The sequence below is a fragment of the Cupressus sempervirens genome, chromosome 2 (genome assembly GCF_028749045.1).
Source record: "Cupressus sempervirens isolate cs-2001-9-10 chromosome 2, ASM2874904v1, whole genome shotgun sequence".
Taxonomy (NCBI): domain Eukaryota; kingdom Viridiplantae; phylum Streptophyta; class Pinopsida; order Cupressales; family Cupressaceae; genus Cupressus; species Cupressus sempervirens.
In genome coordinates, this window is record NC_143119.1 from 643176066 (window position 1) to 643752781 (window position 576716).

Consider the following 576716-nt stretch of genomic DNA (forward strand, 5'->3'; position numbering starts at 1 on the left):
GGGGAGTTTGGTTTGTTTTTGTTAAAACAAAACAATATAAAATAAAAATTTAAAGTGGGGCAGGGCCACCACTTCCCATGCCCCACCACCACTTTGTTGCGGCCATTTATGGTTGCATGCGACAGGTGGTATTGCTATTTGCGGCAATAGTAACACCTGCGGTCGTAGAGCAGAACAGACCGATGGGCCTTAACTGCTTATTAATATGTGTGTGTGTGTGTGTGTGTATTTTTAATAATTGCTTTTAAATTTGTTTTAAAATTTAATTAGTATTTTATTAATAATTTTTATAAATAGTTTTATTAATAAGTTTTAATTAATTATTGATTTAATTAATTAATAAATTTATAATATAGTTTATTATTGATTAGTAATTAATAATTGTTAATTATAGTTTTCTTAATTATTTTAATTAATAAGATATTATTTTAATTAGTAATTAATTTAATTAAAATTAGTTTGATTAAATTTATCATTTAATGAATATTGTTTAAATAAAGTTATAATTTATTTTATTATTATGAATAATATTGGGTTTAGTAAAGTTTTAATCTTTTTATTTAAAAACCAATAATTTTTATTATAATAATTTAAATAAATATTTACCCTTAAATCATTTTAGAATATATGACTTATAATCGAATAAGGGAAATTGTACAATTATTTAAATAAATATTTACCCTTAAATCATTTTAGAATATATGACTTATAATCGAATAAGGAAAATTGTACAATTATTTAAATATAAGAATAGGTTTAATTGCAAGGGTAGAATTGTAATTCTTATCTACTTGAAAACTTATACTGAAACAAAGATTGAAACCTTACTATAAATTGGAACTATGTGTTTTCTAGAATTAAACCAAACTGTGAGAGTATTACGTTTTCTATGTTTGTCTATGCTTTCGGGTTTCAAGGATTGACCTAGCTTTGACCAGTCTTAGGATGTTACTAGAGGCTTGGGGGTTATGTGATTATGATGTTATGATTTTTTATTTCAATCTTTTAAACCCAACCATGGTAATGTGTCTAGTATGCTCTATGATGTGTGTTGGTCTATTGATTGCTATTACTTTCCAGTGTTCTTGTGTGACACTGAGGTGAATGTATGACCCACTTGACTTAACCATTTTTAGTCTTCAATCAGTTGTATTTGGATTGCTTTCCAATCACTTTTATAGGACTGAGGTGTTTGGTGTGATTTGTTCTTGGTGATGTCATGTTATGACATATTTGACTTAACCATTTTGAGTCTTGAATCAATATTATTTTTGAGATACTCTCCAGTTGCTCGTAGAGAACTGATGTGTTATTGTGAATTATCTTTTGATGCTTTCCAGTCACTTGTATAGGACTGAGGTGATTTTATATGATTCTTTGATTTATACTTTTATGAGCCTAGGGTAGGTTATCTATATGTAATGTCAAGAAGTGGCTTGCAATGGAGGTTGAGGCTCTAAGTGGCTGCCAGGGTAACCCATTGTAAGTTATTTAATAAGTGAAATCACTACACTAAATGAGAGTAAAATGAACCTAATAAGAGTCTTTGTATGTTCTCGCTCATGCCTCGAGTGCTCGTATAGACTAGATGAGAGTAGAGAGAATGCTTGGTTGTGACCTTGCATCGTTAGTATGCCTTGTCAGTACGAGAGATACTAGTGCCACATAGGGATCACTACAGGGCTGAGGTACTAAGAGATTACTAGGATAACTCTAGTGTGATTCGTATGATGACACTTGCTACTTGCATAATAGGTTTCCTATGTGTCTTTGTGTGCCTCTGGGTCTAGATGTCAATTTATCTTGGTACCTTTGAGTTAGATTACTAGACTTAGAGAGTACTTTTGATATTTGGATTGATATCCTATTTGGGACTTGAGATTATCTCCTCAACATGATGGGAGTGGGCCATTTATATTCCATGTAGTTGGGTGGTAGTGGTTTTTACTCTTACCATTGAGATTCGTTCATAGATACCATGACTGGAGTTTCCTTGTCCGCATTTTCTTTCATTCTATCATTGTATCATTATGATGGAGGGTTATATCTTTTATGATGGATGGTTTGATTTATGGTATTGTGCTTTGTATCATGATATGAGGAGGATTATGTAATTATATTTATATAAATGTATATTCTTTTAGCCTTTCATACCTTGTGACATGTACAGTGGATGATTAAGCATTCCAAATTTTAGTGCCAAGTGGCATTCGAAACAAATGTATATTATTTAAATGGACATTGGACTTTTAATTATTCTTTCATATGGATGTGGTATCTATTAGACTTAGTATTAATGAAATTAAATGTGACTCAACGTCTTGGGAACCTTAAGGAATGTAATCTATTATATTTACTTCTATACAGTTGTATGTTATTGCTTCCACTACTTTATGTTTGAGTGCATGTTATTCTTTTTTAAAAAAAAAATTGTTTGGAAAACTTAGTAAAACTTTAGGTTAATTCTTTTGGATCCCTTGGTAGGGTGTTACAAAATAGGTTACCTTTTGTTTTTTTTTCCAGACCCAATCAAATTTCCTTTTCCATCTAGTAGTTTGGCCTTCCCATTCATGAATTCCACCTTGAATCCAATGTTATTCAACCGTGCCAAAGTTAGTAAATTATGCTTTAGTCCTTCAGCCCGATAAGCATTGTCACATCTAAGTTTATTGGTTAGTGAGATACAACCTTTTCCCTTTATGCAACAAGGTTCATTGTTTCCAAATCTCACACTACCACCATCATAATGTTCCATGTGTTCAAATTTTGTTTTATCACCAGTCATATGATGTGAGTAGCCACTATTAATAATCCATATATAATTTTTTCTAACACGAGATATAAGTGCCATTTTATCTCCTTCATCATTAGATTCATCTTTTACAACAATATAAACCATTTCATCATCTTCATTGCTGTTTGAATCTTTAACCATAAAACAAGATTTATTACCTTTGTCCTTGTAGTCCTTGAAGTTCTTAAAATCCTTCTTTCCTTTGTACTTGTTGTGCTTCTTTTCATCTTTGTCTTTTTGTTTGGGCACCTTGTAGCAATGTGTCCAGCTTCTTCACAAGAGAAACATATTAGAGGAATCTTACCTTTATACTTTCATTTGCCTTTAGGATACCTTTTGCAAGAAATGCTTCAATGGATTCAAGATCACTATCAGAACCATCTTCCTCTTCACTTTTAGATTGTTTTCTTTTAGACTTTTTAGCTTTCTTCTTGAGTGATAACTTGGCTTCAAATGCAGACTCAGGATTGCTAGAACTAGGAGTATAATTATCATAGTTATCAAGTTCAAATGTAGTCAATCTTCCAACTAGAGCATCCAAAGTTATCTTATTATTTGGATCACATCTCATCTCTTGAATAACAAACACTCTCACTACATAGATAGGAAGAAGGGTTCTGAGTACCTTGCTTACCACTTTTACATCTTCAATTGTTCCTCCAAAAGCTTTGATAGCACTGACACTGGTTTTGATTCGTTCAACATATTTTACAATGTTTTCATCATCTCTCATTTTATTTTGATTAAAATGGCCTCTTAAGCTTTCTACCTTGGCTCATTCTACATTATCATCACCTCCATAGATATCCCTCAGTTTGGTCCACATTTCATGAGTAGTAGCACATCCTTTGACTTCATCAAATTTAACATAGATAAGAGCTAATGTTATATCAATCATCATGATATTATGAATTTTCTTTTCAAAAATTTCTTCTATAGTCATTGTACTAGTAGGAGCTTTGTAAGAAGTGTTTAAGTATTTCAAGCTTGAATCACTGATGGTTGCCAGATGCAACTTCATAAGTTCCTGCCATGCTGCAAAGTTGTCTCTGTTCAACTTGGGAATCTCTCTTTTGTAAGACATACTTATCTTTAGCTTAGGTCCTTGAAACCTTCTTTGCAAGCACCAAAAGCTCTGATACCAATTTTTGGAAATATAAGAGGAGTAAATGAGAGGGGAGCGATGAATTGATTACTACAAAAATAAATCCTAGATCCCTTAGATGTCAATACAAATCAAAACTTTTATTAAACTATATTGTGTAGTAACTTGGTAAACACACATGCACTCGGTTTACTCTAGCAAATACCATAACTCAACAATAACTAAATTTACTAAACTTAATGTGATTAACCTTAAGATTAACTTAGTTGTATACACATAAAATAAATAGCATGAATACAAGTGACACCAAGATTTAATGTGGAAACCCAATTTGGAAAAAACCACCAATTGCAACTAGTTATTAATTTTAACTCTTTTGAAGTGAGACCTGTTAGGAGCCAGCCCTATTAAAGGTTACAAAACACACTTTTAGGTGTGACCCTGTTAGAGGATTTAATCACCCTATTAGGAGTGACCTTGTTAGAGGTCTTTAAACACTTCAATCTAGAAATGCCACCTTGTTAGAGGATTTACAAATAGCTTTTAAGCCAACTCTATTAAGAGATTTAGATCACTACTACAATGGTTAGGGAATAACAATAAGATGACTTTATTTTTGATGCAATTGAATTGTTGATTAAAATTCTAGCTTGAATAATTGATCCTTCTTGATCAAATTTATCTTTGTAGCTCAACAAGGATATTCTTCTTATCCTTCTAATTCACTTCATCTAAGCATCATCAAGTCTTTTGTGATGATCATTCACATTCAATCCTCAACTTGACCTTATATTTATATCTTACACATTGTCAAGTCAGCTTGAATACAACTTAGAATACTTAATATTCATCTTCTTAGTCGGCTAGAACCAACAACTAAATCAATTGAACTCAAAATTCCAAAACAAGAACATCCTTCGTTAGCTAACCATGCTCGATAAATGCTAATGTAGAAATGATTTTCCTATGTTAACCAAGTGAACTCGGTTAACACTGCATATTCACAAAGTTCCTTTGGTAACCAAGTGAGTTTGGTTAACATTGGTTCCATCCAATATTTTATTCATTAATCGAGAAAACTTGGTTAACACTCAACTTTTGCAAAATTTCATTTGACAACATAGTGAACTCGATAGACACTATCTTCTAAACTTGGAAAATTTTGGAATGCTCGACAGACATAGGAAACTGTCTACATCACTCGAGTGAGCTCGACATACACTAATTGGAAATGATATGACATTTTGTGTAACATCAAAGACAATACACAATTAATCAATTATTTCCAACACACTTTCACTTGCTTCATACGCCTTGCCTATCCATCTCTAGTTATTCACCAACTTCTTACTCCATCATATTCCACACTTTGCTAGACATTAGGACAAAATCTTGTGATCTTTCTTGAGAACCAACGATCTCTAAATCATTCTAAAAAATCCAAAAAAACCATATGTGATGATGATGATGTTGCTTCTGGATTCGATTGTGTAAGTTTTTTTATCATCAACGTTTCGGATCACACTCTGTGATCCATCATCAGGATGAGAGAAGGAAGTAAAAAAGTATGCAGACTAGCCAAGCCCAGCAGAATAAAAAGAAAGAAGAGAGGGGGAGGAGCACACAACACGAGGCAGAGAAAGAAAGAAATGAAGAGAAAGAATTTTTTAAAAAGTGGGGGGACAAGAGAAGAAAAAACAACAAGATAGAAGAAACACAAGAAAGAGGGAAGAGTAGAGAAATAACTCTTTAATTTATGAATCTATAGCAATAATTTTTAAGAGAGAATTAAAAGATTAAAAATATTAAAAATAAAAATAAACATAAATAATTGAAAAATAAATTAAATCAATCTAAAAATAAAAATAAAAATAAAAGAACCAAATGTATAAATATATATAATTATAAAGGAGAGATCGCAAAAGAACCCGAGACCAACTCGAAACACGAGACAAAGTAAATGAAAGCAAAAAATAAGAACATAAAAAACCATAAAAATACAAAATATTAAAAATAATGAATAAATTGATAAAATTAAAAAATTAGAAAAATAATAAAATTAGAAGACCAACAACATAAAGAGAAGCAAGCCGCACGCGAAAAGAAACAACCAAGAGACCGAAAAGAAGAGGACAGAAAGGAAGTAGAAAAAACAAAGAAAAAACAAGACAAAGAAGAGCCAACGTACCAGGACACCAAACCACAGACAGGGGAGGGGGGGCTATCCATGCTGTTGCCGGCAATCGAGCGAGCGAAGCAAAGGTTGCCACGAGGGGTTCAAGGACCACCCATCATCTCTATTAAGGTTGAGGGGGTGGTGGCTAATTTCAATGGCTTCTTTGAGCTTTCTCTTGAAATAATTGCTCTCTTTGCAAAGGATTTGCGCTTGCTCCAAACAAATGTGATGCTGAAAAAAATCCTAAAAAATAGAAAATGTCCTAAAAAAATTATAATCTTAGTGAAAATCTTGTAACAGGCACTTTGATGTATCACTAAAAAATTAAAAAATCTCAAAAAATATAAAAAAAATCATAAAACATCTTGAAAAAATGCTGCCAAGTGGTGAAAACTTGGAAACAAATGATACTTGAGACCCTTGCACTTATGTCTATCTCTATCTTCCTTTGCACTCATAAACCATTCATCTTTCTTTTCCTTGCATAGCTTGGAACTGACTCTTTTCTAGGTCTAGGGGGAATGAACCACATACCTTATTACGGTCTTCTTATGTATTAGGGTTTCTCTAGAAACTTGTCTAAAATATTGTTTCTCAACACTTTTTCCCTTGACATCAAGTGTTTCTCAACACTTTTTGGACATCTTACTTACAGTCTAGGATGCTACAATATTTCTCACTAGTAGAATCAAGTCTTGAAGAAATGGCCATGTGACTTACACAGACACACACCTAATATTAAACTTGTTGAGACCTAATAACTTTATTTTATTTGTGTGTTTTCTACAAAAATTTCCTTACTAAGTGTTCCCTCCCTAATATTCTTTCAAGGATGTCATGGAGTAGAAGACTGGGAGTATGGGACATGTTTTACTTGTTTTCTACTTGTGGGTATACTTTGTTATTCTAAGCTGTTGAGAGCTTTTATTTTTGTTCTACTTAACACTTTGGGCCTACATTGTATCATCCTTGTCTATTTTTGCAAGACCACATTTAGAAGTTATCTTGTCGCTTATGCCTTGATGTAGGTGTTATCTTGCTATATTAAACTTAGGGAATCTAACTACATTAGTCATCTTGACTTACATGTCTTCGATGCTTAGGTTGGATTCCCACATAACTATTTGATATAGATTTTATTCATATCCTCATACTTGGGTAAAAGTACAAACTTGTGTCACCCTTTTGTAAAGGAAAAGGCTAACAAAAGTATAACTGTTTATTTTCAATGACATAAAACTAGTATTATTATTTATAATTTAAAAATGAAGTAGACTAATGAAATGGGTATTAATGGTTGAATTTTATTTATAATTTTTAATAATTATTTGGAATAAGAAATGATATATTTTCATAATTTTTATAGATAATTTTTTAGTTGCTGAAAAACACTAAAAATTAGGGGTTTAGTTCCCACCACAAAACTATATGAAAATAAACTTATTTCCATTTGAACTTAGACTATGTTATAGATAATACATATAGCTAGAACAATAAACAAATAAAAAGTGATTTTAGACCTATATTTTCTCTTTTATAGTGATTCAGATTTCAACTGATTTGAAATTGATAGTTTTCATCTCCCACCACATTTTTCAAAACAAATCTATTCAAACCACAAGAAAAACTATACATTTTGAAAGATGACTCTCTCCTCTACAACTTCATATAATTTTTAATTTTTTTTGATATGATTTAATATTTTTTTGTTTCTCAAAATTGACATCTTTTCGAGTGGTAAAATACATGCTTGTAGAATTTTTTAATTACAATATACTTTATTTAATTAAAACACTATAAAATCTATATGAAAATATTCTTGAATTTGAGCTCTATAAAATGGTAGTTATAGTTTACTAAAAAAAAATCATAAAAAATAGTAAGGGTTATTGAAACGCCAATTTTCTAAAATAATTTTATTTATTTAGTAATTGGATACAAACTAGTATAAAACATGCATTTAATAGACATTTCTAATTGGAAAAGTGTGAGACCATATATAAATTAGCTAAAATGAATTTAGCTAGATCATATATTTAAGAAGAATTGATTTTTGGATAGAAATACTCAAATTTAGTTGTTCTAATAAGTCAACCTAAAAGGTGACACAACTTTGTACTTTTACCCACTTATACTAGTGAGCATTGTATGATCTTCTGATGTCCCTGATAATGCTCAATGATGAAACTAGAGTCTAAAAGTTACATGTCCCTTGCAAGTAAATCTCTTTTCATACTAGTTTGCATTTTAGATAATTCTAGCTTAGTCTTGCATCTTGCATATAGAGAGAGCTCTCTTTTCATCTTTCACAGACAGATTGGCTAACTGCATTCATCTTCTTGATTCTTCTCAACCATGTCTTCATCTCTCTTGAAATTGACATTATGTTTTGCTCTATCATGACATAACAAGGGGTTAATCTCATAAGCAAATCTATCCTTTTGGACCCCTTCTATAACCTTTCAAACCTTTTGACCTCATTTTTGAACTCCTCATATTTTCATGAAGATTGCACTCCTTTCTAATTTCAACATCTTGGATTCATTTTTGAGATCAAAACCAAAATTTGGGTTCATCTTGATAGTCAGATTTGTGTTTCAAAATTTCCTCCTTCTCTGTAGTTGACTAACTTTCTAAGGTTTAATCTTTGAATCTTGCTGGGGCATTCATTATTTCTTTACTTCTGCATCATTTTCACTCTCTTCCACTCTTCTTATTCATTCCATTTCATCTTTTTCTTTCTTTGACCTACTCATGATGCTCTAACTTTCTTGGTCAAACTTAGTCAAACTAGTGCATAATATCACTTTTTGGTGGTCACTCTTTGGCTCCAATTGCTTATCTATCATCATGGACTTTTCTTTATCTCAATTTGATCATATCTAGCTCATTATTGTACCTCCTCTACCTCATTTTGATTTTGATCCCAATTGGGTAGGAATATTCTATCATTGCTTGGTTTCTATAGCTATCTATTTATCAGGAGCATGCACTTGACCTTTCCATTTTCTCTTGATCTATCTACTTTGCTTGATATTAGTACTCTTCTTGAGTCTTGATATCATCTCTTTCTCCTAGTGTTTAGTACTGTCACTACCAGATTGTGTACTTAGGACTTGTTATTTCCATTTACATTTTCATTCTTCTAAATCAAATCTCTCTATTTGTTGCTACCTACTTGGCTTCTTCATTCTTTGACATAATGTGTTCCCAGATCGATCACACACTAGTCAAAGAGGGGAAAATGTAATCACCTAAATATGGTCACTTACTCTATTCACCCCCTCCTCAACATTTTTGCTAAATTATTTAATCATTTGCCTAGACTAAGTCATCAAGACCCTATTTTCTAAAAAATAACCTATAGTTTGATCACTATATCCTAAGTTCATATTTGATTAAAATAACATGCCCCCTTTTAATTAAATAAAAGACCCCATTCTCATGTATTCCTTAGTTGCACACATAAGTCATTTCTCCCATTTTCAAATTAAAAGAAAAGACTTTGTTTTACATGAAACATCAACTCATTTCTATTGGAGGAGATGAATGTGCACATGGATCATGTCAAAATTCAACCCTCAACTTGATCATTCACCTCTTGATCTTGATCTCAACCATCTATACACCCTTAAAAGGGAGAGCTCTCTCCTCATCTAAGGACCTTGATTTTGAGCTATTGTTACACTACAGGTTTCCCTATAGGTTTTCTTGGACCATCTTGTGGAGAACTACTATTCTATCTCATCTCGTTTATGCATCCTCATGCTAGATTAGCTTCATTTTCATTAGCTTACTTTTCTTTGCAATATCATAGGTTACTTAGATTAATTAAGTGGTTCGTAACACTCTCATGTTGTTAGCATAGTTGCATCTTTGCATTTCATTCTAGTGTAGTTTCAATTGTATTGCTTCTTTGAGAATTCTTTGACACTAGCAATCTTACTCTTGTCTAAAGAATCTCCCATTTCATAGTTTACTAGCAAGGGCTGAATCTCTAGGGCTCAGCTGAGAACTATCTTTACACTTATTTTTATGCCTTTACACTCCATGAATAGGGAGCTCTAAGCTACAATTCAAGCTTTCCAACCCATGGAATACCTTGGACATAAAGGTTTACAGGAGTGGACTTTCTTAGTGTATAGTAGCTTGGTTCCCTCTTAGCTAGTTCAAGGAAGTATTTTTCTTTTTATCTTTGACTAGGATTTCCATCATATTTCAAAAAAAAATCCACTCGACACTTAGCGATTTCCTCGGGAGGTATTTCTTCATCATCACCTTCTGGAATGTATTGGTATTGATGTTTATCTTTTTCCATTTTCCCATTTTCTTCTTTGTTTTCTCATCTACATTTTTCCCATCTTTCTTGGTTTTGATTAACCATTTTGTCTTTTTGCAAATTTTCAGCATATATGGGTTATGTGCATAAAGGTACTACATTTAGAATAGTAGGTAATGATATCCTATTCTTGGTGATAAAATCAAGTTCAAGAGAGGATTTGCCAAAGATGTAGTATGTGAGTTATTCTTGAAATAGTGGGTTCCAAATTTGATTGTAGTTTTGTGAGAAAGTACATTTGATATAAGGTTAATCTATAGGTGATGGAGATCATGATGAGTCTTCACTAGGTGTTGGGGACCATGTGAAAGGAGGAGGAGACTGTGATGATCCTTTACTAAACTTGGAGTGTATCAAGAACTTGGTACAAACTCTACTCAAATTTTACCTCTATCTCTTCCTTTGCTAGGTTTGCGTGAAGAAAACTATCTTCCATTCCTAGTTGAAAAACTCATTAATGTTTAAGAAACTTGATAGTGGAATAGGTTTAGAACAAGACCATGTTTAAAGTTTGTCTCAAGGTAGGTGAAGACAAAAGTGAAAGTCATCTACACCAAGGTATGATCCATCAGAGTAATGACTAGAACATTTGAGATGTTTGACTCTCACAACAACAAGGTATAACAACACAACATGACAAGTAGACTAGTGAAATGAGAGACTACTTTGCATGTGGTTCAAAGTGTTCAAGAAAGTGATTTAGTTTTGGATTTAGATTTTTAATAGACACAAAAATGTACATAGGGTTCCTAAATAGTGACCAAGATAGACATAGTGACCCATTGGTAAGTTTTGCAACGATGGAAAGTAGTTTTCTGACAAGCTCATACTAGGAAATGCTTTCCCATATGAGTATTTTCTTGGATTGTATGAGGAAATGCACAGCTAGACAAGGATGGACAATGATTTTTAGTTTGGACAACTTTTTAGGCAACTTTTTGACAATTTCTAACAAATTGTCATACAACATAGAATTAATCTTAAGACAAGTCAAGATTGGATGCAAAATTTAGATTTTTCATTGAGAAGGCATTAAATATTCAACTCCTTTAAGGAAAAATGGAGTTTTTGGTTTTATTGTATTATCACTTTTCTTCTTTATGGTTATGATGTTGCAGTATTGAGATTCCACAAGTTCAACCATGTTGATTATACTGTCATCATTAGAGTACACATAGTTGACCTTTGTGTTGTTCTTTGGTTTAGATGTCTCCCCTTTCTCATATGGAGTGAATAGTTCTTTGAATGCTTTGTGATCAAATTTTTTGTTATGTCCTTCAACAACTACATAACCATCATCTATTAGATCCCAAATCTTTTGTGTCAATTGTGTACAATTGTTTGTCTTGTGACCCTTATTGTGGTGGTATGAACCATTTTGGTCTAGGTTGTAGATCATATGGTCGAGAGTTATCTAGAAGAGTGATGATTTGATTTTGTAGAAGTATCTTGAAGATAATTTCTAAAGTTTCACTGAGAGATGTATAGTCATGATTAGATCTAGGATCCAAAGGTTTATCCTTGAAGATGTTTCTAGTTGGTTTAGCATCTATGAAAACCTTTTCTAAAGATTTGTCTTCTTGTATGCTATTTGTGAGATTAAAGATAATTTTAGGAGGTTTAGGAGTTATAGTGTCCACCACTCCATCATTTGCCACATCAAAATTTTTGTTAACATATTCTGTTTTATCTTTCCTCAAGTTATACCCCTATTTGTTTTCATTTTATAGGGCCAACTCACCTTTCTTAAGCATGGATGCCTTTATGTGGATACCTTATTTAATCATCTTGTCAAATGTAGGGGGTCCTTGGAGTTGCAGGTTATAGTCAAAATCAGTTACAAGGTTGTCCATGAAGATGTCAAATCTTTCATCTTCAGGGATCATTTTGAGTAGTTAGTGTATAGTTATCTCCATCTTTAGAGGAAGTTTAGGAATAATTCCCCCATTCTCTATTTAAGGTTGCAAAGATCTTCCATAGTAACTAGATGTCGAATGTTGTAAGAGTATTGTTGTATGAAAAAGTTTACAATTTCATTGAAGTTTTTTATTCCAAGGGGTAACCTAGAAAACCACTCTATAGCTTATCCAACTAGGCTACATGGATACAGGTGCATGAGGTAAGTTTGATCATGCATGAACTCCATAGACAAGACACCAAAATCTCTCAGGTGATCTTGGGGATTAGGATTGCCCAAATATTTTTCATATTTTGGTATCTCTAATCCTTTAGGAAAATTAGGAATGTACATATTCTTATTAAAAGGAAATGGAAAAATGACATCTAAAGTGTATTGCTTAGTAGGATTATCTTTGTGTTTCATCATTTGTTGTAATTGTTCATGTGCATCTTGTATCTATTTATTGAGTTTGGATGTCTTAGTTTCTTCTTCCTTAACCATATTAGTTTCTACATCATAGTTTAGAGGTAGCTTGGCTCCTTCCTTACCTAGTTCAAGGAAGTATTTTTATTTTTCTTCTTTCATTAGAATTTCCATCATTTTTTGAAAGTTTTTATCCACTTGACACTTTTCAATGTCGTCAAGAGGTATTTATTCGTCATCATCATCTAGAATGTATTGGTATTGATGTTTATCTTTTTATATTTTCCTTTTTTTTTCTTTGTTTTCTCCTCTAGTTTTTCCCCTCTTTCTTCGTTTTGATCTACAATTTTTTCTTTGTGCAAGTTTCCAGTATGTAGGGGTTTTGTGTCTAAAGGTTTTGTATTTGGAGCAGTATGAAATGGTATCATATTTTGGTGATAAAATTAGGTTTGTGAGAGGATCTTTCAAAGATGTAGTATGTGGTTTGTTCTTGGAATAGTGGGTTTTTTAATTTGATTATAGTTTCATGAGAAAGTATGTCTGACATAAGCTCAATCTACAAGTGATGAAGATCGTGATGACTCTTCACTAGGTGTTGGGGATTGTGTGGAATGTGAAGGATACCATTGGGATTCTTCATTGAACTCAAGTTTTATCAAGAACCTTGTACAACCCCAACCCTAACTTCTACCTCTACCTCTTCCTCTCCTAGGTTTATGTGAATAAAACTCTCTTCGAATCCTAGTTACAAAAATCATCACTATTTAAGAAACATAATAGTGTATAGGTTTAAACCAAGACAAAGTTTAAATTTTGTATCAAGGTAGGTGTAGATGAAAGTGAAAGTGATGTTGAAAAAGGTATGATCAATCAGAGTAATGGTTAGAATGTCTAAGATGTTTGACTCTCACAATAGCAAGGTACGTGTGACAATACAATGGGAGAAGTAGACATGTGAAATGAGAGACTAGTTTGCACATAGATGAAAGTGTTCAGCCAAGTAATTTAGTTTTAGATTTAGACTATTTACAAACACATGAATGTACAAAGGGTTTGTAAGCACTGACTACGACTAACTGAGTGACCTACTGGAAAATTTTGAAGCTCTGAAAAGGAATAATCTGACAAGCTTGTATGAGGAAATTCTTTCCCATATAAGTGTTTGCTTGGACCTTATGAGGAAATGTAGAGCTAGAGGAAGATTGACAATAGTTTGTAGTTTAGACAACTTTTTAGGAAATTTTTTGTTGTGATGTGGAGCCTAATCAAACTCAAAGGTTTATTTTCTCCACTTCATTTGGCATGGTTTTCCCCCATATTCTACTACATGGATTTGGGGGTAGCACCCCCAAGCTCTAGGGGTCAAAGGGAAATGTCCTCGTGGGTTCCTAGGATAGTACCCTAGGCAAGGTCAAGGGGTAGCGTCCCTTGTGAGGGTCTCCCTAGGTGCACTCCCTCTCGTGATATATGGAGGGGTTAAGGGACAGTGCCCCCAAATGCAAAAAATAAATTTAATATTGTAAAAAGAGTCAAGTTTATATTTTTTCTATTGGTCAGCTTATTCTAGCCCTAATTTTGTAAATGATAAAATATTGTATAAAAAGGTTTAGGGTTAGGGACTTTATGAAGTATGATGATATTGTAGCTTCTTATGGTGATATTAAGCTGTAAGAGATTACATATTATAATAAGGTTGTAGTCACTTGATAATAAGAATATTAGTCTTGTTTTTTGATGGATGTAGCCCAAGGATTGGGTAAACCACATTGAATCTTTGTGTCCTGTGTTCTCTTCTATGCGATTTATTATTTTTAAATATTGGTTATATTTGCATGTAATTATTATTTCTATCTCATTAATCCTAAAAATTTGTATCATAGCAAGGTTGGTTTTAGTTCTCATCTGTAGGAAGGTTTCATGGTTAAGTGGGAGAGATGGAAGATGAGAGTAATCTAAAGATTGAGAAGTTTAATGGTCAAAACTTTTAGTTATGAAAAATGCAAATGGAGGAATATCTTTATCAAAAGGATTTATGGGAACCATTAGAAGGAAAATCCAAGAAACTAACAATTATGATAGATGAGGACTAGAATATTTTTGACAGAAAGGTACTTGGAAGTATTCATATATGCCTAGCATAATAAGTGACATTTAATATTACAAAAGTGAAGACAAATGAAGAGTTGATGCAAACCCTATCAAGGTTGTATGAAAATTCCTCCACTTCAAACAAGGTATTTCTCATGAAGAATTTATTTAATACGAAGATGAAAAAAGGTGGATCTGTTGTAGATAATTTAAATAATCTTAATATAGTTAACAATCAATTATCTTTTGTAAATGTTAATTTTGATATAGAAATTAGGGTTCTCTTGATTTCATGTTCTTTTCTTGAAAGCTAGAATGGTTAGGTAATGGTTGTGAGTAATTTTGAAAATGGATCTAATACCCTAAAATTTAATGATGTGATTGGCGCTATTCTAAGTGGGATACTCATAGGAAAACCTTAAGTGGATCTACATCAGGAAGTGTTTTGAATGCACAAAGTAGAGATAGAATGAATGAGAGATGAAGTAATTTTAGAAATTGTGAGAAATCAAGAGGAAAATCAAAGGGAAAGAGATCTCAATCCTCAGGACCAAGAGATTATTGGTATTGTAAGAAATGAGGGCACAAGAAGAAAGATTGTTGGGCTCAAAGAACAATGAAGGAGAAAAACAAGATGGAAACAAGGAGGCAAATGTGGTATGTAAAAATATGAAGAGGATGCTTTTCTTCTTTCCTTAGAAAATGTTGATGATTCATGGGTTTTAGATCTAGGGGCTTCATTTCATGCTACAACCCATAGAGGTTATTTGATTGATTATGTCTAAGGGGATTTTGGGCTTGTTTAAGGGAAAATTAACCTTGTTAGATTGTTGGAAATGAAAGAATTAAAATTAAGTTATCGAACTAGAATCATTGGCTACTACAAGAGGTAAGGCATGCTCCAAGGTTGAGTAGGAATTTAATTTCAGCAGGCCAATTGGGTGATGAGGGTTGCATAGTTACTTTTAATGATAAAAATTAAATGATTTCAAAATCAGGTTCCTTAGTAGTGGAAAAGGTTGTGAAAGTAGGCATCTTATGTCTTTTTACATGTCATAGTATTCCTTCCAATTTAATTATTTCAGAGAAAAATGAATGTTTAGGAACAATTGTTGTAGTTGAGTAGGGAGAACAAATAGTTGTTGTAGATTCTAAAACACTACAATGGCACAAAAAACTTTGGCAAATGAGTGAGAAAGGCATAAAATAGCTTAATTCAAAGAAATTTTTACTAGGTTTGAAATGTGTTAATATGAAATTATTTGAAAGTTGTGTTTATAGAAAACAAAAGAGAGTTAGTTTTGTGAAGACTCGGAAGGAAAAAAAAAAAGATGAAAAATTAGAGCTTGTGCATACAGATGTATGGGAACCAACTTAGGTATTTTCTCTTGGTGTCTCTCATTATTATGTTACATTTATTGATGATGCAACTGGAAATGTATGGGTTTATTCCCTTAGATAAAAATTTGATGTATTTATAACTTTTAAGAAATGGAAATGCCTAGGTGAGAATGAGACTGGTAAAAGGCTAAAATCTCTCAGATCTTATAATGGTGGTATTATTGTTCCACTAATGGTATTCATAAACCATTCCAAGGACTCCACAAAAAAATGGAGCGGATGAATGCATAAATAGGACAATAGTAAAGCATGAAAGGAGCATGAGGTTGCTTGCTAAAATGCCCTTAAAAATGTGTGCAGATGCTGTTAATACTACTGTATATTTGATTAATAGAGGTCCCTCTACTCCTTTGAGTTATGGTATTCTAGATAAATCATGGACTAGTAAGAAGGTGTGTTATTCTTTTCTCAAAACTTTCAGTTGTAAAGTATTTGCACATATAGATTATGAAAATAGAACCAAGCTAGAAAGCTAAGTCAAAGAAATGTGTATTTGTTGGATATGACATTGAAGAATTTGGTTATAGGCTTTGAGATTTTGAAAATCATACAATTGTAAGAAGCAGGGATGTCATATTCAATAGAAAACTTTTGTACAAATATCTATTGTAGTTGCATGAGAAAAAAAGAAAATGATTTTGTAGTGTTGGATGATACTTAAAATAATGATGTTCTAGTAGTCTCACATGCTCTGCAACAACCACAAAAACAAATACCACAGACTCCAGTGAATGTTAGGCAGTCAACAAGGCTAAGTAGACCTCCAAAAATATTTTCTCCCACTTTGTATTATATTTAACTAACAGATGATGGTGAGCTTGAATGTTATGATGAAGTTGTGTAGGTGGACACAAAGATTGAATGAGAGTTTGCAATGAAAGAAGAAATGGGCTCTTTGTTGAAAAATTAGACTTAAATCCATGTAAGTTACCTTTAGGTAAGAGGGCTTTACATACTAAGTGGGTTTATAGGTTGAAAGAAGAGGATGGAGGTAAGAAAACATTTAAAGCCAGGTTAGTTATAAAAGGATTTTTACAGAAAAGAGGGCATTGATTTTGATAAGATATTTTCTCTTGTTGTTAAAATGACTTCAATTCATACTATTTTAAGTATTATGGCTATTGAAGACTTTCATTTGGAACAACTTGATGTTAAAACAAATTTTCTTCATGGTGATTTCAATGAAGAAATATTAATGGCACAACCACAAGGATTTGAGGTCAAAGGTAAGTAAAATTTAGTGTGTAGATTGAAGAAAAGTTTATATGGCTTGAAGCAAGCACCTCAACTATGATATCTTAAATTTGATAGTTTTATGCATGAGCATAGATAGACTAGGTGTCATTTAGATCAAAAATCATATTTTAAGAGGTTTGATGATGACAACTGCATTATTTTATGCTTATGTGTTGATGATATGCTTGTAGTTGTGTCTAACAAAAATCACATTAAGAGGTTGAAACAACAGTTAACAAAATAATTTTCTATGAAGGATTTAAAGAGGAAAAACAAATACTTGGTATGAAATTTTTTAGAGAAAGGAAGAATAGAAAATTGACAATATCCAAGGCTAATTATATTGAGAAGGTGTTGCAACATTTCTCTATGAAGAATGCCAAAGTTGTCATCGCACCTTTTCCTAGTCATTTGAAATTGACTAAGGAGATGCATCCAAAGACACAAGAAGAGGAGGATAAGATGTCTAAGGTACTTTATGCTTCACTTTTAGGAAGTTTAATGTATATTATGGTATGTACTAGGCTACATATTGCACATGCAATGGGAGTTGTTAGAAGGTATATGCATCATCCTGGGATTGAGCATTGGAATGCAATCAAATGGATTCTTAGATATTTGAGAGGAACATCTAGTAAATGTTTACACTTTAGGGGCTCCACTTGTTAGCTCAAATTTGATAGGGGAACTAGATACTGGGAAAAGTATGACAAGATATGTATTAACTATTGGTGGATGAGCAGTGAGTTGGATTTCTTAGTTGCAGAGGGTGAATGCCTTATCCACAATAGAGGTAGAGTATGTTGGTTCTACAAAGGAAACTGAGGAGATGATATGGCTTTAGTTCTTCATGGAAGAATTGGAATACCCATAGAGAGATAATAATTTGTTTTACATATAGCTAAAGTGTCATCATCTTGCAAAGCATTATTCTCTACATCAAAAAAAAAAAAACATATAGTTGTGGTACCATTTCATTTGGTTAGTTTTGGATGATGGAAAATTAAAGTTGGAAATGATACATATAGATGATAATAAATTAAATATGTTTACAAAGGTAGTGGAAACGGAGAAGTTGAACTCCTCTTTATCTTTGGTTGGTCTTATAGATTGAATCAAACAAAATAATAGTAGAGTCTAGGGTAGTTTAAGTTCTAGTGGGAGCTACAGGTTTAGCGGTGCTATAATCAGTCTTGAAGTAGGAGGTTATTGTTGTATAGTATGATCAACCTCCAAGTGGGATAATCTTGTGATGTGGAGCCTAATTAGACTTGTAGGTTAAATTTTCCCCACTTCATTTAGCATGGTTTCCCCCCATATTTTACTATGGGGGTTTAGGGGTAGAGCCCCAAGCTCTAGGGCTCAAGGGGAAAATGTCTCTTACAGGGTCCTAAGGTTAGCAGCTTTAGGTGCACTCCTTGTCATGATAACTGGATGGGTCGAGAGGTAGTGCCCTCAAAGCCAAAAATGAATTTAATATTGTAAAAGGCATTGGGAGTTATATATTTTTTCTGTTGGTTAGATTATTCTAGCCCTAATTTTTTAAGCAAAAAAATACTGTACAAAATGGCTTAGGGTTATGGATTTTATGAAGTATGATGATATTGTAGCTTCTTGTGGCAGTATTGAGATGTAAGGGATTACTAATTGTAATTAGGTTGTAACCACTAGATAATAAGAATATTGGAATCATTGTTTAGTGGACGTAGCCTAGGGATTGGGTGAACCATGATAAATCTTTGTGTCTTGTGTTCTCTTCTATGTAGTTTATTATTTTTTGATATTGGTTATATTTGCATTTAATTATTATTTTTGTCTCATTAATCCTAACACTTTTTGATATTTTCCAACAAAGTCTTGTATGATACCAAACTGATCTTAGGATGATTCATGACTAGATGTAATATGAGTAAAGATTGATAACATGTTCTAAACTCCTAGCTCATATAAGCTTTCTCATAGGCCCACACAAGTGTTCAAGCAATTTTTCTATCTTGTACAATTTTCAAGGTAGATTGTTTATTGTTTTAGTTTATAGGGTTATTTTTCAGATTTGTTTTGGATGTAAGGAAACTTGGCAACAAAGAATATAACCGTTTCCACATAACCCATAATAGATCTGAAATAAACACAAAATTAAAATCCACATGCAAGAGAATAGACAACATACCCACAAAATGTGACACAAGATATACCCTGGGAAACCCTCATTGAGGGAAAAACCCAGCCTCCAAAAGCATCCATCACCATGTATTATTCAACAAAAAATACCATTGCCATACAACCATGGAAGCCTTCATGGCCATAGCCACAACCGAGCAAACTATGTGAACAAGCATGAATCCACACATCCCATGCCATGCTTTCAACCTTCACAAATGATCCCTTGGCTAACCTGTCAAGCCTTGTCCCGCTCGACTCTTGCCTTTTGTCTTCTCCTTGTCACTCTCTCTACAACAACTACCCTTGTGGCTGCTTATATAGTAGCAAGTCCCACAAAACCACCAAGTGGTATTACATAAACCATGTGCTAAAACCATGTGTTACCTAACCCACTGACCCCACATTTAATATTGGGCATTTAATTCTTTTTTTCCCAATATTAAATAATTACATAAAATATTATCACAATGTTACAATACAACTCATCAAGAATATTCCATGGGAATCTTTACATGTTGCACGTCCATCTAGGTACAACATTACATAATAAAATAACAATATTATGCAATGTGTGCAACACCCATTATCTCAACAATCTCCCACTTGTTGTATACATTGCATAGGGTCAATCCGTAGCCACAAAAAATGAACAAGGGAACAATCCCTCCCAGCACATCCACCATCATGGATCAAAAAATATACCAAGTGTTCCATCTTGGTACCTACAACAAAATCAAAGTATCTAGCATCTCAAACATGAATGATCTCACCTCCTATTATGCCACTGCCACTGGACATACATAGAAGCCATCCAAAGAGAAAGCCACCCAACCTGTCACATTAGAAGATCATAAAATCCTGTACCAATTGAAATTCCAAGCACAAATAACCTGATCCAAAGGTAATCACATGTATCCGTAGTTGTCAAAATATCCATAGCTGAAATAACACCCACAGTAAGTGCCAAACCCATCCAACTATCCATACCTCAAAGGTATAACAAGTGAATCTCATATCACCAACATATCCAATCTATAACCTGCAATCACAAGCCTCAAATGCAATGCTTGCCACATATATACCAAGAAGCTCCCACTACAAAAGATAATGTCAAATCTATAACCAATCCACTCAACACATCTCAAAGAAGTGAATCCATGTAGTATCAAGGACATCCACAACACGTAAACTGATATCCTGCAAGAAAAACTCTCATAACAAGTCTCCAATAGTCTCCCAAACTCAACCAGCATAACAACATATGCACATGGAGATAACCAATGCTAAACCATGCAAATCATAACCTGTATCATGTCCTTCTACACACACCTCTAGATGTAAACTGTGCAAGTATGATCTCTTCCACAAAACCCCAACAAGAAGCCTCAACAACACTCAAACCTTACCATATAACTCATCATGGATGTAAGCCTCTCACAAGAAGATCAAACTCAATAAAACCATTCCTAAACCAAGGAATAACCATTCCTAATCCAAAGAATATGCCCAAATATAAAACCATCTCAACCAAAGAGATAACATGCTCCACATGAACATACTATAACATGTCACAACTCTAAACGCGTATTAAGAGTATACCATGACATAATAATGAAACCATCCTCATACCAAGGATAACATGCCAAATAAAAAATATAAACCACACCTTTGCCAAGAACCCTGTGAGTTCTCAAGATGCAACCATCTCCACACACCATGAAGAAAACCATCTCCACATACCAGGAAGAACCATCTCCATACACCATGAAGATAACCAAGAACTCCATGAATCCTCAAGATCTAACCATCTTCATACACCATGAAGATAACAAGTGCACCATGCAAATGTCAAAGACGCTTCTGCAGCAACAGGATCTAAGACAAACCTCCAACATCTGCAAACACTCAATAAATATATCAATGCCAACAACTCCCACTCAACCGTGGTACCAAGTCACCTATGGCATCATGAAATCCATCCTCTCCAAACCAAGAAGATATAAATCAAACCAGGAACTAATCCTGCACTGTCACCCCATCACTGTCACAAGCTCCCACTAAACTGTGTATCCAAGCTATCCATGACATAATGATGAAAAAATCCATCCTCTAACCATGAGAATCAACCAAGGCATCAAACCATCAAAGAACTCAAAGTGCACATCATGAGCTCCTCAAAAGAAACTAAATAACTATGATCCTCAACCAAGAAGATATACCACTATAACTGAATCAGAAATCCAAGCTAATGAACATCAAGGATGTACCTGCATAACCAATCATGTCATGCCAAAATCCATGACACCATGATCATGTCCATGAACTAAGCATCTGGCTCTCAAAGTGTCCAACCTGTCAGCATAAAATAGTCAACCACAATCCTCCACCATGACTGTACCTGGTAACAACATCTCATCCCTTCTACATGAAGATAAAATCATGTGACTTAGGGCATAGATAACCCAAATCCAAGCCACCAATCTGAATATGCATCAATAATGAAAGATCAATGGACAAAGACAACCCATAACCAAACTATAAATGCAACCTGTAAGTATAGACCGTTTACAACACTGCACAACTTGTAGACCCAACAAGTCATCATGCATATCCAAACCAAACACTGATAACCATATCATCATGAGACCAATCTGAAATATGAACTGAGTATACAATGACATCAAATCTTAAATCTTTCAATGCCATAAACTCACAATGTTACCATAGTCAAAATATACCTATAAACTGTTTAGATCAATATATCAACAAATAAATCATGCCAAACCTGCACCAAATCTAAACCAATATGTAGAGCTTTCCAAGATCTTTCCGTTGACTACTTGAAGTCCAAAATCCGACTTCGTATGCCCAAGTTATGCCCCAATTCGTGCTCAAAATAAAAAATATCTGACTTTAGGGCTCTTAAAACCTGACAAAATTTTAAAATCATAGAACCAAACCTACACCATCTTGTAGTTTTCTGAATTAGCTTTCCAACGCCTATAAGAACTCTGAAATTCGATATTCTGAGAGAAAGTTATGGCCATTTTACTAAGACAGTCTTTTTACCATTTTCAGTACGATTTTTCATTTTTAATTTTTTCAGTGACGAAAATTTTGACGGGATTAAATTTGACGGCCATCATGGGCTGAAACTAAAAAAAAACTCTTTCATTTCCTCTGAACATGGCCAAACTAGGGCATATTATATATCAAAATTTATGGAAATGTCGACCCGGATCCAATGGTGAGGTCTGTTTTTACCCAGGAGGTCATTTATGCAAGCTACCCCCCAAAACCCTCATTTAAATGAAACATCTCAAAAATCTTTTGTCCAAAAAATTTCCCATGCCCAAATATTTTAACATCCCATCATAATAGCAAACCCAAAAGCCTCAAATCTGTAATAAATCATTCATATATCTTGCCCTTTTCTTTTATCCTCTCATGCATTCCCATCGATTCAATCTAGGGTTACAAACAATAAAACCATAGCTCTGATACCACTTGTAAGGAAACTTGGCAACAAAGAATATAACCGTTTCCACATAACCCATAATAGATTTGAAATAAACACGAAATTAAAATCCACATGCAAGAGAATAGACAACATACCCACAAAATGTGACACAAGATATACCCTGGGAAACCCTCATTGAGGGAAAAACCCAGCCTCCAAAAGCATCCATCACCATGTATTATTTAACAAAAAATACCATTGCCATACAACCATGGAAGCCTTCATGGCCATAGCCACAACTGAGCAAACTATGTGAACAAGCATGAATCCACATATCCCATGCCATGCTTTCAATCTTCACAAATGCTCCCTTGGGTAACCTGTCAAGCCTTGTCCCGCTCGACTCTTGCCTTTTGTCTTCTCCTTGTCACTCTCTCTACAACAACTACCCTTGTGGCTGATTATATAGTAGCAAGTCCCACAAAACCACCAAGTGGTATTACATAAACCATGTGCTAAAACCATGTGCTACCTAACCCACTGACCCCACATTTAATATTGGGCATTTAATTCTTTTTTTCCCAATATTAAATAATTACATAAAATATTATCACAATGTTACAATACAACTCATCAAGAATATTCCATGAGAATCTTTACATGTTGAACATCCATCTAGGTACAACATTACATAATAAAAAATAAAATAATAAAATAACAATATTATGCAATGTGTGCAACACACATTATCTCAACATTGGACAATAGATAGATTGTGAAACAAGTAGTAGTAAAAGACAATCCAACCAAGGACAAAGTGACTTGGAAGGAGGAGGGAGTTTTGAAAACTTTAGACAAGAATGAATCAACAAACATGATTTATCCTTAGAAAAAAAATGGTAGAGAATGAAAAATCTTTGTCTCACATCTTAGGCACATACATTCACCTCAAATAGTCATGTCATCCCCTAGAGGGCACCCATATTTTTAGTGTTTCTAAAGAATCAATAATACATGTTCAAAGGTTACCCTTGAAGTAGGGGATAATTTCATATTCCACCTTCACACATCTAGGTATATACCTATAGTGAGGATCTACACCCCCCCTTTGCACAAATATTATGCCCCCTTTCAGAGGTGAATTAGGTGACCTTTTAACTAAGAGGTGTTTAATACTCATCCATTCATTCTAACCCTAGGTGTTCTCATAAGTGATATTAAGACATCTTAGTCACACCAACTACTACAAGAGTACACCCTTGGCAAGTAAGGTCAAGAGCAACATCATTTAATACAACAGGCAAGAAATTTTTGAGATATATGGGACAGGATGAAGAGAGTGAAATTAACATAGTTTTGGAGTCTTTGAATTCTACAAAATTTCTTTTTTATAGTGAGTTGGAATCACTAGAAAAGGTTGTGTGCTCACTTGAGTTGTTCTTGGAGGTTTGAGAACTCTAGCAGGTCCCCTAAATGTGACTCTTAATATTGACAAGATTTGATCCAACACTCAGAGTTTTTGATTCACCAAAGAGAAGAGCATACTTCTCTATCCTTATCATGTATCACAAACACAGAGAACACATTAATCATTAAGCTAGTTCATCCTTCAACAAATTCTAGAAGCTTCAAGGTTTCTAATTTTCCCACTAGGAGAAAATAACATATTGCCCTAACTAAAAGACATGCCAAAGAAATCACTACCTTTCCATGCTTCCCTAGATATCTATCTCTTAGTAGCATTTAGGTTTTTGACTCATTCATGGCCATGCATTGCATGTAATGAAGAGAATAATCCCCTATTCATCTATCAAGGCCCTTAAGAAATTTTAACGAGGCCCTATTTAGACTATATTTTGGAAGTAGCAAACAAACATATATTTTAAGTGGGTTTGAATTGAATCTTCAACAAATTTTCTTTGAAAAGTGTCCTACAAGAAAACTATTAGTGATTTGTGTATGTTTCAAGAAATATTTGATATGCATCCTATATAAAATGTTAAGCTATTTCAAATTAGATAAAGGAAAAAATATCATATCAATGTTAGCATAATAAACATGTGAAAAAGCATTTTGAAAACTTTATAAAATAGTCTCCATTTTTGAAAAGAGTGAAGACCTGATGGTAAATCTTGTAGGAGACAAATATATCCTAGATGAGGATCAAGAAACCTTGTATGACTCAAAATCTGACCTAAGATGAGGGTATGAGTCATTTTAGGATCATACAAGCCATAACCAAGTACATGACAAGTAAACCAAAGGCTCGTATGAGAAAATAACTTCTCAGAGACCTTTGTACAATGTACATAAATAAAACATGTGAAATGGTTAATTTGGATAGGAAAAAGGCCAGAAAGTAATTGTTTTATGCCCTACAGTGGGCACCAAAGATGTATGTGCTAAAATTGGTGAGACAGGGTCTTGAAAATGGTCATTATACATTAGATTCATCCAGAATGAATATTTGATTATTCATCTTGAATGGTCTAAACATGTTGACCTATTGTGTTCTATCTAGTTGGGGTTTAAAGGATTGCTCTCAGAACTATAATGTCCCTTGCAATTCTAATTTTAATTTTTTTTCTAGTTTCTTAACCTGAGAATTTCATGAAACACTTTGTATACAAGGAATATATCACTGATATAAATTCTATTATTTTTCTAAATGTCAAACTTGAATTGATACGCTTACAAAACTCCAAACAACCAACAATAAAGATGCAAGTATTTTTTTTGTATTTTTGTTGAAATATATAAGCATTGACTAAAAATGAGAAAATATGCATCTATAACAATAAGACATTAAAGCAACACCTTCTATGATGTTCAATGATATCCTAATCCCTTATAGAAAATTCTAATTTAAAACTCTAATATAAATCAGATTACAGTACCTCACAATTGATTTCTAAATTCTTACACATGCCCTAAGATATTCAAATCTATTCTCCATGCGATGTAACAAGAAATGGATAGGAATCTAGAAACCACTCAAGAAATCTAGGATTTTCTATAGCAAGTCATTGTAGCAACGAAAACAATGTAGCAATATACAACTTATTCCTTCAATTAAAATCCATAATATGGCCCTAGGCCACAAATTGGGCACAATGAAAAGACTAATTTATCTTCTCTAATAGATACAACTCTTTAGAGGACCTTTCACCAATATGCTCGAATAAAAAACTATATGATGTCCTCCCAATACCAAATTCACTGGGTATTTTACTAGCTCAAATGGAGACACACAAAATAATTCCATTCTCTAGTGACAAATTCTAAAACCCTTACTTAGAGCTCAAAGAAATCAATAATCAAATAAGAAAATAATGGATGACTACTAATGAAGCTCTTGCCTCTATTTATTCTTTCCCTTCACCTTTCTAGAAGGAAATAAAATATTATTTAACTACAAGTTCTCTAGAAGATTCTCCCTTTACAATACGATAATTAGTTGTGCTTCTAGAAAATGTACTCTCTAGAAGCTTCCCCTTTACAATACAATAATAATTTGTGCTTTTAGAAAATGCACTCCTTAGAAGCTTCCCCCTTTCCAATACAGTAATTAGGTGTGGTTCTAGAAAATGCACTCTCTAGAAGCTTCCCCCTTTCCAATACAATAATTAGTTGTGCTTCTAGAAAATTAAATTAATTAAATATAAAGTCATCTTTAGATTTATTTATTTATTGACTTTAATTTAATTTATTTCTCCACTTATCCTTCAGAGAATGAAAGGCTCTGAACTCCATTGAGGGCCTAAAAGATGGGGGACATTACAATCCACCCTCCTCGAAATTGCTTGTCCTCAAGCAAATTCAACTCTAGATGTTACAAAATCTTGTCATTCTCCCATGTTGTATCCTCTACCAACAAGTCCTTCTATTTCACCAGATACTCCCTTATAGTATTCTACCTCAAGTTCCTTTCTCTAAAATCAAAGATAGCCTCTAGCACCAATACCATTTTTCCCTCATCATCCAAGGGTGGAAGCACTATAGAAGGAACAGTATGGTGTCCTAATGCTTGTTTGAGACATCACACATGAAAAAATTATGAACTTTACTTTTTTCTAGTAAATCTAAATCATAAGAAACCTCTCCAACTGTCTTGATCACCTTGAAAGGCCCATAATAATGTGGCCTAAGTTTCTCAGCACCACTCTTTTTGAGAGTGGATTGATGGTAATGCTGTAACTTCATATATACCATATCACCTACCTTAAAAGTTTGCTTCATTCTCTTCTGATCAACATACTACTTCTGCTAATTTTGTGCTTTAGTGATATTCTCCTTAAGAGCCTTTACAATGTCCTTGCTCTCCTATAATAAGTCTCCAACACTAGGCACTCTACTATCTGATAGCAACAAATCCATGAAATTGGGTGCCTCATATCCATATAACGCCATGAATGGTGACATATGTACAAACTGTGATAAGTGGAATTATAAAAAATAATCACATGGATATATCCACTTAATCCAAGCCTTTTTCTTCCCTCCTATGTAATTCCTAAGATATCGCTCCACCCATTTGTTCACTATTTCCATTTGACCATCTATCCAGGGATGGTAGCTAGTACTTGGAGTGAGTTGTCCTGTACAATCTAAACAACTATTGCCAAAAAGTGACTCATAAACCTGTTGTCCCTATCATTGACGATGCTCCAAGGTAAGCCATGTAACCTGAATACCTCTTTGAAGAATAAAATGCCACCTATGTAGCAATGTACGAGTGTTGATCATAAAAATGTGGGCAAACTTCATAAGTAGATCAACAAAAATATATATACAGTCTCTACCTTGGGCTCTCACCAGTCCTGTGATGAAGTCCATGGAAAAACACTCCCATTTCTTGTCAGGAATCAAAAGTGGATGAAGTAAGCCAGTTGGGTAAGAGTGCTCATGTTTATTCTGCTGCTAGGGAGGACACTATCTAACATACTACGATGCCTCAACTTTGAACCCTTTCGAAGAAAAATGCTCACGAATATGCTAGTAGGTTTTGTAAAGAATGGATGTGTTTCCATAGGTGAGTCATGATAAAATCTCAACACCATCCTCCTCACCTATGGCCCTGGCATCAAATAAATTCACCCTTTTTAAATGATGAGCTCATTGACAAGGGTGAAATCACTATTTTGGACCGATGCATCTATGAATCCTGATGCCCATATATCCTTTTCATACTCTACAAGGATCAAATGTCTCCAATCCTTTGATATATTTGTCATTAAGCTCAAGTGGGGTCTTTATGATAAGGCACTGAATACTACATTTTGTATCTCGTAATATCAAAATCATATGCCTATAATTTACTTACCCATTTATTTCGCCTGTCATTAAGATCTTGCTACTCTAGGAAATGTTTTAGGCTATTATGGTTAGTTTCTTTGTTAAATTTTCTAACCACTAAATACTACCTAAATTTGATCAAAGCATGAATTATGGGCAAAATTTCCTTATCATAAATTTTGAATTTGAAGCTTCTCATAGCCCCTCTAAGTTTCTTACCCTCATAAGCAATTGGGTGCTTGTCTTGCCTAAGCATTGCTCCAATACCTTCGCCAGATGCATCACAATGTAGCTCAAAAGGTTTTCTAAAATTTGGTAATGCTAGCACTAGACAAGAAGTCATCAACTCCTTGAATTTATCAAAACACTCTTATGCCTCATGAGTCCATAAGAAAGAACCCTTTCTCATCAAGTTTGTCAAGGGTCTTGCATACTTGGAATATCCACTAACAAACCTCCTATAGAACCCACAAAAATCATCTCAACTATGTCAGGTTCACTAGAGTAGGTCACTCAATAATAGCACAAATCTTTTTAGGATCCATGCGTACTCCCTGAGAACTGATAATGTGACCCAGATATAATAACTCTGATAATCCCAAACTACATTTGGACTCCTTTGCATATAAGGACTTCCTTCTTAGATCACTCAAGATAGTTCTAACTACTACATGTGTTCATCCCATGTCCCACTATACACCAAGATGTCATCAAAGAAGACTAACACAAATTTCCTCTATAGAGGCTAAAAGACCCTATTCATCATGGACTAAAAAGTAGTTGGAGCATTAGTTAGCCCAAATGACATAACTACAAACTCAAAATAGCCACAATAACACTTGAATGTTGTCTTCTCTATATCCTGCTCTCTAACTCGAATATGATGATAGCCTAATCTAAAATCAATTTTGGAGAAGAAACATGCTCCATGTAGCTCATCTAATAACTCATCAATATGTTGGATGGTGTACCTATTTTTGATAGTCTTCCTATTCAGGACCTTATAATTTATGCACATCCTAAGAGTACCATTCTTCTTCTTCACCAAAACCATAGAAGAAGAGAAAGGAGACTTGGTCTAATGTGCCCCATATCAAGTAGTTCCTTAATGGTTTTCTCAATCTCATCCTTCAATCTCTTTGGATGCATGTAGGGTGTGATCATGATGGGTTTAGCACCCTCCTCTAACTCAATAATTTGATCAATACCTCTATTGAGAAGTTTATCTGGTGGTATGTCACTAAAAACCTTGTAGTGCTTGATTCTTAGTTCGTGTATCTCTGGGTGGTATTCTAATTTTTACTACCCTTATGATAGCATTAAAGTGCAATAGGCTGCCCACTCAGCTTGGTCATGTCTTAACAAGCTCTCTTTGCATCTACAAGATATCATCCTAAACCCATTGTCATGAATGGCCTTAGTATATGAGTGTTCCCTTCTAACTAAAACTTTATCTCCATATCTCTCAAATTGAGAGTGAACTCTCCAATACCATGTAGCCAAGTCATGCCAAGAACTAAATTTTCCTTACCCATGTTAACAACATAAAAATCTACTTTGAAATCAAAGTTGTTGATCTTTAGGGAAGATCTGTAATTTTCCTATCATATTTGAGGATGTAGCCATCAACTACCATCACTCTTAGAGCCTCAAACTACTCTATCTATATCCCACACCTCTCAATAAAATTGGAATCAATAAAATTGTGAGTAGCACCTATATCAAGCAAAGTGACAACTCATTGACTAACCAATATCCCTTTCATCTTGAATAATCCCTACCATCCTAAATAATCCCTCTTGTTGTGCACTAGTGAGACAAGGCTCCTTAAGTCTACCCTTCATCTTCTCATTACATGTATCCATTTTGTTCAAATTTGCATCATCTGTTCCTTCCTTTTCTTCAGTTGATTCCTTGTTTTCAGATTCTTGGTCCAAATTTTTAAAATCATAATCTTTAGAATAAGCCCACACAACCTTATTTTCTTTCCCCTTTGGCCTCAAAAGATATTCATGGTTCATGTCATAGGTCCCTTTGCAATAAAAACATAATTTTTTCTTTCTTAAATCATTCAATGTCTCTCTATCCAAGGGAGCAAATGATTTATGTTTATTTTTAGTCTTTGTTTCATTCCTCTTAGGTTTCCTGAAGAATGGTTTGTTATCTTTTCTAGATGATGCACCCTTTGACTGGAATTTATTAACTAGGGTTGATTGTTCCATACATCTAGCCTTCTTAATTGCTTCTTGCAAATTGAATGGATCAAAGGCTTTTACCCAACCCTTTAGTGGTTTTTATTATCCCTCAGTGAAAAAAACAACCAATCTCCCATCTAAGATATTTGGCACCATAATAGATAGCCTTTGAAAGTCACTAATGAAATACTCCAATCTGCCTATCGATCTCAACTGTGCCAACTCCTTGAAGTAGACTTTTGAATCCTTCTTATCAAACCTCTCTACCAACCTACCCATGAAGTAATGATATTAATTATGTTGAAGGGTAACCATCCCATAGTACCAACAATCATGTGCAACTCCCTCTAAATGTAGGACGACATATTTTATTGCCTCCACTTCTGTCATAGGTCTTAGTGCTAAGAAGGTATGAAGCTTGTGAATCCAAGCTTGTGTTGTCATTCTACTACTACCATCAAATGTAGCCAAGGAAATCTTGCATTGAGCACACTTTAATTAATTACACTTGCCATGAGGTCTCCTATCCTATCTCACTACCTATCCTATCTTAGTGCTATGTAATTCTCTCTCCTCAAGTTAACAAACCACTCGAATGTCATCCTCGCTTGCACCTGTGAAGCTTATAAATCCCATTCATCATTATTGCCAAGTTTTAGTCTTACCCCTTTAAAGCTTGAAGTCATTAGTACAAAAGTGAGTGCGTGTCCAAGATATGATGTCTGAGTATATGTTAAGTCACTTACTTCTCATCTTTTTCAAGTGCTCTACTTTATTTGTTTTTTAGGCCCCCCTTTGCATTACCTTTACCCATCACCAAAGTGGGTTTCCTATTTTTTTGGTGCACATATGGTTTAGGTGATCTAGGCATGGTTGTCATGTGTTCATTCCATATCCCATATATTCTGAGCTTTTGAGCTATTTTTCCCCTTGGGAAAACTCTATCGAGTGTAAATTTGAAGGATGAAGCCATGATAGTGATTAACAAGCTGAGAATATGATTATTTCATGTTGGAAAGGCCATCTAAGTTATGGATCAAAGATAGAATGAATCTCATTCAAATTTGTGGAGATAGGATCAAGTACTATGAAGGAACATAGGTCTATGGGTTTTTTGTTGCATACTCATTGAAGTGAAGTTGCTTTATTTTGCTTCTGATGTTGTATAAACTTGAGCTAAATCTCAGTTGCAATGACTAAATGGTGAGAACATGATGTTGAAAGAACCATTTAAAGGCTCATAACTAGTAAGGCATGCTTATGATCTAGCTTAAAGGCCATCAAATTGAGATAAAAGAATAAAGTGTTATTTTTTGTGCTTTGGTTTGAGAAATATTCCTGAGAAAGGAGTTTTCTGTCCAAGGCAATAAAGAAGGCCACTTCTCCAAAGGACTTGAAAATAGAAAGTTATTGTAAAATACAAATATCCTTAGCCGGAGATGCTCAAAAGATACTTCTAGAGAAGTTAGTGATGGAAATGTGAACCCAATATAAAGGAGATGCAATGTTAAAAGCCTTAGGTGGAAACTAAAAGAACGAAGTGTGCAAGCTAGCAAAAGGATTTCTCCCTGTGTAGTGATTCTAAATGGAAGGAAAATGGGTTTGCAAAAAAGCTAAGTGTCTCTCTCTCTCCCGCATGTGTTAATATTATTAAATATATCTACATTCTAGATTCTGAAGAAAAGTAAGGCACTTCCTATAAAGCTAAAACATTTGTATTGTTAAGTGATTCTTAGTCATATCATTTTACTTTAAGTAAAGTAAGAGAGCTTTCAAGAACTTAGTAGTTTATATGAAAATGAATGAAAAGTTTAAATAGTCATTACTCATGAAATAATATGCAAATCCTACTATTATAATCATTGGCCAAACTTAATTTTGTTCATGTGGTGCAAACATTCTAATTCCTAAAGCTATTTCATCAGAATTGCATGCAATTGGTTTCTTCAAGTATATTTAAATGATGATTTATCCAGAACTGCATCCTATGCAATCATAGTGAATGATAATCATAGCTACTCATTACAATAAATTAACTAACCTAGAGAGTTAGTTAAAAGAGCTTATAGACACATCCTTCAAATTCTATGATTTGGGTGATCTTTATAGAAGACTTAATTCTCAACCCATTCACCCAATCACTCAGAAACTTAAAGAGAGCGGACTGGTTGAAGCAACTAGTTTTCTTATGGTAGTGCATGCAAATGAGCTTGTAGGGGAATGCATTGAAAGATACAACCTAGAAAAAAGTAGATTATGTTTCTTGACCAGTCTATTCTCATATCAATCAATAAGGCACTAATGAAATTTGTATTTGGCATTCCTCTGAAGGAGCAATATTGTGATGTTGATTTTAGGTTCTCTGCATCCATGTTCAATGAGAAGAAGACCCTTAGATGGGAAGACATGCAGAGGATATGGTTCTAGACTGCTCACTCAAAGAAGAGCAAAATGCCAAAGATCCTTTTGGCACAAGTCTGAAATGAGAGATTGTAGATATCCTCACACTCCTCCTCGAACTCACTGGAAAATAGGAGATTTTATAGTTCATCGAGCACCACTTCTTCCTAGTACAAGAAATATGTGTGGAGAATATGCAGATCAATTGGGCACAAATAATCTTTGATTAGCTTGCCTCATGGTTGAATTCGGCTAGAAGATTCAAGCAATTCTACATGTCCTCTTATTTGATCTATGCTTTGGCAACTCACCACTTGTGGCTTAGCTTCCCTAGCATCCAAAATTATGATGAGTGCACCAAAGTATATGAATTCTACCTACATTTTCATCTAAAAAGAAGCTATGAGGAGTACGTAGCTGTCAATGATGCTTTCATAATGAGGCTTTGCTAAGAATTGTAAGGATGCCTGAAAGGAGATTCTCACTAGAGGCAATTTTGACCATAAGCTAGTTTGGATGCTCATTCATCTAGTTTCTAAGTTTCTCCTATTTGCGAATAGGAGCCTATGATAGAATTCCTAAGAGGTTGCCAAGATATCTGAAGGACAAGGTGGTTCTAGTCAAACTATGTTGATAGATCCTAGAAGTGAATACCCTATGCTTCAATGTAAAGAAGATAGTAGGGATTCCCTTCCCTATAATGGTTGTTCCGTATTCATGTGCCTCTAGATCAAATACTTGGAATTTGGTAAAGAGCTTTGAGAGCAAAATTAAGTTTTTAGACTATGAGGTGCTTAGGTGTCAATATGATCTAGTTAACCTTGTAAGGGATCATTTGAAGTTGGGATATGCCTATAGACATGCTCTAGATACTGAAGACTTCAAGTCTGGATGTCTCAACAAGTACCAAACTTGGAAGAGATTTTAGTCATGACTAACCATTAATGAGATTGAGCTATATAACAATTCTGTTGATGTTTCTGACCTTGTAGATGATGGAGCCTACATACATCCCACATCTTATGAAAAGATCAAAGGCACCCTAATTTTATCTACCCCATCTGTAGATCTAGTCATTGACTCTATGGAGGTTCTTATACAGGGATTAATTAATAGACTAAACAAATGGGTGGAGTGGACCTGAGCAAGGAAAAAGAGGACCAAAAGTATTGGTTCTACAGGTTGAGTATCAGTTGGAGCCGCCCAGTCAATTGCATCAACAACCACTATATCTACTATATCAACATCTGCAACGCCATTACAATCCATTGGCCAAGGTGGAATCTAGCCTCCAAAAAAGAACATGCCACTTACTTCTACTTGCAAAGATGGCTCTCTTTTGAACACAAAAAAAGTTGGGGAGGAGGATAACAAGGATAAGGGGAAGGAACAAGAGAAATCAGTGGCCAATCCATCTTCCCCTGTTCAAGTCATCAATTTGGATGGTGATACTAACCCCATGGATGGCCAAGAACAAGATGCATCTCAACAAGGGCATACCTTAGCCCTTTTGGTAACTAAGGTTATTGCCTTCCTTGTTCCTTCTAAGATCAAGCCAACTCCATTAATCCCAAGGAAGCTATTTGATCCCATTGCATTGCAATCCGCTATCAATGTGATCCCTATAGAGTCATGGCTCAAAGATACCATTGATAGGAAGAAGAGGAGATATGAGGATGCAACCCCATCAAAGGACTTGATCACACAAGTCACCTCCTCTCAGCAATCCAAGAAGACAAAGAAGTAGAAGATTATTGTTTAATTGGCTACGGATTCAACAACTGGCCATCTGCTAGTTGAGATTGATGAGCACTAGAAAGAAGGAAGATTTCATGAGCTCTCAAAGGATGACTTCTAGATGAAGAGAGTGGATCTTGGCATCCCAATTTACGAATGCATGGTGAACATGTGGAACTTTACTAATTAGAAAATCGAGAATAAGATGGAAGAGTTTAGAGCAGAGAAGGAGATATTGAAGGCCTTAAATAGAGAGTTAGTGGAATACATAAGATCTAAATTTAATTGCACTTCTTTGAGTCAATTTGACCCGAATGCAGAGGAAGAGAAGAACTTACTCCTAAAGCTACAACAAGAAAGATAATTTAGGTAGGTAGGCCAAGCATGGGTAGATCAGATGAAAGTTCAAGGTCCCCCACTAGTTGAAAACTTGGGAAGCCTAGTATTGGATGCTCACAAGCTCAAGGAAGCATCTTCAAACGATTAGACAACCATATATAAGGCAATAGACAAGTGACAGAGCAATTGGCCCTTCTATAGGAAGTAATAGACATCAAGACAAATGCAGCCATTACTCACAAAATTTTGAAGATTGGAAAGGAGTCACTATTTTAGTGGAAATAATCCTTGGAGTTTGTTATAGAAAGCTCCATGAGATCTGCAAATGAGCTCAAGGATGTGCACAACCTGGTGCAAAAGGTCATTGAAAAGTTGTTCCAATATTTGAAGATATTGCACACAAAGTCCTTCATGTCCACTAATGGCAAGCTTGTGGACATTGAGAGAATAAAATCAAAGTTCTTAGCATTTGTCGATGAAGTCATTGACCCACTCAACTTCCAAGCGTCCAAGATCCAGGAACTCTTAGCAGTAGATACAATCATAAGAAGAGAAATGAAGAAATTCTAGTCAAAAGTGTCCATAATAGATGAACTAATAGAGATGCATGACTACTAGATGGTCTGAGTTGATAATATCATCATTTTAGATATTGAAGAGCTAGACAAAATAACCCAAGCCATGAAAGCTTATAGAGCCAAATCGATTACTTCTAAGAAGACATAATGATTTTGATGCTTTTCTAGACATTTGCTAGTCTCCTTCTTCTCTTTGCTAATTTTAGCCATTCTTGGCATTTTGTTAGTCTCTGTAACAAATAATGATTCAAGCTTGCCCTATTTTTAGTGTTTCTATTTAGAGATGCTCAGCGAACCAATCATCCATCTAATCGACCATTTTGAGAAGGTCTATAAATGTAAACTTTGATGAAGTTAATAAGATCGACACAATTTACTTTGGGAAAACCCCTATAGTTGGGACTACTCTATGTGATTTTGAGTTCATTGTAGGTTTTGATGTTCATTTACTTTAAGTAGAGTATATGGAATGAATGTATTGATGTCAAGAATTGAATGAATGTGAATGAACTTGGTTTTGTTTCCTTCATTAAAAGATTGTGTGTCTTACTTTCCTTAGCATAAGCATGTCTATAGTTCTCTCTACTGTATGTTGTGGTCTATGTGTTTAGTATAGTTTTTTAATATAAGGAAGCCAGAAACTGGTGTGTGGAATAACCGAGAGATAAACAATCTAGGTATTGTAAAAACATTAGCTAACTGTATAATCTGGGAATTACTCAGTTCTCCATTTCTTCCTTTCTTCCTACTGTCGTAGCTAGTTTTGCATTTTCCCATTCATTACATGTAGGTTGTAATAGATTTCATGTTGTGAGTTAGTCCCTCTTTCAATTGCCAAGGTTATTTAAAGTGCTGAAGAACTTGGTTTTTGCCTCTTCTACTCTCTAGTTAAGAGCATATCCCCAAAACCCAAAAAACAAAATTCATTGCATATCTATCATTTAAAACGGAGTTGTACCTTTCAATTCAGGGGTCTTTGATAGATTACTACACTGACCCATTATATTGTTAACTTCTTTGTTTTCTACAAGCCATTGGGTAGTCTAAGAGTCAAGGTATAAACCAAAATATCAAGGAAGACAAATTGTTAACCAACAACCATTTACAACCATGAGGGTATCTATGAACGTCTCCTCTCCTACTTCTTCTATAGGCACTCTCAAGCTCATCTCTCATGAAGGTAGGATGAGTGGGCTTGTTTTTGGTCCTAGAGTGCATCCTATGAGCTCTAGGAGACCCCATTACACTTCTATTATCCCTATACTCCTAATTCTATCTGTCCTATGGGTTCATGTGTTGAACCATTGTGGTGAGTCTGGGTAGCCATAGGTTCAATTTCTTTAATGAGTAATATATTTTCAGTCTTCCCTAAAGATCTAGTTTGCTTTGGGTAGTAAGTTTTAGAGGAGATTTATGATTATTATGTCCAACTCATTCATTATTTATTTTCATCTTCAAAACTCTATCTCGTTAATATTAATAGAATCATTTTAAGCTTAATGAAGTATATTAAAGAATTTATATTAGTCCCTTTCCAATTTGGGGATGTTTTTGGTCAAATTATTTAGAGGAACTTTTCAAATATACATTTCGTAATATTTTAATGTTTCCTAGAAGGACCATAAATGGATCAAGAATCTCTCTATTTTAGCAAGGGGTGAAAGGGATCTTGAAGTCTCATACGGATTTTCTTTCTAAGGGCTTTGTAATTCCATGCTAACAGTTCGATAAAAAGATTAATCTGTTTATTGGAATATTTTCATGTTGCAGATGGACATTTCATTATATTTATGATCTTAGGCTATACTTCTCCAGGCTTCATAGAGGACTTCCACTTTCTCTTGCTCTCAATCTATTTTGAGTAAATTATTGATTCCTTTTAATGATTTTAAAATTTTTGTAATAGAGGGTATGGCCCCCTAATTTATCTTTGTAAGAGAGGGAATGCCCTCTTCAGGTTGCAACTTAAGCAATTGTATGAAGTCCAGACTTTGGTCCCAGATAACATTGGGGTTTTTCTTCACCTCGTTGTTTTCCCCTTGGTGCCTGCACTTGAACAAGGTCTTGTCAAATTGTAGATATTTATGAAGTTAATAAAATGGGAATTTGCCTCTTATTTATAAAATAAAAATAAAAAATATCATAAGACTTACACACACACACACACACACACACACACACACACACATTAAAATCATATATACACATATGCATACATAAATCTAAATATATATACATGCATACATTAAAAAAGGGCAAATGTGTATAAATACACATAACATGTGTGTATAGTATATATATGTGTGTGCGTACACACACACACAGATATATATATATATATATATATATATATATATATATATATATATATATATATATATATATATATATATATATATATATATATATATATATATATATATATATATGCACATACATTTGTGTGTGTGTGTGTAGATATATATACATTAAAAATATTTTAAAAATAAACTTAAAAACTTTACAAAACCAAAAAATATAAAAATACCAACCTGGAAGGATGATCAATGAGTCAGATGGCCTGTCCACTGGGCTTCCAATCAAAATTGCGAACTATGATAGTGAAAATGATGAGTACATGGCTAAAAAGATTGGATTTTAACATTACTTTTGATTGATAGTACCTAGTCTGCTTACTTTCAATTGAAAGTAGGTGAATATGTTAAGAATACAACTTCATTCAAATCGAAGGAATTTATTATCAGTATAATTTAATATATATTGATAGAAACACTCACGCACACATATAATTGTGATGATATTTGTTGGCTAATTTCACTCTCCTACCAAAATGGAAATATTTAAATTTAAAGTAACGTTCATGTATTTGAAATTCAAACTAGAGCATGCGAAAATAAATCTTTTAACCTTAGGTTATATCTTTTCTTAAGTGATTGCATATTTTAATATTTATGCAGGCCCCTATTCTATCCACCATCCAATGCAAAAGGATCAAGGGTTGTCACCTTATTGTTGTTAGAAAATGTAGTCTCTTTTGTCATAGTGACAAAGCGACATGTTGCCACATAACTCTATGGGCCCATTTCCTTGGTTAGCACAGTCATCAGTTGGTTCAACTTCTCCATTGTCTGATCTTCCACGATCAATGACTATCGCTATCTCGCTTTGACAAAAAGTACAATCCTTAGTTTATGCGAGATAGCGAGTAATCAACACATGGATTGTGGGTCCTGTTTTCTCTTGTAGACCGTGGGTGAAGTGGAAAAGGTGTTAGATGAGCTAGTGTGGGACCATGTTTTCTATTGGTTGATGTGCTGACAAGATTAACAAATTTTTAGAGCTGTCAAATGGAGGTAGATCAATGTCTCTCATTATCTCGCTATAGGAAAATGATTGATGTTTAGTTATAGTTACATAGTGAGGTTTCACCATGTGTCTCGATGGGTCCAATTTGGAAAGAAAGGCAGGAATAGTTAAGGTTGACATCATAATTAAGGTTAACAATGTTGTAATTCATTGCAATTAAGTTTTAAGGGGTGGCATGATTAGTTGGTTAAAATGGTCAGACGCATGAGGAGTTCGTAAGCTGGCAAAATGAAATAATATTACTAGTCCATGTGGTGCTTTCTAGTTGCAGGAACTAGTTTTATAGTGGATTTTTCTATTTTGTTGATCCAGGAACAAAGAAAGATAGGGTTTTTTGTGTGATCTAATCTCTCTAATCGATCCCAACTACTCAAGAGTTATTACTGCACTAGGAATAATGAAGAGGCATTCCTTCCACTGGCTGATTGTCCATTTTGAGGAATTATGGCATTAATTGGCACCGTTTCTATCACTTCAGGCTTGCTCCAGTTAGGGTTTCCATGATTTTCATGTCTCTACAAGTGTGCCTGATCAGATCTTTTGCTTGGATCATCTTGATTGTTCTCAAAAGACTTAATGGCCATGGTTGTGGAGTAACTTTCAATTAGAAATATCCTAGTTATACTTGCACTGTAAAAGCAAAGTTGTGATTCTTTGAAAAGGTTGAATCTTCTCTATTTTCTTTGATATTAATCTCCAAGTTCATTGTAAATCCCCTTTGCCTTTGGGCCTAATGACATTCTTCCTTATCTCCTTCAGCCATTGATGACTATGCAAGATCTATTTGCCTCTCTTTAATATTTTGTGGCTATCTGCAATTTGTGTTATTGTATCTCTTTTGACCTATGAATGATATATAAGTGAACTCTCTTCTTCCTTGTGTTATTCATTTTGGTTGTCTGATCTACATGTGGTTGTTGGATTTAAACAAGTCTGAATCTATATGTCTTTGATGTTATAATAGTTCAATTGTGCATGGATGGGCAGAGATTTCTTTGATCAATATATTTTGGTGCATCACCTCCTTAGGATAGATTAGGTTAGTGTTTTTTGCATGCCTTCTCCCCTTTTCCCCTCCAAGAGTAGTTAGGTGCATCTTGATAGTAAAGGAAGTCAACCTTCTCCAGAGACTCAACCTCATAGTTCAAGTCTCACAACTTGGAGGTTATTTCCATGTTTCACAAGGTTGTTCTTAGGTAAAAAATTTGGACAAGGGTGTAAGCTTTTGCGACGATGATATTATAATAATTACACAAATAATTATATAAATATAAATATATAAAGTTATATAATCACAATATATATGGTTAGATCTTAAAGTGAATGTATATTAATGTTGATTCAAATTATTCATTAGTAAATGACATGAATCAATTCATGGTTGATATGTCTTATAATCCTATGGATAACTATAATTAATGAATATAAGGAGTCACACCCATGAAGGGCTGTGACTGTTGTCACAATAGTTCATGATCATGACCCACCATACCATATATATTCTAATCGGTGGTTGTGTGGATAATCAAACAATCACATTGGCATTGCATTCTCTCCAACATTCATCAGGTTATCAAGTATTCTATCTCAAATTGGGTATATTTAAAGTTATCGATACCAGACAATTTTTTATTCATATTAATAGTAAACTAGAGATCATAAAGACTTGAAGAATATGCATTATAAGGTCTTAATAACTATACAAACAATATTTTAGATTTAATATTTTGGGGTTAAATTATTCTCTAGAAATGATCCATAGATTTAACATGGTATTAGAGCCTAACTAGAGAAAAATTATATATCAAATTGAGACAAAAAAATTTAGAATAGAAAGCTATAGTAACTTCAAAAAAAATGGTGAACAAAATCAAAGTAGAAGTTAGATTGGAAGGGGCTGGAAACTTCTCTTCTTGAAAAATTCAAATTTTAGCCTTAATTGAAGAACTTGAATTAGAAACCTTTACAAAAAAAGATTTAAAGATGCCTAAAGAAGAACCTAAAAGGACAACTTGGAACAAACAAAATAGAAAAGCCAAGAAGATTATAATTGATGTCATTAGAGATCATATTCTTCCTCCAATAGAAAGATTGAAAATAACTTATGAAGTAGTTAAAACCATAAAAGATACATTTGAAATAAACAATGCAAGCATAATACTTACATTAAAGTAACAATTCATAAACATGAAAATAAAAAAAGGAGAGGCAATAACATCTTACTTCCTAAGAATTTTTGAAATAAAGGATCAAATTTCCACCATTGCAAACAATGTAGACGACTATGAACTTTCTCTAATTATACTAAGAGGACTACCTATATCATAGGAATCATTCATCCAATGTGTAAGTCGCTCTACACTTCCAAAATTTGATCAACTAAAGAACAAATGCACTCAAGAGGAGTCACGGTTAACATCAAGAGGAATCTATACAAATAAAGGAGAGATCTAAGCACTACATACAAACTCAAGAAACAAAGGAAAGAAGAGGAAGTTCAAACCAAATAGAGCAAACAGTTCTCAAAATCACAAGGAAAGAGATCTAAGTATAGTGCTATCGATGTGAAAAGTTTGGCCACATTTAAAGATTTTGTCCAGAAAGAAAGGAAAATCAAGCTACCTTAGCTAAATCTCATAAAGTGGAAAATCCTCTATTCTATTTAGCCTTATCAAGTGAATAAAATACAATTAATAATAATTGGATAATAAATAGCAGAGCTTCAAGACATATAACTAGATTTAGAAATTAGTTTGAAACATTCAAAGAGTATTGTACATAAGATGTCACAATTGAAGATAATTTTACTTACCCAGTAAAAGGAATTGGGACTTGCTCCTTACAAATAAAAACAGGAGAAACTCTTCAATTAAAAGATGTGTTATTTGTACCAAGGATAAAATGAAATCTAATCTCCATTTTAGGACTAGCTGATCAAGGATATCATGTCACCTTCAATGAGGATAAAGTGTTACTATGGCCTAAAAAATCCAACATAAAGAACACCATTAATATAGGATCAAGAGATGGAAGCCTCTACAAATTAAGTACTAAAGCAAAACAAAAAGTTCTAAATCATGAAGTCCATATATCAATTGAACTTTGGCATAGAAGATTAGGGTACCTTGGCTTTAGTGCCCTTCCTACTATAGGAACAATCACTGCAAGTATACCAAATCTCAAATCTGATCACACTAGTATTTGTAAAGGGTGTGCACTAGGAAAAAAGAATAAGGGGTATTTTCCTTTAAGTAAAACACAAGTCTAAAATGCTACTAGAACTTGTTCACACTGAATTTTTTGGACCCATGTCAACACCTTCTTTAGGGGGATTATTGTACTATGTGACCTTCATTGATGATTATTCTAGAAAAAGCATGGATATACTTCCTAAAACTTAAAGAATCTAATGAAGTTTTATAGAAGTTCAAAGAATTTAAAGCTCTAGTGAAAAATTATACTAGAAAGAAAATAAAAACATTAAGATTAGATAATGGAGGTGAATACACTTTCGACATCTTCAAAGAATTATGTATTTCTTTTGAGATTAAGAGGGAGACTATAGTACCTTATAATCCTCAACAAAATGGGGTTGTAGAAAGAAAAAATAGAACTATTATAGAAGCAACAAAAGCCATTATTCATGACCAAATTCTCCCTATGCTTTTTTGGGTCAAAGCAACAAGTACAATAGTATACATACAAAACAAAATTCCTCATGCAACATTAGAAAATGTAACTCCCGAAGAAGCTTTCACAAGAAACAAACCATACCTTAGTCATCTAAGAATTTTTGGTTGTCTAGTCTACATTCACATTCACAAAGAGAAAAGGTCCAAATTAGAACCTTCCTAAAAGAAAGGCTTATTGGTTGGTTACAACGAAACAACTAAGGGATACAGAGTATATGTTTTAGGACAAAAGTTCGTTGAAATCAATAGGGATGTTTAGTTTGATGAAGATATCATTTTCAAAGCATCCTTAAACAAAGAAGATTGGGGAATTGAGAATCAGAGGGAGTACATCATAAAAGATGATTATAATATTGAGAATTAGAGGGAGAACACTATAGAAGATACTTCAACTAGAAATCTGAGGGAGAGTCTTTCAGAAGAACGAGACACACATGCTCCTAATGATGAGAATGATGAAGTTTCAAATTACAAGAAAAGACCACTATGGGCTAGGAAAATGATTGAAGAGAACAATGTAGAACCACATGACATTTCTAGAGAAAATAAGAAAACAAGAAACCAAAAATGTTATGTAGCCTTAATAACATAACTCACAAAAAATAGAACCAACTAATATTGAGGAGGCTTTATAATGTCAAGCATGGAAAGATGCAATGGTAGAAAAATATCGATCAATTCTAAAAAATGATGTCTATGATATCATACCCAAACCTTAAAAAAATTAGTTGTATCTTCAAAATGGTCATTTAAAATAAAGTATGCACCTGATGGAAGCATTGAAAAACACAAGGCCAAATTTGTTGCAAGAGGTTTCTCTCAAAAAGTTGGAATTGACTATAAAGAAACATTTGCTCAAGTTGCATGCTACACCTCAGTAAGAATGATAATTGCCATTGCTACATCCAAAGGATGGAAAATACATCAAATAGATGTAAAGACAACTTTTATAAATGGCATCATTGAAGAAGAAGTATATATCTAGAACAACTTGATGGATTCACCACACATGAAAACAAGCTTTATGTATGCAAACTAAAGAAATCTCTCTATAGCCTTAAGCAAGCTCCCAAGGTTTGGTATGAGAGGATAACCATCTCTCCAAGTTAGGATACTCTAAAAATGAAGCTGATACTAACAAATAATTTAAAATATCTAATGATGACATGTTAATTCTTGTTCTTTATGTTGATGATTTATTGATAACAGGTGTAGACCACCTTATAGCCAAATGCAAACAAGATCTCATAGTTGAATTTGACATGAAGGATCGTGGACTTCTACATTATTTTTTAGGTTTAGAAGTGAGGCAAAAAGAGTATATTTTCCTAAACCAAGAAAAATACGCTACTAATATATTGACTAGATTCAGGATGATTGATTGTAAGCCTCTTTTAACTCTAATGGAAACTAACCTTCATAAGGTTAACAATGAAGCAACAAATTCAGAACCTATAGACCCTACTTACTACCGTCAATATGTTAGATCTCTTATGTACCTAGTAAATACATGACCAAATATCTACTATGCTACAAATATGTTAAGTCACTTCATGTGTGAACCCAAGAAGATTCATCTAATGTCTGCCAAACATATCTTAAGATATCTACAAGGAATGATTGGTCTCAAACTAAAGTAATACAAATACAGAGTTTTAACTTTAAGGGTATTTTGATTCAAACTGGGTAGGCAATTCTATTGATTGTAAGAGTATGACAAGGTGTTGTTTTAGTCTTGGATCAGCTATGATGTCTTGATTCAGTAGAAATAGCCTGTAGTTGCTTTGAGCTCCATTGAAGCTGAATATATAATTGCCTCTATGGGAGCACATAAAGTAGTATGGCTAAGAAAAATCTTATTTGGATTATTTGGAAAACCACCAACACCCACTATAATCTATTGTGACAATCAAAGCTGCATTAAACTATCAGTTAACCCAATTTTTCATAACAGGTCAAAGCACATGGAAAAAAATTGAGTACTTCAGGAACAAACTTGTTATGATTAATGTAATCACCTAAAAATGGCCATCTAGACTATTAGCTCCCTTCTCAACATTTTGGCTAAATTAATTAAATAATTTACCTAGACCAAATTGCTAATAATCAATCAATTTGATTATAACCTATAGTTTGACTATGCTATCCTAAGTTCATTATTTGATTAAAAGAACATGTCCCCTTTTAATTAAATAAAAGACGCTATTCTTCTAACCCACTTAAAGTGCACACATAAAGTCATTTTTCTATTTTGCAATTAAAAGAAAAGGCTCTGTGACTTTTGTCTTATATGAAAAGTCAACTTATATTCTATTGGTTGACTTGTGTGTGCACATGGATCACTCCTCTTTTCAAATTCCACCGTTGATAATCCACCATCTTCATCTTGATCTCTACCATCCATACGACTTTAAAAGGGAGAGAGCTTTCCCCCTCAAACCATCCATCTTTTGAGTATTGTTATGCTGTAGGTTTTCTAACAGGTTTCTTTAGAGCTTTGTGAAGAACTTCTATTTCTTGTCTACATTCTCTCATACCATAGCATTTTAGCTTAGATTCATGTTGCATGTTAGTTTAGCTTCTATTTTGCAATAATCTATCTCACATAGCTTAATATTTGGATTGTAACAATCTGATACATGTTTAGGATAGCTGCATTTTGCATTTTCATCTTAGCTGAGTTTCCATACTTGCATTGCATTCTTGAGGAACTCCTTGAGACATTTGCATTCTTGCATCTTGTCTTTGGAACCTCCCATTGCATGGTTTACTAGCAAGAAGAGTATTCCTAAGGCTCAGCTGAGAGCCCTTGAACTTGAAATACACTCTCTTGCACTCTGTGGATAGGGAGCTCTAAGCCAGCATCCAAGCATTCCAAACTCATGGAATCGTTTGGATAGAAGGGTTTAGAGTGGGACACTTTCGAGTGTACATTTTTTGCGCTCACCGTAGGGCTTGAATCAAGTTTCTAACTCCATTTTCTTTTTTTTTTATATCTGATTTTTAACAGCAGCATATTGGATCTAATCAAGTGCTCTTGTAGAATTATCACTTTGGTTTTAAGGCCAACTCATAAGTAGATTGGTTTGAAGGTCAAAAATCTAGTTGGTTTAAAGATTTGATCATATCTTTTAAACCGCTTGGATTTTGGTTCTGAAATTTTTTTTGTAGATTGGGTATGTGTCCAAAATGTCTTAGTCTAATTTTTAGACCATTTTGACGTGATTTGCGGGAGTTATATTTTTTCTTTATGTTTCATAAAAAGCCATTTCTGATCGCAAATCAGCGTATTTTTCAAAAAAATTACAATTTTAGAAAGATTTTTGAATTCTAAGGTGGCTAATTTATTTATGTTTTGACTTTTGAAGTCGTATTAGGGATCAAAAACCCAATTTGATAAATCTGGTCTGTTTTGACAAAATGGGTCCCTAGGGCACAAATGAAGAGATTTTTTTGAATTTCTTGCATTTTTGGAAAGCTCTCTAGTTTTTAGTAGGGGTCTCTTTTTTCCATTTTTATTTTTGGGTCCGAAATCATAGCAAACAAGTCCAATCTTGTTGACTAGGTCAAAATCAAAGAGTAAAAATGAGAGCATTTGTGATTAACTTGCATTTTCTTTGCATGCACTTGGTTGGAAGATAAATTGGATTTTTGAGGCAACTAACCACTTTTTATTGCAGATTTTTGTGTTATTTCACACTAACTTTTGGTGCTAACAAATTGTGATTTCAGGTTGCGATCCTTGTGAAATTTTTTTTGAAGCATTGCATAAAAAGAACGCATGTCAAAGCTTCAAATGCACAAGGGCTACTAACGATTGTTTGTAGGGCTGCCCAACGCATAAAACTCAATTTTTCTTATTTTTTACTTTTTACATGTGTGACATATACTAGTTATTTTTTTTAGACACATTAAAACTTACGATTGGAATCTTTTGGTGATAGGAGAGTATGCTCTTCACCCTTGTGGTGAATCAGAAATCTTGACTTACCATTTGGTTTCAAGAGTAAGAGGCAACTGAATCTTCTTGGTGTGTTTGGGGGAAGCAATCAAGGTAGGAGAGTATGCTCTTCACCCTTGAGGTGAATCAGAAATCTTGACCCTTGAGAGTGGATCCATTTTGTGGTAGTTAGGATTCTTTAGAGGGTCTGCTCTTGGACAACCTGAGAGGAACGACCCAAGTGGGGACAAATAGATTACCTAGCTCTTCCAACTCACTATAAACTCAAGGCTACAAAGGACACAAAAATTTGGCAGATGTAGTGTTTGTCTTCACCTAGTGTGATCGCTTATGGGATTTTGACCTTAGGGAGATCACTAGGCAAGAATGCTTAAGGTACTCTTGTGGTCGCGAGATCGGTTACTCATCGCAAGGTGAGGTGTCCCATAATTGAGAGCAAGAGGAACACTATGAACATAAGCCCTATCTAAACACCCTAAGTTAGTAACTACCCTTTTTAGCCGCTCAACTTCTTGGTGCAAGGATCGATCCTAGTGGACTACCCAAATCACCCCAAGATTTTAAACTCACCATATGTGTTCCCTTGGTGGTGCATATGGAACTTCCATGACAAAGCCAATATCTCTTGTGGGCAACCACTTGGTGTGAGGTGAAGGAGCATCAAGCATGGGCCAAGTTGTTGAGTAATGAACCATGACTTCTAGGTAGATATTTTTTGATGTGTTCTTGAATGTGCTAGACCTGTGAAAATATTTTGAACATACACATGACAATAGTTCTAGGGATTTCTTTTAAGACCTCACATATGCTTGTATCATGCAAGGTTGCTTTGTCCCTTGCTTGATTGTTTGAAGACTACTCCATGTGTCACTATCTTGCTTGAAAAGAAATTGTTTTTGAACATCAAATTTGCTACGCTATCAACTATTGTCAAACTTTGTCAACCAAGTCAAAGCATCAAGTCTTAACATTTTTCTTGTGTTACTTACTAAGGGGGGTTTCATCATTTGGATGTGATATGTTATGTCTCTAGTGCTTAAACATGTTTAAAGTGGCTCTTTGGTCTTTTTGTCTTCATGGGCTATGTTTGCTTGCTAGCTATCCTTTTGCTGAAATGGTTACCTTGATTTCTTGACTACACTCTTGGGTTGGGAAAGTTGTTCACTTGTTACCCCACTTGCTCTATCTACTTGGCTATTGGCTTCTTGCCTAACTCTTGACTTGAGTCACTAGTGTCATAAGTAACTTGGACACTTTCTTGACAAGTCACTTTACTCTATCTTTACTATATTGGCAAGTGAATAATCTACCACTCTAGTTTGGACATCAAGTTATCTTGTGTCACCTTATTAGCTTCCTCTAGTCTCCTTCATGCTTGATTATCTATCTACCACTATGGAATTCAAAGCTTGTGCTACCAAACCTCAACCAAATCTAGATGATCATGATATCCTCCATGTCACTAAAGAGTTTCAAGATATATATGCGCAATACAAAGAACTAGAAGAGACAAATGATCTTTCTTACCTTCATCTCTCTAAGCGCATGACAGAAATGAAGTCTAAACTTGAGAAAAGGTTAGAGGAGAAGATTGCATCATTACATGAATCTTCCTTAAGGTCTTTACATGCATGTGAGTCACCTTATTTGAGGTCATCCTCTTCTTCTAGGTCTACATGCTCTACTTCAAGACATCAAATGTCTTCATTTTCTAGATCTAAAGACCTCTTTAGAGAACAAGCAAGTGATACCTCCTTTGGGCCTATGCCAAAATTTCATGATGGGCCTATCTTTGACCAAGATAATGATGAAGACATGGATGCATACCATTCACTTGGGAAACAAAAAAAGGACTCTAGACATAATTTTGATAGAACTTTTGCTCCCTTGGAAGATTCTTATAATGACACTTTGCAAACACTTCTTAGCACCAAGCTCATTAGGTTACCTAAGTCTAGCTCATATGGAAACCCATTCTTGGATATCTATTGTGCTTATCATTGACATAATGAGCATAGTACTTTAGATTGCATTGAGATGAAACATAAAATCCAAGATCTTATTGATAATGAAATTATTGATACCTCTAATGACTCATGTGATGAGGATACTTTTCTTGAGAAAGATCATATTAATGAACCTATGTCTAGTGATGGTTTCCTTGATACCTCCACTTCTTCCAACACTCATGCATCTCCCAACACTTCAAAGCTTTCCAACATGCCTTTATCAAATAAAGAACCTATTGCTTTTCACGTACACTATGCCTATCCTCAAGGGCTACCTCTAAAAGAAACTCAAGCTAACCTTCACTTGGCTGCAAACCTTTTCCATGCTACTAAGCCTAAAGATCCAAGCACTACTTCATTCACTCTTCATTCTTCCTTGTCCTTGGAAGTGGCTCCATGTCAAGAGGACTCTCAAAAAGAAAAAGCTATAAATATCAAGAAAGCTCAAGATCAAGCACCCTTTCATCTCTTTCAAGATTTTTCCCCTCCATATCCTATATCTTGTCCACCTCCTAAGTATGATGAAGATACCACTTCCATTATCTCCCTTGAGCTTACTAAAAATTATGAGAAAATTTCTCTTCATATGTTATCCAAAGCTACTTCTCAAGATCAAAGCATCCCCTCATGTTCTACTTCTCCACATCCACTTCAAAATTGTGCTCAAGCTTCAAGTGCTTCTATTAAAAATGTTGTTCCTATCAAAGGTACTCATGAGTCTATTGATGGCTTTGACCATGTTGCTCACTCTAAAGATGTTGATATCCCTTCCCACTATCCCTTTGCATCTTCTAAATCTATCCTTGGTCCTTATCCATCTAAGCTAAAGCATTCAAACCTTTCATCCATATTGGGGCCTTATGTTCCTCCATCTCCTACATTCACTCCTAGCTCATTCCCTAGCTCTCCTATAATACCTCAAGATCAACAAAGACACTCATCCTTGATGACTTTTCACCCATCTATACATCTAAACCAGTTATATCATCCTTATTCATCCACAAATCCCATGTGCTTTGAAAGTGAGAATAAACATAAGAATCCATTAAAAAAGAAAGATCACTATGTCCCATCTAATCAACATGTGAATGCTAAGAAGGAGAATGCACAAAAGAGACCACAAAGGTCCACTATTAAAAAAGCTAAAAAAAAAAAAAAAAGGGTTCCTAAACCCATTATTGAAGAAATGTGTTTTAAAGTATCCAAAGGAAAATCTAAAGCTATATGGATTCCCAAGTCTCTTTTAAAAGACTTGAATATTGAAAATACTTCAAAGTTGACATTCAAGCTTCCAAAGGCTTCCATTCCATCTTCTTCCAAAAATCTTTCTAAAAATATTCCAAATCTTTCCACTCCACTTTTTTCCAAATCTCTTCTACCACCTCATACATCTAAACCTCAAGCTACTTCATCCATGATTCCTCTATCATTCCAATACCCTTCAAGGTGTGTGTCAATGTTGATCTTGTCCAATATTTTAGCTACCCTCATGAAATCCTCTAAAGCTTACACTTACTTTCTATACATGAACTATTATCCTCCATATACTCTTCCTACTACCATTTCTCTTTCATCACCCTATCAACATCTTTGAGCATACCTTTCTATGGTCTTGGCTTATCATGACTTATCTTTCTTATAGGAGCACTATCTACATTCAAATAGCTTGAGCTCTTTCTAAAAATTCAAAAAAAAAAAGAAAAAGGAAAAAAGAAAGAAAAAAAAAGAACAAAGAAAATGTGCCTTAGTGAAAACTACTTCTTGTGGCACCTTGGTAGCAAAAGTAAAGAGAAATAAATGCGTCCTACAGTGAAAACTATATCTTGTGGCACCTTCAATAAGTACCATGATGAAAACCTGGTAAACAAGCATCATGCATAATTTTTCCATTATCCATCTATCCCCTATTCTCTCTTTGATCTTGACAATGTTGAGCTATCCTTGCGTATTGGCTATCTTATCTATCGCTCACCCCATCCTTCTCATTCTCTCATATCGTTCACATCTAGCTTCATTCTTATTACTCTATCCCATCGCTATCATGTCTAGTTGACCCCTTGGTCTTGATCACAATAAAATAAATCATGGTTCTCATAGGTTTCTTGACATGGCTACTCTTTTGGGCTACATGCTTCATGCTATCTCACTTGTTGGCTTCACTGCTTATTCTACATGCTATCTTGCTCATTACTTCCATTTCTTATCCAAAACATACTTCATTTGACTATTTCACCTCTTTCCGTAGCTTGGGTACTCTTGAGGAGTCAGTCCTTGAGGATCACTTTCACTTGCTTCATACTCCTTTCTTATCCATCTTTGTCTATCCACCAACTTTCTGCTCCATCATGTCCTACACCTTGCTAGACATTGGGAGAAAATGATGTGATCTTGCTTGAGAACTAGTAATCTCTAAAAACCTTCTAAAAAATTCAAAAAATCATATATGATGCTGAAAAAATCCTAAAAATTAGAAAATGTCCTGAAAAAATGATCATCTTAGTGAAACCCTAGCAATAGGTACTTTGATATATCACCAAAAAAATCAAAAATAAAAAAATACAAAAAAATTGAAAAAAAGTCCTGGAAAAAATCTACCAAGTGGTGAAAACTTGGAAACAGGTGCTACTTGAGACCCTTGCACCTATGTCTATCAGTCTTAATCACACACTTTGCTACACATTTCTTGTCCTCGTCTCAGGGGCACAACTGCTTAGCCTATTGAGTATTCTTGTGCATTAGGGTTTCTTTGACAACTCACAAAACAATGTTTCTCAACACTTCCCCCACCTTGACATTAAGTGTTTTTCAACACTTTTCAGATAGTTCACTACGATCTTCGATGTCGCGATATTTCTCACTATCAGAATCAAGTCTTGACGAAATGGCCAAGTGACTTACACACACACACACACACACACACACACACACTTAAACAATTGAGATATGCTGATCTTTATCTACTTTGTGTGTTGTCTATGATGATTTCTTTACTATATGTTCCCTACCTAATAGTCTTTTGAGGATGTCATTGACTAGAAGAATGGGGGCATGGGGCTTTTTTTCTTGATTTCTTCTTGTGGGTATACTTTGTTTGTCTATAGTATTGTAAGCATTCATGCTTGTCCTATTCAACACTTTGACTTATAAACGTATCATTCTTGACTGTTTCGCAAGACCACACTCAGGGTTATCTTGGCGCTTATGCCTTGATACAGGTGTAATCTTGCTAAATCAAACTTAGAGAATCTAATCGCGTAGTTATCATGAATTACATGTCTTTGATGCTTAGATTAGATTTCCACATGATTATCTGATATTGATCATATTCATATTTTCATAGTTATACTAGTGATAATTATATGATCTCAAGATGTCCCTCATAAACGCTCAATGATGAAATTAAGAGTCTAAATGTTATACACTTCTTGTTGGTAAACCACTTTGCATATTAGCTTGCATTTTAGGTTCATTTTCTAGCTTAGTCTTGCATTCTTGCATATGGGGAGAGCTCTCTCTTCATCTTTTCATAGACATATCGGCTAACTCCTTTCATATATTTCTTTATTTTCTCCTTGTTCATGTCTTTTCACCTTCTTAATCTTTCGCTTCATCTCTTTTTTATCTTATCATCACATTATATAAAATTTTGACCTCTTAAATAATTTCGATGTCTTGAATTCATTTTTGGGATCAAAATCCAAATTCGAGTTCATCTTGATGGTCAAAATTGTCTTTTAAAATTCTACTTTCTTCTGGGCAGTTAGCTGACCTTTTGAGGTCTAATCTTTGAATCATCACTAGGGCATCCTCATTTCTTCATGTCTTCATCATTTCCATACTTCATATCTACTTCAATTCACCGTTTCATGTCTAAAATCACCTTTCTACTCGTTTCGACCTAATTTTTATGCTATATCCTTCAAGGTCAACTCTAGTCAAACTGGGGCATTTTATTAGTTTCTTATAGTCATTCTTGGGTTCTAATCATCTATCTATCATCTTGGACATTGCTATATTCTAATTTTCTCATGTCTAGCTGATTGCTGCATCCCCTTACCTCATTTCGATTTCGATCTCGAGGGGGCAGAAATACTGTATCGCTGATTGCTACAGCGATCTATTTCTTGGGAGCATTTGTTTGATCTTCTCACTTGTTCTCGATCTATCTACTTTGCTAAGTGTTAGCATTCTTCTTGAATTCTGACATCATCTCTTCCTAGTGTTCAGTACTACCGCTATTAGGCTTTACATTTAGGACTCACTATCACTTTCTACATTTCGTTCTTTGGAATCAGATATCTATATCTATTTTTTGCCTTCTTGGCTTCTATTTTTTTTGACATAATGTGTTCCCAGATTGATCACACCTTAGTCAAAGAGGGGCAAATGTAATCACCTAAAAATGGTCATCTAGACTATTAGCTCCCTTCTCAACATTTTGGCTAAATTAATTAAATAATTTACCTAGACCAAATTGCTAATAATCAATCAATTTGATTATAACCTATAGTTTGACTATGCTATCCTAAGTTCATTATTTGATTAAAAGAACATGTCCCCTTTTAATTAAATAAAAGACCCTATTCTTCTAACCCACTTAAAGTGCACACATAAAGTCTTTTTTCTATTTTGCAATTAAAAGAAAAGGCTCTGTGACTTTTGTCTTATATGACAAGTCAACTTATATTCTATTGGTTGACTTGTGTGTGCACATGGATCACTCGTCTTTTCAAATTCCACCGTTGATCATCCACCATCTTCATCTTGATCTCTACCGTCCATATGACTTTAAAAGGGAGAGAGCTTTCCCCCTCAAACCATCCATCTTTTGAGTATTGTTATGTTGCAAATTTTCTAACAGGTTTCTTTAGAGCTTTGTGGAGAACTTATATTTCTTGTCTACATTCTCTCATACCATAGCATTGTAGCTTAAATTCATGTTGCATGTTAGTTTAGCTTCTATTTTGCAATAGTCTATCTCACATAGCTTAATATTTGGATTGGAACAATCTCATACATGTTTTAGCATAGCTGCATTTTGCATTTTCATCTCAGCTAAGTTTCTATACTTGCATTGCATTCTTGCGGAACTCGTTGAGACATTTGCATTCTTGCATCTTGTCTTTGTAACCTTCCATTGCATGGTCTACTAGCAAGAAGAGTATTCCTAAGGCTCAGCTGAGAGCCCTTGAACTTGAAATACACTCTCTTGCACTCCGTGGATAGGGAGCTCTAAGCCAGCATCCAAGCATTCCAAACTCATGGAATCGTTTGGATAGAAGGGTTTAGAGTGGGACACTTTCGAGTGTACAATTAATTTGTAACCTGAGATTGAAATCTCGTATTATGTAAATTATTCATGAATATTTAATAAAATTAATATTGAAATATTATAGATGTGTTGTGGTAGGAAAGGTGATGATCTTTCATGCAGATAAGGTCACTATTGTAAGATGACCATCTTAACAATGGTTTTACTTGTTGTCATGTGTTTCTAAAGTCTTAGAACAAATGATGACGACTTACTCAAGATTGATTACATTGGATTAAGATCCTGGAATATTTTGGATATCTTGATTATCATTGTATTCAGTCTCAAAATAGACAAGAATAGTGATAATAGTTGATCGAGTGCATTACTAGGTAATATGCATTCAATCCTCTTTCTTCTAAGAGGGAGTGTTTAGAATATAGCTACAAACTCTCTCTCTCTCTCTCTCTCTCTCACACACACACACACACACACACACACACACACACACACACAATATCCTGATCATGACTCACCAAACCATATATATTCTAATCAATGGTTGTGTGGATAATCAATCAATCACAGTGACATTGCATTCTCTGCAGTAGTCATTGGGTTATCAAGTATTCTATCTCAGATTGGATATATTTAAAGTTATCAATATCAAGCAATTTTTGTTTCATATTAATAGAAAACCAAAGATCATAAAGACTTCAAGAATATACATTATAAGGTCTTAATAACTGTACAAACAATATTTCAAATTTAATATTCTGAGGTTAAATTATTCTCTAGAAATGATCCATAGATTTAACAGAATAAGGACTTTCAATAGAAAGTAATATACTTTCTATCAAAAGTATCTGTGGACTTCTCAACTTAAAATAAGTGGGTTTAGTTTTTTGGAGGAATTTTGTCGTCCAAAAAAGTGTAACCCATGATTGGGGGTTCACCCCAATATGTTGTATGTCAATGGATATATACAAGTTGTAATTTAATTTCTATATGTGCACAAAGAGAATACCTGATGTGGGTTGCAAAAGTGAATTGACTAAACGATTCATTTGTTGGTGAGCCCTTGAAGTGTAGCTTCATTTTTTGGTACATGATGTCCCTTGCATTAGTGAACATATTAGCAAAAATGCCTTTGCAAAGAAAAATAAGCCTTTGAACACATACAATGACTAAAACAAAAGCTTTACCAAAAATCTCACCTCTTAAATTATTTCTATTATATTGATAAACTAATTGAGAAACACTTGAAATATCTTAGAAACATCTTATAAACACTCTTCTAATTTTCAAAACAACTATAATGACATATAATTTATTTTGTAATAATAAGACAATTAAATGAAAAAATTAAAATCATAGATTTTATAAACTTCTTTTAGCTCTCAAACATATGCTTCCAAAATTTAGAATATGAAATATTTACATATGGTATTTCATCGTACAAATTCTCTTACTATAAAATTTCACCAAATCTTTTCTACTAATCTTCTGCATCACTAAGGAGTGTGAGCAATGACAAAAATAGGTTAATAATGTCCAAGTACAAGGATACTGCAGCCCAAACATATTCGTCATATGAATACCGCTTAATCAAATTGTCGGTATCATAAATAATGTAACCACTAAACAGTATTGAAGCCAATGCTCCATATATCATCATAGATAGCTTTCCTAGTGGAAAAATAACCTGCAACAAAATTCAAGTAAAAATCAACCTAGTATTTGATAATTTAAAAAAGTAAAATTACAATAACGCCAAGAGTAAGTTTATAGAAAGTTTACAACAAAGTTTTGAAAGGAGAAAATGTCATTAAGTTTCTTTATGTAAAATTATAGTGAATTGACTTATACGTTATATTAAATGTAGTATTTGATTGGTATAGTAAAAGTAATTTGTTTGTAAGATAATTGTAAAATGGATGATAATAATTAAGACAAGAGTCTATTATACAAAGGTAAATTGTGAGCCTTTTATTTGATAGATTTTAGAAGCTTCTTATTTGAAATTATTTGAGAGGTCTTAGATTTGAATATACTCTACTTCAATAATAATCATAATTGTGATGTGAATATCAGGATTTAACTGTGTGATTTTTGAGTCAAACTCGATGACCCATATTTCATGAGTAGTGATTCAACATGAATCCATCTCTCATGAGAATAAATGGAACACTTAGCACTCATTGGATCTAGGTGATGCTCACAGGAGTGAAGCACCGGGACTTCCCGGGAGGTCACCCATCCCAGTACTACTCCAGTCTGAGCGCGCTTAACTACGGAGTTTCCTCCACAGTTAAACCCAAAGCTTGCAACCCCATTTGCAAAACCTTCACCAAGTGTTGTGCCTTATGAACCATTCATTAGAAAGCCCCTTAAGCTCATCAATTGATAAGTAGGACATTATCAATTGATGAGCTTAAGGGGCTTTCTAATGAATGGTTCATAAGGCACAACACTTGGTGAAGGTTTTGCAAATGGGGTTGCAAGCTTTGGGTTTAACTGTGGAGGAAACTCCGTAGTTAAGCGCGCTCAGGCTGGAGTAGTACTGGGATGGGTGACCTCCCGGGAAGTCCCGGTGCTTCACTCCTGTGAGCATCACCTAGATCCAATGAGTGCTAAGTGTTCCATTTATTCTCATGAGAGATGGATTCATGTTGAATCACTACTCATGAAATATGGGTCATCGAGTTTGACTCAAAAATCACACAGTTAAATCCTGATATTCACATCACAATTTGACTAGCTGTGGAAATCATGTCCTACTTATCAATTGATGAGCTTAAGGGGCTTTCTAATGAATGGTTCATAAGGCACAACACTTGGTGAAAGTTTTGCAAATGGGGTTGCAAGCTTTGGGTTTAACTGTGGAGGAAACTCCGTAGTTAAGCGCGCTCAGGCTGGAGTAGTACTGGGATGGGTGACCTCCCGGGAAGTCCCGGTGCTTCACTCCTGTGAGCATCACCTAGATCCAATGAGTGCTAAGTGTTCCATTTATTCTCATGAGAGATGGATTCATGTTGAATCACTACTCATGAAATATGGGTCATCGAGTTTGACTCAAAAATCACACAGTTAAATCCTGATATTCACATCACAATTTGACTAGCTGTGGAAATCATGTCCTACTTAATAATCATAATTGTTAATCTTAACTTCAGCTTCTTACCCATTTAAAAAAAAAAATTATATGAATTAAATTTATTCCTCTGAATATTACCATTTTACCCTGCGTACCTGAATTAATATGAAAACCAGAAGCACCATCAATCCAGTAAAGAGAAAGGGTCCAAGAAAGAAGAAATCATGGCCTCTGCTTGCTGCCCAGAATGTATAAGCCGTCAAACTCAGCACAACCACAGCAGTTAAAATCGCTGACTCAAGTATCACTTTCCCTGTGGTCGCAGAAACCCAAAAGACAGTCACCAATTTTCTTTTCCCACACATTAACAATTCAGGAAAATAACTTGAAACCCACCAAGAACACAAGAACAAACCCCAAAAGAAATCCTTACCGCTGGTGAAAGCACAAGTCAGCCCAACAGAAAAGCTGATGCAGAGAGTAAAAAGCGCCAGGAGAAAAAGATTCAGAGGATGCATCTGCGAGAAATAGAACAGAGGACATAACACTGCAAACAAAGAAAAAGCAAAAGTTGAAAAAAAAAAACCAATGTGTAATGCAGTATACTACAAAATAATGGTTTACTTACAGATTAGGGCAAAAATGACTGAGAAAGGTGGAAAAAATGCAGTAGAACAGAGTATAAATGTTTACTTACAGATAAGGGCGAAAATGATGAGATGTATGTTGCAGTAATTACAAAATAATGGTTTGCTTACAGATCGGAACGAAAATTATAAGAAATATGTATGATGCACAGAATTTACAAAATAATGGTCTAATTGGAGATTAGGACGAAAATCATGAGAAATATGCATAGTACAGTAGATTATTACTTATAGATCAAGGTTGAAAAGACGAGAAATACGGAAAATGCAGCAGATTACAAAGTAATGGCTCTACTTACAGATTAGGATGAAAATCATGCGAAATATGTATAGTGCAATAGATTTAAACAACGATTTACTTACAGATTAAGCAATAATGATGAGAAATGTGTAAAATGCAGCACATTACAGCTCTTCATAGTTTACTTACAGATAAGGCGAAAATCATGAGAAAATTGTATTATGTAGTTAAATACAACGGTTTACTTAAAGATAAAGGTGAAAATGATGAGCAATACGTAATGCTTTACTTAAATAATGGGGCGAAAATAATGAGAAATATGTATAATGCAGTAAATTACAACAACGGATCACTTACACATTAAGGCGAAAATCATGAGAAATATGTCAATTGCAGAGGATTACAAAATACTGGTTTACACAAAATCATGAGAAATATCAGAAATACGTGAATTGCAGAGGATGACAAAATAAGTGTTTACTTACAGATTAGGGCGAAAATCATGAGAAAAATGTACACTGCAAGACCGGCTGGAGTGGAGGCAAAGAAATGAGCAACCGGATGAACAAAGACCATGACCGCGGCCACGGCAGCGGTGAGAAGCAATTGCAGGCTGAGAATTGCGTATATTTTTCTAATGAAAGCCCAGCGGAGTGGGGTTTCGTACACCGGCTGGTCGGGGTAAAGAGCCCTTCCTCCTCCGCTCTCCACATCTCCATATGACCGGCTGGTTGTGTTCTTGGCCCCCATTATCACTGTGTTTAATGGATTCAAGGGAAGAACAGAATACCAGAGAGAATTTTGAACTTATTTTTTTTGAACAAGATGGAAATTTTGGAGAAAAAATTGCAGTTTGCAGAAGGGGTTTTGTAAGAAGAGAATAGGCGCGGAGATAAGGAAAGAATATTCAAGTACTGGGAGTACACAGCATGCTTGGCTTATTGCTTTTTCCTCCCTTTTTATTATTACCATATATATAGGTTTTATTCTTCTATTTTTTTTAATGCCTGATAGGTAGGCTTTACTTTTTCTTGCCGAAAGTTTGTTAGTTCCTGCTATTTGGGGCCATATTTTTCTATTTGACCGGTCAATTAGCCAATCACGATAATGAATTAAAATTTCAGTGGATCAAAATATATTGGATGCCGGTATCCTCCATCCAAATTGTACAATTGACCAATTTTCAAAAAAATCGAAAATATGATTGATTTTTTTCTGAAAATTTCAGTGTTTGATCATCATGATCTACATAATGTATAGTCAAAAACAACAAAATTTTTGGAGAAATTTGTATCCTTCTTCACCAAACTATATAGAAATTTGGAGAAGGATACAAGCATCCATCAAAGCATAATAGATAGAGAAATTTTTGAGATGTAGTTACAACCTTCCTTTTAGACATGAACCCAAAATATGGAAGTGTAGACAAGAAGCATGAACTATTTCGCAGAATGATTGAAAGAACTTTGGTTTCATCAACTGCAATGCAAAAAGCACAAAAAACCTAATGACATTCTAGAGGGGTTTCCTTTGTTTCGTTAATGATAGGTCCACACCTTGATGCCACCATAGCAAGGGCACCCTTCATCCAACCTAAGACTTCTAGATTTGGCTTGTTTTGACTTAAGAGCTTAGCATCTTTTTTGTCATCAACATAAGCACTCATGTGCCCTCTAGCCTCAATTTTGAGCCTTGACTCAAAAATGTCATCCTGGTCTACAGAGAAACTATTTCTTTTGTCAAGGGCTTTCATAAATAGGGTGAGCACTAGTGATGTCTTTCTCACTTTTGTCCTTTGTGGGTTTTTTTATTAACCACTTCAACTGTTGCAGTTCTAGGACTGATTTCATCTGCAAAAGCCAACAATCCTACCTCTCGAGCTTTTCAACTATTCAGCCTTTGTTTCTTCATGCTTTGGTTGGTCAGATTTTTTCTTTTTGCTATGGTGATTATTCTTGGTGGATGTTGGCTTGCTCTTGACAAAATACAAAAACAATGAGAAGGATTATCTCTTTGCAATGTTATCGGAAGCGCATACCTTAGAATCTCTGGCTAATGTTGCTATTAGTAATGATTACTGTGGTGGCGGTGGATACCTAAGAGGAAACCCCAAATTGGTTACACAGTTCACTGAATAGATATGATCTCCCTTGATAACTGTACATATTTTAAAATTACTATAACTTTAACCTTATTGATAAATGGTGTCCATCTTCACCAAACCCTATTAAGCTTAAAAAGAGTATTGAAACAAGATTGCAACAAAACCCTAACATAACTAGTTATTCAAAGCCGGACATAATCATCCCTAGTGCCATTTCCTGTGTTTTAGTCACCGCCCTGGCACATAAAGATGGGGATAATTAGTGGAAAGAGAAGACCATGAAATGGAGGGACTTGCCTAAAATGTTCACGCCTTTCTCGCTAGTGCAGAGTACCTAGAGTTGTCTGTTGTCTTCCATGTTATGTCCATGGAGAAGCTTAGTAAAGATTAATGTTACTAAACTTTTATATTTGTGTAGGGAGAAATATTTTCTTACTAATTCCTATCCATGAAAAAATAGAAAAGTAGTATTCTAAATTTTCAAAAAATTAAAAATAATAATAAACAATAATATATTTGGAACAGGCTAATCTCCATCCAAAATGCACTAAAGTCAAAACAAAGTCAAACCTTTTTTTTTTCCCAGATTCATGAAAATGTAATGATTTTTTTCCAATTCTTTTGTTGTTTCCGACTGCAAACTATGTAGATCATGAAGATCAAATGCTGAGATTTTGAGAAAAAATCCATGATGTTTTCAATTTTTTGAAAGTTGGTCAATTGTATAGTTTGGATGGAGGATACCTGCATCCAATATTATGTTCATGCAAACATAATAGAATGATATGTTTGCACGAACATGTTTGTGCTAACATAATTGCAATACATGTTCGCGCTAACATAATTTTACGGTGATTTACGGTTTAAAACCCCCGTTATCCATTTTTACTGTTCATTTTTACGGTGTGGTATATTTTTTTTTGACATTGAAGCTAACATACTAGAGTGCTGAGTGAGTTGCATCATTTTGTGTCATTTTCCTCCAAATTTTGGTTGTTGCACTATTTTGGGTATGTTTATATGTGATTATTTGAATTTTTGAATGTTTTAAATGTTTTCAAAGAATATTTTCATGTTAATTTAATATTTTTATTGTTTATTAATGTTAGTTAATTATATTGATTTTTTATTTATATTTTTTTTTGTATTTGTTAATTATATATTAATGTTTTTTTTTTATTGATAAACGGCCAAGGCCTTGGATCATATATTAAAATAAAGGAAAATTAAAAGATACAATATATTACTCCATTCAAATAGACACTGGTAGGAAAGAATGAAGAAGAAAACCTCTAGTCTAGCCCGGGACTTATGTCCTATATTATTACATTTTCATAGGGGCATACCCCAGATCTCATAAATTACATGAATTTACATAACATTACATAAAAATACACCTAGGCATTCCCATGGAAATTTATCTCAGAGTAGTTTCCATCTGTCTAAAAGTGGAAGGATCCAATATCAGATACCTGTCTAGAAAAGCTTTCTTTATGAAACCAGGATTGTTAGTAGACAAATGAAAATAATTTCAATAAAAACATATATATTATCCTTATAAAACCTAGTATTATTATTAAGCAGTCTAATTATCATAATCTTATTATAGTCCATTAATCATATTAATTAATTAATTGATCCTTTGCTTAAACTAAGTTGGAGATATTGATCTTACTCGAGTGTTCTAAGAACAACGAATTAAGACAAAGACCAGTAATCTTAAAACCCTTATAAGTCAAGGTTCGAGCTTTAATATCTGTCTATTCAGTCTTCACATTAACCAAATTCTACCTTATATTCATTCTTGAATGTTGTCAATGACTAAAAATGCTAGCACCTCAGATCTATCAAAACAGTCGAAATTAAGGTCTACATACAATGGAATAAATATAATTTCTGATCACGAGATTACTCCATTGATATATTGAAATCAATATCCTGTCACTGAGGGAGATCTTACTACGAATCCCCTGTTCTGTGAAATTTGGATTATCAATTTAGTGATCAGAGATAGATTATCAGACCGAGAAGGAAGCTCGGGTATTCACCATGTTTAAAATATAAAAATAACCAAGTGCCAATGTTCATCATAATTACCATAATTACAGATTTCATAATCTTCCTGACATATCTTCATACCTTGTTAAGAATTAACGAAACTTCCCATCCATTGTAATCTGGTTGAAGCAGGTAACATGAAGTCTACCACATTATATACTGACCCGATGACCTTGAATCAAATAGGGAACGAAAAATAGAGTCTTGACTCCAGGGAGCAAAACAGAGAATGGCGCTCTGAAGAGATTCTGGGACACACCATCAAGGTTCCCGTCTATACAAGTAAAGATCAAATTCCTTTGTTTACTTTAAAAGAAAAGATACCATTTCTTGTTGACACATCCCATATTTGTTATGAAACTACCACTACCAGAGCTATCCTTAAATAGATATTGCTGTACCCAGCCACTATATTTCTTAAATCTCTTCCTTAAATAGTCTAATAATGCAGGGCTAAAAATCCAGTCCCTACAATACACCAAACCACTTGGAAATATATTTCTATTATTAGCTATTAACATTACAATACTCTATTGTCATAGATTTACAATACAATACTCTATGTTGCAATAACAGAGATAGACATAACACCTTGTGTTATACAGAAATTAGAACCCTATGCAAACCTGTAGGCCTACTATATCAGCCCTGTTAATCTAGGTACAAAACAACATTCTAATGCTGGTAACCAAAAACTTGTAGATAGATTCTACTATTTCCATGAGACCATAATCACCTTTGGAACTAATTCTGGATCATCCATGCCCACGTTAGGAGGGAGTACATAATTGACTCTGTGTCTGCTCAATTTTTTCGCATTGAGGATGCAGAACTCCAAGGCATTGAGGTCATTGAACACTACTCCCAAGCTCATATAGGATTTAAACATATTGATATAATTGACCACCCACTCTAGATTCTCTTCAATCCTAACCCCACGCCAACACAGAAGGAAATTAACACTTGCTTCCATTCATGGCCATTCCCTAAAAAAGGCCAGATTATCCCTAACCATTAGACACTGACATCGAGGGGCAGTCCTTAACTCCTCCGCACCTAGGGGAAGGCCCATGTATTTCTCAGGGTAAGGGATTCTTCCCTTGTCATCAATACTGAGAACAACCTTCTCTAACCCTCGCCTCCAGACAGGATTGAAAATGTCTACACAGAGCCTAAAAATCTCTTCTCTATCAATCTTTGCCCTTACCATCACCCCAATGAAAGATCCAATTATCGAACTGTTGGTTCTCCAGGTCGCCCTATAGTCAAAAGCATCTTCTCCTATCGCCCTACTCACGAAAAACCGCGTCATATCATCTGCATTTCTCAGGAGACGACTCCATCTTTCTAGTTTTACCTTCTCAAGAAAGGCCATCATCCTAATCTCTATCGCATGATAGACATTCACATTAGTTTCCATCGTAGTGACAAGCAATCCCACAGAGGCAGAAAAATTCTTTCACTCTCAATCAGTGATCCTGCTCAAAACTTCATTTTCATTTAACAAAGGAAACCCATCATTATTCGGCCTATCCTATGTGACCCTTAAACAATAATAAAAGCTTTGGTTTGGCAATGACCTCAGCTACTCACTTTTAACATTGAGTATCTAATCACATATTGCAGAACCTTTACTACATGAGCCTAATGGAAAATTCCAAACTCCCTCTAGCCTAATCTCATAATCATAACTTCTTATGATATCTTCTTGGATTCTAAATTCGTAGTAATAGTGATTAACACGATCTTAAACTGGAGGATAGTTGGAAAGCATGAAACAGCAAGACCAAAGAAATGGTAAGTTTAGGATAAAGACCAATTTGGTAGATAATCTCTATATCTTATCAAATGAGATATGCCTTATGCGATTCTCACTGAGTATAGTCCCTATACTAAATCAGACCGCCACCTTATAGTATGAAAAAAGTTCCTAAAGGGGAACTATAATGATATAGTTCGGGGCTTCTCCTCCGAACCTGCATTGAGAACTCTGATCTAGAAGACTTTAAATGGGAAATATATCTCAGGTTAATATTATGAATAGCAATAAAGTACCATACTAATAGTATCTTATACATTTATATGTGTATATATATGTATATATTTGAATATATGAGAGAATATATATGAAAATCTCTCTAGGAACTACAAAGGAGGAGGAGACTCTAAGTTATATATCAAGAGCGATTCTCCATCAGCACCCTTGTTAGCAAGTCTGTCAGCCATCACATTGCCTTCTTGGTAAATGTGGTTGATTAAGCCATCCTCAAAATTTTCCAATGATAGGAACACTTCTTGGAGTTTTGAATTCAAGGCCCAATCAGGAATTTTTTTTAACCTGATGGCATTAAGGACTACTTGAGAGTCACCTTCGATGATGATTTTAGATAGACCTAAATTATGACAAAGTTGTAGACCTTTCTCCAATGCTTCAAATTCTGTCGCGTTATTTGAAACTGGAGGAAGAGGAGAGGCTAACTTTTCTATCCACCGACTATCCTCATCATTGATGATACAACCTACACCAGCTATACCGGGATTCCCTCTCGCACCACCATCAAAATTTAGTTTATGCCATCCTGGGTGAGGAGGAGCCCATTTGCAGTTGGCCCTTGCCTCCTTATTGCTGGTTGCATATACTAGTGGAGGGTTGATTAGATTGGACCATTTTTTCTTCATTATTCCATCCCAAAATGAGAAAGAGCCTTCTTCATGAGAGGATTTCCTTAGATTAGCATTCATAACTTCAATTATAGATACTTTGAGTTTTAACAGAAAATTGTCCAAATTTCACTCTTTATTTTTGAAAATTCGATGATTTCTTTCTTTCCATAGTTCCCATACCACTAGGGATGGGAAAATATTCCAAAGTTTTCTATATACCCCACAAACCATATGTGTGGGCCAGGAAATAAGGAGCCCCTTAAGGGAATTCTAAAAGGGGGTTGACCACTTAAGTCAGGATTTAATCCATTCCCAACAATTTTGAGCAAAAGGGCAATTGAGAAAGAGATGGTCTACATCTTCATTTCTCTGTTTACACATGACACACCAATTAGGACCCATGATACCAAATCTAGCTAATCTGTCCACAGTCAGTACTCTATTATGAAGGGCAATCCATAAAAAGAAACCTGCCTTGGGTAGGCAAGCTAGATCCCAACACAATTTTAAAGGGATCTCCACATGGTTCCACTCCTGTGAATGAATAATAGATTGATACCCAAGCTTCACACTGTAAATTCCATCCTTTGATCCAGCCCATATGAGACTATCCGACCTTTCAGATTGTTTAATTTTCCTATTCGAGATGATCTTTTCAAAGGCTGCAACTGAATCCAGCTCAAGTTCTAAATCATCTATAGAGTGCCATCTCCATCGCAATTCCTCATTCGACATCTCTTTAACTTCATAATATTTAACCTTACTACCCCACAATGATTTCAACTTAGTTATGAGGTTCTCTAAGTTGGGGGATGAATGAATAGGGGGTTGCCCATCCCAAGAATCTTCCTAGAATAAGGCTTTATTCCCTACCGCCACATCCCAAGTTAGATATTTGCTAATAATCCTCCGACATTTTGACATGAAATTCCAACACTCCGACCCTTTAGGTAAATTTTCTATCCTGAACACCAATTCCGAGTCCGTTGGATCGAGATATTTATAATATAGAATTTTGGCCCATTTATGTTCATTTTCTTGGTATAACCTCCATACAAGTTTAGCTCCTAAAGCCTCGTTTTTCCATTGCGGTTTCTTAATTCCTAAACCCCCACATTCCTTGGGTTTACATAAATTGTCCCACTTAATAAGAGCAAGTTTCTTGTCATTTTCTTTATTTTTCCACAAGAAACTTCTAAGTTTTGATTCAAAATTCCTGGACATCCAATTATTGAGAGGAAGGCATGCCATGGGAAAAATTGGAGTGGCTGAAAGGACCGCTCAGATCTTGGTAATCTTCCCAGCCTTAGAGAGCCACTTATTCTTCCCGCTACCAATCCGCTTATCCACCTTATCGATCGTGTCCATCCAAACTTTGGTGTACCTTGAGTTCTTTTCTAGGGAGATACCCAAATATTTGCATGGGAACATTCCCTTTTTGTAACCCATAATTCCACATATCCTATTTTCCATTTCAAGAGAGGTATTCAAGAAGAAAATTTTGAATTTTTCTTTATTAACCTTCTGACCTGATGCATCCATGTATTGCTGAATTATGCTTTTAATACCCATAGCCTCTTGGATGGAGCTCTTGCCAGATAAAATGGTGTCATCTACATATTGTTGATGTGTAATATTAGGGAGATTCCTGGTAACAAAAATACCAGAGATCCTCCTTTCCAAATAAGCGGAGGAGACTGCTCTCCCAAATGCTTCAGCCATTAGGATGAAGAGAGAGGGAGATAGTGGGTCTCCCTGCCTAATACCCCTGGAAATTTCAAAAAAACCTTCTAATGTCCCATTAATGAGAACCAAAATCTTTAGAGTAGAAATAAACTTAAATATTAGGTTTACCCATTGATGAGAAAAACCAAACGCTTCTAAGACTTTACAGAGAAAACGCCAATCAACCATATCATAAGCCTTTTGTATGTCTAATTTCATAAACATACATGCTTCTTTATCTATGATAGCCGAGTGGAGGACTTCCTGAATTATGATTATACCATCCAAAATAGATCTTCCTGGAAAAAAACCTGTCTGTTCTTCATAAATCAATTTTGGCATGAAAACCTTGAGTCTATTAACTATAACTTTTGAAAATATTTTATATATAGTGTTGCATAGGGCTATAGGATGGAAGTCTCCAGGATGTTCCGGACAATCCTTCTTAGGGATAAGTGTGAAGAAGGAATAGTTGATTTCTGCCAGCAAGGATCCACCATTCCTTGACGCTTCAATTGCTCTCCATAAATCTTCCCCTAGTATATCCCAACATTTTTGAAAAAAGAAGGCTTGAAACCCGTCAGGTCCTGGAGATTTATCTGGACTCATATTAAAGACCACATTCCTTACCTCTTCCAGAGTTATTGGTCTATTTAGATTTTTGTTGTCTTCTGCAGTGACCACTTTTGGAATAAATTTGAGCATTCAGGACTGTGCCTCCCTATTAGACCCTTCATAATTATTAAGTAAAGTCTGATAATGAGACACTATTGTGTCTGCTATTTCTAGTGGATTTTCTGTGTGAAAACCTTCTGGAGTCGAGATACTAGTAATTTTCTTTAGAGATCAGTTCTGAATAGTTGAATTATGAAAGAACTTTGTGTTCCGATCACCCTCATCCAATCATTTCTCTCTAGGATTTTGTCTCGAGAAGGTTTCTTCTTTGGATAAAATAACTTCCTGTTTCATGAGGAGTTCTTTTTCTAAAGTGTATTTCTCATAATTCATACCATATTTTATAATTTCCTGATTCAGGTTTTTCAATTTTTCTTCAGTTTCCAGTTTTTCTTTAAAAATATTGTTGAAGTGTTCTCTGTTCCACCTCAAAATATTTTCTTTCAGTAATTTGAGTTTGGAAATGAAAATGAACATTTTGGACCTAGCGAAATTTGCTTGAGTCCACCATGTCTTAACCAATTCCAGAAATCTCGAATCTTGAAACCACATCTTCTCACACTTAAAAGAATTTTTGGGTGGTTTAGTAGGTTCTGACATTTCCAAACAAACAGGAAAATGATCTGATCTTGCAAAGGGTAGAATGGAGGATTGAAATTCCTTATTATAGGAAGATAGATTACCTACAGTAAAGAATCTATCTAAATTTTCCGCAATATAATCATTATCCTTTCTTCTATTATTCCACATAAATATTCCATTACTTGATGGAATTTCTAATAAACTAAGTTTGTCAATCCATATTTTGAATTCTATGGATGAGAGCGATAGATGTTTAGTACCCCCTACTTTCTCATCTTAACTCAAAATTGTATTAAAATCACCTCCTAATATAATCGGGCTATCTTTGTGCTTTGAAATAACCATACTTAATTCATCCCAAACAGTTTTTTTCCCTATTATACTGTTAGGACCATACACATTGATAAGAATGAATTTCATATATGATTTTAGACTCTGTATCCTAACACACAGCCAATTATTATTATTTACTAGATATGTTAAAGTTACTTTCCTTGAGTTCCAAATAATTCCTAAGTCACCCGAAGCACCTATTGCCTCTATGAAGTTTGAATCCCACAACCCCAACATCTTACTAAATTTAACTCCTTCCTTATTAAGTTTTGTTCTTGAATTAATATTATTTCTGAATTAAAGTTTTTTAAATATTGTTTAAATAACCTTTTTTTGCTAGGGGCATTAAGACTCCTAGCATTCCAAGATGTTATCCTCATACTGCTTTAGGAAGGTACTTCCCCTTCCCTATGTTAAGAAGCTCGTCAATTTTCCTCTATTCTCTGGCTAGGCCTTCAGTTTCATGTAGTTCCTTCAGTGATCTCCTACCCCTTTTTCCTTTGGGTTTTCCATAATTAGGAAAGGTTAGACCTTCCTGATTCATTTGTATACCTAGCTCTTGCTAAAAAATACCCAGTTCTTGTTCTGTTAATGCAAAGCCTTCCTCTGTTTTGTCAAACTCTTCCATTTCCAATTCCTTGCAAATCTGATTCCCAAGACTATCCTCCTCAAATTCTTTATCCTCTATTTCTGTCGACTCTCCCATGTTTGTCCTGTCCACTTCCTAATTGCCTTTTGATTTAATCCCACTCTGTTTGTCTTGCTTCATTACACTTTCCTCCATCTGGATCTCTATAATATCCCTTTGGAGATCCTCAGCTGTATAATCATCTCCTCCCAGTTTGATAATTTTTTGGATCATCTCTTCTTTTTGAGGAGTAGTACTCTTATCTAGGTTATCAAAGTTAAAGACCTGAATAAGTTCTTCTGCTAACTGGTCAAGACTGTTATCTTCAAACTTTGACACTCCAATTTCTGGTATAGATTCTAAATCTTCATTTAAAAAGTGTTGAAGGACTTTTACAATAGAGACTTCTGGGCTCGTGCCATCAATCCATGTTTGTGACTGAACCTCCATTGGGGTGAACGGTGAGGAGGGTTGTCCATTTGGAGTTTGCAAAAATTTGGAAGTTCTTTTGTTTCCTTCAAGTCGCGGATTGGTTAACTCTGCTTCAGGGAATATATCAGTATTCAGCTGCTGAGATTCGTGTTTTTTTGTTCTTGAAACTGCTTTTTCCATCCTACCCTTGGGTGAAGAGAAAAGCATATTATTTTCTACTTCACCTATGTCTTGATGATTCACTAATTCTATAGTTCTATTTTGTATCTCTCCTTGTCATTCATTTTCCTTCCTCTCATCAAGCTCCTTTTGATACTTATGAAAAGAGGACCCCTTTATAGTATCTGTTTCCCATTGACTCTTTTCATTTCCATCTTCCATATTATAGCTTCCTTTGTGCTCTGTAGGAACCTTTTGTATTTCTGTGTCTTGCTCTAAATTTTGGTTTATGATCTTTGTGGACATTGTAACACTCCTCACTGGGAAATCTTTGTCTCCAATTACCAATTGTTTTGTTGAGGGATTAGATTTACAAATCTCCTTGTCATGTTCAACTGCAACATTTTTCTTTTTCCATTTTTGTCTTTTTGAGTGAGTTCTATCCAAACCCAATTCTGTATCCTCTTTCGGAATAGACACTATAATAGATTTAAGTCTTCTATTGTTAGGTAAAACCTTGTCTGAAGCTTTTGTAACTGTCCTTTCTTTCTAATTAGCCTGATTTTGGAATGCTGTAGGTGAGATCTGTTCTTCCAGTGTTTTGTTCTTCATTGCTCTCAACCAAGAAAATTGACTGCTGATATCTGAGGTAAGGGGAAGGATCTTGGGCATGATTTTATGAAAATAATCAAACCTTAATATGTCAACTATTCTCTCTTTATATGTCTGAAACTTGATGTCATAAGATGTTTTACTAGTTATAATTTTTTTATTAAATTCCAATGGATGATTAAGCTTAACACTGATTAACACCTTAACATTGTTACAACAGTAGAAAGAAGCATTAATGCCTCTGACCTCTCCTACCTCCAACCCTATGGATTTAATAATGTCTTCATGACAAAGCTCTAGAGGGAGGGATGGTAGAACAAACCAAGATGGCATCTTGCAATCTATATTTTCTAATTTAAAATTATGTGACCAATCTATAAATTTAACATAGTGACCATTAAAAAAACATTCAGATAATAATAAAAACTCTTTTTTGATAAACTCATCTAAGCATTGTAAACATAGTGTGCTATCTGAGAAAGTGGAAATACTTACTTGGTTCTCGCAATACTCCTCCAGCCAATCAAGTAACAGAAGGAAATCATCCTGTGGACCATTCCATAAAGCAAAAAGGCCTCCCTTTAAGCATTTATCCCATGCAGATTCGATAGCTTTGCTTGAAATTTTGATAGGTTCCTCCTTTGTGTAACACATAGATGACCTAGGAGATGGGCTAGGGTTCACAGGTTTTGATGAATTATGGATTCGACGATGAGGGGGGATATAAGATCCTAGAGAAGCAGATTTAGGCGATAAACTTTCTGCCTGGGATAAAAATGGTTGATATGGATCCGAAACTATAGCCTTGTATTTCTTTGGGTGGGCATATCTTGTTAAGTTAAAGATGCGAATTTGATTGTCCAGTTGATCTACCATAAAGAACTGGTGAATCAAATACTTTTTTACCTCCGAGCGGATTAGAGAGTTCTGCGGAAGAGGATTTTGGACACAATTCCTATGATCTTTATTTCCTCTATTATGTCACTGGCTGCGAGGTTCCTCTGCATCGTTTTAAAATATTTCAAACCTATTCGCTGTGTTTATTGAATATCGCTTATCAAATGTACTTTGTGATTTCTTCTGTTACCAATTCGTGACATCCATTGTTGAAGTCTTTTGCCAAATCGACCTGAGGCCTCTTGAGTTTGCATGTTTTTGCAGGAGTTTCCTTCGAGACTTCGCAGGTAAGGAAGGGATCGACATTTTTGCAAATTTTCGCAGAATATTATATATTAATGTTATTAGAAAATACATTAGAAAATATTAGAAAAACATTGGAAATTTTAAAAAAGAATGTTAAAAAAAAAGGTAGTTTAGAATATTAGAAAAATATTACGAGACAAATTTAGAAAAATATTAGTCTTACTAGAAAAACATTAGGAAAAGCATTAGAAAATACTAAAAAAATATTAGTTTAGAAAATTAGAAAATATTAAAAAAAATATTATTATAGAATATTAGAAAATATTACAAAAATTAAAAAAATATTAATCACTAATATTAGAAAAATGTTAGGCAAAAGCCTACAACACAACAGTAACTTGCGAGCCTCTCATGTGGGAGGTCTTGGGTTTGAATATACCTTCGTTTCACATATAATAATAATTAATTCCAACAAATAATAATAATAAATCTAGGCTTCGATTGTTTACCGATAAAAATAAAAATAAATAAATAAATAAATATATATATATTAGAAAAATATTAGTATAACATTATGAAATAAATTTAGAAAAATATTAGAAAAAATAATAGAAAATAATAGAAAATAATAGAAAAATATTAGAAAATATTAAAAAATTATTAGTCTAGAATATTAGAAAATATTAGAAAAACATAATAAAATATTAAAAATTCTTATTCTAGAATATTAAAAATTATTAATTTAAGATTAGAAAATAAATTCAAAAAAATAGTATTTAACATTTGAAAACACAAAATAAGAAGTTAAAAAGTCTAACCCTAAACCTAACCCTATATATAACCCTTGTTCTTATCCTAACACTAACCCTAAGCCAAACCCTAACTCTAACTCTAGCTCAAACTCAAACTCAAACCCTAACTCAAAGCCTAAACTTATCGCTAATCTAACCCTAACCCAAAGTCAAACCCTAATCTAACCCTAACCCTAACATTAGTCTAGAATATTAGAAAATATTAGAAAAGCATAAGAAAATATTTTTAAAAAATATTCTAGAATATTAGATAATTATTAATTTAAGATTAGGAAAAAAATAGTAGTTAACATTAGAAAACACAAAATAACTAGTTAAAAATTCTAACCCTAACCCTATATATAACCCTTGTTCTAATCTTAACCCTAACCCTAAGCCAAACCCTAACTCAAACTCTAACTCAAACCCTAACTCAAACCCTAATCTAACCCTAACCCTAACCCTAACCCTAATCTAACCCTAACCCAAACTCAAACCCTAATCAACTCCTAACCCAAACTGAAACCCTAATCTAACCCCAACTCAAACTCAAACTCAAACCCTAATCTAACCCTAACCCTAACATTAGTCTAGAATATTAGAAAATACTAGAAAAACATATAAAAATATTAAAAAAATATTATTCTAGAATATTAGAAAATTATTAATTTGAGATTAGGAAAAAAATTTAGAAAAAAATAGTATTTAACATTAGAAAACACAATAATAAGTTAAAAATTCTAACCCTAACCCTAACCCTATATATAACCCTTGTTCTAATCTTAACCCTAACCTTAAGCCAACCCCTAACTCTAGCTTTGGCTCAAACTCAAACTCAAACCCTAATCTAACCCTAACCCTAATCTTACCCTAACCCAAACTCAAATCCTAATCTAACCCTAATCCTAATCGTAATCTAATCTCTAATTCCACTCGTAACCCTAACCCTAGTTCACCCTATATATAACCCAAGTAGTTTTGTAACCTTAATTATAAAGTTGTAATTACAAAATAATAACCCTAATTTGCTAACCCAAACTTTAACTATACCCTTATTGTTAACCCTAGAACTCTAATTCTAATTCTTAACCCTAACCCTAAGCCAAACCCTAACACTAACTAACTCAAACTCAAACTCAAACCCTAACTCTATTCCTAATCTAATCGTAATCTAACCCTAATATAACCCTAACCCTAATCTAACCCTAACTCAAGCTCAAACCCTAATCTAACCCTAACCCCAACTCTTATTCCAACCCTAACCCTAACTCAAATTCTTACTCAAACTCAAACCCTAACTAGATAACCTTTTAATTCTAACCCTAACCCTAACCCTAACCCTAGTTCAAGCTATATATAACCTAGGTAGTTTTGTAACCCTAATTATAAAGTTGTAATTACATAATAATAACCCTAATTTGCTAACCCAAACTTTAACAATACTCCTATTGTTAACCCTAGAACTCTAATTCTAAATCTTAACCCTAACGTTAAGCTAAATCCTTACTCTAACTCTAGCTCTAACTCTAACTCAAACCCTAACTCAAACCCTAATCTAACCTTAACCCTAACCCTAACCCTAATCTAACCCCAACTCAAACTCAAACCCTAATCTAACCCTAACCCTAACTCTAATTCTAACTCAAAATCAAACCCTAAATAGATAACCCTTTAATTCTAACCCTAACCCTAACCCTAATCCTAACTCTATCTCTAATCATAACCCCATCTGTAATTCTACCCCTAATCCTAACCCTAGTTCACCCTATATCTAACCCTAACCCTAACTCTAACTATCTCTAACTCAAACTCAAACCCTAACTCAAACCCTAATCTAACCCTAACCCAAACTCTAACCCTAATCTAACCCTAACTCAAATTCAAACCCTAATCTAACCCTAACCCTAACTCTAACTCTATCTCTAACCCTAACTTTATCTCTAACCCTAACCCTAATTCTAATTCTACCCATAACCCTAACCCTAATGGGCTATATATAACCCTAATTCTAACTCTAATTCTAACTCTAACTCAAACCCTAACTCAAGCCCTAATCTAACTCAAGCCCTAACTCTAACCCCAATCTAACTCAAACAACAATCTTAACGAGCTCTCTTTCTCATGTATGATATATTGATGTGTAGATTAGATGATGTACGATTTGTATCTTTTAAATATAAACTTGTGTACTAGAATACATGTATGTATATGTGTATTTACAATATATATTAGCTCGATCATTATAGATATGACTTCACACAATTAGCTCATTCATCAGCCTGAGGGTAATGAGGCTCTTGCTGTGACTCCTACTAGTGTGGCTCCTATTGTGGCTTATGGTGCAGTTCATAGTGCTACTCGTAGTGCCATTCATGGTGGGGCTCATGGTGCGGCTCCTGTTGCAAGTCCTAGTGTGGATCCTACTGTAGGTCCTGGTGCGGCTCTTGGTGCAACACCTCCATGCATTGATATTGATGCACTATTTTCATTTGCAGAGCAAGAGGTTATTAGATTAGAGTAGTCTATAGTGTCCTTTGATGATGGTTTATATAGAGACATCTATGTGACCATATGTAGTAGTTTACAAGATCTGACTGCTAGATTTAAAGAACATCATTCATTTACCCCTAATGTATTAGCTGCCATATCTAGGGAGCTGAGAGATGAGATTTCAAGAGATGCATCTTTTGATGATGTCAAGAGGGTGTCCCCAAATATGTCATCAAACAAGATTTGTTTCCATCATATGAGGGTACCCAGGGCAGGGTGAGGGACTATCGAGTGACACATTGCATAGATCTTGTTGTCACTAGTATGATCTATCCTTGTTTCTTAGTTGCGCATGGTCATTATCCTAATAACGAGAAAATACCTCTTTATTTTGCATAGCAGTTGTACGCTAAGTTTTGCGTGGGGCTCAACGTCAACTACTTAGATATTCCAGATTATTGTGGATAGGGGCATGGTCGAATCGCAGATCATGACCAATATCGTAGTGCACAACGTCTGCCACCTCTAGATGTCAAACAGTTCATTAGGCAAAGACTTCCTCCAATGACTCCAACACTAGCTCCTATTGCCAATAGAGTTGTGATTACTTCCCAGAGGGGAGCAGTTAACAATATTGGACACATTGTATTTGCAACTGCCAATATCACATCTAACTCTCTTGGTTGCTATATTCACGCTTGACGAAGTCATCTAGGTTGAGCATCTTCAGAGGCATCTAGTAGCACTTTAGGCACCTCCCTTGATGGGGCATATAGAGTTGTTTGACTATTAGTACCAGGTGATGTTTGTGCTCTTTGTGGACAACACACACATATGAATCTAGTGCTATATTTTTTGAAGGACCTGTTGTAGGGTATCAGTTATATTTCTGATACATAGGGGACACCAGTTCACTCAGTGATGGAAACCAGTAGACTACATTAGAGCCCCATAGTTTCACAGGCACAGACCACACTAGTGACATTCACCACACAACATAGCTAACAACATTTTGCACCAGGCTCACGACACTCTACAGATGGCTTGGGCATACAAGTTAGAGATGTCAAGATCACAGCTGAGGGCCTTGATGATTTTCATAAGTAGTTACAAGGGCTATCTGAGATTGATAAAAGTCAGAGCATGAGATTTTCATCATACATGGACATGTTATTCCTACTCGACATAGATTCTACACCATTACCCAACCAGTTACACAAACTACTTCACTCATCATTACTAGCAGTTGGAAATTGTGGCGTTGAGGGTGCTTTAGGAGATTATTGCGCTAAGGGTGCTTCAATAGGTGTTAGAGCTTTAAGAGAATATTGACACTAGTACTAGAGGTGCATCGATAGATGATATGACGAAGTCTGATGATCATCCTTTAGCTCCTGAGACCTAGGTACATATATAATATTTTTAAATTTAAATATATGAAATTTAAAAATAGTTCAGATAGATATTAAAAATTTATAATAAATTAAATAAAATTGTGCAGCCACAGGTCGCCAACCACATTATTACATCTAGTGTTGGGTTAGGGCATGTACATCAGAGAGAGGATTCTACTGAGACACCCAGTAGTGCTTAGGTACAAGTTTTAAATAATTTGTAAAGTTATTTATGTTTCAAACTACATGCGCTCATATTCATGTACACATGTGTGTGTGTGTGTGTGTGTGTGTGTGTGTGTGTGTGTGTATAGTTCTAATGTATATATATTTGTAAGGCTTGATTGTTGTGCCTTGGCCATAAGATGTACCGAGGGTCATTCTGTTCGTATGCATCTCGAGGGGTCCCTCCAGTTATACTAGATTTATGTATATTTTGATTTGCATTTATATATTCAAGACTTTGTATACATGTTTACCTAATCTAGAGACTTACATACATGTATTTTAGTACCTTGATGACATGTACATTTCACTATTTATTTTACTATTTAGTACTGCAGTAATTGGATGACATGTATTTCACTATTTATATTTTATGAATACATGTTTATTCGAGACTTACATGCATTTTTTGTTCATACAATTTGCATACATGCATTTCAATATAGATATTAGATCTAGATGTTCATTCTTAAGACGTACATGTATATTTTTGTATTTTAGCAGAACATTCTTCATGAATTAGGTTATAGATTTTAAACTTTAGATTTGTTTGTGATCATTATAAAATAATCAAATTAACTTCTCTTAACCTACTTCAATAGTTAAATATGAAGAAGTTCCAAATTGATCTATGAACCTAATTTATAATTTAGAAAAAATAATAATAATATAGGGTGGTTGAATTGAATTCATTACTTGTTTTTTTAATTACATCTAATTAATTTCGTATTGTTATCATCACTAGCTTATTTTCAAACTATGTGCCCATTTTATCTAAGTGGTTGAATTATTTTTCATGCCAAGTATATAAATATAGGTGCTTAAAACTACTAAATTAATCCAAATGAGTTAGATTATAGATTTAAAACATTATATTTATTTGTAATCATTATAAAATAATCAAGTTAATTTCTCTTCACCTAATTCAATAGTTGAATATTTAGAAGTTCCCATTAGATATATCAAGTCAAACAACTTTAAATTAATTCAAATTATTATAAAATAAATTTTAAGAAGAAGTAATAGATAAGATAATATTATTAAATTAATATAACATCTATCCTTTATAATTGTTAAATCAATTAGTAGGACTAAAGATACATATTTGTTTTATGTGGATAAAAATATGGCAGTAGGTAAGCCAATACATTATTTTATAAAACTTTTACAACATATAATATTCTTAAAAACCTTCATCCATGGTAATTAATATTATTAAAATTTATACATTTAAAGGTCCTAAATTGGATATATCAATCCAAACAACTTTAAATTTATTCAAATTATTATAAAATAAATCTTAAGAAGTAATAGATAAGATAATATTATTAAATTAATATAACATTCATCCCTTATAATTGTTAAATCAATTAGGACTAAAGATACATATTTGTTTTATGTGGATACAAATATGCTAGTAGGTAAGCCAGTACATTATTGTTATTTTTTTAACAAAATATAATATTCTTAAAAACTATCATCCATGGTAATTAATATTATTAAAATGTATACATTTTAAGGTCCTGAAATTTGATATATCAAGGCAAACAACTTTAAATTAGTTCAAATTAATATAAAATAAATGTTAAGAAGAACTAATATCTATAAGATAATATTATTAAATTAATATAACATTTGTAACACCCCGCTTGGGAACCCAAAAGAAATAAACCTAATATGTTATAAAGTTTACTGAACTATTTTTTTAATAAAAGTTTTAAACAACTTCAAAGTAACAATGATGCGGAATATACATACATATCAAGAACACATAATCAACTACAAATACAGTTTCAATTCCTCAAGAGTTCCTTCACGTCGAGTCACATTTAAGAAAGTTTTATTAATAAGTTTAAGTCTCTTGATTACAATGTCCATAATCATAAAATGAATAAACACATACATAGTCATACAAGCAAATGCATAAGTACAACTAATAATATGAAAGCACATCTAATAAATAACATCCATTGCACATGTCATTAGGGTATGTGAAAATAGATAAAAGTATATCAATATACAATACAATATCCCATAGGATCTCAAAACACATGATACATAAATACATCAAATAAATAAAAGTCTTCAAGATAAGAGAAAGAATGATAATGGTACCACTGTATCAAGAAGCATCCAACATCTGTCAATCTGAGGGGGACCCAAATGGTAAGAATACACTACCTCCCGACCGTGTGGTCACCTAATCAAGCTCCCACTCCTATCGTGCATGAGAGATAATGTATGATCCACATACAGATAATCAAATTATAAAATAATCCTAGGCAAAGAATCCTAATAGCCAAAACTACATCAAGGGTAACACAACTACTCTAGAAGAAGAGATAATCAAAATTGAAAGGGCACTCATTCCAATACTAACATCTCATACCAAGTCAACATACAAATACCAAGACAAAAAATATACAACCACTACAAAATCAATGTCAAGTGTCACAAGCACAATGACCAACAAATAAAAATTGTTGTCAATAAAAGTAAACTACCAATCACTAACTCCAACAATAAAAACACCACCAATAAATAACTCATTATTCATTAATAAAAGTCAATTGTCAACAATAAATGACATCTAATCAATGAGTAACAACTCATAATAAATACACCATCAAAAGTAATATCTAACAAATACACCACTAGAGGCAAATATTAAAAAATTATGAAGGAGACTCAGGCTACAAATTATGGAATGTCATCACATGAGCCAACTCTAAGGTTACCCTGGCAGTCTCTCAGGACCCCGACCCCCTAGTGACTCTATGCAAAACCAACTAGAATACCCTCTTGTGATGATGAGAAAACTAGTCATTACCTCTCAAGGTATCATCTCCATCTCATCTTTAGTCTATACAAGCACTCAAGGCATGGATGAGGAAAAATCTCTAACTTATTTTTTTTAATGTATCTCAAGGAAAAGGGCTAGGCAAGATATTTTAATTACTATATTATCACTTGTTACACAACTTACAATGAGTTACCCTGGTAGCCACTTTGGGCCCCAACCCCCATTACAAGCCACTCCCATAGACATACACCTAGACTACCTTCTTAAAATTCACAAACCACAATAGTGCCCCATACCACAAAAAGTAATATTGATTGAATTTGGTTCCGTAACAGGCAACTCAAAAAAATAACATTGGTTCTTGAAACCTAAGTTCTCATAAATGTTCAATAGCATAAAGCTCATAAAACATAAATCTCAATTCAAATCATAAAATTTATTATGACATCTAGTCAAATAATCATAAAATAAATCTCAAAAATGCTTCTAGTGCACATCCTAACTTGGCCAACTAAACAACCCACAAAGAAAAACCATTATGAAAATAAACATCACAAGACTATAAATAGAATATTAGAAAACACATAGTTTTTAAGCACATGATTTAATTCCACCAATTTCTCTTGTTTAGTTTGGATCATAAGTATGTGTTTAGAAATAAAGGAAGAATATACATGTTAATATAAATTGTTATGCTAATATACTAATTTAAAACAATAAGTATTTAAATATCCAATCTTTTTGTGCATATAAAATATTATACAATATTATCATATTATTAATTTTAATAATTTTAATAACACACACACACACACACACACACACACACACACACACACACATATTTCAATTTCTAAAATATTAATATGATTTCTATTTAAGTCTAATATTAATATTTACTTTTCTTTTAATTCATAATGCAACTAGAGATAGAATTATAAATTTAATTTAATTATTTATAATTTTTCTCATAAAGTCAAATAGTTGTTAACTAAATGATTACAAAATAAACTCTACCACAACTTCTCTTAAAATATAATAAAATTCTAAATATTTATTTATTAACTCCCCTCTTGCATTAATAATTATAAAATTATTTATATGCAACTAAGAGTTTGACTAGACTTAAATAATCACTAATACTAACATTCACTTTATACTATCGCATATCTTTGATATCTCAAATCATGCAAGCATACTATACTTAGTTTTCTATTTTTAACATATTTATTTTCACATGCATGTAACCATAGTATACTTAGCTTCTATTTTTAGAATATTTGTTTTCACATGTATATAACCTTACTATACTTAGCTTTCTATTTTTAGCATATTTGTTTTCACATGCATGTAATCATACTATACTTAGTTTCTATTTTTAGCATATTTGTTTTCACATACATGCATAAGTTTAGTTACAACATATTTTCTCTCAATTAATCTTTTTTCTTTTTTTCTAATAAATTTTGCAATTAAATTATTTTAGATATAAGAATAATATATCTATATTTAGAAAATTCATGATAATCTCATGTTTCTAATGACAAATTTAATGTTGAAACCCTAATTGTAAAATTTAATATTTTCTTCTAATTTCCATAATCAAATATTCCCTATATTATCTAAAGGGGTTTAAAAGAATATAGTCCAAATAATTTTCTAAAGTTTTTCTATAATTTTCCTCAATCAAGTTTTCTTGATTAATAAGTTTTCCTTTTTGAAAATCTACAACATAATTTTTTATTCAACAATTATTACAGTAAATTAATAAGTAATATGCAAACACCTAGGAAGACACGAAGTAGACAAATCTTTCAATAAAATTTTACAATGGGTTTACAAATCCTACCTCAAAACCACAGCTAAAATTTGAGACAATCTGTAAATGTATGCAAATCCCAAACTCTCCAAAACTCTCAACAATTATTTTTTATCCAATTTTGAATTTTGTTCTTCAAAACCTATGCAATTGCAAATGAGCTCTAGATCTCTGATAAAGAGTTCTCCCCTAAATTGGGGCTCTGATTATGCAATCATGAGAGGGAACTCACTGATCAATTATTGTTTATCACTTTATTACCTTTTACCTTTTCATGCACAACTCTTTTAGATATTTAATTACAAAATATCTTAATTTAAACTATTAGCTTTCTCTCTTTAATTAATTTTTGAAGTGTTTTTAATAATATATTTATTAATTTAATTAATAACATTATTTGAAGTTTATTATTAAAATAAAACTCCTAAATAATTATCCTTAAATTAAATAAATATAACTACGTCACAATTGGAACTATAACTTTATCTTTAAATTTTATTCTTTTATATTTTATTTTCCTCTAATTTATTAATTAGTGCAAACACTAATTAAAGCATAGTTTATTATTTAAATTAATAATAATTATCAAAGCTCATTGTTTAAATGCAAATCTAATTTAATTATTATTAAATAAATAATTATAATAAAACAATATTAAATCTTTAATATTTTAATTCTCTTTTTGTCCAATTTCTTAAATTAAACTTTTAAATTAAATCTTTTAAACTGAAGTACATATTTAATTAATTAAATACCATCATATTCTAATTTTTTAAAGCCAATTTTCTAAATTTAGACTTCTAAATTACAATTTCTAAATTAAAGCACACATTTAATTAATTTTTTAATTAATTAAATATTCTCATGCTTTAATATTTTATTTTTGATCAAATAATATTTAACTATATGATTAACCCAAATATTATAATTAAATCATTTATCAAATAAATCACATAGTGAAATCCACATAAAAGCAACATTACCAAAACAGATCGAAACTCAAAATGAAACAACATAGATAAAGATAAACTCACGGATTTTAAAAAGGGTGGAAAGTCAGTTATGAGTCCTTGCAAGACAGGTATTTAGGCTATGGCCAGGATTAGATCTGGACATTATCTCCCCATTATTACCATTGAGTTATTGTGATAGGGCACTCATCCTGGCAATTTAGGGAAGTTGATGCCTAATACCTACATTCTGCATAAAAAATGAGCATGTACATGTATATAAATATATCTAAACTAAACAAGAAATGGCAGGGAGTGGTACATCGTGTAGATCTCGACTAGCAGGTGACTACAACTCCCTCCCTTAACCACATCAAACACGACAAACAAATAGATAAAATAGAAACAAGCACCATGCACATGCAAGTATGGGGTAAGTAACTTAATAATTATAAGTTAGACATCAAATGCTTAGATAAAATAATGCATCATCATGAATATGAAGTAATCATTATTAAAACATCATCTGACATTGCTGTGAAAGGAATCATATTTATTAACTACAAATTATTAAAGCATCATTAATGCACTAGTAACCATAACCATTTAAACAACATATGAAATATAATCAACTAAATAATCATCGTTGATATATCTCTAGTCCAAGTTATAAAATAATATCCCTTAAACTAACACATCCATGAAATAGGCATAAAGGAGTTTGGTAAATATAATGGAAAGACAAACTATAAGTGGGCACTACAACATTCATCCCTTATAATTATTAAATCAATTAATATTAACAAAATGTCTGCACTTAAAGGTCCTAAAATTTGATTTAAATTAATTAGACCATCTCAAAGCCCAATTCAACCATGATGTACACTTATAACATGTAATATCTTCTCATGATCTTCACTAACTAGTCTCCACTTGCAACATACACAATTAAACTTGACTAGATGTAGACAAAGCCCGGTGGCAATAACTAGGTGGTTGTATTGTAAAACCTTGTTGTTAGGTTGATAATCAATAAAGTGTATTCCATGTTGGACTATTTTGTCTTGCTTCAAATATGTTCCCTATATCACAATAGAACCTGCACCACAAATTTAAATATTTTAAAATTTGATAGATATAAAGTTACCTAGATATATATAAATTCATATATGTACATGAACATGTATGTATAATACCTATGGGGAACAACATTTCATCACTTTCTTTAGGATCATATAACTTTGTCCTCTTTGTAGTACATCACAATAAATAATAATTGACACCTTCAAGATTTTCAGGCTCATCAACCATTGCAAAGACATCTCCTGTAGAACAAGTATACATACATATACAATATATAAGATGGTTCATTGATAATTAAATAACAAGTTGAGATTAATTTTTATGATACATATCCACTTTTACCAATCCACTGATATGATTATAATCATCATAAATCAATGGAATATCATCAAAATTTTCATCATCTTTATCAAATGTATCGATAACATCAAGTGGTATAGAAATTCATGCACCTTTTTCTCCACGTGTTTGATTGATGCATTCTTGATAGTCTTCATCAATGCAACTGTCACAAAAATATGAGTATTCTCCTGTCTTCAATGTCCAATTGTGATTATCTATACTCATGATGGAATGTAAAAAACACATCTTTTCTATCCTCTTGCAACCATGAATGTTTTTTCTATTAGCACCTGAAAGTTCAATACAAAAATATGGACAAAGTAAATTTAAACTTCAATGAATCAAGATAAATTTTAAAACTTAATTGCATAACATTTAAACAAATGTATACATCCATACCTATTATCTTCCAAAAGACTCTATATGGTACCTGTCGACTCATTCTTGATGATGTCCCAACCTTGTCTGATGAAAAATGTGTCTTACACCATTCAACAACATCATGTGCATTATTTATACAAACTCCCTTATAATTTATCTGATACTTTCACAGAGAACATTTGATGCAAGCTCCAACACCATCATGTGCACCTTTTCCATGCTCATGCTCGAAGAAACTCCATATGTGTTTTATATTCTCATTACAATGATATCTACATAATGCATTAAATGGTCTAGATGATTTCAACTATGCGACACATCCATCAGACCAAACATAATGTTTATCAATATTTATGTCTCTTTCTTTCAAATAAGAAAAAATATATATTGAAGCAATTTTCTACATAGTGAATGTCATGTTCTTTATCATCACTTATATAAAAGTGATATTCCTTTTTAATGAATCGTGCTTCAAGTGTACTTTGAACACCATCCAAATCTAATTGTGCATGTCTATTATAAACATGTACTATAATAGTGACCTGCTTAGAAAATAAATAATATGATTGAATTGCTTTTTGATGAATAAAGGAATAGTTCTCTGGAAAATAATGACTGATACAATCATTCCAAGTAGGAAGTTTTCTCTCAAAGTTTGAAATTGTTGTGCTTCCACTTTACAAAAAATGCGTGATGAATATAAGGTTGAATCAAATTCTTAAATCTTCCCATAAATGTTACAATAGGTAACTCCTCTTAAACATGGTCCAATCTTTTAGTCGCTTTCCCCAACTTTGATTCAATCTTCACATACTTGTAACTTTTGCAATTCACCTTTATTGTTACATCGATATTTTCAATTTTCAAAGGAAAAAAAGCCATTTCATCACATGTTTCACATATTCCTTTGATGAAATTTATTTGACCAAATGGATCATCTATTTTGTCACATAAAATAGAGCATATGAACTCACTTCACCTACTAGGAGTCCAACAACGTGAAAACCATATGTGTCTTCTATAGACTTTTGAAATACCTGATAGTGGAGATCAAACTCAATATGATGACGACAACAACATATTTCAAACACTTTGTTTGACCTCATAGAGTATGGCTTCAATCTTTCAAACAACGTTTGCCCAATTTTTATATTAGGATGTTCACTACAAAATGACACATAACTCATGTTTTGTTGTGTCTAACCAATATTTTGTATGATGTTCATATTGACCAGATGTAATCCTACGCCTAATAACATATCTACTATTTGATAAAGGAAAAGTGTTATCAATCCTAAATGATATGACTAAATTTTTGAATCCCTCATCAACCCTATCAGAATCAGGTGCTCTACACATGATTGCCCAATTGCCTTCAATAGTATTGTCATCCATAATTAATCTTCTCTTAACACATTCTCTCATTGTTTTCCTAATAAAACCCATTTTAGATGAAATTGAATATATTTGTCTATTTTGGGTCACATTCTTATTTACAACAGACATCAACATCACTTTTCTTGCCATAGACTTATCTTTAGTTCGAGACTGTTTTCCTATGTTTCTCAAACCTTGTTTAACATTTTCAATCACATCAGTTTGCATGTTAGAAAATATTCTCTTCTTTGATATTGTGTCTACACTTAACAGTTTCAATGCTTCTTGCAACTTATTTTGTTAGACAAACTTAAGGGTTGAACAGCAGCTGCAAGTGTTTTCAATTTATCCACATCCATGTTAAGTAAATTATCTAAATTTTTATGAGAAATTTTATTCTTTATAGATTGAACAATATTTATAAGTTCATCCAAACCAGTTCCTACACCTAATCCCAACCCTTCTCTGACTTCTGTTACTTGAATTTCTACAAGGAGTGATCTTGAGCTTTCTCCAACATTCATTGTCTGAGATTCTGCAAGAAAAGATTCTGACCCTTCTCTGACTTCTATTACTTGAACTTCTGCAGAGAGTGATCTTGAACCTTCATCAACATTCATTTTTTGAGATTCCGTAGGGAGTGATCTTGACCCTTCTCTCATATGAACTTCTTCTACTTTTGCTGAGCCTCCTTCAACATTTTCTTCACCTTCACCTTGTTGATTGTTTGTAACACATTTATAAATTAATCAAATTAGATTAAAAAAAATGATTGATACATAATTAAATTCAAGACCATGAAAATAAATAAATAATATATATATAAACACCTTTATTTTGATGATAACGTGCCAAAGTTTTTTGAAGATTTCTTTGTTTTGCTTCATGAGATCTCTTCCTTGTATGATTGTTTTGTCTTCCTTTCTTGTTTCCCATCAAAAAATTAAAAAAAAAAAAAAAAATTCATTTCCTTCAAAAAATTGCATTTAGTTTATAAAATTGGGCTTCACTTTTAAACATTTGTCCTCAATGCTGAAGTGACATCATCACCTATTTTTTAAGCATGTTCTCCCAAACCTAATATTATTTATATGTTCATGTGAACACATTAAAATAAATTTTTGATCACCGGATTCTTCCGTCTTGTGTGTTTGTGTGAATGCATATTTGCACAAACATGCTTAATATGTTCGTGCGAACATAGTGTTCATGCAAACACATGATTTTAGAAATTTCCTTCTTGTTTTCTTAGATAAAAATTTAAAAATGTTCCTTTGAACCTAAAAATTGAGATCAAATGATCTCCTACTGCAAATCAAAAAATGTCAACTTATGTTGCTCAGAGAAAGCTTTCCAACGACTATAATTTTAATACATATTATATTCATTAAGACTTTCAAATATGAGTTTAACTCATTATAGGTTGATTAATGATTACACATCAACTGACTTTGACACTTTGGGAAAAATTATAAATTAGATCAATTTTTTTTTGAAAAATATCTAGGAAATAGGTTACTTAGATAACTTTCTATTGAAAAAAGAAAATTTGATTTATGATAAATTGAGTTCAAGTTATCCTTGTCAAAATAATGTATGTCTAAATTATGATTGATGACACTTCAAAACTTCATAAACTATACAATATGCAACAAAATTGAATCAAACCAAATGCATCCTCTAGATATTGATGTTATAAATCCATCATAAAAAGAACTACCTCACTATCATTTTTAGAAAAAAACTTATGCTTGTTAAAATGGCCGTCACTCTTTAAAAATATTGATTTTTCATATGTACCATGTTTAGGGGAGAAGAAAATTTTGACTTCAATAATCTTTTTTAAAAAATCAAAAAATATGGTTACAAAGTAGGAAAAGAGGACTAGAAATCACTAATTTATGTCATCTTTAAATTATTCATAGTTTTAGAGATATAGTCACTCAAATGTGAGGTTTGTTTCAAAAATATTGATTTCAATGTCAAAATTGGTCAAAAAGTGGCACTCACTATTGTGGGACCACCCCTATAACACAAATTAAATAACTATCATTGCATGCTTAAGTGCCCTTCCAATAGCTTTAGAAGAGACCTTCAAAGTTGATTTTTTTTAATATATAAATGTTGATGGGCTTGTGTAAAAAATTATTTTTGGCTTTGCACAGATTGTAAAATAGATTTTACCCTGCACATCACTTTAAGAAAATGACTTCAACAATCAATCAGATTGATTGCATCTACGTAACCATATCCCATGCCTAAAAACATCACACTACATGAAACACTTGTGGCCCTTATTTTTATTTATTTTCTAACTATTTTTTTTTTTTGATTGATATTTTTTGTTTGATCCATATTTCTTATCTAATGGCCTGTAGTAACAACTTGGCAGAATGGATAATATTCGAGGCAAAAAAGGATAACATTCACCAAGGAAATAGAGCCCTCCACGAAGTAGAGAGAACACATAAACAATAACCTTCATAGACTTGCATGGAATCCTTAGTATTCATTTGCTCAAACCTAGTTGACAAATTTGGTGAAATCTTCTTAAGCTGGCAATATATGCCAACTAATAAGTGCAGAAGAAATGATTTCTTAGATTGTGTGAAATGCCCTACTCTAAAAGTGTATAAATAAGGCATGCATTTGAATGCACCATCAAAGAGGCCACATGAAAGTTGCTAAAAATATAGATTACCTTTCATGTGAGATCGATTTTGGCCTTGGGAAACATCACAATTCAAGTTAAAGGAAAGGGATTGAAAAAGATTTAGTAAATATAAGCAAACTATCAAATCATCCAAAAGTGGAGGCTTTTTGAAAGCTTTTTCCAAATATTTCATCAACTCATCCTGAGAAAATTTCTTAGCATGACACATAGTAAGGTACTAAGGAAAAATCTATTATGACCCTCAATGCATCCATATTTGCAACAAGCTTCAAAATTTGATGCATTAGATTTTTTTTAATACAAGCTCCAAAAAGCCTTAATCCACCACCATTTTGCATCAAATCACTTAAATAGGAGGTTTAAGTAAAGACAACACAAGTGGATTTGATATTATCATGTGGATGTTTGGGTTAAAAAGAATAAGAAATCCATTGTGGAATTCCATGTCATTCATATGCCAATGCAAGGCACAAATATGAAAGCTCTCATTATTATCATCATTCCTGAGCAAGATTTTAATTTTTAATTGATTGGAAGCCTATTTATCCATAATTTTATATACATCAAGAAAAAGGTCCCAACAAAGTATATTAGATGTCACAATTAATGACCCTTATCAATTGCCATGTAGTTTGTAAGTGAATTTCCCTCCTGATATGTATGCAAGATTATAAATGAATTTTTTAAATCAATTATAGCCCAACCCTGCTCAAGAATGTAAAGAACCTCCCAATTGTGACATGATCTCTGCCATGTAGCCCACATTATCAATTGAGAATCCCCCTTGATATGAATATTTGAAATTCTAGTCAATAATGCACTCTGGAGACCATGAAGAAGGGCAAAGGCCTCTGCTTGATTATTAGTTCCATGAATAAGTGGGATTTCCTTGGCTAGAATTAAGTTCCTTTTAGAATCTCAAAGAAAAAATTCAACCCTAAAAGACCCCATATTACCCCTTGAGGCACCATGAAAATTTGACTTGATCAAGGAAGGAAAGGGAAAACACCACCTAATCTCCTTTCTACTCACCTTCAACTTTGAAATAATTGAACCAATTATTGGAATCCTAATACCAAGCCAAAATTTCATCATTTCATTATCCCATGAATAAAAATGAATGTTGTTAGATGCTTTATTTACCAAAATAACATTTAACGATTCAATTATTGATGATTCAATTCTAGCCTAGACATTCATTAAGGTTGAAAGGGTATGTCAAAATATCCATTTATTCCTCTCCCATTAAATAGACCAAATGACAATAACATGGATAATTAGCCATAATTTTTCCAAAAGAGAGTCTAATTACAAGATTGACCATGTTTGTATAAGATCCCAAAGCTTAGTTGGTAAGGGAGAAAAATATTACAGTTTAGCCAACATGAATGTCCAATAATCATTAGCATAATTGCATAATGAAAAAAGATGATCTAAGTCTGCAAAAGATTCCCCACGAAATATACACTTGAAAGGATCAGATATTTTGAGCTTTCTTAGTCCATCAACTGTCAGAACACAATGTTTAAGAGCCATCCAAGTAAATGTAGTAGCCCATGGTGGAATGTCATTGCTCCAGTTAAACTTATAAGCATGATTCAATCCAATTTGAAGCTCGCATTCTTAAATAGCTTCGTATCCAACCTTAATAGAATATTGCCTTGAAGAAAAGGGCAACCAAACAACTTTAGTTTTTTTCTAGGATAGAAAAATTATTCTTTTATCCAAAACATGTTTCAATTCAAAAAGAAACAATAAAAAGCAGTTGCAGATGACAGCTGGAGCATAAAATCTTTAACTTTGTCTTTTTCTCTAACTGCTCCCTGTTGGTAAAGCTTTGATTTTTGTGATTGCTTCCTAGACAATAACTTCTCTCTTGGTGGGCCATTCACATGTCTTGATCATTGTTAATTCATTAATAGACTTCTATCACCTGGCATCAGTAATCACTTTCCCTTATGTAGCAAACCTATTCATTTCAGTTTCGATCTTGAATAGGGTATCAATCAATTCATTGAAAACACATTCATCAATATCACCTTGGAAAATAGATGCCACCTATGGAAAGTCTACAATATGGTCAAAAGAACTAGACCATTCATTGAAATCCTTCACTTTGTTATCAGAACTAAGAACAGAAAGAATTAAAGAATAGAAGCCACTTGTCAATACTTTCATTTTGCTTTGAATTGCTACCAATTTCCTTGTGAAAAATTTCAATAGATCTTTCACCTTGTCCATACCCTCCTTTACAACAATAACTTTATCTGGGAGATCTGACTTTTTGGCTAACAATGGTATCAATCTGTCAAAGAATTGCATAGATGGTCCCAATTGTTGAAAGATAGGATCAAGCCATCCTATTGAATCCCTGCATAACTATTTTGCAGACTGTAGATTGATGAATGCACTATAAGCATCTTGAGATATTCTCTTCAAAGTGCTTATTCTATGGCTTAGTACATTCATCATAAAAATTCTCTTCATTGCATTTTCAGATTAAGGTGCTTCTGTCTCCACATTAACCATAGGCATTGGCACTATTACCCCTATAGGTATCTCCTCTATTTGGGCCTCTACTTCTATAGTGTGCCTTTCTTCTTCCACCTGCCTAGATGTATGTTCTGCCTTTGCTGTAGCCTTGAGTTGCTCTTTGAGGGATAAGGTCCTGGCTGATGTAACCAATGTTGTAATACAGGATAAGGTGCATCAGTAATGAGTAATGGTGGAACTTGAAATCTTTCATTTCTCCCTTCTTTGCACTGACAAGCTGATTGTGCATGCTATCTGTGATAAAGGCCACATAATCATACACTTTATGGTGGAAGGGGTCTTGTATATCACAAGCCATCAAAAATAGGGAGCCATAGAAACAATCTTTTGCACCATCACTTCCCAGCACTTTGTGTAGCCCATATGCTATATTTTTGAAATAATTCTTGAATCTGCTCAAGGGAAAAAATTCCCCCACCTTCTTTGGAATCAGGCTTGCCTTTTTTACATTATAGGGAATGTGGGGCAGCATGACATTGTTAACAAAATAAGTCTTATTTCTCCCAAATTTACCTTGTAAATCCTCAAGATCAATAGGTACATCCATCTCCCCTTCCAATCCAAAAGCCTCTATGAAAGAAGTTCTATCTAGTGTGCACAAAAAGATCCCATTATGTCTTTGAAATGTTTTGGTAACTGGATTGTAGGAATTTATCAGTGCTTTTATTAGGTCCACATCGACAAAAACTTTTGGAAATATCAGCTTTGCCATGTTTTTGTTCCAAGGGTTATAGATTGGCACATTCTCTGTTCTGTTATGGTAGAAATATAAAAACAAGTTGAAACCATCAATTCTAAGGCATTGTGCATCCTTGACCAAGAAGTAAGGGTTTTTGAAGATATGGTTATTTGTTGAAATGGTGTTTGATGACCCTGGAAGAAGTTTCAACCAATCCTTTGCATGCTTATTGGGCTTCCTAATCCTTGACTTTTTCTCAATTTTCATAGTGCCTTTCTTCCTTTTTCCTTCCGCTGTGACTTCTACTCTTCTTCAGGAATCTCTTTGACCTCCTTGTTAGCCATCTTTCTTTGCAATTTATACTTCGAATTCTTTGCACAGTAACACAGAAATCATGAGGCTATGGATGCTTGTAGAATTTTTCAAAACAAGAACACAAATTTTTCATAATGGTAATATTTTGAACATTCAATCAAATATTTATGTTTTAATCATATAGTCTACCAACTTTTTAATTAATTCTACATGCACGAGTGTTTAATACCACCCTCGTAGGCTGACAACAAGGAATATCAATGTGAAATTTGATCCTGATGTCCTTTTCAATGTTTTATTTTACTTGGCCATGGTGAATTTGTCCTTTTTTGAACTCGCATGACACTTCAATAGCTTTCCTTTTAAATTCTAGTCTTCTACTCTTACGCTGAGTCAAGATCTTTAATCTTCATAACCCCAGAAACACCCTTGGCAAGTCTTTATGTTCTCCTAGTGAGGCTTCAGAACATCCCAAGCATAGAAGCATTAGGGCTTTGTAAACACTGCATTAAAATTTCCTTTATGCTCTTACTCAACCCTTTTCACTGTAGAATCTCAACCCTTCTCAATTGATACTTTCAATCTTACGCTTCAAACCTTGATCGTATGAGTGTAAAGCCTTTGTTATAACTTTCTCTTTACCCTTTACACTCACACACACACACACACACACACACACATATCAATAGAAACTTTTAAAAACTTCTTTACATTGCTCTGCTCACTTCATTACCTAGGACATCATAACTCTTTATACACCCATCTTCTAGTCATACACTTAAGGCTTTACCTGTGGCATCATAATGCCTCTTACCTTCTCTTTATTTCTCCTTTATGCTTGCAAGAGTTACCTTAACCTTGTAACATTAGAAAGCTTTCACAGATGGCATCCTGCTTTTACATTTCTCCTTTCTTGTAGAAGTGTAAAGCTTTGTCTTCATTCCTTTATCTATCCCTTTACGCTTATACGCTCAAGCTTAACTTGTAACCATAGAGAAAGGGATGAAACAAATCTTCGTTCATACGCTTACCCTACAAGGTGTAATGAGGAATTTCATCTTTCACTTATCAACAACCTAGATTTAATCTTCAAAAAATAGGAAAGTACATCGCCATTGATTTTAAGCACATGCAAAATTAAGAACTTAAGTTGTCTGCCATGTGGGTTGGGCCCATCTGATGTTTTTGACACGTCACCATTTGATTTTCTTGGACCATGGCCCATCTGACAACTCAACAGCCCCCACTTAGCATGATCATTGTTATAATATGGCTTTACAGTTGTCTGCAAGCCCAAGGAACATATGCACATAAACACAACTGAACCTCACTTTCACTCTTACAAATTCCTTTTATTGTAGAACCATAAAATATTTTATGTAATCTTACAAACCATCCTTTAGACCATGCTAGGGTATTATTCTCTCATGCCATTCATTAGAATGTAGATGCGTAGATCAAAACTCAACAACTTTAGGCCCCTTTGCTCAACTGTTTACTCATAATCTCGTAAAGTGACATGACACTTCTCTTTAAAACCTTTTATGATCACACACTTAACACTTTATCGTGTGACCAAGAATACCTCATCAAGCTTCTTTTGCTCACCTGCTCAATTGTTCATTGTTAAGCCATAATACCACTTTCAAAGCACAAAAAGCCTTTATGCTTCTTCGCTCAAAGACCAAACGTATGATCGGGGAGCCTCAAAATGAACTATTCCACTATTACAAAAGACAAAAGTGTATCCTTGTAAAACAAAAACTTCTTTACACTTTTATGCTACATGATAGAATGCGACCATGGAAACATGAGGAAGAAGGTATCTTGTTCTTACATGAAACCCTACACTGTAAGACCGTAAAGGGCAAAGCTTAAGCACTCTACAAATCTTTTCAAAAATTTGAAAAGAGACATAGGGTTTTTTCATAGTTAGGGTATTTTAATGGCTACGCCAAGAGACAAACCTTGAGAATTTAATAGAATTCAACAACACATGAGTCAGGGCATGACTAGGGTAAGCTAAAATTTTGGAAAATATAAGGAATGAAACCCTAAGCTACATAATATAATGACCTAAATAATTTTTCACCAAAATTTAAGACTTTTTCTATGTTGTGAAAAATCAAACCAAGAGTGGCTCTGTCTAGGGATGATAGACTACTTGAGTCTATGCAAGAATTCAAAATCTATGGAAGAGTAGACCACACACTTGGTACAAGAATGACAACTTCTTCAGAGAGCGTAGAACAAAACAACAGAACAAGGAACTAGACTATACAGAGAAATTTACAAGGATCTACAAAATATACAAAATGTACAAGAGCACAAGGAAACATTAAAACTACTATTCATGGAAAATAGATACTTTAAGAAAAGTACCTCTTCAAGAATTGTCTATAAACTAGAAATTCAAGAATATCTCCAGTTAAATTCTTTAGAAAATATGAATCTTCTCCATTTGTATCACAGATGTTATAATGGCCAAGCCAAATTGGGTCAAATTTACCATGCTTTCCTTTATCTTCCACTCTAGCATTCCACATCAATACCATGTCACCTATTTCAAATTTCCTCTCACTAGCCCTTTTGTCATATAAGTGCTTCATTTGTGCTTGTAATTTGGTAGTTTGAATAGAAAACTCTCTCCTTACTTCTTCTAGTTGCAAAATATCATCCATTCTGAGTTGCATCTCATCAATGATATCATCTTCATATAATTGAACAAATTTATACATCTCTTTGAGGTTATTCTATGGAAGTCTAGCCTGTATACCATAAACCAAATCAAATGGAGTACATCCAATGGCCTTTTTCATAGTAACCCTATTAGTTCACAGAGGTAATGGCAATTTTGAATCCTAGGCCTTCTTGTTTTCTCCTAAAATCCTCTTGATGATTTTCAATATACTCTTATTACTTGATTTTTCCTAACTGTTACCTTGGGGATGATAGGGTGATTATGTGTACTCTGTAATGCCATACTTTTTATGAAAAAATTTATATTCTTTTGATCTAAAACACATAGCATTATCAGTTACAATTTTCTATGGGCATCTAAACTTCGTCACAATATTATTTAAAATGAAATTAATCACCACCTTACTTGTTGCATTCTTAGTAGGGATTGCTTCAACTCACTTAGTGAAGTAATCAGTAGCAACTAGGATCCAAGAATGTCCACCACTAGACCTATTTGAGATCTCACCAATGAAATTAATTCCCCATTGCTGAAATGGTGCCTGTACTTCAACAGGTCTTAATGGTAGATTCCCAAAAAAATTTAACTTTCCACTAAACCTTTGACAAGCATCACAAACTTTTACAAACTCATGAGCATCTCTAAAAAGTATTGGCCACCAAAAACCAACCCTAAGAATTTTATGAGCAATGGTCTTAGCCATATAATGACCACCACATACCCCTTCATGCATATCTTTCAAAATCCTTTTAGATTCAATTTCATCCACACACTTCAAAAGTACCCCTTCCATATTTCTCCACCACAATTGACCTTACACTATAACATACCTTATGGCCTATAACTTAAGGGATCTTTTTTGGTTATCTATTAACTCTAATAGAGATTTCATGTTTTGAAAATAATAAATTATATCCCTATACTAATCAAAAGTATCCATATCAAAAAGATTTTCCTTGCAACTATCATCAAGTTGATTAATTTGGTTTGCCTCTAGATTGGCTTCAATCATCAATTTGGCCAAACCTTGACCCCTAACCAGTTTGGTAATCTAAATATCAATGTTAAACTCTTTTATCCTATTAATCCATCTACACCTCCTACTAGAAATCTCTTGTTGTGAAAAGATGTCCTTCATAGCAGCAGTAGGAACAAAAGCAATAACAGTAGCTCCCATTAAGTAACATCTAAAATCCTTCACTCCTTTCACCAGTGCATATGCCTATTTTTCATTGATGTCATACTTAAGTTTTGATGCTTGCAAAGACTTGCTAAAGAATGCAATCAGCTGCTCATAACCTTTCTCATTTTTCTGTAACAATACTGTAGCAATAGTATGAAATGAGGCAAAAGAAAATATATGCATTGGTTTATCATAATTTGGAGCTCTGAGAATAGGGGCATCTTTAATAGCCTACTTGATCTTTTGGGATGCAATGCTGGGTTCACCTTCCCATTTTATCTTAGACCCTTTCTTTAACATCCTTGATATAGGCCTATTAATCTCTGTAAAGTTAGTCACAAATCTCCTAAGAAAGTTGATATGTCCAAAGAATGACTAAATGCCTTTAACACTTTGGGTTTCTAAATTTTGTTTATTGCTTCTACCCTCTCAGGGTCAATCCTCACTCCATGCTTACCAACTAGATGTCCTAACAACTTTCCTTCAGTAACACCAAAATTGCATTTCCTTGGATTTAAAGAAATACCATACTTAAGGGCTCTAATAAATACCTTTTCCAAATGTATGCAATGATCATTCTCATCCTTGGAATAAGCAGTGAGGTCATCCTGATACACAACTAGAAATTTATCAATAATATCAGCAAAAGCCACATTCATAGTCCTTTGAAAAGTAGCCCCAGCATTAGTAAGCCCAAAAGGCATCTTGACATAAACATAAGTACCCCATGGAGTAGTAAAAGTAGTCTTGAACTATTCTGATTCTTTAACAACCACTTGATTGTAACCTGCAATTCCATCCATCATTGACATAAACTCTGAACTAGTGACCTTTTGCAACATGGCTTCCATATTTGGCAATCCATAATTATCCTTTAGTGAAGTTATATTAAGATTCCTAAAATCAAAACATAACCTTATGTCTCCATTTTTCTTCCTAACAGGAACTAAATTGGATACCCGAGAAGAATGTCTTATAGGCTTTATGATTCTTGCATCTCTCAGTTTGATTAGTTCCTCTTGCATTTTGGGAGCCAAAGTTGGATTTATTGGTCTTTGTTTCTACCTAAAAGGTTTGGCATCTAGTTTCAAAGGGATCTCTTGCTGAAAAAGATCTTCCCTATAGGCTTTTAGCTCATCATATGACCATACAAACACATGTCTATACTTCCTTAGCAGGTCTATCAGATCTTTCCTAATCTTAGGAGGAAATTTCTTGCCAATATACACCTTTTAAGGTGTTTCTTGAGTTCCCAAGTTCACCTCCTTTAAATCTTTGGCATTATATTCACTAGTATTCATTTGTGACCTATCCTGGTTGTCAAAAATAGTTTCTAAAACAACTAGACCCTTTGGGATTTTATTCGTCTTCAATTGCACAATTTTCTACCCAAAAAAAGTATATTTTCCATTTATATTCTCTACATAGGCTGCACAATCAAATTATTATCCTGACAACATATTCTCACAATTCAAAAATTTTAGAATATCCTTATCATATTCAAATACTTGCCAATTTTGAACATTATTAGGGACAGAGGGCCTAGTTTGGATCTCAATTTCAGACACACCAGCAAATATAATATCATTAGGCTTTATTGCTATATTTGCTAGTAATTCTGCCATCTTATTATTAGTCCTATCTTTCCAAATTATCCCAAATGCATCAAAACATTGAATCATGTCCCATACTGCATTTCTATACTGTTTTAATCTTTTATTCTTTGACATATAAGCATTTCTCACTTGGGATACCACCAATTCAGAATCTCCTACAACATGTAAATACTTTATCCGATGTTTATGAGCTAATCTAAGACCTAACAGTAAAGCCTCATGCCCTGCTATATTGTTAGTACAAGGGAAACTTAAAGTAAATGAGAATTTGTATGTTACCCATGTTGGAGATATCAACAAAATGCCTACACCAGATCCATCCTTGCAACATTAACCATCAAAAAACATAGTCCATAGATCACCCTTGTCTATTTTTGTGTCAGCTTCCATTTCCATCTGAAACTTATGCTTCAATTTCTTCAAAGTCAAAACCTTAGCTCTAAATGCATTAATATTTGTATCCACAAATTTTGTCATATTGTCTTCTACATCTTCCTCTATCATGTATATACTCTTAGGCTCCCTATTGACTTTTATCAAATTCCCCTCAATATTAAAAGTAGCAAATGAAAAATCACATTGTAGACTCCCACCCATGGTAGCACTCCATTTTCTAGATAACAACATACCATACTTGGGTGGAATATCAACAACCAATACACTCATAGTAAGTTCTTTGTTAGGACAAGCTGCTAGTCTATATGGTAAAGAATTAATAGTACCTATGACTGTCACTTCCCTTTTATCCATAGCACAACATCTTCATCGAGTAGTATCCACCTTCAAGCCTAATTCCTTCATTATTTCAAAAGGCATCATAGTATTGGAAGCACCAGAGTCAATCATACAATTTTTTAATGTTTTATCATTTACTAAAATGCTTAAGAAAAATGGCTCAACATTTCCCAAACACTGATTCACAAAATTATCCAAAAACATTTGAGGAATTTGAGACACAACTACTTCAGCTTCATTGTCCTTTACTTTTTCTTTACTGCTTTCCTTGGGATTGTGGTTTTCATTGCACTCATGTCTCACATTTATACCAGTATTTCCCAACCATGCTAAAGCTTTATTTCTATGTTTAGGGATCCTTAACAATTCAGACAAAGGGAATTTGATAGTGATTCGTGATAACATTGTAGTCATATCTATAGAAGAATTAGATGGGCTATCAATGATAGTACTCTTTTTATCATGATGTTTATGAAAAATACTTACATCACCTTGGTGATTCTTGTCACTTGTAATGATTGCTTTTGGTATCTTCTCATCTAACTTCTTTGGGGCATTATTTGAGGACTCACAAACCTTGGGATTATCCTCCTTTGGTTCCCACTTTTTATTTGTAATTTTAACCTTCTCAGCAGGGATCTCTTTAGGCTTCACAACTTCCCCCTTTTTAGGATTAACTCTCTTCATAAACATATTAGCCACCTTATCATTGCCCTCCTTTTTTGTTGTGTTTCTAGTCTATACTTGAGCTATCATGTTTGCAGTAATTTGGTCTTAAAGTGATTTATTCTTTGGCACTTACCATATTACACACATTGTCTTCAACATCACACTCATCAGAGAATACTTGCTATTGCACTTTATTCTGAAACTGTCTTTGCTCATTTACATCTATGTCATAGTCCTCACAGTCAGAATAATCATAATATGATTCAAACATGTTACACCCTACATCCTCATTGTTTTCTTCATGTTCTTGACATTTTTCTACTACATTCTAATTTCCAAGGAAAGACAAGGCTATTGCACAAGATTCAGGGGCATGGGCTAATTGACACACAAAACACCATATAGGTTCAACAATGAATTTAGAATCATCTACTATATTTATAGAGTTTTTAGACAAGGGATCAGGTGACCTTGTTGTTAGTATTCTTGGGGGGAGGAACATTAGGCTGACCATCTTTCTAGGTGGTAGTATAAGGAAAATTTTGCAACCTATTCTATCTATTGAAATTTGATTGGTAAGGGGCCCTATATTTAGTGGGATTCCTATCATTTTTTACCTGAGGGATATTTATACTCTTTATAGCATTTAGAACTTGACTTATGTCATTAGGCTCTTGCTTCTTCCCACCTACATCCTTGCTATCCTCATTTCTATTCCCCTTATTTCCAAACAACCTAGGGTCATCTCTTTTATTTTCCAGCCTTTTTGAAATTCTCAAATTGTTTTCCACATTTATAGCAATTCTGAAAGCATCCCTTAAGGTCCTAGGTTCTTTATCCCTAAGCTTGTATGCAATTTTTCCATCAAAAGCATTCAAATAAGTAATCAAACAGATCTTGTCATAAACTTTCATGGCTTGCATGAGCTTATACATTCTTTTTTGGAACCTATTATTAAATTTAGTGATAGATTCATTAGGTAACCTCTTAATATTACTGAATTCACTTAGGATATAGCTCTAATTTTTCTTGTCACCATATTGCTCTTTGAAATAGTACTCAATATCCTTCCAATCGACAATAGATAATTTAGGAAGTCTTTTGAACCATTCTCTAGCATCTTCAGTTAATGATTGAACAAACAATTTCATAATAACATCTTCATCCTCAACCTCATAATCACTCATCATATCAAGAAAACTCCTCAAATGGTCTTCACAAGTGATAGCATTGTTCCCAGCAAATTTAGGCAACCTTTTCCTTATTTCTTGTGGGATGGAGTTAGAGTAACTAGGGATTCCATCAAAACATATTTTTCTATAGCCTCATAACTGGATAGGTCTTCTTTGTAAATCAATTTTAGGCCGATGATCAATATCTTGTCTAATGTTACCCATAGTATTACTAGTGCTAGCATCACCAATGAACTTTTTAATATCTACTTTATGTGAAAATGAGGATAAGAAAGGAATAGGTACCTTAGTGGTATGTTGATTTGCATCATTAGATCCACCATCATCTTTGGGCATAACTACAGATTTCCTTCTAGCATTCTCCAAGAATTTGATCTTGTTGTTTATCTCAGTTATGGCTGCTTCATTTTCTGTAATTTCCAATCTCTTAACCAAAGCATCCTTTTCTTTCCTTTTCTTCTCTAGCTCAATATCTGAAAGTGACATGGAATCATGGATCTAAACAATTTTTGATGGTTCATTAATCTTAAAACCAATCTCTTTTTTTTTCCCCTTATCTTCAGCCTCAACAGCATGCCCTACATCTTTTGCTTTGTTGTTGTTAGCTTCTAGAGAACTATAGTTCTTAATATTTTTTATTACAGGTCCTTCTAAGTTTATATTCTAAGCTTGCAATAGCTTTTGTTCTTGCATTTTAAGTTGTTCAACTTGACCTATAATCTTTGGTTGCCATACATTAGCTACTATTTCATTTTTCTTCTTTAGGGTAGCAATTTTCCTAAGTAATGTCTACTTTTCTTCAAAGGATTTTGTAATCTTTTCCTCCCTTTCCTTTTGCAATTTTTTATTTATGGCTTCTTGCTCAGCAAGTTGCATTCTCAGGACTTCAATTTCATCAGGATCTGGGATAGTAAACTTAGAACTAGCAATTTTTTCATCATTGAAACTCTCAGGATCTAGATGTTTTGGTGCTACTTCTCCTTGAGAATAGTCAAATAAGAAAGGGTTCGTACTTTTTTGAAAAAGATTATTGCTATTCCTTTTGTCTAAACTGGGTGTATTGTGCATCTCTATAGTTTCTTGGCATATTACTTTGGGTGTGCTAAAAATTTCATCGCCAAACAGTCTAGGATGGGGTCTAGAACTTTGGCAAGATGATTCCCTTTCCATAGAAAAAAAATGAACATTATCTCCCCTTATTACTTGCTCTTGGGGATGGTCTTCTCTATGCATCTAAGATCTTTTCAAAACCTAGTTATGCCTTCCTCTTGGAGGGAGATCAGTTTGTAATTTGATTCCTGGGTTTTTCCTCACATTTTCCCGTGTGTTCCTTTTATTTTCCATGATTTTGAGGCAACAAACTTCTAAATAATGACACTAGTTAAAACCTTATGAGTTTCCACCCACCCTATTAGAATGGGAAAACCTTTTAAATGGATCACAATTCTTTCACTAAATACCACAGACAAAATGCAAATAACCCTCAAGAAGCATAGATCTTAAATGATACATTGGTTTATGATACTTAAAATGTTATTTTCCCTAGTAGAGTCACCATTTTGTTGGTGTTTAAAACTACTAAACAACAAAATGCTCAATACCAAAATGATAACACTCATATAATCTAAAGATTAGCCAATTCTTGTCAACAATTACATAAGTAAACCATTTGGACCCAACTTCAACAGAACCAAGGATGGTTTCCTACTCTTTAGGCTCTACAAAACCAAGGTGGGTATACCTAGGGATGATTCTAATGCAAACTGTTATGTGGAGATTACCTTAGTTTCATTCTGATTCTCATCTCTTATCCTTAGACACATGTACAATTTACCAACTTCTTCATTGCACTCAAGTTTATATGCATCCCCTATAAGTAGATCTAGCCATAATTCTCCTAGAGTTTACAAGTATTTCTGGAAATAGTAGCTACCTAAGACTCAGAAAACTAAATGTAAATGAGTGGTGACCAGCATTACAACCTTGAACAAAATAGAATGAAAATGGCTTTGAATTTATAATTTTTTTGACATGTAGAGGCAAAATTTACTCTCAATCATCTTTGATTTATATGACCAGTACCTTATCCATTGGGAACAAAAAGTCACTTATTGGCAGGAGAACTTGTTCAATTAACTTGTAATTGAATCTATCAACTATAATCACCTATTTCCATTCTTATGTGATATCATCTTCATAAACTCATGAATTCTACTAATTTATTAAAGCATTTACATAATCCATTGAATTAAAAGCAACAATATAACCAATATACACCCCATCCAGAATGCATTCAATCAAATGAACATTATTCAAATGATCTCAAAATTAATAAACTCATGAAATGGAGATAGAAAATGGTGACACAGATTTGGTGTAAATACCCTTTTGCATTATCCTTTTTGCTGATTAATACAATAACCAATAGAAACTCAATAAAGAACCCAAAAATTCATACTAATTCTATCATAAAAAAAGTACATGACTAGAAATAAACTCAAAAAACAACTACACATGACTGGACTAAATGTACTTTCTTGAAAACTGAACACATACAAAAGTTCAGACCTTCACAATGCCTTGAAAACTCATTTATATAACATGAGTTGCAACAAGCAAAGGGAAATTGTGATTGATAGGTGTCCTTTTACAACAATGAGTATAATGACTTTTTTGAAAAATATCTAGACACCTTAATTCAAAAAGAAACAATGAAAAGCAGTTGTAGATGACAGCTGGAGCATAAAATCTTTAACTTTGTCTTTTTATCTAACTACTCCCTATTGGTAAAGCTTTGATTTTTGTGATTGCTTCCCAAACAATAATTTCTCTCTTGGTGGGCCATTCACATGTCATGATTTTTGTTAATTCATTAATAGACTTCTGCCACCTAGCATCAATAATCACTTTCCCTTCTGTAGTAAACCTATTTATTTTAGTTTCGATCTTGAATAGGGTATCAATTAGTTTATTGAAAACACATTCATCAATATCACTCTGGAAAATAGATGCCACCTATGGAAAGTCTACAATATGGTCAAAAGAACTAGAACATTCATTGAAATCCTTCACTATTATCAGAACTAAGAATAGAAAGAATTAAAGAATAGAAGCCACTTGTAATTACTTTCATTTTTCTTTGTTGCTGCCAGTTTCCTTATGAAAAATTGCAATAGATCTTTCACCTTGTCCATACCCTCCTTTACAGCAATAACTTTATCTGGGAGATCTGGCTTTTTAGCTAACAATGGTACCAATCTGTCAAAGAATCACATATATGGTCCCCATTGTTGAAAGCTAGGATCAAGCCATCCTATTGAATCCATGCATACCTATTTTGTAGACTAAATATTGATGAATGTACTATAAGCATCTTGAGATATTCTCTTCAAAGTGCTTATTCTATGGCTTAGTACATTCATCATAACACTTCTCTTTGTTGCATTGTCAGATTGAGGTGCTTCTGTCTCCACATTAACCATAAGCACTGGCACTGTTATGCCTATAGGTATCTCCTTTATTTGGGCCTCTGCTTATATAGTGTGCCTTTCTTCTTCCGCCTGCCTAGGTGCATGTTCTACCTCTACTGCAGCCTTGAGTTGCTCTTTGAGGGATCCTATTTCTATTTCAAAACTTTGAATTTTCCCTTCCAACTCTTCTATTCTCTGTTTTTGTACATAGCTCATTTTGAGCTCTTTTTCATACAATTTCCTGATATCAAGACATTTGTTGTACACAGTAGCTAGCCTATCCTCAATTTCATCAACCTTTACCTCATTCATGAGAGCAAAGTGTTTGACTAGGCTAGAGATTTCTTTCCCAGTAGTGTTTTCCAATGTCCACACAATCATGTTGCCTTGTGCAGTTTCCTGTATATCCATCATTTTGGGCTTTTTGCTATCAGGGGCAACACTCAACACTTCTAGGGTTTTTGTGTCTACATTAAATCTTGACCCCCTTTTCAATCCCTCACTACTACTAGCTTCATAACTGATGGCTTTATCCTATCTCCTCATTTGATCAAGGACAAAAGCTTTCTCAATATCCTAGTTGGGTATCAAAATCATACCACTGCTATGTACTAACTCCCTAGCTTCTGCAGGGGTCATTGTCTCACTTTCTGGTCATAGGCAAGCAACTTATCAACTAATTCCTTATTTTTCTCAAGATCTTTGCCTAGCATAAGGCTCAATGCGAGCTCATTTTGTTTTATTTTATAAAGAAAACTTTTAAACTCTGATGATTTAATGAAATTATCATCCTCCATAAACTTTTCAGATTGGATGAGCCTGTCATCCAATCTTGATGCTGCAATTTGAAGATCAGTAGAGGCCTTTCCTACCTCTATAGCCCTTTGAGTTAAATAATTTTTCCTAATATCAATAAAATACTCATCATTCCCAGGCATTACTTGTAAGGTTCTACTTACCACTCTCTCTGGGATGTGCATTGTCTTCTGCGTTTTATTGCCCTTTGGCACCCATGTTGAAGTTGAGGGTTGTTCTTCCTCCAATTGTACATCTGGCTTAGGGGATTCTCTATTTATAGTGGCTTCCTCTCCCTCTAGCTCATGTGGCATTTGTGACATGATGTGTTCAAAATTATCTACTATCTTTCTTAGGTTTTGTTCTCATGGCTTCCTCTACCTTCCTTATTTCACCATATTTTCTTAGTAGCTCATTAGCCTCCCCTATTGCTACTATGTTGGCAGTCAAATCCTATTGCTTTCTTGGAGACAGGATGTATCCCCTAATGGCCTTGACCTCATTGGTAATATAGTTGTCAGGGTCATACATCCTGTAAGGCCCAGTAGAAAACTTGTACTAGCCTAGGTACTCACTCAAATCTTCATATGCATTTTTTCCAATTTCAAAATCTCTTACCTTAAATGTTCTACAAAGAAATGTGGGCTTATGCAAATAAGGAGGGATCATTTCTTTGTTCATCAATAAAAATTGCCAAAATAATTCAATAATGGCCAATTTGGGGGATAAATATTTAGGTAGAATATAAGGAGGCTATGGGCATGCATATATTCTCATTAATGTGCACTCCTTAAACAAAAAGATGCTCACCTAGTTATGATCTATTTTAGCTTTTTCATCTAAAAATGATGGTCTAAGCAAGGTCTTCAAAACATTGGGTGCCCTAAAGAAAGTGTGATCCAATTGCCTCATAATAACTGAGCTAAACAAATTAAAGAATACAAGTGCATTTGAATAATGTAAATTCTTATGCCAAATGCGAGTCCAAAGTTGCATAGGTAACTCATCAAATTCATTTGAAGTTTGATCAATAAACTCTTGGCTGATGTAACCAATGTTGTCATACAGGATAAGGTGCATCAACAACAAGTAATGGTGCAACTTGAAATCTTTCATTTCTCCCTTCTTTGCACTGACAAGATGATTGTGCATGTTGTCCATGATAAAGGCCACATAGTCATACTCTTTATGGTGGAAGGGGTCTTGTATATCACAAGCCATAAAAAATAGGGAGCCATAGACACAATCTTCTGTACCATCACTTCCAAGCACTTTATGTAGCCCATATATTGTATTTTTGAAATAATTCTTGATTCTGCTCAAGGGCAAAAATTCCCCCGCCTTCTTTGGAATCAACCTTGCCTTTTTTACATTATAGGGAATGTGGGGCAGCATGACATTGTTTAAAAAACAAGTCTTATTTCTCCCAAATTTACCTTGTAAATCCTCAAGATCAATAGGTACATCCATCTGCCCTTCTGATCCAAAAGCCTCTATGAAAGAAGTTCTATCCAGTGTGCACAAAAAGCTCCCAATATGTCTTTGAAATGTTCTGGTAACTAGATTGTAGGAATTTATCGGTGCTTTTAGCAAGTCCACATCAACAAAAACTTCTAGAAATATTAGCTTTGCCATGTTTATGTTCCAAGGGTTATAGATTGGCACATCCTCTATTCTATTATTGTAGAAATATAAAAACAAGTTGAAACCATCAATTCTAGGGCATTATGCATCCCTGACCAGGAAGTAAGGGTCTTTGAAGATATGGTCATTTTCTGAAATGGCGTTTGATGACCCTAGAAGAAGTTTTAGCCAATCCTCTACATGCTTATTGGGCTTCCTAACCCTTGTATTTTTCTCAATTTTTACAGTGCCCTTCTTCCTTTTTCCTTCCGCTGTGACTTCTACTACATCATCACCTTCATCTTTGACCTCTACCTCTTCTTCAGGAATCTCTTCAACCTCCTTGTTAGCCATCTTTCTTTGCAATTTATGCTTTGAATTCTTTGCATAGCAAGACAAAAATCACAAGGCTATGGATGCTTGCAAAATTTTTTAGAGCAAGAACACAAATTTTTTAGAATGGTAATATTTTGAACGTTCAATCAAATATTTATGTTTTAATCATATAGTCTACCAACTTTTTAATTAATTCTACATGCACAAGCATTTAATACCACCCTTGTAGGCTGACAACAAGGAATATCAATCATGAAATTTGATCTTGATGTCCTTTTCAATGTTTTATTTTACTTGACCATGGTGAATTTGTCCTTTTCTAAACTCGCATGACACTTTAGCAACTTTCCTTTTAAATTTTGGCCTTCTGCTCTTACAATGAGTCAAGATCTTTAATCTTTGTAACCCTGAAAACACCCTTGGCAAGCCTTTACATTCTCCCAATGTAGCTTCAGAGCATCCCAAGCATAGAAGCATTAAGACTTTATAAACACTACATTGAAATTTCCTTTACGCTCTTATGCAACCCTTCTCAACTGATACTTTCGATCTTACGCTTCAAACCTTGATCGTATGAGCGTAAAGCCTTTGTTATAACTTTCTCTTTACCCTTTATGCTCACATGCACATGTATCAATGAAAAGTTTAAAAAAATTCTTTACGTTACTTCGTTTACTTCATTACACAGGACATCATAACTCTTTATACACCCATCTTCTGGTCATATGCTTAAGGCTTTACTCATGGCATCATAATGCTTCTTACCTTCTCTTTATTTTTGCTTTATGCTTGCACAAGTTACCTTAACCTTGTAACATCGAAAAGCTTTCATAGATGGCATCCTGTTCTTATGTTTCTCCCTTCTCATAGAAGCGCAAAGCTTTGTCTTCATTCCTTCATCTATCCCTTTACGCTTATACGCTCAAGCTTAACTCGTACCCATAGAGAAAGGGATGAAATAGATCTTCGTTAATACGCTTACCCTGCAACCATAAAGGTGTAATGAGGAATTTCATCTTTCACTTATGAACGACCCAAATTTAATCTTATAAAAATAGTAAAGAACATCGACGTTGATTTTAAGCACATGCAAAATTAAGAACTTAAGTTGTCTACCACATGGGTTGGGCCCATCTAATGTTTGTGACATGTCACCATTTGATTTGCTTGCACCAGGGCCCATCTGACAACTCAATAGGTCCCACTTAGCATGATCATTGTTATAATATGGCTTTATGGTTGTCCACAAGCCCAAGGAACATATGCATGTAAACACAACTGAACCTCACTTTCGCTCTTACAAATTCCTTTTACCTATAGAATCATAAAATATTTTATGCAATCTTACAAACCATCCTTTACACCATGTCAGGGTATTACACTCTCATGCCATTCATTAGAACGTAGGTGCATAGATCAAAACTCAACACCTTTTCGCCCCTTCACTTAGCTGTTTACTCGTAATCCTATAAAGTGACATGAGACTTCTCCTTTAAAACCTTTTATGATCACATGCTTAACACTTTATCGTATGACTGGGAATACCTCATCAAGCTTCTTTCACTCACCTACTCAACTATTCACCATTAAGCCGTAATACCACTTTCAAAGCACAAAAAGCCTTTATTCTTCTTCACTCAAAGACCAAACGTATGATCAAGAAGCCTCAAAATGAACTATTCTGCTATTACGAAAGACAAAAGTGTATCCTCGTAAAAAAAAAACTTATTTATGCTTTTACGTTACATGATAAAACGTGACCACATAAACATGAGGAAGAAGGTATCTTGTTCTTACGTGAAACCCTACACCGTAAGACTGTAAAGGGTAAAGCTTAAGCACTTTACAAATCCTTTCAAAAATTTGAAAAGAGACCTAGGGTTTTTTCACACTTGGGGTATTTTAATGGTTGTGCTGAGAGACAAACATTGAGAACTTAATAGAATTCAACAACACATGAATCAAGGCATGACTAGGGTAAGCTAAAATTTTGAAAAATATAAGGAATGAAACCCTAAGCTACATAATATAATGACCTAAATGATTTTTCACCAAAATTTAAGACTTTTTCTATACTGTGAAAAATTAGACCAACATGTATATCTCGTAAAGAGATGTAGTAGACAACATGTTCTCAATTGGAGTGCAAACTACTATGTTGTCTACATGACAACTCATATGAATATGCAAACTCCTAGGTGTCTACATGACAGCTAATATGAATATGCATTAACCTAAGTAAACTTAAGTAAAGTGTAAATAGTAACAACTTATTTACACCAACAACTTTACTTTGATTAATTATTAATAAAAAAAAAGTTAACTAGTAGTTGCACGTTTATGTACGTGCAACAAAGATCCAATAGGAGTATATTATTTTATGTTATGAGATTAATTCACAAAAAAAAAATATATATATATAAAAATGAGTAATAATGAAAAATTATGACAAAGTTGTTGTAACTATATTGTAGATTAGATATGTGCAAATCATATAAAGTTCAATAGTGACTGTCTTATTATCAAAAATAATTTATGAGAAATATCTAGCTTAGCTCTGATTATAAACATGATATTCCTTAAACATAGAGTATTTATTTTTCAAAAATTTTAAAAAAATTATGATATCGTTTTCACAATAAGTGTGTAGTTGTATGTGTGTGTGTGTGTGTGTGTATTATTAAACACTTATCATATTGGTTTTTGTCAACTATACTTTAATTTATTGTTAATCAAAATAAAGTTAATAAATTAGAGAGATAATCTATATTTAAATATTAAAAATAGATAAGTAGGAGATTCTTTATAGTAAGTCAAGTTGTGGTGTTGCTATCAGGAATCAATTGTTTAGTTTTTTAGGTAAACTAGCTGACATGTTCATCACACAAACCCATCTCTCACAAAAATGAATGAAACACTTGGCACAACCTGCATCTAGGTAATGCTCACCTCTTCCTCTTCATTTATTTTGTTTGAGCCAAACTCATTGACCCCTCTTAGTACAATTAGTTCTAACTTAATATTAAATATAATTTAATAAGGTATAGTAGAACTTGAGCTATACTAAAAATAATAAATTGAATAATTATACCAAAAAATTCGATTAATAAATTAGGATAATCTTATAATTTGATTTAAACAAAATAACATTTCATTTAAAATCAAATAATACTTATTTATTGCAAGTGTGTTTCCACAATCCATTGCGTGTATCTTTTTGAGCCAATGTTTCAGACCACACCAACGCTCTCTTGGCTTGGTGATGGTTCAAAAGAATACAAAATTGACATTAATATTTAATTATGTTTAAAAGATAACATAAAAAATTATAATTATACAAAAAAATATTATTATTCGAAAGTTCTGCAAATTTAATAAATATTAACTACCATATATATCTTAGTTCTAATCTCTACCCCTCTCTATATATTCACTCTAAATGATCTACCATTTTGAATCTAGCTCTTCCCCTTAGAGATTATAGGACTAGGGGTAGGGCCTAGCCATATATGTGTGTGTATACATACACACACACACACACACACATACATATGTATATATATGTGTGTATGTACATGCACACACACACACACACACACACATGCACACATGCACTAGATCTATTGTTTCTCTCTCTCTCTCTCTATATGTGTGTGTGTGTGTGTGTGCGCGCACACACACACACACACATATATATCTATATGTACATATACATATATATATACACACATATACATATATATATATATATATATATATGTATATAAATGTATGTATATATATACATATAGATAGCATATATATATATATATATGTATATATAGATATCTATATGTATATATATATGTATATATATATATATGTATATTATATATATATATGTATATGTATATATATATATACATATATATATCTATATATACATATACATATATATATATATATGTATATGTATAGATATACATGTATATGTATATATATACATGTAGATGTAGATGTATAGATATACATGTACATGTAGATGTATATATATACATGTACATGTAGATGTATATATATACATGTACATGTAGATGTATAGATATACATGTACATGTATATATATACATATACATATATATAGGTATATGTATATATATGTATATATATATACATATACATACACTAAGTGACTTGCTATCTCGAAGCTAGCTCTTATATATAATATATTAGCAGATACCATACATCTTATATGTTTAATAGTAATTAATTTTTAAAAAAAAATTTATATTCATACTAAGAAGTTTCATAAATGTCATAATGCATCATAAAAAATTGTGAAGTGCTTAAACAAAAAGAGTTTTGATGATTTTATAAATTAAAATTTTCACATGTATATTTTAGAAGTATCTAAAAAGAAATTAAAATATAAACGTACTTAGTTTTAATTGACTGAAATAATAAAATTTAATAACTAGTTAAAAGAAAGTGATTGCAATAATATATAGCCTATTCTAATAAGAAATAAACCTTTCTCACATTTACAAAGGTACAATGGTTAGACCAATAATATATGTACCTTAAATAATACAAAATAAAGTATTAAATTCAAATGCAACTCCTATTCTAATAAGAAGAAAATATTGCACTAAAAAAATTGCAATGATTAGGTTGATAATATACTTAAAATAATACAAAATATAGTATTAAATTTATAAGCAGTAGTTTTTTTGTTTTTTTTTTAATCGGTAAAAGGCCGAAGCCATGTTTGATTATCTTTAATAGAAAAAAGAAGAAGGAATATTACATATAGAGTTTTGGGACCCTGTTCAAATAGGCACTGGTAGGGAAGAACAGAGAAGAAACCCTCCAGTCTTGCCCAAGACAAATGTCCTATACAGAAATACAATTTGAAAGGGGCATACCCCAGTTTACATTTATTCAATATACCTCTTATTTTATATTGTGCTTATCTTGGTCTAAACACAGGTTCCTGCTTGGGGATGCGTCTTTCATCGCCTTTATTCCTTGTATCACCATGCTTTCTATTTTCTATCAAGTCTTATCACTTACTTTCAATCGTTAGTATCATTAGTATGTCCTAAATCTTAAATTTGAAAGACATTTCCTTTAAAATGAATTTTATATCATAATCAAGGTTACCATTCTAGTAATTTATTGTCAGATTTTGAGTTCATTTGAGTTCGGTTATAACAATATCTAAAGGGGTCTAATATGAGGTCTCACTTGGGGATAAAAACTTGAACCTACTTATTGGTAGTTCTTAGCTTTTTTGGATTATGTACTTTTAATTAAATAAGTTTTAGGGCTCCATTTTCTTGTGCTTATTGATGTTATTGCGAGTTGGTTTCTTCATAATTTATTTCAAATTTTGAACAAGGAGTTGAGTATATTTTAGGAATTCTTTTTACCTTTTAAGAGGTATAACAAATTCTTAAGGTTTAAATTTTATCATTAATTTGAAGAAAGAAAACTACTGCTACAATTTATCCATGTTTACGGATGAAATAAAAGTTATTATTATTATTATTATTTAAAAATAAAATAAAAATTTAAAGGTAAATTTTAATTTAAAAGAGGGTTTAATAATTACTAGATGTTAGAAGTTGAAGGATTTTAATTTAAAGGAGTTTTTTTCCTTTTTTATTTTCCGTTGTGTTCATTATTTAGAGATTTTGGTGTAATTTGCTTTTCCATTCTTAAGACCTTGAAAACCTTTCATTATTTTGCTAATTTTAACTTTCTTTATTCCTTTTGGCATTTTAATGAGATAGTTAATTATTCTTACACTTTATTAATTTGATTTTTAGATAGAGGTTTAAAAAGCCTGCTTATACTCTCATGATTTCTAAATTGATGTTATCTATATTCTCCCAACTACCCACCACATCGCCAGTCATGAATTTTTTGATCCAATTGTCACTGTGTGCAAATCTTATGTGATGAAAAATCATAAGAAAACTAACATTCCTTTGGATGGTGGATTTCCACCTCCTGAACCATTTTACATCAGCAGTCACCACTAAGGGAAAGAGTGGGCTACCTTGTCAATTGTTGAGATTGGCTAAATAATCCTTGGAATTAGGTACCAGGTGATCCTTCAAGATGTTTACTATCACTAACTCCAAATTGCCTAAAAATTTAGCCTTGAATAGTCTCCTATAGAGGAGATCTATAATGTGTTTATCACACTGCACTGAATGGATAAGGTCTACAATCATATAGAGGAAACATCAGATAGCATTCTGTATCTACCAGAATTGTGAATGAATTCTTTGCCCAAAATATGGTATACTACCCTCACTACAAGGAAGTGTGAGGAGAGTAACATCTTCCTGATCATCTATCTAGTTATTGGACTATTGAAACCAATTTGAGTTACTGTGCTTCTCAACTTGATTATCATGTCCATTTTTCTAGGGAGGTGACAAGATGAATGATTTGGAGAAGAGGGGTGATTTACAGGTTACAAAGCTAGGGGAGAAGAGAGGAAATAGAAGGCCAAACGTTTTGAAAGAGGAAGAGAGAAAGTGAAAGGTCTGAGGAGGAAGACATAAACCAAGAGACAATGAAGCTAAGTATGAGCCTTAATAAGAGGATATCTTAAGGATGACAAAATTTTGCTCAATTTGTCTGGAGATGACACATGGGGGGGTGCAAAAGGGACTCTAAATTCGAGGGTTTACCTGTTAGAGAGCATACAAGGCACTTAAACTCACTAAATGAGACTCTAATTTTAGAAATTAAGAGAAAGATGAGTTTATTAGGACTTTCTAGGGATGATTAAAATAGTTGATGAATAGGTTTAAAAAGAATGTCCAATAGGGAAAACTATTAGTGAAAGAGAAAGAGGGATTATGGGTAGCTCAACAAAATGTTGAAAAGAGGAGAGGTGTCAGTGTAGATATTATGAGTCTTTGAGTAGGTGCTAAAAGGAATTATGGTGTTAGAAGCTATGATGAAGTTGATTTTATATTTTAGGTTTTTACGTTGGGGCTGATCTCAATTTGGATTTAGTTTCTAGGATTGGATTAAACCAAGAGAAGTAAGGCGCTAGGAGGTGGTTTCTATTTTGCATACTACTGGGGAGATGTGGGTAAATTTGTGTAATTTTATGAGATTTATGTTTAAGTTTATAAATTTGGAATGATAAAATTAATTTTAGTAATTAAAAAAGTGGGGTTTGTTGTTCTTACTAATTGTAGGATTGGGCTGAGGGGTTTACCTTACCTAGATCCACTATTTTCTATTATTTAGTTGAATTCAAAATTCTAATCTGAGTGTGATTAAAAAAAAATAAAATTTCTTAACTATTTATTTATCTTTCTTAATGTTTCTATTTTGGGTTATTTTCTTAAAATTTATATTTTGCTTTATGGTTACTTTGTTATGTTGGTTCTTAAATTTCCTTAATTGATTGATTATTTTTTTTTCTAAATAGGTTTGCTTAGATTGTTGTTCTTTTTCATGATTTTGCATAAGCAAGATTATTCTCATTTGAACCTTGTTTAGATAATTCATCTGCTAAAGCATTTCCTTCCCTATATATGTGTTAAAGTTGTATCTCTTTAAAGCTATCTAAAAGAGGAATAACTTCTTCTAGTGTTGAATTAAGCTTCCAATTGGGTGTGGACCTTTTCCTAGCCACATTTAATATGATTTGAGAGTCTCCTTCTATTATGATGTTTTCCCCTCCTAATTCTTTGCATAAAATTAATCGTTCTTTTAATGCTTCCAGTTTTGCCATATTATTAGATTCTATTCCTATGAATTTGGAAACTTTTCCTATACATTCCCCATTAGCTACATGTATAATACATCCTATATCTGTTGCTCCTGGATTTCCTTTTTTGCTCCATCAAAATTCATCTTCCACCAATTATCCAGGGGGGGGTTGCCACTTACACTAGCTCTAGTAGCTTTGTTAGCGGCAAGGTAAATTAGAGGGGGGTTGATGAGATTACACCAATTCTCTTTCATTTTAGTATCCCAAGAGGAATAGGATCCTTCTTCTTTAGGACTTCTATAAAAAACTTGATTAACATTTTCGGTAATATTGGCTTCAACTTTATTTAGTAGGGTTTTAGTGTCTATTTCTGAATCTTGAAAAATACATTTGTTCGTTTCTTTCCAAATTTACCAAATTAGAATGAAGGGGCTGATTTTCCATAAGATTTCATAGACATCCTTATGGTTTTCACATGGCCAGCTATTGAAATGGTCTTCAATATTGAGATTACTTTCTATTTTCCAATTAAGTTTCTCCATGAGCTAGTTCCAACATGTACTAGCATAATCACATTCAAACAACAAATAATCAAAGTTTTCAATTCTATATTTACATATAAAAAAAAATTTACTCGATCCTTCAAATCCCATTTTTGTAAACATATTAGTTGTCAGAATCCTTTTTTTTCAAAACTGACCATAGGAAATGCCTAGCTTTTGGAAGACATACTAGATCAAAGTAGAGATTGAGTGGAAAATTAATTTCTTCCCACCTCTGAGAATTTATTAAGACTTAATATCCTTTCTTGATGCTATATGATCCATCCTTTGATGCTCCCCAAATTAGTTTATCCTCATTTCCCTTATACACTTTCTAGAATTGATGAAATGATTATAAGCCTTCTCTTCTGAAGATAGATCTATTTCAGAAATAGATTTCCATTTGACTTTATTCAAGTTGTTGTTGGGGTTAACAACTAGATATTCTATCACCTTGGTGCCCCATGTGTCAATCAAAGTAGATTTAATCTTTTCTGGTAGGGAGAGAGAGTTTGGGGCTAGAAGTCCATCCCAAGAGTCTTCCCAAAATAGAGTGTTCCTTCCATTTCCTACGTACCAGGTAAGATTCTAAGAAATTAATGGTTTATGGTCCATCATAAAGTTCCAAACATTGAATCCTTTTGTGGGATCTAAATTATGAAATAGAGATAGATGATCCAACGGGGTGAGGCATTTTTTATATAAAATATTTTCGCACTTTCTATCTCTTTCCTTAAAAATCCTCCAGACTAATTTGGCTCCTAAAGCCTAATTTTTCCAACTCAAGTTTTTGATACCTAAACCCCCAAACTTCTTAGGCCTACAAATTGAGTCCCATTTAATTAAGGCAAGTTTCTTCTTTTCTTCTAAACTATTCCAAAAAAAATATCTCATTATTTTACCTAGGGAATTTTTGATACTTTTAGGAAGGGGAAGACAAGACAATTGATAAGTTGGTACTACTTACAGGACCAATTTAATCTTAGTTGTTCTTCTAGCTTTTGTGAGCCATTTCCCTCTCCAATTTCTCATCTTTTCCTTCATCTTTTTTTCTATTGATTGCTAGTTTTTTTTCCCTTTAGATCCTTTATCTATATGTATTCCCAAATATTTATAGGAAAAGGTACCTAGCCTATATCCCATAAGTTTGTAGATTTTAGTTTCCATTTTTTTGAAAGTGTTTAAGAAATAGATTTTTTATTTATGTGCATTAACAACTTGTCTAGATGATCTTGAGTAGGTATCAAAATTTTATCTTAAAGTTCCTACCTTCTTCAAGGGAACTTTACCCAGGGAGAATGTTATCATCTGTGAATTTTTGGTAAGTTATGTTTGGAATATCATTCATGACCTCAACTCTATTGATACAAGAGTCCTCCTTTTCTTTACAAATAGATCTTCCTAGGGCTTCAACCATGATAATAAAGAGAAAAGGAGAGATTGGGTCCCCTTGTCTAATTCCTCTAGATATACCAAAATATCCTTCCGATGACCCATTTACTAGAATCAAATTTTTTGAAGTGGATATACAGCTAAAGATCAAATTAATCCATTGTTTAGAAAATCCAAAGGCTTCCATCATTTTACATAGAAATCTCCAATCAACCTTATCATATGCTTTATGGATGTCTAATTTCATGAACATACATTCTTCTTTGTTAGATTGTGCTGAGTGGATGGTTTCTTGGATAATAATTATTCCATCCAGGATTGATCTCTTAGGTACAAATCTTGTTTGTTCTTCTGAAATGATTTTGGCTAAAAGAGGTTTTAATCTATTAGCTAAAGCATTTGTTAAGATCTTGTAGATAGTATTACATAAGGCTATAGGACAAAAATCTCCTGGGCCTTCATAATTGGCTTTTTTGGGGATAAGAGTAAGGAATGTGTTATTGTTTTCCAAAAGAATAGAATTGGAATTCATGGATGCTTCGATGGCTTTCCAAAGATCCTCTCCAATGATGTCCCAACACTTTTGCTAAAAAAGGCTTGGAACCCGTTTGAACTTGGGGATTTGTTAGGGTTAAGCTCAAATAATGTGGTTTTGATTTCTTCCTTGGTAAAGGCTTTGTTAAGATGTTTGTTATCCTCTACTGTTAATACTTTGAGGATCGATTCTAACATTTTCTTTTGGGCTACAAGATTTGATGTTTGAAAATTGTTGAAAATACTTGAGTAAAAGATAATAAATGTTTTAGGAATCTTTGAGGGTTCATCAATTTACAATCCTATTTCATTCTTTATTCTACTAATTTTGTTCATATTTCTTCTATTCATAGTATGGTTGTGAAAGAATTTTGTATTCCTATCTCCTTCCTCTAGCCATAGCTCTGTAGACTTTTGCTTCCAAAAGATTTCTTCTTTTAAGAGAATGTCTTCTTGTTTAGCTAATAATTTTTTTTTAGTGTTATAATTCTCACTATCCATTCCTTCTTTTATAACTTTTTCGTTTAAATTTTTTAGATCGTCTTATATTTCAACCTTTTCATCAAATATGTTTTTGAAATGAGTTTTATTCCATTTTATTTTTTTTTCTTTTAGTCCTTCAAATTATTTCTCTTCCCACCATAGTTGAATAATTTTAATAAAAGTAATATCCTAAAACTACATCTTTTCACATTTGAAGGAATGTCTAATCGGTCTCTTTTGAGTTTTAAATTCCAATCTTATTGGGAAGTGATCTGAACTTGCATTGGGTAAGATGATTGAGTTTATTTCATAATCTATATTTATAATATCACCCTTTAGCATGAATCTATCTAATCTTTTAGTTATGTAGGTGAAGTTGACTCTTCTATTATTTTAAGCATAAATTCCATTGGTCGGAGGAAAATCTTGAAGGTTTTCACTATTAAAATAGTCCCTAAAGTCCCTCTTAGGTTGACTAATGATTTGACTTCCTCCAAATTTCTCAAAGAGTTCTAAAATTGTATTAAAATCTCTCCATAGCCCAATATTGGTCAAATTATGTCTTGACATAAAATAGCTTAATTCTTGCCATAACTCTTTTTTATTTCCAGTTGGGGTTAGACCATAAATGTTTATAATAATGAAACTCAGATTAGTTTTCAAACTCTTAACTTTTCCACTCATCCAATTTCTATTTTTATTGATATTATTATAATCTATTTTTCTTGGGTCCCAGATAATCCCTAGTCCTCCTGAGGCCCCCTTGATGTCTACATATTCTGACTTCCAAACCCATACTTTGTTACTTAAATTTTCCCTTTCTTTTTTAATTAATTTGGTTTCTTGTATTAACACAATTTTTTATTCGAATAGACTCAAATTGTGCTTTAATAAGTGCTTCTTGCTAGGGGCATTTAAGTCCCTAGCGTTCCATGATGCAAGCTTCATTAGGAATTGGGAAGGATCTTTTCCTTCCCAGCTTTAAAGATATCATTGATTTTAACTTCATTAATTGCAAGACCTAAAAAAATTTCTTAATTCTTTCGAAGATTTTATACCCCTCTTTTTAGGTTTTTTCCTAGTTCTAGGGTAGGGAATCCCCATCAAATTATGTGCTATCCCTAGGGAGTTAATGTTTTGTTTTACATTGCTTAAGATAATCTCTATAGTTGAACCATCCAAGTATTCTAGTTCCTCTATAATTTCTTATTTAAATTCTTTATTGAGTTCAGTTTTTCTTTCTTTTTCCTTGATGATTTTATTGGAATTGCTCTCCTTTTCCATTTTACCTGAACTTTTTTCTTTTTGTTATTTTATTTTTATCCTATTGTTAGAATGTGAACTTTGCACTCTAATTTGGTAAGTTTTTCCAAGTTCATATTCATCCATCTTTATCTGACTAATTCCAGTGTTTGAACTAATGATGGTTGACTCACACCTCTTAATACTAGTTGTTTGTTGATGATCAACATGGTTACTCTTTGAATGCTCTATTATGTCAATTTTTTCCAAATCAAGTGATGAACTAATTGCATATTCATTCTCAATTATAATTAGATCTCTTCTCATATCATTAAAAGTATAATTGTTTCTCCTCAACCTTCTCACTTTTTCTGTTAGCATATTGATCCTCTCTATTAGGATTTCATGAATAGTTTTCTCATTGAATACTTCAATCAATTCTTTAGTAGTTGCTTCCAAATATTTTAGTCCTTGATCATCTAATTTTTCTAAGTTTAGATCTATTTCATTAAATTTTGAGTATAGTTAAGAAAGTCAAAAAGGATTTGTGAGTCAGCTAATTCTTCACCCAAATTTAGTTCTATTTTAGATATGGAGGACTGAGTTTTTTTGTCTAAAGAGTCCATCAAAACTGGAGTTTGCCAAAATTTTGATAGGACCTTAGAGTTTTCCTCATCCTTGGAAGTATTCTCTTGATTACACTCATCTTCTTTATCTTTGTTGAGACAACAACATGATGAGGCAATAGTTTTGTGAGGAGTCAAAAATAGAATATCATTCTCCATTTCTTTTAACTTTGACCTATTCATGAATTCTTGATCTGACATATTTTACTGTTTTCAACAACATTTGTGTCTTCCTTCATAAGAGCTTCTGGATTTCTCAAATTTGATGAAGAACGTAAGCCATTTTCTTTAATCACCAAGGGTGAAAACTTTATATTTCCTATGTCTTGTTTCCCTATGTATAGACCAAAGGAAGAGTATCAAAACTAATTCCTGTTCTAAATGAGTTGTGATTTTTTTTTTATTAATTTTTTATTTGTCTCTATCTTGAGATTCTTGTATAGTTATTCTTTTTTCTTTGAGTGATAATGAACTGAGTGTTCAGACAAATTTAGATTGGATTTTCTAATTGTATTAGATTTTTTCATCTTTGAAGGAAATGGTGATTTAATCATAATGTAAGGATTTTTTAAGATTACTAAACAAATTTTTGATCTAATTGGAGGTTTAAACAAGTATGCTTTCTACTTACTATTACTTAAAAGAGCATTTGACTCTTTTATTTCTAGACTTGAAAAATCTATTTTTTGGATGGAAGTATCTTCCCTTATTTCTCCTTCTTCAAAGTCTAGATCCTTAACTAAATATCCTTTAAGATTTAACTCCTCCTTATAATCATAATGATATACATAAGAGGCATGCATGGTCAAATTGGGAAAGATATTATTCCCTCTTGAGTCCCTATGAGTATAATAATAGGAAAACACTGACTTATAATCATCTTTATTATTATCTTTGTATACTATTTTCTGAATCTTGCCTTTATGTATAGTTTAATTTATTTTATATATTGATCTATTAGTTATGATCTTGATTACATCTGACTGATAACATTATTTTTTAAAATTAACTAAGATTTTGATAGAATTTGTTTATGAAAAATTTGGTTCCCATCCATACAACCCTCCTAATTCTTCTCCAATTTTATTCAAGATACTTATCGCATAATTTTGCAAGAAGTGAGTGAAGGGATATCCATACTAGCAATTCCAAAGATTTGATAGTGGACTTATCTAGGTTTAGAATCTATTCAACAAAGTTAATTTGTGCCCTTTGAAAAAAATAGGCTCTTTGTCCAACATTGATTGCTTCTTTTCTATTTTTTCTACTTGAATATAAACTAAGGAATTTGTTATAGTTATGATACTCACCTTCTCCCTGTCAAAAGATTCAAACTCATTTACCAGTTTATAATGCACAGGTCCATCTCAAATTGCATAAATACCTCTCTTTCTACAGTTATTCCAACATTCTTCACTTGCATCATTACTGATAATAACTGTGTTAAGAGGATCTACTTTTTCCATAATGCAATTTTTTTTGTAATTTATTGGTGAGAGAATTTTGAAGTTTTCGAATTGAAACTGAGGTTGATCAAGATGATTCTTTGGCTTAGTTTTTTCTATTTTATAGGATACTTTGGGAAATTTACCTAAATTGTTAAGGGGAAGTGGGATAATGAAGATTTATGTAATTTCTGAGATCCTGTCAAGAACCTATCTCTGCGATATGAAGGTATATATTTAAGAGGTTTTTAGATAGTATTTATTGGGTCTATAGAATCTTGTATTTTATTTTCACCTTTTTCACTTAGCATGTTCATTTGATTAGGAATTTTAACATCCTTACTCTCTATTTTCAAAGATGGATTGAAGTTGCTTACATATTTAGTTGAATTAAAATTATTAGTTTGTTCATCTAATTTCTTAACCATGTAAATGTATTCTTCAATGTAGGTTTTCTATAGTTCTTAAATCTAGAGTTTTTCATGGAGGCTAAAGATGGGTGGTTGATCCTATAATCTTCCTTAAGGGGTTGAGGATTATTTGATGAAATTTCATAGTTTTTTTTGTAAGAGAGGGATTTCATTATTGATATTAATTGAAGATGGTAAGATGGTAGGGTGTTTTGTAAATAGATGATTAATCTCCATTTTCGAATCACTTGAATTATAGTTTTGATGATAAACTAGGCCTGAGTTGGTTTGATTTGCATATTTAGTTAAGTTAAAAAGACTAAATTATTGATCTAGGTTTTTTGTAGTTTGGAATTTTAGAAGGAATATTTGACATATTAAGATCTAAATTTAATCCACAAGGGTTTCCAGATTTAAACTAGGAATTTAAAGGGAAAGGGTAAAATAGATCTACCTTTGACCGTGGTACAAAAAAATCCAAATTACCTTGGCCAGTCTTGGCACCATGATCTTCCTACTACTTATTAGGGTTGTAAAAGGTAACCTCTAATTCTAGAACAATATTGCATATAGAATATTCCAAAACTTGATATCAATTTTGGACAGGATTGTAGTCTTTGGTGGGAGCTACGAAACTTTTCTAATTTTCATTGTTCTCCAAATTTCTTGGTGCTATCTTGATAGCCTTTTGTCGTTTATCAAGATACATAGTTTTGAATTCCATTTTATGTTGCTTATTGTCTAGGGCTAAGAATGGGATCTCCATTTTTCCATACTTAGTTAATGTGAAATAACCAGATTCTCTAAAGTTCCTAGAGATGGGACTAGATGAGCTCTTGAAGGTTGTTTGCCTTTTTAAGGGTTTCCTAGAATTTCAAAACTATTTGAAGTTACAATCTCCTTCACCATAGGATCTAAAACTATTTTATTTTTGGAAAATGTTGCCGAGCCCTTACTGAGATTCTCCTTCCATCTTTGATTGTGGGTGATGAGATTTTATTCTTTAATTTTGAGATTCCTGTTTATGCAGTGAGCTGAAACCAAATCCGCAAAGGATAACTTCTAAAAGCTAGATCCAAGTGACAATCTAAAAAAGGAGATTGAATTTTTTTTCATCTAGATGTACAAATTCAACTTTCACTAACTGCAAATAACTTAAACAATCTCATAAACAACTTAGTCCATATAGAAACTCATCAATACCTTAAAACATTATGTTCATTACTTAACTCTTTGTTTATTATATGTTGACCAACAATAAAATAAATAATAGTAAATAGCATACATCACACATATAACATTCATACATATACGACACTAGGATTTAACCTAGAAACCCAATTTGGAAAAAACCACCAAGTAACATGCTACCACTTTTCACTCTTATGAAGTGAGCTCTATTAAGAGCCAACCCTATTAAAGGTTACAAAACACACTGTTAGGTGTGATCCAGTTGAAATATTTAATTGCCCTGTTAGGAGTATCCTAGTTAGAAGACTTTGGATCACTCTATTAGAATGCCACCTTAATGAAAGGATTTACGAAATGACTATTAGGTCAACCACGACTAAAGGATTTTCACTGCAACAATGGTTATAAAGTAATAATAGGTTTGATTTGTAAAACACAATTCATTTTGAAAGTTTAGGTCTCCGCTTAGCTCATTAGTTGGTTCATTGATTGGACTTCATTATCATCTCCATCATTGATATGCTTGACAACCCTTCAAGCTATCACACTTAACCAATCTCTTCACTTCTGTAATGCCCTGCCCGGAGATCCTTGGAAACAAGGATGAAAAACAAGCAAATTTTTTAAAAGAAAAAAAAAAAAAAAACCAAGTGTAAGTGCACATGATAACAACCTACACAGATCAGAAAGATCACAATGGAAGACTGACAAACTAACCATCACCAACCGATCTCTAAATGCCACTACTAACCAAAACATCAAAAAGAAAACATACGAGATCAACCAAGCTGATAGACAATAGCTGACTCCTAAAAATTGGCTAACTCTAAAATTGTGAAGCCCTGAAATTTGGTTAAGTCTGGATTTATGAAGCCCTAAAATTTCATAGAATCTTTATCTTATCTCGTAGAGGTCTGAAACCTATCTCAAATGAATTTTTGCATATATTAAAATATATCTTAAGTATAAGGAATTTCCTTATACTTAAACAATATATTTTAAACCCCAAGAGACTGACTACTAAAACACACTCAACAGAAATCAAAATACAACACTATAGGGTTGAAGAACATCGAAGAGGGTATCCAAATCAACTCTCAAAAATTTTGGACTAGACCGAAAAGTGCCCACTGCCTGCTCGCATAGGTTTTTACAAAAACCAAGTGATACTTCAATACATCACATAAATTTATTGCGTGACATTTTTAAAGGAGGGTGACACTTTCAAGGACTAGGTGAAACTTCTTCCAAAGGCATGTGACACTTTAAGAGTGTCATATGACATTTCTTACAAGGAGGTGCAATACTTTCTAGTATCACACAATATTTCTCCAAGAGGCGTGTGATAGAATCAGGGGGTGCATGATACAATTACAATGGGTGTGTGATACATTTTTCTTTCGCACCATGCTGATAAAAGGTCACCTAGGGAACTAAAGAAAAACTCATAATGACAAACAAAAAACTAAATTTGAGTTCAGAACCTCCACACCAGGGAGTACTGGATCCACATCTCGAGGCAAAAACCCTCAAATTGAATAAGGAAATATGGAAAGAACAACATCTAACCATCTAATAGATAAGAGTAAAAGTGTAGAAGGAACATCACAATGAACTAAAGTAGCATCGCAATAATTGAAATAACATCTCAATGAAAAAAATAACCAAGTAAGTATGCGGTTCCTCCCAACCATCAATGGCATCATAAGACCATCATAGGCCTTAGCCATCCCCCGTGCGTAACATCCCAAGCCACCGATCAAATCATCAGTACTATCATCAAAGGGACGTCACTACTAAACATGCTAATAACCAAAAGCATAAGAAAATCTAACATGCTAGTAGTACAATAGAAGATAAACCTACAAGTCGATAACATCACCTATCACATGCTAATCATCATAATAAGGAATGCGTCAAAAACTAAGATCATCTAAACATGATAAACAACATCCAATGAAAGCATGAATCACAAGAAGCATACTCTGTGAATTGAAGTACACACACACATGCAAAACAACATCCATGGCTAACACACATGCCAAGCAGTATGACTGAATCTAAATGGGCTACTATGTAGGGGCTGACATCATGGAGAGTTGCTTGGCATGTACAAGCCCAAGCTCATATCGTGTGTCCTCAAACTTAAATGAGTGCTTACACATTGTGTCCTCAAACTTAATCGAGTGTTCACACATTCTATTATCTTAAGTTTTATTTCCACCCAGTATTTTCTTTAGTTATAACTTATATAAAACTTCTTCTGCCAACCCATGGTGTCATAATTGTCGGGTTGCAAGATAGAAGCCCCCTCCATATGCTACCCTACCCTACCCATGCTCATCTAATGATGAGTGCCTGAAGGCATGCAAATTCCCAACCCAACCCCAATGATCACAATTCCAAAAATACCATGGAAGATCGAGACTTGCAAGTCATCTGACAATGTATGTGGACGTACTCATGTGTGGTGCACCACCATCACAAAGATCATAACAAAGGACTGGATGAGAACCCAAACAAAAAGTCAATCAACCGAAAACAAAAATTGGGATGACATATGATATATGCATCCCAATGCAACATAAGGTGGAAAAGTGGTATGACAAATATCTAGCCAGATCATTCAAGTCCATGACTCGTATTGTGTCAGGAAAACCCAAGAAAATAGGGCAGCACACAAAATGAGGTAAAAACCTCAAATTTTGAAATTAAAATCCATTTGGCCTTTAGGTGCAAAAACCCTAAAAAATCCAAAAATAAATGAAATCGGGTACCGTATGCAAAAACGGCTAGCATAATGACTCAAAAATTGAAACCTCCATTTCAAAAATAGGGAAAACATTCATAACTAACCAATTGGGTAGAACTAGCAAATAGAAATGGAGGGAAACACTAGTTCTCAGCCTCCTAACAAATTGCTGCAAGAATCAAAAGCTGAAATGGAGAAAAAACAATAAAATGAGAAAGCCCTACCTGACAGCAAAAGGGGCAAAAACCGTTACTCGCACAATAAAATAAATCACCCACCAAATCTGCTGAAAATGATAGCAAAGCATACACTCCCCGAGCCGAATCCAATGAGACCAACCTCACGCAGATCCCATGCTCACAGCTCCCAGAACGAACAAAACAAGAATCCTTCAGAAGAGGATTTCTAGATTTGCTCTCCAATTTCTATTTCTAAAATGTGAGAAGTGAATAACGAATTCACTTTTCCAATACTTATTCATTTTTTGAGTGAATAGTTGATTCTGGAAATCAGCCATCTAGAGTAGCTAAACTCTGAATTGATCCAAACAAAAATAGGTTATTATTCATAATAGAAATTCACCTAAGGAAAAGCTGCTAGAAATTAAATTTGAAAAGATTTAAAACTCGAAAACCCAAAATCATAGAAAATCACTTAACACTTTCATGACAAATGCGAACTTCTAAATGCACAGATACACTCACTGGTCTAATCACATAATGCAGATGAGTTCAAATTTACTAATCACCAAAAGGTTTTAATTAAAAATGACTAAATAAGGGTATGCCAACCATATAGAGATGACATTGGTAAAATATAAATAGCTGAATCACTATCTCGATGTGCCACTGCCAGGGATATAATTCTTGCACACTAAAACACATGATCAAGTGCAATTGTATATAATATCATAGCTGAAGCAACGTGTATTAAAATATCTATTTAATCCATTTACATCACTCACATTCACAGAAAGCATAAAAATACAAGAATGAAGTAAATCACCATAGCATAAAAATCCATCACATAACATGACCAACAAATATGTCCAATAAACCATATAACTAGATATCATCATAGATCTACTGTCATCTCAAAATAGCATCAGCATGAAAATATGATAAATTGAATAGCATAAGGTACAAACTACAAACACAAGAGGCACTACATCCTCCCCCACTAGCATAGGCTTACTCCTGGAAGCCATAAAAAAGGTAGGGATACAATCCCCTCAGTTGTGAAGCATCCTCCCAAGTTGTAGAGGTCTCATCGCTTGGGTCCCATTGGACCCTTACCTGCTCGATGTTTCAACCTCATAAGGTCAACCTCTGTTGCTGTAGGATATGAATGGGCTCCAAATTAAGCTGCCCGTCTGCTACCTACAAAGCATCCCAATCAAGAACGTGGGTCACATCTGGAATATACTATCGTAAAATAGAAACATGAAAAACATCATGGATGCACAATAAGCTAGGTGGCAACGCTAGTCAATACGCAACAGGACCAATTCTCTCAAGGATCTCAAAAGGTCTAACAAAATGTGGCACCAACTTAGAACCTTTCCCATAATGGATGGGGCTCTTCCTTAGACGCACTCGCAAAAACACCCTGTCACCAACAGAAAAGTGACAATCCAACCTATGGGCATCTACATACTTCTTCTGCCTGTCCTAAGCAGTAACCAAATGCTCTCTAATGCGAACAACCTATTGCTCCATATCCTAGAGCATCTCTGGACCCAAAAGAACTTGGTCCTCTAAATGATCCCAACTCAAAGGGGTACGACACGGTCTACCATACAAGGCCTGAAAAGGTGATATGCCAAGAGAACCATGATACCCGTTGTTGTATGCAAATTCAAAAAGGTACAAATAGTCCTCCCACTTCAACTGCCTATCCATAACATACATGTGAAGCATATCCTCTAGAACCTAATTTACTCTCTTAGTCTGACCATCAATCTCTGGGTGATAAGCTAAACTAAAATTGAGCTGTGCGCCCAAAGAATGCTGAAGAGATGTCCATAGTGCAAAAGTAAACATTGAATCTCTATATGAAATGATCTAATGAGGAATCCCATGCAAACGAACAATATTTGCCAAGAAAACATGCGCTACTAACAAAGCTGTGTAGGATGCTCTCATGGGTGAAAAATGTGCTACCTTGGACAACTTGTCCACTATCAACATGATACAATCATGTCTTCATGATGACATAGGCAACCCTATGATAAAATCAATAGATATCGTATCCCACTTCCACTCTAGAATGGTATGTGGCTGCAAAAGACCCACCAGATGCTGATGCTCTACCTTCACTCTTTGGTACTCAAGGCATCTAGCAAAAAAATCAGCAACATTGCACCTCATCCCTACCCAAAAGTATAGTTGTTTGAGATCAACATGCATCTTCTTAACTCTGGGATGTGCAAAATATGGTGCACGATGCACTTCTGACAAAACCAAGGTACAAAGATCACCTGACATGGGTACATAGATACGCCCCCTGTGATGCACTAGTCCATTGGACTCAAGCATATAACCTAAAAATCTCCCCTCAAGGGTACATCCAAAATCGATCTTTGCCCTCACCTCCTGATACCAAGTGTCACTAGGCAAAGCCTCCAAAATTCGGCCTCACAAATCCACTCCCAATGCTAACACTAACACCTCATGTTACCTTCTTCTCAAAGCATCTGCGATGACATTCTCCTTCCCTTTGATGTAATGAACATCAAAGTCATATTCACACAAGAACTCCATCCAACAACATTTTCATGCATTCAGGTTGCATTGAGTAAAGATATACTACAAGCTCCTATGATCGCTATGCAACTCAAACCTGTGTTCCAAAAGAAAATGCCTCCAACGGACAACGGTATACACTACAACCACAAGTTCTAAATCATGAGTGGGGTAGTTAAGCTCATGGTCCTTGAGTTTTCTAGACTCAAAAGCAATCACTCGACCATCTTGCATTAACATTGCATCCACACCTTCCAATGAAGCATCTGTGCAAACCATGAAATCACCTACAGGATTAGGCACTACAAGGACTAGTGCACTGGTCAAACACTCCTTAAGAGCATTAAATGTTGCCTCAGATTGGTCTAACTAAACAAACTTCTTCCCTTTCCTCTGAAGAGAAGTGATGGGATTGGCTACTCATGAGAAATCCTTCATAAAGTGACAATAGTAACCTACCAATCCCATGAAACTATGAACCTTTGAGACATTAGTGGGTGTTGGCCAATCTATGATAGCACAAATCTTCTCTAGATCCATTGTAATCTCATCACCAGTGATGATATGTCCCAAATACTTCACCTCAGACTAGAAGAACCCACATTTACTCAGGTTACCATGCAACTAATGGTCTCTCAAGCACTATGATACCTGACGTAAGTGGACTTCATGCTGCTCCATAATCTCCAAATAGATCAATATGTCATCCAAGAATACAATGACACACTGATTGAGGTAAGTGCGGAATACACCATTCATCAAACTCATAAACATTGATGGCACATTGGTTAACCTAAAGGGTACAACCATGAATTCATAATGCCCATACCATTTACAAAAAGTTATTTGATGAATATCAACCTCTTGGATACAAAGCTGATGGTATCTCGACTTTAGATCAATCTTTGAGAACACTCGAGCTCCCTTCATCTAATCGAACAAGTCATCTATCCTTGGCAAAGGATAATGATTCTTCATTGTCACCTTATTCAACTATCGGTAATTGATGGAAAAATGCAATGAACCATCCTTCTTCTTCACAAAGATGATTGGTGCACCGCATGGGGATACACTAGGACAAATATGGCCCTTGGCCAACAATTCCTCCAACTACAATTTGAGCTCACTCAACTCCTAGTAGTCATGTGGTAAGGAGCTCATGAAATCGGTTCCGCTCTTGGTACAAGATCAATCCAAAAAACAATCTCCCTTTTTGACATTAATGGCAACACCTCTAGTTACTAGGCCAATGCAAAATTCATTCTCATGATTTATCAATAAAAACTCCCTTTGTGATTTGATATAGATCTTCATTAATATCCTTAGTTTCATTCTAATTATTATCTTGCACTCATTTACATTGCTCCCCCTAGAAAATAATTGTAAAGTCTTCAATGCTAACACCAATGTAATATCAACTATATTGGCAACACCTCTTTCAAATTTCTTCTTATAATTCAACTTCTCCCATTATCACTAGATGACAACACCTCTAGTTCTATTCACCCTCTGATATGCATCCAACTTCATATGTCTCCCTCTTTTGACAATAATCACTTCATATTGTAATTGCATAATTTACCCCTCGTGATAATGATAGGAATAGTAACTGTACATATCTCCCTATTTAACATTAATGCAAAATACATCAACCATTCACATTTATATTCCTCTTTGTTTTATCATCTTCACTTCATCACTGTCTAATTGATAGTTCAAGAACACTCTCTCTTTCATCTTTACCTTGACTCCTTACAATTTCATCTACTCCATGCTTTAGTCCATCTCTTCATAATCTTTATGCAACTCCTAAAGTGTGATCTCTTGCATCAATGTGTAAGATATTCTAATCATAACATTTGATGTAATGCAACACCTCTTCTCACCTTGTTTTAGATTGGGGAATTTCCCCTAACTTGCCCCTTAAATACTCATATGCATCCTCGGGTAATGCCTTAGTGAATATATCAAATATCTTCTCCTTTGCATTCACATACTCCAGTCTCACTTCTTTATCTTGTACCAACTTTCTCAAGTAATGATATCTGATAGAAATGTGTTTGTTCTTAGAGCATGTCACATGATTCTTTGATATGTTTATAGCACCTGAGTTATCACAATATACTACAACAAGTTTAATAATTTCTTCCTTCATACTGTTCAACAATTTCTTGATCCACACAATGTTTGAACAATTTATTGTTGTAGCAACATACTTGCCTTCTATTGTGGATTGAGAAATACAATTTTGTTTCTTGCTTGTCCATAAAATAAGTATCCTTCCTAAAAAGAAAGAGCCTCCACTTGCATTCTTTCTCTCATCAATATTTCCATCCCAATCAATGTTTGTATACACCTTAAGCTCAAATTGTCACTCTTCTTGTACCATAATCCATAGTCTTTTGTTCCTTCTAGATATCTTAGTATCCTTTTCATAGCCATCATGAAATTTTCTCTAGTTTAGCATAAAATATAAAAATACCAACTATTAATGCAATATTAGGTCTTCCATGTACAACATATTGCAATTTTCCAATCATTGACATGTTTGATTCACTTCAACTGAATCATCACTCTTTGATAGTTTATGACCAGTAACCATAGGTGTTCCAAGTGGACTTGAATCCTCCATTCCAAAATTCTTCAATATCTCCTTAATATACTTTTATTGAGTAATATAAATAGCCTTCTTCATCTGATAACCTTGTAATCCAACAAAAAATTGGATCTCTCCAAACATTGACATCTTAAATTACTATTTCATCTTATTAGAAAATGACTTGCACAACCTATCATGTCCTCCAAATATGATATCATCAAAAAAAAAATTAGCTAGCTATATCTTGTTCTCAAATTCACTTTTTAGGTACAAATTGCTATTGTCATTAGTTCTTGCAAAACCAATTTTCACCAAATAATTGTATAATCTTTCATACCATGCTCTAGGGGCTTGCTTCAAACCATATAAATATTTGTGTAGTTTAGATACCACATTTCTCTTGATGGGATCAACAAATCCTTCAAGTTGATCAATGTAGACTTTTTTTTCTTAGATTTCATTTTAAAATGTAGATTTTACATCCATTTGGTATACCTTGAATCCTTTGTAAGGAACATATGCAAGAAAATTTATTACTCCTTCCAACTCTACAACTATGGCAAATGTCTTACCATAATCAATTCCTTTCTCTTGTATATATCTCTTACAATATAGTCTTTCTTTATTCCCTATGACTCCACCTTTCTCATTTAGCTTGTTTACTAATACCCACTTGGTTCCAATCACATTCTTGTCCTTATTTTTCTCTATTGATCAATTTCCTCATTCATTGCCTTAATCTAATCTTTATTCTCCAAAGCATCTTTAATTGATTTAGGTTCAACCTCACATAGTAAACATGTATCATTCTTCAACTTCTTCTTTTCACAACTCTTGAATCTTTGCTTCCAATGATTTGGTCTAGTGTATAATTATTCCTTACATACTTTGTTAAGACAAGTTCAAGTCTTCTTTCCTCTTCATGTATTTCACTTGGTTCTACTTTCTCTTCTACTTTAGATATATCTAGCTACAATTTAGTTTGGTCTGGTTGTTGTGTGGTTTCTTCTCTTTGATGTTTGGCTTATGTTGTTTATTACTCAACTATTATAGCCTGATGCTCAGCAGTCTATTGATGTTGGATGGAACTCTTCTACTGAACCTGAATAGTTCATAGTCGTTGATGCTCGACAACCTCTTTCTATAGTTCAGGTAAGGTGTTAGGTTCACCTTCATATACATAGACAAATTTTCTATAATCTTTAGGTTCTTTCTTGCATTCCTCCTTATTCTTTTCTAAAAATTCATCAAATCTAACATTTTCAATTTCCAAAATTTTGTTAGTGTTAGAATTCAAACATTTATATGCCTTTCTCTTAGTGGAATATCTAAGAAATATGCCTTCATCACTTTTTACATCAAATTTTCCTTTCCTTGCATCATTCAATATGTAACATTTTCTTCCTAAAACTTTGAAATAATTCACATTAGGTGCATAGCCATACAAAAGTTCAAAAGGTGTTTAGTTTGTGCCTTTCTTTACTTTGATTTAGAATATAAACTACAATACTTACAACTTCCCTCCAGTACTCATGTGAAACATTTTTTTCCATCATCAGTGTCCTTGCATAGTCCATGATTGATCTATTCCTTCTTTCAAATATTCCATTCTATGGTGGTGTCCCTAGTGCACTCATTTGTCTCTTGATTCATTTTTCACTACACAATATGTTGAATTCAGATGATATGAATTCACCTCCTCTATTTGATCTCAAGCACTTCAAACCCTTTCCCATCTCTTTCTCAACTTTAGCCAAATACCACTTAAACTTTTGAAATGCATTAGATTTTTCTTTAAGAAATATCATAGTCATCATTCTAGAAAATTCATCCACAAATAGAATGAAATATTTGTCACCATAATAGCTTTGCACTCCAATAGGGCCACATAAATTAGTATGAACCAATTCTAAAATATCATCAGAACAGTAGGTCTTACTCTTGAAACTAGACTTTTTATTTTTCCCATTTTACATTGTTTGCACATTACTTTTTCAAGTTTGCTCAATCTTGGTAATCCTCTTACTCTTTGCATTTTACTAATGCTTACCATATTATCAAAGTTCACATACCATAGCCTAGATTATGCCATAACCAATATCTTGAAATTGTGCAAACAAACAAGTATATTAAGATAGGTCTAGATAGAACAAGTTACCTCTTGTTTGATCACCACTTACAATAGTTCACCAATAGCATGATAGATCTTTTCCATGCTATTTTGAAATTAATCTCGATATCTTGAACTGATCAATTGTACCACACTCAACAACTTATATTTTAAACCACCAACCTAATATACATTGTCACATATGATCTTATCATTCAGTATAATTGATCCTTTACCTTTCACATAACACAGTGCATAATTTCCAAACTTAACACTAATTCCATTATAATGTTCTAACTTTTCAAACTTATTTGTATTACCAGTCATATGATGTGAACAAACACTATCAATTATCCATTTTTCATTCTTGTTCACATGTGGAATCATTGCATTTTTATCATCTTCATTAGATTCACCTTTCATTGCAACATAATCAACTTCACCATTTTCATCAATATCACTATCATAGCCATCTTCTTCAAAAATGTAACATGATTTCTTGCCTTTGCCTTTGTAGTCTTTGTTACCTCGGTTGTCTCTATCTTCTCTTCTTCCTATGTCTATGTCATCCTTCCTTTCTTCCTTCTCATCTCTGTCATGACATCCTGCAGCATTATGAACAAATTTGTTACATGTAAAGTAAATAATAGGGAGTTTACCTTTATATTAAATCCCCCTTCCTCTTGGTAGCCTTCTTGCGAATAATGCTTCAAGATCATCATCTAATTCACTATCACTTTTTACATGTCCACTCTTGTTATTTCTCTTAGACTCATCAAGGGTTACTTGATACTTGAAAGTACATTCAATAGTAGTAGGGGAATAATTATCAAAATTTGACAACTCAAATGTAGCAAGTCTACCAATTAGACTATCCAAGGTCATATCATTACTACGTGTACATCCTAGTTCTTGAATTGCATATACTCTAATTGTATAGATAGAAAGTAAAGTCCTTAATACCTTATTTGTCACTGCCTCATAACACATGATGCCTCTCCTCTAATAGCATTCAAAACCTCCTTGATTCGGCCACAATACTGAGACATAATTTTACCTTCTTTTATTCCAATGTCATTGAATTTTCCTCTCAAGCTTTCACCTTTTCTCTCAACACATTTTTGTCTCCACCATGGATTTGTGCCAACTTGTCCCACATTTGTTTTGCAGTAGTACATTCCTTCACATCATAAAATATAGTATAACTTAGGGAATATGCTAGATCTATCGTCATTTGATTGTACTCCTACTTCTCCTTCATTTTTTCAACAATCATGGGTCTAGGAACCTCAATGTATTCATTTTCTAGATAGTACAATGAAAAATCTCCAACTCTAGATAGATGTAATTTTACTAGTCTTTGCCATGCTAGGAAGTTCTCCTTGTTCAACTTAGGTACCTCTCTCTCTTGTACATCTTGATCTTTACCTTGAGTCCTTTAAAATTTCCTTACAAGTACTAAAATCTCTGATACCATTTGTTAGAATATTTAGAATAAATAAGAGGGAGTGGGGGTGGGGTGAATCATTTATTCTCAAGTCCAGATGTACGAATTCAACTTTTACTAACTTCAAATAACTTAAACAATCTCATAAACAACTCGGTCCATATAGCAACTTAACATTTTATTCATTACTTAACTCTTTGTTTAGTATATGCCAACAAATAGTAATATAAATAACAGTAAATAACATGCATCACACATATAACATTCACACATATATGACACTAGGATTTAACATGGAAACCCGATTTGGGAAAAAACACGAAGTAACATGCTTTCACTCTTCACTTTTTTGAAGTGAGCTTGGTTAAGAGCCCACCCTATTAAAGGTTACAAAACAAACTATTAGATGTGACTTTATTAAAGGGTTTAATCACCTTGTTAAGAATGTCTTGGTTAGAGGACTTTGGATCATTTCATTAGAATGTCACCTTCATTAAAATATTTACAAAATGACTTTTAGGTCAACCTTGATTAAAGGATTTTCACTGCCACAATGGTTAGAAAGTAATAGTAGGTTTGATATGTAAAACACAACTCACTTTACAAATTTTAATCTCCATTTGGCTCATTAGCTAGTTCATTGACTAGACTTCGTTATCATCTCCATCATTGTTCTTCTTGGCAACCCTTCAAGAAATCACACTTCACCAATCTCTTCACTTCTCCTCTAATACTCTATTTTTCATAGGTTCTTCTTAAGATCATCAATCAACAATGAACCAACCTTATTAAACATCTCTTATGCCTCCTTAAATAGGTAATTTTGATCCTTTTCCACTTCAACATCACCGTAGATATCAGGGCTAGGTTAGAGCCATGAATATGTAATGGAACACATAAGTATTTGAAAGGTCAAGAGATACTAAGACATAAAAACCAAGTGATAATTTATCATTTAGAAATTAGAATCGATGCCTTATTATAGGTGTTTAGCCAATGAAATTGAAAACAATATCATACTTTCACACTTAGAAATAGTCAAAAAAGTTATAAGCAAGAATAGAAACACGAAAGAAGAAATGTTTCCATTATAATGGAAACATTATAATAGGAACATGTAAAATAAACGACCAAAACCTGTAAAATATGAACATGATAATAGGAAACCAAATTTCTCCAAAAAATGATCCAAACCATGAAAAAATGTTTGTAAACGGAACAAAATAATCTTAGAGTTCACCATTTCTTAAATGAAAACAATGTTTCATTAAAAAAATCAATGACAAAACAACAAAAAGGTCCCCGTTCAGTAGGAATTCTTTACTGAGATTCAATTTCAAACATCAATATGAAATGAAGGAATACATTATTCATATAAGAAAATAAACAAAATACATCTTAGAAAAATTCTTCTTAAAAAACTTTGCTTAACTAAGTAAAAGAGAGTTGCCTAAATATCAACAGTGACCACTACAAAAATGTAAAAATGGAATAACACTGACGAACTAAAATCCATAAAGTTGAATAAGCAAATGGTGTAGGGTTTTTTGTGAATTTCAAACTCCTCTTAATAATGCTATTAATTGTACCAAGATAATGCTATTTTGACACATAGCTATTGCAAATTGCACTCTAAAAATTAAATTCAAACAAAAATGTTGCCTTACTGTCTGACTCATTAGTAAGTTAAACAAAAGGTGGAGTGTCTTGTATGCAGTAAAAGGGATTACCAACTCTGTAAAACTTTGAAAAGATGGGACGGTAATGTTCATTGCATAACTATTTCAAGAAATCATCTTTACCCTTACACAATTGCATAGTACTATATAAAAGAATTTGAGTTTGTGTGAAACAACGACTGTTCATTGTACGCACGAATGAGAAATTAGGAAATTATAAGGGTCCGTTTGGTTGCAAGCGTAGGAATTGAGAATTAGAATAGAAAATTTGAATGAGAATGGAGAATGAAGAATAGGAATGAAAAACTGCAATCCAATCTTGTTTATCCCTTGTTTGGTTATGCAAGCTTAAATTGGAATAGGGTTAACTTGCAATCGGCGCCATTGGAAAATCGCTGAAATATTTGAAAATATTGAAAACAGAGTTCCAGCGCTCACCCCAGGTCAAAGCGGATTTGAAAATTTAATGAAATTTGAGAAAGTTAAAATGAATGCAAGAATAGCAATTCTAATTATAGGTATTTTTTGGAATGGACAAAAACTCATTTTGGGGCTAAAATGAAAATACATTTTCCTATTCCCTATTCCTATTCCACGCACCAAACAAAGAATACAAATCATATTCTAATTTCCTATTCCTATTCCGATTGTATTCCAGCAACCAAACAGACCCTAAATGTCTTAAACTATAAAATAAATTTTCAAAATAGAAACAATAAAAGTCTACAGTGCTCAAAATAAATTCTTTGCTCTGATAGGTGTTTTTACAAAAACAAATGAGCATATACTAGATGCTATAGTTTCGTGCCAATGATAGGAACTAAAAATAGGAATAAAACATTTCAGAAAAGAAAGTTGTCAAACATACAATGTCACTTTGGATGATTACCCCAAAAATCCACTAAACAAGGATTAGTTAACACCCTATTTACTGAAAAAATAGAAACTAAAGCCACTTGTTAGCATTCTAATTCAAGGGATAAATCTTAAAAAGAAATCAATCATATTCTAACTGAAATCTAAACTTGGGGAAACCCAGAATTCTTGAAACAATTAATTGATATTTTTCTAACATATTTCCACCATCCTCTATCCCAAAAAATACTAGATCCTTCAAATCTTTGTAAATGAATTCCCGCCTAACTTAAGGAAAACTAAAAACAAAACTATTGATTAGGGTATAGGAAGATTTACTGGCCTAAGTTGGATACTACCTATGCTAGACGTTAAAAAGCTAAAAATAGAAACTACATCCTATTCCTATAAATGGAAATGAAATTTAATGCTGAAGCAGATGATAATTTGCAAAATTTCTTACATCATAACTTTTTATTCATTCAAATCCTTATTAGTATTGGCCATTACGCTAAGTACTATTGTGACATTTTATGAACTCCTCACTTTAAATCTCCAATCTACTAATTATAATTCAATTAATTTGATTGTTTTTATATATCTTATGTTTTTAAAAGATACATGACAAATTTTTAACTTTTTAATCTTTACAAATTAATTTTCTATATTTTAATTGGTTGAATGTATTGAGGTCTTATATGTGGGTTTATGAATTGTTGATATATGTTTTTAATAAAATATAAATTTTATGTCTTACTTCATTGTTATGACCATTATTTTCTTCAACTCATTTTTTATCCTTCAACTCATTTTTTATCCCATATTTTTTTGCTTATAGTCAGTAGACCATTTTTTATGTTTGTTTGCTATGATTTCTAAAATTCTAGAATGAATAGTTTATAAAAATGTTAAAATAAATTATATATATATATATAGTAAATGATTATGTTTAAAATGTAAAAAAATGAATAATGTGAAAAAATAAATCAATTAAATAGCGTTGAATTAGATGAACCAAAGAAAATTTTAATTTCATCATAACCATTACATATAAACTATTACTAAAATTATTAATTAATTAATTAAGATTGAAATTAGTAACTATTCCTTAGTTTCAATTATAATGTATATTTAAAATAATATATTTTTAAAAGTCATTATATATTAACTATAATACTAGTCATATTATAACTATTTTTTATTTAGTATTGATTAAAATATGTTAATTCAAAATTGTAATAGAATTTAAAACTAAAAATTAAAAATCGTTGTTCTTACACATTAATCAAAATTTAATTATATCTATTACTTTACCTCAAAATAAAAAATAAATAATACTAATAACTATACTTACATAACTAAAGGCAAGTACTTAGCCACTATGTGGCCCTTGTTAAACTAAGTTGTCATTCTAAACTTCATCATTAAATATTTCATTCCTAATAAATTTAATTTGAATAGAAAGGATAAAAACTAATAGAATCAACTCAATGGACATCCATTTTACCAATTATTTGATGATATGTCGAAACTTGTCTAAGCTTTTATTGTATTTCATATTACAAAAACTACAAGACCTTATAGTTATGCTCATTGGTTTTAAATTTGACAATATAAAAATCTCAACAATCGATGCAATCCAATTAGAAATAATTGAATAACTGAATAGACTAATTACCATAAGTGTTTTAGAACCTAAATGACTATCCTGAATTTAAGATAACTTAACAAATTTCAAAAGTAAAGGTTTTATTTTCCATTAAACACTTCATCTCATATTTAAATCTACAAAAAACACAAGATTTTTTTAAGATTAACTCTATATTTGACGAGATACTAGGAAGTACTAGCATACTTATTCAAAATGAATACATTTAATATGGTCTTCTTATATTAAAATATATAGATTGAGTATCAAAATCTAATTATGACTACTATTCAGTCTTACTGACCAAATAAAATGTATACCAAATTTTAGCTTTGTTTGCCAAAATCATATAAAAGTATAGTCCAAATCAAAATCAAAACTATATATTGGTACTATTAAAACTGAGAAGATAACATCAAAATATAATCCTATAGTCTATTAACCATCTAAATTTATTGTTGAGTTTTCTTCACATGTCTGAATGACAACAAACAATCAATTCTTTATTTGTATCTTCTTCGTCTACCATGGTTCTAATATCATTTGTTGTAGATTCTTTAGCCTTTTTAGGATTGTGATATTACTATCAGTATTTAATTGTGTAGTTTTTGAGTCAAACTCATTGACTCGTCTTTCATGAGTAGTGATTCACACATGAATCCATCTCTCATGAGAATAAATGGAATACTTAGCACTCATTGGATCTAGGTGATGCTCATAGAGTTGAAGCACCAAGACTTCCTAAGATGTCACCCATCCCAGAACTACTCTAGCTTGAGCACGTTTAACTATGAAGTTCCCTCCATGGTTAAACTCACTTTGCTTGCAACCCCATTTGCAAAACCTTCATTAAGTGTTGTTCCTTATGAACCATGAATTAGAAATCCCCTTAAGCTCATCAATTGATAAGTAGGAGATATTTCCACAACAAGTCAAATTGTGATATATTGCTATCAGGATTTAATTATGTAGTGTTTGAGTCAAACACATTGGCCCATCTTTCATGAGTAGTAATTCACACATGAATCAATCTCTCATGAGAATAAATGAAATACTTAGCACTCATTGGATCTAGATGATGCTTAGAGAGGTGAAGCACTGGGATTTCTTGAGAGGTCACCCATCCTAGTACTACTCCATCTCGAGCACGCTTAACTATAGAGTTCCCTCCATGGTTAAACCCACACTTCTTGCAACCACATTTGCAAAACCTTCACCAAGTGTTGTGCCTTATGAAATATTCATTAGAAAGACCCTTAAGCTCATCAATTGATAAGTAGGAGATATTTCCACAACAAGTCAAATTGTGATATTTCTATTAGGATTTAATTATGTAGTTTTTTAGTCAAACTCATTGGCGCATCTTACATGAGTAGTGATTCACACATGAATTCATATCTCATGAGAATAAATGGAATACTTATCACTCATTAGATCTAGGTGATGATCATCGAGGTGAAGCATCAAGACTTCCCTGGAGGTTGCCCATCCTAGTATTACTCTAGCTCAAGTGCGCTTAACTATAGAGTTCCCTCCATGGTTAAGCACACTCTTCTTGCAACCCCATTTGCAAAACCATCACCAAGTGTTGTGCCTTAATGAACCATTCATTAGAAAGCCCCTTAAAATCATCAACATAGGATGAACATAAAATTATTGTGGTCTTCCTTACTGGATATAGGAGAGGGATTAATCCTATTTTTTTGAAGAGAGAGAGAGAGAGAGAGAGAGAGAGAGAGAGAGAGAGAGAGAGAGAGAGAGAGAGAGAGAGAGAGAGAGAGAGAGAGAGAAGCCAATGGTTATTTCATTCCTTAACTATACTACACTAGCACATAATAAAATAAATGTTTGCTTCCATTTTAGGCCATTCCTTATCAAAAGTTGCTTGATCCCTAATTGTTAAAATTGGTCACTTAGGGACTTTTTCCCATTTTGGACTACCAATTGGCCAGTCCATGTAGTCCTTAAGATATGGTATTTCCATCCTATGATTGATGTTGAAGACCACTTGATGAAGGCCTTTCATCCAAGTTGAATCAAATTTAGTTTCACGGTTGTCCCTACCTTCAAAACAACATAAATGAAGCATCCTATAATTTCATTGTTCATCCTTCAAGTTTTATTGTAATTGAAATATTTTTCCTCTACCACTCTTCCTACTACAAACCAAGCCATGTCTTCTAAAACTTTAAGAATCCTTCCCCAATGTTCTCATTTCACCAATCCTAGAAAGGTCATAGTTCAATTTTCATGTTGATAAAACATGATAATAGCAGTATCCATACTCAACCTTGAATGATACAAGATAGAAATTGGACTCACCTATGCTAAAACTCACCAAAACCAGACAAGAACAAGGTAAAATGGGAGGAACCAAAGAAAAGAGCTAAAATAATATTATCTCAATGTCTAAGGCGGGGGTCCCATGGGAGGGGCTTCGGCTCTATTTTTGTGGAGTTGGTAGCTCCATGGTAATTTTTTTGGAGGGAGATAAAGGTTTAATTAGAATAGTTTCCTCCAAAATAGGAGCTCCAACTTTTTAGCTCTCTCAATTTGACCATGACTTTTAAATTTTTCTAAAAATTGTTAGCTTCCATTCACTCTATTTTTAAGGAAGCCCCCTACATGAGACTAAAGAAAAAGATTAAAAGGGGAGACTAAAAAGTAGGATTAATGAATGCATAGTAATCATAATACCTTAAAAAGAAGATCCATCTTCAAAGCGGTTTTATTATGCCTTGAAAGTTGGAAGTTGTGTCCAGATGAAGGTCAATAAAAAAATGATAACTATCCCAAAAGGTTGATTCTATACTTGGAAAGGAAATCATTAATTAAACAAGGATGCAAAGTGTCAAAGTTCTTGGTTGATGCAAGAAAGCATAGTTTAAAGAAGAATGGAGGAGAGATGAAGATAGAGAGGGGAGAGCGGGAGCAAAATAAATAGTGCCAAAGAGAAGTAGGAGTAAAAATATTGTAAGAGAGGTGGGCATGGAGGGAGGGGATCATGAATATAGGGATAGGAGATGAATATAATGAAGAAGATAATACATATGAATATAAACACCACACTTGTCATTGAATTCATCTCTAGAAGAAAAATAATAATTCTTTATATGTAATTAGCTTCAAATGTGCAAAGAAAGAGCACAAAGCTAGGTTTCGACATATCTCATTGAAGATTAGACACCATTTTCTAATTAGATAGTATTCTAATTCAAAAAGTTTGAATGAAAATAAATGCCCTTTGATCATACATTCAAGCAACATTATTTCTCACATTTACTTTTCTAAAATAGCTATTTGTATTTATGTAATTTACCACTTGCAGTTGCCTCTATTTATATTAGACTTATTTGTAGTTGCCTCTATTTTGACACCTTATTAAAGTATTTAAATTAGTTTTATCATATTTCTAAGGGTTTCATGGAATGAAGTAAACAATTAGAATTTTATTGAAAAAAAGGTTTATTTTGTAATAATTTTTTAAAAAAATTAATCGTTCAAATTTATTTATTTTTTATTTAGTTTCTCATTATGTATAATTTCTAACAAAAAGCCCAAGGCCTATGATGATCTAAGTAGGGAAAAGTTGAAGTTGAAGGCATTTTAACATTTGGTAAGAAATTAGTGGCTAAAACGAGTTGCTTTGTAGATTTCAATTATGCATCGTTGATTCCAATTACTATTAATTGGTGTTCCTTGTAGGTTCTACTCATTAATAATTATTATCTATATATTAAAATTTAATATTATTAATATACCAAAAATTAATATTTATAATCTCGAAAAAGATCTCACTATACAATGTGAAAATTCTTATTATAATCATTGTAGAGAAAAATAAACTAGAAAATTAAAATCAAAGAATATAGTAATCCTTCTAAATAATGTTGTGGTTTCACAATGCATGCCCCATTTTTCCTAGAAATGGGGACTCCCTAGTAAATTTTTGTCTCTCAGACCCCTAGTTTGGGGCCTGGGTCATTTTGGAACTCCACTTGGACTCTGGTTCCAACCTTTGTCTCTAAGAAAGAAGAATTAGGTGTTAGAAATGGAGAAAATTTGAGAATTTTAAGTGTCAATGTGCATGAATGTGCACTAGTACACTCAGTGCACATGTGCACCTATCCAAGGTGCGCAAGTGCACTAAATGTGCAAGTGTGCACCCATTCCCTTTGGAGATGTGCACCCATTCATGTGTACACCTCCAAAGGGTGCGCACTCAGAGCCCAGGCCTATATAAGCCCAAGACCTCCTCCCCTCTTCTCATTGTTGTCCATGCATCTTCAATGACAGCACCTTTGCACCTCCAAAGGTGTGCCTCAACTTACATCCTGGGAAGTCCCAATGCTTCACCCCTGTAAGCATCACCTAGATCCAATGAGTGCTAAGTGTTCCATTTATTCTCATGAGAGATGGATTCATATTGAATCACTACTCATGAAACATGGGTCAATGAGCTTGACTCAAAATCACATAGTTAAATCCTAATAGCAATATTACAACAACAAAGTGTTAAGACACCCAAAGGTGTGCACATGCACACCTGTTCAAGGTGTGCACCTTTGTTCACAAAATCCTAACAAAGAGACCTAAAAAACACCTAATAAAGGTGTGAACATGTGCAACTTTTAGTCCTAAATCAAATCCTAGAACCTAAGCTAAAACAAACCTAATGAAAGGTGTACGTGTGCACACCTCCCCAAGGTATGCACATGTACACCTTTCTCTTAAAATAAAAAAGGCATATATAAGTGTGCACACAAAAACCTTGGACTAAGTTTTTCCCCCTTTGCACTTGCTTTGCATGTACGCACCTCACCAAGGTGCACAGGTGCGCACGTGCACAACTATACTAAAATGGTTATTTAGGAACCATTTGAGCACACCTAGTGCACCTATGAAGGTGTGCAAGGTGCACTATTTTGCATTCTAGGTGTATTAGGGGGGATTGAGTTAGTTTTTCACTATTTTGGTGATTTGGGTTAGGTTTTTTGACAATTAGGGTTTGTTTTAGGTGATATTTCTAGCTCTCCAGACCAGTATCTATTCATTTGTGTAGATAAAAATGTCATCTTCATCATCCTCACTTACAAAAAAGATGGCTCTCAAACCTGTAGTGTTCAAATATCAAGGTATACCTAAGAAATCATGCTTTCATGATGGATACTCTGAGATTAGAGACACTGAGCTAGGACATATTGACTGGAAAACTTTCCTTACTATTTGCAACAAGCCCAAAGAGGGATTCGCAATGGTGTCAGCACTTATCAGATCAGGGTTAGTTAATGCAACATCACATCTGACATTTGTGTAGTCTTTTGAACTCATCATGGCATTGAAAGAAAACTATGTTATTGAAGAAAAGGTTGTCAAGAGTGTCACAGGTGGAATAGTTCTGGACCTCTAACCTCAAAATATACAGAAGGTGTTTCATCTCCCTAGAGCTAATCAATATTTACAAATATCCTATGAGGGAGCAAAAAGATGGTACCAAGAGAATGAGAAGGAGGCTAAAGAGATAATCCAATCATCATTTTTTATTGATAGAACACTAGTGGGCTACAAAGTCGAAAAGATAGACATGTCTCAGGGTTATATCTTGCTTAGTATCTACTGTCCACTCTATCAATCTTGGCAGACTCAATTCTTCTTACTTGTTCTTCTAGACTTAATCAGTGTATCCAACCTTTGCAACCTCAAGTAGATAATCAATATACTATGTTATTCTTGTTTTAACTGATCTTTATACTCCTTTTACATACCATAACTTAACCTTTCCTCTAGGTGTTCTTGTTATAATATTTGATCAAAACCTCCTCATCAATCAAACAAATGATAGTACTCAAATCAACTAAGCAGTTGTTTTACCAACAAGTAGCAAGTTTGACATCAATGAAAAAATAATGATTGAAACATTATAATCTCATATCAACAATCTCCCTCTTTGGCATTGATAAAAAACCATACCTACAACAATACCAAAAAGAAAATAATTCCTTGTATTGAAATCTCTCCCTCTATCATCAGCTTTCATCTTTTGTATAGGCTACAAGCTAAAAAATTCTATTATGATCAATAGACAATCAACTCATCCTTATGACTCCCTCTTGATCACTCACTCTTTCTTATATTTAGGTATCTCTACTCAACTCTTATATCTCCCTCAGTACTATCTCCCTCTTACTAGGTAGATGTATTTTTTTCATCATTTCTTCCTCTTTAGTAAACATTAGGTACACTAACTCCCTCTGAGTAGATATTTCAAGTATATTTCTCCCTTTATCTATTTATCCCTCTTTGACAATAATACCAAAGACTTGTCATCTCAACATGTAGATATGAACAATTTCAATTTCTCCCTCTATCACCTTACTTGTGACTGATCTTCCATTCCAACTTTTTTATTACTTTAGGCAACTCCTAAATTAATATCCACTGCATCAATGTGTAAGATACAACATCCAACTCTAGTTGATGCATGACACTACTTAACTTTTTAATCAACTTTGAATAGGGGTATCACTCCTAGTTTACCTCTTAGATACTCATGAGCATCCTTACATAATTCTTTTGTGAAGATATCAACTATCTACTCATTTGTATTCACATATTCCATCTTCACCTCTTTGTCTTAAACTAACTATCTCAAGTAATGATACTTGATTGTGTTGTGCTTAGTATTTGTGTGCATCACAGGGTTCTTTGATATATTAATAATACTTTTATTATCATAATAAAGTATCACAAATTTAGTATTTCTTCCTGCATACCTTTGAGTAGTTGTTTGATTCACACAATATTTGTACAATTTACTGCAGTAGCCACATATTCAACCTCACTAGTAGATTGAGATATGCAGTTTTGTTTCTAATTGTTAGTCCAGGTGACCAACCTCTTTCCTAAGAAAAATTCTCCTCCACTAGTGCTCTTTTTCTTATCAATGTTTCTAGCCCAATTAGCATCAGTATAGGATCTCAACTCTAATTTTTAATTTTTCTTGTAGTATAGACCATAGTCTTATGTTCCTTTCAAATATTTCATTATTCTCTTAATTGCCATCAAATGATTATCCTTAGGATTAGCAGAGATTGTTGCAACTATCCCAATAGATAATGCAATGCCAAGTTTTCTATGCACTATTTATTGCAAATTTTCAATCATAGACCTATATAATTAACGCAGGGAGGGATGGAATAACTAGGGCCAAAGGCATACCCAGCTATCTAAACCACCATGCAAGAGTCAACACAGCAGAAACACAACACAAAGAGCAACAACCAAAGGAGGAAGAAGAGCAAAACACTTTTATTGATTCATCAAATAATCAGCATACATGCCCAGTCGTAAGGCCTTTTGGGTTATGACCTAATACAAAATATAAAATACAACTTCCAAATCCACAATCTAGCTTTTAACTTCGCATTCCCAGATACATATGCATTCCATTTTTTCAACTCTCTAAGTTCTCTTTTAATCTATGTCTAAGCACTCTACTTATACTTGCCAAAACGGCTTACAAAAGATTCTAGAACATTACATAATAGAAATGCTGACCTCAAAATGGTCAACACTCATCCCTAAATAAGATCCCATCATTAAATTTACAATAAAAATTAAATATGCAAGTCGGCTCTCACTAAGAACCAAAAAACATAGACAACTCAACAAAAGAAGGAACCAAACATGAGAAAATAATAGGATTACTCGGCACAAACTGGATGACTCGGCATACACTGGATGACTAGGCAGTAACTAGAAATTGGTACTCAGCAATAACTAAAAACTGCTACTCGGCAATAACTTAAAACTAGCACTCGACAATAATTGGAACTTAGCAGCAACTGACAGAATAAACAAAAGTGTAAGATCACAAGGAAACCTAGGATGCCCCTGCATCAGATAGTCAGGGTTTGGAGAAATGATTCTACTGAATCATGCAAGTGTCACAACCTAAGCTAAATCCAACTCAGATTGAGAAATCCACGTAGCATCTTCAATTGGTCTATTCTTCCACTTCAGCAAATACTCATAGTAATCTTTTCCTCTTGTGCTCTTACCAACTCTTTGATCTAATAGCTTTTCAATTTCTTCAGTCTACTTCTTAGGATAATCATCTAATACAAAAACTTCATCATTTGACTCATGATACTTATATAAATTAGTAACATTGAATATAGGAGATATATCCATGTCATCAGGTAACTCTACTTCATAAGCATTTCCACTGTCAAACTCCTTCAAGATTTTACAAGGTCCAAACTTCTTCATCTTCAACTTACCGTACATTCCAATTGGAAATCTTCCTTTCTTCAAATGAATCATCACCTCATCACCAACTTCAAAATCATGATGTCTTCTAAATCGATCAATATTCTCTTTACACTTCTGATTACTTTGTTCCAACCTCAACTTCACTTCCTTATGCAAAGATTCCATAAAATCAACAAATTCTTCTCTTGTAGCACTTCTCTTCTCTTCACCAGTGACATCCCTCAATTTTGATACTCCTCTATCTTGCATTCCTATAACAATCTCAAAAAAAAAAATTCTTGTATTGCTATTCACAGAATTATTATATGCAAACTTAGCTTGTGCTAACACTATTTCACAATTACTTGGCTTATTTCCAACTAAACATCTCAGAGCTTCTATTCACAACCTCTATTTGTCCACATGTCTGTGGATGGAATGTAGAACTAAACTTCAACTTAGTACCCATCTTCCACAAAATCTTTCAAAAATAACCAACAAACTTACTATCTCTATCAAAAATAATACTTCTTGGTAATCCATGCAATCTCACAATTTCTTTGAAAAAAAGTTTAGCAACATGCTTAACATCTGATGTCTTCTTATATGGTATGAAATGAGTCATCTTAGAAAATCTATCCACAACAACAAATATAGAATCATACCTCTTCATTTTTTTGGGCAATCTAAGAACAAAATCCATATTGATGTCACTCCAAGGTTTCTCAGGAATAAAAATAGGTGTATATAAACTAGTATTCTGACTTACTCCTTTTGCAACTTGACAAACTTCACACCTCTTTATAAATTTCTAAACATCCTTATACATTCGTGGCCAATAATATTTATCTTTTAGCAAACTCAATGCCTTATCAATTCCAAAATGTCCAACCAATCCACCACTATATTTTTCATTGATCAAATTGACTCTCATAGAACTTCTAGGAATACACAACTGAATAACTTTGAACAACATACCTTCTTGAATGAAATACCTATCATACTTACTTATGTGATTTATTAGATTTTCTGCTTTGCCCTCTCTCCACACCTCAAAAAAATCAGGATCAGCATCATACAACTCTTTCATTTCATCAAAACCAAGAACTTCAACCTTCATTTCAGTCAACAAAGAATGTCTTCTATTTAATGCATCAACAACTCTGTTAGTAACTCCACTCTTATGCTTAATTACAAATGTAAAATTCTTCAAATACTTAACCCACTTCATATGTCTCTAATTCAATTTATGTTGACTTTCCATGTATTATAAAGCTTTATGATTAGTATACAACACAAACTCCTTAGGAATCAAATAATATCTCCAATTCTTCAATTCTTGGGCAATAGCATAAAATTCTTGATCATACACAGAATACTTATGTTTAGCATCATTCAACTTTTCACTAAAGAAAGTAACATGTTTACCTTCTTGACTCAATACAACTCCTATTGCACTACCACTAGTATCACATTCAACTTGAAATGCCTTATTGAAATCAAGAAAAGCCAAGACAAACAATTCAACAACCTTTTGTTTCAAAGTCTCAAAACTTTTATCAACTCCATGTGTCCACTTGAATTCCTTTTTATCTCCCCTCACTATCTTAGTCATAGCATTACAAAAAGAACTGAAATTTTTGATGAACTTTCTGTAAAACTAGACAAACCATGAAATGATCTTACCTCACCCACATTCTCAGGTGTAGACCATTCCCAAATTGCTTTAAACTTCTCTGGATCCATTCTCAAACCATCAGCTGAATTTACAAATCCCAAATATACAATCTCCTCTTGCATAAAAGAACACTTTTTTATATTAATCAAAAACTTCTCCTCTTTCAACATCTGCATTACTTGTCTAACATGCTCAAGATATGCTTCCTTAGTCTTATTGAATATCAAAATATCATCCAAATAAACAATCACAAAATTACCCAAGAATCTTTTCATAACTTCATTCATCAACCTCGTGAAAGTACTAGGTGCATTAGTCAAACTAAAATGCATAATCAACCATTCATACAAACCATCTTTTGTCTTGAAAGCAATCTTCCATTCATCATCTTCTCTGATTCTGGTCTGATGATAACCACTCTTCAAATCAATCTTAGTAAAATACTTTGCTCCACTCAAATAATCCATTATGTCATCCATCATCGGCATAGGAAACATATAGTTCATTGTGATCTTGTTAATAGCTTTGGAATCAGTACACATTCTCCATTCTCCATTCTTCTTAGGTGCTAATATAGCAGGTGCATCACATGGACTCAAAATTTCTTTGATTAATCCCTTCTTCAACAACTTATGTACTTGCCTATTAAGTTCTTCATTCTCTATAGGTGTCAATCTATATAATACCTTGTTTGGAAAACTAGCTTTAGGAATCAGATCCATACAATGACTTATGCTTTTTATTGGTGGTAAACCATCAAAAATATCCATAGCAACAATTTCTTTATACTCATTTAGCAATTCTATAATTTCTTCTAGTACTCGGTTACCACTATCTGATGTCACTCAGTCATTACCAGCTTTTGTTGTCACTCGATCATTACTATCCAAACTCGGTCCTCTAGGAATTAAAGAAAAAAAAACTTGGTTCCTTTTCATTTCTTTTTCAAATTGTTTTCCATTAACCATGCAAACTTTTATTGCAGTACAACTAACCTCATTTGGACTTTCAATCAAAGACAACAATATTTGCTTCTTCACATTCACCGAAAGAGTATATTGATTCAATCTTCCATCATGTACAACATATTTATCATATTGTCAAGGTCTACCCAATAAAATATGACAACAATCCATAGGCATAATATCACACAACACTTCATCAAAGTAATGTCCAATCTTGAACTTCACAATGCATTGCTCACTTACCAATATCTTATGCTCATCTTTGATCCATGAAACACGATAGGGTTTAGGATGTTTCAACCTCTATAATTACAACTTTGTAACCAACTCTTCTAATGCCAAATTTTTAGAAATTTCACTATCAAGGATCACCTTGTAGCATTTTCCAGCCATCTTACATCTGGTCTTGAAAAGATTTCTCTTTAGGACAGGCTCCTCATCACTCTCCTTATTACATAAGGTTCTTAGCATCATATTTTCACTAGCCTCAGGTCCACTTGGTGAACCCTCAACATCCCCTTGAATCACAACATTTATGTTACCTTGCCCACTTTCAGAGGATCTACATTCAAAGGATCTATGCCCTTCTTTACCACATCTGAAATAATTACCACAAAATCCACCTCTAGAATAGGAATTACTTCTTCCTTGGTAAGATCTAGTCTCTCCATGTTATGAACTACCACCTTTCCATTTAGTCTTGTCTTTGTCATCATTATTCCATTCAGATTTTCCTTTATCATGCATAGAACTATTAGATCTGCCACATTCTCCATAAGATCTACCACCTTCTCCATAAGATCTACCACTGCCTCTCTGAAATCAACCACCTCTACCTCTTTCTCTTTGTTCATGTTTCTTTGTCAAGATCTCCTTAGCTTTCAAAGCATATTGGTATGCTTCTTCCACAGTTTCCAAGTTCACAAAACTTATTTCATCTTGAATTCTGTATCTCAATCCATTTATGTACCTTGCAATTTTCTCAACATCATAATCCACATGTCCATATTTGATGTCCAATCTATAGAATTCCTTGATATACTCCTTCACACTCATGTCTCTTTGCCTCAAATTTTGCATCTTTCTCAACAAGTTAACTTGGTAATCAGAAGGAAGGAATTTATTCTTTACCTCGTTCACAATCTTCAACCAAGTTCTGATCTTCTCCTTTCCTCTCCTTTAACTATCAGTTTGCAAATTCTCCCACCATAGTGAGGCATGTCCGTTCAACCTAGTAACTGCAATCTTCACCTTCCTATTATTAGGAGTGCTTTCATACTCAAAGAACTTCTCCATATCTGAGATCAAATCTAACATAGCATTGGTATCCAATTTTCCATCATAAGGAATTACTTCTATAGTAGGATTTGAATTTTTCTTGGACAACACTCTAAAAAACCTTGCTTCATCTTGGTCTTCTTTAGGTTCTAGATTAGGATTTGGTGTTACAGCTTCATCATCACTTACATCATCAAGATGTGCTCCTCCCCTTTGGGTTGTCTCCACAACTTCTAATCTAGCTACAATTTGTCTGAATGTATCCAATATTGTATTATCAACATTTCCTTTACCTTGAACCATCTTTAAAAATTAGGTTCCTGCAACATCATAACCCTTTGTAAGTTATAGGTCAAATCCATAGATCTATAACCCTACAGCCAAATTTACTTAGGGTTCTACATGATCCAATCACCACAAGGATGAACCTCATGCTCTGATACCACCTGACACAAGGAGGCATGGAATAACTAGGGCCAAAGGCATACCCAGCTATCCAAACCACCATGCAAGAGTTAACACAACAGAAACACAACACAAAGAACAACAACCAAATGAGGAAGAAGAGTGAAACACTTTTATTGATTCATCAAATAATTAGCATACATGCCTGGCTATAAGGCCTTCTAGGTTATGGCTTGGTACAAAATACAAAATACAACTTCCATATCCATGATCTATCTTTTAACTTTGCATTCCTAGATACATATGCATTCCCTTTTTTCAACTCTTTAAGTTCTCTTTTAATCTGTGTCTAAGCACTCTACTTATACTTGTCAAAATGGCTTATAGAAGGTTCTAGAACATTACATAATAGAAAGGCTGACCTCAAAATGGTCAAAACTCATCCCTAAACAAGATCCCACCATTAAATTCATGATCAAAGTTAAATACACAAGTCGGCTCCCACTAAGAACCAAAAACACAAACAACCCGGCAAAAGAAGGAACTGAGCATTAGCAAATAACAAGCTTAATCGAAACACACTGGATAACTCGACATACACTGGATGTCTCAACACACGCTAGATGACATGGCATACATTGGATGACTCAACATACACTAGAAATTGGTACTTAGTAGTAACTGAAAATTGGTACTTGGCAATAATTGAAAATTGGCACTCGGCAATAACTTGAACTTGGCAGCAACTGGCAGAATGAACAAAAGTGCAAGATTACAAAGAAACCCAAGATTCTCCTACATCAATAATGTTTGATTCACATTAGTTGAATCATAATTCTTTGGAAACTTGTGTCCTATCACCATAGGTGTGCTAACTGGTTTTGAGCCTTCTAGTCCAAAAAATTTCAATATTTCCTTCACATACTTTGACTAAGTGATGTATATACCATATTTCATCTGATATGCTTGCAAACCAACAAAGAACTTGATCTCTCCAAACATAGGCATCTCAGATTCTTTCTTCATTTTATTTTCAAATGCCTTGCATAATCTATCTTGACCTCCAAAAATGATATCGTAAACAAATATTTCAGCTAGTAAAATACCTTTACCTCCTTATGTCTTCAAGTATAGAGTGTTGTTATCATCAATCCTCTCAAATCCAATCTTCAAAAGATAGTTGTGAAGCCTTTGATACCATACCCTTGGTGCTTTCTTTAAACCATATAAAACTTTGTGTAGTCTACATACCATATTATTGTTGTTAGCATCAACAAATCCTTCTAGTTTTTCTATATAGACCTCTTCTAATATGTCATTCAAAAATGTAGATTTCACATCCATTTGATAAACTTTGAAACCTTTGAATGTAGAGTAAGCAAGTAGAGTTCTTACTCCTTCCAATCTTGCAATAGAGGCAAATGTTTCTCCATAGTCTATCCCTTTTTCTTGTGCATCTCCTTTGAAAACTAATCTTGTCTTATTCCTTGTGACTTCATCATTCTCATCTAACTTGTTTCTATAAACCCACTTGGTTCCAATCAGATTTTTGTCTTCTCATCTAGGAACTAGAATCCATGTCTTATTTTTCTCTATTTGTTCAATCTCTTATTTCATGGCTTTACTCCAATCGACATTGCCTAAGGCATCTTTCACTAACTTAGGTTCATTAATGCTTAGCAAACGTGTATCATTTCTTAGCTTGTTCCTTTTCATGGGTCTAGCATCTTTGTCTCCAATAATTTGTTCAACAATGTGATGTCTCTTGATATACTTTGACAATCTTAGTTCTACTCTACTTTTCTCATTAGGTCTGTCAATTTTTGAATCATTATGCACATCTCTATTAGGTAATTCAACATTTCTTCATGTACACTAATCTTAGAATTAGAATGTGTCTCAACTTCAATCTACAACTTGACACTTGACTACGACTCGATTGTTGAATGCAACTCAACATTCATTGTATGTAATTCAACAGTCACTGAAACTTGTTGTTGATTTGCAACTTGGTTTACAACATCTTCATCAATAGATATACCTTTATATAAGTATACAAAATATTTTTATTCCCATAGGTTTAGTCTCATGTACCTCTGTATATTCATCAAACTTCACATTTGCACTTTCCACAACTTTGTTAGTGTTAGTATTTTAACACTTATAAGCTTTATTTCTTGTGAAATAGAGAAGGAATATACCTTCTTCACTTTTTACATCTAATTTACCATTCCTAAAATCTTTAAGAGTATAGCACTTTATTCCAAATATGTTAAAATATTTTACATTGAGTGACTAATCATACTAGAATTCAAAAGGTGTTGAATGAGTACATTTCTTGACTTGCACATAGTTCAAGGTATAGATAGCTATACTTACATTCTCTCTCTAGTATTTCAAAGCAACATTCTTCTCCATCATGAGTGTCCTAGCACAATCCATTACATATTTGTTACTCCTTGTAGCAATTCCATTTTGTGGAAGGATGTTAGGTGTAAATTTATATCTTTTGATTCCTTTGTCATTATAGAACACCTCAAACTCATTTGATGTAAATTCTCCTCCTTTCTCAAATCTCAAACCTTTTAGGCTTTTACATGTTTCCTTCTCAAATCTTGCTAAGTACCACTTAAACATTTGGAAAGCATCAAATTTTTGTCCCAAAAACATAACTGTCATCATCCTAGAATAATCATCAAAAAATAACATAATGTACTTGTCACCCTTGTCTCTTTGTGCATATATTGGTCCACACAAGTCAGTATGAACAATCTCCAAAATTCTTTTAGAGGTACGAGTCTTACTTTTAAAGCTATTTTTTGTCATTTTTCCTAACTAACAATGTTTCCAAATTATATTATCAAGTTTCTTCAATTTATGCAGACCTTTGACTCTTCTCATGTTACTAATACTAACCAAGTTATCAAAATTAAAATGACATAACCTCTTGTGCCATAACCACACATCATCAAATTCTACAACAAGAAAAGTAGCATCATCCATATCAAGATAAAATAGATTACCTCTAGTTTGATCACCTTTCCCAATTAGTATTCCATTAGTGTCATATATCTTAGCTATCTTGTTTGGAAGGATGTTAGGTGTAAATTTATATCTTTTGATTCCTTTGTCATTATAGAACACCTCAAACTCATTTGATGTAAACTTTCTCAAATCTCAAACCTTTTAGGCTTTTACATGTTTCCTTCTCAAATCTTGCTAAGTACCACTTAAACATTTGGAAAGCATCAAATTTTTGTCCCAAAAACATAACTGTCATCATCCTAGAATAATCATCAAAAAATAACATAATGTACTTGTCACCCTTGTCTCTTTGTGCATATATTGGTCCACACAAGTCAGTATGAACAATATCCAAAATTCTTTTAGAGGTACGATTCTTACTTTTAAAGCTATTTTTTGTCATTTTGCCTAACTAACAATGTTTCCAAATTATATTATCAAGTTTCTTCAATTTATGCAGACCTTTGACTCTTCTCATGTTACTAATACTAACCAAGTTATCAAAATTAAAATGACATAACCTCTTGTGCCATAACCACACATCATCAAATTCTACAACAAGACAAGTAGCATCATCCATATCAAGATAAAATAGATTACCTCTAGTTTGATCACCTTTCCCAATTAGTATTCCATTAGTGTCATATATCTTAGCTATCTTGTTTGGAAGGATGTTAGGTGTAAGTTTATATCTTTTGATTCCTTTGTCATTATAGAACACCTCAAACTCATTTGATGTAAATTCTCCTCCTTTCTCAAATCTCAAACCTTTTAGGCTTTTACATGTTTCCTTCTCAACTCTTGCTAAGTACCACTTAAACATTTGGAAAGCATCAAATTTTTGTCCCAAAAACATAACTGTCATCATCCTAGAATAATCATCAAAAAAAAACATAATGTACTTGTCACCCTTGTCTCTTTGTGCATATATTGGTCCACACAAGTCAGTATGAACAATCTCCAAAATTCTTTTAGAGGTACGAGTCTTACTTTTAAAGCTATTTTTTGTCATTTTGCCTAACTAACAATGTTTCCAAATTATATTATCAAGTTTCTTCAATTTATGCAGACCTTTGACTCTTCTCATGTTACTAATACTAACCAAGTTATCAAAATTAAAATGACATAACCTCTTGTGTCATAACCACACATCATCAAATTCTACAACAAGACAAGTAGCATCATCCATATCAAGATAAAATAGATTACCTCTAGTTTGATCACCTTTCCCAATTAGTATTCCATTAGTGTCATATATCTTAGCTATCTTGTTTGGAAGGATGTTAGGTGTAAATTTATATCTTTTGATTCCTTTGTCATTATAGAACACCTCAAACTCATTTGATGTAAATTCTCCTCCTTTCTCAAATCTCAAACCTTTTAGGCTTTTACATGTTTCCTTCTCAACTCTTGCTAAGTACCACTTAAACATTTGGAAAGCATCAAATTTTTGTCCCAAAAACATAACTGTCATCATCCTAGAATAATCATCAAAAAATAACATAATGTACTTGTCACCCTTGTCTCTTTGTGCATATATTGGTCCACACAAGTTAGTATGAACAATCTCCAAAATTCTTTTAGAGGTACGAGTCTTACTTTTAAAGCTATTTTTTGTCATTTTGCCTAACTAACAATGTTTCCAAATTATATTATCAAGTTTCTTCAATTTATGCAGACCTTTGACTCTTCTCATGTTACTAATACTAACCAAGTTATCAAAATTAAAATGACATAACCTCTTGTGCCATAACCACACATCATCAAATTCTACAACAAGACAAGTAGCATCATCCATATCAAGATAAAATAGATTACCTCTAGTTTGATCACCTTTCCCAATTAGTATTCCATTAGTGTCATATATCTTAGCTATCTTGTTTGGAAGGATGTTAGGTGTAAATTTATATCTTTTGATTCCTTTGTCATTATAGAACACCTCAAACTCATTTGATGTAAATTCTCCTCCTTTCTCAAATCTCAAACCTTTTAGGCTTTTACATGTTTCCTTCTCAACTCTTGCTAAGTACCACTTAAACATTTGGAAAGCATCAAATTTTTGTCCCAAAAACATAACTGTCATCATCCTAGAATAATCATCAAAAAAAAACATAATGTACTTGTCACCCTTGTCTCTTTGTGCATATATTGGTCCACACAAGTCAGTATGAACAATCTCCAAAATTCTTTTAGAGGTACGAGTCTTACTTTTAAAGCTATTTTTTGTCATTTTGCCTAACTAACAATGTTTCCAAATTATATTATCAAGTTTCTTCAATTTATGCAGACCTTTGACTCTTCTCATGTTACTAATACTAACCAAGTTATCAAAATTAAAATGACATAACCTCTTGTGCCATAACCACACATCATCAAATTCTACAACAAGACAAGTAGCATCATCCATATCAAGATAAAATAGATTACCTCTAGTTTGATCACCTTTCCCAATTAGTATTCCATTAGTGTCATATATCTTAGCTATCTTGTTCTCAAAATCAACCTTACAACCTAAACTATTTAGTCGTGACACACTCAAAAAATTATAGTTATGTCCTTCAACATAATAAGAATTTTCACATAAAATATTTTTTGTGAGTTTAGTAGATCCTTTTCCTTTGATCAGACATGGTGCATCATTACCAAACCTTACACTATTTCCATCATAATAATTCAAGGTAATGAATTGACTTTTATCTCTAGTCATGTAATGTGAACACCCACTATCAATGATCCATCTATCATTTTTTTTCACACAAGATACTATTGCATTTGCATTCATCCTTCATTACAATATACACCGCTTCATCATTATGATCATTAGATCCATCTTTGGTTTCCTCTTTAGAAATGTAGCAATACTTCTTGCCTTTGTCTTTGTAATCTTTGTTGTCCTCATCTCTTCTATTTCTGTATTTGTCACCATTTCTATTATTTTTCTTGTCTAGACATCTAGTAGCAATATGACCAATCTCATTGCAATTGAAGCACATAATAGGTAACTTACCTTTAAATTTTCTTTTGCCTCTAAGAAATCTCCTTGCTAGTAGTGCTTCAAGTTGTTCTACATCCTCATTAGTGCCACTGTCAATAGAAACATTTTTGACCTTTTTCTTCTTCTCTTTAGATTCATTTAACGACAACTTATCTTTAAAAGTAGATTGAACATTATCAGTTTGAAATTATCAAAATTAGAGAGCTCAAAGGTAGTAAGTCGACCTACCAAACCTTCTAGAGTCAGATTAGAACCTGGTATACATCTCAATTCTTGTATGCTAGGAACTCTAATAGCATAGAGGGAAACAATGTTCTTAGTACTTTACTCAATACAATATCATCATCTATCTTACCAATAGCTCATCTTATGGCATTAACAACATCTTTTATTCTAGAGCAATATTTTGCAAGATTTTCACCTTCTTCCATTCTCATATCATTGAACTTACCTCTAAGACTTTCATATTTGGCTCTCAAAACATTTGTGTCTCCTCCATAAATGGTGTGAAGAGCATCCCACATTTTCTTTGCATTGTCACAAACCTTAATATGATCGAACTTGGAATAACTTAGGGCAAAGGTGATCTTGAACATTGCTTGATTGTGTTCTTTTCTTTTCAAATGTTCAATAGTTAGGGCTCTAGTAGGATTGGCATGCTTAGTGATAATGGTATATTGTGCATGATCTCCAAGACCTCCTAGGTGTAGCTTCATCAAAATTTACCATGCAAGAAAGTTGTCCTTGTTAAGTTTGGGTACCTCTCTTTTTGACATCTTGATCTTTTGCTTCTAGTCTCATCAAACTAGTCCTCTTAAGCAGATGGCTCTGATACCAATTGTTGGAATTCTTTAGAATAACTGAGAGAGGGGATGAATTAGTTATCCAAGGTCCAGATGTATAAATAAAACTTTTCACAACTTAGTCAAAATAACTTTGCATAAATGTAAACATGAAACATAACATATTCAATAGCACATTTGACACATGGATTTTATGTGGAAACCTAGTTTGGGAAAAACCACCAGTAACATGCTACTAATTCTCACTCTTCTGAAGTGATACCCTATGAAAGGCCAACCCTGTTAAAATTCACAATACACATTGTTAAATGTGACCTGGTTAGAAGATTTCAATCACCCTATTAGGAGTGATCCTTGTTAGAGGACTTTAAATTATTCATTTCGAATGTCACCTAGTTAAAGGATTTACAAATGACTATTAGGTCAACCTTAATCCAAAGTATTTACCCTAAACTAATAAAATGATTAGAGAGTAATAGTAAGACTTGATTTGATAACAATTTACAACCCACTTGTAGATTATAGATCTTTGTTTTAGTCCTCTATTCTTCTTAGCTTTCACACACTTCATCTCTGATAGTTTGTTAACCCTTCAACCATTCATATTCTTAAGCCTTCTTGCTTTACTTTCCAATAGCAATCTCTTATGTTCGATCACTGAATGAAGTAATACCCTATACTCCTTATCGGTTCTCACACATGACAACCTTTGCTTCTGACCAACTCTCTATAAATAGAAATTTAAGATATTTTTTCATTCAACCTCAATCATCCATTTTAGGTTTAGATTGGATTAGGTAGGATTTAATGAATCTACCCACTTTTCCAATTGGTTCCTCTAGAAACTTATTCCTCAATCCTCTTTTGAATTCACATCAAAATGGTTTACCTTGAATTCTGTGCCACCAGCTCATTATATTAATAATAAATACATACATGTGTGTAACAAATCAAATTAAAATATTTATTTAATTACAAAGGCACAATATGTATACATGCATAAGTTATTAGTTGAACAAATGTTTGAAATTAAAATTTTAACATGAATGTTAAAAAACTATAGATTTCTCTGTGTAGATGTTGGCATTTGATAATACTCAGACTACCTAGCATCGATCATGTCTACCAATATATCTAGATTTTGTTGGGCCTCATCTAGCTCCATCGCTACATCTATGCTAGCATGACTAGTGGCTAGCACACATCCTAATAATGATGAGCCAAGTGGATTGATTAGATGAGATGGCATAGAAATAGAATCATCATGTTTCAACAAGTCCATCCATCATGTGGTCAACAAGTTGAATTCAACATCATCAAGGCCCACATCTGAATTCTAACCATGCCCTACATTAGCTAAAGGATCTATACTACTATGTATATGTCCCTCTACAACAAAAGAGTGGTTAGTAGGTGGATCATGATGTGTACTACCACCGTGACCACTACTTGATCGATGAGAGGAATGTAGCTAAGGATGTGTCCCAATACCACCATGGACACGATGTCAAACATCTAATATGGATATGCCAAGATACTATGATATGAATCTATATGAATATAATAGATCCTCTGCAAGACTACTCATAGTATGTTGTGCCAACACTCTAGTGAGACCCTCTAAGCTAGTCAATGAAGGGATGCCTACTGCACTATACAAGTCTCTTGACGATGAAGCACTAGGCAATGATCTGGAATGCTAACATGATAAATCTAATATTAGCCAACCTCATCACTAAAAATAGATCTGACAGCTACGAAAATGTCACCAACTCCCTGAATCATCCCCATGCAACTACATGCTATGCATGACCTTATCTATTGATGAACCTAATAGAGGGCAAATAGCTTGTGACCTCTCTTTGAAAGTCAACCTATATGTTAGTGGTGGATGACCGAACTACCTATCAACTAGTCTACCATGCCCCTATCCTAAATGCAATGGTAAATTAGTATAGTTCACCACCCTATCTAAGTGAATCTCAGCATAAAGTTTTCATGTAAAATAGAGTGCAATTTGGTTGTTATTTGGATAATGACCATGAGCAACAAGGACATGTGGGTATATAAGTGCACCTATCTATAGATATGTACACCTAAGGGAAGAATACCCCTTTACATACTTTAGTGGAAGATAATGAGGGAAACATTCCCTTTTCAACGTCTCTTTGCGCAGTAAGGCTTGTACCTACTGTAGTGAGAGCCCTTAAGAGACCTCTCATCTCTTACTATCAAGGAAAATTTGTATAATATGTGTAGAATATGGAGCAGCACCATGAATCTCATCTCTAATGTATGCAAGACTTCGTAAGATGATCTGACATGTACTACTATACACACTAGAGCATGTGCCACTAGCTAAGGATTCATGAAGTCTATGAATATCTTGGTTAGTGCGATCATAGAGCATGTCAGGTGGGATAGCTTTTTGATCTATAGGAATAGTGTGATGTTGTGGGGGGGACAGGCTGCTACTTAGAGGGGATAGGAGGTTGTTGCTTCTTGGGGGGAGAGGAGGTTGTTGCTTAGGGGGGATAGGAGGTTGCTACTTTGGGGGGATATGAGGCTTCTAATATGTCATGTGAAGGTCAATGTATGTAGTATGCGTACCTTTACATATAATGTGTAAACCTAAAATTTAAATTTAAATATGGCATTTTTAATAAACTTGAAATTTATCAAGTACATGTATGGCATTTAAGAAACTAGAATTTCATAAATATAAAATTAAATGTATATAATACACGTGTAAATATGAAACAAACATAACATATATGTACAGTACTACACTTGTGGACTTGTACATTCTAAATTAAAATATGACATTTAATAAACTTGAAATTTATTGTACTTGATGACATTTAAGAAACTAGAATTTCATAAACACATGAAATTAAAAATAATACATGTTTAAACATGAAACAAATATATGTTGTATACATGTACAGAGAATTTTGTAAACATAAAACAAACATAACACATGTACATGTACATACATTGTGTGTGTGCGATAAATTCATAAAATTGTTTCAAAATTACTTGTCTAGATAGAGTCTAGGTCACATGGGTGGACTACATGATGTACATAACTCTAGGTTAAATATAGAACTAGAGATTCACTATATAATTTAATGGTATATCAAGTCATGATCATGGGTAAGGTTACTAGGGAAATAAGTAGGACTATGGTTAGATTTAGAGTTAGTGTTAAGTTTAGAGTTAATTTCAGGGTTAGGGTTAAAGTTAAAACATTATGTAGGGTTATAGTTAGCTTTAGAGTCATAAAATTAGTAGTACATATTGTTACTGAACTGCACGTGCCTCATAGCATACAAAAATTAATTTGATTAGGGTTGGCGTTCAAGGTTAATGTAATATTGTGATTATGGTTTATATTATGGTTCTATGGTTAATTTTAGGGTTACCTGGTTTAGTATTAAGATTGACTTTAGGGGACCATTATTAGGGTTTAATCATCGTAAATTTTTATTAAGTTTGGGTTAGGAGAATATTTAGGGCTAGGGTTAAGGGAGTGTGTGTTTATAATAGTATTTTATGTTGAGTAAGCTATTATGTTTAGAGTTAGGGTTAGTGTTATAAAATTGTGTAACTTATATAGTCAGATCATTAGTGTTTAATGTCAGTGTGAGGCTTACGTTAGCATTATGGGTAGAATTATGATTAGGGTTAGAATTTAGATTAAATTTCTTAAGAGTAAGTTAATATAATTAGTATGTTATGTAGTTTAGTAATACCTAGGATTAAAAGGTAAATATGTTATGGAATTGTAGAACTACATGGTTAGGCTTAGAGTTAGGATTATGGTTAGGATTTCCAGAGCTATATCGTTAGAATCATGATCAATGTTAGAGAAAGTTAAAATAATGTTTAGGGATATTTAGGATTGAATATTTAGGGTTAGTGTACAAATCTAGATCAAAGTTTTTAGTTAGGATTCATATAAATTAGCCCATTTTTTAGGGTCAAGAAGCGAGGATCGTGCTGTAAAAATGTATAGTTAGTATTCACATCATGGTTAGGTTTAGGGCTAACTTTGAGTTAAAATGATACAACTTTAGGTTTAAAGGTTTATGTTTCTATGGTACAACTTAGATTTTATGGTTATGGTTAGAATCAACTTTTCACTTCTGGGGTAAATATATATAATGTTTAGAGTTAAGATTAGGATTAAATTTACAAGCATGAGGGTTAGCATTGTGTTACATGAAATTTCTAGGGTTATGATTGCATGATTATATTTATCTAAATTAGATTAGTTTAAATAGTCAAGGTTTAATTAGACTTTCAAGATTTAGGGTGAGGAGGTCACTTGGTGAGGTTTATATTAGGGTTCATAGATGTGACCAGAACTCGTTGGAACTAATGTTAAATGGTTAGTTTATTGAAATTAAATTATTAGAGGTAAGGAGAAGATTTAAACACAAACACACACACACACACACACACACACACACACACATGTATATGAACTAAAATTTTAATATATTACAAGTTCACATGTGTACATTAAAAATTTAAATGTATGTGTGTACATATCCACAATATGTATGTATGGACACACACACACACACACACAGACTCAATATGTATATTATATATATATATATATATATATATATATATATATATATATATATATATATATATATATATATATATATATATATATATATATTGTATATATACATGTACATTCAATATGTATATATAACATGTATATATATACATGTATACATATATGCATGTATACACACATTATATATATCTATATACGTATACATACATACATGATATATATGCATACATACAAAAAACATATATAAAATGAAACTAAAAAGGTATAAAATAAATAAAACAAGGAAAAAATCATACCTTTTTCGAAGGTTGGTGAATTTGGATGCCTCTCCTCTTCCTTGCACTTTCGATCAAAACTATTTGCCATAGTTGAAAATGACTTGTGGGGTCATGCAGACCTTTTTCAACTTTTCCTTTTTTTCTTCTTACTTTTTATAGAAACTATATTAACTAGTTTCGATTGAAACTAATTCATATAGTTTTCACCGAAACTAAGGAGCTCAATAGCTGGGTTAACAAACCTTGGTTGGGCTTCATAATTCTAATCGAAACTACATAGAAAGTTTTGATCAGAACTACATGGCACATAAAGTTTTGATAGAAACTTTGAATTTTATTAGTTTCGATAGAAACTAATATGTTTCTATCAAAACTTTAAAAAAAATTCTATCGAAATTAATAAAAGAAAATTTCGTGGTTGCACAATTTTGGAGGAATTTCTTCCTCTAAAAATTTGTACCCCACTATTGTGGGTTCACCCCATAGTTATCTTCCACATGCTTCACACAATTCAAGAAAATAAAATAGTCAACTCATATTCATCAATTATGTGACTTGACATAAATACTAGCACTTGACATCAATATGTTATCACTCGACTTCTGTACTATTCTTCCACTTGTCTTCCATTGGTTAACTTGGAAAACACTAAAGTTTATTGGTGCTTGGCATCAACTAAACTTTACTCGGCATACACTGAAACTTCACTATGCTGGGCTCTGACTAATTTTCTACTCGGCTTGTACAAACTTTTGCATGACACCTACTATCCACTTGGTAAAACTTGGCAGAATTAATTCTTCTTACTTGTTTTTCTAGACTTAATCAGTGTATCCAACCTTTGTAGCCTTAGGTAGATAATCAATATGCCATGTCATCATTTTCTTAACTAATCATTGTACTCCTTTTACATACTATAACTCAACCTTTCCTCTTGGTGTTCTTATTATCATATTTGATCAAAATGTCCTCATTAATCAAACAAATGATAATATTCAAATCAACTAAGTAGTTGTCTTACCAGCAAGTAGTAGGTTTGACATCAGTAACAAAACAATGACTGAAACATTACAATCTCATATCAACAAGGTGGAGTTGCTTTAAAGCAACTCGAGTTGGATGTTTAGCAAAAACTTTAGTTTTTATTTTTTAAATAGGATAGTTATGAGTTTGTGAGGTTGCATAAAGAAAAAGTGGTTTTATGTGTTTTAAATCTAAAGAAAGTAAGGTAAAGCAGTTGGGCTCTATATATGTAAAGTTTCTATAGAAAACTCTATTATATTTTGGACAACAAAGTTTGTTGTTAGGCTGAATAAAAGATCCAATAGTTGTAGGTTTTTCCCCAAGTTGGAGTTTCTTGGGTATATCTGTGTTATTATCTAATTGTGTTTGGCTTCTATTAATTTTCTTTCGCTATATAGTTTTAGTTAATTAAGCGAGAGTATTAATTGATTCAAATTAGATAGAGTTTCTTTCTGTGAATGTATTATGCAAGTGATCTATAAGTGGGATATAAGAAATGAATAGACCTACTATTGTTGAACCTTAAAGGTGGTGTGTTACAATCTATAGAAGTAGAACAGAGGTCTCATAGCTCATATTTTCAAATTTGATCGATGTTGCCGATAGAACTCCTTCAATGTTCATAAGCAACTATGGAAAACTCCCCAATCTTCAGCTCCTTGGGTGACTTGGTAGGCTAAATAGATGGTCTTCAGCTACTTGGGTGGCTTGGTATGTTAAATAGATGGCATGAATGGAGCTTCAAGATAAAGAGATGGTCTTTTGATCAAAGGGAAAAAATATCCCTGGAGACCTTCCATTAAAAGCAAATTGAATTACAGTTTCATAAATGAAAATTTGTAATTTTAGTAAAAACCTATAGGAAACTTCTAGATTATTGATATTTTAGTCAAAGCTTTTATGAGAAGTTTAGAAAATTAATGTATTTGTTTGTAATAAAAAATATGTGTTCCTTACCATTTCCACTTTCGATCAATAAACATACAGATAATTAGTGTTTTTAATATTTTGAAAATATGTATAAATCTATAAACATAGGAAATATATATATATATATGCTCAAAAAATTCATAAATATAATTGGCTAACATATCTTTTGGTGTAAATAAGTATTTACTATTTACATTTACTTAAGTTTACTTAGATTAATACATTAACATATTAGTTGTCATATAGACTCTAGAAGTTTGCATATTCATATTTGTTGTGATGTACACAACATAGTAGATTTCACTCCAATTAAACAGATGTTGTCTACTACATCTCTTTACGAGAGACACCTTTGCATTCTTATCCTCTCATTGTTGCACATATACTCATGCATAATGGAGGATAATCCACTCTTGGTGGACATGTGCTTAGTTGTTAGGATTATCTCTCGTATGACTCCTAGACATATCAATCGCCTTTATATACAAGGCACTTCTATGGTGTATTCATCTGAAATCCATTATTATTTGATCATTATTGAGATTTGCATTTGATCGCCTCTTATCTCTCTTGTTCCATCTCTTGTGCTTCTAGATCTTGGTGTTGAATTATTGCCTTAGGAAAATTCTTACAATATCTTGTCTATATGCATCAAACAAATGTAGTAGTATCCTGGCATGACTTCATAGCTAGGAACTAATAATGTGATAAGGCGGGGATTTGGAATTTGGGATCATTAAATTAAGATGATTTCAAAATTAGCGAATCCAAGCTTTTTCAAGATAATTGTAAATCCAAACTTTTTTATATTGATAATTACTTTAAAACCACTTTTATAATGTAAGGATAGTAATGTTGATAAGGAATGATTAATATTTCTACTTGTTGAAGTTGATGAAAGCTCAACCCCATAGCTCCCAAGAATCACCTGCATGCAAACACCTATCACAGAAAGAGAGAAGTAAAAACTATGGAGGTTGGAATTCAAAGATCCATAGATGAGATATTTATTGAAAATTGTATTGAATGAATGAATTACTATAAAGAGATCAATCCTTATAAAGGAGATCAAAACCCTAAAAGTAAAACCTAGGTTGCATGATAATAATTTTTTAAAAATTAATTATTATATGCCCAAAGTTTAGCTTAAGTAAACTAGAGATAATAAGTGACTTAATAATCAAATCAGTATGATTTAATTAATAAGAATTTTTTTATTACTCTAACACCCCCCCTTAAGATAAATTTAAGAAGTAGTTAAAAACCTAGAAACTACTACTGGATGAAAATTTGGGTCCGGACAACAAAGTCTGATGAGGTACCCAAGCATAACCAAAACTATGCAAAAAAGGAGAAATAAAGAAAACAACATGAGAAAATGCTACTCTAAAAAGAGATGGAAATAATACTGAAAAGAACTAGTGAAAGATTGAAGAAGCCTCCAAACTAAGGAATGTACCAAAAGATAGGAACAAAAAAATGATCATGAAGAACACCACTGAAGCATGTAGAAGCTACAAAGCTCTATCCAAAGTAACTAATGATATAAAGAACCTCCACTAAAATAAAACCTAGCCAAGTAGAGAAGACTATAATCTACACTGAATCAGGAGGCACACAAAGGAAAATAATAGAACTCAAAGATACAGATGGCATGATACTCCAAATCCTAAAGAGCTAATCAGTCAAACAAGAAAGATTGCAATGAAAGTAGGAAAGAAAAGAAAAGTGTCTATATGGTAAATGACCCATCTCACTGAAATTCATAGGTACCTAGCCAATGCATCTTCCTAGTACATAGAAACAATGCAGTGCCTCTCCTATTTGACTTTTGTTAGTCATCCTGATGGATGCAACCTTGTTGATCTTTTGTTGTGATGGATCATGATTGTGACCATGAGTGGTCTACACCATTGAGGTGTTTGGATTTATGTTTCTACATCAGTTGTTTTGATTATGCTTTGACTAATTTAGGAGATTATCATATGATTTATGGTTCACTAAGGTTTGTTCCAGTGCTTACCAGGATTGATGTGGTATCATGAGGTTGTTTCGCGATTACCTTGAGATGTGTGCAAAGATTACACTATGTACTATTACCATGCTACACTGGACAAGGTGCTTGTAGCAGTGGGTAGTCATGTTTATGACTGTGTTTGCTTATGTGTTTTAAGTGCCCTTTTAATGTTGCTTAAACAATCATTATTAAATGCTTAAGTAATTAGAAATGGATTGTTCATGTTGGATTATTTGGTTTTGTGTTGCAGACATTTACCTTGTTATATTTTGATCTGAGAGATATCTGTTACTTATGTGATATTTTATATTTGAGAGGACATGAGGGTTAGATGTTATACCTTGATTTCAGTATCATAAATTTTAGACTACTATGTTGTTTAGTTCATCATATTGCATGACAATGCCATTTTGAGATGACAATGTGTTTTATGATGATATCTGGTTATCTAGTATTTGGACATACCTTTGATTATGTTAGGTGATGGATTTAATGCTATGGTTATTTACTTCATTCCTACATTGTTATGCTTTATGTAAACGTGAGTGATGTAAATAGATTATTTTAATATAATTAAATAAATGGTTAAATTAGGTGATTTAATGCATTCATTGTTTCGGCTATGTTATTATATGCAATTACACTTGATCGTGTTGTTTAGTGTGTAGGATTTATATCCCTAACAGTGGCACACGGAGTTAGTGATTCATCCATTCATATTTTACCAATTTCGTCCTTGTATGGTTGATGTATCCTTATTTTAATTATTTTATTAAATATTTTGGTGATTATTAAATCCGAACTCATTTGCATTATGTGATTAGACCAGTAAGCGTGTCTGTGCATTTAGAGGTTCACATTGTCGCAAAAGTTATTAAGAAAACTTTTGTGTTTTTGGGTTTTCAGGCTTTTTAATTGTTTTATTTTAATTTCTGGAAACTTTTCCATAGATGAATTTCTATTTCTAGGAATAACCTATTTTCATTTGGGTCGATTTGGGTTTAACTAGGTTGGCTAGTTATTTGCCCTAATCAATTATTCACTTCAAAAGTGAATAAATATCCAAAAAGGAATTTAATTCCTCACTTCTCACTTTTGAATTAGAAAGTTGGAGAGTAAAACCCAAAATCCTCTTTATGAGGATTTATTGTTTTGTTCATTGTGAGAGCTACGGGTGTGGGATCATCGCGAGGTTGGGCTCATTGGATCCAGCTCAAGGAAACTTTGGATTGTCGTGATTCTCAGCTACTTCTGCGGGCTATTTATTTTATGGTTCAAATTCTTATTTTTTCCTTTTGGTTGTGAGGTAGGGCTTTCCTATTTTATTATTTCTACTTCTATTTTTGGTAGCCATTTGTTTGGAGGCAAAGAACTAGTGTTCTCCTCTGTTTCTGTATGCTAGTTCTACCCAGTTGGGTGGGTATGAATATTTCTCTATTTTTTGGGATGAGGGTTTGGGGTTTTGCACCGTTATGCTGGCCATTTTGCATACGGTGTCCAAACTCATTTATTTTTGGATTTTTGGGATTTTTGTGCCCAAAGGTCAAATGGGTTTTAATTTTGAAGTTTTCCAAATTTTGAAATTTTTACCTCGTTTTGCATGTTGCCCTACTTTCTCGAGTTTTCTTGGCACAATGTGGCTCATGGATCTTGATGATCCATTTAGATATCAGTCAGACCACTATTGCACTTTTATGTTGCATTGGGGTGCATGTCAAATCCGTACTCCTGACACTATGGTTGGTTGAGTGATTTTATACCTAGTTTTATCATTTCTTTTGGGCCTTTCTTATTGTTTCGTGGACACTAAGATTCATGTAGAATCTATGCTCTCGGATTGAGGCCGGTTGAGTGAGTTCATCATGTTTGGTCTTGTTGCATCATTGGGATTCATGTAGAATCCACACTCCTGGATCAAGGCCGATTGAGTGATTTCATGATGTATGGTTTTATTGGCTTTGGGATTCGTGTAGAATCCATCCTTCCCATGTTGCTTTCAGTTGGGTGTTATCTTTTGCATTGTGTTCGCATCTTTTCCTTATGTTTTGATCTTCATGATGGTGGTGCACCACACGAGTACATGTGCATGCATTTGGCGGGCGACTTGCAAGGTCCAATCTTCTGTGGTATTTTTGAAAGTTATGATCATTGGGTTAGGATGGGAGTATGCATGCCCACGAGAACTTGTCGTAGGATAACCATGGGTAGGGAAGGGTAGCATATGGAGGGGGCTTCTATCTCGTAGCCCGACGATCATGGCACCATGGGTTGGCAGAGGAAGCTTTATATAAGTGATAACTAAATAAAATGTGTGAATGGTAATAAAACTTAAGATAATAAAATATGTGAGCACCCAATTAAGTTCGAGGACACAATGTGTGAGCACCCATTTAAGTTTGAGGACACACGATCCGAGCTTGGGCTTTTTGATGCCAATTGACTCTCCATGATGTCAGCCCCTACTTAGTAGCCTATTGAGTGTCCGACTAGGACCATAGCCATCATACTATCTGGCATGAGTGTTAGCCATGGATGTTGTGTTTTATGTGTGTTTGTGGTTGGATCATTATTTCCATTAGCACAACAGGTGTGGACCTACGGGTGCCACGTGGTTGGGAGATGTAGCTACCTTCACCACTACTAAGGATCGGTGTACAAAGACGGTCTCTTATCCTTGTGCAACTATTGCTAGATGTTTTCACTTGATGCTTCGGGCTCCAAAGTATGCTTTCTTGTGATTTATGCTTTCATTAGAATGCTTGGATATCATGTTTAGCTGATGTTAGTTTATTTGATGCATTGCCATATTATGATGTTTAGCATATGACTAGATGATGTGAATTTTTGTATTGGATTATCTATTGCTTATTGGTTAGCATGTTAGATTTCTTTATTATGTTGATTAGCATGTGATAGGTGATGTTATCTACTTGCAGGTTTATCTTTTGTTGTACCACTAGCATGTTAGATTTCTTTATGCTTTTGGTTATTAGAATGTTTAGTAGTGACATCCCTATTACAATAGTACTGACGATTTGATCAGTGGCTTGGGATGTTATGTGCAGGGGATGGCTAGGGCCCATGATGGTCTTATGATGCTATTGACGGTTGAGAGGAACCGTGTATTTAGTTTGGTTATTTAGTTATTGTGATGTTATTTTTGTACATTGTGATGCTCATGATTCACTATGATGTTTCTTTCAGTACACTCTGTTATTTCTATGGTTTAGATGGATAGATATTCCTCTTTCATGTTCCTTGGCATATTGTTGACTATGCTCTCGAGTGTTCACTCCTTGATCTATGTGAATCTGGTACTCCTCAATGTGGAGGTTCTAAACTCAATTTTCCTCCATTTTTCCCCTTTTGTGTTTTCCATTAGTGTTTTTGTGTTTCTATAGGCAACATTTTATTAGCATGGTGCGACACAATAATGTATCGCACGCCAATTAAAACTGTCATGTGTCCCCTGATTCTGTCGCACGCCCATTGGAGAAATATCGTGTGATACTAGAAAGTATTACACCTCCTTGTGAAAAATGTCATACAACACCCTTAAAGTGCCACAACCCATTGGGAGAAGTATCACCCAGTCCTTGAAAGTGCCACCCTCCTTCTTTAGAAATGTCATGCGATAATTTTCTATGCTGTATTAAAGTATCACCTAGTTTTTTATAAAACCCTATGCAAGCGGAGTCTAGTTCAAACTTTTTGAGAGTTGATTTGGATACCCTCTTTGGTGTTCTTCAACTCTATGGTGTTGCTTTTTGATTTATGTTGTGTGTGTGTTTCTATAGTCTGTCTCTTGGGGTTTAAAATATATTATTTAAGCATAAGTTGACGTATATTTAATTCTTTATACTTATAGTATATTTTAATATATGTGACAAATCTTTTGAGATAGGTTTCAGACCTCTCAGAGATAAGATAAAGATTCTAAGAAATTTTAGGGCTTTAGAAATCCAAACTTAGCCAATTTTTAGGGCTTCAAGATTTCAAACTTAGTCAAATTTCAGGATTCTACATTCTACCCCAGCTTGGCATTTTGTTGATGTGTGGTCGTTCCTTCAAGCCCTCATCTTGTGCATGGTCATTGTTGGCATCTATTTGCGTTTGTTAGTTTGGTAGTGGCGTTCGGAGATCCATTAGTTGCTGGGATTGTGGTGAAGTCTTCCATTGTGATATTTGTGATCCCTGTATGATGTTGTCATGTGCATTCATACTTGTAAAAGAAAATATCTTAGCTTATGTTGAATCCTTGTTCCAAGGATGTCCGGGTGGGGCATTACATTTGGTATCAGAGCCCATGTTCAAACATTGGGATCTCTGTGTATATGTTGCCCATATAGTTGTTGTTGTGTTTGTTGAGTGCGAGTGTCTTGGTGAGAACTTGTGATCTTTGTTGCTTTTGTATCTACCTGTGATGGACTTGTTTTTCTAGTAGATGCAACTAGATTAGCATTTGGAGAAGGGAGTGAGTCTTCCTAGTTTTGTTAGTGGAATTGGTGTGCCTTCTTGGTTGGTTGCGTGTGTGTGACCCTTTTTGGATGGAACCACTGATTGGTGTCCATGCGTTGGCTTTAAGTGCCTCTTTTCTTCTCTTGGTGGAGTAAGGTGTATTAATTCCCTATTTTTCTCCTAATTGCAAGTAAATAGATGAATCTTATTTATGATCCTTTATTTTTTTGTTATACTAATGAAATGGTTCCTTTCATTGAGAAATGAGTGTTTATTGTGAATCATTGCAAAGAAGTAGGTTTGTGTTATATCCTTGGGTTAATGACTTAAGTTCCCCAATTTGTTTGCTTCTTAAGCTTATGTAAAACTATATTAATTTGATGGATATCTAAATGTTGCATTTCATGGAAATTATTGTTGTCTGCATATGCATGAGGTTACTGATGGTATATTGCTTGATGTGTGTGAGTGTGTTCTCTAACATTGCTAGGATGATGTATTCCTTAGCATTGTGTGGTGATTTATCCCTCTTGTGTGATTGTACTCAGTCATCACCGATAACGTGATTTTTTTGATGCCTTATTTTATTTGGTTGGAGGTAATTTCCTCGTGTTTTTGGGCTAGTATTGGTTTTCAGTATTTTTCTCTCTTGGAATAGTCATCAAATTTTATCTATCGCTCTCTTTGTGACAATTGTCACATTTGACTTATTGTTGAAATGAGCTCTTTTTCATATTTACTATTGGAATTGACAATTTTCCCCATTGGGCTTTTTGTTTTGTTTCATGATGACTACTTTGAATGTGTTTCTAACTGTTGCACAGTTGTGTGTTATGACTCTATCATGTTCATCTCGAACCTCTGGTAGTACGTACAAGGGATAATATCATAGAGAACATGCTAGTGTACATGTAGTAAATGTGAAGTTGAAGTAATTAAATGGTTTAAATGGTGATTAAACTTAATGTTATTCTTGAAAGAAATTGAAAGGTATGTACTTGTTTTATGGTGATTCTTGAACCCTTGCTTTGAAAAACTTTCAATTTCTTTATGCATTTAGTACTCATGTTATGTTTAATTAATGAAATTATGAAAGATGAGTAATGATGGTTTTAGTGTGTGTATCACCTTTCATTCCATGTCTTATGTTGTTTTGAGCATGTGTGTTCTTGAATGGCTTTGGACGTTTTGTCTGTTGCTTGTCTTGGTGGCCAAGACTTTTTTTTTTGCCTTTGTGTTTTGGTTTTGAGTGATGACTCAAACTCTTAGATCTTAGGACTCTCTTAGACCTATCATGTTGTTGTCCTTTTTGGTATCTTTTTGACACCTTTTGAAGGGAGTCGATCGGAGTCTAGACATGTTAGTTTTGGTCCCTTGAGTGAGGTAGTTTTTGTGTTGATTTGAAGTTTCATGCGAGAACTTGGTGATCTTGCACTTTCTCACCTGGTTCATTGCACTTTCTTGCTTGGTTGATGAGAAACTTCACGTGAGATTGTGCTAATGCAAAGTTTCACCTAGGGAACAAGAAGTAACTTTTTTGCACTTCTAGAGTTGTTGATCGATGTTCCAAGTACCTTTTTTGAGTAGAGGCCAATTCAATCATGACATATCATATTTATGGCCATTGGAGAAGTTTAACTCTTTATGTTATTCTTAATGGAAGAGTTTTTCATCTTCATAATCTACTAGGTACTTATGAACTGACCCACCCTTGTGAGGTGAAGTGTGGTTTGTGAGCATTCCTTGTTTGTGGATGATGTTGCCTTATCATTTGGGAGTGACTTAGTTCCTTGATGAGTCTAGATTCCCCTTTTTGGGTGTTGAATTTGGTGCATCTCCGCATTATTTTCTCTCTTGAGAGAGTAGGCTAGTGTGGTTATGCCACTAGCTTAGTTAGTGTTTTCAGATGAGTATGTTGATGGTTGGTGGAATTGTGAGTTCCCTAATGCGTCTTGGGCTAATTTTGTGCAGAGGTTGAGAGTTACTCCCTCCCAGTCCTAATACTCTATAGTATCTTTCTCCCTAAGCTTATATCTTCATATGGATTGTCTCAGTCAAGTTTTCCCTATAACAGTTGACTTGAGGCTGGAGATTGAGTTTAGTGGTAAGTTGGGTGTAGTTTTCCTAGCATGGTGCTAGAGGGACATGGTATTGTTGGACACATGTTACCATCTTATGAGCTGGTATGTAGACATTACATAATTGTGTCCACTAACAAAAGTCTTTAAACCTTGTGGAAAGGTGATATCTTGTCCGATTGGGTTATGTTTCCCTAGTTCCCAGTGGTAGTTGAGCTTTTGTACCTTGGAGAGGCGTCGTGCTCCTACACTTGGTGATGAGTAGTCTTTTGGAGTGTGTAATTTTTTTGTTAAACTATCATCCGCTTTGTTCTAAGGGTGAGTTTACGTGGATTCTAGAATGATCATGTGTGACATGATAGTATTCTTGAGAATTTGGGATGGTTATTTCCCATGATTCCAACTCTTGTTGGAAGTGTGTTGTGTTTTGACCTTGTTTTGTGTTCATGTAGTTGGTGCATGTTGTAGTTGAGCACTTTTTGATGAGGTAGAGAGAGTTATTCCTTACCTTGTATTGTTGACTTTTTGGCTAGATGGGTTTTCCTAGCACCTAGAAGGTTCCTTGTTGGAGGACCTTGTGTCAATTGACACCTATTCTCTAGTTGTTGACCTATTTGGGGGTTGAAATTTTGGTTTGAGAATGTTGGAGTGATTTGGTTTGACTTGTGGAGAGTTTCTTGAGTCATTCCTATTGCTCGATTTTGATTTTGCTCTTGGTGTGTTTGGTTTCTATTCTTGGATTGCAGGCTTCCAAGAGTAAGCCTAGTCTTTGGGGGGGATGATGTAGTGCCTCTCCCATTTGACCTTTTTTAGTCATCCTAATGGATGCAACCTTGTTGATCTTTTGTGATTGTGACCATGACTGGTCTACACTGTTGAGGTGTTTGGATTTATGTTTCTGCATCAGTTGCTTTGATTATGCTTTGACTGATTTAGGAGATTATGATATGATTTATGGTTCACTAATGTTTGTGCCAGTGCTTACTAGGATCGATGTGGTATCATGAGGTTGTTCTATGATTACCTTGAGATGTGTGCAGAGATTGTACTAGGTACTATTACCATGCTACACTAGACAAGGTTCATGTAGTAGTGGGTAGTCATGTTTATGACTGTTGGCTTATGTGTTTTAAGTGCCATTTTAATGTTGCTTAAACAATCATTATTAAATGCTTAAATAATTAGAAATGGATTGTTCATGTTGGATTATTTGGTTATTTGTTTCAGGCATTTACCTTGTTATATTTTGATCTGAGAGATATTTGTTACTTATGTATTGTTTTATATTTGAGAGGACCTCAGGGTCAGATGTTATACCTTGATTTCAATATCATAGATTTTAGACTACTTTGTTGTTTAGTTGATCATATTGCATGATGATGCCATTTTGAGATGACAATGTGTTTTATGATGATATCTAGTTATCTGGTATTTGGACATACCTCTGATTATGTTAGGTGATGGATTTAATGCTATGATTATTTACTTCATTCCTATGTTGTTATGCTTTATGTGAACGTGAATGATGTAAATAGATTATTTTAATATAATTAAATAAATGGTTAAATTAGGTGATTTAATGCATTCATTGCTTCGGCTATGTGTATTATATGCAATTGCACTTGATTGTGTTGTTTAGTGTGTAGGATTTATATCCCTAGCAGTGGCACATAGAGTTAGTGATTCAACCGTTCATATTTTACCAATGTCATCCTTGTATGGTCGATGTATCCTTATTTTAATTATTTTATTAAACCTTTTAGTGATTATTAAATCCAAACTCATTTGCATTATGTGATTAGACCAGTAAGCATGTCTGTGCATTTAGAGGTTCGCATTGTCGCAAAAGTTATTAAGGAAATTTCTGTGTTTTTGAGTTTTTAGGCTTTTTAATGGTCTTAATTTAATTTCCAATAGCTTTGCCATAGATGAATTCCTATTTCTAGGAATAGCTTGTTTTCATTTGGGTCAATTTGGGGTTTAACTAGGTTGGCTAGTTATTTGCCCTAATCGATTATTAACTCTAAAAGTGAATAAATATTCAAAAAAGAATTTAATTCCTCACTTCTCACTTTTGAATTAGAAAGTTGGAGAGTAAAACCCAAAATCCTCTTCATGAGGATTTATTGTTTTGTTCATTGTGGGAGTTATGGGCATGGGATCGTTGCAAGGTTGGGCTCGTTGGATCTAGCTTGAGGAAACCTTGGATTGCCGTAATTTTTAGCTACTTTTGCAGGCAATTTATTTTAAGGTTTAGATTCCCATTTTGCCATTTTTGGCTATGAGATAGGGCTTTTCTTGTTTTATTATTTCTGCTCTGTTTATGTTTCTATTTTTGGTAGTCATTTGTTTGGAGGCTAAGAACTAGTATTCCCCTCTATTTTTGTATGCTAGTTCTACCCGGTTGGGCGGGTATGAATATTTCCCTATTTTTTGGGATGAGGGTTTCAGGTTTTGCACCGTTATGCTGGCCAGTTTTGCATATGGTGTTCAAACTCATTTATTTTTGAATTTTTGGGGGTTTTTGTACCCTAAGGTCAAATGGGTTTTAATTTTAAATTTTTTCAAATTTTAGAGTTTTTACCTTGTTTTGTGTGCCGCCCTACTTTCTTGGATTTTCTTGGCATAATGTGGGTCGTGGATCTTGATGATCCATTTGGATATCAGTCAGACCACTATTGCACTTTTATGTTGCATTGGGGTGCGTGTTGCATCTGTACTCCTGACACTATGGTTGGTTGAGTGATTTTATACCTATTTTTATCATTTCTTTTAGACCTTTCTTATTGTTTCGTGGACACTAAGATTCATGTAGAATCTATGCTCCCAAATTGAGGCTGGTTGAGTGAGTTCATGATGTTTGGTCTTCTTGCATCATTGGGATTTGTGTAAAATCCACACTCCTGGATTGAGGTTGGTTGAGTGATTTCATGATGTATGGTTTTATTGGCTTTGGGATTCATGTAGAATCCATTCTTCCCATGCTGCTTTCAGTTGGGTGTTATCTTTTGCATTGTGTTCTCATCCTATCCTTGTGTTTTGATCTTCATGATGGTGGTGTGCCACACATGAGTACGTGTGTGTACATTTGGTGAGTGACTTGCGAGGCTTGATCTTCCGTGGTATTTTTGAAAGTTATGATCATTGGGGTTGGGATAGGAGTATACATGCCCACGAGCACTTGTCGTAAGATGAGCATGGGTAGGGTAGGGTAGCATATGGAGGGGGCTTCTATCTCACAGCTCATCGATCATGGTGCCATTGGTTGGTAGAGGAAGCTTTATATAAGTGATAACTAAATAAAACGTGTGAATGGTAATAAAACTTAAGATAATAAAATGTGTGAGCACCCGACTAAGTTCGAGGACACAATGCATGAACACCCGTTTAAGTTTGAGGACACATGATTTGAGCTTGGGCTTTTCAATGCCAAGCGACTCCTCATGATGTCAACCCCTAATTAGTAGGCTATTGAGTGTCTGACCAGGACTTGTACCACTTGCATTGTCTTAGGTTCTTGGTTATAGCCATCATACTGTCTGGCATGAGTGTTAACCATGGATGTTGTGTTTTATGTGTGTTTGTGGTTGGATCATTATTTCCATCAGCATGACAAGTGTGGACCTACAAGTGCCACATAGTTGGGAGGCATAGCTACCTTCACCACTACTAGGGACTGGTGTACAGAGACGATCTCTTATCCTTGTGCGACCGTTGCTGGATGTTTTCACTTGATGCTTTGGGCTCTGGAGTATGCTTTCTTGTGATTTATGTTTTCATTGGAATGCTTGGATATCATGTTTAGCTGATGTTAGTTTATTTGATGCATTCTCATATTATGATGTTTAGCATATGACTAGATGATGTGAATTGTTGTATTGGATTATCTATTTCTTATTGGTTAGCATGTTAGATTTCCTTATTATGTTGATTAGCATGTGATAGGTGATGTTATCTACTTGTAGGTTTATCTTTTGTTGTACCACTAGCATGTTAGATTTTTTTATGTTTTTGTTTATTAGCATGTTTAGTAACGACATCCCTATTACAACAGTACCAATGATTTGATCAGTGGCTTGAGATGTTACGCGTGGGGGATGGCTAGGGCCCATGATGATCTTATGATGCTATTGACAGTTGGGAGGAACCGCGTACTTAGTTTGGTTGTTTAGTTATTGTGATGTTATTTCTGTACATTGCGATGCTCATGATTCACTATGATGTTTCTTTCAGTATGCTTTGTTATTTCTATGGTTTAGATGGATAGATGTTCCTCTTTCTATTTCCTTGGCATATTGATGATTATGCTGTCAAGTGTTCACTTCTTGATCTATGTGGATCTGGTACTCCTCGGTGTGGAGGTTCTAAACTCAGTTTTCCTTCATTTTTCCCCTTTTGTCTTCTCCTTTAGTGTTTTTTTGTTTCTATGGGTGACATTTTATCAGCATGGTGTGACATTTTAATTCCTTATACTTAAGATATATTTCAATATATGTGATGAATCTTTTGAGATAGGTTTCAAACCTCTCAAAGATAAGATAAAGATTCTAGGAAATTTCAGGGCTTCAGAAATCCAGACTTAGCCAATTTTTAGGGCTTCAGGATTTTAGACTTAGCCAAATTTTAGGATTTGGCATTCTACCCCAGCTTGGCAATTTGTTGATGTGTGGTCATTCCTTCAAGGCCTCATCTTGTGTGTGGTCATTGTTGGCGTTTTTTTGCGTGTGTTAGTTTGGTAGTGGTGTTCAAAGATCTATTGGTTGTTGGGATTGTGGTGAAGTCTTCCATTATGATATTTGTGATCCTTGTATGATGTTGTCATGTGCATTCATACTTCTAAAATATAAATATCTTGGCTTATATTGAATCCTTGTTCCAAGGATGTTCGGGTGGGGCATTACAAACAAAAACTAAATACATGGCTCACTCGATCGAACCAAGGAAGAATGGACACCAACAAAAAACCCCTTAATGCAGACAAGGATGAGGTGATAGGTAACTAGAAAAGTGGGCCAAAAGAATTGCATGTCAAGGAACTATAATCAAGATACATATGTGTGTATTGAGGTGACCAATTTTAGACACGTCATGAGGCTAATGTCACAGAAGAGAAAATCACTGGATAAAGGAAGATGGAAAACAAAGACAAAACTGTTAGAAATGCTTTAGAATAACTAAAAAGGTGGGTGAATTAGTTATTCAAGGTCCAAATGTCCAATTCAATCTTTTCATCAAATAAAATGTGCCCATCAAATATTCATTCATCCAGGCTTAAATTTTCCTACTCAACAAGTTACTGTAAATCAACATGCAAGCATAACACATGAAAATATCGATACACAACACACTGATTTACGTGTAAACCCAATTTGAAAAAAACCACCAGTAACATGCTACTCAATTTTTACTCTTCTAAAGTGATACCCTATGAAAGGCATGCCCTATTAAAGGCTACAGCTCATTGTTAAATGTGACTTGGTTAAAGGATTTAACCACCCTGTTAGAAGTGGGCCTAGTTAGAGGACTTTAGAACATTCACTTAGAATGTCACCCTATTAAGTAATTTAAAAATGGCTATTAAACCAACCTAAGTCCATAAGATTTTTACACTAACTGATACAATTGCTAGAGAGTAACAATAAGGGGTTTTGACCTGATTACAGCACACAACTTAACTTGCAGATTTTAGATCACTCTTCATCTTATAACATTGCCTAACTTTTAGTCTCTGTAGTTCTGAAAACTTTCTCTCTTTTCAAGCTTGGTCTCCTTGAGTCTCCATGCTCAATGTACTAGTGCAATCCTTTCTTTCTGACTACTTATTGAAGCAAAGTCTATGAACTCTGGTCTTCCTTCTCCTAGATGCCTTCTCCTTAACACCCTTCAACCACTTCACAATTTGGCACACCAACAACTCTTGCTTCTTGGCCTTAGACTCCTTAAATAGAAGTTTGGAGTTTTTTTTCCACTCGATTCCTTCCTCCTTTAATTTTAGTTCGAATGGATTAGGTAGGATTCATTGAATCTAACCCACATCTTGTTTCTTCTAGAAACATCATGAAGAATCCTCTTGAATTTTCTCAAAAATGGTTTACATAGAACTATGTGCCACCAACTCATCATCCTTATCCTCCAACTGGTTCACAAAATTCAAGGTAACAAACTTGTCAACTCAAATCTGGCAAATTTTTGACATTTCCAATAATGTAGTAGCTTGACACTATTGAAATTTTGGTGCTTAGCACATACTGTGTTACTCGGCATCAACTACATTTTACTAATGCTCGACACCTACTATATCACTCGGCATCCACTAAGATTTCTTGAAGCTTGGCACCTGAACACACTCAACTTCTGTATCACTTAGTGTACACTAGATTTTCCATTTGCTCAGCACTAACTAAAAATTTTCTCAGCTTGAACTAACTTGCTCAACACTTATTAATGAACTTAGTTTAAGCCTTGCAGTCAACCTTGTTCCAACTTATTCCTCCAGTGTTTCTAAGTGTAACCTGCCTTTGTATCTTCAAGTATGTTATCAATACATCATTTAACCATTGTCTTAGTTGATCCTTACACTTCATTACAAAAGCATAACTCAACTTTTCTCTTAGTTTCTTTTGTTACATCTTATTGATTAAATCATCTTCATCAATCAACTAAGTGACAATACTTGGATCTTATAAACAATTGTCGTTCCAACAAACAACAGGTTTGACATCAATGACAAAACAATGATTGAAAACATTCTTTATCAACAATCTCCTTCTTTCAACCAATCTTCCTCAATGATCTTTTCAATCAGATTTCCAACAATCTCTCTCTTTGGAATTAATGGCAAACCAATACTGATCAACCATTAGACCAAACTATTCAACCAAGTTATAAAATGCTAACTAGGTTAGAATAGTAAGTCAAATGCCAAAAAGAAATTGTGTTACCATCTACTATCCTGATTGCTTTACTTCTACTTCTCCCTCTTAGCTATTGTATCTTTTTTCTTTCCTTTCTACTATATCTCTTCCTGATCAATCATTCTTTTTCTTTTTCTTTGTGGCTTACCAATGTTGATTAGTTTCAGCTATTTCTACCTCTTTGAAAACAATGCTAAAGGCATATTATATCAGCATCTTAACATGCAAGTGTAGCATTTGCAAGTTCTTTCAATTTCTCCCTCTGTCACCTTGCTTGTGACTGATTTGGAACTTCAGCACTTTGATTACTTCAAAAAAAATCCTAAAGTATCCTTTGTATCAATGTGTAATACTTCAACAATCAATTCTTTTGATGTAGGGCAGTCTTATTTTCTCTTAAGTAGCCTTGGCTAGGGGTATCACCCCTAACTTACCTCTAAGATACTCAAAAACATCTTTAGATAGAACTTTTGTAAAGATGTTAGCAATCTGTTCCTTTGAACTGACATATTCCATTCTCACTTGCTTATCTTCCACCAATTCACTTACATAGTGATACTTGATTGCAATATGCTTGGCTTTGGCATGCATTACAAGATTCTTTGATATGTTGATGGCACTTGTATTATCACAATAAAGTATCACAGGCTCATTTACCTCTTCTTTCATGCCTTGCAATAGATGTTTGATCCATATAATATTGGTGCAATTGATAGAAGCTACAACATATTCAGCTTCTGTTGTGGACTGTGAAGTACAACTTTTCTTTTTGCTGGTCCAAGTAATCAGTCTTTTGCCTAAGAAAAGTGCTCCTCCATTGGTGTTTTTTTTGTCATCAATATTACCTCCCCAATCTACATCAGTGTAGGCTCTTAGCTCAAACTTTTCACTCCTCTTGTAGTACAAACCAAAGTCATCAGTTTCTTTTATGTACCTCAGTATTCTCTTTATTGCCATTAGATGATTTTCTCTTGGATTTACAAAAAATCTTGCCACTATTCCAAAAGCTAATGCAATGTTTAGTCTACTATGTACAACATACTATAACTTTTCAATCATTGATCTATACAATGTTTGATTTACTTCAACTGACTCATCATTCTTTGATAATTTATTTCTTGTTACCATTGATGTTTTGATTGATTTTGAATCTTCTAATCCAAATGTCTTGAGTATCTCCTTGATGTATTTTTATTAGGTCACAATTATGCCATGCTTTAGTTGATGTACTTGCAATCCAAAAAAGAATTTGATTTCTCCAAACATTGACATTTAAAACTCATGCTTCATTTGATTAGCAAAATCTTTGCATAGAATATCTTTTCCTCCAAATATTATATCATCAAAAAGGATTTTAGATATTAAAATGTCTTTACCTTTTTCAACCTTGATGTACAGGTTGTTGTTGTCATCTGTTCTCTCAAATCTTATCTTCACAAAATATTTGTTCAATCTCTCACACCATGCTCTGGGTGCTTGCTTTAAACCATAGAGTGCCTTATGCAATTTGAAAATCATATCTTTGTTATTGTCATCAAAAAATCCCTTTGATTGTTCTATGTAAACTTCCTCTTCTAATATACCATTCAGAAAAGCAAACTTCACATCCATTTGCTAGACTTTGAAACCTTTGTAAGCGGCATATGCAAGTAGTGTTCTTACTCCTTCCATCCTTGCAACAGGGGAAACTGTTTCCCCATAATCCAATCCTTCTTCTTGTGCATAACCTTTGTAGACTAATCTAGCATTATTTCTTGTTATCTCACCATTCTCATCAAGTTTATTCCTGAATACCCTTTTAGTACCAATTACATTCTTATCAGTTGGTCTAGGAACTAGGGTCCAGGTTTTGTTCTTCTCAATCTAATCTATCTCCTCATCCATAGCTTTATACTAGTCATCATCTTGTAGTGCATATTTTACTATTTTAGGCTCAACCTTGCTCAACTGACATGATTCATTCCTTAGTCTATTTCTTTTCATTAGTCTAGCATCCTTGTCACCAATAATTTGATCTGTAGGGTGATGTTTTCTTACATACTTGGCTAACCTTGGTTCTGTCCTTCTTTCCATATTTTATCCTTTAACTTTAGAGTCATTTTTCTCTTCTCCTTCTAGTATTTCATTATCTCCTTCATGTGTATTGTTTTCAAAATTAGAATGTGCATTTTCTTCATTATGCAACTCAGCTTTTGAATGTAGCTCGATAGTCACTAGTTGTAACTCAGCTGATACTAAATTTTTTTGTTGATTTCCAACTTGATTGGCAACATTATCTTCAATAGGAATTCCATCATAGAAGTATATAAAAGATCTATAATCTTCTAATTTCTTGGATTCATCAACTTGGACTTTTGCATACTCATCAAAATTTACATTTGCACTCTCCACAATCTTATTAGTGTTAGTGTTCAAACACTTATATGCTTTTCTTCTAGTGGAGCATCCAAGGAATATGCCTTTATCACTCTTTGCATCAAACTTAACATTTCTAATATCTTTAAGAATATACCATTTACAACCAAATACTTTGAAATGTTTTACATTAGGTGAGTGACCATACCATAATACAAAACGTGTTGCATTTGTTCCTTTCTTGACTTGGATTCTATTCAGAGTGTAAACAACAATACTTATAGCTTCTCTCCAATACTTTAGAACAACATTTTTCTCCATCATCAAGGTTCTGGCACAATCTATTACTAATCTATTCCTTCTTTCAGTAATCCCATTCTGAGGTGGAGTTCTTGGTGCTGATGTTTTTCTTTTGATACTTTTGTCATTGCAAAATATCTCAAATTCTTTTAATGTAAACTCTCCTCCTCTGTCTAATCTTAGGTATTTTAGACTCTTTCCTATTTCTTTCTCAAATCTAGCTAAATACCACTTAAACATTTGAAATGCATCAAATTTTTGCTTCAAAAACATGGCAGTCATCATCTTGGAGTAGTCATCCACAAATAGCATTATGCATCTATCTCCTAAGTAGCTTTTTACTTCTATTGGTCTACATAAATCAGTATGGACCAGCTCTAGTACTTCTTTGGAAGTGTAGGTCTTGCTCTTGAAACTAGACTTAGTCATCTTTCCTAGTTAACATTGTTTGTACATTGTGTTTTCAGGTTTCTTTAGCTTAGGCAAACCTCTAACTTTCTTCTTTTTGTTGATGCTGATCAAATTGTCAAAGTTAACATGACATAGTCTTTTATGCCATAGCCACACATCATCAATTTTAACAAAAAGACAAGTTGCATCTTCCATATCTAGGCAAAATAGATTACTTCTAGTTTGTTCACCTTTTCCTATCAGATTTCCATCAGTGTCATAGATTTTGGCAGTTTTGTTTTCAAATTCTACTTTGCAACCTACATTGCCTAACTGTGATACACTCAACAAATTGTAGTTCAATCCTTCAACATAATATGCATTATCACATGAAATTTTCTCTGTAAGTTTAATAGAACCTTTTCCTTTGATTTGACATGGAGCATCATTTCCAAATCTAATGTTATTTTCATCATATTGAGTAAAGGTAATAAACTTACTTTTATCTCTTGTCATGTGATGTGAGCAACCACTGTCTATGATCCATTTGTCATTCTTGTTCATACAGGTTACCCGTGTTGTTGTTTCATCATCTAATTCATTCTTTATGGCTAGATATACTACTTCATCATTCTCATCAGAATCTTCTTCATTAATGTAGCATCTTTTTCCTTTGTCTTTGTAATCTCTGTTATCATCTTCTCTTTTTTTCTTGTACTTGTTTCTTTCTTTGTAGTTCTTTTTCTGTGTGCACCTTGTAGCAATATTTCCTACCTCGTTGCAATTAAAACAAATGATAGGCAGCTTACCTTTGAATTTGCCTTTGCTTCTATGGAATCTTCTAGCCAGTAGTGCCTCCAAATGTTCCACATCTTCCTTATCTGTGCTGCTATTACTAGATGCATATTTTCCATTTCTACTCTTCTTCTTTGATTTTACCTCCTCAGTGTCTTTCAATGTCAACTTAGCCTTGAAAGAAAATTCAAGATTCTTAGGTTTGTAGTTGTCAAAATTGAAAAATTCAAATATAGTAAGTCTTCCCACTATTCCTTCAAAGATTAGTGTGTTTCCTTGTACACACCTTAGCGCTTGAATGGTTGAAACTCTAATAGCATAGATAGGGAGAAGGGTCCTTAAGTATTTGTTATTGATAGTCTCTTCTTCCAATTGACCACTCAAACTTCTTATTGCACTTACCACTTTTTTCATTCTAGCAGCATATTGAGCAACATTTTTCTTCCTCCATTTTTATGTCATTAAACTTTCCTCTAAGGCTTTCTCTTTTTTCTCTTTGAACATTCTGATCTCCTCAATAGATATTTGACAGGGCTTTCTACATTTTGAATGCAGTATCACAACCTTTAATGTCATCAAATTTAGCATAACTAAGTGTAGACGCAATCTCCAACATTACCTAATTATGCTCCTTCCTTTTGCTCAAATCATCTGTAGTAAAAGGTCCAGCTGGGTCTACATGTTCTGCTCCAATTGAAATTTTTGTATAATCACCTATTGATTCAAGGTGTAGTTTCATTAGACTTTTCTATGCAATGAAGTTATGTCTGTTGAGCTTGGGAACTTCTCTTTTGGACATCTTGATCTTCCTACTTCTAGTACCTTAAAACTTAATCAGCAAATGGCTCTGATACCAATAGTTAGAAATGCTTTAGAATAACTTAGAGGCTTGGTGAATCAGTTATTCAAAGTCCAAATGTCCAATTCAAGCTTTTCATCAAATAAAGTGTGCTCATCAAACTATTAATTCATCCAAGCTTAAACTTTCCTACTCAGCAAGTTACTATAAATCTACATGCAAGCATAACACATGAAAAGATCAACACACAACACACTGATTTACGTGGAAACCCAATTTGAGAAAAATCAACAGTAACATGCTACTCAATTTTCACTCTTCTGAAGTGATGCCCTGTGAAAGGCCTACCTAGTTAAAGGCTACAACACACTATTAAATGTGACTTGGTTAAAAGATTTAACCACCCTGTTAGAAGTGGGCCTAGTTAGAGGACTTTAGAACATTCACTTGGAATGTCACCCTATTAAAGGATTTACAAATGGCTATTAAACCAACTTAAGTCCATAGAACTTTTACCCTAACTGATATAATTGCTAGAGAGTAACAATAAGGGGTTTTGACCTGATTACATCACACAACTTAACTTGCAAATTTTGTATCACTCTTTAGCTTATAACATTGCCTAGCTTTCAATCTCTATAGTTCTGATAGCTTGCCCTCTTTTCAAGCTTGGTCTCTTTGAGTCTCCATGCTCAATGTACTAGTGTAATCCTTTCTTTTTAACCACTTATCGAATAGAGTCTATCTACTCTGGTCTTCCTTCTCTTAGATGCCTTCTCCTTGACACCCTTCAACCATTTTGTAATTTGGCACACCAGCAACTCTTACTTCTTGGCCTGAGACTCCTTAAATAGAAGTTTAGAGTTGTTTTTTCTACTTGATTCCTTCCTCCTTTAATTTCAGTTCAAATGGATTAGGTAGGATTCATTGAATCTAACCCACATCTTGTTTCTTCTAAAAACATTATGAAGAATCCTCTTGAATTCGCTCAAAAATAGTTTACATAGAATTCTATGCCACAAGCTCATCATCCTTATCCTCCAACTAGTTCACAAAATTCAAGGTAACAAACTTGTCGGCTCAGATCTAGCGAATCTTTGACATTTCAAATAATGCAGCAGCTCGACACTGTTGAAATTTTGGTGCTTCACACATACTGTGTTACTTGGCATCAACTACGTTTTACTGATGCTTGGCATCTACTATATCACTCGGCATCCACTAAGATTTTTTGGTGCTCAGCACCTATTACTTTGCTCAGCACCTGAACATGCTCGGCTCCTTCTGTATCACTTGACACACACTAGATTTTCCATTAGCTCAGCACTAATTAAAAATTTTCTTGGCTTGAACTAACTTTCTCGGCACTTACTAATGAACTTAGTTTAAGCTTTGCATTCAAATTTGTTCCAACTTTTTCCTCTAGTATTTCTAAGTGTGACCTACCTTTGTATCTTCAAGTATGTTATCAATACATAATTTAACTATTGTCTTAGCTGATCCTTACACTTCATTACAAAACCATAACTCAACCTTTCCCTTAGGTGCTTTTGTTACATCTTGTTGATTAAATCCTCTTCATCAATCAACTAAGTGACAGTACTTGAATCTTATAATCAATTGTCATTCTAGCAAACAACAGATTTGACATCAATGACAAAATAATGATTGAAAACATTCTTTATCAACAATCTCTCTCTTTCAACCAATCTTCTTCAATGATCTTTTCAATCAGATTTCCAACAAAAATATCAACCCCCCCGCCCCCCCCCCCCATGGCACTTTAATCAAAGTAGTGCATGTATAATAAGGCACAAGATATGGTGAATCCCAAGAATCCAATAATCTATACAAGTATCCTCAAATGACACTGCTCGAATCAGAAGGAAAAACAATACAAAACAACTGAAACACAAATACAGATGTAATATAACACTTTATCTTAGCACGTTTACAAAAATGTATACAAATAATGCTAAATAGACCAGAAGAGACATAAGGCTGATACAATAGATAGTAGAACCCATGACTAATCATCTGAAGCAACAAAATTGATCCATGAACCTGAAACAAATAAGATATCTACAGAATGCAAAAATGCAAAAAACTAAATAAGATATGCCTAGAGTATAATCTAGAAAATCAACTACTATCAATGGAGAGAGTATAGAAAGACCTTTCCAACGATATAAAGAACTCTCAAATCAGAGATCGGATGCTCAAGATATGTCTCCCGAAGTGCAAAATAAAAATCTTAACTTTGACAACAAAAGCAACCATAAAAAAAAATAACAAAACTAAAAATAACCTACACCAATGGAACAAGCTCAGAACCTGCTTTCTGATGATATCTCATTTGCAGGAAATGGAGTTTGGATGAGCAAGGTACAACCAAAAATTCACATGTAGGTCAAAAAAGCGTTGGAAGGGCAAGCATAAGTGAATTGCCTCGATTTTAGTACCAAAATACCTTGGTTTTCATGCCAAAAATCTTGATTCGCATACCAAAATCTCATTTTGTGCCAAAAAAATTTGATTTGTGTGCCAAAAATCTTGATTTATGCACCAAAAATCTTGATTTTTGTATCAAAAATCTTAATTTGTGTGTCAAAAAATCTTGATCTGCATTCCAAAACCTCAATCTTTGTATAAAAAATCTTTATTTTCGAACCAAAAATTCTCAATAATCACAAAATCACTCCATCGAAAAATGTGTCAAATTTGGGAGCAATTTTTTTTTGCCTCGGATTCCAATTGTGTCCAAATTGGACAAATTTTATATGAAAATAGGAGTTTTTGATTGCTCTAAGCTGAATCACGAGGTCTGTTTGGGTTCAAAGTGCACCAAACAAAGTTGACCCCCCAAAGCCAATACAAAAAACTCTAAAAAATAGAACATGGGCATAAAGATCTGGAGCTCTGATACCATGTTGAAGTTGGTGAAAGCTCAATCCCACAACTCCCAAGAATCACCTACATGCAAATACCTATCACAGAAAGACAGAAGTAAAAACTATGGAGATAGGAATTCAAAGATTCACATATGAGACATTCTTGATGTGCAAAAATGAATTGCAAATTGTAATGAATGAATGAATTATTACAAAGAGATCAATTTGTATAAAGGAGATCAAAACCCTAAAAGGTAAAACCTAGGTTGCATGATAATAATTAACAAAATTATTAATTATTATATGCCCAAATTTTAGCTTAAGTAAACTAGACATGAAAAGTGACTTAATAATTAAATCAATGTGATTTAATTAAAATAATAATAATTTATTACTCTAACACTACTAGTTTAGGGTCCAAAGTGATGATTCGATTGCTTCTAAATTCAATTGAAAAATTATACATCCTTTCAATCAATCATTAGAACATGTTTTTATTGACTCAAATTATACTCAACAAATATTAATTCTTCGTTAGCTTAAAATGATTGTGTTTAACATTTTAAACCCTTATTGTATTTGATGTAAGCTAATACTATTGTCATCACTTGCACTTAATCTTGATTAATGTTTTCTATTTTTATTTCTAATTCTAACTTATAATTTTTCTAATGTTTAATTGTGAGATTTTTAATTTCTAAAACGATGAAAATTATTTTCCTCTAACTTAATTGGCTTGCATATTTTGGGTTTTATAAGAGTGGATTTTTAGCAAGCACTACCTCCATTGTAGGAGATATTTAAGGATGACTTATTTATATAATTATATATATGATACATAGAAAACTTATTTAAGAATAATTCAAAATTAAATATATGATTTGTGAAACATGTTGAGAAGATGTCTTGTCAATAGAAAATGTAACATTACAACTAACTTATAACACTAACATTTATACTATTTTTAATTATGAATATTTTTCTATAGAAAAGTATTGTTTTTCTAATATTTAAATATGTATGTCCTTTTTAAAAGACTAAATCATAGTTTTTCTACACTTTCTAAATTGAAAATTAATTTGTTTATATAAACATTCTATCTAGATATATTAAAATATAATTAATTAAATGACTCAACTTATTTTCTTATAACTATTTTTTTATAGCTCTTATACTATAAATTATAACTTACGACAAATACAAGCTACTATGTGGCACTTGTTTTAAATTCAAAACACTAATAGTCCATTCAATACAAGCAGTCATACACATAAAATGATGGATTTAAACATATCACCTAAAATGTAGATTGAATTGGAGGTTTGAAAATAAAGTTAATAAGTATCAGGCATTCTTTATGCCATTCAAAAGGTATGATCTAGCTTAAATTCTAATAATGAGTTTAAGTTAGACAAATGCCATGATGAGATGTACATTTTAGAGACACTAGAATATGTATGAGAAAAAAATTAGTGATGAAATTGAAAAAAATCAAGAATCTCTATTAAACCAAATCTTCAATTTTTAAACATACACTGGGATATATAATAAGATATTGAAGAAACAAGTGGAAATAATAATGGAGCCTAACACATTAACCAAGGGTCTATTTGGTTGTGGGAATATAAATATGGTTAATAGGAATACTTAATCTCGAATAGAAAATAGGGGTACACATTCTTGTTCTTGTTTGGTTCACCCAGAATTTGATGGGGAATCCACAGACCCAAAAATTTATGTTTTCTAAAATAAATAAAACTGGAATAGGAATATGTATTCCAATTCCAAATACTCATTTTTGGGCCAAAATTGGAATATGTATTCCTATTTTATTCGTATTCCAATTCCGATTTGGTGCATCCAAATGAAGAATTCAAAATGTTAAGAATTTACATATGCATATTTTGCTTGTATTCCCACTGCCAAATGGGTTGGGCCTATTTGGTTGCGCACATAGGAATTGAAAATTAGAATAGAAAATGGACATAGGAATGAGGTTAGAGAATAAGAATGAGAAATGTATATCCCAATATCGTTTGGTTCACCTAGAATTTTATTGGGAATATGTTAACCCCTTGTTTGCTATACAAAATTGAAATTGGAATAAGGTTAAGTTTATAATTTTTTAAAATATTTTGAATATTTTATTTCTATAAAAAAATTAGTGTAAAGAAGTTTATTTTATTTTATTCATTGAAGTTAATAAGAAAATTAATTTATTTCAATATTTTTCAAACAAATGGATATAATCATAAAAATGTTATACACAATAAAATATTCGTGAACCTAGTCAAATTTGTTCATCATTTATATACACAATATAGAAAAATTAGTTTCCATGATCATAATTGTTCAAAACAACAAAATGGTCATTTGATTACTAAATTTAGAACCATGATAACCAATAGTGCGATTATAAAAATTAGAACAAAATTAAGTTTATGTAGAAACATTGATTTTGGCTTTTGCCATGGAACCAATCTCCCTCCCAATAGTATTGGAACCATGCACAACTTGCAATAGTTCATTTCATCTTCTATAGATTTCAATGTGGTTGATTTTGACAAGCCATCATTGGCCCACCAAAAATAACAACAACCGTTGCTCCCCTGTGTTCCAAAACTACATTAGTGCTCGCCATAATAATAACATAAAAACAAAATGGTCATTTGAATTCTAAATTTAGAACCACCATAACCAATATCATGATTATAGCAAATTAGAACAAAATTAAGTCTACATAGAAACACTACATTAGTGCTTGCCATAATAATAACATAAAAACAAAATGGTCATTTGATTACTAAATTTAGAACCACCATAACCAATATCATGATTATAACAATTAGAACAAAATTAAGTCTACATAGAAACATGACTTCAGATTTTTCCATGAAATTAATCTCCCTCATAGCAGTATCTCAAACCATGCACAATTTGTAATCGTTCCTTTCATCTTCTCTAGATTTTTATGTGGTTGATGTTGACGAGCCATTGCCGACCCACCTAAAGTAATTACAGCAATTACCTCCCTGCATTCCAAAACTACATTAGTGATTGCCACAATAATAACATAAAAAATAAGCATAAAAAGGATTAGTAACAACCTTTTGTCCATTTGGACAACATAAAAACTTATGCTCGGGATTACTTTCTGGGTGTGACATCTTCATTGCTACAAGGCTAGCACCACATTCACACATTGACAAAGTTATCATAGCCATTGACCCTATATAAATAATGAACAAAAATAATGACAAATTACTACAAAAAATGTATAACCTATTGTGATATCTCCATTTAATGCAATATGTTGTGACTTCTCAGTCCAATGATTAAAATACCTCATGACTTATAATTGTTAAAACATGATTATTAGTTCTGCTCAACCAAATGAATCTACATACACAACAAGGACAATTTTTTATGCATTTCCTACAACCTGGATATAGGCTAAGCATTGATACTATTGAATGTTGATTAATAGTTTTTTCCTCGTATAAATCATATGTCTTCCTATGATTCAAGTTAAGTTCAAGAGATGAAGACTAGGTAAGTTCCATATCCAAGATGAAGTATTTGTTGCAATACTATTTTAGAATATGTCCAAATGCACCAAGTCATACAGGGTCACAAGAAATGATGGAACTCTATCTAAATTACAGGAACACAAAAGAAAAAATGTGTGCTTCTTAAATGGTGAAATCTAGGCTGATTCAATGCTCACAGTCAAGTGATAATTTAAAATGGACAAATTTTCAATTCTAGTGATATTTTAGAAGAGGGAAAAGTAAATGGAATCGTTAAAATTGTTGGAATCTAGAGAAAGGTATTTTAAGCTAAGAAGATATAAAATTGTAGGTGGAACCGTACCATTCAAATAGTTGTTGTTGAGGTCAAGATAAACAAGTAAAGAAAGTGAACAAGGCTAACTGAGGTAATACCAAATTCTACAGAGGTATTAGATAAATCAAGGCTCTGTAAGGATAATAAACTTCATATAGCAGATGGAATCTAGCCTCCTATTCTGGTATTTGATAGATCAAGACTTTGTAGAGACAACAATTTCCTAATAGAAAATGGATTTGTTGACATTTTTGTCACCATTTATCCCATTATAGATAACCGATCAAAGACATCTTTCACGGGATAAGTTATGCAATTTTCCACCAAGAAAAAGTTGTGCATTTTTGGGCATTCTCAGGTGCACAAAAACATTGTGCATTTTCGGGTGTCAATGGAGTTGGTCGAATGATTTGCTTTTTGAATGAGTCTTTTTTGCGCATTTGACATTCGCAGGCCGAAATTGTGGTGCATTTTTGTGCCCGCGCAAGATCTCAGGATAGTTTGAAGAGAAGGAACTATTTGTTGTGATGTCGCACAAGTCGAAGCTGTTGTGCATTTTCAAGTGTCAAAGGAACTTCATCGAATGAGTTGACTTATTGAAGGAATATCTTTTTTCTCATTTGATGCCGCAATCTTGTGTAGGTTACGATCTTGCGCTACACGACATCATGTGGTGTGCGCTGCAAGATATTTTCATGTTGTGGTCGTACGCTATAGTGCATTTTTGGGCATCGAAGGAGTTGGTTGAATGAGTTTCTCGTTGTAGGAGCACCGTTTTTTACATTTGACATTGTGATCCTACAATGTCACAATCTTGTGATGTCATGATCTTGCGATGTTGCAATCTTGCGTTGTATGACATCACAAGTATCTATTTTGCAGGTTTCTTTTGTGTGCTATGATATTGTGATGTTGTGCATTTTTGTGCTCTGTCTGACATTGCAAGTCTCTTGTTCAAGAAGAAAATTATTCTTACAATCTTGTGTTGAGGTGCATTTTTGTGCCCACGAATGATCGCAAGACTCTTAGTTAAAGCTCTCTTATATAAGTTGTGTCCTCCATCTCCAATGACATAAAAGATGAACGTGTCCCCTCAAATATGGAGGATAAAATAGTTTAGAATGATAATGAATGTTATGTTGTATACAATGTTTTGCTATTCTATCTAGTAGAATATAATGCACTACTCTTAGAAACCCATCCGATAGATCAATCTAGTTTTTGTTAGGACTACAGAGATTAGATGTCTCTCTAGTATACTCATATATCTTTTAAATCGATTACTTTGATTAATTCCTCTTTGATATACATGTTATCCAATAGAGAAAAAAAAATCATTTATGAACTAACCATTTTAAGGCATAGTTGTGCTTTACTATTCCAAAACTAGAAGTACAAGTTTGCAGATATGTTCCAACTTCTCCTCCTCCCTATAATGTTTGTGTTTCTACACTAGCCATAATGAAAAATGAATTGTTTGTTATTGGCTAAAAAAAAGTAACATGACAAATATAACCTAATAGATTGAGAAACACATGAAGACAATGTGATTAAAATGTTGCTCTTTTAACTTACGAAACACATCATAACAAATCATTCACAAAACATCAATCCGAACCAAGAAAATGATAATATTATGTAATGTGAGCAGTTCATTATTCCCCAGACCCACTACAATCAAACTAGACTTTTGATAAATCAAGGCTCTAATCAGACTACAATTAGACTAAAAATTGTGGTGCATTTTTGTGCCCGCGCACGATCTCGAGATAGTTTGAAGAGAAGGAACTATTTGTTGTGATGTCGCACAGGTCGAAGCTGTTGTGCATTTTCAAGCTTCAAAGGAACTTCATCGAATGAGTTGGCTTATTGAAGGAATATTTTTTTTCTCATTTGATGTCACAATCTTGTGTAGGTTACGATCTTGTGCTATGCAACATCATGTGGTGTGCACTACAGGATATTTTCATGTTGCGGTCTTACGCTACAGTGCATTTTTGGGCATCGAAGGAGTTGGTTGAATGAGTTTCTCGTTGTAGGAGAACCATTTTTTACATTTGACGTTGTGATCCTACAATGTCACGATCTTGTGATGTCATGATCTTGTGATGTTGCAATCTTGCGTTGTATGACATCACAAGTATCTATTTTGCAAGTTCCTTTTGTGCGCTATGATATTGTGATGTTGTGCATTTTCGTGCTCTGCGTGACATTGCAAGTCTCTTGTTCAAGAAGAAAATTATTCTTACAATCTTGTGTTGAGGTGCATTTTTGTGGCCCCCCAATGATCACAAGACTCTTAGTTAAAGCTCTCTTATACCGGATGGGTTTCTAAGAGTAGTGCATTATATTCTACTAGATAGAATAGCAAAACATTGTATACAACATAACATTTATTATCATTCTAAACTATGTTATCCTCCATATCTGAGGGGACACCATCTTTTATGTCATTGGAGATGGAGGACACAACTTATATAAGAGAGATTTAACTAAGAGTCTTGCAATCATTCGTGGGCACAAAAATGCACCTCAACACAAGATTGTAAGAATAATTTTCTTCTAGAACAAGAGACTTGCAATGTCATGCAGAGCACCAAAATGCACAACATCACAATATCATAGCGCACAAAAGGAACCGACAAAATAGATACTTGTGATGTCATGCAATGCAAGATTGCAACATCACAAGATCAAGACAATTTCGACTTTTAGTTAAATATTCTGGAACATTGACTGACCTTGCTCCTGACTAGCCATCTCTATAAATAGAAAATTAAGATCTTTTGTCGTTCATCCTCTATCGCCCATTTTAGGGTTAGGTAAGATTAGGTAGATTCAATGAATACACTCATCTTTTCATTTGAGTCCCTTCTAGAAACTTCTCCTTCAATCCTCTTTGAATTCACCTCAAAATGGTTTACGATGAGTTCTGTTCCACCAACTCATCATAGTTATCTTCCACACACTTCACAAAATTCAAGAAAACAAAATAGTCAGCTCAAATTTGTCAAATCTTTGATTTAACATGAATACTAGCACTCGACATCAATATATTTTTACTCAGCTTCCAAATTGGTCTTCCACTCGCCTTCAACTAGATTACTCAGCAAACACTAAAGTTTACTCGTGCTCGGCATCAACTAAAATTTACTTGGCTTACACTGTATCACTTGACATACACTAAACTTTCACTTTGCTTGGCTCCAATTAATTTTCTACTCGGTTTGCACTAAATTTTCTTAGCACCTACTGTCGACTCAGTCAAGCTTGGAAGACTCAATTCTTCTTACTTGTTCTTCTAGACTTAGTCGGTGTATCCAACCTTTGAAACCTTAAGTAGATAATCAATGCACTATAACATCACCCTCTTAACTAATCTTTGTACTCCTTTTTCATACCATAACTCAACATTTCCTCTAGGTACTTTTGTTATCTCATTTGATCAAGACCTTCTCATCAATTAAACAAATGATAGTATTCAAATCAATTAAGCACTTGACTTACCAGCAACTAGTAGGTTTGACATCAGTGACAAAACAATGATTGAAACACATTCTTATACTTGTATCAATTTGTTTTCAACAATCTCCCTCTTTGGCATTGATGGTAAACTAGTACCAGCAACTATACCAAAAAGAAAATAAATCCTTGTATTGAAATCTCTCTGCTTTCATCTTCTGTATAGGATACAAAAAAAAATTCTAATCAACAGACAATCAACTCATCCATATGACTCTCTCTTGATCACTTCCTCTTTCTAATATTTGGGTATTTGTCTCTATCTATTCTATTCTTATATCTCCCTCAGCACTATCTCCCTCTTACTAGGTAGATGTATGACTTTTAATCATTTCTCTCTCTATGGTAAATCATCAGGTACATTATCTCCCTCTGAGTAGATATTTCATGTTTGCTCCCTTGTTCTCACTATGTTTGGTATTCTGTATTTCTCCCTTTCTTTTCAAAATATTTATATCTCCCTCTCTAACAACAATTCTAAAGACTTGTCATCTTAATATGCAGATGTAAACATTTTTGTTTTCTCCCTTCATCACCTAACTTGTCACCGATCTGCAACTCCAGCTCTTTGATTACTTTAGGCAGCTCCTAAAGTGAGATCCACTACATCAATGTGTAACATATGTAAATCATATCAGTTGATGTAGGGTACTTCTTATGTTTCTTAAATAGCCTTGGATAGGGGTATTATCCCTAGTTTACCTCTTAGATACTCATGAGCATCCTTAAGTAATGCTTTTGTGAAGATATCAGCTATTTGCTCTTTTGTATTCACATATTCCATCTTTACCTCTTTATCTTGAACTAACTCTCTCAAGTAATGATACTTGATTGCAATGTGCTTAGTCTTTGTATGCATCACATGGTTCTTTGATATATTTATAGCACTTGTATTATCTCAGGTTCAGTGATCTCCTCCTTCATACCTTTGAGCAGTTGTTTGATTCATACAATGTTTGTACAATTTGCTACAGTAGCAACATATTCAGCTTCTACAATAGATTGAGATATGCAGTTTTGTTTCTTGCTAGTCCATGTAACTAGCCTTTTTCCTACCATCCACTTGGTCAAGCTTGACAGACTCAATTCTTCTTACTTGTTCTTCTAGACTTAGTCAATGTATCCAACATTTGCAACCTTAAGTAGATAATCAATGCACTATAACATTATTGTCTTAACCAATCTTTGTACTCATTTTTCATAACATAACTCAACCTTTCCTCTAGGTGATTTTTTTATCTCATTTGATCAAAAATTTCTCATCAATCAAACAAATGATAGTTCTCAAATCAACTAATCAGCTGTCTTACCAGCAAGTTTGACATCAATGATAAAACAATGATTGAAACATATTCTCATACTTGTATCAATCTGTTTTCAACAACATCCTCATCGTCTTCTTTCAAATAGATACTTAGGGAGTCTTGTTAGCTCGAAATTGCATTCTATTTAAAGTTATTAGGGGCTTCTATATGTTGATGTTTGAGTAGACACCAGTAGATTGGATTCTATCTCAAAAGTTAAACTAAACAACCACTACCACAAATATGCCTATTTCATTCTTGCACCCAAATAGTTGATGGCAATCTTTAACAACATTGACTAAATCCACCATAGAAATATGCAATGCGACCAAATACAAATAAACCCCAAAATCAAGGGTTTGATTTTGTAATTTTGACACCAATTCCAAAATTGCATTTCAAATTAGCCTAAATACAAATTAAGCCCAAAATAACAAAGATTATTTCACTGTTCAACAACATCCCACATCGCAATTGCCAACAAAGATCACAATCAAATGCAAAAATCATATAGTATTCGTACTGTTTACATACAAATACAAGCAATAGGAAGTCCAAGAAAAGCATCACCACAAATAAAATATCTATAAAATAAGAAAAATCTAAAACAGTTTTCCTATAATAGAGGTTCTGAAGAAACAAACCCATCACGATAAGTTTGGTTAAGAAGAAAAATTTGTATTTATTAAGCCAAAGACATATTATTTTGAAAAAACAACTTCACATTATTGATTGATGGGTGAAATTACATCAAACATCTTGCAAGACGATTGAATTAACTTCATCTGTTGATCCTTTCGTTATAAATGTTATTATTTAAAAAATATTTTGCTGGTATCTTTTATTTTTTATCTGTTTGCAAGAAACTTCATTGTATTAATACAAACAAGAATGTTTGATAATTTATATTTTAGGGTATTGGTTTCATGGCTATGGTTATAGGAAAATGAATCATTTGTCTTGATAGGTGGCTTTATTTTCTTGCTCCATGTCATCACCGAATACTATCTTTGAAATTGAGGAATGCACAACTGGTGTTTTAGCTTTAGGAGGTTATTTGTGAGATTTAATATGCTCTCTTGTTAACATTTTGTTTTTTGTTTCCTTTGTAACCTTGGTCTGAACCGAGTAGGTTGATAAGGTCGTCATGGGCTTTCAATCTTAAATAATCAAGGATACATCTTACTCTTGCCAAAAGTAAATGTCAGCATCCTTGCCAAAGTTATCGAATATTCTAAATATCATGTGGAAGCCATCAAAAAATTATCGATTTAACGTAAATGGATCTTAAATAAAGATAAATTTCCTTCACGTTTTATACGCAAGGTTCCATGTTTTCGTCTACTTGTATTGGTTTTCTTCTCGTTGTGATTGTGGTTAGGCAGTTTTTCTATTTCTGTATAAGTACTCTTTGTTTTGTAGATTAAATATTTTAGTGCCTTTGAACGATCTATAGTAATGATTCTCCGAAATTTTATGAAGATTTGATGCTCAATGTTTAATGTTTTTCACAAAACCATGACATGGAGAAAAAAATTATCAGTAGGAACTAAGAGTGCGAAATGTCTCAAACACTGAGCGCCTCTACAGGCAGTTATCACGTGAACAATGTACAACATAAATTATTTGTAGCTGATGTTTTCATTGCATTGACTATTCAACAATATGGTACCACACAGCCATTGCAAAAAGTTTATTTATTTATATTGGAAAAAAAGAAGGTATATATAGATTAGTAGGATTGTAACTGTAAGTTAATGTTATTTCTACTTTATGTTTCACCAATCATTTGAATTTAGCTTGGACAACACTTAGAGATGTATGATTGTATTGAATTTTTTTTAACTCGTTAAAATTATTTGTTTTTTATGTGACATCTCTGATACTGTTTTGCATAATTCTTTTGATAAAAATTAAAATTTGAAGGCATATAGGACGAATTTATTATTAAGCTGAGACATTTGGTTGTTTTAATAAAATTTGACATTTATTTATGTTTTATAAAATGGTGCGCTAGTAGAATGATGAGTTGACAGGTCACACTTATTTATATTTTAAGAATTAGTAATAATTTATAGTCTATCCATTTTTCCACACAACTATAAAGAAGGATGTTTGCTTGCATTTAATTGTGTAACTGCAAATATTTGTTAGAATTAATAAAGAAAGATACATAGATAAAGAAACTTCTTACTTTTTAAATTGAAATTGAAGATGTTTCTAAAGTAGTGAAAAACTCTCTTTTTCTAATGTAAATATTAGAAAAAAATATTTTAATAAATATGTAAATAAAAAATATATAACAACTTATAATTTTTCAATATCTTATTTATAAATAGTTTACAAAAGATTTAAAAAAGCTTACAAGAAAATAAAATATTTCTAAATTTTTTCATTGCATGATATTTCTAAATTTTTTCATTGCATGATATTTCTAAATTATTTATCCTATATACAAGATACAAATTGCTTTAATGCCAAATGAATCTATACATTGCATCGAGAGTGCTACTAGCTTATATATATTCAAAGGATATATCTCGACTTTATATAAGCTAGTCTATTTGAGAGAGAGAGGTGTAACAAAATATAAATGTCAATTAGATTATTTCAATTTTTTTAAAACTAGTCTTATTGTAAAAAAATTCAAGAATCATCTAGATTACAAATAGTTCAAAATTGACTTCAATAAAAAAATTAAGTTGTGATGGGCAAAGCTGAAAATTCTAGAAGGTTGGAAATCATTTTATTCTTTCTAAAATAGATGTAGAGATGTAAGGCAATGGGGTTATAAAACCATCCAAACTATTTTGGGGCTTTTAGTGCTTCTAGTTATTTTCTCTATCTATGAGTTGTGACCTAGTAACACTTCTAATTTAAAGTGGAAGGAAATTTAAAAAAATAAAAAAACACTCGATTACAAAGTTCAAAATCAAAAGTTAAGTCTCTTATGATATCATATTGAGTGAGGTAGGGGTTGTTCCTATTTAAGAATTTTCTATGGTGCGAAAAAAAAGATATTTAAAAAGAATTGAGTAAATGGATGAGGGAAGATGACCTCAGGTTGTCATTAGTGACATTTTGTGTAGTAGAAAGATTACTTAATGGATGCAACAAAAAAGTAAATGTTTTAATAAATGGGGTATTTACTTGTACCCATGCCCCAAAAATAATAAAGAGTTAAAGGATTTTTGTTAGGAATAAATTCCAAAAGCATTCTTGGGATAAAGGTTTATTGGGAAAAAAAGAGTACTATATTTTGACATTTAATCGAAGTTGTAACCATCATATTGAAACAAATATAATATAGATCTAGGAGCTATATATGCAATTTTTCCAATTAAAGGATGAAAAAAATATATGATAGATTAAAATAAGAGAGAAAACTAACATAAAAATATGCAAGAGAAAGTGTTTTTATGCCCTAATAACTATAGATCTACAATTGTTATAGAAATTGTGACTACAAATCTTTGATCATAATAAAGAAATCTTGAAAAATCTCAAATCTCTAGGTGTAGGTTGATTTGAGTGACTTCTATTGATAGGTTTTCAAGATAATAGATATATTTTTGGAGCACATAAACAAAGTCAACCTAGATTTTTCCTAAAGGCCTTGACTGGTAATTTATAGATCCAAACTCATAATTTTGATACTCTATTCCTACAAACAAGAAAACATAATTTTTATTGAGGAGGCGAGGGGAGGGGCTTTCCTTGGTCAAGACCCTAATTATAAATTAACTTTGAAAGAGAAGAGTATGTAAAAGCATGTAAAGAAGTAAGAGAAATGTTAGTACTCACCTTACTTGATGAAAACCCTTGTCAATAAGGATATTTCAATGCTTGTATATTTTTTTATGTTGAGTCTTCAATGAAGGATGTAGGAAATATCCCAAATTAAATGGATCTAATACCAAATCATGGAGCTATAGATGTAGATGTGCATAGATGAAGAAGAAGGTGACAGATTTCACAATTGAGATCTCCTCCCTTGATGGCCAACAAATTGCTAGAGCATGAAAAGTAAATACTCAAAAAGGATCCTTGAATCTCAAAAGCACCTTGAATGCTTGAATACCTTGTGAAATGACTTGAATTCACTAGCTTGATTTTTGTTCATGCATGTATATATGTCCTTGGATGATTTTGAGATGTAAAAATGAGGTGCCCAAGCTTCCTTTATAGTAGTTTTTGCAATAAAAATAAGCAAGCTAATAGGGTCACAAATTTTCAAATTTGAATCCTTGAGTCAAAACTGGCCCCATGACCAAAATTACTTGGGATTAAGTCAACTTATCTAACCTATACCAGGGTTATCCTAGGAAGGGATGACCTTAAGGTCTTAGAAACTGCATAGATAAAACTAGAAAAGAGGGAATTGAATGGGAGAGAAGATAGATTGAGCACATATGCACCCATGGTCCATAAAACCACCAAAAGAAAAGAGAAAAAAGGTCTTAAGTGATGGGTGCTTCCATTTTAAGGCAGCACGTTTATCCCTACTTTAGTAGGAGTATAAAATACCTCATACTTGTGGTAAAGTAGATCAAAAGAAAGAGTTAATCTCATCTTGACTAAGGAGACAAAGAAACTATCAAGCCCCTAAAAGACTTGAGTCTTCATCATATCAAAAACAATAAAAAGAGAGATGTTACAAACAAGAGAAAAAGAGAGAAAGAAAGGTGTAGTCAACTCACTGAATAAGGTTTGTGTTCCTTTTTTAAACTACACAAAAATGCATGTTGCAACAAAAGATGGTATTCAATGGTCTAGAAAGTGCATGCGGCATGTTAGTCAATCCATCAAAGATAAATTGAATGGTCTAGCAAGTGTGTGTGGTATGCTAGTAAATCCATCAAACATTTATCCTCAAGGGAACACCATACCCCAAGAGGGTATTATAAAATGTTTATGCATAAGGATGTTTATATCCTTAAGGGATTATAAACAAGATCAGGCTTCCTGGATTGTTAGGAATCCAAAGAAGGATAGAAAAGAAATGATTAGGCCCCCCACACAATTTGGTGATCCAAAGAGGGATCAAATGCAAAGACCAAGCCTCACAAACTATCTGATAATCAAGAAAGTAACCAAAAGAAAGGATCAAGCCCCTTGAATTGTTAATAGTTCAATACAGGGATCCAATTTTTTTTTTTAGAGATCATGCCCCTTGATCTATTAATAGTTAGATAGAGGGATCCAAAAGGTTATAAACAACAAACCAAAGTGTGTGTGTGTGCACTCATGTGTGTGCATGCGCACAAGTGAGAAGAGTGTATTCCCCCATGCAACAAAGTGATTGTAAATGCCTCAACAAGAAAATTGGGTTAAAGAAGTGTATATGCATCTACTAGAAATGTTTCCACTTTGAAATGCCCCCAATAGAGAACAATTCAAAGGAAATAAACACATTACATTAAATAAGAGAGCACGGGACATATCTACCAAATATAGGGTTAGTATGATCATATAATAATATATAATATTATATCAAGTACGAAATGTCACCATTCATCAAAGGAAGTAGAACTACAACACAATGGAGGAAAACCACATAAGAGATACAAAGAAGAGTATTTTTGGGTCAACAACATAGAGATAAAAAAGAATCAGTGCTACCATTTTGTAAGAATCCAAGAAGACTATACAAGGCACATTTATGTATAATAACACATATATGACATAACATATAATGACATATAGAAGAAGAGAGATGCAAATAGAAGAATGCGTACAACATGTTCGATTACTCTATCACCTTATACCTATGGAGTGACAAGGGATATTTAAATAAATCTAGATAAAACATATAACAAACACCACAGTATAGGGGAAACACAATACAAAACATACAAAGACTACCATTATAGAGAAGTCCACTTCAAGCATGTGCCCGTGCCACCACCAACCCCCTCACTTATCCCTTTTCCCCCACCCCCCCCCCCCCCCCCCATATTGGTATGTATCATTAGTGAAATATGGGAAAATTGCAAGAGGAACAACATCCAAAAGAGTAGGGAAAATAGCCAAATCCAAGCAATGACTTTAGTGGGAGTTACAGTGGTTAATAATAGGATTAAGCATTAAATATTTAGAAGAAATGTTAGGCAAATCATGTTCCATATCAATAGTTTCATATTCATCATCACTAACATGTGCATTATCGTTAGAATCAATACCATTATCATCAATAATATCTTACTAATCATGATTAATCTCAATACAATCTAAGATACAAACAAAATCATCATATTTATCCATTTAAATTTTATTATCATGGCTAACTTACTCTAAGTACTTAAGCATGGGTTGATCAAAGGAAGGAAAGGTTGATAAGATGATAAATTTTGAGAAGAAAGAGCATGGGTCTTGTCCTTAGCTTGACGATTCCTGAAACACTTAAGATGATGTTTATAATGAATAATATTACGAGATAAAATTGAAGGACTAGGATAAACTAACATAGGTTCTAAACAGGGAACAACCACGAGTTCAGATTTACTATGTGAATGAGTAATTGGTCAAGTAGGTAAGATAACTAGAGAAGGATCAACAAGGGTCAACCTTAGGGAGACTAAGCTCAAGAGTCTTATCTACTTTGTATTACTAATAGGATTGATAAAGATGATCTAAATGAGTAGGTGGCTTTTGAGGTAGAGAAGGCCAAAATAAGTCAATTTCAACACAATCTTGAGGATGAGAGGGGTGATAAAGAACATGATTGATAGTGACAATTTCTCCATTATGGAGAAATTTAAGGCATATATGTAAAGGATAAGTTATAACTTGATTGGAAGAAAACTATAGGATGTCAAGCTTAACTTGAAATCAACCAAAAGTAGGGATGTCAACAAAGGTAGTATCCACAATTCTACCATAAAGGTTAAAACTTGTACATGTTGCTTTAATTAATTATGTACATGATAGAGAATGTTCTTATACATAACTGAAGCACATGTTTTCACATTCATGCCCTAGATTAAGTTCACTTAGTGAGTCTAACTTTAGCACAATCTAATTCACTTAGGATATAGTTTGCATATTGTGCATATCATGCACCTTTGATTTTCATATCTTAGATTTAGTTTGCTAATATTTAAATAATAAGGTCAATTTCTTTATTAATTAAGTCACATTTTACATCAGTTTTGTACTTCAACTAAACTTAGGTCTATTAATAATTAATTATTAACACCTCGTGCTAGGGTTTTCACTTTTTGGTTTTGATCTCATTTTCTATAAGGATTTTCCCTTTTTAAGTATTACATTATTGCAAATACTTTTTTGGTTTAGGCTTGCAGAGCACCTTATTTGTATTTTAGGATTTGAAGCACATGATAGGTTATTTGCATTTAGGTGTTCATTAGGTTTTGTGAGGTCGTATTTCTCAACATTCACACTATTTTTATAGTGATATTATTGATAAAATGACATGAAGTAATGGTCAAGAGTATACTAGTAAATGGAAAAAGTCAATACGTTGGAAGACTAACATTGTAAAATTTGTTTTGTACATTTTAAAGTTGCTAAAAATGTAAATCAAGACCTATGAACTATTACAATTTGTATATGAATCTATCTTTAAATGCATAAGACTCCTATTGTTTGGAGTGACAAGATACATGAAACCTAAGAAGGTTCTCATTGGATACAATTGAATAACTAATTGTTTGTTTCTCATATTTCTTCCAATCCACCAACAATCTTACTAAATGACTAATTAACCATTATTTCATTGTTGCTACATTCATTAAACATGGTTCAAAATAATTATTGTAGAGAACTGTGAACTTATTAATAAAAACATGTTCCACAATTGACATATCATTGAAAAAAATTTAATGTTTAAAAGAAAACCATTATGTCATTAGCATTATACACAAACAAATCACACAACAATGTTATTCTTTGACCTTTGGTAGAAACAATGTTATGTTCCATCACTTATTAAATAAGAAATCAACGGAAAAAATAAATAATTGTTTTAATTTTTATTGTATTCTTTGTATGTGTTTTATTCATTTTAAATATTAAATCTTATCATTTGATATTATTTGTAAATATTGAAGATTTTTAAAATGTGGTATCCATCCATAATGTATAAATATCGACTAGACTTATAAAGTAAAATATAGGTGGACCAATAGCTATTTTGTATGTGCATTTTTTTACATGTTGATTCATTGTGTAGGTACTTTCTATTTCTTTTCCTTGAGTATTTGGACTTTGCAATGATTATATATTTTTATTACACAATAATGTAAAATGAAAAAACTAAAATTAACAACAACAGTTTAGAAGACTATTTGTTTGAAAATGGAAAAGAAAAATACTCAAAAAATAATAATAATAACTATTGAAAATAGAAACAACAATTTCTCAATCCATTTTTAAATTTCATATGATACAATTGAGGTCATTGAGAGTTGTGCTTATTTAAGAACAACAAATGCATCAAACACTTGAAAAGAATAATTTCTACACATCAAATAACAAGTATCTTGGTGAGGCCAAGGATTTCAAAGTAGAAGTTCCTTTCATAATAATATGTTTATGAGATTGATATGTCATCATGATCATCATTTTAGATTGTTTTTGTGTTCTAGATTTTTTTGCATTTATTACTCATACTATATTTTTTCAGAAGTGCATCTCTAGTTACTTGTTTAACATTTGAATCAATTATTTGAATTTCAAATTATTTCGATTTATAATTTCAATGATGACAGGTAACTTACAATTGAAATGGAAGTGGGAAGAGGAAAGGGTTCGACTAGTAGTCCTCATAGAAATGTCAATGCACATATCTGGAGAGGGGAAGTGCATAGTTTGAAACATAAGATGCCTTGACACATCCCATCACAAAATGGAGTTGTAATATTTTGTATTTGTTCAATTGTTTCATATTGACAGATCTCCTACCATAAATGTGAAAATAGATGGCAATAATGTGGAAGATGGATATTAGAGTAGTGCTAGATATGAATATTAGTTTATAATAAGTTGATTTATTTTTTAAATAATATTAAAACAATTTCTATTTGAAAACTTATAATAATTTAATGCTACTAATTTGAATACATCTAAAGCTTATGTGATTAGTTATAATTTTATTTGTTGTAGTCTAATACTATTGTAATCACTTTCATATAACTAGTAATTAATCTTTTCTATCTCAACCAATTAGATGTAAATATTTTTCTTTTTAATTTTTAATTTTTGAATTTTGTAATCTTAATATGTGAAATTTCTATTTTCTAAAATTCTTAAAATTGTTTTACTTGAAATTGATTCACTCATACATTCGGGGTCTTATGAGAGTGGATTTCCAAGAAGCACAACTCGATATTTTATCTTTGATAAATAATAGCATTTTATGTAAACATCATTATAGTATTTCATCACATTAACTTTTCTAATACAAAATTGTATAGAAACATTGTATTTATAACTATTTATTTTAGCATGTATAGTATTTCATCATATTGAATAATACTTAATACTATTATATTTGTGAAAGAGTACTATTAAAATATTTTATTATTAGATTAAAATATCTTGTAATTATTTGATGATTATAAAGGACCAAAATTTCTACATTTTAACTTGGTGTAAATAAGTAATATTTTATATAAAATAAATATTATTTCTTTACCAATATTTTGTCATCCACATAAAATATATTGAATAATTTTTTGATTTAAATAAAAAATTAATATAGTTAGGTACAATTAAGTTATACCAATTTTACAAATATTTGATAAATTAAAAATTAATTTTAATTATAAGTATTTTTATATTAATTTTTTTCTAAATATTTAAATATTTAAAATACAATGATAAAATTTTAATCTATTTAATTGAAAATTAGAATTTTTTATGTACATGTAGAAATGTTAGAACCATTATAATGATTTAGAATAACAAGGGGGGGATTAAATTAGTTATCCTCAGGTCCAGATGTACCAATACAACTTTTAGTAACTTTAAATAGATTAATCAATCTAAGAAATCCACTCAGTCTATATATCATATCATCAATAATTTAACATTCATACAATTTCTTAACTCTTTGTCTCTATATGTTCCAACTATCGGTAAATAAACTACTGTAAAATATAGCATGCATAACAATAACAACCACACATAAAAATAACTTCACACTAGAATTTAACGTGGAAACCCAATTTGGGTAAAAACACCAAGTAACATGCTACCAATTTTCACTCTTCTAAAGTGAGCTCAGTTAACAGCCAACCCTGTTAAAGTATTTAATAGCCCTATTAAGAGTGGCCTTGTTAGAGGACTATGGATCATTCCATTAGAATGTAACCTTAATTAAATAATTTACAAAATGACTATTAGGTCGACCTTGATTAAAGGATTTTGACTGATAAAATGGTTAGAATGTAACAACAGGTTTGATCTATAAAGTACAACTCACTTTGCAAATTCAAATGTCCATTCGCTCATCTGTTGGTTCATTGACTAGCCTTCATTAATATCTTCATCACTAATCTGCTTGGCATCTCCTCAAGTAATCACTATTCACCAAACTCTTCACACTTCACCTCTGTTGTTTTGTTCTTCATAGCTTCTCCCTAAGATTGCCAATCAACCACGAACCAACCTTTAAATTCATTCCTTATGCCTCCTTAAATAGGTAATTTTGATATTTTTCACTTAATCATCACTATTGATCTCAGGGTTAGGTCAAATTCATCAAATCCTTCCATCTTTCTGTTATCATTCTCCTAGAAACTTTTGATTAAATCATTTCCTTTGATTGCATTAATTTTTTTCCTAGTGCATTAAATATGTTAGCTCATCAATCCTTATCTTCCACATGCTTTGACTAGTTCAAAATTCCAACTGCATTAGCCTCAAAATCAAATCTTTCTCAAACTTTAACTTTTGATGTCACTCAACAACCACTGTGTTCTTCTTCTTGGTCATCACTGTGTAGCTCGACACACACTATATTATCTTTCTCAACATCAATATGTCCACTCGTCCATCACTACACCCAGTCACTATTACGCTTCTTCATACATTTTCTCAGTAATAACTAACACTCAACTTGTACTGTTTCACTTAGCTTCTACTAAAGTTCCTTAATCTTCTACTTCAACTCCATTGACCAACCTACTCGATCAAGTTTATCCTTTTGACTTGTTTCAACTCTAAGCTCTATCCAACTTACTTCTTCACTTCATGTATTGATTGAAAAACACATAATCTTATCAAGGACTAACTTATCAAGTGCCCATTGTATTTCCATGATATTTAACACATATGAACTCAACCTTTCACCAGGTCATCTCATGATCTCCTATTTTCAAATTCTCTTCATCAATCAAATGATATGACACTCTACACTACTATTAAATGTGTCTTCAATAGGTTTTACACTTTGTGTTACTAGTAGGTTTGACATCAATGACAGTATAAAAAATGGTCCATTGTAGTTTCCAACAACCACCCTTTAGGGCATTGATGACACCACCTCACATACTTCACATACTATACTAGTTACCATGCAATCCAAAATCTTCAGCTCCCTCTATGTTTGTGTTCTCTCTTTCTTAGTTTCATTATGATTCTCATCCATGTAGTCTTAGGATGCTCCCTCTACTAGTTAAGTATAATATCTTTCTTAGTAGCAACACCTCAACATGTGTCAACAACATATGTCTCCCTCTTGACAATAATCATTCTTTCTACATAACTCATCTCTACATGTCCCTCTTTGTATCTACCCTTGTATGATATCTTGGTCATGCTAATCTCTCCCATTTTAGGTATACTTGTGTGGTAACTCATTTCTCTCCCTCTTTATCTAATAACTTGTATAGTAACTCAATCATTCCAATATCTCCCTGTTTGACAACAATGCCAAAGAAAAACTTTTCACGTACATCTTCATGTCACTTAATCTAACTGATACGGAAATGCCATCTCAATATTACCTCTTTGTATTTTCATCTACTCATAGTTCAATGTCTTCATTTTCACTCCTTAAGGAAGCTCCTAAAGTGTGACCTTCTACATCAATGTATATGATATTATGATTAAATTAAAACATTTAATCCAATGTAATATCTCTACTAATTTTTCTTTAGGTAGGAGAATGACCCCTAACTTACCTCTTAGATACTTATAAGAATCCTTAGGTAGTGCCTTTGTAAATATGAAAACTAACTACTCTTTGGTGTTCACATATTTCAATCTCACTTCTTTGTCTTGTACCATCTCTCTTAAGTAATGATACTTGATCTCAATATGCTTAGTCTTTGTATGCATCACATGGTCTTTTGATATGTTTATAGCACTTGTGTTCTCAAAGTATATCACAACATGTTTGGTTATCTCTTCCTTCATACCTTTCAACAATTGCTTGATCCATACAATATTTGAACAATTCACTACTGCATCAACATATTCATCTTCTGTTGTAGATTGTGAAATATAATTATGTTCCTTTCTTGTCCATGAAATCAATCTTCTTCCCAAGAAGAAATATCCTCCTCTTTCTCTCTTTTTGTCATCAACATTTCCTGTCCAATCAACATATGTATAAAACTTTAGTTCGAATTTGTCACTTCTCTTGTACCATTAGCCATAGTCATTTTCTCCTTTCAGGTATCTCAGTATCCTCTTTATTGCCATCATATAGTTTTCTCTAGTATTAGTAGAGAATCTAGCAACAATTCCAATAGCTAATGCAATGTCAAGTCTACTATTTACAACATATTGTAGTTTTCCAATCATTTACTTGTATAATGTTTGATTCATATCAATAGATTTATCATTCTTTGACAATTTGTGCCCAATCACCATAGGTGTTCCAATTGGTCTTGAGTCTTCCATACCAAAAGTCTTCAAAATTTCTTTGATATACTTAGATTGAGTGATGAAAATACCTTTATTGATCTGATACACTTGCAAATCAAAAAAGAACTTAATCTCTCCAAACATTGATATTTCAAAGTCCTTTTTCGTTTGAGAAGAAAATAACTTTCTCAATGAATATTTTCTTCCAAATATGATGTCATCAACAAAAAATTTAGCTAGCAATATCTTATTTTTAGCTTCAATTTTCAAATACATAATTTTATTTTCATTAGTTCTTGCAAAACCAATTTTCACCATATAATTGTGTAACCTTTCATACCATGCTCTAGGGCTTACTTCAAATGATAAAAAGCTTTGTGTAACTTACATACCATGTTCCTTTTGTTTGGATCAAAAAATATTTCATGTTGTTCAATGTAGACTTCTTCCACCATAATTCTATTCAAAAATTTAGATTTTACATCCATTTGGTACACTTTGAATCCTTTGTAAGCAACATATGCAAGAAAAGTTCTCACTCTTTCTAACCTTCCAACTCAGGAAAAAATTTCACCATAGTCAACCCTTTTCTTTCTCCACATCCTTTACAAACCAATCTTGCCTCATTCCTTATGATTTTACATTTCTCATTCAACTTGTTTCTAAAAACCAATTTAGTTCCAATCACATTCTTATCTTATGGTTTGGTTACTAGTATTCATGTCTTATTCTTCTCAATTTTCTCAATTTCTTCATTGATTACCTTGATCCAATCTTCATTCTCCAAAGAATATTTGATAGATTTAGGCTCAAACTCACATAATAAACATGTTTCATTCTCTAGTCTTCTTCTTGTCATGATCCTTGAATGTTTATCTCCAATGATTTGATCTGGTGCATGATGTCTTCTCACATTCTTTTCCAATAAAAGTTTAGGTCTTCGTTCTTCTTGCTATTGCTCACTAGATTATGCATGTTCAACTTCTTTAGTTATCTCTAGCTACAACTCAAATTTCTCTATCTAATGGTTTCCAGTTAGAGTTTGTGAGTCAACTCCTATAGCATGATGCTCGAGAAACTATAGATACTTGACAATACTCTACTATAGAAATTTGGCAGTGCTTGGCTAATGATGCTCAACAACCACCTTTTCTAGTTCAAGTAAGGTGCTAGGTTCACCTTCATAGATATAGAAAAAAATTCTATAGTCTTCAGGTTCTTTCTTGCATTCTTCTTCATTTTTCTCTACAAATTCACCAACTCTAATATTTATGCTTTCCATAATTTTGTTAGTGTTAGAATTCAAACACTTATAAGCTTTTCTCTTAGTGGAATAACCTAGGAATATTCCTTCATCACTTTTTGTATCAAGTTTACCTTTTCTTGCATCTTTTGATATGTACCACTTGCTTCCAAAAACTTTAAAATAATTCACATTTGGTGCAGTTCTATGAAACATCCTTCATCATTAGTGTTCTTGCACAATCCATAATTGATATGTTTCTTCTCTTAACATTACTAGTCTATAGTGGTTTCATTGGTGCACTCATTTTCCTCTTGATTCCTTTGTCATTGCAAAATATGTTGAACTCATCTGAAATGAGTTCACCACCTCTATCTGATCTCAAGCATTTCAATCTCTTTCTTTTTTCTTTATCCACTCTAGCCAGATACCACTTAAACATTTGAAATGCATTATATTTTTCTTTTAAAAAAATCACAATCACCATTCTAGAAAACTCATCAAAAAACATAATAAAATATTTATCACCATAATATCTTTGCACTCCAATAGGACCACATAAGTCAAAATGAACCAACTCCAAAATATCATCAGAAGAATAGGTCTTTCTCTTGAAACTAGACTTTTTCATTTTACCCATTTGACATTGTTTGCACATCACCTTATCATGTTTTCTTATTCTTGGTAACCCTCTAAATCTTTTCATTTTACTTAATCTTACCAAGTTATCAAAGTTTACATCGCATAGCCTCTCATGTCATAACCAAACATCTTCACATTGTGCAAATAGACAAGTATCTTTAGACAGGTCTAGATAGAACAATTTACCTCTTGTTTGCTCTCGACTTCTAACTAGTTCACCAATAACATCATAGATCTCTATCTTCTTGTTCTAGAAACCAACTCTGTAGTATGAACTTATCGATTGTGCCACACTAAAAAAGTTATATTTCAAACCATCAACCCAATATGCATTTTCACACTTGATCTTTTCATTTAGTTTAATTGATCCTTTACCCTTCACATAACATGGTGCATAATTACCAAAATTAACACTACTTCCATTATAATGTTCTAGCTTATCAAACCTACTTGTATCACTAGTCATATGATGTAAGAAACCACTATAAATTATCCATCTATCATTATTACTCACATTTGAAATCAATACAATTTTTTCATCTTCCTTAGAATCATCTTTTATTGTAACATAAACAACTTCTTCATCATGATCATCAAAATTATTGTTAGAACCATCCTCTTCAACAATATAGAAAAATTTCCTATCTTTATCTTTGTAGTCTCTTCTATCTATGTTTCCTCTATTGTCTCTATCATCTCTCCTTTTATACTTGAAGTCTTTGCTTTCATATTTGTAATATTTTTCAGGACATCTAGAAGCAATATAACCAACTTTGTTACATGTAAAATAGATAATAGGAAGTTTACCTTTGCATTTTCCTTTTCCTCTAGGGATTCTTCTAGCCAACAATGCTTCAAGCTCATCAAGGTCATCATCAGATCCACTATCACTTTCTACATACTAACTCTCTTTTTTTCCTTAGATACATCAAGGGTTAGTTGTGCTTTGAATGTAAATTCAACATTAGTAGGGGAATAATTATCAAAATTTGATAATTTGAATGTAGTAAGTCTACCAATCAGACCATCCAAGGTTAGATCATTACTAAGTGTACACCTTAGTTATTGAATTGTAGATACTCTAATTGTGTAGATAGGAAGTAAAGTCCTCAATACCTTACTTATCATAGTCTCATTAGATATGTCTAGACTAGCTCCTCTGATAGCATTCACCACTTCTTTGATTCAACCACAATATTGTGCAACATATTTACCTTCTTTCATTCTTATGTCATCAAATTTTCCTCTCAAGCTTTTTGTCTTAGCTCTCAACACATTTTTGTCTCCTCCATGGATTTTTACCAATGTGTCCCACATTTTCTTATTAGTAGTGCATTCCTTCACATCATCAAATTCTATATAACTCAAGGCTCCTGCAAGTTCAATAATCATTTAGTTGTGCTCTTGCTTCTCTTTCATTTGTTCAACTATCATAGGTCTAGAAACCTCAATATATTCATTATCCAACTAGTAAAATATGGAATCTCAAATACTAGATAAGTATAATCTCATCAGCCTTTTCCATGTTGGGAAGTTATCCTTGTTTAACTTAGGTATATCTCTCTTGTACATTTTGATCTTTGGCTTGAGTCCCTTCAAACTTTCCTAACAAGAACCAAAGATTTGATACCAATTGTTATAATAATTTAGAATAACTGGGGGGGGGGTGTGAATAAGTTATCCTTAGGTCTAGATGTACCAATACAACTTTTACATAGATCTATCAATTTAACATTTCATACAATTTCTTAACTCTTTGTCTCTATATATGTTGATTTCCAATAAATCAACTAATGTAAAACATAGCATGCATAACAATAACATCCACACATAAAAATAACACTTTGACACCAGGATTTAACATGGAAATCCAATTTGGGAAAAACCACCAAGTAAGATGATCCAATTTTAACTCTTCTGTAACACCCCGCCAAGGGATCCAAAAGAATTAACCTAAAGTTTCACTAAGTTTGGTAGCATTTTTTTTTTTTTGAATCATAAAAGTAAAAACCATTTACAACATACGCATTGTAACGGAAGCAATAACAACATTTCAATTAAAAGTGTATGTAAACATACATAGCATGTTACATTCTTTAAGGATCCCTTAACATTGAATCACATCTAAGTTAGCTAATATTAATTCCATCTAGTTCCATATCCACATGAAATAATAATGAAAAGTCCAACAGTCTTAAACAATATACTTTGTTTCCAAATGTCCCTTAGTAAATTACATTTCAAAGTGCTCAATCATCCACTGTACATGTTACAGGGTATGAAAGACATAAAAGAATATACATGTGTTAAAATAAAGTACATTAGCCTATTCTAATCCATGATGCAAGTGCAATAAATTAAATGAAACCAAATACCATACATGAACACCATCATAGAAAATATAAACATCTATCATAAAAGATAACCATTTATCATCAAACATAATTATCTAAGTGCATTGTTCCTCCCAACCGTAAATAGCATCATTAGACTATCGTGGGCCCTAGCCATCCCTCCGTGTGTAACATCCCAAGTTACCAAAGAGATCATCAGTATTATCATAGAAGGAATGTCACTCCTAAAACATACTACATCATATGCAAAAAGAAATCTAACATGCTACAACATATGCATAAGAGATCTAATCATGCAAAATAAAGCATAAGATAAGTAAACAACATCATCTAACATATGCTAATCATCAATATAAGGATACGTGTCCTCCATCATAATCCAAGAACAGAATGAAGATAGATGCCAAAAAAGAATGCATCAACCATGGTGTCTTAGACAGATCTCAAATGGTAAGAGTGAGAAAGCACTACCACCCGACTGCGTGGAACCTAAATGGCCCACTCTCACTGCGCTAAGGAGATAATCTCAAGTTCCAAACAGGCTATCAAATCACATAGCACAAATACTTTCTAAGTCCAGGAATCCTAAAAGTATACTAACTCAAAGGTTCCAACACAAACTAATATCTAATCCCAAAGGCACACAAAGACATGTAGAGAACCTACTATGTAAGTGGGAAAGTGTCATTGCACAGATCACGCTAGAGTTACCCTGGTAGAGTTACGCTAGATAATATTTAATAATGTTAATTATGAAAATTGAATTATTCAAAAATCAATTTCATAACATATATAACATAACATAATTTTTTTTTTTAAAACAAAGCAAAACTAAGTTAAAGCTGGAGTTTATTTTAAAAGGTCGTTGCCTTTAAGAAGCAAGCTATGCGGCCCTGCCTACCGTCGTAGGGCTTGCGACGGCTGTCATAGTACCTGCGACTATAGGTATGGTGTCGTGGCCCAAAAATGGTGAGCATGGGGGTACTGGGGGGGGGGGTATAACCCGCCCCTCCCTTATTTTATATTAAAAAAAAATTATAAACGTTTTTTAAAAAAATGCTTTTTTCTCATATGCGATTCAAATTTTTATAAATGTTTTTCCATTGTGATTTTTTTTATAAGCAACATTTTTCAATATATATATATATGCAGATTTATAAACATATATGTATATTTTAAAAAGAAAACATTTACAATAATGTCTGCGAACATAAACATAATTTTTAAACAAATAAGGCTTTTCAATTTTATAAATTAGGAATTTCCTTTTAATGATCATTCTCTAAATTTACCTATTAATCCTTCTAATAGGTTCATCCATAAGCATCTAAAACCCTAATCCCATAGATTCCTTAGATCTATGCGTGTGAGATTTTCTCATATAAGAATTTAACTACCCATGACAAAATGCATACAACCAAGATATTCAACACATGGAATCCTCAAAAAGCATTCAGAAGACACGAAGAAGATAGGAAGTGCAAGAAGCGAAATATCATATGCAAAAATCATGAGTGTCTACTTGGACACTGATGCTAAATCACTTCTCCTTAGAATCTACAGAGCAAGCTCCTTCCTTCTCCAACGTTCACGGATCCACCAAAAACACTCCCCCTGAGCTTCTAGGAGTGCCTGAATATAAAGAACTCTCAAGAAGCACCTAGAATGTCTCTAGAAACAACCAGAAGATGAGATAAGTGTTGACAACTAAGCATGAGTCTTTTCCAACCTTCTAGATGAGTCAAAAGGTTGTAGACACCATGTGCTTAATTTGTGCGCTAACTTCTGTGTTGTAGACATATGTGAAATCAAGAGGTACGCTTACTCCTAGATAGACTTATGACTTTTATTTTAATTCTTTTATTATTTTTATTATTATTATTTTTATTATTATTATTTATTTATTATTTTATTATTAATTTTATTATTATTAATTTAATTTTCTTTTATTTAATTCTTTTACTCAATTAATTTCTCACTTAATTAATTTAAAATAAAAATATCATGATATTATATTAATTTTTCTAAAATAATTAAATTATTAATTAAATCTTTTAATTTTTAGACTTAATTAATAGAATATTCACCAAAAACCTCCAAAATAAAATATGAAAACCCATCATAGAAAAATCCATACAAAATCAGTCTAAGGGGTTAAAATCATGAATTATGTCATCCGACACATTCAGAAGGTAAAACATCTCAGATACTTGTCCTACCTTTCTAGGACAATTGGTTTAAGGGTTTAGGATTTGGACTTGAGAATTTATCTCCCCTCTCTTACCATTGAGATAGTGTGATAGGGTACGCTCATCCTGGCAATTCAGGAAAGTCAATACCCAGTACCTGCAACTTACATAAAATCCATGCATGTACATACTATATATATATATATATATATATATATATATATATATATATAGGCTAATCCAAACAGGCAATGGCAGGAAGTGGTGCATCATGTAGATCTCGACTAGTAGGTGACTGCGACTCCCTTCCTTAACCACATCAGAAATGCCATACATAAGAAAAAAAAAACACACACCATACACATGCAGGTATGGGGTAAGTATCCATAAGAAAACACATGTGATAATAAACCATCTAACTAATCATCATCAATAACCAAAAATAATGTAATAATCATAATGCATACATGAAATGTAGAGTCTAAGTAATCTCATCATATATCAACTGAATCCATAGCTCAATATCTGATAGTCTCAAAACAATGCCACTAACCATCAACATAAAACTAACCTAACAAAGTTCGGCAATGATAGCAACAATGTATCTAGAAAAATGTAAACGAGGGCAAGCACTACATCTTCTAAAGTGAAATCGGTCAAGATCCAACCCTATTAGGAGTGGCATTGATATAGGACTTGGGATCATTCCATTAGAATGTCACCTTGATTAAAGGATTTACAAAATGACTATTAGGTCAACCTTGATTAAAGGATTTTGACCGATATAATGGTTAGAATGTAATAGTAGGTTTGATCTGTAAAGTACAACTCACTTTGAAAATTTAGATCTCCATTCGCTCATCTATTTGTTCATTGACTAGCTTCCATTAATATCTCCATCACTAATCCACTTGGCATCTCCTCAAGCAATCACTCTTCACCAAACTCTTCACACTTCACCTCTTTTGTTATGTACTTTACAACTTCTCTTTAAGATCACTAATCAACCACAAATGAACCTTTAAATTCATTCTTTATGCCTCCTTAGATAGGTAATTTCAATCTTTTTTCTCTTAAACGTCACCATTGATCCTACAGTTAGGTTAGATTCATTGAATCCTTCCATCTTTTTGTTCTCAAGTTCTCCTTCTAGAAACTTTTGATCAAATCCTTACCTTTGATCGTATAAAAAAATTTCCTAATGCATTAAATATGCTAGCTCATCAATCCTTATCTTACTCATGGTTTGACTAGTTCAAAATTCCAATTGTGTCAGCCTCAAAATCAAATCTTTCTCAAACTTTAACTTTTATTGTCACTTGACAATCATCATGTTCTTCTTCTCAATCATCACTATGTATCTCAACACACTCTATATTGTCTTGTTTAACCATTACTATGCTTGGTCACTACTACACTTCATCATACATTTTCTCGGCAATAACTAACACTCAACTTGAATTGTTTCTCTTGGTTTCTACTTAAGTTCTTTAATCTTCTTCTTCATTTCCTTTATTGACTGACCAATGTTAATACTTGATCAATCCTATCCTTTTGACTTTTTTTAACTTTAAGCTTCATCCAACTATCTTCTTCACTTCATGTGTTAATTAAACAACACATTATCTTGTCAAGGACTAACTTATCAAGTGCTAATTGTATTTCCATGATACTTAACACATCTCAACTCGACCTTTCACTAGATCATCTCATGATCTCCTCTTTTCAAATTCTCTTCATCAATCAAATGATATGACACTCTAAATTGTTAGTAAATGTCTCTCTAGTAGGTTTGACACTCTATCTTACCAATAGGTTTGACATCCACTAGTAAATTTGGACCTATTTTTTGGTGTGTGGGTGGTCAAAATTTTGACACTTAAATGTCAAAAGTCAATGTCACTATAATTGTGTCAAAATTTTGATGCACTCCACAATTGTCAACTTATCCATGGGCCACTCCATCAAAAATTATCCCCATCAACGTCACATGGTGGAGTCGGGCAACTAATTCCAAATGTCAAACTACCGATGCCAGCCAGAGATGATTTGATAGGTTTGTTATACCATTGAAGACAAACCCCATCGAACTATCAATGCCAACTATAGATGATTCAACAGGTTTTTCATACCATAGATGTTAGTTTGCATCAAAATATCAAGGACAACCAGAGATGATTTGATGGGCTTGTCATACCATCGATGACAGGCCACGTCAAAATGTCGATGATAGCTAGAGTTTTAAAAAATTGAAATAGTCTTATTGTATATCAGGCTAATAATAACAAGCTAATAACATCATTACTAGACATTTTTTATTGTTGACACTTTTTTTTAGCTTTTGATAGATTGTTGTTGTGTTGAAATTGTACTAGTGCTATGGGTGAACCCATAATAATGGGTTCCATTTTTGTGGGATGAAGAAAATCCAAAAAAATGTCAAAATTTGCAAATTGCATTTATCAATTTTTCACCCAAACATATTAACCATGTTCGCAGCAAAAATATATTATAATAATGTTCGCAGTGAACATATTTCACATATATTAGGCATGTTCGCTGCGAACATACCTCATTAATATAGTCAGAAAACTTAAGGGTGTGTGTTCGTGTGAACACATGTTCACAATGAACCCATTATGTATGTTCACAACAAGCATGTCAAATTACAAATTTTTGATCCTCTTTTCTGAATTTTTTTTTTTTAAAATGGCTCTTTTGACACCCAAAATTAAAAATTATTGATCTCCTACTATAAAATAAAAAATGCCAATTTTTATTGCTTGGAGAAAGCTTTCCAATGACTATAATTGTAATACATATTATATTCATTAAGACTTTCAAATATGAGTTTAACTCATTATAGGTTCATTACTGATTTAATATCAACTTACTTCGACACTTCGAGAAAATTAGTAAATTAAGTCAATTTTTTTTTTTGAAAAATATCTAGGAAATAAGTTATTGAGATAGATTTCTATTAAAAAAAAAAAGATTTATGATAAATTGAGTTCAAGTTATATGTGTCAAAATGAACGTATGTCTGAATTACGATTAGTGTCATTTCAAAACTTCATAAACTATACAATATTCAACCAAATTGAATCAAACACAATATATCCTCTAGATATTGATGTTACAAATCCAACACCAAAAGAATTACCTCACTACCTTTTCTAGAAAAAAAAGTTATGTGTTTCAAACAAACTGTCACTCTTTAAAAATATTGAATTTTAATATGTACCACTTTTCAGAGGAGAAGAAAAAATTGACATAAATAATTTTTTTTTTTTAATTAAAAAATATGGTTACAAATTAGGAACAGAGTATTAGAAATCATTAGTTTATGTCATCTTGAAATTATTCATAGTTTTAGAGATATAGTCACTCTAACATGAGGTTTGTTTCAAAAATATTGATTTTAGTGTCAAAATTGGTCAAAAAGTGGAACCCATTATTGTGGGATCACCCCTATTAGTGTACTGTTAATAGGTCAATAATCTATTCCATGACCCAACACCCTCTTACTCTTTTTAATGATAACAAAACATGACTTGACTCCTATGAACTATTAGTAAGTTTATTGAATATTGAACTCTATTATTTCTTAAGTTTAAAGTGATTGGAAGCTAATTTTATTAAGTGACACACAAATTTGATGATCTCAAAACATTAATGATATGACTGTACTTTGGAATCTCAAAAAAATTGAAGAAAAAGTGACTAGTGTGATCAAGTATTCCTCTCATTGTGCTTATATGACTTTCACATCCTTTATATAATTAGTCCATCAAGTGATGCATCTGCATATGCATTTTTATCACCTTGGAAAATTGTATTTGATCATGCTAGCTAGGAACAACTAATTGCTCATTTTATTGTACCTAATTTGATGACAGTTCTATAGGAATTTATAATCAACAACTAGACCGATTTAACTAGGTTATGGCTTGGGCATGTGCTATTCCCATTTATCATATGGTTTCAATGTTGGAGGCATCACTTTTTATTTGTCCAGGATATGGAGGAAGAGCAGTGGTGTTGGCAAACATGAAATTTTAATAATGTGAAGTCACCTTGAGGAACTTGTGTATACTTTTGGAAAACATGTCATCGAAAATGTTCATCATGACCTTTTTCGCTTCTACATTTTTTTGCATGGAGCCTTCACACACCTAGTGCTCACAAATGTCTATTTAAGAATGTATGTGAACCTGCAACGCATTGCTATGGGGTGAAATATGTAGAAAATCATATAATCCTTCATCACACAAGGTCATTTGATTGGTGTACTCATTCATTAAGTTAAGCACCCAAGTTTTCATTTCAAATCATGATTTATCTATTTTAGGCTTAAGAACTAGTACAAAAGCCTAGAATATTCATCCTTTAACATTAATTAACAATAGCACATAAATACATAACATTAATAACATGTGAAATAAGGTATTTAAACATGCCTCAACCAATTGTGTTTTAATTTTGGATCACCTACCTGATTAGTTTGGAATTTTTTTCTCACCAAAAATCATAAAATATAAGAACAATTGTGCCAAAAACAATGTAAAAAGATGATTATCATGCACCAATCATGTTTTTAAGCTCTTTTGACACAATCATTCTTACAATTTTTTGGGTCAATCTCCAACTGGTCAGTATGTGTTTTGAAAAATTATTCTTGGACTGTGAGTAAGGAAAAAAGATAAAAATCAAATTTGAAAAAGATGTACATAAATGCAATTAATTTTTAAACATCAATTTTATAAACTTACAAAGAGAACCATAGAATTATAAGAAACTATTATGGTTTGTACTATTTGAAAATTATAGTTACAAGTGATAAAGTTATATACCTTTGATTCAGAGAGCACAAATAATGGAAATGAAGTATTATAGAAGGTTCAAGCTCAACTGCCCCGTCTCCCCACCCATGTGGATGGCACTTTTAAGTAGAGAATAGTTACATCCATCCATCTATACATACATACATACATGGTTAAGTGCTACCTAACTATGTCCAAGATGTCTACACACTAGAGGCATACTCCACCTACTAGGTTGCCTACATACCCTTATCCACAGGATCAAGACCCTTGAACTACTCACTCTAACAAATATGTAGTTCTAGTTTCTAATTGTTTTGATGTAGTTGTATTCATATAACCACTAGTAAGCTTTACTCACTTAATACAACTCTTCACCATCATACACCCACTAAAGTGAATTGGGCAGTTTTCTATAATTAAAATACTATAATTTCCTAGTGCAACCTTTGTGTTGTAGTTTATAGTTAATGTAAGGTTAACCTATATATGTCCTAACTCACTCCTTATATAGTTATGTTTAAAAGCTTGTGACAATAATCAATGGGTCTAAATAAACCAGTCAAGTTAAAGTTGGCTAGGAATAATTGATTGTTCATTTTATTGTAGCTAATCTGATGATAGTTATACTAGAATTTGTAATCAATCCAACTAATTAGCAACTAGACCAATTGAACTAGGTTATGGCCTGTCACTTAGCATGGGTTGAGTGAGTTTTATTATTTTATTATTTGGATTCTGGAATATGTATGTAGCTGGAACAATTTTTCTATTATGCTAATATGTAATAAGCGCCTTAAAAAAATATCTCTCTGTATGTATAAAGACTAAAAGTTGTGCAATTTGTCATGTATTGCATCTGCATTTTCTTTTCCATTTCTTAAGTTATAAGAGTGTTTCAAGGTTGGGAACCACTTCAACAACCTTTGCATGGTTTAGAGGTAATGTCATTGTGGCAATGAGAATAACTTCAGTGAAGGGTTGAGTGTAAGGAGTTACTACCTTGAACCTATGCTACAAATTCCTAGGAGCCAAGGGACCCTAAACTTGTGCTACATTTTTTGGAGACATGAGAGAAGTTACTACTAGCTTCATTACTTCATAACATTTTGGATCATATAGTAATCGAATTCAAGGAAATCATTTATAAACCAAACATATAATAAAGAGGAAACTTAAAACTTGAATGATGGAATGTTTAAATGAAAGCTATCAAGGATCAAACACCTATGCCAGAGTTACAACACAATAAAAAAACATATAACCCTCTTATACATAATCAAAATTATGTTAGAGATAAACTCAAGAAATTGAGAAATATAGGAGGTGCTTAGCCAGATATTCTAGTCATCTTAGGTGATTTGGCGAGAGGCTTCTACAAGGGAATGAGCCTTGTGAGTTAACATATAATGTCTTAAAATAGTTAAGTGCTACCTAACTATATCCAAGGTGTCTCCACACTAGAGGCATACAATACCACATGTAATGACCAAGTGCAACATTTGTGTTTTAGTTTACAGTTAATTTACAAGGTTAACCTATATATGTCCTAACTCACTCCTTATATAGTCATGTTTAAAAGCTTGTGACAATACCCATGGCCATGCTACCTGTTGAGTGAGCTTTATTGTTTTTTTGTTGTTCCAAGATCTCTATGTTTATATACATACATATACACATATACATATGTATATATATGTATAAACATACATACACACATACATACAAGCATATACAATGATCACAAGGGCATGACAATGAAATCCTAAATCTCTACTGATCTCCACAATCCACAAGATCTCTCTCTATATATACATACATACATATACATACACACATATATACATACATACATATACATACATACATATATACACATACATACATACATAAATACATCCACAAATGCAATTTTATCACCTTGGAAAGCATTTGCTTAGAAATATGGAAAAGTTACAAAAAATGACAAAAAGTTGTCATGCAACAAATATTATTGTTGAGAAACATTTTTTGCAAATTTGGAAGGTCAATAGTTAGAGTTTTGTTTTGATCAAAAAATTAGGCATGAACATGTAAGGTCAAGAGATATAGCCTATACATGAATGTTCTTCAACCTAGGAAAGGGTTGGGTTTGATATGTATGGATTTGAATTAATAACAAAGCAATTTTGTTGGGAAAATATGTGCAGATAACAAGTACAATTTTAAGATCTCCTTGCAATTTTATAGTAGGTACATGCTTATATTATGAAAAGTTATGTTTTTTCTTCCTAGAAAAGGTGCTAATTAGTTTGAGGTGTGTAGGTTAAGCTTGAAGTACTTTTGATTTATTTTGTGTTTGTTGGTTACCCTAATCTGTGCTTAGGGTTTTAATTGAAATGGAGTCTCCTTCCTAATCCCCATGGTAGAAAACCCTAATTTTTGTTTTGTATAAGGGCTATAGGATTGAGATGAATGTTTTTTTTTTAATTTTCAAAACACCCACCTACTTGGAGTACCTAGTTTGAGGGAAAGTAAGTAGAGATAGTGCTAGATATGAAGCCACCTAAGATGTTTTAAGATGCAGCTTGTGAAGACATATAGTTCCCTATAGTCAAAATTCTTATGAAAGGATGAATTACAAAACTCATTAGTTACAATGATATATTCCTTATATAATAATAAAAAATGAAAACATGTAAAATTGAAACCCCTAAAATGTCATATATGCAAGATGTGGCTCCAAAAAATAAACAGTTCCATTATGCACAAAAAAATTGCACTACAAAATTGAGGTGGCTAGAGATCTGCACTATGGTGACCAATATGAGTAGATAGCATTAATCATGTGTGTAGGGAAACAACCAAAACTAGTCAGAGGCTTCAACCAACCTATGCACTACCCATAAAATATCAAACTAATTATGTCATGATAGCACAATAATTACATTTGCCAATGTAATATGTTAATTAAAATGCGAATTGTAGGGATCTAGTGTTGTGAATGTAAAGTTTGCAACCTATAAAAATCCATTTAGGTTTATACATTTTGATATGTTAAATATCCAAATCCTCACAAATAGGTCCAAATGTATTATCTATCTTATTGCATCTTTCCTTGATCTCTTGTAAATGTTGTCTTGCTTGGGCAATAAACAGTTTGGCCTTCTCATCTTTTTGTGACCACCCATACACATATCTTGTGTCCTTTTAACATCTTTGATAGTGTGATGAACAAAATCATGACCTTTATGCCTCGAGTCCACAATATATATCTCATGTGCACCACTATCAACTTCAGTACAAACATAGGAAGACTCAACCATGTTATTGAGTTCATGTGAAATGGATGCTACCTCATGATCAAAACTATTTTTACAAAAATCAAAATAAATGTCATACCTTGCTTACATGTTTTCAACATCTATAATGAGCTAGGCCATGATTGTAATTTGATCCATTTTGTGATCAATGTGAAGTCTCAATGGTGTACTATGTGCCTCCTCTTGATCCATGGTTTTTTTACTTCTTTAGGGATACCACATGATGATTGACTTTTACATTGATTTTGATGAGTTGTAGTTCACAATTTGAAAGCAAGCAACCCTTTTCCTTTCCTTGTTCTTGCACAATTAATTCTTCACTTCTCCCAATGATTCATTACTATATTCATATTTTTTTTTAATTTCTACATTTGATTTGATACCCAAAAATTGTGTGAATGGAAGCATGTCTTGCATCTTGTGAGGAAGGGAGTGATACTTATCATAACTAGCCACAATTTCTTTATTTGTTGGTAAGGCTCTGACGATTATCTATTCTTGTAGATGGAGATGAAGCATTAGTGTGACTAATTTTCCTTTATTATGTTATATTTACTAGAAGATATAACTTTATAAACCATTTTAATTTTTTTGGTTCATAGCATCAGACTGTCATCCTTTAGTACTATTTTGTGGTTGAATTAGTTGATTCAGTGCATACTATGGTTAATTTTGTTTACATGGATAGAATCTTTATAAATATTTGTACAACCATGACCAAGTCCTATGGAACATGGGACAAAATTATTAGTGAACCACCATACCATATCCTTACACATGTAACCAAACACATATAATGACTGACAACTTAGCTAGAAGATCTTCACATCATAATTAAGAAAGGTTTCAAAAATTTGGAGCTGCATGGAGGATTCAATATTATTATTTAAGCACTAACAAAAGAGACAACTAGATGAATTAGTTGATCCTAGATGAAGCTTCAAGGTCTTTTGCATAACTTCTATGATACCTCCTTTGCCTTGTGGTCCCATGCAATTGCTTGCAACTTATTTTTCAATCATAAGGTATAACGTCAAATATTCTCCTAAAAAGGGGGAGTAGTGACAACTTAGGAATTATAATTCATATTGTGGGTGAATAGGGGCATGCTGGAAATATGCAACCACTGCTTAATCTTTCCATCCTTTTTTAACATTTCCCTCTAAATTTTACTTCCATAAATATAGGTGATTCAACATATTTACCTAAAAAAAAGTGTGTATAGTTAAGTAGAGAGCCATAAATATCATGGGACCATTAGCACAAAGAAAAGACTCAGAGAATTTAAGCAACATTTGCTAAAAAATTCTTTTCTTGCTAGCTAGGGCATTCAATTAGGTTGGCCACCAATGCCCTTGAATTAGAAAGAGCCTAGATTATTCCAAGGTTCAAAAGAGGATATAAACAAAGATAAATTAGTTAATTAAAGTAGTGGTCAACCCCACAAAGGTCCCTATTTATCACCTTAATTCGAGTCTTGAATCTTGAATCTTGTCTGTGAAGTTCCAAACACTCATATAGAAGGCTCCGTAAAAACCATTAAATACTAATGGGCTATGAAAGAAATTTAATAAGTGGTGAATCCAAAACATTATGAGAAAGTGAATATGTTGATTCATGCTTAAAGATATCTAAAAAGTTAAGTTTGCTAAATATTGCAAGGCATGGGAGACACGCTTGATTGTGCTGATTATTTATTCAACATGGGTTTCTGTAAGGACCCTCCCCATATGTATTTTTCAAATATGAATCCTCTGTTGAAACTGTTATAGGAGATTGAATTAGATATGAAGTAATGTGTTATGTTGTGAATGTCCTATTGAAATTTAGAGAGCAATTGATACATCCATGTTTTAACACTCAGTGATTTGAGAACTACTACATTATCTTAACTAATTAAACATTAAAATTTCACTAAGTTTGATACAAGGCATTTTGACTTGATGATAAGGGTGTTGATTTTGATACCTCAATGATTAAGTTTTATGCTTCAGATAGTTTAGTATACTTTAATTGGTGTTGTTATGATGTTTAGGTATATGCATGCCTAACGATGATTATACTAGTACTTAATCTGAAATTAATGAATTAGTTATATGTTATATTTATTATGTGAGTACTAAAGATTAAATGTGAGTAGAAATGAATTAAATAGTTAATAAATTGAACGATTATGTTATGAGTTATGTATTTTCCCTGATAAGTTTATATATATATATATATATATATATATATATATATATATATATATATATATATATATATATATATATATATATGCATGTGATTTTCTTGAGTTACTGATGTGTGCAATGAGTGTGCAGGATATTTTAGACGAAAGATGTAACAGAGAAAATAGAACTGAACCCTATGTACCAATTGCGGAAACTAGGGTTGAGTTTAACAAAAGGCGCAAACCCCGTTGTTCATATTTTATTTGTGTCGTGGATTGAATGAATGTATCATTTTGTAATCTTAAGTGTTAATGTTTTGTGACAATGAATTTTTAGTGTTGCTTGACACTCATAAAATTGTATATGCATTCCAACATGATAGTTAGGGTTAACCAAGTAACCTAAAGATCTAAGTTGGATTAGGTTAGTTACCTTTTTGCTAATCGGGTAGTAATCAAGATTAATTATCCTAATCAGGATTAGTGAGTAATCTGCATTTTTTGAAATCTGTTAGAAAGTCCTAAAAATTCCAAGCTTTTGATAGGTCCCTAATTAGTCATAAAAGCCAAAAATCACGAAATCTAAGTACCTTAGGGGTATGGGTATGGGTTGGGGGCATTTTCCACCCCCCTAGCCCCTTCTGTTGACTTTTATGGTCACTCAATAATCCCATTTTTGCTTTATTGCGAAAATTGAATGTTTCCATCATGAGTTGGATAACTTTAACTCCACCTTGAGTTTAGCCTTTGATCTAGTTGAGTTAGAAGCCTCTAGAACTTTAGGCAAGTGGGGGAGTTATTTCTTTTTGGAGTGGTTGAGTTTAGGATCTTATTTAGAGGCATTTTTGAGAGGGTTTGAGTGTTCACCCAACCTCTAGTTTTAGAGTGAAATTTAGGATTGAAGGAGAAGGAGAAGGAAGGGAATGGTCATCTCAAATTGTTCAATTGCCATAACCCAGTTTTGAAGGTAGGAATTCCTCAGCTCATGTTGTTCATGTTTTGTTCATGCTTAAGTTATTGTGTTTGCATTAGTATGTTCATATGTGTGTTGAGTATGATTGGGAGGGATTAAAATAGGTTTTCTTAAATGTCTTTCCTTTGTGTTTTGCTTTGAATTTTGAAGGGATTGTATGGGAATTACTCACCCTCAGATAGGGAAAAAGTGGCCATGTACGAGGAAGGTCTTTAGTTGGACTGCAACAGTGTAGAGTCTCTTCTTAGGGCGAAAAGAGGGAGAGAGGGTAGGGTGTTATGGGCCCCTACCCGTCAGTAAAAACCATGTTTTGAGTTTTGGTATGTAAGAATGGAAGAATGAAAGTTCTTGATTTTTAGCCCCGAAACGGCACCTGTTATGGTGTTGTGTCTAATGTCTCTTATTGGAAAAATCCACCTTCTTCCTAGTCTGGTTCAATGTCGAACCTGTTGTGTAAACTCGGAATGGGAATGAATGTTTGATTTTGTCTTCATGTTATGATTGGTTGTCTCCTAGCTAGTTTTCGCTCTGTCCATGATCATTGTGATGTATTGCAGAATTTTTAATGGATCCCTTGTTAAGGGCCAAGAAGGAAATTCAAATGGTTAATGGATTTTAGTTATGTTGGAAAGATTTCTCCTCAAGATTTAAATCCTATGTAAAAATGTTATTGTTAACTCATTGTGGAAATGGTAATAACGTCAAGTTTTCTTCTTGGTTCTTTCCCAGCGGAGCCTTTGAATCAGGTGGTTCAATAAAAAAATGATTGAGTAATATCCTTGCTTATGATGTTTCTAGTTTGTTTCATTTTTTGCACATGTACTTATAAATTAGTTGTGATGGTGTTTACCTTACTTCGACAATCTTATGTTTTTAAAATTTTACTCATTTGATTAAGGTTAAGTAGATAAAAATGATGAAATAAAATCTTGCAATTATAAGATCCAACTATGTTAAAGAGAATTCGATGATATGATTGGTATTCCACTTCATAAATGTTGTGAGTATTAGGTAGCATAATGCTCCTTTTCAAATGTTCAAGCATTACATTTAACATCTACGTTATAAATCAACTAGAAAAAAAAAACCCCCCTTGACTAATAAATAAATTTGAAATTTCATACTTAGAAAAAAAAGGGGGCCTTCAAAAAAAAAAGTGTTCTCAAGAGAAATTATGCTCTGGATTTTGTATGAGAAGACATTAAATGACCAGAGAATCTTTAGATTCTTCAAATATTCTTTTCTTGAATTTATTAGATATTAAAATATTAAATATATAAATTTAAAAAAAAAAACATATATGTTAAAACAAATATCCTAAAGCTAACCTAAATATCTTAAAAGCTCTATCTACTTAACTTTATTCATCAATGGTTTGTTCTACCATATTCTTACCTAGAAAACTTTTTAATTTAAACCCTATACTCTCCCTCCTCCATCCTAGGCGATGACAATGCCACCTTGGGCTAGGAAAAAGTGCCCTCATGTACTCCCATGTTTGTCTGACATGACCAATGTGGTTGGAGGATGACTTATGATGGGGCAGGTTTGTTTAAAGATAAAGTTACACACATTTCATTTAATTCCCTTGTCTCCACTTTGTCCTAGTTGCCCCAAATCTCCTTGTTGCGTTTTGCAGCCTTGGTCAACATGGGATGGGCTTGGGCTTTGTGCCCACGTGTGGGGGGGGGGGGGGGGGGGAGAGTCTCTTTAGGCATGTAGGGAGATGGTTAGCGTAGTGGGGGTAAGTAATGTTATGTAACTAGTTTTTTTTTATAATGTTAGTAAATTTAATTTATGAAATTTAGTTAGTTTATTATTTTAGGATTAGTATTATTAAGTGTTAATTAAAGTTTTAAAATATTTGTTAGTTATGTTTTAGGCAATTTAATTATGTTTTAAATTTTGGTCATTAAATATATATATATATATATATATATATATAAATGTTGGCAATTATAATTTAGTTTTAATTAAACTTAGTTGAAATTTAGTGTTAGTTTTCAATAAAGTGGTAATTAGTATATGCCAATATTAGAAATTATTTTAGTGTTAGAATGATTTTAAATATTGGATTGTAATTAGTATAAGTTAGTTTTAGTTGAAGTGATGTTATCAGGAGTTAAGTTAAATGTCAGAGGTGGGTTTGTTAGCTAGTAAAGGTTAATTGTTTGATAAGTGTTAAGATAGTATTATATATTGATTTTGGAATTAGTGTATATTAAATTTGTTAGTATGTTTAGAGTGTTAGGATAATAATTGGTAAGTAGTGTTAATAAATTTTAGTGATTTTTATGATATGTTAAGATTAGATAGTTATTGTTCTTGGAATAGATTTTAGTATTGGTTTAAGATTAATTTACTTTAAAGTTATAGATATATTTTATCTTTGAAGGTTCAATTAAAGTTTATTTGTTTATAATATTATTGTAATTGCAATGAAGGCATCCTAGGGTTAGTAAGTGTTATGTTATTGTGCAAAGGTTTTAGAGGTTAGATTGCTTGATGACATGATAGTTGTTTAGGATTTATGTTCAAAGATAAATTTTTTGACATAAATGATTTTATGAAGAATATTTAATGTTCTAATGAATTCTAATAGGTTATGCTAATAACCAGAATTAAGTGTTAAGGTGATAGGTCAACTTCTTGTAGGTGTAAAACTAGCTCACCTAGGAGATTGAACCTGCACACCGAATGAACATGAGATAGCTGGAATAAACTAACATAACTTATGAAATTATATAAACTTAATAATGTGATTTACAAAATGGTCAAAGTAAGGTTGACTCAGTCCTCAATTAGGGTTTGAACCCGAATGTACCCTGGTAAGGGTGTAATCTTTGAGATTATGTCCGAATAAGATGTATCTGTAGTATCTTGGCTTGAGTGTTTTGAATCTGTGCAGTTTGATTGAAGGGTCAATCCTACATCTAAATGAAATGAAATCAAACTCCCTTAAAACCCTTGGTCAACCTTTTGTAACTTTCGAGGTATCATGTTTTAAACATAGTGGTTATTTAACTTTTAAAAAAAAAATTTGTTGTGTTTTTGCCCTGAATTTTGGGCATGACAATTTCACCATTTGAATTTTCTTTTATTGATGCACTAAGTTTAACCGTACAATGTTGTATATGCAAGATATGGATCAAAAAAACAATAGTTCCATTATGCAAGATCAAAGCACTGAAAACCCTTACCTTGAATGACTCTTCATCATGCCTCTAAAGCCTCCCACCCGCAATTTGCCATGTGAATAAATGAAGTTTCACTTCTTCTTCTTCTTTTTGTTTATATCCCTAACAACACCAAAATTTTGATGATAAACTTAATTGACATTGAAATTGGCTTGAGGTTGAAAATGTAGCCCAAATGTACCACTGATCAATGACAACATAACAATTTCTCCAATTGTAGTTTCCAACAAAAACATTAATCAAATTTTCAAATATTAATAAAAGTATAATAAATTTTATCATTTTTTAAATAAATATTATCAATATTTAAATTTTACTACTCTACCTCATTAACTATTATAACTTAAGACAAATACAAGCCACTACGTGGCACTTGTTTTAAGTTGTAATATAAATGGTCTACCTTTTTTCATGATGAAAATATACTTAATCTCCAATTGAATATTAGGATTCCATCTTTCATTGTCTTAGATCTCATTTATTTATATATTCCTTGAGAGCCATCCTTCAAATAAGTAATATTTTCTAATTTTAAAGTTTGAAATTTTTTAATGGATCTTTGATCTTTTCTAAAGTTGTTTGGTTTTAAATGAGCCCTTAATGTTAGCCCTTACTTCTTGACTCTTATTCTAGAAGAGTTCTAAACCTCAAACTAAAATACCAAAAAATATAAAATTTAGTTCAATATACAAAATATATTTTATTTATATCAAACTAAGTATTAATGCTTTCAAACAAATTGAAAATTAATGAAAACCAAAATCACACAAACACACATTTGAGAGGCCGTATTTCTAAATTTTAATTATCAAAATATTAAATTTCTATTTTATTTTATTTTTTAATTTTTATTTAAAACATCAAATAGTTTTATCCAATTTAGTAATTTTATATATTTACTAGATAATAATATTTTTTATCAAAAATTTTGCAAATTTGTCATATGGTTGTGATTTTATAATTTATATCTTAATTGAGTTATATTAGTAAAAAATAAATTTTAAATTTTATTAAATTAAATTATAATTATTTTTCTATAATTTTTTGAAATAAAATTATTTTTCTAAAATTTAAAATATTATTTTTATATTTAAATGAAAATTCTCAAAAATGTTAAAAGTAAATGTTGGTGTAATTAAAATTTAATAAGTTACACTTTATTATAAATTCTACTTAGGATAATGCATTGTTATATTAGTTATGTAGATACCTAGGAGTTTGCATTTTTATATTATTTGTAATGTAGACACTTAGGAGTTTGAATTTTCATATTAGTTGGCATGTAGATAGAGGAGTTTGCAGTCTATTTGAGCACATGTTATCTCACACCTCTCTTTGTGTGACACACCTTTGTATTCATATCCTCTCATTATTGCACATACTTTCATGCACAATGGAGGATAGTCCATTCTTGGGGGATATGTGCTTAGTTGTGATACTTATCACTTGCATGACTCCTATTCATCTTGCTTTGCCTATATACTCAGGCACTTCTACATTCACTATATCAGAAAAGACATTGAGCATTGTGCTCTTGATCATTATTGACTGAATCAACTGATCATCATTTTGCCTATCTCTCTTGTACTGTCTCTTGAGCTTCTACATCTCAACACATTGACATTACATTAACCAAATCCTCAACATCCCATGTAGCCTAATCTCTCCTTCTAGCCCTCGTTGATGATATCTAACTTGGAACTACAATCACAAATCCCTTAGCCTAAGCTCATGCGGATCATGGTCAACTATGCACAAACCATTCATACATGCAACCTATTGAGCTTTCTTGTACTTCCATTAGAGACTCTGATCAAGCATTTTTGACACCCTCTATAGTGAGTCCAAGAACTAATCTAAGCACTTTGAGCTCTTCATCATTGAATACAACTTGTGGTTTCTCACCCCAACTCAATTGCACTACTTCCAAGCACTAGCAAACCACATATAGCATCAATATTTGTGAGATGATCCACATATGTCATCATATCATAGGACCATTCCCAGATCCAATAGTTTTGCAATAGTTCAGTGACATCATATCAACTTTAGATTAATCTTTTACTTCCATTTAGTGTTTGACATTGATTGGTGGATCTCGCGCTAAGCACCCACCAATCTTTTTTCTTGGATCTAGACACTCATTGTACATAGCCTTTTCCTGGCATAACATGACAGTAAGAATTTTGACACCTCATCTTGCCTCATTCATTAGTGACATCATTAGTTCCACCTTGATAGTTGACCAATCAACATTCGGTCAGCAATCCAATCATCCTGTGATTGGCCCTTTTTTTCCATGAGTTCCAACTCAACGTGGTAAAATTGAAGCCCATCAAGACGTCAAACTGGGGAATTTTCTTTTTGTTGTGACAACCATTTGACTACCAAATTTGATCTCACATATTGCTAACATCATCATTGGTGATATCAGATTTCTATAGTCCATGATAATGAATTCCTACTTTTGGGTTTGACAGTGTAATAATTTTTACCATCAACATTTCATATTATACTACACAATCCTTGGTTTTGTTACATCTTGATGATGGATCATGTTGTATGATCCAAAATGTTGATAGTAAAAATTGTTACAAAATTGAACCTAGAAGCAAGAATTCATCATTTCCATTGGTTTGAATTTTCCATACCCCTCACCATTTATATTTTTGATTTGGTAGTTGAACTTTGAAGAACCATAACTTAGTCATACAAACTCTGATTTTGATGCATTGTTTTTCCTTTTGGCCTAAATCTCCTAACATTTTTAGTGGTGTGGTTATTTTTTAAATTTTTGTACACATTTTTTCAAAAAGTGTAGATTTTGGTGATTGTACTTGTCCAATCCTTGATTTTGAAACTTCAAAGGCTTTGTTTTGGCTCATACGAACACATTTCTAGCTTTTAGTTCATAAATTTTAGATTGCAATCTAGATGTACTACGCTACAATAGGCTTAATGAAAATTTCACTTTCAAATTTTAGTCTATTTTTTCCTATTGGGTACTTGTACTATAAAGACCCTTTAGAGACCTTGTATCGTAATTTTATTGAGTCTTTTTTTGCTTCAAAATTGTTGTTGTAATAATCAGATTCATAATTCTACTTGGTCAAATCAAGAAAGTGGCTATTGTATATGCACTATATATAAAATGCCAAAATCATCTATTTAGGGGAGGTCTCTTTGATTCATTTCATTTTTGGGGGAGCATTGATTAGTCCATAATGGACAAGGATGATTTAATTAAATTAAAAATACAAAACTATAAGAAATGGAGTGAACTATTTCTCACTTATCTTATCGAGCATAATGCATTGCCATATTTGTATGAGAACAAACTTCCTTACAATTGTGTCGCTATGCACCTCATTTCTCATACAATTTATCTACATATGAATATGGAGGTTATGGATTCACTTGATGACCTAGAGAAAACATAACCTCATAATGCTTGGATCTATCTATGGGAGATTTATGGAGATCCACATGTTCCTCCATTCCCAAAAGATCTTTTACCTCCAATTGTAGCTCCTTCCCCTCTAGTTGCAATCACATCTACTATTTTTCGTGATGATACTTGCATTCACACAACCATGGATTAAGGCAATTCAGTATAGCAAAACATTCTTTGTCTTCCAGTTACAACTCCTTTGGATGAATTCTTGATAGATATTGTAGGTTTATTTATGGAGTTCTACATTGGGAATTTGGGAGACATCATTGCGGAAATTCATCTTCTCTTTATTTAGGATGATCCTTCTTTAGCTATCACAAGGGAATGCCCTAGCCCTCAAGATTCTCCACTTGATCTTTCTTTTGAGTTTGACATGATTGTGGATAATTTCTTACATCATTTAGAGGAGGTCTCTTTCACTTCAAAGAAGACAATTGAGTCTTTGGAGATTGATATTCACGAGTCTCAAACTTCACTTGAGATGTAAAATTGCATGGATGATCATACTCATGTGTTGGAGATTCCTATCTAGTTTCCTGATATATCATCCATCTCGAGGGTTCTTCCTACTGATTAGGGAGGATTATTTGATACACCTATGACACCATTCATTCCTAAAGGGAGGAACATCATCTAATTTTCTTTGTGTAACTTTAACATTTATTTAGGAGCATCTATCATGGGTGTAGATTTTACATTGGGGGGGAGTTCCTTTGCTTCTCTTCATTATACATCTTTTGAGGAGACATAGATCTTTGGAGTTTGATCCAATTTTTTACATGGATTAATTACCATTACTATTCTCTGGTTGTCACCTTCCTCTATTGGGCTTGATCCTGATTGGTTCATGGCATATTCATCAACCAAGAACATGGAAACACATCTACAAACTTTAGAAACACCATACTTCATTTGGATTCCCCTTTCTTCTTCCTATCCACAATGGGAAGCCTTCTTGCATTTGTACTTGGTGCATAATTTTAAGGGAAGAAATGTTGTTTGTAGACATTGGACTACATTTTATCTTCAAGAACTCACCATACATGTAGGACATTATTCAGTATGGAGGGATATCATGTCTCCTTGTTTCCTTCCTATGGAGGGATTCTATATTTTATTTGCATGGTGTATGTCATAAAATGAGGTTTTTGATTACACCATTCATTCATGCATCTTTCTCTTATTTTTCATCTCTATTTTAGGGGAGGGTTTTTCCCTTGAGGTTTTCCCTCTTTCTCTACTTTATGAGAGATTGCATTGCATATCTTTTGCACTTATAGTTTGTACATGGGTACCTAACATGGCTTGGTAGTTGGGACTCATCTTGCATTGTCATCTAGATTTTGTAAGCTTAAGTGCATTCTATATTAGTTGTCATGTAGACACCTAGGAGTTTGCATTTTTATATTAGTTTTCATGTAGACACCTAGGATTTTGCATTTTAATATTAGTTGTCATGTAGAGATACAAGAGTTTGCACTCTATTTCAGCACATGTTGTCTCACACCTCTCTTTGTGTGATACACCTTTGAACTCTTATCCTTTCATTGTTGCACATCCTTTCATGCACAATGGATGATAATACACTCTTGGTGGACATGTGCTTAGTTTTGATGCTTATCACTTGCATGACTCTTAATCATCTTGCATTTCATATATATTCATGTACTTCATCTTACATTGTAACAGAAATGGAATTGAGCATTTTACTCTTGATCATTATTGACTAAATAAAATGATCATCATTTTTCCTATCTCTCTTTTGATATCTCTTGAGCTTCTATATTTTGACATTTCATTCTTGCGTTATAAAAATTCTTACATTGTATAAGAGCTTGAGGAAGATTCTTACATTAAAAAATAAAATTAGTAGTTTAGAATTAGCAATTTAAAAAAATTAGGAGTTTATGTTTATTGAGTTTAGTTCCTTTTCACAACTTTTTGCAACACATCATCATTATTAATTACAAGTAAGTTAAGTTGAGAGAAGCACTCTAATGGCTCCTATACTCGTTGATAAGAGTGATGTCGCACCTAGTCGCAAAAAAAATCATAAACCTAACAGCTATGTCAATCTTAACAAAGCCACGAATATAGTAGATGAGCAAGTAGTTGTTGCATTAAATGGTGTGGTTACTTCTTCCTCTATTTTTTGGATAAATCATAAGTTAACTCATCTTTTTTAATCTTTACATTTCATTATGGGAAGTTTGGTTAGTGATAATATTATTACACTCCCTCCCATTAACCACTTCTTTCTTCTACTACATCAAGTTCACATTTTTATCCTAAAGCCTTTTGTCAATATCATCGTTAACTTGGCCATGATATTGAGGTATGTTATACTTTGAAACATAAGATTCAAGACTTGATTGATTATAATGCTTTATGTATTGATAGTCATGATAATGAAAACAATTTTTTTGTGCCTCCTAATCAAAACCTTTAAATCTATACCAATCATTTACCTCAACACACTACTAATACAATTGTTACACCTTCATCTTCTTCCCCTAGTTTGAATATTTCTTATGATACCATACGAGAAGATAATGATCATAATATTAATATTGTATAATGTGTACCTCAACCTCCACCTCCACCTCCACCAAAGAATCTAGTGTCGTCTAAATCTCATTATCAGCCTAAACTTAACCTTAAGCATGATAGAGACCTTACTATTTCATTTAATGATTCTAATATTTTCAAGGCTCCTAATGGTCCTCTTTATATTACTACTTGGATTTCTAGGTTTCCTTCTTATGGTTTTCTTGTTGATCTAATGAAGGGTGCTCCCCTTAATACCACAAACACATTACAAGAATAGAGAAACAATAGAATTTTTGCAAGAACAAAAAATGGGCTTCTTATTATTTCCACAAAGATTGAATTACAAAATTTTCAAAAATACAATATGCAAAGCCACAATGGCACTTTCTTTAAAATATTATTCAATAAAGGCCACAAGCTTCCACCCAGAATTGTCGTAAACAACCTACAAGCCTTCCATATATAGGCGATTTTCCACCACCTAAGAAGGTTCTAGACATTTAGCCATAATCCCTTACTGACCCCCAAATAATTATTATTTTCATAAGGTGAGCCCAAAAAAAATTATAACTTATACTAGGTCAACACAAAACATATTATGAATTATAGTTTTAGGTATCCCAACTTCTGGAAGTTTTAACTTTTGCATATGAGCTCTGATTTTCAACTATAAGTCCTTCTTAGAATATCAACTCTTGATTTTTAGTTGTTAATGGTGCAAGTGTCCATTAGCCGATGTTTGACCTTGTTTCAGAGCTATTTAGGCCTTCAAACTTGAGCTTAAAGGTTTTACACTCAAAAACCTTAGTCACTTTTGGAATACATATGGTATGACAATTCAACTCCACTAGCAAGCTAAAATGACTAAGATGAAGCTCCAGTTGTGAAATCAGATCATTCTGAGCTTGTATGGCCCTCTTAATAAGAATAGTAAATTTCATAAATAGTAACTTTGTTGTGAAATAACCCTTATTGAAAATACATAAATAGAAATGTTTTTGGGTGGTGCAAGATGCTCTTAAATTAGACACCTAGGGTAATTTGAGAAGTGAGCTCGTCATGTCTTAGGTGTTCATAGGAAAACCAAGATGATCAACCTCCTCCTTTGTCAACCGTGATGAATCTTCTATTGGTCTTCCTTTCCATTTGATCAAATATTTCTCACATCTTTTGTTCCTTTTACTTTTTCCAAAATGAATGTTTTGTATCTCCACATTTTCCTTTTTAGTTGAAGTAGTTGCAGAAATACTCCATAATGATTTTGTTACCTCATCTTCATCACCTCCTTCATGATTCACACTCAAATTTGAAATGTTAAATACTAGTGAAATATTCAATTCAACAGGCAATTCTACTTCATAGGCATTTCTTGAATCATGCTTCTTTAGTATCTTGCATGGTCCAAACTTCTTCATTTTTAGCTTGTTATATGTCCCTCTTGGAAATATCTCCTTCCTCAAAGAAACCATGACTTCATCTCAAACCTAAAATTCCTTATGCCTCCTTTTCTAATCCTCCTTAGTCATAGACCTTGTATTTATCTTTATAATGTGTGTCCTCACTTCCTCATGGATTTTCTTCAAATATTTTGCAAAATTCTCAACTTAAGCACTACCTATCTCTCCTTTATCCAACTTCCTTAATTCAGAAGCATTTCTCAAACTCCTTCCATGTACAATCTAGAATGGTGATTTACCAACAATCTTATTAACAAAATTATTATATGAAAATTCTACCAATGGTATAATTAAATCCCATCCTTTTTTCTTCCTTATCTCCAATGAAACATCGTAACAAGTTTCTCAAACTCATATTTACAACATTTTCCTGACCATTAGTATGTGGATGATGTGATGAGATGAACTTCAAAGATGTTTTCAACTTCTTCTATAATGTGTTCTATAAAATATTAGAATATTTTATAATAAATGAGAGTGGGGGGTGAATTAGTTATCCTCGGGTCTAGATGTACCAATTCAACTTTTAATCACTTCAAATACTTTAGATCTAAACACTTAGTAGCTTAGTCTCTATATAAAATAATCGTCAACATAAAACTTGTAGTCCACTATCCTGATAGTAACAAAATTTGCAAAATTTAAAACATTAATAGTTAAAACATCTCAAATAACATCCACACAAGTATGACACTAGGATTTAACATGGAAACTCAATTTGAGAAAAACCACTAGTAACATGTCACCAATTTTTCACTCTTCAAAAGTGAGCTCTGTGAGGAGCCAACCTTGTTAAAGGTTAGAAAACACATTGTTAAATGTGACCTTGTTATAGGATTTAATCACCTTATTAGGAGTGACCTTGTTAGAGAGCTTTAGAACATTCCATTAAAATATCACCTTGATTAAAGGTTTTATAAATGATTGTTAGGTCAACCTTGGTTAAAAGATTTCAAATTGATACAATGGTTAGAAAGTAATAGCAAGTTGATATGATAAATACAACTCACTTTGCAAATACAAATAAATTTTTTTGGTTCAACGAATGACTCGCTGACTAGCCTTCATTAACATCTCCATTATCGATTCGCTTGGCAACCCTTCAAGCAATCACTCTTCACCTCAACACTTCATTGTTCAGCCTTCACTTCAAGTTCACCAATCAAAATAATCAACAATTGCTCCAACCTTACTAGATTAGCCCTTGTACCTCCTTTAATAGGTATTTTTGATCTTTTTCCACTTAAACATCATTGTAGATCTTAGGGTTTGGCCAAATTCATCAAATCCTTTCATCATTTCACTTCCTATTTTCTCTTCTAGAAACTTCTTCAAACATCTCTTTGAATTAATACATATAAACTCTCAAACATGGTTTACCTTGAATTAAATTCTCTAGGTCATCCATTCTTATCTTGAACATATTTTTTCGTATTCTAGGAATTCAATTGTGTTAGTTGGAAATCAAGATTTCCTCTCAAATTGAAAAATGTTGTCACTCGGTCATCACTGAATTACTTGGTTGATACTAACTATTTTGTTTAACATACTTTATGATACTCAATCAATATTGATTCTTGGTCAATTCTTTTATTTTCCCCAACTTGTATTATTTCTCGGTTAACTCTATCATTACACGACATAAACTTCTAGTTCCTTAATCTTCTTCTCTTTTGTTTGGTCAAGCCTATGCATTTGGTCTTCTATTGATCACTATTTCTAGGCTTCAGTACACCTATCTTATTTACTTGTGCTAGCATGTTATGATTAAATAATCACATTATCTTAACAAAGTCTAATAGATCAAGTGCCCATTGTAGTTTCTCATAAATCAACCTTTCCTCTAGGTCCTTTTTTTATGTCTTCTCAAATCCTCTTCATCAATCATCTTGATATTTCACTCTACTCACAAAACAACTATCTTACTAATAAGGTTTGACATCAATGACAAAAAAATAATTATTCTAATTATAGTTCCAATATAAATACCCAAAAAAATTGGTATCTCGATATGAAACTATGATCTTCGACAAACCATGTAGTCTCACTGCTTCTCTAAAAAACAATTCTACCACATGAATATCATCACTAGTTTTCTTGTAGGGAATGAAACATGTCATCTTTGAAAAGTTGTCAACCTCTACAAAAATTGAATCATGCCCTAGTTGATTCCTTGGTAAACTAAGAAAAAAATCCATACTTACATCCTCTTGAGATGTCTCTGGTACTTTTAATGGCTGATAAAACCCTGTGTTCTAGTTCACTCTTTTTTCTATCTGACATGCTCAGAAACTATGTAAAAACTTCTTAAAATCTTGCTAAAATTTTGGCCAGCAATAATTCTCATTAACCAAAGAAATGGTTTTATCTCTACCAAAATGTCCAGCCAATCCTTCACTATGCTTCTCATTGATGATATTGTACCTCATTGAACTTATTGGAATGCATAATTGACTTCCTCTAAATAACATTTCACCCTAGATTATGAAACCTAACCACTTTGTCTTGTCAAGTGTAATAGGCTTCATACAAGATTTCCAAGTTTCACCAAAATTAGGATCATCTAAATATAAACTCATGAGTTCTTTGAACCCAACCACTTCAATCTGCATTTTCATCATCAAAAGTTGTCTTCTACTAAGAGCATCTACAAACAAGTTAGAATTCACACTCACGTATTTAAAAATAAATGTGTAACTTTGAAAAAAATAACCCACTTCAAATGCCTCTAATTCAATTTTCATTGACTATTCAAATATTGCAAAGTTTGATGATCATTATAAAAAACAAACTTCTTAGGAAGAAGATAATGTCTCCACTTCTTCAATGTCTGAACTATGGCATAAAATTCTTGATCATAAACATAATAATTTATTTTGGCATCATTCAACTTCTCACTAAAATAATAAACATGAGTACCTAATTGGTTGAAAACAACTCCTATTGTAGTATTACTACCATCACAGTCTACTTGAAAAACCTTATTAAGATCTGGAAGTGTTAAAGTAGGCTATTCTATAACTTTTTGTTTCAACAAATTAAAAATCTTATCTACTCTCGTAGTCCACTTAAACTCTTTCATATCCCCCCGTATTGTTTTAGTAAAGGGTCCACACATACTGCTAAAACTTATGATAAATTTTTTGTAAATGCTAGTAAATCCCTGAACAAATCTGACCTCATTAGTACTCATTATAGTAGGCCATTCAAGGATAGCCTTCACTTTCTCTAAGTCCATTTTTAGACCTTTTTCTAAAACTATAGATCCCAAGTACACTAAATCCTTCACAAAACTACACTTCCTCATATTAATTAACAAATTTTCTTCCCTCAACTTCTCAAACACCATACAAATATGCATTATATGTTCTCCAATGTATTACTAAAGATCAAATTATCATCTAGGTAAATAATGACAAACTTACCTAGAAATTTTTTCAGTATCTCATTCATGAGCTGCATAAAAGTGCTTAGTGCATTAGTTGCACAAAAGGCATGACTAACTGCTCATATGATCCCTACTTTTTCTTGAATGAAGTCTTCCACTCATCTCTTTCTCTAATATGAATCTAATGATATCCACTCTTTAGATTTATCTTTATGAATTACATAGCTCCACTCAAACAGTTCATTTAAATATCACCCATCCTTGAAAATGGAAACTTGAACTTGATTACGATCTTTTTGGTAGCCCAAGAATCTATACACATCCTCCACTGTCCATTCTTCTTTGGTATTAATTATGTTGCACAACACATGGACTTAGACTCTCTCAAATCAACCTTTTATACAATAACTCATATACTTGTTTGTTCAACTCTTCACTTTCTGTTGGTGTCATTATGTGAGCTACCTTATTTGGCCCAATGACTCCTGGAATCAAGTCCATCTAGTGATTGATCTTCCTCATTGTTGGCAATCCATAATTAGACACATTATTAGATACAATATCTAGAAACCCATCCAACAAATAGGTAACTTCTGTAGGGTCCTCCTCTACTTCTTCTTTACCACCTTTTCGAATTATAGAAAAATACACATTATCATGCCTCATACATTCTAGGAACTTCCTTCGATCAAAAATATATATTCTGGCAATACTACATATCTTTTCTTATTTATCCTTCAATGCCTTCAACTTATGTTTCACTCCATCACTTGTCAAAGTGTATGTATTTACATCATCATCATGTACAACATGCCTATCAAACTACCATGGCCTACCTAACAATATATGACATATGTCCATAGGTATGATATCATGTAGTACTTCATCCTAGTAGCTTCACATCTTGAACTTAACTAGGTACTATTCATAGACCATGACCTTGTGGTCATCTTGCACTTAGGCAATATGGTATGGATGTGGGTGTTTATGCCTCTTGAGTTTTAACTTCATGATCATCTCTTTTGATATTAAATTTCCAGTGCTTATAGCATCAATAGTCACACCGCAACACTTATCTTTGCACTTGCACCTGGTGCAAAATAAGCTCCTCCTTTGATTTGGTTCACTCTCACCACTCAATATAAATCATATATTAATTAGGAATTCTCTTTTAGAATCTTCAGAATGTGATGATTTAACATCTTCATCCACATGTGCAAGTTTGGTCTAGACTTTAGTTCTCCTATCTATCCTTCCTTGGCATTGGGGACATTCAAGTGTCCTGCACCCTTCTTCTCCACACTAAAAACATTTTCCACAAAAATATCCTCTTCTAAATCTATTTCCTCTTTCTTTTAATCATTGATCTATATTATTATGATCATAGAAATGATTGAAATTATTTCCCCTTTGATTCTAACTGTTGCTACTAGCTTCATCCTTCTTCTTCTGATCGACATTATGGCATTCATAAGACCATACGCTAGATCTTCCACCATGACCTCTTCCATTTTGCTTGTTCTCAAGCTTCTTGTTCAATTTTTTTTGTGCTCTTAGGTAAAACTAGGGCGCCTCTTCAATATTGTTCATTTAGACTAGACTCAATTCCTCCTATATGCTTGGTCTCAACCCATTAAGATAATGGTCAACTTTCTCCTTTTCGGCTTTTGTATGGACAATTTTGATGAGAACTCAACATAAATCTTTTATATACTCTTGAATAAATCTTCCTACTTGCTTCAACCCTTACATCTTCTTTAGCAAATCAAGCTCATAATCAGCAGGAATGAATTGAAACTTCAATTTAACTTTCATGTGGTCCCATCTTGTGATTTTGTCCTTCTCTCTTCTATTTCACTCTAATTGAATCTCTTGCAACCAAATCTTTGTGTGACCCTTCAATTTTGCCTTCGTAAACTTGACCCTATCAAGATCCTCAATATCTTCATACTCAAAATATTCTTCTACCTTATTGATCCAATCAATCAATTATTTTGGGTTAAGATTTCCCAAAAAATGTGAGAACCTCAAACTTAGGTCTTTTCCCAATCTTGGAGATGACCCTGAAAAACCTTTCTTCCTTTGGGTTCAGAACTTGCTCTTCTTCTTCCTAATCAATGTTTCCTTCTTCTCCTTTTCCATCCTCACTTTCATCCCTTACAAAAATATTCATCCCTATGAACACTTGTAGTTGTCTCTAGAGGGCTCTAAAGCCCTCAGGTTCACACATGTAGCTCTTCCACCACGTACCCTTTGTAGAGGTATTTTTGCACTTTCATTGAAATCCTTGTACATGTAACCTCACAATTGATGATCTATCTACACACTCAGCCCAAACCACGACCCCAGTTCAAACTTCCTCATAGTTGGCGATCTGTCTACATACTCAGGAACTTCTCTAATACCACTTGATGAAGGGTACTCCCCTTAATACCACAAACACATAATAGGAATAGAGAAACGACAAATTTTTTGTAAGAATAGAAAATGAGCTTCTTATTATCTCCACAAATATGGAATTACACCATTTTTAGAAATACAATATGTAAAGCCACATGGGAACTATCTTTTCAATATTCTTCAAGATAAAGCAACAAACTATCACCTAGAATTGCCCTAAAAACCCTACATTCCTTCCTTATATAGGAAATTTTCCACCACCTAGGAAGATTCTAGAAATTTAGCCCTAACCCTAATCAACCCCCAAATAATTATTATTTTCATAAAGTTAGCCCAAAATAAATTATGAATTATACTAGGTTGGCCCAAAACATATTATGAATTATATTTTTAGGTAGCCCAACTTTCGGCATCATAACTTTTACAAATGAGCTCTAATTTTGAACTATAGTACTTTTCACAATCGACACCTCCTGATCTACAATGGAAGATGGCACAAGCATCCATCAGTCAAGGTTTGACCTCTTTTTAGAGTCATTTAGGCTTTGAAATGCTCAAAGTTTTTGTACCCAAAAACCTTAACAACTTCTAGAATGCATATGATATGATAATATAGCTCCACTAGTAGGTTGAAATTACTAAGGCTGAACCTCCACCTATGAAATCATAACATTTTGAGCTTGTATGACCCACTTACTAAAAATAATAAGCTTTCATAAATAGTAATTTTGTACTAAAATAACCCTTATTGAAAAGACAAACAAAAATGTTTTGGGGTGATGCAAGATTGCCCTTACACCTAGGACGCTCGTGCATCATGATCTTACTTCCATGGTTAATGTTATCATTGAGGAACATTCATTTTCTAAGAAATACATCATAATTTCTACGATTCAACAAATACTTGGATTCAGACTTGTAATGGTTTCTTGTATCCCCCTCAAGTTTCCTTTTCCTTGCCTGTTGAGCTCTATGGTAAAGTGGTGAATAGTACCTTTGTTGTCATTTCTACTTCAGGCCAGTTCCAAGTAAAGCTTGGTTTACCTTATTTGATCTATCATGCAATCCATTGCTTCTCCTATTCACCAATCATTTAATTTCCTTATGATGGTGATATAAAGATGATCAATCACAGTCTTTATCATCCTTCTTAACCTAGAGATTGCACTACCCTTGATTTATTTTGGCCTTCTATTCCCACTACACCTCATACTCATCTTGATTATCTCTTTCAATATTATCAAGTTCATAAATGTTGAAAGACTGATGAGTTGAGTTTTCCTAGGGATATCTCTCATGGTCTTTTTCCTACACCTATTTCTAATGGTAAACCACCTTAGGCAACTAATGATCCTTCTAGTTCCTCCTCCTATTCCTCAACCTATTGTTGTTCCTCTTATTAATCCATCTAATTATGGTAAGGAACCCATGGTTGTTAATCCTTCTTCTTCTCAACAAATTTATGGTAAGACTAAGTGTAACTGACATGCTCGTGAATGTCAAAAGAATCACTAGGCTTGTGCTAAAGCTCATATGCATGTTTCTGATCAGCCCATATTTGTAGATGAAGTTAATCATACTAATGAGATAGATAAATGTGATATTCATAATTTATATTCTATTGCTATTAATCTTGATGAAGATGATACATTAGATGATGATAAGCATAAGATTATTGATCTTGATGTTTATTTGTGTAACATGTTTTCTATGCAGCTCACACTTAAATCTAGTCTTGAGAATAGTGACACTACAACATTTGGGGTCAAATTGTGATGACAATTTGTGATAGCAGTATAATTTGTGGTCATTTTTATAAAAAAATTTGTAGTTTCCCCTGACGATGTTGCAATATTAACGTTTGTGTGATAATTACGATGCCCTCACAAGCATAAAACCAAAAAAAAGAAACACAAAAAATATTTTCCATTTGTTTTGATTTTGGATAGAGATGTGCGTAAAAGAGGTGGAGAGGTATGAACGTTGTCATGGCACCCTTCTGATCAGTGCATTTGGTTGTTGTGCCCTCGTGATCTCTACATTTCATTGTTATGACCTTGCTCTATGGTTTCATTGTTGTGTCATGCCCTTGCTTTGCGATTTCATTGTCATTTCATTCCCTTGCTCTATGATTTCATTGTTGTGTTGTGCCCTTGTGATCTACATGCCCTAGCTCTGCGATTTTCTTCAAGGGCGAGAAGGGGTACGTGTGTAAAAAAAAAATTTATTTTCCTTGTAAACATGTATGTCTTTATATTTCCTTCCAATTAAACATGTATCTCTTTATATATTCAAAGAAATATTTTTCAAGGTGCTTATTATATGTATGATCCAACTGCATACATATTCCAAAATCCAAATAATAAAACAATAAAACTCACTCAACCTATGCTAAGTGACTTACCTCAAGATCCTACACAAAAATAATGCTGACCACAAAAAATGGGTCGAGTTCACAAAAAAATTTACAAAAACATATCATAGCAAATATTTTTAGAAAGAAACAAGCCATAACCAATTAAATGGGTCTAGTTGTTCATTAGCTAGGTTGATATATGTGTGTGTGTGTGTGTGTGTGTGTGTGTGTGTGTGTGTGTGTGTGTTTAATTGGGTTATGACATTTGCAAGGGAATGAGCCTTGTGATTATGCATATGTGTTTGGTGCATTTCTTTCCTGTGATATATCTTTGCATTTTGTTGTTGTGCCCTTGCTCTATGATTTTGTTGTCATGCCCTTGTGATCTTTTTGTTTCATTGTCATGTCCTTGCTCTGTGATTCCAGTTTCACGCCCTTTCTTTGTGATTTTGTTTCCATGTCATGCCCTTGTTCTATGATTTTGTTGTCGTGTTGTGCCCTTTCTCTATGATTTTGTTTTCATGCCCTATCTCTGTGATTTTCTTCAAGGGTATGTAAATATTGGTTTCTTTTCCTTCTAAACAGGTATCTCTTTATATCTCCTTTTCAGCATGTATATCTAGAGATATTTTTTAAGGTTATTATTACATATTATCTACACAACAGAAAAATTGATCTAGCTGCATACATATTCCAGAATCCAAAAAAATAAAAAAATCATTCAACCTATGCTAAGTGACTTACCTCAAGATCCTCCACAAAAATAATGGAGATCAAGAAAAATGGGTAGAGTTCGCAAGAAATTTTGAAAAAACATATCATAGAAAATATTTTGAGAAAGAAACTAACCTTAATCACAAGGCTCATTCCCTTGAAGAAGCCTCTGCCACAATGACATTACCTCTAAACCTTGAAAAACTCTTATAAGCATTTGATACTTGGGATCATCGTAGGGAGATTGTGCCAATACTTGAAATACTCTTATAAGCATTTGATATTTGGATTGTAAATTATCAAAGGCATTTGCAAGTGATTCTAATGTCACAGTACCTACCACAACACTTTCCTAGATTCTATCCTATAGATCCCATAATATCCTCTCTATTGTCTAGCTGTTGTTTCTGTTGTGCAGTCTCTTTCTAAAGCAGCTCCTTCTTGTTCTCTTTCTGAAGTCACTCCTTTTCCTTTGCTCTTGTGCCTTAAATTTTGATTATCAAAATTGTAAATTTTTGCCTCTACCTTATCTAAAATCAACTTCATAGTTTGTTGTAACTCTGGCATAGGTGTTTGATCATTGATAGCTTTCATTTTATCATTCAAGTTTTCAATAATGGTCAACACCCTCACTTGTAGACCTCTCATGTCAAGCACTTTTTGTACTATTTCAACACCATGTCTTGCTTCTAAGCTAACAATTGTGTCAAATGCATTTTCTTGTAAAACATTCATTTTGTTGAACAATTGTAAACTCTTTGAAAGTGCATTGTTGCTTTCATGTATGTATGTATATATGTATATAGATGTATGCATGTATATATGTACATATATGTATGTACATGTATGCATATATGTATGTATATATATAGAGAGAGATCTTGTGGATTGTGGATTGTGGATTATAAACAAAAATGAAAAGAAAATACAATAGTAATCATTCCCCATTTTGTTTGATTGATTGTGGAGATTTATACATGAAAGAGGGTGGAAAGCTCTGAACAAGGGTGGAGAGCTCTGAATGTTGGTGGAGATCAGTGGAGATCTAAGATTTTGTCCTTGTTCCCTGGTGATTTGTGTGCCTTTTCTCTATGATTTTCTTCAAGGGAAGAAGAGGTACCTATGTAAATTTTTTCTTTTCTTTTCTTTCTAAACATGTATCTCTTGTTCATATATAATAGATTTGGTCAGATTCAAGGATAACTAATTATGACAATTGTATGCATATGTGCATGTATGTATCTAAATCAGTTCACTATGTGAACTTATTTACATGCATACATACACAATTGTATAGTACTTGTTCTAAATTAAATTAATCATTCATGTCTTCGATTCACACAAGCAATTATCCTTGCATTCAATCGAATTTATTCATACCAAACTAAGTATGCAAAAATTTGTGCTTATATATTATATTATCTCTTGGTGATTGAGTAAAGATCTTGTGCATAATATTGTCCAGGTAATGATTGGATGCAATCACATTAAGTCATAATAGGATCAACTAGATGATCCATTTATGTTACTTCATACTTGTTTTATTGAATTTTTTTTTTAACATAATCACTAATACCAGAATTATACGAATACAGTTAGTACTCTTGTTTATTTTATTTAATTATATACATTTAAGACTATTATTTTTCTTAAAATTAGACTGTATATTTTTTTATCACTAAAACACAAATATAGATCTCTAATAGTTATCTTTTTTAATTTCAAGATCTTCATATTTAACGTGAAGAGTTTCCACTACTTGATAGTGGAATAGCCACAATGTGGAGCCACATAGCTCATGACTTTTTCCGCCAAATTATATTTCTATTTTATTTTTGTCCTTCAAAAATATTATAGGTGAATGTTCTTCTAATTTTCCATATATATAATAATTTATAGCTTGTTGTTTGAAGTAATTTTCTATTATGAGATAGAGACATCTATCATAAGGATGGACATACCAATTATGATCATCGCACTTTTAAAGTTGATTCCCTTATCTAATTAATGAAACTACTTGAAACTAACCCCCTGATTTTTTGCAACTTGCCCAACCAACCATTCACACAAATGAATCATCCCATATCCATAAACAACATCTAATCTTTTGTAAGTCTCTCTCCTCTAAAGACCCAATAAATGGAGCCATTACCATCATGAGTAGACTCACTCTCCTCAAACAAAGTCAATCAAAACTATTCATCATGGGTTTGAAATGTGTTTACTTATCTGCACCTCTTAAATATAACTATGTTTTCTATGTGCTCAAGAAATATGAGTTTTTAAAATTCCAATTTGACTTCAATTAGATTCAGGAAAATTAGCTAAGATGGGGTATTAACAATGTAGAAACATGTTGGGAAACTTAGTGGACTATGTGTTGGAAATGAGAATGGAGTAACTGAGAGGGGAGGGGTGAATCAATTACTACAAAAAATTTTCCCAAAAGTCCCTTAAGATGTCAAAGGAAATACTCATTGCTGATACTCATATAATCAAACTGAAAACACAAGAAACAAGAGACAAGAGACACCAGATTTAACGTGGAAACCCAATATGGGAAAAACCACCAATGTAACTAGTTACTGTTTTTCACTCTTCTGAAGTGAGCCCTGTTAGGAGCCAACCTTGTTAAAGGTTAAAAAACACACTGTTAGGTGCGACCTTGTTAGAGGATTTAATCACCCTGCTAGGAGTGGCCTTGCTAGAGGTCTTTAGATCAATTCAACTGAATTGCCACCTTGTTAGAGGATTTTACAAAAGGCTGTTAAACCCACTCTGTTAAGAGATTTGAAAACACTGTTACAATTGTTAGAAAGTAACAATGAGTGATCTGAAATAAATACAACTTATCTTTGCTGATACAGATCTCTGTTCTGTTCCTCTAGATCCTCTCTGATCAAATGCAACTCTGCATCTCTGATCCTTCAAAAATTTGCTCTGACCTTCCTTATAATTCGCATATTAGATATTCAATCATATCTGCTAGCTTTTTCACATTCATACTTCCATACTTGAATTCGCAACTTGATCCTTCATATATACCTTTCAGATTATCAAGTCGGCTCAAATACAAGTTACAATTATAAATAATTGTGCTATAAGTCGGCTTCATACATTACATAAAGTAATTAACTTTAATTACTTAACCTTCAAGAAATCCTTCGCTGACCGACTTAACTCGGTAAATACTGCACAGAAAATAATTCCTGTGTTAACCGACTGAGCTCGGTTAATACAGAGAATTTCGTGAAATCCTTCAGTCGCCGAGTGAACTCGGTAAACACCGATTTCTCTGACTTTCCTTTGATGACCGAGTGAGCTCGGTTAACACTGTCTGCTACTTTTCTTCGATGACCGAGTGAGCTCGGTTAACACTGTCTGCTACTTTTCTTCGATGACCGAGTCAACTCGGTAAATACTGACAACCTATCTCATATCCTTTGTTTACCGAGTGAGTTCGGTAAACACTGTCTTTCGGCAACAAATCCTTTGATTACCGAGTGAGCTCGATAAACACTGAACTTCCTTTGTTTACCTTGCAAGCTCGGTAAACTCTGTCAATAGCTGTACTTACCTTCTGAGCTCGGTAGACTCTGTCTGATGACTGATATGACATTTGTGTAACATCAAAGACAATCATGCAATTATCAATTGTATCCAACACTATGTTATTATTTTTTCTATGTTTACCAGTAAATTTAACTAGAATATCTGGATCTAACAGACTTGGTATTTTATGCCTATCTTATTAAAGGTTTAAAAGAATTGCAAATAAATAACTTGATTCAAATTCTATGGGTTTTGAATTGTATTGGCATGCTCTCCCTATGAGGATCCCAAGTATCTATTGCTGCTATTAATTTGGTCTAGTTGTTGATTAGCTAGGTTGATTACAAATTCTTGTAGAACTGTCATCAGACTAGGTACAATAAAAGGAACAATCAACATTATTTTTGTGTAGGATCTCGATCTAAGCCACTTAGGATGGGTTGAGTGAGTTTTATTATTTTATTATTTGGATTCTAGAATATGTATGCAGTTGGATCAATTTTTATGTTGTGTAGCTAATATGTAATAAGCACCTTAAAAAAGATCTCTTTGTATACATACATACATACATACATGTATAATTATGTATGTATGTATATGTGTGTGTGTGTGTGTGTGTGTGTGTGTGTGTGTATTTATGTATGTATGCATGTATATATCATGTGGAGATCTAGGATTTAGTTGTCATGTCCTTGTTATCTTTGCATCCCAAGTATCTACTGTTGCTATTAATTTGGGCATTACTATATGATCTAGAATGTTATGAAGCACTGAAATCGGTAGTAACTTCTCTCATGTCTCTAGAAAATGTAGCATAGGTTTAGGGTCCCTTGGCTCTCAAGAATTTGTAGCAATTATTCTTGCTGCTAGAAGAATAACTTCAGTGAATAGTTGAGTGTAAGGATTTGAAGAAGCAAGTTCTACTTCTATGTAAATGTTATAATCACGAGGCTCATTCCATTGCAGAAGCCATAACCTAGTTAAATAAACATATATATCAACCCAGCTAATCAACAACGAGACCCATTTAACTAGGTTATGGCTTGTTTCTTTCTAAAAATATCTTCTATGATATGTTTTTGTAAAATTTCTTGTGAACTCTATCCATTTTTCCTAGTTTGCATTATTTTTGTTGACAATCTTTAGGTAAGTCACTTGGCACCTTAAAAAAGATCTCTTTGTGTATATACACATGTACATGTATGTATGTATGTATGTATATGTATGTATGTATATATGTGTATGTATGGATGTGCCCTTGTGATCACTACATTTTTTTGTCATGCCCTTGTGATCGCTACATTTTGTTATCGTGCCCTTGTGATCTCTGCATCTCATTGTTGTTCCCTTGTGATCTCTGTATATGTATGTATATATATACATATGTATATGTATGTATATATATACATATGTATGTGTGTGTGTGTGTGTGTGTGTGTGTGTACGTATGTATGTATGTATATAAACAAAGAGATCTTGGCACAACAAAAAAACAAAAAACTCACTCAATAGGTAGCATGGTTAGAGATGCAATGGAAACACCTATTGATAAGTAGATTCCTCTTTTTCTCTCTCATTTTCATGTGTTAATTTCACTTGAACTATATAAGGAGTGAGTTAGGATGTATATAGGTTAACCTTACATTAACTGTAAACTACAACACAAAGGTTGCACTAGGGTATTACAATATTGTAATTATAGAAAACTGCCTAATTGCTCGAGTGGGTGTATGATGGCAAAGAGTTGTATTAGGTCAGTAAAGCTCACCAGTGGTTATAGGAATACAACTACATCAAAACAATTGGAAACTAGAACTACATATTCGTTAGAGTGAGTAGTTCAAGGTTCTTGATCCTGTGGATACAGGTATGTAGGCAGCTTAGTAGGCAAAGTATGCCTTTAGTGTATAGACACCTTGGACATAGTTAGGTATCACTTAACTATTTTAATACATTATATGTTAACTCATGAGGCTCATTCTCTTGCAGAAGCATCTAGCCAAATCACCCAAGATAGCTAGAATATATGGCTGAGAACCTCCTATATTGCTCAATTTCTTGAGTTCATCTCTAACATTATTCTAATTATGTATAAAAGGAATATATGTTTCTTCATTGTTGCCAATATCTATGTTCATTCTAAATATGTACTCTTGCTTGTTTATAGCATGTTCTCTGACGACAATTTACCTTTCGACTATTGTTAGGTCCTAAGATTTGCAATCAATATAAGCTAATTTGCATGGTAGTAGAATTTCTTGAATTTATCGACACAATGCTAAGTGGAATTTGAAAAAATATTTTATTCCTTAATTTTGGATGCAGTAATGAGGGTTTTAGCTCAGGCCATGAGAAAGCATTTGAGTTGTGAACATAAAATTGGGAATGATTTATGTCATGTTTTCTTTTTTCTTCTTTATATCTAAAATCAACTTCAGATTGTGTTGTAGCTCTGGCATAAGTGTTTGATCCTTGATAGCTTTCATTTCAACATTTCAGCATTCAAGTTTTCAAGTTTCCTCTTCATTATATGTTTGGTTTATCAATGATTTCCTCTAGTTCGATTACAGTGCATCTCAACTAGCTACTCCAATGATGCAATCACCCATCTATCTCTAGATTATGTAAGCACTTGTTGATTTGCAAAATCTAGATAGATATCAAGAGTTCCAAAGCCATAAACTTGAAAACCATCATGTGTATGTCCCACTATAGGGAAACATTGGATGTCATGTTCTTGTGCATATATTACTATCACTTCCTTCAAACTCAATTAAGGTGCACCCATGGAATTATTCAGATGAATCCCACTGCCCATGGAAGCTTAGGCTTGTTGTTGAGCATATGTTGTTGTTACTTGTTGCTTCTAAAGTGCCCCAAATTGGAATTGCTTTGTCACCCTAAGATGTCTTACATTCTCTCTAGCCCCATTTTGTTCCACATTCATACCCTCTACAACTTGATTTATCATTTCAAGGGCTACATTTAGCTAACTTATTATCCTCTCATTATCAAGAAGCTCAGGGCGAAATAGTCCTTTCCACCCTAAAAAACACTTTGTCACTTCATTAAAATTTGGCCAATGATACAAAACCTACTGCCACTTTTGAAAAAAGGTTGCCTCCAACATTGCAACCATATGATAAATGGGAATAGCACATCCTCGAGCCATAACCTAGTCAAATTGGTCTACTTTTTTATTAGCTAGGTATTGAAGTTAATTTGGACATCACTATAGAGATCTTGTGGATTATGGATTATAAACAAAAAAGAAAAGAAAACACGACATTAATCATTCCCCATTTGTATGTTTCTAAATAGAGAGATCTTGGCACAACATAAAAAAATAAAATTCACTCAATAGGTTGTCATGCCCTTGTGATCTTTGCATCTTGTTATCGTGCCCTTTTGATCTTTGTATATGTATGTATGTATATATATACATATATATACATATGTACATGTGTGTGTGTGTGTGTATGCATCTAAACAGAGAGATCTTGGCACAATAGAAAAACAATAAAACGCACTCGACAAGTAGCATGGCCACATATGTGATGGCAATGCCTATTGGTAAGTAGATTCCTCTTTCTCTCTCTCATTTTTCATGTCTTTATTTCACTTGAACTATTATTTCTTAGGGGGCATTTTCTAATATTAGATTCATTTTATGCAGGATGCGATGAGGACATTCCTGGATGCACATGTGTGATGAATTGCTTGTTGGAAATATTCAAGATATGACAGGTTACTGAGAGGGGAGGGGTGAATCAGTAACCTCAAAACTTTAATACAATTCAACACTTTAATCATATATACTATTCACCATTCATTCATCTAATCTATTGTATGTACGAGAGATCAAACATTCATAACACATGTACACAATGATTTGGTGACCCAGAAACCTTCCAAATAGAAAGTAAAACTGGGGTGGGGATGATACCCACAAAATTTCAATACTGCAGTATAAAGTTGGCCTGTTAAGGCTTACATTGACCACTTCTGGTGATCTTCCCTGTTAGGAGCACAAAGGACTACTAGGTCCACCTTTTTAGAGGATTTATAAACACACAAAGAAGTATGCACTCGGTTAAGAGATTTACAAAAGACTATTAAGTCTACCTTGTTAAAGGATTTAGAAACTAGTTCACCTGTTAGGATGAAATAGTAGATTTGACTTACAGCTTGATTGCTGATTAGATCCTTGAAGTACATATCACCTTTTGTGATTGATGAATCTTTACTGTTCCTTGTTGACCTTGTTGAGTATTCTGCTCTGCTACTTATTCGCATTTACAGTTCTCAAAACATTACATGTCTATTTCTTGATACTCTCATGCATACATTGTAAATGATATAATACATTACATATATATCATTCAAATAATTATAATTGCAAGGTCAGCTAAAACACAAGTGAACAAAACATTACTGAGTCGGCCCAATAGTAAATAACTCGGGTTCACTGAATTGACTCGATGACCTTCTGATACTCGGCATCCACTACATTACTCGGCATCATCATGCACTCGGTAGAAGTGAAGGCTTGGTCCATACTAATCACTCGATGCAGTTTTGAACTCGGTGACCACTGGTGACTCAGTAGATGTAGTGTTACTCGGTAGATACTCCTTGCTGAGTTTACCTTGCTTTACTCAGTAAACATTATAACTTCCATGCTCAGTTTACACTAAATTCTCATGACACAGTCTGACTGCTTGGTAGACACTGATATGCTCGGTGGACACTAAGATGCTCGGTGGATACTGAGATGCTCGATGGAAATTGCTAAACACTTCTAAGCTCGGTGAGTGTAGGAAACTGAGTGTTGAGCTCGGTAGCTATATTGATATAGATAAGTGTTGTCACTAATGGCAATAGTAACTTAATGCCAACAATCTCCCCCTTTGGCATTAGTGACAAAACACTTATAACCCAAAACATATATACATAGCCTGACTCAAAATTGATCTTTGTAGAACTCTTTGTAGGACTGCTGCATATACATTTCTACATATATCTTCTTGATGACGTATATACAAAGATACTTATGTACACATGCTAATTCTATTGAGTTCTAACTCCCCTTTTCACTTATATTGATAACTCTCCTCATTTATTATGCTGAATATCTCTCTCTTTTTGACAATAATGCCAAAGGACTACATATATAGTTTATATGGCTACACCAAAGTGAGATCTAAAATCTTGATGTACCTTAAGGATGGTGGTAAAAGTATTATCCCAAGTCTGCTGCAAAATTTGACTTGTGGAGAGAGCAATTTGAACTTCTGCTGATAATTGGATCATGTGATCAATCACTGAGAAGTTCTGATCTTGGACCAATGTTTTGCAATGAGCAATATGTTTCTAAATTATATCCATGATAGGAAGGATCATGTTCTTGATGTCTATTAGTGTAGACTAGATCCTTGCTTCCTCTCTCAATAGTTCTGCCTGCACATCTGCCAAATATCTAATTTTGGCGTGAAGGGAGGTTATGGAGGAGGAGTCCACCTTTAGCTTGGATGCACTTGATTGCATATCAATGTCAATCTTATTTAGCTTATCCTTTATTTCTTTAGTAAAACTAGAAACATCACAAAGTTTGGCAAAAAGTGATGCTGCATTATTAAAAGAATTTTCAAAATTACCCAAAAGTGTGGACAATTCAACTTGCTTGATTGCTATCTATTGAGCAATATGCTCTAGCACCTTGTCATCAAATTTCCTTTCAGCCTTTTCAATTATTTTATCTTGTTTGGAAGGATCTTCATTAAATTTCTGTACTGCCTCTTCTAACTGGATCAAAATGTGTTGAGTGGAATCTACTTCAACACCTATAGCTTTTGTAATTATATCTTTGGCATTCTCAATTATTCTGTACTCCTTATCCCTTTCAAACCTTAACTGCTTCTGCGTAGCTTTCATCTCTATGAGTTGACTGGCTAACCTCATCTCTTTAATGGTAGCAGTGTCAAAATCAATCTTTGGTATCACTATCTCTGTGTCTAAGTCAATGTCTTCTTCAATTTCCTTTCCAGTGATCAGAAGTTTTAATGGATGCTTTTGTTTGACTTCTGTGATTACTGGTTTGACCTTTGGAACAGACACAATAGTGGAGATAGAAGGGCTAGCAATGAAAAATGGGATAGGACTCAAGGATTGAATGCCAATAGAAGTGCTAATCTGATAAAAAATTGAAACACTTCCCAAAAATGGTGTCACACTCGGTAGAGTACCCATAGTAGTATCTAAATTGATTGGAGTTGAAGTGGATACAGATAATGCTAACGAAAAAAAAATTGTAGAACTTACTGGAATAGATGGAGACAAAATTGTAGAGCTTACTGTTACACTAACTGATGGTGAAGGAGCTAAGGTAGCTAAAGAAGTGACAGGCAGCTCGGTAGATAAAGTGCTTGGCACTTTTGTTTCAGATACCTAGAGCTGGGATGTGGCTAGTGAAGATTGAGCAATTGAAGTGATTGGTGTTGTGCTCACAATTTCACTTGCAGAAGCTATCTCCATAGTAGATTTGTCAGTCTTTGGTGGAGAGTGAGGAAGGGATGCAATAACTGTTGCTGCAATTCTTTCTAGGTCATCTTCATATTTTTCTTCCTCAAGTGCTTCTTCCTCTTTGTCTTCTTCCATAAGTGCATGCAACTCTCCTTGTGTAACACTGTGATAGATGGAGTGTTATCAAAATCATCATTGTCACTACTATCATCATCCTTAATTTCAACAGGATCATCTAATGGCTTCCTAAGATGATATGCATCACTCCAAATATCTGTAGCATTTTTGACAATTGATTCAATGTCTTTTAATAATATAAGACAAGTATTGAATCTCTTATTCATTTTTCCTTCATGATCTTTCAATGCCCTTTTGACTTCTGCATCTGTTAGACTAGGTACTGATTCCTTTAGTTTTTGTTCAAATATATCTTTGACAGTTTGTACCATGTTCTCCCATCTAACTTTTATTTTGTCAAGAAGTACTACTGGAATTTGAGATGCAAATTGATCAGGAGAGAATTTCCAAGTTCCTAACTTTTCCATTACCAAGTCTTCAATCTCCTTTTGTTCTACAGGAGTCCGAGTTTCATATTTGAGAGCTTTAAAATTGTTGATACCTGCTCCAATCCTTAACTATTTTAGTCTTTCCTCAAATGTGAGTGGAGGCCTAACAAGTACAGTTTCATGCTTGTCTTCCCTGGTTCTCCTAGTGAATATTGTAGTTGGCTTCTTCTGAGGTTTGGTGATAGACACCTTTCCTTTCTTCTTTTGCGGTTCCTCTTCTTTTTTAGATTCATGTTTTTTGACTTCTTCTTCTTCTTCTTCTTCTTCTTCTTCATCATCCTCTCCTTTACCTTCAGTAAGCATTAGAGGGCTAGTTGCAGTCTTCAATTTTGCTATCTTCCTCTTGCCTTTGCTTATAGCCTAGGGTAGCTTGATTTCAAGCTCAATTCTAGCCTTTGCTTCATCATAAGTGCCAAAGGCAGGAAGCTTAGGATCTATAGGCTCATTCACCAGTGCTTCAATAATATCTCTAGTTTCATCAATATTGACCTCATAAGGAAGAGATTTTACCCATGCAACTCGGGGTCTAACTGCTTGAATGTATACTCTATCACAGTCAACCATGAAGCATACATCATCTTTGTAGTCTACAACCAATTTTGGTGGAATTCAGAACCTATTGTTCATTCTTTCCTTGAAGTCTTCAAAGTAATTATCCATAACCTTCTCAAAGTTTTCACCCATCTTAGCAATAAACTCATTAATCTGATATAGAATTGGGGTGTCTTTTCTCCATACAACTGAGCCCTTTGATGGAAAGAATTTTTGAACATAGAAAAATAAACAAGTTAATAGGGAGCCAAATTTATAGGGACTATTCTTTGAGGTCCTTATGCTGTCCATATTCTTGTTCAATTGTTTCAACAATAATTCTGATAGATCAAATTCTAGATTTTTCTTCACAATCTTGAATGCCAAATCCACGGCCTGACAGGGCACATTGTTCAAACGACTAGAGCTATAAATCTTGTGAGAAATGATGTGAATGCCAAACCTTAATTCAACATCAAAGGCAATGCTAACCTTCAAACCTCTACCGTCCCATTCAACTAGGGTTTTCTTCTGAAGTTTGTCCTAACCTAGGGTTTTGGTAGTTTTGGCTTTGTTGAGTATGAGGAGACTAGTAATCTTATGAATCATCTGCTTGGTGATTAATACTGGCTTCTCTAACCATAGTTGACCATTGTGAAAATGACTGAGTATGTACTTGCTCCACTCAATTTGGAAACTTCTTGGCATATGCGAGATATGGGTTAATCCTTTGGTCTCTAGATGCTTGTGCTCGGGTTTCAAAGAGCCATCAACACTCATTTCTCCTAGGGCATTGTCCATTTCTAGGTTTCCAATCTCTTGAACAGAACATTTTAAATGTGTATGAATATCATTTATGAGAAGTACCTTTGGTGGAATTTGGGATTGAGCTCCATTAGGGTCAAGTGACTCTGCAATGGTCGGAACAATTTTGAAGTTAGGTGCTTTCCATTCTACACCCTTTACCACCATCTTCGAACCCTTCTGTTTCTTGCTACTACTGCTACTCTTGAATGCCATCACTACTCGGTCGGTGTAAGAAATTTTTTTTGAACAAATTCTTCGCTAGAAAATTGCTTGGAATCGCTTGGAATTTGCTTGAGTGCACCTAGAAATCTCTTAGCTCTGAAATCACGGTGAAGAATGAAATCAAATTCTGCCCTTTTGATGAAAATTTTGCCATAAATGCTCAGTATGAAGGTAGTTGAGATGACATAGTGCTTGACAAGTTGTCATTCATTGCTCGGTAGAAGCTTGCAGCTCGGTGATCGAAGAAAACTTTTGTTACTCCTGACATGGCTCAACAAGGCCTTCAACTGACTTTCCTCGATACATGCAACTCGGCAAAGGATACATTTTCTTTGATCCTTGTGTATCTAGAATACAGACTTGATCATTTTGCTTTCTTTCATTTGGAACTACTTGAGATATCACTTGAAGATGCAGTTTCGTATCCTTATTTATGGATCTAACTGGAAATGGTGGAGTCACCCACTTCTTGAGTGACATTTCCATCATTTGAACTATTCTACTTAGTAGATTTAGGAATCCATTGTTGCCTCATCTACTTCCGAATGTTATTAGCTTTAGCTTTCTTTTCATCTTCAATTCTTCCTATATTCATGTAATTTTTAGCTATATGACTGAGTTATATGCATGTATACCACCTTATAGTAGTGTCATTCTTCCTTAGGTGATGTCTTGCACAGTTTATACCAATATGTCCATATTCTCCACAATAATGACATCTGCACTAGGTATTGTAGTCCCATCCAAATATTGCTTTAACAATTTGTTCGACTAGATTGAATGATTTGGATCTGCATTGGAATGCCTTGTGACCATGCTTCTTGCATTTGTGACAATTACCTTTAAATTTTGGTTTCTCCTTGCATTCATTAGCTTTATGACCATGCTGACTGCAATTGTGGCATTTACCATTGAATTTACCTTTTCCATTGCTCCAACATTTGTTTGATGTGTGACCTGACTTACCACAGTGATTGCAAGTAGATCTTTGATTCCTTTGGGCACCTTGTTTGGAGGTTTCATCTTCTTCCTTATAACCAAGACCAACTTTACCTTTTTGTCTATGAAGATTCTGCTCACTTTGTTGATTTAATTGAGTCATGTCTACTTGATATTTCATTATCCTTTCACTGACTTACTTTTCAGTGATTAAGTCATTTTCTAAACTTTCATTGATTTGACTTTCAGATCTTAAGTCACTTTGTAAGCTTTCATTGATTTGTCTTTCAGTGATTAAATCATTCCTCAGGCTTTCATTTTCAAATCTCAGATTCATAATTTCTTCATTTGCATTAGATAGTTGATCTATAAGAACTTCATGCTGATTGGATTGATTATTTCTTGCCTCCAAGTCTTCATTTGCCTTGTTTCTCTGTTCCAAAGCTTCACATAGCCTGATTGATTGGATTTCTTGTTCTCTTTTAAGCTTTCTTACTTCTTCCTGCAGAGAGCCATTATTTGCTAGGAGTTCCTTGATTGCCTCATTAGCTTCATCTGAACTGCTTGATGGTAAAAGGTCTTCAATCTTTTCTTCAACATATTGATGGTCATTCATTTGTTTTGCAAGTTCCTTCCTTCTTTTCAAGGATTGGGAAAGATGCTCCTTTGCTTCTTTGAGTTGAGCCATAGCCATTTCCAGATCTAGCTTTTCATTTTCAATAGCTTTGTCAAGTCTGAATATCTCCATTGTCCTTGATCTTTGCTCAAGCTATCAAACTTTATCTTGAGAACCACAAAGCTCTGATACCAATTGTTGGAAATATTCAAGATATGATAGGTTATTGAGAGGGGAGGGGTGAATCAATAACCTCAAAACTTTAATACAATTCAACACTTTAATCATATATACTATTCACCATTCATTCATCTAATCTATTGTATGTATGAGAGATCAAACATTCATAACACATGTACACAGTGATTTGGTGACCTAGAAACCTTCCAAATAGAAAGTAAAACTGGGGTGGGGATGATACCCACAAAACTTCAATACTGGAGTATAAAGTTGGCTTGTTAAGGCTTACATTGACCGCTTCTGGTGATCTGCCTTGTTAGGAGCACAAAGGACTACTAGGTCCACCTTGTTAGAGGATTTATAAACATACAATGAAGTATGCACTCAGTTAATAGATTTACAAAAGATTGGTAAGTCTACCTTGTTAAAGGATTTAGAAATTGGTTCACCTTTTAGGATGAAACAATAGATTTGACTTACAACTTGATTGCTAATTATATCCTTGAAGTACAGATCACCTTTTGTGATTGATGAATCTTTACTGTTCCTTGTTGACCTTGCTGAGTATTCTGCTCTATTGCTTATTCGCATTTACATTTCTCAAAACATTACATGTCTATTTCTTGATACTCTCATGCATACATTGTAAATGATATAATACATTACATATATATCATTCCAGTAATTATAATTGCAAGGTCAGCTAAAACACAAGTGAACAAAACATTACTAAGTCGGCCCAATAGTAAATAACTCGAGTTCACTGAACTAACTCGGTGACCTTTTGATACTTGGTGTCCACTGCATTACTCGACATTGTCATGCACTCAGTAGAAGTGAAGGCTCGATCCATACTAATCACTCGACGTAGTTCTGAACTCGGTGACCACTGGTGACTCGGTAGATGTAGTGTTACTCGGTAGATACTCCACATTGAGTTTACCTTGCTTTACTCAATAAACATTATAACTTCCATGCTCGGTTTACACTGAATTCTCATGACATAGTCTGATTGCTCCATAGACACTGAGATGCTCGGTGGAAACTGCTAAACACTTCTAAGCTCAATGAGTGTAGGAAACTGAGTGTTGAGCTCGGTAGCTATACTGATATAGATAAGTGTTGTCACTAATGGCAATAGTAACTTAATGCCAACATTGCTTGTGAACAATGAAGATGGACTTCCCCTGAGAGTAGTAGGAGGCGATGAGGACATTCCAGGTACTTTAAAGATTGATCATTTCTTAAATATTTTAGATGTTAACAGAAAATTTAGATGTTGTGGGGGGGGGGGACAAACGAGCTTCCACCTTCATGTGGTTGGCCTTGATTAGTAGAGAATATTAAACTATTCTCAAAACCAAGTCTCAACAATAACCTATGATTATATGAAAACTAATTGTGTGAATCTCTTGGTTTTAGGCAATGCAGAAGGATGCCATAGTTTAATATGTAATGTCAATTCATATGCATATGACATCAAGCAGAGCTGAAAAATGCAACAGGTTTGAATTTTTGTTAGAGGTCTTTAATTAGGTATTTTAAGTTATAGACCATCACAAACATTGTTCATGATGATGGTCTATAATTTTAAAAACTTAATAGACCTATTAAATAAATGTAATCATGTTGTTTTTGTTCAACTCCACCTATTGTCCATGCATAAAGAATGTAGTTGCACGTGCATTCTCGATTCAGAGTTGCAGAATCTTATTTTAGATGCAATGGAAAAATGGCATGCACTAGAAGATGGGAAAGTGATGTCACTTTTATAGGTCTAGAACCTTTTTTTGTACTTTAAACATTGATCATTTCTCAAAGATTTTATATGTTAATAGGGAATCTAGATGTTGGGGGTGGGTAGGAGGGGGGGTGTTGGGCCAAATGAGCTTCCACCTTCACATGGTTGGCCCTGATTAGCATAGAATATTAAACTATTATCGAAACCAAGTGAAGATCAATATCAACCTATGATTAAACGTTTGCTGCCAATTTTTTTTCTTAATACAACACGATGTCACAAGTGCGACAGTTGGCTGTCAATCCCACATGATTCCTACCACATGCTCGTCCCCATTGCAACAAAAAATTTTGATGGCTTTCCATCGAACCCATATCATTTCTATCTCATAGACCTCGCAATTGCAACGATATCTTTGACAGATTTCTTTCACAATGTTTATGGTTAAAATGAACAGTTTGCCAGAATGATAGCCCAATTTACAAGACTGAGCTATGTGTCGCAATTGTGATGATAACCCTTTCTATTGATACTTGTGACAACAAAAGTCTGACAAGAACCAATTTCGACTGATATCAGTTGGGCGATAGTTGACTATTGTAATTGCGATGGCCCATCGTCAGAATTTGGGCCCAAATGTAGTAGTGTGACTCTGAAGGGAGTCCTTCTTTAGACTTAGCTATTACTCATGTTGTGTTGGATGTTGCTCCTATTGCAAGTTGTCCACCTTCTTTGCATACTATTGACTAAGATAGGGAAGGACGGCAATGTGCTTGAGGGAATGCTCTAGCATTGTAGTTGTTTATGTGTTTTCCTATTGTGATGTGCTTAGCTCGTAGCATGTTTTCTATATGTTTCCTTAGATTTATTTAGACAACCCTTATTACTCTATTGGCGCAAGGTGATAAGGGAATCAAAATTTTGTATCATTCTCCTATTTGAATCTTGCTTCTTCTATATGTTGATATATGTTATGTTGCACATGTGACAATGTTTGTAACTATATCTTTGTGTTGTTTTCTTGGATTTGTGATATGGTAGCACCAATTCTTTTTGGTCTCCATGATGGTAGTCCAAAAAGACTCTTCTTCGTACCTCTTACGTATCTTTCTTCCATTGTGTTGTAGTTCTCCTTTATTTGGGAATGATGATATTTCATACTTGATATAATATTTACATGTTATCATATGATCCTACTGACCCTAGAGTTAGTAGAGAACTTTTTCTCTATATATGTTATGCACTTATTTCCCTTGATTTATCTTCTCTTGGGGGCATCTCGTAGTAGAAACATCTCTTACTGGATGTAAATATACTCTATTAAAGTCATTGCTCCTTTTAAAGCATTCGAAATGCCTTTAATGTGGGGCCATACACTTTTCTCATTTTGTTTTCTGTCATGGATTACTAAATAATAAAATTTAGTATGGCTTAGGGTACTTTAGCTTTGGATTCTTGGTATGCTTCTTGTTCTATCCTCAAATCTATGAATTGCTACTTCATCCCTTCTTTTTGCACACATCTTGTAAGTCCCATTATGGATTATGCACAATCTCGAAGAATGGATACTTCATGTACACCTTCAATTTAGGAAGTGAGTGTCATTGGCATTAGCTATCTCTCTTCTTTGCACACACATATGCTAAAACTTGTATATGGGTAACACATACAAGCTCACTAAGTACTATACACAAGTAATGCATCCAGACATATATGCTAAATCTTATGTATGGGTAACCCATAATAATTTGTCAAATATTATACATGGGTAACACATTCAAGCATAATGTGCTAAGTCCCACACATAGGTAACACATTTTTTGTTTTTGTTTTCTATGTTTCATAATGGGATATACGTTTCTCATTGGAAAATTAATCACACCCTTTCTCTCTCTGCTTCCTTCAATTGGTGATTTATCTCTTATTATGATCTTGGGGTTAGCAAAGACTCAATCTCTTGGGGGCTTGATGGATTCTTTGTCTCTTTGGTTGTGATAAGATTATCTCATGTCTTGTGCTCTACTTTACTAAGAGTTTGGATCAAGTCCACATTCTCACTAAAGTGGGGGCTAAATGTAGGATCTTAAATTGGAAGCACTTCAATTTAATGATGCTTTAAAACCTATTTAATGTGAGATTTTCATCATCGTGCATCTCTCCTCCTTTTTCCTTTTCTTCTCATTTCTCCTAGGTGGAATTAGGGCAAGACCTAATTGATCCTCTTGAATGCTCCTATTTTCATGGTATAAAGCTCAAGGTAGGATCTAATCACCTAGATCGTCCCTTTCCTTCATCCAAACTCAGAATCTTTTTTCATACTATAATGATCATATCTTGCAAACTATACCTGATTTATGGGATTTAGGACCTATTTTGGGACCCTAAAGGAATTCCTAGGGTTTTGGACCCTGTTGGTAGGGATGTAGTGGATTGTTTCCCTATCAGGGACATAGTGTGTCCTTGATAGGCCCATCAAGGATGTAGTACATCCTTTCCTAGGCCTCATCTTGGGTTCCCTTCTTGGATATTGAGTCCAAGTTCACCCCTAGTGCAGAATTCGAGGTAGGTCGGCCAATGGGAGAAAGTTAATTCTGAGACCTTTATAAACCCATCAATTTGCTTCATTTTGCATCCACCACATTCATGATCAACCATTCACACACAATAGAATTCAAGCACTTAAGTTCTAACCATTCAAGTCTTCAAGCATATTCCTCCATTAAAGGTAAAGGATTCAAGCATTCAATCAATTGAAGGAGTTTGTCTTCGAAATCTCCCTTAATCCATTCAAGGTCCTTTGTTGCTTCTTCTACATCCATTCATCCACATTATTGATCTAATCCCATTAGCAAAGAGAGCTCACTGCATTTGATTTGACCGAGGCAAATCCCCTATCAACAAACAAAAACCCTTTTCATTGCAAGTTTCAAATCTTGGATTGGCAAAAAATTTGTAGATTCATATACCCTTTTTGTCATTTGTTGGAAGTGTGTAATCAGATCCACGATTAGACACAATTGATTAGGGATGTAGTGCTCCCCTACTTTAGGACAAAGTTGACATTACAAGAAAGTTGACCTTGCTAGATCATTGAACGATTTCTAGGTTTTGTAGATTTGGTCATTTTGGGCCTAGATTTGGCATTGTTTGTCTATTTGGAGCAACACATTAAAATTAACACATCTTCTTATTATATCTACATTTCATTTCCTTTCATTATAACTAGGATTTTCAAGATTTTTTTGCATCTTTTCCCTTATTTTGCTCACTAGATTTTGGCTTTGCATTAGTGCTCCTTTATCACTTGGCTAGCGCTAATCTTTCTAGATTTAGTCTTTTAGAATTAGGATTGAAAGGATTAAATTTTTTTATTCCCTCTTTGAGTTGTGTAAGTGTGGTTATGTGATGAGCTTAGGGTTAATTTACTTGATTCACATTCCCCACTTAACACAAACAAATTATTTGTGGGTACGAATTGCCACCATAGTTTTTTATCCAAGTTGGGTTTTCATGTAACCGAAATATCTATGTCAAATGTGTGAATGATTTCACAAATTGGATGTTTCAATTGATACTTTAAGTTGATTATCAGTTAGTGGCTTAAAAGGTGGAAACATTGTTTGATTTGTTGATTATTCATTCACCCCACCGTCGACCCCTCCTCTCAGTAATCCAATTACTTATGACCAACAAAGATGTGACTCCCTCAAACATGAGATATAGAAGGGATAATATTATCTTTTGGAGAAGAATATATATTTTGATACTCTTTGTGAAAGGAATACGAGTAGAACAAGAGATTATATATATTATGTAAATTTATATGTACATAATAAATAGGACATAATATATGTCAAAAGATATACATTTATCTTACATGAAAGACTATTATAATGACCTAATCTTAAATATTTCATTTATACCTTTAGAGGGCCAAGTTAGTGCGTATAGGGAGGGCTAAGTAATTCAGTCATAAATTAGGTAACTACCCAGAGGTGGTATTGATGGATATCCATGAAACCGTTGGGCTTAACTATGGAGAAGGTTTCAACAACCTATGACAATAATTTCCCACCTTGCATTAAGGTTAGGTACTAAGTTAAATTGAGGGTTAACTATATAGTAATTACGGGTTGTATTATGAACAAATTAACTATATCTTAAATCAATTAAGCCTAACATTGCTTGACAATGTATAATGATGCACGATTACAAATTCTCCAAAGTAGGGAACATTACACTTTTCAATCAAAATCTTTAAAAGAAAATCTCTCAAGGCTTTAATCATTATTTTTTCTAAAAAGTATGCAATTTCAAGAAAAAACTAGGATGTCTCAAAAGTGGGATACACTATTGTGGTAGCATGCTATGCTAAATATAGGTTTTCCTAAGTCAAACCTACATTGGCATTCCACTTTCACAAAAACCATGATTGATAGAAAAGAGTGTGTCCTGAAATTGATAGAGGCTAAACAACAATAGAAATGATTGAAATGACAAATATTTCCCCAACTATGAAATCCTAGTTATGAAGTCTAGCACAAGGCTTGATGTTGCTAAAACATGTTGATGCATCATTATAATGGAGAACACAATGCAGCCGGTCATGATTGTTGTAACAAAGATGTGCGATTGAATTATTTTCTCCTTAGTTGCAAATTTGTTCTCAATTGATTTGAATATGCTTGATAAAATGTGCTTGTAGGAAATAATAGTAAATAGGAGTTTAAAATGGGAGAGGGAGATGCATATAAACACAACTTACAATTGTTTGCATTTAATTTTGGGGAAAGGTTGTCATTTGCGACAAATTTTGGTTATTTGCACAGTTGATTTCCACATCAAAATTTGGACCAAAAGTCCAAGGCCAAGGGTGTTAAGCACCCCGATCGAAGAAAAATAAGTCATGACAATTATTGGAATATTTGCATGCACCAAGTTTATAGAAGCAACCTCAAAACTTAAAAAAATTATCCATGAATTAGGCACAACCACCAAATTCAGTCCAACTTAAGTGTTATTTGTAAAGTGATACAATTTGCAACATCACATGAATATATGAACTTTAATTTAAACAATTTGTTTGACATAAATTGACTATTCACAAAACCAAACACAAATGAGTCAAGTCAAAGCTCCTAATCTTGAACCATTTATTGTAATTTGAAACATGATATTCCAAAGGGAAAATGATATCTCCATTTTTAATTTCTTTAGTTTTTTTTTGTAACCTATCTTAATGCATCATATCAAATATTTTAAAAATAAGTACATCCTAGAAGGTTTATAATAAAAAGTGCTTAGTAGCATGCATGGCCTAACAAGTAAATTTTAGAAAGGTTGTAATAAAAAACAATTACTTGACATGCAAGGTCTAAAATACAATAGTTCATAAAATTGACATAAACTAAGCATAAACAATAGTTGGAATGGAAGTAATAAATCATTACAACTACAATCAACCATTAGAAATATGCATAGATAACTCAACCATCTCTAATTCTCATCCTTTTCCTATACGAGGAAGGGAATAGGCACACCCCATTGTAAAAATGAAGCCATAACCATGCTCTCGGTGCCACCTACAACCAACTATTATACCACTCATAGATAACTCAGCTATCTCTAACTATCATCCTCTTCCTACACAAAAAAATGAACAAGAACACCTCATCGTAACAATGAAGTCATAACCATGCTTTTAATATCAACTACAACAAAAAAATAAACACACTGATCAATAACAATTATCCTCTTCTTACACAAGAGGATAAGGACATCCCATCATAACAATAAAGTCATAACCATGTTCGTAGTGCTACTATGTTTCAACCTAGGAACTATATATAGACCATTCTTGTTACATGTGAAATAGATGACAAAATTATAATATAAATATTGGTTGCATTAATAAAAAGATAATATCAAATGAGTACTATATAAATTACAAAGACCTCTACTGATAAAAATGTTAGAAAAACAGTAGCTTTGGTACAAGGGAATTCATGATGCGTATCAGGCAAATTAAAGATCTAAGGTTCAACATAAACAATTAGATTTCAATAATGGAACTAACATAGCCCAGGAGGAACGCTATGCTCCAATTTTTTGATGGATGCACTTGATTACGCTTCAGTGACCAATCACGAAGGCATTTTGTGTGTGTTTTTTTAAATCAACTTCCTGAATTGTCTGATCCATACTTGGAAATGATGAACTGAAGTTGTCTGTAACACGCAATCAAACTTTATGCGAAACAATCAATACTTGTTTATAGATCCTTCTGTCCTTGCAGCCATGCTAAGAATATTAGTTATTCACAATTCATAATAGTTATCAGTAATATTTCTGGTATCGAATGTGTAACATTTTTTTAATCAATGTGATCACACTCTGTGATCCATCATGAAGATATAATGGAATGAATCCAAATAATTTCATTTTGGGTATGTTAGTCAGCTGTTCAAGGTTCTTCCCCTGATATTTTTTTTCTTGTGCCGATTGTCCCTGTAAATTTAAATGTTCTGAACTATAACAAACTTTCCCTAAAAAGTGGCATATCTATCGCCCAAGGATTGGGTTCTACAGGATTATCTATATTAACTATGTAACACAATGTTTCTCAATTTCTTTGCCCATTACGTCCTTCCTCTCATCAATTATTTCTCAATTTGTTCAGTCTGTTCTGTTTGATCCTTTACCTGACAAATCGGATTTATTTAACTTGCAGAAACAGAGATTTTCTGCATGACTAAGTATTGAAAGTCTTCTCTAAGACAGCAGAAAAGAACACTTCACCTCCATTTTTGTCTAGTTTAGGCTCCACAATCCACAAAAGCTTAGAATACCCAAGCTTCTCAAACACTGCTACATACTCTTTCACATCTCTCTCCGAGCAAAAGAATCTATCAATCCAGAGAAGGCCTCCTGGCCTAAGCACTCTATCCCAATCAAAGACAACAAACTCTAGAAACTCCACATCAATCCACCCATCAAGAAACAATGTAGTGTGAATGATATCAAGTGTGTTATCAAAGAAGGGAAGCCTCTGGTTCACAGAGATGTATAGAGGAATGAGCCCTCTGAGAGCTATCATTTCATTGAAGGGTGCCCCTAAATTAAGGGTGGCTGTGGCAATTGTAACATTCCTGAGCCTCATTAGGGCAGCAAAGGTTCCTGTTCCAGGGCTGAAATCTAGGCCAATTTTGATCTCGCCGGGCGCCTTTAGCCTCAACACTTCCTCCACACTGAACTCTGCACTGTTGTTATTGTTGGCTATCCATCTCATGGACTCATGAGTTTTCAGGTTGAAGCACTCTGCACACTTGTGGAATCCTCTGTAACAAAGAATTAACTGTCAGACAGGAAAGCTTAATAAACCACTACATGGACTAAAAGGTTTCAACACAAAATTGAGCCTAACATATAGGCATTTTCCCTAAACCTGTTAGATATTGCAAAATATAAGAGTTCATGGCTTTTAAATACATAAAAATGTAGTTAAACTTTGAGGAGATCAAACTAATTTCTGAGAATGCAAAAATGAAAGCTATTCGACATGGGATAGCTTTTTACGTAGGTGAAGAAATTCAACTCTGTATTGATCCTATTTTAGAAAAATTGACTCAAAATTTTTGCAGTTAAATCTTAATGAAATATCATAATGACTAGGTTAAATGTACTATCTGAATGCACAAACCGTGAATCCAGAGTAAAATTTTTGGCACTGCATATTCCTTGTAGAGCGTGGACCCTCTATTCTTTATAATATTTAAAAATTCTCCTGCTTAATCTAGATTCCAAATGTACAAAGAGTCAGTCAAGTGTTGAATTTGTAATATTTGTCAGAATAGTATCTATCATTGCTATTGATTGTCATGTTTCTCAGAATAGTATCGAATCATCATTGCTATTGATTCTCAACATTGATTTTTAAAAGTGACATAATTCCTTTAAAAAACTTTGAATTGTGTGTTGATAGGCAGTGAGATTTTTCAGAGTACTAAAAGATTGAAATGGTCTGAAATAGTCTCAATTTTAACATATGGCTAGATAAAACAATCAGCAATTAGTAAGCAATTCTTCAGACTAAAATACGTGTGTGCTCATTTTCATGGACATTTCAAATCATACTCATAATTATGAGAAAGAAGAAAAATAATGGAATGAATTGCAGGAGGATTCTTATAAGGGAGTCAGAAGTAACATAAGAGTCCTCAGGCAATTCATTCCATCATTGTTCCTCTTCCTAGAAAGTTTAAGTAATTATTCTCCCCCCCTTATTAGGCTTCTCTTGAAATTTATGCCATCACTACTACTCTTCTGATGATGAATCTCTAGATGTACTTCAAAACGCCATGTAAATAAACATACAAAATTTCAACTCACATATTCCTGTTTTCAACTCATGAACTGTGGAAAATTGATCCCATTTGTGAGCAGTGTTTTTCAATTCTCCTGAGTGTGGCAAAAAACATTTCAGTAAAACAGACTGAAACATTCAAGCTAAGGATTTCATTAGCATGCATAGTTACACTGCTCTGGGGATGGGGGATGGCGGGATAGGGGACGGAGGGGCCTTAATTTGGGATGATGGGGATGACAGAGGGGCAGTGGCAGAGGACAGGTGGTTGTATATAGTGTACATATAGTACTTTTAATGCTATTTATGAAAAGATAGATTATAATTTAAGATATAAAGATGTAAAAGAATAAATACTTGAACATTGCATTGAAACATTCTCAGCAGAAGTGACATGGAACAAAAAGGGGGAAGTGTTACTATGTTAGCATATACCGGCCAGCCTTAAACACCACACACTAAGAAATTAAGCTGGAAAAGTAAGTCAAACTTTGACTATTTAACACTTTTGCACTAGAAATCAAGCCTTAGTCTCTGATGTTTAAGCCGTTCGGATATACCTGTTGGTATTATTTTTGGAAGTAAGGCAGGCAAATCCTTTGCATTTGTAGTGTGTCCATCGCAAGCTGCCATCGTCTGGAATAGACCAGAGGGCAGAGAGCACGGGCAGGGGAGGGCTGCCCCTGCTCCTGCCCCTTCCTTGGGGTTTAGCAGCCAAGCACCGGCGGCGAGGGGGAGGATCGCAGCCTTGCACCATTAGTTCCTGGGCTACTGGCCAATCATCTGGGCACTTACCAGACACATTGTAGAGCATATATTGCTCTGCTTTAAGGCTGCCCGAGATGCAGGCCAGGCCAACTGTGGGATAAGCCGCCATGGCTCCCATGAAGTTCTTTCTGCCATGCCTGTTCTGCTTAGGTTCTGTATATTTCTTGAGCTCGCTAGAATGGAACATTGACCTAGGAAGAGACCCGTTTTCTTCATCTTCCTCTCCATCTTCTTCTGGCTCGGAATTGGATTCTGACTCTGAGTTTGAATCCGATTTCACTTCTTTGATTTCGATCCCATCATTTTCCCGCCTCAAACTCGAAGTAGATTGTATGATCTCTAGCATCTTGTCTAAGTTCCACACGATCTCTACGAGCAAATTGCTGTGATTCAATCTCTCTGCTTTGAGCTGCAACCCACAATCTGAATCTGGTATATCCACATTCTTCTGCATTGAGCGGCCAAGCATGCCCTGCAGATGTTCAATCTTCCTCGCAAGGAGATTTATTTCATGGGGGTCATTACTAGTCCCACTGAATGCAACCCTTGAGGTTGATTCAGAACCGCTTTCATTGAAGAACACAATATTGTGTGACCAGTAGCGGAACAGCCCACTCAACGCCATTAAAGCTAGTGCCGCAGTGATTGCAACACGAAATCTGAGACCCCATTTCTGTCTGTTGTGAGGTCTATGCATTTCTTAATAAACAGCCAAAAATAAAAGAATTCACGGGCTTGTATTCACAGAGATCTTCTATAAAATTAATGAAGTGACCTAACATTTATATATTAATGCCCACCAGATTCAACTGTTTCAGTAGCTGCAAACGTTGTTAGCTTCATGATCTCAAACAAAGGATGCTATTGGAGTACATAATAAAAGTACAGAACAAATATCTAGGTTGCAGTTCAATATAAAATTTGTAAATTCATCTAAAAGCCTACCCAAGATGTAATCTCTATGCCCCCCGTTTAAAATGATATAGTTGCAGTTCAATAGTAAATTTGTAAATTTGTCTAAAACCCTACCCAAGACGTAATCTCAATGTTCCCTCTTTAAAGTATTCTTCAGAAACTCTTTCCAACACCCAGAAAAAATCTTTACACGGATGCGAAAGAAATTGTTCTTTTTCTTGTTTTATACTTGTGTATTTCATTTCATCTAAAAGCCTGCCCAAGATCTAATCTCAATGTTCCCTGATTAAAATATTCTTCCCAACACCCAAAAAATATATTTTCTTATCTCATCCTTGTGCATAAATGCACATCAGCTTGGCAACAGCCATTAATGCAATCCAGTGATTTTCCTTGTCTAATGGTGAAGTGCCGGTTTCTCTCATGGATTGCAGGGTTGGGAACTGTAAAATAATTTGGTGGTGGAAAAGTAATAGAAAGAGCAGAAGCATTCAAGTAATTTTTAAAAGGAGTTGCTTAGACAAGAAATCATCACCATTGACTTCAATGGCAGTATCTAATCAGAAGGATGCGGAATAGCAGAAGGAATGCCCATTAATCTTGTTGCGTTGAGCAGTTTCCTAGGCACATAATTTGCCGAGCTTCCTTTTTTAAATGCTTGTCCCCCACGATGGTGAGGGCGCCCAGCATTTACAACTGAAACAAAAAGCCTGGATCTTGTTAGGCCCTTCATAACAAGGACTTTGCTCTTAGATTTTGTCTCGGGCCAGTTCGCCTGTTTATTGTCTCTCTCTATATAGAAAGAGCCTTCGCTTTCATACTAGATTACAAGATACATATTCACTACTGTTCTTGCTATTTAGCTGGTTTTTCATAATTGTTTTTTCTTTTGTTGCACTGTAATTCTATCAATTAACTTATATTTGTCAGGATTATAAAATATTTTCATCTTATTTTGACAAAATTGCTGTTTTTAAATAGTTGAATATCTTAACAAGGTTTAGATCTTCATTATTTAGCTATATTTATCTTTGTGGCTTAGCTATATTTATCTTTGTGGCTTATTCTAGAATCGACATTGGAACCCTTTACCCCTTTGCCATTGTAGGGTAGGGCCAATGAGATCTATGTTTCCATATGTATCTCACTCTTCATAAACCCTTGGATGGCTTTGGTTAGCCCTTTTCCTATTAGTGTTCGTTATTTTGATAACCATGTCAATAATTATTAAGGTTCTCCTAACCATTATTGTTACTAAAACTCATATTTTGTAAACATCTTCACTTGGTCATTTTTTTTTTCATCTTCACTTTGACAACATCATGACACGTACTTTATTTCATAATAAAGGATGATCTATCTTTGTTGGGCATGTGATTCTACATTGTCTATTGTCACATTGCCAATAAATGCAAACCTATAATGTACATATGATATCAATCCATTGACGCTCATTATCAATAATATCATTCTCGCATCTCAATACAATTGTCTTGTCAATCTCTCTTGTGGAATTTATCTCGGTATTTCATTTGACCTTGGGGGTGTTGTAGAGTCACCTAAAACTCTAACATGATATTAGAACTTATAAGATGTGAATACTTCTTCTCAAGAAATGTGATCTTGTCTTAAATCAATCTGTGAGTGAAGAATATTGCAATAAAAAAGCTTAGCACGCTGACTCATATACTAGAATTTGGTTTAATTTTGTTTATTGATATCTTGCACTTTTTAAATATTTCATTGGTTGTGGCAAATTTTGGGGTCGAAGTACTTTCCACTGTAATATTTTTTGTTAGATTGCACAATCCCTACTTTCAAATCATAGAAAGCATTTCCCAATCAGGTTTTGAGGTACCCATCACCTATTTGACACAATTACACACCATCATCAGTACTTAGCTTGGGGGTAGGTTGGTTCATTATACTACAGGCTAGAATTTGATTACCGTGCATGTGGGACAATAGTCATTAATGGCAGACAAAACATTCAATAGTACTTGTCATCGACTTTAGGCAATAACTCTAGCATTCTTTGGTGCCCCAAGCAATCACAATCAACTCAAGCAATCTTATTTATTATCTTCTGCAGATGGTAGTATAAAATCCACATAATAATTTAAGTGCGGTGCATGAGGGACTAAAGTCTCAATACATTGATCTTGATCAGACTACCCAAATCACAGTGTTTTATCTACAAAAAATCATTATCTACACAAATTTGTTACAACCACATGGGATTTTTCTACCATTCCCACCACGTCAATTAGGGCCACCAACTATTTCTTTAACATTTATTTTTTATTTCCTTTGGAATCACTATACATCCACAAGTGTCAACCTTGGGCTTCTTTGCTTTCTTCAACTACTTCACTGGACCCACAACACCCATCTCTGGCTTTAGCTTCACAACTATTTTATTTGGAGTATGTTTTATCTTTCATATCCTCTCTGTCTCCAACGTTTCCTTCTCCTATTTGGCATCTTGCATGTACAACAATGTTTAAACCAACCCTTTGTAGCTTCCTTAATATGCAATTCTTTTGATTTTGACAAACTCCACACAATAAATCATTGATACTCCTAACTAGCACCTTCCACCATCCGCCACTGGCCCTTTTGTGTTTACAACCCCGCCCTTGGTTCAACATTACCCATGATGGAAACTATATCACCAACCCATTCTTGGGTTCACACACATCCTCATTGCTTTCATAGCCTCTTTCTAACTACCAAGTTATAAAGCCTATGCCAATAACAGGGACAAAATGTCTAGGTTGCATCTAATTGGTAGAAGATCAGTCTTCAAAAAAATACATGTAATAGCTTTGTAATTCAAACCCATAACTTGTCATCATCAAATTGAAACATACCTCTCAATATCCTAATCATTATCTCTCCTCTAAAAATTAGCAATTGGTTGGGAGAATTCAAGGAGAAGATGGAATCCATCTTCAGATTGTCATTTTCCTTCTCACCAACTTCAAATATTACTTTCAATAGGACAATCCCAAAAATCTTCCCTTTTAACAAAAAACCTTTCCAGATAGTTCTGGAAAGGGCTAGATCTCCTCCACATGTATTAATTCACTTGGGGCATCACCCCACTGATGTGAGAAGCACTCATGATCAAAGATCACACACATTTTTGTGTAACACCCCCGCAAGGGATCCAAAAGAATTAACCTAAAGTTTTACTAAGTTTGCCAACAATTTTTTTTTTTTGAAACAAGAAAGATAAATTATACACATCAAACACATAGTAGCAGAAGCAATAACATACAATCAACTGTAAGCATACATAATAGGTTCCATTCCTTAAGGATCCCAAGATGTTGAGTCACATTTAAATTTAATTAATTCTAAGTCTAACAACTACCACATCCACGTGAAAGAATAATTAGAAAATCTAATGTCCGTAATATACATTTGTTTCGAATGCCTTTTGGCAAATTAATTCAGAATGCTCAATCATCCATTGTACATGTCATAAGGTATGAAAGGCTAAAAGAATATACATATGTAAAAATATTAACACATCATCATCCTCAAATCCATGATACAGAGTACAATAAGATAAATGAAACCATCCACCATACATGATACATCCATCCATCATAAAAGATATAAACATCCAACATCAAATACAACTATCCATCATAAAACACATCTATCTAAGTGCACGGTTCCTCCCAACCATCAATAGCATCATAAGACCATCGTAGGCCCTAGCCATCCCTTGCGCATAATATTCCAAGCCACTGAACAGATCATCAGTACTATAATAATAGGAACATCACTACTAAAACATACTACAACATATACATAAGGAAATCTAACATATTAATCATTGAAATAAGGAAATGCATTAGTAAATAACGTCACCTAAACATGATAAATCACATCCCAAGAAGCTCCAGCCACGATGACTATGGACGGATCTCAATGGTAAGAGTTAAAAAACACTACCACCCGACTGCGTGGAACCTAAACGACCCACTCCCATCACCCTGAGGAGATAGTCTCAAGTCCCAAATAGGATATCAGATCACATAACACAAATACACTCTAAGTCCAGGAAATCCTAGAAGTATACTAACTCAAAGTTTCCAACATAGATCAACATCTAGACCCAGAGGCACACAAAGACACATAAGAATCTACTATGTAAGTGGGCAAGTGTCATCACACGAATCATGTAGGAGTTACCTTGGTAGTTAGCTTAGGACTCCAGGGTCCCTAGTGATCCCTATGTGGCCACTAGTATCCTCTCGTACTGGCGAGGCATACTATGGAATGCAAGGTTGTAACCAAGCGTTCTCTCTACTCCCATCCTAGTCCGTACTAGCACTCGAGGCATGCATGAGAACATACAATTAATTTTATTAGGTTCATTTTACTCTCATTTAGTGTAAATGTTATCACTTATTAAAATAACTTACAATGAGTTCCCCTAGCAACCACTTAGGGCCCTGTCCCCCATTGCAAGCCACTTCCCAACACTACATATAGATAACCTACCCTAAGCTCATGAAATCACAAATCAAAGAATTATAGTAAAACCACCTCAGTCCTGTACAAGTGACTAGAAATCATCATAAATATATCATAATAATCACATCAATTCTCTACAAGCAACTGAAAAGCATCAAATGATAAATCACAATATCCATTGGTTCTCAAGGAGCAACCGGAAAGTATCCCAAAGTAAATCACAATATTCATTGGTTCTCAACGAGCAACCAGAAAGCATTCCAAAATAATGTTGATCGAAGACTCCAAAAAGGTCAAGTCAAAATATGTCACAACATGATATCATCAAGAACATAGCAAACACTTCAGTTCTGTCAAAGCGATTGGAGAGCAAATGAAATATAACTGATCGATGACTCAAAATGGTTAAGTCAGGTATCTCATAAACATACACCTCAATTTTAGACAAGAAGACTGGAAAGCAATAACAATCAATAATCCACACACATCATAGAGCATGCCATCACATTACCATGGTTGGGTTTAAAAAAGATTGAGATCAAAACATCATAACACAGTCATAGAACCCCCGAGCCTCTGGTAACAACGTAAACTAGTCAATTCTAAATCAACCCCTCAACACCCCCAAAGCATAGACAATACAAACAAAAAAATACAGTTCCATAGTTTGGGATTGATTTGAAAATACACAATAGAGTTAAAAGTAAAGTTTCAGTTTGCATTTCCATGAACGTTTTAAGTGTATAAGATCTCAGTTTACTCCACCCAATAACCCACTCGTTTAATCAACTCAAATATTTGTAAGTTACCCTCATTATTAAAGTCAACATCCTAAAAATAGTCTATGAATAATCATTTATTTATTTAAGTTATTAAATTAGCAATTATTAACTTTAATAGAATAATTACAGTTTTAGTAAAACCAATATTATTGATGATTAACAATAATAAATAATTTTACAACTTCGTTAAATACTTTTGTTATTAGTAATTCTTAATTAAATCAAATTTAATTAAGCTAACTAATAATTTATTTAACTATATTTCACTCATTAATAATTCATTTAATTATTAAACATTAATAAAATTTAATAATAAAATTTGATTAAATAATAATATAAATTTATTAATAATTAGTATTATAAATTTAATATAATTTAAAATTTAATAAACCGAATGCGATTTAAATTTATTATAATTTAAAAACATATTAAAAAAATGATTTAAAAAAAAATGCTTATACTCTTAAAGATCGTCGGCCTCCCCATAAAGGGGTTGCCGAGCAACGTACCCTGCTGATGCAGGGTCTGCACCAGTAGCGGTACACTATACCACTGTCATCGCAACTTGCGTCAGCAGTGTATAGTGTTCCACAGGTAAGTGGGGGGTAGTAAAACCCCCTCCCATTATTATTATTATTATTTTATAATATTTAAATTTAATGATGTCAGCCTACAAATCATGTGTTATATTTTTTTGAAAGCAAGCCCCTCCTTTTCAATTAGTTCCAATAATAATAATACATATATTATTATTATTATTATTTTTAAATAAATATTTATAATTATAGTCTAATAGAGAAAATATTAACCATGCAAATTTTTCCAACCTAGAATTTTCTTTTCCCAAATCCACAATTTTCCTAATTATATGATAGAAAGATTCGATTAACCATTTGAATTTCTAAATTAAATTTTCTTTTGTTTCGACCCTTCCCAGATAAAATACAATTTTCTTTAACCTATGAATGAGGTTTTCAAATTAATTTGTTTACTTTCAGTCATATTATACAGATGAGACACAATATACCTTTCATAGATTCAGACAATAGAATAAACGAATCATATAATGAATTCCAGAGAATTCGATCTCAACAATCACGAAGAAGACATGATTATATAAATAACACAATTGTAACTAGGTGCATAAAACTCAAGAACCTGGCTGAATCTAATGCTAAAATTGCGATGCCCAGAAGATTTGTGAGAGAATTCGCTTCTATCCAAGAACTTCTCTTTAATAATTTTCCCAAAATTTTGCTTCCAAATTTTGCATCCAAATTTGTCTCCCTCGAAAATGAACCCTCAAGTGGTGATAAGGAGTTCTCTCATCAAATCGAGGCACTAATTGTGCATTCACTCAAGAGGACTCCTTGCTCACAAGACTCAAACTCTAAATTAACTTTTATTTATCTTTTCTTTTATATTTTCATGCACGTTAAAATGAATTATTAAATAACTTTATTTAATTTTCACTTGACTTTGCTTTCAATTACTTTATTAACTTTTAAATCTCATGCACACTTTATTAAAATATCTTTATTAAGTTCACATGTTTTATCTTTTTAATTAATTTCTTATATTTTCAACTCATGCACACATCATGCGATCTAGAATCTTTTTAATAATTTATTATGTTTTTTCACTTTTAATTTATTTTCGAATGTTTAATTTGATAAAATATTTATTAACTTAAATAACAATAATATTTAGCATTTATTTAAAAATAAACTCTAAATATATTATTATTAAATTAAATTAATGTTCTAAATTTAAACTTATAACTTTTATCTCCAAATTAAGTTCATTTTATTTAATTAATTTCTAATTAATTAAATATAATTAAATATTAAAATGTCATAATAATTTTCTATTAAATTAAATCATTAATTAAATCTTTTAATTAGACTTAATTAATAGAAAATTCACCAAAGACTCATAAAACAACATACAAAAACCCATCAAAGAAAAACACATACAAAATCAAACTAAAAGGTTATAATAACGAATTAATCTCATTTGATGCATTCAAAGGGTAACCAACTCAGATACTTGTCCTAATTATCAATTAGGACAAATGGCTTAAGGGTTTAGGATTTAGACTTGAGAATTTATCTCCCCTCTCTTACCATTGAGATAATGTGATAGGGTACGCTCATCTTGACAATTCAAGGAAGTCGATACCCGATACCTACAACCTGTATAAAATCCACACATGTACAAACACAGTATATACTAAGCTAAACAGGTAATGGCAGGAAGTGGTGCATCGTGTAGATTCCAACTAGCAAGTGATTGTGACTCCCTTTCTTAACCACATCAAAAATGCCATACATAAAGCAAACAAACGCGCACACCATACACATGCAGTATGGGGTAAGCATCCATAGAAAATATGTAATAATCCATCTAACTAACCATCATCAATAATTGAAAACACTATAATAATCATTATGCATAATTGAAATATAGAGTACCAAATAATCTCATCATATAATCAACTGAATTTGGAACAATAACTAATAAACTCTAAACAATGCTACTAATCATCAACATAAAATTGGCCTAAAGAGTTCAACAATAAAAGTGAAAATGCAAACTAGGGGCAAGCACTACATTTTTGTATCCCACTTTAAAGTGCCAATGAAATATAAACTTTCTCTTTCCCTTTAAGTGCCTCAAAATTTATGTTTAAGACATCCTCATTTCCCAAAAAATCCCAAAAATTATCTACATTACTCTAAAGTGATACCCATAAAATCATTGGTAAACTCTTCCTTATGTTGATCCAATAAGAACATCCAACTTTGGATCATTTTCCACCACCTCATTCACTTCCCTTGGCACATGTGTGAATTTGAATTCCTCAAAATCCTTTAGTAAAATTTTAGTTCTATGTATGTGTTTATTGAACCTAATTATTGTAGTGTCTACCCTAGTTTGCATTTTGTTATTATTGTTGAACTCTTTTAGGCCCATTTTATGCTTAATGATTAGTAGCATTGTTTTGAGATTATCAGATATTGTTCCATATTTAGTTAATTTATGATGAGATTACTTGGTACTCTATACTTTATGTATGCATGATGATTATTACAGTGTTTTCAATTATTGATGATGATTAGTTAGATGGATTATCATATGTGTTTTCTTATGAATACTTACCCAATACTACATGTGTATGGTGTGTGTGTGTGTATGTTTTCTTTATGTATGACATTTTTGATGTGGTTAAGGAAGGGAGTCGTAGTCACCTACTAATCGAGATCTACACGATGCACCACTTTCTGCCATTGTCTATTTAGCTTAGAATATTGTGTTTGTACATGCATGAATTTTATGTGTACCGGGTATTGACTTCCTTGAATTGTTAGGATGAGCGTACCCTATCGCATTATCTCAATGGTAAGAGAGGGGAGATAAATTCTTAAGTCCAAATCCTAAACCTTTAAGCCACTTGTCTTAGAAAATTAGGACAAGTATTCGAGTTGTTTACCTTTCGAATGCATCAAATGATGTTAATTTATGATTATAACCTTTTAGTTTGATCTTGTATGTGTTTTCCTATAATGGGTTTTCATATTTTGTTTTATGAGTCCTTGGTGATTTTTCTATTAATTAAGTCAAATTAAATTATTAAATCAATAATTTAATTTAATGAAAAATTACTATGGTATTTTAATATTTAATTATATTTAATTAATTGAAAAATTAATTAAATAAAAAGAATTAAATTTGAAGATATATGTTATAAGAATAATTTTAAAACATGATAATATTTATTTAGTTTAATAATAATATATTTAGAGTTCATTTTTAAATAAATGCTAAATACTATTATTATTTAAGTTAATAAATATTTTATCATTTAACATTTGAAAATAAAATAAGAAGTGAAAAAGATATTAATTTATTAAAAGTTTCAAAATTGCATAATGCGTGCATGAGATTAAAATTTAATAAATTAATTGAAAAGAGAAGTCAAGTGAAAATTAAATAAAGTTATTTTATAATTTAATAAACGTGAATGGAAAAGATAAAGAAAAGATAATAAGAGTTAAAGTCTGGTGAGCAAGGAGTCCTCTCGGGTGAACGCACAATTTGTGCCCTGATTTTAGGAGAGAACTCCTTATCACCAATTGAGGGTTCATTTTTGAAGGACTGCAAATTTTGGAGGAGCAAAGGATTTCAGAAGAGAGAAGGTTTTGAGGGGAGAAATTTCTCTCACAATCTTCTTGGGCGTAGTGATTAGCATCAGAGTTCAAGTAGATGCTTGTGATTATTCACATAATTTATTACACTTTTCTTTCCTTTCCTATCTTTTTCATGACTGTGGATTGTAAATCCTAATTTCTCTGTGACGAACTCGTGAATATGTCAATATTGTAAATTACTGAATGCATGTCAATATCTTCTGTATATGTGGAGGTTTAAAATATAGTAAAACAAACTTCGTTTTCTAGATTTGGAGTCTTAATTTTATTTGGGAAGGGTTTGAAATAAATAAAAATTTGAATGGTTGACTGTATTTTTCCTATCTGACTGTATTTGCAACGTTTATATATATATATATATATAATGTGGAGGGGTATTGCTTTAGATGCGAATGTTATTAATTTTAAATAAAAATAAATAAATAAATAAATAAAATTTTGATTGGGGGGAGGCGGGCTCTAGCACCACCTCCCAAGCCCCTGCGACTTTAAATGTCGTAACTGCTGCTCATGGCAGTGCTACGACAATAGTAGTAATTACTGCTACAATTGCAACACGGCTACGGCAGTAATCGTGTTTTATATGGCCGACAGACCTTAAATCGCAAAAGTTAAAAAGTTATTTTTATTTTTAATTTAATTTGAATTAAGTTTTAATTTTTATTTATGATTAATTTTAATATTATTTTAATAAAATTTATTAAATGTTATAAGTTGAATATATAATTAAAATGGGCGGGGGCCCTAGCTCTGTTGGCTAAATCTTCCCTGTTGCAAGGGGTTGGTCACGGGTTCTAGTCTCCCCTGTCCTCGTGGTACCGGTGGGCGTGTCACGCTAGTGCTACCGGTCACGTTAAAAAGTTTACCAGGCACACTGCAGTTTATAGGGGGGCTGTGTTGCACCGATTCCTGCAATATATATATATATATATATATATAATTAAAATATAATTATTATATATATAATAAATTAATAAATTAAATTAGATTTAATTTAATTTATTTATTTTAAAATGGAAGTTATTTAATAGAAAAAAGGAGATTTATTTAATTATTAATAATCTTGATTTTTAATAAAATTGTAAATTATTTTTATTTTAAAAATAAATAATTATTATTTAATAGTTTAAATAAATAATTACCCTAAATTATTTTTTGAATAATTGACTTAAAATCGAATGGGGTAATTGTACATTTAATTTAAATATAAGAACGGGTTAATTTGTAAGGGTAAGTTGTAAATTTCACCTACTCAAAAACTTTACTAAAACGAAAATTGAAATCTTATTGTTAACTCAACCACATGCTTTAAAATCAAACCAAAACTTTGATACCTACACTCTATTTTATATGTGTTCTGTGTTTTGGGTTTGGGTTGACTAGAGTGTTGACCAATTTTAAGATGTTTACTAGAGGCTTGGGAGTTCTATGATTGTGATTTTATGCTGAATTGATTTCGATCTTTTATACTCAACCATGGTAATGTGTCTGGTATGCTATATGATGTGTGTTGATCTATTGATTGTTATTGCTTTCTAGTGTTCTTGTGTGGAGTTGAGGTGAATGTTATGACCTACCTAACTTAAATATTTTGGAGTCTTCGATCAATTGTAATTGGATTGCTTTCCAGTTGCTTTTATAGGACTGAGGTGTTTGGTATGATTTTTTCTTGGTGATGTCATGCAATGACATATTTAATCATTTCGAGTCTTTGATCAATATTTTTGGGATGCTTTCTAGTTACTCATAAAGAACTGATGTGTTATTGTGATTTATCTTTTGATGCTTTCCAGTCACTTATATAAGATTGAGGTGATTTTATATGATTATTTGATTTGTGATTTTATGAGCCTAGGGTAGGTTATTTATATGTAATGTCAGGAAGTGGCTTACAATGGAGGCTGGGACCCTAAGTGACTTCCAAGGTAACCCATTGTAAGTTGTTTAATAAGTGCAAAAACTGCATTAAATGGGAATAAAATGAACCTACTAAGAGTCATTGTATGTTCTCACCCATGCCTCGAGTGCTAGTATAGACTAGGATGGGAGTAGAGAGAACGATTGGTTACGACCATGCATCGTTAGTATGCCTTGTCAGTATGAGAGGATACTAGTGCTGCATAGGGATCACTAGGGGGTCAGAGTTCTGAGAGACCGCCAGGGTAACTCTAGTGTGATTCATGCGATGAAACTTGCCCACTTACATAGTAGGTTTCCTACATGTCTTTGTGTGCCTCTGGGTTTAGATGTCAATTTATCTCAGTACCTTTGAGTTAGATTACTTTTGGGATTTCTTGGACTTAGAGAGTACTTTTGATATTTGGATTGATATCTTGTTTGAGACTTGAGACTATCTCCTTAGCGCCATGGGAGTGGGCCATTTAGGTTCCACGTAGTCGGTGGTAGTGCTTTTTACTCTTACCATTGAGATTCATCTGTTGCTACCGTGGCTTGAGTTTCCTTGTCTATATTTCCTTTCATTCTATCTTTGTATCATTATGATGGATGGTTATATCTTACGATAGATGTTTATATCTTTTATGATGGATGGTTATAGGTCTCATTTATTGTATTGTACTTAGTATCATGGACCCAAGGAGGATGATGTAATTCTATTTGTATAAATGTATATTCTTTTAGCCTTTCATACCCTGTGACATGTACAATGGATTATTGAGCATTCCAAATTTTATTGCCAAGTGGCATTCAGAACAAATGTATATTATTTAAATGGACTTTGGACTTTTAATTATTCTTCCATATGGATGTGGTATTTGTTAGACTTAGTATTTATTAAATTTAAATGTGATTCAACATCTTGGGATCCTTAAGGAATGTAACTTGTTATGTATGCTTATAGATGATTGTATGTTATTGCTTCCGCTACATTATGATTGATGTGTATGTTATTATTTCTTGTTAAAACAAAATGTTTGGCAAACTTAGTAAAACTTTAGGTTAATTCTTTTGGATCCCTTGGTGGGGCATTACAATTATCCTTTGATGATATCACTGATAATGATGTGTGAATCGCCTTCTAGGTGCATCTTCCTTACCCCAATCTTCTTAGCCATTTGGATTACCTAAATTAGAGCAAGTATCCTTGCTTCACTGTTTGTACCATATAATAATTTATTTGCACCAATCATTAATTTATATCCATTCTCATCTCTAGTCACATAGCTTATACTTGATCTTCCTAGATTTCCTTGAGACACACCATCATTTTTTTTGTCCAATCTTTATTTGGAGGTTTCAATACTTCATTTTTCATATTTGACTATAAAGATTTGTTGGAAATATAGCTAGATAGATGTATGAGTGTTTTCATTTACGACAACATATATTTTTGATATTTCATGATGTTATCAAAGTTAGAAAGTTGTCTAAGTGTTAGACAGTTTGTAGCAGTACAAAGATAGATTCGATATGTACGGGTGCCAGACTTAGAGTTAACTCATGTGCAGTTGAGAATAGACAGTTGACAATATCATGATGATGTATGTTAGTGCGCAGACCTATATGAACTGTATGAAACAAGTTACAGTCAAAAAACCAGTTCATGTATTTAACAGAATCGAACAAAGCATATTAGAGAATTAGATTGTACAACTTAAGGAATTATTTTGGTTACAAAATAATTACTAAGTCATGATGGGCCAACATCCTAGATGTTTATCCAAAGTCATTTTTTATATTTGGTTGAGCGTGTGAATGCATTAAGGCTGATTGAGCAGATATTTATTAGTTTGCAAGATATAAGTAAAGATCATATCTTGTGCAGATAAAGTGTGATGTAGATGTTATGTGAACGATTCAAAAGAAAGCTTAAATGATATGCGAGCCTTATGTGATGCGAAGTCTAATGTATGATTAGAGAAAGTGTGAGATACAACAATAAAACAATATTGTATGTATACCTATTCTTGTGAAGAACTTAACTGTATATTTCATGTTAGTTAGTGGGCTCTTCTTGCATACATTGTATTTGATCCACCAACTCCTAACAGGGTTGAGGCTTTTAACAAGGCCTAGTCATCTAACAAGGAATCGAGACACTATATGTATTTCATAGACTCCTAATAGGGTCAATATCATTAACAAGATTCTTTTGTTTAGTGAATCATCTTGTGGGTACCATACCCACAGGGGTTTTTCCTTTTCTATGGTTTCCCTAGTTAACAAATAATGGTGTTATGAGTTCTCTTTGTGTATGGTTATATTTATTGTTCAACATTGTTGATTTACTTTCATATGCAAGTTATAAAGTAATTAACAATATTCAGTTGTGGGAAAAGGTTTGTAGAATACTGATTCACCCCCCCACCCCACACACCTCTCAGTATTATCTATTTCTAACAATTGGTATCATAGCCTAGTTACTCAGAAGAGGCTTAACAACTTGAGTAAGATCCCTATACATATGAAACAATTAAAGAGAAATCTTGAAGAAACTCTTGAGTAGATTGACCTTCTTATAGAAGAAAGAGATAACTTGAAAGATAGGTATGGAGATGGCGAAAGTTTACATTGAAAAATGAAAGAAAAGATTGATGATCTAAAATTTGGCAAGGAATCAAATGTGCAGACTAGCGACAATGATGAAGTAGGAGTTCTCAAGAAAGAAAATGAGATTTTAAAACATGAGTTGAAAATTTTTGAACTTAAGTTATGTCTTAAGAAAGATGACAGTAAGAGTGAACTAGATCTAAAAACTAGGAATGCATACCTTAGATCCCACTTGACTCAAGTAGCATCTGAATTAAATTCTATTAAGATAGAACATGTTGAGTTAGAAAAGTACAACACTATTGTGAAAGGAGAGTTGATGCAAACCAAGCAACAGTTAGAGAGGCTTTATTCTAGTATTGAGAAAATGATGAGAAGATATTTAATTAGAGACCCTCCTATTGCAAGATAGTTCTTGGATATCTTATTGATAAATCAACCAAGAAAATTGAAGTTAGAAAGGAACTAGATCTAGATGTAGAAACCCCCAAACTTAAAGAAATTGATCAAATTAAGGTAAAATCATCTAAAAGAGTGGAACCAATTGATTTGTTTGAGAACTTTGATGAACCCAAGATAACAAAGCAAGTTGATGAACCCAAGCAAGTTGAATCATCCAAGGAAGTTAGACATGAATTCAGAAGTAGATGTTTCATATGTAATGAGGGTGGTCATATGAAGAGAGATTGCATAAGTAATTCTTTTAAACCTATTACTAGTTTCTATTGTTATAATTGTCATGGTTGTGGACATAAAGCAGTAGATTGTAAGAAACCTAAATTTGATGAAAATAATGGGAATAGTAGAATGTTTAGGAATACTAACCTTGCAAGTAATGAAAGAGGAAGATCCCAGAGTAGATCCAATGATGGTGAAAGATCTAATGGTGAAAGGAAAAAAATTGCATATTACAAGTGTAACAATCTTGGACATATTACAAGGAATTGCAAAGCACCTGAAAGATAGAATGGAACCAATTAGAGAAGGAATGCACCTATATGTTAGTTATGAAATAACTTTGGACACATAATAAGATTTTGTAGAATGGATAGAAGGAACTTCAATAGGAATCCTAATCATAGAAGGAACAATAACATAAATGATAGAAGGAATGGTAATGCCATAAATAATAGTTAGAAGGAAGCAATTAGAGAACATGTTGATGAATTCAAAGAAACATTTGTGAAAGCAAACAATCTAGAGGGTTCTTATACAGTTTTGGAAGAACAATATTTTGATGTACCTGATGAGAAATTGAAGTTAGAAATTGTTTGTGACTCATCTTATCTGAATTAAGCATTCCTGGATGAGGCAAAGCATTAGTCAATTAGAACTGATGAAAGATTGTGAATTAGAAGTTGCACAACCAATAGAAGGTGGATGACATAGAGAGAAAGCTATGGTCAAGTGCACAAGTATTTGTGTGATCACAGTAAGTCATATGGAAGAAAACAAGTTTACTAGTAATTAGTGACAAATTTTTGAAGAAGAAGCAAATGTGCATTTAATGTAGAGTTGAATTTAAAATGATTTAAGGATTACGAGCAAGATTGGGAGTACTATTTGATCATGCAAAGAGTTTGGAGAAATTAGTGAGCGATTTGACAATGAATTCAAGTGCGAAGAAAGGTGTTTGAAGTGTGAAGTTGTAGAATCCATAAACATGAAATTAAAGGTATTTCATGAAGCTTTTATTGGAATTTCTAGTATAATCTATAAGCAAAATGGCAGGTGAGTCAGTATGTGATGTAAGTGATAGACCCAGATACAAGTTCAAGAAACACCCATTTGTTTCTCTCATAGATGATTTGTTAGGAACATTTTCTCAATCTCACAAAATGTACTTCACATAGAGGACATTAGAAGCTACACTCACTGTAAATTGAGAAAATTAGAAATGAGGACATCCATAATGATTTAGGAGTTATGTGTAATGGTGACTTAACCCTAAAGTTTGAATACACATACCTAAATGAGTTGAATCTGATTACATATATGTTCTACATGGGATTCAACAATCATGAATAGACCACAATTATCTTAAGTAGAGTCCATGAAGAGATGTTTTGGGTAGGTGATGTATCAGTCACAATCGACAATGATCTAATTCATAAGGTCATAGGTCTGAGCAATGAAGGATGTAATCTAGTGAATGAAAAGAATATGAGAAAGTTTGTTGAAACAAACCTTAAAACTAAATTTGATGGCAGGAACATTAGAGTTGATTTGATTCAAGGCATTAGAATCAAAATACTAAGCAAGGTTGTAGGTTATAAGTTAAACCATGGTTCTAGAGTTAACATAGTTCCAATGAGATTTTTGCATGTAGCATATGTTATGACAGTAGAAAGAAAGAAAGCAAATATGTGTGAGATTGTCAGAGCAGAGTTGTTGGACAATATTGCAAAGCTAAAGAAGTCAAAGAATACAGTCTTCAGATTTAAATATCTATTAATACACCTATTTTTATATGCAACCAAGCAATTCCCTAGTATGAAAAATTGGGACAACAATGAATATTCAATGAAGATGGTTACACTATGTTACAAGGCAAGATTAGAAAATGTTAGAGATAGTGACATTGATAGAATGATGAAGAGCTTCCAATTTAAGATGAAGCTGAGATATAGAATCCCCCCTTCTATGGTGGAGAAATATAAGGTGAGATATGTTTCATGGTAGAAACTGATACTGCATGTATGGAGGCAGTTGAACCTAGGGTGAAGTTTATTGAACCCATGGAATATGAAATGAGGGAAGAACTCATTGAAGGCTACGTGTAGACCATTTTTTAGTTAGAGAAGGACACTAAATGTCCTAGATGGGTACTTATGAGGAAAAGATGAGGGAAGTTCATTTTGAACTTCACAATAAAGAGATTAAGAAGAATGTGGAGAAGAAAATCAAATCCATTCTTTAGGAATCCAGTATGACAAGAGAGGAATTCAATAAGATCAAGTGTATAGCTTTAGAGATGAAATCTAGTGAGTAGACTAAAATATTTTTAGCTACATCTATTGCAATTGGAATTCCAACTATGGATGTGATAGTAGTAGGGTCTACTTCACAAAATTCCTACTGCACCTTATGCAATAGTTGCATAGGTCTAATTAGGTAGAGTACAATATCCACAACCAAAGAGGAAGTCTGAAGATGAAGTATCCATTACATAGAGAAAATTAGAAAGATTGGTAAAGGTTAAACAATAACCTACACCACCTTCAAAGAAAAGGGTCAAGCAGACCACTAGTGGACAAGGAAAGAGGAGAAAGACACTTCAAATTATTGATTCTAAGGAATCAATTGATGAAACTGAAGAGAAGCTAGTTGAACAAGCAATTGGATAAGGAAGGACACCAACCAATAAGAAATCTTGGAAACCAAAGGTAGAAAATCTAGATATGCAGACAATAAACAATGACATTTTTGTTTAGTTGAATAAATGTTATAGCTTGTATAATAATATGGATAGGAGACACCTAGAAAATGCCATAGTGAGAAATATGATCTTGAGAAATAAGAGATTTGATAGAATTCAAAACAAGATTTTAGAAGATATCTACAACAGGTTACTAAACAAGAAGAAAAGAGTAGTAGAGAAAGATACAAAGTTGAGAGAAAACATGACTAATAAATTGTGTGAAGTTAGCAGAAAGGAAGATATGGATAGAATCTGGAAAGGTATTGAACCTTTGCTGAGGAACAAAAGAAGAGCCATTCTTCTAATGGGAGGCAATTATAAAGGGGTTAGGAAGGAAATAAGAAGCCATAGTAAAATATATGAATTCTATGCCCGAGGTCACCAAGGAGAGTGCACATATGAAATCACCAAGTCCAGTGTATGTGGAGGCCAATACTCCTACTGATGGTGAAGAAGAAGTTGAAGAGAAACATCAAGCACTATCACCTACTCATATAGTTATTGGTACTAAATCCATGCAAGTGGATAGTACGCACATAACTATAGATGCCAAGGAAAATCCTTTTGCAAAATATGGGACCAACATTGTTGGAAATATTACTGCCTACTTGATCTTTGATGAAGAAGATGATGAAAAAGAAAAGAAGGAAGAAGATGAAAGAAGAAAAGAACAAGAAGCAAAGATAATTGAAAATGAGAAGAGGATAGAAGAGGAGAAAAGAAAAGAAGAGGAAGAAAAGAAGAGTACAAAACTAAAAAAAGTTGCATTAATTCTTGCAGTAACTCCAACAACCACAATGATAGAATTTGATGATGATGACAATCAAAAGAGACTCATGGTCTCCTTGAGAAAATTACTTAAAAAGAAAAAATCCGTGAAGTCTTTGGAAAGATCATTGATAGAAGTCTTGGAGAGAATGCAAAAGATAATCCTCACAATTGTCACAAATCTAGACTTGCAAAAAAAGGAAAAATAGTTGGTGAAATCTTTTGATGAAGAATTCATAGCCTTGTCAGAAATCACTTTAGTTCATGCACAAATGAAGCATGATTCATCACTATTTGATACAGTATGCACAAATGTCAAGAATGATCTAAAAACATTAGATGTGTACATTAAAGAATTGAGGAAGAGAATAGATGAAGGAAATAAGTTGTATGGATAGTACACAATGTAATACAATTACCTATTAGATTTTGATAATCAGATCAAAGGCCAAATGAGTGAGCTTCAAACACTCACTACCAAATTGCAACAACTAGAGGAAAGCATTGAAAAATTTGGAGCATAAATGGAGAAGATTCAAAATTCTATCAGAACCATTGAGTCTAATAGGGAGAAGGTATTAAGGAGATTCTCTATCTTTAAAGAATTCTTATCACCTAAAGTTGTCATTTTGCAAAGGAAATTGGAGGAATTTCTTGTAGCTAAGGCATCCTATGATAAATTTTCCTATATTGACTTGAGTGCAATAGAAGTGGTAGCATATTTACTTTGCACACTCATTAGTATATCTGACATAGTCAAAGAAAACTAGAAGAAGGAATTTGACAAGTTGAAACATGACTTTGTAGATTGTATAACCAGAATGACTAGTTGATCAGCAGAAGGAAACACAATTTTGTGTATACATAATTTTGACACCTTTGTCATTAATGTCAAAGAGGGAGAAGTACATAAAGAAAATTTTACATGTACATGTTTTTGTATAGGGAGAAGTATGTAAAATTGTATATGTATATGTAAGGGGGAGCTTAGTTATGCATCATTGTAAAGGAGTGATAGAGAATGCAATGATCCATCAAGACATGAATAAAATCTTTATGTCTTGAAGGCATTTCATTTGTATTGACTTTTTTTTTGTATGACATTAGTTTTGGGACTTAGTCAATTTTCCCAAAGATGCTAAAGGGGGAGATTGTTGGCAATATGGATAGATAGATGTATGAGTACTTTCATTTATGACAACATATGTTTTTGACATTTCATGATGTTATCAAAGTTAGAAAATTGTCTAAGTGTTAGATAGTTTGCAACGATACAAAGACAAATTTAGTATGTATGGATGCTAGACTTAGAGATAACTCATGTCCAGTGATGACATATGTTAGTACACAGACTTGTATAGATGGTACAATGCAAGTTACAGGCAAAATACCAGTTTAGGTATTTAAAAAAATAAAACAAAGCATATTAGAGAATTGGTTTGTACAACTTAAGGAATTATTTTGGTGACAAAATAAATATTAATTTATGATGAGCCAACATCCTGGATGTTTACCCAAAGTCATTTTTTATATTTGGTCAAGTGTGTGAAAGCATTAAGGCCGACTATGTAGAGATTTATTAGTTTACAAGATGTAAGTAAAGATCATACCTTGCACATACAAAGTGTGATGTAGATGTTATGAAAATGATTGAGAAGAAAGCTTAAATGATATGAGAGACCTATGTGATGCGAAATTTGATGTATGATAAGAGAAAGTGTGAGATATAATAGTAAGACAATATTGTATGTATACCTATTCTTGTGAAGAACTTAATTGTATATTGCATGTTAGGGCAATGGGCTCTTCTTGCATACATTGTATTTGATCCACCAACTCCTAATAGGGTTGAAGAAACTCTTAATAGGTTTGAGGCTTTTAACAGGGCCTAGTCCTCTAACAAGGACTCGAGACACTATATGTATTTCACAGACTCCTAATAGGGTCAATATCCTTAACTAGATTCTTTTGTTTAGTGATTCATCTTATGGGGACCATCCCAACTAAGGTTTTCCCTTGGTTAGGGTTTCCCTAGTTAACAAATAATGGTGTCATGAGTTCTCTTTGTGTATGGTTATATTTACTATTCAACATTGTTGGTCTACTTTCATATGCAAGTTGTAAAGTAATTAACAATATTCAATTATCAGCAAAAGTTTATAGAATATTGATTCACCCCCCTCTTAGTATTATCTATTTCTAATAGGATTAACCCTAAAAGGTCCATTAATGTGTTAGAACTTAATCAAATACCAATTAAACTAGATTTCAGCATCATTTTGATTGAAAGGCACCTTGCTCATATTGACCTGAGCAATAACATCACTAACTACTTCTAAATAAGCTATTTCTAGTCTCATCAAGAATCTTGAGATGTCTTCCTCCTTACCCAAAAACATATTCTATTCTACTCTTTCTAGATTTCCCATAAGGTAGTAGATGACATTACCTATCAAATGGTTGAAAATGTAGATTTTTCCTTTGGTATGCACCAAGATGTGGGTCATTCCCAAATTGTAAGAGGAAGTGGTCCATACCATCCCAAATGTTACAAAATGAAACTCCAAACTACCTATGCAAAATTTCATTGAAGGAATGGATGATCTAGTGTCTACTTCTCCTTATTGTACAAGGAGCATTTGAAAGGGCCACTAAATCCAATTCCCTTGAGTTCACCTCTCATCAATATTCTACCCTAACTTACCAACCAAGTAAAGGCACCAAATTTTGGTAAGTAATGATAGTTCTAGAAAATTATCAGTTGAACAACCTTCAAAATAAGTTTTGAGAAGAAAAGGTGGGAAATAGATCGGAACATTTAAATGTGAAGGCTGTGATGTAAGGTATGAAAAAATTCAAATTTGAAGAGGAGAAATTATTGATGTGGGATATGCATGATACCCCTTCTACAAAGGATCTCTTTTGGAAATAAACATTAAGAGAGAGAGAGATGGCTTAAGGATGGAAATAGAAATACCAAATTCTTCCACTCCTTGATCAAAGCTAAAAGAAGCACTAATAAAATTAGTGTGATTAAGGATTTGAATTAATATCTTCTTTTTGATCAAGATAGAATTATTGCTAAAGTAGTATGGTATTTTTATTTTTTTCTCAATTTATCAAATTAGTGATAATTTGGTTGAGATCTTAGATGATTTTATCTTTAGGATGGTGATCCAATAAAATTAGTTTGATTAAGGATATAAATGGAAATCTACTTTTGTATTGGGATAGCATTAATGTTGAAGCAATACAATATTTCTCTTCTTTGTACATTACATACCAAATTAATGATAAACTGATTGAGAATTTGGATTATTTTATCCCTAGGGTAACCATTGTTGAGAAGAACTAGGCATTGATGAAACTATTCACACTTGAGGCTTGGTTAGGTTGGATTTATTTACCAAGGGTGGTGACAAATCTCTTACGTTGGATGGGATCCCAACTTTTCTTTAAAGAAAGCATGGGGTGTTTGTTAGCATGAGTTGTGGGAGGTTTTTGAGCAGTCTATTTCTAACAAATACATGTTCCATGACATTAATAATTTCTTTATTTCTCTTATTCCTATGGAGGTTTTAGACACCTTTTAGGATTTGCACCCAATTTATCTATGCAATATTGTACATAAGATGATTTCAAAAGTTATGTCTAATAAGCTCAAGCCACTATTAAAACATATAATATCTAATGAATATATTTGCTTTAATACTTGGTAGATCAATTGTGGAAGGAATAATCATAGTACAAGAGGTTATTTATTTAGTAAGGTAGGCCTAGACTGATAGGTTGTAGATTAAAATGGCATACGCAAAGCCTATAGTTGTTAAGTGATCATTTCTAACTTAGATTCTATGATGATTTGGTTTCTTAGAATAGTGGGTTAAATGGATCAAGAGTAACATCATTACACTCAAATTCTCAGTTATAATCACTGGTAGTATGTAAGGTTTCTTTGATTCTTAAAGGAGGTTAATATATGGTGATCCTCTTTCATCTACTCTATTCATAATCATGGTTGAAGTTATGGGAATAATGCTATCTAAAAAATTACATGAAGGATAATGGAAAGGCATCCAAATCACACAATAAATGGAATCGACATCACACCAACAATTTACATATGATAATTTATTAATGGGGGAGGCATGCTTAAGGGAATCCATATGTAGGAAGGGAAGGTTGGATATATATTGTAATATGTTATGCTAGGTTATCAATTGCAATAAATAAGAGATTATTATTTTCAACACACGCTTGAGGAAACAATACAAGATTTATAGAATACTTCAAATCAAGCCAAGGAAATCACCATGGAAGTTTCTTGGTTTTCCTTTATTTGGGGAGACTAGTAGAGTCAATATATGGATAAAACTCATGCATAGTTGTGTTGGGAGAATGGAGGGGTGGAAGAGAAGATGGTTCTCATCTTTAGAGTGCATATTCATGCTCTAATCTATTACATTTCTCATTCCTTTATGATGTGCATGCAAACCTGTGCAAAAGTCTTGCAAATAATTAAGAAGAAAATGGGGACTTACTTTTGGAATGGAAGTCAAGACAAAGACACAATTTTATTATTGGTGTGGGAACATATATGAAAGAAAAATGGTGCAAGAGGTGAAAGTTTGAGATGATGGAACCAACTAAATGAGACAATGGGAGAAAAAAATCATATGGATGAATTATAGGAACCCTCAACAAAAGTGGAATAGGATACTAAAAGAAGTATGTAGATAGTGAGGATAAAGATTGCATTCTTGCTACTACTAATCCAACCAGAGGCTCATAAATTTGGAATTTTAGGATGCATTATAGGAATATTATTACAAATCATATTACATTGAAGCTAGGGAGAATGGAGAAAGCTAAATTTTGGGAGGATTCCATCGAAGTTTATCCAACCTAATAGATGGACGTTACAATTGAGGATTCAAAGTCAAATTAGAAGCATCATAGGGGGATAAGCTGGTGAATCTATTTATTAAAACACACTAGAAGGGGATAACCAAATATAAGTAGAAGAAAGATAGTATATTGGAACTCAATGAGGATAAGGCTAGTGAATTTGAGAAAGTATGGGAGAGAAGGAATTTTTCATTATCAGGCAAGAAAGATGAGATCATATGGTGTGAATGAAAAAAGAATGAATATTTGGTGCACGTGGGTTGAAAACTAGTGGATACAAAAGACATTATTGAGAAAGAATGAACATGATTATTATAGAATAAGTATGGTCTTCCAAAGATGGGTGCATTTACTTGGTTGGCATGTAGAGGTCATGTCCTAGAAAGTGAAAGGATGATGAGATACAAGCACCATGGTCCCTTTTTATGCCCTATGTGTAAGTGTGGATTAGAAAGTGTTGATCATTTATTGTTGCAATGCAAGGTTACAACTAATTACTAGAATTTTGTGATGGAAAAAATGAATATGCAAGGGGCTAATGCAACCACTTTCAAGAAAATACCACAATATTGACAAGGATTGAGGCATACGTTAGTCTTTCCTCGTATTTAGATGATATGTCCATCATCAATTAATTGTGATATTTGGAAGGAACAAAATAAAATAATTTTACAAGTCAAGCAAGAATCAATGGAATGATTGTGCTCTAGACTATAATAATGTATATCAAAATTAGTAAATGTCATAGTATTAACTCAAAATTGAGAAAATGTCCATTCATCTTATCAGATTGTATCCTTTAGAGATCATGGACATGTTGAAATACAAGCCCATTAGTGGGTGCATGAAGGTTGATCTTCAAAAGGGATGTAGAGAAGTGGCACAATGACAAGATTTAGATGAAGGATGTATAAAGATGAACTTTGATGGAGCTGCTAAAGGAACTCTAGGACCATCGAGCATGTGATATATGGAAAAGTATTACAACGGTAATATTATTTCCACTAAGAAGTGAACATTAGGACTAGGGACCAACAACGAATAAAAAGTACAAGCAGCCTTGTTGGGGGTTAATATGGAACACATGCTTCATATTAAAAAAATTTATCTAGAGGGTAATTCTCAGACAATTATAAATGACATTATGACTAGAAATTCATATAAATAACATTTATAGAAGTGTTTAAACTCATAGGGAAAAAAATAATTATTTTTTATAATCTCACATATCTGCCAAGAGGGAAATGCACTTGTTGACTCATTGTCCACATTAACAAGTGGTGTGGCAAAAACATAAAAAATGGAGGATGGTAACATTATGATGATCGATTCAAATAATGTGATGGGATATTTTTGATTGCAAAATACATAAAAGGAAAAAGAAGGATATGGTTACAATTAATACATCAGAAGGTTGTGCAAAAAAAATCCTCTTCTAATACCTTCACACATTCTCTTATGGGGTCATCCAATATTGGGTACATGACATCTAATATACATTGTATTTTATACATTTTCAAAATCATTTTGAGTGGGCAACAAAAAGAGTTGAGTTTGGAGAGTATGGGGAGAGTAAAGATACAATGGCTGAAAATTTCACTTTTGGTGCCACAAATCAAATGATGGCCTTCAAGGATACTCTTATAGAGGAACTATCGAGGAATGTTTTGACCTCAACTCACCCTTTCTTGATCAACATTGTGTGAAATCTTTTAGGGTCTAAATGTGAAGTTTTAAATTTTTGATGGAGGATCAACTTGTACATTACTTCAAAATTACATGCCTCGAGTTTTTACTTTGGCTCCAAAGAAGAGGTGGAGAACATTTATGAGAGGTGTGTAGCCCAAATGGAGATTGGGGCTCAAAAAATTCTTATATTTTGTTGTTGTTAAGTAAGGGTCTGTAGCATCTCAAGGAGACCAGTTGGGGTTTCCTAGATTTCACATGTATGTTCACCCATTTCTTTTCCATCAAATCTTGGGAAACATGTTAGATAACTGGGTTTGGGGGGGTGGGGGGGCCGGGGGGGGGGGGTGGCGAATTAATTATCCAAAATCCCTTAAAACAACTTTAGTACCAAACAAAATTCATAAAAATCATAAACTTTCACTCAATGTATTCATTCAACTTCACAATTAACTCATTCACTCACTTTACTCAAACTGATCATTCACTATTTTTTGTAACCAACTGACAATAATAACACTTAGTTATTACTGACCATAAACTTAGTCATAACTAAGTTGTAGTAAAATGAAAATAGCATTTAAAAAAACTTGCAACTTAACAACATCCATATAATTAACACTAATATTTTTAATGTGAAAACCCTGTGAAGGGAAAAACTGTCTGGGACTAGAAACCCAAAAAAATTCACTCTTTTGAAGTGAGATCTATTAGGATCCAACCTTGTTATGGTTACAAACACATTGTTTTGATTAAGTAAAAATAGGTTTTAAAGGACCCGAAACCTTTACAACAACACAAGTCTAAGAGAAAAGAGCATCAAAGCAAGGAAGCATAGAATAACATGAAACAAACCTCAAACAAAAACATTCATGAGGTCACACAAGATAGGGCTAGAAAAAACAATAAAGTACAACAAAAGAATAACAATTGACCAGCTAAGAAGTCTTTATCAGGTCGACAGTCTGATGCACCAGAGTTTGCATATTTTTAGCAGTAGCCTTCACCTCATCCTTCTTATTGACTTCCTCATTCTTTTTGGAATGAGCACAGGTATGTTTGCTTGGTCCCTAAGTCTCTACCCTCGGTGGGGATTCTTGGCCCTTGTCACACTCATTCCTCTTCAAGAGGTTACTCACATTGTCCGCCAGCTATTTGAACAATTTATCCAAATTACCCAGCTTGATTTCCAATTTTGACGCCTTCCCCTGAATACTGCTAATATCTTTATCCATGACCCTTTGTTTTGCTTCAAGCATTGGTATCTTATGCATGAGATTTTTCACTTCTTCTACATTCCCAATAACCTTTGACAGTTTGTCAATATGTTGGCCCAATGTCCACTCCCCTTTGGAAGTTTTGCTAAGTTGCTCCATTTCCTTGCCCAAAAACTACATTTGATGCTTGAGGATACCAATCTCCTTCAGAATTGAACCTGGGTTTCCAAATAAACCCTTGGAAGACCCAAGCCCACCTTTGACTTTATCAGCCAAATCTGACATATGCCCCTATTCTCCATCATCCTCATTGTCCAATTCCCCATCCTTCTTAGTTTTATACCTGTCCTCCTACCACCTTAAGGATTTTCTTTTCCTCTCCAACCATTGAGCCAAAAGCTCATCATCAGAAGGAGGAGAGACCTGATCATCATAATAGCCTTTACTCTTTCCTTTGTCTCTACTCCTCTTATTATAATGGTCTCTCACAATTTCCTCGACGAAGTGACTTTCCCGGTCTTGGTTAGAGTCATCATCCTCAATATTCTTTTTCTTCTTTTTTGAACTTCCACTCGAGCCCTTTTTCAAGCTTCCCAAACCCCCTTCAACTTCATCTTGAGTCTCAGAATCATAGCCCTTATCTAGGATACTCCCTTCTGTATCCTGATTAGCCCCTTTCAAACTCCTAGGTTTCTACATTTTTTTGGACTTTAACAAATTCATAATCAAGACCATGAGACCCTCATGGAAAACATGCTCTCCATTTAGGTCTTTCTGAATGGCCTAGGTAGAAATACTAAGACACTGTAGAAGATAAAAAGGTTACAAACACATTGTTAATGTAACCTTGTTAGAGGATTTAACCAAAAGATCATACATACCTTATCACTCCTTGATCTTGTCCAAAGAGTGGATTTCTCTAAAGGACTTACAAACATCACTAATTGATGTTTCCATATAGGATTTTACACACTTGATAGATCCACTCAGTTTACAAGATTTATAATGTTTAAAAAGTAACAACATGTAAACATGATATGTTTATATATAGCATTATTTGCTTTTTCAGATCTCCTTTTTGCTCTTGTCTTGTCTAATCTTTGTCTTCTGATCTCTTTTATCTATTCTCTTGCTCAGTTTACCTAATTCAACTATCTTGTTTAATCTTCAATAATTTTGCATTCACAACAACCTTATCATCACTTAATTATCTTCCAACCAGCAACATCAAAAACCTAAAAATTATCTTGATCATCTCCTTAAATAGTCATTTTGATGCTTCTAAATTCTTCCATTTATTGTCGCTTAATCACAATCATCAACCTCAGATTCAATGTACTTAACCACATAGAAAATATAGATTTCATAGAACTTTGTGCACTTCCTTATCTTTTTGTAATTCCATCGTTAGATCCTTATTGAATTTTCCTAGTCATTGATCTTGTAACAAACTTTGACCTCCACCTTTGAACATCTCAAACATTCCATATTTCCATCAAAAGTCAGCCTTAGATTTCATTTCTTTCAACTTGTTCTTCTAGCTATTATTCAATGAACATAACATTTCACTTAGGTAATATAGTACTTGGTTAATGTAATACCCCAAAATTGGCACCTTGCCATTTTGAATCAATTTCGGTACACTAGTCTCCAACATCAATTTCTTGATCGACAAAGTCCTATCTTACTAGGCATTTTTGACTAATTGTCTCTACTTGATCTTAGTATCAAATTACAAAGAGATCCTAAAATTGCAATAATCACATATCTTATTCAATTCCTAAACATTAACTTAGACTGGCTAAATTAACCTTCTAATTAATTAATTAATTCAATTATAATTCCTGACACTCTAATTAAATAAATTCACCCCCTTTTGCTAATACATATGACAAAATGAATTGAATGTATTTGATTTAATTAAATAACCTCATCCTAATTGTTGAATTCAATTATTCAATTAATTAGAATATTAAATTATAAGGTCATATTTAATTTATTAAATCAAATACTATTTTTAAATATTCTCTCTGATTCTAAATTGGAAATTGTGAGTCAATTGAAATCAGAAAAGGAAATAAAGTAGTTAACTATATCATTCACTCCAAAATCAATTAGTTAACTCCTCCAATTATGGAAACTTTCTAGTTGAACTCAACTCCCCTCTAATCAAAACCATTCACATGATTCAATCTCAACCATCTATTGGCTCTAGAATTATATAAAAGGAACCTTCTACCTCTCATTTGGGGAGGATGCAATTATTGAGTAATGAAACTCTATCATTTTGAGTACTCAAATATTTGTGCATTCAAAGTTCTTCATACTATTCAATTTGCTTTCTCATTTTAGAATAGAAGATGCATACATTTAGATTAAATTTATTTACCTTGTTCTTAGATTGATTTTCATTTCATCTTAGTTTAGGTTCATATCTATTTGCATAGGAAATCTCAAAAACATAGCTTAATTGTATTCATTCTAGCTTAATCTTGCATTCATCTAGATTAAAACCCTTCATTCTAGTTAGTCTAGTTACTGACCTCTTAATTTTGAGAGCACATAGTAAAACCCCGTCTGGATAGAAGGCAACATATTGCCTTGTGCAGACATTCAAGATGAATAATTTTATGTTCATTCCTAGATGTACTTGACAAATAATGATCATGTTGAAATGTGTGGTTGAACTAGAGGCCCATATTCAATGCATACAATTAATACTAAACTTGCTCAAGCAATACTGAATTTCCCACTTGCTTTTCCATTTCCTTGGTAAATATTGTAGTCACAATGAATATAATCTTCCTTCTTTAACCTTGTAACTTGGATAAGGTTGTGTAGCTCAATACATTACAATATTACATGATTATAAAAAAATTGAAACAACATTACATTATCACTATCCAACTCCATCAAGAGTGCATTGAATACCATACTTATCAACTCTATCTCCAACATACTTTCTTCAAATCCTCTTCGTCAATCATAATGATATAGCACTCTACTAAGTTAGCATAATTTCTAGCCAACTAAGACTTGACATCAATGACAACATAACAACTCATATGAATTTTTTACATACATTCATAGCATTACCAATTATATTATCAATTGGGGCAAAACATAATCAAATGTATGCATTGTCAACAATACAAATTTTTAGCTCTTTTTCTTCATCAACAAGTTCTCTGTAACTTGGTATGTATCTCCAGCAACAACAATCTTCATCAACATTTCTCCCTTTCAAATTCTCCCCCGCTTTGGGTATACTTTTCCATTTGATAATCTTCTCATCCTTTTTGTTAACAACAACTCTAATATTCTCCTTTACTATTTATTACTCTCCCCCTTTGACCTTGGGTAATCTTCTCCTTTACTATTTCTCTCCACAACTTTTACTAATTTTCTCCCCCTTTGATAGCAATGCCAAAGTTCATTATAAATTTCAATATGAAACTTATAAAACTTTTTAGTTATCCTTGTACCTTGCATGTACAAATTTCATTAGTTTCATCACAGTCATCTTCACAACTTCAGAAGTATTCCTAAAGTGTAAAATCTTGCATCAACTCCACAAAGATATTACAATTCATCCATGAATTGATGTAGCATTTAGCTTCACCTAGTGAATTCTGGATAGGTGCAGGACCCCCAGTTTATCTCTTAGATACTCAAATGCATCTTTAGGCAATGCCTTAGTAAACATGTCAACAATTTTCTCTTTAGACTTCACATATTCAAGCGTCACTTGTTTCTCTCATACTTTCTTCCTCAAATAATGATACTTGACTGATATGTGGTTTTCTATTTCATGCATCACTAGATTTTTTGAAATATTTATTTTACTAGTCTTATCACAATAAATAGTAATAGGCTTAGTTACCTCTTCTTGCATACCTTCTAATAGTTTCTTAATCCATACAATATTTGAACAATTTATTGCAACAACAAAATATTCATCCTCAACAATATATTGTGACATACAAATTTCTTTATTTTTTATCCATGTAATCAATCTCTTTCCTAAAAAGAAAGTTCCCCCACTTGTTCTTTTTCTATCATCAACATTACTAGCCAAATCAACATCTATGTAGACTTTAAGATTAAAGTCATCAATTTGTTTGTACCATAAGCCATAATTTTTAGTTCCTTTCAGATATTTGAATATCCTTTTCATAGTAGCCATGTGTGTCTCCTTTGGATTAGATGAAAACCTTACAATAATTCCAACAAAAACTACAATATCTAGTCTGATATGGACAACATACTATAATTTACCAATCATAGATTTGTATTCTGTCTTATCTACCTCTTCAATAGTATATTATTTTGAAAATTTCACTCCATTCACCATAGGTGTACCAAATATCTTAGGCTCATCCATCCCAAGAGTTTTCAATATTTCTTTCACATTCTTAGATTGAGTCACAAATATACCTTTCCTTGTTTGATAAACTTGCAATCCAATAAAAACTTTGATCTCATTAAATATTGGAATTTCAAATTCTATACTCATTTGATTGGAAAATGTCTTACATAACATGTTATTTCCTCCAAATATAATATCATCAACAAATATTTCAGCAATTAATACCATACTTTCATATTCACATTTTAGATATAGATTATTGTTCTCACTTGATCTAGAAAATCCAATCTTAATCAAATAAGAATGTAACCTTTCATACCATGCTCTCAGTGCTTTTTTTAATCCATACAAAGCCTTTTTCAACTTGTATACCATGTGCTTCTATTTAGGTTCAATGAATACTTTAGGTTGTTCAATATATACCCCCTCTTCAAGTATTCCATTCAGAAATGCAGATTTGACATCCATTTGACAAACTTTGAAATTCTTATAGGTAGAATATGCCAACAGTGTTCTTGCTCTTTCTAGTCTTTCCATCAATACAAAAATCACTCCATAATCTATTCCTTCTTCTTGTGCATGACCTTTGTAAAGTCTTGCCTTGTTTATAACCACTTCTCCATTTTTATTTAGCTTTTTTCTAAAAATCCTTTTAGTTCCTATCACATTCTTGTCATCAAGTTTTGGTACTAGTTTCCATTGTATTGTTCTTCTCAATTTGATCAATCTCCCCATTCATAGCATTTATCCAATCCTCATTATCTAATGCATTCTTAATTGTTCTTGGTTCAAAATCATTAATCAATAATGTATTGTCTCATAACTTACTTCTTGTTTGTACTTTGACACTTCTATCTCTAATAATTTGTTCAGGGGAATGATTCTTTCTCACATATTTTTGCAATACAAGTTCAACTCTTTGATTTCCACCAATTTCTCCACTTGATAGGGATTTAGCTTCCTTCTCACATTGAATTGTCTGATGTTTAGATAAAGCACTGTGTAACTTAGGTGCTATTGTCTAGTGTTCAATGTATCTCTATTGTAATTCTAGCAATGTGCTAGGTGCATCTTCATACACATATACAAACATTTTGTAATCTTTAGATTTGTTCTTGCTTTCCACATCATTCTTCTTTGTAAACTCATCAAATCTTAGATTTGCACTTTCAATCATCTTGTTAGTAGCCTTGTTCAAACACTTATAATATTTTATCCTAGATGAATAATGAAGGAATATACCTTCATCTCCTTTAAAATAAAATTTATTAGTCCTTGTATCCTTGTGAATATAATATCTACTTCCAAATATTTTGAAATAACTTACATTCAGTGTGTTACCATAACAAAGTTCATAGGGTGTCTTGTTTATTCCTTTCTTCAATTGAACTTAGTTGAGAGTCTAAACAAAAATGCTAATTGCTTCTCTCTAGAATATATGAGAAACCTCCTTTTCAATCATCAATGTTCTTGCATAATCCACAATTGATATATTTCTCCTTTCAACAATCCCACTTTGTTGTGGTGTCCTTAGTGCATACAACTATATTTTAATACCATTCTCAACACAAAAGTTAGTAAATTCAACATACATAAATTCACCACCTCTATCAGACCTTAAAGTTTTCAAATATTTTCCAATTTCCTTTACAACTCTCATTTTATACCATTTGAAAATATCAAACGCGTGTGATTTTACATTCATGAATAAACCCTCATCATTCTTGAATAGTCATCAACAAATAATATGAAATACTTGTCACCATAGTAACTATCAACACCAATTAGACCGCATAGGTCTATTCCAAGGATATAATTTGAAGTGTGTGTGTCTTTCTTTAAAAAATAAACTCTATCATCTTACTGAGGTGACATTATTTAGACATAACATTTTTTGGTCTAAACCTTGTCACACATCATTGTATATGACTATTGCAACTAGGAGTGGAATAATGTTTCATTCACATCGACCTAGAAGAGGTAGAGGTAGAGGTCATTCCCAATTCTATACATAGTTTGAGTGTAGTGGAGGATCATATAAATCTTTGTCCCATATTGGTCAACCTTACGTCAGACAAGTCTTTTCCATAAACTTGAATCAAGTTAAGAATCTGTTATTTTAGGAACATCCAAACACTGAAAGGTCATCTCCTGAACCTAAATTTTTTTAGCACAAATAATACATCTACAATTAAAAACACAAACATTGAACCTCTGTACAAGACACCTATATATTCCAGACTTCTACAAACTAAAAATTTTCATATTGATAGAATGGCAAACCGAGATTAGGAAATTGGTGAAAATAGTAGAGGAGAAAACAAAGATGAAAACTAAAGAACTGAAAGGTTCAAAGGTCACTACAACTACACAAATGCACATGGAGTACTGAATAAATACCCCTAGAAGACATATAAAACTATTGTACGGATAAAAACTTCCAAAATATGATGGAAACCTTACTCAGTTAAGAGAAAGAAAAGTATTTCCTCAAATTAGATCAAGAAGGAGCTAAGCTACCCCCATACTACAATGTTGAAACTATTGTCGTAAAAGAGGAAGAATCTAAAACTTCAAAACTTCAAAAACAACTCTGAGCCATGTAAGATAAATTGGCACAAATGATGAAAGACATGGACAAACCTGCTAAACAATACACATTGGGTGTTATTTGTCCATTTTCTTTTGACAAGGATATATACATGTCTCCTTTCCCTAGAGGAGTTGAACTATTTAAATATGATGAGTACACGGGCATGTATGATCCCCAAGATTAGTTGAGGGAGTTTGGTGCCTTATCCATATATTTCAAACATGACCAAACAAAATTCATGCACTTGTTTGCACATAGTTTTGGTTACCAAGCTATGGAGTGGTTCTCATGATTGCCCACTGGGATTAATTTTTTTGACAAAATTACCAACATATTCATACATCAATACTCACATAAAATCTAGCATCTAGTTAACATAAGAGATCTTTACGATCTCAAACAAAGAGTTGGAGAACCTTTCTTGAAATTTCTTCAGTGATGGAGACAACTATACACCAAGTATACATGCAAGATACCTGAAAATGAGAAACTTGCAATATTCATCGATATCCTCTTACCTGATTTTGGGTACAAACTATAGCTTCAAGGGCCACATACCTTTGAAGACATGATCATACAATGTTTTTGCATAGAGGAATTCATGGTTAAGAAAGGTGAGTTAACCCTCCTAAAACATAACAAACATGGGTCTAACTGTAGAAAAGAAAAACCTAAATACGTTAATAAAAATTGAGATGTGATACATGATGAGGTAGTGGAAAATATCACTCCCAAACCTTCCATGGAAGATTTTAATATCAAAAACAATACACACACAACCAAATCATTGAGAAGGATGTTATAGACACTAGATTATCTAGAAACACTATGAACAACACATCTTGGGATTCTAGACATAGATGTGAATAGACACCTTTGGGTGAACCTCTTGAAGTGGTCTACAAGACACTTCTTGAAAATCATATTCTCACTCCTCTAGATGATTCTTGTCCATATGATCCACAACAGAGACCTAAATGGTGGAATCAAAATGCATACTGGCAATATCACCAAAACAAAGGTCATAAAACCAACAATTTTATTAATCTAAGACATAAGGTCTAGGGCCTCACTGATGATGGTGATGTAGTTGTGGGAGGACATAACAAGAACTTGGATCATAAAGTGTTCACAGAACCATTTCCTCCACATGAAAAGGGAGAAACTTCTAAACCAAAAAACAACAAAAAGGTCAACTACACATATACCAATGATGACAATGTAATCAATATGGTTGAACCTCTAGACTCTGAATACTATGACATTATCACAATCAAAGAGAAAAGTGACAATGAAAAACATAAGGTTGCATTTTTCCTTAGAGGTGTTACATCTCTCAAATTTTATCAAGGACAATTACAGTCTGTCACACAGTCCCATGCTAAGATAGTACTCAAAGGCCTTGCACCTTCTACTCATGAAACTAAACAACTCAAAGATAAGACTACTCTTGGTCCAACCAACAAGAACACAAAATTTGCAATATATTCTACTATTGCAAATTGTAGCACACTTGAAAAATTACAAAAACACTAATGCTTAAATAACCATTTTAAAATTGCTTAAAATCTTTCCCGCTCATAGGTTGATTCTTGACAAAGCTCTTGTTAAGGCTAGCATCCCTAAGAATCTTGATCTTGATCAATTTCAATCCATGATAAGTCACTTGACTTCACCTCACTACTTGTCCTTCTCTAAAGAGGATGATAATTCTCTGAGTCATCCTCACAACCAACTACTACATATTGAAGTCATGATCCATTAGAAATGTACTTGTCGTGTGCATATAGACAATAGCTATGGTCTTAACATCTGTTTTGCTAGTTTTCTTACTCAACTAGAATATGATGAAGAGTAAATTGATCCTTGCAAAAATATTACCATCAAGGCATATGATGAAGAAGAACAAAAATCTAAAGGTATTGTTGTGTTGCTTATCAAAGTAGGACTTATGGATCAAGATGTCATCTGTCAAGTCCTTGATATCCCTCTGGCATACAACATACTATTAGGAAGGCCTTAGATTCACAAGATGCAAGTAGTCCCTTCAATTTATCATCAATGCATAAAATTCCCATTCCAAGGGGTGGAGGTGACAATAACTGCCAATACCAACTACACTTGTAACATGCTCAAATCTGCTGATAACTTTGTTGCAACCAATTGAGAGTCTACTATAAATCATGTTGACAAGATGAAAGACATGGAAAAGACTCTCGAACTAAAAGAAACTGGTATGAGATAATATCAAATTGAACTAGTGCTATCTTTGACCTCTCTTCCTATATCTCCCCATCACTATGGGAGACCTTCTAAAGCAAAAGACCCTCTGTTGTATCACCTAAGACTATCTTTGATGAAATTTTTGTATAGGCCACTATACATTTAGAAGATAAAGATGATAAATGAGCCATTGCTACTTCGCTATATAAGGAAGTGGTCCAAAGTAATATCATAGTTCAATATCATGAAATAACTCTTGAAAAATATGGACAAGGTCTCAAACTGATGAAACAACTTGGCTATAAAGGTAATGGTCATGTAGGATGAAACAAGAAAGGACTGATAGATCCAATCGAAGCTACATCTAGAAAACTTTTGACACAACATGCCTAGGTTTCAAGAAAGTCCCCTTTCACTTGGGAATCAAAAAATTTGTGCTAGACTCCAATAGTCCATCTAAACCTAAATATTAATTTGAGTCTAAAAATCAAGAGGAAAGTTCTAGTTATGAGGATACCTTTCCTTATCCTATTCCAATAGATCTTTCTATGCTCTTTGCAGAGCCTGATGACTTTGTACCATGTGTTATTACTACCAAAACTGATAACCAGGGTAAACTTTAAGAAAGCCACCTCCAAATAAAAAAATAAAATATTGGTGAATCTTTCATTATTTTGAAAAAACAAAATTATTTCTATTGGCGAATCTCTCAATTTTTTATTCTAAATATGATAAATATTGGCGATTATTTTTGAATCATAATTTTTTTTGTATAAAATATTGATGAATCTCAATAATAATAGGAAGTTCATTAATCCCCATGTAATATTAAAAATCAAAATTGAACATTTTTTTACCTCGTGGAATATTATGAGAATCATTACATATACTTTAAATCAATAATGAAAAATAAATATTGGTGATATATACCTAAAGTAACTAATAATTATGATAATTATTGGTCAGTTCAATTTAATTTCTCCAATAATATATTATATTTAGGTAACTCAAATGTATTCATGTAATGAATATTGTGGCGAATATTTGAGTTTAAATTTTTTAATAAAATAAATTATTGAGCGATTTTAAATATTCTATAACTGAATTTTATAAAATTATGGCGATTTAGGTTGTATCAAATCTTAAATTATTAGCCAAACTACTAGCCAAAAGATTTTAAAATTATCCAATTTACGAATATTAGCCACTAAATTAGACCCTACTGATAACAATTCTACCAAGACTACTACTAATAGTACCCTAACTCAACTAGAATAGGGTGAGTCTAGGTATGCTCTTACTGTTGAAAGAATTGACCAAACCTAAGATGACCCTAAAAGTGGAGAATGGGTACCCATAACTATGGGGGAATACTTCAATCTACCTCCATGTAGCATTAATTCTTGAGAGTATGAATTTGATTCCCTCTCAAATGAAAATTTTGATAAAGATGTAGACATGGTACACACTTATGAAAACCAACTCAAAGTAGGAGAGAACTATAGGGTTCAGTCTGATGAGTCTAACTCTAATAATGTTGACATGTCTTCAATTGACATTAGGAATAGAAGGAATTTTACCATACCTTTGGAAAAAATTATGCTAGGCCTTGACTTGTTCATGCATTTGATGAATATACTATGAATGCACTCAAACTCACCACTTCTCTTTCACTCACCTATCCCAAGATAATAGAGTGGAACACAAACACTACATCTAGAAAAGTCCTTATGTTCCAAAATGACTATAGTCTCACATGTTATCCAAATATTGTCCAATTGAAAATATCTTCCACCAGTGAACATAGTATCAACATGACTAAAGCTAACACCAAATATCTTAGTCATACAATAAAAACAAAAATAATACGAAGTTTGATGGTGAAAACCATGTTGTGGAAGTATCAGAGCCTAAAATAGTAAAAATAAAAGACGTATCGAAAGGTGAAAACCACTCCGAGGTGCTTAAGGATGGGATATTTGATGCACTTTTGAGTGACTTTTGGGAACAATAATCAATACTAATAGAACCAATGCAACCAATAAATCTTGGTACTAAAGAACATCCACACATCATACATCTTGCATTCATTATCTGCTAAGGAAAAAGAAGAGTTCACTGCTTTCTTTCAGGAAAAGAAAATCAAATTTGCATGGACATACTCAGCTATGTAAGGTTTAGATCCTAACCTCATTATGCATCACTTATCCATTACACCAAGGGTAAAAACTTGTAAAAAGAAGCTCCAAAAGATGCACCATCATGTAGCACTTTTGATCAAAGTTGAATTGGAAAAACTACTAAAAGTTGGATTCATTCAAGCCATTGAATATGTTGAATGGATATCAAACATAGTTCTAATTTCTAAGCATGATAAATCTATTAGATTTTTAACTTATTTCAAGGATCTCAACAAAGCATTCCCAAAGGATGACTTTTCACTACCTAACATTGACAAGATAGTGGACATGATAGCTAGGTATGAAATATATATACTAATGGATGGTTTCTCTGGCTAGAAACAAATCAAGAGTGTGCTAGAAGACTAAGTAAAGACTACCTTCACCTATGCATGAGGGAAATTCTATTGGAGCATAATGCCATTTGGCTTAAAGAATGTTGGAGCAACATACCAATGAGTTGTCACAATAATCTTCCACGATATGATGCACAAAAAATGGAATATTATGTTTATGATACTCTAGCTAAGAGCATATAGAGAAGAAACCATCTCAAAGTCTTGGGACCTATATTAGATCACATGGAAAAATTTAGTTTGAAGTTGAATCCCAAGAAATATGCATTTGGCGTCACATTAGGAAAATTGTTGTGGTACATTATTTTTGCAAAAGGCATAGAGGTGGATCTTGAAAAGGTTCAAGCTATAATGGAAATACCTCCACCTTGGAACATCGATCAAATGAGAGGACTACATGGAAGAATTCATTCTATTCACTAGTTCATCTCACAACTAGTAGATAAATCATAACCCTTTACTAAGAATCTGCATAAGGGTGTGAAATACAATTGGAATGCAAAATATGATCATAGCTTAAGATAGATCAAGAAATATTCCTATATCGATGCCTCCCATTCATAAGAAGCCTCTTATTTTGTATATCTCTATTATTGACTCATCCTTGGCCATCTTGTTGGCTCAAGAAGATCATAATACTAAGAAATGAGCTATCTACTACACTAGTCATACATTAGTCTCATATGAAATTGTATCATCTTGAAATAGAACCATCTGTTAAGAGTGTTTAGCCCGCCAAGTAAGTGGTTTGGGGTCATCTCAAGCACCTTGAGCGGGTCTTTGCATGGATCTAGTTGTTTTCCCCCTATTCTACTTCTCTCTCTCTCTCTCTCTCTCTCTCTCTCTCTCTCTCTCTCTCTCTCTCTCTCTCTCTCTCTCTCTATTTCCAACCTAATTTTGAAAACCTACTCTGTAAAATTGAGGATTTTGACTTCTAGGTCAAGGATAACCTGGTGGGTCAAGTTTGACCTTGACCCTTACCTAGGTCAAGGACATCCTCAATCTTGACCTAGGGCAGGGTTGACCTCATCACTAACCCTAGGTTCATTTTTCAATTTCTAGAAATTTTGGGATCTTGGGCTTCAAAAAGTTTCTTTTCCTACTTTTGGGTTGGCTATTTCAAGTTTCAGAGTGGTAGACTCTTGAATTAAATTTAATCTAGGTCTATTCCTAGGGGTTAAGGTTAAATGGGATTTAATGCTGCTATGTCAACCTTCTCTAGGAGTTAGTGCCCCAGATCTCTATATAAGGAAGCCTTCTTCCCTCATCTTGACATCCATTATCCATGCATATCTACAATCTATCTATTTTTTATGGACTAGGAGCTACCTCTTATGAAGTTCATTTCATTATTCTATGAAGTGAAGATCTACTAGCATTCAAGTGTTCAAGCATCCAATAAATCAAGGAGATCCATTGTTATCTATTGAAGGATTCAATCTCTATGGAGCCCACATGTTGAAGATTTCTCCATCCACATTCATTCAAGCCTTCGTTTATGCAAAGATACATTCAAGATTGGCATTGAAGATCTAATGTCATTGATTTGAGATATCCGACATACATTTGGAGCATTTGTACTTGTGGATTCAAGGATTTGAATCCTCCACAAGGATTTCTACATAAGCAAGGTGAATAGTTCCATTTACTTTGTATATTTAATGTAATTTCAATTCAATTTCAAGGTTAATTCCAAAATGGGGTTTGACCAAGTAAAACCCCCCATGCAAACAAACAAACCATTTTTATTGTAGATACATGTGTGGAACACCGAATTGAAGAGCAGATTCAGATACCCTTTTCGTCAAACTTGCAAGATTCATGAACATAAATTTTGTAGGAGCAGCCTAGGTCAAAGTCAAATTTTTAGGGTACAATTGTTCCCTGGGGTAATATTGTGCCCCGCTATTAGGGTCAAGGTTGACCTCCCTTCAAAAAGACAAAAGATTTATGGGTTTTCTCCATCTCGATATTTCAAGTCCCAAATAGGTTGCAGAATTCCCCAAAACTGCATATAGACATCAAAAAACAACACTTTCCAGATTCAATGTTAGTATTTTTCTTTTATCTATTTTAGGATTTAAGCACCTACTCCTCATAATAGAAAGACCATTGAACTTGCTTTCTCCCTTTTCTCCATCACATGATCCATTTATGCATTGATCACTTTCTTATGCTTAATCAATTTGGATCATGCCCATTTAAAATGGAGTGAAGAAAGGAAACCTTATTTTATTTCTATTCATTTTGGTGAACCCAACACACTTACCCTCTTTTCTTTTATGGAATTAGATGCCCTATTGTGTTTTGTGGTGTTATATTTCATTTATAATTGTTAGGTCTTTTCTTGCATTAAGATTAGATTTTGTTTATGCTCTTGCATTTTAAAATTCAAAAATATTTATGCTTTATGTTTTCTTAGTTTAGTTCATTTACATTTCATTGATTTATGAGCTTTATTGCTTCTAGTTGCAGTCATAGACTTATGGGTATCTTTGAGCCCGAGTCTTCTTCTCCTTTCCTTAGGATTCTAGATGAGCCTTTGATTCTTCCTAATTCTAATCCTCTTATGGAGCAAAAATATTCTCACTCATCTCATGATGAGGATGATTCTTTAAGAGTTCCTCCTAAACAAGTCCAAAAAATTTCAAATGAACTTGATAAAATGGGTAATTGGCTTCTTCAAGAAAACCATAATCTAGATTCTATTCAAGCTATTGAGATTCTTAAGAAAGTTCTTTGTGATAGTGACCAATGTGTTAATCTCTTGCATGGTATTACTCACCTTGTGCATTCCAATGTTAAACCTTTAGCTCAAGAAGCTCAAGATTTAGGGTTGTTTCCTCCTGTCACTAGTGTAGAACCTTCTTCTATTCCTCTTCCTAGTGCTCCTATTTATACTCCTTTGGTGACTACGATGGTTCCCTCTATTCCTATAAGTGTTACTCATGTATCCCTTCCTATATCACAACCTTCTTATCATAATGTTCCTTTTATTTATTCTACTCCTATGTCAAGTATAGTTCCTAGTGTTCCTCCAGTTGTGTCTTCCATTTTTGCATCTTTACCTAGTTTATCTAATGTTGCTATTCCTCCTATTTATTCTCATGATTCTATAATTATTAGTTTGGCTCAAACTATGTCATCTTTAGAATAACAACTAGCCTTTTAACTCAAAACAAGTTTAGTATCCCTACTTGTGACATGGGAAGTCCTTTGTCTTAGGATATTATTCTTACTCCCATTCCTTAGCAAGTTGATATGCCTCATCTTGAGAATTATAAAGGCAAGGGAGACCATTTTCAACATGTTAAACCTTTCAAATCCTTTGTAGTGGCTATGCTCATGATCATAGGATTTTAGCTAAGTTGTTTGCTCAAAATTTTGATAACAAGGCTTTACAATGGTTTTGTTCTGACTCCTTATTCTATTCATTCATTTCCTTAACTTGCTAATGCTTTTATTCAACAATTTCAAAACAAGATTGGCCCATAAGTTTTTTTGACTGATTTGATGCATTATAAACAAAATTCTAAAGAAAAAATGATTGAATTTATTGGTAGAATTAAGAATTTACATGCTCAAATTTCCTATCCTATTCCTGATATTGATATTCAACATATGTTTATTTCAAATTTCCAAAAGTATATTAGAGATAAGATTTTGCTTACTAAATTTATTTCTTTTCGACAAATTTGTGCAATGCTTCATCATTATCAATTAAAAGTGAGTCAATTTGAGAGCACCACTCCAATGGATCTTATTCCTATTGATAAAAGTGATGCTACTCCTAATCCAAATAAAGTTCAAAAATTCAACAACTATGTCAAGATAAATAAACAAGCAAATGCAATTACTGATCAAATTGTTGTTGCATCTCACAATGCCACTTATGCATCCACTACTTTTTGATTGAATCATATGTTTAATCCTCTTTCTAAATCTTTACATTAAATTATAAATAGTTTGTTAACTACTAATATGATTACTTTACCTCCTATTTGACCTCTTTTACCTACTATAATGGTGGCTAAATCTTTTGATCTGAAAGATTTTTTTCAATATCATTATCAGAATGGTCATGATATTGAGAAATGTTATTCTTTAAAACATAAGTTTTAGGACTTAATTGATTCTAATGCTTTATCTATTAATAATTTTTATGGTAGTGGGAATAAATTTGTTTCTCCTCCTAATCAAAATTTTCAAATCTATACTAATCCTTTACCTACACATGATACTAATACTATTGCTCAACTATCTTCTATGGGTATTGTGTATGATTCAAAGATGGATGATCTTAATCATGTGGTTAATCAAGTGGAGCATGTGGTTCAATTTGTATCTCCACCTTAGTGTCAACCTCTACTTCAATCTCAAGTTTTAGCTCCACTCAACTGAAACCTAAGCCTAAATTGAATTCTCAACCTAAACCTCGACAACAACCTAAGAAAAAATGACCTGGGGAACGTTTGATTACCTTTGATGATTTTGAGATTATTAAAGCTCCTAGTGGTCCCCTTTATATTTATGCTAAGATTGCTAAAATACATACTAATGGTTGTCTTGTTGATCCTACCTCCTTAGTCAATGTTATTATAGAAGAAAATCTTTTTATGAAAAGTTTGCAATGTGATTTTTATGATAAATTGGATGTATGGATTCAAACTTGTAATGGTTTTCTTTTTCCATCATTTGGTTCTATTGATTTACTCGTTCAACATTGTGGAAAGATTGTGAACACCACCTTTGTTGCTGTTTCTACTTCTAATCAATTTCAAGTTAAGCTAGGTTTACCAAGGTTAAATGCTATGCATTTTGTTGCTTCACCTATTCATAAATGTCTTAAGTTTTTTAAGATGATGAAGTAAAGATGGTTAATCATAGTTTATATCATACTTCTAGGCCCAGGAATTCTGCTATCATTAACTTCTTTTGGCCTTCATTACCTAATTCATATCCTTTTTGACCTGATCATATTTTTTGTTCATATAAAGTCTATAAGAATCATAATATTCTCGAGTTATGTTTACCTCCTAAGGGTCTTAACCATGGTCCTTTTCCTACACCTTACATACCTCCTTTATCTATGGCTTCTACAACTATTAATCAACCTCCTCCTATTGCTTGTCAGTCTACTAGAAATCTTATTAATCCTCTCATAGAACTCGTGAAGGATCCTATAATTATTCCTCCTAGTTCTCAAAAAATTTAAAGAAGGAAAAACATAATTGATTTGCTAATGAATGCCATAAAAATTTTCATGCTCAAGCTAAAGCTTGTAATTATGTTCTTAAAAAATCTTTACTTTCTTTGGATACAACTATGCATGATGTGTTAGAAGAAGTTGTTAGTAATAATGATGTTAAGTTGCCTGATTTTAATGATTCTATTCATATCTTAGATCCTATTTTGATTAATGATGTTGATGATGTTAATAATGAATATGAAACTATTGACATTGACATTGCTTTACCTAATATTCTTTCCTCATAATTGATACTTAAACCTAGTATTGGACATTGTAATTCTCAAGAAGATACTTGTTTGGAACTGGCTATCATTCCTAGTATGTTGGATATGGTCCCTCTTGTGACTTACCTACCTTCCCTAAATTATATACAATGATATGGGGAGAGTAGGTGGCACGCTTGATTAGTCCTTCATGGTAGTTGTTTTGTGTGTTTGTCTATTATATTGTGCTTCTCTCATGATGTGTTTGCTAAATGTTCTTATATTATTTTATATGTTCTTTGTTTCTTTGTTAGTGAAAGGTAATAAAAGAAGAAAACCTATTGTATTATTCATCTAAATGTGTCTCTATTCTCATATATGTTGTTTCATGTTATGTTGTACCTGTGCTATTGTTCATACATGTCTTCTTGTGTAATATGCTTGGATTTTTGACTTGGTAGCACTGATTCTTTTTGGTCTCTAGGTTATGGTTTGAAAAGATTCTTCTTTGTATTTCATATGCAATCTTTCCTCCTTTGATTGCAGTTCTACTTTCTTTGGGGAATGATGTCAATTAATTTGCAATAATATCATACATATATTATCTTATGATCATACTAACCCCACAGTAGGTAGATCCCTTATGTGTTCTCTATATGTTTATGTACTATTTCCCTTGATTTGTCTTTGTTTGGGGAATCTCATAGTGGAAACATAATCAATATAGTTTTTTATGTTTTTGTCAAAGCCATTGCTCATCTTAAAGTATTAGTAATGACTTTGACATGAGGGCATACACTCTACTCACTTATTGCACACACCCACTTTTTAAAACATATATATTATTTGTCAAGATACTTTTTTCTCCCTTTTTGGATTAGTGACTAATCCTTAAAGCATGAATTTATATTTTAGGATCTCTTGATCCCTCTAGTTTCAAATATCTTTCTAATCCCTTAAGGTTGAAGGTGTCCTTAAGATTGGATCTCTTTTGCTTTTTGGTTTTACTATTATAGAATAGAATATTCATAAGAGTGAATCCTTGATGGGTTGATTAGTAAGTAGGCACATTCACGAGGTGGTTCAATTCCATGTTTCTAGTTGCGCAGTTTCCATGTGTGGTTCACAATCGGACATAAGTTCTCATTGGGTGAGATAATCACACTCTTTTTCTTTTTCTCTTTTTCTAGAGATGTCTCTCTTATTGTGATCTTAGATTTGAAAAAGACTTAAGTCTCTGGGGGCTTGAGGATTGCTTTGTCTCTTTGATTTTAATAAGATTATCTTTTCATTATGATCTACTTTACCAAGAGTTTGCATTGAGTCTACACTCTTGCTAAAGTGGGGGCTAAATGTATCATCTTAAAATGGAAGCACTTCCATGTTAATCATGTTTATCCCTTTGAGTAAGTGCTTTGGGGTCATGTCAAACACCTTAAATGGGTCTTTGCATGGATCTAGTTGTTTTCCCCTTGTTTTGCTTCTCTCTCTATTTCCAATCTATTTTTGACAACCTATTCTATGAAACTGAGGACTTTGACTTCTGGATCAAGGAAGATCTAGTGGGTGAAGGTCGACCTCAACTATAACCTAGGTCAAGGATGACCTTGACCTTGACCTAGGGTAGGGTTGAGCTCATCCCTGACTGTAGGTTCATTTTTTAATTTCTAGAAGTTTTGGGATCTCGGGCTTTGGAAAGTTTCTTTTTCCACTTCTGAGTCAACTATTTTGGGTTTTAGAATGGTAGAGTCTTGAATTACATTTAATCTAGGTCTATTCCTAGGGGTTAAGGTTAAATGGGATTTAATGCTCCTATTCCATCCTTCTCTAGGAGTTAGTGCCCTAGATATCTATATAAGGAAGCCTTCTTCCCTCATTTTGACATCCATTATCCATACATATCTACAACCTATCTACTTTCTATGAGCTAGGAGCTACCTCTTATGAAGTTCATTTCATTATTCTATGAGGTGAAGATCTGCTAGCATTCAAGTATTCAAGTGTTCAAGCATCCAATTCATCAAGGAGATCCATTGCTAGCTATTGAAGGATACAATATCTATGGAGCCCTCTTGTTGAAGATTTATCCATCCACATTCATTCAAGCTTTCTTTTATGCAAAGATACATTCAAGATTGGCATTGAAGATCTAATGTCATTGATTTGAGACATCCTACATACATTTAGAGCATCTATACTTGTGGATTCAAGGATTGAATCCTTCACAAGGATTTCTAGATAATTAAGGTGAATAGTTCCATTTACTTTGTTTATTTATTACAATTACAATTGAATTTCAAGGTTAATTCCAAACTGGGGGTTGACCAAGGAAAACCCCCTATCCAAACAAACAAACCACTTTTCTTGCAGATATAGGTGTGGAACATCAAATTGAAGAGAAGATTCAAATGCCCTTTTCATCAAACTTGCAAGATCCATGAACATAAATTTTGTTAGAGTAGTGCAGGTCAATGTCCACTTTTTGGGGTACAATTGTGCCCCAAGGTAAGATTGTGCCCTGTTATCAAGGTCAAGGTCAACTTCCCTTCAAAAAGACAAAAGATTTATGGGTTTTCTCCATCTTGAAATTTCCAGTACAAAATAGGTTACAAAATTCACCAAAATTGCATATAGACATTAAAAACTACACTTTCTAGATTCAAGGTTAGTATTTTTCTTTTATCTATTTCAAGATTTAAGCACTTACTCGTCATAATAGAAATACCATACGACCTCTTTTCTCCCTATTTTCCATTACATGATCCATTTCTGCATTGATCACTTTCTTATGCTTAATCAATTTGGAACATCCCCATTGAAAATAGGGTTAAGAAAGGAAACCTTATTTTCTTTATATTTAAAAATGAATTATAGTATCATTGAAAAAGCTTGATTGGGAGTTGTTTTTGCTTCCCAGAAGCTAAGACAGTACATGCTTTCTCACACTACACAACTAATTGCAAAAAATGATCCATTAAAGTATCTACTAAGAAAAACTACTCTAATAGGAAGACTAGCAAAATGAGTCTTGATACTGAGTGAGTTCAACATTGAATATGTGGAAAGGAAAGCCATAAAAGGAAAAGAAATTGTTGATCAACTAGTAGAAGCACCATTGCAAAGTCACCAACCACTAAATATTGAATTTCCTAATGAGTCCATCTAATTCTGACACACTAGACAAGGACTATGTTCTTTGATGGATCATTCACACAACAAGGATATGGTGCTAGAATATTGTTCATCAGACCACAAAAGTAATCTCTACCTAAGGCATACAAGATTATTTTTCCTTTTACAAATAACATTGCTGAATATGAAGCCTTAATCAATGGAATGAAGATCTCCATTAAATGGAGGGTACACAAACTAGACATCTTTGGAGATTCAAAGTTGGTGATCAACCAGGGCAATGACATTTATCAAACAAAGGATGAAAAAATGATGCCTACAAAAGAATGGTTGATGATATGAAGAAGTATTTTGCACATGTTACTTTCTAGTAGATTCCTCAAGTGGATGATAAGGAAGCTGATGCAATGACCACTCTGGCTTCTATGCTATAAATTCTAAAAAAACACTTTAGACATGAGTTCCTGGTGGAAACATTACCCTACCCTACTTATGACTCTCCCAAGTCTTAGATGATCTATTTTTCCATAGGACATGATTCATCTCACTACCATCACATATACTCCTACTTATGTGAATAGATTATTTTGGATACTCTGATGTGAAATGAAAAACATGACCTTATCTACAATGCTTCATGATATGTCATCATAGCTAATGACTTGTTTATAAGAGGTCTTGATGGTACACTCGTTAGGTTTCTAGAACTTGATTAATCAAAATGAACATTAGTTGAGTATATGAAGTCATTTATGGATCCCACACAAATGGCCTAACATTGGCTCAAAGAATTATTAGAGTTGGTTACTTTTGGCTAGAAATGGAGAAACAAGCAATAAAGTATGCTAGGTCTTGAAAGAAATTCCATTTCTACATAAATTTGATTCACACTTTAGCTATTCTAGTAATGGTCCTTTGATTTGATGGGTCAGATTCATCCTTCCTCCTTGAATGGACACAAGTTCATTATCACAACTACATACAAGTTCACAAAGTGGGTAGAAGTAGTACCTCTTGCTAAGGCCAATGGTAAAACCATAGCTATGTTCATTCTCAATTACATCATCTATAGGCATGGTGTACCTTCCTCAAGTATCACTAGCAATGGGGGGTAATTAAAGAACAAGGATATGAAAGAGCTATGTTTAAAGTTCAAAATTACACAACATTAGTCTTCCATCTACTATCCCTAGGGTAATGGACAAGAAGAAGCATCCAATAAGGCTATACTTGAAATCCTACATCGCACAGTTAACAAGTCTAGAAGGGACTGGTACCTTCAAATCAAGCCAACTCTATGGTCTTACAAAACAAGTATTAGAACACCTAGGAAACACCCTTTTCTTTGGTATATGGAGTTGATGTTGTGCTTCTAATTGAGGTTAAGATCCCTACTCTATGAGTCTATTTGAAGTGCTTCATTACTAATGATGACTATATAATATCTTAGCTGCAAGAGCTAGAATTACATGATGAATGTTGACAAGTGGCTTTTGATCATCTAAGAGCTTACCAAAAGAGGATGTCCAAGAGCTACAACAAGAAAATTAAAACACAAGATTTCCAAGTGGGTCATGTCATTTAGAGGGATAACCCCAAGAATAATAAACATTGGGTACATAAGGGAAATTTTGAGCCAAATTGGCTTGGTCCATACATCACCACTATAGTATTCAAATCCAATGCTTATCAACTCTCAACTACTGAAGGAGAACTACTTAAGGAGCTGATCAACACCATTCATCTAAAAATGTTCTAAAACTAATATTATTTAAAGATCTTTGTATATATCTAAATATCCTTGTTACCTACATTTTAATATTAACCTTTTAGACACTTTTAGAGTCATCTGTGAAAAGCAAGTTCGAGTTTGAACGTTGAATTCAAACCAACAGGTTCAAGGTTCAAAAGTTCAAAGTCACCAGAATGCCTTGAGAAAGTTTTTGGAATACTTTAGAATAACTGAGAGAGGGGATGAATCAATTATCCAAGGTCTAGATGTATAAATAAAACTTTTCATAGCTTAGTGAACCCACATAACATTTATCATCATGCATGCATCCATAAGGTTATGCAATCACTTAAAACTTGTCGGTAACTATCAAATCAATTTGCAAAAATGTAAACATGAAATATAATAGATTCAATAACACATTTAACACAATAATTTATGTGGAAACCCAATTTGGGAAAAACCACCAATAACATGCTACTCTTTTTCACTCTTTTGAAGTGATGCCCTATGAAAGGCCAAACCTATTAAAGATTACAATACACCCTATTAAATGTGACCCTAATAAAGGATTTCAATCACCCTATTAGGAGTGAGCCTTGTTAGAGGACTTTGGACCATTCACTTGGAATGTCACCCAATTAAAGGATTTACAAATGACTGTTAAGCCAACTTTAATCCAAAGGATTTACCCTAGACTGATACAATTATTAGAGAGTAATAGTAAGGCTTGATCGGATAACAACTTACAACTCCATTTTTAGATTACAAATATTTGTTTTAGTTCTCCTTTTTGCTTGGCCTTCACACATTTAAGCTTTGATAGCTTGTTCACCCTTCAAGTACTCATACCCTTAAGCCTTCTTTCTTAACATGCTAATGCAAACTCTCTTGTAGGTCACTTGATGAAACAATGCCCTTGACTTCTTGTCTTCCTTAGGTTCTCGTACATAATAACCCTTGCTTCTAACTAGTCATCCCTATAAATAGGAAATTGAGATCTTTTTTCGTTCATTCTCCATCATCCAATAATTGGTTAGGATAGATTAGGTAGGATTCAATGAATCTACCTCATATTTCATATCTCTTCTAGAAACTTCTTCAATCCTCTTTGAATTCACCTCAAAATGGTTTACCTTGAATTTTGTGCCACCAACTCATCAATATTATCTTCTACTTGGTTCACACAATCCAAGAAAATAAACTTGTCGACTTAGATCCATCAAATTTATGATCTTTCAAATAATGCAACCACTTGGCATTAACTTGTTTCTGATGCTCGGTACATACTGCATTACTCAACATCTTCTGTAGAGTCACTCGACACAAACTAAAGTTTATTGGTGCTCAACATCAACTAAGCTTTACTCGATATCCACTATTTTTCTCAACATACACTAGAATAGACTTTTACTTGGCTCCAACTTATTTTCTACTTGGCTTGCACTAACTTTTCTTGGCACCTACTATCCACTCGACCAAGCTTAGTAGACAAACTTTGTTTAACTTGTTCTTCTAAACTTTCTTAGTGTAACCAAACTTTGTAATCTTAAGTAGATTATTAATACATCATGTTATCACTTTCTTAGTTGATTCTTATACTCCTTTTCATAACATAACTCAACTTTTCCTCTAGGTGCTATTGTTACATATTTTGATCAAATCCTCTTCATTAATCAAATAAGTGATAGTTTTTAAATCTTGTAAGAAATTGTCTTACCAGAAAATAGTATGTTTGACATTAGTGAAAAAATAATGATTGAAACATATTGATCATACTTGTATTAATTTGTTCTCAACAGTCTCCTTCAAAAATCTCCCTCTTTGGCATTGATGGAAAACCAAACTGATCAACCAAACTGACTAGGTTAAAATAGTAAAACCAAAAAAAATACCAAAAAAATCCTTGTATTGAAATCTCTCCCTCTATCAGCAACTTCCATCTTCTTAATAGGTTGCAAAACTCTATTGTGTGATTCTTATGACTCCCTCTTAATTATCTTCCTTTTGCTAGGTAGATTTATTTTCCTGTATTTTCTATCTCCCTCTTAGGAGTCTAGGATTAGTTTAACTCTTATGTTTCTCTTGATCAATAATTATCTCCCTCTTTCTTATATTTCCCTTGATTAGTAATTATCTCCCTCTTTGAAAATAATGCCAAAGATTGGACATCTTAATATGGAGATACAAACTTCTCTAGTTTCTCCCTCTGTCACATTTCTTGTGACTAATTTGTAGTTCCAGCTCTTTGATTACATTAGGCAGCTCCTAAAGTAAGATCCACTGCATCAATTTGTAACATATGAAAATCAACTTGTTTGATGCAGGGCACTCCTTTTGTTACTTAGATAGCCTTTGATAGGGGTATCACCTCTAGTTTACCTCTTAGATACTCATGAGCATCCTTAGGTAATGCTTTTGTGAAGATATCAGCAATTTGTTCTTTTGTGTTAACATATTCCAGCTTCACCTCTTTATCTTGAACTAATTCTGTCATGTAATAATACTTGATTGAAATGTTCTTAGTCTTTGTGTGCATCACAAGATTTGTTGATATGTGTATAGAACTTGTATTATCACAATAAATTGTCACTGGTTCTATGATTTCTTCCTTCATACCTTTGAGTAGCTATGTGATCCATACAATATTTGTAAAATTTACAGTAGCAACAACATATTCAACTTTAGCAGTAGATTGTGAAGTGCAGTTTTGTTTCTTGCTAGTCCATGTAAGCAACCTTTTGACTAAGAAAAATGTTCCTCCATTGGTGCTCTTTCTATCATGATTGTTTCCAACCCAATCAACATCAGTATAGACTCTTAATTTAGATTTCTCATTTTTCTTGTAGTATAGACCATACTCCTTTGTTCCTTTTAGATATCTCATTATTCTCTTTACAACCATCAGATGATTCTCCCTGGGATTAGTAGAGAATCCTACAACTATCCCTATAGATAATACAATGCTAGGTTTGCTATGTACTACATGTTGTAATTTTCTAATCATACACTTGTACAATGTCTGATTCACCTTAGCTAAATCATCATTCTTTGACAATTTGTGTCCTATCAGAAAAGGTGTAAAACCTGACATACTTTGACTGAGTGATGTATATACCATATTCCATCTGATATACTTACAAAACCATAAAGAACTTGATCTCTCCAAACATAGACATCTCAAATTCTTGCTTCATTTCATTTGCAAAAGCCTTACATAAAGCATCTTGACCTCCAATTATGATATCATCAATAAAAATTTTAGAAAAGAAAATACCTTTGCCTTTTTTGTGTCTTTTTGTATAGATTTTTGTTATCATTAGTCCTTTCAAATCCAATCTTCACAAGATACTTATGAAGTCTCTCATATCATGCTCTTGGTGCTTGTTTCAAACCATATAGAGCTTTGTGTAATCTACATACCATGTTCTTATTGTTAACATCAAAAAATCCTTCTGGCTATTTTGTATAAACTTCTTCCTCTAATATGCCATACATAAATGTAGATTTAACATCCATTTGATAAAATTTGCAACCTTTGTATGTAGAATAAGCAAGTAGAGTTTTTACTCGTTCTAATCTAGCAATAGGAGCAAATGTCTCTCCATAGTCAATTCCTTCTTCTTATGCATATCCTTTGAAAGCTAATATTGCCTTGTTCCTTGTGAATTCACCATTTTCATGTAGCTTGTTCCTAAATACCCACTTGGTGTCAATCACATTTTTGTCTTCCGGTCTAGGAACTACAGTCCATGTCTTATTTTTCTCAATTTGTTCAATCTCTTCTTCCATGGCTTTACTCCAGTCCACATCTTCTAAGACATCTCTCACTAATTTAGGTTCTTTTATACTTCATAAACATGTATCATTTCTCAATTTTTTCTTTGTCATTGATCTAGCATCTTTATCTCCAATGATTTGTGTACCAGCATGATGTCTTTTGACATATTTGGACAATCTTGGTTCGTCTCTAGTTTCTTCATTTGGTCTTTCAATTTTAGAGTCACTATGTACATCTTTGTCAAGTAGCTTAGAATCTTTTTCATGTACACTAATCTTAGAATTAGAATGTGCTTCAACTTCATTATGCAACTTGACATCTAAATGTAGCTCAGTTCTTGAATACAACTCGACATTCATAATATGTGATTTGACAATCACTAAAACTTTCTAGTGGTTTGTAGCTTGATTTGTAGCATCTTCTTCAGCAAGCATACCTTCATAGAAGTATAAAAATGATTTGTATTCTTCTGATTCTTTCATAGGTTTAGCCTCATAAACTTATGTATATTCATCAAAATTTATATTTACACTTTCCACAATTTTGTTAGTGTTAGTATTTAAACACTTATAAGCTTTACTTCTTGTGGAATATCTTAAAAATATACCTCTTTCAGTTTTTGCATCTAGTTTACCATTCTTAAAACCTTTGAAAATATATCATTTGCTTCCAAATACTTTAAAATATTTTACATTGACTGAGTATCAATACCATAGTTCAAAAGGTGTTGACTGAGTACCTTTCTTGACCTATACATAGTTCAAGATATAGACAGTTGTACTTACAACTTCTCTCCAGTATTTCAAAGCAACATTTTTCGCCATCATGAGTGTTCTAGCATAGTCCATTATAGATCTATTCCTCCTTTTAGCAATTCCATTTTGTGGAGGGGTTCTAGGGGTAGATGTCTATCTTTTGATTCCTTTGTCATTATAGAACATCTCAAACTCATTTGATGCAAATTCTCCTCCTCTATCAGATCTCAAACATTTCAAATTTTCACCTATTTCCTTCTCAACTCTTGCTAAGTACCACTTAAACATTTGGAAAACATCAAATTTTTATTTCAGAAACATAACTATCATCATTCTAGAATAATCATCAATAAACAACATAATGTACTTATCTCCTTTGTAGCTTTGCACTTCAATTGATCCACACAAGATAGTATGAACAATTTGTAGTATTTCTTTTAGAGTTATGAGTTTCACTCTTAAAACTTGACTTTGTCATTTTGCCTAACTGATATTGTTTGCACATTATGTTATCAGTCTTCTTCAACTTAGGAAAACCTCTACTTTTCTAATGTTACTAATACTAACCAAGTTATAAAAATTAACATGACATAACCTTTTGTGCCATAGCCACACATCATCAAATTTTACAACTAGACAAGTAGCATCCCCTATGTCAAGGTAGAAGAGATCGGTCCTAGTTTGATCACCCTTTCCAATTAGTTTTCCATCAGTGTCATATATCTTAGCAATATTATTTTCAAACTCAACCTTACATCCTGAATTATTTGGTTTTTCCACACTCAAGAGGTTATAGTTAAGTCCTTCAACATAGTAAGCATTGTCACACAAAACATTTTCTATGAGTTTGATAGAACCTTTTCCTTTTATCAAACATGGTGCATCATTACCAAATCTTACACTATTTCCATTGTAACAATTGAAGGTAATGAACTTACTTTTGTCTCCATTCATGTGATGCAAACACCCCCTATCAATGATCCATCTATCATTCTTATTAACACAAGTCACAAGTTTGGTTTCCTCATCTTCATCAGATTTGTCCTTCATTGCAACGTACACAACTTCATCATCATGTTCATCATATTCATCTTTTGTTTCCTCTTTAGCAATGTAGCATGAATTTTTTCCTCTGTCTTTGTAGTCCTTGTTATCTTCATCTCTTCTACTTTTGTACTTGTCACCACCTCTATAGTTCTTCTTCTCTGGACATCTAGCAATAATATGAACAACCTCATTGTAATTAAAATAAATGATAGGTAATTTACCTTTGAATTTGCTTTTACCTATATGGAATCTTCTTGTTAGTAGTGCTTCAAGTTGTTCTACATCTTCCTCATCTATATCACTGCCATTGGACATATACTTAATCTTTTTCTTCTTCTTCTTCTCATTAGGTTCCTTCAATGAAAACCTAGCTTTGAAAGTAGATTCAATATTTTAAGGTTTGTAATTATCAAAGTTAGATAGCTCAAAAGTAGTGAGCCTACCTACCAGACCTTCAAGTGATAGATTTTCCTTGGTATACATCTCAATTCTTGAATTGTAGAAACTCTAATAGCATATATGGGCAATACTATTCTTAAAACTTTTCTTAGTACAATATCATCATTTATTATGCCAATAGATCCTCTTATTGCATTAACAACTTATTTTATCCTTGTGACCTATTGAGCAATATTTTCACCTACTTTCATTCTCATATTATCAAACTTACCTCTAAGAATTTTAGCTTTGGCTCTTAGAAAATTAGTGTCTCCTCCATCAATGGTGGTTAAGGCATCCCATATTTTCTTTGCACTATCAAGAACTTTGATATCATTAAATTTAGCATAGTTTAGGGTAAAGGCATTCTTCAACATTTCCTAGTTGTGTTCTTTTTTCTTTTTCATATCCTCGACCATTGGGAGTCCAATAGGATCAACATTCTTAGTAGTAATGGTAGATTGTGCATGATCTCAAAGTCTACCAAGGTGTAGCTTCATCAAAATTTTCCATGCAAGAAATTTATCTCTATTAAGTTTGGGTACTTCTCTTTTTGACATCTTGATTTTTGTGCTTCTAATATGTTCAAATTAGTCCTCTTAAGTAGATGGCTCTAATACCAATTGTTAGAATACTTTAGAATAAATGAGGGGGGGAAGGGGGGGGGGGGGGGGGGGGGGGGGGGGGGGGGGGGGCGGGGCGGGTGTGGGGGGTGAATCATTTATGCAAGGTCTATATGTATAAATAAAACTTTTCATAGCTTAGTGAACCCATAAAACATTTATCATCATGCATGCATCCATAAGATTATGCAATCACTTAAAACTTGTAGGTTACCATCAAATAAATTTGCAAAAATGTAAACATGGAACATAATAGATTCAAAAACACATTTGACACAATGATTTACAAGGAAACCCAATTTGGGAAAAATCACTAGTAACATGCTACTCTTTTTCACTCTTCCGAAGTGATGCCCTGTGAAAGGCCAAACCTATTTATGGTTACAATATACACTGTTAAATGTGACCTTGTTAAAGGATTTAAAACACCTTGTTAGGAGTGAGCTTTGTTAGAGGACTTTAGACCATTCACATGGAATGTTAGGTCAAACTTAATCTAAAGGATTTAACCTATACTGATACAATTATTAGAGTAATAGTAAGGCTTGATCTGATAACAACTTACCATTGGAAATATTATAATAGGCTAAGTTACTAAAAGTGGAGGGGTGAATTCGTAACTTGTAAAAAATTTAATCCTTTATGTGAATTTTGATCTAACTGCATGCATGAGAAATTGAAAACATGAAAGCATACACAACACTTTAACACACAAGATTTGGTGACTCAAAAACCTTTCAAATAGAAAGTAAAACTAGGGTTGGGATGATACCCACAAGCTTTAGTACTACAGTATAAAGTTGGCCTATTAAGGCTTACAATGATCACTTCTAATGATTTTCCCTGTTAGGAGCAATAAGTACTGCTAGGTCTACCTTGTAAAAGGATTTACAAACATACAATGAAGTATGCACTTGATAAAGAGATTTACATAAGACTGTTAGGTCTACCTTGTTAAAGGATTTCACTGATCCACCTATTAGGATGAAGTAGTAGCTGATCTTTGATCTACAACTTGGTTTGCTAAATGAGATTCTTCTGAGTGTACAAATCACCTTGTTGTGATCGATAAAGCTTTGTTGCTCCTTATACTATTGTAGCCTTTGTAATTTTCTCTTCTACTCTCTTCTATAATTACATTATTTCCATTTGATGATTTGGATGTGATATAATACATTACATATATACCAATCCAATTACAAATTTACAAAGTCAGCCATAATACAAGTTTACAAATATTACAGTCTGCCAAAATGTAGAAACTTGAGTTTTGAAGATTGACTTGGTGAGGTACTGATACTTGACATCTACTGTCAATGCTTGACATCATGATGCACTTGGTAGACATAGAAGCTCAATCCATATTGATCACTTCCAAGTAGTCTTAAACTTGGTGTGCACTGGTGACTCAATGAATATTGTGAAACTTGGCATATAAACTGAATCACTTGATTCACACTGCATAGCTCAATCAATGCTATCACTATGAGCTTGGTATAAAATGAGTCACTTGGTGAACATTGAGTAGCTCAATTAACACTAGAGTCACATTTCATCAACTATGAACTCGGTATGCATTGCACAACTTAGTTTGCACTGATAAACTCAGCATATACTGAGATGCTCGATTTACATTGCTGATCATCACCATAGTAGTAACTACTATGTGCAAACTAAAATTTGTCCAAAGGACTTCGTAGCAACTGTAGAAATCGATAGTAGCTGAAATGCTTGGTTAACACTATTAACTATATAATATTCTCAGTATGAGCTTACAATCTGAATAAGTGTATGTCACTAATAACAAAAATGACTAGAATTTTAACAATCTCTCCCTTTGGCATTAGTGATAAAAACACTTATCAGTCAACATTGAATTCAATAATGTTCAAAAACATCTTTATCCATCACCTTATGTCTCCAACTCAGTAGAGTATAGTATTTTTGAGATTTTTTAAAATTGGTTTTGTAAGAATAATATTTTTCTATACATGGTAATGCTCCCCCATACATAATATATAGCATACTATACATACAATATACATCTAAATATATCTTCTACAATCTTCTTTCAATTTTCAATTTTTAATTTTTCTTTACATCTTCTTATATCTTCTCCCCCCTTATATCTTCTTATTGTAGACACCTAAATTTGATTATATAAATAAGTAATCATATTTAGTCATCTTCTAGGACAATATTGATTAAATATTTACTATTTAATTAATTAATCATAATCCCCTAATTAATTAATTAATTTAATTAACTATAGTCCAATTGATAAAATCAAATGATCATCCAAAATCAATTTATCAATTAAATTCCTATTCCTCTATTAAATTAAGTGAATTCTCAAATCTATTTAATTTAATCTCATATCCCCATTTTATTAAATAGATCATTTAATAAAATATATAAACCCCTAAAGCCTTCCTAAATCCTATCCTAACCCCTAATCCAACCCATTCACCCATGCTAACCTCACTTACCCCTAATCCCCTTTCTAAGCTAATCCTAATCCTTCTCCTAAACATGTGCACAACTTTAAGCAAGGGTTAAGACTTGATAACCGAAGCCAAAGTTAACAAACTCAACCATACCCCTCACATCCTCAAAATATCTCTTCCACCTCACTTAATGACTCTTACATCCCTCTTACAAGTGTCACCTCCCTTTTGATGCTAAACAAGCACAATCCATGTGCTTTCTTTTGAGTGCATCTTGACCCTCCCTCACCATCTTATCATCCTTGCATCTTGATCATCCATCTCTATACCCCTTGGCCTATGAATGTAACCCTCTCCCTTCACAAATATCATCCACTATTCATGCAATGTTATAATGCTATTTTGAGAGCTTGAGAACTACCAAAATACCATCATAAATCTGAAATCCCTCCATACCTCTATTGCTTGAAACCCTCATCCATACACACATTTGGTTAAACCCCCCATCCTTTGGAAGCTTGAGCACAATGTGAGTATACATCCCCTCTTATCAGGGACAAATCCTTTACATCATGTGTTATACCATTAGGAGCCTACCTACCATTCTTGGTTTGCTTCCTTTTGTGGTGATAACCCTCAGTCCTATCTTGAGTGTTGGCTTGTTTAGTTTAGTATTGTTAATGCTTTCATTTAATAGTTAGTATTTCATGTTGCACTACTAAATTAGGTGATACATTTTGGCATGCCCAGTGGGACCCTACATTTGGTTCAATCTAATTAGTTTTTGAGTTTTTTATGATGAACTAACCAAAGTAACCTTGTTTGCTTGTGGGTTTTTGTAGGATGTTTGCTGATCTTTTTGTAGGTACAAAGGTCATTCTTTGAAAATCGCACTCCTAACCATCTAATCACTTTTCATTTTTGGACACTTTGGAAAACCTATTTTTCATGATCCTACAACCCTGGGAATGCAATCTCGTGGTAACGAGATTGCGTGATATGTTGATGGGAACACAAACCCGTGACTGTGGGTACGCAGGTCATCCCCACTAAGCCTCTGCATGTCTCCTAAAATCCTCTCTGCATCCCCGCCAATCCTTTTTCCCACAAGAATGCTTGAACCACCTGTGGGATTGCTGATATTTGCCTGTGGGAATGTGACCTCTAGCCAATCAAACTACCAAACCAATTTCTATCATTGACCACTCAAACCTATTGAATTTTTTTCTTGTGGGAATGCTGATAACTTACATCACAAGATTTCTTGCTCATGGGTTTGCTCTGTCTTATTTTATCCCATGGACTAATTTTTTGCATTTTCACTAGTTTTACCCACGTTCTTGCTTCATTGTCCAGCGTTCTCGCGACATTTTCTTGCATTCCCACCTACGAGATTGCTACTTATTCACATGAGATTGCCTAAACGCAGGATCACTCTACATATTTTATCCTGCGGCCTAATTTTCTACACTTTTTTCACCAGTTTTACCCTCATTCTCATGAATTTTATCCATGTTCCCACGATCATGGGATTGTTGCTGAAACTCGTGGGTTTGCTGTGATAATAGCTCAGTTCAAATTTTTGACATTTTCTGGTGCAAATTTTTATGCTGACTTGTTTTCTGTAGGTTCATCATCATAATCTTTTGTTAAACAGCTTAAAATTGAACAAATCTTGCTTTTTGTGTTTCATGGAATGAATGATTAAGGATTAAAATTAACCATTGCGATGAACATTTAATTTTGAGTGTTAATGAACATTATGCGTAAACACTTCATTTGGGTCTTAAAATAAACTTCATCAAATCTTGAATGCCTTAAAGTAAATAATGTTCTTATTCCCTACTCTTTGAAGCTTTCGTGCTCGATTTCACCTTTATTGACTTAATTTACTTTTGTTGACGACGTTGTGAAGTTGGAATGAATCTTTATATTTTAAACACATGTGTTTACAAAAATCATAGAATAGAGCATTAAAGTGTCCAAATAGTAATAAACCCCATGTCTTGTGTGTTTTGAGATTGTGCATTTTTGTGCATCTTAGACTTCTTTCTTTTCATGCAAAGTAAGACCTTTGTAAGTACATGATCCATGTACCAAAAATTGTTAGCAAGATCATCTGCAACAACCTAAGTGTGCTTCTAGCAAGTTCATCCATCTTTGGGAAGCGTGTCCCCTTTGGTGAGAAGCTCAAATTGGTAAAAAGTCTAGTTGGTATATAAATGAGGGGAAAGGTAAAAATTTTCACTCTATCTCTTAAGTTTAGGTGGCATGTTTTTGGGGGTAGTAGGAGGTGGGAAAACTTTCCCATGATTTCAGCATGCCCGAAATAGATTCTTAAGTGGATCACAGCCAGTAACAATCGTTTAAGAGACTCCACAGACCCATTTACAACCCTCTTAGTCAAATTTATCTTGCTTGTATCCATGGTATGTTCATTCACAGTGCAGGGTAAACAACATTCCCCAAGATTACTCACCATTGTGCTCCCCTGGTAGAGGCATAAGGCCACTTGGGTTTTATCTCCAAGGGTCATTATTCCCGCAAAAGGGGAACTTCTATTTGTCATGCCTTGAAGATTCTCTAATGTGTATCCTTTGTCGATCGACTCTTGTATTGACTCACCTCTTTGATTAGAGGGAAATATTGCACTAGAATAAGGAGACATCAAGTTGTGGGCCATTTGAATAGCATATTGCAATCAAAAAATTTGACCTTAGGGATAAAGTGTGTTTGAATTGTCTTACTTTTGCTCAAGACCTGTGAAAAATATTTGTAAAACATACACAATTTCTGTGGTTAGTATCGAAAATCCTTTTGCTAAAGAGATCATCTATTTGTATTTCTCAAAGTTTCTTTGTCCTTTGAGAAACTGTTTGTTCACAAAGAAAACTCATATCAAAGAAATTCCACTTTTGTTATTTCAAAAGGCAGTTGTTAGCTAGTCCATTTACAACAACTATTTGTATTATTGGTCCAAATTTTCTCTTTGCCAAAAAGGATTGAATCATTATAGCAAGTCCTAGTTACGAATCCTTTTTCCTTGGTCCAAAGATTTGCTCTTTCAAAAAATACCTTTGTTACCTTTCCTACTTGACTAAAAATAACACATATTGCCTTTCACCAATCCCATCGTTGCATATGAAAAACAGTTGTTAGTAAGTCCATTCGCAACAATGTTTTGCCTTCTTAGTTTTACCTATACTTGTTACCAAAATAACCAACCAAATTGAGTGACAAATAACCCCTTTTACCATTTCTCCCAAAAATTTCTCTTTCCAAAATTATCCTTGTTATCTATCCTATTCGACCAAAAATATCACACTTTACCCTTGAACAAAAGTTTGTTAGCAAGTTCATTCGCAACATAACCTGAAGTCAAGCTTGTTCCACCTTACTCAAACTTTTCCATTGTTGAGAAAACCTTAAGTATTTCTCAATCGATTTGTGCTTCCAACCTAAGGTCCAAAAGGTATACTTAGCATAGTCACTACCTCTAAAACCTCACAGTTATGATCAAAATCCCTTGGAAATACCTCATGTCAGGCCATCCCAAAACTATGTTCAAAAAAGCTAAACTTCCACAAATACCAATTTACAAGGAAATAGACGTAGAACAAAAGAAGTATGCCCCCAACCTGAGGATTGCCAAACTAGATCAAATTGAGAAAGATGGTGCAGAGGTAGCATTACAAACTGAGTGGGACTACAAAATCCATAACTTGACCCTTTGACGTGGTGTTAATCATAGCCTTATCGACAATTCTAGTGTTACTCATTTTGATTAGGTCCTTCTTTCCACACACACTTGTGCACTTATAGGTTTAGTCTCTCATTTATAAACCTCACAGACACACACAAACATTTAGAAATAGGATCACCTCGTCCCATTTTAGGTTTTCAAGGAAGAATCCTCCACATGCATTATTAAACCTAGCATTTCCTCACTTATTTAGAAGCATTTGGCATCTCCATCCCACCATCATAGTTATCCTTGAAGCTCAACATTTTCTAGAAATAGGGTGTCATTTGTGTCTCGCTTCACCTTGAGTCAAAGGTTAGGGCCACACATTCTATCTCCCCATCACATTTCCACACTCATATCTTAGGGAAACACAACCTCCTTCACTCAACACCATATCATCTAGACTCCTAAAAGTATCGTATATACCTAGCATCACCCCTTGTTGCATTATCATCCATAGGAAAGTCATCCTTTCATGCCACCCACCACCCATTTTGGCAGGAACACATGAAAAAAGGACATGGATCCCAACCATAGTAGCAACACATCTTGAGCTTAGCCATACCCCGTGGTTTCCATGATGCCATTAGATCCACCACCACAAATCCTAGAAGAGCTAGGTTCCTCCATAAATATTGAGGCTTTCATGAACCAATCTGGCCACGCCACCATTATGAATGCCATCATAGATCGAAACAAAGAAACCATCATTAAAAATTTCCTAAGGGACAATGTTGATGCTTTCAAGTTTGGGCGTCCACTTCCTATCAACATATCAGATCCTACACACCCTTTCTTCGGATGGCAACCACCTCAGATGGAATCATCAGACCCCAATATGCCCTCAATGCAGGACTCTCTTCCCATTCCACAAAAAACCCATCCCATTCTCACTCAACCCTTAGTGAATACTACATCCCAACCAACCCCAAGTGTACCATTTGCATCTGCTTCCACCACTCATTTTTCCACTCCACTGAATCCTCCATTTGCATCTAGCAGTACTGCCTTTTTGCTTCCACCTCACATCACATCTAGTCCATCTATTATGCAAATACTATGATTAGGATCAAACACCTCATCTTCCATCCCACCCAACATTACTATCAACCCCTTTGTATCTAGCCAAAGCTCTTCGGCATCATTTCCTTTGGGACCTTGGAATGTTACTACAACATAGGGCCCTACCACTAGCCTTCCCCCTAGTATTGCAACTATGTCTGCACCTCAGGCACTTTCATCCATCACTTCAACTATCTATTCACTACCGCCCCCTACCAACTACTTTTCTATGCCACCTTTAGGTAATAGCCAAAACATCCCACCACTACAATTCCCTACTGTGAATGCTTTACCACAGATTAATTACCTTGCTCCTATTCAAAATCAGTCATACTCTCAAGTAGGAGCACAACCCACATATATTGGACATGGCATATATTCCCAAGGAATGGTTTATACATTTCCACCCTTTTAGCCTATGCATTTCCACCCTTTTAGCCATAGTCTTCATGCCAACAATATGCCCAGGTCTCCACGCAAAATTATCTCATAGGGCAACAACCTAATACTTATCCTCCTCATCAAAAAACTTCTTAGCAGATGCAATAGTATGCAAAAACCACATTCCAACAACCCATAGCATCCATACCACCAATTGTGCAACCTATTTTTCCACAAACACCATATGGCAATCAAGGTTTTTCACATCAACCTTCAAATTCTAGCATGTATCCTACACTAGGGGCACTTGGATTCAGGGCACTCGCTCCCCCACCTATAAACTTTGAATGGAAAGAGATGAAAAATGCTCTTAAATCCCTCAAAGATGGGATAGACTCCAAAACTTTCAAGATTGAGAATGATTTCCCATATCAATTTGACAAAACCATAATGATGACACCATTTCCTAAACACTTTGAGATACCCAAGTTTGACAAATTTAGAGGGAAAAGTGATCTAGTCACACATGTTAAGGAATTCTATATGCATTGTCAAGAGGTGGCCTATAATGATGTGTTCCTCATGCAACTCTTTCTGAAAAGTTTAGGAGGCCCAACCTTAGAATGGTTTCGTCGTATCCCTCAAGGCACGATTAAAACTTTTGCTAACCTCTTTGAAGCCTTTGTGGCTCAATACACCCATCTTGTTGAAACTAAATTATCTATCATAGACCTAGTCCATAATAAATAGAAAGGAGGAGAAAGCCTTGCAAAATACTTGCAACATTGGAAAATACTTACAACTAGGATCTCATCTACCATTCCCGAATGTCACCTTGTCAAAATGTTCATAAACAATGCACACCCTAGTCTCACCCATCACATGGTTATGAACTATTTGTAAATGTAAAAGGACATTAAGGAAAAAGGTATGGGACTTGAACAAGGCCTCATTAAGGATGGTGTTATTAGACTTTACAAGGAAAACACCCAATATCGAGGTCACAGCAATGACAAAACTTGATATTGGAACAAAAAAAAAAACATGGTGATAGATGGTGCCATCCAAACCTGAAAAGTTCATATCATTGGGGTGGCTACCAATGTTCCTACCACATTTTGTCAGCAGCAACCCCCTATGTACCACTAGCCATCCATGTAGAATAATCATCAAATACTTGCTCATCATAACCAAACCAATGCTATCACACTTTTGGTAGGTACTAAGCCTTGTGTTTAGAGGCAACCATGCACATACACCCCATTGGGTGAGCCTCTTGATGCAATCTTTGAAAAATTGGCCAAAGATAATCTTGTTCAGTATCCACAAACACAACCTTTGGAGCCCAATTATTCTAGAGCATCCTGGTACAAGGATAATGAGTACTGTAAAAACCATCATTTCAAAGGACACACTACCCTTAAATGCATGCAGCTCAAGGATTATGTCTAGGACCTCATTGACCGAAAGGAAATCATCCTAGGGGCACAAACATAATGCAAGATTAATGTTTATCAAAATGCTTTCCCTCCTCATAGCACCAACCTAGGAAAAGAACCTGCAAACCCTTCTGTCAACAAATTGAACAATACTCAAGGCAAACAAGGAGATAACTGAGACAAGTCTCAGAACTATACCTCACTGTATTTAGACTATAGAAGCCTTATCAGTTGCATATCACAGGTTGATCCATCCATCAACGTTGTTAACATTAAAGGCCCAGATACCCAATGTGCAGTTGCTACTTGTCGAACACGACTCAATATAGCCAGTGCATCTATTTTTGCATCATCAAGACCACCTCCATCTAGAGAATCTCCATCAAAATCATCCTCATTAGGGCCACAATATAACATCTTGGAACACCTTGGAAACATGCCAGCCCAGATCTCCATTTTGGATCTCTTACGAACAAGCCCATGTTATCAAGAGATCGACAGTACTCTACATGAGTCACGTGTCCCCTTTGACATAAACACCATCGGATTTCACAACTTGGTTGGCCATTTTTTGCATCATGTGCCTTATCCTTCAAAACCACTGATATCCTAGTAGTCAAACCAGATCATATCCTTCCACTTCGCATAACTGTCATGGTTTTAGACTTTGTAGTTAAACGAGTCATGATAGATAATGGATTAGCTTTAAATATATGTACTCTAAAGTTCATCAAATAGGCAGGATACATAGAGGAATAAATCATTAATGAAGTAATCACCATCAAGGCATATGAAAATTTGGAGCACACCATTGAAGGAACCATCTTGCTCCCTATTAGAGTCAGCCTTGCCATTCAAGAGACACTCTGTCATGTAATTCATCTTAACCTTCCATATAACATCCTCCTTGGTCACCCATAGATTCATGCCATGAAGGCTATTCCATCCACATATCATCAGCATATCAAATTCCTACATAATAGCACTGAGATAACCATCCATGCAGATCCTGAACCCTTTGCTTATTGCAATGTGATTGAAGCTTCATAAACCAATCATTGTCCTGGAATTGAAATTGACACCACCACGGCTAGTTCCTCTAGCACCTGCCATGATCCAAACACCATTTTAGCCTCCACTCTTTCCATGATTAATATCAAATACCAAGGTTGTGGTGAGTATAGTCTCATAGATGCTTTTATTGTCAGTGCTCTACCACTTGATCCACATACTCAAGGACACCGGACCCATCAAGGGCCTATACCAAAAACCACCTCTTGACTCCACCAGCTAGACCCTACCACATTTGTCACCAAAGGTATCCTTGATGGAGCAAAAAATGTACCAGACATTAACACATGGCTATACAAGGAGCCACCCCCTAAAAATGAAGCACTTCTTGATCACTTTAAACAAAAATATCCCTGGTCACATTGCTTGGCCATAGAGCAATGGGATTATCAAGGAGGTGGTTTAGGCCATCAAGAATCATTAATGAGACAACCTATAGAAGCACACCAAGGAAAAAAAACCAAGGGCTTGGGCTATGGACTCCCCACAACTGGGGGCACTACAATGGAAGGAAACGCCTTTACAAACATCCAAAACACTCTCATTGAGGTCGAAGACATCCCTAAGGAAGTTGAAAAGAAATCTTATGATGATATTTTCCTTGATGAAATAATCCTTGGAGCCTCTGTACTCTACTAACTATCCTTGAATCTCATAGACCTTCCCCTTACTCACCCCAAACTCATAGATTGGGACCAACCAAGTGTCATTCATGTTGATGAGTTCTCTACTCAGCACACACTCCTTAAATTCATGGGGGAAGAAATGCCACATAAATGACCACCACCACCATCGGCATATGTCTACAAGCTGGATACCATAGGTTACTTCAGGGAGGAGGAAATCTCTAGTCGCAAAAATGAAATTCAAAAAGAAACAAAAAAGCAAAAAGATCAAAGAAAAACATCACATGGTGAAAAATCCTCTGGAGCGCCATTGGGCGAGTTAAAAAATAAAACAAAAATAAAGGACATATTAGACGGTGAAAACCTCTTAGAGGCACTTGAAGATGGAGATTTCATCCTCCCCCCACAAGAGCATTGGCCTCTTATATCTTCAGTTTTGACAGAAGAAACTCAGCCTGTAAATATTAGTTTGATAGAGACACCACATATCATATACATTACAGCTTCTCTACCACCCGAGTAGGTAGATCTTCTTATTGAGGTCCTTCATGAGAATGTGGGTCATTTTTCATGGTCATATCAAGACATGCTAGGGTTGGGCCCCAAACTAGTAGTACACCATCTGGTAGTGGATCCAGAGGCAAAACCTGTCAAGTAGAAACTGCGAAAAATGCATCGCAAGGTGGCTTTATTAGTCAAAGAAGAGCTAGAAAAGTTGCTAGAGGCCAAAATCATTCAACCAATCAATTATTTTGAATGGATTTCTAAGATGGTACCTATTACCAAGCCCTCTGGTGATATCAAGATTTGCACCAATTTCAGAGATCTTAATAAAGCTTGTCCGAAGGATGACTTTCCATTACCAAATATTGACACGATTGTGGATCTCACCACAGGTCATGAAGTCTTGTAGCTAATGGACAGTTTCTCTAGGTATAATTAGGTTCATATTGCAGAAGAAGATCAGCATAAAATGACATTCACTACACCTTGGGGCACATTCTACTACAACATGATGCCATTTGGGTTAAAGAACACCAGGAAAATGTATCAGTGCGTGATGATAGTCATCTTCCATGACCTAATCCATAAGATACTTGAGGATTACGTGGATGATATTTTAGTCAAGTCTCTCAATGCTTTGGATCACTTATCTCACCTTGAGGAAGTGTTCAATCGATTGGAAAAATATTTGTCTCATGCTAAATATAAAGAAGTGTGTCTTTGGTGTTACTTTAGGCAAGCTCTTAGGCTTCATTGTGTCATATTGTGGTATCAAGATTGACCCTAAGAAGGTCAAAGACATTATGGATATGGCTCCTCCTAAGACACTCAAGCACCTTTATTCTTTGCAAGGAAAACTCCAATCACTTTGGCAGTTCATTTCTCAGCTTGCTGATAAGTGTCAACCTTTCACTCACCTACTTAAGAAAGATCAAAATTTTAGCTTGCTAGCGCAATTTTGAGCTCATCAAGCAATACTTAGCTAATCTGCCTATTTTGGTTCCTCCAGTTATAGGGTACCCCCTCATATTGTACATCACATCTACTCCCATAGTATTAGGTGCTCTTCTAGCACAACTTGATGATGTAGGAAAGGAAAGAGCTATTTATTACATTAGCTAGACATTAGTGGGCTATGAGCTCAATTACATGTCAATGGAGAAGGCATGCTTAGTAGTGATATTTGCCACCTAGAAGCTATGTCATTACATGTTGAGTCATACTGTGCAACTAATATCAAAGATTGATCCATTGAAATATATGCTCTCTCGCACAATACTCACCGAACACCTAGAAAAATGGGTTATGCTTCTCAATGAGTTTGATATTCAATATATTGAAAGAAAGGTCATCAAAGGCCAAGCTATTACATATCACTTGGTTGATGCACCCTTAGTTGTAGATCACCCACTCATCATGGAATTTCCACACGAACACCTCTGTTTGATAGAAGAACAATCCCTCTAGAAGTTATATTTTGATGGCTCCTATACATCTCATGGCTCTGGCATGGGCATACTCTTGGTTAGACCTCAAGAAAATTATATTCCTAAGTCTTTCAAGCTACAATTTTGGTGTACCAATAATATTGTAGGTTGCGGGACTCAAAATCACCATTGAATGGAATATCATGAAGCTTCAAGTCTATGGTGATTCCTAGCTTATCATCAAACAAGTGTTGAATGAATATCAGACCAAGGATGACAAGCTACTACCTTACAAAGATCTAGTTGACCAATTAAAGGAGCATTTTACTCAGATCCAATTCATACAGGTACCTAGACTTCAAAATAAGGTAGCTGATGCCATGGCTACTATTGGTTCTCTCTTGGAAATGCCATGTGAAGCTATGCAATACGAATTCTTGGTTGAGCAGCTGCATGAACCCACATATGAAAATGATGAATCAACATGGGTCTATATCTTGGTTGGTCCCTAATCTCCATTGTACCATGAAATTCATACTTACCTACTAAATGGTATCATATCTCATCACCTCACATGAACCCAATGTCAAAACCTATTCAAAGAGCTTTCTGTTACACTATCATCGCCCAAACCCTATATGATTGTGGTTATCATGATACTCTCTCTAGATGTTTAGATCAAAATGAGGTTGCAATGGCTCTCAAAGAGGTACACGCTAGACTTTGTGGTGCTCACATGAGCGGGATGGTGCTAGCAAAGTAGATCCTTCAAGCTAGATATTATTGGCCTACTCTAGAGCATGATGCATGTGAATTTGTGAAATGATGTTTACCTTGTCAATAGCATGCTAATCTAATCTAAGCTCTAGCTTGGTACTTGCAACCCATTGCACCACCATGGCCTTTTGCCTGCTAGGGGTTTGATCTCATCGATCTTATTGCACCACTTTATTCAAAAGGGAACAAATGGATAATTACTGCCACTGATTATTTCACTAAGTGGGTCAAAGCAATTCTCCTTGTCACTACTATGAGATTTCAGGTGTCCAAATTTATCCTATATCATATCATATGTCGCTTTGGCATCCTGGCCACCATTTTCATAGACCATGTGGGAAATTTTGAAAACCTAATTATGGAGGAATTGTTTACTTCCCTTCACATACATCACCACTTTTCTAGCCCATATTTCCCACAAGGTAATGGTCAGGTGGAGGCAACTAACAAAACCCTACTTAGAATCCTCAAGAAAGTTGTCAATGACTTTGGCCATGATTGGCATTTGCAAATCAATCCCATCCTATGGGCATACCACACTTCATTCCATACAACCACTAGCACCACTCCATACTCCTTGGTCTATGGTGTTGAAGCAGTCTTACCTATTGAGGCTAAACTCCCATCTCTCTACATCTCTTTATGAGGTCAGATATTTGATGAAGAGTATAGAGTGGCTCAACTTACTTAGCTTGATCTACTTGATGAGAAAAGGCAATAGGCCTATGACCACCTCATACTCTATCAAAGTCACCTCTAGTGCAATTTCAATAGGAAATTCCATCATGCAATTTTTAGGAAGGCGACATGGTCCTTAAAGAGAATATGAAGGTTCAGGCTAACAGAGAAAAGAAAGGTAAGTTCAAGCCCACATGGCTTGGTCCCTATGTAGTCATGACATATTTTGGCTCAGGAGCCTATCACTTATCTACCATTGAAGGTGAAGTCCTAAATGATCCTACCAACATCATTCACCTCAAGAAATTCTATGCCTGAAAACAAAATTCATACGTCACAAACAGGTAAAGAAAAACAAGCATCCAATGGTAAAAACTTGGTAATTCAAGTGGCTTGGATAGGTCCCTGGTGAAAACCTAGCAAATAGGCACCAGGTGTACTTATCCTTTTTATTATTTATCATTGACACTCATCTCCCACATTGCCACTACATATCACATCACCCATCTCCCCATTTTTCCAAGGCATTCCTTGAAGTTTTACTATTCACACTCCCACTATGCCTTGCTCCATCACCCTCCAGCACTTTGCACTTTTCCAACATCCCACCTAACCCCTGTATTATAGCATCTTGTGTATCATACCCACTATACTCTACCATTGTACTCTACCACTCATATCTTCTAAGCTATTTTTCATCCTTGTACTTTACCATATCCATCCTCCTCGGCGAGTAGTGTTCCATGTATCATACTATTGTACCACCACATGTATTATGCTATTGTAGTATTTCATGTATCATACCATTGTACCACCACTTGCATCATTCTCTTGTAGTGTTTTTTGTATCATACCATTGTACCGACACTTGTATCCTATGTATCATAATCTTGTAAATATAGCAGTGTCACAATCCTTGCAACAAATTGTACTTTGTGTATTGCATCCCTATACAATACTTGTAATTATATCAATGCTATCTCCTCATCCTGAGCTTTTCCCCATCATGTACATACCTACTACCATGTTTTCTCATATGTTCCCAAGTTCCCAGTCATTGTATAGTCATACTTTTACATCTTATTTTGGTCTTATTGTGGTACTTTGTGTTCCTAGCCCATCATCTATATAAACACATCATTGTTACCATTTTTTGTTATCCTACACATCCTCATCTTAGAGTCTTTTCCAAGTATCTCTTCCTTGTTTTCTAGCCCATCAGTAGCTCATTAGTGTGATCTCTTTAGCAAAAGGTTACCTTTTCGCACTTTTGTTTTCAAATCTTTAGTTTTTTAATTTTAATTGATTGCTTCCATATGTTTTTAGTTGTTCCCTCCTCAAGGTCACCATGATCATTTCATATCATGGTGTGTTTTGACTGGGGTAACTTAAAGGCATGGTTTCGATTGCAGTCTTTTTTTGCTTGTGAGTCAGTCGGATATCACCCTTGCATGTTTCAACCATGTTTTCATTTTTGATAACATGATGTACTGGGGTGATATCACTTACTTGTGGATCATCCAACATCATTTCCACACTGATCTCTCCGAGACTCAAATGTGATGCTGGGGCAATCCTTGTGTGTTTGTTTGAGTTAGTCCTATATAATATTGGGGAAAAATTCTTGATGTTCTTAGTAACCTTGGCAAATACCTAATATTCCTATATCAAATAAAGTGCTCACACTACATGGCGGTACTCCCTTACAAAGTACCCCATGCTCAAGCTTCCCATACACCTCACTTTTATTTTCTTGTTGCTCCATCACCCAGGTTATACTCTTCCTTTATGGCACCTATCTCTCTCAAACTTTAGCTTTTTTCGCTATCAGAATCTTTCAATTCAAATCATCAAACAGTGATGTTTGTTTTCCTTATCGTACAACTTCTCATCCCTTTAGGCTACAAATTCACCACCATAATGATGTGATCCCTATCATAAGTCACTATCCTAGTTCACAACTCTACTATCCTTCTGACTGTGAGTTTGTTGGTCACTCATGCTCCAACATTTTTCTCCTTAGAGTCAGTATCTCCTATCATAGATCACTATCCTAATTCCATCATCATGATTTGTCTTGTTTCTCCTAGAATATAGCATGTTGTCTTATCATAGCTTGTATCCTTTTATCATACCTCAAGTCTCTCTTATATCCTCACATGCTTATCATAAGTCTTAGATATATCTTTTAGTTTGTTTCCATTTTTAAGCATATCATAAATTTTTCATTTTCATCTTAGTGTGATAGTTCATTATTAGTTTATTTCCATTTTTAAGCATATCATGAGTTTCTCATTTTCATCTTAGTGAGATAGTTCATCATTAGTTTGTGCTTCATGATAGTTCATTCTTTAGTTTGTGATTCATTTTAGGCCTGTAATTCATCATTCGTTTGTGGTTCATTTCACAAACATTGTTATTCATTATTCATTTTGTTTTAATCTGTGTTCACATATCATAAATCTCATGTTTATCCTTTACATTCTGTTCATTTTAAACATCATAAATTTCCTATTTAGTCATTAGTTGGTGATTCATTTTATATTTGTCACTTATCTAAATAGTTGTGTTCATTTGAGTATTATTTGACATTCTCATCATCATAAAAATAGCATATCAAGAACATATCATAATGGAAATTACATCATCAAGGATCACATCAAAACACATCACCACATATCTGACATATCATAAATTGCATCATCACGGGTCACATCAAAATCTCTCACATCACATCTGAGATATCATAGATAAAATCACATCACATCCTATCTACATTATCATAAGTAAATCACATCCTGCATCATAAACTGTCAGAAAAATCATATCTCTCATCATAGTAAATCACATCCTACATCATAAAATGTTAGCAAAATCATATCTCCTATCATAGTAAATCACATCCTACATCATAAACTATCAACAAAATCTTATCTCTCATCATAGTAAATCACATCCTGCATCATAAACTATCAACAAAATCATATCTCTCATCATAGAAAATCACATCCTACATCATAAACTATCAGTAACATCATATCTCTCATCATTTATCACATCCTGCATCACAAAATGTTAGCAACATCATTAATAATCACATACTGCATATCACACATATTAGTCTAAATGTACATCATCAACAATGCTCATGTCATCAGAAGTTCATAACACATATCCCACCGCAAAGAATAATTAGCTCTATATATAATCTCCTCCACAATGAATCAATGAAAGAATGAAAAAATATAGTCCATCAAAGTGTCGATATACAATGTCCATATCATACAGATGGGTCTGTGCCCACACAAAATATCCATATATCTCAAAACCTGTCGATCTAGGCAATATGCTCATCATGCAAACAAAAATCCAACCGATCACTAGTCACTAATCTGACTCCTCTGGCTCCTCTACATCCCCCCCTGCCCTTGGTGGTGGTGGTGGTGGAGGTGGTGGCCTCATTAATCCCCCTCCTGTCCCTAAGCTCTTTGCCTCATCTCTCCTCCCCATTACTCGTGTTCCTTGCCTCTTGCTCTATCCTATCTTATAACTCTGCCCAATGCACTAAGACTCACCCATACTCTCCTCTCTAGTGCTCCATCCACTCTCCCCCCTCCCTGCATAACTATATGGGTCCTAGTTGTCCCCGACCATATCGGCCTTTTGTAGTGCTCTATCTGGTCTGCTGGGACTGCCGCATGATATTGAACCTGATAAAATTTGGCCCTCTCCCTTAGCTCTTCCACCTCAGCTCATAGTCTCCTCATCTTGTCTATCCCTCCTCCCACTACTACTTGTGCTTGTAGGGTCACCACCTCCACCACCAGCCTATCTCACTCTTACTGTAAGGTGTCTAACCTCGCCTGTACAACCTGCCTCTCCAAGCTCACCACATCCAACCTACCCTCCATTTTCCCCACCTCTATTTGTAGCCTCCCCACCTCTATACCTACCCTATTAGCCTGCCCTTGTGCTATATCCTACTCCTGTCATAGCTGATCGCGCTCTATATGGAGCTGATTTCGTTCTTGTTGTATATCGCAAAGTAGCTGGCTAGTCATATCGTGTGTCTGCTGTAATGAAGCATACTAAGCTATCCATCCACCACCCTCTCCTCATGCTACTGACCCTCCTCCATCACCCCCTATTGGCTTTTATGGCCTCTAATCCACCTCCCTCTATAGCCTCCTCTCCTCCACTCTCTCCTCTCCACCTCTCATAGGCTCTGCCTCCCTCTCCTTTGCTCTCTCCTCTGTCCCCTTCTCCTCTGCTCTCTCCTCTCGTCCTCTCTCTGGTTGAGCTCCTCTCTTCTGTCTCCCTACCCTCCACCTCTGCTAAGCTAGCCCCTCATCCTCTACAATGGCCTCTGCCCACTTTTGCAATCCCCTCGCCACATATCTTCCCTATCATTTTGTTCAGGCTAGCTCTCTAGCCACCACTACTGCCTTGGTAGCTTGCACTCTACCCACTGGTCTCGGTTGCACAAAAGTATCTCGGTACTCTTGAGTGGAGCCCACATCTACTACCTTGTCAAACTAATCCCACTGCTGTGGCTCGAGCTCTAGCCATGCCCTCAGCAAACCATCTCTTCGAAGAGCTGGCCTATACATTGATACTAGCTCTTGAGTAACCTACTGATACCAGTTTAGCTCCCCTAGAGCTGACTGCTACCACCAAAAGTATTGTAGCACCTTGTTCAGTTTGTACTACTCAGCTATGTACACACATCCTCCAAAAACAAAGTAAGGGGGATATGGTGTATGAAAGCTACTCTCCATCCTCTACCCATGGCCCCAAGACCATGTATGGCCTCCATACAATGTCACCACATCATCCAAAATAACTCTCTAGTAATCCACCCCATCTATATGGTGGTATGCCAATGCCTCAGGCCAACTGTAAGCCATTGGCTCCTCTGCCTATCTCTCGCGACATCCAAGTGGCCTGAGTACTACAATATGCTCCTAAGCCCATACTTGTAAAAGAGTGGGGAACCCTATACTCCTCCCCTACTAGCCAACACCTTGGTAGACTATCTAGTGCAGATCCCTATATAACTCTACCAACATCAAGGACCCCCATGCTACTGGGACTCCTGCATCCACTATTCACATCACCATTGGTATTAGTGGGAGGTTTACTCCTATCCCGCTTGTGTCTGGAGTGATGTATCTAGAAACTAGTCCCAACACATAAAAATAGATCTGCCTCTCTGGGGCCACTCGATCCAGGTGATCATCTAATGCAAACTGCCCCTGTTGAATCTTGTACTCCACTCTGGGCCCCACTAGTCCCTGTACAACCACCTCCACTATCATCTCTCTGGTCACCATCACTGGAATCCCCCATACCGATAGTCTGAATATCTGATACACATCCTCTAAGGTCACTGTCATCTCCCCAGTCAACAAATGGAATGTCACGGTCTCATTGTGCCACCGCTTGCACAAGGCTATAACCATTGCCATATATGTATGAGTATGGGGCATCTATGCTAGATACCCTAGTCTAATTGCCTCAATCCTTGCCCAGTCTATAGGTGTCAGCATCTCTCCCATGTGTAGTACCACCACTCACCGCTCCCACGAAACCAACACATCTAATGACCACTGCACATTAGAAAACACACTTCAATGTCAGTATTCATTCTCAAATTTGACCTCTGCTAGCTTCCCACCCTTTATCTTTCCTAATTTGAATCTTTTCCTAAGTTTTTCTCCCCATAACCACGTTCCCACAAAAAATTATCCCAGCGATCTTGCAGATACATGTTCCCACGAGATTTCATCATTGACTGTTCCTCTCTAGCCCTTTGACCATCATTCTTGTGAAATAAGACTGACATTCCTACAACATAAGACTCGTGTTCCCACAGAGGCATCTTCTCGTGGGTCACAACTTTGACACTCGCTCACCCTTGACTTATTGACCACATTCCCACAAGCGCGTTCCCGTGCTCACTTAACCTAGTGATGTCGTGGCCTCATGTTTTAGAAGGATCATGTTTTTCTCCCTTTCCTCCCCTAGTTAAACCCACCCCATCCTTGCATTGACCAATCCTACAGTGATATTGTGTTCCCGCAGATGTATTTGTGTTCCTTTGGGTAGGAACGCTATCCCATAGACAAAAAGTCAATCCTGTATAAAATTCATTCGTGAGATCACGATCCCACAATAGATTGCATCTAACAATAAATTTATCCTATCCCTAAGCCATTTTTGCAGGATTGCAATCTTGCACGCGTTCCTGTTGGACTCGTGACTGTTGGATTGCATTTTCGCTTTCGCAGGAATGCGCTAACTACTATCAAAATTCACAATACTAGGAGGGTTTTTGGCCTTATCAATCAATCAAGTGTTTTCCATACTCATACTCATTGCACTACATCTGCTCGATGCTTTGGTCATCTTATCACTGCCATCATAATCTCCAGGTTAGAGCTCCTTGCAGCTATATCTCCTCATCAATCTAAATGCAATGACCCCTTCTAGCTCTCTTGTAGCCTCTTATAAGACCTCCCTGGTGCCCTAGCTGCCTTTATAGGTCCTCTGGTGATCTCCCTTGTCACCATCACCCTTCTTTTTCCTCCTATTTTTCTTCTTTTTCCCTATTTTTCCCTCTTCCCTATCCTCCTGCTCACCCTCATTTCTTGTACTTTTCAAGCAGTTGTCGGGCCTCGCCTTCTCTCGTCGTCACCTTCTTGAGGGGCCATTACACAGTCCATTCTCTCCTCTTCTACCCAAGATTGGGGCAACTATGTTGCTTCAAAAAGTATTCTTCACGTCATTTATATTTGAACTTCTTTGAAATAGTGTTGTTTCAACACTATGTCAAAGAGGGGCAAAATGTAGACACCTAAATTTGATTACATAAATAAGTAGTCATATTTAGTCATCTCCTAGGACATTATTGATTAAATTTTTACTATTTAATTAATTAATCATCATCCCCTAGTTAATTAATTAATTAAATTAACTATAGTCCAATTGATAAAATCAAATGATCATCCAAAATCAATTTATCAATTAAATCCCTATTCCTCTATTAAATTAAATGAATTCTCAAATCTATTTAATTTAATCCCATATCCCCATTTTATTAAATATATCATTTAATAAAATATCTAAACCCTTAAAGCCTTCCTAAATCCTATCCTAAACCATAATCCAACCCATTCACCCATACTAACCTCACTTACCCCCTAATCCCCTTTTGCACAACTTTAAGCAAGGGTTAAGACTTGCTAACCGAAGCAAAAGTTAACAAACTCAACCACACCCCTCACAGCCTCAAAATATCTCTTCCACCTCACTTAATGACTCTTACATCCCTCTTACAAGTGTCACCTCCCTTTTGATGCTAAACAAGCACAATCCATGTGCTTTCTTTTGAGTGCATCTTGACCCTTTCTCACCATCTTATCATCCTTGCATCTTGATCATCCATCTCTCTACCCCTTGGCCTATAAATGGAACCCTCTCCTTTCACAAATATCATTCACTATTTATGCAATGTTATAATGCTATTCTGAGAGCTTAAAAACTACCAAAATACCATCATAATGCTGAAATCCATCCATACCTCCATTGCTTGAAACCCTCATCCATACACACATTTGGTAAAACCCCCCATCCTTTGGAAGCTTGAGCATAACATGAGCATACATCCCCTCTTATTAGGGACAAATCCTTTACATTATGTGTTATACCATTACGAGCCTACCATTCTTGGTTTGCTTCCTTTTGTGGTGATAACCCTCGGTCCTATCTTAAGTGTTGGCTTGTTTAGTATTGTTAATGCTTTCATTTAATAGTTAGTATTTTATGTTGCACTACTGAATTAGGTGATACACTTATAGCTTCTCCCCCTTTTTGACATTAATGCCAAAGCTTTATGCTATATATTTATTTACATAGTAATGCCAAAATGTGACAAGAAGTCTGAGTGTACCTTCAAAATAAGTGCCAAAGTCTTGTCCCAATTCTCTTGCAAGACCTTGCATGTGTGCAATGCAACCTATATTTTTACTGAAAATTCAATCATGTGGTTTGAAATAGAGAAATTATTGTCATGGATGAGCATTTTCAAATGTGCAATGTGCTTCTACAGTGCATTCATATTAGGGAGATTCTTATTCTGAATATCTATCAATGTAGATCTGATTCTTACCTCTTCTCTAGGCAATTTTTCCTATATATTTGTCAAAAATCTGATCTCATTAAAGTGGGTGGAGCTAGAACTTCAGTCAAGCTACAATTGTTGTGCACTTGCCTTAAGATCTTCATCAATTTTTGATAATTTATCTCTTATCTCTTTTGTAAAAATTGATGTATCACATAGTTTACCAAAACAGTAAAAATACATTAATGTAAGAGGTTTTTAGAGAGCCTAAAATAATAGATAACTCTACTTGATGAATGGAAATTTGTTGAGCAATAAGTTCTAAAACTTTATTCTGAAGCTTTTTCTTGACTTTTTGCAATAATTTGTTCTATCCATCCAAATCTTCATTATATTTATGGACTACCTCTACTAATTGATACAAAATTGGTTGAGAAGTACAAACCTCTATGCCTAGAGCCTCTACTAGAATATTCCTAGCATCCTCAATGATTTTGAACTCTTTATTTCTTTCGTCTCTAAGCCTTTGCTGCTTGGCTTTCTTTTGAAGTAGTTCTCCAAAAAATTGCATTAGATCAGGATTTAGACTTGAGATGTCCCATTTAGGAATGAAAATCTCCTCATCAAGATCTATATCCTCCTCCTTTTCTTTTCCTTCACCCAAAAATTTTGTTCTTGGTTGAAGCTTGATCTCAATTGTCCTTAAACTTATTGGTTGTGTACTAGGAATGTAAACAATTGTGAAAATGGTAGGACTCATTACAAAAATGGATACTACACTCATTGAAATACTAGTAGAAATACCTGACATAGACAAAACTGATGTAGAGGGAAGAGCTTGCAGCTCAGTAGATGAAGTGCTTGGCACTACTATCAATGAAGTATTGAGCTAGAATAGTGCAAAGATTGATTGAGTGCTTGTGTTTTTTGTGCTGGTCACAATCAATCCTACTAAGGTTGTCTTTGTGCTTAATGTTATCAATGTTTTTCTAGGAGAATGAGGAAGTGAGGCTATGACTGCTACAACAATCTTAACTGGGTTGGTCTCCTCAACATCTTGTGTATCATCTTTGGTATCTTCCTACCCCTATTCCTCTTCATCATCTATATTATCAAAATGAGTCACCTCTTCAACATCTTTCTCTTCATCTTTCTCTTCCTGATCATCATTATCCTTATCACTTATACTAACTACAAAATCACTCAATTTGTGAAGAAGATAGACATTCTTCCATGTGTTTGTAGTGTTCTTCACAACATGCTCAATTTCTTTGAATAGAATAAGACAAGTATTGAATCTTAAAGTTAAATTTTGTTCATTTTTCTTCAAAGATTCTTTCACCTCCTTGTCATCTAGATTTGGCATAAGCTACCTTAGTGTCTGCTCATGTATATCTTTTGCAGTTTACATGGCATGCTCCCATCTTGTCTTAATCTTATCTATTAAAGCATTAGGAATATGCTGAGTAACTTGGTCAGGTGAGTATTTCCACTTACTCATCTTGGATAACAATTTATCTTCTATCTACTTCTACTCATCAGTAGTCTTGGTCTCACATTTCAATGCCTTAAAATTTGTAATTTTAGAACCTGATTCTAACTCTTTCATTCTTTCCTCAAATGTTGGTGGAGACCTCTTGAAGGTTATGTCTCCTCCTTATTTATCTCTTTTCTTCCTTGAAGATCTCCATGTGAACATAGTAATGGATTTCTTGGTAGGTTTGGTAATGATTACCTTACCCTTCTTCTTTAATGGCTCTTCTTCTTTTAACTTTTCTTCATCCTCTGCTTCTTCATCCTCACCTTTTCCTTTAGTTAATAGAAGAGTAGAGCTAGTTTTTAGTTTGGCAATCCTCTTCTTGCCCTTGTTAACTACCGGAGGAAGTTTAATTTCTAGCTCAATTCTGGCCTTTGCTTCATCATAGGTGCCAAAGTAAGAAGCCTTAGGATCAAAAGGCTTATTTATTAATGCCTTAATTATTTTCTTAGTTTCATCAATGTTCACCTCATATCCTAGAGGTTTTACCCATGCAATTCTTGGCCTAACTACTTGAATATAAACCTTGTCACTATCTACCATGAAAGAAACATCATCCTTATAATCCTCAACTAATTTCCTTGGAATTCAATTTTTTTTATTCATTTCCCCCTTAAATGCATCAAAATAGTTGTCCATAATACTTGTATAATTCTCTCCCATTTCAGCAATGTACTAATTCATCTGATAAAGGATTGGTACATCTTTTCTCTAAACAACAATACCTTTTGATGGAAAGAATTTTAAACATAGAAAAATAAACATGTCAAGAGTGAATCAAACATACATAGATTGTCCTTTGAAGTCTTGATGCTCTCCATGTTTTTGTTGAGCTAGTTCAGCATCAACTCGCAAGGTCAAGTGACAGGTTATTCTTGACCACCTTGTAAGTTAATTCCACAATGTCACATGACACACTGTTCAACTTTCTAGAGCTATATATCTTGAGTACAATGATCTAAATGTCAAACTTTAGTTTCATGTCAGTCACACTACTTATTTTCATTCCTCTTCTATCCCACTCAACAAGGGTTTTCTTTTTGAGTTCAACACAACTTAGGGTTTTGGTCATTTAGACTTTTGTTAACATGGGGAGACTGGTTATCTGATGGATCATCTTCTTTGTGATTAAAATTGGTTGCTCAAACCATAACTGATCATTATGCATAGGACTAAGGATGTATCTTATCCACTTAATTTGAAAATCTTGTGGCATATGTGGAATATGTGTTAAACCTTTAGCTTCCAAATGTTGGTGTTTCGATTTCAACATGCCATTAATACATAGTTTCTCTAGGGTTTCATCCATTTCCAAAGTACCAATATCCTGAATTGCACCTTTGAAACGAGAATGGATGATGTTGATTAAGAGTACCTTTGGTGGAATTTGAGATTGTGCTCTGCTTGGATCTAGGGTTTCCACAATGGTAAAAGTAAGCTTGAAATTTGGTGCCTTCCATTCCACACCTCAAATCAACATGTCTAAACTTTATTTCACCTTGCTACTAGTAGCTACCATCTTTTCTTGGTAGGGTTTGAAAATCTTTCAACAATTTTCTCAAATCACTTGAATGCTCAAAAATTGCTCTTCAAAAATAGCTCTCAAAAATTCACGGCGAGAAATGACTTTCATTTCACCTTTTTAATCAAATTTTGCCATAAATACCGAGTATGTTGTTCACCCAAATTAAAAAACTATCATCCATTTCACTTTGCATTGAATACTTGATAGAGTCTTCCATGATTTGGTTGTATATGTGAAAATGTGGCCTCTGCTAACACACACTTCAACACGGTCTTTATATGCGGATTCATCCTAGAATGAACATTGAATTGTTCATCCAAGAATCAGCCAGCAAGGTGACATGTTGTCTTCTATCTAGAAGGATTTTGCCTATTAATATCCTCAGAATCAAGGTGCAGGAAACTAGACCCTCTAAGAACAAAGGATTTAAGAAATGAAATTAATCTATATGATTGTGAAGATTAATCTAGAATGAACATGCAAAGAACTCTAAATATATTATGCAATTAAGCTAAGAACATATGAAAAAAAATATGCTAAAATGAATGCATATTAATTCTAAGCTAACAATGAAAATACATGAGAATATGCTAAAGCTTAAATGAGTATGCAATTCGGTAGTAATTCAATAGCAATTCAATTCAACATCTATAATGAGGAAATGAGGGTCTCTTAAATAGACTTTCCTGGAATCCATCAATAGTTGAGATCAATTTCAATCAACGGTCAGGATTGAAGCAAGATTGAGTTAAAATGGAAACTTCGTTAAGAAAGGAGAGTTAACTGAGCTTTTCATGAGTGGAATAAGGAGTTAACTAATTTAATTCCTTTTTGAGAGATAGTTCACTCAGAGTTTCCATTTTGGAATTGAAGAGAAGACTTTGAAGATATTATTTAATTTAATAAAGTGAGATATGACTTCATAAATGCCTTTTTCATTTAATTGAATAATCACATTCAATTAATTAAAGTGAGCATAATTATTAAATTAAATATTTTTAATTCCTTAGTACATTAGCCTTAGGTGATGATTTAATTTAATTAAAATATAAATACTTAATAATTAAATTAAATCTTAATCAATAGGTTTAATGTGACTAATATGAGTCAATACTATAGGAATTAAATAAAGAGCATGATTAATGCAAACTAGGGTTTTCTGCATTTGACAATTAAGTCAAGTAGCAAGTAGCAGAATAAGAATTGCCTATTAGAATATTTCTTAGAATTGGTCAAAATAGACCAGAATTGGTTTAATGGCAATGAGTCAATTTTGGGGTATTACATTTTGCCCCTCTTTGAATGAATGTGTGAGCAGCATGTTCAATTCAAAGAAAAATTAGAAAGCATGATGCGAAGATGAGATTGGTTTCGAAGTTGATGATATGAAGACCAATTGATAAGCTTTTAAGGACTATCTCTAGAACATAGCTTACTCCCAAGGAATCCAAGCAGAATGCCTAGATACCTAAAATTGATAAGCATTTAAAAGACTATCTCTAGAATGGAGCGTAATCTTTAAGGATCTAAGCAGAACGTCTAGATACCTGAAATTGATAAGCATTTAAAAGACTATTTCCAGAATGGAGCATAATCTTTAAGGATCCACATAGAACACCTAGATACTTGAGATTGAAAGCATTTAGAAGATTATCTCTAGAATGGAGCTTAACCTTCAAGGATCTAGATAGAACACCTAGATACCTGAGATTGAAAGCATTTAGAAGATTATCTCCAGAACGGAGCTTAACCTTCAAGGATCCAGATAGAACACCTAGATACCTAAGATTAAAAGCATTTAGAAGATTATCTCTAGAACAGAGCTTAACCTTCAAGGATCCATATAGAACACCTATATACCTGAGATTGAAAGCATTTAAAAGATGATCTCTAGAATGGAGCTTAATATTAAAGGATCTAGATAGAACACCTAGATACCCAAGATTGAAAGCATTTAGAAGATTATCTCCAGAATGGAGCTTAACCTTCAAGGATCTAGATAGAAAACTTAGATACCTGAGAGAAATAGCATTTAAAAGATTATCTCCAGAATGGAGCTTAATCTTTAAGGATCTAGATAGAACACCTAGATACCCGAGATTGATAAGCATTTGAAATATTATCTCCAGAATAGAGCTTAATCTTTAAGGATCTAGATAGAACACCTAGATACCCAAGATTGATAACATTTAGAAGATTATCTCCAGAATGGAGCTTAACCTTCAAGGCTCCAGATAGAACACCTGGATACCTGAGAGAAATAGCATTTAAAAGATTGTCTCTAGAATGGAGCTTAATCTTTAAGGATCCAAACAGAACACCTAGATACTTGAGATTGAAAGCATTTAGAAGATTATCTCTAGAATGGAGCTTAACCTTCAAGGATCTAGATAGAACACCTAGATACTTGAGAGCAATAGCATTTAAAATATTGTCTCTAGAACGGAGCTTAATCTTTAAGGATCCAGATAGAGCACCTAAATACTCGAGATTGATAAGCATTTAAAAGATTATCTCTAGAACAAAGCTTAATCGTTAAGGATCCAAATAGAACACCTAGATACTCGAGATTGATAGCATTTAGAAGATTATCTCTAGAACAGAGCTTAACCTTCAAGGATCCAAATAGAACACCTAGATACCTAAGAGAAATATTAGTTAAAAGATTGTCTCCAGAACAAAGCTTAATCTTTAAGGATCCAGATAGAACACCTAGATACCTGAGATTGATAAAGGATGGGTTATAGAATCATCCCCAGAATGAGGCTTGATCCTTAGAAATTAGGGTTCAGACTATCCCAATAACTATCCATCAAACTTCGAGAAGAGTTGTTAGAAGATTGATCAGTTGATGAAAAGATAAGATATATAGCAAAGATGCCAGATAGGAGGGAGCAAGATGCCCCAAGTGATGAGGACATAAGATAGGAACAAGATGCCCTGAGTGATGAAGATTTAAATTGATTTGAAATTCATGTTCAATGATGTAATCATCCCGCCCCCTTGGGAGAAAAATAGAAAGATGACACACCAGAAATATGATGTAAAGAAGTATACAAAGAGATACAAAAGAAATATGAGATGTAGTAGACTTTAAAGAGATCAAAACAATCTGAAGAAATGTGAAGAGATCAGAACGATCTGAAGAAATATGAAAAAATCAGAATGATCTAAAAAAAAATGAAGAGATCAAAATGATCAAAAGAAATATAAAGGGAGATTAGAATGATTTGAAGAAATATGAAGAGATTAGAAGGATCTGAAGAAATTTGGAAGTTGATCCGAAGTGCCTTCGAGGTCCAAAAGACCAAGTTTGAGTTGAAAAGATTCCAAGAATTGCAAAGTATCAGAAAAATTTGAATTGCAAAAAAAATTTTAAAATGCATTTTTGAGCCACTTAAGTGTGTCAAATTTTGAATTCGATCTCAAAAATGGATTCAAAGTAGCCAAAATAGCCAAGAGGGTGATTGATTGATTATTTGTGCAGTCATTATGAAACATGATACTTTGAAGAGATCAACAATCCCTCATCATAGAAGGTGAAAGTAGATTTTCAATTGAATTGCATGCTTATGCAAGTGAATTATGTAATGCAAGACTATATTAAGTGCAACCCTAGGTCTGGTTACCAAGCCGCAATATTTAATCATCACCGAATATAGAACAAAGCTCATAGGTCATACAATTCCCACTGATAGTGCAATCATGGAAATATGAATATAACATATGTTATTGGTTTGTCAAGATTAAATGTAAGCATTTGAGGCACAAGAAGCCAGAATGACCAGAACATTTGTCCCTTTAAATGTAGCAAGTTAACATAAGCATCAAAGCATAAACGCTAGGATGACCTGAATGTTTCTTGCATAGTAGACACACCAAACACATAGGAGATTTATCTTATGCTAAGTATTCAATATTTATTCTATCCACAACGACCCTTGCATTCGTAACCTGAGACAGAAGTGTGCTAGATATACTTGCAGTGACTCGTATGTTCACTTAGCATGATGAGTATCAGTATTTACTGTAGCATGAAGAGTTTGCTCCAACAAACAAGGAGAAGAACCAATGTTATTGACGCATCTATATAAAAGGAGTTGAGGTACACACAGCCATCCAATACAAGATGGAGGCTCTTATAGTGGACACCCCTTTTATAGGAATAGATCAACTTATTGGAACTAAACCATAGACATAAAAGCAAAGAAAAGATCATGCCCCCAATCATTACTTCTCTAGTCAAAGACGACATCATCGAGTTGTTCAAGGAGATATGATGAAGCAAAACAAAGAAAAAAAAGAAAAAGCTCAGTATATCCAAACAAGTATGTCATGCTTAAGTTCAATGTTTTTGGGATTGATGTCAGGTGTCAGTATCCAGAACACATTTGAAAGAAATCTCTTTAGTGGGGTGACAACAGTAGGCAGACACAATTAGAACGACTGGTGATTGAGGTCAAAGAGGGATCTTCACAATGAAGAACGTAAGAAGGACTAAGCGACAGTAGATAGACATAGCCAAGATGACTGCTGACTGACACAAGAGAGATCTTCCATAAAGGAATCTGGAGACATAACCCAAGCAACAATAGGTAGACACAGTTGAAACAACTAGTGACTATTGCGAAAGAGATTCTATGAGGAGAATCTTTGCTAATGAGGGACACTGGTGATAGTAGGTAGATGTAGTAAGGATCACTGGTGATTGTCGCAAAGGAGATTCTATGAGGAGAATCTCAAAAAGAGTGAGAGTAGTGACAATAGGCAGACACAGCTAGAACAATTGGCAACTATTGCGAAGGAGATTCTATGAGGAGAATCTTGAAAAGAGTGACACTAGCAACAGTAGGCAGATGCAACTAGAATAGCTGGTGACTATCATGAAGGAGAGTCTATGAGAAGAATCTCAAAAAGAGTGACACTGGCAACAATAGGCAGATGCAGTGAGGACCACTGGTGATTGTCACAAAGGAGATTCTATGAGGAGAATCTCAGAAAGAGTGACACTAAGGGGAATGCCCTCGAGTTATGAAAAGACTCAATACATGGATACATGAGCGAAAAGTAGGAAAAGTAGGAAAGCGACTATACAGAATACCCAGAAGATGTGCTGCAAGATGGAGTGTTGGGAACAAAAGGTTCCTGTTTACCAAATTTTCACTAATGGCACATTTTTTTTTTTCAATTTTTTTAGTATTTTTCAATTTTTTTATTTTTTTGTATTTTTGAGATTTTTCACTTTTTTTGGTGTTACCAAGGTGCTTATTGCTAGGTTTTCACCAGGGTAACAATTTTTTTAGGACTTTTTTTATTTTTAGATATTTTCAAATTTTTAGAACTTTGTCAGAGATTACTAGCTCTCAAGAAGGATTACCTTGATTTTGTTCCAGTGTCTAGCAAGGTGCAGGACAATATGTAGTAGCAAGCTGGTGGATAAGTGGAGATGGATAGGCAAGGAGTATGAAGCGATGAATGTTACCCTCAAGGAAAGCCTTCACAAGATTACCCAAGCTAGGGAAAAGGATATAACAATATAAGCTCATGGTGTAATGGAGGGTATCATGTAAGTAATCCAAGAAAATGACCATGTCAAGAGATTGCTAAGAACTAAGTTTTCTTCTTTCTTTCATTGATCAAGACCAAAGGGTTAACTGAATAGGACATAAAAGTTTTGTTATGGAGGTTATGAGTGAATGATTGGAGTAATGAGGACATTTGAAGGATAAGCAAGATCATGATAGGATGTCATTGCTGGAAGAGTTACGCATGATGCCTATTTACCAGGTTTTCATCATGGTACTTATCCAAGGTGCCACAAGAAGTGGTTTTCACCATAGGATGGATTTATTTTTCTTTACTTTTGCTACCAAGGTGCTTGTTTCCATGTTTTCACTGAGGCACTTCTTTTTTTCTTTTTCTTTTTTTGGAATTGGATTTTTAGATTTTTTGGAAAGAATTCAAGCTTTTCTCAAGTTAGATAGCATGCCTATAAGAAAGATAAGTTATGATAAGCCAAGGCCATAGCAAGGTACACTCAAAGATGTTGATAAGGTAATGGAAGGGAGATACTAGAAAAGATATATGGAGGATATGGTTATTGGTTATGGATGAGAGAAATGGGATGGAAGGATAAAAGGTGGAGGATAGAAGGTGGAGTGGATAGGGTATTGAAAGGGATGTGCAAGGGTAGAAGAAAAAGTGGGCAAGATCAACATTGACACACACCTTGAAGGGTAGTGGAATGATGGAGGAAATATGGATGAAATAGATTGAGGTTTAGATGTATGAGGTGGTAGAATAATTTTGGAGAAAGGTGGAGTATAAGGTTTTGAAACCTTTTTAGGTAGATGTTGGGAAGAATATGGAGTGGAAGCCTTTGGAAGCTTAAATGTCAACTTTGATTTATTTTCAATATTCAAGTCCTTCAAAAGAGACTTGGGAATCCATATAGCTTTTGATTTTTCATTAGATGCTTTGGAATGCATTTCTTCGATAATAGATTTAAGAACCCATACTTTCTTTGGTTGAGCTCTTTGAATAGTGGACCTTTGCAATCTCTTTTGTGTATTTTCCTTCTTGACATTCACATGTCGATTAGAGGAGACATAGTGAGCTTTTGAGGATGGATTCATGCACTTGTGTTTGAGTTGATCATCCAAATTTCTTCAAAAGGGCTTGGGACTTGTGGATGAATGAGGCCAATATGACTAGTTTAGATGGAAAGGTGAATGTGAAGAGTTCAAGTATGTGTGTCTTTGTTGATCTTGGAGTAGGGTAGGAGGAATGTGTAATGAGCTAAGAGTGGAAGTAGGAGATAGAGGAATGTAAGGTCCCAATATGGATGGAAGACTTGAAGGTTTTAGATTAGATGGATATGGACCTAGGATAGATTTAGAAGATGTGAACGGACCATGAGTATGGATATCAGCATCTTTAGATTGAGCAATATGACCAAAGCCATCAATAGATTTATGAGTAACTATTATAAGAGCAATACCTTTGATAGGAGTATTTAAAGCTTGAGAATAGTTTTGAAGTGAATGTAGTGAGGTAGAACAAGAGAGTGAGGGAACACTTTCTTCAAAAGGAATCTTAGGTAGTAGAGGAAAAGTATCCTTCTCTTGGTCTTTAATAATCTCCTTAGGGATGGTGGAAGGAATATCACGATCTTGCCTAGTAGAGGGGTGTGATATGGGAGATGGAGCACTACATGGTTCTTAAGATGGAGGGATGAAATCTTGAGGGATATGCGAGGCTTCTTGATCTTGATCTTTTAATTTTTTTAAATCCTGTTGACATGGATCCACTTCTAAGGACAAGGTAGGATGCAGAGTTTGCATGATATGCTCTTGAAGAGATAGTGAAATGCTAGTTGGAGTGGGAATAATGGGAGTAGCAACGAATGAAGGTTTTGGATCTTTAGTTTTAGTATTATGGGAGAGGCTTGTAGCCAAGTCAAGATTAGCTTGGGTTTCTTTTAGAGGAAACCCTTGAGGGTACACATAGTCAATAGCAAAAGAATTAGGTGCTTTGTTTGGTGGAGGTATGTTGGAAAGCTTAGACGCTTTAGAAGGTGATGGCATGTTGGAAAAAGTAGAAGTTGCATTTGAACCATTTCTAGACATGGTTTCATGATGTTGATCATTCTTGAGAGTAGAATCTATAGTAGATGAGAGCTTATACGTTCAAATTCTGCCATTATCAAAGAGATCTTGGATCTTGTTTTTCAGCTCCTTACAATGTGAAGTTTTATGTAAATTATGTCTATGATAGGCACAATAGTTCCTCATAAAGGAAGCTCCCACCAAAGTGACCTTAGGTAATGAAATGAGTTTATTTTTAAGAAGTTCTTCCAATTTTGATTCATAAGATCTTCCCAAAGGGGTGAAATCATGCTTTGGTTTAGGTTTCCAAGGTTTTTCTTCAAAAATATTTCTAGATTTCTTGGGTGTTTACATATTGTTTTGAGATGGCTTGGACTCAACATTATAGAAAGGTAAATAATCTCGTAAGGAGAATTTGTTCGATGATGTGGCATCTTCCTACTTCAATCTTTGAAGTTGAGTGCTCATTGATTGGATTTATTGCTTCATGTTTGCAATAATTATCTCTTCTTCCTCACTAGGCATATTGGATTTAAAGCATTTGTTGTTAGCCATTGTGATGTCCTAGGTTTAAGTGAACAACCATGCATAAAAGGTTTGATAGGTTCAGACTAAGACCATACCTAAAATGTCATCTCTATGTAGATTTTGGAATTTGAGTACTCAAGCACACCAAACACATCAACAATTCTATCAAGGCTTTTAACTAGGATATACAAAGATCTACTATAAGGCGTCCTCGATATACACAAGGTATGCGAGGCTCAAATCTATAAATGAAAGAAAATAATGCCACACAGTCGGGAGGAGATGGTAACCCAAATCTCCACCTTCACTTCCCAAAGGTATAAAGTTCTTTGGGGCTTAGCCAAGAGTGACAAGATTATAATTCCAAGAGAGGTATCTTTCGATTCACCTCTCGATATTTATACTCCGCCAAAACACAGGAGTTGAAATCGTCCCAAGGGTGATGAAATCCCCAAGCAGACCTCCTAAAAAAAAAAAAACAAGTCCACTTATTTCTTGTGCACTCAAGATCACCCAAAGGCGTGAGAGGAGTGAATATGTAAGTGGACTTGGGTTTTAAAAGACACTTGTTCTTTCCCAATGAATCTTTAGATTTTGTATTCTAATCTTGAAGATACTCGTGTTTAGCATGCAAGGTTCTTTCCAACTTATAGTGTCATCAACATAATAAATCGAGAGTTTGTCAACAAAAGTAAATCAAGCATCGTCAACATAAGAGATTGATAGGGAAAAGAGCCAATTCCTTTAATCATTCAAGATTGGATGTATTCATTTTAAGCACCAAAATCCAAATATTTCATTACAATGGTTCTTTGATCCTTAAGCACTCAAGATTGTGTTGATTAGCATACATTCCAATGAAAGACATGTAAATTTTAATCCATGACATTCAAGATTTATTTTTTAGCACATTCATTCAAATGAAAGATTTGTCAATTTATTAAGACATTCAAGATTGAATTTGATTGTTATAGATTTGAAGGCATTCAAGAGTGTGTTTGGATTTTAAATTTAATTGCAACATTCATTCAAAGACAAATGATTAATCATTCAAGTTAATTTCTTTCTAATTTAAAATCCTTCCATGTCCTTCATTGTCACTTTCCACATACCTGCAATAAAAACGTTTGATTAAAACTCACAGATTTGCATCATGAATTAATGTTTTTATGGAAAAACATTAAAAAAAAGATTTAAAATGAATTTCTATTCAAAAAAATCTTAAATTTTTACTGTGAGCTCTTGGACATGTCCCAAATTGGTAATAAAAATTTTAGATCAAAATGTTGAGATTCATCTCATAAGTTAAATTTTTTATGGAAAACCATAAAAAAATTATTTTAAATTTATTTTAAATCTAAAAAATATAAAAATTTTATTGAGATATTCTGAAATAAATATAAATTATTAGTAAAAAAATTATATTTTAATTCAATGATTTACAAGGTAAATTAATTTTTTAATGAAAAACCATTAAAAAACACTAAAAATTCAATTTTGATCCAAAAATTGTGCAATTTTTACTGTGCATGCCAGACATTGTCACAAATCTACAGGAAAACAATAAGATCAAAATGTGTTATTTTACTAGGTCAAATAATTTGCATATGACAAAATCATTAAAAAATATATAAAATAAAGCTTTAATCAAAAAAATCTAAAATTTTGTATGTGATTTTTTCCCTCTTGTCTAGAACCTACAATAAAAATTTCAGACCAAAATTCATCAAGTTAGTCTACTTTTTATGATTTTTATGAAAAATCATAAAAAGGATTAAAAAAAGAATTTTGATCAATTTTTTTATTTAAAACTTTAGAACATGAGAAGGAAGAAAAAGAAAAAGAAGAAGAGAAGTAGAAGAATATTAAGAGGAGAAGAGGAAGAGGTTTCTCAAATGCTCATTTTCTCATCATTGTTGGATGCCTTCTCGAAGTGTCTTCAAACTTGCAACAAGTCAAACCTACAAAACAAGATATAAACAAAAAACTAAAATGCAAAACAAAAAGAATGAGGCCATCAAATTGGTTTCTCAGCCCCACGGTGGGTGCTAGAAATGTATATGTGAAAATGTGGCCTCTGCTAACACACACACTTCAACATGGTCTTTATATGTGGATTCATCCTGGAATGAACATTGAATTGTTCATCCAAGAATCAGCTAGCAAGGTGACCTATTGTCTTCTATCTAGAAGGATTTTGCCTGTTAATATCCTCAGAATTGAGGTGCAAGCAACCAAACCCTCTAAGAATGAAGGATTTAAGAAATGAAATTAATCTATATGATTATGTAGATTATTCTAGAATGAACATGCAAAGAACTCTAAATATGTTATGCAATTAAGCTAAGAACATATGAAAGAAACTATGCTAAAATGAATGCATATTAATTCTAAAGTAACAATGAAAATACATGAGAATATGCTAAAGCTTAAATGAGTATGCAATTCGATAGCAATTCAATTCAACCTCTATAATGAGGAAACGAGGGTCTCTTAAATAGACTTTCCTAGAATCCATCAACGGTTGAGATCGATTTCAGTCAACGGTCAGGATTGAAGCAAGATTTAGTTAAAATGGAAACTTTGTTAAGAAAGGAGAGTTAACTGAGCTTTTCATGAGTGGAATAAGGAGTTAACTGATTTAATTCCTTTTTGAGAGATAGTTCACTCAGAGTTTCCATTTTGGAATTGAAGAGAAGATTTTGAAGATATTATTTAATTTAATAAAGTGAGATATGACTTCATAAATGCCTTTTTCATTTAATTGAATAATCACATTCAATTAATTAAAGTGAGCATAATTATTAAATTAAATATTTTTAATTCCCTAGTACATTAGCCTTAGGTGATAATTTAATTTAATTAAAGTATAAATAATTAATAATTAAATTAAATCTTAATCAATAGGTTTAATGTGACTAATATGAGTCAATACTATAGGAATTAAATAAAGAGCATGATTAATGCAGACTAGGGTTTTCTGCATTTGACAATTAAGTCAAGTAGCAAGTAGCAGAATAAGAATTGCCTATTAGAATAGGTCTTAGAATTGGTCAAAATAGACCAGAATTGGTTTAATGGCAATGAGCCAATTTTGGGGTATTACATCGGTAACCACATAAAATTTAGTTACTCCTGACCTCGCTCGGTAGAGTCTGTAACCCAACCTCACTCGATAAGGAAGGTAGCTCGGTAGTAACTAGCACCTCTTACTCGGTCATCCCTTTGCATCTTGAATGCTGATATGGATCTTTTTTCTTATCAACTAGAACTGATATTAGATGTCTTCTTTAGTAGCCTAGTTCTAGTTCTCCTTTGAGAAATCAAGTGGAAATGGTGGAGTCACCCAATTCTTGAGTGAATTGTTCATCATTGCCTTGTCTTGCATTCTTGGTAGATTTTGGAACCCATTGTTGTCTAATTTTCTTTTTGATGTTATCATCTTTTGCCTTCTTTTTATCTTCAATTCTTCTAGTATTCATACAGTTCTCGGCAAAATGACCAAGTTCTGTACAAATGAAACATCTTTTGGTAGTATCTCTTTTCCTCATGTGATGTTTTGCACAATTCATTCCAATGTGTCAAAATTCTCTGAGTAATGACATCTGCACCAAGTGTTATAGTCCCAATCAAATATAGCTTTTACAATTTGTTCTACTGGATTCAATATCTTAATTTTGCATTCCGATGACTTGCGCCCATGCTTCTTACATTTGTGACATTTTCCTTCAAATCTTGGTTTTCCTTTACATTCATTTTCCCTATGACCATGCTGATTATAATTGTGGCATTTTCCATTGAATTTTTCTTTCCCATTGTTCCAACATTTGTTTGATGTATGACCTATCTTACCATAGTGACTGCAAATAGGTTTTTGATTCTTTTCAGATCCTTGCTTGGATGATTCACCTGCTTCTATATATCCAACTACTACTTTTCCTTTTTGTCTATAATGACTTTGCTCATTCAGTTGATTAATGTCTACTTGAGATTTTATCATCTTTTCATTGGTTTTCCTTTCTATGTTTAGATCACTTTGTAATCTTTCATTCTCTAATCTTAGATTCATAATTTATTCATTTTCATTGATGAGCTGATTAATGAAGTCCGCCTGCTGAAGGGATAAATGTTGAATCTCATTATTCTTTCCTTCTATTTATTCTTTTATCTTGTTTTTCTCTTCCATAACTTCACATAGTCTTACTGACTGAATTTCTTACTCTTTTCTTAGTTTTCTTACTTCTTCTTGTAGTGAACTATCCTTTTCTAATACTTCTTTGATTACTTCATTGGCTTCATCTAGATTTCTTGAATGGATGTCTTCAATTCTTTCTTCAATGTAGAGTGGACCATTCATTTGGATTGCAAGATCTTTTCTTCTTTTTAGGGATTGAGAGACTCACTCTTTTTCTTTCTTGAGTTTTCCAATAGTCAATTCCAAATCTAGCTTCTCATTGTCAATCAAGCTTGAATACCTCCATTTCCTTTGATCTTTGCTCAAGTTGTTCAACTTTTTTTTGAGAATCACAAAGCTCTAATATCAATTGTTGGAAATATTATGATATGATAAGTTACTAAGAGGGAAGGGGTGAATCAGTAACTTGTAAAAAATTTAATCCTTAAATTCCAATTAATCCTTTATGTGAATTCTAATCTAACTTCATGCATGAGAAACTGAAAACATCAAAGAATACACAACACTTTAACACACAAGATTTGGTACCCAAAAACCTTCCAAATAGAAAGTATAACTGGGGTAGGGATGATACCCAAAAGCTCTATTACTACAATATAAATTTGGCCTATTAAGGCTTACAATGACCACTTCTGATGATTTTCCCTATTAGGAGCAATAAGGATTGCTAGGTCCACCTTGCAAAAGGATTTACAAACATACAATGAAGCATGCACTCAGTAAAGAGATTTACATAAGACTATTAGGTCTACCTTGTTAAAGGATTTGACTGGTCCAACTATTAGGATGAAGCAATAGCTGATCTCTGATCTGCAACTTGGTTTGCTTAATGAGATTCCTCTAAGTGTACAAATCACCTTGTTGTGATAGATAAATATTTTCTATTTCTTATACTACTATAGCCTTTGTAATTTTCTCTTCTACTCTCTTCTCTGATTACATTACTTCCATTTGATGATTTGGATGTGATACAATACATTGCATATATACAATTCCAATTACAAAATTACAAAGTTAGCCATAATACAAGTTTACAAATATTACAAAGTGGGCTAAAGTGTAGAAACTCGGGTTCTAAAGATTGGCTTAGTGAGGTTCTGATACTCGACATCCATTATCAATGCTTGACATTGTCATGCACTTGGTAGATGTAGAAGCTTGGTCCATATAGATCACTTCCAATTAGTCTTAAACTCGGTCTGCACTGGTGACTCAACAAATACTGTGAAACTCGACATAAAAACTTAATCACTTGATTCAAACTACATAGCTCAGTCAATGCTATCACTATGAGCTCGATATAAATTGAGTCACTTGGTCAACACTAAGTAGCTCAGTTAACACTAGACTCACATTTCATCAACCGCAAACTCAGTAAGCACTGCACAACTCAATTTGCACTAGTAAACTCGACATACACTGAGATGCTATGTTTACACTATTGATCATCACCATAGTAGTAACTACTCAGTGTAAACTAGAATCTATCCAAAAGAGTTGGTAGTAACTGTAGAACTTGGTAGCAGCTAAAATGCTTGTCTAACACTGTTAACTATACAATATGCTTAGTATGAACTTACAATTTGAATAAGTGTATTTCACTAATAAAAAACATGACTAGAATGTCAACACTTACAACTCCATTTCTAGATTACAGATCTCTATTTCATTCCTCCTTTCTGCTTGGCCTTCACACATTTCAACTCTGATAGTTTGTTCACCCTTCAAGCATTAATACCCTTAAGCCTTCTTGCTTAACATGCCAATATAGATTGTTCTCTTAGGTCACTTGATGAAGCAATTCCCTTGACTTCTTGTCTTCCTTAAGTTCTCACACATGACAACCCTTGCTTCTGACCAACCATCCCTATAAATAGGAAATTAAAATATTTTTTCATTCATTCTCCATCGCCCAATTTAGGGTTAGGACAAATTAGCTAAGATTCAATGAATCTACCCCATATTTCATATCTCTTCTAAAAAATTTCTTTTAATCCTCTTTGAATTCACCTCAAAATGGTGTACCTTGAATTCTATGCCACCAACTCATCAATCTTAACTTTCACCTAGTTCACACAATCCAAGAAAACAAACTTGTCAGCTCAAATCCATCAAATTCACAATCTTTCAAATAATGTAGCCACTCAGCATTAACTTGCTTCAAATGCTCGACACATACTATGTTGTTCACCATGCTATGTAGAGTCACTTAACATGAACTAAAGTTTACTGGTGCTCGACATCGACTAAACTTTACTCGACATCCACTATTTTTCTTGGCATACACTAGAATAGACTTTTACTTGGATCCAATTTTTTTTTTCTCAACTTGCACTAACTTTTCTTGGCACCTACTATCCACTCGATCAATCTTGGCAGACAAACTTTGTTTAACTTGTTCTTCTAAACTTGCTTAGTGTAACCAAGCTTTAAAACCTTAAGTAGATTAACAATACATCATGTTATCACTATCTTAGTTGATTCTTGTACTCCTTTTCATAACATAACTCAACCTTTCCTCTAGGTGCTATTGTTACATCTTTTGATCAAATCCTCTTCATCAATCAAATAAGTGATAGTACTTAAATCTTGTAAGCAGCTTTCTTACCAGAAAATAGTAGGTTTGACATCAATGAAAAAATAATGATTGAAACATATTGATCATACTTGTATCAATTTTTTCTCAATAGTCTCCTTCTTCAACAATAGTCTCCTTTATATATATTTTTTGTGACATGTTCTTCCCAAGTCCAAACCTTGAAATTAAACTCTAAAACCCATTGGTTCAAGGTTCAAGGTTCAAGAGTTTGGGTCACATCAGTGTGAGTAAATCCCAATATCATTCATAGTGCCAAGTGGATCTCAATGCTCTTTTCAAACTTGAATATTAAACTGTTAAGGTTCAAGTTCACATTTTAGTGTTAAGATGGAAATCTCTTGGTCATCTCGAATCAGTACATAAGCACCATATCCCAACATTTTAAGACTACCAAATTTGAATCTTGAACAATTTCCATAGTTCAAGAGTTCAATCTTCATGAGTCTGGAAGCTATCTAAACATATGACATTTGGTGGTATGAAGTTCACTAGATATTTTCCCAAAAAGGAAGAAAGGACACACATTGAATTCTAATTAGTGAAAAATGTGGTCATGTTAAATTTAGTATGTGCGAAGCTCGATGGTACTTAGTAATGAAATTTTTTTGTCTCAAATTAGTATTTTCCCTACTTTTCCATGATCATTCTTTTCTTTTAAAATATCAAAAGTTTCCTTTCTGGTTAGCTTTCTATAATTGCATGCAATAAGAATTTTGACTTCTTAGAGATTTGAAGGTTTGCAATTTGTCTTGTCTAGCAGGAGATTTTTAAAGCATCCCTTTTGGTGAGTTTTATCTTTTTCTACCAGCTCCTATTTTATTTCTACATTACAGTTAAATTTCTTTGTTAAGTTCTATTTTATTTTTGTGTTCTCTTTGGGCAATATTGAAAATTTTAGTATCATCATGGCCACTTTTCATCCCAAACTTCCCAAAGACAAAGAAGCCTCAACCCTAACCCATTTCTTACATGAACTAAAAGACACATTCCTTGCCAATGAAGATATTAAGAATCTATTCTCAAGATTTTCTAAACTCAAGTCCAGGTCCATTCCAGAGAAGGTGTCTTTAAATATATTAGTACAAGCCACATGCTTCTTAGAAGTAATTTCTTGTTTGAAATTGGTCATCAAATATAGGAATAGGTATAATGCTATTGAAAGATGCATTAGATCCCATACAGGTAAAGTGATTGTGCATGTGAATAGAGTAACAATGATGGGTGTCTTGAGAATCCCACTCCATGAGGAGGATGAAAACTAGACAGTTAGTCTGGTTGATAATCAGTTTTCTAAAGATACTAGTCAATTCAATAATTCCATTGCTAAGAATTGGTTTCTCAAACTTGAGAAGGTTGGTTCATGTCTCCCTCACCCTCTGATGCATGATCATATGATTCCTTAAGTCAAAGACATGATAACACTATTGAATAGGATTAAAGGAAATAAGAACACATTCTTTTGTTAAAAATGGATGTATTTATTTTTCTAGACCACCCTGAGCAAGAATAAGTACATTAATTGGGCATAGATTGTAGCAGACAAAGTACATGAAGATCTATCACAAGTATCTAGGATTTTTGGCTTCTACATGTCCTCTTACTTGTTTTACATTATAGCATGCTATTAGGAAGGGGAAGGATTTCCATATCAAGTTTGGGTAAATAGTATGTCTATATATGAATATTTTCCTTTACTTCAAATAGAGGAAAATCCTAAAGGTTCTAAAAGAGTGCAAGACACTTTCCTTGCCAAGCTAGTTTTTAAACTTCAAGGTAAAGATTATCATAGATTGATAGATCATGTAGTCAAATTATTACCATTTATGGAAGTTTCTTCACTTAGTTTCCTAAGTTTATATATGTGAGAGTTGGTAGTTATGAAGGGAAACCTTTGAAATTACAATGGTATTGCCTAGACCATTATATTTTGATTGAAATTTGCAGATAGATAGCAGAAGTAGATAAAAAAATGTAAAACTAGAAAGGGCTTAGGTCATGTCTTCCCAATTGAGCTTGGTCATTATAGGTAGAAAATCATTCAAGACACCTTGGGCTTGCAACCAAAATTGAAGATAATGAACTTTCCTACCTACTTTACTCACTCATGATTTGATAGTAAAGGATTCATGTTGTTTTAGTTTGATCTACACCCCACTTTCATTCATGAATCACAAATAGAGGATTTATGGGCTGATTGTGAAGAGGATTATAAAGTAAGGAAAATATGGTGGTCTCAGTTCACCTTGAAATGTGTAAGAGAGTTTGAGCTACATATTGACATCTATAATGTTGAAGAACATGCAAATGAAGAGGTTATAGGCCCTTTCTATATTGCTCAACAAGTGGAAGCTTTTCCTATACCAGCACAAGATTGGAACTCACATGAAAAAGATGATCTTTTGGCTCAAACACTTCTTCTTATGGAAAGGATAGGAAAATGGTTGGTAGAAAATGTAGTGCCTACCCTCGTTCACATCTTTTCTAGACTTATTGTTGCTATTATTATCAGACTATGTAGACTAGTTTTATGATTGATGGTTTAGTGGTGTTGTTTTGACACTATCAGATATTATGATATGGATTCAGTTGATATATGATGAGATCATTTAGACTTTACATTTCATGTATGTATGATGATCATTACATTGTTTTCAGTTATTAATGATGATTAGTTAGATGGTTTATTATCTCATGTGTTTTATTATGGTTACTTACCCCATACTTGCATGTGTATGGTGTGTGTGTTTTCTTATTGTATGGCATTTTTGATGTGGTTAAGGAAGGGAGTCGTAGTCACCTACTTAGTCAGGATCTACACGATGCACCACTTCCTTCCATTGTCTGTTTAGCTTAGCATTATATATTGTATGTACATGCATGGTTTTTCTGCACGTTGCAGGTACCGGGTATCGACTTCCCTGAATTGCCAGGATGAGCATACCCTATTATACTATCTCAATGATAAGAGAAGGGAGATAAATTCTCAAGTCCAAATCCCAAACCTAAAAACCATTTGTCTTAGTGAGTTAGGACAAGTATCAAAGTTGAATACCCACCGAATGTGTCGGATGACATATTTCATGATTTTTAACCCTTTAGATTTATTTTGTATGATTTGTTCTATGATGGGTTTTCATATTTTATCTTGGAGGTCTATGGTGAATTTTCCATTAATTAAGTGTTAATAAATAGATTTAATTAATAAATTATTTATTTGAGAAAATTAATAAAATATCATGATCTTTGATATTTTGATTGTAATTAATTAAATGTGAATTATTGGGGAAAAGGAATTAAATAAAAGAAACTAGAAATTAAAATTATTAATAATTATAAAATAATAATAAATTAATAAATAAAATAATAATAATAAAAGTTATAAAAATTATAATGAAAGTTATAAAATTTAAATAGAAATTATTTAAAAGTAAATTGGAGTTATAAGCTTGCATGGCAATTAACATGTGTCAACAACACGGGAGTTAGTGCATCAATTAAGCAAAAGGTGTCTACAATTCTATGACTCATCAAAAAGAATTGGAAAAGACCCATGCTTAGTTGGTGACACCTTTCAGTGGTTTCAAGAAGCATTCCAAAGGTTTCTTGAGAGCTCTTCATATTCAGGCATTCATAGAAGCTTAGAGGGAGAGCGTTTTGGAGTGCAATTGGAGCATTCGAGAACTCTGCAGAAGGGAGGAGCTTGCTCTATGAATTTTTTTTGAGGAAGAGCGATTTAGCATCAGAATCTGAGTAGATTCTTGTGATTTTACTTATGCTATTTTTGCATCATGCATTCCCTGTCTTCTTTGTGTCTTCCATATGTCTTCTGAGGAATTTCTTATGCAATTCTCAATATGGTAGCTAATTTTATTTGAGAATTCTATATGCTTAGATCTGGAATGAACACGGGGCTAGGGTTTAAATTTGTAGCCAAAACCATCAGATGATTTAATGGATAAAATTTGAGATCAAAATATTATAGAAAAATTCTAAGAATTGGAATTTTGTGTATATATATGTTCATATTTTTAAATCTGCATATATATATATATATATATATATACATATATATATATACATATACACATATATATATATATATGTATATATATATATATATGTATATATATATATGTATATATATATATACATATATATATATGTATATATATATATATGTATATGTATATATATATATATATATGTATATATATATATGCATTATTTATACATATACGTTTCAACGCATGCAAATGTTGCATCACGAATTACATTGGAGGGGTGCGTTTTAATAAAACGCAACTTTTAAAAAATATATATATGATAAATTTTGAATGGACGGGGGGGAAATATATTTCCTCACCCCACCGGTGGCCACATTAATATGGACTACGGCCGCAGAGTACCTACGGTCTGTAGTGTACCTACGACCGCAGTGTACCCTGTGATTCGCAGGTTTTATATATTGTATCGATAGTGATTATTATATCACTGTTGGTTTGAAATTACAAAAGTTTGATTTTATTTGCAACGATATCTCATATGATATTTAATTATGAATTTCAATTTTGTTTGCATTGTTATTAGATATTAAATGTTATTATGTATATATATATATATATATATATTTATGTATGTATATATATATATATATATATATATATATATATGTATATAAGTATATATGTATATATAATTATTTATAAATGATTATTATAAAGTTCTCAATTAATGGATCACTCTCTTAATGATTAAAATATTGATATTGAGCTTGTCAATTATGAAGAGATAATAATAATAAATTTAATTAAACTCAGTTTAATTAAGATTAATTATTAGAATATATAATCAAAGTTTTTGATTCATTGAGAATGTGAATTTTCAAACAATGTCATATAAATCAATTAGAAAATTGAGTCTAATGGAGAAACTTTTATCTATCAATCATACACATGGGTTAGGTAAAACGTGAAACTTCTCCACTTGATATTTATTTGGGAAAACGTAAACTGAGACTATTTAATTCAAATTTGAAAACTTAGCAAAAACCAAAACATGTGTTTACATTGTGTATTCTTATGCTATTTTTTTGGGTTTTGGGTTGACTAGTGTTGACCAGTTTAGGATGTCTACCAGAGGCTTGGGGGTTATGTGATTGTGATGTCATGATGATGTTTTAATCTCGATCTTTATAAACCCAACCATGGTTATGTGATGGAATGCTTTATGTATTGGATGTGAATACTGATTGTTATAGTTGAGATTCTTATGTATGAGACACTTGACTTAACCATTTTTTTTGGTCATGATCAATTATCCTTGGTTATTTTCTAGTCGTCATGATGGGACTATAATGTGGATTTATTCTTGATGATGTCATGAGGTGACATGTTTGACTCAACCATTTTTGGAGTCTTCGATCAGTATGATTGAGATATATTTTAGTTATTGAGAACCATTGGATACTTTGATTATTAGTGATACTTCAGTTGCCAATAGAGAGCTATTGTGGTCATGATTTTCTATGGATGCTTGCTCATGGAGATTTGATGCTTTATGCATATTTGAAGATTTTATTTTGGATTATCTTTTGTGATTTTGAGATTTATGATTCCATGAGCATTAGGGTAGGATATCTGCATGTAGTGACGGGAAGTGGCTTGCAATGGGGGCTGGGGCCCTAAGAGGTTGCCAGGGTAACTCATTGTAAGTTGGATTAATAAGTGATAACATTCACACCTAATACTAATTGAATGAACCTAAAAAGATAAGAGTTTTTGTTCTCGCCCATGCCTTGAGTGCTTGTATAAGCTAGGATGGGAGTAGTGAGAACACACGGTTGTGACCTTGCATTCCATAGTATGCCTCGTCAGTATGAGAGGATACTAGTGGCTGCATGAGATCTGTATGGACCGGTGGAGTTTAGCTAACTGTCAGGGTAACTTGTACAAGATAAATGTGATGACACTTTCCCGCTTGCATAGTAGGTTCCTACATGTCATTGTGTTCCTCTGGGAAGTAGATGTCAATTTTGTGATTGGAACCTTTGAGTTAGTATACTTTTAGGATTCCTAGACTATAGAGATTTGTGCTATGTGTTATTAATAGCCTATTTGGGACTTGAGATTATCTCCTCAACACGGTGGGAGTGGACCACTTAGGTACCACGTGGTCAGGTGGTAGTGTATTTTCCACTCTTATCATTTGAGATTCATTGAGGCATCATGGCTGACACATCCTTCGTGATGGTGGATATGTATCCTTTTTCATTGATGATTAGCATATGCTAGATGATGTTATCTTATGCTTATATTTGCATGTTAGATTAATTTCTACATATGATGTTGTATATGTTAGGAGTGACATTCCTACTATGTTATTATCGGTGATCTCTTCGGTGATTTGGGATGTTATGCACGGAGGGATGGCTAGGGCCCACGATGGTCTAATGATTCTATTAACGGTTGGGAGGAACCGTTCACTTAGTTTATTTTGTTTGATCTTTATGATGGATGTATATGTCTTCTATGATGATGTATCATGTGTATCATTTGATTATCTTTACTTTGATGTATCATGGATTAGAATAGGATGATGTACCTTATTCTACATATGTATATTTTTTGAGCTTGTCATACCCTATGACATGTACAGAGGATGATTGAGCATTTGAAATGTAATATTTAAACATTGGACTTATCATTATTATTTCATGTGGTTGTTGTACTAGATGGATTCATGTATGTAATTCAACGTTAAGGGATCTTAAAGAATGTAATCGGTTATGTAAGTTATGTTTACTTTCTGATGGGCATTGCTATTGCTTCCGTTATCAAGTACAAGTTATATGTGGTATTTAATTTCATGTTATTTAAAAAAAAATGTTACCAAAATTAGTAAAATTCTAGGTTAATTCTTTGGATCCCTTGGCGGGGCATTACAGAAAAAAGAAAGTTGAAATTGGACTAAGCTAGTTCAAGCTCCTTGAGAGGCCCCACTAGTTCTAAACCCATGCTTCTCATTCATCATACTAACAGGACTATCACATGTTCTTCTATCGGTGCACCCATCTCAGAACCTGAAACCAAACCTTTCATTCAAATTTTAGTTCAAGAGACACCTATAGCAAGGTAGACCCATTCATGTACTCGAAGGAGAAAGGTTCAAAAAATCTCTATAAAAGGTGTTAGTGAATAACCTATAGATATTGAAGTCATGGCTGATTCTATTGTCAAAAAAAATCTTAAAGCTATGGATAAAAACACTCAACAAACCTTGGATGGAGATAACACTCCAATTTCAATGTCTTCCTTGAATTTCCCTTTTTTTCAAACACCTTTATCCAAAATAAATCCTTCCACGCTAAATTGGTTTGATATGTCTATTAGCAAGAAAAAGAGCATAGTTCTTGTGAATGGTCTAATTGAAGATATGGTGGAGAAATGTCCTTAGACCTACAAGAAGAGCCACATACATGAAAATTTTGGACACAAGGTAAGTGAGAGTAACCAGTAGAATCTGGAAGAATTGGAAAGAGAAAAAAGAGATGAAGCAGTCCATTTGACTAATGACAGAGTATATTAAAGCAATTCAAAACATTGAGATTGAATTTGAACCTAATACACTCTCCATAATTGATGTTACTAACCCAATGAACCAACACTTCCTTGATCAGGTAAAAAGAGATAGGCTAGTCACAAAATAATTTGATGAATGGATTGAGTCTATTATTTCTCATGAATCCAATTATATAGCTCATCTCTTTGAGAAAAGGCCAAATCCAATCAGATGGTAGCTGACCTAGATTCTAAGTTGAGTGTCTGGGAAGAAGATAAATAAAAATGTGATGAAATCATTTCCCATTTCACTAATATTCAAGACTAAAGAGTTGACAAGTTTTTGTCAGAGAAACTAAACACCCATATAAGTGTTGATTTTCTATATGTCTCCAAGATCAATTTGGAATGGAGAAACATGGTGATTGAGAAATGTCATGATGAATGTCTAAAACTTCTGAAGGAATTAGGATGCCTAAAACATATCCTTGATAATGACATCAACTGCATTGATGTCAAAATTATGGGCAATGAGTACCAACCTGACAAAGACTTAAAAGACATTGGGAGGCTTGTCAAAACAAATTAAAGGCTATGAAAGAGATAAAGGAAGTATCAGTTGCAAATTTTTCTATCATAGCAAGAGAAGATGCCATGATGGTCATTTGTGATGATTACTTGATGGTGTAGGAAAAAATGCTAGAACATGTAGGTAGGGTAATCACTATCTGGAAACTAAGGACTGAACAATTGGGCATTCCTCAATAGAAGGAAATCATCAATTTCCAAGTCGCACACAAAAAATGGAAGGAAGTTGGTGAAAATAGTAACATGCACCAAGAGCATCAAGATGATCCAACTAGTATATTTGGAAATTAGATTAGCTATAGGAGAGCCTTGACCAATAGTTTTATTGTGATAAATCTATTGTTGGCCTATTCTAGACTTGAACTCTACTTAATTGGCTTTTTAGTTACTCCATAGGGAGTTAGTTTCAAAAACTACTTTCATCCCTGCATGGATATATATGCTACTTTAATCAACTTTTTGAGGGTCGACTCTTTGGACATACTCACAAGTTAGTTATTTTGTTACTTCCTTTTCAATGTGAAATTTTTGGATATGGTTAATAGAAATGATGATGATGGATTAGTTGGTTCTTCATGTTGTGTTATTGTATTCCTAAAATCTTATGGTTTCTTTGGTAATCTGATTAATTTCATAGGAAATTGAATTTGAATGTAGTAGCTAGTTCTGTTTAGCCTCCAAAATAGCAACAAAATTATTATGTTCAATTGATTTTTTGGTATATATATGATTTCTATTCTATAAGTCTTACGGCTTATCTTTCAATTAATCTTACTGAAAGATACCTTAACATGTTTATGGAAAAGTATTATGGATGTCTTTAGTTCTTTAAAATAAAGGAATTACTGTCTACTTTTTTGGGAGGGAGTTGTGCCTTAGAACAAAGAGTTATTCATGGAAAACTCATTTGTTATGTGATGGTTTTTCTTGTTTATAAAATGTCTCATATTTAAAAAGGGAAAAAATGTTACCTAACAGTTTTTGGTGACTCTACTGGGGAGGCCTTAGCTATCAAATATTGTATTATAGAGTATGCTCTAGAATGGTCTTGCCTCACAAAGATATGTTCCCTATTCTCCAAATAGGTCTAGGTTTTGATAATACACAAGGTGATATTATTTATGATCTTAGTGTCCAGGCCTGGAATCTCAAAACTAGCCTAGAACATTTCCTACAGGTTAGTCAAGTGCTTGAACGAAAAGAAGAATGAGTAGAATTAATTAGGAAATTACCCATCATTCAAGAAGAAGTGGTGGTTGAAAGGGTAGCCCAACAACATGCTATTAACCCCAGAACCCCAAGAAAATAAGCTAACCCTATTTACTCTAGTAGAACAATCTGGCTAGGGGTAAGTTTACTAGGAGTATAGAAAAGAAGGGTTTTATTGACCCATCATTTGAATTTGTGAGAGGAAAAAACTTTGCTCCTATCCTCACTCAAAGAAGGAAAAAGATAACTAAGTGTAGAAGTAGACCATCTTCCCCTAAGAAGTCAACACCTATTTATACAAGTCTTCAAGCCCTAGTCTTATTGAGAACCCTAATACCGATACACTTTAACGCTCAACCCCTAAATTTTGTATTACCTAAAATGGCTACAAATCCTTAGGGTTCTAGAGTTCGACCACTTGAAATAGGGCCTAATCCCAATCCTCTCCCAATGGGAGAAAAATATTTTCTACAAAAATTTAGTGGTAATGGAAAGAAGTCAATAGATGAACATTTGAATGCTTTCCATATTGCATGCAGGGTCCTTGTTGTCGTGACAGAGAATGTAGAAGTGAGGTTATTTGTATAAACCTTGATAGAAACTATTGCTGATTGGTTCTACCACCTTCGTAATGGGGAAAAAATTGATTGGGACTCTATGAAAAATGAATTTGAACCAAGGATCAAGGAAGTCAATGATAAGCATACCTTCTTATTGCAACTAAAAAAGCTAAAAAAAGAGGGGCAAGAACCTATGTGTGATTTCATAGATAAGTTTATTAAGATTCTACATGAGATACCCATTGTCAAAAGACCAAACACCAAAAATAGAAAAGTATTCTTTGTAAATACAATGCCTCTCAAAATCAACTTTCATGTGAGAAGAGACAAAGTAGCCGATGTAGATGTAGAGCAAAGGCTAGCCATAAAATTGGAAGATGATCTCCTTGCCATAGGAAAATGGAGGAGAGAAATATAGGCTTCTAGCCCACAAGAAACTACTTTAGATTCAAAAAATGCCTTGGTTTGGAGGTTGTTGAATGATATGACAACAATGAAAAGATAGATTGCTAAAGCTAATGCACCTTATCAAGATATTTCTAGGAAATATCCTTACGTAGGGACGATCAGATGATAACCTAATATGTTATTGGGTAGTCAAAATCTATCAATTGAAGGTCCTTCCACCAACAAGGAAAAAATGTGAATTTTATATTCTATGGATGATCACAATGGTGCTTCCTACCCATAAATGATTCATTACAGAGAGTTGAATGCAAATAAGGATATAGTAGAGGAAGTGATAAGCGATGAAGACTCAAGAGGTCCTGACGACTTTGTAAGTTATTACCTTAAAAATGAGTCTAATTCTAAATGAAAAGGTGCAATCCTCATCACCCTTGAAGACCCCTCATGTTCGGTACTCACAAGGATCTAGTGAAGAGGTAAATCCCCAACTGATCCTTTGACTTCACCAGTTGAAAAATGGAAGAGCTCAATCAACTAGCCCAAAAAGGATTTGCATACTCCAAAGACCCTTGCACCTAAGGAAAAAATCCTAAAAAATAATGATATTGAACCTAACTTTGATATTGTTGAATTTTATATATCTTCTAGAATTTAGATTTGTTCGGCCAATTATTTGTGATCCAATCCTATTGAATTAGACAAGTTGAATGAATTTGTGAAAGGTTCTAGTTTTCCCATCTCAGCCCAAAAAATCAATGTGGTGTCTAATCCTGAACCATTTATTAAAACTAGACAAGAATCGCCAATAAAAGAAACATCTAGCCATACAGAAGCCTTGCACAATTAACCTACCTTTGACAAGCTTGGTCTCTTCTATGTGTCCTTGTTCATCCATGACGACAAACTAAATAATTGTATTATAGATTCAAGAGCTTTTGATAACGTTATGCCATCTTCCATCATGAAATCCCTTTAATTTCCTATGACCAAGGCCTTTATCAAATGTTATCTAATGGATTCCAAACAAGTCCCATTGATAGGTCAAATCAAAGATGCACAAGTCTCTCTAGCTAAATTCCTTGATAAGTGTATTAAGTTGACCATACTAGTTGTAGGTATCCTAGCTAGCTATGGAATGTTGTTGAGTTATACTTTTTGTAAAGATTTAGGAGGAGAGATAAAATTATATTGGTCAAAGGAAACAATACCCATTGGTGGTAAAAAAGTAGTCCCAAAGCCTAAAACTAAGGCCAAATACACAGTCTTTCCCTTAGAAGATCCTAGGTATCATATCTTATATCATGAAATTGATTTTGCTAACTATGTTGTCTTGCCTAAAGATAATGTAGTGGGGTCTAAAGAGCTAGTTGAAAAAGGAGTATGGGTCTTGGAGTTTGATGGTAGTTTTGATTTGGTCTGCTTAGGAATAGGATTTATGCTTATAAAACCCTTTGGTAAGATCATCCCATATGCTTTCAAACTAGAGTTTAATAATACAAATAATACTGTTGAATATGAATCTCTACTTCTAGGAATTAAGGAAGCTAAAAGGAGGGGAATCAAGGTGTTAAAAGCTAAAGGAGATCATAAGTGAGTATTCAAACAAGTTCAAGATATCTTTGCTGTGAAGAACCCAAGATTGAAGCATTACATAAATAGGTTATGGGATGAACTTGAGGGTTTTGAAGCTTTCTTAATAGAGGCTATACCCAGAGAGCTTAACACTAGGGTTGTTACTTTAGAAGGATCAACATCCCTATTGATATCACATCCAAACTTCTTGGAAGATTTCTACACCATAGATCTTGTTCATAGACCTAATGTCTCTGAAAATTCATATTCTTGGTAGGTTTTCACTGATGATAGTCACATCAATGCTTTCCTTTGCACAGTTGAAAATTTTAGTTCCCTATTTTTCAAAGGATAAACTTTGGAATGCCATAAATTTTTCCTAGATGATGGAGAGGAGATTGATAATGAACTCATCCAAATAAAATGAAAAGGATTCTGAAAGGACTAGTGGCCCTGGATAGAAGAGACTATCATCACTATGAGAATGTTAGCAAGAAAATAGAACATAATGGAGAATGTGAAAAAGTCAACATTAGCACTGAAGATAAACCAAAATTGGTCAATTTGAGCAAGTGTTGCATCGAAATTGAGAAACTAGGATTCACTAAGCTACTAAAAGAGTTTGAAGATGTATTTACTTGGTCTAATGAAGACCTGAAAGATTTTAGACAAGGCTAGTTTAAATACCAAATCCCATTAAAGCTCAGAGTAAATCCTTTCTGATAGAAGTTAAGGAATTATAACCCAAGAGTAGCAGACACAATTTTAAGGAAGTTGATAAAATGCTGAAGACTTGCATAATTTACCCTATTCATCATTCCTAGGTGGATAATATAGTGCCCATTTATAAAAAAGTGGCAAAATTAGAATCTATGTGGACTTTGGGAATTTGAATAGGCAAGCTTGAAAGACAACTTTGCCTTACCCAACATGGATCATATCCTACAAATGGTAGCAACCTCTGAGATGATGTTTATGCTAGATGGATTTTATGGATATAATCATATCAGTGTAACACCTAAGGATCAACATAAGACCACTTTTACCACTCCTTTGGGGACTTTTGCCTATAGTTGTATGCCTTTTGAGTTGATAAATGCCAACACGACCTTTCAAAGAGAAATGAACTCATCCTTTGAGCACTTATTGAGAAAAATAATTGTTATATATCTAGATGATATGCTAGTTTTTTCCAAAAGATAGAATAAACACTTACGAAACTCAAGATTAGTCATCTAAAGATGTAGAGAACATGGTGTTTCTCTTAACCCTAAGAAGTCAATACTTTGTGTCAAAAAAGTAAAAATCTTAGACCACCTAGTATCAAAAGAGAAAATTCCGATTGACCCATAAAGAGTTCATGACATTCAATAGCTTTGTCATCCTTCTAGTCGTAATGAGGTAATATCTTTTTTTGGTCAGAGTAACTTTGTAAGAAGGTTTGGACTTGAATTTTCTTAGACTACCAAGCCTATTGCTAACCTTCTTAGTGAAAAATTGAGTTTCAAATGGAGTGAAGAAGCCATGAAATTCTTTAAAGAAGTAAAAAAGCTATTGCACAAGCCCCTATCTTAACTCATCGATGTTACAAAAATGATTTCAAAATTTATTGTTACACCAATGAGTACACCATGTCTATAGTCTTATTGAAAAGAAATGATGAAGGTGAGGAGGATCCTATTTATTTCATGATAATACCTTCAAAGAAACATGAATTGTGATATTTTCTCTCTAAAAAATAGACATTCTTAGTAGTAAAGGCAGTTGAACAATTTTTCTTTTATATTCTTCATTCTCATTGCAGAGTGTTTGTTCCAAAATTGATGGTTAAAAGTATTCTCACATAGTAGGAGGTAGCGATAAATAATATGGCAAGCTAGGTTTCTAAAGTTCAATAATTAAATTTAGAAATCAAGCCTACCTAACTTGTGAGAGCTCAAGGACTATGCAAGTTAATAGTTGAAGATCAATGAGAAGTAACTAAGGAAAAATAATTGGTGCTACTAGTAGGTTTGAAAGATAATTGGTTTTACAATATTTCTCATTATCTAGAACTTATGGTGAATGCCTTGAACACTTAACAAGTAGTGTTAAAATAACTTTGAATTTGAGGTCTACTAAGTATATAATTGTGGATGATTTTCTATAAAAAAGGGATGACATGGCATGTTTTTGTGATGTGTTAATAAAAATCAACAAGAGAGGTTTCTTCTTACATTTCACAATGAAGCATGTGAAGGACATTACTAGTCCACCGTCATTGCCTTCAAAATACTTCAAAATAGATACTCTTGGCCTAGCATGTTTGCTAGCACATATAGGTGAGTTGGGAGATTTGAAAAATGTAAAATGTAAAATGTTTTCCAGAAAACCTAAGCTAGCAGCTCTTCCTTGCAGACCTATGGTAATAGAAGAACCTTTCAAACAATGAGGCCTTAATTTCATTGGCCCACTCTACCCTACTTCTAGTACTCGACACACCCATAGCTTGATTGCCAATGATTACTTCACCAAATGGGTGGAAGCACTACCAGTCAAGAAAACCACTTCTAAAATTGTATGCAACTTCTTGAAGGAGAATATATTAGTTAGATATGAGGTGCCAGAAAAGGTGGTAATAGACAATGCCCAAAAATTTTCTTCAAATGGTTTATGCCTTTTTTGTTATGATAATGTGATACAAATTTCACATGCTTTTAATTATTTTCTGCAAGGAAATGGTTAGGTTTAATCTTCTAATAAGAATCTTATTTCTACCATGAAGAAGCTATTCAATAAATATTCAAAGGATTGGCATAAGAGATTGTATGAATCTTTGTGGGCAGACCACACTACTCCTAGTGATTGGGATGACACCTTTTGAGTTGGTGTATGGTGTAGAAGCACATTTATTACTTCCCCTCGAGCTAGTTGTATCCAAACTTCAAAAGACACTGGAAGATGCACCTTTTAAAGATGCCTTGGAAAAGAGGATTTGTTGCCTAATGAAGACAAAGGAAGAATGTGAAAAGGTGGTAGATCGTATCACAGAGCATCAAGTTAGGGTTAAGAAGATCCTTGATCATAGAGCTAGGCCTAGGAAATTCATGGAGAATGACAAAGTTTTGTTATGGGACAAAAGGAGAGAGCCTAAAGGTGCACATGGAAAGTGTGAGTCACTCTAGAAAGGACCTTTTGAAATCAGCCATGTACTTAGACCAAACTTGTTCAAGCTTAGGTATTTGGATGTAACCGAATTACCTTTTTCATACAATGGGCAAGACCTAAAGCTTTATCAATTATAGCAGTTCTTCTTCCTTCCTTTGCACATAATGTATATAGTCGTGTGGGTGTGTTATTTAGGTTTAGGCTTTCTTTCATCTTGCTCTGTCCATTTTTGTTCTTGTTTGAGTATTTTGCAAAACTAGAGAGTCTAGGCTCCTTTTTAGTCCCTCAGTCAAAATACCTAGACAAAGCCAACTATAACCCATGTTTTAATCTTAACCTTTTAGACACTTTTACACTTTTTTGTGAAAATCAAGTTTGAGTTTAAACCTTTAACTTGAACCAATAGGTTCATGGTTCAAAAGATCAAAGTCCCCAAAGCACCTTGAAAAAGTCTCCTTTATATTTGGTTTCATGACATGTTCTTCCCAAGTTCAAGGTTTAAGGTTCAAGAGTTTGGGTCACGTAAGTATCAGTAAATCCCAACATTGCTCATGGTGCCAAGTGGATCTTAGTGCTCTTTTTGAACTTGAACATTGAATCATTAAGGCTCAAGTTCAAAGTTTAGTGTTAACCTAGAAATCTTTCGATCATGTTGAGTCAGTACATAAGAACCATATCCCAACATTTTAAGATTGCCAAAATTGAATCTTGAATAATTTCCATAGTTCAAGAGTTCAAGCTTCATGAGTCTAATAGCTACTTGAATAGATGACACGTGGTGGTACAAAGATCACTAAATCTTTCCTAAAGAGATAGAAAGGACACCCATTGAATGCTAATTAGTGTGAAAGGTGGTGAAGTTAAATTTAGTATGTGTGAATTTCAATGGCACTTAGTAATGATTAAATTTTGTGTCAAATCAATACCTTTCCTCCCTATCCATGATCATTTTTTTCTTTTAAACTATAAAAATTTTCCTTTCTAGTTATCTTGCTATAATTGCATGTAATAAGATTTTTGGCTTCTTGGAGATTTGAAGGTCTACAATTTGTCTTTTGTAGTAGGAGATTTTTAACACATCCCTTTTGGTGAGTTTTATCTTTTTCTACCAGCTCTTGTTTTATTCTCGCATTACAGTTAAATTGCTCTGTTAAGTTCTATTTTATTTTTGTCTTCTATTTGGACAATATTGCAAACTATAGTATTGTCATGGCCACTTTCTATCCCAAACTATCCAAAGAGAAAGAAATATGAACCCTAACCTATTTCTTGCTTAAGCTAAAAGACACATTCCTCGCCAATGAAGATATTAAGAAGCTAGTCTCAAGATTTTCTAAACCTAAGTCTTGGTCCATTGTAGAGAAGGTATTTATGAGAAAATTAGTACAAGCTGTAACCTTCCCAGAAGCAATTTCTTGTCTAAAATTGGTCATAGAATGTAGGAATAGGTATAATGTATGCATTAGAACCCATACAAGCGAAGTGCTTGTGTATGTGAATAGAGTAATGATGATGGGTGCCTTGATAATCCCACCCCATGAGGAGTATGAAGATTGGAAACTTAGTTTCGTTGACTCCTAGTTTGCTAAAGATACTAGTGAATTCAATAATGACATTGCTAAGAATTGGTTTCTTAAAACTACAGAGGATGGTTCATGTCTCCCTCACCCTCTAATGCATGATCATATGATTACTGAAGTGAAAGACATTATAACACTATTGAATAGGATTAAAGGCAACAATAATACATTCTTTTGGGAAAACTGCATATATTTCTTTGGCCAGACCATCCTGAGTGAGAATAAGTACATTAATTTGGTAGATATTATAACAAACATACTACATTAATATTTGTCACAAGAATCTAGGAGTTCTAGCTTCTACACGTGCTCTTACTTGTTTTACATTTTGGCATGCTATTATGAATGGGAAGGATGGGTACATCAAGTTTGGGTAAATAGTATGCCTATATATGAATATTTTCCTTTGTTGCAAAAAGAGGGAAACCCCAAAGGTTTTAAAAGAGTGCAAGACACTTTACTTGCCAAGCTAGATTTTGAACTTCAAGGTAAAGAGCATCATAGATTGATAGATGAGGTGGCTCAACTTGTTACCATTTATTGAAGTTTGTTCACTCATTTCCTAAGTTTACATAAGTGAAAGTTGGCAGTTATGAAGGGAAACCTCTAAAATTACCCCAATATTTCCTAGACTATTATATTTTGATTGAAATTTGTAGACAAATATAAGAAGTAGATTGAATTCTTTTGAGTAATAAAGTATTTTCTTATTAATTAAATCATATTGATTTAATTATTAAGTCACTTATTATCTCTAGTTTACTTAAGCTAACTTTGGGCATATAATAATTAACTCTCTTATTAATTATTATCATGCAACCTAGGTTAGTTACCTGATATGGATTTGATCTCCTTTTATAAGGATTGATCTCTTATAATTTATTCATTCACTTTTGATAATAGCAATTTCTCTTTTTTCTCATCAAGAATGTCTCATATATGGATCTATGAATTCCAACCTCCATAGCTTTTGTTTCTCTCTTCATGTGATAGGTGTTTGCATGTAGGTGATTCTTTGTAGGTATGGGGTTGAGCTTTCATCAACTTCAACATGGTATCAGAGCTCCAGATCTTCATGCCTTTATATTGTTTATGAGAAGTTAGGCTTGGCTTTTAGATGTGTGCTTTTTTTTAGAGGGTCTCGATTCTTTAGAATGTTTTTTTTGGATCTGGGGGGTCACTTATTTTCAAGTCACTTTGATCCGAAGGACATCACGATTAGGCTCAAAGCACCTCAAAACCCCAATTTTAATATAAAATTTGTCCAATTTGGACATAGAGGGAATATGAGGCAAAAAGCTCCAAGATTGGGCACATTTCCCAAGGCAACAATTTTATAATTTTTGAACAGAAACTAAAGTTTTGTAGTACAAAAATCAATATTTTTGGCATGGAAATTAAGATGGTTTCTTATACAAAATTGACATGCTTCTCGAGGCAATTTTGGTATAGAATTGACATGCTTCTCGAGGCAATTTTGGTATAGAATTGATATTCTTCTCGAGGCAATTTTAGCATAGTACCTACACACTTCCTGAGATATTTTTGGCACAAAAATGACATGCTTTCCATGTTAATTTCTAGTAGTGGCTGACATGCTTCTTGAGGCATTTTTCATGAGTCTTGAGGTGATGATTCTTTATTTTTCCCTTCCGGCTCTTTTTTGACCTACCTGTGTTTTTTGGGTAGCAACTTTCTCATTAGGACTCTATTTATCACAAGCAAGATATTGTTAGAAAATTAATTTTGAGTATCTTGTGATGGTGTAGTTTATTTGGACTCTTGATGCTATTTGGTATCCATTTCATGTAGTCAAACTTAGAGGTTCTATTTTGCACTCTGGGAGACATATCTTGAGACATTTTGTTTTCCAAATTCTACTCCAGGCATATCCCATTCAATTTTTTTCTTTTTTTCATTCTGGTCAATATCTTGGTTGTGTAAGGTCCAAGGATCAATTTTGTTGCTTCAAATGATTTTTCATGGGTTGTACTATCTCTTGTATCAACCTTATGTCTCTTTTGATCTTTGTTGACATATTTTTGTAGTATTTTTGCAAACACACTAAGATAAAGTGCCACTCTATTGTATTTTGGGATCTTGCACATCTTTGTGTTTTTTAGTACTCGACTACATTATAAAGTGCATTGGGGAGTTTCATGTTAGCCATATTTTACATCTTCCTTTGTGAAGTGAGTGTTCCTTCCACAATATTAGCCTCAGATGTGTTGATGACACATGCCATTATAGGTGTTTGTACTTCTTTTGCACTCTCGATATTCCTGATTCTTCTTTTTGTAGGAGATATTGCATTCAATTTTAGTGTTAATGTCTTACCTCTCAGCATTATAGGGGGTAAATTAAAGAGATCAAATTTCCACAACCCATTGTATTGCAGTGATTTGTTTATGGATTCAATTGTATTAAGATTTTTACCATCAATGTTTTGAATCACACTATATGATCCATTAGCAGGATCAAGAGAAAGAGATGCAAAACAAAGTAAGTTGTAGATGATGAATGAGCCAAAAGATAGAGGGACCAAGGAAAGAGAGATTGCACACACACCAAGGTTGAAAAAATAAAATAATAGCTATGTTGGTTCTATTACTTCCTTGGTTTGATGGAGTGAGTTATGTATTCAATATTTGATCCTATGTACTAGGCAATTACAATGGTTGGATACCTATGCATTACAGTGAAATGGATCATTTACCATATAAAAATTCTTTCATTCTTGTTTTTAGAGGCCATGAAGATACCTTCCATCTTTGATTAATCATCTCTTCAAACTTAGTCTTCTCTACCTGATCATGTTCTATACAGTGGAGGTTCTTTAGTTTGGCAATGTTTGTAGCTTCATGCTTCAATAGTGTTCTTCATTATCATCTTTTGTTCCTATCTTATGTGACATTCCCTATTTTGGAGGCTTCTTTAGTCCTTCACTATTTCTTTTAACATTATTTCCATCTCTTTTTGGAGTAGGGTTTTTTCGCATTTGGTTTTATCCATTTCCCCTCTTTTTTAGAGGTTTGGTTGTGCTTGGGTACCTCATCAAGCCTTGTTACTATGACCTAAATTTACTTTTGATAGTAGTTTCTTGGTTTTTAACCCTAAGTTTATCTTAAGGGGATTGTTAGAGTAATAAAGTATTTTCTTATTAATTAAATCATATTGATCTGATTACTAACTCACTTATTATCTCTAGTTTACTTAAGCTAAACTTTGGGCATATAATTAATTCTTTTATTAATTATTATCATGCAAACTAGGTTAGTTACCTATTAGGGTTTTTATCTCCTTTTATAAGGATTAATATCTTTGTAATTTATATATTCACTTTTGATAAAAATATTTTTCCTTTTTTCTCATCAAGAATGCCTTATCTATGGATCTGGGAATTCTAGCCTCCATAGCGTTTGCTTCTCTTTTTTTGTGATAGGTGGTTGCATGTAGGTGATTCTTGGGAGCTATGGGGTTGATATTTCATCAACTTCAACAAAAAATGTAAAACAAAAAAGGGATTTTGTTATGTCTTCCCAATTGAGCTTGGTCATTACATTTGTAAAAGTAATCAAGATGCCTTGGGCTTGTAATAAGAATTGAATACAATGAACTTTCCTACCTACTTCTCTCACTCACAATTTGATAGTAATGGCTTTGCATAGTCTCAGTTTGATCTACACCCCAATTTCATTCATGAATGAAAAACAAAAGATTTTTGGGCTAATTGTAAAGAGGATTATGAAGTAAGCAAAAGATGGTGGTCTAGGTTCACCTTGAAATAGGTAAGAGAGTTTTAGTTTTGTATTGACATCTTTAACATTGAAGAACATGATAATGAAGAGGTTATATATTCTTTCTATCTAAGTTGAGTATCTAGGAAGAAGAGAAAGAAAAGTGGGATGAAATCATTGGCCATATCATCGAGGTTCAAGACTACAAAGTTGATAATTTTTTGTCAGAGAAACTGAACATTCACATAACTATTGATTTTCTATATGTCTCTAGGACCAACTTGGAATGGAGAAACATGGTGATCAAGAAATCAATGGATGAATATCCAGAATTGGTGAAGGAATTAGAATGCCTAAAACAAATCCTTGATAATGACATCAATTGCATTAATGTCAAAATTATGGGCAATAAGGACTTGCCTAACAAAGACTTAAAAGACATTGGGGAGGCTTGAAGAAACAAATTTAAGGCTATGAAAGAGATAAATGAAGTCTCCATTGTGAATTTTTCTATCAAATCCCAAGAATTAGATGCCATGATGGTCATTTGCGATGATCACTTGATGGTCTAGGACAAAAGGCTAGAGCGTGCAAGCAGGGCAATTACTATTTGGAAACTAAAGATTGAACAACTAGACATTCCTTAATAGAAGGATATCATCAATTTCTAGGTGGCACTCAAAGAATGGAAGGAAGTTGGTGGAAATAGTACCATGAAACAAGAGCATCAAGCTAATCTAGCTAGTACAACTAGCAATTAGATTAGCTCTAGGAGGGCCTCGACCAATAGCTTTATTGTGATAACTTTGTTGTTGGCTTGTTTTGGACCTTAGCTCTATTTAGTTGGATTTTTTAGTTACTCAATGGGTAGTTAGTTTCAAAAACTACTTTCAGGTCTACATGGCTATATATGCTACCTTAATTGACTTTTTGGGGGTTGACTCTTTATACATACTCACAAGATATTTATTTTGTTACTTCCTTTTGAATGTGACATTTTTGCATATGGTTAATAGAAATGATGATGATGGATTAGTTGGTTCTTTATGATGTGTTATTGTATGCCTCAAATCTTATGGTTTTTTTGGCAATCTGATTCATTTCATATGGAATTGAATGTGATTGTAATAGCTAGTTCTTTATAGCCTACAAAATAGCATCTTAATTATTATATTCAATTAATTTGATCGATATATATATGGTTTCTATTCTTTAAGTCTTAAGGTTTATCTTTCAATTAATCTTATTGAAAGATAGTTAATATGTTTATGAAAAAGTATTCTAGATGTCTTTAGTTCTTTCTAGTTAAAAGATCACATTCTATTTGATTATTTAAAAATAAAGGAATCATTGTCTAGTATTTTGGGAGGGAGCTATGCATCAGAACATAGAAAGTCATTCATGGAGAACTCATTTGTTATGTGATGGTTTTTCTTATTTATAAGATGCCATATATGTAAAAAGGGAAAAACTATTACCTAATAGTTTTTGGCGACTCTACTAGGGAGGCCTTAGGTATCAGATGTTGGATTATAGAGTATGCTCTAGAATTGTGTTAATGTAGCTCTTTATCTTGACAAGATGTACCTACATCATGACATCAAAAGAAAAAATAACATGATGATGACAAAATGACATGATAAAGATAATACTAGGAGAATATGGTTACCAAACCAAGTGCAAAGATGCTCAATTTATAGGATTTGAGAGCCAAAATACAAAATTGGAAGGAAAAGTGTGCAATTGGGAATTGTCATAGTTAAATTGCACAAATTGGAAAATTGTCACGATTAAGAGATTTAAAATAGAAAATATGTCATAAGATGGTACATTATGAAAAATTCTAAGAGATGTGCATAGAAACATGCAAAAACATTTGGTAGAAGAAGTGGAAATGAAAGGGAAGGTATAAGAAAGGGAAAATAAATTGTAAGAGTTGAATGAAGGAAGGTGTAAGAGTGGAAGCTAGAAAATGGGAAGTGGAAGCACAATTAGTGGAAATGTGTAAGGGTTAGGATTTTTGAAGTTTAAAACTCATAAATCCCTCACAAATGGAAATTTGAAATTTGGAAATTAATAAAATAGAAATATGAAAATTGAAAAAAGGAAATAAGAAATTAGAATTTAGGAAATGGGAAATAGAATTTGGGAAATTGGGAATTAGAATTAGAATTTAGGAAATTAGTAATTCCTATAATTCATGGAAATTGAATCAATTAATTAAAAAAGATTAATTAATTGAGAAAGGTTTGTAAAGAGGAATAATTAATAAGAGGAGATGAAATTCAAGACATAGGAGTAAAATATGTGTTATTCACTCCTACAAGAAAGATGAATAAATGATGCTAAATGAATGACATGAAATGATTACTTGATAAGGACACATGGAAAGGGTTGATGACAAATGCCACAAGGTTGATTGAAATTGATGAAAGAGTAGGCGCGAACCAATTTTGAGTGTCTGCATTTTGCCCCTCTTTGATAAAATATGATTATGAGCATTGTGTCATAGAATAATAATGAAAAAGACCAATTCCCTCGTGAAATTGAAAGAAGGAGGTAGGGTGCCCCCTCAAAAAATTGGGAAAGAGATTGACTCGAGGATAATTTTTTGAAAAGAAAAGATGATGAGAAATATTGATGGAAGAAAATATTAGTAGAAGAGGAAATGAAACATGAGAAGAGTTAGTAAATGATAAGACTTGATTTCATATGTACACTTTATGTCATAAGAGATTTATTTTGATATGGAAAATGGAATGTAACACATCCTGACATAGAAAGCCAGAGAAAAAATGCAAGCCTTTTGTGTAGACAAACACAATGCAGACAAAGAAGACCTTACCCACTCTAAGGCATAGAGTTGTACCCCGGACTATCAAACAAAAATTAAAAAATAGACAAAAAGTGATCATGAACCATCCTAGCCAAACTCATAAATCTATTTATATCATCGAGTAGCACAGGAACATGATCAAAAGAAAATAAAGCAAAAATAAAACACCCACTAAACAGTGTGAGCCAACAACCATTCTAATCCATTATTACTTGCTTTATTAAGTGTTGTTGGTAACAATAGTTTTTTTATTTATTGATGTTTTAATAGGGTGATTGTTGAAGGTGTTGTAATCAAAGTGTCAAATAAGATTGATTATTGGTTTAGTATATGTATCATCAAAGCACGATTTTGTTGAAGTGCAATCGTTAAGTCTAACTCTACATGTGCAAGTGTTTAGAAAAACGAGTGATTATTTGTAGTGATTATGTACAAGGTTTATTGCAAATTTTTGATGATTTTACAATATTTTGGGGTTTTCAAAGATATTTGCTTTTTTTTTTTTATGGTGTAGTTTTTCAGGACATTTTGTAATTTTTAGGTTTTTTTAGGTTTGTATTTAATTTTTAGGATTTTTTCTAGGATATTTTATGATTTTTATTGATTTTTTCAAGACATTTTGTGATTTTTATTGATTTTTGTAGTTTTCTATTTGAGTTTTATCGTAATTTATTAAGGATCATATTTGTTTTTTTTTTTTTGAATTTTTCAGGTCTTTAAAGTATTTATAAAGTAAGAATTGTCCCGTGTGTCTAGCAAGCCAAGCAGATTGTGAATGTGTGGATGGGAATAGTATATGGACAAAGGATAAAGGACTATCCATAGAATATGAGGACATGTTTATGCAAGCTCAAGGAATGGACATGAAAATTGTACGCTATTGAAATTATAGGCAATGGATGACAAACAATGCATGGGGAAGGACATGTCAAGAGGTTTTGAAAATATGTTTTGCATCTTGTGTCCTTATTTTCATCAAGAATAATATAGGGATTCTGATGGGAAAATTATAGGATGTGAATAGGACAAGCAAGATCAATAATGGACAAGGGAATATAGAATGGAGGTTGCAACAAGATAGGAAAATTTGGACCAAGGGGCTAGGATAGTGTAAAGCAAATAGGACATGGGGATATTTTAGGGTGATTTGTATCCTTATCAAGATCAAAGTGGAAGAAAGAAATGTGCAAGCTAATAGGATAAGGGTATAAGGGATGTGGGATAATAGAGGAAATGACAGGGGTATGATTGGATATAAATGATAGGATAATATTGATAAAACCTACCCCCAAGTATAGAATGCAAGATGTTCATAGACTACACATATTGCCCATTAGCTAGGTTTTCGTCATGGTACTTGCCCAAAGTGCCTATTTGCCAAGTTTTTACTATTAGATAGAATAATTTCTCTTTATTATTTTTTTCATGCCAAGACACCTATTTGCTAGGTTTTTGTCAAGGGAATTATTTTCCTTTTATTTTTTTTCCTTTTCAATTTTAATTTTTTTTTTTAACACTTTTTAGAAGATAATAGACACATAAAATGACATGGATGAAGGAATCAAGCACCTTATTCTTTGGATAATTTTCTATAAATTTATGCAATAATGGACCATGACTATGATAGTAGGCTCAGAGACGTTAGTGGGGTAATGAAAATGGGGATGAAATAGATTTAGGCAAGGGATTGAATAGGCTCAATGAAAGGATAGGAAATTATGCAGGAGGATGGAGGGAGTGGAAAAAGACTTGTTGTTTAGTGGATGGAAATAGATTCAAGAAAAATATTGGCACACACCTTGAAGGGTAGTGGAATGATGGAGTAAAAAGGGATTTTGGATTTGATAAAGGAAGGAATGTGGATTTTGGGACACAAGGACCCAAAACAGAATTGGAAGGTGGAAGGATTTTTGATGGAGGGATAGCAATTTTGGATGCCAACTTTGATCTTTCATTAGGAATTTGTGCTTGAAGAAGAATCTTGGGAATCTACATGTATTTTGACTTTTCATTAATTTGTGGGTCATTTGATTGTATTGTTTGTAAAAGAGATTTAGGAACCCATAATGATTTTGACATTTTTTTTTATTGATGGGGCCTTTTTGGCCTTTTTAATATTTATTTCATTTGGGATCACATTTTCCTTTGTATTCACATGTTTATTAGATTGGACATTTTGATCCTTGACTACATGTGGATTACTTGAATTATAGACCTTATGCTTGGCATCCAAATTACCTGGAGATGGAATGGAATTCATGGATGGATAGGAATTGTGTGAAGGACTTTTAGATGGGTGGAGGGGAGTTGATGAAATCCAACTCTGCAGTTGCCAAGATCACCTACAGTGCAAATAGCTTGCCGAAGAGAAACCTAAGGAGCAAGAGCTTGAAGGAAACAAAGCAAGAGAAAATATTTCACAATAGGAAAAATGAAATTGCTATGTGAATGGATGATTTTACAATGAGAGAGAGAAAAAATATAAAGGCCTCATGGAAGCTTGTAGAATAAGCTGGAAAGTGGTAGAAGATAAGGTTGACAACCAAGCATCCAAAAAAAGGTGGAACATGCTAGAAGGGAACAAACTCTTGTGTTGTCAACAACTAACCACTACAACTATTAAATACTAAATATTAAATAAATGCATTAACCTAAGTAAGCTTAAGTAAATAGAATAAATAATTAATAAATAATTATTTATTTACTCTAAAACCCCCCCTTAAGTGCAACTTAGGGGAATGCCTTAAGCTCACAAAACTAAGATGAAATGCAGAATGGGTCCTGGTAACAAGGCCATGTTAGGTACCCATGTACAATGCAAAGAGAAAAAAAACATGAAGTGAAGGAAGGAAGGCCTCAACCAATCCCCCCAAGGACAACTTCTGTTGAAAAAGAGTCAAGAGACCCACTCAAAACCATAAGTACAACCAACTCCCCATGAGAGATACTAAAGCCTCCCCAGAATAAAGAAGCCCTTGAAGGAGGGATTGAACCAATGAAAATCCAATGTGGAAGAAACAAGGGTACATAACAAGGGAATCCTTGAATGAGAGGCAAAAATGGAAAGCCTAGTTGATGCCCAGAGGAGAGTGAATGAGGAACCAGAAAGGGAATCCCCAAGGAAGGTGTGATGACACTGTCATGAATGTCCACTATAGAATCTGCAATAGGTGAACCTGGAGTCTCAATGAATGAAGTTGGAGGATTAGGTAGAGCAAAAGAAGAATCTTACAGAGGAGAAAAGCCCTTAACTGGATGTTGTGTAGCATCCAAAATAGGGATCTCAAGAACAATACAAAGGTTCAAGTATCCTAATTGCACCACATGATGTTCTTGCAAAAGAGAAGAAGTGTGCTCCAAAAATGGAGATGGTGGACCAAAGTGCGAGAAGGTGTAGAGACGAGTGGAAGGATCAACTACCCCTATAGCAATAAGATCTCCTATAACATGATCTTGAATGAAGACTAAATCAGTAGTGAACTCAACTATCTTCCTTGATCCACTACGTGTAATTTGAGAAATTGAGAGAAGGTTGGCAGACAAAGATGGAACATACAATACATCATTAAATATACCATCTTGGATGTGAATTGAACCTTTCCCATAGATTGTTAGTGTAGTGTTATTCCCCATGAGAATATGAGGAATAAAAGAAGCCTCAAGAGAAGAGAAGACACCTTGAGAAGATGTCATATGGTGAGAATGTCATCTTCTCAAGGTTTCTTCTCTACTCTTGAGGCTTCTCTTATTCTTAATATTCACATGGGGAATAACACTACACTACCAGTGTGTGGGAAAGGTTTAGTTCACATCTAGGATGGTATATTCAATGCTGTATTGTATGTTCCATCTTTGTCTACCAACCTTCTCTCAATTTCTCAGATTACATATAGTGGATCAGGGAAGAAAGTTGAGTTCACTATTGATTCAATCTTCATTCAAGATTGTGCTACAAGAGATCTTATTGTTATAGGGTTAGTTGATCCTTCCACTCATCTCTACACCTTCTCACACTTTGGTCCACCATCTCCATTGTTGGAGCACACTACTTCTCTTTCGCAAGAGCATCATGTGGTGCAGTCAAGATACTTGAACCTTTGTATTGTTCTTGTGGTTTCCTTTGTTTTAGGCTATACTATATTTTTTTGCAACTTGTTTTCATTTTTTATCATTGTAGCTATCATTTTGAAGCACTTTTATGTATCGCACTAAGATAAAGAGCCACTCTTGCATTTCGAGGGTCATGAATGTTGTTTTTGAGTCAGTTGTACATGCACTATTTTTATAAAGCACCATGGGGGGATAGTTTTTTGTGTTGGAGTTGATGAAATCTAGCTTTGAAGATGTCCAAGATCACCTACATGCAAAAACTTGTCAAAGAGAAGCCAAGGAAAGAAGATTGTAGAGCTAGGGAAAAACCCTAAATGGACATGAGAGAGAAAATATGCAAACACAAGAAAATAATGTATTTACAATAGAAGTGATGTTGTTATGAAAATGCAATGAGGGAGCTTGAATATAAAGGCCTCATGGAATCTTCCAAAACAAGCTAGAAGATGCTAGGAGATAAGTGTGACAACTAAGCATACATCCACATAAGGTGGAAAGTCCTCGAACAATGTGAGAGAATAAGTATGACTTAGGAGGGACCAAACTCCCATATTGTCAACAACTTATAACAAACTCCTAGACTACAAATAATTAATAAATGCATTTACCTAAGTAAGCTTGAGTAAATAGAATAAATAATTAGTAAATTAATTATTTACTCTAACACCCCCCCTTAAGTGCAACTTAGAGAAATGCCTTAAGCTCACAAAACTAAGATGAAATGTAGAATGCAGAATGGGTCTCGACAACGAGGCCATGTTAGGTACCCATGAACAATGCAACAAAATGCAATAAGAATACAACCTCTATAAACGGGGAAAGAGAGAAAACCACGTGGGAAAAACCCTCCCCCAAAAAGAGGTAAGAACCTAGTGAAGAATTGAAGAAGTCTCCAACTAGGGAAATGTCCCCTAAAATAGGAACAAAGAGTGATCATGAAGAGCATCACTGAAGCATGAAGAAGCTACAAATCTACTATCAGAAGAAAAATTGGTGATCTGAAGAACCTCCATGGAAGGAGAAGGCACAAACCGAGCATGTCTATATGGTAGATGATCCATCTCACCGAAATGCATAGGTAGCCAGCCACTATAATCACCTTTTATATAGGATCAACCACTGAATACATAGCTCACACTATCAAACCATCAAACCACAGATGCATTAGAACAACAACATAACCCCCCCTTAATGTAGACGTGGTGTGATGACAGGCAACTAAGAAGGTGGGCCACTTGCAGATGAACCAAGAATGACGAGAGAGGAAGAGGTACAAACACCCATAAAGATAGGGTCACACTGACGCTACATGGGGCTAATGTCATGGAAGGGACACTCACTTGACAAAGGGATAAAGTCTAAAATAACAAACAACTATCCCCCCATGGTGCTTTATGAAAATAGTACATGTACAACTAACTCAAAACAATGTTCATAATCTCCGAAATGCAAAAGTGACACTTTATCTCAGTGTGATACATAAAAGTGCTTCAAAATGATAGCTACAATGATTAAAACTAAAAACAAGCTGCTACAAAATATAGTACAACTCAAAACAAAGGAAACCATGCCAGGAAAATGATCTTCAGGCCTAAAATACTCAAGATATCCACCATATAGAAAAAATGCTAAAAATATGATAGAAAGAGCATGGGCCAAAATCTAAGGAAAAGGACCACATTTCTGAAAAGGTGACAGAATTAGCTTTCAAAAAATATAAAGTTTTCAAAAAATGGGAATGAGACACAAAAGAAAAGCTTGTCAGAGTCAAAAATAGAACTTCGGACTTCAACTGGAAAAAAGGGCAATAAAAATGCATAAAAAGTTAAAAATACCTACACCAATGTCTCCGTCTCAGAACCAGCTTTTTGGCACTTCTTTTGGATCAAAAATATACCTTTGTATGCTCAAGCTATGGTCAAAGAACCAATAGTAGGTCAAAAACTGACCCTAGAGATGTGCAAGCGAGGTCTAATGCAGTGTTGACGTTAGCATTTCACGGCAAAAAATTTGATGGCCACGAGGTTGTTGCAGAAAAAAGTGCCACGTGGTAGCCATGTGGCTGAAGAGTAACATGGAAGACCTGCCATGTGTCGATCAACGGGTGGATAAAGAAGTCCATGCGGGCTGGTGACTTAGTGTCCATGCGAGCGCTGATTGGTGGGAAGAGCTAAGCTATTAGAGCATCATAGGGGTGGCAAAAATTGGCTGGGCCATCAGCGGAGTTGAACATGGGAGCGGCAAGGAGGCTGAGGTGGAGCATTGGGTGGCAGGTTGGCTGAGCGACGGTGGTCGCACAGCAGTGGCCCTGCGGCAACACCTAGGTGGTGCACGGGTGGCCGCCTGGTGGGCGCTGGGCGGTGCACCCAAAAATGATTTAAGTTTTAAAAAAATTGCAATAAATGCCAAAAATCGTCCGTATAGCCTCTCGAGCTAAATTTTTTTTGCCTCCTCGAGCCCTATCTCCAAAATTGATAAGTTTTATATGAATCCTAATTGCAAACGGCCTTTTGGATCCAATGGCAGCGTCCATTTGGATTGAAAGTGCTCCAAAAAAAATTTCTATCCCTAATTTGAAGAAAAATGCATAAACAAACTAGGGTTTGTGACTCCAAATCATGGCTTCAAAAATTCTTCAACGAAATAGCAGTAGGGAGGCTCTGATACCATGTTGGAGTTGATGAAATCCAACTCTGAAGATGCCCAAGATCACCTGCATGTGAAATCTTGTCAAAGAGAAGCCAAGGAAGGAAAAGCATGGACCTAGAGAAAAACCCTAAATGGACATGAGAGAGAAAATATGCAAACACAAGAAAATAATGTAATTACAATAGAAGTGATGTTGTTATGAAAATACAATGAGGGAGCCCGAATATAAAGGCCTCATGGAATCTTCCAAAACAAGCTAGAAGATGCTAGGAGATAAGTGTGACAACTAAGCATGCATCCACATAAGGTGGAAAGTCCTCGAACAATGTGAGAGGATAATAATGACTTAGGAGAGAAAAAACTCTCGTATTGTCAACAGCTTATAACAAACTCCTAAACTACAACTAATTAATAAATGCATTTACCTAAGTAAGCTTAAGTAAATAGAATAAATAATTAGTAAATTAATTATTTACTCTAACAGGTTCTCCAAGATGTGTGATGTTGTTGACTTACATATGAGAGAGGGTAAGTGGAGTATGAACTAGTGGTTGGTGGAAAATATGGACCTATAATGGATGGAAGCGGTGAAGGAGGATGTATACATTTAGATCTAGATTTGGAAGGGATACCAAGGCCTTGAGAGTGAGATCTAGGACCAAGGTAACGACCTTTAGAATTATCCTTGACATGAAAGGGCTATGAAATACTTTGTTCTTTAATGTTACACCCTTTTAATCGGTAATGCTTTTGATCAATGGGATAATTGCTACTAGATGCGAGTCCATTTTTAGGTGTGTATGATATGGAGGAATTTATAGGACCATTGATTGAAGTAGACTCAATAGAACTAGGGGAATACATTTGAAGTGGAAGGGGTTCATGAACATCTTTCAAAAACATGTTTAAACTATTATGAGAATTAGGAGGAATAATAAGATCATCTAATGGATTAGAAATAGTGGCAGGATCATTGTTCAGGATAGGACCTTGTGCATAATAAGGAGGGATGGTGGGATCTTGAGTAGGATCCATAGGGATAATGAGATCATGAGGTGGATATAAAGGAATGATGGGATCCTTTGGAGGATCTAGGAGTGAAGGGATACTCTAATCTTGACTTGGATTTGGATCATTTGGGAAAGTGTTAAAGTGACCTTGATCTTTTTTGGAAAGGGAAAGGTCAAGGAAAAATAGATCATCTTAGATAATGGGGTTATTGTGAGCCTCAAAGGAAATGAGGTCCTAGTCAATTATTGGATTGGGTTGGATATTGTCAAGATCTTGATTTTGATTTATTTTAGGACTCATTTATGTGCTATTTAAATCATCCTCTTGACATGGGGTATGCAAGTTTAAAAAGGGACAAGTGTTTGGATATAATAGATCTAGACTTTGAGCTGGACTATTTGAAATATGATTTCTTAGAGATTGAGGATATAATATTATCGAATGTAGGACTTAGGAATCATAAAAGGGACATGTATGAATAAAGAGAATAGTTGGAAATTCTTCAATGGATAGCCCTTGGGAGGTTTTAACATTGGAAGTGAAACTTGAGGGTGATGAAGGAAAATTCTCATATGAGTCCTTAGGAGATGAATGATTGGTAGAAGACATGGATACTTCTTGGAGGTTAATTTATTGAGAGGAAATAGGTGTTGCATCCATGTGATTTTTTTTTGATGAGTCATTGTTAGACATGGGTGTGAATCATTATCCTCATCTTTTTCAAATAATTTTTGAAAGATTTGCTTCAAAGTACATGACTTGGATTGTGGTTTCTTGGTTGATTATTTCATCAATATTTACATGTTGTGCATACTTAGTGGTTTGAACATGTTCCTGAAAATGAGTCTCATTGACCATCTTTGTTTGATGTGTAAAAGTTGACATGATTGTCTGCACTTGTTTGAGAAAAACTTATATGATTTGTGGACATAAAGTGTTGTTGATCAAATTCTATTGAAGGAAAAATTGTTTTTGGACTTGGTATTTGTTGGATTTTTTGCACAAAAGGTTGTAATGTTGTTGCAGGTTCACTTGACTTGAATGGAATAAAGGTTTTCTCAAAGTTTGGGGGTGCCCCCATTGGACCAATATACGTGATGTTGAAGTGTTTGGTGGAGAAATTGTGTTGTACATGTCATTTGAAGAAGATGAGACATGTTTTGAAATAGGACTACATTGATCATATTCAAGGTCTTGGTTGAAGTTTTCCTTTGCCTATGTGAGTTGTGCAATAAGTTTTGGCATTTTTTATTTGTCCATGAGAGATTTTCTATGAGCTTCAATTTTTTTTTAAATGGAAAATTATAAAGTCTATCCATGTCATAGCCTTCTCTTATAATGGATTCTATTTGTTTTTAAACCTTTTTGGCTTCTTTATCCAGTTATTTTGCAACCTTTCGATAAGGAGTATGTGAGACTCAAGAGATTGATAATAATATGTTGTGTGTATCATTTGCATTTTATCAAAAGAGGTAAGGTCATGTGAAGTGTATGTCATGTTAACGTCAAAACCTTGTGTTGGAACAAATGGTGTTTGCGAAGTGTCTATGATGTTTGAGTTAAAGACTTTTTGCACATGTATGTCTTGTGTTGGGTCAAAAATGTTTGTGTCTTATTGTCACTTGAAATGTACATGGTATGGTATGGATCTTGTTTTATTGTAGAAGTTTGTAATCTTGTGAAGGCATGATGTGTAAGGATGTATGCAAATGGACCAAGTATAAGCGATGTATGCAAATTGTACTTTATTTTTTATTTTTTGGACTTAAGGTATGTAAATGCAACTATGGTATGATAATACAAACGTTCCAATGTTATGGAATGCAAATGCAATTTTTATTTGAATTCTTGACTAATGTATGAAAATGCAAGTATTTTTAGATTTTCTAGAATTTAAGTATGAAACATGCACACTAAAGGTATGCATGCAAAATGTTTTTGGGATTTTGAGCTTTGGATTATGCAAATGCAACTAAGGACAAGTAAATGCAAGGTATTTTGAGAATTTTTGGACTTTGGATTATGAAAATGAAACTAAGGGTTAATGTATGCAAGTATGCAAGGGGTTAATGATGTTTAGGACATGCAAGGTTGAAGTGTAATGTAGGGCTATGCAAAGGTTTGACTATGCAAATAAAGTTTGGATTTGAAATGTTTGTATAATTGGACAAAGTGATGTTTGAAAATGCTCCTTAGATTTTGGAGGATTTTAAGTTTTGGAAAAATGTTTTTAGATTTGATATGAAAATGTTTGGGAAAATATATGCAAATGTTTGAAAATGATAATCCAAAATGCACCTATGCTTTTGGATTTTTGAGATAAATAAATGATATGCAAACCAAGGTTATGCAACTATGGTTTATGCAAAATGAAGATTATGAAAATAAGGTTATACAACCTATTGTTATGAATAATGAGGATAGTGACAACTAAGGACATGTAAAATGTGGCTTTAATTTTGATAAAAATATTTAGGAAACACAAGGCTAAGAGTCTAACCATACAAGGATGAACATTGGATCTTGACCAAGAAAGAAAAAGGACAAAATCAAAAGGACAATTTTGATAAATAGGAGCAAGCAAAATCCATCAGGACATAGATAAAATTTGACTCAAAGAAATTGATAAAAGGACAAATGATAAAAAGACCAAGGTCGTTTATTCATCCAAATAAGGAGATACTCTAGGACTCATATTTTGTTTGAATTTTCAACAAAAATTAAAGGTTCTAGGTTGAAAATGAGGGTTATGATGGGATCAAAATTAGGGATATGCAAGGAATTAGATTCAAAATGAAGGTTATCATAGAATCATAATAAGGACTATGAGGATCAAAATTAGGATTATGAGGGCGATGCAAGGATAAAAATGTGGACTAGGACATGAAAAATATAAAGGCCTAAGTACAAAATGAGGATAATATTGAGATGAAAATGAGGATTAGGAAATATGAAAAAATGATCCTAAGTGAAAAATAACAATTATGCAAGGACTATGATAAGGATATGATATGAAAAATGATTTCTAAGAGATATGCCATAAGATCCTAAGGCCACAAGTTTGAGTTTCCATGTTTTGCAATATTTTGGACAAGTTTGACAATTATGTGTTAGCAAGATTATCAATTTGGAAATTATATTTATTAATGTGAAACATGCACACAAGACACAATAAATAGAAAAGTTGTTGTTAAAAGTGAAAACAAAAAAAGGATAAGCTCAATCCTAAATATTAAAATAGGATCCTACCTTGCAGATATCTGGGTTTCCAATTAGACTCCTCCATTAAACCAGGTAAACTATGGAAGCCCCTCATTTGCAAAATTAACAAAAGAATCCAATTATGGAAAGGAAGATGGCTGTCCTTAGTAGGGAGGATTACTATGATTAAATCTATCTTAATTAGTATGCACATCTATCAACTCTCCTTGCAACATATTCCAACTAAAGTGAAGAATACGTTAAGGAAAATCCTCAAAGCTTTTTTTGGCAAGGATCAAATAACAAAAAGGAAATTCAACTTTATGGCTTGGTACAAAATCTAGAAACCTAAGGAGGAGGGAGGTTTTGGCATTCAAAACATTAGGCTCCAAACTCAAGCCTTAGGACAAAAAATGATTTGGAGAATGATTCATAATCCAAAAATATCATGGGTTAGGAATCTCTCAAAAAAATACTTAGTTCCTTAGACCCCCTTAGCATTCTTAGAACCAAATCCCCCCCTCAGGGCTCAGGAGTATGGAATTTCATGCTAGAATGCAGACCCATAATTTTTAATAAATTAACATAGCAGGTAGCCAATGGGAAGGAAGTTAGATTTTGGATAGACTCTTGGGAAGGATCCCAACCCCTATATAAAAACCTCTAGACTATCCAAGACTAGGACTATCTTAACTAAAGAAATAGGGTCTCACCTCCACAACTAAAGGGTGGTGCTAGAAGAGCTTTAGTAACTACAATATCCTCAACCCAAAAGATTTTCTATCTTAGAATCTACCTTAGCTACTAGATCCTTCACCCTGAAATCCTACAAAGATAAACTCATGTGGATAGGATCTAAGACATGAGAATATAACTCACAAGATAGATATAATTACTTAACCAATCACAACATGTAGACATTAAAAGCATTGCCCACCTTTCTTTGTTGGCATCCATTATGCCTCTCAAAAGCTAGAAACTTTACATGGCTAACTTTATAAAACAAAATTTTAACAATAGAAAAATTGAAAAAAATTGGTTATGAGGGCCCTTCAAGATGCCCCTTATGAAAAGTAGCAGAAAAAGACCCTAACCACATCCTTCTATACAAAAATTATGCTCACACAATATGGGCATGGTTTTATAAAAAAATGGGCACATACATGGTTTCATAGGAAATAATCCTCCAACATCTATTAGCATGGCCTAGATTCCACTATAATAACCTCTTCAAAAGGCTTTGGACTATCTCACCATCAATTATCATTTGGGAAATATGGAAGGAGAGAAATAGACGGGTCTTTAAAGATCAAGAAATGCATATTGATCAAATTATCCTTAAAATAGAGGCACTAATTATTGAAATCCTGAATAGAAAATTTAATCATAGCAATATCCAAATGACAACATGGGATGGATCTATGAGAAATAGATGGATTGGACTCAGAATTATGTCCTTTACTAGAAAGGGAGAAAGTTCTAGTTTAGCCATGAGGAAAAATTATGTATGGACCCCCCTAGAAGTAGGATGAGTTAAACTCAATTTTAGTGGGGCCTCTAGAGGCAACCCAGGCCCGACTAGAATTGGATGTTAGATTAGAGATTATTTAGGGAAAACATTAGTAGAAAGATCTTTGTAGATTGAACCAACAGTGATCAGCATAGAAGAATTCAAAGCCATGTTGGAAGGAATATGGCTTTGTATCCAATCCAATTATCGAAAGGTAGCCATAGAAGGTGACTCTTCAATAGTCATCAATGTGTTATAGAATAAATAAAATCATAACTGGAGATCGACTAACTTCCTTAACCAAGCTCTCAACCTTATACAAAAGTTGGAAAATGTGACCTTTAATCACATTTTTAGAGAAGATAATTCCCTAGTAGATATTCTTGTTAAACAAGGGACCGATGGTTATGATGTATTGCATAAATGTTGTTAGGTTTTAACCAATCCCCTAGGTTTAACTAATTCTATGACCAAATCTCACCACTACCATTTCTTATCACTTAACGCCAAATTGAGCACCTTTCTAGGTTTGAGAATCCTGAATTGATTTGTATCCCTCTAGAAAGATTTAATTCTCATGTGAACTAACAATCTTTTTGGGTTTCATTCCCATTTGAGGGCTTTTTCAATTTATTACCCCCTAGCCTTATTACTATTTCTATGAGGCCAACACAATATCAAGATGGACACACCCATTAAAAATTGCAACAATGTAAGGGTTATGGCATTTAACGAGCTTGTCAAGGTTGAACATATAAGGTTGATGGTTAATAAAAACAATAAGGTGATCACTTAAGAAATCTTAACAATTTTGGGTAAACAATACATAAGCTTTTCAAATCAATGGATGACAAACTACAATATTGTGGCAATATTTCCAGCAATAGCCTATCACATTTATAGTGACAATGATCTAATTGTGGAACTCTATGCTAAGATATTCTCCCTTGAAATTCAACTTGGTATGGATGAGGCTATTTGGAATATAAGGGAGGATCTCACTATTCCTCTAGTTGCCAACTATGGGATGCTCTATGTATGAGGAGCAAAGGTTCCAAACTATTCAATCATATTCATAGAGGATGGAGCAGGATTTTGGGCTACCAAACCCATCTTCAAAAGGAATTAGAGCTTCTTGGCTTACTACCATAGAGTGCTTGACCTGACCATTCTGAACTAGCTACAGAATTACATTAATCAGGATAATGTTTTGGAGGACAAAGCTCTAGAAAAGGTGGTCCAATAGATATGAGAGGAATTCAAAAAATACTTAGATTAGATAGTAGGAGGTTTTTTTAACCCTTAGCCTAATCTTAAACAAGGATCTAAAGTATTAGACCTACAATCTTATTAATTATACCCCTCTATTTTGAATATCCCTCCATTTTGCAGTAAGGAAGGATTCTTTACTTTCACTAGCTTCAAAACTTACGATCAACTATAATTTATCTATCTTGTTTGGTGAATTTTTTTTCTTTTTAGTTATCTAAATATGATAAGAAAGAAGGTTCTATCAAGGAAAATTTTATTGGTCTATCTCTAACAATTAAATAGGTGCTCTACCATGATCCAAGCTATCAAGTAGAGGTAAAATAGGGAAGCCTTTTTTACTTCTTTCCTTTAAGACCTCCCCAGTATGGATTTGTTATGTATGAACACAACCCTCCTCCTTTTTTTATTTGTTCAGCACAACCCTAGAGGCTAAGTAGTATGCAGTTGATAGATCCAAGGAGGTATTAAAAGAGCAACCTTGATTGAAGCACTCATGTTTACTATTTTTTGACTAACATATCTTCTATTTGCTACTTTATTTTATCATCCTATTTTATTTGACCATTTTTAAACCTTCGTTGGACACTCTTTGACTTGATAAGTAGTATTGCAACCATGCATTTTTATCCTATTCTTTATTCTTTTTATTGTTGACATTTTTTCAACTAATGTATACTTGTGTATTAGTAGGGTAACAAGATCTTCAAAGAGCTCACATAGAACAGGCTTGTACCATGATATGACTACTAGAGGGATACCTATCTCATGTACTTATGGCAAAAATTAGTATAACAATAAGCTTTGGCAAGGAGCCATTGAAACTACAAATTATCAGACATCTCAATGCCAACCTAAGAATTATATAAACTGGGGTATGTCCCTTTCATTTATGTGTTTATGATAGGACTACGGTCCTGGGCAAGATTGAAGGTTTTCTTCTCTATTCTTTCCTACTAGTGCCTGTTTGAATGGAGACATTTGTAATCTATTTATTTTATTCATATAATACATAAGTCCTCGACCGTTTACCGATAAATAGAAAAGTTTAAATTTTTGAAATAGATATATAATATATTTTAATTTTTTATAAATCTAAAAAATAAATTTATTTTTTATAAATCTAAAAAATAAATTTATTTTCTATAAGTTGAAAAATTAAAAATAATTTTTTAATTTAGATTTCAAATGTCCAAATGCATATCATCTATTTTCCATCCAATTTTCTAATTCATGATTTAATATATTTTTCTTTAGAAATATATTCTTTCCTATTTTCTTTTAGTTCTATATTTAAAAAAAGTCTGTTCATATCCAAATTAATGTGTATGCGAATATGCATAATTATATATATATATATATATATATATATATATATATAATTAAATCTTCTACAAAGGAATATAATCCCAACTCAATAACTAGGGTTTAACAATCATTCACATAGACAAGAAGTTCTCTTCACACAAAAAAATCTAAAAAGTATTTCAATTTCAAACTCTCAAACAAACCTTCAACAATCTAGCAAACATGAAATAAAATTACAAAAGAATTTAAAGAGCCTATTGTAGACACCCAAAAATTGGCAAAGACCTAAAACAATACAATTTCAATCAAATGATGCAAAATTAAGAATACAATCATAGGAAATCGATGGACTTTGAAATCAATTGTTACATCAGGTCATTAATCTATCAAATCATCTATCAAATCAAAAAGGACCTAAATCAACTTTTAAAAGGGCAAAAAAAATCATAAAATGAAATTAAAAAAGGAAAAGGAAAAGACAAAAGTTAAAAATAAATGGAACATTTATTAAATCAATAAATCTATTTATCTTCTCAAAAGTGAAAATCCTCCTTTTCACATTTAAAAGAATTGAAAAAATCCTCTTTTATCCTCATAAACTAAGTTTGTTTTACTTTTCCTCTTGGTGCCTTATGAGATATTTATAGTTTCACCATTACCCTCCAATAAAAAGTAAAATCATGATCTTTACACAAACCCCTTCTGAAATCCTATAAATAGGAGAAAAATTCAAGAGCTAAAGCACCCAAGTTTTAGGCCTCTGCACTATAGGCACATTTAGAGTTATCATATTTTACCATTGTTAGAGTAGTTTCATGTGATTTTGATAGCATTTTAGAATTCTTATCATGTTATTTAGTATCATTTAGCTCATGTTTAGTCTATTTCATACTAATATCATAGCATTCTAGGGTTATCATACTCATATAATCTACATTATCAAATAGATCTTGCATAAATCTTTGTAGATCTACATTCCTGGCATACTCTCATTCTAGAACTGTCACTGAGATGTTGGTCTGAGAGTAATCTTAGCAGTTGTAGTTAGGGAAACATGGGATTTTCATAGATTCTCTATTTGGCAATGATTTCTTTGGTTTAGATTAGTTTGTTGTCATCCTATTTGCACTCTGCTCTAAGGTCTCATGAATACATGAATCCACCATGTACAAATTGGTGCGCACCACGGGGATTTGAACTTAAAGCCTCTCTATACTTCAATACTTCTTGCTAATCTTCTAGTTTTATTGTAGATCTATATTTTTTGTTGGTTTCTTATGCAGATCTGATTGATTGTAGGTTCTACGACATTTTGGAAGCTTCATAACAGCAACAACAAGCTCTCAAAGATATTCTTGAGTTCATGAAGGCTGGATCTACAAGTTTTTTGATGCTACAACACTTTTGAACTATGTTTTAACACTTCCAAATAGTCTTTTATCACATTTAAAGATTCTTGTAGCACATTTAAAAGATTTTGTAGCACATTAAAAGCATTTTGTAGTGCATTTAAAGTTTTCTATAGCACATTTGCCACTTTTTGTAGCACATTTACTAGTTTAAATAACACATCTAATAAATTTTGTAATGCAAATGCTAATTTTTGTAGTGCATTTGATCAAAGTCATAAATTGCTGAATCTGACTAGCAGATCTGATTATTGGTTGCTTACAAGTCTCTTCCAAGCTAATGGGAACTCCCAACTCATTGACAACGTGTGACAGGAATGAAGACCCTCATAAATGTGCCTAGTCTTTACTAGCATTGAACCAAGTAAGTGGACCTTGACCCTTTTTCAATTCAAAGTGTGGCATTTCTAAGTTTAAAACCTAGTTTAATAGAAACATTAAATTATCTCGCTAACCTAAACGAAAGTAGGCCTATGCTCTCAACTCTTTTGAGTTGATCAAAATGCCAAACCTTCTATAAAGATTAGTTACAATCAAATAGGGAAAGAACCAACATATAGCTTAACTAGGAGCCCCTTGTCTTCTGTAGTTAAAGGGCTTGTAATTGAACAACTATGTCTATTGTGTTTGGGAGGACAAGACAATAGGGATATGCTCTCACTCTTTTAGAGTGATCAAATTCCCAAATCTATTTTTGATTTTGATTTTTTTTGCTTTCTATTAGCTAGATTTAATTAGCCATAGAAAGGCTACCTCTAGAGATTTGCCTTAGTAGGGCTAGTGAGAGGGAACACCTTCCAATCTTGCATTCCCAATTGAATGCAAACCAACCATGTTTGAAACATAGCCTTCCTCTAGTAGTCCCACAAGGGATTGGTGTTGGTGGAAAACTCTATGTCACAAGAGAGATAAATTCAAACATTGTTGGTTAGACACTAAAACCCTCTAGTCACCAACTCTAGACAATCTTGTTAGGAAGCCCTTTTCTTCCATTTTCTAGGTGCATGTGGTTTCATATTTCATTGTCATTTTGACTAATACTATTCTTGGATGTGTTTTAAAACTTAATAATAAACTTCAATTTGGCTCACAGTCCTTCCAAAAATATGTAACTACAAACTAATACAAAATCAAACTCAAAGCAATCACATTGCTGAAGACCCTTAAATAGCACATTTACTCCTCAAAACAACACATTTGACCCATTCTGTACCTCATTAGAACTCTATTATAGAGCATCTGACTACAAAACAATACATCTGAACATTTAAATAATGCATTTTCTCTGCATTAAAACACATTTGATTCATGAAATAACATATTTGAAGATGTAAACAATGCATTTGCTCTACAGAACAACACTTGGTGAACAATAAAATAGTGCATACACCAATTTAAATACCACATTTGAGAAATCTGGAGCATATTTGAAAAAAAAACCTAAAACAAAGGCTATTTGCATACACGACATTTGCAAACAAATAATGGATTAAAAAACCCTTTTTTCTCTATATTTTTCAAGACAGAGAGATTCTAAAATTGACCGTAACCATATTTGAAACAAAAAATACTCATTGTTGCTTCACCTCACATATCAAGCTAAAAACATTTGAAGACGCACATCTATTCCCTATCAAACTTTGTGAAAGTGAACTCTCCATTATCAATAGTACCAAACACCTTTTCAAACTTAGCTTGTTTCTCCAAATGAACCATGGTCAATTGAAAACCTCATATCATTAAAATGAATAAGAGTTAGAGGAATCCTATCCACATCTCATTCCACTATGTAAAACCAATGTAGTCATAAAGCAGAAAGAAATAAAATGATCACTTATATGGGTGAGTGCCAGAATAGCCAAAAGAAACATCAAGCCCATTCAATCTTTGAATCTTATTGAACTTGTTACACTAATAGATTGTTCATCAAATATAGTTCCTCATGAATTACCCCCGTTCAACCAAAATTTAGAACCCTTTGCCAAAATGGGTTCATCCAATGTGTGGGATGAAAAGAGCATCAAAACCAAAATTGAAGATTTTTAGCAAAATCTTGAGCTTGTTGATATCATGGACAAGATACTTAAAAAATACAAATAAAGTTACATAATAGCGTTAGCACAACAAGGTACAAAAGTGCCATCTGACTTTGATGTAACCAACCTTAAACAAGATGAAGAAGAGTCACCTTTAGATGTTGTTACCCAAAAATTACAAGACCTACAACTAGAAATGGAGAGGATTAAATGAGGAAAAAATCCAACCTACGGAATTTATGCAATGGATGGTGGTAGGAAGATGGTCCAAACAACAAGAGTAAGGAATACACAAGATTCACAATGTTCTAATGTAATGTAATGACCTACAAGCCTCCAATACCTAAGATGATTAACCAAGACCTATGCCCTATTCCAAGGTGATTAAATGGTCTTAAAAAATCAAACATAAGATAATTAAATTGGTTTAACCTTTTCTCAAACTTGCTTTGGTCGCAAACTAAACAATGCATATTCTAGGACTAGTAGCCTTGTTGATTAGGTCTCCAACAACCTTCAAAATTGTATAAATCTTCAAACTTCCAAAGCACCAAGGAAAAAATTACATTTGTAGATACCCTTTATTGATTACTTCAACATACCAAAAGGGTAGGTATAGTGCCTTTAAAGATTATTCCTTATTCCAATGTCTGATCAACAATTTATGCTTGCAAAAAGGTGGTTTTCCAAAGCAACTTTGTCTTAAACATACTCCCAAGCTCCAAGACTTCAATAGTCTCATAAAAAAGATCCAATTAGAAGAATCTACAACCAATTTCAATGTATAGTCTCAAAAAACACAAAAACCCCAAATCATGCCTTCAAACCCTCAAAATCTATGGCTTTACCAATCTCTATTCTCCCAACACCTTCTTCAAGAAGTAGAGGTTGTAACACCTTGTCTTTGACATTTATGGGTGAAATGCAACACAAAGAAAACCCCTTCTTAAGGCCAAACTCCTACTGCTGCAACATATCAATAAAATTCAATGCAAAATGCTTTCAAACAGCATGGTGATCACTAAGAATCTATCTCCTTCCTTCAAAATAGCATGTTAATGGATTGGTAAGATATAATACATATGTAGTTAGTGTCATTCCATGAGAACCAGGCATAGATTCATGGAATGACCATTCTTTTAAGGGTTTTGTCAAGATTTCTTGAGGAAAATTTGAAAATATTGTTACAATTAGCACTAAAGAATGCAAGAACACTGGAAAACCTTCAAACCAAGTGTGAAATGAAGTGTGGAAAAATTAAAAAATGTTCTTTATTTATCCAAGGTCCAATGTATTTCAAAAAACACACAAAAAAAAGAGTAAACTCAAGAAAATGGAGATTTTCCTTATCAAATCTGTGTGCAGTTCGTACAATCACTTCCCCCTATCCATACAAATGACTTCTCCACAATATATAATATTCTTTATAACCTTCCTAACCACATTTGGTTGGTATAGGAATGATTAAGAGCCTAAAGCATAAAGAAAACAATTTTCCCTTTTATATCCAACTAACCATTGTAATTCAAAAATTTGAATTTACAACATTAGAAATTTTGGATTTTTAAAGCATTTAAACTAATCTAACCTTGCCAAATGACTTAGATAGTCTTATTAAGAATTCTTAAATACTAACCTATCCCATTATGATCCCTTTTACATCCTAATGACCATTTAGTCTCTTTTTTGAGCCTTTAGGACCTAGGATTTACATATTTTGCAATTTTGTGCCATGATAGGCTTTAAAACTTCCCAATTGATTCTACCATGATATAATTCATTTGTCTTCATGCATGAAGTCCTATGTTTGTCCTTGTTTCCCTAAAGTTTCTCTGCACCATACTCCCCACCTTGAAAAAGATTCTTGCCTCAAGAATGAGACTTGCCAAAATGGTGTTGCCTTCCATGGTACTATTGTTTTGATGGTTGCATGAAATCTCCCAAAGTCATACGCCTCTTCATCTTACTTGCATACAACTTATTAAGATATTAATCAACATGGTTATGTTTTTTATTCACCCCTAGAACAATGGAGTGTGTAACTATTTCCATTGTTGTTTATGTCCTTGCCTAATTTTTGTGCCATTTCCTCTGCCCTCTAGACATCTGCAAATTCTTCCCCTAACCAGTATCTTTATGCCCAATGATTGGACAGTAGATGGTACCTACTTTTATGTACTTCTGGTCTCCAAATTTTTTTTTCAGCATTCCCATGGTGTTTTGATTTCTAAGATAGTCTGGCCCAAGATTTTGATTTATCCTCCAACTAGTGCCCTTCTTATCTCTATGTTGACCTTGCAATGGTATCTTATCAAAGAAATACATAGTGATGGGTTCCTGGCTCTTGTAAGTGGATGGTTGTAACTTATACTTCTCCTTTCTATTATGTACAATGTATGCATTAGAATATCCATCATGTAAGGTTCTCTTAGAAATTTTCCAAGGACTTCCTAATATCATATGTTCACAATTCATTGACATGACATCACACCAAACCTAATCTTGATATGGACCAATTGAAAAATTTACAAGATCCCTTTGAATAACCTTTACATTCAACTCTTGGTTTACCCAAGTGGCACTATAAGAATTAAAATGTTTTACTAATGCCAAGCCCAATTTAGAAACCATATCAACTGAAACTAGATTACAATGAGCCCCTGAATCAATGATGAAAGTGCATACTTTACCTTTTACCAAGCATCTAGATTTGAAGATACCTTCTTGTGCTAGTGGTAATGTTGATCCTCCATTTCTCATAAGAAGACATTCCCCTTCCTCGGGTAGTATTATGGTAGATTCATCTTCTTTTTCGTCCTTTTTTAGATTTACTCTCCTTTCTTTTCCTTTATCTAGATCAATCCATTTAGGACACCTAAATGATTGATGGCCCACTTCATTACAATGGAAACATATCCTTGTGAAGCCTCCACTTCCTCTTCCACCTCCAAATCTTCCGCCTCCATAACCTCCTCTTGTCTTAGATGTAGACCCTTTGTCTTTGTCTTGATTACTTGAATTATCATCTTGATTTCTTCCTCTGCTTCCTTGCATGGAAGATCCTCCTCTATTATTTTTCCTCTCACTCTTCCTTTTCAACTTCTCCTCTACCCTAATGGCTAATTGGAAACATTCCCCAAGGGTCTTAGGAATGTTTAAACCAATCTCATCTTAAATGTTGAACTTTAGTCCACTCATATACCTTGCAACTTTCTCATCCTCTTCTTCAACTCCTCCCCTTATGCTTAGGGTATGAAACTTCTTAGTCTAAGACATGACATCCATGTCTCTCTACTTCAAATTATTCCTTCTCATCTTCATTTGTATGGCCAAGTCTAATGGTAAAAACTGACTCTTTACCATTGTCTTAATTCTATCCCAATTTGAAATCTTATTTAGACCTCTAGCCACCTTTTCATTCTATAAAATTGTCCACCAAGTAAGGTTTGTTCCCCTTAACTTTTCCTTTGCCACTTTCACCTTCTTGTCCTCTTCTATTTCCTCTAGATCGAAATAGTTTTCAAGTGCCTCTATCCATCCACAAACTTTTTCACTCTCCATCTTTCCATGATATATGGGTAAGCCCACTCCTATCTTCAATCCAGTACCTTGTACTATCTTTATCAACTTTAAAAATCTTCTTTCATCAGGATCATTTGCTATTTCATGATCCTCTTGCTCTTGTCTTACATCATGATTCACTTCTTCATTATTGTTCTCTCTAAGATCTTCCTCATGGATCACTTCCCTTCTAGGCTCATGCCTATCTTTCTCCAAGGCTTCAATCCTTAAAATTAGTTTCAATCTTTCTCTTCTTAACTGTCTATCTTCTTTCCCTCCTAAATCCAACTAACTATTGTAATTCAAAAAATTGAATTTACAACATTAAAAATTTTGGATTTTGAAAGCATTTAAACTAAACTAACCTTGCCAAATGACTTAGATAGTCTTATTAAGCATTATTAAATACTAACCTATCTCATTATGATCCCTTTTACATCCTGATGACCATTTAGTCTCTTTTTTGAGTCTTCAAGACCTAAGATTTACATATTTTGCAATTTTATGCCATGATAGGCTTTAAAACTTCCTAGTTGATTCCACCATGATATAAGTGGTTTGTCTTCATGCTTGGAGTCCTCTGGTTGTCCTTTTTTTCTTAAAGTGCCTCTACACCAATAATCTAGCCTTGAAAAAGTGTGTCCTCTTCCATTCGATAAAAGCATCACCTTTACACCTTTTCTACAGAATGAGTAGATACTAAAATATGACAAATATTTTGGTATATCAGATCCCCAAGATCATCTTAGACAATTTTATACTCTAGGTATGGAGTTTATTCACAACACAACTTATCTAATGTGTTTTTTCCTACAAGTGTCAAAGGCCAAGCCATGGAGCGGTTCTCAAAGCTACCCTCTAACATTAAGTCCTTTGATAAATTGGATTCAATTTTCATTGCGTAGTACTCTTACAACATTGAAAGGTAACTTATGATGATTGATTTGTGTAACATGAAATAACTTCCTAGAGAATCATTCAAGGTCTTCCTACAAAGGTGGAGACACAAATTTTCCAAGTATCATAGAGACATCCCAAACAAAGAGAATATCAACATCTTCATCAATAGTCTCTTTAAACCCATGAACTACTAGCTTCAGCTCCAAGGGCCTAAAGACTTTAAAACTACATTAGAAAATGTGGCCAGAGTAGAAGAGAGCCTAATAAATAACAATATTATCAAGTTATCAAAAGATGGTAAGGTTTTGTCAAACAACTCCTCACAGACTCACAGTTTATCTAATCAGTTCACCAATAAACAAGTCATGGTGGAGAAATAACAACAAAAAAATAGTCAATGATGGGGTGGTTTAAGATAACCATGTTAAACCACACACACAACCTCATCCAACCAACAATATCCTATTGTCAATAACACCAATGTGAACACTAGAAAAAAACCCACCTAGATAGGACAATGTTCATCCATTTTACTGATGCAATATGGCTACTCCTTCAACATCCAGTCAACAAGTAGCCTATAATTAAGCTCCTCCCAAGAGGATACCAATCTTCAGCTATATCTAAAGAATATACACCTATTGGGGTGTCTTACGAGAGTGCCTTACAAATACTCTTAGTTAGTGAAATCCTTGTACTCCCTAAGGCCAAGCCCTATGAACCACAAGTTAAACCAAAGTGGTAAAGTGATAAGCATATTTGTGCCTACCACCAAAACAAGGGGCATTTAACCAACAATTGTCATGCCCTTAAAAGGGAAATACAAAAATTGATCAATGATGGAACTATTGAAGTAAATAACCTTTGAAACAATGAAAACCACACAGCCTTCAAAAATCCTTTCATGAGCCATGAAAAGGATGAATCCTCTAGAGAAAATCTGAATGCACCTTCCCATGATAAGTTTAATTATGCTCATCATTACGATAATATCATCAACATGATCTTCGGGTTTGATGATGTCGTGAATGTCATAATAGTTAAAGATAAAAATAAAAAACAAACATCAAATGGTGTTTCTCGAGGTCAAGCCTCTAAAATCATCCTACTAAGCCCCATGATAGGTTTTGATCATACAACTATGAGTTCCACCTTACCCAAATACAAATTGGTCCACCAATTACTCAAGACTCCTACCCATATCTCTATTCTCGAGTTGTTGCAAATTTCCCCTAAGCATAAATAGATCCTTAACAAAGCCTTAGTGCCAAATGAAATTGATGTTAGTAGACTTCAAAACATGGTCAATAACCTTGTTGCCCCTAATTGTGTATCCTTTTCTACTCAAGATGACATGTCAGCCATTCATCCTCAAAAATCCCCATTGTACATTGAAATGTTTATTCACAAAAATGAAGTTAAAAGAGCCTTGGTTGATGATAGAGTAGGACTAAACATTTGCACACTGAATTTGGTAAAAGCCCTAGGGTATACAAAGGATGTTGTTGACCCCAAAAATAAAATCACCATTAAGGCTTATGATGATGAGGAGAGATCCTCCAAGGGCATGGTTATTCTACCAATCAGGGTAGGTCTGGTTGTAAAAGAAACTATTGGTCAAGTCTTGGACTTAAAATTAATTTACAATATCTTGTTAGGGAGGTCATGGATCCACAATATGCAAGTTGTTCCTTCCACATACCATCAATGTCTCAAATTTCCATACATGGGTCAAGAGGTTACCATACCTGGGGATCAAAACCTTGTCCAATATTGCAACTCCCTTTTTCCTCATAACAGGGAAGAAACTGAGACCCCAAAAAATTACATTAGCCGATCCACATAAATAAACACTTCATTTTCTACTAGCTGAGATAATGACCACTTATCTACACTAAGGGTAAAGAGAAAGTTGGTTGTTCAAGTTCTTCCCTTCCTTCACCATCATAATCAAAAGACCCCAAATAGTCACATTATGAAGAAATGGATAAGCTAATGAAAGAGTTTGATAGGAAGTGAAAACTATAGTGCAAAGGGATAGGTGAGTACTTAGTCTCATTATTTGATCCCCTACTTTCTCCAAGATCTCACAAAAAACCATCATCCATTGTTAGGCCTTAACATGCACATTTTGTCAAAGAAAGTGGTGTACATTCAAGCTCCATAGAAGAAATTAGTGAAAAAAAAATTGATATTTCCCTTCACCTATATGGAAAAGGTTTTGACTTAATGAAAAAGATGGGATATATAGGTGATGGTCCTTTAGGGAAAGAGAAAGGCATCGTTGAACCCCTAGCAACATAGTTTAGGTCTAATAGATCAAAAATGAGGGTAGGATACTCTGAAAAAGATAATGCATAGATCACTTCCAAGTCTCATTCAAAACACAATGATTCTTCCTCTTCCACCTTGGTATGGGTACCCAAAGAAAAATATGCCAACAACCAAATAGTAGATGACAACAAGAATGCTAACCTATCCATCTTGGATCTACATATTACAAGTGGACCATTCATGGAAACCTCTAATAATGAAGATGATGATGATTCCACCAAGTAGGAATTCAAATCATTATGTGAAGAGTCCATTCATGATAAAAATGTGATTATGTTCACATTCCTGCATACAATAGTTTCAGTGCACAAGGACCAACCTCTCATTCAAACTTTACTTCACTAAGAGCCAACACACTGTTAGAAATGCTTTACAATAACTAAGAGGGGGGGTGAATCAGTTATTCAAGGTCCAAATGTCCTAATAAAACTTTTTCATCAAGTAAGGTGTGCCCATCAAGCTATTCATTCATCCAAGCTTAAACTTTTCCTACTTGGCAAGTTACTGTAAATCAACATGCAAGCATAACACATGAAGAATCAACATATAACATAGTGATTTATGTCAAAACCCAATTTAGGAAAAACACTAGTAACATGCTACTCAATTCTCACTCTTCTGAAGTGATGCCATATTAAAGGCTACAAAACATTTTTAAATGCGACCCAGTTAGAGGATTTATCCACCCTGTTAGAAGTGGGCCTAGTTAGAGGACTTTAGGACATTCACTTGGAATGCCACCCTATTAAAGGATTTACAAATGGCTATTAAACTAGCTTAAGTCCATAGGATTGTACCCTAACTGATACAATTTCTAGAGAGTAACAATAAAAGGTTTTGACTCGATTACAATTCACAAATTATCTTGTAGATTTTAGATCACTCTTCAGCTCATAACATTGGCTGGCTTTCAATCTCTTTCACTCTGACAGCTTATCCTCCTCTCAAGCTTTGTCTCCTTGAGTCTTCATACTTAATTTACCAGTGCAATCATCTCTCTCTAACCACTATATTGAAGCAGAGTCTCTATGCTTTGTTCTTCCTTCTCCTTGATATCTTCTCCTTGTCACCTTTCAACCATTTCTCAATTTGGCACACAAGAAACTCTTTCTTCTTGGCCTATGACTCCTTAAATAGAAGTCTAAAATCCTCTTTCCTACTCAATTCTTCCCTCCTTTAATTTTAGTTTCAATGCATTAGGTAGGATTCATTGAATCTAACCCAAATCATGTTCCTTCTAGAAACATCTTGAATAATCCTCTTGAATTCACTTAAAAATGATTTATCTAAAATGTTGTGCCTCCAGCTCATCATCCTTATCCTCTATCTAGTTCACAAAATTCACTGTAACAACCTTGTTAGCTCAGATTTGGTGAATCTTTGAGTTTTCAAATAATACAACAACTTAGCACTATTGAAATTTTGGTGCTCGGCACATACTGTGTTACTCAGCATTAACTACATTTTATTGATGCTTGACACCTAGTGTGGATTCACTCAACATCCACTAAGTTTTCTTGATGCTTAGCACTTAAAATTTTCTCAACACTTGAACACGCTTAGTTCCTTCTATATCACTCGACACACACTAGATTTTTCATTTTCTCGGCTCTAACTGAAAATTTGCTTGACTTTAACTAGCTAGCTTAGTTCTCACTAATGAACTTAGTTAAGCTTTGCAGTCAACCTTGTTACTACTCATACTTCTAAAGTTTCTAAGTGTGGCCAACCTTTGTATCTTCGAGTATACTATCAATACATCATTTCACCATTGTCTTAACTGAGCCTTGCACTTCATTACAAAACCATAACTCAACCTTTCCCTTAGGTACTTTTGTTACATCTTGTTGATTAAATCCTCTTCATCAATCAACTAAGTGATAGTACTTGGATCTTATAAGTAATTGTTATTCCATCAAATATCAAGTTTGACATCAATGGAAAAACAATGATTGAAAACACTATTTATCAACCAACTTCCTCCTTTACAACAATCTCCCTCTTTGATCTAAATAATGATATTTCCAATCATATTTCCAACAATCTCCCTCTTTAGCATTGATGGAAAACTAGATTGATCAACCATCAGACCAAACTATTTGACCAAGTTATCAAGATGCTAACTAGGTTAGAATAGTAAGTCAAATGCCAAAAAGAAATTGCGTTTCCATTAGTTTTCACATCTCCCTCTATGATCTGATATCCTGATTACTCTTCTTCTGCTTCTCCCTCTTGGCTGCTATTTCCTTTCTCCTTCTGTCCATTTTATCTTATAGATTTCATCAATTTCTGCTCTTTTCTCTTTCTACTCTTTTCTCTTTCTCCTCAAATGTTGTTGATTAGTTTCTTTCTACTTCTCCCTTGAATGTTATTGATCAGTTTCTGTATATCTCTTCCTCTTTGACAACAATGCCAAAGACATATTACTTCAACATCTTATCATGCAAGTATAGCATTGTGTAGGTACTCCAATGTCTCCCTCTATCACCTTACTTGTGATTGATTTGGAACTTTAGCACTTTGATTACTTTATGCATGATCCTAAAGTAATTATTCTCTATATCAATTTGTAATATTTCAAAAATCCACTTATTTGATGCAGACCAGTCTTGTTTTTTCTTAAGTAGCCTTGGTTAGGGGTATCACCCCCCCTAACTTTACTCTAAGATACTCAAAAGCATATTTAGGTAGTAGTGTTGTGAAGATGTTAGCAATCTGTTCCTTTAAACTGACATATTCCATTCTCACTTGTTTGTCTTCCACCAATTCTCTTACGTAGTGATACTTAATTGCAATATGCTTTGTTTTGGCATGCATCATAGGATTCTTTGATATTTTTATGGCACTTGTGTTATCTCAATAGAGTATCATAGTTTCAGTTACCTCTTCCTTCATACCTTGCAACAGATGTTTGATCCATACAATATTGGTGCAATTGATAGCAGCAGCAACATACTCAGCTTCTGCTATGGACTGTGAGGTACAACTTTGCTTTTTTCTAGTCCAAGTAATCAATCTTTTCCCTAAGAAAAGTTCTCCTCCATTGGTGCTTTTTCTATCATCAATATTACCTCCCTGATTTGCATCAGTGTATGCTCTCAACTCAAACTTTTCAATTTTCTTGTAATATAAGCCAAAGTCATTAGTTCCTTTTAGGTACCTCAATATTCTTTTTACTACCATAAGATAATTTTCTCTTGGATTAGCAGAAAATCTTGCCACTATTCCAATTACTAATACAATGTCTGGTCTACTATGCACAACATACTGCAACTTTCCAATCATTGATCTATACATGTCTAATTCACTTCAATAGATTCATCATTCTTGGATAACTTATGTCCTATTACCATTGGTGTACTGATTGGTTTTGAATCTTCTAAGCCAAATTTATTGAGTATCTCCTTGATATATTTTGATTGGATCACAAATATGCCATGCTTTAGTTGATGTACTTGCAATCCAATGAAGAATTTGATTTCTCCAAACATCGATATTTCAAACTCATGTTTCATCTAATCAACAAAATCTTTGCATAGAACATCTTTTCCTCCAAATATTATATCATCAAAAAACATTTTAGATATCAAAATATCTTTACCTTTTTTTCCCTTGATATACAGGTTACTATTGTCATCTATTCTCTCAAATCCAATCTTCACAAGATATTTGTAAAGTCTCTCATACCATGCTCTAGGTGCTTGCTTCAAACTATAGAGTGCTTTGTGTAGTTTGCAAACCATATCCTTGTTGTTATCATCAACAAATCCCTCTAGTTTTTCTATGTAGACTTCCTCTTCCAGTATACCATTCAAAAAAGTAGACTTCACATCCATTTGGTAAACTTTGAAACCTTTGTAGGTAGCATATGCAAGCAGTGTTCTTACTCCTTCCATTCTTGCAACAGGGCCAAATGTTTCCCCATAATCAAGTCCTTCTTGTGCATAACCTTCGTAGACTAATTTGGCTTTATATCTTATTATCTCACCATTCTCATCAAGCTTGTTCCTAAATACTCATTTGGTACCAATCACATTCTTATCAGCTAGTCTAGGAACTAAGGTCCAGGTCTTGTTCTTCTCAATCTGATCTATCTCCTCTTTCTTAGCTTTATACCAGTCATCATCTTGTAGTGCATCTTTCACTATTTTAGGTTCAAGCTTGCTCAACAGACATGATTCATTCCTTAGTCTGTTCCTTGTCATTGGTCTGACATCCTTGTCACTAATAATTTTTTTTGTAGAGTGATGTCTTCTCACATATTTGGATAATATTGGTTCTATCCTTCTTTCCATGCTTGGTCCTTCGGCTTCAGAGTCACTATGCACATCACTTTCAAGTGTTTCATCATTTCTTCCATTGGTACTATTTTTAGAGTCAGAATGTACATTATTTTCATTTTACAACTCAGCTTTTGAATGCAGCTTGGCATTCATTGGTTGTGACTTAGCTAATACTAAGATTTGTTGTTGATTTGCAACTTGATTGGCAGCTTCATCTTCAATAGGCATTCCTTCATAGAAATATACAAAAGATCTAGACTCTTCTAGTTTCTTAGATTCATCAAATTGGACTTCTACATGCTCATCAAAATTTACATTTGCACTCTCCACGATCTTGTTAGTGTTAGTATTCAAACACTTATATGCCTTACTTCTAGTGGAGTATCCAAGGAATATGCCTTCATCACTCTTTGCATCAAACTTGCCATTTCTAGTATCTTTAAGAATATAACATTTACAACCAAATACTTTGAAATGTTTTACATTAGGTGAGTGACCATACCATAGTTCAAAAAGTGTTAAATTTGTACCTTTCTTGACTTGGACTCTATTCAGGGTATAAACAAAGTACTTACAACTTCTCTCCATTACTTCGGAGCAACATTTTTCTCCATCATCAATGTTTTGGTATAGTCTATCACTGATCTATTCCTCCTCTCTGGAATGCCATTATATGGGGGAGTTCTTGGTGCTAATGTTTGTTTCTTGATTCCTTTATCATTGCAAAAGTTCTCAAATTCTTTTCATGTAAACTCTCCTCATCTGTATGATCTTAGGCACTTCAGACTCTTTCCTGTTTCTTTCTCAACTCTGGCCAAATACCACTTAAATATTTAAAATGCATCATATTTTTTCTTTAAGAACATGGTAATCATCCACAAAAAACATTATATATCTATCTCCTTAGTAGATTTGAACTTCTATTGGGCCACATAAGTCTGTATGGACTAGTTCTAGTACTTCTTTGGAAGTGTAGGTTTTTCTTTTGAAACTAGATTTAGTCATCTTTCCTAGTTGACATTGTTTGCACATTATATTTTTAGGCTTCTTCAACTTAGGCAAACCTTTGACTTTCTTCTTTTTGCTGATACTAATTAGATTATAAAAGTTAACATGACACGACCTTTTATGCCATAGCCACACATCATCAAGTTTTACAATAAGATAGATTGCATCTTCCATATCCAGGTAAAATATATTACTCCTAGTTTTTTCACCTTTTCCTACCAGATTTCAATCAGTATCATAGATTTTGGCAGTTTTGTTTCCAAATTCTACTTTGCAACCTACATTTCCTAATTGTGATACACTCAAAAAATTGTAGTTCAATCCTTCAACATAGTATGCATTATCACACGAGATTTTCTCTGTAAGTTTAATAGAAACTTTTCCTTTGATTTGACATGGAGCATCATTACCAGATCTAAAATTATTTCCATCATATTGAGTAATGGTAATAAACTTAATTTTGTATCTTGTCATGTGATGTGAGCATCCACTGTCTATGATCCACTTGTCATTATTGTTCACACAGGTTGCTAGTGCTATTGCCTCATCTTCATCTAATTCATCATTCATGGATACATAGACTACTTCATCATCATTCTCATTAGAATCCTCTTCAACAATGTAGCATCTTTTTCCTTTGTCCTTGTAATCTCTACTATCATATTCTCTTTTGTTTTTGTACTTATTTCCTTCTTTGGAGTTCTTCTTCTATGTACACCTTGCAACAATATGTACTACTTCATTGCAATTAAAAAAAATGATAGGCAACTTACCTTTGAATTTACCTTTTCCTCTGTGAAATCTTCTGGTGAATAATACTTCCAATTGTTCCACATCTTCCTCATGTGTGCTACTGTCACTAGATGCATGTTTTCCTTTTCTACTCTTCTTCTTTGATTTCACCTCCTCGATATCTTTTAATGTCAACTTGGCCTTGGAAGTAGATTCAAGATTCTCAGGTCTGTAGTTATCAAAATTGGACAATTCAAATGTAGTGAGCCTTCCTAATATCCCTTCAAAAGTTAGCTAGTTTCCTGGAAAACATCTCAACTCTTGGATGGTGGAAACTCTAATAGCATAGATAGGCAGTAGGGTTCTTAACTATTTTCTATTAACAATATCATCTTCCAATTGACCATCTAGACTTCTTATTGCACTTACCACTTCTTTCATTCTAGAGGGCAACATTCTCACCTTCCTCCATTTTCATGTCATCAATATTTCCTCTGAGGCTTTCTCTTTTTTCTTTTTGAACATTTTGATCTCCTCCATAGATATCTAATAAGGCTTTCCATAGCTTGAATGTAGAATCACATCCTTTGATGTCATCAAATTCAACATAATTGAGTGCAGAGGCAATCTCCAACATTTCCTAATTGTCCTCCTTTATTTTGTTCAAATCATCTGTAGTAAGGGGTCCAGCTAGATGTACATGTGCCATTTCAATTGAGGTTTTTGCATAATCACCTATTTGTCCAAGGTGAAACTTTATTAGACTTTTCCATGAAGTAAAGTTATCTCTGTTAAGCTTGGGAACTTCTCTCTTGGATATCTTAATCTTCCTGCTTCTAGTACCTTTAAACTAAATCAGCAGATGGCTCTGATACCAATTGTTAGAAATTCTTTAGAATAACTAAGAGGGGGGAGTGAATCATTTATTCAAGGTCCAAATTTCCTAATAAATGTTTTTCATCAAGTAAGGTGTGCCCATCAAACTATTCATTCATCCAAGTTTAAACTTTTCCTACTTAGCAAGTAACTGTAAATCAACATGCAAGCATAACACATGAAGAATCAACACATAAAACATTGATTTATGTGGAAACCCAATTTGGAAAAAACCACCAGTAACATGCTACTCAATTCTCACTCTTCTAAAGTGATGCCCTATAAAAGGCTTGCCTTGTTAAAGGCTACAACACACTATTAAATGTGACCTAGTTAAAGGATTTATCCACCCTATTAGAAGTGGGCCTGGTTAGAGGACTTTAGAACATTCACTTGGAATGCCACCATGTTAAAGGATTTACAAATGGTTGTTAAACCAACCTAAGTCCATAGGATTTTACCCTAACTGATACAATTGCTAGAGAGTAACAATAAAGGGTTTTGGCTTGATTATAATTCACAACTTATGTTGTAGATTTTAGATCACTCTTCACCTCATAACATTGCCTAGCTTTCAATCTCTTTAGCTCTGAAAGCTTGTCCTCCTCTCAAGATTTGTCTCCTAGAGTCTTCATAATTAATGTACCAATGCAATCATCTCTCTCTGACCACTATATCAAAGTAGAGTCTTTGTGCTCTGTTCTTCCTTCTCCTTAACTCCCTTCAACCACTTCGGAATTTGGCACACCAAAAACTCTTGCTTCTTAGCCTATGAATCCTTAAATAGAAGTTTGGAATCCTCTTTCCCACTCGATTCTTCCCTCCTTTAATTTTAGTTTGAATGGATTAGGTAGGATTCACTGAATCTAACCCATATCTTGTTCCTTGTAGAAACATCTTAAAGAATCCTCTTTAATTTTTCTAAAAAATAATTTATCTAAAATTTTGTGCCTCCAACTCATCATCCTTATCCTCCATTTGGTTCAAAAACTTCAATGTAACAACCTTGTCGGTTCAGATTTGGCAAATCTTTGACTTTTCAAATAATGCAACAGCTTGACACTATTGAAATCTATGTGCTTGATGCATACTATGTTACTCGACATTAACTATGTTTTACTGATGCTTGACACCTACTGTGGATTTACTTGGCATCCACTAAGTTTTCCTGATGCTTGGCACCTAAACATGCTTCGCTCCTTTTGTATCACTCAACACACACTAGATTTTGCATTTGCTTGGCTCTAAGTAAAAAAATTCTCGGCTCTAACTAGCTTGCTCGGTACTCGCTAATGAACTTAGTTAAGCTTTTTAGTCAACATTGTTACTACTCATACTTCTGAAGTTTCTAACTGTGGCCAAGCTTTGTATCTTCAAGTATACTATCAATACATCATTTCACCATTGTCTTAACTGATCCTTGCACTTCATTACAAAATCATAACGCAACCTTTCCCTTAGGTACTTTTGTTACATGTTGTTAATTAAATCCTCTTCATCAATCAACTAAGTGATAGTACTTGGATCTTATAAGAAATTTTTATTCTAGCAAATATCAGGTTTGACATCAATAACAAAACAATGATTGAAAACACTCTTTATCAACCAACTTCCTTCTTTACAACAATCTCCCTCTTTGATCTTAAACAATGATCTTTTCAATTAGATTTCCAACACACACATTAGAACAACTTAAGGGCCAATACAAAATAGATACGTCATATCACATCATATGAGGATGATGAACCTATTGAAGGGTTTCAGTTTCAAACTTTTTTTTCTGACTTTTTTCAAGCAAAATTTGAAGATGACTACTATGAGCCACTCACCAGCTCTACTTTTCCTAATACTTTAGAGGAAGCACACATTATAGACCTAACTGATATAGCATATGAGCTGTCAAATGAGGTATGTCTTTAAACCCTGCGATATCCAATCCATATTATGAACCACTCTCCTTAGTCCATCTTGAGCTCATTAGTTGGGATACAATTGACGCTCACCATATTCCCAATTCTGACTCTGACCACAATGTCTTTGTCTACCTTAACATGGTTGGACCATCTCATCCACAAAGAATAGAAGAAATTCATACTGATGGGTTTGATATCAATCATCTTAGTCATACTAGAATAGGCTGAGCACATCAAAGCCTTAATGACCAACACCAGGTTGTAGCTAATCTTGAGAAAAAAATAGAAAAAATAAAAATGATGCATCTAAAGGTGAAAACCCAACTGTAGCACCCATAGATGAGATGATTGATACCCTACTCAAGAACTCAGAGGAAAGATCATCTATCCTAATTGAACCTACAGAAAAAGTCAACATTAGAATAGAGTAGGAACCAAGGATCATCCATTTGGCATAGTGTTTAAACACATAAGAAAGAAACACATTCATTCACTTCTTCAAAGAGAGGAAAATAAACTTTGCATGGCCTTATGCAAACATACCTAGATTAGACCCAAACCTAATCCTTCGTTAGCTCAACATTTCTCCAGAAGCTAAACCAGTTAAGAAAAAGCTAAGAAAAGTGCATCCGGCCCTTAGTTTATGCATCATGGATATCAAATATTGTGCCTATATCAAAAAATTATGGTGGCATACACATCTATATTTATTTCTAGGATGTAAATAAAGCATGTCCCAAAGATGATTTCCCCTTTCCCAAGATTGATACAATTGTAGATTTGATAGCGGGCCATTCCATGATTTCACTCATGAATGGATTTTTAGGGTACAAAAAAATTTAGATAGTGCCAAAGGATCAAGAGAAAATGTCTTTTACTTATGCATGGGGCACATTTTGTTGGAATTTAATGTCTTTTTGTCTCAAGAACATAGGGGCCACCTATCAGCAAGCCATAACCACTATCTTTCATGACATGATGCACATTTTTATGGAAGATTATGTGGATGATATCCTTTCCAAATCTCATACCCAAGAAGATCATCTTCCCATCTTGGACAAGATATTTACCTACCTAGAAGCATTCAAAGTTAGGCTAAACCCTAAAAAATTCACTTTTGGCATAAAATCTAGAAAACTCCTTAGCTACATAGTTTTAGGCAAAGGGATTGAGGTTGATCCCAAAATGGTTCAAGCTATAATCAACATGCAACCTCTAAAGAACTTGAGTGAGCTACATTCTCTTCAAGGAAGACTTCAATTAGGCTGTCACTTCATTTCTCAATTAGCAAAAAAGTGTGTGCCTTTCACCCACCTCATCCACAAAGACATAATTTTTAAATGGGATGATTAGTGTTAGATGACCTATGATTTACTCAAAAACTACTTAACGAATCCACCTATGTTGATACCTCTAGTATCGCACAAACCATTGTTGCTATATATTTCCCTAACAGATAAATCAGTTGGAGCCATCTTGGCATAGGAAAATGTCATGCCAGGATTTTACAATACGGATTCGTAACCAATAATTTTTTTTTTTTTAAAAAGAAGTGATAGGAATAACACAATCATACTTAGAACTAAGTGGGAAGAAGAATGATAGATATTCATGCTTCACTATGCATGGTGCAATGGTTGTGAGCTCTTAATTTATCGTACTCAACATGAACTACTAGATGTTCAAGTGGGCTCATTTTGGGACATCATAAGAGTAGGGCCTAAGGTATCAACTACGAATATGTCTTAACGTGTATTCTTTTGATTTCAAGAGAAAGTTAATCATTATGTTGATGTAAATATCATGATTACTTCATTCATTAATGACCATTATAGCTTGATCCATACTATAATATCATATTTAACCATCCTACTTAAATATACATCTTTTATCCTACTGCTCACAATAACATTCTTTCCTACTATTATTTTAACTACTACCTCTTGATTGAATTTTTTTTTGTTATTTTATGTACATTGCAACAACTAACCTATACTATGCTTTTAATATTTTTAACTATTTGGAGGAGTTGTATTCATTAATCCTTAACAAGAACCAGGACTATCACATTGTATGCTCTATTCGTCTTATCATCAAATAGAAAAACGTCTATTTCACTTCTAGTTATACTAATCTTGTCCATTAGACTTTTATTACAAATCCAAACATATACTACTTTCCTCTTTAAATTATAGTTTGTTAAATTATTAAACTTGAACACTATATTCCATCTATATATATGGACCATTAACTCATATTCTAAAATTTACATAAATTAAATCAACCCACCAACAATCATACTTATATCTTTCAACTTTATTTTAATACTAAAATATAAACCATTATATGTGTTTTTTTCCCAACCCCATCCTATTACTACCATATACCAACATTAACATCATTACCCATTTTATAAATAACAATGATATAAGAAATACTTCTCACTTACTAATATTATATTTATGTCCTATTAATATATTTGCTACAATTCATGTACCCTATACTAAACCTTAGCCTACAACCCAACTAAATGTCACCTAGCTCCTATACTTATAAAATAGGCGTGGGTCATAAGGATTACAAGATGGGTCTTATAACATCTTAGCTCATGTTATGCGCTGACAAGGAAGGAGTATGACAAGACTTCCATTTTGCAAAGTCTTTCCACATGTTTCTTGTCAAATATACCCAATTGTACACCACCTTGGTTGGTTGCGTGTGCTGGAAGGAGATGGATTAAGTTAGCAAGCAAGTTGATGTCAAATCATATATCTTCCAAAGGCTAGTTTATGACACTTTTTCCAACTTGCAAGACCAAATCGATAGGCTTCATTAAGGAGGTGGGTGGCAGCTACCCCTCCTTGGGCGAGATTGTATGTGAACATAACAATTTTACATGCTAAGTCAGCAAGGCACCCAACATATGTGTAGGAATCAACCTGAAAGGTTGCCATCCTATCAAAGCACTTTCCTTGTTGTTTGAAAAATATTACATATGCCTGCTTCAGATTTTAAGCTTGGGTAGGATATATAGGACTTGCACAACTTTCTTTGGTTTTTTTTTGTTTTTGTTTCTTTAGTGTTAGGTTATTATATTATTGTTTTTTGTATAGAGTCATGTCATGGGTGTTGAACTAAGTTAGACATGTCCTTTTTAAGGAGGATGAATTATTGACTTTATTTGTTTTTTTTTCTTTTTGCTGGCCAACTTATTTTATTATTTTATTCTAAATGTATTAATTTATTTGACTGTAATACATTGGGTTTTTTTTTGTTTGCCCATATATTTTCCAGAGAGTAAATTTGTATCTATAGGGTTGTTTTATTTCCTTTGAACTTATCTTGTTTGTCTAAGTCTTTTTTTGGTGTTTTGTGAAATCATAAGATTGTTTAGATTTAAATGTCACTAGTATAGCTTCTTGTTTTTTTTATATTTTCTTATGTGTTCTATCTAGTTAATCATATTCAACATAGACCTCTACTTTTGCAATTTCAACAAGAACTTACATGGATCTTATGTGAATTTCAGGTGAGCATATCCAATGAGTGTCAAATTTAGAATACATCATAACATCTATATTACATAATTGAACCATCTGCATGACCATTTACTAATTAATATAACTAAATGCATACAAAATTGAACTCCAATGTAACTCAACTAACAACTGAGAAGAAAAGTATTATCAATATGACAACGTTCTAGCCATCCTTAATGGAGTATCAATGCTCACACAGATCTTTTTGACACATTCCAATTCAAAGTATAATTAAATTTTGCTTCCAATATTGAACATCTACAACTAATTATATTCTCATGCAATTCTATGAAGATAAAGATGTCAAATAAGAAGACTCAATCCATTTACCATGATATAACATGATATAAGTTCTTTTCTCCACCCATACCAAATTTAAGCAATGATAGAACACCATCAACACAAAATAAAAAATCACAAGGTGGTGGAGACCTTACTCACAATATGCAATGAAGAATCACACAATAGGATATCTCAATAATCTCACAATAAGATATCCACTCGTCACAATACAACGAATGATCATCATGAGGTGAATAACTAAACAGGCTCATCATCTTGCACATAATGAAGTTCATGGCATCAAGCTTCCAATTCTTCAAATGATAATCTACAAAAGAGAGACAAAATAGGAACCATGGAGGCTCACCTCCCAACCTAGGCCTCAAGGAGGCCACCATCGAGCTCAGGGAAGCAAGGCATAAATGGTTGCACTCATCACATTCCCATGCCATGAACATACACAACAATGAGACAAGATTTAACACAAGACATCACAACACGTCCCATCCTGGGTTATGCACAAAGATTCAACAAATGAATCAAGAAATGGGTGAAGGTGGGCTCTCATCATGAGGAGGATTGCATAACCATAATGCACAATTTGCACATCTTTTCAATAACGAAATGCCCTTTCGAGGAAATCAACATCTTCCCTTCTTCATACCACCTTATACCTCCCAAGATGCAAGTGAGATAAATAATTTGCATGCCATAAACCATATACAACCATCTCCACACAAGGGAGAGTTACTCAACTCCATGAGTGAGCCCAACTAACCCCTTCACCCCAGGCATCTCTTCCCTCCCAAGGGTGAGTGATGCCTCACACCCAATTCACAAAACATATAACATGTAACAAAAAATTCAAGAAAGACTCCCACAACATTACCACATGCAACATACAACAAGATTCTATTCACAAATACACCACAAGGTACCACAATCCCATCATGAACACACCATTTCTAACCTACATGCAAAATGAAGAGACTTCATGGATCATGTTACCAACCTTCCTCCAAGCAAGGCAATGAATACCTGCAGTAGAGCTCCCTCTCCTTTCTTCAAATCTTATTAGTCTCTAAAAGTAGAGAGTTGCCAAGTGAGTTTCAATTTTAGCTTTGCCTCTATTTATAACCCTCCTATTTTCGGATTCAATGAAGAATGTCATTTTCATGGGGTCTCCTAGGTCCACTAGACACCATAGAGGTCATTAATAACCCCCTAACCTATAGTACTAACATGGGTAGGGTTCATTTTCATCACAATTTACCCTAAAGTTACTTTGTGACCCTCCTAGAGCTAGGTAATTCAAATTTCCATTTTTTTTTGTTAAAGGTGACAACCTTGTCCTCTCTTAACTAAGAAAATAATCAAATTCCTTAATTGAGGTATTTATCATGGAATAAGGTGGCCACATGATCCATTGACGAATAACATGTCATTTCTCACAACAAGTACGAGTGTCAAGTGACACACACAGAACACACTAAAATGTCACACATGGTACGTTTAAATCTACACATGAAAAACATACCACACACACACACACATCTCAGGCTTATGAAATAAGCACATCACAACGAGGTTCACTAATCTTACAAAGATTCACCTTGGCAGAGTCATTTAACATGTGTCTATACCTTGTTTCCTTGTTAAAGTTTCCATGGTTCCTCTTCCTGCACACTCAACTTAAACAATAGTAGCTCAATAAAATAATATAAAAAAGATGTAGATAATGCAAAATAATCTAATATCACATCATTTGCATAACAGTTACAATCAACTTCCATCTAATAATCCTAATAAAATATTCAAAACATTGAAATATCAAATACGTGTATCAACAATTATCTTTCTTAATATAACTCATTATCATTCCCCTAACTCTTTCAATGAAACTCTAAATCCTCTTTAGTAAATCATGAAAACATATAAAATGAATCTTAATATATATGTCCTAAGTGAAAATTGCTCATGTGCAGACTAGGTAACTAGTACCTTTTAATCAAGTTAGGTATAGTGACAGTCCTAGCAATATCCCTTTATCACCTTATGAATGATTTGTGTGATTTCCTAGGGTTAACCCTCAGACTGATAAAATGTTTCAATAATTATGTCATAATAAGTTAGAACCAATTTCCAACCATATCCATATGTCTTATAGTTATCATAACCTATGCTCAAAGTTGTTCTTAGTAGAATGGATGTTATTTTATCTTTCCTAATTGCTTGGTATAACATCCCTAGTATCTTGTAGCCAGGTTCTTAGCTTGAATAGTTTGAATCTCATTTTCATGTGATATTGACCTATTGTTATTAGATAGAGTATCGACATTATGATAATCTAAAATCTAGATCAGTCTCCAAAAGAATCTCATAAATCATTATTAATAGAAAAAATGTCAATCATGACTTAATTTATCTCCTGCTCACATTCATTCCTTAAGATTTATAATAGGATATGAGTGTGGGCCTTACAAAAAACAACCAAGGAAAAGAAAGGGCCATTTATTACATTATTCACACCCTAGTCAAGTATGAGCTCAATTACACCTTTATTGAAAAAGCTTGTTTTGCCATAGTTTTTTCTTCCCAAAAGCTACACCATTATCTTTTGACACATTAGGTTAAGCTCATCTTGAAGATTGATCCTTTCAAGTATCTTCTCAACAAGAAAATGTTAACAGGAAGATTGGACAAGTGGGTAATGATCCTAAGAAAGTTCGATATTGAGTATGTCAATAAGAAAGCAATAAAAGGACAAGCCATCACTGATCAATTGGCAGATGCACCCATAGAGAGCTTCAATCCTATCTTAGCTAATTTTCTATATATGCACATTATTTAAACAGAGCTGATCACTTGGAAGTTCTATTTTTAATGGTTCTTATATACACCATGGTCTAGGCACTGGTATTTTGTTCATTACCCTCTAGGCGTTACCATCCCCAAGTCCTACAAACTACTTTTCCCCTACATAAACAACATGGAAGAATATGAATCCTTGGTCTTAGGCCTCAAACTATCCTTAGAATAAAAATTAACAATGCTAGAAGTTCATGGAGATTCTCAGTTGGTCATCAACCAAGTCACCAACACATATCAGACCAAGGATGAAAAGTTATTGCCTTACAAACATATGATTGATACACTTAAGGCATGTTTTGTTCACATGACTTTTGAACAAATTCCTAGAGATAAGAATAGAGCAATAGATGCCATGGCCACCTTGGCCTCCTTGCTTTAGTTACCAGAGCAACACGAGCGATATGTGTTCTTAGTAGAAGAGGTGGTTCAAACCACATTTACTCAACTTGATTCCCTCATTATTGTCCATCTAAACACCTCCAATTCCCTCTGGTATAACTCCATCATCATCTACCTCTGCAATAAAACCACTCCCTCTGATCTCTCATTGAACCAAAGATTTAATTTCATTTGATAGACCTCATGCTACACTTTGGTGGTTGATACGATGTATAGGAAAGGTCTTGACGATACTTTGTTTGGATGTCTTGAAAAGAACAAGTCAAGAGTTGCTCTACGAGAAGTCCATGCAAGCATCTATGGGTCACACTCCAACAAGTTTATGCTAGCATAAGAAATTCTTAGGATGATCTATTTGTGGCCAACCATGGAAAAGGATTCTATCAACTATGTTAAAACTTGCAAAAAGGTCAACTCCATGGTAACCTTATTCATGCACCAACCCAAGAGCTCAACCCTTTAGCCACACCATGGAATTTTTATTAGTGGGGCTTTGATTTTATTGGAGCCATTCACCCACCTTCATCCAATAGACATAAATGGATTATTACTATAACAAAATATTTCACCAAGTGGGTTGAAGTAGCACTACTTGCTAACTCTGTAGGAAAACAAATCCCTTCTTTCATTCTAAACCATATCATTTGTTAGTTTGGCATACCTCATGACATTCCCATGAACAACACCTTGTACTTTAAAAATAAAATAATTGATGAATTATGTGAGAAATTTCACATTATACACCATTCCTCATCAATCTATTATCCGCAAGGCAATGGCCAAGCCGAGGCCACCAACAAGACCATTATCAACATTCTTAAAAGAACTACCAATGATATTGGTAGAGATTGACATTTACAACTAAACCCCACCCTCTGGACCTATAAGACAAGTGTTAGGATGGCTACAAGTGCTACATGCTTCTCCTTGGTTTATGGTTGTGAAGCCATTCTTCCTTTAGAGGTTGAGATCCCATCCTTGAGAGTTACTCTTCATGATGTCCTATTAGATGAGGACTACAAAGTTGCCCATCTAGAGCAATGGGAACTATTAGAAGAACATTAGTGTACAACACATGAGCACCTCAAAATTTATCAAAATAGGCTATCAAGACATTACAACAAAAATGTCAAACCCCATTTTTTTCAGATCAGTGACCTAGCCCTCCAAGAAAATCCTAAGAATCAAGCTGCTAGGGAAAAGAAAGAAAAATGGAAGGTCACTTGGATTGGTCCTTACATTATCATAGAATCATTTGGGACCAGTACTTATAGACTTTTAGTTTGTGATGGAGAATACCTAGCAAAGCCTATCAACAACATCCATCTCTAAATATGTTTAAAGCTTTGAGGAAACACCTCATTTCCAAAATACCAAAAAAATAAAAAACACCAAAAAACATTTTTAAAAAAAATTGGTACCAAAGACATGTGAAATACCACCTTTGGTTTAAAAGGAGTGAGAGATATTACCTTTGGACTTTCCTAAACAACACAAGTCCTTCAATGTTGAAAGACAACAAGGCACAACATAAGCAACTCTCTCTAAGACAAATTTTTCTTGTTTTTAGCCTTCTCACAATTGAGTTAATTTTATGCATAGCCAATTGAGAAACGCTTGTGGGTTATAGTTTAGCAGTTTCTGGGCATCAAACATAGTTCACAAAAATGAAGTCTACTAGCAAAAAAATAACAAAAGGGAGGTTAAAAAACTTAGAAGTGACATGGAGTTTGATTATGTTCTAAGATATCGCAGACATGAATTGTAAGAAAATCAGTGCACACCTCAAATATCTGCCACAACTAGTAGTTGCATTTTTGGCCTTCATAACATCCACTTGCAGTCCCAAAGACCCTTCATGCCATCATGGTCTTCATTATATCCCTTAGAGCCCACTTTTAGCCATTGCAACCCATTTTGGTCTCCTTGCCTCTTTATGTGCTCCAATGAGGTCCCGTTTATCTCCATATTCTAATAAATCTCACTCACATCCTCCTTCCACTCCCATGGGTTAAATTTTTTTAATCAAAAATTGCCAAAAAATTCAAAAATTGTTAAAAATTGTCAAAAACATTCAAAAATTATTAAAAAATTCCAAAAACATTAAAAAATTGTCTGATATTCTCTATGATGATAGTTAATTTGCATCTCTTTACTAAAATTGATAGTTAGTTGCATTCATTTGGTTTGCATTTTCATCTTGGGTTCCTTGAAAACAAAAGGTTGGCACTAAAATTTAGACAATCTTAAGAAACACCATTCAACAAAATGGCTGCACAATTTGAGAAAGGATATCAAACAACAAGACACACAACAACATGCTCATGTATAGTTAACACTCACCTATTGTAGACTTTGTCTCATCACAAAACTATCATCTTGCATCACACTTCATTCTTGCCTATCATCTATTCCACCTCTTGCATTATGTGGCCTTCAAATCTCAAACAATTATGGTCACTAATTTCTCCTATCTTCATGTTATATTATGTTGTGTGACCTGTTGATCTTAGATTGGTTTTGACAATTGAGTTTCAACACACTTAATCTTTTACTAAATTCATGTCGGCCAGTAACACATGCCGAGTATAATATGTATAGATGCCAAGTTGCAATGACTACCGAGTCACTCATGTGCCAAGCAATTCAAGTGTTGAGTGAATAGTTGATGCCGAGCAAGAGAGAATTATAGTAAGTATCGAGCATTGGTATTATCAAGTGTCGAGTAACATAGAATGGACCTAGTTGTTTGTGATGGCACAAATAACTATGTAAACTATTTTTGAGCTGATTTATCGATAGATCTAGAAGCTTTGAAGATAAGATCAAATCTATTTGGATTCCCTATGTGATCAACACGCAACCAATCAGAAAAATGGAAGGAATTGAGTGGGAAAAATGAATGAATCTCAATCGTAGATTCATACCTAACCCTAATGCACCAAAGTATTTTTAAAGGGAGACAAAGCCCCATAATTCAAGTATGTATGAGTTAATATGAATGAGGAAGTGATTCTAATGAAGATTTGAAGGAAATGAAAGGGGTGAATTGATCAAAATCAGTTTCAAGGTGACTTAGAAGTGTGAAAGAATTACAAAATCAATTCGTAGAATAGAGGAGAAACTATACAAAATTGCTACAATAGATCAAGAGGATCAAGATGGATAGAATTGAAATTTGAAATCAGCAAGGAAAAATTTTAAGTGTATTAGATCAAACATTCTACTATTACTTTCAAACTACTATATTAGTAACGTGAAATCCTTTGAGCTAAGGTTGGTTTGATAGTCATTGTAAAATCCTTTAACAGGGTGATATTCCAAGTGAGTGTTTTAAAGTCCTTTAGCTAGACACACTTTTAATAGGGTATTAAAATCCTTTAATAGGGTGGGATCTAACAATCCTTTGTAAGCCTTTAACATGGAAAATCATGAGAACGGTTAAACTATGTAACCTTAACATGTGAACATTATTGTTGTAGTAGTGAAGAATTGTGGGTGTCATTGATCTGAGGGATACTTTCATCAAAATTGAAGTATGTCCAAAACTCCAATAATCAGCATCAAGTTAAAGTTCTCAAAATTCTAAATTCAATGCAATTTGAATGGACAAAAACAAAGTCCATATGAAAAAGTTATGGTTAGTCAAAGGTTGGTCAAATCGAGAACGAAGGTCATCAAAAAGGTGAAAAAAAATCATCTCTGAAGTGGTCAACAATGGATTTCAAAATAAAGAGCTCATCAAGAGCCTTTTAACGATGTTTGTTTCATCAAAAATGGAGCTCATACGTGGAAGTTATGCCATTTTGAAGTTCAAGGTAAGAGATGAATATAGTTGATGTCATCATGATGTCAGCAAAGTGGGGAAATAGAAAAAAGAGAGTTCATGATCGGATTTGAACTCATGACCATTTACCTTCAAAATTCATATCTCAACCATTTCACCAAGCACAGGGCTTAAAACTTGTGGGCGGCAACTAAAATTTAAACATTGGCTAGCGCCAATTTCAAATGAGGCAAACCACCAGCGGGGTTAGAAACCCTGACCGATGGTTACCGTGAAATTATGGCTAATCGTTGTGCCATTTTAGCACTTAAAGAATATGTTGCACGATTTTTATTTTATCGTTAGCCAAACAAACCTCCAACCTTAGTAAATTAAGGTTATAATCTAATTTTTTACCCCAATATTGACATGAGCCAAATCTGTTAAAAATGGCTAACAGGTTATTCCGAGAGGGGAATTAATTGAAGGGGTTATTTTTGTAAATTTTGTTATAGTCTTATTTTCGCTAATTTTGCATATAAAAAGGGGGTTTAGGAGACTCTTGGGGGCATTCAAAAAAAGGAGAGAATGTCCAAGTGCTGAGTATAAGGGAGATTTTTGAAGTGCTCATTCTTGTACTTTGAAATAGCATGATGCTGTTGTACTTCAAAAGAGTGACTTTGTAAACATTTGTACCTAATTTTTGGAGATAATCGGATCGGTCCCCCTATTGGAGTAGGACCCGAAGATGTAGTCTATGCAGACGAACTCCGAGATCAAATTGTTTGCGTCTTCTTTCTGTCAATTTCTCTGTTATCAGCTTAATTTTGTTGTTCTCTTATTTCATTTACATTAATTTGATTTGTCAAAAGTTTTAAATTAATTCTATGTAATCAATTAGCATTCCTCTGTAATAGTCCTAGATCCTAATCAGATCAAATTTGGTATTAGAGCTTTTGTTGGACTAGTATTGCAGATTTGAATGCTAACAAGATCTAGGATTGAGAAAGGCGAAGGAAAGCTCGAGGAATACAATCTTGAGATTGGAAAATGAAGGACTAAACCATCATCACAAATGGCAGATGAAGGTGGTAGACAAGGTTTAGAAGACCAAAGTATCTAGAAGACTCTTCAGAGTTTACAGACAATGGTAGAAGTTTTGGTACAAGAAAGAGAAGAGAAGATGCGAAGATGTGCAGCTCGAAAGGACAAAGGGAAAAAGAAAGGTGTTGATCGTGATTTGCCAAAGACACCTCCATCTTCTTCTTCTTCTCCCTCTTCTCCTTCTTCCCCCTCTTCTCCTTCTTCTACCCATTCCGAGTCTTCTAATATTTTTAAGGGTGGACATAAGCCTCGAATCAAGTTGGATGTAAAATTTGACTTGCAAAAATATTGTGGGGAGTTAAATGCCGAGAAACTAGATGACTAGATTCAGCAAGTAGAAGTCTACTGTAGAGTTCAAAACCTTGTAGATGATGTTGACAAAATTCAGTTAGCCACTCTTCAATTAGGTGGTGTAGCCTTAACTTGGTGGGAGAGTAGGTCTTGGGATGAAACTTCACAACATGGTAAGTTTAATTTGTCTTGGTCAGAATTTGTTACTGCTTTAAAAAAGCAATTCTACCCCCTAGGCCATATGTAGTAGTTAATGATGAACTGGCAACATTTTATGCAAGGCAAAGGTCAGTCTATCCAGGATTACACCCATGAATTTTGCAAAAAGGCTATTTCATTAAATGTCCCATTGTATACCCAGGACACCTTACTCAAGTATATAGGTGGTCTTCATTCTTACCTAAGGCATTCTATTCTCATCCTGAATCCTTGTAATTTGGATGAAGTATGTGTCTAGGCAACACATTTAGAATCAAGGGGTAAGGGTACTTTCATTGATAAGTCTGATAAAAAGCCATCTAAGTCTGAGGAAAAGTCCAAAGGAAAACAAAAGGGTAAAAAGATAGCAACAATAAAGAAAGAGGGTGAGAAACCCACATGCTCACATTGCAAGAAAGAAGGGCATGATGATTCTAAGTGTTGGAAGCTGCATCCTGAAAAGAGGTCAAAGCGATTTGGTGGAAACAAAGGCAAACAAAAGACTACTGCTATAACTCAACAAGATCTTGGATCTGACTCCAGAGATGAGACAAAAATTGTTGCTACCGGGATCCAAGGTAAAGGAAAAGGTATATCTCTCTCATCAGCTATAAATTCTTCTAGCATAAGTGCAAGTACAAGTAAAGAATCTTCTCCTAAGGATGATAAACTAAGGAATGAATTATTTCACATCCGAGTTGTTATTAAGCATACTAAGGTTGATACACTATTTGACACGGGTTCTCAAGTTAATTTGATATCAGAAGAAGTTATTAAAAAGCTTAATTTGACTACAACGCCTCATCTAAAACCATACCCTCTTAGATGGGTTTGCGATGATACACAGTTACAAGTAACTAAACAATGCAAGTTAAGATTTGCTATCACTGCAAACTTTGTGGATGAGGTAGAAGCTGATGTAGTCCCTTTAGATATTTGTGGTCTTGTACTTGGGAGTCCCTATTTTTATGATCGACAGGCTATCTTCTATAGGGGGGAAAACAAGTATCATTTGTTTAAAGACAATATTGAATACATTGTACGAGCACATAAGGTTAAGACTAATTTGGCATTAGTTAATGCTGGTCAAATGAAAAGGTTAGTCAACTCTAGTAAGAATTTTGTATTGATGATTGTAAAGCCAAAGAAGATGAAACATCTGAGGCATTTAAGGGATGTGATCCAAAACATAAATCTGAAATGGTCAAAGTTGTTTCCACTTACGATGACTTGTTTCAGGAACCAAAAGGATTGCCTCCTATAGGGTATAATTTAGTGGCTAATATTCGTAAATTGGCTAATTTTAGATTTTTTTGGCTAGTAATTTGGCTAATAATTTAAGATTTGATACAACCTAAATCGTCATAGTTTTATAAAATTCAGTTCTAGAATATTTAAAATCGCTCAATAATTTATTTTATTAAAAAATTTAAAGTCAAATATTCACCATAATATTTGTTAGATGAATAAATTTGAGTTACCTAAATATAATATATTATTGGAGAAATTAAATTTAACTAACCAATAATTATCATAATTATTAGTTAATTTAGGGATATATCACCAATATTTATTATTCACTATTGATTTAAAGTATATGTAACAATTCTCATAACATTCCACAAGGTAAAACAATGTTCAATTTTGATTTGTAATATTCCATGGTGATTAATGAACTTCCTATTATTATTGAGATTCGTCAATATTTTATACAAAAAAAATTATGATTCAAAAAAAATCGCCAATATTAATCATATTTAGAATAAAAAATTGAGAGTTTCGCCAATATAAATAATTTTGTTTTTTCAAAATAATGAAAGATTCACCAATATTTTATATCTTTTTTTAGAGGCAGCTTTCTTAAAGTTTACAGAGAGAGATACAACATGAGATTTAGTTGCAGCAAGATGCACCACTTCATAATATCGACATGTACCATTTATCAGTCTTGCAGAATGAAGAAATCAAAAAGCAAGTTCATGAGCTCGTCGAGAAAGGAGTTATCTATCCTAGTACTTCTCCTTGTGGTTCTCCTATTGTGTTGGTTCCAAAGAAAGATGGGACTTGGAGAATGTGCATTGACTACAGGGCTTTGAACAAGATAACGGTAAAGAACAGGTACCCTCCTCCTAGAATTGATGATTTACTTGATCAGTTGAAACATGCAATTTATTTCACTAAGCTAGACTTACGTAGTGGATATCATCAAATAAGAATTGCAGAAAGTGATATTTGAAAAACTACTTTTAAGACAAAACAGGGACTTTTTGAATGGTTGGTCATGCCATTTGGGCTTTGTAATGCACCAGCTACATTTATGAGAGTCGTGAATGATGTCTTCCGTCCCTTTATTGATGATTTTTTCATAGTCCATTTAGATGGTATTCTTGTATTCAGTAAGTCTTGGGATGATCATGTAATTCATGTGAAGAAAGTACTTGATGTACTGAGAAAAGAAAAACTCTATGTAAAGATGTCAAAATGCGTATTTGCAAAGACATCCTTAGTGTACTTAGGCTATGTCATAGGGAATGGTCAATTGAAAGTAGACCCTGCGAAGGTCGAATGTATTGTAAAATGGCCTAAGCCAAGTACAGTTAAAAAAGTCAAGAGTTTTTTAGATGCAGTTCAATACTGGAGGAAGTTCATTGCAAACTTCTCTTTCATTGCATCACCGCTGCATGCATTAACCAGTACCAAGATAACTTTTTAGTGGGGAAGTCTACAGCAGAAGGCTTTCAATACTTTGAAGGAAAAGTTGAGCACCACACCAGTTCTAGCTCTACCTAATTTACATCAACCATTTGAGATTGAAACAGATGCGAGCGGGTTTGCCATGGGAGCTGTACTCATGCAAGGAGGTAAACCAGCATGCTACCACTCTGAAATTTTTTCAGGAGCAGTAAGTAACTATCCTACATATGATAAAGAACTTTATGATTTAGTTCAAAGTGTTAAAAAATGGAAACATTACTTAATGGGAAAAGAAACCGTAATCCACACCGATCACCAGCCACTACAATATTTGCACTCACAATCTAAGTTGCAACAAAGTAGGCACTTTAGGTGGATCGGTTTTCTACAACAGTTTCATTAGGTGATTAAGTATAAGAAGGGTTTCCATAACAAATTAGCAAATATGCTGTCTAGACCTCCTGTTCAAAATTCTTTGATAATCCTTCAAAATAGTTCTATGGTTCATGAAAGTTTTCAGGAACAATATGCTAATGATGAGAACTTTAAGGATATCTATGCAGCTTTAATCCAGGGTAAACATGTAGAAGAGAAAGATTACTATGTGCAGGATAATTTGTTGTACCACTTGGGAAAATTATGTATTCCTAAAAATGAACAAGCACATGTAATTCATGAAGCACACACCTCGTTGATTGCAGGACATTTTGGGGTAAGTAAGACACTGGCTCAATTACAAAAGTATTGTTATTGGCCTTGTATGCAGGAAACTGTCACCAAGTATATAAAAGGATGTGTAATGTGTGCAACCAGCAAACCAAGTAATAGGAAATTGGGTTTGTACACACCATTACCTGTACCATCCTATTCATGGGAAAGTGTGTCTATGGACTTTGTGGGAGGTTTACCTATGTCTAGGAAGGGTCATGATTATTTGTATGTAGTAGTTGATCGGTTCAGAAAAATGTGTATTTTAATGCCTTGTAAAAAGCAAGTTACTGTTGAACTGACTGCTTATTTGTACTTTCAAAATGTATGGGTTCATTTTAGGTTACCCACTTCTATTGTTTTAGATCAAGATTCTCGATTCTTAGGGGAATTTTGGTCATCTTTGTCGGGACTCATGGACACTAAGTTGAAGAAGAGTACAACCTACCATCCACAAACTGATGGACAAACAGAGGTAGTGAATAGGACATTTGTGCATCTACTTAGAGGTTACTACAGAAAGCATCCTAAGTTGTGGGATGAAAGTATTCACTATGTGCAACATGCTTACAACCATGCGACACAGTCTTCTACAAAGAGGTCTCCTTTTGAGACTTGCTTCGGTTACTTGCCTAAGACACCAATGGATTTTTCTTTTGGGAAGGATGATGTTGTAGATGGATGCCATGATGCAAAAAAGGCTTTAAAGTTCATCCAGAAGGTCCAAGCAACCCATCAGGCAGTAGAAGCATAGTTGGGGCAGAGCCAAGAAAAATACAAGGCTCGCCATGATAAGCATCGCATTGATCACCAATTCCAAGTTGGTGACAGAGTTTGGTTACATATCAGCAAGGAAAGAATGCAAGGTGAAGGAAGGAAGCTCAAGCCTATCAGGTATGGTCCTTTTGAAATCTTAGAGAAGATTGGTACCAATTCTTTTTGCCTTAATCTTCCTCCATACATGCAAATTTACTCAGTTGTCAATGTTGAGAATTTGAAGTTATATGAACCTCCAATGATCTGGGATGAAGACATTAGTGTTCAGGTTCCATCAGTTGATGATCTTTCACCAGAGTATATGTCAGAATTGCCAGAAGATGTTATCCTAGACAGGAATGTCAGAACTTCACGAAGAGGACCAGTTGAATACCTCCGAGTGGGATTGAAGGGGATGCATCCAAGCAAGGCAAGATGGATGGAGATTGGTAAAGTGAGGGAACTATACCCTCACCTTCTTTTCGAGTAATCCAAACTTTCGATGGTCCGAAAGCTTCTCAGTGGGGAGGCTTGATCTAAGGGATACTTTCGTCAAAATTGAAGTATCTCCAATAATCAACATCAAGTTAAAGTTCTTGAAATTCTAAATTCAATGCAATTTGAATGGACAAAAACAAAGTCCATATGCAAAAGTTATGGTCAGTCAAAGGTTGGTCAAACCGAGAACAAAGGTCATCAAAAAGGTGAAAAAAATAATCATCTCCAAAGTGGTCAACAATGGATTTCAAAATAAAGAGCTCGTCGAGAGCTTTTTGACGGTGTTTGTGTCATAAAAAATGGAGCCCGTATTGGAAGTTATGCCATTTTGAAGTTCAAGGTAAGAGATGAATATAGTTGATGTCATCATGATGTCAGCAAAGTGGGGAAATAGAAAAAAAAGAGTTCATGGTCAGATTTGAACTCGTGACCATTTACCTTCAAAATTCATACCTCAACCATTGCACCAAGCATAGCTCTTAAAATTTGTGGGCGGCAACTAAAATTTAAACATTAGCTAGCGCCAGTTTCAAATGAGGCAAACCATCAGCGGGGTTAGAACCCCTGACCGATGGTTACCATAATATTTTGGTTAACCGTTGTGCCATTTTAGCACTTAAAGAGTATGTTGCACAATTTTTATTTTATCCTTAGCCAAACAAACCTCCAAACTTAGTAAATTAAGGTTATAATCTATTTTTTTACTCCAAAATTGACATGAGCCAAATCTGTTAAAAATGGCTAACAGGTTATTCCAAGAGGGGAATTAATTGAAGGGGTTATTTTTGTAAATTTTTTTATAGCCTTATTTTGGCTAATTTCGCATATAAAAAGGGGGTTTAGGAGACTCTTGGGGGCATTCAGAAAAAGGAGAGAATGTCCAAGTGCTGAGTATAAGGGAGATTTTTTAAGTGCTCATTCCTGTACTTTGAAATAACATGATGTTGTTGTACTTCAAAGGAGTGACTTTGTAAACATTTGTAACTAATTTTTGGAGATAATCGGATCAGTCCCCCTATTGGAGTAGGACCCAGAGACGTAGTCCATGCGGACGAACTCCGAGATCAAATTGTTTGCATCTTCTTTCTCTCAATTTCTCTGTTATCAGCTTAATTTTTTTGTTCTCTTATTTCATTTACATTAATTTGATTCGTTAAAAGTTTTAAATTAATTCTATTTAATCAATTAGCATTCCTCTGTAATAGTCCTAGATCCTAATCAGATCAGTCATCCCCACCCCAATTTTACCTTCTCATTGGAGGGTTTTTAGGTAATCATATCTGGTGTCAAGTGTTTATGTGGATGCATTTACTTTACATGTTAGTTCAATATGTTAATGCATGCATTTTTTTTAAGTTAAAAGTTTTATTGGTTAAAGACTAGTACTTCTAATTCACCCCCACCCCCCACCCCATCAAAAGTATACATTTTCCATTTGTATTTCCAACATGACCTTCGAATATCAAACAATTTGGTCACTATCCATTACACCATTAATCATACTTCATACATTTGTTATTTCACTACTTCTTACTTGGATCTCAAGTTTCATTTGTGAATTTCAAATCTCAAATGTGGAGACCCATTCTTTCACATCTTTTCATCTCTAGCATAATCATGTCCTTCCATTTTTCACTTACATTTGTCCCATATTCCCTTTTCTATTTTTATCTCATTATTATCATCTCATACTTCATTTCATTTCCCCACATTTCACTTTTAGTCTCACTTCATTGGTCATTTTTCTTTCATTTCATTTCATTCATCATTATCATTTCATTTCATCATTTTTTTCATATTTCATTGCCCTTAATCATATTTCACTTATCACATCATCTTATTTATCATTTTCTATAATTTAATTTCATTTATCATTCTTCCTCGTCATTTCCTCACATTTCATTAATTATTTCCTTCCATTTTTCATTTTTTTAATATATCATTTCATCTTCTCATCTTCTTTCATTTCGTTTTGTTTCTTATTATCATTTCATTTCATCATGCTTCATTTATCCCTACACTTATTTCTCATCCCTTTTATCATATTTTATTTTATCACTTCCTTGCATTTTATCACATTTCATTCATATATCGTTTTGTTGCCCTTTACCACATTTTACCATGTTTTATTTACTCATTTTTCATTTCATTTCCCATTTCATCTAATCATATTACCTATTATTTTATCAAATTTTCATTTCATTACATAATTTCATTATATCCAATCTCATTTCATTACATACCACATTTCATATAATTTCACTGCATTTCATTTACATATATTTCATTACATTCATACCATTACATCACATTACATTTCATTAATCACAATTCACTACATCACATTTTTATTTATCATTCACTCCATTTCTTTTTATCATATTTTATTTCATTACATCACATTTCATTACATCCAACTTCTTTTCATTACATACCACATTTCATCACATTTTATTCCATCCAATTTCATTTCTTTACATACCACATTTCATTTCATTTAATTCATGCATCTTGTTACCTAACATTTCATTCACACGTCTCATTAGCACATTTCACTCATACATGTCAATCAACTACTTCATTGACTATCCACATATCATGCTAATCTATATACTACATTAATCATCCACAATGCATCAACATCTACAACTATCATATCAATTACATCATGACATTACATGCATACACAAGTTCATGATATAACAAGTGCACTAGTCTGAACATCACAAAAGCTCGACTAGCTCATAAATCAAAAGAGCGAACCATATGCAAAAAAAATCACATCAAACAAGAATATAAAAACAATCACATCAACATGAACATAAAAAAGCCACAAAATATATCCACATGGATATCAATAGGTCCTCATCAATGCTACACATGACATGACAATAAAAGTGTGATACAAAATGATACACATCAACATTATGTCTCACCATCTGCATCATCTATCTTTGTCTGCTCTGTAGGTCCCTGATTGCTAGGGGCACTCCTCTCATCTCGAGGAGCCTACTCTATCACACTTGTTTTCAGTGTAATAGGTATGGCTATAGTCATTTGAGTAGTCATATCCCCATCTATCCTTGGAGGTGGTGGTGACGGTGATGACCTCAATGTCATTACAACAATAAAAGCCTGTACAGTGCTTGTCAACTCACTCATCTGTGCCTCCATGGCACTGATTCAAGTTTTTATATCTGATGACCCAACTAGCCTCTCTAGTGGAAGATTCTCCTATGGTGGTACCTACTTCTACCCTTGTGGCTATAATCTTGGTGCATCTGGAGTCAAAACCCATACCCACAACCTCTGTCACTGAATGAATTGCACATCATCAGGTAACCTAGCCCTAACCTTCTCTATCATGCTATTCCCAACATTAGCTTCCCATTGGTTGGACCCTACACCACTTCCTATACCTCCCCTCATCCTCACCCTACCTCATCCAAGGATCCCTCTCTCTGTTGACCTTTGCACTGGGCCCTGTGTGATAACCCTTTATGAGAGTAACACTGCTACTTGACCTCTCCCTCTATACCTCCCTCATACTCTCGCCCCACCTCTAACTCTACCTCTAGCTTGACAGTGACCCCTACCTCTCTCATGTCTACCCTCATTATCCCCATCCTCTCCTTGGCTCAACTACTCATCGATACCAAGAATAGGCTCTACTAGATATGTGTACCTTAGGAATGGGTGCTCTTTGAACCATCGTGCATAGTCAGCCTCCATTCCTACATCTGCCTCTCCATCCCTTAGTGCCCATACCTATGGTATCTCTATTATCTACACAAATGTCTCTTGATAGGCCTCATACTCCAAGGTCAATCCCCATACTAGCCTCTTTGACTTTACCTGAGCGTAATGCACTAATCCTTGTGGTATGTCCTACTGCTACCCAAACTATATCACAACCCGCTTGGAGTAGAATCTCTCTATCATTGAGGGAATTTGACCAAGAAAATATCACAGATCAAAGAAATACACCATCTCATCATCATCCTTGGCTCATGCCTTTGTAAACCTATATGGCTACCATACAACCTCATCAAGATCATCTAACATCTGACACTAATACTTTGTCTTTCCCAGATGAGGCTGCATGATAACACTTGAATATGTATATATGTATGGCATGTCTTGTAGTCACTATCGCACACAAATTGGTCAAGTGATAGGAAGATGATCCCATGTCCATATCTGTAACAACACTACCTTTGTTGATAATGAAAAGGAACCTAAATACACAACCTGATGCAAATCATGATACAAATGAGCCAATATGCAGCTACCCCATGCAAATCTCCATGGTTGCTCAATCATATCCTATATGATACCCATCCAACTAAACGTCCACATCCTCATCTATTTAGTAACAAGAATTCCCCTATCAATCCTACCAACACAACCAAAAATGACTCATACTGCAACATCTAAAACTACAAGACATTGTCATCTTTGATGTTGTTGTCTCCAAATACATCTCTAAATGTTGTCACATCTATTGTCTGGTCATAGTATACCAAATCTCCCACTATTGGGATCTAAAATATCTAATATATTTCCTCTAGGGTAATAGTCATCTCCCCTATGGGCATGTAGAAAGTGTTGTGGTTTGAGTGCCACTGCTTGGCCATGGCTATCAATAACCCTCTGTTCACTCAAAACTGGGGCATCTGTATCAAATTTATGAATCCACATCTCTCCATAACCTAACACTCCTTGACAGATAATATGCATATAGAATCTAATGGCCATGGACACAATCCTTGCACCATGAGCTTACACCCACGTACCTGTTCATCAAAAAATCAAGCAATGACATCAATCTTGTATCATAAGTGATTAGTTTACATCAATCAACTGTCAATTATCTAGCTTTTTCAGCTAATGGTCCTATCTTGGACTTGTTATTTGTCCTACTCTATATCTGGAGATAGGCATGTTTGTTACCCTACTCTATATCTTGAGGGGGGCACTATTTTTTTCACCTATCTGACATCACTTGATTGATCCTACATGTCACCCTATGAACAAAGGATCCCTATTGTTTGACCTATTATGAACACTTGTCATTCGACAGGCTCATGATCAAGATTTCTGTGCTCAATCAATACTACCTAACCTACTTGCACTAAATTCATCTTCATAAGTTCTATTACAAAGCTCATATGTGTTGTAATGTTTATTTGCACCATTTTATGCATCATATGCACCACATCCATCCACATATGTGCTGCAACATGAGTATGCACTACAAAAATCACCACAAGTGCTATAGAAGTCCACAGATGCACCATGAAACTCAAAAGCATTATTTCATTCTTCATTTGCATTGTTTTATTGCACAAAAACACTCTCTAATGCATATGCACTATAATATGAGTCATATAGGCTAAAACATTAACTTTCAACATGTTAGTTTCCTAAGAAAACCCTACAAAATTGTATGCACTATTTCATGCTTCAGATGTGCTACAAGATAAATTAAAAGTGATACAAAATTTGAAAGTGCTACAATAACCTATGGATGCACTATTTATCGGCGGATGTGCTATTTAATTACTAACCTAGCATTTCAAATGTGTCATTTTGGCTTGCAGATGCACTATGTAATTAATCAAATGTGTTAAAAGAATGTAAACACACTACTTAAAACATCAAATGTGCTATAACATGAAAAATATAGCATTCACATGGAAAATCTATGCAAAAATAAAAAATTCATGTAATAATCTAAAAATCTTAAAAACAGAGGATCTCGACGATTCACTGGAGGACCATAGTCAACTAGCCACTCATATTGATGACCCTTCTCAAACCTATGCTCACACAACAAGACAACCATCTTCAAAAGGTCAGAGCTCCAAGTCATAATCACAAAAGGGGAATGTGAAATGAAAGTCAAAAATGGTCCTTTGACCTATTTAACCCCCCTCTCTTAGGGAATTTTATAACATTTTAAAACATTATAAGCCCTATTTATCAACTTTCTGCCAACATTTTATTAAACATGGTTTTAATCAAACATAACCAATGCAACATTCATTCCATATTTTTGATCCATTATTTTAGAAATAAAATTGGACTCTCAATATTTCTACACATCAAAATTTCCAATTTCATTTGAGGGGGCAGTATATCCATATCAAACCAGGGCATCAAACAAATTTGTGAAATATAAAAAATGTCCTACCTTGGCCAAAGTTTTAAACATCAAGTAAAATAAAACTGGGGCATCCAAGAAAAACATCACAATATCAAAACATCAAATCATTCAAATTAATGACAATCAAACATCATATCAACCTTGAAACATCAAAACACCATCGATCAGACATTCAAACATCATAATTTGACCTAAAATCATAGAATCAAGACACTCTTTGAACTAATATGCTTCACATATTAGCTCAAAGAGGGGCATTTTTTTAGACACCCAAAAATTGGCAAAGACCTAAAACAATGCAATCTCAATCAAACGACACAAAATTAAGGATAAAATCAGAGGAAACTAACAAACTTTCAAATCAATTGTTACATCAGGTCATTAATTAATCAAATCATCAATCAAATCAAAAAGGACCTGAATCAACATTAAAAAGGGAGAAAACAATCATAAAATAAAAGGAAAAAGGAAAAAGGAAAAGACAAAAGTTGAAAATGAATTGAACATTTATTAAATTAATAAATCCATTTATCCTCTCAAAAGTGAAAATGCTCCTTTTCACATTTAAAAGAATTGAAAAATCCTCTTTTATCCTCACAAACTAAGTCTGTTGGACTTTTCCTCTTGGTGCTTTATGAGATATTTATAGTTTCACCATTACCCTCTAGTCAAAAGTGAAATCTTTATCTTTACCCCAACCCCTTCTGCAATCTTATAAATAGGAGAGAAATTCAAGAGCTAAAGGACCCAAGTTTTAGGCATCTGCACTATAGGCACATTTAGAGTTATCATCTTTTAGCATTGTTATAGCAATTTCATGTCATTTTGATAGCATTTTACCATTCTTTTCATATTATTTAGTATCATGTAGCACATGTTTAGTTTATTTCATTCTTATCTCATAGAATTCTAGGGTTATCATACTCATATAATCTGCATTATCACATAGATCTTGCATACATCTTTGTAGATCTGCATTCATGGCATACTTTCATTCTAGAACTATCATTGAGATGTTGGTCTGAGAGTAATCTTAGTGGTTGTAGTTAGAGAGACATGGGATGTCCGTAGAGTGTCTATTTGGAAATGATTTCTTGGATTTAGATTAGTTCATTGTCATTCTATTTGCACTCTTCTCTAAGGTCTCATGAATATGTGAATCTGTTGTGTACACCTACCTTAATCCACCAAAACTTATTTGTAATCATAGAGAATAATTCCAAAACCCTTAAAAAATTTAAAGCTTTGAAAAAATTCTTTAGACTTCCAAAATGCGAATAGGGTCCAATATTTGATAAGTGTCATAAAATAATAATCCAAAACCCTTTAATATAGGAGACTCAATAGATTTTCTAGAACAAGAGACTCAATCATACAAAAGAAAACAATAATATTTTGATAACTAATTCCTTTAACTAAGTCACTTAAGTCAATTATATTTTAAAAATATTAAGTTCTTTTTAAGTTATTTAATTTCATTTCATTTAATATAAAATATGCAACTAATAACCACTAACCATAAACTTTTAAACTAAATCATAATCCAACTTTACTAAATTGCATTTGGAACTTTAATTACATACTTATAATCAAATAAAATCTAATATTTTTAGTACACTTAATATACAAAATTATAATTTGAATATACTTAATTAAATTAACACAATATAATATGCAACTTGACTTTTAAAATCAAATCATATTATTTGTGCAACTTTAATTTGGATTTTGATTTAATAATTAATTAAATCTTTTAATTCTACAACTAAACTTTTAATTAAGTATTTTTAATTAAATAAAGATATTTAATTAATTCCTCACACTTAAGTATTCTAATATGTAATACTCTAGATTCATAAGATTTAATTATTTCTAAGTCATAATGAATCTAAATCAATACATTTTACCAAGTAGTATACATCAAAACTCACATGACATAATCACATTAAAATAACTTAAAAAGATCATCACACTTAATGTTAGGTTTATGAATTCATGTTACCTTAATAAATCTAGACAAGTAGTTAGTCAGATACTTGTCTTTATTTTTTGGAACTAGAATTGGAACAATTGTTATGTTTTCATTGATGTCAAACCTTATTGGTGAGACAATTGCTACCTGAGTAGAGTGTCATATCAAGATGATTGATGAAAAGGATTTGAGAAGAAAAAATTGTTAGAAATAGGGATTACTAAGAGTGGGGGTGAATTAGTAATCTACAAAATTTGGTCACCAACTAGATATTATTACTTACTTTAAACCATGCATAACAAAACAATAAAGTAATGTTGAACATTAACAGTAATAATGCACAAAGACAACTCATAACACCATATTTTGTTAACTAGGGAAACCCTAGCCAAGGGAAAACCTCGATGGGGATGATAGCCACTAGATAATATACTGATATATAAGTTCTTTGTTAGGGGATGGACCCTATTGAGAGTCAATGAGAAAATTTAGTATAAGCAGTCCCTATTAGGAGACTTTGAATCCTTATTAGGAGATTCCAACTCTATTAAGAGTTGTAGTACAATGAATGCAAGATGAGCCCACTACCCAAACATGCACTTCCAATTACAAGTAGAGCTCACTGCTCAAATAAGTAATTAGATTGAACATAAGTACTATATCTTCTTCCTTGATTGATCTCTAATCTTCAGCTCTATCTTAGATCACCAAATAGCTCATATAAAACTTTTCATATATCACTTTCACAAAAGTTTGCATATAACCACAATTACAAGATAGCACTTGCAATCACAATTGCTTACTTACACAATCTTATCGCAAAATGTCCTTTGCATAAATACCATGCCTTTACAAAAATTACTACTAGGTCAGCTAGGACCACAATCAACTTTTCCAACATAGGGTAAACATCTAGGATGTTGGCCCTAATTGGACAAGTAATTATTTTGTAAAAAAAACAATTCTTTCCTTTAATTCCACTATCTTGGTTTGCTTCAAACATGATTATCTCTATTTTGTATAGTATATACTGACTTCCAAGGGTATACACATCATCACCAACATGTATACTATCTCCATGTAACTTTTCTAGTCATAATATGATGTCAGAAACAAGTTATAAACAAAAAAATACACTATTGTACACTAAATTGTATACTTAGACAATTTTTTGATAACCAAACACTAAGTATCTATATTTTTGATATTTCCTATGATCATGTACATCATATGTTTCCATAAATGACAACAATTACATATCACTATTAGCCAATTGTCAACAATCTCCCCCTTTGGCATTGATGGTAACAAAATAGGAAAAATTGGCTAAGTGACAAAAAAAAACTATATCTAATCTATTATGGTGTTAAGTTTTTACATATGCTCCCCCTTACAATATACTTTACAATTTTTTGCAACTACTACTCCCCCTTTGACATCAATGAAAAATGTCAAAATGTCATGATCTATCCAAAAAATGTCCAAAAAAATGATGTCCTTCCTTATGTTGATATGATCTTCATGCAATCATCAAAATTAGCCTTCTGACCATCCATACCCTTAGTCCATGTTTCCTTGGTAGATTTAGTTGATGTGAGAATCACACATAAATCATATGATGCAATCTTAAATGCATTAAAATCTAAATACAAAAAAGTTGGAATATGTGTCCTTGGCCTTAACACATTCCTCTAACTACTTCTCAACAAAAGATAATTTTAGAACAATAGATTCTATGAAATCAGATATCCTTTCCAAAATTTGTTCCTTCTAAAGTTCTAGTTTCCTAATGTTACTATGAATACTAGCCACTTGTCCTTTAAAATCATCTACTTTGCAAGATGGATGTTGGATTTAGCTAGATAAAGCCTCTAGCTCACTCATCTTTATCTCTATCTGACTATTAATGTCTTTATTCAATTTGTATGATAAGGTACACTTAATATACAAATTTTTCACATCTTGTTGGCATTTTCCAAGTTCTTTTATGCAAGTTTCAAGATTAATTAAGTCATTCTTAATATTTTGACAAATAGTGATAAATAAGTTAGCATCATGGGAAATTTGTGCCTTTTCCTCTACAACATTCAACAAGTTGGTAAACTCTTCATTGAATGATTTTAGCACTACTTGTTCTCTCAATTCAAGATCAAGTTCTATGTGTTGTACTACCAAGGTACTATGTAGTCTGTCAGTAACTTTGATTAAAGTTCTCTATAGACTCTTCAATTTCTTGTTCTTCTAAATAAGCTTGGTCAAGCATGAGATTAGATCTATTTGATCATCATCATTAGGAGATAAATTTCCAAGAGAGAGAAAATTGGATGAACTAGATGGTATAGTATCATCCTCCCTTTGTTTCTTCACCACTTCTTTTGTTCTTCTCTCTTCTTCTTCTTTCTTTTCTCTTTCCTCTCATTCTCTCTTCTCTTACAATCTCTTATTTTCATCTTCCTTAGTTTTCTTTCTCATCTTTTCTTCTATAATTCTTCTCTTTTCTTCCTCTTCCTTTCTTTTCTTTTCTTCCTCAAGTAATTTCTGCTTGGCTTCCTCTATTTTCTTCTTGTTTGCTTCAAGTAGCCTCTTCTCTTCTTCAATTTGTCTCAACTTGTCCTCAAAATCCTTGGTGTCTAGTTCATTAGGTTTGGAACCACCAAATGGATTGGTATATTCAATGTTAATGGTAACATTGGTTTGATCAATTTGCATAATGTCATCACTCACTAACACTTACAAGGTCTTAGGTGCTAGAGGAGATGTTTCCTTTGACTCTAACATCATTTGACTAATAGGTTCTATAGTCTCATTCCTTAGTTTATCCTTTTCACCTACCATAAATAGAAATGGCCTCAATTTATTCCTCAAATACGGTGTGAGGTTATTCAAAAATCTTTTAATTTCTTCTTTATCATCAGTCTTGCAAATAGTTCTAAGCATAGACTTCCAAAGTTCAAGATCTTCTTCCCTTACAGGAGTCTTCTTCTGAATGAGTCTCTCATAGAATTTCTAGTTTATTATGCTCTCAAGATCCTTTAGTTTCAGATTGTTTGCTACAATATATCTCACAATAGATATATAAATATGGTCCTTTTCAAAATTGTTATATAAATCATAAAACTTGTTCATCTGAACAAAGTTTCCTTCAATAGAAATAGCTGTATTGATCTTCTCTATCTTTGACTTCCAAGGTTGCCAAGCTTTTCTTACTGCTTGCTTAGATGGAGTCACTTTTTCTTCTTGATTGGTTTCTTGTTCCTCATCTTCTTCATCACTAGAATCAATTGTCAACAATTTTTTCTATCTTTTCCCTTGTCCAATGGCCTATTGTTTGACTCTCTTTGTCTTAGTAGACACTACTTCCACCACTCTCTCAAATTTTCTTTTTAGTTATCTAGGCTAAACATCAGACACTTTTGCATACAAAATGCTTTGTTTTGAAGATGTCTCTGCAACTAATATTGATAAAGGTTGAACATTCAGCACACCTTGCTTCATCATTTGTCTTACAACCTCATATCCACTCTCTATCATTCTGGCCTCTGATATTGCCTTCTTCATTATAGACTCAACTTTCTTGTGTGATGCCTTCTCTAAGGTTGCTTGATGAGTTGACTGTGTGATCTCATCATATGTAGAAAATCTATATTCTACTTTATCTTTGTCTGAATTCAACAACAAATAAATATAACCAACTTCTATATCATCATTCCATTCATAGATTAAGGGATCAAGAAATATTTCCCAAGGTTCCACTGCTTGAATATAAGTATGATTTGTATCAACCAAAGTACAAATATCTTCCTTAAATTTTTCCACAATTGTAGGTGCAATTTTAAATCTTTGTTTCATTTCATTCTAAAATTTCCTCATTATCAAGTTGCCACTATCCAATATCTTGTCTGCAAGGTGCCTTCTGCATACCTTTGTAATATTTTCCATTGTGCATCTATCACTACTCATGATGTTTATTACTGATAAGTAAGGAAATCTTTTAAGTACATGAATGATTATATGATTTATCAATGACTGGAATCTAAAAACACCATTCTTTGTATTCTTGATCTTTTCTAGGTTCTCTAAGAGTTGCATATCAAAATTTCAGTAAGATTCACTTGCTATTTCTCTAGAAATATCTTATATGCTACATAAATGAATCCTACTAAGAGTTCATCAATCTTAGAAATTGTACAAATAGAATAGACAATAATTCTACTTAAAAATCTGACATTATCTTGCTTGGTGATGTTGATCATCATAGCCTTTCCATTGTATACTTCCTTAGTATAACTTTCAACTTTCTACTTGACTAATTTCTCACCTATAGGTACACTACCTTGTTTACTAAGACCAGTTACCTCATGAATAAGGCCAGCATAAATAACAACTACATTATCTTGCATCCATAATTTACCATCATGTATCCTACTCAATATAATCTATGTCCATTCATTTGTGTCTAACTCATGGTAGAAGTGATATTTAAACAAGTATAATTCCTTTAGATGTTCAAATCTAGGCTTCAAAATCATGTCATGGTTGAAAATAAATTCCATATCTTTGTTCATGAATTCACTACCAATAGACTCAAACTTACTATTTAGATAATTTCCTACATCTTCAAGATATACTATGTTGTTTAGAGTGATAGGCAATGTTGAGTTAGGGTTTACTTCAGTAGGTTTTATGGAAAAAAATCTTTAACTTAGGCCTATCTTCATTCTCAACACTGTGTGCTACTGACATATCCATGATTCCATCAATTATGAACTTTTACCAAACAAGTTTGTAGAAAAATGATAAAATACCTCTTTCTCAAAATAGGGTTTTCTTTGAAATCACTCCAAGAAGTTGTTTCTAAATGCTCTTTACTTCAGATGTGTTTGCAATGAAATGAAAATCAATTCTATACTCCATTTATTCCATCAACTTGAACTTGCATTAATTGTGTACTTTACAAATATGAAAAAGGTCATTAATTATGTTCTATACTCAAATAACTATTCAAAATCATCTATATGATCTTCAAGTGTCACCCAAGGTTTACTATAGCCTCCTTTCATCATTAAAAACCTCCTCAAGACTTTGCATCACAAAATTCTCTACAAAAACATATTTTTCATCTTCTGCTACAGAATTAACATTTATTGTAATACCAATAACTTTGAGTTCCTTCATAATTTGTTTAGATGACCTCCAAATTACAAGCGAGCTTAGGTACCATCTAAACACAACTAGATACACCTTATTCTAACTTTGTTGCCTCTAATTCAGCTTTTGACTAAAATTCTCAAATTCTAATGTTGTGAATAAGCTTAAGTCAACTTAATTGAATCAAACTCAACAACTAACATTGATCTTCCTATCTCATCATTATCTAAATTTTATTTTGAGACATCTTCTCCTTTCACAAATGCTTCATTAAGTTCTTCTTGACGTTTACTTACAATGTTTCTATGATCTTCATTGTCTCTGTTAGTTCTAGAGTTCCTTTCATGATTCCTTCTATCATTTCTGACGTTCTTACCATCATTGCTTCTATTCTCAAAGTTTCTTCTATTTCTTCTATCATTATCATACTTAGGTTTCTTACAATCAATTTCATTATGTACAATCAATTACATTATGACCCATAACATGACAATTATTACAATAAAAGTCCTTAACATGATTAAATGACTTATTAGTACAATCTCTTTTCATATGACCTATTTTATTACATAAGAAACAGTTACCTCTAAATTCATACCTGATTGCCTTAAGAGATTCCACTTGCTTTGGTTCATCCAAGATTTCAACTTCCTTGTTTTGGTCAATTTCTTTGGATTTTTTAGAGGATAGACTGGATTCAATCTTATCATCAAATTTGTCTTTTTGTTTTAGATCTGATCTAAACTCAAGTTTCTTCATAGACATGTTAATTAGATAACCAAGATCAATCTTATCATAAGTAGGTCTCTGTATTGGCATTGAATCATCAAGCTTTCCTCTAATAGAATAAAGCTTCTCAAGTTGCTACTTGCACTATGTTAATTCACCTTTCACAATAGTATTGTACTTATGGAGCTCTTTATGATCTTCTTTCAATGCTTTAATATTAGATGTTTTCTTTGCCAAACTTATTCTTAGATCTACATTTTCATTCTTCAAATCAGATTCAACTTTTCTAGGATCATTTCTCAAAGTCAACTTCATATTTGTAATCTTCAATTCATGCTTCAAGATCTTGTATTTTGTCTTCATTTTAGAATAATCATCACCACTAGTTCCAAATTTAGTAGATTTAGACTTTTATTTTAGATGTTCAATATTTTCCTTCAATTGACTAGTGTAAACTTTGGAGTCTTCATATATATCCTTTAGCTTATCTCTTTCTTCAATAAGGAGATCAATATGTTCAAGAGCTTCTTCAAGGTTCTTCATTAATTGTTCCATATCCATAGGGATCTTACTCATGTTATTAAGCCTCTTCAAAGTAACTGTGTTCTAATACCAATTGTTAGAAATAGGGATTATTGAGGGGAGGGGGGGTGAATCAATAATCTACAAACTTTACTCACCAACTGGATATTATTACTTACTTTAAACCATGCATAACAAAGAAATAAAGTAATGTTGAACAGTAATAGTAGCAATGCACAAGATAACTCATAACACCATATTTTGTTAACTAGGGAAACCATGGCCAAGGGAAAACCCTGGTGGGGATGATACCCACTTGATAATATACTGATATATAAGTTCCTTGTTAGAGGATGGGCCCTGTTGGGAGTCAATGAGAAAATTTAGTATAAGTAGTCCCTGTTAGGAGACTTTGAATCCTTGTTAGGAGATTCCAACCCTATTAGGATTTTTAGTACAATGAATGCAAGATGAGCTAGTTGCCCAAACATGCACTTCCAATTACAGGTAGAGCTCACTGCTCAAAAAAGTAATCAAACTAAGCATAAGTACTATAGCTTCTTCCTTGATTAATTTCTGATCTTTAGCTTGATCTTAGATCACTAAATAGTTCATATAAAGCTTTACATATATCACTTTTACAAAAGTTTTCATATAATCACAATTACAAGATAGCACTTGCAATCACAATTGCTCACTTACATAATCTTACTACAAAATGTCCTTTGCATAAATACCATGCCTTTACACAAATTTCTATTGGGTTGGATAAGAACAAAATCCACTTTTTCAATAGAGGGTAAACATCTAGGATGTTAGCCCTAATTTGACAAGTAATTATTTTGTAAACAAAACAATTCTTTGCTTCAATTTCACTATCTTGTTTCACTTCAAACATGATTATCTTTATTATGTACACTCTGTACTAACTTATGAAGTTATATATGTCATCACCAACATGTATATTATCTCCATGTAACTTTGCTAGTCATAATATGAAATCATCAACAAGTTATAAATAAAACAATACACTGCTATAAACTAAATTCTATACTTAGATAGTTTTCTGATAACCAAACACTAAGTATCTTTACTTCCAAGGTTTTATGCGAATATGTACATTATATGTTGCCATAAATGACAACAATTACATATCACTATTATCCAATTTTCAATAGAGATAACAAAAGGACTTAGAGGAAAGGTTGAGTTATATAGAACTACAATGGGCACTTGATTAGTTAGACCTTGACAAGATTATGTGATTGTTTAATCATAACCTAAGTGGAGAAGACAAGTTGTATTGAAGCCTATAAGGAATAATGAAAGAAAGACAAAATACATAGGGTGACTGAGAAAAAGAAAAGAAGCTTAAGGACCTAGAAGTATATATTGAATGATGCTAGTGTTGATTGAGTGATTGTAAAATACAAGAAGAATAAAGTGTTGACCGAGCATCAGTATCGACCGATTAGTAGAAAATGTACCAAATAGAACAATTAGTATTCACTAAGTAATTTAGTGATGATCGAGTGTCAACATTTGATAGTTTCTGAGGAAATCTTGATTTCCATCCAGCATAATTGAATTCTTGGAATATGTAAATTGCGTTGAAGATAAGGATGGATGTCCTAGAGAATTTAATGCATGATAAACCATGTTTGTGCGCTCTTAAGCATGGATTCAAAGATAATTTTAAAGAAGTATCTAGAAGGGAAGAAGTAGAATAAAATGGTGGAAGGATTCAATGAATCTTACCAAACCCTAAAATCTATGGTGATTTTTAAGTGGAAAAAGATAAAAACTACCTATTTAAAGAGGCATAAGGGTTAATCAAAGGGAGGTTATTAGAGCTAGTGAAGACCTTATCAAGGAGTAGACATTTTTTTTGATGCTATTCATTGACAAACTTAAGTAGGAGGTTGAGAAAAATTGTAAAGAGGTGAATGTGATTGCTTGAAGGATTTCCAAGAAGATAAGAGATAGAGATGACAGTGGAGGTTAGTCAATGGATCAAAATATGAACTACATTGTGATCTATATTTACAAAGTGAGTTGTATTTATTCAGATAAACCTACTATTACTTTCTAACCATTACATCAGTTTTGAAATCCTTTAATCAAGGTTGACTTAATAATCATTTGTAAATCCTTTAATCAAGGTGACATTCTAATGGAATGTTCTAAAGCCCTTTAACCAAACCACTCCAAATAGGGTGATTATATCTCTTAATAGTCACATTTAATAGTGTGTATTGTAACCTTTAATAGGGTTGGCTCCTCAAAGGGCTTACTTAAAAAGAGTAAAAATTTGGTAGCATGTTACTAGTGGCTTTTCCTAAATTGTGTTTCCATGTTAAATTGTGGTGTCGTACTTGTATGGATGTTATTTGAGATGTTTTATTATTAATATTTTACATTCTACAAGTTTTTTACTATTAGGACACTAGACTAGAAGTTTTATGTTACTAATTATTTGCTACAAAGACCAAGCTACTTAAAGATTATATCTAAAATAGTTGAAGTGATTAAAATTTGAATTGGTACATCTGGACCTAAGAATAATTGATTCAACCGCCCTCTCAATTATTCTAGATCATTCTAACAATTGGTATTAGAGCTATTGGTTCTTGTAAGAAAAAATTTAAAGGTACTTGAAGCTAAAGAATAAGATATATAAAAAGGAAGTGCCAAGGACGAACAAGGATAACTTCCTTGGATGGTAGAGTCTGATGAAGTTTCATCTAGCAAGAGTTGGAGATGGAGTAATATACTATGTGGAACATGCATACGTAGAGATACCAAGACCTATGACATCTCAATAAATGAAAGAGAAGCAAGAACACAACCAAACAATATTTGAGATTGCATCAACCCTGAGGTATACTAAATTTGATGATATAAAGGAATACACTACTACCAAGTAAATGTGGGATACACTATAGATAATCTATGGAGGATACACATATTTTTTAAGAGCAAAATCAAAAAGCTTGAGAGACAAGTTGAACGAGATGAGAATGACAGAAGGTGAATCTATTTCTCAATACTATGGATGAGTCAAAGAGGTGGTAAATGCTATAAGAGGATCCAATGGAAGGATTGATGATGAAACTATGATTAGCAAGGTACTGAGAACCCTACTTCCTATTTATGCTATTAGATTTTTTGCAATACAAGAGCTAAGATGTATTTGGAAGGATTAGTTGGTAGACTTACTACATTTCAATTGTCTGCAAATTTTGATAATCGTACTCCTTCTACTATTGAATCCGATTTTAAATCTCAATTGTTTTTTAATAAGAAAGGAAAATGAAAGTGTGTGAATAATAATAGTGATATCTCTAATGTTGATCTTGATGATCTTGAAGTATTAATGGCTAGGAGACTTCTAAGTGGCAAAGGAAAATTCAAAGGTAAACTTCCTATAATATGTTTTTCATAAAACAAAGTTGGTCATATTGTTGCAAGGTGTCCTAATAGAGAAGACAAGGATGAGAGAAGGGAAATAAACTATAAAGGAAAAAGAGATGAGAGAAACAATAGAAGAAGCAAGGACTACAAAGATAAAGGTAAGAAATCTTGTTATATTTTTGAAGAAGAAACTGAAAATGAGTTTCATAGTAATGATGAAGAAGTTGTCTATGTTGATATGAAAGAAGATTATGATGAAGATGAGAAAAATGCATTAATTTTGTATGTGAGTAAAGGTGATAGATTGATAATTGATAGTGAATTCTCACATCACATGGATGGTGAAAAAAGTAAGTTTGAAACCTTGGAACATTATAAGGGAAGATGTATCAAGTTTGGTAATGATGCACCATGTCTTGGGAAAGGCAAAGGATCAATAAAATTGACTGATAAGATTAGGTGTGACAATATTTATTGAGTTGAAGGACTTAATTATAATTTTTTAAGTATTTTACAATTGAATAAATCAAGTTACAAAGTTTAATTCCATCACAAAAGGCCAAGATATTTGATGCTACTAGTGAGTTACAAAGTTTAATTCCATCACAAAAGGCCAAGATATTTGATGCTACTAGTGAGCTAGTTGGAAGTAGAGAGCATACAAGAGGTAACTTATTCTCTTTAGACTTATCTAATGAGACTTATTTTTTTACATAATTTGATGATATATGGTTATGGCATAAGAGGTTATGTCATGTGAACTTTGATGATTTGGTAAGAATTAGTAAGATGAAAAGAGTAAGGGGATTACAAATATTGAGAAACATGGTAATGTTATGTGTAAACAATTTTAGTTCGGTAAAATGACAAAGTCTAGTTTCAAGAGTAAGACCTACTTATCTAATGATATTCTAGAATTGGTTCATACTAACCTTTATACTCGCATTGGAGTGAAAATTTGTTGTGGTGATAAATATTTCATTCTATTTGTCAATGACTATGAATGATGATTGTGATGTTTCTAAACAAAAAAACTAATGGTTTTTAATTGTTTAAGTGGTATTTGGAAAGAGTTGAAAAGGAAACAAGCAAAAGTCTGAAGTGCTTGAGATTTGATAAAGGAACTAAGTTTATGTCTAATGAATTCAACATATTATGCAATGATAGAGGAATCAAGAGACATATGTTAGCACATAGGACCCCTCCATATAATGGAATAGCTAAAAGAAGAAATATATCAATCATGAATTATGCTAGAATGCTAATAATGGAGAAAAATGTATCTCAATAATACTGGAGAGAAGTTGTAAGTACAAAATTTTATACTTTGAATCGAGTACACATCAATAAATGCACAAAGTTTACACCCTTTGAGTTATGGTATGGGTATGCACCTAATGTGAAATACTTAAAAGTTTTTGGAAGAAAATTTTATATATTGAAGGACAATTTAGAAATGGAAAACTTGATGCTAAAAATGATGAACACATATTCTTAGGATATTCCACTAAGAGAAAATCTTATAAGTGTTTGAATTTTAATACTAACAAAATTGTGGAAAGTGACAATGTGAGAGTTGATGAATATGCATAAAAGAATTAAGTTGAATGCAAGATACAATCTAAAGATTATAGAACATTTATATATGTCAATGAAGGTGTGCCATACACCTTACCTAAGGCAAAGAACAAGACTATTGAGCAACAAAAAACTATGAATGCCAAGTTGTTGCAGCAAGCTGCCAAGAAATAGACTTTATGAGCTTAAGCATCTATAAAATGATGTCCAAATACAAGAAGAGGCTATCGAGCTTCAAGAAGCTAGTTTTGAGCAACTTCAAGAACAAGATGATATTCATGAAATACTACTTGAAGAAAATCTTCAAGATGAACCTGAATGAGGAGGAAAGAATAAAAAAGCCTACTTTAGAAAAATATGTGAGAAGACATTATGCACCTAAGAAAATCATTGGAAACAAAGGCTCTGGAGTTATGAAAATAAAAAATAATGAGAAGTGACATATCTTTACATTGTGAGTTTGTGCCTAAAATAGTGAAGGATTTTTTGGATAATGAAGATTGGATTCAAAAAATGAAAGAAGAGATTGAACAAATAGAGAAGAACAAAACTTGGTGATGGAGGAGCATCCTAGCTATAAGAGCAATCTTGTATCACCCAAAAATATTTTCTTTTTAGTATTTTCTATTTTAATAAGGACTAGTAGATAGGGTGGTTACTATTTATGGGAACTTTCTATTTTTAGTAAGTTTTTCATACGAGCTCAGAATGTTCTCATTTTTTATATGAAGGTTCATGTTAGAGTCATAAGCCCACCATAAAAATTGCATTGCTCTAGCTTAAGTATTGGAGAAGTTATTGCAGATTTTCAGTGGAAATATTTGCAAAAAAAACTTTAGGCTCACTATTCAAGGCCTTAGAGTGCCTAGATGAGGTCTAAAAACTCAATAGAATTGCACTTGTGTTGTTTCAAGTCTGTAGATCAGGAGCTGGCATTTTTGAAAACTGGTTATAATAGCCAATCAGAGCAATGGCTCATGAGTTATGGCCTTTCAAAGTTGGGCTGCCCAAAATATCTAAAATAATTGTCAAAGATGTATTTGGCCGACTCTATATGTATTGTTAGGGTCCGTTGGCCCTAGGTATTAAGTTTTAATGTCTATAACCTTCCTACATGACATAAAATTTACTATTTAAGAAAGGCTCGAACATTGTCTAGAACAACTCTGGCTGGTGGTTCGCAACTTAGTCTTGTAGATTACTGTAATGAAGGTGCCCATGTGGGTTAGCATTTTGTACTTGTGAATTTTGTAATTCCACATTTGTGGCACAAATAAGAAGTCCATATTTTGTTCTCACATTTTTTGTTGTTTCTTTGTTTCTATTATGAGTTTATTGTTTTAAGGAGAGCACCCTTCATCAAGTGGTATCAAAGCCTAGTTCTTGAGTGTGTAGATAGACCATCAATTGTGAGGTAGTTTACACTAGGATTGTGGTTTGGGCTAAGCATGTAGATTGATCACCAATTGTGAGGTAGTTTGCATTAGGGTTTTAGTAGAAGTACAAAAATGCCTCCACAAAGAGAGCATGATAGAAAAGTTGTAGCTATTACACCTGAGGGTTTCCTAGCCCTCTAAAGACAAATGGAAGCATTAGAAGAACAAATACATAGAGGAATAAATCTTCTTGTAAGAGATGAAAGTGAGGATGAGGATGAAGTAGAAGAAAATGCCAAAGTAGAGGCAATTCTAAACCCAAAGGAAGAGAGGCTTTTTAGGACCATTTCCAAGATTGGAAAAAGACCTAATTTTGGAGTTCTCAAATTTTTAGAAAATCTTAACCTAGAGGAGTTGATCAATTAGATAAATGAAGTAGATGAGTGCTTTGAGTATGAAGATATCAATGATCCTGATAGGGTCAAGTTTACAAAGGCAAAACTAAAGGGACATGCAAAGATCTGTTGGCAAGAGGTTTAGTTGGGGTGAAATAGAAAGGGAAAGGACAAAATCATCAAATGGGAACAAATGGTAGCTAAACTGAAGTCACAATTCATCCCTATGGATTATGAGCTTCATATGTTGAAGAAAATGTAAGGTTTGAAGCAAGCAAGAAAATTTGGTTAAGAGTATATTGAAGAGTTCTATCGAGTTCTCATTAGAACCAACCATGCAGAAGATGATAAGGAGAAAGTGATCCATTATCTTTATGGGTTAAGGCCAAGCATTCAGGATGAATTGAGTCTGGTTTGAATGAATAGTATTGAGGAGGCATACCAATTTGCCCTAAAATTTGAGGAGAAACTGAGAAAGAATTTTGATAACAAGAATAACTAAAGAGGTCATGGTGGAAGATCTGGTGGATGATCTTATGGAGGCCATAATGATGATCAAAAGAACAAGGATGAGGCTAGAAGTAGAAATTAGAACCAAAGGGAAAATAATTCCAATCATTTCCATGATTAGAACAATAGATTTCAAAGAGGAAGAGACAAAGGACAAGGATCTGGAAGAGGAGGCTTCCATGGAAAAAATTTTCACTATGGAGAAGAGGGGCATAGAGCATTTAAATGTTCCCAATGCCAAGGAAGGATAGATCAAAGAATAGAAGGCTAGGCTAGAGTTGCACATATTGATAAAGATGTCAAATCCTCACATTTTAAAGATGCTGAAAGAGGAGAAGTCCTACTTAACAAAATAGTCTTGTTGAGTGGTGAGAATGAGCTTGATCAAAGAAGGAGCTTGTTTTACACAAGGTGCAGATGTGAAGATAAGTATTGTGATGTGATCATTGATAGTGGAAGTATTGAAAATTGAGTGTCAGAAATGATAGCCACTAGGTTGAAGCTAAAGAGACAGAAACACCTGCAACCATATTGTATTTCTTGGTTGCAAGATGACCACAAGATCATGGTCAATGAGCAGTGCGAAGCGAAGTTCAAGATTGGAAGCTACCAAGATGAGGTACTATGTGATATCATACCTATGGACATATGTCATAAGTTACAAGGTAGGCCATGGTAGTTTGACAAACATGTTGTACATGATGGGAGAGAAAATACCTACACTCTACCCAAGGATGGAGTGAAACATAAGTTGAAGTCATTGTAGGAGAAAGAAGAAAAGGTATGTAGTGCTTCCATAATATGTTTTGTTGATGGAAAATATTTTCTCAAAGGTATGAAACATGAGCATATGTGTTTTTCTATAACTCCAAAAGATAGTAAAGAAGAAGTAGAGGAGGTACCTATAGATATGTTGGGAGATTTTTATGTTATTGTATTAGATAATGTACCTAATGGATTGCCCCCAATGAGGAAGATCAGTCACCAAATAGATTTGGTTCCAGAAGCTAGTTTTCCAAATAAGGGAGTGTATAGAATGACACCAATAGAAAATGAAGAGTTGAACAAACAAGTTCATGAGTTATTACAGAAGTAGTTGATTTGAGAGAGTTTGAGTCTATGTTGTACCTGTCGTATTAGCACTAAATAAGAATGGAGAATGGAGGATGTGCATAGATTCTTATGTTATCAACAAGATCATAATCAAGTATAGATTTCCATTGCCAAGGATGGATGATATTATGGATTGTTTGAGTGGAGCTAAGTATTTCAAAAAGATAGATTTAAAGAGTGGATACGATCAGATTTGTATCAGAGAATATGATGAGTGGAAGACTGCTTTCAAGAAAAAATAAGGACTATATGAATGGTTAGTCATGCCTTTTGGGCTAACCAAGGCACCAAGCACTTTCATGAGGCTCATGAATGAGGTAATAAAGGAGTTTTTAGGTAAATTTTTATTGTTCACCTAGATGATATTTTGATCTTTAGTAAGCCATTGGAGGAGCATTTGATCCATATTTGCAAGGTGTTCGATAAGTTGAGGGAAGAAAATTTGTTGATAAACCTAAAGAAGTGCAATTTTGTAAAGGATTTGGTGTACCTAGGATTTGTAGTCTTAGTAGAAGGTCTAAAAATAGACCCAGAGAAAGTGAAGGCTATGGTTGAATGGCCTACTCCAAGGAGTGCAACAGAGGTAAGATCTTTTCATGGGCTGGCTACTTTTTATAGAAAGTTCATAAGAGGTTTTAGCAATATTTGTGGACTCCTAACTAAAATAATGAGAGGGGATAGGAAAGAATTTAAGTGGACTATAGGAGCAAATAAGAGTTTCAATCTATTGAAATAGAAAGTTACTAAGCAACCTATTTTAGCACTTCCTATTTTAACAAGGTGTTTCAAGTAGACTGTGATGCTAGTGGTACTCTAATAGGAGTTGTTATGAGCCAAGAAGGTAGACCCATTGCTTATTTTAGTGAAAAGATGAATGATGGAAAAATAAAATATTTTATTAATGATCAGGAATTTTATGCTATAGTTCAAGCATTGAAGAAGTGGAGACACTATCTTCTTCATAAGGAGTTTGTTTTGTGTACCGATCATCAAGCTTTGCAATATTTAAATAGTCAAGGAAAATTAAACCAAAGGCATTTGAAGTGGGTTGAGTTTTTGCAGAGTAAAAAATTTGTTTTAAAACATAGGAATAGGAAGTCTAACAAAGTTGCAGATGCTCTTAGTAGAAGAAAACTTTTGTTGACAAAAATGCAGATAGAGGTGGTTGTGTTCAAGGAACTTGGTACTTTCTATCTAGATGATCTTGATTTTGGTAAAGCATGGAAGGCTTGTACATAACCTATTACACTTGGCAGGACAAAGTGGTTGGATTTCATGATATAGGATAATATGTTGTTCAAAAGAAGACAATTGTGCATTCCTAGAAGTTCAATGAGAGATAATTTCATTAAGGAGAAGCATAGTGGAGGATTGGCTGGACATTTTGGGAGAGATTAGACCATTGCTTTAGTCGCTAATAATTATTACTAGCCATGGTTGTAGCAAGATGTGAAGAAGTTTGTACAAAGTTGCAGAGTATGTCAAATGGAAAAAGGAGTGAAGCAAAATATAGGGTTATATCATCCATTACCTATACCAAAGAAGCTATGGGAGGACGTTAGCATGGATTTTGTTCTTGGATTATTGAGGACTCAGCATGGGCATGATTATATTTTTTTGGTGGTTGAAAAGTTTTCAAAGATGGCACATTTTATTCCTTGCAAGAAGACTAGTGATGTTGTTCATGTAGCAGACTTGTTTTTCAAAGAAGTGGTGGGACTACATGGTTTGCCAAAGAGTATAGTTTTAGATCAAGATACCAAATTTTTTGGGTATTTATGGTGTACATTATGAAAGAAGTTGAAGATAAATTTAAAGTTTAGTTCATCGCATCATCCACAGACTAATGGATAGATAGAAGTTGTGAATCACAGTTTGGAAAACTTGTTGAGATGTTTGGTTGGAGACAAGCCAAAAGGATGGGATCTAATTTTACCACAGGAAGAAGTTTCATATATTTTGTGAATGGGAGTACTGGTAAATTCCCATTCTAGATTTTATATGGGAGTAGTCCTAAAAATGCTTCTAAATTGATGTGGCTAAATAAATGAGAGATAAGTAGTACTAAAGTAGAAAAATTCACTGAACATTTGAAGAATATCCATGAGGAGGTGAGGAAACACATCATAAAGATGAATACATAGTATAAAGATAAGGTAGATGTGAAAAGGAGGTATAATGAATTTTAGATTGGAGATGAAGTCATGGTTCATTTGAGAAAAGAGCATTTTCTAGTGGGGACATATAATAAGTTGAAGATGAAGAAATTTGGATTGTGCAAGCTAGTGAAAAGGCATGATTCTCGAAATGCTTATGAAGTGGAGTTTTCTACTAAATTGAATATTTCACCTGTATTTAATATTTGAGATTTGACAGAGTATTATGAAGGAGGTGATGGAGATGAAGTTGCAGAAGCGTAGTGGAGTATTCCAGCAGCTAGTTTGACTATAAAAGAGATTGAGGAGATACTAGATAGTTGTGTTGGCAAAAGTACAAGGAACAAAATTTATGAGGAATACCTTCTCAAATGGGAAGGGAAGCCAATAGAGGATTCATCATGGATAGCAAGGGAGGAGGTTCACCATCTTGGTTTTCCTTTGAACACCTGAGACATGACATAGCCACTTCTCAAATTACCTTGGGTGTTTGATGCAAGAGCACCCTGGGTGTAAGAACAATCTTGCATCACCCAAAATTATTATCTTTTCAGTATTTTCTATTTAAATAAGGACTAGTAGACAAGGTGGTTACTATTTATGACAACTTGCTATTTTTAGTAAGTTTATCATACGAGCTTGAAATGTTCTCATTGTCTACATGAAGGTTCATTTTAGAGTTATAAGCCTACCATAAAAAATTTATTACTCCAACTTAAGTATTGAAGAAGTTATTGCAGATTTTTGATGAAAATATTTGCAAAAAAATCTTTAGGCTCACTATTGGAGGCCTTAGAGTGCCCATATGATGTCCAAAAACTCGATGGAATGGCACTTGTGTAGTTTCCAACCTGTAGATCAAGAACTAGCATTTTTGAAAAGTGGTTATAATAGCCAATCAAAGCAACAGTTCGTGAGTTGTGGCCTTTCAAAGTTGGACCACCCAAAATATCTAAAATAATTTTCAAAGATGTATTTGACTGACTCTATATGTATTTTTAGGGTTCATTAGCCCTAGGTATTAAGTTTCAATGTCTAGAACCTTTCTGAGTGGCATAAAATTTCCTATTTAAGAAAGGCCTGAGCATTGTCTAGAATAGTTGTGGGTGGTAGTTAACAGCTTCATCTTGTAGATTATTGTAATGAAGGTGCCCATGTGGGTTAGCATTCTATACTTCTAAATTAAGTAATTCTACATTTGTAGTGCAAATAAGAAGTCCATATTTTGTTTTCGCATTTGTTGTTATTTTTTTGATTCTATTATGAGTTTATGGTTTTAAGGAGAGCACTCTTCATCACTTGGTCACTCGTGCCTAAACCAAAAGATAACAATGTTATTGGAATAGAGCAAGTATTTAGGAACAAGATGAATTTGAAAGGAGAAGTCGAAAAGGGTATGCACAAGAAGAAGAAGGCATTGACTATGGAGAAACATCTTCCCCAATTGCAAGATTGGAAGGAGTTAGAACTATACTTGCATATTCTTCTTACAAAGGATTTAAATTTTTATCAAATGTATGCAAAATCTGCATTTTTGAATGGAATACTGGAAGAAGAAGTTTACATTGAAGAACCATAAGGATTTTTTGATCCAAGCAAGAAGAACATGTTATGTAAATTGAACAAAGCACTATATGGACTAAAACAAGCCCCTAGAGTATGGCATGAAAGGTTGCACAAGTATTTGGTAAAGATTGGTTTTGCAATAACTAATGACAACAATAATCTATACTTGAAAAATAAAAGTGGTAAAGGGATATTGTTAGCTAAAATATTTGTGGTTGATATCATATTTGGAGGATAAGGTGCATTATGAAAATTATTTTTTAATTAGTTACATAAAGAATTTTAAATGTTTATGGGGAAATCAAATTCTTTGTTGGTTTGGAAGTATGTCAGATAAAGAAAGGTATCTACATTACATAACCCAAATATATCAAGGAGATACTAAATTTTTTATGGATAGAAGGTTCAAGACCAACTAACACACCTATGGCTACTAGACACAAGCTCTCTAAAAATGATGATTCTACTGATGTGAACCAGACATTGTATAGATCAATGATTGGGAAGCTACAATCTATTGTTTACAATAGACAAGATATTGCATTAGTACTTGGGATTGTTGCAATATTTTCTACAAATCCTAAGGAGAATCACATGATGGTAGTAAAAAGAGTACTAATATATCTAAAAGGAACATAGGATTATGGACTATGTTACAAAAAGAATGACAATTTTGAACTAAAATTGTATATAGATGTCGATTGGGTAGGAAATGTTAATGATAGAAAGAGTACACATGGTGAAGATTTATTTATAGTAAAGAGAATGATTTTATGGAAAAATAAGAAATATAATTACATTTCACAATTAAAAAAGAAGTTGAATATGAAGTAGCAACATGTACTTGTTCTACATTGTGTAGATCAAGAAATTGTTGAAAGGGATGAAGGAAGAGATCACTAATATAGTTATTATCTATTGTGATTAAACAAGTTCTATAAATATATCAAAGAACCTTGTGATGCATACAAAGATCAAGCATATTTCTATCATGTATAATTACTTAAGGGGACTAGTTCACGACAAAGAAGTGAGACTGGAGTATGTGAACACTAAGGAGAAAATAGCTAATATTTTCACTAAGGCTTTACCTAAGGATGCACATGAGTGTCTAAGAGGTAAATTAGGGGTGATTACCCTAGCTAAGGCTGCTTTAGCTAAAATGGAGCTCTACATCAAATGTGTTAATCATAATATCTTATGAGTTGATGCAAAAAGTCACACTTTAGGAGTTGCCTAAAGTAGTAAAGAGAGAAGCACAAGATGTTGTAGCAATCATAGATGAAAGCCCATGTTTTCACTAAGTTTAAATTTCAAAAATTTATGGTGAAAATGTTTTCTTTAAAAAAAGGGGAGTGTTGTGATTGTTACGATTTTTTATGTTATTTGTTTTCATCTACAAAAGAAAACCCTAGCATGGTTTTTTCCCTAATCTAATTAATTTTCTTATTGCCCTAGTATGAAAATTGATACCCTAAGGTCTTGTCTCCACTTAATATTACTTGAGATCTTCATAAAAAATTTAATCTAGCCCTAACCTTAGGTTTTGTAACTGAGTAGGATATTATTTGTCTTTTACATTATCTTTTATGGTGTTATGACCAAGGGTTATCAAAGAGTCGTAGTGGAATGTTTTTAGTTCCCTGATCTTAAGATAAGAAGTGCATCATAATGTCACATGGTAATTAAATAAGCTGCCTAATTTATAATTCCTTTTGAATAATATGGTCATATACTGGTTTGAAGAATGTCCAATCCCAATGTGCGATGCTATGACAAGGAAGGTGGCGGGGACATCAAAGACTGAGGAAGAAGTTGCTACGATCTTACAAAGCAATGGGAGTTATAAGGTCATTAAGATAATGTTTTGATGTTGCAGTGCTATGGGACACTTATGATCGCAAGCTGATAAGGTGACAAATGACAGGGAAAAGTGATAGTACATTGTCAGACAGGTGATAGGTGTCTAGTTCTAATTGACCAACTGTGAAACGTACACCAGGTGGATGCTTAGTAGGACCGGTGGGGCCAAAACAAAATTCTATATTAGTTTTTTATGTGGCATAATCTGATCTCCAATTTTACAATAAATAGTTTATTGTAAAATCTCAGGCTAACGAATAAAATGCTCTAATGCCATGGTAACTAGTGTGTCATAAGATCAGAGGGGGTTTTTCCATGGTTTCCAATTGTTCGACAAGGGGTTTTTTAAGGGTTTCATAACATTGTGGAAATTTTAATTCAGCTATAAGATAATATGAGAAGTTATTTTCTTTACTGATGATCATAAGATCGTAGACCATAATTCAACATAAAATGTGCTAGTCATTTTTCTAAGCTGGAAACAACAAAAAACTTCTCAACTAATGATATTTGAATATGGTACCAAAAGTGTATTATTGGATATTAATGGTGATGCTTCCCTGAGGTGATAGAATAGGCTGATCTTATGTTCCAAGCATGCTCAAAATCAATGCAAAGATGAACATTGATAGTATGCATTGAGTTGTAAAGGCTTTCCTACTTGTTAACTGTAGTTCACCATTTATAGAGAAAGAGATTTTGAGTAGTTTTTAGAGCCTAAGAGTGGAGTCCATACCCTATTTTCTAGTATATTATCAAGATGTCTAATAAAGAGGTGGAAGAAATTCAAGTGTCAAATATGGGAGTTGCATTGACTTCAACTTCTAAAGGAGGGAAAATGAGACAAAGGAAACCTAATAGGTTTGTTGAAGAATGGATTAAGCTTTTCCCTAGTTTTTCCAATGCCAATGTTGCAGATGATCATGCTTTTGTTGAACCATATGCTTTTTGTAGAGATGTTGTATGCCCTAGTGTCACTAGTTCTGAACTTTTCAAATATTTCTACTATAATAGAGAAAAGAAGATCCCGGTATGTAATTCGTGGAAAAAGAACCTGGCTAAATTGACATTTCTAGAAGTTTTTGTGGAAGTGGACTTGATGAAGGCCCTATTTCATTGCTACAATCTTGCCACCAAATCTTTCCATGGGAAAGATGGAACTATTCTTTGTACACTTGACCATGTATTTTTCGTTGAAGCTTCTAGATTGGATGGAGCCATGGGCCAGCCTATAGATTTGAATGATTTGTAGAGGAAGTTCGAGGAAAACACCAACGCCTACACTAGGAAGTCTATGCTATAGTATATTCCAATGGATTTAAAGTATGTGAGTTACTACCCTAAGAAGGTAGAAAAAATGATGTCTTTGGACAAATTTAAAAATTACTTTATAAATATAGTATATGATGTCCACAAGGTGATTGTCAAAGATGTAACTGACATGGTATATGGAGCTAAATTCATTATTGCTAGAGACGTGCAAGACTCCTAAAATGGGGGGGAGTATGAATATGTTGAATACATTTTGGAGGTGATGAAAGAAAACATTTCTTGGGCTTAGAGTGGAAAATTAAAGGATTTCAAGTTCCATCACTATTCACTGTTGATGCACCTGATCCTCTACACAAATGTGGGATATGTGAGTTCTAATTTTATTGATCATACATCTAATGCAAATGGAGATCTACCAGTTCAGTTGTGGACACGGTTATGGGACATCAACTATCATTTTTTTGATTTTGTTTCATTCTTTAATAATGTTAGTACTATAATAATGGAAATGTTAGATCCAGGTTACTTTAGGGAACTTGAGATTTTAAAAATCCTTTTGAGACCAGCCCTACTTCCTGAGGGTAAAATATTAGACCATAACTGGGGGGACATTTTCTTATTTTCAACTTTTCCTTTTATGAGACTCTATGGTTGTCCTTAGCTACCCCATATATTACCAAAGTTTATTCCTCCTAGGTTGGGTATAATTGAATTCATATGGTAGTTGTTTATGGTCAATAGGGAGTATATAGGGCCCAAAGTGCATAAAGGCACTTTCTTGTGTAGATGTTTTAGGGTGGGGGATTTTTAAATTGGAAAAGAGACCCTTGATCAAATCCATGCTTTCCTCCACCACAACAATTTTTCAACTGGTCCTTATAGAATGTATGATCCTGACAATTGGATGAGGATCACCCTTAAATATATAAGGAACCATGTATTGCCTAGCACCAAGGAATTACCACATGAAGATGTTATTCCCAACATAGTTGCAGAGGGTGAGGCAATTGATAGGTTAGCAAAGCTAGATGATGTTTTAAGGGTGGAAAGATAAATGAAGAGAACATATCCCTAATTTATGGGAGTCTAGATGGATATCCCCTATCCTCAGATGATTAGGAATATGGTCACTACCATGCTGAAATTATGGCCAAGATGCTAGAAGGACCTATAGGAAATGAAGAGAGGGTGTGCCTGGATAGCCCTAAGCTTGATGTGACCTTAGAAATAGAAGAAGATGAAGCCTCTAAAGCATTATGGGTCACAAAAGGAAATAAAAGATAGAAATTTGTCCATATCCCAAAAGAGGTGAAACAAAGGACTTTCTAGATTTTACTTGGCAATAGTCAGTAATTTTCTAACTTGAGGCAGAATTACCTTTAGGATAGGATTAATGTAGCTGAGAATACACTGACTAACATGGAACTAGTAGCAGCAAGGCTAGATGATAGGATCATCTAGGCCCAACAGTTCATAAAAGATGACAAATTCATCAAAACAACTGAGTTCAAGAGTTTTCTATACAAGATAAAATAGAGTGAGCTAGTGCTAAAGATGAAGCTAAGAGAATCAGAAGAGCATAAGCTAGAACTGGTGGAGAAGCTATAAGCCTATGATCTTGAGAGTGAAAACATGACTCTAGAGGAGGAAAGAGACCTTGTACAGAGGAGTGGCATGTTGTTAGTGCCCAGATGGGATTTGGAACAAGCTTTTATGCTTGACCAGATAAGGAGACAAGAGAATGTCATTTCATATGAGGCATCTGGTGCTGATGGGCTATAGAGAGGAACAAGTTTTAATATAGATACCAAATCTCTAGCAGTTTGGAGCATGGCTCGATCATCAAATAGACCAAAATTGATGGATGTGAAGAGCACTAAACAAGGTAATATGATTGTATGGACTCTACAAGGCACCTCTAGCAAAGAAATTTCTAAGACCATAAACATTTTTCATTTATGAATGAGGCCAAGGTAGAGGAGATTGAGACTATACTTTCTAAGTCTATATATGATTACATTGATGTAAGAAAGCTCTATGAAGATGAGCTTAGAAAGAGCCATGTATACAAGGAGAATATTGTAGAGCTTGAGGCTAAGGTCCAAGCACTTGAGGATGAGATTGCAACTTGTACAAGTAGATCAAGTAGTTACTGTAGGACAGGGACATGAATAGGAAGATCAACAACAACCAACTAGGAACACAAATGAAGCCCCAACACAAATAGATGATTTGGGGGAAGAGGATATAGCATAACCAAGGAGAATGAGAAATGATGCTCCATCTACTCAACAAGGAGATGAGATAAGGATAGATGTCCTTAAGAGCTTGATGAGCCATAGGGTTGAAACTTTGAAGAACATGTCACAATAGGCTCATAATTTTTATATTACTTTACAAAGTGCTAAGAAATTTTGCAATGAGGCACTTTCATGGCTATCACCCACATTTAATCTATGGGGGCCATACACACAATTATTAGAGAGGCTCATTGTATTGATGGCTAAAAGGCCAGATTTGCTTGCTAAAATAATCATAGTGAAGGAGGGTTTAGAGATAGTTAAGCAATTAATTAGTTTCTTCACTAGTAAATTATAGATTATACAAGGAAAATTAAAAGTTTTATCTCAGGGAATACAACACTGTATACCATCAATCTTGAATGCCACTAATACGGTGATAGATTGGCAGGAATGGTCTGATTCCTTTGGTGCCATTGTAAATCAGGAGGCCACAATGGCAATTTTTGAAGAAACTTTTGATGTCCCATATAATAAATTAATTGATTCCCTTTTTAAAGTAGAAATAGATTTGAACAAGTTTTGTATTGAACCTAAAGTTATTATGGATGCCAAGTGGACCAAAGCCACTCAGGACTTAGAAGAGGTTAAAACTACAAAGTGGTCCACAAAAAGGGAGATTTATGTTTGCGAGGTAGTAGGAGAAATTAAAGCCCTACTAGGAAGAAGTAGTTGAGATATTTCTCGTTAAGGATAATGAAGGACAAGGAAGAGTAAATTCAAAAAGCATGACATAAATTTTCATTTATTGTCTCAACTACTTTTCTTTTTCTGATCAAACTTTTGAAGAATGTTCTATATATTTTTTTGTTCCCATCTTTCCACTTTTTGTATCTATTCTTATTTTGACATGTGTCCTCCTCTCATCTGTAGCTTGTTGCAATTCTATATATGGATTTCCAAGATGAGGAGTAGAGGTTGGTTATGTGTCGTATTTTCTCATTGTCATGTTTTCTTTTTATAGTCTGTCCATTTCTTCTATAATTATGTGAATGATTTCAGTTCTTGTATACTTGAATATAAAAAGTAAACATTTATTACTAATGGCTTGTTTTTGAGTTATAATTCTGAGTCTCTATTAGTATTATAAACATTTTCAAGAGAAGGATTTTCCCTTATATATCATTGTCCTTGAGTTTTGTTTTCTTTCTTACATATCTATAATCTTGAGACTGTTATGAACAAGTTTCATTTAGTTTAATGCAATTCACATAAATTGTATATCTCTTACTGATTGCTGCTGATTTAAAGAATCAGGTAATCACTTTCTATAATTGATAAGGTTTAGGGTTTATAAAAAGGATATGGTAAGAATGAAATTTAGAGTTCAATGTTGACAATTTTAATCACAAGTTGATTAAAAAGGTCCAAATTTACTAATTTTTTACTCTATTTCCTAATGGATAAGACACTGCTCTATTAAAATTCAAGAACAAGCTAATGATTCACCTGATTGTAGGAAATATAAAATTAAAAAAAATCAATTTACTTTTTTATGTACTAAGAACTAAAAGTGTTGGTCACTACTTATTTGCATCTAGTTTTTGGTTATAATTAGCTACTACATCCAATACGTTTATCAACAAATCATAGAAGAATATTGACCATTTCTATTGTAGGGAATAATCTTTGAAGAAGAAGAATATCAAATTAGCAAGATCAATCCCTAAGGTTTTCTCGCCTTGTTCTTGCAGAGCCTAAAGTGAAGTTAGTCATGATGACTCTATTGATGTTGGCCAAAACTAAGACTTAGCCTTGCTAAATATAGGATTTAGCTGATCCTTAGGCTTGTCCCTACCTTTTCATTTCCTAGTATTAGGTTTAAACCCACTTGATATGTCCCTTACTAGTAAGAACTCCAACAATAGGCAAAGATGTTAAATTGAGAATCAAAATTAGATCCTTGACAAGAAGATATCTACATGGTGAAGACGTATGAGAAAGATGAAGTTTCCTTGACATTGTTGTCAAAGAGGGAGATGTCATATAGTTACCATTAATTTTGAAAAGAGAGAGAAGTGATGTTTCAAAGAGGGGGCTTATTGATTTCATGATCTGATATGATAGAGGGATTTTATGAATTACACATTTGATCTGTATGAATGCAAATAAAAATGAAACTAAAAAGGGAGATTATTGGACACTGAGATGAAAATCAAAATGAAACTAAGGAAACTAATGAAGATTTGATACTAAATATAGAGGGAACTGCTTCAAGAAATTACATACTTTAGATTGCATGGTAACTAGAGGTTTTGTCATCAATGCCAAAGAGGGAGATTATTGGAATTACAATTGGAATAATTGTTATGTTTTCATTGATGTCAAACCTTATTGGTGAGATAATTTCTACTTGGGTAGAGTTCCATATCAAGATGATTGATGAAGAGAATTTGAGAAGAAGGGATAACAAAAGGACCTAGAGGAAAGGTTGAGTTATGTGGAACTACAATGGGAACTTGATTAGTTAGACCTCGACAAGATAATGTGATTCTTTAATCATAACCTAAGTGGAGATGATAAGTTGTATTGAGTCCTACAAGGAATGATCAAAGGAAGACCAAATGTATATGGTTCATTGAGAAAAAGAGTAGAAGATTAAGCAACTAGAAGTATATGTCAAATGATGCTAGTGTTGACTAAGTGATAGTATAAGCCAAGAAGAATATAGTGTCAACCAAGCATCAATATCAATCAAGTATCAAAAAGTGTGCCAAACAAAATAATTAGTATTGATCAAGTAATTCAATGATGACTGAGTGTCAGAAGATAGTGATGACTGAGTGTCAGGATTTGATAGTTTGTGAGGAAATCTTGATTTTCAATTGACACAATTGAGAATATGTAAATTATGTTGAAGATAAGGATGGATCTCTTAGAGCATTTAAAGCATAATAAACTATGTTTGTGTACTCCTAAGCATGGATGCAAAGATAATTTTTTAAGAAGTATCTAGAAGGGGAGAAGGAGAACAAAATGGTGGAAGGATTCAATGAATCTGACTAAACCCTAAGATCTATAATGATGTTTAAGTGACAAATGATAAAAAATACGTATTTAAGAAGGCATAAGGGTTAACCTAAGTAAAGTTAGTAGAGCTAGTGAAGACCTTAGCAAGGAGAAGATGTTTTTGATACTATTGACTAAAAAAATTAAGCAAGAGGTCGAGAAGAGTTAAGAAGAGGTGAAGTGTGATTGGTTGAAGGATTCCCAAGAAGATCAAAGATGTAGATGATAGTGGAGGTCAGTGAGTGGATCAACATATGAGCTACATTTTGATTTATATTTGCAAAGTGGGTTGTACTTGTTCAGATCAACCTTTTATTACTTTCTAACCATTGTATTAGTTTTAAAATCCTTTAATCAAGGTTGACCCAATAGTCATTTTAAAATCCTTTAATCAAGGTGACATTCTAATAGAATGTTTTAAAGACCTCTAATCAGGTCACTCTTAATAGTGTGACTAAATCCCTTAACATGGTAACATTTAACAACGTGTATTGTAACCTTTAATAGGGTTGGATCCTCATAGATATTACTTTAGAAGAGTGAAAATTTGGTACCATGTTACCTGTGGTTTTTTCTCAAATTGGATTTTCACATTAAATTGTGGTGTCATACTTGTGTGGATGTTATTTGAGATATTTTATTGTTAATGTTTTACATGTTGGAAGTTTAATTGGGAAACTAAGATACTAAGGGGGAGGATTGAATCAGGATCTATAAAACTATTATCCTTCAAAACAACTTTACTGTATTCACCATATTAGCCATCTCATATATAGTTCATGCATAACATAAATGAAATGCTATAATAAATCCAACTATGTATCAAATTTTATGAAATTCAAACACATAACACAAAAGATTTTGGTAACCCAGAAACACTTCAAGTTGAAAATAAATAATTTAGTGTGCACAAGGTAGGAAATCAATTATGTTCACAACATTTGGGTAAACTTATTTGTTAACCATTTCCCTATGAATTCTTAAAGGTACAACTCCCTTTTGATAGATCATCAATGAATTTAATTTAACAAAACAATAAACATACGAATGCACTTTTACCTGAAAATGCTTAATGATATCTGACATACTCTTGGGTATGGAGGTGTAATACATAGATTCTAAGAAATAAAATAAAATTGAAAAGCACACAGTTTTCTCAAAGCCAAACAACATTCAAAGAATAGCTCATATTTTCAATAGTATGAAACTAAAAAAAACTAACAGATCTAATATAACAATTTAAGACAACAATTAACATGATCGACAATCACCATAAAAGTTCTCAAAGTAACTGTGAGTGATTAAGTCCAAACTCCAATTCTTGAACCATAACAGATACTAACAGATATATTGATGTAAAATCTTTAAGCACTAATTCTTGAAAAGAACAACATTTGCATATATCTATACTTTCTATCGATTGTTATTTAAAAATCCTTCCAAGAAAAATACTACTACTACGATTGTTTTTCTATATCACTAAAAGCTAACTCTTTCTAAGTTCTATGCCCTAGCATATATAGCTTTTCAAAATTTAAAAGGCCTTCATCAAAACCCAACCATTTTGGTTACAAATAGTTATCAAACATAACAGTTAAAAATAGTTTTTGAAACATGAAACAAAAAACAACTGCCCATAACTAAATTTCACCACTAGTCTTCTCATCATCCACCATGGTTTGCTTTACCAATTTCCATCTCTGGAAGGTGCTCACAAATTCTTGAACCACATGAGAATGAGGGTTCTTTAAGTTGAACAACTTTGACCTGTATGCATCCTTCTGCCACCTTAGTTCTTTGATCCTGCTTCTTTTCTTAGGCATAAGATCCTTATTTAGATATAACATTGATTTGATATTAGCCACTATTGTAAAATCTTGGGAAGTAGGGCTCTCACTATCTCTGATTTTAAAAATGGTGTCATGGAAGCTTTTTGTTAAATTCTTTGAATCTATGCTCCCATCATCAAACTACAAGATGCCATTAGGGTTTATTATTTGCATGTCTTTTAGTATCTCTTTATGCATCTCAGTAACTTTGCACTCAACTGCACACATCTCCTTTATGGAAGTATTATAAAGGGACTCTTTCCAACTCATATTACTCTTCAAAATGAAGGGAATGAAAGGATCTATGGCCTTCATAGAGTTTTCACTTAGGAATTTTATTACACCATACTTTTCCACTTCATGTACCTAGAAAATAATCACTTAGCATCAACTTTGGTCTATTTCCTATGTAGGAACAAGAGTCTAAACTTCCCCCAATAACACTTCTCCCTCTACATATGTGGTAGTGAAGTCCAAAAAAAACTTGCTTCCTTGCTTCATAATGGATCCTACCCATTCATTTATTGCTTTTGAAATTAGTCTCCCCCTCTACATTTTCTTAACTAATTGCTCACTATCGAAGGAACTGGGGTCAAAAGACTGGGGAACCTATATCAAAGGGAGGGCTCCAACATTCATTAAAGAATCTATATATTCTTCCATGATGATAATCAATTTTTTGAGTTCCCTCTTTTCCTTGGTCTCCTTTTCTATCTGAGTTAACATAAGATCATCCGAGAACTTGAAAATATGATTTCTAGCATCCCTAGTAAGCACTCCCAAGTCTACGATGGTGACTTTAAAGTCTTCGACTTTCACTTCACCTTAATCTTCCTTCTATTGATATTTGGCTAATTTTTTCATCACCTTCCCTATGATAGGGTCCTTAGTTAGACATGCATCATTCTTTATCTTTTTGTTCATTGGAGCACAAGAAACATATTTAGTAACTATGCCTTTAACTAGCATAAACACTAACTAAAGATTGTATTTCTTACTCAAGGAATTAAACAACTAGGGTGAAATAGTATTAGCCACCATTTATCCTTGATTAGTTCTAGGAGGAGTCATAAAGCTGGACTAAACTACATTTAGAGTACCTATCAGCTCAACGCCCATCTCTTGAGTGCTTGAAAGAGTAAGCTCTTCATCTTTATGGTGTCCTTGGTCCATGGTGTTAATCCTTTGAGCTATCTCCTAAGTAGGTGTTGCAGACTTGGTTTTGGACCTGGTTCTAAGGGTTGTCAGTTAGTTTGGGAACACTACTTATCTCTTCTTCTTAGCTATTGAAGTACCACATGTAACATTGGATGAAAGTGGAATGTTAGATATTAAAGGTTTAGAAAAAGAAACTGCCTTTGTATGTTTTTTAAATTATTCTTCACTCACTACTTTCATACTTCTCCTTCTCAACCAATTATCTATGTAGGCCAATATAGACCTAGTCTTGGGGTTTATATCATCCTCTTCATCCTAGTTCTATTCAATCTCAAGTTGAATCTATTCATTCACTTCTTCGTAACCCATTTCAACAACCTCTAAACCATCTTTAGTCATTTCTTCTAGTTTGAACTTGAGTTTCAATGAGGTGGTCTAGGAGATTGTTAACCTCAAGTGATCTATTTTAATAATCTCACATTCGCTACTAAAATATTCCTACAAATCTTCAAGGAAAGGCACTAATTGAAAAGGATATTTAATGTAGAGCACCAATGTCACAAACTTTTTATTATCAAAGTCTCTTCTTCCTCGATAGAACCAAGATTAAAGTTCAATAGGTCACTTCTAGTTGCAACACCATTAATCATTGTATTATTGGCTAAAGATTCGAGCTTAATAAGAAAAATAGATTCCCACCTTTCTTCATGAAGGTTATCTTTCATTACATAAAATATCTATCTGCATATTTTGGCTATGACAAAATAATCCAAGGCATATCAAGGAAACTTAATAGGTTCTTCTTCAAATCTTCCTACTCTCAAATAAATGAACCTTAGAAACTGGAGGTAAAATCTCCCATAAGTATTAATCAATCTTTGAGCTTTAGGAAATATCCTTTACATAGGATCTTTCAAGAGAATAAGGTGTGCATTCCCCATAAAAACATCATGCACTTTCCAAAATTCTTCTAATACTCTATCTCTCTTTAACAAGGGGTTGCAATACTGATATATTGTTATATCCTTACTCCAGGGCTTAAGGGGAATGGAAGTAAGATCACTGGCACATGCAAGATAATAAGACAGATAAGAGGACATATAAAACTCTTATTTAGAATCCTAAGAGTGTTTGAGTTGATTCCTTAATGAGCTAGCTATTAATTTTGCCCAGTCTAGAAATTGTTTCCCAGTTAGAACAATATCTATGTAATGAAACATCCAGTCCTAGAAAAGCAAAACATCTGCTGAACCCTTAGCTCAGTTGAATAAAACCATCACATCATGTATGTAGGGTTTCATATGATCTTTAACAATTATTCTAGGAAACCTTGAACCTCCATGATAAAATGTTTCCATCCACTTTCTGGCCATTTGGTTGTGATATTTTGAAGGGTCCTCCTAGTATTTAACCAAGGACTGGGTGAGACCAAAACTAGTAAAGGTGCACTCATGTAATTTGAAGATAGATGAAATAGTTTCTCTAGTGATAGAAAAAACTAGTTCCCCATTACTATTTAGAATACTCTTGTTTTTTATATCATAATGATCAATACAAAGCTGAAGTAATTTTGGACTTAACAATGCAGGGGGAAAGGTGACTACTTCAAGGATACCACTTGTGAGGACCCCTAGACACCCCTTAACCTCAACTTGGTCTAGGAAATTTTCTTGGAATTTCTCAACCCCAAATCCCATCAAATTGGTATAAAAAATTATGGGGCTTTCACACTCAAGACTTGAAACATTTTGAAGAAATGCATGATGGACTTCATTTTAATAGAAAACAATAGATTTTCCAAATCCTTCTCCCAAGAGTAAAATGACAACACAGAAGGAGGAAAGAGAATTTTTTCACATTCTCACATGTAATCCATTGAAAACCAAACTCCTACTGCTCAACCCTCAACATACCTCAAAGTAAGATAAAACAAATGAATTTTGTTGGTAAATAGATTTGTTCTTTTTTAATTATGACTCTTGAATGCCCAAATTATGAACAATATCTTATTATAAGTAGTTGAAAAGCCACTTCTAGATAGGTTGGCTTTTCTCTGAATTAATAGGTACAGCTCCGTATGGTGGATTTGCAATGAATTATGTTTTATTCCTAAAACTAGTAAGGGGGTGTGTTCTTGACCCAAGAATAGAAGAGGTAAAATTGAGCTAGACCTAAATAGGATCTAATGTAGGCAGAAAAAGATTTCTGAAGAATTGATTAAGTTCATGAACCCACACATCTTATGAACTCACAAAGCTTAATGACTTATAGCATAACAACTAATACTAAACTGAATTAACTAAGATCTCAACTACAGAGAAGAAGAAGTTAACTAAAATGGAAAAAAACATTTAGGAGATTCCTCTTTGAACATGCAATGACACTACTTATCACATCTATTCGTTGCCTCAAAATAGGGGAATGAAACTCTGTTCTTTCCTTGCATCAATCTAGATAAAAGAGAAAACATATAACTAAAAACTAATAGAAATGGAACATAAAATAGTTGATACAAAATACCATTCAATTGACTTTGCAACATCAAGTACTTCACACCAAAAATTCACCGACCTTCTATTAATCTTTCAATTTGATACATATAGGATTCTGAGATGACCATTACAATAGAAGTTCAATTAGTCCATCTCCTCAAAGAATGAAAAATGGCAAGAAACCAATTTTTTGTATTGCAATAATTACATAAGAAAGTGAAAAGGGGGTGGAATGTGAATCAATTCATCTTCTTCCCCTTTTCTGCTTTTGTTCTATAGGCCTTAGCAACAACTATGTTTGGGATTAGCTCTTCATGCCTAGGCACATGTATGTCAGTGTATCTTAAGAGCCACTTAGAATACTCCTTGGCTAACTCCTTCACAACATTCAATTGATTTGGCAATTCCTTCATGGTTAAATGTATGCATCCACTAAGTTTCTAGAGTTCTACAACTCTATTTTGATTCCTAGAAGACACATCAGTTAGACTACCTAAGAATTTGGAGAAATTCTCCTTCATGACACTTATCCCAATGAGTGCTTTCCCTTGGCCACTAGTCTATGAATCTGTATGTAGTCCCCTCATGAGTTCAAATCCTCTATCTTGGGTCTTCTTCACTTTATCCTCTATTTCCTTAGGTCCTTTTTCTACTAATAAGATAATTTCTAACTTGAACTACATGCTCTGAAGCCATTCGAACAGAGGTTCATCTCCCTTTGGCAAGTTTTTTGCTTCAACAAACTCCTTTACCTTCATTTGAATGATCATCTTTAGAAGAGAGATACAATTGTTGCTCTTCGCTCTTTCTCTAGCCAAAGTACTACTATTTGCTAAGATTTTATCCTTCTCTATTTCTAATCTTAAGATAACATTGCCAATTTGTTCTATAATAGAGATTCCTCCTAATTTGAACTTCCTAGTCCAGTCTTTACCAATTTGGCCAAAGTGCCTATCTTCTTGAAGTTGAGAGATAAGGGCTTGAACTTTAGAAATAGTAGGATTTGTTGTTACTAATACTCCAAAGATAGTTGCCAATGGAGTGACCAATTGTCTCATCAATCTATTCAACTCTTCTATCTCAACCTTCATCCTAACTTTTGACAACTTTAGGTTTTCTAGTTGTCCCTCAATTACTTCATTGACTGACTTCCACAAGCCAACCTTGGTCATGTCTGGCCTCTCCAAGGTCCATCAAGTGCAAATTAAAATCATTAGTAGTCATATCTTTAATTCTTCCTTCTTTGTTGGGCTTGGCTATCTCCATTGTTAGGTGTCCTATTTCTAGATCATGTCCAAGTATAGACAAGATTCTATGCTTCTTCACCTTGGTTAATGCAGATCTAGAATGAACTACAAGGGATATGGTATCCTTGATGTAAGTGCTTTCATCTTTCCTTTTTCTCTTTCTCTCCAGAGTATCCTCTAACCAAGAATTAGTGTCTATCACCTTGGAGGTTGTCCCAAGTGAATCTATGCTAAACATCTTTTTGACAGGAGTGATTGTCATTGTAGTTAAAGAGAAGGGATTCTTTGGGGCCTAAGAAATGAACTTGGAAGAGCTCTGGTCTTTCTCCACCTCTGAGGTTCTCTTATTTGCCTCATCAGATTTAGTAGATTCACTGCTATTGCTCTTTCCTTCTCCCAAATCTACTATCTACACTGGGGAGCCACTTGGTTGGAAAATTGTAGTACTTAATGGTGGAACTAGGCTATGATGAGGTGAGGGAATTGAGGTGACATGAGGAGAGGGGATTGGTATAACATGAGGAGAGGGAACTGAGGTAACAACACTATCCTTTGGCTCTTCCATCTCCTTCTCCTCAGCATCTGCTTGGGTTCCAAAAATTGGGAGGGAGCCATAATGACAAGTCTTAACTATATGGACATTCTTGTTTGGAGGTTGGTCTCCTCCTCCTCAAAGTTAACTAGCCCTTGGGTGATAGAGAGTGTTATGCCCAGTGTAGCACTCTAGGAGGAAGATGGATTTGTTGTTGTTAGAGAAGCTTGAGTGGATGTACCTTTAATTTATCTTCTTTTGGTTGTCCATTCAACCCATTTCCCAATTCTTTTGGTGATTTGGGCTATCATAGTGTCTAAATCTTCCTCAACATCCTCATAAGGCTCTAAATTGATAAGAGTGTTCCTTAACTTAGTTAGATATGTATTACTATACATATATTTCCCATCATCCTCCAATCCTTCAACATTAAGATTGATATTATATGTTTTAAATATTTGCTCTACTAAGAGGTTGGCGAAAGCATGATCTCAACTTTCAAATTCATCTTTACAATCCACCCAATAAGCTTCAACCATTGTAATGTGTTTGATCACACTCCCAATCTGTAACACCTCCCTAGCATATCCATTCGGATCAAACATAGGTCTCAAGACCTCATACATCTCAAATTTGTATTTCATCTTGAACACTTTGATCATATTCTTTGCATCAAATTGGGACTCACAATTGAAAGCTCCTACTTTCATAGGGAACTCATATCCCTTCTTCTTTAAGCTCACTTAGCACATTCACATAGACTGCCTGCCTCATGATCTCTATCAGCATGATCATGTTGCTTGGATACCTAGGTAGCTTCAAGGGAAATCCATCAAAAGCTGCAAGACACAAATATGAGAAAGATGAGAACTGGATAAAATAGCTTTCAAACTTACTAATAGCTACCATTTCCTCCAGACTGAATCTCCTCTTTGGGCATCCTTGGAGTTCCCTACAAATTCTCATTGTGAATGCATCATTAACTTTGACATACTCTTGTTTCTTGGGAGAATGTTTGTCTTCCAAAGAGGTATAGAGGTCTTGGCATAAGAAAGTCAACCCATCTCAATAAGGCTCTTCTGATCAAGCAAGTATGACATATTTTCAACAGCACTGGTGAATAGAGGGATATCCTAGTAAGTAAATACATTAGAAGGCCTTCTATTCATTTTATTTTAAACAATGCGTACATTCCTAAAGGGTCGATCATCTTGAATGGTATCCTAAAGGCTAGGGACCTAGCAAGGGCCAAGGTTTCTTGGAAGTTGGGTAATGGGGAGGATATTCAGTTTTGGTCTGATAGTTGGCCTTTTTAGGGTCCCCTTATTAACAATCCTACCTATGAAGTTTGGGTGAATGAATGTACGCAACAATTTGGGTTTAAAGTTAGCAAATATAGGACTAGCCAGGAATGGAGAGATCTTTCCCTCATATCTAAGGATCTAAAATTGATTATCATAGTGTTAAACTCTATTTTTCTTAGCAATAAGAGAGATGAAATTATTTGGGGGATAATAATGGTAGTTATTCTGTTGCTTCAGGTTATAACTCTCTTTGGTGTTTGAGGGAGAAATCCCCTTGGGTGAATGCCTAGCTTCCTAGTCTTATTCCCAAGATCAACATCTTTTATTGGCTAGACCTTTAGAATAAAATCTTCACTCAAGATAATCTTATAAAGAGAGGACATGTTATTCCTAATAGATGTTCTCTTTTTAAAAACTAGTTGGAGTCGGGAAACGATCTTTTCATTCATTCTGATCACTATAGGGAGGTTTGGGAGTTCCTAACCTAGGATTTTGAGATTTTTTGGTGCATGCTAAGAAATCTTCTAGATTTTTTTAGTCAATGGAAAATTCTATTTAAATCTTTTGTTTTGCAGGAATTAAGCACCTAGATTTTACCTCACTTTTGCTAGAGTTTCTGGAAGGAAAGGAACAATAGAATTTTTAGGGAAAGAGAGGAGCCGACTCTTTTTCTTGGGAGGAAGATTTATAAAAACATAAAGGAAAACTATCAAGTCAAGAATGGGGGAGAATGTGAAGTTGGTGGTAGAAAGATGGAAATGGGAAAAGAAAGGAAGCTAAATAGGTAGGAAGCCAGATGGCTTCTTCCCTCGGAGAGATGGCACAAAGCCAAATTTGATGGTGCCACTAAAGGAAATCCATGTCTCTTGGGAAGTGGTGGAATAATAAGAAATAATTTTGGCGAGGGAGTTGTATCTTTTTCTCTTTCATTGGGATTCCAAACTAATCATTTTGCGGAAGCCAGAGCAGCGTGCCATGTGGTTAAATTGGCTTTTAAAGTTGGAATAACTAAAGTTTGGTTAGAAGGGGACTCCAATAATAGAATTAATTGTATAAATGGAAATTCTCTTCCTTCTTGGTCAATTTCCAATCTAATTGAAGAGACATGTGACGCACTTGCAAAATTTGAGACTGTCCACATCACACATGCATTCAAAGAAGCAAGTCCAGTTGTGGATTGGTTTGCTAATAAAGGTGTGGGATCTAACAAGTTGATTACATGGCAATTGAGAAAAGATATCTGGTGGAAGCCAAGACCCTTATCAACCTAGAAAAAATTCAAGGGTGTACGGTGGAGATCTAATGGTAATAATGAATATTAAAGGAATTTGGGATACGAGTAAGAGTCATAAAGGCCTTTTTGGATTTCGCAAGTAGTTGAGGTTATCATTGTATTTTCAACATTTTTTGTGGGTTGAAATCATCATTTACTAATTGTGCTTTTGTAAGGTGAATTATCTTGGCACTTTTCAGAGAAATAGTGCCAAAATTTTGTCTGTGAAGGAGTTGCAGAGCTCGAAGTTTATGAGAATTGTAGGAGATAAAATTGAAGAGATAGTGGGAGATTGCTATATAAAGGAGAAATAGGGGAAAAGTTTGGAAAATTTTGAAAAAGGGAGGAGTTTCAAGTTACATTGCAAAACTTCATGGTTTCAATCTTGAGGTCACCAATAGCATGGTGAATTCATGGAAAGACAACAAGGTAAAGGTGAATGGTATCTTGTTTTTCATCACTGGGGAGGTTATCGCTACGATTACTGAGATTCCAATAGAGGGTTTCAATTTTTATAGGGATAAAAAACTCTCAACCAATGCAGTGAAGGATTTTGTGAAGAGCACTAAAGAAATGAATGAACTGATTAAAAGTGAGACATTTTATGTGACAAATTCCATCAAGAAGCTCTAGAGGTATGTTTTGCATGCTATCATTGAATATATTACTCTGGACCCTAGGTTTGATAGAGTAAGAACCCATCATTTTGTTCTTAATCACTTCTACCATGATAGAAAAATTTCTTTCCCTTACTATTTATTTAACTCCATGAGTAAGGCTATCACTAGCTTTAAGAAGAAACCTACTGTCAACCCTACTCTACATGAGGGATTGTTGCTACTTATCCATGATTGCTTCAAAGCTTAGACAGTTAGCAAAACCCCTCGCTGGATGCAGATGATGACAATGGTAGCTCTAGCTACTCTTTTTACTCTAATGATATTCAGAGCATAAGCTCAGAGGATGAGGGGAACATTTCTTCTGGAAAGAAAATTAAGGGTCATGTTAAGAAGTCATCCTCTGATATAACCCCAAGAAGAAAGAGTCCAAGGGACCACAGCCATACCTCTGGTAAAGATCATATGGATTATAATGAGGATGAGGAGGACATGGCTTCTATCGATGAGGACAAGGAGATGGAAGAGGAGACTAAAGAGGAACAAGCTAGGAAGAAATGGAAGAGGGATGATGCAGATAATGAGAGGGTTTCAAATCAAGGATCGGATGTTATGATTTTCCCTCTTTCCCCTGTTCATCCTCATCCTCATTCTCACCTCAAGGAGAAGGAAAAGGATAATACTAGTGGTAAAGAGGGGGAAGTTCTTAACAAAAATAGGAGAAAATCTTGGAGGAATTTCAATGTAAGGACTGCAATGATGGGAATTTATAGAGAAGCTATGAATCCTCAGATTTTGGTGGAAAACCAGGAAAAACCCCAGCTTGAAGAGCTCATAGACCCTACTATTTTTTCCATCACTGATAATGCTAGGGAGACGGGTATGAACCTTTTGAACAACACTCATAATAGCATGATTGATAATTTTAGATCAATCAATTGGCTATACCATGAACTAGAAGAGGTTAGAGAGAAGGTTTGTATGTTGGAGGGCAACAAGAAGAAGACAGAAAATGAGAATCTGGTGGATCAAGATGATAGAGCCAGTCTGATTGAGAGGAGAATTAAGAATCTTGAAAACTACAATCATAATCTGGTAAGTCATATGATCTCTCTCCTCAATTTGATCAATGACAATATTCTCTCCTTAACTGATGTGTTCAAAGATAGAAGTCTAATAGTAGGTGAGGATGTAAAGGACAAAGGAAGAGCCAGGTCTAATGATGATATGGCCACTGATATCACCTTTACTAGTTTGGACTAGAAATGGAGAAATTCTAGGAGTAGATGGTCGAGGAGCACCAAAAGATTTATGAGGCTACCCAAACCATGCAGGATCTTGAGAAGAAGAATGAAGAGTAGCCCTCTTGTCCTGTCTTTTTGTGTAATTGTTGTTTCACTTTTGGCTTTTTGTTCTAGCTTTTGCTAAGTTTTGTTAAAGACAGTTTGTTCTAGCCTTTTTGTTTGCCTCTATTGTTGGCTGGGCCTCATGCTTATTATTAACTATTAGACTTGTTTTATTCTAGTTGGGCTTCTTCTACTTATTATCATCCTTTTTTTTGTAGCTACTTTTGGGTTTCAGGGTCCTTGTAAAACTTGTTTATCTTATTAAAAACTTTGACATACTCTGCATAACTATTTTGCAATTGCAAGCATGGATAGAACTCATAACACTTCACATCATCAAGAAATTTTTCTATTCGTGGAAGGCCCGGCCATAACTATAGAAATGCTAGCATGTAAATAAAAAAGGAAGACATATAGAAAGTGTTGTAGAACTTCATGTTGTTGAGAGCATTGGAAATATTTTCACTTACCTCATGAGCCCAATCAATAATTTCCTTCCTTCACACCATCTTCTTTGTGGAGAACTTAGAGATTGCTCCTCCTATTGTCAAGTCTAAAAACTCCTCGTATTCTAAAACTCAGAGGTAATTCACCATAATTTGCCTATCAATGGAGATTAATACTATATGATCAAGTAACACAATCTATCTAGTATCTAGATTGCAGTGATTTATGCATTCATAAATTAATTTTGGAGTTTGGACTGCCACCGAGAAACTAGTTGCCTCTACTAGTCCACATCCTTGGAGCTTCTCATTTATGGGATGAATCGGCTTTGAATTCAGCCTCCTTTGGAAATCTTGCATATCATAAAAATAGAGTGAAGTATCTGTGAAATTCTACAATGTGGACTTGATTCCATTTAGCCCATCAAAATTTGCAAACATGGCTTCCATTCTATCTAAGAATGAAGTAAATTGAAATTTCAAATCTAGATGAAGAACAAGATATTGAATTCAAAAATACACACTATTTGAAAGTGTTGTGCAATTTAATAGAATAATAGTTCAAGAAAAAGTGGTAGTTTGAATAACTGTTATGTTTCCATCTATATAGGAGTCTTAATGCATCTGTTGATCTTCAAGCTTTATGCCACACAAATGAATTAAAAGATAAATCTATTGAAACTATAAATGTGGGAGCTCTAATAGTTATTTTGGTGTCTTTTTACTATTTCCATTGGCCCAATGGTAACTTTCCTTTCTTTCATACTTACTTTTTCATTTCCTATTTAAGTTTCAAAGAATTATGAACAGAGTACCCCATAAGGAAATATCTGCCTAATTGAATTCTACTTAGTATACCTTTCCCACAATGGTTAGATTGTTTCCATTATCATCTTAAGATGTTTTTTTGTCTAATTTGTGGGCCCAATCCACTTACAAAGTTGATTTTCTCTTTAATGCAAAAAATCATCCTTATGGGTTGAAAACCCACCGAGGAGAAGATGATTCTCATTTTTCTACCTAGGCTTTCCTTTAAACTTTATCCTTTGAGTTAGTATTTCCTTTGGCTTTGGGAAAGCTTAAAAGGACTATGAAAGTTGAAAAGGGGCACACTTTCTCATTTCTTTCCTTTACAATTGCTTTTGGCAAAAAATAAACTTCATGGGTTAAAAGCCCACCGAGGAGAAATTAGTTTTGAGTTTTTCGCCTAAGATGATTCCGAGCACTATGATGAATCTTGAATGTTTCCCAAGGTAGAAAATTGTCGTGAAAATAGGGATTTTCCATAAGATAGCTCATTATCTTCTTACATCAATCTGTGAGCCTCATTTGTTGCTCTTTGCAGGAAATCACCTTCATGGGTTGAAAACCCGCCAAGAAGAACGCCATGCTTGATTTTTTGCAAGCTTCCTTCTTTCATCAAAAACATGATAAGTTGTGAACAAGCACAACTATGTTAATAACTTTTGCATGTTGCAAGAATCCCCATTGAATTAGGTACTAAGCTACTCGTAAACTCACAACATCAAGGAAAACCACCCGGCCATGAAATGTGGGAGAAGGGAAGATGAAAAATCCGATAGAGACTCTTTTCACCTAATGGGAATTAAAACTAGACCTAGACATACTTAGGCTTAACTAGGACACAAAATTTTCCACTTTTGCAAAATGGTTATAGGGCAAAAAGTGGGGCAATAGATGGCTTTGACTAGGGACTTGGGTAGACTATACCCAAGAAAGGAACTCAAAATCTTTGGTTTTGCAAAAATCTAAGGTTGCAACACAAAAAAACTAAAATAGGGGAAAATAGGGAAGCAAAGGAAAGGAAGAAAAACTAACTAGGAAAACACAAAAAGGAACTAAACGTAACTATAATACAATACAGGGGTTACCTATTCTCAGTTTGAAATTTGATAAAGTTTTAGATCCTCACCATTATAGGTCAGAGGTAGCACTTCACTATCTTGATAAGCCAGTTTGAAAGAATTTGTCTTGAATGCTTGATATGAATGGACCTTTCCACAAGGTGTCAAACTTTTTATGCATACTCTTTGGAGCACTTTGCTTATCCTAGAGTAACACACTATCTCCTACCATGAATTATTGTGGCCTTTCCTTCTTATCGAATAGATTCTTTACTCACATATGGTGTTGTGTGATGTGATCTAAAATTTCTTTTCTTTCCTCTTCAATCTTGCTTAAGTACAAAATCCTCTTTTCTAAACCATCTTTATAGATATCATCTTCAATCACTATTCAAAGTTTGTTCGTAGCCAATTCCAAAGGTAATGGGAGATTAGCCTAAGTTCCATAGACTAATTCAAAAGGAGATATGCCAATTGCCCTCTTAGGTGTTACTTTATCTGCCCACAATGCCTCATGAATTTTCTTGTGCCAAGTCTTTTGATTATCTAACACCAATTTCTTGACAATATTTATCAAAGTCTTGTTACTGGACTCGGCTTGACCATTTCCTTGCGGGAAATAATCAGATGAATGACTACCTGTGATTCCATGCTCAAAGCAAAAATTGGTAATCTCAATTGAAGGGAAATAGGTTTCATTGTCCATCACTAATTTGATGGGAACACCAAACCTAACCAGTATGTTTTCCTTAATGAATTAACATACTACTTCAAAAATAGTTTTCTTAGTTACCTTTGCTTCCACCCACTTAGTGAAGTAATCAGTCACAATTATCACATACTAGTGACTAGCACTAGATGTTGGGTTAATCAGACCAATGAAATCAAGACCCCATTATTGAAAAAGTCCCTCAATGATGACAGGTCTTAATGGTAGCACAATTAATTGAGGACGCTTGGTGAACATCCTACATTTTTTACATTTTCTCACCCAAGAATAGGCATCCTTGAACATTTTGGGCTAGTAATAGTACTGTCTTAATATTTTGAAAACCATGACTGAGGATGAAAAATGCCCTCCACAAGCATCATTAAATGTTTTCAATAGCTTTTCTTGTTGTTGTTTGGCTACACATTTGAGAAAAGTTCCATCTATGGCTTTTTAAAACAATTTTCCATCCCAAATTACATACTTAGTTGCTTTAAATTTAAGATCCCTCATTTGTCTTGTAGTTAGGCCCTTTGGAAATTCTCCATATGTTAGCAGATAAGTAATATTCTCAAACCATGGATCATGAAGATCTATAGCCAAAACTAGTTGGTTTTCTCCCAATTCTTCTAATTCTTCAATGATCTTGTTTTTTGCAATCACCTTGCACAAGGCATTACCCCTTACTAGCTTGGTAAGTTTAATTTCTATATCATACTCTTGGACCTTTTCTATCCATGTTCCTCTAACATTACACCCTACGCCCTATTGTGTTAACACACTTTTTACTGCTACATCAAAGACATAAATGACATAATGTGAATGCAAGATGTAAAATCAAAAAAAATTTAAGTGCTTTGACTATTGCAAAAGCATGTTTCTCAATTAGTGAGTATTTCAATTCATGATTTTTTAGGGGTATGCTCATGAAAGCTATTGGGGTTTGTATCCCTTCATTATTGTCTTGCATAAGTATTGCTGATAAAGTGTGTTCAGAAGTATAACATTAGATGATGAAATCTTTCTTATAATTCGGGTGACATAATACTAGAGCATTAGCAATAGCAATTTATATATTCTAAAAGGCCTATTTTCTCGCCTCATTCCATTTGAAATTTGAATTTACTTTCATCATGTCCACAATACACTTAGTGGTTTCTACAAATTTTGGTACAAATCTTTTGAGGAAATTCACTTGTTCGAAGAATTATTTAACTCCTATTTTATTTGATGGAAAGTTTAATCTTCGAATGGCTTCAGCTTGTTTAGGATCAATTCTAATACCCTCTTGAGAGACTATATGATCAAGAAGATTTCCCTCTGTCACACAGAAAATAGATTTTTTTGGATTGAGTGAGATTCCATCTTCTCAACATCTTTGTAATACTTTCTTCAAATCTTCTATATGATCTTTCCTCTTTTTAAAAAATACGGTGAGGTCGTCTAGATATATAACTATAATCCAATCCTTTAGATCAGAAAACATTTTACTCATACACCTTTGAAATGTGGTGCCAACATTGATGAGCTCAAAGTGCATTCTATGATATGCAAATGTACCCCAAGAAGTGGTGAATGTTGTCTTATGCTGGTCCTTTTCCTCCACTTCAACTTGATTGTAACTTGAGAACCCATTGAGCATGGACATCCTTTTGGCTCTAGCCATTATTTGTTATAAGTAATTCATATTGGGGAGAGAAAAATTATGCTTTAAGGATGCTTGGTTCAAATTCCAAAAATCAACACAGATCCTTATTTCTATGTTCTTCTTTTTGACTAGTACTATATTAGCTATCGAGGTGGAGTGATGGATGGGATAGATGATTTTTGTCTTCAACGTCTTGTCAACTTCTTGAAATATAGCATCCACTATCTTAGGATTTTAATTCCTCTATTTTTTTTGGAAAGGGACTACATTAGGTTTAAGGGGAATCTGATGTTTTATCTTCCTACCTCGATAGCTTTTCAAATCTTTGTAACTCCAGGGAAAAACATCTTGATATTCTATGATGAGTTGTTTTGCAGCTTCTTTCTCTTCAGGAAAACAACACTTCACAATATTAATCATTTTGGGATCATGAATATCTCCAATATTCACCCCTTTATACTCACCAGTAGTAGGACCTTTTTCCATCCTTTTTTGTTTCATGTAGGCATCATGTCTATTAAATAATTTTTCCAAAGAAACAAAGTATGGGGTAATGATATTACCTCATAGTTGAACTTCATTATTTTGATTCTATTTCCTTTTGACATTAGAGTTTTCATGATTATCATTATTGAATTCATGTTCAAAACTAGATTTGTCATTTTCTAGGAATAGCTGCAAGCTCTTGTCATCTTCAAAGACTTGCTAGGATTCTATATTATCTGGAATAGAGGCTTGATACACAATTTCAATCTGGTACTTCTTATCTTTGAATTCTAGATGGGGTAGTAGTAGAGAAGTGAAAACTACTAAGGAATCAACTTTGGCATTCATCTTCCTTGGCACTACTTCAATAGAAAAAGTGTCTAGGCCTTCTATTTCATCCCAAACTCTGTTTCTATATTTCTTCAACTTGTGATTATTCACAAAGTATTGCCCTTTAATTTTTCTTACAATGAGCTCTACATCACCTCAAGCTTTCAAGATCTTTCTTCCTTTTTCTTTTGTAGCCACTATCCCTAGAAGTAGGGCTTCATACTCTAGAGTGTTATTTGTATTTCCAAACTCCAATTTGAAAGCTATGGGTTCGGGTTCTCCTTTAGGGGGTATTAATACTACACCTGCGCCAGATCCTATTGAGGAATAACTTCCATCGAACTCCAATGTCCATATAGATGATGACTCTTGTTCTTCACTTAAGGCTTTCATTTTTGAATCTTGAGATTCTTGCTCATTTAGAATGTCTTCAGTAAATAACATGTAATTTTTGAACTCTAGCTCTTGGTAGAGGATCTGAGCTTTAGAATCATCTAATTTTAAGACAACAAATTTTTCCTTTTCTTTAGGTTCTAATTGAACTTTCTTATTCCCTATGGGTATGATTGCTTGGGACTAGTCTAGTTTTATTTCTCCTCCTAGGTCTCGGGAAAAACTCCTACTTAAGAGAAGCCCATAGCTTGCTAGAATATCTACCACTAGAATGGTCAATAAGAGTTTTTTTTTGGCTAAGAAGCTAAAGCTACTTGAGCATCTTGAATTTGTCTGAGCAAATGAACCTGTTTGGCATCCATAGAATAACATCTTCCATGCACCTTAGTGAGGCTAGCTACAGAATAAGGTATAACATTGTTTGACACACCTGAATCTATTATGCAATTGCTTAGTTTGCATTGATTGGTATATAGGGAAATATAGAATGGGTTAGGTTTTTTCCTGGGAGAGGTTGCTAGAATAGTAGAATCCTCTTGGTTAAACAAGTTTGATGTCAAAGTCTCATCTCTTTCTTCCACGGTCACCTTGTGATTTAAATCCATAGTATTCCCTTTACAACAATCTACCAACCTTTTCAACTCATAAGGATGAGACTTCAAATAATCTATAGGGGAGATTTGGGTTTTTTAGTCTTCACATAATTGAATGAAATCAAAGGGCATTTTGTCCTTACCTATTGGAGATGTGAATATTCCTTGATCAACATGACCATTATGCACTGAAAGACTAGGATCATTCTTGTGAGCATGACTGGATGATTAATTCTTTTTCCTTTGACCTCAAGTCAATACTATGTATGAAGTTCCATCAATAGTTTCATAGCATTCATCCTTTTGTTTGGAATCTGACTCATACTCCAAAAATAAATTTCTAGACTCACCATTTGAGTACGAATCTGACTTAGAACAAGGAGTTGCAATGTTCAACTCATTGGTGGACAACAACTGCATAATATGAGCAGTTTCCGAATAGTTCTCACTGTTATGATCTATTGTCAAATGAAACACACACATATTTCCTTTTTTTGCTGCCACTTCAATTGCCAATCTTGGTTGTGAACCTTTAGGCTGCAAAAAATTTCCATCATTATTCCTTCCTAATGAGTTTTGATAATTTTGTTGGTAGGAATTATTGAATATGGGTAATTGCCTTTTTATTGCTACCAACTCATTTGACATTTTTTGAATCATTTCATCAAATGATGTGGTGTTACTGGAACTTCCTTTAGTTTGAAGTTCTCGCTTGCATTTTCTTGTTGAAATCAAGTCATCTTCAAATTTAATTGCCTTCTTTTGTGAGTCTGCTAAATATGTGGGATGTACCCTTCTTAAGTCATAATTAACATCTGGGGGCATCACACTTATGAAGAAGGTTTTCAGATTACCTGTAGTGGGTCTCTGAATAGTTGGAATTCTACTAGTAATCTTATTGAAAGTAGCAACAAAATCCCTCATACTCATGGTAGGTTACTTTTTAATAGATTTCAATTGTGTTAACAAGACATGTTCATCTTTCGCAATCTTAAATCTTGTCTCAAAGGTCGTTCTCATTGTATACCAATTAGTGATTGAGAAATCACCCAAATGATAGAACTAGTCTATTGCACTTTTTGTCAAGGTTTCCACAAATAATCTTATGGCAACATCCTCATGTGCAACTCCTAAGATGTGGGTAGCTGCAAAGAAGGCCTTAATGTGTTCATCTCTAGTAACCTTCCCATCACCAAAAAATTTACGAAAATTCTTCCTTGAACCAGCAAGGAGTGGGTGTTAAGTTGTTAGTGCTAATGGTCCCATTGTTGTAGCCCATGGAGCAGCCATAATTGTTCTAGCAATATATGGCAGGAAATTGACAACTAGGGGAGCAGTGATTTTGTACAGGGCCAATACCTGGCACATAGTATGTGAAGTTCTTTGATTCCTAACAGGGGAAGGTGGTCTACTTCAGCTTTTCTTTTCACCTTTCTATTTCGGGATGTCTAGGATGGGAAAACCAAGCTTTGTAAGTTTATCAAAAATAAAGCCTTGCCCACCCTTTTCCTTGGTACTTCTGAGGAACCTTGTTTGTTCCAGGGTGCTAGGTTAGTTTTTTCTTTGAGCTTCATATCTCAATTGTCTTTTTGCTCTTTGAATGTCCCTCCTTTGAATAGCTCTTTCTAAAGCTTTGGCTCTTAAATACTTGTTTAGTGTTTCTATAATGTTTAGTGTTCCTCCCATTTCTCCAAACAAATGTATTAAGGGATGAAATTATGTCTTCTTGGTCATCTTGAAAACCAAGGTTAGGTTGGAGCAGTAGAAAAATGTTCTCATGGGGTAGTACCATTTTTCCTCATGATATAGGTTTATTAGTCAAGTGACTATTCATACCCCCAATAGAGTCACCAAAAAACTATTGGTAAATAGATTTGTTCTTTTCTTTTTTATGACTTATGAACAATATCTAATTACAAGCAATTGAAAATCCACTTCTGGATAGACTAGATTTTCTCTAAATCAATAGGTACAGCTCTCTATGGTGGATTTGCAATGAATTATGTTTTATTCCTAAAACTAATATGGGGGTGTGTTCTTGACCCAAGAATAGAAGAGGTAAAATCGAGCCAAACCTAAATAGGATCTAACTCAGGTAGAAAAATATTTATGAAGAATTGATTAAGTTCATGAACCCAAACATCTTATGAACTCACAAAGCTTAATGACTTAAAATAGTATAGCAACTAATACTGAACTGAATTAACTAGGATTTGAACTACAAAGAAGAAAAAGTTAACTAAAAGGGAAAAAATGTTTAGGAAATTCCTCTTTGAACATGCAAGGACACTACTTATCACATATGTTCACTGCCTCAAAATAGGGGAATGAAACTCTATTCTTTCCTTGCTTCACTCCAGATCAAAGAGAAAACATATAACTAACAACTAACAAAAATGGAATAGAAAATAGTTGATACAAAATACCATTCAATTAACTCTACAACATCAAGTACTTCACACCAAAAATTTTCCAACCATTTATTAATCTTTCAATTTGATACATATAGGATTCTGAGATGACCATTACAATAGAAGTTCAAATGGTTCATCTCCTCAAAGAATGACAAATGGCAAGAAACTAGTTTTTTGTATGTCAATAATTACATAACAAAGTAAAAAGGGGGTAGAATGTGAATCACTTCATCTTCTTCCCTTTTTCTACTTTTTTTCTATAGGCCTTAGCATCAACTATGATTGGGATTAGCTTTTCATGCCTAGGCACGTGTATGTTGGTGTATCTCAAGAGCCACTTAGAATGCTCCTTGGCCAACTCCTTCACAACATTCAATTGATTTGGCAATTCCTCCATGGTGATGTGTATGCATCCACTGAGTTTCTAGAGTTTTGCAACTCCGTTTTGATTACTGCAAGACACATCAGTTAGACTATCTAAGAATTTGGAGAAATTCTCCTTCATGATGCTTATCCCAATGAGTGTTTTCCCTTGGCCACTAGTTTGTGAATCTGTATGTAGTCCCCTCATGAGTTCAAATCCTCTATCTTGGGTCTTCTTCACTTTATCCTCTATTTCCTTAAGTCCTTCTTCTGCTAATAAGATCATTTTTTACTTGAACTACATGCTCTGAAGCCATTCAAATACAAGTTTGTCTCCCTTTGGCAAGATTTTTGCTTCAATGGCCTCCTTTGCCTTCATTTTAATGATCATCTTTAGAAGAAAGATACAATCTTTACTTTTCACTCTTTCTCTAGCCAAAGTACTACTATTTACTAAGATGTTATCCTTCTCTGTTTCTAATCTTTAGATAACACTACCAATTTATTCTATAATATAGATTCCTTCTAATTTGAGCTTCCTAGTCTAGTCTCTACCAATTTGGACAAAGTGCCTATCTTCCTAAAGTTGAGAGATAATGGCTTGAACTTTAGCAGTACTAGGATTTCTTTCTATTGATACTCCAGAGATAGTTGCCAATGGAGTGGCCAACTGTCTAATGAATTTGTTCAACTCTTCTATCTCAGTCTTCATCCTAACTTTTGACAACTTTAGGTTTTCTAATTGTCCCTCAATTACTTCATTGGTTGACTTCCATAAGCCAACTTTGGTGTCATGTCTAGCCTCTCCAAGGTCCACTGAGTGCAAAGTAAAATCATTAGTAGTCATATCTTCAATTCTTCCTTCTTTGTTGGGCTTGGCTATCTCCATTGTTAGGTGTCCTATTTTTGGATCTTGCCAAGTATACATAAGTTTTTCTACTTCTCCACCTTGGTTAATGTAGATCCAGAATGAACTACAAGGGATATGGTATCCTTCACAAGGGTGGTTTCATCTTTCCTTTTTCTCTTTCTCTCTAGAGTATCCTCTAACTAGGAATCAGTGCCTATCACCTTGGAGGCCATCCCAAGTGAATTGATGCTAAACATCTTCTTTTTTACTAGAGTGATTGTCATCGCAGTTGAAGAGAAGGGATTTTTTGAGGCCTGAGAAATGAGCTTAGAAGAGCTCTGGCCTTTCTCCACTTCTGAGGTTCTCTTAGTTGCATCATCAAAGTTAGTATATTCACTACTGCTGCTCTTTCCATCTCCCAAATCTACTATCTGCATTGGGGAGCCACTTGGTTGCAAGAGTGCAACACTTATTGGCAGAACTGGGTTATGATGAGGTGAGGGAACTGGGATGACATGAGGAGAGGGGATTGATGTAACATGAGGAGAGGGAAGTGAGGTAACAACACTATCCATAGGTTCTTCCATCTTCTTCTCCTCAACATCTACTTGGGTTCCAATAACTGGGAGGGAGCCATCATGACAAGTCTTAGCTATGGGGATGCTCTTGTCTTGAGATTGGTCTCCTCCTCCTCAAGTTTGAGCTGGTCCTTGGGTGATAGCTAGTGTTACACCTAGTGTAGCACTCTAGGAGGAAGAGGGAGTTCTTGTTGCTGGAGAAGCTTGAGTGGTTGTGTCTTTACTCCAACTTCTTTTGGCTATCCATTCAACTCATTTTCTAATTCTTTTGATCATTTAGGCCATTATAGTGTCTAAATCTTCCTTAACATCCTCATAAGGCTCTAAATTAATGGCAGTGTTCCTTAACTTAGTCAAATATGTATTACTATACATATATTTCCCATCATCCTCCAATCCTTCAATGTTAAGATTAATATTATATGTTTTTATTTGCTACACTGTAAGCCTAGAGAAAGCATGATCTCTACATTCAAATTCATCTTTACAATCTACCCAATAATCTTCAACCATGGTAATGTGTTTGATCACACTCCCAATCTGCAAAACCTCTCTAGCATATCCATTTAGATCAAACATAGGTCTAAAAACCTCATACATCTCCAATTTGTATTTCATCTCGAACACTTTGAGCATTTTTTTTTGCATTAGATTGGGACTTGCAACTAAAAGATCCTACTTTCATAGGGAACTCATATCCCTACTTCAAGCTCTTCCTTAGCACATTCACCTAGACTGCCTGCCTCATGGTCTCTATCAGCATGATCATGTTGCTCAGATACTTGGGAAACTTCAAGGGGAATCCATTGAAAGCTAGAAGATGCAAATATGAGGAAGATGAGAACTAGATAAAATAGCTTTTGAACTGACTAATAGCTACCATTGCCTCTAGACTAAATCTCCTCTCTAGGCATCCTTGGAGTTCCTTGCAAATTCTCATTGTGAATGTGTCATCAACTCTGACATACTCTGCATAACTATTTTGCAATTGCAAGCATGGATAGAACTCATAACACTTCACATCATTAGGTAATTTTTCTATTCTTGGAAAGCTTGGCCATAATTGTAGAGATGCTAGCATGTAAATCAGAAAGGAAAACATATAGAAAGTGTTGTAGAACTTCACAATGCTGAGAGCAATGGAAATATTTTCACTTACCTCATGAGCCCAATTAATATATTACATATCTGAACAAATAACTTGTATTAGAAAGAAATAATGTTCAACAAAATTTAGAGCTTCTATCTCACCTTTCAGTCTGTGCAAGAGAACTAGAATGTCTACAATCTCAGGTTTGTGATTAGTACCAAATAGTGTTCTAGGGACCTTACTCTTGGTGCACTACAACTTTTGAAACTAGGATTGCATAATTTTCTTCCTCCACACCATCTTCTTTGTGGAGTACTCAAAGATTGCTCCTCCTATTGTCAAGTCTAAAAACTCCTCCTGTTCTGGAACTTGGAGGCAATTCACCATAGTTTTCCTATCAATGGAGATTAATATTGTATGATCAGGTAACACAATCTGTCTGGTATCTGGATTGTAGTGATTTATGTATTCATAAATCAATTCTAGAGCTTGGACTACCATTGGGAAACTAGCTGCCTCTACTAGTCCACATCCTTAGAACTTCTCAATTATGGGATGAATTGACCCTGACTTCAGCTTCCTTTGGAAATCTTGCATATAATAAAAATGGAGTGAAGTATTTATGAAATTCTACAATGTGGACTTGTTTCCATTTAGCCCATCAAAACCTAAAAACATGGCTATCATTATTTCTAAGAATGAAGTAAATTGAAATTTCAAATCTAGATAAAGAACAAGAAATTGAATTCACAAATATCGACTATTTAAAAGCATTGTGCAATTTAACAAAATAATACTTCAAGAAAAAGTGGTAGTTTGAATAACTGTTATGTTTCATCTATATAGGAGTCTCAATTAATCTATTGATCTTTAGGATTCATGCCAGACCAATGAATTAAAGGATAAATCCATTAAAACAATAAATGTAGGAGCTCTAACAGATATTTTAGTGTCTTTTCACTATTTTCGTTGACCCAATGGTAACTTTCCTTTCTTTCATACTTTCTTTTTTGTTTCCCATTTAAGTTTCAGAGAATTATGAACAAAGTACCCCGTAAGGAAATATTTCCCTAACTAAATTTTTCTCAGTATACCTTTCCCGCAATGGTTGGATTGTTTCCATTATCATCTTAAGATGTTTTGTGTCTAATTTGTGAGCCCAATTCACTTACAAAGTTGTTTTTCTCTTGAATGCGAAAAATTGTCCTCATGGGTTGAAAACCCGTCAAGGAGAAGACGATTCTCATTTTTCTGCCCAAGCTTTCCTTTAAACTTTATCGTTTGAGTTAATATTTCTTTTGGGTTCAAGAAAGCTTAAAAGGACTAAAAAAGTTGAAAAGGGGCCCACTTTCTTATTTCTTTCCTTTACAATTTCCTTTGGTGGAAAATAGACTTCATGGGTCAAATGCCCATTGAGGAGAAGTCTATTTTGAGTTTTCTGCCTAAGATGATTCTGAATGCCATGATGAATCTTGAATCTTTCCCAAGGTAGAATATTGTAGTGAAAATAGGAATTGTCCATAAGATAGCTTATTATCTTCTTACATCGATCTGTGAGCCTCATTTGTTGCTCTTTGTGGGAAATCACCTTCATGGGTTGAAAACCTACTGAGGAGAAGGCGGTGCTCAATTTTTTGCAAGCTTCCTTCTTTCATTGAAAACATGATAAGCCATGAACAAGCCTAGCTTTGTGAATAACTTTTGCATGTTGCAAGAATCCCCATCAAATTAGGTACTAAGCTACTCGTAAACTCACAACATCAAGGAAAACCACCCAACCATGAAATGTGGGAGAAGATAAAGATGAAAAATCCAATCGAGACTCTTTTCACCTAAGGGAAATTAAAACTAGACATAGACATACTTAGGCTTAACTAGGACACAAAATTTTCCACTTTTGCAAAATGGTTATAGGGAAAAAAGTGGGGCAAAAATTTTTAATATTGGGATTTAAATGGAAGCTAGCATGCCAAAGAAAGTACCACCAAATAATTAGTCATTTATGGTGAGATTACTGTGGGCCAGTATGCACGCTTCAAAGAATTATGATACTTATGCATTAAATGCTCACTTTAAGTAAAACATCATAGAAATCATTACTATTCTCTTGACAATATGATTTAGCTCCCAAATGAAATATTTGACCCTTTCCACTCATGTTGGCATCGCATTACTCATATATGCTAATAATAATTTGGATAGGATGTTTAAATCATCATTTGGACATCACCTCTAACACCTTAGTAATAGTTGTCTTTTCAAATATCTATAACACTCCCAAATGTAGATCTTTAGTATCAGAACTAGTTTGAACTACTTTAAATTGAGGTTCAAAGAGGTTCAAAGTGGTTCAAAAGAAATTTGACAATGCACTTGATAGGTTCTACTTGTGAGATCAAAAGTCAGTCTTAAACCTTTGGTTAAACTACTTTGAACTAGGATTCAAAGAGGTTCAAAGTGGTTCAAAAGAATTTACACAAGGATCTTACAATGAGGTTCAACTTTCAAGGCTAAGGTAAAATGATATCTCGGGAGGGAGAATTGTATATGGCTTCAAAGGAAAAAATTGGAGGGAGAAGAATAAAGATTAAAAAAATAATAGCAACTCAAAAGCTTAGGGTAACAAGGGTTTTGACTAGGGACTGTGTATGTGGAGTGCACAGAGAACTCAGAATACTAGTAACAAAACTGACTAAAAGGGAAGGAACAAGAAATAGAAAGGAAAAGAAAAAAGTAAAACAAGAAAAAAAAACATAATATATACAAGGGAAAGGACACATAGAGGAACTATAACTTGAGCAATTTCAAAGCTTTCTCATTATAAATAAAGGGAAATCAATATCATTAGGGTAACTTAGGTGAAATGCATTTGAACTGATGAATTTTGTGATAAAAAAGGGTCCCTCCATGAGGAATCAATCTTACCATGCATGCCCTTTGGCTCTCTTATTTTATCCCACAATAGAACTTTGTCACCTTTCATGAAGTTGTGAGCTTTGGCTTTTATGTCAAAGATTTTCTTGACCTTCATCTGGTGTTTAGTGATATGATCCACCAATTCAAAAGGGGCCATGCCAATGGCTCTCTTTGATGTGATTTTGTCAGCCCACAATGCCTCATGCAAGTTCTTGTGCCAACTTCGCACATTGTCACTCTCCAATTTTTTTATTATTGTGACTAGGTCTTTGTTGTTGGATTATGCCTATCCATTACCCTTGGGTAAATAATCCAAAGAATGAGCCAGAGATATACTATGTTCATAGAAGAACATCAAACTTTTTTTGGATGAAAAATAGGTGGCATTATTTGCTACTATCTTCTGAGGGATCCAGAATCTAACAAAAATAAAATTCATCAAGAAATCAAACACCACTTGAGAATTTTCTCTCTTTGTAGGGATTTCCTCCACCCATTTGGTGAAGTAATCGGTGGCTGTCAGGATATATACATGAGTGGTGCTGCATGGGGGATTTAATGGTCCTATAGAGTCTATACCCCACTAGCAAAAGGGCTTATCTACCACCATAGGATTTAGTGGTAATGCTACCAGCTGAGGTTGGCATGTGAAGAGTCTACACTTCTCATAATTATTTACATATAGGTATGCATCTTTAAACATGCCTGGCCAATAAAAAAAATTCTTGAGAATCTTGAAGGCAGTTATCGTAGAGGAGAAATGCCCACTACACATGTCTGAATGATACAAATTTAATATCTTCTCTTATTGCTTGATATCCACACACCTTAGGAAAGTTCCATAGACACCTCTCTCATACAATATACCTTGTGAAATTACATACTTAGAAGCCTTCAACCTAAGCTTGTGCTTTTCTTTGTAATTCAAAAATTTTGGGCATTCACCATAGGTCAAATAATACACCACATGAGAGAACCAAGGGTCAATTGAACTAACTAGTAGGACCAAGGGGTCAATAGGTATGTCTTCTTGCAAAGATTTTCTATTTTCTACTATTAATTTACACAATCTTGATCCTCTAACCAAGCTAGCAGGTTTGATAGTGATGTCATATTCTTGGATCCTAGCCACCCATTAAACTCTCTCGTTCACTCCAATCTCTTGTTGAGTCATCACACTTTTGATTATAGTCTCTAATACATATATTGATGTAGGAGCATCATAGTTTGACATGTTATCTTGCTCATTTGTGTTCATTCTGCCAATTATTTTCTAGTTGTAGTCATTGTCGACTTCTAGTAATTGTCAAGTGCTAGTAATTTTGAATTATCAACCAAGTTGAAGTTATCCCACATCATGTTAACATTTAGATTAGTGTTTTATCTCACCTCACTCTGCAGTGTGTGTCAAGTTTCACAGTGTGTGCCGAGCGTTCCTGTTGATGTCAAGTGTCAACATTTTGGACAAGTATTTTGTGTTTTGTTTCTTAATGGGAGCTGACTTGAGGGATTAATTTCAATCGCAACTTTTATGATAAGATCTTGTCTGCGAATGTGTACAGACCATCTTTGGGTTGGCCTTTCTATTTTTTAATGTTCTAGAATATTTTGTAAGTCATTTTGGCAAGTATAAATAGGGTGTTTAGGTTTGGAGTTAGGGAAAAACTAGGAGGTTTGGAAATTTGGTTGCATATGTGTTTAGAATTGTGAATTTAAAGTTGGATCTTGGATCTTGAATGCATATTGTATCTGGCCATAACCCAGAATGCCTTACAATTGGACTTGTATGTTGATTATTTGAAGAATCACTAAAGTGTTTTGTTCTCTCTCTCTTGGTGTTTTTCTCTTTGTGAGTTTTCTTCTGTTGTGTTAACTTTGAAAGGTTGGTTTGGATTTTTGGGTGTGCCTTTGGCCCTAGTTCTTCTTTCCTCATTGTGTCAAGTGGTATCAGAGTGTGAGGTTTTTCCTTGTGAAGACTAGATCTTGTAGAACCCTAATTAAAATTTGGTTGTAGGGTTGTAGATCTATGAATTTGACCTTTAACTTGTAGAGGGTTACGATCTTACAAGAACCTAATTTGTAAAGATGGTTTGTGGTAGAGGAAATGCCAATAATATCATGTTGGATACATTGAGACAAATTGCAGCTAGATTAGATGTAGAGATGACCCAAAGGAGAGGAATGCATCTTGGTGAGGTGAGTGATGATGAAGTTGTAGCACCAAACCCTAATTCAGAACCTCAAAAAGATTAAGATGAAGAAATATTGTTGAGAGTATTGTCTAGGTCACATTCGAAGCCTATTGTAGAAGTTGTTCCTTATGATGGAAAATTGGACACCAATGTTGTGTTGGATTGGATCTTTGTGGAGAAGTTCATTGAGTATGGAAACACTCCTAATAATAGGAAGGTGAAGATTGTAGTTACTAGGTTAAAAGGTCATGCTTCACTATGGTGGGAGCATTTGCAAATTGATAAATAAAGGGAAGGAAAAGAAAGATTAGAAATTGGATGAAAATGATGAACAAGGTAAAGAACAAATACCTTCCTCCTAATTACCAAGTTATCTTGTTGAGAAACATGCAAAATTTGAGACAAAGAGACATGAGTGTGAAAGAGTATACTGAGGAATTCTATAGATTGGGCATCAGATCTAAACATGTGGATGATGATGTTGAGAAAATTGCAAGATATCTAAATGGATTGAGATCTAGGATTTGAGATAAGTTTTGTGAAATTGGAAAGTGTGGAAGAAGCATATCAATATGCCTTGAAAGCTGAGGAGATCTTGACAAAGAAGTATGAACAAAGAAAAAGAGGTAGATGTGGTAGATTCCAAAGATGTAGAGGTAGATCTTATGTAGAAGTTGGCATATTTGACAATTTTGTTTAGGATAAAGGCAAATCTGAATGGAAGAATGATGAAAAAGACAAGACTGAGTGGATGGTAGTTCATACTAAGGAGATACTAGTTCTTATTGAGGAAGACACAATTCTTATTCTAGAGGTGATTTTCATGATAATTGTTTTAGATGTGGTAAAGAAGGGCATAGATCCTCTGAATGTAGATCCTTTAAAAGTGGGAAAAGTAACATAAATGTTTTGATTCAAAGAGACATTAAGAGTTCACCAAGTGGAGTTGAGGCTAGCAAAAATCTAATGGTGAGAAGAACCTTATGTAATAAGGGAAGTGATGAGGAACTTGTCATAAGGAGAAGTTTTTTCAAGACCAGATGTAAGATGGCCAAAAAATGCTACAAGGTGATCATTGCTAGTGGAAGTTCTACAAACTTGGCATTAGAAGATTTGGTTACAAAGTTTTAGTTGTAGAGGCTGAAGCATCCTAAACCCTATCATGTTTCATGGATCAAAGATGAACATAAGATATTGGTAAGTGAACAATGTGTTGTAAAGTTCAAGATTGGACATTATTTTGATGAAGTTCTATGTGATATTATGCCTATGGATTATTTTCATATTTTGTTGGGTAGACCTTGGCAATATGATAGATATGTTATACATGATGGATTATACTCTTTGGGTGAATGGGAGAAAGAAAATATTGCTGCCTTTGATTGAAAGTCTAGATGAGGTTAATTGTACTACTATTCAAGTTTGCATGGTCAATAGAAAGCAATTTGAAAAAAAGTAAAGAAGAATCAAGTCTCTTTTTCCATAATTCCTAGAGGACCGAGTTTGGGTAGTAATAATCGAGTGATAGGAGATAGTGGTAGCCAAGTACCAAAAGAAATTACTAAATTGTTGAATGAGTATAAAGAGTTTGTTACTAAGAATTTTTCTAATGGTTTACTGCCAGTGAGAAGTATAAGTCATTGTATGGATCTGATTCCTAGAGCTATCTTTTCAAATAAAGCACCATATAAATTGAAACCTATAGAGAATGAAGAACTTTATAGACAAGTGCATGAATTATTGTAAAAGGTTTTAATTAGAGAAAGTTTGAGTCCATGTATTGTACCTATTGTATTAGCACCTAAAAGGAATGGAGAATGTAGAATGTGTACTCATTCTAGAGCTATTAACAAGATCATAGTGAAATGTAGGTTTCCTATGCCGGGGATGGATGACTTAATGAATTGTTTGAGTGGAGCAAACTATTTTACCAAGATTGATTTGAAGAGTGGGTATCATTAGATCAAAATCAGAGAAGGAGATAAATGGAAGACTACTTTCAAGATAAAATATGGTTTGTATGAATGGTTGGTTAGGCCTTTTGGTTTGACTAATGCACTAAATAATTTCATAAGGTTGATGAATGAAGTTCTGAAAAGATTCTTGGGTAATTTTGTAATTGTTTATTTGAATTACATTCTGATATTTAGTAAGACTAAAGAAGAACATCTTGAGCATGTTAGACAAGTATTGCAGAGATTGAAAGAGGAGAAATTGATGATTAATTTGAAAATGTGTTCTTTTATACAAGAAGAGATTGTGTATTTGGGATTTGTGATTTCAAGTGATGGTTTGAGAATGATCCTAAGAAGGTTAAAGAAATTTTGGAATGGCCTACACCTGAGAATGTGGGTGAGGTAAGATCATTTCATGGTTTGGCTAGTTTTTACAAGAAGTTTATAAAGAATTTTAGTGTTGTTTGTAATGCTATGATTGAGACAATGAGAGGAGATAAAAAGGAATTTAAATGGATACATGGAGAAGACATTGAAACAATAGGCTATTGATTTACCTATATTAGCTTTTCCTAATTTCAATAAGGTATTTTAAGTTGAATGTGATGCAAGTGGTAGTGCAATAGGAGCTATATTAAGTCAAGAAGGTAAACCTATTGCTTTCTTTAGTGAGAAGTTGAATGATGCTAAAAGGAAGTATTTTGTGTATGATCAAGATTTTTTGGCTATTACTCAAGCTTTGAAGAAGTGGAGACATTATTTGATTCCTAAGGAGTCTATGTTGTATACCGATTTCATAAAGCTTTACAATACTTGGGAAGTCAACATAAATTGAATCAAAGACATATGAAGTGGGTTGAGTATTTGTAGAGTTTTAAATTTTTGATTAAGTATAAGAGTGGAGTTACTAATAGAGTTGTTGATACATTAAGCAGACGATGTTCTTTGTTGACTAAGATGAAGGTTGAAGTTCTTGGTTTTGATGAAATGTAAGAGTTGTATGATACTAACCTTGATTTTTTTGAGACATGGAGAGAGTGCAGAGTAACAAATCTAATAGATCACATTAATAAGTATGATGAATATTTAATTCAAGAATGTATGTTATTCAAAGGTATTCAGTTGTGTATCCCTAGAAGTTTTATGAGGTTGAATTTGATTAAGAAAAAGCATTGTGGTGGATTGGTTGGACATTTTGGAATTGATAAGACATTGAGTTTGTTGAAGGAGAAGTATTATTGGCCACATATGTATAAGGATGTTTAGAAATTTGTGAAGAATTGTGGATTTTGTTAAGTTGCAAAACGATTAAGTTAGAATATTGGACTATATACACCTATTTTATTCCTCAAAAACCTTGGAGTGACATTAGTATGGATTTTGTTCTTGGATTACCTAAGACAACAAGGGGGTATGATTCTATATTTTTTTTTGTGGATCAATTTTCTAAAATGGCTCATTTTATACCATGTAAGAAGAGATTACATGCTGAGCATGTTGCTGAACTTTTCTTCAAAGAGATTGTGAGATTGCATGAATTACCAAGAAGTATTATTTCAAACAGAGACAACAAGTCTGTTGGTTATTTTTGGAGAATGTTGTGGAAAAATGAGTACTGAGTTGAAATTTAGTTATACATTCCATCCACAGATTGATGGATAGATAGAGGTTGTGAATATAAGCTTTGGTAATTTTTTGATATGCTTAGTTGGAGATGAAACACATAATTGAGAGATGGTATTAGCACAAGCTAAGTTTGCATATAATAATTTTGTGAATAGGAGTATAGGTAAAAGACCTTTTGAGATTGTTACTAGAATGCAGCCTAGAGGAGTATTAGATTTAAGGGATGTTGCTAGTGAAGAAAAGAGAAGTGATGCAGAAGAAGAATTTGCTAATTTTATGGATTCTTTGCATAAGGAAGTGAAGCTAGAGTTGGAACAAAGTAATCAAAAGTACAAGGAGAATGATGATAAGTCTAGAAGACATCATGATTTTAAAGTTGGTGATGAGGTGATGGTTCATTTGAAGAAAGGAAGATTTCCTATTGGAACATATAGTAAGTTGAAGATGAAGAAGTTTGGACCTTGTAAGATCTTGAAGAAGTTTGACAATGGAAATGCTTATGAAGTTGAGTTGTCTGATGACAGGGATATATCTCCTATATTCAATGTTGTTGATCTATATAAGTATTATGAGTTAGATGATAAAGTTTTTGTACCTGATGATTATCCTAAGAAGCAAATTGAAGAGGTTGAATAGATTTTGGATCAAAGAGTTGGTAAAAGCACAAGAGGAAAAGATTACTATGAATATTTGGTGAAATGGAAAAATAGACTAGTTGAAGATGCTACATGGATTTCTCAATCTGAGTTGGATTTAGCTCAAGTTGTGACATTTGCATGATTCAAGAGAATCATTTCTTTCTACCCTGGTTGTCTGATGTAGAAGCATCCTAGGTTGACTTATTATCCTACTCATTTGTGTTCATTCTACTAGTTGTTTCTGAGTTGCAGTCATTGTCAAGTTGCAGCAATTATCGAGTGCTAGAATAATTTCACAGTATCAACTGAGTTGAAGTTATCCCATGTCATGTTATCATTAGGATTAGCATGTTGTCCCATCTCACTTTGTAGTGTGTGTCAAGTTCCACTATGTGTGTTGAGCTATCCTTCATGTGTTGAGTGATCCTTCATGTGCCAAGTGTTCTTGTTGATGCTGAGTGTTAGCATTTTGGATGAGTTTTTTGTGTTCTATTTCTTAATGGGAGCCAACTTGTGGGATTAATTCTAATCATGACTTTTATGATAAGATCTTGTCTTCAGATGTGTGCAAACCATCTTTGGGTCAACCTTTATGTTTTGTAATATTCTAGAATATTCTGTAAGTTGTTTTGGCAAGTATAATAGGGTGTTTAGGCTTAAAGTTGGGGCAAAACTGGGAGGTTTGGAAAGTTGGTTGCATATGTCTCCAAAAGTGTGAATGTGAAGCTAGATCTTAGATCTTAAATGTATATTGTATCTAGTTGTAACCTAGAAGGCCTTACAACTAGGGATGTATGTTGATTATTTGAAGAATCAATAAAAATGTTTTGTTCTCTCCCTTTTGGTTTTTTTTTCTTTGTTTGTTTTCTTCCATTGTGTTAACTTTTCAAGGTTGGTTTGGATTACTAGGTGTGCCTTTGGCCCTAGCTCTTCTCACCTCCTTGTGTCATATACAATCAAATGTGAATGTGAATATAATACTTGAATTGTTTTAGTGCTTTCACCATTGCAAATGTATGTTTCTCCATGTGGGATTAATTCCACTCAATCTTTTTCAAAGGTATGCTCATGAAGGCAATCTAAGCTTCTTCATCCCAATCATTTTTCTAAGTTAGAATACCATATAGGGTATGTTATGATGCATAGTAGTATATGATAAAACCCTTTTTAAAGTATGGGCTTAGTAACATAGTAGCATTTGAAAAGGTTGTCTTGATGACCTCAAAGGCCTTTTTTACTTCCTCTAGCCATTTGAATGGGTTCTTCTCACTCATCATGTTTAGCATGTGTCTCACCTTCTCGAAGAACTTAGGAACAAAGCTTCTTAGGAAATTTATTTGATCAAAGAAGGATTTCAAACCACTTCTATTCATAAGGAGGGATAGTTGTTGAATTGCCTTAATCTTGTCAGGATCAATTCTTATACCCTTCTTAGAAACAATGTGTCCCAAGAGCTTACCTTCTTTTATGAAGAAAAATGATTTCTTAGGATTTAAAGATATCCCATGTTGCCTACACATGTTTAACACCACTTCAAGGTATCTTAAATGGTGTTTTATCCTCTTAGAGTGGATGGTCAAGTCATCCACATATATCACAATAATTTTATCTCATTGGCCTTTGAAAGATGAGTTCATCACTCTCTAGAATATTGCTCTTGTTTTGATCAAGCCGAAAGGAATTTTTTTGTAAGAATAAGTACCCCATGTGGTAATAAAGGCCATTTTATGCTGGTCCTCTTGAGATACACTAATTTGATTATACCCTAAGTAGCCATCAAGCATGGACATGACTTTAGATCCAAAAATGGACTACAGGACATGCTCCATTGTAGGAAATGTGTAATTGCACTTTGGGCTGACCTGATTGAGATTCTAGAAATCCATGCAAATCCTTATTTCACCATTCTTCTTCCTTAAAAGAATAATGTTCTCTATCCAAGTTGAATGGTGGATTGAGTAGATAATTTTGGCCTTCAGTATCTTTTCTACTTCATTCAATATTGATTCTGACACTTTGGGATTATAATTTCTGAGTTTTTTTCGATAGGGAGTTGCCTCAAGTTTCAAAGGTGTATGGTGTCTAAACTCTCCATTTCTATTTTTTTTGAAATTTTCATACCTCCAAGAAAATAAATCTATGTATTTTACCAATAGCTTCAATATATTCTCTTTTTCTCTTTCAAAGCAAGTTCTCCCAATTAAGATCCATCTAGGATCACCCTCATCACCAATGTCAATTTTATTGTATTCCTTCAAAGCGTCATTACAAGATACATGATTTTTAATGGTACTATCATCCTTCTGCTAAAAGAGATGTTCAAGTGAAACTAATCCCTTTGGGATTTTGTTTCCTTTTATTTGAATCACTTTACCAAACTTGCTTAGTTCTTCATCCACTATTTCTCCATCTTTCTTTGAACCTTTGAAAAACATATCAACAAAGTTTTGAACACATCTAATAAAATATTTTAGTTGTGATTCATTATCAAAGACTTGCTAGTGATCCACATTATCTGGTATGCTTGGCCTATAAATCATTTCTATCCTATAGGCATCAATTTTAAATTTAGGATGTGGCAAAAGAAATGATGTAGAGACTACCTAAAAACTTGATTGTGAAAACATTTAAAAATATAACTCATCCCAAACCAAGTTCCTATAATGTTTCAATCTATCATTGTTGATAGAGAATTGATTTCTTACCTATTTCACAATCAACTTAGAATCACCCTTTGCTATCAGCTTCTTTATTCCTTTGGCTTTGGCCTCTTGCAATCCTAGTAGTAGGGCTTCATATTCTACTATATTATTTGTGTTTTTGAAATCCAATTTGAAATAAAAATGGATACGTTTTTCTAAAGGGGATATCAAAACTACCCCTACTCTAGATCTTGAATTAGACAAACTACTATAAAATTCCATTGTCGATAGTTTTGTTACCTCAGAATTGCTTGCACCTATCTCAAGTGGAATGTTAGGAAGAATAACATAGTTTCCAAATTGTCACTCTTCATAAAATATTTAGGCTTTAGGGTTATCTGAAGGTACCATGGTATACTTGTTTTTCAATTCAAGTTCCAATTTTATCTTCTTCTTACACATAGGAATTAATGCTTTAGACCAATCCATTTTAATTTCTCCTCACATATCTTTGCAAAATGTTCTTTTCAATAGGATTCTATAGCTAGCAGGGATGGTAGCCACTAAAATTGTTAATTTAAACCTTTTTTCCGAGTAGGCAATGAAAATAATTTGTACATCTTTAACTTGTCCCATAAGAGGTACTTGTTTTCCATCCATGGAATAGTGTTGGTTAATAGTTTGTCCTCCTACTAGATTTTATAACCTGACTCTTTGATACCCAATGTTTGAAGAGACAAAAGGATGTTTACCAACAAATGGTTTAGTGTATGTATTCCATCACTGCCCTATGAATGATTAGATATAGCTCCTTATGATTTGCAATGATATGCAATGAATATGTTTTTATGAGATCATAAGTTTCGACATTATAAGCTCTTAACCTAAGAGCAGTAAAGGCCAACAAATTTTTTTATAAGCATATAAAATTTAGGAAAGATAGATTGAATAACTTGTCATACTTAATGGAATGACTATATTAGATTATCTTGTTATTTCTAACCCTTAGTTATATTCTAAATGTAGATTAACCATCTAAATGTAGAAGAGGAATGAAGAAGATATGCACATGAGGAAAAATGGAATTACTTTCACTATCAACCTTGAATGAAATGGAATCCAACCAATAACTAATAGATTCATACATATTTATCTTTCATTTTCCAATGAAACTATCTAACATATTATGAAACAAACAAGAGAAGAAACAGGACCATATATGAAGAAAGTAAATGGAATCACTATACTACAAATATCAAAATGAAACAGAATTCATCTAACTATTCACAAAATCATACATGATTTCCTTTCAACTCTTAATGCAAAAATTACTCTATGCATGGGCCACAAAACATGACTTGCAAATAGGGTAAATGGAATTACAAACCAATTCACCATCAGGTTTTCCAACCTTTGTATTGTCAAATGAGATTACATTTTTAGTTTTATGTCCTCTCTTAGTTTAGGAGAGCAACAATCACAAAATAGAAAAGAGAATAAAATATGAAATTATCTAATGATATAAACACGAGGCATCTTTTCCATCAATGATTATGAATCCATGAAACTTCTAAAAACACCTTATGACTATTTATATTCATTCAACTTCATAAAATCTTGTAGAAATATTCAATTCTTCATATTCTATTATTTGCCACCAAGTCTATATAATTCATATTATAATGGTCACAAAAGGTTTGAATTATGACCATTGATCTTAAACCAATGATCTTGATTAAAACATAGAAAAATTTATAACTTCCTTTGTAGGTCCCTCCATGTACATGTGTCATTCTATCATTATATTGCTATGATTAATGTTCAGGAAATTTTCCATAGCAACATAATGATGAGTGTCAATTTATTTTTGATCTGACAATACCGATAAAAGATATTAACCCTTTGTTTACTTTGCTTCACAGGTCCACTTTCCAGCCATACACATTATGGCAAATAGTTGGCACCATTCCATTGCTTGGAGAATGTAATACATTCCTTTTTGCAGCCTGTTGCTGAGTTAGGTCCCACTATCTCCATGTTTCACATTATTGTTATGTCACTTTGGTTATTCCTTGCGCAACTCTCCATAGCGACATCATGATAACCATTGATGTCATGCTTGATCTACGGTGATGATTTCTTCAAGATCTTACCCTTAGTTGGGTCCTTTAGATAGGTATCAACTCTTCATTATGTTACCAAGATTATTCTTCATGCAAATTTTTATAACAACATAATGACAACCATGGATCTTTGTGAGATCTAACAGCTAAGAAGATGCATTATTAAATACTTATATTTCACCTTTAAAATATCATCCATTGATCTAGTCTTCATCTAATGATCTAGAATTAATCATTGAGTCATTTGACTTGTCAACTTTGTGTGTACATTAAATATAAGTAGTTGATTTAATTTCAAAGAAAGTTATACCACCTTTGACTAGGTTCTTTCACCAATTCTAAGGATTTATCTACTTCTCCTTCATCTGATCCAATTTCTCTAGTTTCCATGATGTTCCTATGATCTGCATATCATCTTTTAAGCTCGGTTCTCATATTCTTTACTACCATTTTCTCTGAATATGCCTATGATCTCTCTATTCTATCTATATTATGCCTTTAATGAAACACTTGATCATAGAGTTAGGGTTTTTTAACAACTTCCATCTCATCTAGAAAATTCATAAGCTTACCCTCCCTTTCCTAATCACCTCACATGAATAAATGCATGTTATTTCTTTGAATTCTCACCTCAGTACACACAAAGGGATAGATGAGAGGAGAAACTCCTTAAGGGTAATCTAGACATAGACTCAAGACATTGACATTTGAATTGACTCAAAACACTAGGTAATAAAGATATGAACTAAAACTTGGGAAACACCATGAAACTAGTCTCTTTCCTAATAATAATGCTCCTCTACTTGTACTCTTTTTGTCATCAACATTTCCTATCCAATCTAAATCAGTAAACACTTTTAGTTCAAACTTTTCATTTTTCTTGTAATAAAATTCATAGTCTTGCATTCCTTTCAGATACCTTAGTATCCTTTTCAATATCATCATGTGATTCTCCTTAGGACTTGCAAAAAATCTTGAAACTATCCCAATTTCTACTACAATATTAGGTCTACTATGAACACCATATTGTAATTTTCCAATCATTGATCTATACAATATGTGGTTCACATCAGTAGAATCATCATTCTTAGATAACTTAAGTCTGTGGTCATAGGTGTACTAACTAGTCTTGAATCTTCCATTCTAAAGGTTTTTAGTATCCCCTTGATGTATTTGGATTGAGTAATGAAAATATCCTACTTCATTTGATATACTTGTAAACCAATAAAGAATTTGATCCCACCAAACATAGACATTCCAAATTTCTTCTTCACCTCATCTGCAAATGATTTTCATAATGTTTCCTTTCCTCCAAATATGATATCATCAACAAATATTTTAGATAGCAATACCTCATTGTTATTAACAGTCTTCAAGTATAGATTTTTGTTTTCATTACTTCTTTAAAATCCAATCTTTACAAAATAATTGTGTAATCTCTCATACCATTCTCTAGGGGCTTGTTTCAAACCATATAGAGAATTATGTAGCTTACATACCATGTTCTTCTTGCCAGGATCTACAAATCCTTCTAGTTGTTCAATGTAAACTTCTTCCAATATTCCATTCAGAAATGTAGAATTGACATCCATTTGGTATACCTTAAATCCTTTATAAGAAGAATATGCAAGTAGTGTTCTTAATCCTTCTAATCTTGCAACATGGACAAATTTTTTCCCATAGTCAATGTTGGATACAATTGTTTAATTTTGTGTTTTCTTTGATGTCACACAAATTTCATATTATTTGTCAATTAGTGCTTACCAAGCTCACTTGGTTAGCAAGATAGTTTTCCTTGTCTACTAAGCTCACTTAGGCGTCGAAGGAAATTATGGTAGAAGTTAGTGTCTACTAAGTTCACATGGTTAATGAAGGAAAGTTGGATAAAAATAGTGCTAATAGAGTTCACTTGATTAGCAAAGGATTTTTGCAAGTTCATAGTGTTAACTGAGCTTTTGTTGGTTAATACAAGAAATTGTCTCAGAACCAGTGTTTACCAAGTAGGGTCGGCTAATAAAGGATTTTGTTGTTTTGGCATGAGAAGTTTAATATTTTTAAATATTGATTCTAGCTGACTATGGTAATGATTAGTAGTCATTCTAACTTATATTGAGATAACTTGACAATCTAGATGATATAAATATAAGGTCAAGTTGTGATTTTCAAGTATGTGCAAGTGTGTTGGTTAAATTGAGAAAGAAAAGAGAGAGCGAACTTGAAAGATAAGCAAGTATTCTTGTGGAGTAGAAAAGTAATATTCAATCAAGGAGGATCAAGTTTAAGCAGAATAGAGATCTAGATTTAGCAATTCAGTTGCATCACAATCAAGTCATTTCATTGTTACTCTCTAACCATTGTAGCAGTGATCTAAAATCTCTTTAAAAAGTTGGTTTAGTAGCCAGTTGTAAATCCTCTAACAAGGTGACAGTTCCATTGAATTTTTTTAAGACCTCTTGCAAGGCCACTCCTAATAGGGTGATTAAATCCTCTAACAGGGTCACACCTAACAGGGTGTTTTGTAACCTTTAACAAGGTTGGCTCCTAACAAGGCTCACTTCATAAGAGTGAAAAATAGTAACTAGTTACATTGGTGGTTTTTCCCATATTGGGTTTCCACATTAAATCTAGTGTCTCATGTGTTTGTTCTCTTATTCTCGCAAATTAATTATTGTTAATTGTTTAAGATCTGTTAGAAGTAATTCACACTTTGCATTTACCGAGTTACAACATTTTTAGTGTGTTTATTGAGTAACAGCAGCAATTAGTTTTCTTAGTCTAAATTTTATTGTTGACATCTAAGAGATCTAAGATTTATTTTAGTGGTAACTAGTTCACCCCCCCCCCCCCCCCCCCTCCAATTACTCTGTTTATATTTCCAACAATTGGTATTAGAGCCTTTGGTGCTTGCAGTAAAATTTTCAAAGACCTAAGCTAAAGATTAAGATGTCTTACAAGAGAGAGATTCTAAAGCTAAATAGAGTTAACTTTTTAGCATGGTAGGTACTCATGAGACTTCATTTGGCCACCATTAGTGATTTAGGCTTGAAATACCTTGATGAAGAATACAAAACTCCTACTAGTACATTATTTGTTGGAGATCTTGCTAAGAAAAAGAACCATAACATCATGATGATTAATATTGCATCTGCTCTTAGCTATGATGAATTTGACGAGATCAAAGACTGCAAAACTACTTTTGATATGTGGAACAAGCTAAAGGAAATATATGGTGGTGATGAAAATGTAAGGAGAGCCAAAGTAGAAAGCCTTAGAGGATAGTTTGATCAGATGAGAATGAGAGAAGATGAAAATGTTGCCAAATATGTGGAAAGAATCAAAGCTAGTGTCAATGCAATCAAAGATTCTAAAGGAGAAATCAAGGAAGAAAATGTTGTAAGTAAAGTTCTCAAAACATTGCTTCCTATCTATGCAATTAGAGTAACAACTATTTGAGAAAAGAGGTGTGATCCAAATCACAAGTTAAGTTTGGATGCCTTGGCAGGAAGATTGATAGCTTTTGAGCTAGACAACTTTGACAATTATGTTCCATCTTCCAAAAATGTTGAGTCTGCATTTGAAGAAAAACTTTCACTCAAAGAGAAAGGCAAGAAAATAAAGGACATTTAGTCAAAAAAGTGAAGAGGAAATAGAGAAAAGTTCTGATAGTGATCTTGAAGTTGTTGAAGCTTTACTTGCAAAGAAATATTCTAGAGGTAGAGGAAAGTACAAAGGTAAAGTTCCTCTAATCTATTTTTCATGTGAAGAAATTTTTCATATTGCTACCAGGTGCCCAAACAAAGAGAGCAAGGATGAGAAGAAGAGTCACAAGTACAAAGGCAAAAAGGATTTCAAAAATCACAAATCATACAAGGACAAAGGTAAGAAAATTTTTTTTATGGCTAAAGATTCTGATAATAGTGAAGATGAGATAGTATACATTACTATAAAAGATGAATCTGGTGATGAAGGATATAAGATGGTACTTATCTCTCATGTCAGTAAAAATGATACATGGATCATAGATAGTGGATGTTCACATCATAGGAATGGAGACAAAAAAAAATTTAAACACTTTGAACACTATGATGGAGGTAGTGTAAGGTTTGGAAATAATGAACCTTGTTGTATAAAAGGGAAAGGTCGAATCTCATTAACCAATGAACTTGTATGTGAAAATGCTTATTGGGTTGAAGGACTAAAACATAATCTGCTAAGTGTGGCACAACTAATCAACATTGGATTCAAGATAGAATTCATGCATGGCAATGCAAGACTAGTGGACGACAAAGGGAATTTGATTGGATCAGGAAAATAAACAAGAGGTAACCTATTTTATCTTGATCTTGGTAACTTCTCTTGTTTTATTGCTCAAATGGAAGAAAATTGGTTATGGCATAGAATAATATGTCATGTAAACTTTGATAATATGGTTAGGATAAGAAAATTCATAAAAGTAAGAGGTATCCCTAGTTTGAAGAAACCAAATCTTGGTTTATGCAAAAATTGTCAGATTGGCAAAATAGGAGACTAGTTTTAAAAGAAAAAACTATCAATCTGAAGATGTCTTGGAAATCGTACATATTGACCTATGCGGACCCATTGGAATAGAAAGTTATAGTGGATAAAAATTCTTTATTCTTTTTGTTGATGACTATTCTAGAATGATGACTGTTATGTATCAAAGAGAAAAGTCAGAAGCATTTGAGAAATTCAAATGGTATTTGGAAAGAGTAGAGAAGGAAATAGGGAAAATATTGGAATGCTTAAGATCAGATAGAGGTGGTGAATTCATCTCCAATGAATTCAATAACTTTTACATTGAAAGAGGAATCAAAAGATAGGTATTAGCCCCTGGTACTCCTAAGCAAAATGGAATAGTTGAAAGAAGAAACAAATCCATCATGGATTGTGCAAGGACTCTAATGATTGAAAAGAATGTTGCTATCAAATACTGGAAGGAAGCCATCAGCACTACAGTTCATACTTTGAACTAAGTTTAGTTGAAGAAGGATTCATACAAGACTCCCTGTGAACTATGGTATGGCTACAAACCCATTGTAAGTTACCTAAAAGTATTTGGCAATAAATGTTATATCTTGAAAGAGTCTAGAAAAGGAAAGTTTGATGTGAAAGGTGATGAAGGTATATTCTTAGGATATTCTTCTAGAAGTAAGGCATATAAATGTTTAAATTTTTCTACTCACAAAATCATAGAAAGTGCAAATGTGGGAATTGATGAGTTTGTAGAAAAGATTGAAGAAGAGAGCAAAAGGGAACCAAAAGATTACAAAAGATTTTTCTACTTCGAACTTGATACATTTCCAGGCACATCTAACAATAAGGAGACTTCACCTCCTGAGTCTTGCTCAACTACTGAGTTGCAAGAAGTACAAGCCTAGTCAAAGGGACCCGAGTCAAATTTTGAAGCTACTGAGCCAATGCCTACCAAGTCTGAATGACCTAAGCTAGAAGTTGAGATTAAAAATGAAAATAGTGAAATTCATTCAAAAGGAAAAGAACCTATATTGGCCAAATATGTTAAAAGACATCATGCACCTGATCAGATTATTGGAGATAAATCAAAAGATACTATGACAAGAAGAAAATTGAAAGGTATATGTTTACTTGTTGTTTTTGAACCTAGAGATGTTAAGGATGCTATAGAAAATGAAAGTTGGATTGAGGCAATGAATGAAGAAATAGAAAAGATAGAAAAGAGCAAAACTTGGATCCTTGTTCCTAGGCCTAAAGATAAAAATGTAATTGGAACAAGATGGGTATTTAGAAATAAGTTGAATGAAGATGGTAAAGTGTCAAGAAACAAATCCAGATTAGTATGTAAAGGCTACTCTCAAGAAGAAGGAATTGATTATGGTGATACTTTTGCTTCTGTTGCAAGGTTAGAATGTGTTAGGACCCTACTTGCATATTTAGCACACAAAGGATTCAAAGTATATCAGATAGATGTTAAATCTACATTTCTCAATGGTATTCTTGATGAAGAAGTCTACATTGAACAACCATAAGATTTTGTTGATCCAAACAAAAGGGACATGGTCTACAAATTACACAAAGCATTGTATGGTCTAAAAAAAGCTCTTAGAGCATGGTATGAGAGGTTACATAACTACCTTATACAAATTAGTTTTTAAAGAACTAATGATAACAATAGTTTGTATATCAAGGAAGGTCTAGATAGAAATATTGTATTGGTAGAGATATTTGTGAATGATGCTCTATTTATAGGGAATGATGATCTATGCAAAGAATTTTTAGAACAAATGAACAAAGTGTTTGAAATGTCCATGTTTGGTGAGATAAAAAAAAAATTTGGATTGCAGATACAGTAGAGAAAGAATGGTATCTACATTACTCAATTTAAGTATATCAAGGAGATACTCAAGAAGTTTGGAATGGAAGATTCAAAACCGGTTGGAACCCCCATCTGTATTGGACTAAAGCTTACAAAAGATGATAACTCCAAAGAAGTAGATTAGACCTTATATAGATCAATGATTGGAAAATTATAGTATGTAGTTCATATAAGGTCTGATATTGCCCTAGCAGTTGGGATAGTGGCAAGATTCTCAACCAAACCTAGAGAAAATCACATGATGGCAATCAAAAGAATCTTGAGATATTTGAAAGGAGCTAAAGACTATGATTTATGGTACAAACTTGGAGGAAACTTAGACCTAAAGGTATTCACTAATGTTGAATAGGTAGTAAATCTTGATGACATAAAAAGCACAAGTGGTGGAGCATTCTTTCTTGGTAAAAGGTTGGTATCTTGGACAAGAAAGAAGCAAACTGCACATCCCAATCCATGGTAGAAGTAGAATATGTTGCAGCAGCAGTGAATTGTCCTAAGGTTGTTTGGTTTAAACAATTGTTGGAAGGAATGAAGGTTGAGATCAAAGAACTTGTTGTCATGTTTTGTGATAATACCATTGCAATTAACATATCAAAGAACCCAATGATGCATTCCAAAACTAAGCACATTGCTATAAAATATCATTTTGTCAAAGAATTGGTGCAGGACAAATAAATCAGATTGGAATATGTTCATACAAAAGAATAGATTGCAGACATATTCACCAAGCCATTACCTAAGGATACATTCCTATATCTAAGAGGTAAGTAAGGGGTCATTCCCCTATATGAAGTTCACTAAATAAAGTTTTAGTGATGCATCAATAGGAACCAAGCTGAAGATCAATTAGTTGATGCAACATAGTCAAGAGAATATTGCATATGAATTAGTACTCAAGGTACATTGATACTAATTTGGTATGTGTTTTCTTTGGCATGTGTTGTCAAAGAGGGAGAAGATTACTGTCATATCTTTCTGAATTTTTTTTTGGTCATTTCAAGAGGGAGAAGCTATGTAATTCCTTCATAGAGGGAGATTACTACATGAAAGAAGAAGTGTTTGTGAAAAATCTAAGAGGGAGAAACTTTCTATCAAAGAAAGTCTTGTTCTCAAATTTCATTGTGCTATGACATGTTGTGTTGCCATCAATTCCAATGCGCAACTCTCCATAGTGATATCATGATAACCATTGATTTCATGCTTGATCTATAGTGATGATTTCTTCAAGATCTTAGCCTCAGTTGGGTCCTCTGGACAGGTGTCAACTCTTCATTATGTTGCCAAGATTATTCTTCATGCAACATTTTATAATGACATAGTGACAACCGTGGATCTTTGTGAGATCTAACAACTGAGGAGATGTATTATTAAATACTTATATTTCATCTTTAAAATATCATCCATCGATCTAGTCTTTATCTGATGCTCTAGAATTAATATTTGAGTCATTTGACTTGTCAACTTTGTGTGTAGATTAAATATAAGTCATCAATTTAATTTCAAAGAAAGTTATACCACCTTTAACTAGGTTCTTTCACCAATTCTAAGGATTTATCTACTTCTCCTTCATCTGATCCAATTTCTCTAGTTTCCATGATGTTCCTGTGATTTTCATATCATCTTTAACCTCAATTCTCATATTCTTTACTAGCATTTTCTCTAAATATGCCTACGATCTCTCTATTCTATTTGTATTATGCCTTCAATGAAACACTTGATCATAGAGTTAGGATTTCTTAACAACTTCCCTCTCATCTAGAAAATGCATAAACTTACCCTCCCTTTCCAAATTATCTCACATGAATAAGTGCATTATATTTCTTTGAATGCCCACATAAGTACACACAAAGGGATAGATGAGAGGAGAAATTCCTTAAGGGTAATCTAGACACAGACTCAAGACATTGACATTTGAATTGACTCAAAAAACTAGGGCAAAAAGATATGAACTAAAACTTGGGAAACACCATGAAACTAGTCTCTTTCCTAATAATAATGCTCCTCCACTTGTACTCTTTTTGTCATCAACATTTACTGTCCAATCTGAATCAGTGAACACTTTTAGTTCAAACTTTTCATTTTTCTTGTAATAAAATCCATACTTTCAGATACCTCGGTATCTTTTTCAATATCATCATGTGATTCTCCTTAGGACTTGCAAAAAATCTTGAAACTATCCCTATTTCTAATGCAATATCAGGTCTACTATGAACAACATTATGTAGTTTTCCAATCATTGATCTATACAATATCTGGTTCACATTAGTAGAATCATCATTCTTAGATAACTTAAGTCTTGTGGTCATAGGTGTACTAACTAGTCTTGAATCTTCCATTCTAAATTTTTCTAGTATCCCCTTGATGTATTTGTATTAAGTAATGAAAATATCCTACTTCATTTGATATACTTGTAAACCAATAAAGAATTTGATCTCACCAAACATAGAAATTCCAAATTCCTTCTTCATCTCATCTGCAAATGATTTTGATAATGTTTCCTTTCCTCCAAATATGATATCATCAAAAAATATTTTAGATATCAATACCTCATTGTTATTACTAGTCTTCAAGTATAGATTGTTGTTATCATTACTTCTTGAAAGTCCAATCTTTACAAAATAATTGTGTAATCTCTCGTACCATTCTTTAAGGGCTTGTTTCAAACCATATATAGAATTATGCAGCTTACATACCATGTTCTTCTTGCCAAGATCTAAAAATCCTTCTAATTGTTCAATATAAACTTCTTCTTTCAATAGTCCATTCAGAAATGTAGATTTGACATCCATTTGGTATACCTTAAATCCTTTATAAGAAGAATATGCAAGTAGTGTTCTTACTCCTAATCTTGCAACATGGACAATTATTTCCCCATAATCAATGTTGGATACAATTGTTTAATTGTGTGTTGTCTTTGATGTCACAGAAATGTCATATTAGTTGTTAGTTAGTGCTTATCAAGCTTACTTGGTCAGCAAGACAACTTTCCTTGTCTACTGAGCTCACTCAAGCGTTGAAAGAAATTATGGCATAAGTCAATGTCTACTGAGTTCACATGGTTAATAAAGAAAAGTTGGATAGAATTAGTGCTAACCGAGTGCACTCAGTTACCAAAGGATTTTTGAAAGTTCATAGTGTTAACTAAGCTTCTATTGGTTAACACAGGAAATCATCTCAGAACCAATGTTTACCAAGCAGGGTCAGCCAATAAAGGATTTTGTTGTTTTGGAATGAGAAGCTTAATAATTTTAATTATTGGTTCTATTCCACTATGATAATGATTAGAGGTCATTCTAATTTTTATTGAGCCAACTTGACAATCTGAATGATATAAATATAAGGTCAAGTTGTGATTTTGAAGTGCGTGCAAGTGTGTTGATTGAATTGAGAAAGAAAAGAGTGAGAGTGAACTTGAAAGATAAGTAGGTATCCTTGTGGAGTAGAAAAGTAATATTCATCAAGAAGTATCAAGTTTAAGAAAAATAGAGATTTGGATTCAACAATTCAATTACATCACAATCAAGTCATTTCATTGTTAGTCTCTAACCATTGTAGCAGTGATCTAAAATCTCTTAACAGAGTTGGTTTAACAGCTAGTTGTAAATCCTCTAACTAGGTGACAGTTCAATTGAATTCTTTTAAGACCTCTTGCAAGGTCACTCCTAACAAGGTGATTAAATCCTCTAATAGGGTCACATTTAATAGTGTGTTTTGTAACCTTTAATAGGCTTGGCTCCTAATAGGGCTCACTTCAAAAGAGTGAAAAATAGTAACTAGTTACATTGGTGGTTTTCCCATATTGGGTTTCCATGTTAAATCTAGTGTCTCATGTGTTCATTCTCTTATGCTTTCAAATTAATTACTGTTAATGTTTTAAGATCTGTTAGAAGTAATTCACACTCTACATTTACCAAGTTACAAAATTTTTAGTGTGTTTACTAAGTAATAGCAGCAATCGGTTTTCTCAAGCTAAATTTTATTGTTGACATCTAAGGGATTTGTGATTTATTTGAGTGGCAACTGATTCACCCCCCCCACCCGACACCTCTCAGTTACTCCTTCTATATTTCCAACAAATCAATTTCTTCTTCTTGTGCATAACCTTTTTGTACCAGTCTAGCTTTTTTCCTTGTGACTTCACCTTTTTCATTTATCTTGTTCCTAGATACTCACTTTGTTCCAATAACTTTTTTGTCCTTGTTTCTCTTGTTGTCTCTATAATCTATTTTTCCTTTGTACTTGCTTTCCCTTCTTTTATCTTTTTCTTCTCTATCAAGAAATCTTGTATCAATATGAACAACTTTGTTACATGAAAAAAATATTATAGGAAGTTTGCCTTTGTATTGTCCTCTACCTCTTAGAAATCTTCTAGCCATCAGTGATTCAAGATCATCAAGCTCATCACTAGAAATATCACTGTCAATTTTCACACATTTTCCTTTTTTCTACTAATTAAGAAATAATTTTCATTTAAAAGGAGATTCAATAGTGGTAGGAGTGAAGTTATCAAAATTTCACATCTCAAAAATAGTAAGCCTACCACTAACACCTAGTGTTAGGTTATTACCAAGAGTACATCTAAATTCTTATATTATAGAAACCCTAATAGTATAGATAGGAAGTAGAGTTCTCAATACCTTGCTAATTAGAGTTTCATTGTCAACCTTTCAATTTTCTCCTCTTATGGCATTTACAACTTCTTTGATTCTTCCATGATACTAGACTATATTCTCACCTTCCATCATTCTCATTTCATCAAGCTTACCTCTCAAGCTCTTTGATTTTTCCCTCAAGACATTTTTGTCTCCTCACTAGATGTTTTGTAGTGTGTCCCACATTTCCTTAGCATCTTTGCAGTCTTTAATGCCATCAAACTCGGTATAGCTTATGGATGATGATATATCCAACATAGCTTGGTTGTGTTCTTTCTTCTCTTTTAGTTGTTGAGCTATCAAAGGAAGGACTTTTATCTTCACATATGCATTGTCTACAAAATGTATTGCATCATCTCCAATTCCTGTTCGTCATAGCCTCATCAAACTTTGTCATACAGGGAAGTTCTCTTTGTTCAACCTTGGCACCTCCTTTTTGTACATCTTGATCTTTAGCTTCAAGTACCTTCAAACTTTTCTCTACAAGAACCAATGCTCTGATACCAATTATTAAAATATTTAGAATAACTAAGAGGTGGTTTAATCAGTTATCCAAGATCCAAATCTACCAATTGAACCAAAAAACACTTAAATTACTTCAGATATGAACATCCATTAGCTCAACCTCTATAGAAGATTATCAATAACATCAACTAATAGTCAAATGTCTTAATTATAACAGACTTGCAAAATATAAAATATTAATAGTAAATCATCACATATAACATCCACCCAATTTTGACACTAGGATTTAATATGGAAACTCAATTTGGAAAAAACCACTAGTAACATGTCACTAATATTTTCACTCTTTTGAAGTTAGCTTTGTTAGGAGCCAATTCTATTAAAGGTTACAAAACACACTATTAAATGTGACCTTGTTAAAAGATTTAATCACCCTATTAGGGGTGGTCTTGTTAGAGAACTTTAGAACATTCTATTATAATGACACCTAGATTAACTGATTTACATATGACTATTAGGTCAACCTTGATTAAAAGATTTCAATACTAATAAAATGGTTAGAAAGTAATAGTAGTTTTTGATCTAAAAAATAAAACTCACTTTACAAATACAAATCATAGTTCGGCTCAAATGTTAATCCATTGAATAGACTTCATTGTCATCTTAGTCTCTAATTCACTTGGAAACCCTTCAAGAAATCACTCTTCACCTCTTTTGAACTCTTCTCAACCTCCTTCTTAAGTTCACCAATCAATAACATCAAGCACTGCTCCAACCTTGTTTTAGGTCCTCACCATTTTTTCCAACCTCAACAACCTCTTAGATTAGTCCTTGTACCTCCTTAAATAGGTAATTCTGATTTTTTTTGCTTAAACATCACCATATATCTTAGACTTTTGGATTCATCAAATCGTTCCAACATTTCATCTCCATTTTTCTCTTCTAGAAACTTCTTCAAACTTCTCCTTGAATCGTTGCATAGAAACATGAAAACATAGTTTCCTTTGCTTTAAACATTCTAGTTCATCCATCCTTATCTTCCACATGCTTTACATATTCCAGAAAATCAACTATGTCAAGTGGAAATCATGTTTTTCTCATAAACTGTCAAAATATTGTCCCTCAGCTAAAAATGTGTTCTAACACTTGGTCATCACTGCGTTACTCACTCACTACTAAAATCTTATTCAGCACATATACTAATGCTCAGTCAATATTGATGCTTAGTCGACATTACTTCTTCTTGGCATACACTTCAAGTTCCTTAATCTTCTACTCTGTTTCTCGGTCAAGCCTATGTATTTGGTAATCTTTGATCACTTCTTCAAGTCTCTAGTATAGCTATCTTCTTCACTTGTAGCATGATTTAAACAATCACTTTATCTTGTCAAAGTCCAACTAATTAAGTGCCCATTATTGTTTCCTCTCATAACTCAACCTTTCTTCTAGGTGTTATTGTTATGTTTAACTTCTCAAATCTTCTTCATTAATCATCTAGATATGGAACTCAAATCAAATAGAAAATTGTCTTACCAATAAGTTTTGACATAAATGACAAAATAAAAATTGTTCCAATTTTAGTTTCCAACAAAATTTGGATTGAAAAATGAGTGGTTATGATTAGAAACATAAGAAATTTGGATTCATGTGGATTAAGAATAATTATATTGCATGTTTTACTTCCATTCTACAAACTTAGATAGATTTCATATTGCAAAAGTAGATTAGGAATATTTCAATTGTGCAATTGTAATTTAGGAATTATGGTTTATAATAATTTTTGTTTAAAAATTTCCACATTTAACTTAGTTAGCATTTTTGATAGCTTAGTTGATCAGTTTGGTTTTCTATCAATGCCAAAGAGGGAGATTGTTGGTAATCTGATTGAAAAGATCATTATTGAAGAAGAGAGACTGTTGCAAAGAGGGATATTGTTGATAAAGTATGTTTTCAATCATTTTTTTGTCATTGATGTCAAACTTTCTATTTTCTAGAATGACAATTGCTTATAAGATCCAAGTACTATCACTTAGTCGATTGATGAAGAGGATTTAATCAACAAGATGTAACAAAAACACCTAAGGGAAATGTTGAGTTATGGTTTTGTAATGAAGTACAAGGATTAGTTAAGAGAATGATAAAATCATGTATTGATAGTATACCTGAAGATACTAATGTTCGCTACACTTAGAAACTCTAGAAGGATAAGTTATAACAAAGTTGTTTGCAAAGCTTGACTAAGTTCATTAGTGGGTGTTGAGCAAGCTAGTTCATGCTGAGCAGATTTTCAATTAGTGCTGAGCAAATGAAAAATCTAGTGTGTGTTGAGTAAAATAGAAGTAGCTGAGCAAGTTTAGGTGCTGAGAAAAGTAACATATGTTGAGCATCAAAAAAACTTAGTGGATGTCGAGTGAATCCATAATGGGTGTCAAGCATAAGTAAAACATAGTTGGTGTCGAGTAATATAGTATGTGCTGAGCACCAAAATCTCAATAGTGTCGAGCTACTACATTATTTGAAAAGTCAAAGATTTGCTAGATCTAAGATGATAAGTTTGTTACCTTGAATTTTGTGAACCAAATGGAGGATAAGGATGATGAGCTAGTGGCACAAAATTTTAGATAAATCATTTTTGGGTGAATTCAGGAGGATTCTTCATGATGTTTCTAGAAGGAACAAGATATGGGTTAGATTCATTGAATCCTACTTAATCCATTTGATCTAAAATTAAAAGAGGAAAGAATCAAGCAATAAAAGTATTCAAGACTTCTATTTAAGGAGTCATAGGCCAAGAAGCAAGATTTGTTGGTTTGAAGTTGTTGAAGGGTGTCAAGGAGAAGGCATCAAGGAGGAAGGAACAGAGTACAGAGACTCTACTTTGATAAGTGGCCATATAGGAGATTGCACTGGTACACCAAGTATGGAGACTCAAGAAGCAAAAGTGATGCAAAGCCTGCCAATATCCCCTTAAGGAACCCTATTCAACTCAAGGAATTAGGGTTCAACTCAAGGATCAACTAGAAGTCTTTTACTTTAGGAAACCAACAAAACACTCCTCTTGAATAGTTTCACTCCCCTGAAACATTTCAACCAACTTATCAACTCACCTTGCCTTTGTTTCAACTTCCCTCTCCTTGGGAACACTCCTAATTCACCCCTCATGCAACCAACTCTTGATCTCTGTACTCAAGGATTCCCCTGATCCTTACAATGCTTCAATACCCTTCAAATAACATAACTAAGGATTTCCAACTCCTACCAAACATTAGTTTTATCTCAAACTTCAAACTACCTTCAATAGGCCTGTCCTATTAGCCCTGTCCTGCAAGTAATATGTATTTTACTTCCAAACTTCTCAAACAACCTAGTAACCTCTTCACCTTTTCAAATACCCTTTATTGATTTCTTCAAACCCTATGAATCTTAGTCCTTCATCCTATGATTGATGAACCTTTCTATGGCTGCCCCTATTTGAAACTAGGCCTAATTAGCCCTCCATTTACAAAGCAACTCCTTTTTTCTCTCACTCCCAACATTCCAAACCTTGACATAGTCTTAAGGAATCTATTAAATAGCAGTATTCCTAAGAAAATTTGAACCTCCAAGCATTCCTAAGCACTCTTTCATCAAACCCTCATTTTAAGGGTTTCTAACTTGGGCTCTCAAGAAAAGATCCTTCCCAGACTTTCAAACCATTAAAATGGTTTAAACACCTTACAATATTGTCCCTCAAATGTTTCCAATCAGTATTTGGCCACTCCAACCCTCATATTCTTCTATCCACCATGTGGTGCCTTCCAAATGCACCTTCATTGTTTTGATTCATCAGTCACATACATTGTTTGCCAATCCACTTTCTCTTGGCATTCCCTCTACATTCAAATCATAAGAATAACATATTATTTACATTTATACATTCCTCTCCCATAAGAAATAGAGACAACATAGAAAGTGGGAGAGGTTTTTAACTAACCTTCTCACAAAACTGTTATTAAACTATCACATTTCCTGTGACAGAGAGTAAAGAACTCAAAATAGATTTGTTAGAGAAACCTTACAAAACCTTTGAATAAAGTTGGTAAAGACTTAATAAATCATGAAAATCCTCCAAGGAAACAAAAAAAATAGTGGCTTTCAACACAAAGAAACTTATTTATCACCAAACAGAATCATGAAACAGTAGACTATCTCTGTGACAGTAATTACATAATTATTTTATTGTTGTTTTCCTTGATATATTCAACTCTCTTCGACTACCACCCTATTGTGTATTATAAAGACATTACTTTTAGACTCTTTTCCCTCCTTATATAACTTACAAAACTATCTCCAAGACCCCTTGGGTCGGCCAACTACCCCTTAACTATCAGGTGATAGTAAACAAACAGTTTTATAGCATTTTAATAACAATCATTACATGTTTTGTTATCCATCTATCATGTTAAGACCAAATACTTGAATATCATCCCTAAAGACTTCTAAAAGGTTTTTTTAAAAAACCTTCACACACCCATAACCTCAACTAACCCCATTCAAGCCTCATTTGGCTTATGTTGCCAACATTGGCAATTTACAAGATATTGCACCTTTATTGCATTTTACACCATTTAGAGGTTTTGATAGCCTTAATACATTAGGTAAACCACTATTATTCATTTCCATCAACCTATAACTCTTCCTAGGACACTTTAGGACTTCAAATCACATTGAATGACTCTTAACTCCTTACTTGTGCCATTTTGGCAATGTATTACAAATTTTGACCATTTCATGCTTCCCTTACATTTGATGGCTTCAATAGCCATAATTCATCATCAAATGACTTGACATATCTTCATTAGGAATTCATTGCCCTTGGTACCTTCATTGCCTCCTTCATAGCTCCTGGTGTACCTTGTAGCTTCATGTGTCCATTGGGTGCCCCTGCACCACAAAGCTTGAAAGGAGGACAAGTTGTCAGAGCTGCAAAGATTGAAAGCCAAGAAATATTGTTAGTTGAATAGAGATATAAAATATACAAGTTTTGAGTTGTATCAGGTCAAAAACTTTGTTGTTACTCTCTAACAATTATATCAATTAGGGTAAAATCCTATGGACTTAGGTTGGTTTAACAGCCATTTGTAAATCCTTTAACAAGGTGGAATTCCAAGTGAATGTTCTAAAGTCCTCTAACTAGGCCCACTTCTAATAGGGTGGTTAAATCCTTTAACCAAGTCACATTTAACAGTGTGTTGTAGCCTTTAACAGGGCAGGCCTTTCATAGGGCATCACTTTAGAAGAGTGATAATTGAGTAGCATGTTACTAGTGGTTTTTTCCAAATTGAGTTTCCATGTAAATCACTATGTTATATGTGTTGTTCTTGCATGTTGATTTTTAGTAACTTGCTAAGTAGAAAAGTTTAGCTTGGATGCATGATAGGTTTAATTGGGCTCACTATACTTATTAAAATGTTTAATTAGGACATTTAGATCTTGAATAACTTATTCACCCCCCCTCTCAGTTATTCTAAAGCATTTTTAACAATTGGTATCAGAGCCATCTGTTGATTTAGTTTAAAAGGTACTAGAAGCAAGAAGATCAAGATGTCCAACAGAGAAGTTCCCAAGCTCAACAGAGATAACTTCATTGCATGGAAAAGTCTAATGAAGTTGCACCTTGGATCAATAAGTGATCATGCATAAACCTCAATTGAAGTAGAACATGTTGATCCAAATGTACCCACCACAGAAGATATGAAGAAAAAGAAGGAGCACAATCAAACAATGTTGGAGATCGCCTCTGCCCTCAACTATGTTGAATTTGATGACATTAAGGGATGTGACCCTACATTCAAGATGTGGAAAGACTTGACTAATATTTATGGAGGAGATCAAAATGTTCAAAGAGCAAAAAGAGAAAGCCTCAAAGGAAAGTTTGATGACATGAAAATGGAGGAAGGTGAGAATGTTGCTCAATATGCCTCTAGAATGAAAGAAGTAGTAAGTGTAATAAGAAGTCTAGGTGGTTATCTAGAGTATGACACTTTTAATAGCAAATTCTTAAGAACATTTTTCCCTATCTATGCTATTAGAGTTTTAGCCATCAAAGGATTAAGATGTGTATCAAGAAACACACTAACTTTTGAAGGAATAGTACCTCCACTTACTGCATTTGAGTTGTCCAACTTTGATAACTATAGACCTGAGAATCTTGAATCTACTTTCAAGGCCAAGCTATCATTAAATGACACTGAGGAGGTGAAACCAAAGAAGAAGAAGAAAAAGACAAAGTATGCATCCAGTGACAACAGCACAGACAAAGAAGATATGGAACAACTGGAAGCATTTTTGGCCAAAAGATTTCATAGAGTCAAAGGTAAATTCAAAGGTAAGTTGCCTATCATATGTTTTAATTACAATGAAGTAGGACATATTGCTGCAAGATGTACATAGAAAAAGAATTATAGAGAAGGCAACAAGAACAAGAATAGAAGACAAGATGATAGCAGAGATTACAAAGGCAAAGGCAAAAAGTGCTACATTGTTGAAGAAGAAGATTCAGATGAACATGATGATGAGGTAGTCTATGTAGCCATGAAGGATGAATTAGATGAAGACAAGGCAATAGAACTGATAACCTGTGTGAACAAAAATGATAGGTGGATCATAGATAATGGATGCTCACATCATATGACAAGAGACAAAATTAATTTTATTACCTTTACTCAATATGATGGAAATAGTGTTAGATTTGGAAATGATGCTCCATCTCAAATCAAAGGAAAAGGTTCTATTAAACTTATAGAGAAAATTTCATGTGATAATGCATATTATGTTGAAGAATTGAACTACAATCTACTGAGTGTGTCACAATTAGGCAATATAGGTTGTAAAGTAGAATTTGAGAACAAAACTGCCAAATCTATGACACTGATGGAAATCTGATAGGAAAAGGAGACCAAACTAGGAGTAATCTATTTTACCTAGATATGGAAGATGCAACCTATCTTATTGTAAAACTTGATGATGTATGGCTATGGCATAAAAGGTTATGTCATGTAAACTTTGATAATCTGATTAGTATCAGCAAACTGAAGAAAGTTAGAGGTTTGCCAAAACTAAAGAAGCCTAAAAATACAATGTGTAAACAATGTCAACTAGGAAAGATGACCAAGTCAAGTTTCAAAAGAAAAACCTACACCTCCAAAGAAGTATTAGAGTTAGTCCATATAAGTTTATGTGGCTCAATAGAAGTGTAGAGCTACAAAGGAGATAGATACATAATGATGTTTGTGGATGATTACTCTAGGATGATGACTTCCATGTTCTTAAAACAAAAATCTGATGCATTTCAAATGTTTAAGTGGTATTTGGCCAGGGCTGAGAAAGAAACAAGAAAGATTCTAAAGTGCCTAATACTAGACAGAGGAGGAGAGTTCACATCAAAAGAGTTTGAGACATTTTGCAATGACAAAGGAATTAAAAGACAAACATTAGCACCAAGAACTCCCCCATAGAATGGCATTGCAAAGAGAAGGAATAGATCAATGATAGATTATGCTAGAACATTAATCATGGAAAAGAATTTTGCACTAAAGTACTAGAGAGAATCTATTAGTATTGATGTCAACACTTTGAATCAAGTTCAAGTCAAGAAAGGTACAAATGCAACACCTTTTGAATTATGGTATGGTCACTCACCCAATGAAAAATATTTCAAGGTATTTGGTTGTAAATGTTATATTCTTAAAGATTCTATAAATGGAAAGTTTGATTCAAAGAGTGATTAAGGCATATTCTTTGGTTACTCCAAGAGAAGCAAAGCATATAAGTGTTTGAATACTAACACTAACAAGATTGTGGAGAGTGAAAATGTAAAATTTGATGAGCATGTAGAAGCTCAAGATGATGAAACTATGAAACTAGAAGAGTATGGATCCTTTGTATATTTCTATGAAGGAATGCCTACTGAAGAAGAAGCTACCAATTAGGTTGGGAATCAGCAACAAATTTTAGTATCAGCTAAGTCATAGCCAATGAATGTTGAGCTGCATTCAGAAGCTGAGTTGCAGAATGAAGATAATGCACATTCTAACTCTAAAATTAGTACACATGTGAGAGATGATGAAATACTAGAAAGAGATGTGCATAGTGACTCTGAAGCTGAAAGATCAAACATGGAAAGAAGGATAGAACCAAGACTATCCAAGTATGTGAGAAGACATCACTCTGCAAAACAAATCATTCAAGACAAGGAAGCTAGACCAATGACAAGGAATAGACTAAGGAATGAATCATGTCTACTGAGAAAGATTGAACCTAAAATAGTAAAAGATGCACTGATGGATGATGATTGGTATAAAGCTATGGAAGGAGAAATAGATCAGATAAAGAAGAACAAAACCTAGACCTTAGTTCCATTACCAACTAATAAGAATGTGATTGGTACCAAATGGGTGTTTAGGGACTAGCTTGATGAGAATGGTGAGATCACAAGAAATAGAGCCAGACTAGTTTGCAAAGGTTATGCACAAGAAGGATTGGACTATGGGAAAACATTTGCCCCTGTTGCAAGAATGGAAGGAGTAAGAACACTACTTGCATATGCTACCTACAAAGGTTTAAAAGTCTACCAAATGGATGTAATGTCTACTTTTCTAAATGGTATACTAGAAGAGGAAGTCTACATAGAACAACCAAAGGGATTTGTTGATGACAACAACAAGGATATGGTTTGTAAACTGCACAAAGCACTCTATGGTTTGAAACAAGCACCTAGAGCATGGTATGAGAGACTACACAAATATCTTGTGAAGATAGGATTTGAGAGAATAGATGACAATAGTAACCTGTATATCAAGGCAGAAAAAGGCAAAGACATTTTGATATTTGAGATCTTTGTTGATGACATAATATTTGGAGGAAAAGATGCTCTATGAAAAGATTTTGCTGATCAGATGAAACATGAGTTTGAGATGTCAATGTTTGGAAAAATCAAATTCTTTGTTGGATTGCAAGTATATCAACTTAAGAATGGTATATTTGTGACCCAATCAAAATATATCAAGGAGATACTCAAGACATTTGGCTTAGAAGATTCAAAACTAGTTAGTACACCAATGGTAACAGGAGATAAGCTATCCAAGAATGATGAATCAGCTAAAGTAAATTAGACATTGTATAGATCAATGATTGGAAAGTTGTAGTATGTTGTGCATAGTAGATTAAACATTGCATTAGCTATTGGAATAGTGGCAAGATTTTTTGTGAATCCAAGAGAAAATCACCTTATGGCAGTAAAAAGAATAATGAAATACCTAAAAGGAACTGATGACTTTGGCTTATAGTACAAGAGAAGTGAAAATTTTGAGTTGAAAGCCTACACTGATGTAGATTGGGAAGGTAATATTGATGACAGAAAAAGCACCATAGGAGGATCACTTTTCTTAGGTAAAAGATTAGTCACTTGGATCAGTAAAAAAAAAGTTGTAGCTCATAGTCTACAGTAGAAGCTGAGTATGTTGTTGCTAACATTAAGTGCACCAATATTGTATGTATCAAACATTTTTTGTAAGGTATGAAGGAAGAAGTAACTAAACTTGTGAGACTCTATTATGATAACACAAGTGTCATTAACATATCAAAGAATCATGTGATGCATGCTAAGACAAAGCACATTGCAATTAAGTATCACTATGTGAGACAATTGGTGGAAGACAAGCAAGTGAGAATGGAATATGTTAGTTCAAAGGAAAATATTGTTGACATCTTCTAAAAAGCATTACCTAAAGATGCATTTGAGTATCTTAGAGGTAAGTTAGGGGTGATACCCCTATCCAAGGCTATTTTTAAAAAAACAAAGATTTCCCTGCATCAAATGAGTTGATTGTTGAAATGTTGTAAATTGATGCAGAGGATACTTACTTTAGAATTTTTTCATGAAGTAATAAAAGCACTAAAATTCCAAACAAGTCACAAGCAAGGTGATAGAGGGAGAAATTGGAAGTTTCAGGGGATGCTATACTTGCATGATGAGATTTTGAAATAGTACATCTTTGGCATTGTTGTCAAAGAAGGAGAAATAGCAAAAACTGATCAAATCTATAGAATCAAATGGACAAAGGGAGAAATAGCTGACACTAGATAGCAAAAACTGATCAATGCATATAGAGGAAGAAATAATGTGCAGACAAAAAATGGCACATGAGAAATGAAACATTTAAAGGAATAAAATGTAAGAAGGAGAAATAGTAGTTAAGAAGGGAAGACTTGATCAAAGTGGTAAGCTATAGAAAAGAGGAAGTAATATAGAAATTAATTAGAAATATAAAGGGAAAATAGCAGAAAATAAGAAGAGAAAGGAAACAATAGCTCAGAGGGAGAAAACAATGAAGAAAACAATCAAGTTTTCTTTTTGGCATTTGATTTACTATTTTAACTTAGTTAGCATTTTTTATAACTTAGTTGATCAGTCTGGTTTTCCATCAATTCCAAAGAGGGAGATTGTTGGTAATTTGATTGAAAAGATCATTATTGAAGAAGAGAGACTATTGCAAAGAGGGAGATTGTTGATAAAGTATGTCTTCAATCATTGTTTTGTCACTAATGTCAAACTTACTATTTGCTAGAATGACAATTGCTTATAAGATTCAAGTACTATCACTTAGTCGATTGATGAAGAAGATTTAATCAACAAGATGTAACAAAAGCACCTAAGGGAAAGGTTGAGTTATGGTTTTGTAATGAAGTACAAGGATTAGTTAAGACAATGATGAAATGATGTATTGATAGTATACTTGAAGATACAGATGTTGGTTACACTTAGAAAATCTAGAAGGATAAGTTGTAACAAAGTTGTCTGCAAAGCTTGACTAAGTTCATTAGTGGGTGTCGAGCAAGCTAGTTCATGTTCAACAGACTTTTAGTTAGTGTTGAGCAAATGAAAAATCTAGTGTGTGCTAAGTGAAACAGAAGGAGCTGAGCAAGTTCAGGTGCCGAAAAAATTAATAGGTGTCAAGCATCAGCAAAACTTAGTTGATGCCAAGTGAATCCATAGTGGGTATCGAGCATCAGTAAAACATAGTTGGTGCTAAGTAACACAATATGTGTCGAGCACTAGAATCTCAATAAATCTAAGCTGTTGTATTATTTGAAAAGTCAAAGATTTGCTAGATCTGAGCTGACCAGTTTGTTACCTTAAATTTTGTGAACCAAATGGAGGATAAGGATGATGAGTTGGTGGCACAGAATTTTAGATAAACCATTTTTGGGTGAATTCAAGAGGATTCTTCATGCTATTCTGGAAGGAACAAGATATGGGTTAGATTCATTGAATCCTACCTAATCCATTTGATCTAAAATTAAACGAGGGAAAAATTGAGTAGGAAAAGTATTCAAGACTTCTATTTAATGAGTCATAGGCCAAGAAGCAAGAATTTTTGGGTCAAAGTTGTTGAAGGGTGTCGAGGAGAAGGCATCAAGGAGGAAGGAACAAAGTATAGAGACTCTGCTTCAATAAGTGGCCATATAGGAGATTGCACTGATACATCGATCATGGAGACTCAAGGAGACAAAGCTTGAAAGGAGGACAAGTTGTCAAAGTTGCAGAGACTAAAAGCTAGGTAATATTGTGAGTTGAACAGAGATCTAAAATCTATAAGTTAAGTTGTGACTCGTATCAAGTCAAAAGCCCTTGTTGTTACTCTTTAACAATTACATCAGTTAGGGTAAAATCCTATGGATTTAGGTTGGTTTAACAACCATTTGTAAATCCTTTAACAGGGTGGCATTCCAAGTGAATGTTCTAAAGTCCTCTAACTAGGCCCACTTCTAAGAGGGTGGTTAAATCCTTTAACCAAGTCACATTTAACATGTGTTGTAACCTTTAACAAGGCAGGCCTTTTACAGGGCATCACTTCAAAAGAGTGAGAATTGAGTAGCATATTACTGGGGGTTTTTCTCAAATTGGATTTCCATGTAAATCACTATGTTATATGTTGATCTTTCATGTGTTGTTCTTACATGTTAATTTTCAGTAACTCACTAAGTAGAAAAGTTTAGCTTGGATGCATGATAGGTTTAATTGGGTTCACTATACTTAATGAAAAGTTTTACCAGAATATTTAGACCTTGAATAACTAATTCACCCCCACTCTTAGTTATTCTAAAGCATTTATAACAAATAAAAAGAGAGATAGTTTTCTAAAGAGTGGGAATGAAAAGAAAAATGAGTTATTAGAGCTTGTGCATGTACATGTGTATCAATTGGGACCAATTTAGGTATCTTACCTTGGTTTCTTTTTGTATTATGTTATATTCACTGATGATGCAATTATTAAAGTGTGAATTTACTACCTTATAAATAAATTTAATGTATTTGAAAGTTTCAAAAAATGGAAAACCTTTGTTAAAAATGATACTGGTAAAAGGCTGAAATATCTTTGATTTGATAAGGGTGGTGAATATTGCTACAAAGTGATAAAATATTATTGTTCCTCTAGAATGATATTCATATTTAGAAAAAACTTCTAAAGACTCCACAAGAAAATTGAGTGGTTGAACATATGAACAAGATAATAATGGAGTGTGCAAATAGTATTTGGTTGCACTTGGGATTCCCTTAAACATGTGGGTATAGGTTGTAAAAATTGTTGTTCATATAATTAATAGAGGCCACTCTACTCATTTTGATTGTGGTATTTCATAGTAAGAATGGATAGTTAAGAAGGTAAGTTATTGTTTTCTTAGAAGCTTCAATTGTGAAGCATTTGTACATGCAGATTATGAAAATAGAACCAAGATTGAAGCTAAATCAAATAAATGTATACTTTTTGGATATGACATTGATGAATTTTAGTATAGACTTTGAGATTTTGAAAACTATAAAATTATAAGAAGTAGGGATGGCATATTTGATGAGAAAAAAATTGTAAAAAAAATTATTGCAGCAACATGAGGAAAAAAAATGATTATGTAGTACTAGGTGATGATCCAAAAGATGATGTTCCAATGGTCCCTTATGCTCTCCAATAATAACAATAAAAATAACCACAAACCCTAGTTAATGTTAGATGCTCAACAAGGCTAAGTAGACCTCCTAAATAGTTTTCTCTCTTTTATTCTATTTTGTTAATAAATGTTGGTGAACTAAAAGGATACAATGAATCTATGTAGGTAGATACAAAGGTTTGGTGGGAATCTTCCATCATTGAAGAAATTTATTCCTTGCTAAAGAACTAAACTTGGGTAGCATGTAAGTTGAATATAGGTAAAAGGGCTTAAAAAAATTAATTGTTTATAAGATTAAAGAGGAAGGTGTAGGTAAGAAATGATTTAAAGTCGTGTCAATTGTAAAGGTATTCTCAGAGAAAAATGGCATTGAAGTTGATGAGATCTTTTCTCCAATTGTTAAAATGTCTTCTACTCATACTATTTTAATTATTATGACTACTAAATATTTTCATTTGGAACAACTTGATGTTAAAATGACTTTTCCCCATGGTGATTTGGAAGAAGAAATATGTAGTGAACATCCATACAGATTTGAGATCAAATGCAAGGAGAATTTAGTGTGCAAACTAAGGAACAATTTAGATGGCTTAAAGAAAACACCTCATAAATGCTATATTAAATTTGATATCTTTATGACTAATCATGTCTATAGCTAGTGTAGTTCAGACCACTGCATTATTTTAAGAGGTTGGATAATTATAACCACATTAATTTATGTTTATGTGTTTATAATGTTCTTGTAACATGGTCTAATATAGATAACATTAATGAGTTGAAACAATAATTAGCACATTCTTTTTCTATAAATCATTTGGGGGGCAAAAAAATAAATAATTGGTATGAAAATTTGCAAAGATAGGCATACCAAAAAGTTAACTCTATCTCAAGTTGATTATGTTGAAAAAGTGTTGAAGAGATTTCATATATTGATTGCAAAAAATTTTGACACACCTTTTCCTAGTCATTTGAAATTGACTAAAGAGATATTTCCAAAGACACGTGAGGAGGAAGTTAAAATTTCAAAGGTTCCTTATTCTTTAGGTGTGGGTAGTTTAATGTATGTTATGGTATGCACTAGACTAGATATTGTACATGTTGTAGGAGTCATTAGTAGGTCTATTAGTCATCCTCAAATTTATTATTGAAAAGTGATAAAATAAATTCTTGGATATTTGATAGGGACATCTAGAAATAAATTACATTTTATGGGGGATATAATGTTGATTTGCAAGGCTATGTTCACTCAAATTTGGTAGGAATTTAAATACTAAGTTAATTATTCATTGTTGGTGGGACAAAAATAAGTTGGATTTCTTAACTAGATAAGGTGAATGTTTTATCCACTATAGAAGCAAAGTATGATGTTTCTACAAAGGCAACTAAGGAGATGTTATGGGTGTAATTTTCCATGGAAGAGTTGAGACACTCACAGGATATAAAATATATATTTATAGATATTCATATTGTTATTCATCTTGCTAAGAATTGTGCCTTACATTGAAGGTCAAATAAATGCAATTGAAGTATCATTTCATTTAGTCAGTTTTGGATTATGGAAAACTAAACTTAGAAAATATATATAGATGAAAATATAACAGATATGTTTACCAAGTTAGTGACAAAGGATAAGCTAAAGTCCTCTTTAGCTTTGGTTGGTCTTTAAGAGTAAAAATAAAATAAAAGACCAACAAAGTCCAGGGAGCGTCAATCTAGTGGGAGCATCAGGGGTAGCATTATTTCTACAAGATCAATATCCAAGTGAGAGGTGGTTTAGTATAGAGCCTAATCAGTCCCCATGTGGGAGGTTGTTGGTTTTGGTGACTAATATGAAAAGAATTATGCATCTTTCATTTATCATGAGATTAAATTATTAATTATTTTTTAGTTGACTCATTAAACATTTCCCTAGGTTGACTTGTCAAGTTTTTTTTTTTTTTTTTTGGGTTTCCATGTCAACCAACATTGGTAAACCACCTAAAGGGGTATAATAAGCAACAATGTAATGTAAAATGTATCACTGTGATTGTCTCTTCACTAGATAATAATATTGGACTATCTATTTGGTGGAAATAGCCCAAGATTGGATGAACAACATTAAATATTTGTGGTTTTTTTCTACTTTTTTGTCCTATATTCCTTTGCATTATCGATTATATTTACATGTATCTTTTATATTTTTATTTTTAAATCCTAATACCCATCGATTGTATATCATTATTAAGTATTTTATTTGATGGTCAATTCTTTAGCACTTTCAGGTAGTGAGTGTAGATTTTGAGTGTAATTGTGAATGATATATCTCAATTATAATGTTTCATTTACTCTATGAATATTAATTAAAAAAATTCTTTTACCAATCAATTAGTTTATAAAAAACATAGTCTATTTAATATCTTATATGTTGTGACACGTGAAAATAATATTTATTGGAACACACATGCACACATGCACATGCAAACACACACACACACACACACACACACACACACACACACCAAACTTAGAAAACATGAGACATTAATTAAATTTTCTATTTTAATGAAAAAGAAACTATTCAATCATATTACAACCAAATTTTATAATTATAATTCTAATCAATATGATTCCAAGAGCACAATATGTATATATTATTATTGAGCATATGGGCTTGTTATTTGTTGGTGCTTGAATTGACTAGTTGAAAATCCTATGATCTTTCCACTCAATGCTAGGATTTTCCAAATTAATTTGGCCAATGAACAAGAATGATCTTCAAAGAAAAAATTCCCCTATGCTTTAGGCTCTACAAGATCTAGGTGAGTGAATCTACACCTTAACCTTCTAGAATGGTTCAAGGCTTTTTATTGTAGACTTCTTATGAACATTGGGTGATTTTCTTGGGATAGAAATTTATTCTTAAGAGAAATCAAAATTGTGAACTTAGGTGTTTTGGAATGCTTGAAAATAGATTGTAGATGGGAAACAATTCAATGATATGTAGATGAATATAGTAATGAACTTCACAAACTACAAAAGTGTATCAATTTTAATGAAACAAATGAGACTAGTTACTTATCCAATTTAGGGAAAATAGAGTTTAAGTTACATTAATTCACAATCATAAAACTCTTTAGATATAGTGTGCACTACCATCAACCACTAGAAAGACACCTTCAAACACAAAATCCTAGTCTAATTGTATTTAACTTCAGCCAAAGAAGACCAATTAAACAAAGTATGCATAGCATGCAAACTTTCATAATATAGAGTATGTTTTAAGTTCAATCTATGAATAGCAGTGTTAATCACATAGGACATTTATTGAATGTAAGTATTTGGAAATCAATTTTCTATATTGAAATGAAAATAAAAAATTACAAATAATTAAGCAACATATGGTTGCAATACCTATTCAAAATCACCAGTTGTTACTTATCATATTGCCTTAGCGTGCGTGCGTGTGTGTGTGTGTGTATAAAATCTTATATCATATCTAAGGTCTTGGTACCCCTTCTTATAAAAAATGAAAGGGTGAAACACAACTTCACATCTTTTCAATCTCTATCTAAAAAATAATTGCAACCAGATACAAATATGTACAATAACAAACTAAAACATAAAATCATATGGTTACCAAGATTAAGACGACATAAGTACTTGAAACATGTATCTCATTCATGTACCATTTATTTCCTTGTTGATCTTGAAATTTTGCTAACCCATTGTTATAGGAAAACTCGACAAGATGCAAGTGTTCCCCCCACTTGACCTGATGGTCCACCATGTATATGCACTACATATCCTCCAATACCTAATTAACCCTTTTAGTTTGACCATTTATCTAAGGATGGTACGTCCTACTAAATTTGAGCCTAGTGCCCAATGTTGTCTGTAACTCTCTCCAAAAGGATGATGTGAATAAAGAGTCTTATTAGAGATGATTTTATGGGAAATGCCATGAAGTCTAATAATATCTTGCAAGAACACCGATGTTGTTGGACTAACTGCCAGCATTCCCCTTCAAGATTCATGACATGGCTTAATTGCCTCTAGTGTTTTATAAGTCTATGGTTGTATCAAGCATTGAAGGGTCGATCATTTGGTGCAACAACAACTCTAGCTTGTAACAAGTGGCATTAGAGCTTGGTCACAGGTTTGAATCTCTTCGAGTAATGCTAAGGGGGGGATTGTTGGACTAACCACCAACATTCCCCCTTACGATTCATGACATGGCTTAACCACCTCCTATGTTCTATAAGTCTAGTGGTTGTATCAAGCATTGAATGGTCAATCTTTTGGTGCAATGGCAACTCTAGCTTGTAACAGATGCAACAATTGGTGTCTTGAAATTAGTATGCATGGGTGAGAATTGGTAAACTTTTGTTAACATGTTTACTATCACCAATATGGCATCAGCATGGTGAGAAGACATGGTAAGACCAATAATAAAGTCCATGGAAATAGTATCCCATTTCCAATTAGAAATCTCATGTGGTTGTAAAAGCCCATCGAGATGACGGTGCTCTGACTTCACCCTCTAGCACTCTCAAATTCTCAAAATGATACTAGCAATATCTAGTCTCATGCCTAGCCAATGGTATAGTTGTCTCAAATATGCAACCAACTTCTTAACATTGGGGTACACTACATAAGGTGCTCTATGAGCCTCAAGTATAATGAACTCATGCAAATCCCCAATAGAAGGTATATAGATATGTCCTCTATGATGTAGTAGTCCATTTGATTCCAAGGAATACACTAAATTCTTCCCCTCTAAGGGTTTCTAAGAATGCACTAATTGGAAAACCTCTGCATATAGCACATCCTCAGGCAAGTGACATAGGATGTGCTCTCTCAAATTGGTACAAGTAGTCACAAATGAAAGATCATGGTTCCTCCTACTCAAGGCATCTACAACCAAATTCTCCTTCCCCTTGATGTCGTGAACATTAAAATCATACTCACAGAAAATCCATCCACCTTCTCTTCCTAGCATTAAGGTTTGGCTATGTGAGTATGTATTTCAAGCTTTGATGGTTTGAATGAATCTCAAATCTATAACCTAGAAGGAAGTGTTTCCACCTCAATAAAGCATGTATGACTATTGCAAGCTCTAGGTTGTGAGTATGATAGTTAAGGTCACAATTCTTCAACTTCCTAGACTCGTAAGTAATAGGTCATCCATCCTACATAAGGATTTCCCCTATATCATCCAATGATGCATCCATGCATAGAAAAAAATCTAATAAAGGATCTGGATCTACAAGGATTGATGTGCTCATGAGGGTTCTCTTAAGCTTCTAAAAATATCTCTTACACTTCTTTGTCCCCTCATACTACTTTTGCTTTCTCTAAAGACATGTGATAGGGTGTGCCAATCTAGAAAATTCTACAATAAAGCATTTGTAATATCCTACTAACCCCATAAGAATCCTCACCTTAGTGACATTGGTGGGTGTCAACCTATCCATAATGGATCTAATATTTGATGGGTCTACTAAGATCCCATCACTTGATATAACATGACCCAAATAATTTACCTTGGGTCTAAAGAAAAACCCTTCTCACAGTACCTTCTCCCAAACTCTGTAAAAAATTGCCTTTACAATGCAAGAAATGACCTTAACTAACCTGAATTAGGTTTAAGGTTAGGAATACAGTATAGAATATGTCATTTGGAATCCACTACAATAGCAGAAGGTTCTAGAAGACACATCAGAAGTCAATGCAAAATTAGAAGAATCCAAAAATGGTAGTCCAACTTCCAGGAGGCATAACTTTTGATCTAGGACTTCAATTGATGAATTGTTTACATTTTTAGAAAGCTCTCCAAGTTCTCTATAGCTCTATGGATAGATTTTTTGATTCCCTATTTTTTGGAACCATACAAGTTCATTTAGTGCCTCAAATTTGACTTTGAACCATTCTTAGGGGGTCTTCATGAAAGTTAAAATTGCAATAAATTTCAAACCATAAAGCCTTTTGACCTCATTCTTTTTCTAGAATGATTTAAATTACAAGTAAAATGATCCCTCCAACTTACACCCTCTAAATGATCATAATTATGGATCAATTACAAAATAACCTATTTTCTACACTAGCACATATCTTGAGGTGCTCAAAAACACTAACTGAGAGAACTAATAATGGAACTATGAGAGTTGGAATATCCATTTGGCCCAAATGGGTATCTATAAATAAAAACACATTAAACATAAACTAACACTAAGCTTATTTTTGGGTGATATAAGATTTTCCTTACACCATTGGAGGCTTCTACATCAAACAACTAGGGTAAATTTAAAAGTGACCTTGTCACTTTATAGATGGTAGAGGAAAACCCAAACGGGAAACCTTCGTTGTGGATATCCAAGTTGAATCTTCCACTGGTCATCCCTTCCACTTCATTAGGTACTCCTCATACTACATGTTTTTGGTACTCTGGCCCACATGACTATCTAGAATTTCTTCAATCTCTTCCTTCTCAGAAGCTCCAACATCAACTCCTCCTCTACACCATCATCATGGTATTATCTTAAGACCTCAATATTGAAAACATGGGAATTAAATATGGATCTTATCTAGAAAATCCACTTCATATGCATTTCTTGAATCATGTTTCTTCAAAATCTTGTAGGGACCAAATTTCTTAATCGTTAGCTTCTTGTAGGTGCCCATTGGAAATTGGTCTTTCCTCAAGTACACTAAATTAGAATCACTTATAACTCCTCTTTTGATCTAATTTAGCCTTATTCTATAGGTTCATCTTGGTAATATGTGCATGTACCTCCTCATGTAGGTTCTTGACATGTTCAACAAAGTCTTCTATCTTAGCATTATTCCTCTCTCCTTGCTCCGTCTTCCTCAACTCTAGTGCAGTCCTTGGACTACTCCCATACATAATTTGGAATAGTGATCTATCAGTACTCCTATTCAAATAATTATTGACAAAAAAATTTCTTTTGGTAGAATCAAATCCCATCCCTTGGGTTTATCTGCTACTAAACACCTCAACAAATTGCCCAAACTTCTATTCACCACTTTTGTTTGTCCACCAATTAGTGGATGATGTACAGAAATGAACTTCAATTTTGTCTTCAACTTTTTCCACAAAGTCCTTCAAAAATACCCAACAAATTTAGTATCTCTATCAGAAACAATACTTTTTGGGAGACCATGTAGCCTCACTACCTCTCTAAAAAATAAATCTACAATATGCACTACATCATGAGTCTTGTGGCATGGAATGAAATGTGCCATCTTGGAGAACCTATCAACCACCACAAATAGTGATTCATTACCCCTCTATGTCCTCGACAATCCAAGAAAAAAATCCATATTTATGTCCTCCCAAGGCCTTGATGGAAGATGCAATGGTTGATAGAGTCCAATATTTTGACTGACTCCTTTAGTTGTCTGACATACTTGACAACTCTGCATAAACTTTTTTACATCATTTGACAATTGAGGCCAAAATTAATGTTCACTAATAATGGCAACGGTCTTATCATGATGAAAGTTTGTTTCCATCCCTCCACTATGTTTCTCTTAGATCAAGTTCTCCCTCATGGAACTCCTTGGAATACACAATTGACTGCCCTTGAACAACATAGAATCCTAAATCATGTAATCTATTCACCTAGACCTAGCTAGAGTAATAGGTTATTTACATGCCTTCCAAGCCTCTAAAAAGTTAGGATCCTCAGGGTACAAATTCTTGAGTTCATCAAACCCAACCACTTCAACCATCATTTCTGTCAGCAACAATTGTCTCCTATGTAATGCATCTGCAACCCTATTAGACCTTCCACTTCTATGTTTCAATACAAATGTATAGTTTTGCATGAACTCTACCCATTTCAAATATCTTTGATTCAATTTACCTTGGCTATTTAGGTATTGTAATGCCTAATGATTAGTATCCAAGTTAAATTCTTTTGGTATCAAATAATGCCTCCATTTCTTTGAGGCCTAGACCATTGCAGAACTCCTAATCATTTAAACAAAATAGTTCTTCTTTGTATCATTCAAATTTTCACTAAAATAGGCAATAGTATTACCTTCTTGGCTCAACACAACCCCAATAGCACTACCACTAGCATCACAATCCACAAAATCAAGAAGTGTCAACACAGGTTGCTTTGTCACCTTCTTCTTCAGCAACACAAAACTCCTTGCAGCTCCTGTAGTTCACTTAAACTCTTTTCTATCACCTCTCATTATTTCAGTTATGGGTGCACATATACTACTAAAATTCCTAATGAACTTCCTATAAAAACTAGGCAAACCATGGAATGACCTCACCTCAGTCACAAACCTTGGAGTAGGCAATTCCAAGATGACGTTCACCTTCTCTAGGTCCATTTTGAGACCTTCAACAGATACAACAAACCCCAAACAGAATAATTCCTTTTGAAAAAGCCCCTCAAACTTTCAAGGACACTACAAATGTACAAAAAAATTTCATCTACAGACTTACTAAAAATCAAAATATCATCCAAATAGACAATAAAAAAATTGCCAAAAAAAATCTTTAGTACCTCATTCATAAGCCACATGAAGGTGCTCAGTGCATTGGTTAGTCTAAAGGGCATGACTAGACACTCATATAGACCCTCCTTGGTCTTGAATGTAGTCTTCCACTCATCTCCTTCTCTTATCCATATCTAGTGAAAACAACTCTTGAGATCTATCTTTGTGAAGTCTTGAGCTCCACTCAAGTCCATAAGATCATCCATCCTTGGCAAAGGAAATTAGTACTTGACGGTTATCTTTTTTATAGCCCGAGAGTTTGTACACATCCTCCACTCTCCATCCTTCTTTGGTGCTAGTACTATAGGTACTACACTTGTACTTAAGCTCTCTCGAATCATACATTTCCTCAACAACTCTTGAACTTGTCTATTTAGCTCCTCAATCTTAGTAGGAGTCATCCTATGAGCAACTTTGTTGGGAAAACTAGCTCCAAAGACTAAATCTATTTGATGAATGATTTGCCTTGCTGGAAGCAACCCTTCTGGGACATTATCATATATGACATCTCCATACCCACTTAATAGAATTGAAAATTCAATTTGAACTTCACTACTACCTTCCTTGTTCTTTCTAGGAATTAAAGCATAACACATATGTTGATGTTTCATGCTATCCAAAAAAATTATTCCATCAACAAGACATACCCTAGCACTACTACATATCTTTTCACCCTCCTTTATCAAGGGCTTCAACTTGTGATGAAATCCATCCTTTATTAGAGAATATGTATTTGTACAACCATTATTTATAGTATGCCTATGAAATTTCCACAATCTTCCCAAAAAAAAATGGCATACATCCATCGAGATGATGTCACAAAGAACCTCATCATGGTAACTCCCGATCTTGAACTATACCAAATATTGTTTGCTAACTAAGACCTTATGATCATCCTACATCCAGGTAATCTAATATGGATGGGGTTTTTTATCCCTCTTTAGCCTTAGCTTTGAGACCATATCTTCTGACACCAAGTTTTCAGTGCTCACACCATCAACAATCACATCATAGTATTTACCCCCACACTTACACTTGATATGAAATAGACTCCTCCTTTGTCCAAGTTTAGTCTCACCACTTAGAAATACTTTTTCATTAACCAAAAATTCTTCTCTTTTTGCATCCTCCAAATGCAATGACTTAGCATCATCATCAACATGAGTAACCCTTGTTTGACCATCAGCTCTCGTATTTCTCCTTCCTTGGAATTGAGGGCACTCATAAGTGTTATGACCTTCTTCATTGCAATGGAAATAGGTACTACAAAAGCCTCCTCTTCCCAAACCTTTTCTATCTCCTCTACCTCTTCCTCTTTGGTCTCCAAAGTTTTTATCTTGGGAGCAGTTGAAACCCTCATTCCTTTGGTTTTTGCTAGTACTCACATCTTCATTTTTATTCTAGTCCTCATTTCAGCCTCCAAATGACCTAATAGTGCTCCTTCCTTCTTGATCATGCCCTCTTTGCCTGCTATCAAACTTTTTTTTAAACTTCTCCTCAACTCACAAGGAAAATTGGTACACCTTTTCAATGTTGGTCATTCTAACCAGACACATCTCCTCTTGAATTCTAAGTCTTAACCCATTAAGGTATTGAACAACCTTCTCCTTGTTTACTTCCACATGCCCTGTCCTAATAAGGACTTGGTAAAACTCCTCTATATATTCCTACATAGACTTTCCTGCTTGCTTTAACCCTTGCACTTCTTGATCAAACCAAGCTTGTAGTCAACAAGAATGAACTACTTTTTTAGTTTGTCTACCATGCGATCCCATCTTGTGATTTTCTCCTTCCCTCTTCTATTAATTTCTAATGGAATATCTTGCCACTAGATTTTATCATGGCCTTCAGTCTAGCCTTCACAAAATTAATCCTATTAGGGTCCTTTATATCCTCATACTAAAAATATTCCTCCAGCTCATTGATCCAATTAATCAACTCATCCATATTTAGATTTCCTAAAAACATTCCAACTTCAAGTTTAGGTCTTTTTACCACTTTGGAAATGGCCCTAAAAAGCTTCTCCTCTACCTATTTGAGGACTTCTCCTTCTTCTTCCCCTTCCTGCACAATATTTCCTTCTTCATTTTCCTCCTCACTTTCATCCTTTATGACAAGATTCATCCCTCTATGGATCTCCTCTTGCAATTCCTAAACTTATCTCTGGAGGGCTCTTACCTTAGGGGGAACACCTCTATCCCTTCCACCATGCTCTCTTTGTGGAGGCATCTTCTCACTTTCTCAAAACCTACAACCACATAGTCCCGGTGCAAACTGCCTCACAGTTGGTGCTTTATCTACACACTTAGGAACTCCTACTCTGATACCACTTGATGAGGGCACAACCCAAGAAAAAATGAACATAGCAAGAAAAGGATAATTTTATTATCAAATATTATAAGCTATTATATTTAGTAAAAGAAAATAGACTCAACTACATGCCCTGTAGGCTTAGAATGCTATTAGATTCTGGAGAAAAACCCTTCTCATTATACCTTCTCCAAAACTCCACAAAAACCGCCTTTATGATGGAAGAAATGACCTTAAGTAATCCAAATTAGGTTTAGGGTCAGGAAAACATTTTAAATATGCCATTTGGAATCCACCATAAAAGAAGAAGGTTCTAGAAGACACATTAGAAGTTAGTGCAAAATTAGAAGAATCCAGAAATGGTAGTCCAACTTCTAGGAGGCATAACTTTTGATATGGGACTTCAATTGATGAACCATTTACACTTTTAGAAAGCTCTCCAAGTGCTCTATAGACCTATAGAAATATTTTCTCTTCCTCCATTTTTTGGGTCTGCATGAGGTCATTTAGTGCCTCAAATATGACTTTGAAGCATTCTTAGGGGGTTCCCGAGTAACTTAAAACTACAATAACTTTCAAACCATAAAGCCTTTTGACTTGATTCTTTTTCTAGAATTCTTTAAATTACATGAAAAATAATCCCTCAAAATTACACCCTCTAACTCATCATAATTATGGCTCAATTACAAAATAACTTATTTTCTGCACAGGCACATATCCTAAGGTGCTAAAAACACTAACTGAGAAAACCAATAGTGGAATGATGAGAGTTGGAATCTCTATTTGGCCCAAATAGGTATCCAAAAATATAAACACATTAAATAGAAACTAACACTAAGCTTATTTTTGGGTGATACATGATTGCCCTTACACCACTCAATGCTTCTGCATCAATCCTCATCTCTAACACTAATGGTGATAGAAAAAAATCCACATCTCTTTTGCATGCATCACCTAATCTACATGACATAAATCATACAAAGAGATACAGGTCTCTATACCCCTGATATCATGATAAGAGTACCATACCCATCCACACAATCTACCCTCTTTTGTTGGCAATCCATCTGGGCACTATGGTCATAAATCTAGTCCATGCCAAGGAAAAGATCGTAAGAACCTAGAGGGGTAATGCATAGATAATACATCATAGACATGTCCCCAATCTAAAATAGATAACTCTAGACCATGGAAATAATTGACACCCTAGCTCTTGAGAGTAACTGTACCTCCCAATTGACATTTTGTCTAAATGCCACTAGCCCATGATGTTCCACTAAAAATTGAGATATAAAGGAGTTAATAGCTCCAGAATAAAATAAATGTTAACTATACTACTTTGTATAATACTCATGGCCTTAATAATTGTATCTTGATGCTTGGCATAATGTTTATCAAGCACTACAAAACTCTATGGGACCTACCTATATCTCCAATAGTAGGCTTTGTAGTATCCCCTCTCCGATGACCAGATGATTGTGCTTGTGGGCACTCTCTCGCTATGTGACCCATGCCACCACAAGTTTAACATGGCCCATGTGTCTAAATTTGTATTCGTTGTGACCTATACTATTGTGGAGCTATTTTGAGATGACAGTGTGTTTTATGATGGTATCTAGTTATCCAGTATTTGGACATATCTCTGATTATGTTATATGATGGATTTAATGCTATGGTTATTTACTTCATTCCTGCGTTCTTATGCTTTATGCGAACATGAGTGATGTAAATAGATTATTTTTATATAATTAAATAAATCATTAAATTAGGTGATTTAATGCATTTATTGCTTCGACTATGTTATTATATGCAATTACACTTAATCGTGTTGTTTAGTGTGTAGGATTTATATCCCTGGCAGTGGCAAATGGAGTTAGTGATTCGACCATTCATATTTTATCAATGGCATCCATGTATGGTCAACACATCCTTATTTTAATTATTTAATTAAACCTTTCGATGATTATTAAATCCGAATTCATTTGCATCATGTGATTAGACCAGTGAGTGTGTCTTTTATTGAGTTTCGCATTGTCGCGAAAAGTTGTTAAGGAAATTCCTATGTTTTTAATTTTTTGGGTTTTTAATTGATTTATTTTATTTTCTAGCAACTTTTTCATAGATGAATTCCTATTTACAGGAATAGCCTATTTTCATTTGGGTCAATTCAAGGTTTAACTAGGTTAGCTAGTTAATTGCCCTAATCAATTATTCACTCAAAAAGTGAATAAGTATCCAAAAAGGAATTTAATTCCTTACTTTTCACTTTCAAATTAAAAAGTTGGAGAGTAAAACCCAAAATCCTCTTCATGAGGATTTACTATTTTTTTTGTTGTGGGAGCTACAAGCATGAGATCTTTGCGAGGTTGAGCTCATTAGATCCAGTTCGGGGAGGCCTTGGATTGTAACAATTTTTGGCCACTTTTGTGGGCATTTTATTTTTTGGTTTAGATTTATGTTTTTCCCTTTTGGCTACAAGGTAGGGCTCTCCCATTTTATTATTTTTTCTCTGTTTCTGCTTCTATTTTTTTTAGCCATTTGTTAGGAGGCTGAGAACTAGTGTTACCCTCCATTTATGTTTGTTGATTCTGCCTAGTTGGTCAGGTATGAGCATTTCCCTATTTTTTGGGATGAGGGTTTGGGATTTTGCACTGTTATGCTGGCCATTTTTTCATACAATGTCTGAACTTAATTATTTTTGGATTTTTAACGTTCTTTTACCCAAAAGAAAAATGAGTTTTAATTTTGATTTTTTTTTCAAAATTTGGGGTTTTTACCTCGTTTTGCATGTCGCCATGTTTTATTGGGTTTTCTTGGCATGATTTGGGTCGTGAACTTGGATTATCAATTTGGATATCAATCAAACCTTTATTACACTTTTGTGTTTGCATTGGGATGTGTGTCACATCTGTACTCCTAACTTTTTGCTTTTTTAAATGATTTTATACTTGTTATTGTTTCATGGATATTAAGATTCATGTAGAATCCATGCTCCTAGATTGAGGCTGATTGAGTGAGTTCATGATGTTTTCTCTTGTTTCATCATTGGGATTCATGTAGAATTCATGCTCCCAGATTGAGGGTAGTTGAGTGATTTCATGATGTATGGTTTTATTAGCTTTGGGATTCATGTAGAATTCATCATCTTGAGTTTTTTTTCAGTTGAGTGATATTTTGCATTATGATCTCATCTTGGCCTTGTGTTATGATCTTCATGATGGTGGTGTGCCACACACAAGTACATGCACATACATTTTTCAAAGGACTTGTGGGTCCCAATCTTTCATGGTACTTCTAGAAGTTATGATCATTAGGATTGGGATGGGAGTATGCATGCCTATGGGCACTTGTCGCTTAATGAGCATGGGTAGGGTAGAGTAGCATATGGGGGGCTTCTATCTTGTAGCTTGGTGACTATTTCCCAGTTGGCAAAGGAAGTTTTATATAAGTGATAACTAAATATAATGTGTGTTTGGTAATAAAACTTAAGATAATTTTAAAAAGAGGAATTGTGCACCTTTCGCTGGAAAGTTGATGCTACCTAGAATTGTGGGCCTTCCATTGGGAAGTTGATGCTGCCAATACTAGCTTGGGCTTGTTGATGCCAAGTGACTCTCCATGATGTCAACCCCTACTTAGTAGCCTATTGAGTGTCTAAATAGGACCTATACTCCTTGCATTGTCTTAGGTTCTTCGTTATAGCCATCATACTATCTAGCATGAGTGTTAGCCATGGATGATTATTTTTTGTGTGTTTGTGGTTGGATCATTATCTCCATCGGCATGGTAGATGTGGACCTATGGGTGCCACATGGTTGGGAGGCGTAGCTACCTACACCACTACTAGGGATCGGTGTATAGAGACAATCTTTTATCTTAGTGTGACTATTGCTGGATGTTTTCACTTGATGCTTCAACTTTCAAAGTATGTTTTCTTGTGATTTATACTTTCATTGGAATGCTTGGATATCATGTTTAGACAATGTTAATTTATTTAACACATTCCCTTATTATGATGATTAGCATGTGATAGGTGATGTTATCTACTTGTAGGATTATTTTATGCTTTACTACTAGCATGTTAGATTTCTTTATGCTTATATTGTAGCATGTTTTAGTAGTGATGTCCCTATTATGATAATACAGATGGATGGCTAGGATCCATGATGGTCTTATGATGTTATTGATGGTTGGGAGGAACCGCATACTTAGTTTGGTTATTCAATTACTGTGATGATATTTCTATACATCGCAATGTTATTTTTGTACATTGTGATGTTACTTTTTTTCACTACGATGTTGCTTTTAGTATGTTCTTTACTGCTATGGTTTAAATGGGTAGATGTTCCTCTTTCTTGTTGTTTATGCAATTGAGTGTTCGTTCCTTAATTTACATGGATCGAGTACTCCATGGTGTGGAGGAAATTCATTTCTTGATTTTTTTCCTTAAGTGTTTTGGTTTGCTGATGTGTTTCCTCGCATGAAATTGTACTTTTTTGCACGATAAAGTGAAGGTTCGCATGGTTCCTTGCATGTATTTGCATGGTTCTTGGTGCTTCCTCGCACAAGAACATGAAGGTTCACATAGCTCTTGGTGCTTCCTCATGTGAGATTGTGTGCTTCCTCACACAAGATTGGAAACTAGTGCACTTCCTTGCACAAGAAATAGGGAGCAGTTAAGCTTGGCCGAGGAAGTTTTGGAAGTTGGTTTTGGACACCTTATTGGATTTCATTTCTTTCCAATTGAAAATGGTCTTTCTAAGGGATTTAAAATATATCATTTCAGTATAAGTCTATGTATATTTAATTCCTTATACTCAAAATTTATTTTAATATATGCGAAAATCTTTTGAGATAGGTTTTAGACCTCTCTGAGATAAGATAAAGATTCTAGGAAATTTCAGGGCTTCAAAAATTTAGACTTAGCCAAATTTTAGGACTTTAGGATTTTAGACTTAGTCAAATTTTGGGGTTCTACATTTATACCCTATCCTAGTGATTTGTTGATGGGTGGTGGTTTCCTTGAGTCCTCATCATGTGCATGGTCATTGTTGGCCTTTGTTTGTGTGTGTCAGTTTGTTAGTGATTTTTGGAGATTTGTTGGTTGTCAGGATTGCGGTAAAGTCTTTCGTTGCGATCTTTGTTATCTGTGTATGATGTTGTCATGTGCATTCATAATTGTAAAAAAAAATATCTTGGCTTGAATTGAATCATTATTCCAAGGATCTCTATGTGGGGCATTACATCTAGTATCAAAGCACATGTTCAAACATTGGGATCTCTTTGTATATGTTGCCCATATGGTTGTTGCTACATTGGTTAAGTTCAAGTGTCTTGGTGAAGAGCTTGTGATCTTTTGTTACTTCAGTGTCTACTTGGGATGGACTTGCTTGTCTAGTAGATGCAACTAGATCTGTGTGAGGAGAAGGAAGTGAGTCTTCCCTTGTTTTTTAGATGGAATTGATGTGCCTTTGTTTGGTTGGTTGTGTGTGTGACCTTTTTGGATGGAACCGCTGATTGGTGTCCATGTGTTGGCTTTGAGTGTCTTTTTTGTTTCTCCTTGTGGAGAAAGGTGCATTATTTCCCTGTTTTCTCCTAATTGTAAGTAAATAAATGAATCTTATTTGTGATTCTATGTTATATCATTATAGTAATGAAATGGTTCCTTTCATTGAGAAATGATTTTTTATTGTGAATCATTGCAAAGGAGTAGGTATTGCATTAGATCTTTTGGGTTAATGACTTAAGTCCCTAATCTCATTACTTCTTAAGCTTGTGGAAATTTACATTAAATTGGTGAATATCTAAATGTTGTATTGCATGGAAAATAATTAAGAAAAAATATTGTTGTCTGCATATGCATGAGGCTACTAATGGTATATTGCTTGTTGTGTGTGAGTGTGTTCTCTAATGTTGCTAGGATGATGTATTCCTTAGCATTGTGTGGTGATTTATCCCTCTTGTATGACCATCCTAAGTCATCACATGTAATGTGATTTGATTGATGCCTTAGTTTATTTGGCTAGAGGTACTTTCCTCATGTTGTTGGGCTAGCATTGGTTTTTAGTATTTTTCTCTCTTGGAATAGTCATCAAATTTCATCTATCATGCTCTTTGTGACAGTTGTCACATTTGACTTATTGTTGAAATGTGGACTCTTTGTTATTTACTATTTGAATTGACAATTACCCATTTGGGCTTTTTGTTTTGGTTCTTGATAACTTTTTTGAATGCATTTTAATTGTTGCCTAGTTGTGTGTTTTGATTCTACCATGTTCATCTCAAACCTCTGGTAGTACATATAAGGGATAATATCATGGAGAAAATGCTAGTGTGTCTTTGATAGATTCAAATTTGTTAATGTAATTGGATGGTTTAAAAGATTGGTAAACCTAATGTTATTCTTAAGAGAAATTGAAAGATATGCACTTGTTTTATGGTGACTCGTGAACCCTTGCTTCGGAAACATTTCAGTTTCATTGTGCTTTAGTGGTTATATTATGTTTAATTAATGAAATTATGAAAGATAAGTAATGATGGTTTTAGTGTATGAATTATCTTTCTTTCCATGTCTTATGTTGTTTTGGGCATGTGTGTTCTTCAGTGATTTTGGACATTTTGTCCAGTGCTTGTCTTGGTAACTGAGATTGTTGATTTTGCCTATGTGGTTTTGTCTTCAGTGGTGGCTCAAACTCTTAGGTATTAGGACTCTCTTAGCTCCATAATGTTGTAGACCTCTTAAATATCTTTTTGAGACTTTTTGAATGGAATCAATCTGATTTTGAATGTGAAAGTTATGGCCTCCAGACTAAAGGCAATTTTTGTGCTGATTTGAAATTTTGCACAAGAAACTAGTGGTCATGCACTTTCTCACCTAGTTCATTGCATTTTCTCACTTGGTTTTCTAAGAAACTTCATGTGAGATTGTGAAAATTCCAAGTTTTTCTTGGGGAACAACAAGCATCTTGTTCACACCTTTGGAGTTGCTGATCAATGTTCTAAGTACCCTTTATCAAGTAGAGGCCAATTCAATCATGACATATCATATTTATGGCCATTGGAGAAGTTTACCTCTTCATGTTATTCTTAATGGAAGAGTTATCTAGTCTTCATAATCTACTAGGTAATTTTTGGGGTTTGTGCTTGGGTTTGTGTGTTTCCTATTGCACTAATCCACTTTTGTGAGGTGAAGTGTAGCCTGTAAGTGTACCTTGCTCAAGGTTGATGTTGCCTTGTCATTGGGAGTGACTCAATTCTTTGATGAGTCTAGATTCTCCTTATTGGATGTTGACTTTGGTGCATCTTTGTATCCTTTTCTCTCTTGTGAGAGTAGGCTAATATGGTTATGCCACTAGCTCAGTTAATGTTTTCAAATGAGTATGTTGATGGTTGGGGGAATTGTGAATTCCCTAACATCTCTTGGGCTGATTTAGTGTAGAGGTTGAGAGAGAATCCCTCTTAGTCCTAATACTCTATAGTTCTTTCTCCCTAAGCTTATTTCTGCAAGAGGATTATCTCAGTCAATTTTTCTCATTGAACGTTGACTTGAGACTAGAGATTGAGTTTAGTGGTAGGTTGGGTGTAGTATTCCCAACATGGTGTTGGAGGGACATGGTATTGTTGGACACATGTTACCATCTTATGAGTTGGTATACAGATACTACATGGTTGTGTCCACTATTTAATTCTTTGCAACCTTGTGCAAAGGTGATATCTTGTTTGGTTGGGTTGTGTCCCTAGTTCCCACTGGTAGTTGAGCTTTTATACCTTGAAGAGGCATTGTGCTCATATGCTTGGTGGTGAGTAGTCTTTTGGAGTCTGTAATTTTTTTAGTAAACAATCATCTTCTTTGTTCAAAGGGTGAGTTTTTGTGTATTCAAGGATGCTCATGTAAGACATGATAGTATTCTTGGGAATTTTGGGATGGTTATTCCCCATGATTCCAACTCTTGTTGGAAGTGTGTCATGTTTTGACCTTTTTTTGTGGTCACATCGTAGGTGCATGTCATAGTTGGGCACCTGTGGATGAGGTAGAGTGGGTTTTTCCTCACCTTGTATTGTTGACTTTTTGGCTAGATGTATTTTTCCTAGCACATAGAAGGTTCCTTGTTGGAGGACCTTGTATCAATGTGATACCTTTCTCTTTTGGTTGACCTATTTGGGGGTTAACATGATGGTTTGAGAAAGTTGGAGTGATCTAGTTTGACTTGTAGAGAGTTTGTTGAGTCATTCCTATTGCTCAGTTTTGATTATTGGTTCTTGATGTGTTTTGGTTTCTATTCTTGGATTGCAGGCTTCTAGGACTAAGCCTAGTCTTTGGGGGGGGGGATGTAGTGCCTCTCGCATTTGACTTCTGTAAGTCATCCTAATGGACGTAACCTTGTTGATCTTTTGTTGTGATGGATCATGATTGTGACCATGAGTGGTCTACACCATTGAGGTGATTTGATCTATGTTTTTGTATTAGTTGATCTTATTATGCTTTTGACTGATTTATGAGATTATGATGTGATTTATGGTTATGAGGTTTGTGCCAATGGTTACTAGGATTGATTTGGTATCATGATGTTTTTCCGTGATTACCCTGAGATGTGTGCAGAGATTGCAGTATGTACTATTACCATGCTACATGGGACTAGGTCCCTATAGTAGTGGTTAGTCCTATTTATGACAGTGTTCACTTATGAGTTTTAAGTTCCTTTTCATGTTATTTTTACAACCATTATTTAATGCTAAAATAGTTAGAAATGGATTGTCCACGTTGGATTCATTTGTTATGTGTTGCAAATATCTACTTATGTTATGTTTTATATTTGAGATGACCTGATGGTCAGATGTCATACTTTGATTTTAGTATCATAGATGTTAGACTACTATGTTGTTTAGTTGATCATATTGCATGATGATACTATTTTGAGATGACAATGTGTTTTATGATGATATCTGGTTATCCAGTATTTGGACATATCTCTGATTATGTTATGTGATGGATTTAATGCTATGGTTATTTACTTTATTCCTGCATTCTTATGCTTTATGTGAACATGAGTGATATAAATAGATTATTTTGATATAATTAAATAAATGGTTGAATTAGGTGATTTAATGCATTTATTATTTTGACTATGTTATTATATGCAATTGCACTTAATCGTGTTGTTTAGTGTGTAGGATTTATATCCCTAGCAGTGGCCCATGGAGTTAGTGATTCAACCATTCATATTTTACCAATGTCATCCTTGTATGGTCAATGTATCCTCATTTTAATTGTTTAATTAAATATTTTGGTGATTATTAAATCCAAATTCATTTGCATTATGTGATTAGACCAATGAGTGTGTCTATGCATTTAGAGTTTCACATTATCGTGAGAAGTTGTTAAGAAAATTCTTGTGTTTGGGTTTTCATGCTTTTTAATTGATTTATTTTATTTTCTAGAAACTTTTCCATAGATGAATTCCTATTTATAAGAATATCCTATTTTTATTTGGGTTGATTTGGGGTTTAACTAGGTTGGCTGGTTAATTGCCCTAATCGATTATTCACTCGAAAAGTGAATAAGTATCCAAAAAGGAATTTAATTCCTTACTTCTCACTTTTGAATTAGAAAGTTGGAGAGTAAAACCCAAAATCCTCTTCATGAGGATTTACTATTTTTTTTGTTGTGGGAGCTATGGGTGTGGGATTGTTGCAAGGTTGAGCTCGTTGGATCCAACTCGAGGAGGCTTCAAATTGCCATGATTTTTGACCACTTCTATGGGCGTTTTATTTTCTAGTTCAGATTTTTGTTTTTCCCTTTTAGATGCGAGGTAGGGATCTCTCATTTTATTATTTCTACTTCATTTTTGCTTCTATTTTTGGTAGTTTTTTGTTAGGAGGCTAAGAACTAGTGTTCACCTCCATTTTTGTTTGTTGGTTCTGCCCGGTTGATCAAGTATGAGTATTTTCCTATTTTTTGGGATGAGGGTTTGGGGTTTTGCACTGTTATGCTAGCCATTTTTGCATACGGTGTCCAAACTTAATTATTTTTAGATTTTCAAGGTTCTTGCACCCAAAGTCCAAATGGGTTTTAATTTCAAAAATTTTCCAAAATTTGGGGTTTTTACCTTGTTTTGCATGCCACCCTATTTTCTCGAGTTTTCTTGGCACAAGTTGTGTCATGGACCTATATTATCCATTTTGATATCAACCAAACCTTTATTACACTCTTGTGTTTGCATTGGGATGTGTGTTGCATCTGTACTCTTGACTTTGTATTTGGTTGAGTGATTTTATACCTGATGTTATGGTTTCTTTTGGACCTTTATTATTGTTTCATAGACACTAGGATTTGTGTAGAATCTATGCTCCCAAATTGAGGCTAGTTGAGTGAGTTCATGATGTTTGGCTCTTGTTACATCATTGGGATTTGTGTATAACCCATGCTCCCAGATTGAGGGCAGTTGAGTGATTTCATAATCTATGGTTTTATTGGCTTTGGGATTCATGTAGAATCTGTCCTCCTAAGTTTTTTTTTAGTTGAGTGATATTTTGCATTGTGTTCTCACCCTATCCTTGTGTTATGATCTTTGTGATGGTGGTATGCCACACATGAGTATGTGTGCATACATTTTTTGGAGGACTTGCAAGTTCCAATCTTTCGTGGTACTTTCAAAAGTTATGATCATTGGGGTTGGGATGGGAGTATGCATGCCCATGGGCACTTGTCATAGGATGAGCATGGGTAGGGTAGGGTACCATATGGAGGGGCTTCTATCTTGCAGCTTGGTGACTATTTCCCAGTTGGCAAAGGAAGTTTTATATAAGTGATAATTAAATATAATGCGTTTTTGGTAATAAAACTTAAGATAATTTTAAAAAGAGGAATTGTGCACCTTCCATTGGGAAGTTGATGCTGCCAATACTAGCTTGGGCTTGTCAATGCCAAGTGACTCTCCATGATGTTAGCCCCTACTTAGTAGCCTATTGAGTGTCTGACCAGGACCTATACTCCTTGCATTGTCTTAGGTTCTTGGTTACAGCCATCATACTGTCTGGTGTGAGTGTTAGCCATGGATGATTTATTTGTGTGTTTTTGTGGTTGGATCATTATCTCCATCAACATGGCTGGTGTGCACCTACGGGTGCCACATGATTGGGAGGCATAGCTACCTACACCACTGCTAGGGACCAATGTACAAAGATGGTCTTTTATCCTAATGCAACCATTGCTAGATGTTTTCAGTTGATGCTTCAAGTTTTAGAGTATGCTTTCTTGTGATTTATGCTTTCATTGGAATGCTTGGATATCATGTTTAGATGATGTTAGTTTATTTGACACAATCCCTTATTATTATGATTAGCATGTGATAGGTGATGTTATCTACTTGTAGGATTATCTTATGCTTTACTACTAGCATGTTAGATTTCTTTATTCTTATATTGTAGCATGTTTTAGTAGTTACATCCATGTTACAATAGTACCAACAATCTGATCGGTGACTTGGGATGTTATGTGCAGGGGATGGCTAGGATCCATGATGGTCTTATGATGCTACTGATGGTTGGGAGGAACTGTGTACTTAGTTTGGTTATTCAGTTATTGTGATGTTATTTCTGTACATTGTGATGTTATTTCTATACATTGCAATGTTACTTATGTTCACTACAATGTTGCTTTTAGTATGTTCTTTACTGCTATGGTTTATATGGGTAGATGTTCCTCTTTTTTTTTGTTTATGCACTTGAGTGTTCATTCCTTGATTTACGTGGATTCAGTACTCTTGGTGTGGAGGAAATTCATTTCTTGAGTTGTTTTCCTTAAGTGTTTTTTCTTTCTAATGTGTTTTGTCGCATGAAATTGTACTTTTTCACATGAGAATGTGAAGGTTCAAATGGCTCCTTGCATCTCTTTGCACGGTTCTTTGTTCTTCCTCGCGCAAGAACATGAAGGTTTGTGCAGTTCTTGGTGCTTCCTCATGCGAGATTGTGCACTTCCTAGCATGATACTAGAGACTAGTACACTTCCTCACATGAGAAATAGGGAGCAGTTAGGCTTGGTTGAGGAAGTTTTGGAAGTTGGTTTTGGACACCTTATTAGATTTCACACCTTTCCAGTTCAAAACAGTCTTTCTAAGAGGTTTAATATATATCATTTAAGTATAAGTTGATGTATATTTAATTCCTTATACTTAAGATATATTTTAATATATGCAAAAAATATTTTGAGATAGGTTTCAAACCTCTCTGAGATAAGATAAAGATTCTAGGAAATTTTAAGACTTTAGAAATTCAGACTTAGCCAAATTTTAGGGCTTCAAGTTTTTAGACTTAGCCAAATTTTAGGGTTCTGCATTTATACCACTAACCTAGTAGTTCTAACTAACATTACCTACTAGTTAAGTATTATCAACCTCCTAGCACACATGATCACCTTCTAAATCAATAGTGCTAATAACTAATTCAATCAATACTAAATTACACACACATATATATATGTATACATATATACACACATATACATATGTGTGTGTGTATCCACTACTTAAAAAATCTGCTTATAAATAATTTTAATGACTAAACATTTATTTAACAAACACTATCAATCTCACCCAAATCACATTCCTACTAATTCTTGTCTAACAATCAAAAAACATAGATTACTAATACCATTAAACCCATTGATTTAAATACTAAATCTAATTTAATACATAAGACTAGCCTAAAATATCACAAGTGAAAATAACACATTAACTACCCTTCCCAAATAAAATCCCACACACCTATCTCCCATTAATGTATTACTACTCCCTAATACCCATTTACTAAAAGGCTAAATTTGCAAGTAAAAAATTAAATTTTAAGAAAGAAACTAACTAAATAATAGCTCAACTGCCTATCAATCCCCTAACCCTACTCTATACCTCCCTAGGCACCTACCACCCACCCATCCACTAGCCAAGTGGGTTTTCCCCAAGACTGGATGCTTCCCTAAGTAAACCAAGCACACATGGGGGAGTGCAATATGGGTGATGTCAGCACTTTGTAGGCCCCCATGATAGTCCAAGTGGGCATACCAAGGGGGATTACACTTGGGATGAGGAAGGAAGAATGTTGGGGGAGGATTTGGTGGGTCCTACCAAGAAAGGGTCAACATAGCATGTTTTCAAAAGTTCCCCATTAATAATATTTTGAATGCCCACCAAAAAAATGTAGTCAGTGTGGGGTTTTGAGAGGGAAGGAGGTGAGTGGGGGGGGGTGGGGCCCACATCAGACACATCTGCACTCCTCCTACTTTCCATTTTTAAATAAATTTTATATAATTGATGATGAGAGTTTTTTTTAAGATACCTTTTATTATAAGGTCATATTAAATTTTATTCTTATTTAGAACCACCTTTTATAATTTAGAAGGAAATCTTTAAGGGAGCATTCTCTGCATTTTTTTCTTTTGAAGATGATTAATATTTGCCCATACATTTTCTAGAGAGAAAATATGCTTTCCCAGAAAAGGTATGGGAAATTTACATACTATGAGCTTTTTCTTCCCTATTAAATCATTTGTATCTTATTAATGGTTTAAGGATTAGGTAGGATATTGAGATAGCATAATATTTACTATGAGTTTGATTTAAACATACTTTCCAAAGGAATTAAAAAGTCAAGATAACAAACCTATATAGTCAATTGGTCTAATTTAATTAAGTCTTTATGAATGAAGAATGAATGTGAGTTATTTAATTCAACTAATGTGCAATTACAAATATGTTCAATAATAGGATTTCTTAACATGTTATTAAATGGATCTCCTATATAGTAGAAGCAATCTAGAATTCTTTTATCACTATTACAAAATTGTAAAAGATTGGATTCACACAATGTAATAACTCAATGATTCAAACAATGTATCATTTATTTGAACTTGAGATTAATATAAACAATGAAAACAATTGTTGGAATATTAGATCAATTCAAACCAACTTTCTTCACATAATGAACTATCATTTCCTTTCAATTGGGTATGTAATTACATCTTTAATCAATTCAACACATTGCAAAGAAACTACCATCATTTCCTTCATTACAAGAGTGCAACAATGCAAGAAGAAGGTGAACATAAATGGAGAAGTCTCCAACACAATGTGATAGAAAGGAACCATCAAGAAAATAATTTTCAATATTTCTCTAGCATTTAAATCCATCAAAACCTGCAAATACAATGAACAATACCATGGAGAGTTCACCTCCCAACCTAGGCCTCAAGGAGGCCACCCACCGAGCTAGGAGAAACAATAACCAACTAGGTCATATTCAAAATCAAACTAAAAACATATGAACATTAAAATAACACCCAACCAATTCTTTCACAATGGGTTATACCTATGAACCCATGACAAAGGGGTGAAGGTGGAACATCCATGAAGAAGATGCCAATGAAAAATATACAATAACATGCCTTCTCGAGGCTCAAAATCACAAACACAATCATGCTCTCCTTATCTCCCTAAATATCATCAAAATACATTGGCAACAAGAGCCCATACACCTTACATTTTTCCCTCTTCTCCATGAGAAGAGACTCTACACTTCCATGGAGTCACAACTAACCCCTTCAGCCACACATGGCCACTTATTGTTGGAAACTTACAATTGGAACAATTGTTGTTTTGTCATTGATGTCAAATCTATTGATAAGACATATTGCTACCTAATATAAATGTCATGTATATTTTATTGATGAAGAGGATTTGATAAGTTTCTCATAACAATAGCACCTAGAGGAAAGGTTAAGTTATGAAAAGTAAGTTACAATGGACATTTCATTAGATGGATTTTGATAAAGAAAAGTGATTATTTAGGTCAAGAAATTTAAGCCAAGCCAAGAAATAGAGTAATAGCTAAGCAATGTTGAGTGATGCTAGTGTCAACCAGGCTATAGTTAGTACCAAGAAAATCTAGTGTTGACCAATCATTAGTATTGATCGAGTGAAACAATTAATGTCAACCTAGAAAGCTTTACATTGATCAAGTAATTCAATGATGACCAAGTGTCAATTTAATAGATTGTGGGGTGACTGTATGAGAATGAATTTGAGGAAATTGTGAGATCAATCCAATGCAGTTGATTTCTGGGGAGATGTAAACCATGTTGAAGAAAATATTGATGAGTTGGATCATTAAATTCAAGGAAAGGATTAGATAAAGACCTAATAAATAGATTCCAGAGAAATTTCTAGAAGAAGATCAAGAAGATGGAAAGATACAATGAATCGAGTTGAACCTGATTGTAAACCCTAAGATCTATGGTAGATGTAGAAAATGGTAAATCAAGACTTTCCTATTTAAAGAGATACATAGCCTAACAATTGGTGCATTTTGTGTATGTGCGAAGTGCAAGCATATGTGAAAAGAGGCATATAGAACAAGGTTGATCAGAAAGCACAAGTGTGGGTGAATGCAAAGATAAAGGAGAAATCTTGCATAGATGATGTTGATTTTGAATAGTGAATTTGAGTAGAAGGCTTAAGTGTTGTTGAGAAGAATGGATTGATTGCTTGAATGATTTCCAAGTGAATCAAGATCAAAGATGACAATGGAAGGCTTATTAGCAAGTCAGCACAAGAACTAAACTAAGATCTAAACATGCAAAAGTGAGTTGTAATCACACAGATTAAAATCTATTGTTTTTTGAGTAGTCATTGTAAATACTCTATATTGAAATTATTTTAATAGAGGTTGACCTAATAGTCATTTGGAAGACTTAATAGTCTATGTAAATCCTTTAACTAAGTGACATTATAAATGAAATGATCAAAGTCCTCTAACAAGGCCACTCCTAAAAAGGTGATTAAATCCTTTAACAAGGTCACATTTAGTAATGTATTTTGTAACCTTTAACAAGGTTGGCTCCTCATAGAGCTCACTTCAAAAGAGTGCAAAAGGGTGACATATTGTTGGTGATTTTTCCCAAATTGGATTTCCATGTAAAAATCCTAGTGTCAAATTTATGATAAATGCTTTATATGTTTTACATTTCATAATATTTTGATTATGCAAAGCACATTATGTTTAAAATGGTATTTTCAATAAAAACTGAGCAACAATAGGATTAGTTGAACAATGAATGTTCATTTTATTTTTCAAATGGTACATAAAGACCTTGAGTAACTAATTATCCCTCCCCTACTCTTAGTTGTTATAAAATTTCTAACAATTGGTATTAGAGCTCAGTGCTTACATAGAAAAGTTTGAAGGTACTTAAAGCTAAAGATCATGAATCATAAGATAGATGTACTCAAGCTGAACAAGGAGAACTTTCCTGCATGGCAGACCTTGAAGAGGTTGCACATATCTGGTATCAGTGATGTTGCTATCAATTTTCTAGACAATGAATATGTAAAGATAACAACTATTCCTCTGATTGTTGAACAACTAAAATAAAAGCTAGAACACAACAATTCAATGTTGCAGATTGCCTCAGCCCTAAGCTTTGTTGATTTTGATGACCTAAAAGAATGTGAAAGTGCAAAGAATATGTGGGACAAACTAGAAACCGTATATGGAGTTGATGAAAATGTCCCAAGAGCCAAATCAAAAAGTCTGAGAGGAAAATTTGATGAAATGAGAATGATGGAAGGTGAGAACATAGTACAATACTACACCAGAGTTAAAGAGGTTTTTAATGATATTCATGGTGCAAATGGAGAAATCAAAGAAGAAATAGTGATAAGTAAGGTATTGAGGACTCTACTCCCTATCTATGTCATTAGAGTCTCTACAATCCAAGAATTGAGATGCACACCAAGTAACATTTTGACCTTAGAAAGTGTAGTTGATAGACTTAGAGATTTTGAGATGTCTAACTTTGATAACTACACACCTGCTACTATTGATTTTGTTTTCAAGTCATAACTAGTTCTTAGCAAGAAGAAAGGGAAACATGTGAAGAGTGATACTGATATTTCTAATGATAACATTGATGAACTTGAAGCCATTATTGAAAAAAGATTTAGAAGAGGAAGAGGTAAATTATCTATTATTTATTTTTCATGCAACAAGGTAGGTCATAGTACTGCTAGGTGTCCTGGCAAAGAGGATAAGGATGAAAGGAAGGAAAACAAGTACAAAGGAAGAAGAGATGACGAAGATTACAAGAGAAGAAAGGATGAAAAAGGTGAGCAATCTTGTTATATTGTTGGAGAAGAAACTGGCAATGAATCTAAAAGTAATGATGATGAAGCTGTCTATGTTGCTATGAAAGAAGGTTCTAATGAATATGAGAAAAATGCATTAATTTCATATGCAAACAAAAGTGACAGATGGATAATAAATAGTGTATTTTCCAATCATATGACTAGTGAAAAAGATAAATTTGAAGATATTGGTCAATAAAAAGGTGGATGTGTTAAATTTGGTAATGATATTCCATGTATTGCGAAAGGTAAGGAAATCATTCAACTAACTAACAAGATAACATGTGATCATGTTTATTGGGTTGAAAGTTTTAGCTATAATCTATTGAGTGTTTTATAGCTGAAAAAATTAGGTTACAAAGTTGAATTCCACAATAGGAAGGCCAAGATACATGATGTTGATGGTAAGCTAGTCGGAAGTGGTGATCAAACAAGAAGTAATTTTTTCTATCTAGATCTATCAAGTGAGACATGTATGTTTGCACAAAAAGAAGAAGTTTGGTTATGGCACAAGAGATTATGTCATGTGAACTTTGATAATTTGGTGAATATTAGTAAGATAAAGAAAGTAAGAGGGTTACCTAAACTAAAGAAGCCTAGAAATGCTATGTGTAAACAATGTCAATTATGAAAGATGGCCAAGTCTAGTTTCAAGAGAAAAACATACACTTCTAGTGATATTTTGGAATTGGTACATACTGACCTATGTGGACCCATTAATGTTCAAATTTACCATGGAGATAAGTATTTCATTCTATTTGTTGATGACTACTCTAGGATGATGACTATGATGTTTCTTAAAGCTAAATCTAATGCTTTTCAATTATTCAAGTGGTATTTAGCCAGAGTTGAGAAAGAAACAAGGAAGAGTCTAAAGTTCTTGAGATCTGATAGAGGTGGTGAATTCATTTCAAATGAGTTCAATATATTCTACAATGACAAAGGAATTAAAAGATAGCTGTTAGCACCAAGGACCCCTCCTCAAATGGGATAGCTAAAAGGAGAAATAGATCAATAATGGATTGTGCAAGAAAATTAATGATGGAGAAGAGTGTATCAAATATGCATTGGAGAGAAGTAGTTAGTACTACTATTTATACCCTAAATAGCGTACAAGTCAAGAAAGGTACAAATACTACACATTTTGAACTATGGTATGGCTATGCTCCTAATGTAAACTATTTCAAAATCTTTGGAAGTAGATGTTATATACTTCAAGATAATAGGAATGGAAAACTTGATTCAAAAAGTGAGGAAGGTATATGCTAAGGTTATTCCAACAAGAGAAAAACCTATAGGTTTTTTAATTCTAACACTAACAAAATTGTGGAAAGTGCAAATGTGAATATTGATGAGTTTGCAAAAAGAGGTGACATTGCATGTAAAGAACAGCTTGAAGACTACAGTGCATTCATCTATCTGGATGAAAATGCTCCAAGAACTTCTAATAATCAAGAAAATCAAGCTACAGTCTCTTAGTAGATAGGAAATAATCAAACAAAAATACAAATTGTCGAGCAACAAAGAGTGGGCGTCGAGCAATAGACTGAAGATGTCAAGCCATAGATAGGCAATGTCAACCATCAGATAAGAAATGTTGAGCATGTAGAACATGAACCTGAACTTGAATAAGAAAGGACGAATGAACTTGAGATTAATTTTCAAGATGAACTTGTAGAATAACAAAGAAGGAAACTGCCTATGCTAGCAAAATATGTCAAAAAAGATCATAAACTGAACAAATCATTGGTGATGTTGAATCAAATGTTATGACCATAAAAAGACTCAAAGATGATACATGCTTACTTTTTGAGTTTGAGCCCAAATCAATAAAGGATGCTTTAGACACTGAAGATCGGATTCAAGCAATGAACAAAGAAATTGACCGAGTTGTGAAGAACAATACTTGGACCTTAGTGCTAAGACCTAAAGACAAAAATGTCATTAGAAAAAAGTGGGATTTTAGGAAAAATATCAATGAGAATGGAAAAGTAACAAGAAACAAGGAAAGATTGGTATGAAAGGGTTATGCTCAAGAAGGAGTTGATTATGGAGAAACTTTTTCTCCTATGGCAAGACTTGAAGGAGTCAGAACTCTGCTTGCATATTCTGCCCACAAGAATTTTAAGGTATATCAAATGGATATCAAATCTACATTTTTAAATGGTATACTGGAGGAAGAAGTATACATTGATCAACCTAAATGATTTTTGGACCCAGACAAGAAGAATGTGGTATGTAAACTAAAAAAATCCCTCTATGGATTGAAACAAGCCCCAAGAGCATGGTCTAAATGATTGCATAAATATTTGGTGAAGATTGGTTTTCAAAGGACAAACAAAAATATTAATGTATACTAGCAGAATGGTGAGAACAATGAAGTATTTTATCTAGAATATTTGTTGATGATATCAGATTTGAAGGAAGAGAAGCATTATGCAAATCATTTGTTGATGAAATGAAGAAGGAATTTCAAATTTGTATATTTGGTGAAATCAAATTCTTTGTTGGATTACAAGTATGTCAAATAAAGTTTGGTATTTTCATTACACATTACAAATATATCAAAGAGATACTCAAGACTTTTGGTATGGAAGATCCCAAGACAATGAGTACACCTATGTCTATAGGACATAAGCTATCTAAGACTAATGATTCTACTAATGTGAACCAAACCCTATACAGATCCATGATTGGAAAACTATAGTATGTTGTTCACAATAAACCAGATATTGCTTTAGCAGTTGTGATAGTTGCAATATTTTCAACGAAGCCTAAATAGAATCACATGATGGTAGTGAAAAAGATTGTGAGATATAGGAAAGGTACAAAAGACTATGAATTTTATTACAAGAGAAATGATAAGTTTAAACTAAGAGTATTTACTAACTTAGATTGGCCAAGAAATACTGATTATAGAAAAAGAACTAGTAGAGGTGCATTCTTTCTAGGAAAAAGATGTGTGTCATGGACAAGCAAGAAGAAGAATTGTATTTCCCAATCAACAACTGAAGCCAAGAATGTGGTAGCTACAGTGAACTGTTCAAATATTATGTGGATCAAACAATTGTTGAAAGGTGTGAAAAAATTAGTTATAGATCCAATGGTTATCTATTGTGATAAGACAAGTGCTATCAACATTTCAAAGAATCTAGTGATGCACACTAAGACAAAGAACATTGCTATCAAGTATCAATACTTGATGGAATTAGTTCAAGACAAAGAAGTGAAGCTAGAATATATGAATAATAAAGAACAGATTGCTGAAATATTCACAAAACCCTTACCTAAAGATGTTCATGAATATCTTAGAGGTAAATTAGGGGCAATTCCCCTAAAAAAAGCTACTTAAGAAGACAAGGTGCATTGCATCACATGTTCTCATCAGTATATTCTACATACTGATGCAATACAACTATACTTTGGAACATACCTAAGGTAGATAATTAAGAATATCATAACAGATTAGTCATAGATAGATGTCAAAAATTAGCCAAACATACAAAATCTAATTCAGATGTATGAATTGAAGCTCAGAGAGCTAAGTTTCATTGGCATTTTTGTCAAAGAGGGAATGATCACATAAAGAGAAAGATATTACAAAAAAAAAGGGAGAGATTACTACACAGAGAGAGAGAGAGAGGAGAGAGAGTTACTACAAAGAGGGAGAATTGTGTCAAATAGAGAAATTTAGAAAAGATAATCAAAATGAAATCTATTCGATTGTATGATAACAAGTATTGCTACATATTGAGATGTTGCCATCAATGCCAAAAAAGGAGATTGTTGGAAACTTACAATTGGAACAATTGTTGTTTTGTTATTGATGTCAAATATATTGATAAGACATATTTCTATCTAATGTAAATGTCATAACTATTTGATTGATGAAGAGGATTTGAGAAGTTTCTCATAACAATAGCACCTAGAGGAAAGGTCAAGTTTTGAAAAGGAAGTTACAATGGACATTTGATTAGATGGACTTTGATAAAGAAAAGTGATTGTTTATGTCAAGAAAACTAAGTCGAGCTGAGCAATAGAGTAAAAGTTAAGGAATGTCAGGTAATGCTAGTGCCAATTGAGCTACAGTTAGTGTTGAGAAAATTTAGTGTTGACTAAGAATTAGCATCGACCCAGTGAGACAAATCATGTTGAGCTAGAAAGCTTTATAGTGACTGAGTAATTTAGTGATGACTAAGTGTCATCATTTAGAGATTTTTGAGTGACTGTATGAGAATGAATTCAAGGAAATCATGAGATCAAGCCGACACAGTTGATTTCTTGGGAGATGTAAACCACGTTGAAGAAAAGGTTGATGAGTTGGATCATTAAATTCAAGGAAAGGATTAGGTAAATACCTAACAGATAGATTCTAGAGAAGTTTCTAGAAGAAGATCAAGAAGATGGACAGATACAATGAATCAAGTTGAACCTAATCGTAAACCCTAAGATCTATCATGGATTTAAAAATGGTAAAGCATGAATTTCTTATTTAAAGAGATATAGAGCCGAATAATTGGTGCAGTGTGTGTATGTGTGAAGTGCAACTGTATGTGAAAAGAGGCATACAAGTGTGAGTGAATGCAAAGCTAAAGAAGAAAGCTTGCAGAGATGATGTTGATGTTGATAAGTGAATCTGATTAAGGCTTAACTATTGTTGAGAAGAGTGGGTTGATTTCTTGAAAGATCTCCAAGTGAATCAAGATCAGAGATGACAATAGAAGGCTTATCAGCAAGTCAACACAAGGACCAAACTAAGATATTTACTTGCAAAAGTGAGTTGTAATCACACAAATCAAAACCTATTGTTTTCTTTCTAGTCATTGTAAATAGTTTGTATTGATATCCTTTTAATAGAGGTTGACCTAACAGTCATTTAGAACATTTAACAATATGTATATATCCATTAAATAGGTGACATTCTAAATGGAATGATCAAAGTCCTCTAACAAGGTTGCTCCCAAAAAGGTGTTTAAATTCTTTAATAAGGTCATATTTAATAGTTATTTTTTTAATCTTTAATAGGTTTGGCTCTTGATAGAGCTCACTTCAAAAGAGTGAAAATGAGTGACAATTTTTTGGTGATTTTTTCCAAATTGGGTTTCTACATAAAAGCCCTAGTGTCAAATCTATGATGAATACTTTATATGGTTTACATTTGATAATGTTTTAATTATGCAAAGCAAGTTATGTAAAAGACAATATTTTCAATACAGACCAAGCAACAACAGGATTAGCTAAACAGTGAATATTTATTTTATTGTTTAAATGGTACATAAAGACCTTGAGTAACTGATTCAAACACCCCACCCCTCTCAATTATTCTAAAAATTTCTAACACTTCCTTATCCAAGGGTGAGTAATGCCATAACTCAAATTAGCAATCCCTCAAGAAAATGTAAAGAAAAATAAGAACAAGATTAAAAATACCATCTTCCTATCCCTCAGAACACAATACAACAATACATGTAATGCAAGAATGCAAGAACAAGAAAATTTAAACATGAACTACTCTATTTTCAATAATGAAACAAACATCCATGGCAAGGAAGAATGCCAACCTTTCTCAATATGTTATGGAATAGAAATTTGAGAAGAGGCATATCCCCTTGTTGCTCCAATTCCAAAACCTAATGTCTCTAAAAATAGAGAGACTATGAACACCCACTAAATCCTCCAAGGGACTCTAAAAAGGCATCCAAATCCCACCCACCTTAAAGCAATAACTCCTGAGTTGACTCTAAGTCATTTGGCCATCATCTGTGTCCCCTACCATTAATGCAAGTCTTGGGAAAGAGTGTGGGTATGGGTAATTTCATAATCCCACTCCATTTTCACAACATTTAGAAAATGGAAATTTTAGAGGGTTTGAAAGTTATGTGGGCCTTCTAGTGGTGCTAAAAGGGGTCCTTATTAGAGTAAATAATTATTTATTAATTATTTATTCTTTTACTTAAGTTTACATAGGTTAATGCATTTATTTATTAGTTGAAGTCTAGGAGTTGTTGACAACATAGGAGTTTGTTCCTATCTAAGTCATACTTATCTCCTCACCTTGATCAAGGATATTCCACCTTTTGTGGATGTATGCTTAGTTGTCAACCTTATCTTCTAGCACTTTCTAGCTTGTTCTACAAACTTACTTGAGGCCTTTATATTTAGGCTCTCTCATTGTATTTCATAACTCATTTTCAAGGCATATTGTATAGCAATACATTTTTCTTTGTTTGCAATATCTTCTCTCTCAGTTCGTTTAGTTTTTCCAAGCTCCACCTCTTCCTTCTTTGGTCTCCCTTTGATAAGTTATTTGCATGTAGGTGATCTTGGCAAGCTGTGAAATTGTCTTTCATCAACTTCTACAGTCCTCAACTCATATCCCTACCACTTGGAAACTTAGATTCCACTAAATTTGGCTCCTAGGACTTAGATTCCACTAAATTTGACTCCTAGGACCACTTTTTGGCTTCTAAAAGTGACTTGAAATTTAAATTTAAATTTCATATTTGGTGGGACTTCACAAGTTATCTCTAACCAAGGGGGATTGACTTAGGCTCTTATTTAAGTTAGTTTTAGGTTGAGGGTCACATTGTTAAACCTTAATTGCAAACATGTCATTTTACACATATTCATGACAATTGTCAAGTGACACTATAAAATCACATTACATAAACAATTGCCAAGTCACTAAATACAAAATGCATTTACCTAAAGCATACATTTAAATTAAAATTATGAAATAAATTACACAACAACGAGGTTTGAATATCTTCATTAGATTCAACCTTAGTTTTATAGTTTGCACATAAGGTTGATTATTGGTTCTCTAATTAATTCCATGGTTTACTTTCCTACATGCTCAATTTGAATATGAGTAGTTCAATAAAATCACACAAACACACACACACACACACACAAACTTATTTTTCATAATCAAATTTGACGAAAACATTCTAAATCTCATTTGATTAATCTTTTCTCATTTTCGTGCATTGATTAAATATATTGATTTGCATAATTGAAATACTATAACATATTCGTTAGTTCAAATTAAATCACTAAACTAAACCATCATAATGCATGCATCTATATAAAACATCATAAATTATTATAAGTAAAGCATACTAGAGAAATCATCACATGACAAATAATAATAATCAAAGTCTAGTCCATCGAATAATTTCTCAAAATATCAAATCATAATGTATCAGCTATGCTATGATGGGTTCAGCAAGGCCTCGCAATAATTTCTTAGGAAATGTAAATCTAGATGCTATGTGAATACAATCAACCCAATTAAGATGCAAATCTAGGGTAAAGATATGAAAAGAAATAAAATATGAAAGACTCAACTTGAAATATATAAAGGAAGATGTATTTAAGATCTGAAACTTTTCTAAACTTTTGATTGCAAAATAAAATGATGAAAGGAAAAAAACCCAAAAATCTCCTCAGAATCCAAAATTGGAGGACTAGGTCAACTTGGAAGGATGTCCTGCAACAAGGTTGACATAGTCCATGACTCCAAAATTGATGAGTCCAGAAATCTTGTGAATTGTAGGTTCTAGATTTGCAATAATTTTTGCTCCCAACCTACAAATCAACATAGAAATGAAAGTTTTAGGGGTTGGTGTTTAATGAGAGCTTTCCTTAGTCAAGCCCTAGGTTAAGGAATTAACCATAAATGAGAAATGTAAATATAAATGTCTGTAAAGAACAAAATAAATGTTAGGATTCACCTTGCCTATGTGTATGTAATGCTAATGTAATGTAAATCTTGAATTAGGAATGTAGGATATCTCCACACTTTGCAATGGATCTATCATATATCTATTATGGTGCCATGAATATGCATCAATGAAGAGGATGAATGCTTCAATGCATATCTCCTCCCTTGATGGCCAACAATACACTAGATTTTAAAGAGGAAATTCTCACAAAGGACTCTCCAATGCTAGATAGAATTCTCCTTGCTTAAATGTTTGAAAAATGCTTGAACTCCTTGAATGCAAAAGATTGAAATCTTCACTAGAGAACAAGAGCTTGAAAATGTGATGCTTGATTCTCATGAGATATGGATTTCTTGAGATGAGATGAGATATGAAAATGAAGCCTCAAGGTCTCCTTATATATGAATTTTTTGGGTGAGAAAGCCATACAGGCTGATAGAGTAACAATCAAAAAGTAATTAAACCCATGAGTACTTTTGGGCCCAAAGATATAGAACTATCAAGGACTAGGTTGATCTGGATTGACCTAGTTCAACATTATGTCAACTTGGTCCAAGAGGATAGGTCCTAAGTGCCACAGAAAGCTAGGGTAGATTCCAGAGAGATAATGTGGATAGATGGAAGAGAAGAGGAAAAGAGAGAGAGAAAAGAGCATATCCATGGTCCAAAGAAGGAGTCATGAAGAGGATGGAGCTCAAAGATCTTAAAAGGAAAGTGTGTCCATTATACGACAATACATAACCAACTCAAAACAATTGTTCTCATTTCCTCCCTACAATAATAGAATCATGAGACCTCAAGGACCCTAACCATACCCTAAACATGAATCTCAATTTTCCAACAAGATCATTGGAGTTGACTCATGGGATCTTTCTTACCAATAATACATCCAATAACATTACATGAAGTAGGAAACATCTAATGTGCTGATCTACCAATAGCGTCACTAATCCAAAGCAATGGTAAGAAGTCTCTACTGAGCAATATGCTAAAACATCATGATAAAAGAATGCATCAGGCCACATACTAATCGTCATCTAAAAATGGTATCAAAGGCATCCAAAGTAAGCATAAATCACAAGGGAACATACTCCAAATACATCAAAGTACCAAGTGAACATCCAACACCAGCCTTAGACTAGAAGTAGACCATCTCTGTACACCAATCCCCAGTAGTGGTATAGGTAGTTGCACCTCCCAACCACATGGTAGCCATAGGACCACAACTAATGTGCTCATCAAGATAATGACCTAACCACAATCACATAAGATAATCACCCAAGGCTAACACACACACCAATCAAGGACATGATACCAACATCTATATGATCATGAAGACAATGTAGTACATCAAGTTACTGGTCAGATCCACTAAGGATAACTATGTAGGGACTCAAGTAGAGTGTCATTACTTCCCATCAGGTAGCAAAAGTAGTTTGAACCTTTGATCTTCTTCTTCTTCTTCTTCTTCTTTCTTGATACTTCTCAAAACTTCTCATAAAATCCTTCTCTTTGATTCCATAAAAAAATTAATTTATGCATTAAATATGCTAACTCATCAATTCTTATCTTTCACAAATCTTGACCATCTAAGATTTCAACTACGTCAGCCTCAAAAATTGATTGTTTCACAAACTATCATTTTGCTGACACTCAGTTATCAACATGTTCTTCTTCCTAGATCATCACTGGATTGCTTGGTCATTACTATTTACATCAGCATTTAGCTTCACTTTCTTGCTTGGTCTTCACTATGCTCATCCATAACTAACACTCATATAATACTATTTTCTTGGTTAACCATTTTTATCCATATTTTAACCATGTCATGCCCAAAATTACAAGGAAAAACACAACTACAATTATTTTTTTTGTTGATGACATTTAAATTATACATAAGAGATATCAAATGACATGATGATCAGTTAGAAGATTAAGATTATCTTTAAGGTATAACTGTTACGACTTAGTGTGCGAGTATCAAAATTTGAAGGCACATCAGTCATTGATCGACTGTCTTTTAAGGTTCACAATTACAATTTGGGTGGTAGGGAATGACCTAATTCTTTCATTAAGTATGACCATGATGTTGGGTAATGTAATGTCCCCTTTCAGGACATTTTTTGATCTGATTCGAATTGGTATATTTTTTATATTATGTCCATCTGATATATATGTGTGTTTTTCAAAGAGTCACATCTTTCCCTAATAATAATAATTATATTAATAATAATACTATGTTAATTAGTAAGGTTAGTTATATTATATTAATAATAATATAATTATATTAATTAATAAGGTTAGTTATATTAATGTCATAAAGCATATTAATAATTATATTATAAAGAATATTATTTTAATGATATATCAAGTATATATTATTATATTATAATATATTTATTAATATAGCATTTTTATATTAAAATATATCTTAATCATAATATTATTATTTATTATATTATATTACTATTATTATTATATGATATATATGATATTATAATATAATATTACTTTATAAAATATTATTATTTTAATATTATTATTAATATTACTTTATATATAGTACTTATTTATTAGTTAAATTATATGTCAGAGTGGGGACATCACAATCCTCCCTTCTCGAATTTTCTTGCACTCAAGTAAAATTTTTCATACACAAGCTTTGTCATTGACACAAAATATATTTGCATTCAAAGATGAGAGAGGTACATGAATGAAAAAAAAAAAGCATACACAATGTAGACAAATGAAAACATGAAGCAAACACGATGCAGATAGGTGAAGACACGAAGCAAACACGATGCAAACAAATGAAGACACAAAGTAAACATGATGTAAACACACAATACACATGTTATGTGATTTCATGAACCTGCAACAACAAAATCATTAGTACGCATTTATATATAAACTTTCCTTTTTAGGATTTCCTTATATCAATCCCCTAACAAGGTATTTATAGTCTCAGTTTAGAGGAATTTGATCGTATAGTGACTTGTCAATCAAATTATAGTTCATTATAATATTAATTCATCATTTCTTAAGTATGAGAGGAGAAACTATAATAGGGTGCCCTGTTACCCAATCATGGGCCTCGCCATTCTCCCTCATTATTGTTATCTCTCTCTGATCATCATCTCCAAGATAATGCCTTTGTATGATGTACCCTAGGGTATTTTCTCCATTGTAGGCCTTACCTAATACCCTTGGATGATCCAACCCAATGCCCATCTCACCGCAGGCCTTACCTAGTACATTTGAGTGGTGTCACCTAGCCCATTCCACCATAGGCCTTATCTTATCTTGGAAAATGATGATTTAATGTTTTTTTTTAAAAAAATTATAAATGCACATAGTGTTCTCACTTATTGAAATTTCACTAATACTAACTCAATAATACATATGTAACCTCTGTGCTTGGAATTACTCATAATTTCTCTCAAATTCCCAATATTAAATTTTTTACAATATTATATTCTTCATAAACATTATTAACATATTATATATTAATATGAAAAGAAACATTTGAAATAATATACCATACACATACCTTTATTGGATCAATGTCAAATGCCTTTACCTCCCTAACACCAACATTTTCCATGGTATTTGTTTGTGCCTCATTCACCGATTATTGCTAGTGCTTATGAGGGGTTAGATGATCTCAACCCTATTTGAAGGTATTAGTTTACTTCATTACTGACTAGATATTTATTCAAGCTTAATCATTTCTTCTTAACTAATGTTGATCAAGAGTTGCCTTTGTTCTTCTTTTATTTGGTGTCATTTATAGTAACCATATTGGGAAATATTTGCATCTTAGCCCCTCTCTTTGTTTGAATGTCCTTCTAATCGCTCTTTCGATCTCTCTATAAACTTGATCCTATTTCAATTCCCCTCAACAATCATTTTGATTTTTCATATGTTTTGGTCTTTGCTATATCTCAGATTTCATCCACAATATTGGGTATGCTCTATTATCTTCATTCCACATCCCGCCTTATGCCAATTTGAACTCGATGGTGATGTTATCTATGTGGAATCTTTCTATTAGTATCTATGTGGAATCTATCTTGGAGCTTGTACCTCTTTTTTTCTTAATACACTTGGT

At 33.7% G+C, this 576716-nt stretch overlaps 3 protein-coding genes across 4 annotated transcripts; all 3 read right to left on the reverse strand.

The window, feature by feature from the left end:
* Positions 1-55265: 55265 nt before the first annotated feature.
* LOC149575016 (protein LIFEGUARD 2-like) lies at positions 55266-58806 on the reverse strand. The gene is made up of 4 exons (XM_089814873.1): positions 58379-58806; positions 57439-57552; positions 57161-57318; positions 55266-55613 (listed from the first exon to the last, which is right to left on the reverse strand). The coding sequence occupies exons 1-4, from the start codon at positions 58641-58643 to the stop codon at positions 55407-55409; spliced, it is 744 nt and encodes a 247-aa protein (XP_089670999.1). The 5' UTR covers positions 58644-58806; the 3' UTR covers positions 55266-55406.
* A 6207-nt stretch (positions 58807-65013) lies between these two features.
* On the reverse strand, positions 65014-65454 carry LOC149575017 (uncharacterized). The gene has a single exon (XM_089815987.1). It carries the CDS (start codon positions 65452-65454, stop codon positions 65014-65016), a length of 441 nt encoding a protein of 146 aa, XP_089672113.1.
* Positions 65455-266557: 201103 nt separating this feature from the next.
* Positions 266558-271094, reverse strand: LOC149575018 (putative methyltransferase At1g29790). Of its 2 annotated transcripts, XM_089814876.1 has the most exons (3): positions 270837-271088; positions 269179-270045; positions 266558-267593 (listed from the first exon to the last, which is right to left on the reverse strand). In XM_089814876.1, the coding sequence occupies exons 2-3, from the start codon at positions 270009-270011 to the stop codon at positions 267008-267010; spliced, it is 1419 nt and encodes a 472-aa protein (XP_089671002.1). In that variant the 5' UTR covers positions 270012-270045; positions 270837-271088; the 3' UTR covers positions 266558-267007. The 2 variants fall into 2 exon arrangements, with proteins under 2 accessions (XP_089671002.1, XP_089671001.1); XM_089814875.1 differs by having other exon boundaries at positions 269179-271094.
* Between the last annotated feature and the right edge of the window lie 305622 nt (positions 271095-576716).

Coding starts and splice junctions, on each gene's coding strand:
- LOC149575016 (XM_089814873.1), bottom strand. CDS start 58,643: ATGGGGGCCAAGAACACAACCAGCCGGTCATATGGAGATGTGGAGAGC. Junction 57,553..58,378: donor CATGATTTTCGCCCTAATCT/GTAAGTAAACAC, acceptor CTTTGTTTGCAG/TGTTATGTCCTCTGTTCTAT. Junction 57,319..57,438: donor GACTTGTGCTTTCACCAGCG/GTAAGGATTTCT, acceptor CTGCGACCACAG/GGAAAGTGATACTTGAGTCA.
- LOC149575017 (XM_089815987.1), bottom strand. CDS start 65,454: ATGTCGAATGAGGAATTGCGATGGAGATGGCACTCTATAGATGATTTA.
- LOC149575018 (XM_089814875.1), bottom strand. CDS start 270,083: ATGCATAGACCTCACAACAGACAGAAATGGGGTCTCAGATTTCGTGTT. Junction 267,594..269,178: donor TCCAAAAATAATACCAACAG/GTATATCCGAAC, acceptor TCTTTGTTACAG/AGGATTCCACAAGTGTGCAG.